The 576,716-nt window shown below is 37.6% G+C and overlaps 2 protein-coding genes and 2 pseudogenes across 4 annotated transcripts; 3 read left to right on the top strand and 1 right to left on the bottom strand.

Annotated features, from left to right (window-relative positions):
• The first annotated feature begins 2,599 nt into the window (after positions 1 to 2,599).
• Positions 2,600 to 68,095, top strand: XIRP2 (xin actin binding repeat containing 2). Of its 2 annotated transcripts, XM_036421724.2 has the most exons (9): positions 2,600 to 2,773; positions 23,599 to 23,762; positions 28,927 to 29,064; positions 44,855 to 44,965; positions 45,338 to 45,410; positions 46,313 to 46,449; positions 47,073 to 56,457; positions 59,599 to 59,732; positions 66,215 to 66,352. In XM_036421724.2, exons 2-8 carry the CDS (start codon positions 23,703 to 23,705, stop codon positions 59,691 to 59,693), a joined length of 9,999 nt encoding a protein of 3,332 aa, XP_036277617.1. In that variant the 5' UTR covers positions 2,600 to 2,773; positions 23,599 to 23,702; the 3' UTR covers positions 59,694 to 59,732; positions 66,215 to 66,352. The 2 variants fall into 2 exon arrangements, with proteins under 2 accessions (XP_036277617.1, XP_045431321.1); XM_045575365.1 differs by lacking the exons at positions 2,600 to 2,773; positions 47,073 to 56,457 and having other exon boundaries at positions 23,603 to 23,762; positions 66,215 to 68,095.
• Positions 68,096 to 95,015: 26,920 nt separating this feature from the next.
• Positions 95,016 to 568,555, top strand: B3GALT1 (beta-1,3-galactosyltransferase 1). 2 transcript variants are annotated; one of them, XM_045575386.1, is made up of 5 exons: positions 95,016 to 95,282; positions 271,568 to 271,671; positions 528,830 to 528,956; positions 561,021 to 561,086; positions 563,798 to 568,555. In XM_045575386.1, the coding sequence occupies exon 5, from the start codon at positions 564,026 to 564,028 to the stop codon at positions 565,004 to 565,006; it is 981 nt and encodes a 326-aa protein (XP_045431342.1). In that variant the 5' UTR covers positions 95,016 to 95,282; positions 271,568 to 271,671; positions 528,830 to 528,956; positions 561,021 to 561,086; positions 563,798 to 564,025; the 3' UTR covers positions 565,007 to 568,555. The 2 variants fall into 2 exon arrangements, with proteins under 2 accessions (XP_045431342.1, XP_036277604.1); XM_036421711.2 differs by lacking the exon at positions 561,021 to 561,086.
• On the top strand, positions 236,313 to 237,525 carry LOC118709542 (annotated as a pseudogene).
• LOC118709546 lies at positions 453,186 to 453,804 on the bottom strand (annotated as a pseudogene).
• Positions 568,556 to 576,716: the final 8,161 nt, after the last annotated feature.

Here is a 576,716-nt window from a genome sequence, read left to right as displayed (position 1 = left end):
TTAACAATATTTAATTACCATAAACATCATTAACATATCTATATGCAAATACAAGAGTAAAATGACTGCATTTACATTGTTGAATCAATCTCCTCACTCCTCATAACTTAAATTGAACTATTACTATTTTAGGTTGAGTGCCATTTTCTTAAGTATATACTGAGGTAAAGTAATAATGTTTAAATAAATATTTTTTATATTTAGACTGTAATTAGTATTATATATATATATATAATACTGTAATTATTATTATTATTGTAATTATTACAGTCTTATTAATATAAAACTGTAATTAGTATTATATATATAATGTTTAAATAAATATTTTTTATATTTAGACTGTAATTAGTATTATATATATTATATATTATATATATAATTATATATATAATTATATATATTAATATTATATATAATTATATATATATATATTTATATATATATAGTAAATCTTCACAACAACCACTTAAAATAGATAAACTTTAGTCCTGTTTAGTCACAGAAGAGTAAAGTGATAGACAACCTGTGAAATTTTTCAGGTCACAGAGTTTATTTTGTATTAAAGCTGTGCTGAAATCCTGTGCTACAAATCATCATTTTCTTGTAGAATTTTCTGCAACAATGGAAGTGTTCTATATCTGTACTGTCTAATCCATAACTATGAACCACAAATGGAGACTGAGTACTTGAAATGTGATTAGTACAATTGATTAACTGAATTTTTAATGGTATTTAATTTTAATCAATTAAAATTTTAAATAGCCACATGTGTCCAGTAGCTGTCACTGGGTGGCACAACTATAAAATAATTAGAATCTACTATCTTCTGGTCCTAAAACTCTTGTGTAGTGAGTATAAGGAACACCATTTGAGAAGCTTTTTCTTAATGAACTGGAATATACTCCTAGATAGAAATCAATATCATACATGGAAAAGAATGCAATGTATTACTACTGGCCTTTATTGATAAACTAGAGGCCCGGTCCATGAATTTGTGCATGGGTAGGGTCCCTCTGGGTGGGCTGCAGGGATTGGGCTGAAACCTACAGTCCAATGCTGCCTGCAGCTCCCACCTGCCACTCCCGCTCATCCAGGCCCCACTGTGCCTGCCGCAGGCCCATGCCCAATCAGTCCCAATCTGGAGAGGCTCTCCCTGCAGCAGCAGCACTCACCAGCCATGAGCCTGCATCTGGTGCCCTCCCCAGGGGCGTGGTCTGTGGGATCAGGCTGAAACTGGCTCTCTGACATCCCCAGAGGGGTCCCAGATTGCAAGAGGGTGCAGGCCAGGGTGAAGAACCCCTTACCCTCTCTGGTGCATGATTGAGCTGGGTAGAGACCACAGAAGGGTTCAGGGCATGTTCAACCCATTTCACTCAGTCCTGATTAGCTGGACCGAGTGGCAAGCAAACCTACAGTTCAGATCATTTGCCCCCTTGTGGTCAGTGCACGTCATGGCAACTGGTCGGCCAGTTGATTGTCTGCCCCCTGCTGGTCAGTGCATGTGGTTGAGCAGCCTTAGCATATCATTAGCATATTAGCTTTTATTGGCTGTTTGGTTGTTCTGCTGTTCAATCTATTTGCATGTTACCCTTTTATTATATAGTACAGTATGTTGAATAACTCATTTGTAAGCATTTTCTGTGAAATAAATAGTATATAAGCCGGTGCTTTCCTTAAATCAGAGGGCAATTTCCTCTTTATTTGGATTTGTTGTGAGACCATTTGGATGCACACTTAACACCAAACTAGGAAAATAATAGAAGAGAGGAAAGATGAGGAAACTGCCTATTTTATTTTTTAATGAATTAGATGTCAGTATGATGGAGCTAAATGGCAATTCCAGGTGAATCCCCCTTTCTTTTTCCTTCCAAGTCAGGTGGGCAGGGTGTGCTGAGTAAGTAGAGTGGCAGCAAAGGACATTTAATATGACTCTCTCAGGAGCATATGAGGTGACTCCTTCCCCTGCCTGCTCTTCCTCATGCCACCTGTTTTGAACAATGTGAATTAAATCACAGGCTCAGTGTGGCCTCTTTTCTCACTAGAGTGCCTTCTTACCCTTTCTTCCCTCACTGTTTAAACTAAAGAGAATTCTTTGACTCAATAAACACTACAATAGTAGTTTTGCTTTATATGTGAAACCTCAAAAAGCAAACTGATGTTTTCCATACCTAACAACGTGTTATAAATGAAAACTGTTTTTGGAGAACCCAAATTCTTCCAATTTCAATTTCTACATATTTTATTTTCATATTTTGACTCTTAGAAGATTGGAATTATTAAAACAAATGCAAGCAATTCAAGTGCTTTAATCCTTCCCTTTCCTCATCAGTGCTAGTTATTTTTAGGGCTTTGTTCGGAAGTTGAGAATTGGCTTGATGGCCAAGGATGTGAAGAGAGTTTGATTGACGGCACATGTGTTAGAGCCATGCTTACATACACACTGAGGACACTATGAGGCAGAGTTCCCTCGGAGACTCACTTCTGAAAAGAGTGGTTGACTCAGGCCCCACCTATACTCAGCTCAGTTCCTAAAAATAGGTGCCAACTTGCATCCTTTAGGCACAGAGCTAAAATAAATTCAGCGTCCCATCTACTTCCCATCTACTTGCTTGTCAGACCCTTCAGTGGAGCAGGCCTCCACTCCACCGATTGCTTTCAGGGGACTGGGAAATTTGCTGTACAGGAAACAAGGGAGGAAACTAGTCTGTGAAGAACTGTAAAGAGATAGATATATATTTTCCACAAACTTGGTGAAGTCTAAATATTACAAAAGGTATGTGTAATATAGTCATTGATATGTGTCTCCTTCCAGGGTTATAAAATGTTCTTGCTGATTGCTTAAGAGCGGTGAAAATCATGGGCCCAGTTGTATTGGTTATAAAAGAAAATATCCAGTTTGGGTTTTGTTTCTATGACAATATTTAGCATTACTTTGTATTATTGAATTTAGGTCTTCATATGTTCATCTCTTTTCAAAATTTGCATTTTTCATATTTAGTATAAAAGAATAGTAAGCTAAACTTGATAAATAGTCATGAGTAAAAATTATACTTCAACTTGTGGCTAAAGGGGAAAACTAAAAAAGAAGAGTATCTTTTCTGAGCATAAATTTATAATATATGCAATGAATATGTTTAAAAATATAAGCTGTATTTCTTAGAATTTGGTGAGGGAATGGAAGAGTTTTAAATATTTCCAATTGTTGCATCTGGCTCAGAGCAATGTATGAAAATTATTCCTTCACCAGCCGTGGTTCAGTTTTGTACTTATTGCTCCTGCCAGAGTCTCATCTCCTCTGGGAGTCTTACTGGAGTAAGGATTAAAGAATCAGGTACTTACATGTTTTGCAGAATTAAGAAAAGCACTGCCGGTTGGATCTGCCAGCCCTAATTATAGTAACTACAAACTTAAAGAGAGGAGACTGAGATTTTACTTTAAAGGTATCATGACCTACATACTATTTCAAATGGATTTTTTCTGTCTTCAATTGCCTGTGAACACCTTAATTTGGTCTTGTGCTATAAGTGTTTAGATGTTAGAGACAGGTGATTTGGAGAGACGACATTATAACAGAATCTCTTAACGCACCAACTAAAAGCAAGGACACTTTAAGATTACATAATCCAGGGTTTAAATTTAGCCAGCTGGTGCTGAACAAAAAGATATTTTATTTTTATCAGAGCTCTTTTTGGTCACTGATGAGCTGTAGGTTGTTTGAATTATTTAAAAATTTTATGTCCAGGGTGCCAAAGGACGAGTAAAATATTTAGTAAAATACTTACCTCTGCTACATTGAGAGCCATGAATTTTCACATGGAAGAGCACCTGCTTTGAGTTTTCAAAATATATGACCATTGAGTGGCAAAAATATTGGATGAGAAATGAGGAAGTCTTGCATCCTATCCTTAAATATTTCTCTACATGTCTGCTAATATAGATATTTTACCTTCTTACTGTTAACATGGAAACGAACAACTAAAGGCATTTTTTAAAGTCAGTCAGCACTTCAGATGTCTGGAATAAGGCAAAGTGCCAGCTGCTTGGGGAAAGTGGAGTTTAGAGTTTGGAGTAAATGTTTCTGCTTTCAAACAGTGTTGGACATCTTTAAGTTACAGCTTCCCTCAACCACCTGGAAAATGAAAACAAACATTTCTTAATGATCATGGAGAGTTTTACTTTAGAATGTGGTCATGTGAACATATCAACATGGGCCTCAAATCTCCCATGATTATGGAAAAGAGAGAATGGGTTGCCTTTCCTCCGATTTACTTTTGGGTAAAAGGCCCAGAGAGTTCATGGATCATTTACTGATGTTTACCATTGAGAGCTGTCTGCTGCTCAATAGTTCCAGTATTCATCTTCTCACTTATATTTACCACAATGGAAAGACTTCAGCACATTATTATTTCTTTTACTTGTTTGGTAAAATATTACTTGTGATGAGGCAGTTTGGGGTTGGATCCCTTGGTAACCTTGGTACTAGAAACTGATATTTCCTCTCTTCTCTCTTTGTCTGTCATTTGTCTTTGTGTGTGCCTGTCTCTCTCTCTGTCACACACACACACACACACACACACACACACACACACACACACCTGAGCATTAAGAGACCATTTTGTAAGACCTGTTTGATAGCTGGAGGTCATGTCTAAATTCAGTGATTTATAGAGCAGGGCAGATAATTAATGTGTCTGGCAGTGTAATTCCAAAATTTTTGATTGGACATAATTTAATTGACATTACATTGTCCTTTTTATTTGCTCCCCACCTTCTTTTTTAAAACACTCAAATTACACTTTGAAATTTAATTAAATTGTAATTTGTTTTTCCTGCCTCTGAAACAAACACTTGCTCATTCAGATGACAGGTTCATCCCTTGCAGAATGGTGGGTAACTTAAGACTTTTCTGATTCAGAAATGACTCTTTTAGAACTCTGACTTATTCCATATAGGTTCTTTCATATTCTCTCTGAGCTTGTCACCATCAATACCTTCATCAACCTGGAAGTTCACCAAACCATTTTAGATTTTGAATCAAGGTTTCATTACCTAGGATGATTGACTAAATCATTGGTCTTTGGTGTCTGGATTCAATTGCTAGTCCTGTCCTCTTCTCAGAGGTAGGAAATGGGGTTGAATGTTTTAACCCTCTAATCATTTGATTGGTTTTTCTGGCCATAGCGGCTTATCCTGGAGCCATTTCTGTTCCTCTACCTGCTCCCACCAGAGGCCAGCAGTCATTCATTAGCATCTCAGGACGCTAGCATTTAGGAGATTCCAAGGGATTAGAAGCTCTGTGCCAGGAACAGGGCTAAATACCAAGTATTTATTTATTCTTATACCACCTGTGTCCATATGTCTCTTTTCTTTCTTTTAAATGCTACCTATGAGCTCTGTAGTAAAAAAATTCATACTATTCAATTTCCTAATCATTGGAATCCATCTCTTACAAATGTAACTTACCTGAGTAATTTTTTTCATTGATACAATACGTTCAGTAAAAGCACAAAGAACAATGACAATAGGCAATGGAAAAAGCAAAGGTTTTGTTTTCTTTAAAAAAAAGTTGAAAATCAGCGAATTTAATGCATCATTTGTATCAGTTTTGACACAAGTGACAATGAAGCTATATTTGATGGCATCATAGGACTTTATGGGCCCAAATAAATGTTTGTCAGTGAGCGGCACAATAGGAAATCCAAATTCCTGGCTTCTCAAACTGTCACCAAGCCTAAAGGAATTTATTGCATAGATAACCCAAAGAAACTCAGTGATGATTTGGTTCAACAATTTAATTTCTAGATAAGAAAACTGCATCATGGAAACATTAAATAGCAGCTCATAAGATTTAAGAAAAAAAATTAGAAACCAACTCTTCTGACTTATATTTGAGTGTTATATGTTATTCTGCAAATCTTTGTACCATAACATCAATTCAACCTCACTTTACCTCCATGATGGGAAACATTTTGAAGTATGCCTTGATAAAACCTGGTTGTTTTTCATGTGTAGCTTTTTATTTTGCATTTCATGTTTTTCTTAAAATCAGGGTAAATTGTGGAAAAGGAGACCTGATCCACATATTCAGTTAAGACTTTTTTTAAAATGTTGGTTGGTTGATTTTTTCATTTTACTAAGTATTTAAGTTGCTCATCTTCTCTGTTCGATGAACACTTCTCCCAACCCCCACTATCTAGTCATTTGACACATCATTTTTCACTTTTCTTTTTGGACAAGTTTTCAAGTAGGTTTTTGTCTTTCACTTTTTTTTTTCTAATTGTGTGCAGGATAGACCTTGTTGCCTGTTGAACTGAATGCTTTAGATATGTTTGACTATTCAAAAGTAAATAATTGCCAAATTGCTCCAATAAACATGATACTAAAAGAATTTATTTGGGCAAGTTACTCTGTTAGTCAAAGATTTAATAGCAAAATATGAATATATCAGCATGTGTAGTTTTTAAATATGTTAACTCCGTAGTTACTAACACAAGAAAGCTGGGGGGAGGGTGCACATCACCATTAATTTTACAAACAAAACCCAGCAATTTAAATGGTTATAAAACATGTTCTCAGTATTGCTGATTTAAAGTTTAATAAATTCAAACTGAAGAAAAATAATGTTCAAATAACAATTATCCTTTTGTTTTGAAATTCATGGGAACTTAATATACTGAAATAAAATATAGATAGACCTCATATTAAAAAGTAGCTCTTTTTTTAAATAAAAAAACACACATATATTAAATATGTATAAATAAAGTCACATTTCCCCATTGAAATGCATTATAACTTGGGAGATACTTTATCAATATCTCTGTTGTTGGTTATTTCATTTTTGTTGTTTTATTGACCACTGTCCTTATAAGAACTCAGCTTTACTTTACCTAACCAGTAATCTTTTTTGTCAAATAATTAAAAGGTGTTTTTTTTAGTAACTGTTGTGTTTCAGGGAAACAGTGAAACATCTTTTTGTAAAGGTATGGATTACCTATTTAACTGGTCTATTTTGTAAGTTAGAATTTTTGACTGTTACACAAGGGTCATATTATCAAGTTAGAATATTACGGGGAAGGGACAAGAATAAAGTGTGTTTATTTTATTTATTAAAGGTTATCAGTCCAGGTAGGAGCATTAGTTAAAATTCACAGTCTCTGCGTCTGTGGAGCCTGAGCCCTCCTCCTGAGTTCTGGGTAAGCGAGTGTTGGCCATGCAGGAGGGTGAAGCCATTTGCCTTTGGAACACTGGCTGGAGCTGGGGTGCCAAAGGCAGAGCAGCTGATGCAATCAGGGGCTCACTCTTTCTGTCCGCAGTACCACCCCAGGTAATCAGAGTGGGAACTGAAACTCATTACAGTCTAACTTCTCCAGTAGAAAGTATGCTGGCCCCTTGAGTCCCCAAAGACTCAAAAGCATTTATTTTTAGGAATGTAACTATTAGTGCATGTCTGCTCCGGTTACTGACTCATTCTGGAATGAGAATAATTTCAGGATTTGTCATCCACCGTCATCTGGAGCTGGACAACAGCCCCAACTTTTACGCTGTCAAATATCAGAGAAATGAAAGTTGAAAAGAAGGCATGTGTTTGTGTTTAAGTTACAATCTTTTTTTTTTCCTGGAAAAAAATCTAGTCCAGCTACTGTAATTGTCAACTCAAAACTATATTTATAGTTTTTAATACCCTACCCTTTAAACAGAAGCAATAAATGATCTCAGACTTCAATTTTCACCTCTTTTTATTTACTTCATTCAAACCAACTGGCCTCAGCTGCTTGGCTGTGTCATGATGTTATAGAACCATTTCTTTCATTTATGCTCCATTGTGCTTATGTATATACATATATATGCGTAGTGTCTGTATATATGTATATGTACATACTCTTTTCTATAAATTGTGGTTTACCTGTGTCTCCATATTATTATCTAGCTCATATTTTCAGTCACTTGGATATTCAAAGAAGGTTAGTAATCCTCAAACAACAACCAATAACCACAATATTATCTATAAATACAGCTCTTTTTTAACCTTTATGTAACATTGCATAGAGAGCCTAACACAGAATTTTGTGAACATTTTATTGATAAAATGTTAAACTACATCTACATACACTACTATTACTACTACTTAATAATAATGATCAACATTTTCTACAGAATTATTCTCCTATGGATAGATATATAAAAGGAGTTCCAGGAGTTGATATATACAATTTTATTATTGATGCCATCTTTATATTTCTTTACATTTGATTAATCTGAAATTCTTAAAATTAGAAAGATTTCACAAATGATAAGCTTACTTTCTCCCTTCCTCCCCTCTCTCCCCCCACCACCTTTTTTTTTAAATCTCATTTCCATTAAAGACCTCTGGAATATATTTCTTAACCCCAGAACAATAAATATCCTTATTTTCTATGAAGTGGTCTCAGTTGACCAGAATCACAAAAACATCACCTCCTAGGGCCAGAATCAGTTCTAAATGAACTCCATGTAACACTGGGTGCTGTTAGGTAAACCAAATTAGTTGAACACACACTTTGGAACCAGACTGGGTTTTAATTCCGTCTACAACATTCACATACTATTTGACCTTGAGCGAATTACTTGACATCACTGTGGTTATTTTCTCATCTGAACATGAAGATATTTATAGAATCCATTCCATAAGATTGTTTTGAATTTAAATAAATTCATATCTGTAAAATAATTAAAACAATGGTGCCTGATACATAGTAAGTGCTTTATAAGCATTTGCTGTTATTTTCATCATTATTATTATTTAACATTTGAGGCTAGTATAATATAATAACCATGATCTCTTTTCCAGAGAGCGAGAAAATAATATAAAGTATAAAGCTATCCCAGATCACATAAAACTCCAAATTATTCTAGATGTTGAACATTCAAAATAACACCACTAAAAAAAAATTGTTTGAGAGAAAATTGTCTACTTGATTTAATAGGTTGTTCTGTGTTGTTAAAGGATACCTCAAGTTCAAATTAAATTTCTGTCCTCTCTAGAGTTAGAAACCTATTAAGTACCCTCTTTCTATTATGATCACTGCAACACTTGAAACTAATAACCTTCCTGTTATCCTGGTGATATCAACATCATATTACTTGAAGAAACTGAAGTCTTTAACCATCTCAACCCTAATGACTGTCTCCTGACTGACAGAGCTGCACATAGCCACATATTGGACCTTATCATTCCTTTTACTTAGTTCTTGGACTCTCAAAATGTTCTCTTAGAGCATAGTTTTCGTTCTTTTCAAATAAAACTGATCTTGACCTTCAGCATGATCTCCCCATTCTCAACACATCCTGCACATCAGCCCCTTTGGTTTATCTGCCTCCTCTCTCTGTATCTTGGATCCATCCACAATGCCTGAGCAAAGACGGAAGGAGAGCTCTCACTCAGGAGCGAGGCACTGAATATGGGGCTTTGGGTCCCAGACTGTTTATCAAGGGAATCTACATCAGCAAGGGTAAAGAAGAATCCAGTAGCTGAAGAGAAAGCAAATGCTCATGAGCTTGTGAATTGGTGCAGTGCATCAAGTTTGAACTATGAAGCTCAGCTATGAGCAGGAAAATAAAACAAAGATCAGAAGTAAGGAGGACTTAGAACAAGACAGGATGAAGCCTTTGATGCACTAGGACATGTATTTCAAAACTAAGGCCAAGAACAATGTAGGAGTGTTGGAGTCCTGGTATTAAGGGCTCCTGACTCCAGGATTCAGGGTTAGGTCTCAGAGCTAAAGGAACCAGGCTGCACCTAATGCCCCACAGTCAGGGTTCCATTGTCAGCTGCAGCAGCTGCAATAGAATTCCCACTAACCCTGTTTCATTTGTTCCCACATGCCTGAGCTAAATCCACCTCACCAAAAGCCAATTCAGGCCCAGGCTGGCTAGCTCAGTTGGTTGGATCATCATCCTAACATGCCAAGGTTGTGGGTTTGATCTCTAGTCAAGGCATGATCCCTAGTCAAGAAGCAACCAATGGATGCATAAGTAAGTGGAACAACAAATTCCCTCTCTCTCCCTCTCTCTCTCTCTCTCTCCTTCTCCCTCTCCCTTTCCTTCTCCCTCTCCTTCTCTCTCTCCCTCTCTTTCTCTCCCTCTCTCCATTTATAGAGATAGGGATATAGATAGATAGATAGATAGATAGATAGATAGATAGATATGCTAATATTCAACAATCATTTTACTCACTTTTGACTCCTTATCACATTTACCATTATGGCTGGCAAGCCCAGATGTTTTCTATTAGAATATATGACTTAAATTTTTAAGAGTGGAAACAAGTTTGTGGATATGTTAAAGAATTAAAAACCATGTTAAATTGTAAAAGGTTTGACAATATAAGACTAGGGATTAAATAGTTACTTGATATATATTTTGGGTGTAATATGGACGAAGCTAAGAGCTGATGGATTGTGTGTGGTAAGATAAAAACAGAAGACTAGGGATAGAGCCCTTGAGACTTTACACTAGGGGTGTCGAACTCAATCAGAGAAGGGGCCAAAATCTAAAATCCAGCCTAAATCGCGGGCCGAATGGTTTACTGAACAGTCATAAACTGTCATTGTGATGGAAACGCAGCGGAGTGCAGTGATGACAGCGCGGTGCGGGCCACATTGCAAGGCCTGGCGGGACAGATTTGGCCAGCGGGCCTTGTGTTTGACACATGTGCTTTACACAGTTAGGTGTTAGAAATTGCATGTGTTCGCACATGCCACGTATGTGTGTGTGTGTGTGTGTGTGTGTGTGTGTGTGTGTGTGTGTGTTTCAAGAGACCGGTCATGACAGATGAGTGGTGTTTGTGTCTCTTCTAAGTCACATAGCAACTCTACACTGAAATTTGAGATTTTGTAAAGAACAATGCAGAAAGTGCTTTAAAGCATCATCAGCACTACCAATTTCTCCTTTTAAGATATTTCTGTAATAGCAAGTGTCAGGCTTGGTAAAGTTTTATGACATTTTCCTCAGGCCCTGTACTGCGGAGAATAGGACCTAGGGCTTTTTGCCACATCTGTTTTTTGTGGTAGGCTTCCAGCGCAAGAGTGCACTGGGACACCCTGAAAACCTACTGAGGTCTTCCTTCTAGATCTTGCAAATCAAGTAGATTACTACTATAATTAAATGGCCCTCCGTGGAAGAGTGTATGTGCCTGTGAGTGTATGTGCCTGTGAGTGTATGTATGTGTGTTGGTGTTTAGGTGTTATGCCTAGACTTGGACCACTAAACTAAAGAGGCTAGTTCTTTTCTTTTGGACTGAACTGTGATGGAGACATGAATGTATTTGGAATTTTTTTTTTTTTTAAGCTATAACACTTTTCTAATTGCTTATAGCAGATATGTAGAAACAGGAGAATTTCTGGCAGAAGTTAAGTTTGGTGGAAAGCCCAAAGTTGACTGGTTTCGTTTTCCAAGCAAACATTTTTGTGCAATTCTAATTTTCACCTGCTCATGTGGTGTCCTGCTGAGCATATTTGGTGATGAGCTGGATTTCGTTGTGGGAGACTCACAGATTCACAGGCAAGAAATTTATTTTTTGCTCCCTCCTGGAAGATCTAATTCCAAATCCCACATAACTTCTCTGTACTGTTTAAATAACTTCTGTTTCAGAATTTGGAACTTATTTTCTACTCTTTAAAAAGAAGTAGGAGAGAGAAGGTAACAAAATCTGTCAGCAGGAACCATAAAAAGATGAGCATTGGGCTTTGCAATTTTATTTCAAGACAAATTCATTCAACAAATGCTTAATGGGCATGTACTGTGTTTAAGTCGTGATGTTAAATCTTAAATTCTTAGGAAGTTGGCCACTTTAATCTCAACTGTCAGTGTGCTTCTTGGCAGGCAATCTAGGAATTTCAGTTCCAGGTCATAATGAAAATTTAATAGCCAGTTCTACAAAAATGTTAGGAAAGGCTCTGCCTCTCATTGTTAGAGAAAGTGCATGCATATCATTCTTAGAAATGCTTTACTTAAATATACTTTTCCTACTCCCCATGTAGGGGCCTGTACACAGCATTTCTGAACTCTGTGTGGTGGCTATCCTCCCATAGTCACAATCTATGTGTTGCCATTTTGCAAATTGATGAAGCTAAGAGATTACCTGACTGATATCATGGGAGAGTATGATTATGCAGGAAGACTTAAGAAATGAAAACTGATGTTGAGTCCTTGCTAGTGGTGGATAACTTCTAGTTGTAATTAAGTGTCTAAAATTTTAATGATCATCCTTAAAGACAAATGAGGAGATGTTTCACCTTGAAGTCCAAGTTCTCTTTCTGGTGAGTTGTCCTAAGGCAGAGGGAGGTCACACTTTGTTGAAGTGACTTCTCCATCTATCCAAGGTTTTTGGTATCTACAGGAATAGTTTAAGGAAGTGATTTTATTTTTTAACTGTATATTTCTATTGATTTCAGAGAGGAAGAGAGAGTGAGACAAACATCAGTGATAAGAGAGAATCATCAATTGGCTGCCTCCTGCATGCTTCCTACCAACGAGTGAATACAACCAGCACATGTGCCCTGACCAGGAATCAAATCATGACCTCTTGGGTCATAGGTTGATGCTCAACCATTGAGCAACACCAGCCCAACAAAGTGATTCTATTTGAAAGCTGTGAAAGCATAGCTTCAAATGGAATTTTACAAAGAAGCCCAATGTGTGTGTATACATATACAGGGTTGGGTAAAAGTAGGTTTATAGTTGCTTGTATGGAAAATAATATGATGATTCATAAATAATAATACAAGAATGTACTCTGTTTCGTGTACTCACAATACTATGCTTGTGCTTAAATAAAATTGGTCTAGGACCTCGATCAGCAAACTGTGGCTTGTGAACCACATGCGGCTCTTTGGCCCCTTGAGTGTGGCTCTTCCACAAAAAAAACATGGCCTAGGCGAGTCTGTTTTGAAGAAGTGGCATTAGAAGAAGTTTAAATTTAAAAATTTGACTCTCAAAAGAAATTTCAATTGTTGTACTGTTGATATTTGGCTCTGTTGACTAGTAAGTTTGCTGACCACTGGTCTAGGGTAACTGTAGTTTGCAAGTTTTCATTAAAGTTCTTGTTGTTCACAGACTTACTATCTTAATGTACTGGGAAAGGAGCAAATTTCCATCTGAATAACATTTCAAGGATGATTTTTCTACTTCGCCGTTTAAACACAGGAGCTAGATAAGCAGCGTGAACTGAATGTCTCCACTTAGGCTGCACTTACAGGATTAGGTTTTGAGTCTGAAGTAAAAGAAACAAGTGCCAATGCCAAATTTTTAAAAGATAAATAACTATAAATAAATTAAGGGATGATGAAACTGACTAACTATGTAATCCACGTGTTTCTTAAGCAGAGGGGACGATTAAATTACTTCCACTCTTTGGACTGTTCCTGGTATCATTAGGAATCTGACATCATCTCTTTCTTTTGAAATGACAGGCTGCTTTTGGATGCAAAGGGTATTTAGGGCATGTTAATGGTGATAGGGAGAAAAAGCCAGGACCTGACCTGATTAGGAATTTTGATCCTTTAAAATTATGATAGCTTTAATTTATAAGCCTTCTGTTCTAAATTTAAAAGGCTCCAAAATGTATGCAGCATTACCGTGTCCTCTACAATCATAGGGATAGAAATCAGAACGCAGTTGTGAGAGTACAAACATTTTAATAAGATGCCAATTACCTTTCACTTTAGAGCACTTTAGATTAACCTGTAGTTTTGGTTAAAAAACAACAACAACAACAAAAGTATATTTTACATGGATTCTTAACATTCATGCTTAACTTAGCAGTTTTATATTTCTACCCAAGATTAAATGATTAAAGACCATAAAGTTTTGAAAGCATTCGGTTCTTTAGGTAGAATGTTTCTAAGCACCTCATGTTCTAAAAGGTAAATACTGACTCCCAGAGGAGTCAGTATTCACCAAGCAACATGTTGCATTATTTAAGCATGTTCACTTTACTTAGCTTTTCCAAATAACGTTCAGTAAAGAAAATATGTAGGAGTAATGTGATTTCCCTTCTTTGATCAAGTTTACCAGTCACTAAGTTCAAAAGAAAAACATTTCTTCATATGCCATTGCTTGGGGACTTTGGCAGAAAAGCATTTTAAACAGACTTCCTTAAGGTCACTGGAAACTGTGTGAATTCAGAGACTAGATTTCTCTAAGAAAAAAGACAGATTCAATTAAGTGCATTTTGTTATTCAAAGGGAAAGATTGATTTAGTGGAAGAAAAGCTGGCACAGTAACAATTGTCTAAGTCTGAGTCAGAATCTGATGACTTGGCTTTTCCTTTAACATCTGTCGGAATACATTTCAAATGCTAACCTTGGTAGGGAGGTGAAAGCTGGAAAGACTGTGAAGAATTGAGGAATTCCTAAAAACAGATCTGAAAACCAGAATGCAACTAGTACAAACTTATTTAAAGTAATAGTCAGTAATTAACTTCCTACATAAAAGTGGGCATGTCAGGGAGATGTTTTACAAAGCTACATATTATTAAAGCAAATTATTACATTACTGTTGTTTGTTTTTGATCTGTCAATTGCCAAAAGCACACTTGGAATCAAACAAAACAGTTCAGTAACCCTGGACCAGCTTCCTATGGAATTTCACAAAGCCGGTGAGAGGCAGAAATGCATCATTTTAGGGAAAGTCATGAGTCATCTCCATGTATCAACAAATTACTGTGACCCCAGAATGAAATTCCTTTCTGTGTTCCCAAAGCCCTGATGGTTTTAGAGGTGCTCATGGATGTTTTAACCTGTCTGTTCCTGCCAGGCCTTTCAGAGGCATCACCATTTGCTGCCAATCACAGTCTGCCTTTGAGGACTTTCTCTGGCTGAAGGAATGAGCACAGTTGCTTGCCATTTCTCATGTTCCAGCCTAGAAAAAATCAGAAAGAGGATAATATTATCCTCACACATGCACTTCCCACAAATCACTGAGCCATGTGCGAAGGATGATTAGAGAGATGGGAATCATGGGAAAGTTGGGAAAAAAGGACAAACAGAAATGAAGCAGTAAGAGTAAAAAAGGAATATGGTAGGAAATAAAAGGTGAGAAAAAGAAGTTATTATCAAAGAGGTAGCAACTAAGGGAGAGGTGGAATAATGTAAAATGTTATGAAAGTTGGAGGTTTTCTAGAACAGAGACTTTAGGAAGAAAGAATGATAATTTAAACAGAATATTCAAATTAAATTAAAAGAATACCTATATTCAAACTAATCAAATAATATAAAAACACCTCTATATTTCAGGGTGTTCTCATAATGTACTTTTTTATTTTATTTTTTTGTTTGTCTTTATTTTTATTTTTTATATTGTTGGAAGTATTACAAATGATGGTACATATGTCTCCTTTTTCTCCCCCATTGACCTCCCCCCTGGTCTCCCCTACCCCCCGGCATGCCCTCACCTGCTCTTCCCCCCAACCCCCAGTGTCTTGTGTCCATTGGTTATGCTTATATGCATGCATACAAGTCCTTCGGTTGATCTCTTACAGCCCCCCATCCCCCAACCTCCCCTGCCTTCCTGCTGTAGTTTGACAGTCTGTTAAATGCTTCTTTGCCTGTCTATTCCCCCCCCCATTTCTTTCCTTTAAAAAATCTTGCCTCTGCAGACTAGAAATAAAATCTAACAACAAAAAAATGTTCAAGTCCAATTTCAATGTCCAACAGTTCTGAGTCCCTGTTTCAATGTCAAACAGTTCCTTATATGTACATATCAGCAATGATATTTGGATGGTGGGCACATGGTGGTAATGCATACTGTACTTTTTTAATGTTTTATTATATTTATTGAAGTGCCATTGGTTAAGGAGATTATGTAAGATTCACATGTACAATATTATAAGACATCATCTGTATATTGCATTATGTGCTCATCACCCAAAGTTTACTTTTCTTCCATCATCATATATTTGACTTCCTTTACCTTCTTCTACCTCCCCCACCTTATTATCCTCTGGTAGCCACCATCCTGTTGTCTGTATCAATGAGGTTTTTTTGTTTGTTTATTCTTTTGTTCATTTGTGGTTCTCCGTTTTATAGACCATATATGAGTGTAATCATATAAATTTTGTCCTTTTCGGTCTGACTTATTTTACTCAGCATAATACTTTCAGGATCTACCCATGTTCTTACAAATGGCAGTATTTCATCTTTTCTTATGACTGAGTAGTATTTCATTGTGTATATGTTCCACAACCTCACCATGTGGTTTTGTACAGCAATAGTGGAATAGATAAAAATTTTGAGTCCAAGACCCTTCTCTTTGCCTTCCGTAGGCAGCAACAAGGCCAGCAGACCTGGGGAGTGGCCTAGTCATCACCACCTGGCTGGTCCAGGCGGGATTCACTGTGCCAAACTCACTGCTCAGAGGCCCCACAGGGAAATGAAAAATGTGAATAACTTTGAGTGACGGTTTTATGATTTAACCTAAAAAATATAGTGAGGGGGAAAAATGTCAGGAACTGTTTGGGGGACAGAAGAACAGATCTGCCCCTCATGCATAATACATAAGGGTGATTTTTAAGGAATTTTATATTTTCAAAGCATTTTCATGTTGCTACAGTGTCCAAAACACAGAAAACCAACTCTTTGAATGTCATATACTTTGAGTTAGTAATTTCTTATTTTTTATATGCTTTCTCCATCCCAGTGCCGTATGAGTAGGACTATGCCATTTGTCTTTGGCCCATTCTCAATGATATCTCAATGTGTAATTATCTATTCTTTTATGATTTATTGTCTTCTCCTTGTTTCAGGGAACATGGTCTATACTTGGCTTATAAAGAGGGATGGACATCCTTGCAAAAGGCTTTAGATCCAGACAGACCTGAGACACACCCTATCCTTGCTACTCAGTAACTCTGAATTTTGGAAAATTTTCATAACTTTTCTACTTCTCAGACTTTTATCATCTAGATTACCTGGATGATAATACCTACAGTATATAATAACCTAAGTGAGCATGTATTATTTCCTGTGTGCAAGGTACTATGTAAAATTCTTTATTTTTGTGAAATTTCCTTCAGTCCTCGCAGGCAATCATAGGTTCTTATCCTTCTCATTACACAAGATAAGAAGGAGGCTTAGAGAGGTTAAGCAATTTGCTTAAAGCCAAAAGTGTCAGAGATAAAAGTTTCTGTGTCCAGATGTGATGATAATCTCCCTGCAGGTCTGCCTCCTCCAGGATAAAGTACCCAAGACAGAACTAGTGTAAAGCAGGTTTACAAAATTAGTTTCTTTCTGGCCAGTGTTGGAGGAGCTTGCATGTTGGTGGAAGGTGAGAGAATATGGGAAGACAGAGAGATTCAGAGATATACTAAAAAGTATCCTATATAATAAAGAGCTAATGGGCTAATTAGACCAGACAGTGGAACGATCTTCCGAAATGACCTTGCGGAATGGGGGGGGGGGGAGGGGGGCAAGAGGCAGCCGAGGCTGTGAGGGCTGAGCCCCTTGAAAGTAATTTTTTTAAATATTGGAAGAGCATAGCCAAGGAGCAACTCACTGTCTGAATTAAATGGGAACAATCTGAAAAGAAATTGACTCACTATGAATCTACATGTAAGTGACTTTTCAACCCATTGAATCTGATTGGGCTTTATTCATTTTGATCTGATTTCACCACTATGTAAATAAATGTAGTTTGGGGGCAGGGCATATGAGCCACCAAGTCCCTCAAGATTCTCCTCCTGATGAGAGCTCCATTTTGGTGTTTCTTCAGACAAGCCAACTTCCTTAGCAGGGCCAGCCACCTGGAAACTTGTTCTATTCTGAAGTCAGCTTGGTGAAATTATGCATCATGTGTATTTTTGTTTTTAGAGATAAGGCCAGATCAATGCTTCTTAGGATATCATATTTATTGAAGTTCTCTCTGGTGTTTTTCTTTTCTTCTTTTTTCAAGTAGAGCAGAATGGAGTATAATGGTGAGTAATTAATTCTCACTCCTGAGCATTCTGCTTGGCCAATAGTAGAGGGGCAGTAGATGTTTATTGAATGTATGACTAAAGCCTTTTCTTTAGAGGAATGATTATCAAATACCCTCCCTGTATACCTGGAATGCAAATTTAAACAATAGAACACTTTGATGGAAGCATGACACCACCTCCCATGCCCTAGGGCAGAACAGATCAATAGAAAATGAGAGCAGTAGTCCTAGTTTTACATTTTCTGTCCTTTATAGTGAAGTTCATCCCTACGCCTGTCATTTGTATTAAGGCCTAACTCTGTCTCAAGTTTGATCTCCACAGTGACTAAAAATATATAATGACAAATTTTGCTTTGATTTCTAATTCAAAACATAAGTTTCTAAGGACAAAAAAGGAGCCACTTAGAGACATAAAAATTCAGCTTATTAGTTTCCCTTTGATTTGTCCCTAGATATTTGAAATAAATAATATCTAGAAAGGATTTGTGTATAGGTGTTTATTAACCAGAAAAGATGGTTTTTATCTTTAAAAATTTACTTTGTATTAAAATTTTATATTATAATGAAAATATACTTACAAAAGGGACTATGAAGAGTTGAATAGTCTTGTGTTCAGAAATTCCTGAACTCAATTCCAGACTTAGCCACTTACTGTATAATTTTTTTCTTTGGGATGTTACTTTCCTCTTCAGTAAAATGGAAATACCACTACCTCTATTACAAAAATTAGTGGGATAATACATGTAAAATGATTAACACATAACTAACATTCCATTAACAGTTATCATTATTATAATGCACTCTAAGTCTGATTGTATTAAGGAAATGTCCAACAAGAGATTTATGCTGTAAAAATATGCATCGTCTACAGGCATTTAGTGGTTCTAATTTATTTGACCATTTCAAAGAAATTGAAGTCATTTTTTTTAATTATTGATTTCTTCAACTGGCCAGTTCTTTAAACTGAACAATTAATTTTAAAATATTTAATAGTAATATGATTAAATTTTCAGTGCCTAAACTAGCAATGTTAAATGTAATAATGATTACATAATTTCTGACTAAATTATGTTCATTTATATAACAAGACTTATTACAATTAGAAATGGCATTTCTATTACTCAGAAAGATTAGAACCATGGGCACTTAAATTCCATCTTATTTATTATAAGTAGGTAGACATTTCTTCTTTGGGACATGAAGAATAACTTCAAAGATGTTTCCATCACCGAGTAGTTTGTATATAAATCTGTGAGATTGGAGAGAGCTGGAACTAAAATATGCCTTAAAAATTGATCTTATAGTGATTTGACTTGTACAGGTGTAGCTATGTGTACAGTGGATACCTGTGTTAGTTTCCTATTGCTGCTATAATAAATTATCACAAACAGTAGTAGCTGCAACCGCACAAATCTATTATATTATAGTTCTGGAGGTCCAAAGTCCAAAATTAGTTTCATTGGGCCAAAATTAAGGTGTTGGCTGGGCTTAGGTCCTTCCAGGAGTTGGGGGGTTGGTCTGGAGTCTGTTGTCTTGTCTTTTTCAGCTTCTAGAAGGACTTTTCTCTGAAAGCCAGCAGTGTAGAACCTGCATCCATCTCTCTCACTCCCTCTCTCTCTCTCTCTCTCTCTCTCTCTCTCTCTCTCTCCCAAGACCCCTCCACATCTCAATATCCTTAACTTAATCACATCTGCAAAGTCCCATTTGCCACGTTCACTGACATGTTTACAGATTCTGGGGATAAGAGTATAAACATTGGAAAACCAAAATATTGTCTACCACATGCTGAATTCCTCTTCTTAGAGACAACCAGATATGCATGATCACCTCTAATAACCAGTTAACTGGGAGAATACTGGTTAAGGAAGGGTCACTAAGGAAGCAAGACTAATCTTTTTTATTACCCTCAGAGGTATGTTTTTGTTCATGTATAAAGTATGGTGGTCAGATGAGGAGATGGATTTTTGGGAAGGTAACAGGTATACACTCAATAACACAATGCATATAGGGACAATAGGACCATAGGGAAGCTAGTTTAATAAATGGAATATGATTTGCTATGTTCATATGCTGGATGGATGCCACAATACAGTTTTTATGCTGTCATGGCATACATACTTCCATTCATTTTACTCTTTGCCCTTCCTCTCCGTGTTTGTTTTTTTTTAAGAGCTGTAAATCCATGCATAAGATCACACTATACAACTTGCTTTTTCATTTTATTCTCGATCCATTTCTTGGTTTTATAGTATTCAAATGAGGGTAAAATATATAAAACTCAAATTGATTACAAATTTGAATTGGCAGCAGCATTTTTAATGTTTAAAAAAGATGAATTTTATTATTAGCTAAGTGATATGCAAATATTAAAGAATTATAGACTGTGTATTCATGCTTATGGCTCTGAGCCTAAGATATGTCCTTAGGAATGATATCCTGTGCCCAAATCTGAGCTGGGCTATAGCTCATAGATTTAGATCTAATGGAATTTAGTTCATCACTCTCCCAAGTTCATTCTAAATCAATTTCCTGAGTACGATGCAGTTGACTTCTTCATAATGCATCCAGAATACCATAGTGAGGCTCTCAATGTGTCAAGGAAAGTGTGCTTGTGTTCTTGACACCTATGTCTATATTCACCTCAGCTTTGTGAGCTGCCATTTGATTTACTCTGCTTTGCTCTTAGTTCTTATTAAATAAAGGCTTCTTGAATTAATTTTACACATTTTCAAAACAAAACAATCATAAAATTCTTATTTTTCTGCTTGAGAATTCAAATTACTATTACTTTCTTGATACATAATCACACTAGAGAGCTATCTGGGACTATTTTATGTTTTATTGTAAATGCAATATAAATCAATTCACAACAGAAAAGGGCATCTCTTTGTTTGAATTTTCCTTCATTTGTTTATGGGGAAAGGTGACTGTTAGGGTTTGCTGGCGTTTTGGACACTTGAGAAGTAGCATAGAATTGTTGTAAAGTCATAGAACTTGAAGCAGACAGCCTGGCTTCCCTGTCTAGGTCTGAAACTCACCAACCACCTGACCATGAGTCAGTTTTATAACCTTTCTGTGTCTCTGTTTTCTTATCTGTAAAATGGAGATAAAAATAAAATAAAAGCTTTCTCCAACTTATAGGATAGTTGAGAACACTCTGACCAATAGAAAGTACTTGACACATAGTTGCTATCTTTTTTTAATGGGAAACATTCTTTTGAGTCATTTATCCATTTTCAATAATGCCAGCATTTTATTTCTGACCCGTCTTCAATTCTTTATAAAAATTAACACTTTAGCCCATTTATCATAATTGTCCCTCCTCAGTGTTTCTTTTGTCTTATAAATACTAAAATATTTTTTACTTTAATTTTTTTGTGTTTAGAAGGCTCAACTGAAATCATTTGATGAATTACTTACATTTCTCTAAAGATTTTTTATTATTTAAAAACGCATTGAGTCCCTCCACTACTCCACTGTAATATGCAGTGTGATGAGAGGTCATTGTTTTCCTCAAACACATTACCCTACTTCCCCAAAATGATGTGTTGGTAATGCTGCTGCCTCATCTCCTTTTACATCTCTGTCTCTCGCATATTCACACGTCCAACTACTTTGAGTTCAGTGCGGATGTTCCCCTTCTCAGGGAGCCTTCCCTGCACCTGCTCATTCACACACCCAGGTGGTTATGTCCTCTCTGAAGGCTCCCATTTCACGTGTTGTAAACCCATAAATTCTTGGGGGATAACTGCCTATCTGTCTTTCCAACTAGACCAAAAGCTCTAGAGCATAGTGGTCAGTCTTTATGCTTATTCTAAATAATCAATATTTATTTAATGACAAAAATAAATTAAACTTATTTTAACACCAAAAACTTTAGGGAGTCCTGTTGTGAATGATTACAACAAAGTAAAAAGAATATAGTTGAATACAGACTAAACTGATATGTGCAGACAGATAATATGCAGGGGGAAATGAAGATATATTTCTTCAGCATGTGAAAAACTTTCAGTGGTTTATAGGAATCTCTTTTATCAGAATCAATTCAAAGAGTGTATTTTTGTATGGAAATGGGGTTTTGGATGATGGTGAACTTCAAAAATGGCTGACACTTGTGAACATATGAGTTTGTACAATCATAAAGTTCAAATAACATAACTCCTTATTCCTTTATATTTTCTGTTTCTTTTAGAAAGCATGGAAAATAAAATATATTTACAACTTAATTAAAATACAGATGTATTTTAATAAGAAATCCCTAAGGAAAACCAAATAATCAAGGAGTCAAAACAGAAGTGATTTTTAATTTGTATCACATTCATTCTCAGCTGCTCAAAGAAACTAATAGAAAATACTAACAACTAAATAAGATGGTTTAATGTGGAAAATGGAGGAGGAAGTAGAGAAAGCAGCTTGGCTATCTGTTACCTTGGGTTCTGTAATCACAAAGATTAAATAAAACCAATCCGAATAACCAAGTACACCAACGAGCTCTGCTCTACGAGGCCCAGAAACTGTTCTTCCTAAGGTGAAAGGCAGGGCATGAACAGGTGATGAATGGACATAAACATACACATACATTTCATACACTGACGGGCCCCACAAAGATCTGATTGAAATGATTTTGGAATTACAATATTCTTTCAGCATAAATAGTAAACTGTCAAGCAGAGTGATAACAAAAAACACCAGATCAAATAAGAAAAACTGGTTTTGAGACCAGGTCTGGCACATACAACTAAGTAACCCTGGAGACTCATATGCAGGGTCCTTGTGTTCTTTTAGACACTGATATCTATTTCCTTATGTGTAAAAGGATCTGATTAGATCAGGTAAGACTATGACCTCTAAGACCTTTCTGTTTCCAACAACTATGAGTCTTCTGCTCTTTTTCCAAGTATGTAGTTTCTACTACCCTCTATTTCTGTCAGGCAGGTGGCTTCAATGGCCAGTCATCTCTCTGAAATAGGTGGCTAACAAGCTTTTTCCCATTGTACTATTATTTCTTTGTTATATGCCATCTCTATGAATAAAAGAAAAAACAGTCCATAATTCTCAAAGCATTCACATATTTTAGCTAAATCTATTTTCTTGAGGGTTGAGGGGTGGATAGAGAAGGAAAGAACAATTTTTAGACTTGCTAAAGAGTAAGGTCAACTATCAAATCTGCCACTTGTTGATTGTATGATCATAGCCAAGTATTTTATTTTATTTTTTTAATTTGAGACTCTGTTTTCTTACCTTTGAATTTTACAAAATAATAGTACCCACTTAATAAGGTAGTTAGAGACATAAATGACATAATAATGCTCTTACAACATTTAGCCTAAATTCAACGCATAGTACTTTGGGAATATTTATAAGTTATCATTGAGTATGTCTCATTAAATAACTATTTCTTATTAGAATAGTTGCAGGAGGACAACATTTTCTTTTCGTGTTTATATAAGCATATGCTCCTATACAGGCATTGTGTAGCTTTGCTCGACACGTGAAGAAAAGAGGTGACAGTGAAACATTGAAAATACTGTGAACCGTCGCAGTCTGCTTTATGACCAGATATTTTAAATGCCGTCACTGTTCAGAAGGTTGATGCTATTTTCTTTGCAAACCCTGACACGTATCTGAACGTACTGCATTTCCTTCCAGTGACTATAGGCCCTGATCAGCCTGCACGTGAATTTGCGGAAGACAGCGCTGCCTGGACTGAAGGTGTGTCAGACCTCCAGGAGGTAGTGCCCTTGAAGGAGAGGATGGCGAGGTACCAAGCAGCTGTTTCCAAGGGTGACCACCGCCACAGCTTCTCCGCCAATGTAAGCTGCTCCTGCTGGTTTTGTATCAGGCAATGTGCTTGTTGTCTGCTCTTCACACACCCTCCTTCCAATGCAATATAAGAATACTATTGGACAAAGGGATAAAGTAGAAAAAGCACAGAAATCATGTGAATCAACTTCAGAGGATCCAAAGTTAAGCGTCAGCTCTGCTACCTGCTAACTGTGTGATTTGGGCTATTATCTTAACTCCTCTAAGAGCTTCAGTTTCCGTAACTGAAAAATGGGAATAACCGTCTACCTCAGGGAGGACTCAAAGAGATAATTTGTGTATAAGCCATTGGCACTGTATAAATGTGTTTTTATTGCCATCATTATCATTTAACCTATAGCTATTCTCCTCAGGAAAGTTGGGAATTAATTTCAAATTTTAATAATGTAGGCCTGCATGCCTCCCTCCTTGGTCTTGAGTATAGTTCATTTAAAATCACTGGCAGTATAATTTCTTTTGCATTTCTCATTTCTCTGTATGTACTAAATCCATTAGCTATAGGTTAATCAACATAGAAATGAGGGAATTAGCAATGTAGGCATTCTGCTAAACCAATTATGATTATAGGAAACAGCAGGATTCAGTAAGACCACCAATTTTTACAGGCAAATATAACTTTGAATATAAAATTATATTCAAAAGAATTTGTGTTCCATATTCTGTGGCCTTCAATCCACAGGATTTGATGAGTCGTTTTATGAGTAGCAGCTTTATAGCTTAATGGAGTATAAAGTATTATTTTATAATTATAATCACCAAATTAGTAAAATTATTCATTTAACCAAAAGAGAAAGAGAGCGAGAATAGCCCAAAAGGGTAGTATTCTAAAACAGCTACTCTTAACATTTCTTTTTTGCAAATTATTTAGAGGCAAGGCTGACTGCCAAACTCATTAACAATGTTGCAATTCTAGATGACATTTAAGTTTTTGCATAGCCATTAAAAATCCATTTTAGATGCAGAATAGATTTTGAATGAATGTAAAGAAATGACATAAGTCCTTAGATCACTTCCAAAACAAATAGTATCACACTTCCCAAAAGTCTTCTTAGATAGCACCCCCTGCTGGATCATTAAGGAACTTTACTTCAAATTAGCATTCTATTGTAAATTGGAGAACTGATTCTTGGGGAAACAAGCTGATTTTGAAAATACCTAATTAAAGACTGGCTATTTAGTAAACCATCTTTTTATCATATACCATAAAACCATAAAAACTTCTGTAGGGTATAATATGTATTTATAATGTGCAAAAAAAAGAATATTTAAATTGGGCACATAAGGAAACTAAATTATTACAAGTTAATACAAAGATTTTAAGGTAATTATATTCTGGATATAATTTACATATAAAATATTAAATAATCCTTCTTTTTCCTGCCAATTAAAGAAAAAACTGAGGGAAAGTGATTTATGGAGATCATGTAATTTGTGGGGAAAGCACACTAAATCTCTAGTCTCTTGACTTCAGTACTCTTTCAACTACATTCAACTGCCTCCTCTCATACATGAAAGCAGTTTTGGCCCAACAACTGTCCTATTATTTGGTTTTGCTGTAAGTAAATATTTTGAGAGAAAATAAAGAACGCATTATCTCAGAGAAATCCTAGTAAATATCTAAAGAAACAAGAAAAAGCATACAACAACAACAAAATTCTGCCTATTTGGTCAGCTGCATCAAAGGTGTGTTCATTTTTTTTTAAGTCATGGAAACTGCTTGTGAATAAATCTTTTGCTACACAAATAATCCAAATATTATATGTGCAAAATCTGGAAGTCACCCATTCATTCCCAAACTGTACCCATTATATTTCAATCACGTTGCGATAGCTGACAATGATCAGTTGCTCATTGTCCTAGCCTCAGCCAGATGGCATTTGGTTGAACCTGAATGAAAGTCATGCTCTTGAAAAGGCAGCAGACTGCAGCAGCCTCCAGAAGAGAAGCTGGGAGTAACATTTGTCAAGAAACAAATTAAAATGCTAGATTTTGTACTCTGCAATTTTATTTCCTTTATCCTTTTTAACACAAGAAATCTTTGAGAAACATATTGTAATTCCCAGTTTATGAGAAATAAAACCGAGGTTGAGGAACTCTGGTCCAAGATTTTAAGTGTCAGAACTGGGATTAGAATCACTGTCTGTTCAGCGCTGCAAATTATGTTTTTCCTAATTTGCTCTAGAACCAAAGACAGTTCTGGTAAAGGAAACTGGTGATTATCCTATATAATAAATGGCTAATATGCAAATCAACCGAAAGGCAGAAGAACTGGTCACTATAATGTGCATTGACCACCAGGGGGCAGACGCTGAATGCAGGAGCTTCCCCACAGGGGGAGCATGGCTTAGGCCTAAGCTGTCAGTAGGATATCTCCTGAGGGCTCCTGGACTGCAAGAAGGCTCAGGCTGGGCTGAGGGACCTGCCGCTCCCCCACTGAGTGCACAAATGTTGTGCACTGGGTCTCTAGTGTAATATATTTATCTAAATTTAGGTAAATAAATTTAGGTAAATTATTGTTAAACTAACAGTTTTAGGTAGGATCCATGTTAGATATTTAAATTAACTTATTAAAATAACTTTACTATTAACATATCCATTAGATTCTGAGTCTTATTTCTGACTCCAAGAATAAGAAACCTAGAATAAGGATAAACATGAAAAAGTTCAAAACAAAACAAAATCTAAGTCATGTGGTCATTTACAAGAACATAGATTAGTTGGGACGTTTAGTACATGATGGTAAACAAGGCTAAATCATGGGAGGGGATCTCAGTCTGAGCCAGCGTAGGCTACTGACTGCCCCATGAGTAAGTCCTGCCATCTACATATGTAAACCTTCATTTACAATCTGAGCTGAACAAGGAAACCTTATCACCATCACTAAACTACAGCTTAAAGGACTTGCTCCACTTAGGTGGGTAACAGCACCTATAGTTCAGCAGTACCAGGGATGTTAGGGATTGTGTTTTATTAATAAAAATAATCAACTGTCTGCATTTTGCATGTACAATTTGCTCTATTCCAAAGCACAATGCTAGAGGAAAGGAATGGGTATATCTGTGTTTTAATCTATTTGGTAGATGACAGGCAACCTGTTCAGTATAGGAATTGATGTTTTTGAGAAAATGCACATACTAGGAGAGTATTCATGTATTAATATAATTGCTGGAGTTTACCAGAATAACTTACATATGATTTGGACATTGTTTATACTTGTTGACAAGAGTAAGGTTTTTCTCAACAATAATTACCTTATTTTCTATAATTTAATATTTATATACAGGATATGGCAAAAGTATGTTTACAGTTATAATACAAATAAATAATGCAATAATTAATACATAACAATATAAGCATAAACTCTGTGTTTCCTTTACTCACAACTGTAAACCTACTTTTGCCCCACCCTGTATCTTTTATAGATGCTCAATTGAGAAAAGTTGCTTATGTGAATTAAATGGTAGGGGTTAAAAAAATAAAAAGATAGTAGCCTTAATTCACCCTTCCCCTTCATTATCTCAAATGTCCAAAGGGATGCCATACTTTCTCAGACTTTACCATGTATCAAATGGCAGTAACTGACCAGGACTTACATTTGACTTTTGTTGCAGAATCTGACAGACTATCTGTTTAGAACAAATAAGTGTACAAGCATCCCTTTTTCCATAGAGTGCAAATTCTCAATTATTTAACAGTCCACGTACCTGGGGAGGGGTTGGGTTGTGAACTTCATAAAGCAACCATTTGAATATTTGCTAGAATTCAGATCATCTTGAGTATCAATTTAGTCTCCGATATTTTGGAATAGGGGAAACCTCAAGACAGTAGTTGTGTTTTTCGTATCTGTTTGAGGGAGAAAAGAGAATATTGGGGTAAACACCCCAGGTCCCCAGGAGTCCACAGTCCATGGCATGCGAACCTCAGCTCACCCACTTCCAGGGCATCCAGTTACTTCCACGTCTGAAGGCTTCCAAGGTTATGTCAGGGCTGAGCCAGACCTCAGGAGACCTGCTGTGGTTTGAAGTGTTGCTGAGTCTGCTCCCGGTTTTAAGGAGACCTGGAGGAGGGGGGTTGGCAGGGGGCCTGTTTGCTTGAGAGTTGTCTTTCCCATCTGGGCTTGAGTGCCTGCTGGGCTGGGGAGTGTGCTATGTTATCAAAAGCAAAACCCTTGGGTTATAGCACTTCCCACTGGGGCATAGAATCTGACAAGACTCCTCAATGTTTTTCAAGATGTTCCAAATATTGCCTGTTGAAATAGATCCTCTCATCTGTAAAATGCCAGTGACAAAGCTAGAATCCTTATAATCTTAGCCCCTACCCCACCCCACCCCCACCTGTGCTCAACACTAGAAGCTGAGTCCTGGGGTGGTAGAGCTGCTGTGTTTCTGCCTGTCCTTTAAACTAACAAGGTTTAAAACAGACAGACAGCTGTGATTAAGGCAGACCCAGCTGAGTTCCAACTCCAGCTCAATACTCACACCCGACCTGTGACAATTTACAAGCTGCCTTACTTTTCCAAACCTCGATTTCCTGACTTAAAAATCAAGGTAATAAGTATCCATATTTCAAAGAAAATGGAGAAGTATCGAATGACAAAATATTTGTAAGTCCATAGCAGCTCACAGTGTACTATGTAATCAGTAGTTGTTATTATTGCTGACATCAATATTTTTGCCTCGGAGATACTCCGAGGTTATTTTATTTATCCTTGATGATTTAAATACATTTTGGAGTGAGTCAAATGTTTTTAATATTCTTAATGTGTTGCCTATAACATGTCGGATTTTAATGACAATATTATTGGGTTAAAATCGATTCTAGCATTTTAATGTCTACTTTCTATGTATTATTAGAGAAATACATTCTAATAGTTCCAATCTCCAGACATCAAGATCTGAAAGGAGAATTAACCTAATATTTTTAATATTCTTGTAACCTATATTAAAAAGCAGATAAATGCGAAAAATAACATGGAGAGATTATTTTTACTAAGGGCTTCTTTCTGTAAGGGTATACTGGAATAATTACATACAATGATGTCATTTTAAGTATATCACCCATTAATAATTGTCAACTTTTTTTTTTTTAAATAGCTTGAGAATCCTATCCTGAGAAAAATATAAAGCTGACTTTTCCTTTTTTTAATGGTCCTAGATGATGGAGGAAGCAGACATGTGCACAGTGCCTGGTGGTTTGGCCAGAGTGAAGCAACAGTTTGAGAAGGACAAAATTGCTTCTTCCTATAATAGCTTTTCGCAGCACCAGTACCAGCATCAGAACAGGTCTGAGCAGGTAATTCTACCGTAGTTCACGGAGAAAGCAAGTAAGGTCGAAATGCTCTCATTTCAGTGCCAGTGTAGGCACTGCCCCTACTAGCCTCAGCCCTTTTAGTGGTACATTTCTTTTCATTCCTCATTAACAAAAAATGGTAAAACGTACATGTTTTAGAAAGCCATTTTTAAAGCCTATCAATGTACCAGTTTACTTCCTTGGCGAATGTTGCCACATTTCTTGGGAACTGTGCTGGAATATTTTTCCTCTCGGCATATAATTTTTCAAGTGTAAATGAAAATAAAACAATTTAGGTTAGTCAGCAGGTAAATAGAAATGTTGAGTACAGTTTTTATGTTGAGCCTCTTCTTCTAGGTCATTATTCCTAGTAAACTATCTGCTTGTTGTTGGCACAAACTAAATCTGAAGCATTATTCAGCTGTTTTATTGCAGTGAGTTTTCTGTTTTCTTAAAAAAAAAAAAATCATCAAAAATTGGCTAGTGGAATTCAGATGTTATGTAAAACTGTATAATGATATCTTATATAAAAGATTTTCCCCACTTCATTCTTCCATTATCATATATCACTAAATATTATCGTGGTATATAATGGTATTTGAATGTAAGAATCTAAGTAATAAAACTTATTAGGCTGAGCTTGGTATTTTGAAAATATGAAATTGCCCTATAAACAGCTGCACTTAGGCCCGTGTTTTCCATGAGGAAGAAATTCACTGGGGTATTTCTGAAATTTTGTAGTAGGAGATAAAAGGGGTTTGAGGGTTTGTTTTTTAATCTCTATAATATTTAGAGTTGTCTAAGTTTAAAAAAAATAAGGCAATTGGTATGTTTGGTGGGGGAGAGATAGAATAATTAAAAATCTGATATGTGAAGAAGTATTTGGTTGTTTTCTTTTTCTTTTTCTTTTTCTGACATTGTCTGAAAAAAAATGCAATATAGATAGCTTAATACATTTATGTAAGATTTCTTTTAATTTTACCAAAAGGAAACATAATGTAACTAAGAAATTAAGAAAGGATATAGTTGTAATCTAATATATAGCTGTTGCAACATATAAGTGAGTCACTTGTGTGTGTTTACTTGAAATTGGTCAACAAGACAAGATGCAATTATTATTAATAATTTAAGTAACAAATTCTACACAGAAATGTAGGTAATGCATTTGCAGAGCCTCTGTTTTGCAGGAAGCACTACAGTAGAGTGTAAGGGCTATGGGCCTTGTGGATCCGAGTTCACAGGCCACCTCTGTCAGCAGCTGAGTGGCAGGCTCAGGGTACCTTCACAGGTATGTGGCTGGGCATTCGCACAGGGTCCCATTCTTACAAGGGCCTTGCACTTAGCTTAATGCTCCTCTGCCATCTTCTTGAAGTTCTGAATAGTTTCTTAACAAGGGACCCCACTTTTTCATTTTGCACTGGGTCTGGCAATTCTATGGCCAATACTACAAAAACCAAATTCATAACCCACTTAAGCTTTCCTTTCTGATAAGTTCGATGAGAAACCTGTTGAGCGATTTGTTTATTCATATAGAGTTCTAATATAGTAACAAAGGACTATCTCTGGGAAAGTATTTCATTACCCATGAAACTTGGACTCACTGAGGCCTCTTTAATACTACAAGACAGAAAACCCAACACAGAGTGGCTGAAACCCAGAGCAACCTGATAGATTCAGTAAAAGACAGTCTTATGGAAGGGAGGTCTGTTTTAAGCTCCAGTAGTATACCAGAGAAGCTAGCTTATGCCAACTCTTCAATTATTTAATTTTTAGCTATCTTGTTAGCCAGATGGTGTCATGTTAATAACTTGAAATTAGCCATGGTGAAAATATTTATATCAGGAAAAATTGCCAAGTGCAACAAACCAAGGATTTCTTTCTTTCCTTCTTTTTTTTTTTAACCCATTTTTAAGTATGTAAGAATCTTCATTGATATAAGGGCTCAAAATATGTGCCTCAAATGGTAGCTAAGCACAGAAACTGAAGTCAGATCACTTGGGTCCAAATTCCTACCCCCTCACTATTTGCTGTGTGACAATTGAGTTTCCTCAATTATAATTAAAGTCAAAGTCAAGGTTATAATAGTACTCCCTCAATAGGTTTGTTAAGAGGATGATTAGTTATATTTATAAAGAGCTTAAAATTGTGCATGGCCCATTTTAATCACTGCATAAGTGTTTATTTGTAAAGGTTAAGTATCATCTTTACTGTATTTCTTCTTGTCTACCTCCTAGCCTTGCTTCCTTTAAACTGCCCCCATTCTCACCCAGGTTGTCCCCAGATAGTTGTAAAAGTAGAATTTTGCAGCCAAAACCGGTTTGGCTCAATGGATAGAGCGTCGGCTTGGGGACTGAAAGGTCCCGGGTTCAATTCTGGTCAAGGGCATGTACCTTGGTTGTGGGCATATCCCCAGTAGGGGGTGTGCAAGAGGCAGCTGTTCGATGACTCTCTCTCATCGATGTTTCTAACTCTCTGTCTCTCTCCCTTCCTCTCTGTACAAAATCATTAAAAATATTTAAAAAAAAAAAAAAAGTAGAATTTTGCAGAGAAAGGATAAGAATCCTTCTTCAGAAATCCCCGGAAAAGGCCTTACCACATCTAACTGGCTCTTAATGAGACACACAAGCCCTATTAGCACTAATTGCTATAGCCAGGGATGATGGTTGGCTTAGGCCTCTGTACCTGTTTCCCTAAATTTTCAGCATATACAGTTATCAATAAGGAACAAGTGAATACTAGGTAAATACAAAGGCAACCAACAAACTGTACATACTTTCACAATAATCTCCTTGCAACTGTAGTTTATTATTAAAAGATGTAGCTGCTATTCTATGAATATGAAATACTGTGTGTGGGAGTAGGAAAAAAACAATCATGCACTAGAAGTAAAATCTGCATGACTCTGGGCCTATAATAACCTCTCAGTTTCATTATCTACATTTAGACATGCTAATGATACCCAATAATTCCAAGAGGAATGGTTAAACCTAATTCTTAATGCAATGCAATATAAAAAATATGTAAAGAGGACATAGGTAAAAACAAACTATTGAAGACAATTTACTGAACTGTGTGCTAAAGTCTGTAGGAAAAAAAAGAAAAAAGTTGCCTGCATTTTAGAAAATGAATAACTTTATAATGCTTATTGGAAATTTGAAATACATGTTCAATTTAATAATAGAGTGAAAAATGTAGTAAAATTCTGTCTTAGATATTAACTTAAACTTTTATAGCTATTAGATGCATTCTAAAAAGCACTTTCTTTATCAGCAGAGATTGAGGATAAGATGCTTGCTGGTTGGGATACACAGTTATTTCTCTTATCCAAGCTGTTGTTGGTTCTAAGGGTATTCCCAGACTTTTTCTTTGTTAAAAGTCCTCGAGATTTATCTGTCCACTATGTCTGCATCTGGCCAAAAATTTATATATTTTTATTTTGTCAATATAAAATTAATATTAATTTGGAAATCTAGTTTTATTAGAGTTAAGAGAAAGAACATTTTTGGGGAGTTTCTAATAATACTTAATGTCACCATTAATAATAATTTCATAAAGTATAATAATTAAGTCCAATCTGCTTATTTTTTTCTAATAAATTTAAGTCAGAAGTTTCAGTATAATTAGCTGATGATTTGGTAACAGTTTGTATGGGAAATTATAATAGCAATGGGGCTAAACAAGTTTATATATAGTTTTTCATTGATTTCAGAGAGGAAGGGAGAGAGAGAGAGAGAGAGAGAGAGAGAGAGAGAAACATCAGTGATGGGAAAGAATCACTGATTTCCTGCCTCCTGCACACCCCCCACTGGGGACCAACTTTGCAATCTGGATATGTGCCCTGACCAGGAATGGAACCATGACCTCTTGGTTCCATAGGTCTACCCTCAACCACTAAGTCGCGCCCTCCAGGCACTAAACAAGTTTTGAAAATTAAACTATCATTGAGGTTAAAGATCCCTTCTGTTTTCTGATTGATCAGACTCTTTTATAACTATTGAAAAAAGGGTTCTGAAATAGAATTTAAAAAATGTGATACAAGATAGAGAAATACTCATTTATGCCAGACATTTCAAATTTTGGTTAATAGCCACCATTTTTAACATCACCCATTTGGATTCTGCTTTTCAAAACAGTTATTCCTGATTCCAATGTCTATGAATGAAACCCAACCCTGCTAAGGGATTATAATCATTCATTTTAACCCCTGTTGATATTTAGGCTAGAAATATATCATCGGCATTGTTTCTGGCCTTGCCTTAGGAGTTCTTAGCATTCCATGCCAGCGAAAATATTTGTTATCCTTAATGCTAGAATGGAAAGGACCACTTAAGAGGGATGCTTTTAATCCATGTATTAAAAACAGGCTCAATCTGGAAGAGCATTCTGAATAATTCATCCCCGAATTCTTAAAGGGGTGTCTTAAAATATGCTGGAGCAGATTAGAATAGATGTGTTATTGGCATGAAAAGCCATTGTCTTTTTTTTTTTTTTTTTTTTTTTAGTTCATTTTCACTTGCCCATTCTAGGGTTTCTTTTTTTAAGACATTCTTCCTCTTTTCCTTTTTTTTTCCAACAGCTCTATTGAGATATGATTTACATTTCCCCCAGACCCATGAGCAGACTGAGATGTCCATTTCTTGTGCCACAGTCTCACACACAGGGTTTGATTCTCATCTTTTCCTATAAATTTCATCTTCGTTTTCTTTCCCCATATTTATGCAGTACTGAGTAGCTCTTTGCTTGTGAATTGTTAAGTCCTAGAAGGCTCTTATTTCCTAGAGTTGCTTTTTTTATTATTTTTAAGTCTCTTAAGTAGAGAACAGATGGGTCCCCCAAATCTTTGGAAGTAATCAGTGTAATTCAGAGCTCAGGTAATTGCTTTCATGTGAAAATGGTTGCACTAAATCCATGCCAAGAGTCTGAAGTATTCCTGACCTTCACTCCCTGCTGCCAAGTCTGATGAGGACCAGGGTGAGCTGCAAGACAGTGTTTCTTTGCACATACATCTGTGTCGCAAAAATCCTAATGTCAACATTAGCACTCTGTAAGATTATCTGTATCTGGCACAATCCCTGGAGAATACTGATCATTTTTGACAGCTTGTGACAGATATAATCTGACATCGATGTGTTTTAGACTCTTAAAAGGTGACCCATAATTATTTTCTAGCAAACATATTTTTATCAGCTCAATGTCCACATTGCAAATCATTTCTCATGAAAGTGCTTTAAACCAACCTTGAACTTTCTGCCAAAGCATAATTTTTCAAGGTCATAGATAGCTATGAACAGCCCCAACCTGAGCCTAGATCTCTATCAACATGTAAGGTTATGACCACAAGCATCCTTGTGTTGTCCTCCAATTTTAAATAACTATTACCATTTAAAGTAACCTAACTCAAAATGAGGCAGTTTGGAGTAATGGTTAAGCCTCCTGGTTCCAGAGTCAGACATCTCAAGTTAAAATCTTTTGAGTTAGCCACCTAGTCTCTTCTGTAAAACGATGATGAAATAACAGGCATATTTTAAGAATAAAAAGAGATGGCCCCTGTAAAACTCTTACTGTAACGCCTGACATATATGAATTATTCAATAAACAGCAGCTACTAGTATGTTCATCAATAGTATTGCACAATGGCCAAGAGAGCATTATCAAGTGGCAATTATTCTCAAAGTAGAATATGGCTCATAAACATTTCATGTATATGTAAAAAAGTAAAGAAGGATAGCATGTTCTGTGCCTCACACCTTAGCTTTCTTTGGCCTTGAGAAATAATCATTTCCCAAGAACTCATTGGGTAATTAAAGATTGGTTTAATATTAACACACCTGTGTATGTTTTAGGCATGTGTTGCTCTGGAGTAATCAGTAACTTTAGTGCATATTTTAAAAAGTTGTCATAATGGGTCTTCTTTTGAGGAAAAAATGCTTAACCTCAGCTCTGGGAAATGACCAGATGAGGGGGACCTCTCCAAGAGAGAGGAATAGCCCTAACACCCGCACAGGTTTGCTGCAGCCCTGGATGCCATTATGAATTGAAGTCTGTTTTTTAAGTGGGAGCAAATGAATAACATAGTGTTTGCCTTTGAAGACTGCTTTAGTCACAGTATTGTGACAAGCTGTACCGAGAGGAAAATAATGTAATTAATATATGGATTGAATCAGGCAGGAGAAAAAAAGGCTACTACACAGCTTGAATAAATAGAAAAGAGGAAGAGTTGAGGGAGTATTGTTTTTCTCCCCCCCCCCCATTTCTATAAGGGTTGTGGTTTCTCGGCCTGTTTTAGCTGATGAATGGAAGGGAAGGAAAAGTAATTGTGAGGGATACAATTTACCTCATGGCATTTTCTGGTTTGTGCAGTTGAAACCATGAAGATAAATATATTCCTACAACTGTCTTAATAAAATATAGCAAATATATTTCAACATGCAATGTTAATGTGTACACATACCAAGAAATAAGGCCCACATTTGCTGGGGACCTGTTCTTTTGGGCACAGGCCAGAGTGGCACCCTGAGTTTTCTCCAGACAGGGTGGCAGGCACATGAGCCTTACTTAGGCTGAGTGAGCAGAGCAGGATCCCTGTGCATGTTTCCGAAAAGACACAAGCCTTGTCCTTGAGAGGCTCAAAGTAAAGCTGATAGGTAGATTGTAGACATAATAGTTTTACTCTGTTAAAAATTAATACTCTGCCTGACCAGTGTGGCTCAGTGGTTGAGAATCAACCTATGCACTAGGAGGTTGTGGTTTGATTCCTGGTCAAGGTACATGCCTGGGTTACAGGCTCAATCCCTAGTGTGGAGCATGCAGGAACCAGCTGATCATTGATTGTCTTTCAGCATTGATGTTTCTCTTTTCTCTCTCCCCCTCTCCCTTCCTCTATGAAATCAATCTATCCTATGTAATAAAAGAGTAATATGCAAATTAATACATATTACCACTACACCCACAAGCCATGCCCACCGGCCAATCAGGAGTGAGTATGAAAATTAATCCAACAAAGATGGCTGTGGCCACAGACAAATCAGGAGGCTTGGGTTTCCCTGGCAATGGAGGAAGCCAAGATTTCCGCCTGCCCTGGCCTTGCTTGGCCTCCACCCAAGGCTACAAATTTTCAATTATAGAAGATAAATAAATCCCAGATACCAGAGCCTTTGCTTGGGTCTCTGGGGGGCGTGGCCAACCTGCAAACCACCACAGGCCCCTCGCCCAGGCTGCCCATAGCCCAAGGGAACCCCCATCCTGATTTGGGACACCCTTCAGGGCAAACCAGCCAGCCCCCACCCTACACCAGGCCTCTATCCTATCTAGTTCTATCTAATAAAAGAATAATATGCAAATTGACCATCACTCCAACACACAAGATGGCTGCCCTCATGTGGTCAAAGATGACTGCCCCCATGTGGACACAAGATGGTTGCCACGAAATGGCCAGCAAGGGAGGGCAGTTGGGAGGAGCCAGGTCTGCAAGGGAGGTCAGTTAGGGGCAATTAAGCCTGCAGGGAATGGCAATTAGGGGTGAGAAGGCCAGCAGAGGAGGGAAGTTGGGGCTGATCAGTCCTGCAGGGAAGGGCAGTTGGGATGTACCCAGGCCTGCAGGGGAGAGCAGTTGGAGTGAACCAGGCTGGCAGGGGAGGGAGGGCTTTAGCAGTGACCAGGCCAGCAGGGGAGGGCAATTAGGGGCAAACAGGCTGGCAGGGGAGCAGTTAGGCATCAATTAGGCTGGCAGGGGAGTGGTTAGGAGGTGATCAGACTGACAGGCAGAAGCAGTTAGGAGTAATCAGGAAGGAAGGCAGGTGAGCAGTTGGGAGCCAGCAGTCCTGGATTGTGAGAAGGATGTCAGATATCTTTCAAGGGGTCCCAGATTAAAGAGAGTGCAGGTTGGGCTGAGGGATACACACCCCTATGCATGAATTTCATGCACCAGGACTCTAGTATATATATAAAAGTCTAAGCAACTGTTACAACTGGTCAACCAGTTGCTATGACATGCACTAACCACCATGGGACACTTAATGCAGAAGCTTCCCTCTGGTGGTCAGTGTGCTCCCACAGCCAACCTCCAACTGCTGGCCAACTTCCCACAGTCTGTCCCTCAGACTGGGCAAGATGGCCCCGAACAGTACCTATTGCTGGCCAGGCTGAGAGAACCTACCCATGCACAAATTCGTGCACTGGGCCTCTAGTAAAAATATATTATGATATTTAAAAAATAGAAACTCTAACAACAAATCTGTTACCTCTTTTCTTTTCCAAGTCCAGAGTGTTAAGTAATTTAACTTCTACAACTCTTTCTCAGTGCCTGTTTTGGTGATGAAAAGAACATAAAATTAACTTTTGCATGCTGGCTCAGAATCAGATGACCAACTCTTTTCTAAATAAATTAAACAATAAAAGAATGGCCTCTACCAATTAAAGTCTATAATCCAGTTGAGGCCAGAGCTGCACAAACTGGTTTATGCAGAATTCAGTTGATTGGTAATATCTATTAAGCAAAACATCCCAGTTCCTAATTGTGCCATACAGCAGTCCAGCTATGCTTTACACTAGAGACTCAGGTGGTGTTGTTTTTTCAATTCAGCAAGAATTGGAAATACAAACTCTAGTCCAACTGTGGGTTCCTAGATGCCAATTTAATAAATTGATTCATATTGCCTTCTGCTCTTGCACTCAAACCTATCTCTCTTATGCTCACTAGTACCCATTGTATTACTGATTTTCACACCTGTGTCCTGGCCACTGCTGCCTGGCCATTTTTCTCAGGACCTCCTACCACTGTTTCTGTCTGTGTCTCAGCTCTTCCTACCCATGTCCACCTTCCTGCAGTTCTATATAGGTCAGGGTGGAATCCTGTACCTTCTTTGTACAGAAATCGAATAGTAAAGAATTACATATTTGGGAACAATTTGTTGCTCAAGTTGTCAAATAAATTAACTGCATGTAGTACTGCTTGTACCAATATGAGAAAAACAAAGACAAAACACAATCTAAACTACATGACAACTTGTATTTCTCAGGATGAAAGGAAGAGAGGTTTCTCTGCAAGCCCAAAGAAACCACTAATTGTTCCCCAGTGTCTATTAATGCTTACATGACTCTGGTCTGTCTAGAAAGGCATCTGCAATCCTTTAAAAGGCCCTACCATGTGCTACTCCCCACGGGTCCCCTGGGTTGCAGACAGGAGTGTAGTGGTAGTGGGTTTCGGTGAGGCTTCTGTCTGCTGGTTTCTATATCACTCCAGACCTGAATCAGGATAGCTTTCAGAGTCTCTGACACACCACCTCCTAACTCTTCCGTGATAAGCATTAGGATAAGGAATCAGAATCAAAGCACTCTCCCTGGTAGGCTGGGACATGGAATCAGTGGGAGCCCTGATCACCTAAGCCATCTACGCCCTCCTGGAGGTGGGCCTCAACTCTGGTGATACACGGAGCTGCCCCCGGAAACCAGGGAACTCTGATTCACTAGTTCTGGCATGTAACCAGAGACCAGGGGATTTTATAGCTCCCCAGGTGATTCTGATTTCAGTAATGAACATGACAATTCCGACCTGAGCCAGGATTTGTTATCCCAGAGATGACCACACCCCTCAGGGGACTCTCCTCATCCTTGGGCAAATACCAGAGCCTTCTAAAGACTTCATCCCACTGTGGCATTTTAAATTCATTTCTTTTTTACAGAGGACAAATTATAATCATTTGAATAGTATAATTCATCATTTGCACAGTGTTCAGAAATATTTGGGGGAGCTTTGGGAGACTTTGATGAAGTCCACTTTAGGCTGGGGTTCAGTTTGTGAGCCTAACATATACATTTGTACCATATTTAAAAAATTTCCCCAAATCACATTTTTGTTCTTGGTGTTATTGGTTGTGTTTTACTATTGGAGGATCAAAAAAATATTTTCCCTTTGTCCTCCACTCCTTTCCTTTCTGTCTTTATTTTTTTAGGCCTTTCATAACAACATACGTTATTATGATAATGAGAAAATTATCTTTCATATTCAAATCAGTCAGACCCTGATGCTTTGAACCAGTAGATTGGGAAGAGTTATGAAATGCACAGGCACCTCTTTGTTTATTTCTCTCTGAATAACCCCTACACACACACACACACACACACACACACACACACACACACCCCAAATCCATTAAATCCATTAATAAGCTAATGAGGGGAAATTTTTATATATTAGAACTTGCTTCTTTTTTAGTTTCTGGGTTTATTTATAAAATGAAGAATTTATGGTTAAATTAAATGACATAACCACAGAATGTACTTTCCTTCACTTTTTTCTTGGGGTGGGGGAGCGGGGCTTGTTTAGTATGTATACTGAGTTACTGGGAAAATAGTTCACACAAAGTAGGTGTGCAATGAATCTTTGTTACATAAGGAAAGCAAACACTAAAATAGCACTTATGAAACTAATAACCTTCTGAACTAGTTACTATTATTATTACTTTTTTTTTCTTTTCTTTTGTACAAGAAATGGGCTCAGGTGAGGTCTAAGGTCACATTCAAAGAAAATGAGCAAATGTGATCCTAACCAGGAAGATTAACTCCAGAGTGTGTGTCTTCATTTTATTTATTGTTGTTTTTTTTTATTCAGTTGATAATCATTAAGTATCCACCATATGTCAAGTACAAAATGTGTTATGATGAGTATGATATTAATTTGCCCTCAAGGAGCTCACTCTATCAGAGAGACAGCTATACAACAAATAATCACAACTACAATATAGTAGATTCAAGGAGAAAAAAATAAATGAAGTTGTTGGAACACAAAAGGTTGTCATAAACTTACTTTAGATAAAGGATTGTCAAAAAAGACAATCAGAGAATGCCTCAGCTTAGAATGAAAATAATTTTCACGAATATAGAATTGCATCATAAGTTAAAGGAACAACATATGTTCCTTTATATTTGTAAATAATATATTTGTGAATATGGTAAGGCATAACTGAGGCATGAAGCTTGAGATGTAGACAAAGGCCAGTTAATGGAGAATATTATATCTTTGTTAAAGAACTATTACTTTTTTTCTATCACAATCAAGAACCATTGAAAAAAATTACACAGGGGAATAATATGAATAGATATGTATTTAAGAAAGACTTTTATGGCTGTATAGGATTGATATGAAGGGGTCATGGTTGGACATAAGGATAAATGTTAGGAGACTCCTGAAATAGGATATTAAATCTACAAGGACTTAAATGAGTCAGAAGGTCTAGAGTAAAGAGGTCATGGACTCAAGAGATAATTAAAGATAGAAATTTGCAAGGCTTAAAAATCACTTAAATATTGGTGAGGGAGAGTTAATAGTGAAGGACATAATAATTATGTTTCTCTATTAAGATACATGTTACCTCTTTAGAGTATTTTCAGTCATTTTGCAAGCTTTTTCTATGCAGTTCCACTGCTCCTTGAAAATCTTAAGTATTATCCTCTTTTATTGTACTTTTATGTTTATTTACATCCTACTGCCTCTTTGGTTTTAAGATGCTTTATGTCTGTATTGGATTGAAATATAGTGTAGCATATATCAACATAAAACTTCTGGAAGACATCCTTTACTGCAAATTGAATGTTTTTATACATCCTGTTTTTTAGTTTATAAAATAAATATTACTTATATAACTAATATGTTTGATGGCCCTTTGAGAATGCATCTTCTATATATTTTTGTTATGAATCTTTAGCATTTTTGACACTAGAATATGTCTCTATAAATAACACTTTTTGGAAAGAAGAAGACATTCAGAATTCTAGGGATTAAAGCTGGCACTACTTATTCAGAAGCCTCTTTTTTCAAAGTCATATATTTCTACTTTTAACTTAAGTATTTTTCAAATGATATGTTTTGCTCTTTATGGCTAAATATGACCAAAGAATAATTATTATGAGTCAAGAAAAAATTAATCGAATACTGATACTTCTCTCATAGATTTATATAATAACCTACATAATTCAGGCATCTATAGATGTAATAAATATTGTCTCAAGAAAATTTTCAACTAACTGAGCCTTTTTTTCCCTCTTAAATATATGTGTATATACTTTTCTATTTTGAGAAGATATAGAGATAGATAAATAAATGACTAATAAATAATAGATACGGTATATAATTTTGCAGGCCAAAAGGGATTGGCATGAAATATTCAAAGTAATGAAAAGCAAGAACCTACAACCAAGATTACTTTACCCAGCAAAGTTATCTAGAATTGAACAAATTAAGAACTTCCCAGACGAGATAAAGCTTAATGAGTTCATTATCACCAAACCACTATTACCAGAAATATTAAAGGGTCTTCTTCTTCAAAAATAAGAATGAGGAAGATAGATAAACAATATTAATAATAAAAAGGCAATTAATACGTATTTGTCATCCATCCACATGTTCATTGCAACATTATTTACAATAGCCAAGATATGGAAACAATCTAAGTGTTCCTATTTGTGTACATTGAAAATAAGGATGAGGTATTGTTTTTCATTGTCACCGTAAGTATCTGAATTTAATTTTTTTTATGTAATAGTAATTCTGCCCAGTTCACTCGAATACTGTTTTGAAAATGTATTGTCCTATTTGAAAAGTTCTTTACCTTGTATATGTGGTTGTTGCCTTAGTGTATATTTTGGATTCTTGGTACAGGCTTCCAACTCCCTCTGGTGATGCCAGATACTCTCAGCATCACAGCACTCCCCATATTTTTCCACAGATGCTCTGATTACTTGTAATTCTATCAAGAGGCCTTTTTCTAACTACACTTTGTTAAGTGATTGTCATGTTATTGTTATACACATTCGTTTCAGTAACTCCACTTACCAACTACGTAATATTCAAAGATTGTCACTTGAAATACCCCCCAAAAAATAAAATGCTAGGATTATGTGGAAACATTTTAGAATCTCAGTTTTTAAACTATTTTTTTATAAAGTCATAAAATTGTCCTACTCCAAGGAAAATAATGTGACTATTTGTGCATGCGTTCAATCCTACTATCTACCAGGAAGCTAAACATTGGGATTTGAGGATCCATGAGTTCAGTTAAAGGATATTTTCATATTAAAAAATGACTGTGCAATGTGATACAGATGTGTACTGAAAGTACAGAAATACAAAAAGAAAAGAAGGCCCAGCAGGTGTGGCTCAGTGGCTGAGCGTCAATCTGTGACCCAGGGGGTCACAGTTCAATTCCTGGTCACAGGACAAGGTCAGGCTGGAGGCCTCCAATCAAAGATTATCTGTCATCACTGATGTTTCTATCTCTCCCTCTCAATTCATTTCTAAAATTAATTTTTTTTAAAACAAAGATGAAATAGGTAATTCTGTCTAGAAAAGTCAAGAAGGATTTCAAAGCAAAAATAATATTTGAGCCAAGACTTTAAAAGTGTATAAGTAATTGTGGAAAAGCCTTAACTTAAGCTCAAACCCTAGGGATGTCAAATTTTAGGCTTTAAATTTTTAAAGTAATTAAAAGAGAGAGAGAGAGAGAGAGAGAGAGAGAGAGAGAGAGAGAGAGAGAGAGAGAAAACAGATTAAAATAAAAAGGTGGAATTTGAATATACAAAAAATCTAAATAAACACAATATATCAATCACAAATTTTTATGCTCATCACTTAAAAAAAGAACTGATTAGTCCTTCAAACCTAGAATCCATTGATATTTTTGCTAACATGAAGAGTATGTTTTGGTATTGTTTCTGTCTGTTTGACAAAGAAGAGAATAACATTAATATATTGTAACTCTCTAGTTTTATTAAAAATGAGATTAGTGATGGGTAAAATTGCTTAATTACTGGCATTGAATATAAAATGTTTTTTCCACTCTAGTAAGACAGTTATCATTAACTATTCTGCCAGTCTTTCATCACATTTTTTTTCTATTGGCTATACTTTTATGAGTCAAAATAATAATGAGTAACCATAAAAAATAAAATTAAAAAAATAAAAATAAGTAAAAAAGTATGTCCTTTTCTTTCCTTGCTCATTATACTAGAATGAGTTTGCAATAATTTGGGGAATTTGGGGTGGGGGTAGAAATGTAAAAAGTCTTTTTCTACAATGATAATGAATATAACAATGAGAAGTTAGGTAGACAGAATGTGAATTCTTTCTGGTGTGCAGAATTTTCCTTAGAAGTGTATAGATTTTTGTAATGTATTTGGCTAATACATGAGCTGATATCAGATGGGTATGAGCCATGCAAACATCATGCTATTGTTTTTGCAATTGTGCCACATTTTCTCCTTTAGGTTCCAAAATTAGAGTACATATGTCATCTGTTTTTCTTTATTTTAATGGTTGAATGGGATAAATAAACCAAGTTTAATTATTATTTAGTGACCTACCCAGGAGTAGGACATACATAGTGAAGGAGGGAGTTAGTACTAACCCCCCATTTCTGACTCCTGGTCAGTTTACCTGTGACAAAAATGGCATTCTGTCTCTTGCAGCCTTATCTACATTTGAGTTTAATTTAAGGAAGCAATTTCATGAATTAATTTGTGTGAATTTATATGGTGTTCTGGCCAGAATTCTTTTTTTAAAAAATATATTTTATTGATTTTTGTACAGAGAGGAAGGGAGAGAGTCAGAAACATCGATGAGAGAGAGTCATCGAACAGCTGCCTCTTGCACACCCCCTACTGGGGATATGCCCGCAACCAAGGTACATGCCCTTGACAGGAATCAAACCCGGGACCTTTCAGTCCCCAAGCCGACACTCTATCCATTAAGCCAAACCGGTCTTGGCTGGCCAGAATTCTTTATTATATTTTATTTGATTAATTTTATTTCTTTCTGAGCATTAAGATGTTTCATCCTTTTGCCTAACTCTATAGATACCTGAAATTGAGAAGAATGAAAGTCGGATTTAAAATCCAAACAAAACAATTGCAAAATGATGGAAACAAAATCTTGCAGTATTTTTAAGAGAGACTTAATTTAAGTTACATTAACCAGGGGGCAGTAAAATTGATGCATTGAAACAAATATATCAAATTTATGTAGCAATTACAGTTCTATTTAGCAATAGCACATAAGTGCTGAAGTAGAAACTTTTAACTCTAAACTTGTAATGTATATGTGTCACCTCTTACAAGAAAATATATTTAAAGATGATAGGATGGAGTGTTTTTACTCAAGTAAATATATATATATATATATGTATATATATATACACTAATAAATAGAGGAATATACAAAAGATATCTATGTCCTAATCTCCAGAATTTGTGAAAATGTTAAATTACCTGACAAAGAATAATTAAGATTTCAGGTGAAATTAGGCTGCTAATCAGTTGGCTTTTTGACAGGGAGATAATCCTGGGTTAATCAAGTTATTACACAGTCCTTAAAGTGGAAAGGGTAGTGGGGAAGTTCAGAGGAGATATCCAGAGAGATGGCAGTATAAGAAACTCTCAGCCTGACAGAATGCCATAAACCAAGGAAAATGGGTGCCCTCTTGAATTGCAAAAGGATTCTCACCTAGAGCTACAGAAAGGAATGCATGCCTTCTGATATCTGCCAATACTTAGATCCATTTAGGGCTTCTGACTTATAGGGGCTTCTGACTTACAGAAGAGTAAGATATTAAGTTTGTGTAATATTAAGCCACTAAATTTCTGACAATTTGTTACAGCAGCCAAGCAAACTAATTTTTTCAGAGGCCTCTATCACTGAAATTACATTAATAAAAAAAGTTAAAATGTTCAGACCTTTCTTAGTGTATGTTTATTCACGCATCCATTCACCCATTCATTCATTCATTCATTCATTCATTTTCAGGAGATAATCCGCAGTGGTCAGCTTGACACTTCAAGAAGCAGCCAGGAAATGGAAAGACATGAACAGGAAACTTCCAAAGCACACAAAATAGATGTTCTTGGAACAGAAATGGTAACTATTTAGAAAGCCATCACTTTCCAGTTTCAGAACTGTGTGGAAATTTTTACCTTGCTGCAAGCAATTGCTTTACTTGTACTTTATGTTTTTAATATCAATTCGTATTAGTGTTTCCTTTCCCATTTTGCGTTGACAATCTGAAAAAATGAAACAAGCACCCTAAATATATGAGTGCACGTTATGTGTCAATCCACACATGTTCTGTTATAGCATGAGACCATGATGAGGTAAAAGCATTTAACTTCTCTCAATGTGAACTGAAGTCTTGGATGAAAATCACTGTGAAATAATTAATACATGTGCAATATACTAAAATCACTGACTTTTTAAAAATGTTTATTTATTTAAAATTATCTTTAAACACAGGTCTCTCATCTTGAAAAGCACACTGAGGAAATAAACCAAGCTTCCCAGTTGCATCAATATGTTCAAGAAACAGGTCAGCGTCTGGTATTATTTGACCCAAATATTCTTTTCTTCTATTCACATGTCTGTGTTTGAGTGGAGGACTTCCAAAGCACAATTCTCTCACTATGCAAAGTGGATAACTGTGACTCGTCATCTCAAAGGGAACAGGGTAGTATTTCAGTGTATAATTACGTTCTACCTGTGGTGATAGATGCAATAAGCTTCTAAAATAGTTCATTGCTCATCAACCTGTGATGTGTTCCTCCTAAAAGCTAGGTGATAAGCTAACCACCTCTGAATTGCTTTCTGCCTCAAGGAACTACAATAAAACTTGATCTTCATTAAGCTCCTTTAGAACAGATATGTTATCTAGATTGCATTACTTTTAATAACAGATTTAAGCATGCTTAAGGCCACTTATCCAACTTCCAGATATGAGATTAAACTAAAGGCAAATCTGTGCAAGTTTGCATAAAATGTGTACTATTTGTCTTGCCTGTAGAAGGGGAATGAGAAGTTTCTTTGTCCTCAAGAGCTAAAAGGGAAGATTTAAGCCACCTGTTACTGAAATGTTACTTGACTATTTTGGTTTTTCTTAAGGAAGTCGGTCTTCCTTTTGTGTTCTTCTCCTGTTCTTTTCTTGTTTTATAATGTTTACAATTTTTTCTTGAACATAAAAGTAAAACATGCTTGCAGAAAATTTAGAAAATATGTATAATAAGTATTTTATATAATAACAGTCTCATCACTTATGACTTCTCATTCAGAGATAACCACCACTATTTTCTTTTGTATATTTCTTGACCTATGAATGTACCTTGAATCTTTTTACTGAACTTATATTGGGAGAAGTTTCCCATGGAACCATAATTTCTTCTCAAACATCATGTTTGTTTGTTACATAATGTCTTTGGTGCTCTTTTCTACTTGTAGTCATAGATACACCTGAGGCTGAGGATGAAGAAATTCCAAAGGTTTCAACTAAGTTTTTAAAAGAACAATTTGAAAAATCTGCCCAGGAAAAGGTCCTTTGTTCTGATAAAGAAGCATCCCCTGCCAAGCCAATTAAGGTAAGACAATTTTTTACATATTAAATATGAAACTAGATGGAAATGCGTAGCATTTTCAAATTATTGAATGTTTGAGATGGTTTTTCAACAACAAAAATATTCTGAACATTGATTATTCTGTCCCATAGAAGATTCTACTACTTGAGGAAAGTAGCAGAGTTAGAACTTTTCTTGCTAGAGAAAATAGGGGAAGAAAAAATTGTGTATGCTCTAAACTTTAATAATTAATATTAGATAAAATAATAAAGTCAAGTTTAAATGCCAGATACCTAAACAAAGCAAAACAACCATCAAAAAAATACTTTAAGACTTTTATTGTTTCCTTCTAGATTACTCTGCACAGCACACTAAGTGAAGGAGGAAAAATAACCAAGATTATATGTATATGTTACAATACTGAGTCATTGATGTAGCAAATGGGAAATATAATTCAAATGTGCAAATAGATTATAGGAAAGGTAGTAATGAATACTGAATATTGTTTCTAAGTAGGTTTCTAAATAGAGTATGTCACCTATTGTTCCCATGGAGGTTTCATAGCAGATGGATAGGTGAAGAACAGTGCTTAGGCAGTCTTTCTTCTCTACCCATCTTTATAAGATTTGATTTTCTCTCCCTTAAAGATTGAAAGTGAATATGAAGAGATTTTAAAGCCATCATCAATTGTGGGTACCTCTTCCACTTTTTGCACTTCAACCAGCCAGAGGAAGGAAGCATTAACCACAAGATATAGTGACCACAGGGCCACTTCCTCAACTCTGGCACAAGTTCATGCCAATCCTTCTGGAAAGACAGAAGAATTTCCTCCTCCCCCACCTGACATACTTCAAACACCATTAGAGGTGACAACATTTTCCCAGTCCCCTGAATTTCCCAGTCCTCCTAAAGTACCACCAGTGCCCAAAGAATTATATTCTAAGCAAAGAAATTTGTATGAATTAAACCGTTTATATAAACACATCCATCCTGAGTTAAGAAAAAACTTGGAAAAAGATTATATCAGTGAGGTTTCTGAAATTGTTTCTAGTCAAGTGAACACAGGGAGTTCGGTTTCAGCAGATGTACAACAAGCCCGGTATGTTTTTGAAAATACAAATGACAGTTCTCAAAACGCTCTTAACTCAGAAAGAGAGCACTTGGAGTGGGATGAAATTCTGAAAGGGGAGGTGCAGTCCATAAGATGGATCTTTGAGAATCAGCCATTAGACTCCATCAACAATAGCTCTCCAGAGGAAAGTAATGTCTCCAAGGGCATTGCTGATCAGGAAATCATTGCTGGTGGTGATGTGAAATATACAACCTGGATGTTTGAAACCCAACCCATAGATACGCTGGGGGATCATTCTTCTAGCATTGAAGAAAATGCTGAAAAAATTCCTGAGCTAGCCAGAGGAGATGTCCGCACAGCCCGGTGGATGTTTGAAACAAAGCCATTAGACTCAATGAATAAAATGCATCAAAGCCCAGAGGAATCAGAGATGACTGCCATGACAGACATAACTGGGGGAGATGTCAAGACTGTGAGATACATGTTTGAAACTCAACATCTGGATCAACTTGGGCAGCTTCATTCAATGGATGAGGTTCATTTGAGCTCAGACCTGCAACTAAGGTCTGAGCTCAAAGAAATTAAGGGAAATGTTAAGAGAAGTATAAAATGTTTTGAAACGCAACCATTATATGTTATCAGAGATGGTTTAGGTCAAATGCTAGAAATTAAAACTGTTCGCAGAGAAGATGTTGAAAAAGGTGATGTGAGAACAGCACGTTGGATGTTTGAAACACAGCCCTTGGACACAATTAACAAGGATATCACTGAAATTAAAGTCGTCAGAGGAATATCCATGGAGGAAAATGTCAAAGGTGGGGTGAGTAGGGCAAAGTGGTTATTTGAGACTCAACCTTTGGAGAAAATCAAAGAAGATTCAGAAGAGGTCATCACTGAAAAGGAAACAATAATAGGTACAGATGTCTCCAGAAAGTGTTGGATGTTTGAAACACAGCCATTAGACATTTTAAATGACGTTCCTGATGCAGGTTCTCTAAGATCTGAAGAGAAAATAGGAGGTGATGTACAAACTACTAAGCATCTATTTGAAACACTTCCAATAGAGGCTTTAAAAGATAGCCCAAATGTAGGAAAACTTCAGAAAATCACTGCCTCTGAAGAAGAAAAGGGGGATGTTAGGCACCAAAAATGGATTTTTGAAACCCAGCCTCTGGAAGAAATTAGAGAAGGTAAAAAAGAATACATACAAACAGTGAAACTTGAAGAAGTTGAGAGAGGAGATGTAAGAAATTACACACATATCTTTGAATCAAACAATTTAATTAAATTTGATGCATCACATAAGATAGAGGTGGAGGGAGTCACAAGAGGCGCTGTAGAGTTAAATAAGTCACTCTTTGAAACAACACCACTTTATGCCATTCAAGATCACCTTGGCAAATATCATCAGGTGAAGACAGTCCAGCAAGAAGAAATCCTAAGAGGAGATGTTAGAAGCTGCAGGTGGCTTTTTGAAACACGGCCCATTGACCAGTTTGATGAAAGCATTCACAAATTTCAGATAATTAGAGGAATATCTGCTCAAGAAATACAAAATGGAAATGTGAAATCTGCTAAATGGCTGTTTGAAACCCAACCTCTTGATTCAATTAAATATTTTAGTAATATGGAAGATTTAGAAAGTAAAACTGAAGAAGAAATTGTTAAAGGGGATGTAAAAACCTGTAAATGGCTTTTTGAAACCCAGCCAATGGAGTCTCTTTATGAAAAGGTTTCATTAATGAATGACAGTGAAGAAATTCTTAAGGGAGATGTCAAAGCCTGTACTTTGCTCTTTGAAACCAAGCCACTTGATAACATAAAAGATGACTCTGAAGCAACAGTCAAATTGCAAACTATAAAACAGGAGGAGATCCAAGGTGGGGATGTTCATACAGCACGTTTTCTTTTTGAGACTGAAAATTTAGACAGCATACAAGGAGAAGAAGGAAAGGAAAGCAAGACTGTGCAAATGGATATCCAAGCTGGGGATGTCTCCAGCATGCGGCATAAATTTGAAAATCAGTCCTTAGATTCTATAAGTTCCAGTTCAGAGCAAGTTTTGAAAAAGATCAAAATGCTAAAGGCTGAAGATATTCAGAAAGGCAATGTTTTAAATTGTAGGTGGCTTTTTGAAAACCAACCCATTGACAGGATCAAAGAAGGCAAAGATGGTGATGAATTAGTTAAGACAGTGACAGACATACAAGGTGGGGATGTAAGAAAGGGGTGCTTTATCTTTGAGACTTTTTCTTTAGATGTGATTAAAGAAGAATCTGACTATATCAGCACCAAAGAATCAATTACTGAAGAAGTAATGAAAGGTGATGTAAAAAGCTACAGGATGCTCTTTGAAACCCAGCCACTCTATGCAATTCAAGACAGGGAAGGGCATTATCACGAAGTGACAACAGTTAAAAAGGAAGAGGTAATCCACGGAGATGTACGAGGGACAAGGTGGCTTTTTGAAACAAAACCATTAGACTCAATTAATGAATCAGATACTGTGTATCTTATTAAATCTGTCACACAAGAAGATATTCAGAAAGGAGAGGTTAGTTCTGTCAGATACAGATTTGAAACGCAGCCCCTAGATCAGATTTCAGAAGAACCACGTGATATTGTGCCCACCGTAGACAATATTCAAGGTGGGGATGTAAAGACAAGTAAACAATATTTTGAGTCTGACGATGTTAATAAGAATGCTTATATCAGAACAGTAAGTGTCAGTGAAATACAAAAGGGCAATGTTAAAACATCTACTTGGCTCTTTGAAACCCACACTATCGATGAGCTGAGAGGAGAAGGGTCAGAATACGAAAATATCAAAACAGTCACTCAGCAAGATGTGCACAGAGGTGATGTTAAGCAGGCAGTGTGGCTTTTTGAAAATCAGACTTTGGATTCTATTAAGGAAACAGATGAAAGTGTCGCAAAAATCACCAAGGAAGAAATCCCTCCTTCGGATGTCAAGACAACTACATGGCTGTTTGAATCTACACCCCTTCATAAATTTAATGAAAATAGGGTAGAAAAGGTGGAAATTATTGGCAAAAGTATTAAAGAGACCTTAGAAGAACTCTACTCTCAAAAAGTTATAGAGGCTCCTGGAATCATCATTGAAGCCGATGAAGTGGGGGATGTTCGAATGGCAAAATATAAGCTAATGAGTCAAACATCTCCCGAGATACAGAAAGAAGAAGTGATCAGGGTTGATCTTAGAAAAATAATGCTGGGCCTACTTTCCAAAAGAGACTATACGCAAAGAGAGATTGTGGTTAGTGAAGAAGAGAAGGGAAATGTTAATTTGACCAAAACTCAGTTATTAAACAGGTCGACAGAATGTCATGCTGAAAAAGAAGAGATAGTGAGTGGTGATGTGCAACAAGCCATAAAAAACCTGTTCTCTGAGGAAAGATCTGTAAAGAAAGGCATTTTGATTCAGGAGGATGAAAGAGGAGATATTAATATGACCATCTATTGTCTTCTTCATGAAAATGCTGGCAATACAATTGAGCGTGAAGAAATAAAAGGGGGTGATGTAAAACGTACCATTCATAATTTGCTAGCTTCCATAACAAATTCTGAAACATCTGAAAGGGTGAAAATCGATGCCTCTGAGAGGGGAAATGTTCAGTTTTTCACAACATGCATAGAAAGTGGCGCTCTGGATTATCTCAAACAACTCCAGCTAGGGTCAGATGAAACAGTAACCGCTGGGACACAAGAGACAGAGGAAGAAATAATTGGTGGTGATGTAGAGGGCACAAAACTGTTACTAAATAAAAGGCAGACTCAGGTTGAGCGTACTGTTAATGAAACGGATATCATTCCGGGAGATGTGCATAATACAGTGAAAGTTTTCATGACAGAGCCTCAGAGTACAGCTTGTAAGGCACCCAAAGAAGAAATTGTAAAAGGTGATTTGAAATCAACCCTAAATTCCCTCAGCCAGGCCATAAATCAGAAAACGGTGGCTAAAACAGAAGAAATTGTAAAAGGCGACATGCTGGCCACACTCAAGTCACTTAAGGAAGTAAGCCAACCATATAAGGAATCCAAACAGGCCAACGCCATCCCTGATGATTTTGAGAGAGCTATTGAATGCCTTGAGAAGACAGCAAACACAAGGACAGAAATCCTGAAAAAGGAGCTTATCCTAGATGACCTTGAAAGCTCATTAAGAAATCTGAAAGAAGCACAAAGAGCTTTCAAAGAGGTGAATAAAAAAGGTGCAATCAAAGAAGGTGTGCAAGCTGCGATGGTAGGATCCTCACAAGAGCAGAGCACAGAGATTCATCAGATGGCTGGCCAGACAGACAGAAAACGTCTTCTTCAGCCGAGACCAGGACCACTGGAGCCAGTGGCCAGATGGCAAGGGGGTACAGACACTCTCAACCAAACTACAGGTAAATCTCGTCATGGGAATTTAATAGAAGAAAGAACTGAGGTTAATCTTCCAAAAGCCCCTAAAGGCACTGTAAAGATTGTCATAGATCGAGAACAAAACAATGACGCTCTTGAGAAAAGCCTTAGAAAACTATCTAATTCACACCACAAAGCTATTAAAAATGTGTTGGAATCAGGTGACCAGATGGGTGTATGGACTGATACTACAACAGAGCAGCATCTTAGAGATGAACATATAAGCAGACAATTGACTTCAACTGGGTCTGTTAAGGAAAATGTAAAAACTAAGGAATCTGAGACAGTGAAGGAACAGAAGAATGCTTTCTTTAACTCTGCCCAATCTATTGATAAAGCAGTTGGGAAGGAACAAACTCAAACTTTCAAACCGATGAATGAGCACCAGAAGAGTGAGTCTTTCCATGTGAAGAGCTCTAAGAATGTAGAAAACAGTAAAACACCTATAAATGCACAAAGCTCTAACCATAGTCTATCCCAGGGTCCAGTCAACAAGACGGTTGGAGAAACTAGTCAAGTTTCAAGGGACTTTCAGAAGCAAACCTTGTTAAGGCAAGAGAAGAAATATTATAATAAAGATATAAAGAAGAATGTGAACCCTCAGCCTATGTGGCAGACTTTGCCTGTAGATCAAGACATATCCAATGTAACCGAAGTAAACGTCTTCCAAAAAAGCCACAATAAATGTAAGGCCGCTGACAAAAAGCAGAAGTCTGATGTTTATCTGAACAGTCAGGACTTTCTAATGAAGACAAATACTTCCACAGACTTAAAAAAGGCAATGGAAATGTCCTTTAATCAAATCAGCTTGAACCCTGACAATAATGTAAAAGAAAGTGAGTGCCCTCTTCCACCTCCATCTCCACCTCCTCCTCCACCTTCCAATGCATCATCTGAAATAGAATTTCCTCTTCCTCCCCCACCTCCTTTAATGATGCTGCCTGAAAAAAATGGGTTTCCTCCCTCACTGTCCACAGAGAAGTTAAAGGCTGAATGTGAAAATTTCCCAGGCCTCCCTCTTCCTCCACCACCAGAAGATGAGAGAGCTGAAAGAGAATATCAATCAATGTTCCTACTACCTCCCCCTCCTCCAACTCCATCTCTAAACCCAGCACATCTCCCTTCCTCCTCTGTTCAAGAAGAGCTCAGTGGCGTGTCCGTACGATTTTCCCAAGAAGAAGCCTCAAGCTCTCAGCAAAGTCACTCTCAAGCTAAAATCACAACAGGAAAATCAGGAGGACGTCTGCCACCTCCCACATTACCAAAACCCAAACTTCCCAAGCACTTAGAAGAGAAAATGTTTCATGGTTCCCCAAGAACTGAACTGAAAAATTCCCCGACAGATATGGAATGTAAAATCGCTCCCTCAAAGGATCAGAAAAGAGTCATAACAGTGACTAGCAATGAACAAACAGAGATGAAGCAGAACATATCTAGAAAAAGTCTTTCTGAAAGAAAACAATTATCTGTGGACTCTACCAGGTCTCTCTCACAGACAATTCCAGAAACTTTACCACCCACGGAAAAACAAGGAAAAACACCTCTCGTCAAATCTCATTCATTTCCTGCTGGTTCAGGACAACAAAGTCCCAAACCTTACATGAGAAAATTTAAGACACCTTTAATGGTCGCTGAAGAAAAATACAGACAACAAAGAGAAGAGCTTGAAAGACAGAAACAGGAGAGTTTTTGCTACAACAAAGTCAAAACAGAATGCCCAAGCCAAAACGTATCAGAGTTGGAAAAGCAAGTACAATTACAAAACACAAATGAGGCAGTTCCCCTCCCTGGAATGGATTCAGGGGTCACTGTGGCCCAACCCAACCACAACTCCCAAGTACAAGGAGCATGTACTGATGACACACTTTCTACATCAGCAGTAACAGTTGCCTCTGAGAGGCTCCAACGTGTCCTAGCAGCCTCAGAAGACAAAAATGCCATCACAAAGGAGGTGTTACAGAGCTCCAGGGACGTGAGACTCTCTAAGTCAGCTTGTAACATTCAACAGAGTCACCAAGAACGTAGCACACAGCAGACACAGCAGAAGAAGTATCTGGAGCAGTTGCACTTGCCTCAAAGCAAACCAGCTTCCCCAAGTTTCAAAGTTAGGACCATCAAGCTTCCAACTCTGGATCATAAATTAAATGAGACAGACCACAGTTATGAAAGCCATAAAAAGCATTCTGAAGTTGATGTTCAAACCATTACCAAACGACAGCATCAGGAAACCGAGGAAACGGAAGCAAGCACTGAATATAGTAATAAGCAATCGGTGGCCGAAAAATCTCATCAGTTGCCTAAGAAGGAAAAGAGAGTAACAATACAATTGCCCACAGAACTCTCAGGGAAAAACCACAAAAGTAAGCACAGCGTAGTTCATGAGAAGCAAAGAGAATGTAGAGAATCTGAGAGGAGAACGTTTCTAGAAAGTGAAGGAACAATTCAAAGCCCACCAGCCATTAGTCCAAAAGAAGAGAGACTAATAGTTGAAAGCAAACAAGAACAATTAAATAAATCTGCACAGAAGGTAGTCAAGCAAAAGGTTACAGAGGCACATATTGATTCACAGACTGAGAATTTCCAGCAAACACACATACAGGGTTCTGAAAGTCAAGTTGAACATAAAAAATTGCCCCAGCCATACAGTAATCTTCAGGAAGAAAAATGGCTTGGAGTCAAGGGCATACAAGAGAAACAAGTCTTTTCTAATACTAAAGATTCAAAGCAGGAGATTACACAGAACAAATCTTTATTTTCCTCTGTGAAAGAATCCCAGAAGGATAATGGAAAATGTGCTATAAACGTATTGGAACTTTTGAGAAAACGTGAAGAACTACAACAGATTTTGTCTAGGATAAAACAGTTTGAGGCAGAACCAGATACAAATGGCCCGAAAACATTTCAGACACTGTTAAACATTATTCCAGTGTGGCTATTAAGCGAAGAAAAAAGAGAGTACGGAGCTCGCATTACTGTGGAGAATAACATAGAAAAAATCAAAGAAGAAATAACACATATTAAAGCTCAAGCAGAGGACATGCTCGTGTCTTGCGAAAATACAATTCAAACAGCCATGACCTCCTCGAAAGCAGGAAAGCAGATAAATAAACCCACTGGGCCTACTGAACCATCATCCAACGTGTCTAATGTCAGCTTCCACTCTAATAAAAACACTGAGCAGCAGGGAAAAGCCATTGTAGAGAAAACACAGCACCTCCAAATAGAAACCCATTCTGCAGCAACTACCCACGCTCATGGGAAGACCCACCAGAAAATCCAACTGGAGGATAGCAAGATTCCTCCTCCCTCCTTAAAAACACGCGCACCATCGCCAACTTTTATAACCATAGAGTCCACTGCCCGGCGAACAGAAACCTCTGCCAAGGATGCGCTTTCTCAGTCCCCTAAGAAAGACAGCTCTGCAGAACCAGTGCCAACAACAACACCTGGGTCGCCATCATCCGGAACCCACGGTGCACACGCCTCCCCTTCGCCACCCAGGAGCCGCTCTGAGCAACTCGTCAAGCTCAAGGACACCACTGCAAAGTTAGCCAGGGGACCCCTCCCGAGCTCCGCGGGGACCCCGGTTCCGGTCCCCATCGTGGAGAAGAGGTCCGAGGTCATCCCGTCGCCTGCAACCCTCCGCCGGCAGATCAAGATAGAAACCCGCGGCAGGGACTCTCCGACCATCACCATCCCGATCCGGGTTAGTCCCGTGGACAGAGGCTCCTTCCGAGAAGCCATGGAAGCTCAGGAGGAAGTCAGGACCGTGGAGAAAAGGGCGACCACCACGTACCTGCACCAAGACGGGGTGCACGGCCCCCCGGGCGGGGTGGTGCCGCCGGACCCGGGCAGCTTCGACTCCGTGGAAATCCTCCGCAGGGTGGACGGGCCGCGCCGGAAGGAGCACACGCAGCAGCGTTACGAGGCCGCCAGCCGGACGGTGCAAAGGGCTGGACCCTTTGTGAATGGCCATGACCTTGACCTTGACCCTGACATCAGCAGGTGGTTCAGGGAGTTTGAGGATGGCCCTGTGTTTGAGGCAAAGTCAGAGACCAGAGTTTATGCAAACGGAGAGGCGAATGCAAAACAAGAAAGCCACGCATTTTGTAAGGAGGGATTTGGATCAACGTCTTTAGAAAACTCTAGTTTTTTAAAAGGCTTTTCCAGCGAGCCGCAGGAAGGCACCCCTGGGAGGCAGCCCGGGGCTCTGCACTCGGAAGCAGCGTGTCCAGGGGAGCTGTTCTCCGGGGTGGGAGCCTTTGAGAGCCGCGTGGTTGGGGCGAAGAGGACGGTGTCTCCGTCCCTCACCTCCCAAGCTGGCAGGTCCGGCTTTGGCTTCAAGCACGCCCCGCCCACCTATGAGGATGTCATCGCTGGCCACATTCTGGACATTTCCGACTCGCCTCAAGATTTAAGGCGGGGTTTTCAAAAGGCGTGGACGGAGAGCGAGAGGGTTTTCGAAAGCGTGGGATACGCGGCCTCCGACGCTGAGATGAGAACCGCCTTCCAGGAGGAGTCTGCCTTCCTCAGTGGTAAATGAGCTTGCAGAACGTGAAGTCACACTAACCCACTTACAGGCACGTGCCCCGTGGCTAAAATGATGTGCAGTTCAAAGAGTGTGTGGGAATAACCCCACAACATAACCTAAGACTAACATCTCTCTCTCTCCCTTGTTGCCGATGCCCTTCTCTTTGCAGTGCTTGCTTTACGACTCTCTTTACAAAAAAGCATCTACTATGATTCGTCTGCACTGTGTGAAAGTAACAAATACTATTACCTATATATATTATTGAGACATATTTGTCAAGGAAAATATGGGTTTGAATAAAGCAACAGATATAATAATTGTAATTGTGACAGTATTAATGATTATATATAACTACTAGTGGTCCGGTGCACAAAATTTGTACATGGGGGCAAAGAGAGGTGTCTTTCAGCCCAGCCTGCATCCTCTCCAATCTGAGACCCTTGTAGGATGGGGCCCAAACTGGCAGTTGGACAACCCCCTGGTAATCCGGGATTGCTGGCTCCTAATTGCTCACCTGCCTGCCTACTTGATCAACCCTAACCACTCTGCCTGCTGGCCTGATCACCCCCAAGTGCCCTCCCCTCCTGGCCTGATCACTGCCAACTGCCCTTCCCTCCTGGCCTGATCACCCCCAAATGCCTTCCCCTCCTGGCCTGATCACCCCTAACAGCTTCTGCCTCGGCCCTGCCACCATGGCTTTGTCTGGAAGGACTTCTGGAAAGTCTCATAGTCTAATTAGCATATTGCAATTTTATTAATATAGAAAATATACTTATTAATAATTATACACCCATATGACATTAATATTCCTTATTAAAAGTTATTATTTCATCTACTCATTTAAGACAATAGTAGATAATATCCCTTGACCTATTATTGATATATTTCTAACTGCCAGACTTTAAGTGGTGTTTGTGCTTGAATTCAATACAGCCTGGTAATATTCCAAGAAACACTTTACACTCATCATATGCGCTTAAAGGATTTTATTGATGGGTATTTTGAAAAAAGTGTAGGTATAGAATTAGAACTTTTATATATTTAATCATTGTTATTGAGTTGAAAGGAATTAACATTCTCTAATACCACGGGTGTGTGTTTTTTTAACCTATAACATATTTTTTCCACCTTTTGTAAAGCCTAAATGATAGCTCAATTGGCCTCATTCACAAATGTGCCTGGACAATACATTTTAAAATTTTAATTATATTTGGAAGGAAGAAGATTTAAAACATAAGAACTTAGTACATTTTTTTTAAATGACTTTAGAAAAAAAAGGGAAGAGAGAAAGAAATCAATGTGAAAGAGAAATATCAATAGGTTGCCTCCACATACATCCCAACTGGTGATTAGAACCCACAACCTAGGTATGTATGTGCCCTAATGGGAATCAAACTACAACCTTTTGGTGTACTCCAATGATGCTTCAATCAAGTGAGCCACCTGGACAGGGCAGAACTTACGTAGTACATTTTTTAACATCAGAGAACAGCTCATTTATTCATATTTCCCTATATTTTATAATTAATGAGGCTTCACAAGAAAAGGATTTGACATAATTAACGTGCATCATTAGTGTAGCCCATTCTTTTAGACAGATGGAAAGAAATAGCAAGTTTAAAAATAAAAATTGCTGAAACTAATAATTATGCTTCTATCTTATTTGCAACATATGTGTCTAGTGTATCAGGTTAATATGATTTTGTAATGTGCTTGCTTCTGGTATAATTAAGCAATTAATTTCAAATTCTCAGACTATTAGGAAGGTAAAAATATATAAAATGCACACACTCAAAAACTGATGTTAAATATAGAATTGTGTTCCCTACTACAAAGGACTAAACAAATGCGAACTTTCAGTAGCCCACATTGAGCCTCAAAGCCTCAAGGTATAATATATTTAAGGTATATAGGGAGTCCCCCAAAAATGTACACACAGGTTAACAGCTGATAGCTGTTAAATGAAAATGAAATATATTTTAATAAGCACTGCCTTTATAATTATCCAAAGGGCATGCATGCATTTTTTGGGACACCCTGTATATTTATTTGTATTTTAAAAACTTGAGCATATAACTAATATGAAATCTTAGTGATTCTCACTGAATCATTGTGAGGATCAAAGCAATGCTAAGGTGAAAGTTGTGTGTCAGTTTTGAACCAATAGGCAAACACTGGTTAGTAATATAGCTACTATTATTCATTGGCGCTAGCATTCTTATGAGAGCAGCAGCATGTGACTATAGATACTTCCAAGCAAGGGAAGAGATAGGGAGATTATAAAAGGCAGCCATGCAAATCCAAAACGCCCTAAAATATAAAGCCATTTAGCCTGAGTGCAAATGGCCTTGAACAGTTCAATGTAATCAGGAATCTCATTGGATTAAAGTTAAGAATTGCTGTGATAGAGACAACACTAAGCCATCAAGAAAATATTTAGACAGCTCTTACCGGTTTGGCTCAGTGGATAGAGCATTGGCCTACGGTCCCAGGTTCAAATCTGGTCAGGGGCACATGCCCAGGTTGCTGGCTCCATCCCCAGGAGGGGGTGTGCAGGGAACAGTCAACCAGTGATTCTCTCTCACCATTGATGTTTTTATTTCTCTCTCTGAAATCAATAAAATTATATTTTAAAAAAGAAAAGAAAATATTTAAACAAATACAATACCCTCAGCTAAAAATATGACATGTCCATATTTTTGAAAAATATCTGCTGAAAAATGCTTTAAAAAAATAAAAGCTTTGAACCAAGTGAAAGGAAAACCTTTATATACGTGGAAAATTTAGTTATCTAGAATGATAAGTACTCTTGGGACTCCCCATGGCTGAGTTGACTATATATTCTGTTTAATGTATTACAGTTAGTGAACTTGTTTTGCTCCTATATTCATCCTTAAATAATAAAAATCAACTTGTACAATATATAAAATAGTAGAGACAGACACTAGAGTAAGGTTGATTGTAACAAGAGTCTCAGACCCAATGTTAGATTGGCTTATGTCAAGAGAGGCAATATCAGGACAATATTCTTAAAGCTTTCTACTTTAACTGCATGGCCAGTTAGTATACTGCTGCTGTTTGTTTTGTTTTTTATAATGTGAGTGACAATAACACTAAATAAGCTTTTATAAATTTTTATTTTCAGAAACTGCTACTCCAAGACAAGGAAATATGTATAATTTGTCAAAAGACAGTTTATCCAATGGAGTGCCTCACAGCAGACAAGCAGAGTTTTCATAAGTCCTGCTTCCGATGCCACCACTGCAACAGTAAACTGAGGTAAAGGTTGTGTGGTCTGTGGTATAAACATCCAGCAGCCTGCAGTGTACTTACAGCATCAAGGCCCTAGGACAATGTAGATTTTTCCAGATCTTGCTGCCATTAATTATCACACAGCCATAAAAGGGATGTGTCATGTTCCTTTATGCTTTGCTCAGGATGGCTGTGACCATCTTCCTTTTGAAATTTCCAGTCAAACAAAGAAGGGTTCCTTTTAAGAGGACATGGAGATCATATACATAAGGAAAATTAAGAGTTACTGTGCAAATCGGGACTTTTAAGTTACTACTTTAGTCTAAAGTCTAGACACTAGAAGGGCTAGCTCGGGAATCAGCAAACTTTTCCTGTAAAGGGCCAGATAGATATTTTCAACCATGCAGGTCATGTGATTTATGTTGTCACTCAACTTCCAATGGAGTAGGAAAGCAGCCATAGATAACTAAACAAGCAGGTGTGTCTATAATCTAGTGGGCCTACCTGTATTCCAATAGAACTTCATATACAGAAACAGGTGGTGGGAGCTGGAGTTTACCTATGCCTAGGCTATTCCATGTAAAGGGGAAGGAAAGTAATTAGAATAATATCAATGTACAGTCAGATAAATACTCTGTATATTCTCTGGTGCAACAGAAGACCTTACCAGCACAGTTATAAATACATTCATTTTCCAAAACTTTGAAATAAGTGCATTGAAATGAATGTGGCATTTGGTGTGGCTGTAGTCTGAAATACTGAAATGTAATTATTTGCTCAATACAATGTGCATCTTTCAGATTATATCTTTGCTAACTTTAATCAACAATGTCAAACGTTCCTCTTTGCAACATTTTCCCCCTTTGTTTCCATGACACCAGAGTATAATGGTTTTCCTCTTACCTTTGAGTGTTCCTTCTCAGAATATTATGTGGGTGATTCTTTATCTGTTTATTCTCCAGATGTTAGAGTTTCTTAGAATTCTGTTATAGACATTTATTCTTTCTCACTATATTATTTCTTATTTATCACATCCACATTCATAACTTAAATCACCATCCATGTGTCAATAACTCTGAAACCTGTGCCACTAGGCCAGCACTTTCTTCTGTGTATCAGACATTTATATCTAAACTAGAGGCCCGGTGCATGAAATTCATGCAAAGGGGTGTGTGTCCCTCAGCTCAGCCTGCACCCACTCCAATCTGGGACCCTTCGAGGGATGTATGACTGCCCATTTAGGCCCAATCTCAGTAGGATTGGGCCTAAATGGGCAATTGGACATGCCTCTCCCAATCCAGGATTGCTGGCTACTAACTGCTTGCCTGCCTGCCTTCCTGATTGCCCCTAACCACTTCTGCCTGCCAGGCTAATCACCCCTAACCACTCCCCTGCCAGCCTGATTGCCCATAACTGTCCTCCCTTGCAGGCCTGGTCTCTCCCAGCTGCCTTACCTTGCTTGCCATCTTGTAGTGGCTATCTTGTGTCCACATGTGGGTGGCCATCTTTGACCACATGGGGGAGGCCATCTTGTGTGTTGGAATCATGGTCAATTTGCATATTACCTCTTTATTATATAGGATAACTAGTATATTGCTCCAATTAGATTTCTCATGAGAATAGCAAATTCAATATGCCCCATTATCTTCTCTCTACCAAAATTGCTTCCTTGACTTCATGGTCTGTATGCTACTCTCTCAATAAATAGCATTAATATTAACTCAATGGCTTCAAAATTAAGTTACATTTAACTCCTTTCTTTCATTTATTCCCTACATCCAAGCAATGACCAAGTCCTATAATTTCTGTACCTTGAGCTATATACTCTTTGCTCCATCTCCATGGACCAGGCATATTTCAAGCAAGTATCATCTCTCACCTATACTAATGTAACAGCCTTTTTAGCAAGTTTGTCACCCTGCCTCCAGAATATTTCACTATCATCACCAACAACAACAACCTACACAATGCCATACTCCATGGCATAATGCAAATGATCATTCTAAAATGTAAATCTGAGGTCATTTTTATGAAGTTCCCTATTTAAAACATATAATGGCTTCCTCTACCAAAAAATTAACATCTTAATGTGAATTAAAAGGCACTTAAGGATCAGGCCCCTGCTGATCTCTCAGCACCCCTTCCTACCATTGAATGTTACTTTTCATGAGACTAAATTACTTTCAGTTCCACAAAATCATTACTTTTCTCTCTGATAAATATCTGATTCCAAATATTATTTCCACTCCTTGTTGGAGTTTTCAAATGCCTCCCCTTCAGCTCTCCACCTGGCTAATACCCAGTCATTCTTTATATTTCAACTGAGACTGCATGTCTTCGAAAAAGCCTACTTTAACCCCCATTTATGAAGCAGGTGTCCTTCCTCTGTGCTCCCAAAATATCCCCTGTGCTTGCTCTATCCTTAACACAATCTAATATAATTCCCCAATGTAGGAAATGTGTTAATGTTTATCTTTCCAACATCTAGTAAAGACTGACATATAATAAGAGTTTAAAATTTATTCAATAACTGATATTTATAAAAATCATTGTACAAAGAACCACAGATACAGAAAACCAATCAAAGTAAGAATATGGCTCAATAATTATTATAAAGTGGCCCCCGGCCAGGCCCTCAGTCAGTTAGTGTTGTCCTAATATGCCAAGATTGTAGGTTTGATCTCCAATGGGGACACATACAAAAATCAACCTATGAAGGCATAAATAAGTGGAACACAATGTCTACCTCTTCCTTTATCCTTCTTCCTAAAAAATAAAGATAAAATCTTTTTTAAAAAATTACTCTAAAATGAACATTTTGCAGCTACTGCTAAGGTCAAGAAATACAACATTACCAGACATTGAAAAAGGTCCTTCCATCTTCCCCACCCAAATATAATCCACTCTTCTCTCCTGTGAGTAAACAGTATCCTTTTCAATATTTACTTCCTTGCATTTTTGTAGTTTTTTACCCAGATGTGCTTTCCTACATACTATATTGTAGTTTATTCTAAGTTTAAAAACTTTGATTATATGGTTTTTAATTTTTTTTAAACAATAGGTTTTCCATCTATTCCCTTCATGCCTTACAATTAATCTGTGAAGAATCCAGGACATTTGACCTGTAGTTTTCCACATGCTCCTTTCTCCTCTGTATTTCCATTAAATTGTCACTTGAATCTATATTTTGGTTTTTGTAAAGGAAGATTTGATGCCTTTCACAAGACTATAGGGAGTATTGGCAAGAATACAGTAATCACATATATCTGTCTCTTATTTTGTGATCATTGCAGATATTGAAGCTTAATACTTATATTCATTAATTGATGATTGTAAAATGTTGATATTCTATTTTTGTTCCTTCTTTTTCATTATTAATTAGAATATTTGTATAGGAGATGCTTCTCCTTGTTTATTATTTGGTTACATGGTGGTAGAGGTGGTGGAGGAAAGGCAGAAAACATGCATAATTTTTCTTTTACTTACTAGTTTTGCCAATGTATCAATAACTTAGTCAACAATATCATGAAATGGTCCCTTATCTTCCTCTAGAAATTACCAATTTTAAAATGTTTTTAGTATCTTTATAAACTCACATTTACATATATTTGATCAGGTTCGATCAGATGCAATTATTATTATTACAATGCTAAAATTGTTCTATCCCTGAAGAGTGGATGTGCCTTCAAGTTCTATTCTCAGTCTTTTTGATAAAACCTTAGTAGTTTTTGCTAGTTTCCCTGTTATCTAATAGTACTGTTCCATGCTCATCTACTGCCCCAGGCCTGGAATCAGTCATTTCTCCGAGCCCTGGTTTCTTTTAGTGAGAAATGGCATATCAAGACAATAATTCCAATGTTCTTTCTACTGGGTTGGTCACTATTTCTAAACTTTTTTAGAGTTTAGAGCTGATACAATGATTTTCAACCAGTGTGCTGTAAAAAAAAATTTAAAACATATAATACCTGACTAGTCAGGGACCCTGATCTCTTGTTTCTTCAATTGTCAAATGAAAAATGACAATAGCCAACACAACAATAACTGTCTGGTGTGAATGCCCTGTGTTAAACCATTAATATATAGGTCATATAATAGAGTTTCATCTTTTTGGTCACATCACATAATAAGGTTGCATTTGACAGAAATTCTTATATACAAATGCTAGAGGCCTGATGCACAAAATTTGCGAAAGAGTAGGCTTTTGCAGCCATGGGCAGCTGCCTGGATCCCTCCCTCAGAGCCATGGTAGCTCCATCCCGAGCTTAGTCCGGTTTCATTAGTATATTACACTTTTGTTATTATAGACTAGAGGCCTAGTGCATGGTTTTGTGCACTGGCAGGGATCAGCCTACTATGGGAGTGCTACTCATTCTGGTCAGCTGAGTGGTACTCCCACTGTGGTTGCACGCTGACCACCAGGGGGTAGATCCTGCATTGAGCACCTGCCCCCTGATGGTCAGTGTGTGTCATAGCAACTGGTCAACCAGTTGTTCTGGTCATTCTGCCATTTGGCCACTGGGCTTTATTATATAGGACTAGAGGCCCGGTGCACAAAATTGGTGCATGGGAGGGAGGGGGTCCCCTCACGCCAGCCTGGACCCTCTCCAATCCAGGACTCCTCAGGGCATATCTGACTGCCAGGATTGGGCCAAAACTGGCAATCGGACATCACTCTCACAATCTGGGACTGCTGGCTCCTAACTGCTCACCTGCCTGCCAGCCTGATCACCCCTAACTGCCCCCCTACCAGCCTGGTTGCTCCCAACTGCAGGTCTGGTTGCCCCTAACTGCCCCCCCCCACTGGCCTGGTAACCCCTCACTGCCCACTCCCCCCGTTGGCCTCGTCACCCCATGCAGCCTGCTGGTCAGTCATCTGGTCATCCCTCGCTAACCCCCCTGTAGGCCTGTTCACCTCATGCAGCCTGCTGTTCAGTCATTTGGTTGTCCATCGCTAACCTCTCTGTCAGGCTTGTCGCCCAACATAGCCTGCTGTTTGGTTGTTACTGAGAGGGCGTCATGACTAGTTTGCATATTACCCTTTTATTAGTATAGATAACAACTTTCTGTAATATTTGTTTTTGATGCTTTTCTGTTGCTCATTTTTATGTGGAATTAGTTTTCCTAAATCTTATAAGAAGGCAAATCCTGGATGGTCTTCCCAACTTCACAGAGCTGCCTCTCCTGGAATTCATATTCTGTGATGGCATGACTTCTGGGATTTCCTGTCTTGGTTCCTCTCCTCCATGTTAGTCAGGAACTTCTTTTTAAATCCTGTCATCATTATCCAACTCAATTTTGATTCTATATCTTTTTTTTTCCATTGTAAAATCTTATTTTAAAAGGATTTTCGATGTATTATTTCTTAGTGTTTGACTTCTGCCGCCTCTTCAGTCTTTTCTAGGATAGACCCTATACTCACGGGCAAAACCCCTCCTAGTTTCAGCTGCTGTGCTCTGATTGGCCTGTGATACTTTACTGGAAATACTGCCTGGATATTTAATAGTTTCATATTTTTCAGGTCCATCCAATACCTTCCTTGTTCCCTTTGCTATTACCCATACAGATGCAATTATCATGCTAGTCTCATAGTTGCGGTTGGTTCGTCCTTGATCCCTTGTATTTGGGGGTTGGTGAGGATATCTTGTCACTTAGTTTTGTTACAAATTTAATCCAGGGTTTTTAAGTTTTGCTATCTAGTTGATTTACCTATTTTTATATGGAAATTTGGAAATATTAAAAAATTATGCCGCTGCTTTGGATTAAATTTGATTTTAATTTTAACAGGTCCTCTGTTGATCTCCCCCAAAAGGCCAGATAAATGAGTGCATAGGCAAGCTTTCCAATTCATTCAAAATCCAATTACCAAGGAAATTCAAATAGTTGAAGTCTGTGTGTGCTATTTAGGATTTATTGAAAATTGCAACCCCTCACATAAATCACCGAGTTAGCAAAAGATTAGTCCCATCGTTTTGCACCAGCTATACCTACATATGCATTGCACTATAATACCTATTATGCCAATACCTAGCATACAGCATGACATTCTAAATACTACTAGACATGCGTCATGTAGAGTGTTAGTGGTAACTATTATCTAACAGGAATGCTCAATTAATAAGCACGTTTCTATTGCCAGTAAGGTAATTGGACTGAATCTCTGACTCATTCTTTTTTTTTTTTTTTAATATATTTTATTGATTTTTTTACAGAGAGGAAGGGAGAGAGATAGAGAGCCAGAAATGTCACTGAGAGAGAAACATCGACCAGCTGCCTCCTACACACCCAGTGAGGGGTTACCAGGCCAGTGGGGGGGGCAGTTAGGGGCAACCAACGTGCATGTCCTTGACCGGAATCAAACCCGGGTCCTTTCCACAGACCAATGCTCTACCACTGAGCCAAAAACAGTTTCGGCCTCTGACTCATTCTTGAAATAAATAATTTCCAATTCCCTATGAATTTGCCAGGTATAATATGGAATACTAAATTTTTTCTTTTGTTCTTTTTGGCAGTTTGGGAAATTATGCATCACTTCATGGACAAATATATTGTAAACCTCACTTTAAACAACTTTTCAAATCTAAGGGAAATTATGATGAAGGTTTTGGACACAAACAGCATAAAGATCGATGGAATTGCAAAAATCAAAGCAGCTCAATGGACTTCATTCCTAAAGAAGAATCAAATATTTGTAAAAACAGTGAAGAACACCCCCCCGTACTTGGAGAGATTAATAAACATTTAGATGAGGGTGACAATGAAAGGCAAAGGGATGATTTGAGAAAATTCAGGGAAAGGGGAAAATTAAAAATCATTTGGCCCCCTTCTAGTGAGATGCCTAAGAAAACCTGCCCCCTGGAGGAGGAACTCAAAATGAGTAAAGCTAAATGGCCTCCTGAAATGACAAGCCCTACACCCACTGAATGGAAAAGTGAGTCCCTGATGGAGCACATTAAAACTCTGGGAAATAAAGGACAAGAGCCAGATAACATTTCTTTCCTGCAGTCCTATCTGCAGTCCATCCATGTGTGTCAGAAAGAGGCTGTTATGGGAATCAAAGAAAAGGAAATGTACGAGGCAAGAAAAGAGGAGAGGGAAGGAAACAAGAATGTGCAAGGTAAGCTGAATGAGGCTGAAGAGACAAAGAACCAGAGGAAAAGTGGAATGGATCTTAATGCCAACAGTAATGTGGTTGTGCAGAGTGCTGAGAGGGAGAAACGTGAAAAAACTAATGAGCCTGATGGTGCAGAATTTTTCCCGGTTACTAACACTGATGGTGGGGTGGTGCCACAAAATCACAAAGAAAATTTGAATAAGAATAATAATAACAATTATGTAGCAGCCTCGTCTCTGAATAATTGCAGGCAGAAGACAGCTACTTTAGGATTTCCCAATCTATTACCACGGTCGGGTGAAGCAAACTATACTGCAAGTAAAGATCAAATCGGGAATTTAGAAAATGTGTCTAGAATCTCAGAGTTACTTGGTATATTTGAATCCGAAAAGACTTACTCGAGGAATGTACTAGCTCTGGCTCTCAATAAACAGGCAGCCAAAACCACTGTGCAGTCTGGGCCCAAATCAGGCCTCACTGGTGGGTTAATAGTAGAGGCAGAAAGTTCAATAGCCTCTTCTGACACAAACATTTTAAACATCAAAGGAAACCGTTCAAACAACAAAAGCCTACACTTCTTCTTTTCTAACACTGTGAAAATTGCTGCCTTTTCCAAGAAGAATGAGAACATTTTTGAGCCTGATTTAATGGATTCTGTAGGTCAAATAAAAAATATGCCATGTCTGTACCTAAGAGAATTGGAGAAGGGCATCAAACATTGGCAGCATGATGAAACAGTAGGCGCAAGACAGGTCGGTGGAAACACAAGTCTCCATGCTCTGAGAAGCGGATGCGTAGCTCCGCCTACATGTCCCAAGGCGAAGGTCCCCTCTGGACAGCTCACCGCAGAAGAGCAAATTAAAAGGAATAGGTGCTACAGTGACCCTGAGTAGAACAACTCTGGCCATTTTCGGTCCACACTCAGGCACTGAGACATGGCCTGTCCTGAAATAAGACTTTTGGGATTTGGATCACCTTTTGTTGAACTTGTAAGTGTAATGTTCAGAAAACTCATATCTACCACAATGGAATATTCATTGTATGACATTATATACTGTTTTCCAAAATCGGTTTGAATCTACTTTTATTGTGAATAGAATGAAGAGGTGAAACTCTATGGCTATGTTCTCCTGTCACATGGCACTTAAGCATATCGCTCTGTTTTTGAACATGCCAGATAACATCATTGGTGTGATTCCATACTGCTGATATTTATTACAATACTTATATTGTCTCTATAATTTTTGCTGAAATAAAATTTAATTACTTGAGCTGCAAACAAAACTTCTTCTGTTACTTTTTTTTCACATATCTTGTCATTCTAAGTATATACATGTTCCATGATTTAGGAAGTATTTTGTCTTATGGCATGTATTTAATACACACACACACACACACACACACACACACACACACATAATCCTGGGAAAAGAATAAAATACTGAACCAAAGCTACAGTACTATTAGAAAACATAAAATTGTATTTCTCATTTTAAAAACAAAGGGATTATCATAGTTCTTTAAATAATTGCCTATGTTAAATTATCTTGAAACATGTCTTCAAGCATTTAATGAAAAATATCAATTTTCCTCTAGAATAATGTGGAGTTGGTACTCAGAAATTAACTGAACTGAAAAGGTTTTAGACTTTGTTCAAGTAAATTATGTGCATTGCACATTTTATTACTTACTATTTGCAATTGACAAATATACAAACTGTACAATATACTTTGCCAGGCTGGATGCATCACTTTCCTTGGATGACATATAGGAGTTTAAGAAAACTAAAATATACTTAAGAAGTCCAATACTATTTTATATAGCAATGCATATTTCTTCACCCTAATTATGACAAATTTCCCAGCAAAATAAATCACATTTTTAAGAACTAAAGTATAGCTAAATACACAACTTAAAAACAAAGTAAATTTTCTTATTGTTGCAGACAGTTTGCTAAGGCTGCCATAACAAAGTACCACAGACTGAGCAGCTTAAAAAAACATCAATTTGATTTTTCACAATTCTGAAGCCTAGAACTCTGTGATCAAGTTGACAAGTTAGTTTCTTCTTCTGAGGCATTTCTATTTGGCTGGTAGATGGCCATCTTCTCTCTGTACATGGACTTCCTTTCACGTGGTCTGTGTAGAGGTTTCTTCCTCTGATAATGACACCGGTCAGATTAGATTAGGGCCCACTTTAATTACCTCATTTTACTTTAAGTCTTTATTAACTATCTCTAAATGTAGTCATGTTCTGAGATACTAAGGGGTTAGGACTTGAATATGTCAATTTTAGGCAGACACAATTCAGCCCCTTAACAGGAGTAATCACATTTCACCTTTAGGTGTGGTTTAAAATACATGTTTATTAATATTATAAAACAACTTTCCAATAATTTCTACTTTGGATTTATATCCCAGAACTATGTCATATATAGAATTATGCTATAAACACTAATATTTCCAGGAGCAAAAATTCTGTTTCAAAAGAATCAAGAGAAGTCTATGGTAGATCATACACTTTACCAGAGGAGGCTGTGTCATGGCAGAGCTTGGCACGTAAGGAGTTTTGCATTATTTATTCATGGCTAGGCCTTCCAATGAATCTTACAGAAATGTTTCATTCCCCAGAAAATAGTGCTGAATTGCCTTTTACCGCTTTCTCACAATCAATCCCTGTTGCAGATTTGGGGCTTTGGGCAGTGCCTTCTTTGAATGGAGACAATCGTTTTCCCACAATGCAATGGAGCTGCAGAAGGCAAACCTGCCACCAGTTCACTCGTGGTAATGTGCACCTGGCAGGTTTCCACCAAAACCAACAATTTTCTATAAACATCTCTAGGGTAATTTCTAAAGGCACATTAATTTTTTAAAGACCTGGAAGATAGAAAAAGAATATTTTTTTTTCTGCTGTGTTTTGATAATTCCCAAACTACTGGCCACTATCCAATTGAGTAGAAAAGTTTTCCCATTGCTAAGAAAATGAGCTTATAGAAAGACAATCATAGATGTTGAAATGAAAGAAAAGTATAATACATTTTTTTCCTCTCTCTCTCTAGAAATGTTATTAAGAACCAAGGGCAATTTCCAAATCTAATGTAAAAGTTTTGAAATATACAGGTATTAAGGGTAATGCGAAATCTTATTTTAGAAAAATTGAATTGACGTGGAGATCACAAATGGGCCACAATCATGATACTCAGATTTTAAGTAAGAACCACGAGAGCCTATGAGAGGTGCTGAAGAGTGAAGAGTCTCAATCACCTGGAAACTAACTCGAAGAGAACACAAAAAATCGTTTTGGATAAGCATAATCTAAAAGTAATTTAATCTCCCCTTTGGTGGAGTCCTTCAGAAAGGCTACTTTAAGCTACCTAAAAAGATCCATTTACTGTGGAGTCTTCTCTAAATTATTTTTGATAAATTTTAAAACTTTAGGTATTTGTATGCAAACGAAGTGATAGAGAGAAAATAATAATATGAGGATATCTACAATGTTATCTTTATCATTTAGTATAATACATTTTTTTTTGCAGGAAGTAAACTGATCTATAGCAAGCCTGATAAATAAACATTATGGTGTCACCCAGAAAACAGCCATTTCATAAACATTAGGGAGCCCTTGGTATGTGTTGGCAGAATGATTGTTTTTAAAAAGGATAAATCATGCTTTCATATAACTTCTTATACTGGAAAGGGAGCCATTCCAAAAAAAAAATTACAGTTGATGCTTATGGGTATGAAAGAAACCAGCCCAGGAAAATTTATAACCACAAAGAGTTCTCTTAAATTGGAAGATGTCAGAATAACAGTAAATAAGATGGAGAATGTTCAGGTTTGAAAGCTGTCTTCATTTTGCCACAGTTATAATTTACAGGTGTAATTATGTGGTTGTGGACTCTGAATTGCAGAGCCAAGATCCCCCTTCAGGAATGAAGGCTTCACTTTCCCAGGTGCTGGAAGTGCTGCCCACAGAAAGAGCTGAACTTCCAGCCTGAAGAGCTACCTCTCCCAACTTGGACCACATGCAATGGGAGATCAATGAGAGGACAACTTGGCACAAATCGGAAAAGTCACTGTAGTGTCAATCTCCCTGTTGGGTGGGCTTAGGGCCTCCAGTGAATCACAACTCATCTTCTCCTTCTAGCCAGCCCTGCTTCTTCCCTGCCCCTTCACTTCCCTTGATACCAAGAGCACATTCTGATAAACCTCCTACATTTTAATTTCTGTCTCAGAATCTACTTCTTTGAGAACCCAACCTGGACCATCTGGTGCTAGGAGGGGCCCAAGAAAGCAGACACTGGAATGATATTTTGGAGCTGAATTACTGGCAACCTGGCTGACAGTAGGCACAAGATGGCAAAGCAGTTGTTAAAATTTTCCGCAGTGGTGAGCTAGATGGGCTGTACTTGTTGAAGCAAATGGCGTAGCTGGTACCAAGTACCAAGTATCTGAAACATGTAGGAGAAATAACAATTACAATGAAAATGGAATTGAAGGACCATTGCTAAACACTATCATTCTGGGGATTGGCGGGGAGGGGGGGGATTAACAAAAATCTCAAAGTGTTAACAATCAAAGATTAAATTAATTTACTTGTAAGAATATCTGAGGCCCATGAAAGGTTAAAGTTTTTGCCAAGGTCGGGGACTTGTTTGGAAAAGAATGGGATTCAGAACATGGATGGAGATAAATCAGCTGATACAATGAAAAATGTTGAAACTCCAGATTTCTCTGAACCCACTGAGCCTATAGAAGTGGCCCATTCCTTCCTATTAAGGCTTAGGGTTATGGTAAGATAACCTGTGGAGTCAATTGGTCTGGGAAGGTTTGTAACAAGAATTAAATATAAAAATAAGCTCTGGGTTAACTATTATTTAACTAGAAAATTATATATAAAAAGGGAACAAATTGCTGTTTAGAGAATGGCTATGCATACCCATACAAAATCGTATCAACCAATAGAAGATATCATTTATCTTTCTCTGTATTCCAAGCTCACAGTAAGGCAAGCACTGTGGTCTTGATTTTCATAAATATTCCATGAGAATGATATAAGGTTTTTTTATTGCTAAAGAGTCTGAAGATTAGCGAAGTTAAGTTACTTGATCAAGTTACCCAGGTTTTAAGTGCTGAGACATGGACTGAAATTAGTCCTGATTAAAAAAAAAGAAATCCATCAAATATGGCTTTTGTGTAAAAATATATACATAAAACATTCACATATGTACATGTAAATTTTAGTATGCATCAGCAATGTGCCTATGCTACAAGTAATACTTAAAACACATATGTATAATGTATATGTACATTGAATTTTATGTGTGTATATGTATGTATGTGTTTTATACACACAGGTATATTATACCATGAGTACAGCCAGATACCTATGCCTTTACATTTGAACATATTTATAATGCAACATAGAGGATCAAAAATAAGATTATTTATTGAAAATATCATCAACTTCAGGGAGTGGAAATGAAGGAAACACATAAATCTTTGTGCCTACCTTAAAGGCAAGCAGAAAGCAGAACTGCTCCTTTCAAATCGATGAAATTAACAAGAGCAATTGAATGTGGCAAAGAGTTGTCAGCTAAGAATGAGCACATGTGGGCCCGAAGGTTGTGAATAACTTAGAGAAAGACGTCAATGCTTCTATTGCTAGTGATGACCTCACTTCGTGTGGCTGTAAAACATGGCACCTGTCCATGTGCCAGGAAATGTCAGGATGGTAAAGGTTCGGCCCTGGTTACCTGAAACAGGACAGGAGCTCTTTGCCCTAAACACTAAACCTTTTAATTTTAAAAGTTCTGAGATATTTAAGCTAGAAATACTTCCAACACTGGAAGATGTTTAAATGGCTACTTTATAAAGAAGAAAGAAAAGGCATGTGCCAGTTTTTAATTCATAAGAAAATTATTAGCTCACTAGCATTTCAAAGAGCCCCATTTCATATCTACAGTTGAAGAGACTGCCTACAGAAAATGTTAAATTCCAGGCGGGAGTCTCCACCCTACCCAGACCACCGCCTCCCTTCCACCTTTACCTGTTCCCTCCGGGAATAAGAAGGAACTTCAATACCAGCAGAAGTAAAACATAATGGTCACATTTACAGAATAATTTCCTATGATATTTTTATTCCAAGGCAGAATGAAAAGAGTTATGAACATAAATGGTATACCTTGGATTTCTGCTGCTTCTGCTTTCAATGGCAGTATTCTGCATGACCCAGCTAAAGACCTGCCCTGTGGTCCTCTTTCTCATCTTTCTCCTAGCCTCAGGATAAGCAGCCAACTTTGTCAGCTTTTTTCATTAGTTATGGCATTCTGTCTCTATCCCTGTTAACACTAGCTATGATGAGCACCCAATGACTATTTGATAAACAAACGAATGAATGAATGCATGAATGAATGAATGTTACAGGTTTCTATGCACAGCAAACAGCAGCACTTTGCAGAAGCATATTCAGTCCTTTGTTCCCCAAACATACTAAGAATAGAGAGTGCAGGGATAAGGAATAAAGGGAAGGAGCGTCTATGGAATGTGTACATTTTGCCAAAGCTCACGTTTTACAAAATAAAGATCTATTAATATCCAGTTGATATTTACATTAAAGTATATGGCATACACGTTATAATCATGCTTTTCAAAATATATATATATATTGATTTCAGAAAGGAAGGAGAAAGAGAGAAAAATCGATGATAAGAGAGAATCATTGTTTGGCTGCCTCTTGCATGCCCCACAGTGGGGAACAACCAGCAATCCAGGCATGTGTCCTGACCAGAAATGGAACCATGACCTCCTGCCTGGTTCATAGGTCAACACTCATGCTGGCTGTGCTATAATCATGCTTTTTTAATTGAAGTAACTAATGTTTGTTTAATTGTGACAACATATTTCTGAGGTAAGATGTTATCTTTGTTGAGAATTTAAGTGATGAAAAGATTAAACTCCTTCCTCAAGGTCACCCATCTATTGATAGAAAGTGGCAGAGCATAGTAAATTGTAAGAGACCAAGGAAAAACTAGCCAAGAATTAGTATACCTAAATTACTCTGGGAGGCAGAGATGGGTGGGAAGTAATAAGAGAGGAAATTATACAGGGAAACAGCTTTAAAGGATGTTTTTTATGTTTGCTTTTGTTTTTCATTTTAACAGAGTTGGTACTGAACAGATGAAGAAAAGTGAAGGGTGTAGCAGCGTAACTGGACAGGTGAAAACAGGTGCGTTCAAATCCTGTGATTGAAACTCCAGAAACAAAGAAGGCAGTTAGATGTAATGGAGAGGTTATGGTCAGCAACTCCAGTTGTAACAGATAAACCCTGAAAACGCAGTGGCTTCAGACAAGAAAATGTCCATTCTTGCTCATATCACCATGCACTGTGGTGAGGCAGTGACTCTGCCTCATAAAGTCCTTCAGGAGCTCAGTCTTCAGGCATGGCTCTGCCCTCCTCTGAGACCTGGAGTGTCCTCCTCTGAGACCCGGAGTGCCCTCAGTTGCAGGCAGAAGAGAAGGCGGTTCACCAGTGGGCGATTTCTGTGGGCCAGGCCTGGAAGAGAGGAACATCACTTTGCCTGTATTTAATTGTCCAGAACTCAGTGACAGGGCCACACCTACCTTATGGGAGCCTGGGGAATATAGTTACTGTCACACCCAGGAAGAAAATGAAAACACAGGTAACTGAATCTCCACCATGTAAAATAAAAGGATGTCTAGACTCTCAGATGCCCAATCACCTCTTTTTTTTTTTTTTTTTTAGACATCTTACTTGCATATTTTTCTTTAAAATTTGTACTTGTGTGGTACATAGTTTTTTATTTAAAAGCTTCCATAGACATTTATATATATATATATGTATGGATGGATGAGTCTAAGTCAAAGCAGATAGTAGACAACATCTGGGAGATTGAATACTAGGCAGAGAGATATCCCAAATGGCCAGGAGCAACCGGATTTTAAAGTTAGCAACAGGCAAGGTACTTCACGCCACAGAACTACAGGTAGGAACACAGACTGAGGGGTTCAACCAAACTTCAGTATCTAGAAAACCTGAGTACAAAGCAGCTCCCAATTACAGACATGTGGCAGGAGAGACGCTACAATAATGACTCGGCTATGGCAGCTAAGATGCAAAGCAAAGTCTTGCTTACTTAGATCAAAAGTGGAAACCCAGGTCTGAAGCTGGGGATATGACTGCCATACTTACTGTCATCAGCTTTACTTGCATAAGTTTTTCAAGACACCATGACAGAGAATTGCTGGGAAATCCGCACAAATGTGGAAAGCCGAAAGACGATTAGCAAAGAGATTATGAATGGGCTGGCAAAGATAAGGCTCCAGCTTCAACTCCTGAGGGAAAAGGGGACAAGTTCCAAGTTGATCACTAGTCGTTTTCAAATAAATGTGCTGAGGGAAATGCCCTCCAAATCCAAACTCAAGTCTGTTTGGCATTGGCATGATCCCCTGCTTTGTATGATCAGTGACCTCTGCTTTTGCTGGAGTGGGTTATGAAAATTGCCTCCGTTTGGAAGGCGGGCACTGGCATATGACAGACCCATGTAGCACATGGCATGTTATTGCCTTTGCCACCAACTGCCACAGCTCTGCCCTCTCCTTTTGCAGGGACACTTCTTGGAAAATGGCCTCACAGACAACTTAATTTAGGCCTGTGGTTTTTCTGTGTGTTTTGTGTTTTCTCCCCCTGTGATTGTTCAAATTGGGTGCCTGCTTAAGTATCTGGATGCAAAATTCTGGGACGACTTTGGCAGGTATGATGCTTATTTTCTTCTTTTTAAAAAAAATATTTTAATTGATTTTTTACAGAAAGGAAGAGAGAGGAATAGAGTGTTAGAAACATGGATGAGAGAGAATCATTGATCAGCTGCCTCTTGCACACCCCCTACTGGGGTTGTGCCCACAACCAAGATACATGCCCTTTGACTGGAATCGAACCTGGGACCTTTCAGTCTGCAGGCCGACGCTCTATCCACTGAGCCAAACCAGTTTCAGCATGATGTTTATTTTCAATTTAGGTTTTCATTTATGTAAAAAAAAAAAGAGAGAGAGAGAGAGAGAGAGAGAGAGAGAGAGAGAGAGAGAGAGAGAGAGAGAGAGATTCATATCCTGTTTTTGTTAAGAGAATAAGAAAGTGGTCTTTCAGAGCCTGAATGCATGGGGCAGACTGTAGATATTTAATATATAAGTGGGTAAATAATTGTCCCTTTCAAGTATTAAAAGGCAGTTATATTTATAGGAATGCCTGACTTAGATGTCTAATCAGATACAGGTGTTTTCTAAAGCCTACTTGAATTCTAATTGTTGAAATACACTTCAAACATATTAACAAACAAGTTAATTCAATTATATTGGATACAAAATGACTAGCACTTACTATGAGTAACAGGTTGAAAGAAGTTAGTGAAAAGAAAGGAATAAATTCTGCCTGTGAAAGTTGATTTTTTCAATGATATTTTTAAAAATACACCATTGAACACTCATATAAATGTGCTCAGATTGTTTTTTAAATGTGTTGCACTGTATCCACAGTTATAAATGTGTTGTGCTTAAACTTCTCTAAATGGCACAGCCAGGCTCAGATACTGGGCTTTTAAATTTTACTTAATCTCAACATTATTAGGGACAAAATGTATTATTTTTAGTTGCTGTTGATTCTTCCTCATTTTTCATATGCAGCTCAACCAACCATTACTGGAATCACCCAACTCTTCCTAGTGGCATCCTGATTAGGGAACCTAAAGGCCACTGTTCAAACTGAAAGACTCTGGCCCTTCAACACCACTCTGCTTAGGGGTCCTATTAGTGCTTTCTTCCTGACTCAGTAACTGTATTTTCATACATGCTGTTAACCTCCCTAGGCCTGGTAATATTTTTCTTCTTTTTTTGACATTTAGAAACTTGCATTGTTTGTGGTCTATGGCTTTACCTCTTTTTCTGTCTTAGAGATCTTTTCTTCCTGCAGGTATCACTGCCCTAATTCCTCAAACTGCAGAATCTCTTCCCAAAGCTGGTACTTGGAAGTCGCCCCTGAAAAGGAAGGACTGGTTCAATTCAATTTAATTTTCTGCATTTTCTGACCCTGTTGACTACTCCCTCAGGAAAACCACCTTCTACCTTTGCTCCTCTGATACACGTCCCTGTTGTTCTATGCGAACTCTCTAGTTGTTCATTCTCTGCCTTTTTCCTGTGCAGTTTCTTCTCTGCCTCTCCCTGGAATGTGAATTCTCAGACTTTTCAGCTCTTTCACCTTTTGTAGTTACACACTGGGCCTAGACAATCTAACCCACAGTCACCTTGTATGGATAAATGTCACTGCTGTGTCTCTGGCTCTTGAGACCGGACCCTCCTCCCGAGCTTTGGCTCTTGGTTACTAACAGTTTGCTCCTCCACCTAGACTTTAAACACAGCAGGTTTCAGTGTTCTCCACAATCATTGCCCTTTTGTGTGTGTATTTTTGTGTTGCGGTGCGTTGATTGAGTGGGATAGCCATAGACAGCACTCAGTTCAGAAAGCTGGAGATATCCTCCATTTCCTTTTCTATCTTTGTCTTTCTGTCTTCTCTAGCTCTCTCTCCTCCTCCTCCTCCTCCTCCTCCTCCTCCTCCTCCTCCTCCTCCTCCTCCTCCTCCTCCTCCTCCTCCTCCTTCTTCTTCTTCTTCTTCTTCTTCTTCTTCTTCTTCTCTCTCTCTCTCTCTCTCTCTCTCTCTCTCTCTCTCTCTCTCTCTCTCTCTCTCTCTCTCTCTCTCTCTCTCTCTCTCTCTCTCTCCCTCTCCATCAGCCTGTTCTTTCTTCCTGGAGGTCCTTCCTCTTGTTTTGACTAGGTTAACTCATATCTCACTCTAGACTGACTTCGTGGCCTATCCTACACACTTTCTATTGTCTTCGTGCATGGAATTAGAACTCACTGTCAAACAGTTTGAAGTAAAAAATGTATATGTTCATCATGTCTGTATTCTCAATTACAGGAGACAAGTAAGTCAAGGCTAGAAAAGTAAAGGCTTCAACTTGGAATTCATCCACACAAAATGGATATGGGTATAGATGAAATTGCCTAGGCAAAACGTGTAAGACTGAGGAACTGAACATACCAGAATTGTGCATGAGCATTCCAATATGTTTAGTTTGCAAAATAAATTATTGAACTTTGTATGTAATACCTATGAGCTAGGATTTAGGACAAATAGTATTTGATACTGTAACAAGTAAACAACTATAATCAAATAAAACAGAAGCATGAAAATATATACTCAAGGAGTAACATGAGCCAAAAAGAATAAGAAAAACATAAAGGCTTTCGGAGGTAACCACTCTGATTTCACTCTGACAAAACAAGAAGCAAGATGCGAGGCAGTATTTGGTAAACCAAGAAGAGGAGAGTTGCATAAGATACTGGCGAGAAGAAATAATGCCAAAACAGAATATTGATTATGAATATTGGAGTAGAACAATCAGATAAGAAATAAATATACTGAAGTAAATGCACCTGAGGCATGAGGGACTAGGATTAAGAGAACAGTAATCAAATTCCCAAGTAATACAGTATATTGTATATTTTGCTTATGATGTGATCCCTCTCATTTTTAATGTTTAGTCTCTGAATGCCATAAAGACATATTAGTTTCCTATTGCTGCTATAACAAACAACAAGTTTGATGGTTTAACACACTTATAATTTTACATATATGGAGGGCAGAAGCCTCATAATCAAGCTATGTGCAGGACTGTGTTCCTTCCAGTGCTCTGAGTGAGAATCATTTTCTTTGCTTTTTTTCTAACTTAGAGGCCTCTTGCAATCCTTGGCTCATGTGTGCTAGGATAGTAGCAATCCAGGAGAATCACATCAGCTAAATATCTTTAAGTTAGTCACATCTCCTAAGTTCCTTTAGTTATGTAAGTAACATATTCCCAGGGTCTTAAGCAGGTATGAATCTCCAGGAGTTGGGTGTGGGGAGTGGGAGAGGATACATTATTCTGTCTAACACAGGTAGTAAAAAGACTATGAAATTAGACAAATAATAGAATTTCAGTTTTTTTAATTTTTGTTGGATTTATTGGGGTGACATTGGTTAATTAAATGATATGGGTTTCAAGAATATAGTTCTATAATACATCATCTGTATATTGTATTGTGTGTTCACCACCCAAAGTCAAGTCTCCTTCCATCATAACCTAACTCTCCTTTACCCTCTTCTACCTTGCCCCAGCTGCTTTTCCATCTGTTAGTCACTATACTGTAGTCTGTGTCTATGAAGTTGTTGCTTTTTGGGTTTTTTTGCTTAAGCCCTTCACCTTTTTCACCCAGCTCCCCATCCCAGACCCCTCCCATTTAGCAACCATCAGTCTATTCTCTGTATCTATGAGTCTGTTTCTGTGTGTGTGTTTTTTTGTTTGTTTGTTTGTTTTTCTATTTCATTAATTGGATTTTATGTATAAATTAAATCACGTGGTACTTGTCTTTCTCTGACTGGTTTATTTCATTTCCATAATACTCTCCAGGTCCATTAATTCTGTCAAAAAAAAGGTAAGATTTTCTTCTTTTTTGTATAGCCAAGTAATATTCATTGTGTATATGTACAACAGCTTTTTTTTTTTATTAACTCATCTAGCGATGGGCACTTGGGTTGCTTCCAAATCATGGCTGTTGTAAATAATGCTACAATGAACACCGGGCTTTACATATTCTTTTAAATCAGTGTTTCATTTTTTCGGATATATTTTCAGAATTAGAATCACTGGGTCATAAGGCAGTTCCATTTTTAATTTTTTGCAGAAACTCTATAGGGTTTTCAATAGTGACTGCACCCATCGGCCTTCCTACCAAGAGTGCATAAGGGTAAGTTGGAACTTATTTGGAAAAAAAAGGGATGAGAAGTTGTTGAGAGGTAGCCAAAAAGAGATAGAATATGGAATACTGTCTAAACTGTCCTTTTCACATTTCAAAAAAAAAATAATGACATTTACTCCTTCATGTTTCCTTTATTAAAATGTATTGATGGAAACACTGATGGTAGTATTAATTATTTCATAACAAAATGAACAAGTAAAAGAAAGAAGATGTGGGTGAACAATAAGACAACTTTTCTTTCTTCTCTCTCTCTCTCTGTCTCTCTCTCTGTCTCTCTCTCTGTCTCTCTCTGTCTCTCTCTCTCTGTCTCTCTCTCTCTGTCTCTCTCTCTCTCTCTCTCTCTCTCTCTCTCTCTCTCTCTCTCTCCACACACACACACAAAGACTGAATCACCAAAATAAATGTTTTTAGTCTTAAAGATATGATGAGTAATTCCAGAGCAACAGATCCTTCAGGTTTTTTGTTTGTTTGTTTTGTTTTGTTGGGGTGTGTGTGTGTGTGTGTGGGTGTATCCTAACATTCAAACCCCAAATCTGCATCATGTTTAAGAGGTAAGACTAAAATAGAAAAAGAATTAAGTGAATAGTATACATTGTAAGTTAAGAGAATATTCAGGATTAACAGAGGATTCTCTTTGCCAAAAGCTGCTGGGCCATCAGGACAAATCAGAGCAGCAAAACATTGGCAGCTCAGGTGCTGGACGCGTGGGTGACCTTGGCAACAGCTGCTTGCTTTTGCGCAGCAGATGCAGGCTGGGAGCTAAGGAATAACTTACTTGGTAGGTAAGGGACAACCTCCTGGTTTGTGATTTTTGAAGACGTGGACAGAATTGAATGGAGTGTACAATGGCTCTGATTGTGGAAACTCAATTTGAGTTCCTTGGTCTTCTCACTGAGGAAGTTGTTAAAGGTATTATTCTTGAATGTTCATGGGGTTGAGTGGTGGAAGCTGTGGAAGCCAAGAAATGCCTCAAGCAAGATATGAAATTTTTATCATTCCTCCCCATTTTGATGTAATTAAAATTACTTTTTTATTAAAAGTCTATGTAATTTCATAACTAAGGGATAATTATTGCTATTTCCAGTTATGTATTTATTTATAGACCTTTCTTTGTGGGATTCACTCATCTTTTAAAGGATTTCTTTTTAGTTTAGTTTTATATGTCATGGTGCATTCTCTCTGCTGTAAGTTCTATGACTTTTAAAGACCTACCCTAATCATAACCCTAACCCTAACCCTAACCATAACCCTATCCCTGTTTGTACCCACCATTGCAGTGTCCCACAGAATAGTTTTACCACTTTAAAAAATCTTGTGCTTCATCTATTCAGAATCTCCAACTTAAATCCCTGGCAACCACTGATCTGTCTGTTTAATATCTCTGTAGTTTTGCCTTTTCTAGAATGTCACACAAATGGAATGGCAGAGTAGATGACCTTTTCAGGGTGGCTTTTTTTGCTTAGCACTATGCACTGAAGATTGATCCATGTCTTTATGTATCTTGATAGCTCATTATTTTCACTTTTCCTCTCTGAATAACAGCCCATACAATGGGTTAATACTATTTTTTAAAATATATTTTATTGATTTTTTACAGAGAGGAAGGAGAGTGGGATAGAGAGTTAGAAACATCAATGAGCTACCTCTTGCACACCCCCTACTGGGGATGTGCTCACAACCAAGGTACATGCCCTTGACCTGAATCGAACCTGCGACCTTTCAGGTTCCATTGAGCCAAACCAGTTTCGGCTCGGTTAGTACTATTGAAGACATCTTGGTTATTTTAGTATTTGTAATTATGAATAAAGTTACTTTCAATATTGTGTGTGGGCATAAACATTTTGTGTTGATGTAACTTTTCAAATCAGGTAGATTCATGGAACATAATTGTAGATGCTATAATTTACCATACCATCTAACAAAGCATAGCAATGTTTAGTTTGGTAAGAAACTGCCAAGTTGTCTTTAAGGATGGGTGTACCATTTCGCATTCACACCGGTAATGAATGAGTTCCTTTGCATCACATCTTTTGAAAAAGCCATTTTAATATGTGTATAGTGGCATCTAATTATTTTAATTTATAATTCCCTAATGACACATGATTCCAGCATATTTTCATATGCTTGCTTACCATCTGAATATCTTCATAGATGAGATGTCCACATTTTTTGTCCATTTTTATTTAAATCTTTATTGTTAGAGGTATTATATAGGTCCCCTTCTTTCCCTCATTGACCCCTTCTAGCCCTCCCCCACCCCTGGCCCCGGGCCTTCACCACCCTATTGTTTGTGTCCATGGGTTATGCATATATATTTTTTGGTTAATTTCTTCCCCCTTTCTAACTCCCTCTTCCCCCTGCCTTGCCTTCCCTCTGAGATTCAACAGTTTGTTCCATGATTCTATGTCTCTGGATATATTTTGTTCATCAGTTTATTTACAGTGAAGTTGTTTGTGAATTTACTGTTAATTCTGAGAGTTCTTTGCATATTTTGCATACAAAAGCACGGTGATACTACCATAGTGAATCTGATAAATGACTAACATTTGGTAGGTGTAGATAGCATGGATATGTTGGATGCTGGACAAAGCAATGATTCATGTTTCAGGCAGGAAGGAGAAGAGTGACGCAGTATTTCATCACACTACTCAGAACTGCACACTATTTAAAATAAGAATTGTTTATTTCTAGAAATTTCCATTTAATATTTCCAGACTGCAGTATACTATAGGTAACTGAAATCATGAAAAGCAAAATCACAGATACATGGGGATTATTATAGGTCTTGAACACATTCCTTGCTAATAAATATGCATTTATAGTTTCAAAAACCAGAAAAATCTTTTCAGACAGAGAAAAGAAGCTAGTAGAATGTTTTCTAAGTTCATTAAGCATAAAATGAGTGCAAAAAACTGTTTTTTGTGTTATGAATAAATGATACACAACTTCCATTATAGTCTCTGTATTTTTCTGATTATCTCTTCTTAATTTAATTTCTGTCTGCTGCTTTCATTGTTACACGGTCAAGGTGGATGCCTTCATATAATCAAACTGTCAACATCTTCGGTTATGCTACTTAAGATATAAGCTAGTTCCTTTTGATGTAAAATAAAAAGCTTTAAATTCTAAGAATGAAGTTTTAGAGAGGAAAGACTTAATTGGAAGTGAATTTGAATTATAGGATCACTAATTGTAAAGATGAAATTTATAAGATTATGGGTCCTTTGATTGATAGTAATCAGGACAAGGAGACATTATGAATTAAAGGCTTGCATTTAAGATTTAATTCTAGAATGTGTACACAGATAGTCTTTTACTTCTGATAATGTTAATCAAGTAAATTAGTATGGAATGTGTATCTGGGAAAACAGATACCTTACTTTATGTCACGATATCCTTTAATCAACACAATTTCTCTGCAAAGGAGCTATTATTATTCCCATTTTATAATAAATGAAATTTATTTGTTGAACTAGTGTGGACTAGTAAGCTATTCAGCAAACCCATTTCCCTTTTCTTCTGGACAATAGAGTATGTTTTTCAACCTCTCTTACAGTTAGTCTGGCCATAACTGTATATCACTTCTAGGCCTGGCCCATAAAAATCACCTATATAATCTTCCTCTCTTTCTTTCCGTGGGCTTCTATCAGCCTGAATGGCTGAGTGTAGTCAGTACTGACTAACCCCCTGATAGGACTTTATGAGAGTAAGGAATAAACTTCCACTAATTTAAACCGGTTATATTTCTAGATTTATTAGTTATAGAATCTAGTGTTACTTTAGCGGTACCAGAACTGGGATGCAATAAAACAAAACCTAAAATACATAGCATGGCTTAGTAGTTGGGCAGTAGGCTGTAAGATGATTAATATTATGAGTTTGAAAGATGTAGAATGATGCTATGTACAGGGGAATATTTGGAAAATTTTTAGGCATTAATGAATAATACCAGATATCTACTGAGCCTTTAGAAGCAGAGAAAGAAATTGGAAAATGCATTTCCAACATTTGTGAATAGCTAAACTTAACAAGGTATTTTTTTAAAAGATGAAAATAGTCAAGAGTTCACCAGTTTATAAGCAGAAAAGAAAGGGAATGGTGGGGGAGAGTGGAGGGGAAATGGAAGCTTTAAGTGTTGGCAAATTTGGCTGATACTGGCCCTCACATACTGAGGAATATAATTTTTAAAAAATACATTGAGCTACTTAGTTGGTATAATATGTACTCAACCCACCTGTTTCTGTTTATTTCAAAGAACTTACCATGGGGTTGAAGGGAAAAGGATGGAAGAGCAAGAATAAAAACAAATAAATTAAGCTTACGAATTATGCTAAGAAAGAATTTCAAGTGTGAATAGTAACATACAGGACTGTATGGAAACAATAGGACATGAAGCTCATTTTTTTTTTGTGTGTGTGTGTGTGTGTGTGTGTGTGAGAAAGAGAGAGAGAGAGAGAGAGAGAGAGAGAGAGAGAGAGAGAGAGAGAGAGAGAGAGAGAAACATTGATCATCTGGCTCTGACCATGAATTGAGCCTGTACCTTTCATTGTGTGGAATGATATTCCAACCAACTGAGCACCACTGGCCAGGGCCCATTAACTTTTGCTGTATTGTATTGTCAAAGAAATTAGAAGTTCAGACTTTAAAAACAACAGCAACAACAACAATGATAGCAACAATAAATCTTGGATTCTTTAGGCTTTGAAACAACCGTCAAGTTTCCAAACTTGCACCAGCAAGAAGCAGGCTGCAAATGAGGGTATATTCTCCATCACCAGCTTCACATGGGATCATGAAGAATAACTTAAATGAGAAAATTCTTTCTATAGGACCTATAGGTGAAAGCATGGAGAAATGTGCACAAACAGTTCCTCCCAGAAATTAGAATAGAGGCCTCATTAAGTAACTTCTGCTCATCCAGACTGAGTGTTGTCATAAGGCATACAATAAGGTTTTCTTGATTGCTATAGATCAATAGGTGTCTTCTATTATTCTCCTATCAATAGGTGTCTCCTATTATTCTTGATTGCTATAGATCAATAGGTGTCTCCTATTATTATCATTTGCCCAGTGCACAAAATTCATGCATGAATAGGGTCCCTATGCCTGGCCGGCGATCAGGGCTGGCCAGGCCCTCCCTTCACCCAGCTGCTGGCTGCCAGCTGCTGGCCAGGGCCTTCCTTCATTCCATGCTGGCCCCTGGTGGTCAGCACACATCATAGCAAGCAGTTGAACTCCCAGGAACTCCCAAGTGGTCGAACTCCAAGGGGACCATTTGAATGTTAGCCATTTATTATATAGGATAGTTTAAATGTACCATTATTCATTGGGAATGGGGGGGGTGGTATATATAACTAATCTTTTAGTTTTTAAGGAAGTTTTAAAATATCAAATTCTGATGGAGAAGAATGTGTAGCATGCTAATATCTTGATTTTGAGCCAGATGCAGTATGAGGTTGGGAATTGGTTTATCTTTCTGACTAGTATGTGTGTCAGGGTGGGAGTGATGGTTAGGGTAGGGGTGTCGAACTCAATCAGAGAAGGGGCCAAAATCTAAAATCCAGCCTAAATCGCAGGCCGAATGGTTTACTGAACAGTCATAAACTGTCATTGTGATGGAAACGCAGCGGAGTGCAGTGATGACAGCGCAGTGCGGGCCACATTGCAAGGCCTGGCGGGACGGATTTGGCCCGTGGGCCTTGTGTTTGACACATGTGGGTTAAGGGGGTAGAAATTAGTGAAACTGAAAAAGGAAAGCCTGTGACAGAAATAGACAGGCTGTTCATTAAAAGCATTTTTGAGAACACTATTAGTTAAACTGCCATTCCCATACTTTCTTGCAGTTGATGTAGCCATGGAATTGAGTTTGGGCCAGTAAAATGTCAGTGGAAATGATGCATGTCACTCCTGGATAACCCTTCTTGCTTCTATATTCCATCTTTCATCTAGGTGTTGATTCCCAGAATCATTCTGAAAGCATGTGTTGAAGATGAAAAAGCCAGAATGACTGTGGAGTAAATCCCCATTTCTCCTCTCAGAACACCAATAGAACAAGAATGAGTGCAAAATAACTTTCTATTTTGTTGGGCTATTGACATATTGGGGTTTATCTGTTACAGGGTAACTATCCTAACAAATAATTAAGGAAAGATTTTTCAGAAAAAAAAAGAGACAGCAAAATGGCCCCTAAAATTCACTTGCAATGAAAAATCAAGCAAACAAAATATAACTGCTTAAGTGGGAAAAGCATGAGCAAAAAGTTAAGACTACATGGGGTTTGAAAAGAATGAATGGGAAAGATTGAATGAGGCAAGTCAACTATTTCACTTTGTGATTACTTCTGCTCTAATAATATTGATTAAAAATAATCCTATATAATAAAAGGCTAATATCCAAATAGACTAACTGGCAGAACAACCAAACAACCTAATAACTGGCTGCTATGATATGCGCTGACCACCAGGGCTTGTGCACAGAACATAGTGGGCATCAGCCACGGAGGTGGGGGTGGTGGAGTAGGTGAGCAGGGGTGCCAGACCAAGGTGGGGCACAGGTCAATGTTTTCAGTGCAAGCCTCTGGTAGTTACTGAAAATTCTTTGCTCCTGTGTGCTGCAGTCCTACCCTGCACTTGTACCTGCTGCTGGCACTTGGTGCCAGCCCCTATGGCTCTGCCCCATCAGTGCGTGTGAGCAGTGGTTGCCAGCCCTGATTGCCCCTCAGGGCTTTTCCACACCCCCTGCTTCTGAGAGGCTATTGGGGCCAGCAGCTGCCTCTCACACCCACTGCCAGTGACGATAGCCCCACTTGCACTCACTGCCAGCACTTGTCCTGCTCGCACCGCAGCTGGCCCTGGCCCCAATGGCTCTGCGCCATCAGCGGGTGAGAGCAGGGCCAGCGCCGTCAGCCCATGGGAGCAGTAGGGGCAGGAGCTGACCGCCAGCAGACAGGGGACCCCGGGGGCCATGGTGGGAGGGGCCGGGCAAGAGCACAGAGGATGGACTGAGATCTGCCCCTGTGCCCACCACAGCCTTGCAGCCCACAGTTCCTTTCAAGGTGTATGAATTCGTGGACCGGGCCCCTAGTAATTATTATAATTTTCTACACAGCTAATATATATTGAGCTATTATATTCCAGATACTAAATTCTTTGAATATATTATCTCATTTAACTTTTAAGGTTCCTATAAAAACTAAATATTTTTATTATCATTTTACAAAAGTGAAGATACTGAGGCACAGAGATCTAAATAGTATATATTGATATATTGAGATATAAGTAGATATATTCACTAGGTCACATATCACATAACAGGTAGACCTAGAATTTTTTTTAAGATATGTTGTTGTTTTTTTAATTGATTTCAGAGAGGAAGGGAGAGGGAAATAGAGATAGAAACATCAAAGATGAGAGAGAATCATTAATTGGCTGCCTCCTACACGGCCCCTACTGATGATGGAGCCCTCAACCCAGGCATGTGCCCTTGACTGGAATTGAACTTGGGACCCTTCAGTCCGCAGGCCAGTGCTCTATCCACTGAGCCAACCCTGCTTGGGTTAGACCTAGAATTTTAACTGAGGTTATTCTGTCCCCAGATTCAGATTCTTAATTTTTCTTTCTATTGCTTAGAAAGCAAAACATTTTTTTTTAATTCCTGTCATTAACCATGTGATAGAAACGAAAATGTGCATAGGATAGTTGAGATTTCATTGTGGAATTTTCCAAAATGACCCAAAATATGCTTTTGTTAAAACATTTTTAGTTGATCACTAAAACCAGCACTCATCTTATTGTACCACTATCACTCAGTAAATGTCCAGAAAATCAATAGGATGGATATTTTGCTTGTGTTTATGTCATTGTATATTAGCCATTCCATTCCAGTGAATACAGACATGGTACATTAATGACTTAGTGGTTAATTTTCATTAGTTTCTCATTAAAAATCAAGCAAAAAAGGATACTTGCATAATTTTTGGTCTTTCTTTTATTTTCTTTTTTTCAGCTGATCTGAAATTGTGTGTTTCATGCCATTATCCTATCACTCTTCAGAAATTGTGATGTTCTTGCCCCAAAAGTTTAAAGCCTAAGAAACCCTAGTGCCAATACAAGCTGCTGGAAATTTTCTTCCAGTTAAAATTCAATCTGTTGCTTTTAGATTTCAGGATCTCCTGCTCAATTCTCAGAAATAACAGCTTTTTCAAAGACAAAAGGGCACTTATTATTTCATTAAAGTACCTGATTTAAATGTTCTGTTAAGAAATTTGCAAGTTGCTAATGTGCTGTCCTGTTACAGATTTGGCAACTTGAGTAAGGGGTGATGTAACCCCAGGGCTCTGTTAGAGGGGCTGAGAGGACCTGTGGCTTAGCACTGGATTTATTCAGGGAGATTTTCACTAAAGACTTAAAATAAACAATCGCTTTATGAGACTTGCCCACCCAGGAAGCACTTAAAATATTTTATCACCTCTCTTTCTTATACATGTTAACATTAATTTTAATATAACATGTTTCTAGAACAAGCCTAATAGAGATATTATAAAAGTATCATGTTGAGAACCTGACTCATCTTACCCTATGAAGCCACATTTTGCAATGTCCTTGTTATAAATATTTATAATTAGCATCTCAATTGAAAAGTGCTTGATAATCAGAATTGCTTTTTAAAAATGAAGTACTCCAGTCAAGTACTATATAGGTCAGACTTTGAGTATAATTAAGGAAAAAAAAAATCTAAATGCAGTGTATACACATAAAATTTCAATCAAAACACTGAAGGATACAAAATAGAAGCCTTCTATATATATAAAATCCTAAACGACTGTTCATTATGGTCTGACATGCTATGAAATAACATGAAATAAAAACTTTTTCAAAGATAAAATGCACTGACCACCAGGGGGCAGATGCTCAATGCAGGGACTGCCCCTTGGTGGTCAGTGTGTTCCCACAACCAACCTCCCACAGCCAGCCAACCTCCTGCAGTCCCTCCCCTGGCCCCCCAGGCTTGGACAGAGAACCAGGGGTAGGTGGCAGCAGATAAGGCTTCTTTCCCAGGTGGGGCCAAGGGCCAGCTCCCTCCATAGTGCCAGTGGCCAACCTCCCATACCCTGTCCCTCCTCTGGCTGGCAGGCCATCTGCCATGGTGGAGGTGTGGCAGTGAGGGAAGGAGGAAGAGGGAAATGGGGAAATGTGCAGTGGTGGGCACCAACAACAGTGAAGTCAGTGTTTCCCATCTCTTCCTTCTGTGCCCGGCCCGGTGATGATTGCATCTTCTCTGGCCCAGCCCTGATTGGCCTGGCCCCAATCAGCCCTGATCACCAGCCAGGCCTAGGGAACCCACCAATGTATGAATAACAGCCGGGCCTCTAGCTGTTATAAGTTCTTAAGATGAAATAAAATAATGAGTTCATATTTTTATTTTTTCTGTTAATCCTCACTCAAGGATTTCCTTTCCATTGATTTTTAGAGAGAATAGAAGGGAGGGGGAGAGACACAGAAAAAGGAACATAGATGTGAGAGAGACACATTGGTCAATCTGTTGCCTCCTGTACACACTCTGACCAGGATCAGGGATGGAGCCTGAAACCGAGGAATGTGCCTCTGACCTGAACCAAACCTCTGGCCCTTCAGTCCTCAGGCTCTAACTATTGAACAAAACTGGGTAGGGCGAAATAATGAGTTTTTAATTTGCAAACATTCACATAAACTCTTAAGAATTCACATCTTTGAGGAGAGAAAAATAATCTATATAATCTATAGAAGAATAGAATTGTAGGTATTTTAGAAAGGATTTGTAAGCCTGGCACCTAGAGATTAGACTCTATGATCTCTAATATTCTATTTTACATAAGATAGATTTTAAGAAAATTCTGAAAATGTGAAGTCAGATTTTAATTTTATGATTATATGAATGCTAATAAGAAAATTAGGTTTTTCTACCCACTGTTTAAGAATTGAATTCCACTTTCTTTTTCTAATCACATCAAACAATCCTTTCTGCAAGCTGTTATAGGCTAATGGATATGACTGACTCTATGTGCAAATAACTTACATTCTATGGTATTAAGTTCATAAACAAATGATCTCGGCTCCCTGGTTTATTTTAAAGCCTCAAAAATTGGTGACATAGTGAGGGTATAAAATATTTCATTGGGCGCTTTTATTTAAGGTTTTTCACACGGAGATGTGCACGTCTATTCTATTTTCTCTCATGAATGTACAATAGTGTTCCATGGTGCTCACTGAGTCTCTATAGAGTTGACATGCAATAAAACAGAAACAGCAATGGCTTGCATGCTTCATTTACCAACTAAACAACATAGCCCAATTCCTCCTGGCATGGCCAGGTCAACAGCCAGGATCTTATCAGATTGCAAGCAAAGTACTGCAATATGCTTGTGACTTCGGGTTATAGACATTCACAGAAAAGGATTTAAAATATCTATCCTATTCTGAAATACCAGGCCATTGTCAAGTAGAAACCAAATGTATCTATATAAACTATGTAGGTGGCCAACCTCCACAGCAACATAACAATAACAACAACAAAAAAAAACCCAAAACAAAACAAAAACAAAAACAAAACAAAAAAAACAAAACAAAAAACATTGCTAAAGGAAAACACTGTAGACTAAGACAGGCTCTCCGAACAGAGACTATTTTTAAGGGACTAAAAGGCTCTACAAACTTAATTTTTAGAAAGTAATTATCAAGCTCCACGGTAGCATAAAGTCCTATTGATCCAAATTTCTCTTTCTGTATGAACTTCACACACTTGCATGACTTGGCATCAGTAAAAGTTAATGATGATTCATGCTATTAGCTTCAGTGGTCTCAGTCCCCAGGAACTCGCTATGACCTTTCATTAGCACTTTTCTCCCAAGCAGGTAGGATCATTCTCCAGGCACACTTCCTAATCTCCTTAAATCACCTGGAGAATTAGTTAAAAGCCTGAGCAAGTGAGGGGCTGGGATGCTAAGAGCAAATTATGATTCCATTTAAGGAGAGAATGCACCTGCTGGTGCAATCTGACCAGCAATCCTGGGAAAGCCTGGAAAATAAAATCACATGTTAAGATTCATTTATGTAAACTTAAAATAGTAATAATTACAAGAAGCATGGTAATTGTTATCAGTTGACTTCAACTTTCACCTGCAGCCTCCTTTCGTCCCCCCCCCATCCCCCATGCAACATTTATACATTTATTTATTTTTTTTTTACCAAACATTTATTGAGCTCCTAGCACCATGCTAGGCACATAAATAGCATTCTGTTGTGGTAATATACAAGTCATTTTTTAAAAATTAATTTTTAGTGCCTTCTGCTTTAAGTGGCTTCTGAAATAAGCATTGATTAATAAAGCCATGAGAACTGGTACACAAATAACTTGAAAATGCTGCTCCTTCCCTCCTTCTTAACTCTTCCCACCCCCCACTGCTCCTCCTTCACCTGCCTACCCCTCCCTCCCCTCCAAAGTACATACACACACATGCCCATGTCTCCTTTCCACTTTTCTACCTAATGTTGGACCAGTGTAATATACAGCTTTTCTTTAGTGTTAAGACTAAACACTAAACACTTTAGGCTAAACACTTTAGTGTTAAGGAAAAAGAACTTCATTACTAAAAAGAGGTTGGGTTCTCTTATTGAAGCAAATAACCTAATTCTAAGCTATAAAAATTGCAGATGGAATGCATAAGGTAGATTTCTTAGATTTAGAAATGTCTTTTTGCCTGACCAGCATGGCTATGTGGTTGAGAATCAACCTATAAACCAGAAGGTCAGGGTTAGATTCCTGGTCAGGGCACATGTCTGGTTTGTGGGCTCAGTCTCCATTGGGGTGGGAGAGTGGTGGTGGTGGGGTGCAATAGCTAGCCAATCAATGACTCTCTCTCATCATTGATCTCTCCCTCTCTGACATCAATAAAAATACATTTAAAAGAAGAAAAAAATATATTCTTCAATTTTGGCAGTGGTTTAATTTCTATAGCATACACATTAATTGAAGCATTGCATATCTTTGCAAATAATTTTGTTTTAATAATAGCAATGATACTGTCAGTAATTTAAGATGAGGAGATTTTATGTTGATCGAAGTTCTTTATATAGCGTTCTGCATAAATCATGACTCCACCTCCATTTCAAAATATTTCATTTAGATTAACATAACTCCTTTCTATTATAATAAAAAACATACCCACTTGTACTATTTTTCCCCCATTCTGTGTGGATTAAATTATTTTCACACCAATCACCCTACCATAACTGTGCTTTCAAAAGAAATAACAGTCAATCCATTATCTCTTGTCAATACTTATAGTCAAGAGCTTATATAGTTCACTTTACAGTCCTTTAAAAACCTCTTTTCTTGGATTCCACATTACTTTTTATTGCCTTTCTAGATTTCAGATTAAATTTTGCCCCTTTCCACAAAAACAAAAACAAAAACATCTCCTATCTTTATTTTCTCTTAATTATAAGTGGTCTCCTAGATGTGTTGCTCTATGTTTTGTCCTGAGCTATCTTTTACATTCTCTTGGTTTCAGTGATTCCCTCTATATTGATAATTTCCAAATCTCAGTAGAAAATTGTGTGGTGGGAAAACTATAGGGCTAAGTGCCTGAACATTTGCTTGGTCTGGAGCCCTGTTTCCTATATAATGTTGTTGTGTGACTTTGTTACATTTACTCCTGAGTGTGTGAGGGAGAACATCGGTCCTGGTTATCATCATATATAATAAAAGCTTAGGTGGTGTCATGCCCTTGCATGACGCCCTTTGTGCGATGGCTGCCACAAGGTGGCCACCACAAGATAGTCGCTATAAGGTGGCTGCCACATAATGGCCACACACACAGCAGAGCTCTGCGAGGTGAGGCCTGGAGGTCCCGTGGCTCTGCAAGGCATGGAGGAGGTGGGTTGAGGCAGGTGAGGGCAGTTATGGGCTATCAGGCTGACAGTGGAGGGTAGTTGGGGATGACCAGGCTGGCAGGGAAGCTGTTAGAGAAATCAGGCTGGCAGGCAGAAGCAGTTAGGGGAAATCAGGCAGGTAGGCAGGTGAGTGGTTAGGAGCCAGTGTTCCAGAATTGTGAGAGGGATGATTCCTATTGGGATTGGGCCGAAACCAGCAGTCGGAAATCCCCCAACAGGTCCCAGATTGAAGAGGTTGCAGATTGAGTTGAAGGATACCTCCCACCCCACCCCCCACCCCCACCTCTCGTGAACAAATTGCATGCGTTGAGCTGCTAGTATAGTATAAGAAAACCCTAGTTGTGATGAATTGAATAGAGTCCAATTCCACTCTGGTGGTTTTCCTTGTTGTTTTCTTTTCTGTTGCTTCAATCTTTTACTATAAAAGGCTTGTTAGAAATCTTTTAAGATGAGCATGAGTAATATTCGTTATTATAGATGTTTTAGAGTTTCAAATATGAGAACAGAGGCTTTATGTATTTGAAATTATCTAATTAATCATATTATTTGGGGAAATACTTCTAATAAAGGTGCAATTGACATCCAATATGAAACAAAATGGATTACCTTTCATTTAAATCATGGTGCTTTAAACTTGCATAATTCAATCATGTTGGAAGTGGCATAATAAATAAACAATGGGAAAAACATTCTTGCTGAACAACATCAACAAATAGTGTCTCTGATGGTCAATTTATTATAAAATTAGTAAAAAAACAAAACAAAACTCTTCTTTGGAATTGAATAGGTTCATCTGTAGAAATAGGTGTTATGTACAGACCTATTGTGAGAATTAAAAAGTAAGTCACATTCAAGAGAGGGTAATATTATCATTAAAAGTCAGTGCTCTTCCTTTTTGGAAGGGCTGTTCTGCAAAATCCCATGGTGGCATGCAGTGCCAATTATTAGTTAATCCTCACATCTTAGAAAGGCAGCTAGAGGTGTGATTTTGTTTTTATTCTCTATTTTACAGATAAGAAATGCTGGCAAAGATGACTGACCTTCGATTACTCACCCAGTCATAAGCAGAGCTAGAACTTGACTGATTTCTTTCCATTGAAATTCAGTGTTTTGGTTTTTTTTTTTTGTGTGTGTTTTTTTGTCTGCTACATGTAGCTTTTGTCAGAACTAACTTCAGTGAAATATTCAGTTCCTGTTATGGATAAGTATAGGTTGTTTTTTTGTTGTTTTTTTGCATCAGTTAATATTAAATTATTTTATGAATTTTCCAGATTACGCTAGTGGTAATTGACTTAAGTAATGCCTAAGAACATGTCTTCCTCCACTGACAAGCTCTCTCACTGCATGGGGAGAAAAATGGACATATCTAAGTAGGCTTAAAAAGCACACCACATCACTCAGCCAGTGGGGCTCAGTGGTTGAATGTTGACCCATGAACCAGGATGTCAAGGTTAGATTCCTTGAGGAGTACTTGGTTGCATCTTGATCCCCTACAGGGGGCGTGCAGGAGGCAGCCAATCCATAATTTTCTCTCATGGCACCACACCACAAGCAAAAACCTATTGTGTCATTCAGAAGTGATTCTCCAAAGAAAAAGAAGAAAAAAAAGCAAATCAACTAGGCTGCCTGCTTAAGCCTTATCCATTGCTTCTTGGGTGTTTTGTTGTGTGTGTGTGTGTGTGTGTGTGTGTGTAGATGAGGGAGTTTATTTGGAAGGAAAGTCCACTCCACCTACAACTTTGAGAACATTTCCCCATTTGCCCCTTGCTTAGCTCTGGCACACTTCTGGGTGGACTGTCATAAGGAGTGGTTCTGAGGCTCAGAAGTGCCACACTACTCCAAAGCTGCCAACGCTGCCAAAACTGCCAAAAGGAGAGGGCTGGGGCGCTGTCTGGTGACTGTTCCCAAGATTCCTTCAAGTCGGCACCACCTCCCAGGACTCGTTCTCCAGCAACGCCTTTGGCCCCGGGTTCCAGGACCGCTGCGAAGGGGATGCCAGGACGCTGAACCTCGGGACCCGCTGAGCCTGGGGACAGAGTCACCCCTGTGCGCCCTCTTTGGCCAAGCCCTGGGCTCCGGGCAGTTGGAGAGCGCCCCAGGCCCACCTTGGCCAACTCGCTCCGCCCCGGGAGCGAGAACCAGGAGCGCCCACCCGACCTCACGCCCCTACCGCGCCTCCCCCATCCCAAACCCAGCCGCGCCCCCGCCTCCCCCGGAAACCAGCCCGCTGAGCGGGGGCGGAGGCAAACCTCGGGCCGCGCGCTCTGATTGGCCGCCCTTCTCCGCGCGGGGCGAGGCGGCGATTGGCTGCGCGGCGCTGTCAGTCGCGGAGGCCCGGAGCCTTCGCCCGGGAAGCGCCGCGGGGCTCCGGGCTCGGGCTGCCGCCGTCGCCGCCGCCGCCGCAGCCGCTTCGGCTGCTGCCGCCGCTGGGCGAGCTCGCGCCGCCGCTGCCCACCCCACCCCGCCGCGCCGCCGGGCGTGCAGGCGGCTGCCGGGGAGGGGCGGCCGAGAGAGCAGAGCACGAGGGGGCGGAGGAGGCGGCGGCGGCGAAGTGATGCTGGCGCCGGGCATCCGGGCAGCGGCAGCGGAGCAGCAGCATCCCCGGGACCCTCGCCGCAGCCTCCCGGGGCCCGCGGGCCGGCCGAGCGGCGGGAGACCACGCGCCCCGCGGGTAAGGTTCAGCCCGGCGGCGCCCGTGCGGCCCCCGGTGTGATTTCTGCGGGGTGAAGAGGCTCGTTGTGCCCGGGGCATCCTGACAAGGGTGTTTGGGACTCGAGACGGCGAGTCCGGGCGCGAGGCTAGCGGATGCCCGCGCCGGTGCCCACACTCCTGGTCCCGTGTTCTGCCCTCCTCGCTGGCACTTGGATCGCGTGGGGCTGGCATTGTTTTTGTGTGAGTGTGTGTGTGTGTGTGTGTGTGTGTGCGCAGATGCATGTGTGGGCGCGCGGTTTGGGGCACTTTGCAGGGCGCGCGGGGGGCTCCCTCTCGCGTGAGCCGACGTCCTTCAGGGACCCGGGCTGGGACGGAGCGGATCGCGTGGATCCGGGCTGGGACGGAGCGGATCGCGTGGACCCGGGCTGGGACGGAGCGGATCGCGTGCTCCCGGTGCAGCGGGAGAGAAGGGAGAGTGCACACACAGCGCTCCTCGCGAGCCGGGCACATGGAACTTTATTGCCCGAAAACAGGGACCCAGCGCGCCAGGCACGGGCGCCTTCACCGCGGCTGGCTCCCCGAAGTCCCACTTTGCGCGGGGGACTGGGGAGGGGTGGCCGGGGAGGGGAAAGGGACAGCCTCGCCGGAGAAAAGGAGGACAGAGTAGGGGATGGGAACTGGGCTTGGGGAGGAGTGGCGAGTTTTTTGTCTCCGAGGTCCCTGCTAGGAAGCTCCCTGCACTTTTCGGGAGCGCGGTTTTGGGGATGGAGAGAGCCCCGCTTGGAGGGGCGCGCTGAGCGGCTGGGGGCCCGCGCCGGAGTGGGGCGTGGGGGGCAGGGACCGAAGTGGCTGCACCTGGGCCTCGTGCGCGTCCAGGTGCAGCCCCTTCTCCCGGGTGGGATCCCGCCGGGCATGCCCCCTCCTCCCCCGGGCTCCGCCCAGCGAGAAAGTTCCGGTCCAAGCGAGTCCGGACCACCGGACCTAGAGCAGGCTACCACCCCCAAATGGAACCAGGTTTTCGCGCCCACTTTCCCCGGGTGCCTGCACTGTGTTTATTTTATATGTAATTATTGTAGGAAGCCGTCGGGAGTTGCACGGAGCCGCCAGCCTTTCCGCAGAAGGTGGGTTTTGTGCGCTGCCACCCAGGATGATGCGGCCAGGCTGTGCCCGGGCATCCTTCGCTCAGGGCAGTGGTTTCTGGGTCCCTTTTCCAGCCACACAGACTTACTGTGGGCGGCTGTTCTGTTTGTGGCCACTGTCTCCTTGGGAGTCTGTGCTCGGGAGTCTCCACTTGGGAAAGTTCTTGAGATCCTAGGCAATGGAGGACCTGCTCCCGCGCCCACCGGGCTGGCAGGGGAGAGGCCGAGGTCCTTCCTGGGCGGCGGCGATGGGATTGCCGCGGGGCATGGGCGTGGAGAGGGCCGCTCCCTGCTTGCCAGCTAGAACCTTTGGAAAAATGAAAATGGGCTCAGTATAGGGAGCACTCTACCTGTTATGTAGTTCCTTAAATCTCTTTCACTGGAGGAATATTTTGGCCCAAAACTCAACACAAGGAAAACCAAACCCAAACCAAACTGCTTTGGTTAAGCTCGTTTCTGATTTGGTAAAGCAGAAAAAAACAAAAAACAAAACAAAACAAAACAAAAAACAAAAAACGAAAAAAACGGAAGACACCTAATAGAAATACTGTAGAGAAATCAGAAGGGAGCTGTCCAAAACGTCAGCACTTTCAGCAGTTTTAAACAGGTTTTTTTTATTGTCAAATGCCCATTTTCTCCCAATTCAGTCACGTACATCATTCTGAAGCAGATGAATGACTTATTGGTAAACTAGCAGTGATGTTAGTTTTGTGCCTGAATATAGATGAACATTTTTTCATCACTTAATTCGGGAACTGTAAATGGAATTTTTAGCACTATTTTAGTTGAACACTTGTACATTGCGTTTGGGTTAGTAGAAAATTGGTCGTAAATATGTTCTTCTTAGCAGTCATCACATCTGGTTTAAAGTCTAGTTTTCTGAAATGCATTCATATTCTGTCCTCTCTCTCTCTCTCTCTCTCTCTCTCTCACACACACACACACACACACACACACACACACACACATGTTGGTTTTTAACATTCCCATACAAAGTCTACCTGCTGCTAGGTGGTTATTTTAATGTTGCAATAATGTAGTTGTGACTTTCAGGACTTTATTAACATAGTTAAACACATCAAGCAGTTTTCAGTTTTGTGTTTCACTTATGCAATGCTATGAGCTGGTAAAAAACTGTTTTCCCCAATGGGTAAATGGGAGGATATAGGATTAAAATGTGTTATGCATTATTAACCAATAATCTTAAAATATGTTTAAGTGAGCACCAAGTTACCATAACAACCAATTATAAAAGTGGAACTTTTAAGGAGAAATTTTTAACTACTCGGCTGAGTGTGGTTTTTCACATTGCTATTAAGTAACAATCTTGTAAATCCACTGCATTATGTATTGAGGTAAGCCACAAGTCTTTAAACAGAAACAGAGTCTTTTTACTCATTTATAGATTTTTTTTTTTGGTGGGGCTACTTTCAGTGTGGGATTTTTTCCCCCAGTTAATTAAATATGTGTTCAAAACCACTGGGACAAAATGGAATCAAGTGCAGAGAAATGTGTTTGTGATCATATTATAGAGCAGCAGGATTTCTGTTTGACTAAAAGGGGAAATGATGAAGAGTGGATGTGCATGTGGGGGGGTTGGTGGGCACAGACTTAGTCAAGCAATAGAAGTGCTAGCCACTTAGTTTACGAAAGCAATTCAAGTTCTGCCAGTTCTGCAAATTCACTTCAGCTTTGACTTGTTTTGCTGCAGGGCAGCCCATGAGCTCGGACTGCCATATTTTCTCGATGGATTTTAGTAAGTCAAGTAAATGTCAACTTGTCAAGACTCCAGGCCACGGAATTCACTTTTGGACCTATACCAGATTTTAATTTCAATACAGCATAACTTAAAAAAATCACATTTACTGCAAATAGCAATATATCATAATATATACCAAGATTTTATTAAATAAAATATTTATTTTGTCAAGTAGTCATTGTTGAGTAAGATAGTGAGTTTAATCTTATCTTACTTAATAGTAATTTATTTTCATTTAATTAGTGATGAATTCATTGTGTGTGAGTGTGTGTGAAAACTAACATATTTAGGGGAATCAAAAACCTCAACCAGTTCAATAACTCGGAAATTCATTCCAATTCTCTCTGTCTGCCCTTTTTCCCTTCCTTCCCCCAACCCCCAATTTTCTCTGACACCCGCACACTCACACATGCATGATATGCTATCAGAAAGTAATGTAGCCGAAACTGGTTTGGCTCAGTGGATAGAGTGTCCATCTGCAGACTCAAGGGTCCCAGGTTCAATTCCGGTCAAGGGCATGTATATTGGCTGCGGGCACATCCCCGGTAGGGGGTGTGCAGGAAGCAGCAGGTTGATGTATCTCTCTCATTGATATTTCTAGCTCTCTATCCCTCTCCCTTCCTTTCTGTGAAAAATCAATAAAATATATATTAAAAAAAGTAATGTAACCACCTTGCATTTGAAACATATTCATCAACCCACCCTGAATGATGAATGTACTTTTATAAAGCACAATTCTCATCTTGTTAATCATTCTACTACTAAATAATTTGGCTTATTCAAGTAAAATTTAATGAATTGTACTTTGTTCCTATTATGTGCAAGAGGCTGTTCCAGTTGCTTTGACTATATCAGAGAGTAAACCAAAGACCCCACCTTCATGAAGTTTATGTTTTATGGAGGTGGAACATATAAACAAAAAGCATAATAGTAAATAAATTATATAGAATATTTATCTCCTATTAACCTGTTTTTTGTTTTGTTTTGTTTTGTTTTTGTGTTTTTTTTGGGTGTGTGTGTGTGTGTGTGTGTGTGTATGTATGTTTTAAAACCACCACCACCCCATTCCATGGTCTCTTTCCATCTCATTTTCTCTCCAATTAATATACACCTACCCATATCCACACAAATATACTCAAATTAAGAAGGGAAGGTAATCATGGTAATCAATCTAATATATGTTAATCTTGAAACTATAGATCCAAACAATAACACTGCATATGATGAGAGCTAAAGGCAGGGGAGGAATTCAAAGATGATTAAGCAATGAAGTGACAGTATATTGCCCTTTAAAAAAAAATCTTTAAAATTAAATTGTATTTTTTTAGAGGAACCAAAATGGAAAACATTTATACTTCAATCCATTTGTTTCAAATTAACAGCAGTTTAAAAGGCATTTATGACTATCCAAGGTTAAATCTGCATAACCTCGTTTGAATAGGGTGAGTGAATTAGGAGTAATAAAGAAGGAAAATCATAATTTAAATGAGAAATATTCTTCTTGTTTCACATCTAGAGAGACATGTTCAGAAAGCTGATCAGAAACTCTAGAGACCAAAGTGTAATTTCCCTAAAGTTTTCAGATATGATCTTCTAATAAGAAGATGCCAAAACAGTTCCAAAATTGCAAAATGTATGTATTATTTAAAAATCTACTTGGCTAGCCAATCAGTCCAATGGTGGAGGAAACCTTGTTATATTTTCCAGGTTCTATTCTCTTGTGCATAAAACAGAGTGCAATTATGATTCCAGTTTCATGTTCTGTGCTCCCCATTTCATTATTTTCTTTAAGTCTTTAGCTTACATCTCAAAAGAATTGCTATTTTTTTTCCCCCTCATGTGAGGAATGGAACCTCGCTTGACTTTCAGAAATTGGTTTGTGAAATATATTTTCATATTTGAGGAAAGCTGAGATTGTACTCCCAAAAGCCACACTACATAATGAACTAATGCCAACTTAGTCACAGATTCTCTTATTTATTTATTTATTTATTTATTTATTTATTTATTTATTTTAAAAATATATTTTATGGAGTTTTACAGAGAGGAATAGAGAGGGATAGAAAGCTAGAAACATCGATGAGAGAGAAACATCCACCAGAGAGAAACATTGGTCAACTGCCTCTTGCACACCCCCTACTGGGGATGTGCCCGCAACCAAGGTACATGCCCTTGATTGGAATCGAACCTGGGACCCTTCAGTCCGCAGACTGACGCTCTATCCACTGAGCCAAACTGGTTTCAGCATAGTCACAGATTCTCTTATGACAAGATGTTAGTGCAGGCACATAATGTTAATAGTCATTTCTGAATGGATTTCCACCATTCAAGAAAAAAATCTTCAAGATTGCTATTATACATTACAGTTTTAGGAGATGGGAAAATGTTCTGGTAATGTCATCTCAATGTTTTACTTATCCAGATTCAAGGGAGCATATTCCACCCACCTAAGCCTTGATCTTTTTCTGCCTGGTTTTTCTCCTTTCTACTCCAAATTTAAAACTTTAGGATAACAGAGTTTTAAAAAAGCTAGTAAACTACTGTTATCATATCCAGCACACAAAATCAACTCTTAACTGGTTATGAAACTCTTTTATAAAAATAAAATATTTGTTTATTGATTTCAAAGAGGAGGAAAGAGGGAGAAAGAGATTGAAATATCAATGATGAGAACCATTGATCGGCTGCCTCCTGTACACTCCCTACTGGGCATTGAGCTTGCAACCCAGGCATGTGCCCTTGACTGAAATCGAACCGGGATCCTTCAGTCCCTATGCCAACACTCTATCCACTGAGCCAAACCAGCCAGGGCTGGTTATGAAACTCCTATGAGAGCTAAGCAGGAATCATATATTTGGGGTTGGGAAGAACCCAGGTCATTTGTCCAATCTCTTGTATAAGGAAGAATTTAATTCCAGGAAGTTGATATTAATTATGCAAAGTCAGTTGAAAGGAGAGCCAGGTCTAGAAACATTGTTATCTATTACTGTAGTATATAACTTAGCCCCATGAAATAGCTATGCATTTTATAAAATAATAATGTAAGAAGACATGACTGTATCTACTAATTGTACATGTACCTATTTTAATATCTAACACAATACTTCATTGTATTAATATTATGGTGAGATAAAGAAAATGATAAATTGAGATGCATTAAGAGATGTCACCTAAGATTTATAGGGCTACAGATAAGTTTACATATAATATATTTGTACTAAGTCACGATGTCCATAGAATTTCTTTGAAATATTCACTAGTGCCTCTAAAACAGGATTTCTTATTTCCGGGGTCTTTGATATTTAGAGGAAAAATTGTATAAAAAGCTGAAGAGCTACAGCTCTAAGTTAGTTTAAAACAAAACCAAAACCAAAATGAAGGAAAAAAAATGGGCAGAGAGAGGGATTCCCTCTGAAAACAATACCACAGTGATTGGAAGAGTCATTTCATTATCCTAAAATGTAGATTTGCAGCAGAAGAAATGGTTTATAACTGACAAACAGCACGTGGTTATGAGTTACTACAATTAGCATGTGTGGTCTTTGCCTACGAAATGTTTTCATGGCATATACAGATGACATCAGGGCTGAGTCATTTCACACTTTGCAGGTGACTGCCCCATGGCCTTGCACTCAGTCTAAGAACTGCCAGAGGTAGAGGTTGGTTGTATACAATTAGTGGCAAATTTAAATGCTGCTATTCAAGAAGAATTGCCATAAGTGTACACAGGTGCACTATGGCTTCGTGAGTAGAGCGCATGAACTGATAGATTTCTCATTGTGCATCTGTCTGTGTCAGTCAGAGTGCAGGTGAGTTCCCACCATAGCCCACACTGCCTTAGCTCCCATGGCTATAAAATTATGATAGAATCTCTGATTTCTTAAATTCTAATTTTTGAGGAGTTAGATTATTTGAATATAAGTAATGTTGATTTCTTGGAATGAACACAGCTATCTAATTTCAGACATGAAACGTGCTATATTTTATAATAAGCAACAACTAATAATGGATTGCAATGACATTTTAATGATAATTTTGTCCTAATTCCATTTATTCAAAGAGATAAAGATAACCTTCAGTTTCTAATCTTGCTGTCTAAATAGGCTGATCCTGAAATTTCTTCAAGTAAGCCAAAAATAGTCATTCCCCCCCCTTTTTGTTGGTCCCTTCATCTGTGTATAATCCTATCTATCTATCTATCTATCTACCTACCTACCTACCTACCTATCAACCTCTATATGTCTATATGCATATGGATATGTGCATATATAAAAACATATGCATATTTATTTCAGCTTTATATTTTAAATTTTATAAGGAGTTGTTTCAATGCTGACTGAAATTTTCTTCTGACCTGTTGTTATTATAAGCCAAGAACCAAAACAATATTACTCACAGAAATTTGCAATAAATGTAAAAAATTAGAGAAATTTCCAAAATAGAAACACTGAATGTATATGTATATGTGTATATACACATATAATATATAAAGATACATATGTATAGATATCCAAATTAAATTCTAAAAATGTAAAATTTAGAGATTCTAAAGTTCATATGAAATAGCAAAAAGGTAATAAGAGCTATTTTTTTAAATTAAAAAAAACCATTGAGAGGAAGTTGCACTGTCAATTGTTAAAAATATTACAAGTTGCTGAATTAATACAGTATATTAACATGTAGATAAACATGCATATGAAAGTAAAAAAACCTCACATCCAAACTTGAAAGTATATGAAAATAAAGCATAATATACAATGGTCATAAATATGTGTGCAATCTTTAAAATTTGATATATATTTCTGGGAAAGTTAAGTAATTCTTGTGAAAAATATGCACTCCCTAGTTCACATTGCATTCCAAAATAAATGTCAGATGAAGCAAAGAATTGATAGAAATAAACTGTAAATCATGTTAGAAGAAAATAGAGACTTTCTAAACACAAACATAATGGGAAAAATATAAAAATTTTACATAAAAATTAACAATTTTAAGTAAAAAAATACCATAAGTAAATTATGGAAATAATTTCAACACAAATTGCTAATGTTTATTATTCACTCTTACAAAAGTCTTTCATTGTTTTCTACTGTTATCAGACTTATCTAACATATTTTGATTCCCAGTTTCCTAGACTGGAAACTTCTTGATGAGAGAAACTCATATTCATCATCTTGTCCCTAACTTATTGAATTTAATTGGGATGCCATAGACTTTACTTAGCTACTAGAAAATTGTAATTATACTAACAGAAAAATAGATGAAGAAATAAATGGAAAATCTACCAAAATGCAAAAATATATAAGGCCAGTAAGCATATAAAATTTTAAATTAATGATAAAGAGTAAAAAAAAAAGTTTAAGTAAGCATTTTTGAGATTATCAAAATAACAGAGATTATAAATTAAGCTTGACTCATTTACAAAATTGATGGAGCTGATGATGTGAACTATAGAGATTCTTCTAAACTTTTGAAAAGGCTATTCATTGCTATTTACAGAATTCTTCTGTTGATTAATTATGACTAACTTAAAGAGTAAGATCCACAACAAAAGGGAGGTATTTGCAGCTTAAGAATCAAAAGAAAAGGAGAGGAAACAGAATAGCTACAGAGATTGTGGGAGAAATTGATTAATTTTTTGCCAGGTACCATCACTGGGATGAATCAGCTTCGGTCCCTTTCTGTCCATGTGCCAATTTGTTCCAGACCCTAATTTCTAGAATGGGAACTGTGACTGAGCTAGACAGGTTTCATGGATGTGCTTTTACTCAGTGGGTAATTTATCAGAAATGTAGAGTTTTATTAAAATGTCATTTGTAGAAGCTTGATAGTAAAAATAATCTATTTGGCCAATAATAGGGAAATAATTACATTAAGATATATACTATAGAACCATGATTTTGAAAGGTTGATAATAACCTTATAAAATGCTAATGAAATAATAGTGAATAAAGCAGAACACAAGATTTAATATTCACATGTAGAAAAGGCTTTGATAAAATATTAATATTTAGGAGAAGTTAATAGGATTATGGAGATTTTATTTTTTAAGTATACAAAATAGTTTTTGCTAGGAAGCAGTACTACTACAATCATATAAAATTCTACACTAAAAGAAACGAAATAACCTTCTATATATGTAAAATGCTGACTGACCATCCGTCTGACCTTCTGACCGTCCGACCTTCTGCACTGGCAAAACAAAAGTTGACTCATGCATGTGTGATACATATAAAGTTCTCACTAGTGCCAATCACACATGTGTGTTTTGATCTATCATTGTCGATCATGAATTTGGTTGACATTTCTATTATAGAGAAAGGGTGAATAGCGATATTAAAACATTCCTTTTAATTAACTTTCCTTCAATGTGCACAAATCCATGCACCAGACCACTAGTAATTGTTTAAATGATAGTTCCTTTGGTATGCAGAAAACTATATTGAAAGCAAAACATTGCATTGATATACTTAATTTTGGAAGATAAGAAGCTAACTATAATATTTCTTTTTCCACATGAAGTTGCTACATATCAAGCAAAATTTTGGCCAGTTTCCTACTTGGAATACTTTTCAGGAGTCATTTTGGACTTTCTTTTTAAAAAATCTTTATCTCAATGTAACAAATTTAAAATGTATTTGAATTTCATGGTTCAAATAAAGGATTATTGTTGGCATAGCAGCTTTAAAAAGAATAAAAATAATTATATGTATTAATATATGTGTATATCTCATCAGTTACCCTGCTAATTATAATTAGCTCAAAATGAAATTGAGACAACATGAGTTATTATATCTTAAGAAGATAAACTATAATCTGGCCCAGTTATTTATTAAACCAGATGAAAGATTCTCTAAATGTGATTGTAATAAAGCAGAAAATCATGCTTCCTTATGTAAATCAAAAAGCAAATATAGCTGAATGTTTTTATTATTTTTCCTCTTGGTTCATACTTACAGCTCAGAAATAACTTCCAAAGAACAAAGTGATCTGGATATAGGAATGGGTGGAATTTTCCTGAAAGCATAAATGCATTGTTATTGTAACACATTTTTTGACAGCAGTTTACTTTGGCATATGACTGACCTCTGTACAGGATGATTTTGATGATCTCACCAATTATATTTGAATAAATAATGCAATTATTAGAAAAGAGCCAGAAGAGGAGAAAGAAAATTGGTTGATCATTGATTCCCTCTAATAATCATTGCCTTCTTGTAAGCTCTTGGGGATGTGCCATCTGACACACAGTCAAAGCACTAAACTTTTTAACTTCTATTTCTCTTTGTCTCTAATTTTTGTACAAATGGTAATTTTTAAATGTTATTTTTTTTTAAATTTATCTTTATTGTTGAAAGTATTACAGATGTCTCCTTTGTTATTGTTTATTTTTCCTTTGTCCCCCTCCACCCTGCACCTGCCCCTCCCAGACCTTCACCACACTTTTGTTTGTGTCCATGGGCTATGCACAGATGCCTACAAGTTCCCTGGTTAATCACTGCCCCCCCAATCCCCCCCCCCCTGCCTTTCTTCTGAGTATTATGCTAATCGAAATAAGCCAGTCAGAGAAAGATAAGTATCACATGATCTCATTCATTTGTGGACTCCAATGAACAAAATAAAAGCATGGAATTACAAATGATAATATTTTATATACGTTTGTCTTACTCCTTTGAAAACCCAGCAGTCTTGAAGGACTGTCAAAGTTGGTACATAAAGATACATAAAGATTGCCTTCATTCATTTTTACAATTCCATGGTATTACATTTATTGAAAGTACTACAACTTCTTACTTGACAGCCCCTTTTGCTGGACAGTTATGTATAGAGGCCCAATGCACGAAATCCTTGCAACAGTAGGCCTTTCTTCCCCTGGCTGGCAGCACCCGCTTCCCTCTGGCACCTGGGACCTGGGCTTCCCTCTGAGCCTAGGCTTCCGGTCTAATTAGCATATTACACTTCTATTATTATAGGCTTTCCAATTATTTTGGTTTATCACAGCCAATGTTGTCATAACTGTTTCGTTACACATTATTTTATTTGTGCAAGAATCTGTAGGACCTAGAAGTAAAGTTGCTGATTACACTGAAAGTATATGTGTATTTATTTTCGCATTTGAGTAACTTGCTTTCCTTATCTTCAGTTGTATGATTAATGAGTTGCACTAGATTAGGCTTGGATTTGTGATTTTTTCCCTGAAGACCCCTGCCCAGGTTCACACTTATCTATCAGCATACTTTTTGTGTATAATTTATTGCAAATTCAACTTGTTTGGTCATCTTCCATGATCTGCCTAACCTTTTGACCACAAAGATAGCCACTAGAATAGGAACTTTTGTCAAATTGTTCCTTACTTTCAGATATTCTCCTTTTCTATTCTCTGGTCTAATAGAGTAAAAAATATATGAACAATATGAGGACTTGTTATCCACCGACTAAATGACAATATTAAAAATAATCATGTCCCATGTTGGCAAGGATGCAGTGAATCTGGAACTTTCAGAAACTGTCGCAATTAAAATTGGCACAGCTCTTTCGAAAAGCAATTTGGCAGTATATAGGGAGAAACTATAAAAATATTCACACTGTCTGATCCATTAATATTCCTTCTGGGAATGTATCCTAAAGAAATAGTACAAAATATGGGAAAGGTCATATGTTTAAAGATATTGACCTTTATGTGTAATGTGTAATAAAAAACCAAAAGCAACTCTAATGGTCAGTAATACTCTTAGACACATGCATTTGAGGATAATACACAATCACTAAAAGTAAATATGAGGGCCTGGTTGGTGTGGCTCAGTGGTTGAATGTTGACCCATGAACCAGGAGGTTACCAATTGGATTCCAGGTCAGGGTACATGTTTGAGTTACAGGCTCAATCCCTAGTAAGGGGTGTGCAGGAGGCAGCTGATTGATGTTTCTCTATAATTTATATTTCTTTCTATCCCTTTCTCTCTCTCTCTCTCAAATCATAAAAGCATTTCTAAAAAGTAAATATGAGGATTATAATAAAATACAAATATTTAAGCTATAATGTCTCTTGGGGGAAAATGGTACAAAATTATATACAAGCTAGGCAAAATACACACCTATGAACACTGAATTTATAAGTGTATTATAAAATGATGGGAAAATAGGTGATTCCTTCCTATCTTTTTATCTCTAGGTGTTGTTTTTTAAAATTATATTTAAAAATTTTTAATGAAAAACAAACACAAATATATTTTCCTTTTTTGTATTTAATATTTTGGACTAAATATAAGTAATAGATTTTGGTGGTTCTAACTTCTTTGCTACTCTTTAGTGATGTGAGATTTTTTCATCTCTTTTTGTATAGATGAGTTCATCCTACAGTTTGCAATGCAATGTACAATGGCTTCAAAAGTGTTCTCTCTTCTATTTAGTACTTAATCACTGAACTTTCTTTTAATCTCATTCCTCTTGATAGATATTCTTTCTTGTTTGAAAGAGCAAATTCTAATGTTTTGTACCATCGTAAACTTAACTGTTGCCTACTTCTTTGACTTAATCTCTTACAAGTGTCCCCTTTGCTCACTAAGCTGCTATCATACTGATCTTTCTGTATCTCAAAACACTAAGCTCAGTCAGACTGCCTCCCATTTCTTTATTCAGTTCTACATATTTTATAAAAATATTCTCAGGGAAAGTGAGTACCAATGACAAAAATGGAAAGTCTGGGGTTGGGCAGATAAATATACTAACCCTGTGGAATAGACACTAGATAAGATTGCCCACAAGAGTTGTTAACCTTTTAGAAGCAGCAAATAATGAAATATAATGAGAAAAAAAATGCCTTTAAAAACAACAACATGTGAGTTCATTTGCTAACATGAAGTAAAAAAAGGAAGGAACAATGTGAAGTATGTATTTTCCCAACTAATTTTTTGGAAAATGAATGCAGTGCCATTATCTCTCTATTGGAATGCATTTCGTATCAAATGCTATTAATATCTTGTTATCTTTGCCCGGTTGATTTTCACTTTATCTTCAAAGTATTAAGTTCAGGTTAATTTCAAAGAAACTGAAGCCAGAAGAGTGTCATCTCATGTTTGAAGCATTGTTTTACAAGTTCTATCTGCTTATCTTTCCAGTCAAGTGAACTGATTGTGAATTTCTCTGCAATAAAGGTGTTACTTTCTGAGAAAGTGCATCAATGATTAGACAGGATCATTTTGAAGTCACCATGGAGACAATGGTGTAGCTGTGTAAGGACTTGTTTCGGACAATGCCCTGTCCATGGTCTGCCAGGACTATCCTCTGAGACTGGGCCGTAGTTTAAAGAATCTGTCCATTTTGCTTATGTAGTGCTAAAATGCCTCTTCCTCTCTCCACTGTTTGCTTTAGAGATGTCACTGCGAGAGTCATGCCTTTCCTTATCTTTTCCTAGTCAAACTCAAATATTTCACTCAAATATTCCAAAGTTCCCATGAACAATAGTTGGTAGTTGAAAAATCTGTATCTTCATTAAAAATACCATCAGCAGCCTTTCAAACTCTAAAGACATATTCATTAAAGATTGCATTTACAGCTCAGCTAGTATTGCTCAGTAGGTGAGCATCGACCTATGAACCAGGAAGACACGGTTTGATTCCCCATTAGGGCACATTCCCTGGCTGCTGGTTTAATCCCCAGGGTAGGGAGTGCAGAAAGCAGCCAATCAGTGATTCTCTCTCGTTCTTGATGTTTCTGTCTTTCTCTCCCTTTCCATTCCTCTCTGAAATAAACAAAAATATATTTATAAAAATTGCATTTATAGTTAAATTTTTAGTTCATGATTAGGAGTAAATTTTGACATAACAAAATTTGAATGAAGTTAAAATATCTTTTTGGTAAATGGGACAATAGTTCCTATCTCATTAAACTTTTCATTGATAATAATAACAGTAAATAATTTTTGGAGTGTTAGATATAAAATTGCTAATAATTTTATGGGAATTATATGATGTAATACTTAGCAAAACCTTATTGAGGAATGTGTTATTAATATCTTTATAGACATTTAAAACTGAGAACAAGACATATGTTAAGTAACATTTCCAAGGTTCAAAAATGAGTTTTTGATATAGCCAAGACTTTACCACCTGAGCCTCAAAAAAAGAGAACTATTTTTATTTATTAAAGTGATTGAATTTTCAACTTTTTCCCATCTGCTAAACTAACTCAATAAAGCAGGTAAAATTTCAAATATATATACATACATTCATTCAAATGTGTGTGTGTGTATATATATATATATATATATATATATATATATATAATGTAATCTATATCACTGGAAAGGAGGTTTCAAATGAATAGGCTCAGGATAATTTAATAACTGAAAAATAGTCCCATCTTCCTCAGTCATTGGCTATAATTTCTGTTTATATTATTCATATTCTCTGTCATATAGTTTACTATGCTGTTTCATTATTTCACATTTCAGCTTAAAATTGGGAAGTGAAGTAAGCAGTGTTTTAAAGTCAAATTTGAAAACACTTTTATTTAGATTCCCTCCATGTAGTCTACTTAAAATGAAATAAAGAGATTTGGCTGGTAACCAAAGCTTTTTTGGGGGGTGAGGGAGATGGGACTGAGGAGATAAATACATTTTTATTATTAAATATCTTTCCTTAAGGATCACTTTAAAATAATAGTTTATTTCCTTTTTTTAGTTGTTGATGGGAAATTGACATCTGTAATTTCCCCTATAACTCGGATAGGATATAAGAACTATATTATGACATCAATGGCTTCAGAAAGATTTATAATGGCTGATCATTATCATCTATATAAAATTTTGAAAAAAATATATCTAAAGCAATGATTTCAGTATTGAGAAACTCATTGAGTAATTCCTGTTTGAACTGGAGATGTAAACCTGAAGCTTTGTTTCCTAGGTATTTTAAAGTCATATCATTTTCATACTTATATCTACAACTTTACCAGTTGCAAAAGTGATTTATCCAGCATGATTTAGCTTACCATACAAGGGACCATGAATTACAAGCATTCAATTATTCTTTACTAAAAATATTAATGTTGTAATTTTAAGAAACTGACTTTGTATAGCTTCAGATTGAAGAAGATTATTATATGTAAGATGGCTTATATTTGGTGCCAGATTCTCCGGAGCAGAAAGGAGAGCTCTAACATTAATTATTATTATTATTCTTCAGTGTTTCTTCCCTCACATTTGCTTTGTTTTCTTTTCTGTTTCTTTTTATATATCCAGTGTTAGTTCAAAACTAATTTAATATACTGTAAAATCTCAAATAAATAGCAAGATTTCAGAATATCTGAGAATGAAGGAATAGATTACACATGAGCACATGAAAGATGAAAACATACAGTTGGTGTACTTTACAATTGTATACCCACTTCTTTGGTAATATTTTATATTTATGAACAACTTTTTGTGTGTGGCAGAATTGCATATGATTATATGATCCAGTAGGACTCCTTAGCTATGTTGATCTATGTCTTAAAAATTATTGAGGCTGTTTCCTAATCTCAATAATCTAATTAATGACTCAGAAAATATTAAGTATCTATATCCTTTTAATACATTATATGTCTGTTAATACATTATAACTCCGGAACCCAATTCATTAACAATGAAAGATGAAATGATAATAATTTATAACATATTTAAGTAGGTAATTTTGGAAAATAGAAAATACATTTTAAAACATGTTTTTAGAATTTAGAGATAGAGGAAGGGGGAGAGAGAAACATCAGTGAGAGAGCAATATTGATCAGCTGGAGATTGAGCCCACAACCTAGGCATGTACCATGACTGGGAATTGAATCTATGACCTCCTGATGCAAGGGTCATTGCTTAACCAACTGAGCCACACCAGCTGGGCAGAATACATATTTTGCAAAGCAATATATTTTTATTTTTCAAATAGATATTCCACAATTAGAAGAAGTATATAGAAAGTTCTTGTATGTTTTATTCAAATTTTATTTTATAGCAAATGATGTCCAAAACAGGCAAAAAATGCAACTCAACTAGACTAGTAACTAACAGTATGAATGGATATTTGGATATTGTACACATGCAATGCATGTTACTTTTAGCAGAAATATCATTTACATGCCACAAAAACATCAAAGAATATATAAAAGTTTTTTTCTGGGTAAACATGAAAAGCAAACTGTTTTAGCAATGTATGGTATTGTTTATGATTTAACCTTTTTCAGTGGAATGCATTATTTTTCACTAAACAGCTTTTATTTGCACATGTGGGCCAGTATATTTAGCCTCAATTACAATTATCTACTCAATTGTCCTTTAGTGCCTTTGATACTGTCCTAGGGACTGGGAATACAGCAATGAATAAATAAAGCCCCTTTTCTCATGGAACTTACATTTTAGTAAGGCTAGGGCGGGGGGGGGGGGGGGGGGAGGAAGAGAAAGAGTGGAGAATGGGCAATAGGAAAGGAGGAGGGGTTTGGGGTAATGGCGAAGAATCCTCCAGTCAGGGGTGCTGCAAAAGGAATGAACCTGGCCTGTGGGACAGCTCAGTGCTACTGGAAGGAAGAGGAGATGCGGTTGGAGACCTAGCCAGGGCCCACCCTGGATCCCCTTTTAGGCTGCAGAATGTGCATTATGGGGTTTGTTTGAAGTCAGGGTTGAATGGTTTTGATTGGCAAGGTGGGTGATGTGCTTTCTGGTTGCCAGGTGTATAATAGACAGCAGGAAATAAAGAGGAAATGAGTTAAAGGTTATTTCAGAGAACCAGCTTGAGAGAATGGTGGCCTTGGAGGCATGGAACAGAGCTCCACAGCTGTGTTGGAGCACTTCTGAAATGATTTATCATGCTTGCAAATCTCTCTCATATGATTCCATATGTTATACAAGGACAATGGAAGAAACCAAGGTTCTGTGAACTCACTTGAAGTAGGTAATTTTGAAAAACTTAATTAGAAAATACATTTTAAAAAATATGTTTTTATTGAATTTAGAGATTCAATACACTTATCACGTATGCACATTTTACGTTTCCCAAGACAGCTTATCAATAATAAACACACTAAAAGATTTGACTATAGGAAAATTAAGTGTTCAGTAGCATTTCCATCTTCTCTCCCCTTTAGATTTAATTCCTATTACAGTATTCTCATTTTATATGCTTTCTCCTTCTCATTTGGTTATTGCTCACTGACCTGCAAGTCTTGAGAGGAGAGCTACTCCAGAGTCATACCCAGAATTTTATTGTATACGTAAAGCTTAAAACTTTAATCAGTCCAGACTCTGAGTTATAAGAGATAGAAATCCCATTCAAAATAGCTTAGGAGAACTGAATGATCCAGGGGGTAAATTCAAGTATTTCAGGATCAAAGATTGCAACCAGTGATATGAGGATATTCTCTAACCCTGCATCCTTATATTCTGGCTAACTTCTTTGTGGCTTCATCCTTGGGCAGTTTTTCTTTCTCTCTTTCTCTATTTCATCCTCCCTCCCACCCTACCCTCCTACCAGGCAGTCTTCAAATTAAAGATGCCAGAAAGTGAGCGAAGTTCTTTACGGATACCTCTGGGAAAGGTCACAATTTGAGTCATGTAACCCAATCAATGTGACCAGGAGAATGAGAGCGCTGACTCATACATCTATACATTTCTGGAGCTCCATGTAAGGGCTGATCATGACCTTGAGGAAAGTTAATGGGGAGTAAAAAAGAAATTATGTCCACTTGAATTGATTTACTTGAAATAAATTTCAGGCTTTTTGGATTTCTTGGAAGCTGCCACTCTACATCTGCGGGTTAACTTATGTAAGAAAAGGTTTTTAGAGTCTGAGGTATGGCTCTAAAAAGGTTTTTAGAGTCATTTGAATGAAAACAGAAGTTGCTCAGTGGCCATTGTCTAACAATAGGTACTCATCTTCTGTTCAGCTTTGCTTCCAATAAAGATACACACATTAGAGTCATGCTTTCCACCAAGAGCAACAAGAAAAGTTGGATGCAATTTAAAGAAAAATAAAACTTTCTAAAAGCAACAAAGGTCATGAAAGTTACAGTGCTGGAATATGGGAGAAGACAAAACCCAGAGGTCAGACCAGCACTTAAGGATATTAAAACACACACACACACACACACACACACACACACACACACAAACAAAAAAAACAAAAACAAAAACAAAAACAAAAAACCCCCCACATATTTTTATTGATATCTGAGAGAGGATTAGAGAGAGAGAGATAGAAACATCAATGATGAGAGAGAATCATGGATTGGCTGCCTCCCACATCTCCACACTGGGGATCCAGTCAACAGCCCAGGCGTGAATCAAACCATGACCTCTTGGCTTATAGGTCAACATTAAACCACTGAGCCATACCAGCTGGGCTTATGGACATTTTTATTGTCAAGAAGAAATAACTGTACTTTTGTGCAGTAAGAAGATGCACTTTGGTGGTCTTCGGTGGAATCCAAGATCATCATAGGGCATTTGCTTGCTAACCATCCTCCATATAGGACTGGACTTCCAAAGACCTGCACCTTGGGAGGAAGTGAGTTAGTAGCAAACTAGTCTTTGCATGGACTTACAACCCTGCTCCATGTCAGATGGGCAGCCTGGACACCACAAGCTTAGAAATCAAATTAAGGTGGTTCAAGCCAGCTAGTACCTTGAGTGTCTGAAAGAAGAAAAAGAAAAGTCCTGGGGGGAGAGGGGGAAATGCATCATCCTAGGTTTGAAAGGCTTTCACAGATAGTTTTTTATATATGATATCCAGTATACATTCAAACCAAGCGTACATTGACCAAGTGATCAAAATCAACATTGTCAGGGAAGGGCAGAGAGTAGCTATATGCCTCCAGAAATAATGCCCTGAGAGGAAGACAATATCATTTATGTAGCATTATGGTTGAGAGTATATAATTTAAAGCTAATCATTGGGAAACTAGAGATAAAACTTAATGAGGTTATTCTATTTAAAAGAGTGAGAGCAAGACTAGTATGTTCAAATATGTCAATGTCATAAAATACGAAGAGAGCATATAGAAATGTTCCGAATTAAAGGGGACAGAAGACTCCTGACGACTAAATGCCCTACAGGGTCCTAAGCTGGATTCTGTACTGGAGTGAAAAATATACTTAAAAAATGACATTATTGGTTCAATTCACAAAATAGAATGCTGAATGGAGGACTGCATTATTTTTCTTAGCCTGGGATGCTGCAATAAAGTCCCATAGACTGTGTGACGTTAGACAACAGACGTTCACTTCTCACACTTCTGGAGGCTGGGAGTCTGAGGTCAGAGTGGTGCCAGCAGGGTCAGGTTCTGGTGAGAGACCTACTTTCAGTGGCAGACTGTCATCACATTCTACCATCACATTGTGGGTGGGCTGGCTGGTTCTCTGGCCTCTGCTTTTACTGGCACTAAACTCACTCAGGAGGGCTCTACCCTAGTGACCTACTTATCTCACAAAGGCCCCACCTTCAGATGCCATCACATTGGGATTAGGTTTCCAACATAAGAATCCTGGGGACACACACATACACAGTCCTTTGCAGTATTACAGCACAGTTAAATTAACTGGCGTTACTAGCTGTCTTGCGGCCATATAAGGTAATATCTTTGTCTTAGAAACTAAACACTAAAGATTTTGTGGGTAAAGAATCATATACAATTTATTCTAAAAGTATTCATAGAATAATTATCCTATCTAATAAACAGGTAATATACAAATTGACCCTCAGACCCTTACACAAGATGGCCACCCCCATGTGGTCAAATTGACCCTCAGACCCACCACAAGATGGCTAGCAGGGAGGGTCGTTGTGGGTGATCAGGCCAGCAGGGGAGAGCAGTTGGGGCAACCAGGCCAGCAGGGGAAGGCAGTTGGGGGTAACCAGACTGGCAGGGGAGGGCAGTTTAGGATGATCAGGCCTGCAGGGGAGGGCAGTTGGGGGCAAATGGGCAGGCAGGGGAGCAGTTAGGCGTTGATCAGGCCTGCAGAGAAGTGGTTAGGGGATGATCAGGCTGGATGGTAGGTGAGTGGTTGGGAGCCAGCAGTTCCACATTATGAGAGGGATGTCCCAGACTGGAGAGGGTGCAGGTTGGGCTGAGGACCCCCCTACCCCCCAAAGTGCACGAATTTCATGCAGTGGGCCTCTAGTATATAGATAATTCTTGATAATATTTCAAAACTGCTTAAAATTTTATTCCAGATATTTAAGGAGTCTCAAGTAAGTAAGTAAATAAACCATACTTGGACACATCACAGTGAAATTGCAAAAACAGAAATACAGATTTCCATTGTTAGATTAAAGCATTATCCAGAAAGTCAGTGGAAGTCAGAAAACAGTGAAGTGTTATATAGAGTTTATTGAGTGAAAATAACTGCTTATCTATAAATTTATATTCAGTAGAGAAACCTTACAACAAGAATAAAGGCATAAAACTAGTGTTTTATTTTTAAAACCAAACAGAAACAGAATTTATCACCAGCAAACCTGCATTAAAAGAGTTACTTTATATAAGACGATCGAGTGCAGGAACCAATAAAGAGTAAAGAAGATGATAAATATTCAGATCAATCTAAATGAACTTCTCTTTATAAAATATTAAAGAGATTGAACACATTGAGTTGAACTGAAATACACAACCAAAAACATCACGAGTCACGGGGACATTAAATGAAATTAAATTGGGTGTTCATTCCTTGAATTACCTGAGGAGAGACATAAGACTTTGACAAGTTGGAGGATCTATCTGAAAAAAGGCTAAACTCACAAAAAGGGAAGAAAGAATAATGGTTTCCAGGGGAAGTGGCATGAGGAAAACAGGGAGACGTTGGTCAAAGAGTATAAACTTAAAAAAAAAAAAAAATGGGTATAAACTTTCAGTTATAACATGGGTAAGTTCTGGCTATGTAAAGTATAGCATAATTAGCAATACTGTATTTAAAAATATATGTTTTGTTGCTTTCAGATGGGTAGGGATAGAGAGACAGAAACATCCATAGGCTGCCTCCATGCATGCCTCCTACTGGAATCCAATAACCAGGGCATGTGCCTTGATCAGAAATTGAACTGGGGACCTCTCAGTGCAGTGCGTGGGAAGATGGTCAGCCATCTGAGCCACATTGGCCAGAGCAGCAGTATACTGTATTCTTACTATATATTACTCAATTTGCTTAAATGAAAAATAAATAACCAGTTCACCTCTTCCAACTTTCACCCTCTAGCAACCATCAGTCTCTCTTGTATCTATGAGCTTGACTTTTTTGGTTTTGCTTTTTTATTTTTTAGATTCTACATGTAAGAATGATCATGGGATATTTTTTTTCTCTCTATCTGACTTATTTAACTTAGCATCATGCCCTTTCACTTCATCGAAATTATATCAAATGGCAAGTTTTTGATCATTTTATGGCTGAATCATATGAATAATATTCTAGTGTATGTGCGTATAATATATATTTCATAACTTCTTTGTCCATTCATCCACTGATGGACACTTAAGTGGTTTCCATATCTTAGTTATCTATAATAATAAAATCATAATATTCTAATTAGACTGGACAGCTGAACAACATCATTCTGGACATCCTTACAGATAAAGTCATGGTAGTGGGACGAAGGCAGAGGTGGTTAGGGGCAATCAGCAGGCAGCTGAGCAGTTAGGGTCACCAGGCAGAGGTGGTTAGGGCCGAACAGGCAGGCAGGCAAGCAGTTAGGGGCAATCAGGCAGGCAGATAAGTGGTTACAAACCATCAGGCAGGCAGGCAGAGGGGTTATGGGTGATCCTGAGGAACCCCTTCCTCCCCACTGTGCACAAATTTTGTGCAATTTACCCCTAGTTGTAAATAATACTTCAATGAGTGCATAACTTTTTTTGTTGTTGTTTAATGCTCGCTTAATTTTAAGGAAGAGAGAAAGGGAGAGCGAGACAGAAACACACACACACACACACACACACACACACACAGATAGTGAGAGACAGAAACTTCCATGTGAGGGAGAAACATGCTCCAATCAGATTTCGAACCCACTACCTAGATATATGCGCTGACTGGGAATCAAACCCACAGTCTTTTGGTGTAAAGGATGATGCTCCCACCAACTGAGCCACCAGGCCAGAGTGGGGCACATATCTTTTTGAATTAGTATTTTTATTTTCTTCAGATAAATAGCTAAAAGTGGAATTTCTGGGTCACATGAGAGTTTTATTTTAAAATTTCTGAGAAACCTCTATTTTGTTTTCCACTGTGGCTGCAGCAATTTACCTTCCCACCAAGAAAGGGTTTCCTTTTCTCCATATCCTCGCCCACCCTTGTTACTACTTGTTATTTTTAGTATTAGCCATTCTGACAAGTGTGAGGTGATATCTCATTGTAGTTTTGATTTGCAATTCCTTGATGATTAATGATGTTGAGCATATTTTCATTATCCTGTTGGCCTGCATGTCTTCTTTGGGAAAATGTCTATTCAGATCTCCTGCCCATTTTTAATCAGGTTGTTTATGTCTTATTGTTGCATTTTATGAGGTTTTTTTTTTCATATTTTGAATATTAGCCTCTTATCAGACATTTGATGTGCAAGTATTTCCTCCCATTCGATAGGTTGCCTTTTCATTTTGTTGATCATTTTCTTTGTGTGCAAAATATTTTTAATCTTTTAAAATTTAAATGTAGTTGACATATAATATATATTATTAGAGGACTGATGTATGAAAATTCATGCAAGGATGGGCCTTCCTTTCCCCTGGCTGCAGGCACTGCCCTCACTCAGGCTAGAGCTGCCTTTACTGCCTTCCCATGCTGCCCAGAGGCCTGGCGCTGCTGGGGTAGTGCAGAATGCCTGCATGGTCACCATTGCGACAAAAGTGTCCCACCCTGCCCTGCCCCCAGCCACTCAGTGTCTGCATATGCAAATTAATTGGCCATATTTGTTGGGTTAATTTGCATACACACTCCTGATTGGCTAGTGGGTGTCACAAAGGTATGGTCAATTTGCATCTTTCTCTTATTAGTTAGATGTTCAGGTGATGGATATCAGTGATTTAATATTCTAAACCTTACAATGAGATCCCCAGGATATCTATTAACCAACCATTTGTCCCAGTACAAAATTATTATAATGCTATTGACTATATTCCCTGTGCTGTACATTACACCTCCATGACTTACACTAATTTTATAACTGGAAGTTTATACCACTTATTTTCCATTCACTTTTTTTTTTATCCCCTCCCCCTTTACCTCTCTGGGAAATCATAACATATTTGTCTTTCTCTGACATTTTCCTTAGTATAATATCCTCTACTTCCATCCATGTTGTTATAGATGGCAAGAGTTCATTTTTTTTTATTTCTGTGCAATATTCCATTGTGTATATATAGCATGTCTCCATTATCCATTCATTTACCAATGAACAAGTGATGCTTTTGTATCTTGCCTATTGTAAATAATGCTACATTGAACCTAGGGGTGCACATATCTGTTTGAATTAGCGTGGTGTTTTTGTCCTTTGGCTAAACACATAGAAATGGAATTGCTGGGTTGTATGGTAGTTCTATCTTTAATTTTTTTGTTTGATGTAGTCCCACTTGTTTATTTTTTGCTTTTGTTGCTTTTGCTTTTGTTGTCAGGTTAAAAAAGTTTGTTTCCATGACCTATATCAAGAAGCTTACTGCTATGTTTTCTTGCTGGAGTTTCCTGGTTTCAGGTCTTATGTTGAAATGCCTAATCCATTTTGAATTAATTTTTGGGTATTGTGTAAAATAATGGTCCATTGTCTTTTTTGTTTGCTTTTTTTATGTGGTTAATTTTCTGAACATCATGATTGAAAAGATTGCCCCATCTCCATTGAATATTCTTGGCTCTTTTATTGTTGTAAGTTATTAATAATTGACCATATATGCCTGGGCTTATTTCTGGGTTCCTTATCCTATCCATTGATTTATGTGTTTGTTTTTATGGCAATACAATACTGTTTTGATTACTATAATTTTGTAATGTAGTTGGAAATCATGGAACACAATGCCTCCAGCTTTGTTCTTCTTTTCTAAGTTTGCTTTGGATATTTGGGGTCTTTTGTGTTTCCATACAAATTTTAGGATTATTTGTTCTATTTCTGTGAAAAATGGCCTTGGAATTTTTTCTTTTGCTGTTGGAATTTTGATAAGAATTGCATGGAATCTGCTTATTGCTTTGAGTAAAATGGACTTTTTAAAAAAATATTAATTCTTCTAATCCATGAGTATAATATTCTTCCATTTATTTGTGTCTTCAATTCATTTCATAATGTCATATAGTTTTCAATATACAGGTGATTCATCTCCTTGATTAAATTTATTTGTAGGTATTTTATTCTTACTGATGCAATTAAAATGGATTCTTTTCTTAATTTCTTTTTTTATAGTTTATTATTAGTATATAGAAATGCAGTGGATTTTTATGTGTTGGTATTACACTCTGCAACTTCACTGAAATTATGATGAATGAGTTCTGTGAATGTAACACACACACACACACACACACACACACACACTATACACACACAGAATTATGTGAAATGATGGAGGTGTTAACTAGTATAACACTACTGTGGTAATAATTTTATAAAATGTACATGTATAAAATCATGTTTTATACCTTAAGTTTACACAATGGCGTATGTCAATTATACCTCAATAAAGCTAGAAAAAAGTGATAAAACATTATACTTCATTCACATAATATGCATAAATAGATAAGTTTAAAAATACTATAAAAGAATAAAAATGTACCATTAAATTATAACTACAGTTTTAATGTAGTTTTAATTTTTTCTCTCACTTCCTCAAAATATATTCAATTACTTTAAGCAATTTCTCAATATAATAATCCGGTGCTGCAGTGTCTTGTTTTTATCATGTCCTAATTTTCTTCCTCATTCGTGGAAAAGCCAGTGGACCATCATTTTTGCCATTTTCTATGGAGATGTTACTACACTACCTCTCCCCTCAGGATAATTTGCTAGACATTTACACCTGTCTGTTCTCTACTTTTTTGTGGAAAATGGCATAGGGTATATGTTGAAGTCCATATCCAAATCCCAAAACTATCTTTAAGTAAATGACTCTGTAATTTAAATAACCTTACCTAAAAAATTGACTAACTATTCTTGATTATGATCAATGTTAAGTTGCTTAATGTAACCATCTTAATTTAAACATAAGTAGATACTTTTATTTAGAAAGATTAAAGGCATTTTTAAGATCTGATTTTAGAGGGACTCTGGTTCTTTGATGATTCTGGTGGAAGAGCCAGTCCAGTTAACATTCCCTCCAATGAGAAGCATTCAATTTGTGGGGTTTTTGTTGTTGTTGTTTGTTTTTAAATCTGGTTAAGGCAGAAAGAGAAAACAGTTCTCTGTTAGGCTCATTTGGACACTGTCATTTGGAATTTCCTGATTTGGGACTGTCACTTAGTGGAAAGTCATCTCTAGTGCTCTTTCTGTCAATCAGTTGAGAAGCTGTTTGGTTTATTGATAATTATCAGGTGACAGTTGAAATACTTGTGCATCTGATGAATGCACAGCAAGCTGGTCTACCTCACAAACAGTATCCTTTCATTGTAGACTTGTCAAAGCCTCTGTTACATGTAGTCATTTTGGTTTTCTTTATCAGTGTTTTTCTGTGGCCAAAGAAAAGTGAGTGCCCTGTGTCTTTTGATTGCATTTCTTAAGTCTTGAAGTATGTTAACACATTCAGACGCATAGTTTTATTGCTCGCTTTTACCCAGTGGCCAGATAAGTTTCTATTGAATGAGTACAAAAAAACATTTTACATAAATGTTAAGGGCATGCTTTAAAATTAAATACCTGCCGAAGCCGGTTTGGCTCAGTGGTAGAGCGTCGGTCTGTGGACTGAAGGGTCCCAGGTTCGATTCCGGTCAAGGGCATGTACATTGGTTGCGGGCACATCCCCGGTGGGGGGTGTGCAAGAGGCAGCTGGTCGATGCTTCTCTCTCATCGACGTTTCTAGCTCTCTATCTCTCTCCCTTCCTCCTCTCTGTGAAATATCAATAAAATATATTAAAAAAAAATTAAATACCTATTGCATTTTGAAGTTATTTATTACATGTTCTTACAAGCTAATGTCTTTTTAAAGTATGATACTTTGGCCACAAGCCTTAGAACAGGAAACTCAAGAATTTTCATGATCCGTCCACAATATGTTGAGTATCTCTTATGCTGCATCCGCTAAGAGTAACATGGCTTTGTCATAAGGTTTATTTTTTCTTTCTTTTTTTCTTTTCTTTTTTAAAATATATTTTATTGATTTTGTACAGAGAGGAAGGGAGAGAGAGAGAGAGTTAGAAACATTGATGAGAGAGAGTCATCGATCAGCTGCCTCTTGCACACCCCCTACTGGGGATATGCCCGCAACCAAGGTACATGCCCTTGACCGGAATCGAACCCGGGACCTTTCAGTCCCCAAGCCGACGCTCTGCTAGGGGTGTCGAACTCAATCAGAGAAGGGGCCAAAATCTAAAATCCAGCCTAAATCGCGGGCCGAATGGTTTACTGATCAGTCATAAACTGTCATTGTGATGGAAACGCAGTGGAGTGCAGTGATGACAGTGCGGTGCGGGCCACATTGCAAGGCCTGGCGGGAAGGATTTGGCCCTCGGGCCTTGTGTTTGACACATGTGCTTGAGCCAAACCAGTTTCGGCTGTCATAAGGTTTAAATGCTCAGTAAGATCCTATCCTATTATCAGCCTTAGTGACTGGGAGATTGGAGGGGCTTAATACTTTGAAAAAACTATGTTGCCAACAATATTAGTCATATATTCTCTGGACTGAACTTAATAGTGCACATTTAAAAATACTTCCTTCTCACATATGTATAAATGCTGTTTGGCATTGTTTTTCAAATTTAAAGTATGGAAGAATAAACTTTAAAAAAAAAGTTTGAGGAAAATTAGCCTAGGTGCTGAGGAATCTAAGAGTATCTTGAGAGGAGAAGGAAAATTGGTGAAACGATGCCTTTGGCCTATAATAATGTTACCTGGCTTCCTACCAGCGCCAGACTCAGTCTGTCACTGTGGTTAGCAAGACAATTTTACTTTCAATTGTGTGAACATTATAAGCTAATTGGTATGTTGCCAATGTGTTCTTTAACAAATGTTCTGGGTGTTCACAAGCTCCTCCAGGAAAGACAAACTGTGCCAGAAGTTGATGGCATGTGTCATTCGTGGTTTTACCAAATTCATTGCTTGTGTGGAATCAAACTCTAGATTTATTTTGCTATTCTTATATGCCCAAACAGTTAAACTACTGATAGTGATTTATTTACCCTTTTAAGGTGTCATTTTTATTAAGAATCCATATTTTGTCTTGACTTGAATGCAAATATGATACCTTTTTATATGGACACTATTTTTTAAGTATGATTATGCTGTTAAATTTGGGTTGCTGAAATGTTTTGGTACATTTATAATGTCGAAATGAATGCTTCTATTTTTGTATTCTAAAGCCCTTTAAGATTTTGGACCTCACTTTTCTCACAAATAAAAGTCATGGGATAGTTTACATAAATTACATGGATGTGTAATCTCATATCTTAATAAAACGCTTAAATTTACATAAATGGGTTGCTGTATATTGATTATCCATATCTAATTAGAGAGCTATTTCATAGCTCAATTGATATTGCAAAATATCTCCAGAACAGGAATACTTAATAAATTATCTCTTAAATATTATTAAAATAAATCATACATGTTTGGTAAGAACTCTGTTACTGTGGTCATAGTGATATACTTTCATTGATTCTTAAAACTTAATTGAAATAGTAATTAAGTCTTTAAAAAATGAAAAGCTTCTTGCATATAATAAAAGTCAGAAAATAATAAACTGCTTTTTGTTCCATATCAACCCATATTTAAAAAGCCCTTTTAATATTGTAGTATAAATCTACCTGCTCTGAACAGGCTCCTAGAATCATAGCTAATCTAGATATAAAATGAAGGGAACATTTCCTTCATATAGCCTTGTTATATTTATACTAGTGCCCCAGTGCACAAATTCGTGCTCATTGATAGGAAATTAATTAGAAGGTGGCCAATGGGACAGGACTGGGCGAGACGGGCCAGGCATGCCCTGGAGCCAACCTTCCATGGTCCTTCCCCAGCTGGCCACACCTGGGGTGGTTCTGTGGCTCAAAGGGCATCTGCGGAGTGGGACTTCAGCAGGTGGGGTCCCTCAGCCTGGCCTGTGGGGATCAGTCCTAAACTTGCTCTCTGATATCCCCTGAGGGGTCCATGATTGCCAGAGGGTGGTTCTTGGGTGATGCACCCCGGAATTGGGCTCCCTCCTATCTGGTTCTGGGGTGTGTCACCAGAGAACCACTGCTGCCATGTTACTGCAGCTTGGTAGCTCCTGCATACTGCTCCCTGGTGGTCAGTGCACATCATACCTACCGGTGGACAGTTGGACGGTAGCTTAAGCCTTTTATATATATATAGATTCAGCAGGAATCTTTGAGCTTTAACAGTTGTGGTAGAATTCTTTTGAAGTGTATCATCCAGTGGCCAATGGTGTGACATTTCTGTGGCAAAGGCAGGATGAGTGATAGCAGCTACTACCAACTTCATCATCGCCCACCTTCTGGTTCTTTTTTTTCTTTTTCTTTTTTAGGGCTTCCAGGGGCATTTTCACTGTCCCTCATATTTTCCATCTGGAAAATGGAGGGGAGGTAGCATCTTATGTGTGTTTTAAAAGTATCTTGAAAGCTTAGATGGATATAATACTTTATAATTACTATGAAATTAAAAATATCTTTCCCGTCTCTTATCCATCCATTGGCCAACATAATCCTACTGTAGCTCTGTAGGTTGAGCAGAATCAATTCCTCCTTGCAGACCCAACTTCCTTGTTTACTTCTAAGGCAACAAGTGTAAGCTGAAAGGTCTTTGGAAAATGTAATGGTACTTTGATTTTGCACAGGTAGAGAAAATGTTCCATTGAGCTATATTTTGAAGCATTTCTATCTATCATATTATATTTTTTTGTTTTTGTTTTAAAAATATATTTTATTGATTTTTTACAGAGAGGAAGGGAGAGGGATGGAGAGTTAGAAACATCAATGAGAGAGAAACATCTATCAGCTGCCCCCTGCATGCCTCCTACTGGGGATGTGCCAGCAACCAAGATACATGCCCTTGATTGAAATCGACGCTGGGACCTTTCAATCCACAGGCTGATGCTTTGTCCACTGAGCCAAACCAGTTAGGGCTATCATATCATATTTAAAAGTCCTTTTATATATTTTGTCTATTATATAAAGTGCAAATGTTTTTCAACACCTAGTCCTTTACATACATACATATATATATATATATATATATATATATATATATGTGTGTGTGTGTGTGTGTGTGTGTGTGTGTGTGTGTGTGTGTGTGTAATTCCTTATAGCACGAGGAGAAATATAAGACAGTTGACCAGAATTTATTTTCACATTCAAACAGGCCTTGGAGATAAAAATTTTAAAACTTCTGAATTTCCAGTAAGGCTGTGTTTTACCAAGATTATGAGAACCGGGAAGGTGGGAAAGCAAGACTATTTGTTCCAAAAGGTGTCATACTTTTTTATTTCTTGGGAGGAAATGGTAAGGAATGCTTTATACACACCTCACATATCAAAATGCATGTATAACAAGAACAACAAAAACTAGCTGGGGATGGGCATTTCATTTACAAAAACTTTTCCCATAAGTTTCTAGCATAGCGCTGAACTTCCCGGCCGTTTGTAGGCAATTGAAAACTAATTACTGCGTAAAATGTCAGTCTTGCTATTATCACTTGAAGTGTAACTTGAAATATTTTGGCATCACATTTGCTATGTAAAGAAAAGTAGTCGCCACCTTTTATTTTATTTCTGCCCATACCCTCTCAGCTGTACTGGCACAAGTCATTGCTGCAAATCTTGTCACTCCAGCCGAGGGCTTTCAGACCCCCATGCAGGGCAGGATGAGCATGCCCAGAGGTTGCTGCCCCTAGAAACATCTTTCGCAAATAACATATTCAAGTTGGAGGTAAATACCCACCTTCTTTGCTCCTCAGGTGGGATAAATCAGAGCTAAATTCTGTTATCTGCCAGCATTCCCTAGTAAGATAGTCCCCTGAAGGAGTAGCACACCCTTTATCAGCTTCCACCCTTTATCTCCTTTCAGCCTCACCTTATCTGTGCTTCCTGAGATCAGCTCCCAGTAAAACTACTTGCTCTCAAGTCCAGCTTATTGGGTCTGATTCTAGGAGAATCCAAACTAACATAAGCAGCTTCCACAGAATCCCACAGAGGACAAGCACAAGAGAAAAGTTACTGAAGGGGTCTGCTAGTCAAGATCTATGTTTATTTGTTTTGCCAATTTTTAGTTTGTGTCAGTCTTCTGAGACTCCGTAATGTAACCAATCCATTTTCCCAGACCACAAGGGTTGAGTGGGGTGCATACTTTAGGATGAGAGGAGAGGAATAAACAAATAAAGAGAACAGCTTCAATTATTTCACTGTAAAGCACTCTAGGCATTTAGAGGGCTACATAAATAATGTGTGTTTGTGTCAGAAAATAGACGGAAACATGTGGGTTGTTCCAGCATTGATCAAAAGGTAAGTGAACATTGCATGCAGGGTCAGAGTGTCTGGGTAATTAGCGAAGCTACCTGGTTTGGCACACAGACAGATGAGTGGATAGATCAAGCCTTAAAGGGAAGTGTGTGCTAATGGGCACCAGCCTGCTCCCCGTGCCCTGCAGGTGTGAGGGGAAAAAGCCCTGGGGATGAACTCTTCCAACACATTCCAGTCACATTGTTCCCAGGGTGATCTGAGAATGCGCTTTTCAAAGCAGGTGAACCTCCTGAGCATCAGACCAAGATGGTCTTGTTACCAGAGAGGGTCTGGTCTAGAAATACGTTCCTGTGGTGTCACAGGGAAGCATTTTGGGGACACTGGTGAAGGAGGATTTGAGCGATTAGAGGGCAAAAGTACACCCAGAGAAGAAGGGGCACATAGGGCACAGACGCCCTGCAATAGGCTGCTGCTCTGTGAGCCCCTTCCCAGTGGGTCCAGCAGAAGCGGGTCGATGTTGGTGGTCTACCCCCAGATACAGCACGCCAGCATCTATGACCAGGTGGCTCAGCTCCGTCCCACTGGAAGAAAGTCAAGCTTCCAGGGACTGCGGACCTGGACCTGTGCCCACCAGGCCCAGGAGGGCCAAGGCCCAGAGCTGCAGCGCCATCACCCCAGCACCCAGGCTCCACTAGCCCAGCTCAGTCTCTGCTCTCTTTGGCCCCAAGGAGCTGTCCCCAGAGAAGGTCCTTTGTTTGTGTCTCACTACATTTCCTTGGGCTTGGGAAAAAGGGGCAGGCTTTTTGTTGTTTTTTTCAAAATATCCATCTCTTTCCTGACTTCTCCTGTGCCCTCCCCCTTTTATGGCCACTTTCTTGGCTCTTGCTGTTGCATGGCTCTTAGTTTTGCTTCTCATTTGGCTTCAACTGCCATGCACCCAAGGAAAGGTCTTCCCCCTGGGTGGTCGTCTCCCTCCTCACTAACTGGAAAGCTTAATCCGGCTTAAGCAGATAGCTGGATAAGGGCACTGTTTGGTTAATAGCTAACTAACTGCCTACTATAATAGTTGGTGCACTTCTTACAACTGTAATAAAAAAGCCTACCCTCTTACCTGAGTTTCCTAAAGAAACTTGTGTGTTATCCTTCGGAAACATCATCACAACATTGGGTGGATATATATTTCATATTTCCAAACCAGCATACATAAATTCCTTTAAAAAATGGAAAGTCACATATTCAAAGGTAACTTTTTTTCATAGTAATTATAGTAAAATATATCAATGCACCATCTAATTTTTATACAAAACGTTGCTGGGTGTTTTTTTGTTTGTTTGTTTGCTTGTTTGTTTGTTTTAGGTACAGAATTTAAATCCTGAGATTACTTCATTTAAAAGTGGGAAAACTTACTTTCAGAATTCCTGGAAGTTGAATTTTCACATTGCAGAGAGATTCTATTCCAACACATGACTTAAAATTCATGATTAGATACTGAATAAACTTGATAGAAGTTTTGTGAGTAAACTCAAAATCATTTGATTAGTTATACACACTGCCAAAATTATTATGAGATGTGTTCAATATTTTTGCAGCTTTAATATTCTGATGTTTTCATTAAGAAAATGATATGGCTGAAACTCACAATAGTAGCAGACATTTACTAAAGTTTCATTGTCTAAGCAAGTCTAAATATAAAATGGGCTTTTCTTCTTACCATTTTTTAAAAATATTTTTTTATTGATTTCAGAGGGGAAGGGAATGAGAGAGAGAAACATCAACAATGAGGAAGGATCATTGATTGGCTGCCTCCTGCATGCCCCCTACTGGGGATGGAGCCCACAACCTGGACAAGTGCCCTTAACGAGAATCAAACCTGGGACCCTACAGTCCATGGGCTGATGCTCTATCCACTGAGCCAAACCAGCTAGGGCCCTTCTTATCATTTTTATGAGGCCACTGAGGCAGGTTTCTATGATTAGTTCTGCTCTCCAATTAGGCTTTTATCCTGTTAGGAATTTTGATGTTTAGGAGGGGTAAAAGAAATCTCAACTTACATTTCTTCAGTTATTTTCTACAAAAGATCTTTATAAATTTCATACAAATTTCATAATTCTTTAATATTTGTTGATTTTAATTATCCAATGTAGGTTCAGATATGCAAGGCAGCAGCAGTCCTTGGCGAAGAAGAGGAAACATTTTCTTCTCCAGCCTCCTGGATTCCCTAAGGTGCCCGGGCTTGCTGCCAGCCTCCCTGGGAGACGGGCTCAGCTGGATAGACTCCTGTCTGCACACAGGCTGAGAAAAGCCTGACAAGCTGAAAATCAGCCCAGAAAGCCAGTTCTCCAGGGAGCTGGGAGGGTCTAGCCTGTTGGAGCCTGCAGGGTGCCATTTCCTGTCAAGAATACCTTTCTCAGTCACCTTTGCTCTCAAAGGAGCTTCATCCCTTTCTTCAGGCTGTGAAGAAGGATGGCTTCCGGAGGCGCCACAGATGGGTCACAGGCCTGAGAGAGCTCAGCATCAGAGACCTTCTCCTTGCTTTGTGATGGGTCTTAGGCATCTTTGTGAGGAATAATAATGGTCGGAGCAAACTAAAAGGTTGACCTTCTTTTGCTTATGTTGTCTGCTTGGAGCACATTGGGGGTGAAGCTGCCATTAATCTCCATGCCCTTGATCCCATATCTGCAATAGGCAGGGCTGCATTGCAAACATTTCTAAAGAAATCTTTTGACCTAATAATGGTGTGGACATGGTACTCGTGCACAAATGCAGCAAAAGCTTGCAGTGGTTTTCAGTTACCAAATACCTGTGCAAAGATACAAGTGTTCATAGTACTACTCTATGCAGTGGTCACTGGAAATTTTACAGATCTTTAGTATTCTTAGCAAAATAGAAGAGCACAGGAAATCTCTATGTCACACATTGGACTTTCTAAGAATTCTTCTATAAGGATAACACCACCTGCTTAATTACTTTTTGACACAAGGACCAAAAAACAAACAAACAAAAAACCCCACCACATTCTCCTTATTTAGAACTCAACTTAAGAAACTTACCTACCTATCATTTAAAAGAGGGCCATAAAAAGACATAATGTATATGATTATTGTAATTCCTCAGATATAGGCACTTAATCACACACAAAGAAAAATCTATTAATGAATAATAATGCTAGCTTATGCCACCAAGGGTTTACTGCAGGCCAAGGCCCCATGGTCAGCCCTTTGAATGGTTATCTGTTTGATCTCAACAGGTTATAATATAGATCACATGTGTCAAACACAAGGCCCGCGGGCCAAATCCGTCCCGCCAGGCCTTGCAATGTGGCCCGCACCGCGCTGTCATCACTGCACTCCACTGCGTTTCCATCACAATGACAGTTTATGACTGTTCAGTAAACCATTCGGTCCGCGATTTAGGCTGGATTTTAGATTTTGGCCCCTTCTCTGATTGAGTTCGACACCCCTAATATAGATGCTTAGCTCCATTTTCAGATGAAAACACTGCAACTCAATAGTAAGTGACTTGGTTACCTGCATGCCTTAGGTTCCATACCTTAGAGATGATAAAATTATGATTTGAGCCCAGATCTATTTAGAATCCTATGTTGGCATGATTAATCACTATCTTCTATTGCTATCTTCACCTTATTTTTAAAGGTGTACAACATGATTTAATATATGTACACTGTGTGAAATGATTATCACAATCAAATTAATTAACACACCAACCACATCACATTGAAACAATGTTTTTTTTTGTGTTTTTGTTTGCTAAGAATACTAAAGATCTGTAAAATTGCCAGTATACAATATAGTATTATTAACTATAGTCACCAGGCTGTATATTACATCCCCATAACTTATTCATCTTATAATTGAACTAGAGGCCCGGTGCACAAATCTGTGCAAGGGGGAGGTTCCTCAGTTTGGCCAGTGATTAGGGCCTGCGGCGCCGATGGGGTCCCACCGGCTGGGGAGGGCTCCAGAATGGGCCCAGCCCTCTTGCCCAGTACTGATCAGCCGGACCCAGCGGCAAACTAATCTACCATTTGAAGAGTCTGCCCCCTGGTGGTCAGTGTGTGTCATAGTGACTGGTTGATCCGTTAATGCTTAGCATATTATGCTTTTATTATATAGGATGTTTATAGCCTTTAGATTGTCTTCTTTTTGAAATATAATAAAACCTGCCTTCCCAGTTAGGGAGAGTATTCTGACATTATGAATTTTTTAAGTGTTTCTTAATTTATGCAATTCAACTACCTGAAAAACTTTCTAAGACAGCCTTGGTGCTCTAGACCTAGGCTCTACACTTTCCACTGTCATCTCTGCTCTTTCCTCACCTTGGTACACGTGAACATAAAGACATTTTCATGGCACTTGAAGTATGTTTCCTGTATAGATTATAAACTGATGTTATTTGGCTGTACTTTAAGAAAACAACATAATTTTTAAAAATCAGTAAAACACATTTAAATGAGAATTAAGCAATTCAGTAGTGGGCATGTGTCTGTATAATGGCTCTGGAAGAAAAATGTTTACCTAAAGTTTGCTTTTTATGTTAAAAGGCAGATTTCTGAATCTATGTGCATCAATCACCATAAAATGTAATCCTTATTTTTAAATATCTTAAACAATGAAAAATATGAAGTCACATCTTTTTAAGAAATGTTGGCAATTGGGATAGAAAGGAAATCATTACAAAGATCTAAAAGAAAAATGAATCCAGGTCAAAAAGCTAATGTGCATTAAAAATATAAAGAGAAGCTAAAATATAAGAATAAGATTAAGCCAAAGCCTTCACATACAAATATATATATATATATATATATATATATATATATATATATATATATATATATCTGCCCATTCATCTCTTATCACCTCACTCTTCCCCAACCACTGATCTTTTTAGAGTCTCCTTAGATTTACCTTTTCCAGAATGGCATACAGTTGAAATCATATACTATGCAGCCTTGTTTAAATAGTTTCTTTTAATTAGTGATATGCATTTAAGGTACCTTCATGTCTTTTCATGGTTTCATACTTATTTCTTTTTAAAGCTGAATAATACTCCATTTTAGGAAGGTACCACAATTTATCCATTTATCTCCTGAAGAACATGATGGTTTGCTTCCAAGTTTTGGCATTTATGATTAAGTTGCTGTAAACATGCATGTGCGGGTTTTTGTATGGACATAACATTTTCAGTGCCTTTGGGGAACTACCAAGGAACATGATTATTAAATCATATGGCTGGAGAATGTTTAGTTTGGTACAAAAGTGCCAACTGTTTTCCAAAGTGGCTGTACTATTTTGATTTCCCACCAGCAATGAATGAGAGTTCCTGTTGTTCCACATCCTTGCCAGCATTGGGTGGTGTCAGTGTTCTGGAGTTCAGCCATTCTGATATGGGCATTTTGACATCTCCTTGTTTCAGTTTGCATTTCACTGGTGACATATGATGCAAAGCACCTTTTTATATGCTTACTTGGCATCTGTATATTTTCTCTGGCAAAGTGTCTTGAAATAGATCTTTGGCCTATTTTTAAATCAGGATGTGTGTTTTCTTATTGTTAAGTTAGAAAATATTTTTGTATATTTTGGGTAACCATGCCTTATCCTATGTGTCTTTTGCAAATATTTTCTCCAAGTCTATGACTTGTCTTCTGATTCACTTGTTTTTTTCTTCTTTTTTTTCCATTTCAACTTTGAGATATAATTGACATGTGATACCGTGTAACTTTCAGATATTCACCCTATTGATGTAACACATGACTGACCTATTGCAATGTGATTACCACTGGAATGTTAGTCAATACCTGCATCGTATACATAATTCCCACTTCTCTTTTGTAGTGAGGCCATTTAAGATCTACTTGCTTAGCAATTCTCAAGTATATAGCACAATGTTGTTGTTTTTTTAATCTATAATCACAATGCTGTGCATCAAAAGTTAACTCAGTTTCTAACTGGATGTGTGTACACTTTGACCAACATCACCTCGGTTCCCCCAGGCCCAATACTTGGTAGCTACCATTATAATTTCTGTTTCTATGAATTCAGCTTTTTTAGATTGAACATGCAAGTAAGGTCATGCAGTTTTTGTCTTTCTCTGTCTAACTCATTTTACTTAGTATAATGTTATCATGAACCATTCATATTGTCAAAAATGGCAATATTTCATTCTTTCTCATAACTGAGCCCGTCTATTGTCTTTTTGCATCTAGAATAACACACCTTTGGAATGTCGGGGTAATCTCCTTTTTCCAGATATCTTAGGGCACAACCTCCCACCAGCATAGAAAAGACCACAGATTCCCCTCATTGTTGTTATTGTATTAATTGTTAACTTTTAACTATCCTATACCCACCAATGTAAAAGAAGTATGTGTCTACTACCCCTTTTATTTTTTATCCAATCTCAGAGATTTCCCCCTCTTTGCTTTCTCCTGCCTCGCTAATCTATCACTAATGGGTTTTATGTAGCCCTTTATACCTTCCCCCTTGATTCTGATGTGTAAAATAAATGATAAAACTGCCATTTTCCTGAGAAATTTCTTATTCTGTTGAGGTGTTTGCTTCCTAGCAATTTTCATTCAGTTTGGCTTAAATAAACTCGTATGAATTCTCTACCCATTTGGACATTTCTTACATTGACATTTATTAATATTAAATTACCTACCTCATAACCAGGCACTTTTTCACTTTTTCATGGCTATTTGGTCTGTAAATTCCTTGAAGTGTCAGAACAATATCCTTTTTTTTTTTTTTTTTTTTTTCAATGTCTTACCTAGAGCATCTGCCTCAATATTCTTTTTCTGGTTAATCCTCACCCAAGGGTATTTTTTCCATTGATTTTTAAAGAATAGATCGGAGTGGGGGGGGCGGGTTGGAGAGAGCTATATGTGAGAGGAATACATTTAACACATGCCCCAACTACTGGGGATTGAACCTGCAACTCAGGTATGTGTTCTTGACCGAGAATCAAACCTGCAACCACTGAGAAACACCGGCCAGGGCTCAAAATTATTTACAGGCATCAATGTGCTATATTTTCCCGCAACATGATAGGTAAATTTATAGCTATAATATCATATTAACATTGACTAGGTGGCAGAAGGTTAAAGAAATAGACTAAAAAGTATAAAAACTAAAGTTGCATCCTTATGCTTCTAAGGACATGGTGATTTTTTTTCTCCTTTCATATTTTCATAAAGGTTGATAAAGTGCCACTTTATAGGATTGCATTCTCTGCGAGAGGATTGATACACAATGCTATTCAGCTATTTTATTGTAATAGACTTGAAAACAATAAAAGAAACACATAGAATAAAATATCAAGGAACGGTTCTAATTTTTAAAAAGTTAAATTGTTTCAGACTTATTTTTGTATATACTAAAAGTGCTCTAAGTCTAATTATTAACTATCTTTTTATCCCATCCATGAACAGAAGTAAACTGTATCCAGAGGTGTTTGTTCTTAAAAGAAAAATGGTAACACAAAATAATCCATAAAGAATTGGGCATCTCTTCAAAGACTTCAATGTAACAAACCCATATAGTAAATTCCATTAGGTTGAGTTATCTCAGGATGACTAATGTTTTTACAAGTTCAAAAATATGTGCTATTTATTATTTACAAGATTTTAAATAAAATAAACACTAATATTCCGTGACAAATTATGGGGATAGTTCAAGAAATGTAGTATTTCTAAGGCAGTGAAACCTAGTTTTTTTAAATATTAAAAATTGAATAGCTCCAAGAATCCAGCCAGTAACCCAGTTGATCCTGGTGTACTAAAAGGTGAGACTTCCTCCTCTTGTGTATAACCTATCTGAAATAAAGATGCATATTATCAGAAAAATTAGAATGTGGTTATTTTTACATCTAAACAAATTATGATTAAATCCATTGCCTAATTTCTATGAATATAAACACTTCTTATAATTAAATTATTACCTAATTCCTTTGGCCCTCTCCCAATTCAAGAGCTCTAATGAGGGCAATTAGTATAGCCTTTTGGGCCGAAGTTCCTGGAGGCAGAGGATGGGTTTCTAATAATAGCATGTTCAGCCTTCCTAGTCCCCATTACTATGAAGATACTCCCATCTGTGAACTATATTTTATCAGGATTTTCTAAAGGAGTATCACGGAGGTCAGGTCTTGAGGCATAGATTTCATTCATTATTTCTAAAAAGTGACGTTCTAATACAGGGGGTCAAGGAAGTAGGGATTAAGGTAGCTGGATTGAGGGTGTGGTAAATCTTTATGGTTATTTCAGGCGTGTCCAACAGTAGGGCCTGGTATTGTAATATTCTTCCTGCAGTTAATCATTTATCTTACAATATGGACTGTACTGGTGAGAGGTATGGACTTCCATAGGTTGGCCCATGGTTGATTTGGAGGCTTCCTTGACAAGTAGGTCAGTAGAAGCTACTGCTCGTAGACATGCAGGCCACCCTTTAGCTACGGAGTCAAGTTGTTCTGGAAAAGTGAGTGGTTGTAATACTGATCCTGACTTCTGTCCTAGAACTCTCAGAGTATTCCTCACTTTTCTGTTAGGTATAGGAGGAACAATATCTAGATTTGGCAATCTAGGAGCAGGGATGACGACCTTTTTTAGTTGTTTAAATCCTGGAACTGAAGTCTTGGGTTTATTGTACAGAATTAGGACTGTTCGTTTTAAGATCCTCACTTAGGGTTTAGCAAAAGCTCTATAATTAGGAATCCAAATGGGGGGAAATCCAGCTAGTCCAGGAATTCTCTGAGTTGTTTTTTTGCTTATACTACACCAAATTTGGCATAGTTTGTTTACTTTTTGGATCTAATCTTTCCCCCTCAGATCTCAGAAACTCTAAGTTATTTAATAGAGGTTTGGGGGATCTGAGCCTTTTTAGGTGAGACCTGGTATCTCGTTTTGCCAAGGAACTATAAGACCTTGAGAGTGTTGGTCTGTGAAGCTTTCAATGTAAGGCTGGCTATGAGTAAGTTATCTGCATATTGAAGAAAGGTGGTTTGTATAAGTTGTATTTCCCTTAGTTCTGTTTCTAACACCCTTCTAAACATATGGGAATTATTGATAAATCCTCCAGACAATCTAATCCAATTATTTGGGTGGCTTTTTTGTTGTTTTGTTTTTGTTTTTGTATCAGCACCTCTCCATTCAAAGGCAAAAAGAAACTGAGAAGAGGGTTGTAATGGGATGCAGAAGAATTCATCTTTTAAATCTAGTGCTGAAAAGAAGGAGGCATCCCTGGGTACATGGGTAAGGAGGTTATAAGGTTTGGCCACAATGGGATGAACGGAGACTACAAAAGTATTTGCAGTCCTGAGTTCTTGGACAAATTGATAAGCTCCACCAGGCATTTTGATAATAGCAAAATGCTGTTACAAGGGGACTGGCAGAGAACAAGGATTTTTGCTGTTATGAGCTTTTGTAATATGGACTGGAGCCCTTACGTTTATAGGGTATTGAAAGCCTCTCCGTTTATAGGGAATTGTTTCTGGTAAGGATACTTTTTAATCTGGCTTTACATCAATTTCTATGGGCTCAATATTTATAGTTAATTCAGATTGTTCAGTGTCCCAAACAATGGAGTCTAAATTTGAGCTGAAGGGAAGGGACTCAGCGTTAATTGTTACAATTGGCTGAACTTTAATTATTGCCAGAAAAGGGAGTTGGGAGCCTAATTGTGTTTCTTTAGAATCTATAAGAACTTGAGTTCCTAGCTGGTGGAGGATTTCTCTCCTCAGGAAGAGAGCAGGGAAATTTTTAACAAGTAAAAAGGAATGGAGGCCTTGCCAATTGCCTATTAATTAAATGATTGGTAAAGTATTCTAATTTAGTTACTTATTCACACTGACAATAGAGTGGCAATTAGGAGAGAGCTTCCCTATTTGGAAAGGGACAAAAAGCAGCTCCTGAGTCTAAAAGAAATGAAATATTCTTACCTTCCACCTCTGTTCCTACCCCTGGATCAAGATGACTTAGTCACTCCAGTCTTGGCTCCTGGGTCCACTGAGCACCTTCATTCTGAAGGGCTCACAAAGTGGTTTCACTGGTGTGGGGTTTCCCGTTTCTCTTTTTGTTCAGGAGCTGGGACAATGACCTTTCCCATTTGCAGTAAGCACCTTTGCAATAAGCATCTTGACTAGCCCTGGGCTGCAGGTGGGCCTCACCAGAAAGAAGCCTTGTGAGTGGTGGGTACAGTGATGCTCCCACAAGATGAGCATGTTGGATGGGAGCGGGGTGATGGTCTCAATCAGCTTGGATTGCTGAGCAAGTAAAATATGGTCCTTTTCTCAATTTTCTTGTCCTTTCAGGCTTTCCTTTCCTCTCTTGTAGCCTCTTTTAGTTCTCAATTATGAAAAACCCTATGAGGCTCCTTTATCCACTGAAGAACAGGAGGTTCAACTCCAGCTTCCAGTGTTTGTATTTTTTTCGAAATGTCCAAAGCAGCTTGTGTGGTGAAAGCATGAGCTATATATGACCCTCCAGGGAGTCAATATCTTTTTTGGTATATTTCCTTACGGCCTCGGTTCATCTTCCTAAAAAATGCCGCTACGTTCTCCTCTGGATTCTATATTATTTCTCAAATTTTGTTATAGCTAACTTGCCTTAAAAAATTTAGCCATGCCTCTAGACATACAGAAAGTCATACGGGCAATTGCTTCTTTTCCTGCTTGCCTATTAGGGTCCCAGTCACGATCTATCTGAGGGACGGCTGCTTCCCCTCCAGGTTTGTTTGTATTAGCAACATTTTCCTCATCAGCTGTTTTTCGTGCTGTTTTCAAAATTCTGCTATTTTCATCGTAAGTACAGCATCTAGTAAGAATAACCATTGCTCTCCAAATTAATGAGAAATTGACAGTTAATCTAAGACATTCATCTTCAAATTTTGGGAATCTTTAAAATAAGACCCCAAGTAAGCTTTGCATTGTACTAAGTCTTGGAGTGTGACTGGAACATAGGCACTCATAGTACCCTCTCCTTCCCCCATTAGGTACTTCTCGAAAAAGGTAAGATGAATGAAGTTCTTTATACCTATGGTGAAGGCAGTACCAGGCAAGGGCACAGCAGGCATATGTGAGGGGGCATAAGGATTTGGGGCTGAGGCTCCAGAAGGTACAGATCCCACTCTCACTAGGAAGAAGCAGCTAGCCTCAGATTGCTCCCTTGCCTCTATGTAGGGCTCCTTTGAGGAGGCCGAGAGGTGGGTATTAGGTATACCAAACAGATCATCTAAATGTTCTGCAGCCCTAGTGATTGTAACCTTAACTTGGCATGTAATAGGGAGATGGCATTCATCCATAAGCTTCTTGATACAGGGACGTAAGTGCCTGAACATAGGGGGCCTCATCATATTTCTCTGCCCTTCTGCAAAACAGACTGAGCCATGTTATAAGAAAGGGAGCCATCGGGTGGCCATTTTTTTTTCTCCAACAGGATAAGTAGGCCAACCTTGAATGCAGTATTTTTGTGCGCCTTTTCTATTTAAGACCATCTCATTGGAAGGGAGCCCAACTTTTTAAAAGGCATCCCAGAGGGGTGGTTCTAGGGATACTAGTTCCTGACCCAATGGCTTCCTATTCAGAATAGAGGTAATTCTCCAGGGCCAAATAAAGTGTTGTTCAGAGTAGTAAAAGAGACCAACTCTTGTAGGGGATAGGCCTTAGTTTCCCCTTACTAGTGCAAATTCCCAGCCAAGTTTTATGTCTGTATTATCAATCCTCTTCCAAGAATTGGGCAGAAATTTTGTATCCTCTAGATCAGTGTTTTTCAACCTTTTTTGGGCAAAGGCACACTTGTTTCATGAAAAAAATCACGAGGCACACCACCATTAGAAAATGTTAAAAAATTTAACTCTGTGCCTATATTGACTATATATAAAGTAATTCTCTTGAATAGGAATCAAATAAACACAAAGAAAGTATTTTATAATTACTTTATTATGAAATATTAAGTAAACAAAATAGTGAAAAATTATAAAATTCTTGTCTTGTCTGCACCTACGGCACACCAGGCAACACTAGTGTGCCGCGGAACAGCGGTTGAAAAACGCTGCTCTAGATTATATTGAGGTTGGTATCAATGTCAGCTAACACAACAAAGATTTAAAAAGAAAGAAACCTGATTTTCATTGGGGTCCAACTATACATGGTTGTAGAAACAACAGTTGTGACACCCAAGTGGAACTAAGTCTAAAGAGAAGTTCTAGTGTTCTCGTAAGAACGTGGTAGCAAAGAAGGATGGGGAAGAAAGATGGAGAAGAAAATGATGGAAGCAGGAAAGAAGTAGACCAGGTGTTGCCTGCCAGGGCAGATCAGTTCCTGAATGTGACTGCAGTGGCCACCAAAAACCAAGAAACAAAAAACCATACTGCCAAAAATGATAAAGCCAGAGAAAGTCCCAAAACCATGTTAAGAAAATTTAATAGATCTTGCCTAGGACTCTCCAATTCCAAGGGACAAGTGTCTGTTCACTCCAAGAGGTTGGTAGAAACTTCCCTTTGTGGCTGCCCAGCTGAATCCTGAGGAGAAATATCAACTCTTGCTTTTGGTTACTCAAGTCCCATCTTACCAGCAACAAAACTGCTGTCCTTTCCAGGTCACCAAATGCCACTGACAAATATTGGGTTCTTGTCACCTGATAGAAAAGAATTTAGACCAGGGACACTGAGAAGAGCAAAAGCAGATTTATTAAGGCTTTGCAGAGGGCAAAAACATTGAGATAGGGTCCCAGCTTTTGTGCTCCAGATGTGAGGCTTAGGGTTTTTTGTTTGTCAGTTAACCAGTCAGGACATGGGATAGCAAGCTTTTTCTTTTTTGGAGCACAGAGAAATGAGGCCTCTGAATTGTGTAGCATTTATGGGATGCAGATAGGGAATTTCCCAATCAAGTATTGAATTTGTCTCTGTGGTTTATGGCTTGGCTTTTATTCTGGGGGAAAATTACTTAAAAGAAGAAAGGTTAGTTCTGAACCTTTTTTTTATAAGTACCTATTGATAATTGCCATAGTTCTGGTGGAGACTAACTCAGTGGAGCAATTTTGTTCTGGTATGGAGCAGTTGTTTGGGGGAACTTTTTATTCTATCTGTTTCACTCTCTAAATGCAAATCAATGGAAAGCTCTTGAACCTTGATTTTTAAACTTATAATTTTAGATTGTTATTTATCTATTATAGATAGAGGCTTTCACACAAAAACTTTGGTGATAAAAATCTGGTGGTTCTTTTTTGTGATTTTGAATTGTGCATTTTTTTTTTTTGCAATTGAGGACAGAGGTAATCAGTTTAGGACTAATTACTCTTGGCATGGCTAGTGATTTCCATGTACTCAACTGTATTATTTCCAAAACAATGGAAAATAATTTTTTTTTTCTGGGTATATTTTTATGAAAGAAAAAGAGCTAGAAACCATTATTATAATTGCTCAAACAATCACTGCTGCATAGACAAAAGTATTTCTTATGAGAATATCACCATGCAAACAGTAATGCAGGTAGTTCAATAGCTTGAAATATTTGTTCACCAATATTTACAAAAGTCATATTTTAACAAAGGAAAGAAAACGTAAGAGTGCGAGTATATAAGTTATAAAACTGTATGTTGCATGCATGTTGGATATGTAGGATTCATTTTAGACGATAGAATAATACATCCTAAATGCAAATTGACTTGTTTGTATTCCAGAAAGTCCTTGGTCAAGGCCTCTGCATTCTCATTTATTGATATAACTGCATTTTTTCTATCACTTTGAATTGGTTGGTGCTCAGAAAGTGTTCATTTAAAGTATGTGTGATTGAATGAATAGGTAAATGAGTGAATGAATGAATGGCTACTTTGTTGAAATGCCAGGTATTAGGAAACTCAATAATTGAGCAAGAGAGGCAATAACATTGGACTTAGAAAATACAGAAGGGATGTTAATAGTGAGCCCGTGCTTACATAGTGTGAAAAAGTAATATATTTCTTTTATTAGGAGAGAATATGATGCAGGAGAAAGAGCACATTGCAGTGATACACACATCTTCATGTTCTGCTCATGGCATTTCAATGAGTGAGCATTTCAAGCATTATAATCTATTTTCTCATTCATAAAATTGAACCTCAGTTTTCTTATTCATAAAATGGAAGCAATTATATTTTTCTCATCAGGTTTTGTGTATAAAACACTTAGTTCTGTGCTTCACATTTTGTAGACCTTCAAAAACTCTTAAATCCTTCTTTTCTTTATTTGAGAAGTTGTACATGTCCTTTGCCTATGGTATCTGGAACCCAGTGCTCCTTACTTACACTTTGAGTCCAAAATTGAACATTGGCTCAGTTGCCTGTTTCCTTTCTGATATATGGCCAATGATACTGTCTTGCTAGTTGGAGCTTGATAGAAGTAATCCAGGCCACCAACATTCTCCAGAGTGGCTTATTTCTTCATGGCTCACATGCAATTGTGATTGATGAGTGGAGTGCCAGCAGATGCAAGATTTGGCTCTACTATTCTGTCTGGAAACACATTAGTACTCTGCTTCAGGGTAACCCTAATTCAGATTAAAAATTAAATTCAATTTATCACTATAGGTTTTCAAATTTCTATAGATATGGGAGGATTACCACACCTGTGCTTCTTTTTCCTGTATATTAGCCAACAGCTAAAATTAACAATAGTAGTTTGGTTAAACTTCCAGGAATGTAGATGGAAAATCTATGTCTATGAAAATCTCTGTTCTTACTGCTTTAGTTCATGGCATTAAGTTCACAGTATAAAGCACATTACTTTACGATAGATGATGTAATGCCAAGATAATTATTAGGAGAAATAATTATTTATAGCTTGTTCACTTGGCAACAAAAAATATGCTATATTTTGCTTCCCTGTGCTGGCTTGTATTTGTTATTGTTTCTAAGTTTCTTGGTGGTCTTGTTGTTTTGTTGTTGTTGTTATTTGTTTTTTTTTTTAGATTAACAAGTAACTTATTTTTATTTAATGATACCTGGGGTTTTTATTTTATTAGGACCTGAAAGCAATAAGAATGACCCTGATTAGAAATTCCTGAAGCAACATTAAGAAAATGTAAATGTATATGGTTACTGATGGCACTAACAGGGCAGTTTAATAGTGTTAGATTGCTAGAGAAGAGTCCACAATGATACAAATCTACATGGAAAAATGGTGAAATGCAGTAACAGCATTGAATGAAATATATGCATCACATCCAAAAGCTGTTTCACAGCAAGAGCTCAGCACAGGGCAAATGCTGCTTCCCATCACTCTCCTTAATAAAGACTAGACATACTAGGTACACTGTCTCTCTTGTTGGTTCCCAACCCTAGGAGCTCCCTGGGTGAAGTCTGAAACTGCCCTCTCCTACACCATACAGAGGGCACAGAGCGACAGAAGGAAAACACAGACCACTCTACATCGATAGGTGACAGTTTTTAATAAGGCTTGTCTTGGAGGTTGCAAGACAGTAGATCTCCTCACTCACTCTCCAGAATCTTAAAACATTCTCAGAGAGCTTAACTGGGTTCAGTCACATATACCATCCAGATGGTGTCAACAACACATTACTCTCTCAAGGCTGAGTCCTGGAAACTGGCTTCTAATGCTGAATGGTGGCCCAAACATTCATTCCAAGGACAGGAGAGAGGGGGAGGAGATTGTGATTGCCCTAATCTAGCTCACAGGTCAACTGGCAGTCACATCCATGACCGCCTTCCACATCTCTCAGATCAAAATACCTTAGAACCTTAGAGCCCAAAATGGAGTCTCAGTCCAGATGACTCTCTTCTGGTCATGTAGGCAGAGTTTTGCCACATAACCAGCCCCAACTGCAGGCCCTCTAAAGACCTCTTGGGCACCAAATGAAAATCATGAATCTCACTGTTGCCAACAAGAAATTCTGATAGCTGGTGCAAACCTCCTCAAATCTTTGGATCTATTGTTATAATATTCAGTATATTTCATGCCTCATACAGATGTCAGTCCTGTGCAAATATACTTCTTATTTTAGTAATATAGTGAAGGCCAGTTTCAGGTCCGCTGGAACTAGCACAGCATACCTTTTTTTTTCTTTTTCTTTTTTTAAAATATATTTTGATTTTTTACAGAGAGGAAGAGAGAGGGATAGAGAGTTAGAAACATCAATGACAGAGAATCATCGATCAGCTGCCTCTTGCACCCCCCCCACTGGGGATGTACAAGCAACCAAGGTACATGCCCTTGACCGGAATCGAACCCGGGACCTTTCAGTCCATAGGCCGACAGGACACTCTATCCATTGAGATAAACCGATTTTGGCACAGCATACCTTTCTGAAACAATTTTAAGAAAACTTAATTTGAAGTAGTAATGCAAGTTGGATATGAGCATTTACTTTCACTCTTTTCTGAAATCTTGTTAAAATAATTAGTAAGGTTAACTATTAAAAAGGCATGAACCCACAAGGACAACATTAACACAATTTTGGAAACCAAAAAGTAGATAGACAAGTGGTAGCTAACCTAGCAGTCCTAAGTAAGTTAACTCTTAAGGTAATTGTATGGAAGCCAAAAAGTCCCGTAGCTCATTTTATAGCTCTCTGACAGGCTTCAGTTGGTGGTAAGAGATCCGAAAGTGTAATATAGCTAAAACCAGTAGACTTTGACAAAATTCTGTTTAAAAGTGAGTTGAATCATCAGGTCTTCTGTTTTCTGCCTGCCAAGGTGCAACACAGATGTTGAATTTATCGTCTGAAAGTCAATGTCAGATTGATATTTGAATCATGAGCCTAAGATGCTTTCCTCAAGCTCAGTTAGCTCGTTAGTTAGACCAGTCTTAGGTTCTACAGCAGCAGTTCTCAACCTGTGGGTCATGACCCAGGTTGAGAACCGCTAGCAGGGTCGCCTAAGACCATCGGAAAACACAGATATTTACATTACACTTCATTAACAGTAGCCAAATTACAGTTATGAAGTAGAAACAAAAATAATTCTATGGTTGGGGGGTCACCACAACATGAGGAACTGTATTAAAGGGTCTTGGCATTAGAAAGGTTGAGAACCACTGAGTTAGAGGCTTCATTAGGACTGGCTTCTGAATTTCTTTCTACGCACATTGGAACCTCTTGATAACCCATGATGATTCTGAAAGGGAATGCTTTGGACCTAGAAGCCTATCCTATCCATAATGGGACATGCAGCTCCAGATTTGGAGCAGGACAATGCCACAAGAAAGGGTTGGTTAGTGGTTTGTTTGTTTATTTATTTATTTATTTATTTATTTATTTATTTTAGTATATTTTATTGATTTTGTACAGAGAGGAAGGGAGAGAGATAGAGAGTTAGAAACATCGATGAGAGAGAGTCATAGATCAGCTGTCTCTTGCACACCCCCTACTGGGGATATGCCCGCAACCAAGGTACATGCCCTTGACCGGAATCGAACCCCAGGTCCCTTCAGTCCCCAAGCCGACGCTCTATCCACTGAGCCAAACCGGTTTTGGCGGTTAGTGTTTTATAGAATGGAATTTAGGTTGTAAGAAGAGAAGTTATTTAAGTTATTGCAATTTTTCAGGGAAGAAGTAAACTAAGTTAGCAAACAAATGCTGGTGCAGTTACTAGAAATGGAAGGATAGTGATATATTTAAGACTTAAAAATAGCCTCTTTTCTCAGTTATGTTTGGTAACACAGAAACCTTTCAATTTGGGTTTAAAGAGCTTTTTAAAATCAAAATCTTTATAGGGTTGAGGGCATTGCATATTTGCCTCATTATTTTCTTACTTTGCAGATAATAGCTTACTAAAACTTTTATTTGGGTGCTTATTTTTATTTAATACTTATGTCAGTTATCATCATTATTATAATTAAATACAGTTTAGCGTTTGACTGTATTTATTTTAGATAATAAATATGACACAATAGAAAACAAGGGTTTTAGCTACTTGCCAACTAATGACCCTCAAAATGCCTTATACACTGTGTACAGAGAATTTAATGATAGTATGGATCATTTGATATTTGACTGCCTTTAAGTTTAATATGGATGGATGCTAACCATCTGGTATCTCCTCTTAATCTTCCTCGTAGAGGAATAATAAGTTGGAAAGTAAAAAGACTTTATTCACTTTTAAATAGTCCCTGCAAGGTGATTTAATCATGCTTTTTAATTCATGATGTTAAAAACAGCTGATGAAGCATGAAGCAGTCATTTCTGAAGTTAGTTTTAAAGGAGGTCAGGAGCTGATTCATTCAGGTATATAATTCCCTTTGAGACTAGCTTTGAACCAAAAATGTTTGGGGAGATCACACACACACACACACACACTAATAGTAAAACACATTCTCTACTGTTACTTGGACACTTATTGAAGGAATAGGAATATGAAATAGGCAATAAAAGGAAGTTTGCAATCCTTACATGAAAGATGATAGTATAGGACAGTATTTCAGGATGCCATTCTTTATGATGAATTTAAAATTGTATTTATAATACAGATACAATATGGTGAGTAAGGTGAATGCATATTTATTTTGGAATTGAGAATATTTTAACACAATTAAAAGTTGATTTGTACTGACTGATTCTGAAATTATCTCTTAAGAATTGTATGTTGTAAACATAGGCGTGCTTTACTTTGTGGCAAGGTAATTTTCTAAGTTCTATTTCTCTTTGTTCAAGTTTATAACCTATAGTTTTATTTTTAATTCTTTAGTATTCTTAGTGCATATTCTTGCTTAATTTATCAGATGTTCTGTGAATCCCTACTGCTGTTGCTCTCTTGCTAGTATATGCAAGCTTTTCATTTCCTCCTTTATATTTTAACTTTAGGTGTTATTTGTAGCTTTGCTTACATGGCTGGTTCTCTAGATTAAGCTCCATTCTTTTTAAAAGCTGAAATATTTCTTTTTACCTTTAGTTCTTGGTCTGTTTTCTCCAAAACCTTCTCAAAAGGAAAATAAAACAAAATGCAACACAACAAAAATAGCAGCACAGCTTATTTCAGTCCAAAAAGTGAACTGGCTTATCTTTCTTATGACCACAGGTATAAATTTGGCCACCTAATTTATGTATAAGTCTTATCTGTAATAATAAAAGTGTAATATGAAAATCAACTGAACGACCAAATAGTAGAATGAGTGTCAGGATGACATTCCCGATGACCATGCTATGACATGCACTGGTGCCAGGCCAGCCAAGGCGGGTGCAGTGTGATTGGTAGGGGACCCCGCCATTGCCCCATGATTGCCCCACAAAGGGAGACCCAGGCTACCAGCTGGCAAGTCGTTCAATCTACGGGAGAGGGGGCTCCGCAATGCCCCACAGAGGGCGCTCCAGGCCAATGACCAGCGACACTGTGGCAGGTGTGCGGGCCTCCCTTTGCACAGCAATCAATCTGGGGGCCCCTGGTGATTGATCACTGATAGAAGAAGACCCAGGCCACTGGCCAGTGACGCTGTGGTGGATGTGTGGGGCTGTCCAGTGATTACCCTGCAGAAGGAGTTCCAGGCCAGCCAAGTCATCGCACCCCACACCTGTCACCTGCAGAAGGAGGAGACTGGTGGCAGGGGTGGGGGTGACAGTGCCACACAGGTGGCAACCAGTGGCAGTGGCAGGGGTGGGGCCAGCTGCTGGCAGCCAGGGGAAAGACAGCCCCAATCGGCCCTGATCACCAGCCAGGCCTAGGGACCCTACCTTAGGGGTCCCAGATTGCAAGAGGGTGCAGGCCAGGCTGAGGGATGCCCCTCCCCATTCACAAATTTTGTGCACTGGGCCTCTAGTTATACAAATAACTACCTCTTGTATACTAGCCACCTTTCCCAGCTTGACATCTTATTGATAAACATTCTCAGCTTACAATTAGTTAAATTTTTAATAGATAAGCATAATAGGAAGCATACAATTCCAGCTTATCTTTAAGAAACACAAGGTCTTAGTGCTGTATTGATTTTTAGAAAATAATAAATTATCACCATCATTTCAGTAATGAGAAAATGAGGACCTACTGAAGTTTGGAATTTTAGCCAGAGTTCCCCAACTAAATGGCAGCAAATTCTAATTTATTTGTTAGTATATTGGTGATGATAGTGTTAGAAGAGAATAAAGAGTTTTGAGTTAAAAAAAACAAAACAAAACAAAAAAAAACCACACCTAGATATTTTGCATGTAGTATTGCTGGGTTTTGCCTTATCTAAATTATATTTCCTAGGCAATGGACTGTTTGCTAATATATTGGTGGGAACCCCATTGGAAAACCTAATAGAGTTCACTCTACTTCCACAAATTTATGGCTACAGTGATTCATAGATTGAAGTAGTTTTCTACTTGTCAACCTGAATCCTGCTGTTTAAGGCCATCTAAAATCACTATTAAAGTAAGCATCATGGAGTCCTTTAAAATTACATCCATTTAGGCATTGGGATTCATGCTTTGTGATTCATTATTTTATGGTTTACAAAGACAAGTTTACCATCCAGAAGGTACTTGCTTTAATGGACTCAACAAAAGTGCTGATCAGACTAAACAATTAGTTGGCATTCAAATTAATCTCTGAAACATATTGCTGCTGCAGCACAGGGTCTGGTCAACTAGGACGTTCTTACAAAAAAGCAGATTAGATTAGTCTTGCAAGGCAGGCTGGTTATTGTTCTCAGCTTTCTTTTTTTTCTTGGTGCTTGACAATTGATTGTTGGTTATTTTTTGCAGTCCTATTTATAGGTATAGAAGTTAAGTTAGGGCCACCCTTTTTAGCTTTAAAAAAATATATATATATGTATATATATATATATATATATATATATATATATATATATATGTGTGTGTGTGTGTGTGTGTGTGTGTGTGTGTGTGTGTGTGTGTGTGTGTGTTTTAATATATTTTATTGATTTTTTTACAGAGAGGAAGGGAGAGAGAGAGCTAGAAACGTCGATGAAAGAGAAATATCATAGACCAGCTGCCTCCTGCACACCCCCCACTGGGGATGCGCCCGCAACCAATGTACATGCCCCTGACCGGAATCAATCCTGGGACCCCTCAGTCTGCAGACCTACGCTCTACCACTGAGCCAAACCGGTTTCGGCTGCTTTAATATATTTTTATTGATTTTTTTTAAGTGAGAGAAAGGGAGAGGGATATAAAGAAATGTTGAGAGAAAGGCTGTCTTCTATATGCCCTCAATTGTGCCCTGACCGGGAATGGAGCCAGTGAGCTCTTGGTTCATGGGTTGATGCTCAACCACTGAGCCACATCAGCTAAGCAAGGACACTCTTTATCTTCTTAAACTATAGCTACTTATTAGTAATCATTTCTTCTTTTTCTTTAGCTCTTTACCAGTATGTCATAAAAGCTCTAAACTGTTAGATGCAAGCTATGCAGTAATTTTACTTTTTCAAAATCAATAAATGACCTACAATAATTTTGAAAATTTTAAACCTTTTCCACAAGTGCCCATATCCTGAAATTTGTCCTGAATTTGACCCAGGAGGCCAAGCCAATTGTAGTTTCAGTGTGTAATCCCAATGGAACATTGAGTTATACTTGAAATCCCTTTTCCAGCAGGGCTCAATGGAAACAATAGAACAAGTTGAACTTTCATGTTCCCTTCCAGCTTTCCAAAGTTTACCCTCTTTCCTTATCTCCCTGTGCCTTGTCCATGGATAGATTTGGGATATAGACATGTTAGAGAAGGATCATAAGGTTGAACAATAGCAGTATTTTTTTTAAATATTTTATTATTGATTTTAGAGAGAGAGGAAGGGAGAGGGAGGTAGAGATAGAAATATGATGAGAAACATCAATAGGCTGCCTCCTGCATGCCCCATACGGGGGATAGAGCCCATAACCTGGGCACGTACCCTAGTCAGGAACTGAACTAGCTACCTCTTGGTGCTTGGGATGCTACTCAACCAATTGAGCCACAAAAGCTGGAGAAATAAGACCAGTGTTACATTAGGACTGGTACAGAACTATATTTGGAGGTGAACTCATCCTTTAATTTTAACTGAAAAATACACACCTCTACAGGAGGGTCAAAGTATATAATTTTTGTGGCTTCCTATACTACATGTACTTACTTTTCCAGCAGAGATCAATGGAAACAACAGAATCAGTTGAACTTGAATGAAGTTTTCTAATTCTTTTTTTAAAGCATGTTTTTATATTTTAGAGAGAGAGAAAGGGAAAGGAATAGAGAGATAGAAACATTGATACAATATGCTGTGAAGATTATAGTATTTAAAATTATTTCTGGAAGATAGTTTTCATTTATCATCCATCCCTTTGCTACACACCTCAAACACACATATATACATACACACTACAATAAGACTTTTCCCAAAATACATTTGTTCTGTGAAGAAATATATGACCAGCTGGGTTGCCTGTATAATTTATTTTCTAGCAATAACTTTAGCATTTGGAATATATAATTAATTTTTTCATTCTACTGAAATAGATTTGAGTTTTCATTTGCTAACTGTCATTCTCACAATTTGAAGAATGTACCTTCTTTCTTTGTTAAAAGTCCTTTCTTTGAGCAATTTAGTCTTACAATGTTATTAGTTAATAGATTCTGCCTGGGATATCTGCATGTAAATGATGAAACTTAGTTAACACAAATATTCATTTGTATTCAGAGCCTTTTTTAGTGCTTACTAAGTAAAAAGCATGAAAATCAGTCATTTAAAGAAGAGGTCATTTATATGGATTTGATTTCTCAAGTTGCCACCAATAAAGAATAATCAGTGTTATTACTTTGGTTGAACCAATTGTCTGGACTCCCAGAAACCAACTAGAGGAGCCTTCTTAAGTATATATCATTGCCCTGCTTTCACTGCCACCTGGGAAGAACTGTGAAACTGTTGCGTTTTCTGTATAAATAAGGGAAATACTGAACGTTATAAACTGAAAAGGTGATAAACCTTTCCCACAAGTGTCCAGATCCTGAAATTTGTCCTGAATTTGACCCAGGAGGCCCAGCCAATTGTAGCTTCAGTGTATAATACCAATGGAGCATTGAATTATACTTGGAAAACCCCTTTCTTTTCCAGCAGGGATCAATGGAAACAACAGAATCAGTTGAACTTCAAGGAAGTTGTCTAATTCTTTTTTAAGCAAGTTTTTATATTTTAGAGAGAGAGAAAGGAAAGGAATAGAGAGATAGATACATTGATGAGAAACATCATCCACCAGCTGTCTCCTGCACTTTCTTTCTTTAAAAAAAAAATAAAAAAAAAAAAAAAATATATATATATATATATATATATATATATATATATATATATATATATATATAAATTGATTTTTTACAGAGAGGAAGAGAGAGGGATAGAGAGTTAAAAACATCAATGAGAGAGAAACATTGATCACCTGCCTCCTGCACACCCCCTACTGGGAATGTGCCCACAACCAAGGTGCCTGCCCTTGACCGGAATCAAACCTGGGAACTTTCAGTCCTCAGGCCGACACTCTATCCACTGAGCCAAACCGGTTTCAGCTCTCCTGCACTTTCTATCCTGGGAATCAAGCCTGCAACCTGGGCATGTGCCCCCTACCTGGAATGGAACCTGTGGCCTTTTGGTTCATGGGTTGATGCTTAACCTCTGAGCTACACCAACTGACCCTAATTTTGTTATTATAAGAAAATTGAAGAAAGACAAAATGGTATGCACAGAAAATAGAATCTATCATTTCTTAGATCATATGTAAAAGTATATAGGAGTCATCAAAAGTGTTAAGCTGGAGTAAATAGACTTTTAGTCATCTTAGTGTTTGGTCTTGGCACACATAGCTTGGCAGATACTTCATAGACCGTCAAAGTTTGTGGAGGGAATAAATCAATATGCAAAATTAAATCATCTCACTTACCCCAGCTCTTTAGCTCTGTAGCCAATTGTGTTTCTCCGTAAGGTGGTGGTTTTAAGTATTCAATATTAAGAAGCCATCATGCATGTCCTCTTTTTTTTGTTTTTTTTGTTTATTGAATTTGTTGAGGTGACCCTGGCTAACAAAATTACACAGGTTTTTGGTACACTGTTCTACAATGCATCATTTGTGGCTCATCAAAAAAAAGTTATATCTTTTGCCTGTCCTACAAAAACTAGGTATACTTTTAATTGATTTAATAATGGTAGTAATTACCTAACTTTTTTGCTCCATAGTGACTTTTTAAAAAAGCCGGTGCCTACACTTGTATACTACAATAAGGGTTTCTGGTACCCAGAATTAACCAATCAGATGTAACCTTATTCTGCAATATGAACAATAAGATGCAACTCTATTATATGATTTATATATATTTACAGTTCAAGACCGAGCATTCACACCAGACTGCTCTTGTGCTGGCTGTTGTCATTTTTATATTTGAAAATCTAATGGGAAAGAGGTCAGTGCCCTTGACTAATATTGCATATTTTAAAAATTCTTATGGCATACCAGTTGAAAATCACTATTGTATGATATCATGATTGATATGTCATTATAATTTTTTAAGCCTCTAAAATTTGTGAGAATTTTTTTGCTCCTAGAGTATAGCTTCACTTATGTATATTAACAAAAACTAATTGCAAAACTTTACACAAAGTAGCTAAATGCCAAGAATAGGCTGCTAATTTTGAACATAACTAAATAGAAGGTAAGAGAACAAACAGATGAATGGAATTAAGTATACATTAAAAATAACACATATATACTTGAAAACTTAGTAGATGATATATGTAGTATTGTAAGTCAGTGAAGGAATGCTGAGTCTATTGCTTATACATATGGGAAAATAAAATTGGATCCTTACCCCATACCTTATTCATATTTTAGTTATAGGTGAATTAAACACCTAATTGTGTAAAACAAGCATTTGTTACATTTAGAAGAAAATTTATAGAATTCATTTCCTTCTTAGAAAACATATTTAAGTTTTTAAGCCATAAAAATAGAAGTGATACAAATGAACACATTGAAGTTTTAAATGTCTGTGCATTAAAAGACCCCCCAAAAAAAACAAAAGGGAAAAAAATACAGCCTGACAAAAAGCTTTGCAAAACATAATAAAAAACATTAATATTTGGTTTATATTAAATATTTCTTCAATAAATAATATAAAATAAAAGCATTGTAATGAGATACCCATTTAGATCATCAGGTTGGCAAAATTGCAAAGGTTAAATAATCTAAGTATTAGTATTTCTGTAAAGAAATGTAAATTTTCATAAAATGTGGATAACATGTAAATATCACCTTGGAGATCAATTTTATCAGTTGAAGATGTACATAACCTTTGACCCTGCAGTTCTCCTTCTAGGTACATACTCCATCTACATTCTATGCTGTATGTGAACGGAGAAATTGCAGAAGGATAGTCATAGCAGCATCAACATCGGAAAATTCCAAACTGAATAGCAGATAAAATAACATGGGTAAACAAGAGACAATTCTGGAATATGGAGACAAATAAAAGACCCATCTTACCAAGATGATTCAACTAGGGCAAAGAAATAGTGGTTTGTTGTTGGGGTTTTGTTGGTTGGCTGATTTACTTCAGTCTTCACTAAGATATGAGGATGCTCTGACGATACTAATGATTTAAAATCTGATGCACTTCAAATATTTGTTAATCATTTATTTAGAAGAGAGGCTGATATCAGAAAAAGACCAAAAAAAAAAAAATAAGAATCATTGCTCAGCCTTTTTTCTCTTATAGTGAGTGAACAATTGAGCTATGGTTCCAAATATTCATTCTTTCCTCAACTCTGGAGATGTCCTTCATCAGATCGACTTTCCTCAGAAGGATATCCACAGAATTTGTTGTTCCTTGAGCTTGACTTTTATCTCGCTGTTTATTCAAGGAGCTTATAAAAATATTCATTCTAATCCCATGTTCTTTTAGAGAGAATTCTGAAAAATTAGAATTTTCTTCACCTTATTGAAATTCTAGTAAATTTGGGCGATTAAATAATAGGATGAATGTTGCCTGCCTGGGTCATCATGCCTTAGTCCAGTTTTTCTTGAGCTGAGTGATATATAGTCAAGCTACAAAAAAGTATAGTAAGCCTTACCAGACAAAATTAAAATGATCAAAATCAGAAGGTCTTTGAAAGCATCTGAAAGATAGCTTCATGCAATAGAGAATTACAAGGCTTTTAAAATCTAAGTTCTAAGGAGAATTAAAGTGAATAACATGAAATAAATATTAACAACAAAAAAGACATCTTGAAATGTCTAAGAAAAGACAAAAGGTCTTGGAATCAATATTTTCTGATATGTGATGGAGTTTATCAACAGGGGAAAAAACGTGTAAAATACTGCTGGAAATGAGTCTGTATGATATTCTCTGGATTCTTCTCTTTTCATTTTCCTCCCCTTGTAATCTCTTTTTGTTTCCTATCTCTTGAATTCCAATTCTGACGTACATAGTCTGGTGTGTATACCAAACATAAAGTTTTGGCTGATCATGGGACATCCTTTTCTGTGGCTGTTGTCACCTGCTTTTACTGTTTTCTTTTTCATTATTGAAAATTATACTGCTGGGCTCCTAGAATATTCTTAATGGAGAAAAAAAACACAATCTACAATAGCCAGAATTTGGAAACAGCCTAGGTGCCCGTCAGCAGATGATTGGATCCAAAAACTATGGTACATCTACACAATGGAATACTATGCTGCCATAAAGAAGAAGGAATTCTCATCATTTGCAGCAACCTGGATGGAATTGGAGAACATCATGCTGAGTGAAATAAGCCAATCAATGAAAGAGAAACACCACATGACCTCACTCATTTGTGGATAATAAAGAGCATTATAAACTGATGAACCAAAAGATAGATATAGAGACAGTAAAGCAACAAGCAGATTGTCAAATTACAGCGGGGAGGGGAGGAGGATCTGGGGGAGATAATAGATCAACCGAAGGACTTGTATACATGCATATAAGTACAACCAATGGACATAAAACTATGGGGAGGGAGGGGATATGGGGGAGGGAGGGAGGGGGGCAAAAAAAATCATTAAAATATGTAAAATAAATAAATTAATTAATTAAAAAAAAAAAAAAAAAAAAAAAAAAAAAAAAAAAACAAATGAGCTTTTATGTTGGTCGAAACACACGTCACCCCAAGGGGACATTCAGAACTTATTCATTTTTCTTTCTCAAAAGAAGATCCTTGTTCTTCCCACTATATTGAGTGCCTGAAAATATAAATGGGGAAATCCTATAATGATAAGAAGTAGCTTTATTTTTATAATAAGTGGTTAAGCAGGTTGGGTGAAAAAGGAAGTCAGTATCTAGGGAGGGAGCCAAAGAGCAAAGTTGCTTATAGCATTAGACAAGTTTTGGTCTAATATATCCACATTTTTTCAAATATGCTGAGTGATTTCCTCTGTTGAAACTCAAAATTTAGAAGGATTTTTATTCTAAAGTAGTAGAGAGATAAAATCGATGTTAAATAAAAATAATTTATCAGTTTGAATGGCATTTTTTTTCTAAATTTGTGAATCTGAAGCACTTAGGGAAGACTACAGCACACACTTAAAAAAAAACACAACAGTCAATGGTGGTCTAACACACATTAACTCATAGTAGCTCAATAGCATTATATGAAACCAGGTTCCTTCTACTGATCAGCCATTTTCATAACTATAAGCAAATAAAACCTTTTTTATCCCCTTCTACCCTGTTTCCCTGAAAATAAGACTGTCTTATATTAATTTTTTCTCCCAAAGTTGCGCTAGCTCTTATTTTCAGGGGATGTCTTATCTTTCCATGCACTAAGTCTTATTTTCAGAGGATGTCTTATTTTTAGGGAAACACAGTAGTACTTAGCATGGTGCTCTGCTTTTCTCCCCCATTTCATAGTTAATTTACCCTAAGAAAGTTTGTCAGTTGTCATCACTTTCACCTCACAGAACCTCAAGATTAATTTAATTTCAGTGTGTTTTATTAGGAGGGAGAGAAAGATGTGAAAATGGCCATCATTATGACTGCAAGATGACTTCTGTGTCTTCAGGTTTTAGTTCTGCTCTTCAGGCTGGTTGAGCAGGGGAAAGATGGAAGAAGCAAGAAGGCCAAGGGTAAAAGAGGATATGCTTTTTAAAATGCTTGTCCAGCCAAAACCGGTTTGGTTCAGTGGATAGAGTGTAGGCTTGCGGACTGATGGGTCCCGGGTTCGATTCAGGTCAAGGGCATGTACCTTGGTTGCAGGCACATCCAGGTGGGGAGTGTGCAGGAGGTGGCTGATTGATGATTCTCTCTCATCGATGTTTCTAACTCTCTATCCCTCTCCCTTCCTGTCTGTAAAAATCAATAAACATATTTTTAAAAATAAAATAAATAAATAAAAATGCTTGTTCAAGTCCTCCCCTCATACACACCCCATGATTTCTACTCTATATCATTGGCCAAAGCTGGATCACATTTCTAAAGGTTGCCTCGAGAGTAGAGGATGGTAAGGAAGAAGTATTGGATGGCTTTTGAGTGCTCAGTTTAAAATGCCCATCAGGGTTATTTTCATCTCTTTCTTGATTTTAAACAATCTTTACAAAAATAATACATAAAAATTACAATTGAAGAGTATAATGAATAAACAATATAAAAGGTAGAAAATGTGATTTATTAATATAAATGAAGTTAAACAAATAATGATTTAACCTCTAATTTTAAGATGAGCTATTGAGACATATTTTGCATCTATATCATCAGAAAAGAGTCTTGTCTGGTATTCATTTTGCTATTTATAGATGTATAAAATCAACATGCTATACACCTTAAACTTTCACAGTGTCTGTTACACGTCAAATTCATTTCAATAAAACTGAGGGTGGGAGTAAGGGTGGAAAAGAGCCTTGTCCACTCACCACCAAACAAACTCACATTCACTTCCAAAAGTGAAGACAGGAGAAGGAACAAGAAAAGCAGCCTAATTGAAAGACCATTTTGTTTCATTTAAATTCATCTAACATTCTATTATGCTGATATTTTATTTTGATCATGTTCTTATAATCAACATTTTTCCTCCCTCCTCATACTAATCAAACACTCTGAAATTAAATTAAACTTGAGGCCTTGGTTAGATGAATGCAGTGGCAATTTACAAACACTCCTTGGGGATGTAAATCTAGAGCAGAGCAACATACTAAGTATAATTATATATATATATATTTGTACTCCTGGATATTATGACAAATCTAAAAAGTTAGCCCTGATATTGAGTGAAAGGAGACTTCTGGATCAAGGCAAATGCTTCTCACTCTGATGGAATTACTTTTCCCTTTAAGTGGAATCAAATCTAACTATAAGCTTTTATTAGAACCTCAAGAGGGGTCATAGAAATACCACATCAAAATTGATTAAGCCCTGGCCAATATGGCTCAGTTTGTTGGGCATCATCAAGTGCACAGAAAGGTTGCTGGTTTGATTCCTGGTCAGGGCACACGCCCGGGTTGTGAGGTCAATTCCAGGTAGGGGGCATGCAGGAGGCAGACAATCCATGTCTCACACATTGAATTTTGTCTCCCTCCGTCCCTCTTCCTTTCACTCTAAAAATCACTAAAAATTAAAAAAAATTTTTGATTAAAAAGAACACTTGACTACTCCTGAAACTAATATAATAGTGTATATCAAATGTAATTGAAAAAATGTTAAATATTTTTAAATGCATGATAAATTGAAGATTTATTAATACTTTAGAAAATTAAATAAAAAATTGTATTTGAATGATAAATATGGGTGGAAAAGGAATAAAAATGTTAATATTTTACTTGGAAGAACCTGAAATGATAAAGCTATAAATTGAAGTTTAACCTCACTAAAATATTTATATCAACTTGAAAAATAAGATAGTTATCAATTTTAATAAGAAAGTATCAATTTTAACATAGTTAAAAAATACAGAATTTCCACCATGCCTGAGAATTTAATCAAAAGACATTTTCTGGAACATTATTATCTAAATAGAGTTCTAAATCACTCACCTCTGTTGCAAGACAATATAGAAAAGTATTGTAATTTTTATAGCAAAAATACTGGTTGGGGATAGCCTCAATATTTAAATCCTAGCCAGGAGTATGTCCTTAAGTCAAAGTGCTTTGGGACTCTTCATTTTAATTTAAATAAGATAGCCTTTCTAGTTGTAGTTTGTCCTATGTTTTAGTCTATTCAGGCTTCTATAAACAAAACTACCATGCACTCTGTGGCTTATAAACAACAGAATTTTATTTCTCATAGTTCTGGGGACTAGGAAGTCCAAGATCAAGGTGCTGGCAGAGTGTGTGTCTGGTGAGAGTCTGCTTCCTGGTTCATAGACAGCTGTCCCCCTGCTGTGTCCGCACAGGGTGGAAGGGGCACGAGGGAGCTCTCTGTGGTCTCATAAGAGATTCATTCATCTTATGCGGGAGTCATTCTCATTCCTGAGGGATCCACACTCATAATCCACTCTCTAAAGCAGTGACTTTAAACCTTTTCCATCTCAGGGCACACATAAACTATACATAACTAAAATTCTGCGATACACTAAAAATATATATTTTTTGCTCATCTGACAAACAAACAAGGCATAATTTTGATTCACACAGATGACTATTTTGTGTTGGCTGTTGCCATTTTTTATTTTGATAATCTGAAGGAAAGGAGGTTAGTGCCTCCAACTAAGAAGGTATTGCATGTCTTAAAAATTCTTGCTACACACCAGTGCGCTTCTTGATTGAAAATGGCTACTCTAAGACCACATCACAGCCTCCATTGCTAACAGACTCAGCCTGGAGAAGAAGGTGGTGGGCCTGAGTGAGTGAAACTGTATGAAGCTTCTTTCACCTTAATGTCCATCAGCAAATTCAGTGCTGTTAAGAAATGCCCTTTGCTGAGGGAGATTCTGACCAGTGTTGTGTCTTTGGTTATCACATCATCTTCCCAACTGGTTTCTAGGAACTGTATTTGAGATCCTGCACCAGCAGATGTTCTGTTTTTGTAGCACAGAAAAATTAAATTTCATGCATATTGTATCACTCTTCAAACTCTGTGACTTGAGATTCACAAGAAATGATAATACTTGAAATTGGCTTGACGTTTTTTGAACATCAGTATCAGTGCCATTTGGGTTTATATAAAAGTGTGGATAGAATTGACTTCTACAGATTCTGCAATTCTATCTTGTCTTTGCTTTAGTATCTATAGGCTTGCTGCTTTTGCTTTAAAATATTTATTTCTGTGACAGAGTAAAAGAAGAAAATAGAAAATGAACTTATTTATTTATTTTTATCCTGAAAGAGTTGAATTAGTATCTGACAAACCCTAATAGCCTTAGAAATCATGTTATCTTTCAGAGACACTATTTTGGTGTGTAGGGGGTAAAAGAGTGACCCCAGCTTGGTAGCGTGCTGGTCTGGGCAATTACCTCAGGCTCAACACTGTGTGATGATCATGTGCATTTCCAAATCTTAAGTTTTTGTGTGCTATAAAGTAGTACTAGTTATTCTGAATTACAAGGCTTTTGGGATGATCAAAGATAGTATAGATAAACCCAAATTTTGCATTCTACCTGGCATGTAATATATGTTCAGAAGAGGTGAACTCTTATAATATTGTAATTAGAAATGGTAATAGATTCTAAAAGCAGAAATTTCAATAAATTTAATGCAAATTTTAAGTCACATTGGGATAAATTCATACAGTTAGCCTTTCAATAATCTCATATAGGGTTTGTAGTTGTAAGTATGTAAAACACAGAATTTATTCTTTTCCTTTATACTTTTTTAAAAAAGTGTATTTTATTGATTTCAGAGGGAGGAAAGGAAAGAGAGAGAGATAGAAACATCAATGATGAAAAAGAATCATTGATCGGCTACTTCCTGTACACCCACAACCCAGGCATGTGCCCTGATCAGGAATCGAACTGTAACTTCAATGCTCAACAACTGAGCCACACTGGCTGGGCTGTATTATTATTTACTAAGTATTGTATTATTTTCCATACAAACAATTGTAAACCTGCTTTTGTCCCACACTGTATCATTTCTTCTGTATTTTATGTTACATGAGACTGCATTGAGGCAATGTTTGGCAATAAATTAACTTCTTAATATTCTGAAGATATTTTAGTTGCCTAGAATATCTTCATGCATAGATGGAAGTTAACAAGACACATTTTATTGATGAAAACCTTGGGGATTAGGTTTTGCTAGGAAATTGAAGCAGTTAATAAAACCCGGCATGCTTAACTACATTAATTGGCTTGACTAAACCCAGCCTTCTGAGTCTGTTATTGAAAGCCAGCTATGAACCTTTCCTTTCCCCCCCGCCCCCAACTTACCTTCTAATTCACTTCTTATGAAGGGTGAACTTCAGTTTCTGGCATCATAAGTTATTTTTTGATTTATTCAATATAGAGCATTTTCAGCCCACTCAATATTCATTCTAAAAGACATGGCTCAAGGTTACCTATTCCAGGAAACCTTTCCAGATTTCAATACTAAAATAATTTGCTCTTCCTCTAAACCCCATTGTGATTTTTCTATAGAGTTTTCATAGTATCTATCTTTCTGCATTACAATATGATCATATTCTCCATGTCTCATCTTTCCTATTACATTAAAAACTCCTTGAAAGATCTGTGCTTCAGCTTATACAACTAAATAAAAGGAAGATGAATGATCCAATTAAAAAATGGGCAAGGAACCTAAATAGAATATTTTCAAAAGAAGACAGAAGGAAGGCCAAAAGGCACATGAAAACATGCTCTAAGTCACTAATTGTCCGAGAGATGCAAATCAAAACAACAATGCAGTACCATCTCACACCTGTCAGAATAGCCAGCATCAACAAATCAACAAATGACAAGTGTTGGCGAGGTTGCAGAGAAAAAGGAACCCTCGTGCACTGCTGGTGGGAATGCAGACTGGTGCAACCACTGTGGAGAACAGTGTGGAGTTTCCTCAAAAAACTGAAAATGGAACTCCCATTTGACCCAGTAATCCCACTTCTAGGAATATATCCCAAGAAACTAGAAACACCAATCAGAAAGGATATATGCACCCCTATGTTCATAGCAGCACAATCTACAATAGCCAGAATTTGGAAACAGCCTAGGTGCCCGTCAGCAGATGATTGGATCCAAAAACCATGGTACGTCTACACAATGGAATACTATGCTGCCATAAAAAAGAACGAATTCTCATCATTTGCAGCAACCTGGATGGAATTGGAGAACATCATGCTAAGTGAAATAAGCCAGTCAATGAAAGAGAAACACCACATGACCTCACTCATTTATGGATAATAAAGAACATTATAAACTGATGAACCAAAAGATAGATATAGAGACAGTAAAGCAACAAGCAGACTGTCAAATTACAGCGGGGAGGGGAGGAAGCTCTGGGGGAGATAATAGATCAACTGAAGGACTTGTATACATGCATATAAGTACAACCAATGGACATAAAACTCTGGGGAGGGAGGGTATGTGTAGGAGGGAGGGAGGGGGGCAAAAAAAAAATCAATAAAATATATATTTTTTTAAAAGTGAGATCTGTGCTTGATTAATTTTTGTGTTCCTACAGTAGAGAGCAAAGGGCCTTATACCAAGTAGGCATACATTTGTTGAGCTGGTCATAATTCAATATTTTCATTTCAGGATATAGGTGTTAAATATATACTAAATGACAAGTGATGAGATGGATAACTTAGTATTCTATTAAAACACAGCCTGCTTATTTTCTTTCTTTTGTAATCCTTACCTGAGGTGCTGAGAGAGAGAGAGAGAGAGAGAGAGAGAGAGAGAGAGAGAGAGAGAAACATCAGTATAAGAAAGAAACATTGATTCATTGAGAGAGAGAGAGAGAGAAACATCAGTATAAGAAAGAAATATTGATTCATTGTCTTTCGTATGTGCCCCAACCAGAGATTGAACCCACAACCAAGGTATATGCCCTGACTGAGAATCCGACCACAACCTTTCAGTGTACAGGACAATGGTGTTTAGCCAACTGAGCCACTCCAGTTGGGATGAAACTTATTGTTATATGAAGTTTCAGTGGAGCATACCATACCCATATGTATAACAGTGTATCTTTTAAAACTATTAGAGGCCCAGTGCATCAAATTTGTGCTGGGGGAGCGGGGAGTTGTTCCCCTCAACCTAACCTGCACCCTTTCCAATCTACCCTTTCCAAATGTAGTAGAAGGACCCCTTGGTGGATGTCCACCTGCTGACCTAGACTGGCAGTTGGACATCCCTCTCACAATCCTGGACACTGTCTCCTAACAGCTCACTTGCCTGCCGGCCAGATCGCCCCTAGCTGCCCCCACCCTGCCAGCCTGGTCACCCCTTATGGGCCCCCCTCCAACCTGGTTACCCCATGCAGCCTGCTGTTCAGGGTTTGGTCTGGTTACCCCTTTGGGCCTGGTTGCCCCATCCTTTTCAGTCATTTGGTTGTCCCTCACTAATTCCCCAACCAGCCTGGTCACCCCACGCAGTGTGCTTTTTCAGTCATTTGGTTATTCCTCGCTAACCCTCCTGTCAGCCTGGTAATAGGCAGCCATCTTGTGAGGGCATGAGGGTTAATTTGCATATCATCTCTTTATTATATAGGATTAAGAAATGTGATTCATTTGTTTCTTTGTTTGGTGTAGACATAGCTATAGAGTTTGTTCATCTAAGTAGATAAGGGTATGTGAGATAGTTCAGGAAATGTAGTAGAAGTACCAAGTAGAGGAAGGGCTAAATCTATAATAATAAAAGCATAATATGCTAATTAGACCAGATATCCTTCCAGGTGTTCTTCTTGATGACCTTCTGGACAAAGCTGGGGCTGTGAGAAAAGCCCAGGTCCCAGGTGCCAGAGGGAAGCCAGTGCTGGCAGTCTGGGAAGGAAGGCCTACTCTTGCATGAATTTTGTGCATCTGGCCTCTAGTGGAATAATAAACACCTTGTATAGAGAGAGTCTAAAAGTATGTTTGTATAGAGAGAGTCTAAAAGTATATAGAGAGACTAAAAGTATGTTTGAAAGTCTTGGATTACCCAACATTCTCAAAAGGAGAATTAGTGAGTGGACATCTCTGGGAAAGTGACTCTCTATGACAGTAGTTATAATACAAATTATGTTAATGATAGATAATAATGTACATACTAAACCCAGTGGGATTTTGGTTGCTAAGGGATTATTGGTAAAGGGGATTATTGGTAAAGCCCTCTAGAGTAGGGGTGTCGAACTCAATCAGAGAAGGGGCCAAAATCTAAAATCCAGCCTAAATCGCGGTTTACTGAATGGTTTACTGAACAGTCATAAACTGTCATTGTGATGGAAATGCAGTGGAGTGCAGTGATGACAGCGAGGTGCGGGCCACATTGCAAGGCCTGGCGGGACGGATTTGGCCCGTGGGCCTTGTGTTTGACACATGTGCTCTAGAGAAAGGCTAAGGGTAAGGAAGCAGAAATGAGAGATTGTATTTCTGTATTGTAAGTATTGATATATAAAATTTTCACTGGTTTGTCATTCTTGATCAAACCATGATAATAACTGAGTTTTATTCAGAGGTTAGGGTTTTACTCAAATGGTAAAAAGGTAAACATAGTTTCCTGTCTCAGTTGGAAAAGAAAATCACGTGTATATGAGATGAGTGGGGAACAGTGATTGTCTAGGATTCTCAGAGAGTTGTGGGGGGAGAGATTGGAGGTCTTGAGGTCCTGTATTTTAAGTGCAAGATTATTGGCTATGGTTCCAATGTAGAGTCAACAATGTGTTCAGTAATGTCACTAAAACTCAAGGCATTTTAAATGTGACTTAGTTTCACAGCTGTCTAAACAGTGTTTGAAGTTGAACCTTATTAGTATTTTTTCCAATAATCACTTCATTTGACTTGGACAAATAAGCTGTTTTGTGGTGTTCAGCTATTTTAATATAAGCATTGCTTAAATAGGATATTTCCTAAGATCTTAGTGTGTTTTATCTATTCAACATATATAACAACTCAGCTAACAGGGCAAATATGAGTATGAGGAGAGATAATATTTTTTCTCATTTTAGCTTGTGTCATTGCAAAATCTGAGTACACCAGATAAAGAATTAACAGTATAAAATCTGTATGAAATTATGAAATCATATTGAAATATATCAGTTTTGGAGATTGTATGATTTTTCAGTTCCCTGTGTTTTCACAGTGTTGCACCTCGATGAATCAGTCGATACCTCCTAATAGGTACTGTGTTTGTTTGTTTTTATCTGATCCCTCCTAGAGGTTTGGAGAAAGAAATTAATGTTTCAGTTTTGAATGATGGAGTGCCAAGCACCCTTTTATTTCTTGTGATAATACAGAATGATATAGTCATAAATATGGTTCATCAATAATAGCAGTGAAATCTTACAGAGTTAGTTGAATTCACAAAGGCATGAAATGTGGATGCCGATATAATTCTGCAATATTTTTTCTGTTCTGGAGAGATGCTGCAGTTTTAGTACACAGTCTCAGGGTGTGTCATGAGGAAGCTTCCACCAGCTTGTGTGTCAGCTTCTTTGTCTGATAAGCACATTCCAGAATGATGCCCTGTCCAGGTTGCCAAGTTGTATAATAGCTCTTAATTTTGTATACACATTTTCCTGATCTATCATCGAACCATGCCATCTTTTCTTTAAAATAGGTAAAGCTTCTTCAAGTTACTGTCAACTTCTCATATCATTTCCCTTTCATAGTGATACATTCAAAAGTATCGTTGTTTCTTCCTTTGTTAAATATTTTTGTGTCTGTCTTTTTCTTTTTCCTCCCTTTTGGCTAAGCCTAAGACCCTTGAAACATAGTACTCAGTTTATCAGGCGCCCATTAACAGGACTATGCAGTACCGTATTTTCCGGCGTATAAGACGACCCCCTAATTTTACAGCTAAAACATAGGTTTAGGCCTATATTCGCTGTATAAAACTACCCCCCACTTCAAAGAAAAGACTTACTTTGCCGTCAAGATATGCAGGTAATTTTTGTGCATTTTTGGTCTTTTGCCCCCGATTTTCGGTTGGCTTTTTTTCGTTTCAAAAGTCCGTCTTATACTCCAGAAAATACTATACTGCAGTTCATCACAATATTCCATGTAAGTTATTCCCTCCTTCCCAATCCTTCAGTTGTCTCCCATTGCCTGCGCCATGCTTACTGTCTGCCTGTGCGGTCTGACTCTAACTTCTGTTGTTGCCATCTGTACCTTTCATAGTGTCATTACCCCAACCATTGAGTCCCAGCAAATTGATTCACTAGAACAGGCCATGCAGAGTCTAGCCTCTCATCATGCTTTTGCTCATTCAATACTTCTTTCTCTCCCTCTTCCTAAAAATCTTGTTTCCTCCTCTTCTTGGCCGACCTCAATTTTTATCTCCCTTAGAAAGTCTTGCTAAATTTATCAATGCTGGCCCAACAATAGCTGCACTCATAAGTTTTTTTTTTTTTCCTCCCCTCTTTTCAACATACATCTCAGGATGATAATGCATTTCCAGTTTAACCTTGTGGTGACTATCCCAAGGACTTTTGAAGGCTCTCAGAGTCCTACAAATAATTTGCAAATCATAGTCTAAAAGTGGAAACTGGATTGAATAAAATTATATTCCATGGGTGAGGAAGTGAAGGGTGAATGGACTCAGTGCTCTCATGAGGTTGAATTTGATAAGTAACTGTCACATATATTCCTATGTATTATATTTAACAACTTTATAGGGTCAAGAAATACAGAATATTGTCTGGAAATATCAATATTTTGCTTGGAAGTATTTTGAGCTATGTATATTTAAACATAATGCCTTTATATATTTTTCTAGGTTTACTGTTCAACATTAGCCTTCTACCATTGACCTTTCATGAAAAGTATTTATTAAACTATTTATTAGTTATTAAATTATTTATTAAAACTAGTCCTTGTTCTTGTTTTTGTATTTCTTAAATAAAGAATACCTTTCTTTATAATGATTTTTAAAAAATAATTTTATTTTTTGTTCCAAATGATTTTTCCCTATAACTAAGTTTAAGATGAGTGCAATTAGTTGGAGCATTTGTACTGAATCCATAATATAAATGATGGGCATTGTTAATGTTATAAAAAATAGATAATGAGCATTCACAGCTTCCCTTTACTTAAAAAGGATAACTCGTGATAAATATACTGAGATGTGGTAAGAGTGGGAGGGTGTTTTTATTTTTAATGTGTAAGAAAAAGATCAAACCCTTGTACTAAGGGTGATTCATACAACACAGTGTTTCCAGTACCACAGTGGTGTTTATAGCAACTGAGTATATTAAGTTTTCCAGCAAAAAGGAGAAACTAAGCACAGCTAGTGAAGTGTGAAGCCCAAGATTAGTTAAGTCTCCCCCACAGCTGAGTCACTACCCTAATTCTTCTTCTCTGCTCACTGAAGGAATCACTCTTGATTTGGTGGTAAGGTCGATAGTTCATTTATAGTACACTAGAGGCCCAGTGCACAAATTCGTGCACAGGTGGGACCCCTCAAGCCTGGCCTGCGACCTGGCTGACTGGGGCCACAGGAAGTTGTCTGGCCAAAGAAAGGGAGGTTGGCTGGCCAGGGGGAGGGGCTACAGGAGGTTAGCTGTGTTGGGCATCTATCCCTCTGGTGGTCAGTACATGTCATAGTGACCAGTCATTTGGTCATTCTGTTGCATAGGCTTTTGCACATATATATTATGAACAGTAGTGTCTGAAATGGATTTATTGTGCATATATCTCAGTACCTGTTGTTAAGTTGCTTTTATACTGACCACACCAACTAATGAAAATGAAATAGACCCTACAATAACACCAATGTCCTTGGCCAAAATTTGGGGAATGAAGGAATGTTGAGAATGTAGACTAGAGTGATGTATTTGATTTTTTAAAAATTCTTTATCGATTAAGGTATTAAATATGTCTCCTTTTCTCCCATTGTCCCCCCCTCCACAGCACATGCTCTCCCCTGCCCCCTTGTGTCTGTGTCCATTGGTTAGGCTTATATACAAGCATACAAGCCCTTAGGTTGATCTCTATTCCTTTCCCCCACCCTCTCCTGCCTTTCCTCTGAGGTTCAATGGTCTGCTTGATGCTTTTCTGTCTCTGGATCTATTTTTGTTCATCAGTTTATGCTGTCCATTATATTCCAAAAATAAGTGGGATCATGTGATATTTATCTTTTTCTGACTGGCTTATTTCTCTTAGCCTAATGCTCTCCAGGTCCATCTATGCTGTTGTGAATGATAGGCGTTCCTTCTTTTTTATAGCAGCGTGATATTCCTTTGTGTAGATGTACCACCGTTTTTTAATCCACTCATCTGCTGATGGGCATTTAGGCTGTTTCCAAATGTTAGCTATGGTGAATTGTTGCTGCTGTGAACATAGGGGTGCATATATTCTTTCTGATTGGTGTTTCTAATTTCTTGGGATGTATTCCTAGAAGTGGGATTTATTGGGTCGAACGGGAGTTCCATTTTTAATTTTTTGAGGAAACTCTATACTGTTTTCCACAGTGGCTGCACCGGTCTGTATTCCCACCAGCAGTATAGGAGGGTTCCTTTTTCTCCACATCCTTGCCAGCAGTTGTTTGTTAATTTGTTGATGATAGCCATTCTGACAGGTGAGAGATGGTACCTCATTGTCATTTTGATATGTATCATTCAGATGTTTAGTAACTTTGAGCATCCTATATAATAAAAGGCTAATATGCAAATTGACTGAATGATGGAACAACTGTTTGCTATGACATGCACTGATCACCAGGGGAAATATGCTCAATACAGGAGCTGCCCATTGGTGGTCAGTGTGCTCCCATAAGGGAATTGCTGCTCAGCCAGAAGTCGGGGTCACAGTTGGCGGACATCCCCCTGGGGATCCCAGACTGCAAGAGGACACAGGGCAGGTTGAGGGACCCCCCCAGCCCCAGTGCACGAATGTCATGCACTGGGCCTCCAGTGTTTTTATATGTCTCTTGGCCTTCCTTCTGCATGTTCTCTTTTGTAAAATATCTACTTTAGATCCATTGTCCATTTTTGTATTGGATTGTTTATCTTCCTTTTCTTAAGTTGTATAAGTTCCCTGTAATGTTATTGGAGATAACATTGGCAAATATGTTCTCCCATGCAGTGGGCTTTCTTGTTGTTTTGTTGATGGTTTCTTTTTCTGTGCAGAACCTTTTTATTCAGATGTGGTCCCATTTGTTTATTTTCTCCTTAGTTTCCATTGTCATTGGAGCTGTATAAATAAAGATATTGCTATGATACACTAGCATGTGTGTGTTGTTGCCTGTTTGTATTTGATTTTTTTTAAGTATCATTGTCTTAAAATTGTAGCATAAGGAGTAGAATTTTTCATAGAAGACATAAATGTATTAATACAATTATGCTATAGTACATCCCTTGCTTCTATCATTCTAACTTTAAATTTCTGTGTTTGTAACACTGCAAATAGGTAGTGATTGATACATAAATACTATGTACTATTGGGAATAATTTAAAGAAAGCTAGTTTTGAATCCTTTTGTAAAGTGAAATTTTTGGTAATCTAAAATATAATTTTATTTAATATGTTTTAAGTACTGGAATTAGAACTTAGTGGTTTTAATTTTATTGATGTTCTGGAATTTTAGAATTACTAATAGATTTGTGTAAAAACCTGGCTCTAAGGTAATTTCTGAAGTTTGGTTTTAATAAAATGCATATGGTCATATATTCATTATATATATGTGTGTGTGTGTGCATATATATATATATATATATATATATATATGCACACACACACACACACACATATATACACACACACACATACACACACATTATATCAGTATAACTCATTTCTAAAAAATAACTCTCATATGGATTCATAACTTGAATCTAAGAACACCATAAAAATACTAAACAAAAAATAGATACATCATTAACCTTTTGCTTAACATGACTGTTGCAAATAATTTGCCCAGCTTAAGTTATGTGAATATATACATATATATAACCATGAACATGTGCCTGTGTACAGAATTACTTTTCTAGTGCTTCTAGAAGTTACTTTGCATACAAGTTGTATAAAATGTATACAATAAATATACATCCATTAAAATATTTAATGCTATTTAAAATATGTATGTTAATATGATCTCTATACTTTACAAGTGCTTTTTTATTTTGATAATCCTCACCTGAGGTTATTTTCCCCATTTATTTTTAGAGAAAGTGGAAGGGAGGGGGAGAGACAGAGAGGGAGAGAAACACCATGAGAGAGAGACACATCGATTTGTTGCTTCCCACATATCCGTCCTAACAAGGAACAGGATTTGAGCCTTTAACCAAGGTACATGCCCTTGAGTGGAATTGAACCCGTGACCCTTCAGTCTGCGGACTGATTCTCTAACCACTAAACAAAATCAGGCAGGGCAACTTGCTTTTTTTTGTAATAAAATTATTTTTAAGTAGAATAGGTGCAGAATGTTTAATTGATTTAGGTGCAGATATAGGAGGAAAATGTGTGCTTAAAAAAGAAAGCCAAATATTTAGTTAACCAAACATTTTTTTCCTTTGGAAAATTCACATCATGTTGTTTTTATTATTTTAAATGCCACGATATAATAGTGCTGCTATTGATCTTTGCTTCACTGGAATAGAACACTTGGTGTATTGAGTTATGGTAGTTTGTGAAAGAGGAATTTTCTTCTCCTTTTTAAAATCTCTGCCACTACAACTTTGTGTCAGAAAGCCAATCAATTCTGTCAGAGACCAGGATGGTGCTTAAGAAATTGAAAACATTCCTGCTGGCAGGTTCACTCTTCATTCCTGACACCCAGCTGGAACAGTATTGGGCCCTTTAATTTATGGAAGTTGCTATTCAGAAAATAAAAGCCATACATTTTCCACATGGAACCTATTTCAATATTTCTTAATATCTGTTTTGATACAGTACATAGTCTTTCAGCAAAACACCGAGCATTCATCTTTTAAAAAGCTGCAATATAAATGATAGCAGTAAAACTATTAACAAATTTGAATCCAAGATTCATTCTTAACATTTGTAGAAATCCTTAGATATCAAACTAATAGCATTTTGAATCAAGTGAATTTGGATTGGTTTAGTTTGGTTATATCTTCAAAATGTGGGTATTTTGAACAGTATTTAAAATATAGATACATTTTTAAAAGCCTACTTATTTGTACTTATTTGATATAAAAAGTACTATCACTTCTTTTTTGCAAGGGATATGCAGAAACCTTTAGATATGCTGATCACTTGGATAAATGCAGGGAACCTGGGTTAAAATGATCAGAAATGGAATCTGAGCCAGTTTCCTTAGAAAGAGCCAAGATCAAGGCAGGGGAACCAAGATAAGTTCATAAACTTATGTGAGGCCCACATACAATTTTAAAAACGAGTGAGGAGGAAAAGGGTTCTGGGTGATTTTAATGAACAGCCTTGAAGTTTAGGATTTACCTTTATGGTCTCTTCCTGAAAGGTACATGGGCAGATTTAGCTGGCATATTGGCAAAACTTAAGGCACATTCTATTTGGGGGATTTTTTTAGGTTTTGTTAGAGACAGTGTATGTAAAGGTTTGGCTTTTTAAATCACAGTTTTTAAATTATGACTACAGCTAATAAAATTTATCCAATTTTGTAGAACATGTTGGTGAGTATTTAACAAGAGCCTTAATTTGAAATTGCCAAACCTTATACTCATTAAATCATGCATTAACAATCCTTCATTTTGATATGATGTCTGAATCACATAACCCTGTTACCTGACACCATACACTATTTGACAGGATTTTAATAAACTTTATCTGTATGGTTGCTAATTTCTAATAACCCGACACTGACACTACAATTCTTATTAACTATGCAAGGTATCAAAGAATTGTTTTAGCAATAGTGAAATAATTGTAATTCATACTTTACATGCAAAGATCTATTAAAAACATCATTTTATTACAAATTAAGTAGCTCAAAAATTTCTGTTGTTATTGCCGTTAGTGTCATCTTGAGTTGCACACTCTGTCTACATAATAGATTTTACAATATGTGAAGGCGATCCGTTGAATTTGCAGTTAACACCCTCCCCAAGTACAAAAATACTAGCTTCAGGCTGTTTTCTTTTATGGTACCCACATAATTCTCCTTTGCCGTTACCCACAGCTGAGGTAATTCTGAAAATGAGGGTGCAAACTTTCAAACACAGCTTAAAAATATTCATTCCTGACATAGTAGTATACCTTACTGGCTAGAGAGGGCAGCTAAGCTGTTAGGTGCCAACAGTGTCTCCTGGTAGCTATCCGTTCACCCAATCAGGAATACCATTCACACACACTCTCAAAAGAGTTTGGTTAAATCCTAAAAAATACGTTTATTGACTTATACATCTTTGTCCATCTTTTTCTACTGCAACTTTTGCCTTGTTAAACCACAAACAACAAAAACATTACCTTCTCCTAATTGATAAAAAAATACACACACACACACAAACACACACACAAACACACACAAAAGCAAGCTTTACCACAACTGGAAAACATAGTGTTAATGTTAAAATGTTATTGGGAAAAAATAGAGCCTTGCATTTTGAAGTGAATCTTTAATAATAAAGGTATTATTGTAGATGCTAATTAGACCAGACAGCGAAACAACCTTCCGGACATCATTCTGGACGTCCTTCCAGAGGAAACCGCAGTAACCGCAAGGCAGAGGTGGTTAGGGGCAATCAGGCAGGCAGGTATAGTGGTTAGGGGCCATCAGGCAGGCAGGTGAGCAGGTAGGGGCGATCAAGCAGGCAGGCAAGTGGTTAGGGGCGATCAGGCAGGCATAGTGGTTAGGAGCAATCAGGCAGGCAGGTAGTTGTTAGGGGTGATCAGGCAGGCAGACAGAGGATTAGGGGCGATCAGGTAGGCAGGTAGAATAGATTATGCAGGCAGGCAAGCTAGCAGTTAGGAGTGAGCAGTCCTGGATTGCAGAGGGATGTCTGACTGCCAGTTTAGGCCCAATCTCACAGGGATCCTTGCAGGATTGGGCATAACCCGGCAGTCAGTCATCCCCAGGGGCTCCAGATTGTGAGATGGTACAGGCCATGCTGAGCCTCCCCCCGCCCCCCCTTCTGTGTAAGAATTTCATGCACTGGGGCCTCTAGTTAAGATATAATAATAAAGAGCTACCATAAAGTAGCACTCAAAATTTCTATCTACCTTCTCCTTATAATTACAGATAATATAAAATAAGAGTTAAAACATCCAATTACTCATATTTAATTTAGTTTATTTAAGTCAAAATAAACTAGAATATTAGAGGATTGTATATGACAAAATGTATTGAGAAGTGTAAAACATTAATTTTTTTACGTATAGAATTTGTTGATTAGCAACTAATATATTCTCTCAGACAAATAGGTATATGTAGTAAGCAATAATCTTACAATTACCCTGTTCCTGCGAAAATTAGACAGTGTCTTATATTAATTTTTGCTCCCAAAGATGTGTAGGTCTTATTTTCAGGGGATGTCTTATTTTTCCATGAAGAACACAGTACACATTTATTGTTAAATGAAAATAAAGGAAATGTATTACTACCTGTATACAGTACGGTAGTAAGGTAGTTGTCAACACAAACCAGACAAACTGAATCCTACAGTATCAAGAATTTACTCATTTATTCAATGACAATCATGTCATCATCTTCTGGAACATCATCATAACAATCCAATTCCTGAATTTCCTGGTGAATTTCTTGTGACTCCATTTCTTTCAGAATCAGTGGATCAAATCTCTCATGTTTAGCCTGGGGGGGGGGCTTATTTTCCGGGGGATGCCTTATATTTCACTCAGAAGGAAACCTGTAAGTAGGTCTTATTTTTGGAGGATGTCTTATTTTCTGGGAAACATGGTAGTAGTAGTGAGGAGTATTTTAAGGATTCTCGATTATTTGAGCAGAGAGCATTGCTAATCAAGGGATCTTCATCACCTTAGAACTTCTTAGAACCTTATATTCCAGGGACTTGCTTCAGACCTACTGAATCCTAAGCTGGGGCCTCATGTTCCTGATGCGTATTTGTTTGGGAATCACTTATCTACATAAATAGAGACGTCCATTATGGTGGTAAGTGTATTATCAGTTGTGCCATAAGAAAGTAAATAAATTCTCTATGAATCATCTTTCTTAAATGGTATAGAGGACAGTTATTATTATTATTATTATTAAGGAAAAGAATCAAGTGATTCAGCAAAAGCTGACAGTGTTGGTGATGTGGACATCAAAGAGGCAAACGAGATTGAAGAGATTGAAGTCAGGTATTAGTCAGGATACTGGGAGTTGCCGTGCTTCCGTACACACAGCAAATTGTTTTCCGTGAACAAAAATCCAAAAGGAAAAATCAAAAGAAGAAAAAATCTCTCTCCTTAACCTGTGTCAGAGAGTCTTGCCACTTAGCATTCTTGGTGATTATTCATTCATGTTTTCTTCTTGTCAACATGCTGACAACCAGCACCAATCAACACATATTCCTGTTTCCTTGTTTTTCTCACTCCTTTCCTTTTTATTCTAAAACCTTCTTTATCCTAAGTACGTTTCTGTTTCTAAGAAAATTACCTGTTACTGTAGCAGAGCTTTTAAAAAAAAGTACATATTCCACAATTTAAACCAAATGAATCATGGTAAATCCTCCGTTTGAATGTAAATTTATAAACTTGTAAGTAAATCCTCCTTTATTTACAATAAATAAACTGTTCCATTTTGTCTTTAAAACATTTGTAGGCATTGCATGACTGACAGAGATATAGTGATGCATAAGAATGTAAATAAAATATATTTGGTACCATGACATTTCTCTGTATTTCCTCCTCTTTTTCTGTTTGTCTTTTTTCTCTTTTCTCTCTTGTTTCTGCCTACTTGTACACATTTACTTCTTGTAAGCCTAGGATGCTTTCATTTTTCACTTCATTTTCCATGTTCTTTATTTCCCCCTTCCCATCTTTTCTCTTTCAAATTAAGCATTTCTCCCCTAAATCTTGACTGTAAAATTCTTTTTTGATTCATTGTCTCATTTACTCATTCACATGTTCATTTTTTATTTTTCCAGGTTTATTTATTCACTTCCCTGTTCTTTCGTCAACATCCCTTTTTCTCTCCCTCTTGTGGTCTCTCCTCTTTTTGTTGGGAATTACTTAACTGTCTTGATCTCACCCTTGTGAGCACCTTGTAATTATAATTTTTCTTTTGCATTTTCTTCTCCTTTTCCCTCTTTTTCAGTAAAATATTGAATGCTCTGAGAAAAATGCACCCTGTACTCAAAGTTCTAAATCTATACTCACCAAAGCAAGGTGATTAAGGCATTGCTCTGACCCACAGAAAAAGGCAGCATTCACAATGACTTTTGACTCATATCCCTAAAATGTATCCTTGCCTGTTGTCAGCTGAGCCTTTGGTACTCTCAGTCCTGGGTGATAATGAGTATGCTCATTCTTCCTCACAACACTTTCACACTTGCCTCATTTTCTTTTTATTTTTTCCCCCTTATGCCCTACCTTGGTGTTCTCTACTGTTAGAAGAGTCACACAAAAAATAGACACAATTGTTTATATAATTTCTCAATTTTTTTGTCTCTGTCTCTTCTCTCTCTTCAAGCCCCATTTCTCTTTTGTTAAAATTTCAACTCCATATAAAATTGGATGCATTTCTACCCCCTTTTCCATTGTTTTTTTAAGGAGTGGCCTACCTTCTTTGTAGGTCATTCTTTTTTTTATAGGCCCAGTGTCTGGCTCACGAAAGGAACTTAATAAATGTTTGTGGAACCAAATTAAAGTATACTTTTCTCGCCCACACACAGCATACCCTTTCCTCCCATCCTCTGTGGCCCAGGCACTTGTTTTTCAGGTTGTTTATTACTTGACTTTTATTTTTCTTCATTTTTAATGGCAAAACTACTATCTGACACCCAAAATCCTAGTACATACAGAGTGGGGCAATGGTAGTTTTACAGTTGTGGGTATGCAAAACAGAGAGTACTATTATTCATTATTGTGTTATTTTCCATACAAACAACTGTGAACCTACGTTTGCCCTACCCTGTGTTAGACATTCTTAAAAGAATTTTGGTAAATGACAGAATCAACATTGAGTGGATTCTCCATTTTGCCTGCTATGAAAACTGAAAGAATATCTACTCAACTCTACTTCTGGTACTTCTGCCATTCCTCACACTTTCCCCAAGGTGACATGGAGTGATACTCAGGCAAATTTGCATAGGTCTGAAAACTGGAATCCATTTACTGCGAGGTGTTCTCTTTTCACACACTAGGACTCTTGCACAGCTGTTGTGCTTTGTTTTTTATCATAAAGTGGTGATACTAGCTTATCTCTTTATTTTATTTACTTTGTCCTTTCCTAGTTGCAATTTATGTATGTTACTAGACTAGGTAGAATCAAAATATGCATGGTATCCTCTCAAAACTCACTTGTTATTTCTGGAGACATTGCCTATTATTTTGATAAACAATCTAGATGGCTTACTTCTTATGAATGCCTCATTAGTAGTTGGACATTTTTCTTTGGACTTGAAATGTCTGAAATGTACCAACAATAAAAAAAAAGTGAGCTATAGGGATTTGCTCCTCTGATGGGTATGATTACACTATGTCTGGTTTTTTTAATTTTAGCTCAATACAGACTCCAAAACAGTTTTGAAATTTCTTGATAAAGGTGGTTTCTGGAATTTCAGATAATGAATTGGCATTCAGGAGTTAGAACTATAATATTGCATAGCATCTTCACCCACCTCCCTTCGCGGATCAGAAACTGAAGTCTAAGGACAGTCAGAAAGGGGAGAGATCAGAAAGAGCTGTGTTCTTCCTGCCCTTTCAATTTGGAGCATTTGCTAAAGCTGCCTGGAAATCCGGCTTCAAAAACTAGGCATGACACTTGAGGTTATGTGTCATTTATTCTCACTAAAATTTTGGTGTATTCCACCATAAAGGGATCAGAGATACTGGCTCTTACATATCTGTTCTTGTTGTTGTTTTTGCTGTTGGTTGCTGTTGTAATATTTTTTTAATCACACTTTGTTTTCAAGATGCTTAACAGAAGACATAAGATCAACTCTCTTTGCTATGAGAGCTCATATTCGAATATGATATAAACACATACACACACATATAAATTGCCTTTTGCCAAATTCTCAGGGGGAAAAAAAACCTGCCTTGTTTTTGCTATTTTTGAATCTCTTGGGTCTGTTTTTTCATATTATTTCTTATGAGTGGGAATATAAAAAAAAATCAGATTGCCTTAAAATCTCTAAGCCATAAAATTGAAGGCATACAGACTGCTGTGGCATACAAAAGAAATCAGGGTTATAATAGTGAAAGTGACTATCGACTGCCATGTGTTGAATGCCTTTGCAGAGCCTCTAACATTGAGTACTTACACAAAACCACAAGGCAGAAGTAGTTATCCCTAATTTATGGGACATGAAACTGAATCTCAGAATGATTAGGTGACTGGCCAAAGGCTACAGGTGTGTAGGATTTTTGTGTTCCTTTTGTCTAGCAGTGTGGAAAACATGAGAAGAAAGAATAAAATTGCTTGCAGAGAACAATATTGGGAAATGCATTTTCCAGAAACATTGTAATGTTTGGGGGAAATTTTTAAGAGCCTAGTAATTTTGAAATAGTTTGTAATTGCTTTTTTAAAATGAAAATTGGCCCACTATGTATGCAAGTTTACCAACATCTTGTTTACGAAGTGTTCAAACTGCTGGCAACTGTGGCTTACCAACTCTAAAACATGTACAAAATCAAGAATATGGATGCAAAAAAAATATTAAGTTACGTCTTTGGTTCCAAAACTTTACTTTTATATAGGTAGTAATATAAAAACAATTAAAATTGAGAGTTAAATTTATTGTGCTAACAGTGAATAGATTCAGATTTGAAAGCACTGTGTTTTATGTCACTCAATTTATTCAACACTCCTGTGGGATAGGCAGTATTGTGAATAGCCAAGGAACTATCCTATAAATGGTGAACCTAAAACGATAATCTAGATTTGTTGACACCTTTTGTGTTCTTCATAAAATATCATGACCATGATCCATTCAGAAAAGACTAAGAACAGTGTTTCAGTTGACTGTTATCATAAAGAACAGTGGCTTAGACCAATAGCAGTCATTTATTTGTTCATATGTCTACAATTTGGGCATGATTCTAGGAGATAGCTCATCTTTGCTGTATGGGATGTCAGCTGGCTTGATTTAAATGGGACTGGAGGATCCACTCAGAAGGTGGTTCACTCATATGACTGCAGGTCACTTTGGTTGCTGGCTGGAAGGTCAGCTGGGGATGATGGCTGAAGATACCACACTGCACTGTGGGCTCTCCATGAGGCTCAGGGTAATTGAATTTCTTACTGAGTACAAAGACAAGAATTACAAGGCTTAGTAAGTCCTTGGGCTAGAACTGGTATGGTATAACATTTACATCATTGTATTATTTAAAACTAGTCACAGGGCTAGTCCAGACTCAAGGAGAAGAGTCTACACATTGCATAACTAATGGGAGTTTTGATCCACTGGGGGCCACTAATATAACTGACTATTGCATCACATAGAGTTTAGAATATTCTGTTTTAAAAAGACGGAGATATTTTGGCTCAGTGTATAGTGTCGGCCTGTGGACTGAAAGGTGCCAGGTTCGATTCCGGTCAAGGGCATGTACCTTGGTTGCGGGCACATCCCCAGTAAGGGGTGTGCAAGAGGCAGCTGATTGATGATTCTTTCTCATCGATGTTTCTAACTCTCTATTCTTCTCTCTTTCTCTCTGTAAAAAAACCAATAAAATATATATATATATATATATATATATATATTTATATATATATATATATATTTTTTTTTTTTTTTTAAGATGAGATAGTGTATACATTTCTAGAAGATTTCCAACAAGTGAAGTATTTTTAAAAAATGTTAATTTTGGGGAAATATGCTCTGCTTCCTTCAATAAGCCAGGTAAAAGGATTCTATAACTAATTTTTTTTTTCCCTTTTAGCAGTTTGGTAATCTGACCTCAATTAGATTTTTCAGTTAAGATTGGTTAGTTTTTGGATCTTTGATAAATTGTCCAACATTTCCCAGAATTATCTGCTGGATATAGAGCAAGATAATAATGACTCATTTCTATTACTGTGTTATCTTGGAGAAATCACTTATATTTCATAGAGAACACACAGTTCCATGAAGAAGTTATTTTAGAGATGTGATGTACATTTGAGTGTTGTGTTCAGTTTTCTGCAGAAGAGGAACCTACAATTCTATTGAGAATTGAAAAATCAACCACTGTCACCAACTTTACACTTGGGAAAGTCAATAAAGTAATTTCCAGTTAAACATATAGACTGGCCCTGAAGGAGTTTGATCAAGAATGTGCATGCTTATTTGCCAGCTAAATAAAATACCACCCAACTCTCCCCTGAGAAAGACTAGCCTCCTTCATAGGATGTTCATATGTCTCCCTTGCTAACATCCCCTTACACTGGCCTAGTCATTCTTTATATCATAAATAAGACTCTCTGGGGTGTTTCAAGGAATAGTAAATCAAATATATCGGACTTCAAAAGCAAGAATTCCCCCACTTATTCTTCTGCCAATCTCATGGGCACGAAAAGGAACTTTCTGTTGCAAACCTAAACTGTGGCACTCTGCTAGGAATGCCTCTTCACTTAGCAGCCAGGCCAAAAAACAACAGGACCAAATTGCTGTCAGGAACACTTTTTTTTTTTTTTGAAAGAATGAGGAAAAGTATGGCATCTTCATTTCAAGTTATCTATGGATCAGAAAATGGTAAGATTCTGGAAGCAGTTAAATGGAAGCCAAGAAAAATCTATTTTGAGGGGAAAATTGTCTTCTGGAGTGTGTGACCTCAGTGCTTGAGTTCACACAAAATCCATGGATAGGTGCCTTGAAGTTTTGTCCCATTTGTTTTCTCTTTTACTTTAATTAGGAATATAAGAGCTGTGGCCCTGGCCTGTGCAACTCAGTTGGTAGACCTTCATTCCATGCACTGAGAGGTCTCCAGTTTGATTCCAGGTCAGGGTATATGCCAGGGGTGCACATTTGGTCCCCTGTAGGGGGCATGCAGGAGGCCACCAACTGATGTTTCTGTCTCTCTTTAAAGTCAAACACACACACACACACACACACACACACACACACACACACATATATATATATATATATATATATATATATATATATATAATTTTTTTAATGATTTATGTAGTTTTTAAGTTCAGAAACTATTAAGAAAAATAAAATTCTGTTAAGTTATTTATACTGAAACATAGATCCTTAGGAGCCTTCAATTGTCACCACTTGTGATTTCCATGTTCCTTATCGATGTGGCTTTTACTTGGTTCCCTAGATGGCAGGAGTAGCTCAGACTGCTGTGTTCACTTCATGGCTATACAGAAGTTATTTACACCAATAACAGAGAAACATGCAAATTAACCATCACTTATCTTCACCCACAAGCCACACCCACCAGCCAATCAGGAGCAAGTATGCAAATTAAGCACCATGGCAGCCAGCCAGGGAGCTGAGGCAAGCAGGAGGCTAGGGTTGCCCTGGCAATGGAGGAAGCCAAACTTCCTGCCCATGCTGGTTGGCCCTGGCCTCCGCTCAAGGCAACAAAGTTTAATTATAGGAGATAAATAAGTCCCAGCAAAAATGGTCGCGGCCACGGAGCTGGAGCTGGGCAGGAGGCTTGGGTTGTCTCCGGTGATGGAGGAGGCCTGGCTTCCTGCCCTGGCCAGCCCTGGACTCCACTCAAGGTTACAAAGGTTCAATTATAGAAGATAGATAAATCCTAGATATTGCTTCTAGCAGGCCCTGGCCTCCACTCAAGGAGGCACTGAAAAAAAGAAAGAAAGAAAGAGAGAGAGAGAGAGAGAGAGAGGGAGAGGGAGAGGGAGAGGGAGAGGGAGAGGGAGAGGGAGAGGGAGAGGGAGAGAGAGAGAGAGAGAGAGAGAGAGAGAGAGAGAGAGAGAGGAAAGAAAGAAAGAAAGAAAGAAAGAAAGAAAGAAAGAAAGAAAGAAAGAAAGAAAGAAAGAGAAAGAAAGAGGGGAAAAAAAAAAAGAGGCTGGGACCTTGGGTTGCTGGGGGGTGATCAGGCCAGGATGAGCAGGCTGTCAGTGGGGACCAGTTGGAGATGATCAGGACAGCAGGAGGTGGGGGGGCAGTTTGGAGTGAGCAGGCCAGCAGGGTGGGAGGCAGTTGGGAGTGAGCAAGCCAGTGGAGAGGGAAAGTGAGGGCAAGCAGGCTAGGAAGGGGGGCAGTTGGGTGAGCAGGCTGGCATGGGAGGCAGCTGGGAGTTATCTGGCTAGGGGAGGTTTTGGGGGCAAGCAGACTAATCGCAGGGGGCAGTTGGGGACGAGCAGGCCGGCAAGCAGAGTGATTAGGAACCATCCGGCAGGTAGGCAGGCAGGTAAGCAGTTAGGACCCAGCAGACCCGGATTGTGAGAGGGATGTCTGACTGCTGGTTTAGGCCTGATCCTGTAAACCAGCAGTAGGACATCCCTCAAGGAGTCCCAGATTTGAGAGGGTGCAGGCTGGGCTGAGGAACACATACCCCATGCACGAATTTCGTGCACCGGATCGCTAGTAAATAAAATTATCAGCCACCATTTGCTGCACATAATTCAGGCAACCCTTGTTTTCCAGTTCTGTACAAGTCTGGCACTTCTGTTGCTCTTGTTTAAGCAGTTTGCAGGGAGGAAGGAATCACGCTCATCTAAAACATCTGATTAGGAAATGCTAATTAAGACTTTATATGATCCACAATTAAGTCTCTAAATTTAAACTTCTGTCTGTACAAATAAGTGTTATTATCTTCTCTGTCTTCCTTCCTATGGATACAGCTTCTGTGAGTCCATGCTCTTAAATCTTAGGATGCCTGCTTCTTTTCAGCCTCAATGCAAGCAGTAGCAGTGTTGTAGCTATATTCCATTGGTTATTGCTTCTCTTCCCTACCCCACCCCATCAGTAGGAAGATAATAGATGGGATGCAAGCAACAGTTTAAAATGAGAAATTTAATCAGTAAATCAGTTATTTAGAGGGAATTAGCTTGACTAATTATCACGAAATTTAATTCTTCAACTCAAAGTAATATGACTTTTGGATAGGTATAACCCATTGTGTGTGTGTGTGTGTGTGTGTGTGTGTGTGTGTGTGTGTATGTGTGTGTGTATTACTATATATCTTTGAACAGGACCAGAAATATAATGAAATTGTTTGGAGGCCTTGCCTTTTTGCTGTCTCTGTATTCAGAACAGTGGGGAAGAGTGAAGGGTACAGTATTCTCTATGCTTTTGATCCATGGCGTGGGAAAATCAAATCAGAAGTTGCTAGGAATGAGAATGGTTGCAGTATTTTGTATTTACTAGTTGTGTGAAAGATGGGAGAGGTTTTTAGGGAATGGTTTTAGTATGGAGGTTTTATTTTGAATGATAAAAGACATGATTAAAGTTTGAAGTGTTTCATTGAGTAAACTAGGGATTGCAAAATATTTGACATCAACTCACTACCGGATCAACTGGGCTGTGAAAGAGTTGAGTGAAAATGTATACCTTATAAAGGTAGTGGTAGTAATACTCAATTTTGTTTAAACCATCCAAGCATAGATTGGAGTGCATTAAATGGAGGAAATGAGGCTGGCGTGATTTTATAGGATTGCTTTTAGCTCCAATACAGCGTGAATAGCAGCCAACAAGGACAGAAATATGTGATGTTCAGTGTGATAGTGGTTATGATTAAATAAGAACCAAGTTTTAGAGGGTGTCGTAGCAGGTTCACATTGGACCAATGAGCAAAGTGAAATTCTTTCATTATGCCAGTTCAATTAACAAAATAAAGCAGAAGACTTCAAATCATTACTAGACTTTGTAATCCTCTATGTTATTTTCTTTGTTATTTTTATTTAATAATGGAAGCAGTGATGGTTGAAATTAACTGTAATTAAATGCAAAGCAAGTTAGTGTCAGTTTTTTCAAACCAAAGTTTCTATTACTATACACATGTTGGTGCATTTCCATTGCTTGTATTATGAGATTTTAATATACTTTACAATGATTACGTAAACACCTCATTACCATATATACAAAGGAGTTTAGTTTAGATTCCAATCTCTTAAAAGGCCAAGATTGTATCCATTTAACTGCACATGGTGGTTCATTTTGTTCAGCATACTTCTTCCAGAGGCATGTATTATATTGAATGGCAATGTTTGCAGGGACTGAATGACAGAACCAAGAGTTTCTATTATCGCTTTCATTCACCAAACAGTAAATAAACACATATTCTGTCCCAGTCCTCAGTTAGACCTTGGGAAGAAAATGAAGAAGAGACTACATAACCTCCTTCATAGCAAACTACACTCACTCGTTTTTCTCATTCTAAGATGGAAACATTTGTCTAATGGAGCAATTGGAGAATTAAAAGAGGGCTACTTATGAGGGAGGGGCATTGAGTGTGAGGAAAGGGAATAGAAAAGAGGTATATATAATGAATTGGTAATACCATAATAAGACCTATATATAATTAATTAGAAAGACCTATATATAATTAATTAGAAATATTATAATTATTTAGTTGGGATCTATCTCCATGGTGTTGTTTTTAAAGTAAAAGAAAATATCTTACTCATTGATTTCATGAAAAAAAATAATGAATTTTTATCATCAAAACCATGAATTATAAAAATTCAGTTTTGTGCATTTAATATCCTGATCAAGGAGTGAGGCAGCAGTAATGTAGAAGAGATAGAAGAAGTAGGAAGGCATAATAATCAATTGAAACAAGTATTGCAATATTTCCATGAATCAAGAATGTCCGAGCTAATTCACTGGTCTTATTCTTCTCATCTGTATTCACAAGAATATTTGCTCTGTGAGGGCAGGGGTGTGTGTGTGTGTGTGTGTGTGTGTGTGTGTGTGTGTATTTGTTCACTATTTTTTTTTTGTTTCTTGTGCATAGCATTTGCTCAAAAACATTTCTTAAGGTTGACACAATATGTCTTAAATTATATAGTCTCTATAAGTCACACATTTTTAATTTCTTTAAAAAAATTAATAACTGTGTTTCTATACTAAAGAGTGTATATTACTAAAAGGGCAACATTTAGTTCTTAAAGATCTTGCTTTAAGATTTGGCTACTAATAGCAATTTGGTTAAGTAGATTGTACTAGTCCTCCACCTATATATTTAATAAGAAAGTCCAAATTTGCTTAGAATGCATTTGTGAAATACTTTAGGAACTCCCAAAAATAGATTTAATGAATGTCAAGCTAACCATATTCAAACTGTAGGTAAAATATTTAATGCCTTAGTTGAAGAAGGATGTAGTATAACTGTGTGTGTGCATGCGTGCGTGCGTATGTATGTGTGTGTGTTTTAAACTTTATGGTTGAATGTATCACACATGTCCCCCTTTTTAATTAATAGGTTATTGTAGATGGATGAATTCTTAGAGATTATTTTATCCAATCTCTTTATTTCACAAATTAGAAAACTGAAAAGGAAGGTTAGAAATGATGAATTGCCAAAATACTTATGTTTCTTACCAAGCAAAATAGAGACAGGTGCATAGATAGAGAACAGGTAGACAACTTTAGTGGTAGGGTTGGGGTGGAGGGATTGAGCCAAAAAAGAGAACTCATGGACATGGACAGTAACAGTGTGGTGACTGCGCATCTGAGGAGGGAGAGGTGAGGGTGATGGGAGATGGAGGTCAGGGAGGTGAGAGAGTGCATAGAGGGGGATAAATAGTGATACAAAAATAAACATGGGCAACAGAATAAATTATGTACTATGTTCTTAAGAGGGGAAATGAGAAATAATTGTGTTTTATAAGTTATTGGCACTTAATTCTGAATCTAATAAAAGAACAAATGTTTAGACAATTGATTAATTCTAAAATTTCTAGATTTTTAAACATTTGCTAACATAAAGTGGATTTGATCTTCTAACTTTAAGATATAAATATACTTGCAATATTTTTTCAAAATGTGTAAACTAAAAATGTGGTTAAAACATAATTGAGCCCTGGCCAGTGTGGCTCCAATGGTTGGAATGTCATTCCATATACCCAAAGGTCATGGGTTTAATTTCTAGTCAGGGCACATACCCAGGTTGCAGATTCCAGTCCCTTGTGGGGGTGCATACAAGAGGCAGCTGATAGATGTTTCTCTCTCACATTGATGTTTCTGTCTCTCTCTCGTCCCCATCCCTTTTCTTCTCTCTCAAATCAGTAAAAAGGTATCCTCTGGTGAGGATTTAAAAGGAAGCATAATTGAAATAATAAGTTAAATGTTTTTTTTTAATGAATAGAATGATATTTATTAAAGAAATTAATTTGGTAAAAAATATATTTCCACAAAGTATGGATAGTTTTATTGGTTAATGATCTTTGTGGGTGTTTTTTTTTTTTTTTTAACTGTTAGAAAACTGAAACTAGATGGAAGTACCCTGAGTCTTATAAAGAGAATCTTTGAAAAACCTATATAACTAACATCATACAGTGGTGAAATTTAAATGATTTTCATAGGATTGGGGACAAACAAAGAAGCTATTCTATCTTTTGTGGTGGCTGAAGTCAGTAAGAGAAGAGGGAAAATAATAAAATCCCTACAAGTTGGAAATGCCAATCACTATCTCACAGCAGGTATATTTATAGAAATTTGAGTCTAAAACTTATATGGAAATACAAATGATCTGACCTAGAATAGCAAAAACAATTTTATAAAAGAAGAAAGTTATAGGACTCATACTACCTGATTTTAAGATGTACTATATTGGCACAATAATACAGACAGAGTGGTATTAGCATAAAAATAGACAAATACACCAATGGGTTATAATATAGATCCCAGAAATATACCTACACATTATAGTCATTTGATATTTGAAATAAATAATTTCAAGTAATAATTTTGAAACAATTGGATATGTTTATGGGGGGGGGGAATGAGCCCCAACTTTTCTGTACATCATAATGGAAAAATACTTTGAAGCTTCTAGAAGAAAATCCTATATAATAAAAGGCTAATATGCAAATTGTCTCCTTCACCCAGAGTTTGACCAGAGGGTGGGCCCAGCAGGCCAACTGCCTAAGGTCCTTCCCCAACCAACACAGCCCAGCTAGACCCTACCCATGCACGAATTTGTGCACCGGGCTTGTAGTATAGAATAATATATTTAAAACATTAGAATACACAGGACACAAAGCACAAACTATACAAGAACATAATTAATAAATTAGACTTCATCTAAATTTAAAAGATCTGCTCTTTGAAACCAAAAACAATGAAAAAGTAAGGGATAGGCTGTGAGAAAATATTCTCAATATATTTATCAAAGAAAATATATACATCAAAGAAAGAAGTGGTATCCAGACTATATAAATAATTTCTATAAATCCCTAAGAAGAACAGTGACAAATAAAAAGATTTGAATAGAAGGAGCTTAATATCAGCATGACTTGAGGAAGAAAAATGTTGATAAAACTAGCATTCAAGTGTTGACTTGTAAATGCTTTTGTTTTAATGTAATTTTTCCAAATTATACTCTGATTTATCAAAAATACCCAAACCAATGATTTTCAATTCTGTCTGCATATTGAAATCACTTTAAAACTTCAGTGCTTAGCCTCTAATCCCAGCCACAATAATTGGGGTGAGGGTTCTGGGACAGCAGTATTATTTGAAAGCTTTTTTTGGGTTGTAATGTGCCGTCAGAGTTGAGAACCAGTGCTCTAACTGATAATGTATTACATTTCTGACTCTAGGTTTAAAGGGAGCTTTCATAAACTATGCTGAATTTTTACCAGGAAAACCTGATTCACCATTGCCAGCTTTATGAAGATGTATTTGGCATCATTACACAACAGAATCCTACAGGGAAGAAGTAATACCAACTGTTAGCCAGAGAGGGACTTTATTTTAAGGATCACATAAAAAGCCTATGTGGTATTGAGGCTGCAGAATTGGCCAGCAACATCTCATTTAATGGTTTATTTAGCTACAGTTTTGATCAATTTATCTTTCTTACTCCAATGATGTAGACAGCAGGGTCCTTTTAAATTTGGATCAAGTATGTTGGGCATACATCAGTAACCAGGGCTGCCAACTGTGTTTTATTGGAGATGGATGGTGTGAACCAAAGGTGGCTGGTTGTAACCACAACAGCAAGAATAGGCTGTTGGGCTTAAATTGAGGCTTTTCATTTTACAGTTACAGAATGTCACTTTCCCATATCACCATTTACAGACTCATCAAGTTACCTTTAAGTGCCATTTACAAAATGTCAGAGATTCCACATTAAATAATTTTCTCTCAAATGGCAAAACTTTATTGCTGTTAACTGAGAATTGGTGTCCCAATCATAGTTTTGCCATTAAAGGTCTTCTCATTTCCATTCTACCCTCCTACATAAATACTTTTCTCCCTTCGTTTGATCTTCCTCAAAATTTTTAATGAACCTTCTTAAATATCTTTCTATTACAAACAGTACTCGGGTTACATCGGATTCGACATATGTCATTTCATGGTTACATCGCCATCTCCCATTTATTTACATATAAAAAAGTTCCATCATTTCAACATATGTATGTATGTATTTTATGATTTTTATTACTATTTATTTACCACAAGTAAAAGTCAGGAATTAATATCTTTCTTTTAATTTTTTTTTAAAAAAAAACTTTCACTTCATTATTACTGTGTATGTGCTCTATGGGGATAATGCAGGTGCTTATGTAGTTAGGTGGGTTCCGACTTAGGTGGGTTCCGACTTAGGGTGAAATTGCGTTGTGTTGGGCTATAGGAATGGATCTCCGACATCCCTGAGGACCTACTGAACTTTTTTCCTTTAGTTACGGCTGTCACTTATGGTTAAAAGTTGTGTTTGAGCTGGGTCCCTTCTCCACTGGAGAAGGATCAGGGATTGTATTTTTCAGGTTTGAAACTCCAGCACATAATATACTATAATACACATTTTAAATGCACAATAATTTTTTTCAAGCAAATGTGTGAGTATCCAGGTATTCTATCTGGGTGCTAAAACTGCCCCCAGTACCTTTTAGCTAGTGGCCACTTCAGTACTGGTGTGCCTCATGGTCATTTGCAGTACAAACCTTCAGTCATTGGTGTTGACAAAATATGTCTTAATATTTTTGTAATGGAACTTCTTCAGATTTCAAGTTCTATGATTAAAGGTTTACTTTTTATGGCTAAAATCTTTACTCTGCATTTTGGAATGTAATGTAACATTACTATAACACTTTTAAAAATAGATGTCATACTTTAAAAATGCAAAATATTTATAAACACATACTTGCACTTATGTTAAATATATAACTACTAGAGGCTCAGTGCACAAATTTATGCACCAGTGGGATTCCTAGGCCTGGTCTGCGGGATCGGGTCAAAACCAGTTCTCTGACATCCCCCCAGGGGTCCACTGGTGCACATTCGGGGCTGGGGAGGGATATGGGAGGCTGGCCATCCGAGGAAGGATTATGTGAGGGTTCCAGGGCATGCCTGGCCTGTCTTGCTCAGTCCCAATTAGCTGGACCCCAACAGCAAGCTAACCTATTGGTCAGAGCATCTATCCCCTGGTGGTCAGTGCCATATAGCAACTAGTCAACTGGTCCACTGTCTGCCTCCTGGTGGTCAGTGCCTGTCATAGTAAGTGGTTGAGTGGCCTTAGCATATCATTAGCTGTGATTGGTTGAACAGACACCTGGACTACCGGGTGCTTAGCATATTGGGCTTTTATTATATGGGATGGTTAGAAACAGAATGAATTAGTGTAAAGAGCACCAGCTCCTCCAGCAACCAGCTATTGGGACTTGAGCAAACCTTTCTATTTAGTAGTGAAATGGTGGTGGCAAAATCTGGTCCCTTTCACAAATGAGATGTGGGGCAGCTTGCATGAGCCAATGCATTTGGAAAAGTTTGAAAACCATAAAGACCACACAGCATGATAGTGAAGTAATACTGTCTGATTAGCTTTCCCGGGTCCTTAAAGATTTCAACCATGCTGGAAAGCAGCTCCCTCCCTGAAGAGTAAAGGTAAGTTCTGGCTAAACCTTGTTGACTAGCACAGTGTTTTTCAACCTTTTTTGGGCAAAGGCACACTTGTTTCATGAAAAAAATCACGAGGCACACCACCATTAGAAAATGTTAAAAAATTTAACTCTGTGCCTATATTGACTATATATAAAGTAATTCTCTTGAATAGGAATCAAATAAACACAAAGAAAGTATTTTATAATTACTTTATTATGAAATATTAAGTAAACAAAATAGTGAAAAATTATAAAATTCTTGTCTTGTCTGCACCTACGGCACACCAGGCAACATGTGCCGCGGAACAGCGGTTGAAAAATGCTGGACTAGCACATTGCACTTTTCCATGCAGATACTGACTTAGTATATGGTGAACATGTGTACTCTCTCAGGGATGGGTCAGGAATCCTATAGGTTTACTTAGTTTAGATTCTAAACTTTTAGTTTTAAAACTCTCGACCCCTACCCACTCATTCCCTCACTCACACTTGTATTCTCTGACTTCTCAGAAATCATTATCCACTCAACTGCCCAACATAGAAACTCTTATTTACCTCCCCTTCCTCACCACATGCTGCCACTCATCCAAGCCTTCCCAAATGTCTGTCACCTTGTCTCACCCTCTCCCTGCTCTAGGGCCTGCTCTTTGCATCTCCTTCCTATACTCTATTGCCACTGCCCCTCCCCTGCTCATTCCTTTGAGCAGCTGGCCTTGCTTTCTTTCATTCAAATCCTCATTCATGCTTATTTACACCTCTCACCCATGTATAAAAACCTCCATTTTTTCCTGTGTCTCTGAACCAAAGACCATGTTAACACCTTCTTCACTAACTGAACCAAAAACTCCCAAAGGATCATTGATCACATTTTTTCTTTTTCAGCCATCTTCCTTTAAGTCACCTTCAATACCATCATCTCTCCTCCACCACAATGGCTACTTACCATATGCCTGGAACTGTGCTGAGAAACAGAGTGTCTCTTTAGCCTTTACCACAGTAGAGCACAGTGGTGATGAGGATAAGGAAACTGCGGTTTGGAGGAGCCCAGTGAAAGCTAGAAAGCAGAACCCCAACTCAGCCACTGAGACCCTAGATCAGGGCCATTAAGCACTGCCTTTTTGCCATTCTCCCCTAAGAGCAGGCAGTCTTACCCCCACTCTGTTCATCCATGCTGTCCTTTGTACCCCCAGTACTCCTTTATCTCTTCTACCTGCCAATTTCCTACTCACCCCCCAAGATACTTACCAAATGTCAAAAAGGTTGTGGAAGATTCCAAAGGCCACTCTGCTAGGAAAAAATTTAGTTGGGGTTAAAAATGAGATAGCATAACTACTGCTTCCCTTTCATCAAAGTTGTTGCTTTGATGGACATCACCAGCACAAATTTAGAAATCTATCCAAGACAACTCGTTGAATTCCATAGAATTCCACTTTGCAGTCTAATCTTAAGCTTCTTGACAGATGCCTATTAAAAGAGTGCTATCGATCCATCTTCCAAATTTTCTGTCCTGCAAACATAGTAATCGGTGGAAAGAGGACTGTTTACATACTTTTATTTATATTCTTGGGGAACATATGGCACGTAAAGCAAATAATACCCAGTTTCCTAGGCCTCTTCTTTCCTTTCATTGGTCTCAAAGGCTGCAGCTTTTGCATCAGAGAAGGTTGGTTTCCTACAAGCAGATTCTAAGCCTTTTGTAACTTGCTAATTGGCGTAGACTTGAATGGAAATAGATGCACATTTTGTAAGTACAGTTATCTTTGTTTTAGCAGAAACTTATCACTGTTAGTCCTCAAAGGGTGCTAATAAAGTTCAGATAAGGTTTTGAGATCACTGGCTTCCTGAGCTCGCCATTTTGTGTAACATTGCACTGCTCACTCTTTGTGAAAAAAGTTCAAGTTCTTTGTACAAAATGAAAATTCTACTTCCCAAACGTAGTTGATATGATTACTGCAGATGGTGGTATTAATTGTGTGGTGGGAAATCAAATAGAAAACTAAGGAGTGAAAACACATAAAACAATAGTTAAAATAGTGGTTCTTAATTGAAGGCGAGCAGCAGAATAACTTAGGAATATGATTTTAAATACATGTTCCATTTCTAATACAGCCATCTCCCATTGCCCCCAGATTCCGACTTATATAGCTGGGATGTTGTCAGGTATTGAAAAATTTTTCCTAAAAGCTTTTAAGTAAATTGGTTATCCTACATTGGATAATAAATAGTCCCAAACCATGTTAATACAATAGATTTACACAGCCATCAGAAGCCTAGGATACGTGGTGCCATAGAACCTTAGCTCCTATTGTGAAGTGTTCTTCCACTTCAGGAGTTGGACAAGATCTGGATTCATCTTCTAAATGGTGTCTCAAACTGGTTTTAGAAAAGAAACTTTTTTTTTTCTAATAAAAGTAGGTGTGACTATAAAATAGATTAAAAAGGAGACCAGTTGGATGAAGTGGGGACTTCTTAACTGCCTCCCACTTCCTCTTAAGTGACCTCCTTGATTTCCTTAGGGCTGCAGTTTTCACCAGTGGTAGTGTAACCATTCCATTTCACAGCTGAAGAAACTGAAGGGCTTGCCTTAGGAACCAGTGTTCAAACAGGAGAGCCCTCACTGCCCATCTAATGCAATTGCCATTACTGGATATATTTACTTCTGCCAAGAGAGGATATTAAAGGATATAATGGGTTGCCATAGTCTCATTAACATTTTGATCAACAACATACCCCTCCTAAACTTGGATTTATGATTGCTAAAATAAATGGAAAAATACATGTAGAATGAAATTAGTTTTATTATCCCATTAAAGGAACCATTTGATTTTGTCAGTTGGGAAAATCTAATAAAATCAGATGTATTAATTAAGTAGAGTAATATAATACAGCTTCACAATTGTAAAACTGGATCTGGATAAGGCCCTGCAGAAGAGATGATATATTATCTTATCATCTGAAATATCATGGGGTTTCTTTTGAATTTATTCAACTGCAAAATGTAGGAATTAGATGTGTCCCCTTTTCTTCAGTCAGAAAAAGACTAAGAGACATCACAGAGGGAGATTATGATAGTAAGAAAACAAACCCACTTAATTCAATGCCATCTTTCTTACTTGAACAAGTATTAGGCTTACCTTAAAACTTCCAAAAAGAAACTGATTCAATTTAAGTGATTATTAAACTTGTACATTTTATTTTCACATACAACCACTTTCTAGTTAAATAATAGAACCTGTTGATTTGCATTTAATTTAGGTTGAGTAACTCTAAACCCGATAGTAATCTAAAAGGTTAAGGTAAATCTTGACTGCCAACCTGTCCACAAAAAGGCTAATAATGCCTTATTCTCTATAACTGTCAGAATATAGAATATTGCAGTTCAAAATTTAATTTTCTCTATTTCATAATAGCATTGAAGCACATTTGAAAAGAACATATGCAACTTAATGGGATACCACCTATTACATCACTAGTGGCATTTACTAAAGAGCAAAGCTTGAATAAAAATTAAAAACAAATATTGAATTTTTTGAATGGCAGGTGACATTGAACAGAAGATAATTTTCCTTTCAGCAGCATTAAATATACTTTTTTTTTAAAAGCAGCATTTAAATGGAGGAGACCTTTTGAGGCATTACAGTACTAAATCCTGCATTTATTGGGAGTTGCAATATAATGAGATAAATAGATATCACAGAGTAAAGGAAGAATGGATTTGGAGCTGTGTAACTCACAGGGGAGGGTAGAATAAGCTTTACCTGCTAGGATTTAAGATTGCCTTGAAACCCACTGAAGTATTCCATGAAATCTGAGGGGAGAATCTGGCCTGAAATCATCAAACAAATTAAAAATAGCAAAAAGTTTTGTGAAGACAAGCCATCTGTTCCAATGCATCAGAAGGAGAGAGAGTGAGGGATTCTTCAGGAACTCTGGTGGCGTTTAGGTGGGGAGGATAGTCACCTACAACTGATGATTTTCTGTGTCTTCACTTAAGTTCGTTATTGATCTCAACCTAACCGTACTTGAAGGTCATACCTGGGAATTAGAAAGTGAAAACATGTAAGGCCAATATTCTCTCTGGGTCCCAATGCTCAGTAACAAGAAAAAAACAGACAAACTGATGTAGCCATTGTCTAGACTCTGGCTGCACATTAGGATTGCCCATGGAGTTTTGGAAGAAAAAAAAAAAAAATTCCCACTGCCTGGGCCCTACCTCAGGTCGGTTTCAATCACAAGTGTCCCAGGGGGATGCTGCAAAGCATGGGAACTGTTAAAACACGGCAGGTGATTTAAAGTGCAACTGGCCTTTATCACTTCTGTTCTATAATAAGAATACAAGAGCAGCACTTCCTGTAGAAACAAAGAGAGCCTGATATTTGACAAATTTAACTCTTGTAAATAGAAGAACAGTGAGGTCTTATCCCTTATGGTTGAGTGCTTCTGTTTCTTTTGTGGACAAAATAATTTCCTAGCGTGTAAATTATCTTTAAAAAAAAAAATTCTGTAAAGACATTTCCAAGATTATATCAGCATTTTGGCTGGCAGGAGGAAGTCACAATCTGGTTGTAGAGAGAACCAGTGTATTATATAAGAATATCTTGTTATAGACTAAATTCCGTGATTCCCATGTGCCTGAGAATATTTTTGATGGTTAAGGCAAGCTTTAGGTTATTTTTTTTCCCCATAGCCAAAAGCTTTGGGTACGACAATTTTGAGATTTTGACTATGTTCATCATTCTAGTTCTTTTATTTGCAAGACAGAGAACAGATTCAGATGTATAGAACTTAGCAGCTTTATTCAGTAGAAAGTTGAGAGGGGTGGTGGGGGGATGTCAATGAAGCAAGCACTGATGAGACCCAGGTGATTTTTAGTGACCTGGTACCATTTTATTATGTCAGTTTGAGTAACTAGCATGTCTGCAGGAAACAACTAACCTAAGAATAAGAAGAGCCACCATCAGGAGTGTGTCTGAAACTGCTTCCTGATGCTACTTTGATTGAGGGCAACCACATACTTCAGTCATAAAGAGGGCAGCATAAGTATCTCATACACCCACAGGAAACCCAAATGGGAAAGTCTAGGTGATTATACAGTGAACTAGAGCTGCATAACTGTGTAGGAAATTTGCTTTTTATTAGCAGAGACCAGTGACATGAGAAACAAAGTCCAGCCACCTACAGAAAAAGTTGATGACCAGGGGAGTTGCTATGAGATAAATTCCCTGAGAAGAGGTTCTGGAAATGGCCTTGTTCTTAGAAGGACACTTACCAGATTAAGGGGGGAATCAAGGCAGAAGCCTAGATATATACACTGGGCCACTGTGGGTAAAAAGAGTAAAATATCAGCCAAGCAGGGCCACAGGATTTAGCCATAATGCACTCCATCGATAGCTTCCAAGCCCCAATAGAGGGTGAGACTAAGGCTGGTCTAAAGCTGGCTGCTCCGGCTAGCATTTATAGAGTCTGGAGCTATACTGGTGTGCAGGTGGGGCTCAATAGTGTATTTAAGCCTGGCAGGGAGTAGGGATTGGGGGCAAAGGAGGTGCAGAAGACATCAGGCCAGAGCTGACGTTGCTCCCAGTGTACATGATCCTGATCTTGCTACTTGCAGAAATTGCCAACAGTGGTCTACCACATTTTTTTTAAAAAGAAAATGAGCTCATTCTCACCAACCAAAATAATTTATTACTTTTCCTCTCCCCCTCTCCTTATTGTCACTGAGGTTGAACACCAGATATACTGGAAGCAGATGATTCTCTTTTCGAGTTTCAGACTGACCTAGGCTCCAAGCAGAGGCTATCAATGGGAGTGCACATAGCAGCAGCATCTTTGGAGCTTTTTTCAAATTAAACATACCACTCTTTCCTCTTTATTTTCTTATTTTCCTTACAATTCTGAGTATGTCCTATCCCTCCATTTCTCTGTCCTCCATATCTAGGTCCTGGACAAAATGCAGAAATATCCACTATTTAAGATTCTTTTTCTTGTCACTAAGACACTTGTAATTATGTGTTTATTCTTTGCTAGGATGTGAACCTTGCTACTGATTTCTATGAGGGAAGAATCTATGTCTGAAGTAGAGAAAGCTTTAATAAATATCTAAATGAATGAATGAGTGATTCCACTTATCTCATCACTTTTAATCCATATTCATTGATCTCCCTTTCTGCTTTAACAACTACAACATAGAGAACATTCCAAGTTCTTTTTATTTAATTTTAATCACCTCTTAACCATTATTCTTACTTTAAATGGCTCTAAATATAAAAAGATAGAACAGGTCTATATTTATTCCAAAGTATACTATAAAAATTTATTTGAGAGACATTTTCTTATCTCTGTCACCTCAAATTATTGAAGGAAAAAGAGTGTGGCTACTATCAGAAGGAATCTAGTTTGTTGACTTTTAAAAAATGGAGATTATGCTCTTAGTCCTGTTATCCACCATCATCGACATGACTAAGTAGTTTTATTATATTGTAGATAGTCCGCCTCCTCAGAAGACAGTAGTACTATGCAGAGGAGTAAGTGAACTGGATAAAAGTACATTTCTGGGGAAGTTTTAATTATAGTTCCAAGGTTACTATATCATGGTTCTTTTTTTTTAAACATGATCGCAAGGGACTTGTTTTTTGTTCCTTTGTAATAGCTCACTTATTATTCAGAAACTGTTACATAATAGCTTTGCTGTTTTGATAAGATGTGAAATTACCTTATAATATTGGATTTTAGGCCAAATAAATCAGTTGATGAGAAACACTTGTATGAATCATGGGAATAACTGATGGAAGAATAATGAATGCTCTTACACCTACTGCTGGTTGCTTTAATGATAGCATTCATTAGGTAGGTATAATTTTGTTCAAACTCAATCTGGATTAACGTGATCTAATAAATTTTTGTGGTAAATGTGCGCTTTCACAGTTTCCTAATTTTAGAGGATCAATAATGTATGAGCATTGCCCTCCCAACTACCATTTTTTGCTTCTTTGTCTATAATAACTTAATCCCCATTTCTCCCTTCAATCCAGTTTTTGTGGTCTATTTTTCATTCTACTAGAAATGAATTATAAGTTCTATAAGGAAAGCAGGTTGTCCACTGTGTTTTACCTTTTGATCTCTAGAACCTAAAGCAGAGCCTAGCATAATTAAAGCATGCAATACATACCTGTTACAACATTAAAGATGCAATCTTAACTATCATCCCACTTAGAATAAGGTGAGGGGGGATCTGATTAGCAAGTGCACACATGTTAAAAGTGACTAAATATTAAATCTGTCCTACAATCTTATCAGACGTGACTTTTTGGTCTCTGTAGTACTACTCCATGGTTTTCCCAGTTGTAAATAAGCATGGAATCTTCTGCTTGGCATGTGAACTGCCCAAGTGGACCACTATTGTTACTTTCCTGTGACCTTCTTTCTTTCTTCTTCCCCCCCAGTCCAACAAATAAACTAGACAATACATACCTATTCCTCAACAGATTCTTCCTTCAGAATACTTTGGACGTTTTCTCTCAAATACGAAGGGGTTGGGAATATGGAAGGATCTGAAAAAAAAAAAAAAAAAAAAAAAAAAAAGGCCAAGAAAGAAAAAGAAAAATGAAAATTCCCCAGATATGGTTTTCTTTCATGAACATGATCTTCTTTGCAGATTATTGATTTGCTTCTTTCATTTTTCCTGTCCAGATGTAAGTTTTTTTGTTTTGTTACAAGAGTAATCCATTATATCCCAAACTGCTCCAGGTACTTTTGATGTCCAACTCATGGTAAAAACAATACACTCTCAGTTGTCTTGGCTCTAGTGTTATCCATGGTAGGAGAGGTCAGTGTTAACAGGACTATTTTTATTTTCATTTTTGAAACTTAATGTGTGTTGTATTTTTCTTTAAAAGTGGAATTACTTTTTTAATCAAGTAAGTTAATTAAAATTACATGCTTAATATTTGAAGTAGCTATTCTGTCTTAGAGAACTTTAGTTTATTGAAAAAACAACATAAAATAGCACAAAAGAATATTATAACTTAAAGATAATAACAGAGAATATTTTAATACACTTATTTGACTACAGGCACACATATATATGTATATATTATGTATATTTTAAATTTTAATTAAACAAAAATTAGTCATGCCAAAGCAATTTATAAGCCATATGATATCCATGGATATATCAAAACACAATCTCCTTTAGAATGAACACTTGTTGAAAAAGACAAATTTCTGGGCTGAAAGTGAATTATGAAAGAATATTTCTGTTGGTAGTTTTTGTATTTTGTTTGTTTTATAATCACATCTGTGATCTGGCAGAAAGCCATCAAAGCACCAAGGTTCACTAAGGCAGATTTGGGCAACACCATGATGTTCATGGGCAGAGGGAGTGTGGTTGCTGAGAGTGGGATTCTGGGGTTGGAGGAGGGCACTGCACTGGAGGTAGCATGGATCTTTTTCATGTTTTGTTTCTCTCCTGACAGACACACATAAAACGAAGACACGGTAGAAAACAAGTAAAGGTTAGTCTACATAGCCCTTGTTTCTTTCTGAAAAAGGTAAATGTGACTCTATAAGACTTTCAAAAGGTAAATGATTAAGAAAATCATTTAACTTTCTATATCTCTCCCATTCAAATTAGGGATTATTATATTTCACTCAGTAAAGATGTCTTGCTTTCAATGGACCTCAAATCCACTGTGTAACATTTTGGAAATCATCTTAACAAAACCTTTCAACATAATGTGGTGTGTGCTTTTTTCAACTGCAGGCCTACATATGGCACATACACCCCCCTTTTTATTTTTTTAATATATTGATTTTCACAGAGAGGAAGGGAGAGAGATAGAGAATTAGAAACATCGATGAGAGAGAGACATTGGTCAGCTGCCTCCTGCACACCCCCTACTGAGGATGTGCCTGCAACCAAGGTACATGCTCTTTACAGGACTCGAACCCAGGACCCTTCAGTCCGCACGCTGACGTTCTATCCGCTAAGTCAAACTGGTTCCGGCCATATGACATCTCTTAATACTCATTACATAGGTAGGAGTTTAAGGCATTAAGTGGAGCAGAACATGCCTCATGTTTTAGAGCGCTTATCTATTTATCTAACTGCTCTATATTATTCTAAGTTTGATATGTAGTGAACAGTATATATTTTTAAATATGTTTTATTTATTTTTGAGAGGAAGGTAGAGGGAGAGAGAAATAGAAACTTCAATGATGATGAGAGAGAATTATTGATTGGCTGCCTTCTGCAAGCCCCCTACTGGAGATTAAACCCGCAACCCAGGCATGTGCCCTTGACCAGAATCAAACCTGGGACCCCTCAGTCCACAGGCCAACGCTCTATCAACTGAGCCAAACTGGCTAGGGCTGGAGTGAACAATATTTTTATCATTATATTTAAATCTAATAATTCAATTACTACTCTGCATTTGTCATCTGGTTAAATTTCCTCAACCATTATTGGACCTAGCCTATTGAGTGAGAGGCAGCGATAGCTCACAGTCCAAAAACATCACAACTTTGTTCTAGTTAGAATTTTTATCTAAAATAAAGAAACTATGCTTCTCATTCCATTTTAGCTATGAAACTAATCCAAAGTAAATAGCAAAACAAATTTCTGTCTTACTGTATGTCTTTTAACAATGAATTCTCCATCTAACTCTGAATTATAAAGATTTCCCATGAGGTTGTATCCAACAAAAATTTGGGGTCATAAAAACATTTTAAATTAACCACTTCTGTTGATTTTAACATAGTTTTAGTTCAAACATACTTTGTTTTCCATGTCTCTGCCATTACCAAAGCTAGATCATTCCAAGGTAGTCATTGCATTTAGCTTACAAATAAAATCTTGATAACCAAAATATTTTATTACACTGGATGCATTCTGCTCTATTTCTGAAATGGTATAGATCACTGTGACAACTTAATTTTTTTACATATTACTCCAGATGTATATATGATATTGTGATATTGCAGTATGACACAAGGGTCTTATTTTATTTTTGAGATGCTTTGAAGTTTTCAGTAGGAGCAAATTGATGGGAGGCCATTTTTATACATTATTCTTTAAAAAAAACAAAAAAAACAAAAAAAAAACACACACACCAGAGCATTATTTTCAGCATTTTATTACCAAGTGCTAGGCAAAATAGATATTTTTCCCTTCCAACCCTGAGACATACTCCACCAAATACTTCCTACTCCCCTGACAATGAAAATTGAGAATGAGGTAGGTTAGTGGTGGAGTGAAGTCCCAGAGGGCAGAATTGCAAACCACAGAGGATTATCCCAGGCACTGAAACTTGATGGAGTTTCCCAGTGGGTGTTGACATTGATTCCTTTCTTCCTTCCGCTGTCTTCCATTTGGAATGGAATATCTATCACTGCTATCCTGTGCTATCCTACAATTGTATTTTTTTTATCAGATCATTTTTTCTGTAATTTTATTAATCCACAGATAGAGAAAAATTTTGCCCCAGAATGCCTCATACCCAGAATCTCACCCACACCTGGTTTAGAGACTTTTGTGCTGATTATTAGATTAGAATTTTTACTTTCAGCTGATGCTATCGCTATAATGGGTGGAGACTCTGGATATTAGAATGGGGTGAATATATTTTGCATGTGGGAGGGATGTTAATCTTAATAATGACAGATATATCTATGTCCTAGTCTCTGAACCTGGTGAAAGTTACTTTATAAGGCAAAAAGGATGTAATCAAGTTCAGGATTTTGAGAATGGGAAATTTCTAGAATATCTGGGTGAGCCTGATACCATCATAAGGCTTCCTATACAAGGGACCTAGCAGGAGCCAGTGCTAGAGGAGAAAGTGATGTGATCATGGTGGCAGAGATTGGAATAATGCATTTTGAAGACAGAGGAAGAGGCTACCAGCCAAGGAATACAAGTGGCAACCGGAAGCTGAAAGGCAAGGAAACCGATTTCCCCTAGAACTTCAAGAAAGAATGCAGCCCTGCTGACAGCCCCATGAACCTCATTTTACATTTGTGATCACCAGAATTCAAACATAATAAATTCGTGTTGTTTTTGGCCATTCATTTGTAGTAATTTGTTAGAACAGTAATAGAGCATTAATACAGAGGGTCCATATGAAAACTGCTACATTATGATGGATTCTGGAGGAAAACTATGATTCCCTGGATAGTAAATGCATACTTCTTGAAAAAGTTCAAGCAAATACAGAAAATGAAACCGTGTAATGGGGGTGGAAGTTGGAGATGAAGAAAACGTCAGGAAGGTCTGCTGCACACATTCCTGAGTAATGAAGAAGAGGAATTTTACAATTTGACAAGACTAGCATCACCCCCCAAAATGCATCAAATACCATTCTCATTTTTGTTTTCTGGGATATTTTTCTCTCCTGTGTCACCAACCTCCACTTCCCAAGAGCATTTTAAGTTAGACCAACAGAGACCCTTTTGAAGGTTAAATGAAGTTCACAGGCTTCAGTTCTTAGTTTCCCTGCTAAGACAAAAGATACACTAATTAATGGCTTTTATGAACACTTGGCTTCAAAAGATACACTAATTAATGGCTTTTATGAACACTTGGCTTTTACCAAGTTAAAAAAAAAAGAAAGAAAAAGAACCACATAAATAATTTTTCTGAAAATTTTATAACTAATTACTATTTAGCATAATTTGACTTGAATTTCTTTTTTATGGAAAACAGCTGAATGAAAACAGAGTTGATTATTATGGATTTAAAAGTTCCTTCATCTTAACATTAGTCATGCCAAAAGCCTGTATATCACTTTTAAATATCACCCTACAATACATTCCCTGTTTTGCTGTACACTGTGTGTTGGGATGCTTATTAAATAGAATGAGCCTTTGGAGGAGCAAAGAACTTACTTTATTAAATAGACTAAAACTTTTACCACCAGGAATTCTCAGAAAAATAAGTTGTCCCAGGCTGAAACATTTTCTGGAGATATATCTGTATCTAACCTATAACTATATCTATATCTATCTTCTGCATATATATTTGCATGGTTTTTTAAACATGTGGCTGTAAACTCTTACAATATATAAACCATATTTACTTGTGATTTAAAAATAATATATGGAATATAAATTAACTTTTCCTCAGTGTTACTAGGTTAGCAATAATTTCCCTGATCAGAGCACAAGAATACAAGAACAAGCCAGTTGCAGTGGTAAAATCCTAAGTGTAATATATGGTTCTAGGATATGCCCAAGAAGAGTCATAGATATTGCTGTGACCTTTCTTCAAAATAGTGTACAAAAAGGAATCATCACTTCTATGAATAATTCTATATGAAGAAAAAAGGAAAAAATAGAAGTAGTCTTGTTACTGCAAAGTGAAAAAATCCTTAAGAAATTCCAAATGAAAATGGCATGCTCTAATCATTAGAGTCTAATGCAATGAAGGCGGCCTCAACACATCATACGGTCCTTGCAACAATTATTTTTACAGACATTTTTCAAATAAAGAACATTATATTGGCTATTGATGTAAAACCAAAATAAAATTTGAAAAAAATATTTTCTTAAAAAATATTTTTATTGATTTCAGAGAGTAAGGGAGAGGGAAAGAGAGAGAAATATCAATGATGAGAGATAATCACTGACTGACTGCCTCCTGCAGGCCCACACTGGGGATCAAGCCTACAATTCCTGACCTGGAATTGAACAATGACCTCCTGATTCACAGATTGATGCTCAACCACTGAGCCATGCTGACTGAGCAAAATAAAACAATCTTAACCAGAACCTGCCAAATCTGAAAATCTACGACTTCCTAAAAGGGGTTGAAATTGTAACTTTAGTCTTTCCTCCCTTGCTTCTTTCCCTCCTTTCTGTCCTATTTCCCCCCCTCTTTTCTTTTACTACCTAATAGGACAAATCAAAATGGAATCTAAAATGTTGAGTCCATTTTCTGAGGAAAATATGAAGAAAACCTTTAAAATGATTCTCAAGGTATTGAAGAGTTGAGGGGGAAATCTTCCTCTCAACTCAGACAGTATTACATAGAAATATCATTAATATAGTTTGAAACCCTCTTAGAACATCTTAGTCTCACCAGCTTTCCAGTTCTACTGACCAGCACTCTTGCACAGTTAAAAAAGGGAATGGAAGAGAATTAAGGAAGAGTGGTCATTTTCTACTCAAATGGTTCATACTGCATGTGCAACAAATGGGTTATTAAGAATGTATTGGTGGCCTGCCTTTATAGATTCTTCACCTGAAGAATAAAAAGATGTTTTCCTCTGTGTGCCTTTGTGTATTGAGGTTCTGGATTCTGTTGTCCCATGGGTGGGTGGAGTTTGCCCTTATTCCATCCAAGAACGTCTTCATCAATTATAAACAGCAAATCAATAAGCAGAATGTCCTTTCTCCCATTTTTCAGGCACTAATATCCTAGATCCATGTTGCTTTTTGACCCCTTGAGTGTGGCTTTTCCACAAAATACCATGGCCTGGGTGAATCTATTTTGAAGAAGTGGTGTTAGAAGAAGTTTAAGTTTAAAAAATTAGGCTCTCACAAGAAATTTCAATCATTGTACTGTTGATATTTGGCTCTGGTGACTAATGAGTTGCATAGCATTGTCCTAGATTCTACCATAGTCTAAGAAAGAAGGCAAGAAACTCTGAAATCGGACTTCTTATTAAATTAGGTGAGTCCTAGCTTTGATTCAATTGGTACAAAAGCAAAGTAATGTGATATTACTTGCATCCCAAGTCTTGTGGAGCACTTAATATTTATTACTCATACAAAATAATAACAATAAACATTTTGATATACAGTAGTCTCCTTATTCATGGGGGATATGTTTCAAGATCTCCAAACTCTATATATAGTCTGTTTTTTCCTACACACTTAAAGGAAGCACTTTACAGCCTCTTTGTGCCATACCTGGATTGCCAGCATCACTACTCTTGTGCTTTGGCACCTTTTTAAGTAAAATAGGGGTTGCTTGAACACAAGGACTGTAATACTGCTTAAGTGGATCTGGTAACCCAAGTGACTCCCAAGTGACTAATGGGCAAGGAGTACATAGAGGTTGGAGACATTGGACAAAGCAGTGATTTATATCCTAGGTAAGATAGAGCTGGACTGCGCAAGATACTATCATGCTACTCAGAATGGCAAGCAATTTAAAATTTATGAACTGTTTATTTCTGGAATTTTCCATTTAATGTTTTTAGACTGCAGTTGACTCTGGATAACTGAAACTGTGGAAAGTGAAACCATGGCTAAGCAGGAGACTATTGTTTGAAATTCAATTCACTGGCTTATAACTATTAACAATGTGTTTTACTCACTGATTTGCACAAAGTATATGGTTCCATCTTTGAGGGTATAATAAAAGTAAATTCAAAGCTAGTTGTTAGTAGTTCTGCAATTAAATGGATCAAGTTCCAAGTAATGATCCAAAGTCTTTTATCTTTATACTAGAGGCTTGGTGCACGAAATTTGTGCACAGAAGCGGGGGTGGGGGGGTGGGAGAGGGGGTCATCTCTCAGCCCGGTCTACACCCTATCATAACCCGGGACCCCGCGGGGGGAATGTCCAACTGCCGGTTTAGGCCCAATCCCTGTGGATATGGGCAGTAGGACATCCCTCTCGCAATCTGAGACTGCTGGCTCCTAACTGCTCGCCTGCCTGATCTCCCCTAACCACTTTGCCTGCCTGATCGCCCCTAACTGCCTAATTGCCCCTGAACACTCTATCTGCCTGCCTGATTGCCCCTAACCACCTCTGTCTTGGCCCCTCCACTGTGGCTTCTTCCAGAAGGTTGTCCAGAAGGACACCCGGAATGATGTCTGGAAATGCATTTGCTTGTCTGGTCTAATTAGCATATTATGATTTTATTATTATAGATTGTTAATGCAGACCTCACATTGTTACATATTCCATTATGGAATGAGAAAAAGTCTGGTTTTGCCTTTTTAGTTTCTGTCTCCTCTCTCCCTTCCCTTTTTTCCCTTTATTGCTAGTGTTATACTTCTCTAGCTCTACCTCTATCTTTATTTCCATGTCTATCACTTTACTTTTCTTCAGTTCTTAAAAATAATAATAGCTAATAGCTAATCTTTATTAAGCATTTAATGTGTGTCAGGTATAAATCTTCATGAATCTTATTTAGATTTGAAGGAATAGCATAATGGAGAACAAAGCATTTGTTGCATGTTAAAATATTATAAAAATAAAATTCAATATACAACTATCTTAAAGTGTTAACCATAAGAGGAATGCTCACTAAGGACAGTTTTGAGAGAAATATTCACTCTGACTACAAGTCTGACTAAACTAACTGAACAGAATATCACTTACTCAATTAATCATTTAATTTATGCCTCCCCTTCTTCATTTAATAAGCGTATCCGAGGTGCCTACCATATATCAAGTTATATCAATAGTTTCAGCCACAAGACAAAGGAAATTTCGTTTCCATTCATCACAACCTCTGACCTGTAGTGGGTATTGCATTTCTGTGCTGGAGCTCTGTCCTAAAGGATCTCAATTCTGACATCCAGATGACATCTGCCAGCACAGACCTTCATATGCTAAGACTCTACTGATTGCAGTCAATTGACAGGGTTCACAGCACCCAACATTAAGCAGCTCTTGATGTGGCAAACTGCCGGGCCATGTCTGGCAGAAGAATTTTTACAGCTTTTATGGGGCAGACTTCTCATTTAAGTAAGATGTCTTGAATAGCAGTGGTGCCAGTGTTACAGAACACAGTCAACCACAGCCCTCTGAAATCCTAGACACTCATGGGCCAGCAGGAGTAGCACACATTAGTAACTGACTTGAAAACCTCCTATAAGGAATCATGTTCAAAACAAGTAGCAAGGTGTCTCTCAGAACTTATCAAATGCCTTTAGTTTCTTAAAGGTCAGAATGTTTGTTAACTTATAGCATGGATGGAAATAAACTGGATAGAACAACGTTTTTCATCCCCTACTTTTCTCCGTGAAAAGTATAAATAAAGCACTGTAAATGACATGTAATAAGTCTGTGCCACTTAAAACTACAATACATATTTCTATCATCAAATCCAGGTGGCTCTTCTCTTTTTCGCTTTCTTTCCTTCCTTCTGTATTTCTATTATTTTTAATTGTTTAAATTTGTGATATATTTTTAGCATTCATTGTTTTGCTTTCATGTTTTCATGAGATTTTTTTATTACCTTTGTTTTTGCTGGTTCATAGAAGCAACAATATATCCCTTTTATATATTTATATATTTATTCTTTTAAGTGATTCATTTTTCAGTTATATACAGATTTCTTTTTCCTTCCATTGAGATCCTTCCCATAGTTCTTGATCTTTTGCTAGACTATCATTTTTTTTTTTTCCTGGGCATGCTTTTCAGTTGTTTTTCTTAAATGTAAATCTGTGCTAGTGGCATTGTTTCCTAGTATTTTATTTCTATCTTGTTTGACCATCATGTTGCTAAAATAGGGGTGTCGAACTCAATCAGAGAAGGGGCCAAAATCTAAAATCCAGCCTAAATCGCGGGCCGAATGGTTTACTGAACAGTCATAAACTGTCATTGTGATGGAAACGCAGCGGAGTGCAGTGATGACAGCGCAGTTCGGGCCACATTGCAAGGCCTGGTGGGACGGATTTGGCCCACGGGCCTTGTGTTTGACACATGTGTGCTAAAATATATACTCAAGTTGGTTTTTCAGAAGCAGGAATTGAAGAATAAAGAAGTAAAAGTTAATAGTTGCATGTCAGAAAGTGCATTTATTGTTCCGATATCCTTGATTAATAGTTCTTTGGACTTGAAACTATACATCCCAAATTATTTTTCTTTTAAAATTTGAAGACATCACTCTAATATTACTTAACATTTATTTTTGTTCATAAGAATTCTGTTATAGATGATCTGATATTTAGACTCTTAAGTTTGAGGGTTTTTTTTCTTTCTCCTTAGAGTTGCAAAATTTCAAAGATATATGATAGGACATGACTTGCCTCATCCATTCTGCTTGGAAATAGTTGAATGTTGAAACCATGCCATATACTCATGACCAGTTAGAGTATGGAAGTCTTTTTCAGAGCACACCAGATGTTCAAGTCCACTCTGAGCATGGGAATCTTACTCAGGATGTCCAAGGACTATACATTGTTGCAATAATGCGGTAATCTCATGATACCTGTGCAGGCATGCCCTTCTATAACCCAAATGATTGATGTCAGTATTTGATGGAAAACCCCTTTTCTCTAAGTAATACTAAAGTATGTTACTGAAGCTGCTGAGTAAGGTGAGCTCAGATGCAGCTATTATGAGAGGCTGCAGGTCCAGAGGCATTAGGCTGCTCAGATAATAGGTATGGGCATGCTTTTTAGAGACTGCTGCTACTATGTAGGAAAGATGTATTGTATCCTAGCCAGTATGTGGCTATCTACTGTATGGAACTCTACTTTGAATTACTGTTTTGTCTAGTGATTCCTAGTTAACAATTGCTAAATGGACACTAGCTACTATAATAAACACTGTCTTATACATTCATGACTTCTCGTGGCTTCTCTGTATACTACCCGACATCCAAGTAAGTCCAGTCCCTGGCAGAGTGGCTTGGACCCAACAGTTGTTGTAGTAGGCAGGATTAGGACCTATGCACCCAACATATGGTGCAGCAAGCAGGTTTTGAGGAGTGAGTGCTCCCACAGTGAGCCATTTCAATTTAAGGACTTACTTTCTTCAGCGCTGTGTATATTTTTTGTCACATGTTAGATAATTTCTTCCCTTTAATTTCTTCTGTCCTTTTTTGAAAACTTTTTAGTTATATCTCTGATCTCTTAAAGTCTTTATTTCTTTTTATGTTTTGCTCACATTTCCATCTTCTTTTATATCTAGTATAAATTCTACTGTTAGCCAAAACTGGTTTGGCTTAGTGGATAGAGCATCGGCCTGCATGCAGACTAAAAGGTCCTGGGTTCGATTCCGGGCAAGGGTATGTACCTTGGTTGCGGGCACATCCCCAGTAGGAGATGTGCAAGAGGCAGCTGATCAATGATTCTCTCTCATCAATGTTTCTAACTCTCTATCCCCCTCTCTTCCTCTCTGTAAAAAATCAATAAAATATATTTTAAAAAAATTCTACTGTTGTATTTCTTCTTTTATATCTTAATATAAATTCTATTATATTTTATGCATAAGCACATCTCTCTCCACCTCTATCAGCTTTTTCAACTGAATCTCTGTTTGATTTTTTTTTTTTTTAATTGAGGCATGGGTACTATGGGATCCTGTACTCTGACTAGCCCCTGTAGATATGCCATTTTCAGAAATTCGTTGTAAACTTGTTCTGTTTTCTTCACTGTTATAGATCCGTACTGTTCCTTGTGCATCTTCACTGTCATTCAGTGGAATTTGGAGAGGGCTGGAGGGAACACTTGTGTAGCAATTTGCCATCTTGAACCGAACAGGGTGCATATTTTCAATAGCTTAATTGGATGAAGAGCCTACTAAAAAATATGGCTTTGTGTAGGAAATCTATCCCAGAAGGTTGCCATCACAGATAGGAAACAGAAGCTACAACCTAAACTTCCACAGACCTGAAATAAATAGGAAATTATCATGCTCAGTCCACTAATAGAACTTCTAGCAGAATTGGCAGTGATAGAGGCTGAGGATTTTGTTTTGCTTCAGTCTAATTTGATACCCCCCCCCTTTTTTTTTCACAGACACATATCTAATCAGTTTGAGTAAGTAGGTCTTATAAGATGTAGTTAGAAATCATTATTTTTGTCTTCCACTGCCCCCTTAAATCTGCTTGGTGAGTGACTGGATATGTTCTTGCCACTGGAAAAGCCCAAGCCAAACCAAGTCTCTGTAAATTACCAGAAGAGTCTTGTTTCATTAATTAAATTTTCTTGGTCACAGATACTATAAAAAGTTCAAACATTATTTAAAAATTAGACTTCTATCTTCTATTGGTCATCTCTCAGCAGGATAACCTCAGTTTCCATCCCTACTGGGGTTGGAAGAAAGCAAGGGAAGGGTGAACTTACATTCTCTGAGTTTAGCAGAAGATTAAAATGGATTCTCTCACTTGGACTTCAGTGAATCTGTGAAGAATTCCCTATTGGGTCTCTCTTTGTACCTGCCTTGAGGTGGGCATTGCCTTTTCTTTGCTGGGTTTATCCTGAGCTCTTTGGCTTTGGTGCCTAACAAGGCTCATACTGTTGGGATCCTCTTGCTCTGGCAGACTGCCTTCTTAGCAGAATCCTTTTAACAGAAAGCCTCTCACTAATCCACTGCTTTCACAACTGCAGGGTTGCACTTCAAGTTCTTTGAGTAATCCTTAGAATTCTTTGTTACTTTTGCTTGGGGTCAGAAGATAGCACCTCTTGACTCTTCTGCCCAGTTCTCTTCTAGTAAATCCTCCTCTCAGATTTCACCATTGATGGTCATTGCTCTCAGAATTCTCTTTGTCCAGCATCACAAATAGCTTTCATACCTCAGTTAAAACTCAGGAGCGAAAGTCATATTTGAACAGCATGTTATGCAGCAGTTAATACTTCTTAGGTCACAGTGTTGAGGACGAGTTTGAATTACTTTTAGAAAATTGTGAACTAAGAAAGATGACTTAGGCTTGAATTTTGTAACTGGAGTAGAATTTCATTAAAGGCAAGGAATTCAATGGAAATGAATGAGTTTTTAAACGATTCTGAGTGAAAGCTGAGAATGAATTTTAAGACATTAAGAGAGCATGTATCTGAGTAAAAATTGGCTCAGAGTTAAATAATAAAAATATTGGAAACCAAACAAACTTGGTTGATTGTTATATGTGCCTGTACACTCTACTTTAAAAAAAAATGTCAAAAGACCTAACAAATTGGGCCAAAACCAGTTTGGTTCTGTTGATAGAGCGTCGGCCTGCGGACTGAAAGGTCCCAGGTTCAATTCTGGTCAAGGGCATGTACATTGGTTGCGGGCACATCCCCAGTAGGGGGTGTGCAAGAGGCAGCTGATCAATGATTCTCTCTCATCAATGTTTCTAACTCTCTATCCCTCTCTATTCCTCTCTTAAATAAATAAATAAATAAATAAATAAATAAATAATAAAAAAGACCTAACAAATTGGGTAAAACCTAGAAATATGCATCAAAGCAAGGTGATACATAATCATAATAAATTCTGAAATATTAATGCCTGATATAGTATAACTGGACCACTATTGGCATCAATTCTGACAAATTGCAAATTAACAACTAAATACCTACTAATGAAATGTGGAAATCAAACTGAAAGGCTTGGTTTTCCTCTGGGCAGGATGCAAAGGTGGCTTCTTTCCCAGGTGCTTGTCCAGGTGGACTTAAAGAATGAAGCCACTGACAAAAGGTGGTATATGGAAAGGTGAAAATTTACTGGAGACAAGTTCAGACTCCCATGTGGGGAAAAGGTTACAAAGGGGTCCCACTAAGCCCCTTTTTCCTAAAGTTTGTAAAGGTTGCAGTTCTTTGTGTCCTGATATTCTCCTCTGATTGGTTACTATAGCAGCTTCAGAGCTCAAACCCCACGTGAGGTTCCCTCTTTTTCTCCCCCTCCTGTGGCAGAATTCTCTATTTCCTGTGAAAATCTGTTTTCCTCTTTCTCCCTGTTGTTTTTCTACTCCCTGTGGCTTTCCTTATATCCTTAAAGGAGTGGGTGTCTTCCTTTCCTTTCAGGCTGTGGAGCCTTCAGTTCCTTGTGAATGTATGCCTTTTGCCAGCTCCAAGTCCCCAGCCAACTGTGCCTCCCTCCTTGTGACCCATAAAAACTCCTTTCAGAAACCCTTGATAATCTGCACAGGAATGACCAGATTGGAATTCTGCACGCAATTATGGACAAATTAGACAAATTCATAAGGAAGACAATTCATGGTGGAAAGAACCTGAAACCAGGTTGATGAAGAATAGTTGATTATTATCTTGTATAGAGGGGAAGGAAAATTGACAGATATGATTTTTTTTTTTTTTTTTGTGTGTGTGTGTGTGTGTGTGTGTATAATGTAAAGGTTAAGGCCTGTTCATGAAAAAAGATTATAATTTTTTTTTCTTGATCCCAAGACGTAAGGACAGATGGATATAAATAGAAAGTTTCAGGACAATATAAAAAAATGCTTTGTCACAGAGTTGACAAAAATACATTGGACTACTTTGAGATTAGTGATTATTCAAAGATTAAACTGGAGAGAATTTCAGTTAATTAACTGAAATGGTAGTTCTCTTGTTGTTTTGCTTCTTCATTGCTCAATACAACTTGCTTGCCTGGTAATTGTGGCTGATATGTCCAACTTGACTAATTATTTAAAAATTGTGAGGATGCATTACAATCAGTATAATTATGTTTATTATCATGTAAATCCTTTTTTTCATAGTGAAAATTGATGTTGGATGGCATAGTCATTTTTCACTCAGTGTACTTTGTTCAAAGACATCTCCATTAACAAGAATGTCTTACCTTAGCATAGATTTCAAACACTTTGGTGATTAGTACTATGCTTAAATAAAGCACATCCTGACATGAAAATGAATGAATGCGTCCTGGCACTCTGTTCTTGTATTCCTCAGAGTTTATGATAATTAAGATGCTTGTTTAATTGCTGTCCTTTTATTTCCACTGAGTTGTGGCGGCTAAAGACCAGCTTTCAAATCATGTGTGCTACATGCACAGGTAATTTATAAACTAATTTTTGCTATTATAAGCATAGAAAAAAATTCTGAATGTCAATAAGTCAATGTTTTCATTATTTTGTGCCTACTCTCACTAAAGGTTTATTTGTTCTGCTCCTTATATGGGAAGGATGGCCCTTTGAGTGACTGTATTTTATGAGCATGTCACTTAAGCCATCGTAAGTATGTTTAATATCACTACAATAATTTTATAGCATAAGAATAATCCGATAAAATAATTGAATCAGAGGCGCGGTTATAGGGAACAGACTGACAGATGTCAGAGGGGAGGAACATGGTGGAGGGCACTAGGTGAAAGTAGGTGAAGAGGTTAGCTAATGGGCACAGACAACAGTGTGGTCATGGCCAGAGGGAAAGGAGGTAGGGGCTGGCTGGAGGTAGTAAAAAGGATGGGTGGGAATGGGGCACATCTGTATTAGTGTCAACAATAAATAAAATACAACAACAGTAAACCCAATATGTACTAACACAAATAGCATTTTTAAAAAATATATTGTATTGATTTTTTACAGAGAGGAAGAGAGGGGGAATAGAGAGTTAGAAACATTGATGAGAGAGAATCATCGATCAGCTTCCTCTTGCACACCCCTGCAACCAAGGTACATGCCCTTGACCGGAATCGAACCTGAGACCTTTCAGTCCGCAGGCTGACGCTCTATCCACTGAGCCAAACCGGTTTTGGCACAAATAGCATTTTTATAAAAATGAATATATGTTCAAAATAAAAGAACTCTCGAGATTTCTTATAGGCACAACCAGTTTACAAATGCAGTTACTTAAACATCTATAATTACAAAGTAGCCTTCAAACACATCAGGAACAAATATTTTATTGCATATTAGTATTATTAAATAATTACTATCATTTATATATTTTAATAATACCTTCAGTAATCCTAAATTAATCAATTTTATTATATTCTGAATGCTTAAAAGATATTGAAGTTCTGAAGGTTGCTAATGTTATTATAGTACAATAATTGTTTTCCAAGTACTATTCTATAGCAATCTTTTTTACGATAATGAGTCAGTTTACTTGGGTGTTATTATTGGATCAGAAATTAATTTTTAATTTCATGTTAAAGGCAAGATGTGTATTTTGGATCAAGCTGTGAAGTGTATTTCTTATTGTGGCTGATGTTCAAAAATGTTGAAAGCCACCAGTTCACTTGCTAAGCCCTTTTTAAAAAATGGCATATTTTGTTTGGTCCTCAGTTTATTTCTCTGTCCCAGCACTTTACCAAGATCATTTTTATCCACATATTTACTGAGCACACACTCAGCAGGGAATGGTTCTCAGAATGACTGAAGAGCATTTGGCTATAAAACTTACAATGTCTCAATAGTCAATCTGCTCTGTTTATTTAACCGAGCTCTAGACATTCCAAGCAAAATGATGTTATTTTAATCTTTGGAAATGGTTTCAAAAGAGACCAAAAAATTATGAACTACAATAGAATGGTTTTACTTATTATGTTTCTTTATGAAAAAAATAGCTGCATCAATGGCCTAATAGAGTTGGAAAGATATAGCCAACCTCCTCATGTGTAATCAGTAAAGGTTAATGGAAGCAAGAGGTCATTCTGGTTAAAGAATAATTTTGTTGAAAGAAGAATGAGAACGACCTACTGTTGATCCTTCAGCATTATGCTTCCATTGATTTCTCATTTTGCAACATCACTTTTAAATCTCATTGTTCATCTACACAGTGGGTTATTGCACCTCACATATCCTCATTGACTTTAGGAACTGGTAACGATAATTAAAAATTGGAATCAGTTAAGCTTATTATGATGTACAGCCATGATCTGTTTTGATTGGCCAGTGTTCCTATTATATTTGTTTTAAAATGTTTTTATTAGCATGAATTATTAAAAGTTGTGTCTACAAATTATTTCACAACACTCCTCAATATAGGTTAAACATAAGCATCCTTTACAAAATAGGAGGACTAAAGGAAAAGGGATTCAACTTTTAACAGAAGAGCTTTGCTTTTCGTATAAATAATACAAACACTAAAGACAACTTATTTTTACCCCATCTTGGGTCAATGAGTCCTAACAGTTTCCATGAAAATCTCAAATACACTTCTTTAGAGAATACAGCACATAGAATGAATATTAACTTTGAATTAAGAAGATGACCTTAAATCTTGACTTTGACCATTGGCTAACTAATCATGAAATTCTGGCCAAGTGATGTAACCATTGAAATGCAAATTTTCTGTGTGCTAATTATTAGCTCTAATTTATAAGGTGCAAGTAACCAATTAGGTTATAATGTTCACTTTGTAAATGTCATTTTTGTTCACTGTCTATAACATTTCTCCTAAAGTGGCACATAATTAACCATGTGTCTTCTTCTTGGTTCACTGCTTTTTATAAGAACCACAATAAATTAAAGGTGCCAAATCCATGAAACAAGTAAAGTGGGCTTGTCCATAAAAGCCATTGATATGAACTGTGGGATCTTGAAAAGACAAGTTACAATAAAGATTTCTTACATTTGAAATAAATGCATGTTGATTCTTATGACCTAGGCTAGGGGTGTTGAACTCAATCAGAGAAGGGGCCAAAATCTAAAATCCAGCCTAAATCGCGGGCTGAATGGTTTACTGAACAGTCATAAACTGTCATTGTGATGGAAACGCAGCGGAGTGCAGTGATGACAGCGCGGTTCAGGCCACATTGCAAGGCCTGGTGGGACGGATTTGGCCCGCGGGCCTTGTGTTTGACACATGTGGTCTAGGCTAATGACCACTGTAAACACTGTTAGAAACCATCAATCACCAACTCTTTGTAATTACACTAATGAGTTGACAGTGCTGTGGATTAATTCTAATATGCTTTCATCTCTCACCAGGCCTTCACAGGTATTGTTTTCACAATCTTGGCAGCCATCACTATGAGAGTATGAAGTAGAGTCTCTTAAGGCATAGCCCAAACTTCTGTTTTAATTTTTTAACAGACATTATTCAAAGTAATATAGACTTAATGCCTTTCAAGTCAGAAGGAAATTCTTATTTACTGAGTGTTTATTACATGTGTGACATGCATTATCTCATTGAATTCTGTAGCAACTCAATGTAATCAATATATTTTATCCACTCTTTGCTGGTTAGAAACTGCATCTCAATAGTTATGTCACTTGGCCAAATTTACAAGGTCATTCAATTCCCAAGTCAAGAGCTGTGCTCTCTTAAGAAGTAGTTAAAGGAAAATAATATTATTTAGAGTTCTTCTGAAAATTTCTAGGACTCATTGGCCCACCATTGTGAGGTGGCCTCAGGAAGAATGGTTAGTCTGTAAGTGAATAGTTTCATGATTTTACTTAACCTGTTAGACTCAGTGAATCACGAAGTACCATAGCAATGGTTATTGAAAATACAGTTGACTCCCTTATCAGTAGTTTCACTTTATGTGATTTCAGTGACTGATAGTCAACCATGGCCCAAAAATATTAAGTGGAAAACTCCAGAAATAAATAATTCATTAGTTTTAAACTGCATGCCATTCTAAGTAGTGTGATGGAATCTTGTGGCCCGCTCTATCCTGCAAGACATGAGTCATCCATTTCTGCAGTGTATCCACACTGCATATGCCCCTTAGTCATTTAGTAGTCTTCTTGGTTATCAGATTAATTGTGGAGGTATTACAGTGCTGTGTTCACATGACCATTATTTTACCCAAAATGGTTCCAAATTGCTGGCATCTCAGATTTGACAAAGAAAACCCCTAAAGTGTTTCTTTTGAGTGAAAAGACTTAAAGTTCTTGACTTAATAAGAAAGGGGAGGAAATGTGGAATGCTAAAGTTGTTAAAATCTACAGTACCAATGAATCTTCTGAGAAATTGTGAAGAAGGGAAAATAAATTTGTGCTAGTATTGATTCTCCTCCTGATGCATCATCAGAAAGTCATTGGTAGCTTAATGCCAAGTCATAGTGCCTACGTCATCCACCTCACTCCATCTCACCATGTGGACTTCTTATCATCTCACATCATTGCAACACGAAGGGTGAGTCTAGTATAATAAGATATTTTGAGAAAGATCACATTCATATAACTCTTAGTGTGTTGAAATTGTTTAATTGTACTGTTATTTATTGTTTTTAATCTCTTATGGTGCCTAATTTATAAATTAAAATTTGTCTTATGTGTTAAATAGTTTCTTACTTTTCCAGAAGAAATAGTCATTTGGAAAGTGATTTTGTGCCCTCCAGTTTAATAATACCATAAGGAAATGAAATAGCTTGACCAGAGCTGAGGAAAATATATCGAAATGAAAAGCAGATTCATAGTCTTATCAAAAAATAAATATACCCCAGAATTCAGACTATCAGTAGCTATTGTGCTTTCAAGTAGTATCATATAAAAAGACAATTGCAAATTGTTTTAAAGCACACAGTATCTTTTCTGAGTAAATGAGGTGTTAGTGCTTAATCACAGCTCATAAAATATTATAACAACCTTTAATCTAGTTTCTCTTTCTCAAGAATAATTGGCATTATACTTACTACTAATGCACAAGTATTTATGAGATGCTTTCTATTTGCCCAGCACTATGTTAGACACACTATTTATGAAAAATATAGGAAGCCCTTGCTGGGCAGCTCAGTTGGTTAGAGCATTCTCAAAGTTGCAGGTTTAATCCTCGGTCAGGGCACATACAAGAATCAACCAATGAATGCATAAATAAGTGGAACAACTAATTGATGGTTCTCTATCTCTCTCCTCCATCCCCTTTCTTTCACCCCGCCTCTAAAATCAATTTTTAAAAAATTAAAAAATATAGGAAATATGTGAAGCATGTCCCTTATCCAAAGTAGAGTCAGTTTGTGATCAGTGATAACTGAAGACATCATAAAATTGTCATGCATTTTAGCAGCACATACTATTGAAATGTAAAAGACTGATATAAGGTAAAGCAGCTAGGATGGCTGTAGGGGGAATTTGAGACAGAATGCTTTTATCCGAACATGATTCTTACTCAGAGAAGGAAGATTTTTAAATCATACCTGAGTTAATGTAGTTTAATACACTGAGATGTATCCTGATAACCGCTTCAACTCTGAAAATACACAGTGATGGTTTTGCTTGCTATTTTCATTGACTGTTGACTTTTCACCAACTTTAATCAGAAACAGTTCCATGGGTCTGATTGTGTCCGAACCAGAGTGTCTGATAATAGTGTTATTGTTAGAGTCCAATAATACTATATCATTTGATGTTATCAGAGTGGGCTACTGTAATAAGAATAGCAAAATATATTTTTCTTTTGGAATTTTTACTGAGCATTTACAAGACTATTAAATAGTATCTTGATAGATTACATCTTTAAAAATTAGCCCAGCAAAATAACCCCTCTGAGTGTTACTCCAAAGTGAAGCTCTAAATCAAACTGGAGGTTTTTGTAGCAGTCGAAAGGGCTGTATATATAGGGGATTTAGAGATGACCCAAAATTTATGCATGACTTCTATGCATAGGCACCAATATTTCTTCTGTGCTGTCCATTGTTTCAAATGGCAGAATTGGCAACCAACAAAATCCTTGCTTGCCTATAATATACCCAGTGAAGTTCAATGTCAGTAGTGAATAGTAGGTGGAATAATGGTGAATAATGGAAGAAACTGGATGGTTTGACAAACTAATGAGCAGTAACTACAAAAAAATCAATAAGTAGAAAATACTGTAAATTTACTACATGAAAGTAATGTGGGGCTTCTCATTACAGGAATATAAAGTTGAGCTATTAGAGATACTGCTATAAGAGAAAGGTGTGGATTCAGTCAGAACAGTGTAGGTCTACTCATAACCCCTTTCTGCTGTTCGCCTGGGGTCCAACTGTGTAATTTCTAGTTAGTGATTCCAGGCTTTAAACAATTAGTTAGTGTTCCGTTTCTGTACAACCTTATCACCCACTAAGAATTTAAAAATCTTATTCCCTGTTCAACTTTTAATGTTGGGACCCATATTTAGATTTATCAGCTTTTCCCTGTTTTTTAATTTTGTTTTGGGTCTTGGTTCATGAAATTTTATTTCTGTTAGCCAGAAAGACATATAAGGATGGAAGGTTAACAAATTTCAGTTTAGTTCTGCAATGTTGAGAATTTAAACATTTGTGTAAAATTGTTTAAAGGCCTGGTGCATTTCAAGAAACAAGGGCAGATCCATAAACTAGAAAAAAATCACTGCATTCCGGCATTAGTCCTAGAGAAGCTTAGTGGGCACTGGATGACTTAAGCATGTCTTTTGCATCTCTATAGTGTTTTTGAAATATAGATAAATGACCAACATGGTCATTACAATCCATCTCTCCCATGATTATTGGCTTTGGAAATGATAGGAACCATTATATCTGTTTATATTCTATTTGTTGTACATAGACTCATAGTCTTAGAACACATACAATCTTTACTCTAAAGCTTCTTTGAGTCACAAATGATGCACACTGAGTCTGATCTTCCAAAATCACTTTATTGCACGAAGTAGAAGAAGGGCATAGGTATAGTTATGGCCGCAAATAGAAAAGGTCATTATTTGGTATTGGAACATTATAAAAAGTAACAGGATTAAGCAAAGAAAAATAAGAAGGCTCATGGACAGTGGAAAGTCTCTCCTTTCTCCCAGCTAAAGCCTGGGCTCAGTGCCTCCATAAGTACAGTGAGTAGAATCAGCATCTTTACTCACCACCCCTGGCCCTTCTAGGCTTTTCCCACATTCAGAGTGCTGCCTCTTGATACCCTAGGTTGAAACTGGATGGTTTCTGTGTGTTTTTAAAATTGAATTTATTGGGGTGACATTGATTAATGAAATTACATAGGTTTCAGGTATACAATTCTATAATAGTAGTATATTCTCTTTATGTTGTTTTGTGTGTTCATCAACCCAAGTCAGGTTTCCTTCCATCAATGTGTATCCCCCTTTTATCCTAGCCTTCTCTCCCCCCCACCCCCTCTGCCATTTCCCCAACCCAGCCCACCTTCTTCTCTGGTAATTACCATATTATTGTCTGTCTATGAGATGGGTTTTTTGTTGTTGTTGCTGTTTGTTTTTTTGGTTTTTTGCTTAATCCCTTCACCTTTCTCACCCAGCTCCTATATCCCACTACCTTCTGTCACTCTGTTCTCTGTATCTATGTTTCTATTTTATTTGTTTATTTTGTTCAGCTTTTCCCTGTTTAGAGTCTATATATAAGTGAAATCATATGGTAGATCTTTGAAATACCAGAAAGTAACTTTAAAAACCTGAAGAAAGGAAATGTTATGGAGATTATTTGGAGTAGGCTTGGTGAGAAAGAATCTTCTGCTCACAACTCATTAGGACCAGTTTATGCAGTAAAACAAATACAAACACCAAAAACGTTTCTCCGCAGTATAATTAATAATTGAAAATCCTTTGGTGCAAAGAGCCTTTAAGATGCACATACTATATTGTCAAGATCAAGCTGAGGGTTTCCATGCAAATAAACAAACTGAATATATCAGCTCAGGGTTTGTCATCGTCATCATTGCAGCAATCAGTGCCTGTCTATAGAGGCAATATGAGTAACCAGGAATCCTAGTGCAGCAACCAGAAGTCCTGATTACTAACCGTGTCCCTGCCACTGCTCACTAGGGGTCAGCTTTTAAATCTCGATGCTTCTTTTTCCACATTTGCAGATAAGCAGTGATCATCTCCAGGATATAGATTCCCCTCTCTTAAAACAGGGAAGTTTCCTTTATCTTACTTTTCCTAGTGCCAATAGCATTGGCTGGCACAGAGGAGATACTCAATAAATATTGAATGTATGACTTTCCTGTCTTGCTCACAAGAATACTGTGAAGATCAAATGAGATGATAGACATGACAACACATTTTGAGCACTACATAAAAGCCAAAGGTATACACAAAGTCATTCTGCAAGATGAAAATGTTTTGAAATGTCCAGATGTCATCTTTCCCAGGCACATTTGGCATCTCTAATCATTCAATTACATTATTAACTGCCTAACATGTTAAGGTTTGTGCTTTGATGTGTCTATTCCAATCTGTCTTGCCATAAGTATAAGGGTTTTGAAAAGAACCAAAGAGGCAAAGGAAAATAAAGTTTGGAATTAAAAAAAAAAAAAGTCTCCCTAAGAATAAAATACAAAGAAAATTACAAAACAAAACAAAACAAAACAAAACAAAAACAACTCTCCTGCTACAAAATGAGGAAAGGTGCCAGAAGATCTGATTTTCATAAGCATCTAAAAATGATGGTGACAATAATGTAACTCTAGATCAGTGAACTGGCAGACAAGCATACGATACAAAGAAGCCAGATGTGGGAGCTTCATTGATCACTGAAATGCCACCTGCTAAAAAGCCAGAAGGAAGACGTAATTAAAATTATGTAATCCGAGGAGGAGCTTTTTCCCCCCAACTTGGAACTTTTGAAAGTGTTTGCTACAGTAGTGTGTGTGTGTGTGTGTGTGTGTGTGTGTGTGTTGACTTTCAAAATGATGAAGCAAAAATAGTTTGAAGGCCATTTTTTTTTACAGCTGACAATGAGAATATACACTTCTGTTACAGCCATTTCTTTTTATAGCCAAGGGGATTGTCAAGAAGGATTGTGGGTTTAGAGCAATAATAGAAGACTTACATATATGACACCTGATTCCCAGCAGCAGACAGACAATGAAGTGTGAAAGTATCCTGTTTAGATTCTGTGCCTTGGGGTGAGCATGGGCAAAGGAAGAGAATTATTTTTCCATCGTTTTGAAGTCAACATTGCATTTTAACCAAATGCACATCCAAATGCCTTACTTCTTTCCCCAGCTGCTCCTTCTGGTTAATTTGTTTACTTGTGCAAGCTACATCTTGCCAGTGGTTTTATCAGCCTCTCCTGCTACCATAAATCTACCCTATTACTTAATATGCTACAGGAAGTGATTTGTATCGGTGACTGTAAACAGGGCTGGCAATTTCTCTGGATGACAGGCTCTTGATGAAGCCTGCATTCTCTGTGCAGGGCAGACAGAGCCCTGTTGCTGGTGGCCTGTAGTGAGTGCAAATCCAGCTTTACACATTCCATTGTCAGTTTCCATTTACCACTTTAAACTAATTTTGAGGTTTATTGCTGCTTTGGTTATTATTTTATATATGACTCACACTTTCCCATATTTCTTTTTTTTAATAGAGTGGAAGGGTGGGAGAGCAGGGGCCAGAGAGAAAAAAACATCATTGTGAAAGAGACACGTAAATTGGTTGCCTCTGTTCACTGGCCCCAACCAGGACTGGCCCTTGCCTGGGAATCAAACCTGCATCCCTTTGGTGCATGGGTCAATGCTCCAACCATTGAAACCACTGTTCAGGGTGATATTTCTTTGAAATAATGCAGCAACAAGTTTCCTATAGTAACCAAGAGGTTTTGCACAGGTTTAAATGACTATTATGGAATGAATATTAAGAACAAATCTCACCAAAAGGGGGAAGAACACACCTATTTAAAAGAAACATATATTAGCCTCTCCATATTATCTTAAACTAGAGGCCTGATGCATGGCATTCATAGGAGAGTAGGCCTTCCTTCCCCTGGCTTCCAGCACCAGCTTCCCTCTAGTACCCGGGACCTGGGCTTCCCTCGCAGCACTGGCTTCATCTGGAAGGTCATCTGGAAGGACGTCCAAAAGGACATCTGTTCTAATTAGCATATCACACTTTTATTATAGATAATATACGTTTTAAAGGATTAAGGGACAGTGCAGTAATACAGGTGAGAAATGTCACTTTTGCATTTATCTTCAGATGATATCTAATTCCCCGATTGCATGCTGTGTAGACCACTGATAGAGTTGGGTTATCAGAATGAACTCCTGTGGAAAATTAGTATGGGAATAAGAAAATTTCTGTGCTGTATAGTCTTTTACTTTATATTCAGTGCCAGGTTTGCTCAGGTTCTTCTTTTTCTTTTCGTTTTGCATTTATGCACACAGATATATATTTGTATCTGAGAATCAAAACTAAAATGATCCATTGTCTTTGTATATGATTTATATGCACTAATTTTGTAATTATGAGTACAGTAGATGCATGTGCAAAAACAGGCACTCAAAATGTATTCATTGAATTTAAATGAAATCAGAATTTCTATTTAAAAAGTGAACTGACTCAATAATATGCTGACATGACATAGCATACCATTTGTTGCCATTTTGAGGCACCTTTTCTTTATTTCATCAATTTATCAAACTAAAGCATGTAACCTAAAGCAACCGCTAAAGCAACAATCCAGGAATTGTTTCCTGTGACATGTAAGAAAAATATTTCCCATCTGAGATGCACATATCAAACTATTTGAATAGCAATGAAGCAACTTGAACTGCTGTTGCATATTATCTCTAATCATTACCAATATGATGCATTAGATTTTTTTTTTTTTACCTCTGCAGTAGGATGTTTTTCTGAAAACTCATGTTCATAGTTTATTGGCCCCATGGAGTGCTGATAGAAATTTGAATCCTGTGGAGCACTCAGTCTTTGTCTGCCATTATTTCAGTTTCTAACGGATACAGTGAAGCAGCCAGTGTCTATTGTGTTTTCTTTTGTGTTCTCAGTGCCTAGCACATTGACCGGGACATAGAAAATCTTAAACATTATTGAATGGAATGATGGGTGGGTGGATGGGTGAATAGTAAACTACGTATCCTGACAAATGCACACAATTGGGTAGTGACAGAGTCCTCAGGGATGCTCATGCACTGCTGGTAATAATGTAAATTGACAAAACCACTTTGAAAAGGGTGTATTATTTTCTAGTTAAGTGGAAGATACACATACCCTGTGACTGTGCATCCCTCTGCTAGATATATATCTGAGAGAAATGCATGGTTATGTGCTGCAGAATACAAGGACAAATAGTTCATTATTGTTGTTGTATTGTAGTTAATCCTCACCTAAGGCTATTTTCCCATTGATTTTTAGAGGGTGGAAAGGAGAGGGAGAGACATAGAGAGAAAAATATCAATGGTAGAGAGACACATCGTTTGGCTGCCTCCCACACATGCCCCAACCTGGGGCAGGATCTGCCCTGCAGCACAGCTACATGTTTTTGATTGGTAATTGAACCCAAGACCTACTAGTGAGCAAGCTGATGCTCTAACCACTGGGAACTGTTGGCCAGTGCTGTGATTAAAGATTTTGTTTCTTAGCAACTTTCAAATATACAATATGGTGTTGTTAACTATAGTGTAACACTAGCAAAAGATCACTAATAATAACTTTCTCTTGATAACTAATATTATACTTATCAAGTCATCATGATCATCTGTAATGCTGGATTCTTAAAATACTGTATTAAAATCAATAGTCAAGTAATCCTGCCCATTATGTCTCTATCTTGATGAAGCCGTTGAGAACCAAAGGAATTGGCTAAGTTTAGGTAAATATGAGTATTAAAGGCCAAAAGTGCCAGTCTTGGTTCTTGGCAATACTCCATATTACTCCTAAATTTCTCTCCTATCAATAAAGTTACGGAGATAATGCTCAACCTTATTCCTGGTCTGACTCCAGGCTTCTTCTCTTTGAAGCTCTTCATTTCATCATACAACTTAGTTTTTCAACTTTCTTTCCTCTGTAGTCTAGCTGAAGTAGGGTGAATAGGATGGGCTCATGGCTTGATAGTGTTTGCTGATTCTACTATGAGCTAAATTGTGTGTAGAAAAAATCACGTGTTTTTGCAGTGAGGGCTGGCTGTACAGGTAAAGACTTTGAGGGAAGATTGAAATTAGTGCAGAAGTTTTTGAACATCAGGAAGCCCATTAGAATAAGAACTTAAGGTTGGAATTAATAAATTAATATAACCTTCCTTTTCAACAAATATCCATAAGATTCTGATGCTATAGCCCAAGGGAAATACAGATTAGGTTGAATTGGCAGGAAAGACAGTGGGTTGAAGAATCCACCATGAACAAAATGTTTCTCAGTCTCTGAATGATTAAAAATTTTGCCAGAAACTTCTAAGAGGTTACAGATTGACCTTAACCTAATGAATTTAGCTTTTCCTTCTTTTAGTATGAATTTTGACATAGTTTTGAATGTCAAAAATATAGAATATGACATTATAAATGTTAACATTTATAAAAAGCACAGACCATGAAGCTATAAACAAAAATGCAGTTTCCCACTGCAATAGCTCCTCTAGAATTTTTATAAATCAATAAGAGAGTTTAGGCCTAAAACATAAACCATTTAGTATGTTTTTATGGAGCCTTTATATAACATTAATTGATTGTTTAGTTCAGTAGTTTAATTAAAACTAAATTTTAAAATGACTCAAAAAAACCGCTGCCTAAAAGCTTTTTATTCTATTTATTTATGAATTTAATTTATTGAGCAGGTATGTATGTATGTATGTATATATATATATATATATATATATATATATATATATATATAATGCATAAATATGCTAATTAACCAAGAGGCCTTAATGGGTCGACCAGACAGGAGGAGGTTGCACACACATCGGGTAACCTGCACTGAGGGTGGGCCTGACCAGCCAAAGCTGCTTCAATGGCCAGAGAGGGAGGCAGGGCCAGACCAGCAATGGCTGCAGCTGCTGCAAGGCCAGGAGAGTGAGGCAGGGCTGGACAGGACTGGGGACTCAAGGGTGGGCAGCGCTGCATGATTTCGAATCACACGCTGGGCTTCTAGTTGGTTAATAAGATTATATAGGTTTCAGATATACAATTTTATAGACATCATCTTTATATAGCATTGTGTGTTTACCCCCCAAGTCATGTCTCCTTCCATGACCTTTTATCCCCCCTTTCTACCTTCTTGTACCTCCCCCTCATCCCCACTTCCCTTGGGCAATCACCATACTGTTGTCTGTGTCCATGAATCTTTCTCCCTCTGTCTCTTTTTCCCCCCCTTTGCTTGTATACTGGAAATCAATATAGGATGTTTTGGAAGTACAGTACAAGAGAATGATCTCTATTTTCTTAAGAGAATTATGAGCACCAGTAAGAGAACAGTATCATGGTATTTACATTTTTCAACCCTACATCTCCATTGAGCTCAAGGAGGAAGGGCAGACTGGTTAGATAGAACCAGTGAGAAAAGCGTATTTTATCTGAGACCCTCCATTCTGGGAATGTACTCTTCCTGCTTATTGGAAATGGTCTAGATTTTAGACATAACATCCCCAAATTATACTAGGAGTAGAGTTGGAAGGCACTAGAAAGGGTTGCAGTGAGTTTGCAAGTTGTGTGTGTTCTGCCCATATAGGAAACCAACGTTTATGTGACTACCTTAATAATAAATGCAAATTAATTTAGAATGTGATGAAATCATCATTATCCACTTGCCCTTATCCTGCAACCAGTCTTTTTTTTTTTAATTAACAAATAAATGAAAATAGTCCCTGAAGATTGTGTTTAAGTTTCAGAGTACAGAATTGAAAATATATAATTAATAGCAACAACTATTTACTTAGACCCATGGTCAGCAAACTACAACTCTCGAGCCACACGTGGCTCTTTGGCCCCTTGGGTGTGGCTCTTCACAAAATACCAAGGCTTGGGCAAGTCTATTTTGAAAAAGTGGCCATTAGAAGAAGTTTAAGTTTAAAAAATTTGGCTCTCAAAAGAAATTTCAATCATTGTACTGTTGATATTTGGCTCTGTTGACTAATGAGTTTGCCAACCACTGACTTAGACTAATAAAGTACTTTAGGTTAAATTATTGGTTGTTCCTCACATTAAGCATAAAGATGTATAAACTATTTTGCAGGAGAGAGAAATTTGATAGGACAACTTTCAATTCAGCCTTTAAGGCATCAATAGCAATATTATTTGAATATAATTTTTACATAATATAATATAATTCTAACCCAAAATTCTTTATCTTTCAACCATATCACTTTATTTGCATGTTTTCTTTTTGGTTCATGAACTTATTTGTTGTTGGGTTGATTGGGTAGTTTGGGCTATGTCTAGTTCCAAATGGAACTTGAAGCAGCTTCTACTAGTATATGTGTACATTTACAAATTCAAGTATATAAAAAATGTCACTTTTTACAAAGTTATTTTCTCTGACTCAACTCAGTTTCTGACCCTGCTCCCCCAGGAGCTCGCAGAAAAATTAACCTCAGTGCTGTCTGCATTCTTACTCATCCTGGGCTGGTTGCTTTTGCAGGTCACCATCCTAAGCAGGTTTTAGGGAAGCTTCATTGTCCCCGACTGTGTAACTCCTCAGCTCTCCACCACTCGGGCCTAACCTGGGACCCAGGGACTTTCTCTGAGACTGCCGATGGTCTAGCCTGCCCGGACACTTAGCCTGCCTGGACACTCCATGTGGGCTCTAAACCAAGCATGTCACCCTACCCCCTCTTTTTTCCCTCTTCCACAAATCCCCTTTATATTCTTTTAAGAATATAGGCATATGGAAAACAAAAGAAATGCCTGGCATGCTATTTGCCTTTCATAGCTTTGCCTAATATTATAGTATCTCACCCATGATATAACCTGAGAAAATAACACCAAAGAACAGTTGAGGAATATGCAGTTTTATAAGAGGTTGAAGTGATTTGGTACAAGAACATTATTCTTTGATTTAATTTATAAATACATATATTTATCTCCACACCATCTCCCAAAGGGAAATTGGAAGTTTACACAAATACTATACAGTACAAAAGATAAAACTTACTGGTGTAGCTCAATGGTTGAGCCTTGACCTATGAGCCAGGAGTTCATATGTGTGTTACAGTTAAGTTTTCCCTCTGGTGGGCCTCAGTTTTCTCCCTTGGAGAGGAAAGCACTTCTTAGGATTGTGAACATAAATAATTCCTGTAAAGACAATGTCTGGCCAATGCAGAAAGGCAGTTTAATGCTAGCTTCTAATTTTGTCATTATTCTTCATCATTACTTGTTCAACACATATTTATTGCTATATGCATGGTGCCATTCCAAATGTGGGGGATGCAACAATGAACAAAACAAATTAGAATTCCTGCCTGCAGAGAGCTTGGTTTACACTAGGAGGAGACAATCAAATTATGTAGAAAAACATCAATGCTGGAGGTGGGTAGGAAGGAATGAGGGCATATAGTGCTAAATTGAGTGAGGATGGTGTAGAGAGAAGACGTAAATATGTCTGAAGGAAGCCTGCCAGAAAGAGGGAGCAGAGGGGCTGTTCAGAATGTTTGAGAAATAATAAATGGACAGGTCTATCTAAAACAAGAATGAGATGGAGAGTGATAGGAGTTGCAGTCAGAGAGCTAATGAGGGCCCAGTCCCAGCAGGCCCTTGTAGACCACTTATTGCCTTCTTAGTGCAGTGGGGGCTAGTGGAGAATTTGAACAGAAGAGTAATGTCATCTGACTTATATTTGAATAAGGTCATCTGACTCTTCTGTGAGGAGGTTCTTGGATTTATTTAGGTGACTAGCAATAGTAGCTTACATCTTGGTAGTAGCAATGGAGGTGGCAAAAACTAGTTAACATCTGTATTATTATTATTATTTTTTGAGGTTAGAGACAACAAAATGTGATGAAGAATTACATGTGGAATATCAGGAAAAGTTTGGACCCAAAGTTTTTTCTGTGTTTTTGTTTTGTTTTGTTTTGTTTTTTTGTTTGTTTGTTTTGTCTGAGCAAATGGAAAGATGGATAAAGCCAGAGAGGTATTGAGAGAAGATTATAGGAGTAACCAGTTTAGGGAGAATTATATCACTTATTGTTAATACCATGTTCCTCGGAGCAACGTAGTGGCACACCTCCAGAAGGTAATTCACAGAAAGCACTTCTATCAGGATCTGAGAGAAAACAGTGTAAGTGTTCAGATTGTTGATGGTCTAACTAAAGCAAGGATAAAATTTAGGCTATTAGAGAAAATTAATGATCTACTTTTCCTTCAGGCAACCTTCCATTTATTTCTTATAACTGCATTGTTGATAATATTTGGACAACAGAGAAGTCTTTGGCATGAAACTGCCCTGCTCTTTATGCTGCTGCCTAGGAACAGTCCATGTGCTTAGATGATCAATTGAGTGGATAGCATAGTTAATTACCTACAGTTTAAATGAAAAAAAGACTTTTGGTTACAGAGATAATCATTCCACTTCACACAGAGGAAGGTGAGGGCGTAAATGGTTGGGGCAAATACTTTCATTAGAAAATAACTTAGACAAATGGGAAAATAAAAGCCTCCAAATTCTTTTCCATGAGTATTGCTCTAATAACTTTGACTTGGAGAAATATCAAACCAGTATTACCAATCTTCTACCGTAGGAAAAATTTCATTAATGGACCTCTGAGAATTTTAATTTTAAAGTCATATAATTTCTTGATGAATTCTGCAAGATGCATCTCTGAGTAGATAAGTGGACAAACCTTCTATAAGATGTTATGGTACTGAGACAATATTGTGTTATAGGACAGTTTCTTCACATGGAGATATATTTTTGCTTTTAGGATATTAGTCCTTAAGTCATTTTATTAGTAATAATTGCACATAATGTTCAGCTGTCTATTGAGACTTCTCTTTGAGATAAAAATAGAGCATAGCCAGTTTTCTATGTACTGTTCCTTTTAAAGGTGCTTGCATGCAAATTTTCCAAAAGCAGTGTAGAGTGCAGAGTCATTAAGAAGAGATGGGCAAGGCCCACTGCTCTTTTAGACAATTTAAAATTTTTATCTGAAATTTTGTCAGTCTCTCTGAAAAAGATGATTGCTTGAAAATTTTTTTTGGGGGGAGAGTATCTCCTGCAATTCTAAGAAAACTATCCAGTCCTAGCCATTTTGCTCAGTGGTTAGAATGTCTGCCCATGGACTGAAGAGTTGTGTTCAATTCTGGTGAAGGGCATGCATTGTAGTTGCAGGTACAATCCCTGGCCCCGGTGGGGGCATGTGCAGGAGGCAACCAATAGATGTGTTTCTCTTGCATTGATGTTTCCCTCTCTTTGTTTCTTCCCCTTTCCCTAAAAAAAGTAAAAAAAAAAAAAATAGCCTTGAGTAAGGATTAGCAAAACAAACAAACAAACATAAAAAGGAAAAACATCTAGAAAATATAAAAATGGGAAGAAATCTGCAACAACACTGGAACTAAGGAATAAAATCATAAATTGCCACCAAGTTCAAATGTTTTCTGCTAGAATCAATGGAGCTGGGCATGCATAAAGAAGAATCTACTTGAAAATCACTGTCCCAGAAAAGAAGGGTTATCTCATAGGAGGTATACCATTGATTTCCTGGAGAACATAAGCCTTCCTGGGTTTGGAGGAGTGAACTGAGAGACTGATCAGGCAAATCCATGTTCAGCCCTGTTGAGTCACCTGGACCAGCAGAAATTCCCTACATTGTAGTGGCACTGGAGCTGGGAAATGAAAAAAGTAGAAGGAACAGAAAAACTGCAGTAACACTGACTGTAGTGAGTTGCCTCAACATGCTAGTGACTTCCAAGATGAAACTGAATGGGACTCCAGGAGCTGTTGATCTGGGATAGTGGTGGCCTGATACTAAGTGAGAGGTTGTATTGATTATAAAGTTGGTAATATTGGTCCAAAGAAATTTCACTATTTCTGAACTGGGAAGAAAGCTGAGTATCACCAACCTTCTTTCTGCAGAGACAGAAGAGAAAGCATGGATAATTGGATTTGGCCTGGTAGGATCTTTTTTAGCCTGAGTGGCTCCACTCCTCATACATGTTACGTCAACACATTAGCAGCAAGTCCTGCAGTTTGAGCGTCAGAAGAAGTTCTCTAATAGCATGCAAGCAGAAAATAAATAAGCCTACGGAGAAACCCTTTGCCCTGTTTTTGTGAGGAAATACTAGGATTTAGATAGTCTTTCCATCCTTGAAAAATAAAAATAATTTAAAAGAAGGACCTATGAAAAGATTTTATAATGAAATGAGGCATAAAGCATTCAAGAGGCAGTGGAAAAACATTTTAAAAGAAGTAGACATTACTTTTTAGAACAGCATAATTGAGCCAAAAGTAGAAATTTCCCATATTCCCACCACTCTCACCCATATATATCCTCCTCCCACTTAACAACACTCAGAATCAGAATGATGCATTTGTCACAATAACCTACATTAAAACATCTTCATCCAAAGTCCATAATTTATATTATGATTCACGTTTGATGTTGTACATACTATGGATTTGGAGAAATGGATAATCACATGTATCTATCATTATGCTATCATACAGAGTATTTCCATTGTCCTAAAAATTCTCTGTGCTGCACCTACTCATCCCTCACCATTCTGTGCCCCCAGCTCTACTCCACAAACACTCAGCTTTTTACTGCCTTCATAGTTTTGCCTATTTCAGAATATCATGACATTGGAATCAAATACTAAATAGCTTTTCACTTAATGATTTAATATGTATTTAAATTTATTCCATCTATTTCCATAATTGGTAGCTTATTTATTTTTAATGCTGAGTAATATTCCATTGTCTGGATTTACCACAATTTATTCATTTACCTAGTGCAGGATATTCTTAGTTGCTTCCAGTTTGTGTAGTTATGAATAAAACTGTTATAAAGCATCCAAATACATTATTCTTTAAAAAAAAATTTTTTCATATGCTGCAAGAAATTTCAGATGTATTTTCTTTGTTCTTTTGACAAAGGAAGGAAACATGGACTATTTAAGGCAAGAAATGAAGGTGAAAGAAAAGAGATTATTAAAATGGAGCTGTCTGAGAGGCAAACAGAAGTTTGAAAATATTATATATCAGTAATGTAAGAAAGGAAGGATGTGGAGTTATGGAAGATTTTAAAATGCTTGAAAACCAGTTAAGAGCATAAACTATTCAACATGAAATTGAATGAATCTTGTAGATCTCAGAATGCAGATAACAATAATAATTTAATTGAGCAGAAAGAGATTTGTGATGTGGAAAAACAACATGAATTGCTGAAGAAATCAGAACATATTAAAATGATATTAAACATAATAGGTGAAAGCATTTTATAGCTATACCTATAATTTGATACTTAACAAAGTTTATAGATTTAACTTTAAAATTAATCTGAAACAGAATGCAACAAGCATTCTAGCAGGAAATAGTGAATAAATAACCCTTTTCTTGCCAAAGCAACTGTATTCTTAGGTCTCTCTTTCACAATTGTAGAAAAGAATAAAGAATGGCTTTTTACCCTGTTCTATTATGGAAATTTTTATGTACAGAAATATGGAAACTCATATAATAAATGCTTATGTACCCATTCGTCACTCAGCATTTAATTCATGCCAACCTGGTTTCATCTGTATCTCTGTTCACTCCTCTCTCACCACACTCTTAGAAACAATTCCAAGACATATGACTTCTTTCATAACTAATCAATCTATGTCTCTAAATTAGAAAAAACAAACCAACTGCATAGCTGCAAAACATTATCATACCTAAAAAAAATCAATAGCCAATCAGAATATGAATCTTTCCCAATTTTATATATTTACTTTTGGTTTATTAAAATCAGGATCCCAAATATATTCACAAATTGTTTGGCTGATTCCATCCCTAAAATTTAACTTAATCTATAAATGCCTCCCTTATTCTTTTTCTTACAATTTCATTTGTTGAGGAAATAGCTATTTCTCCATTCTACAGAGTTTGAAAGAAAATACTGTGATTAAAAAAATGTTAAATTTAGCGAACTAGTCATATTTATTTGTATGTGAGATTAAAAAGTGTATCATCCATGTATCTTTCCTGAAATTCAAGGAAACAACTGAATCTATTAAAAGAAAGAATCTCAAATTGAAACTGAGAATTTATAGAATTTATAGAATTGTCAGAATTTTATAGAATTGTCAATAAACATAGGATTAAATCTTAAAATTACAAGTCTCTTTATGAAGTAAAATGAAAATATCATGACTGGTTCTTCAAAGCAAAGATATGTGATGGATGTTTCTCTAATCCTAGATGATTTCAATAAAATCATGTTAAACTGATTTTTGTTCTTTTGTAGTGGATAGTTGACACATTTTTTCTGCATACAGAAAGTAGATAATTAGAAAAGCGAAGTTTAAGAAATTAAAAGCAAGTTTTAGTAGAGATACACTTTTTAAAAGTTTAACAACTCTAACTTAATATTAATCACAAGTACAAATATATTGAAAAGGATTTATGTGATTATTTCTTACTTGTTAACAGATTCTAGACTCAGCATTTCCATATCTTTATCCTACAGTTTCCCAATAATAGGTCATTCAGCCAAAATCTGAGTTTTTTGCTCATTGGGGTTCTTAAAGGTACTTCACTGAGTTTCTTCCCAGTGTGACTCTTCTGATGTGATTCTGACTGCACTCCTCATGACACTGAGAGAGTTTTATAATGTGTGAACCCTCATATGTTTTGTAAGTCTTACTCTGTGACTAATGGATTTTCAGTGTTTACTTCACTCAGTTGCTTCTCCGGCATGAATAACATGGTCTTCCCCAGGACAATTTCTTCTCCTAGTAAAACTCACATAGGGGAGAGGGCCTATGTATGCAATCAGTGTTGGAAGAGGCTTCAGTAAGCATTCTCTCTCAAGCTACAGAGAGCATTTAAACTGGAGAAAAACCATCATGAGTCTGCATGTGGGAAAGCTTTCAGTGCACACTCCATCCTTAGACAATTTCAGAAACCTCGCACTGGTGAGGAGCCCTGTGAATGAACACGGATGAATTTTATCCAGTGTGCATCTACATAGATACCAGAGAACACACACAGTGGGGAGCTACATAAATATAATAAACGTGGGGAAGATGTCAGCCAGAGAGCTCACCTTTATTCACTTCAGAGGATCCTCCCTGACTTATTATTGATGAAAGGCCTTTATTTATCATTTAGCTTTTAAAACACATGAGCAGATTCTCATTGGAGAGCAGCCGGGGTCTGTGATCACTGTGGAGGGGCCTCCAGTTGAGCTCTCCACCCTTGGTGTGCACAGGAAAACTCTGAATTGGACTAACACGTGAAATAGGAAGAAGGCAGGAAAGGCTTTACCAAGAGATGGACACTTTAAGAACATATGCTAACTGGAAAAAAAAAAAGGAGAGAGATGTATACATTTAAAAATACTGGGAGATAGGATGTGTAGAAAAGATCTGAGTAATGTAAGCCTCCTAGTTTTGCAGTCTTACTCTATTGCCTAGGCAAACAGGAGGAATGACCACATAGATCTCAGTTTTAAATGGATTGTCAGGTAATAAGCTAAAAGTTATACAGAGGATTTTAAAGTATTTTGAGTGGGTTATATTTGGTGTCTAGTTTATCACTGTTAATATTGAATTTGGTTTTGCTGTTATTGAAGAATGTTGCCTGTCCCCATTTTACTTTTTAAAACTGATTTTTAATTGATATCCTAGTAAATTATTCATTTTTATAAATGTTTTATAGTTTCTTGAAAAGAATATGTAGTCTCTGATGGATATAAATCATTCTGCTTTTCTGTCTGCTCTCTGTCTTTCTCCATCTCTCGCCTCCATGTACACTTGTGGGCGCGCACACACACACACACACACACACACACACACACCTTAACTTCAGTCACCATTGTGTCCCACCTTGAGGACTGCAAAAACACTTAACTAAATCCCTGTCCAGCACTTGACCCTTGTATTCTACATGGCAATAATACTCTTGAAAATGAGTCATGATTTGACCCTTCTCTGCTCAAAACCTTCATCTCACTCAAAACACAAAGTGCTTACCCAAGCCTAGAATGGCTCATACCACCTGGCCCTCGATGACCCCTTTGACCTTTCCTACTACTTTTCTCCTTTTGCTAACTGCTCCACTCACACTGGTCTCCTCTGTCTTTCTTCTGCCTGCCAAGTATAGTCTCACCTCAGGCATTTTGCATGTACTACCCCCTCTCTGCTATTCTCTTCCCCAGATGTGTATGGCTTGCTCTATCTTTTAGATCTCTACCAATGTATGTCCTTATTCAGGGATCCTTTGACCAGCCATGTAAGAAGAATATCTATTCATTCTCTGACCCTGATTTAATGTTCTTCATTGTTCTTAATCTCCACTCAGAATATTGCCCATTTCTTTTTTATGTTTATTATTTGTTTAACATATTTGCTTATTATCTGTGTCCCTCCACTGGAATATAAACTACATTGCAATACCAGGTTCTACAAAAGTGGGCCTTTTACTCACTATTTGGTTAATGAATGTGATCTTCTCAGATCTCTCACGATTTATACAGGTATAAACTTGTACCACTTTAATGTGAGATGTGGTGTGGGCTTCTAATAGTTATCCATTTTGCTTGTATCTTGTGGTTCCCAGCTCAGGAGCATTTAGTTTAGTTTGGCGCTATTGGTTAAGTAGCCTAACTTCTACATTAATTCTGAGAGGTATTGTTCTTGAAATTTGTTCCTGAGGTTAGCTGCATACTGGTTTTTGGATTATAAATTGTATCACTCACATTATACAGAGATAAATGGTAGCATAGTTCTGGAGGTATTATGGAGGACCATTCTATCTGCCCCTTTTTGTATCTTGATATTTAATGTTTCCTTTAAAACTCTCCTCTTGAGGGCCTCTCTTATTAAGGGATGGGAGTTTTTGGATTTCTGAACTCCCACTAGAGGGAGCACTTTTCATATCAAGGGGTTCTGAAAAATCCTCCCCTAATTGAGTCAGGCACTCATACAGTAAAAGCGAACATCCACATGTGCCCTCAGATCTTGTGTGGGATAAATTGGGCCTAAAAGATGATGAGTTCTGCTGCTGCAGGTATATTGAATCGTTAAAAACAAAGATCTATTAACACTAATTCCAATACTTCTGTTTGAATTGTCTTCAAGTTAAGCTGCCAGTGTAGGTAAGAGCATTCGGCTAGAAGCAACAGACACAAGTTTTCCATTTGAATATGAAAACTTCTATAATTTGAGGGGGGACCACTGTCTAGATTAGTTTTAAAATCCAGATATCCAAAATCATCATGAAATGCTCAAAATTAGGAAGATATTCAGGGAGTGAACCAATTGTATCCTCCGACTCTGAAATGGGAGAACCATACCCTATTTAAGAACATTTTAAGGTTTGGAAGTGGGCATGGACTGTCTGTTCAAATAGCTTTTGCTCTTCCTCTTTATCACCTGAAGTGGTGGAGGCAATGCAGGTTTTCCCAGTGTCACATATTTACTAGCCACAGCTAAATCCCCAAATGCTTATAAGAGTATTTTATGTCACTATCGAGTCTCAGATCGCTTGGATGCTCCTGAGAAACTATCCATGACCTGAGCTGGATAAATTCACATCTTCGTTGCTGATGTGTGATCTATAATAGACACAGGAAAACTATGGTCTGCAAGGGCAAACCTGTTGCCCCCAATGCCAACTTGTTGTGCAACAGGATAGTAAACGGGATGTTAGTCCGAGTTTCTCATGAGACCAAAATGACAGTAGAAAATAACTTTTCCTGAGTTGTAAAGTAAGGTCTTAAACCAACTACACGTGCCTTTCAAAGGAGATTTTCAACTTCTAGCTAATTGACCACCTGTATAAAAAGGGATAGAAAGGATGAAAGGGAATCGGGGTTTGTAGAGGAAATTTATTTGTAAAAGTTTTTAGAACGCTGAGGCAAATCCCCAATACAACATGAGGGGGGTAGGGAGGTGCTCCTCCTCTAACCTCAAGTAGGTTGAGGAAGACTTCAAAGAGACAAATCAGAAAGCCGGGGAATTTCTCAGGAGGTTGTGAATTAGTGCCCCCCTAGCCTGAAAGAACCCAAGGGCAGGAATGGGAAGTCACTTGTGGCAGCCTAGTAGAGAGAAGCTGTGATTTGGAGAATAACTGCTTTCTCAGAGATTAATTAAGGCATATTTCCTATTATATATTCACAGAGTTGCCCAGGGTTGTCTTATTGGAGTATTCCTAAGAGTGCATCCTGGAGATTTGGTGGGATTCCAAGAGAGAACTTCCTGGATGGCATTAGACTGTTGGGAACCAAAATCTGCAGAGTGTGTGTGTGTGTGTGTGTGTGTGTGTGTGTGTGTGGCTGGCGGGGGTGGGGTGGGGGGGAGCCGGTGTTATCATAAGCAGCCAGCTGTGGAAAGTGCATCCCATAATTTCAATGAGAGATTCAAAACAGTGAGTATGTTTCATAGAGCCTACAAAGCACACTGCAGAGTGGAAGTCAGCATTTAACATAGAGCAAGCTAAATGAATATTGATCCTAGTGTACAACTCTTATTTTTAGGAATTTATTCTCTGCTCCTTACTTTTCCCCATTGCCTTTCAAACTTCAAAAGCATTGGCAGTCGAGTGAGTTGGTAGGGAGAGACAGTAGCTTCAGATGAGGGCAATAGAGAAGTAGCTGTGTCCTAGTTTTCCCATGACATGGTTCCATGTATGCAATACACAGAAGAACTTAGTATTATCTAAAAGTGAGCAAATGAAAAGATGGGATCTGCCTGAAATTTTATCCAAGGGCAAGGAAAGATCTAACCCCACAAAGTGAGTTGTCAGAGGCATTGATGAAAAAAAAATGGCCTTATTTTGCCAGTTTATGTTTATAGTTCATATTCATTTTGTTCTTTAAGTCTTTTATGACCTAAATAGGTTTTTGCTATATTCTGATACCTGAGATAGTATTCAATATGATCATTCTTTTGTTGGTTTTTATCTATACTAACAGGTTTTTCTTTCTATACTTTAAAGCTGTTTAATGCATAAAGGGTTGTAGTTATTATATCATTTTAGACCACTTTCATACTTGGATACTAATTTTCCTTTGAATATTATCAGCTCTGCTTTCTTTGTAATATTTTTCTATGTGTTACTTTAATTTAAAAAAGATTTCAAATGTATGTGTTATCTGTTATTTTGTATACAGTTGTTGGATTTGGGTATATGTGTTTATACTTTCCCAATTTGTGAATTAATATTTAGAATTCAAAATATGTTTTTAGCCTATTTCTACTATCTAATTCTAATTTCTACTATCTAATAGTAGAAATTATTATAAGTTTTTAGTAGCTATTATCAACGATAAAAAATTTAGCCTAGTAAATCAAATTGGCTTTCTTAAGTGAGTAATGAATTGGGCAGCATTCCATTGAGAGACATACTCCCAGGAATTGTACAAAACAGTAAAGTTTTATGGGTAGAAGACAGTTTGAGCAAGGAGTTACTAGCAAAAAAAAAAAAAAAGGGAAAAGATTGTTTCAGGCCCTGCCATTTGTTTTGTTGGGGAGGGTGCAGAAGTTTTATCATACAGTTTACCTCTCTATTGCTAATCAATAAATTTCAGGTAGACTGTTTTAAAAGTCACATTTCTGGGAGATATTGCAATTTTAATTAAGTCTTGATTTGCTATTGCTGAGGCAAATGACACCATTTGGGGCCTGCCATTTTTTAAAAACAATATATTTAAGCATACATTTTACTATCAATGTGAACATCTAATGATATCTATAACCTCTCCTATGAATGAGAAACTTACCTATTCCTCTTTCTCTCTATTTATCTTTCAGATTTTATAACTGTTTACAGTTGTGGTTCCAGTATAATATACTGTGTTTTCCCAATATGCCTCTTTCATGAATCTCTGTGTTGTAAAATTAGTATATCTACTTCACAGCTATAAATAACCAGTTATTTGGAGTTAAATACACACTTTCCTGAGCTCATGGCTTATTTTTCTTTTATCTTGATATATTTCTGTATCTTGGATGTTTGTTTTATTTTGTTAATTTCTCAGGCATCAGTAAGAAAAAAATTAAAGGTCTATAATAACAACATTATAAACACATTATGAATATGAATTAAACACTGATTTAAGTGGTACAAGAGTTGACATTTGCATTTCTTCTCTTTTTATCATAAATATTATACTATGTTTTTCCTAAAATGTCATGTTTTAGGTTAAAAGTCTGATTTAAGTGTGATTCTTTTGCCTATGAAAATAACTTTTTGTTTCTCTAGCAGTGTTTCCCAAACTTCTCTCATGATGAGAATCACCTGGTGGGGTTGTTAAAATACAGATTCCTGAATCCCAACTAAGAAGAGCTAAACTAGAATTTATGGGAACATATAGGTAAAATTGTATACTTAACATAGAGTATTAGTTAAGTATACAATTTTACCTATATGTTCCCAAAAATTCTTAGAGCACTAGTTAAGTATACAATGAGAGAAGTTTGAGAAACACTGCTCTAGGGCTTTATAATTTGTCTTTATTTATTTTATTGTTAATTTAGCTTAGTTTTATCCAGATGTTTTCTTTTTGTGGGGGTATTAGTCTTTATTTCTTATTATTTCTTGCTCTTTACTTTGTTATCTCCCTCTGAAATGACCATTTTGCCTGCTATAGATCTCTTAAATTGATCCTCCATATCTCATGGCTGTTTTTCATAATTTTCTTTTTCTTTCCCTTTGCATTGTGTTCTGAGAGAATTTTTTTTCAGTTTTTTAGATCCCTACCTCGATCTTCTTCTTTTGCTTTTTGTCCTCTATGTTTTTTTTCCCTCCAGCCAGAACCATTATTTTAGTCAACATTTTTATTGAGCTTTTAAAAATAATGATCATGGTTATTTTTTGAGAATTAAAAACAATTGATTATTGATATTATAAAAGGAAAGAGTCTACATGATCTGTGCTACTTACTAGACTGTGTCTATATGTCTCTAATAGCCCTTGAGGACAATCAATCTAGAATCTGATTACAGGATCTCTGACTGTCCTGGGTTAGACTGGGAATATGTTTGATCAACTGGGCTCTAGTATTATATGACATGAGTAGTTGAATTTCAAGGTTTGTGAAGGGATCCAGAGGTTGCTTAGACCATGATTCCATTTTTGGCTTTGATCCTGTTACCCACAGAATGAATCTCTGGTGACAGATTATCTACTTCAGAGAGTTGTTCTTTCATCTTTAATTGGATCAAACTATGTAACGGGAAATAAAAAAGTTTGTACAGCCTTTTTATTAAGGAGTCCACTGACTGCCCACCTTCAGCCTTGCTCCCAGTTTTTGCTGCCTCACATGTTGTGTTTGGTGACAGAGTCTCTGAAAAAATCACCTTATGGCCATCTGTTTTTATAATATTGTGAGACCTTACATTTCTCATGGTTTTCCACTAATCTTTATATCATTTCAGAAATTCTTCAAGATTTGCAATAATGGCACCCTTTACTGTTAACCACCATTACAATACTGTATTAGTTCTTACTTTTATTTTCATTTTAACATTTCAGTGGGTTTGGAAAGAACAAGAATAGTCAAATGCCTTTCTGGTTTTAATGACTCAAATTATTGGATTTAGCTGTTTGATTATTAAAAAGCAGGTGCATTCTTTTTTAAACTGTAAGGTGTCTTGTATTATTTACAAAATAATAATTGGGAGAATTATGATTCTGATATCCAGTTCTTTAAATTACTTCACTTGTAAATGTTTGAAGTGTGATATTTTGCTATTTATGACTTCTGTCTCACTTAACTTTTATTGGAGAGATACACTGAAAATCTGGCAAGAAAACACACTCAGCAGCAGAACTACTCAGGAAGAATATCAGCTGCCTTGCCTTTGCTTCCTGAATTCAGATCAAAATATCCAGTCAGATGCTTTCATCCTACACAAACTAAGGGCCTTGCCAGAGTGTATAAGGACTAGAGGATCATCCTTTTCTTTTTTGACACTTCTAACAAAGAATGGCAGTGAATCCTCTTCATATCTGCATCTCATAATTTATTTAAAAAAAGAAAAAACATTAAAGATATGATTTGAAGATGAGAACTCTACTGGAGAAAGGTCGCGGCATGGCATCCTACACATGATTATTCTGCTACCATGCAATTGTGTAAGGGGAATCATATCTGCAAACTTATTTTCAAATCATTCTTTAATTGTAGCTCTTTCTTTCTGAAGCACTTCACGGGTCAGGATCATGGACTCTTGTTGATGACTAGGTGTTTTCCACCTTCAGCTTTTTCCTTAAATAATGGAAGGACTTTTTATTCCCTTGCTCCAAAAACATAAGACTGTATGGACTTATTATTTACCAAAGAAGAAAGAAAAATAAACGTGCACTGGGTAATTTAATTTCTAAAGCACTTCATCTTTTTCCTGGGAGAGACTCCCAGTCATGCAACCTTCAGAGTGTAAACAAAAATGAATGAATGATTTAGCAGTAATATTGTTTTCAATTTTGATGTGAATTAAAAAGTGAAAGTAATTCAAAATATTCTTTCATTCAAATTAATCTTTGCTGGATGCCTCATACATTATTCAGAATGCTGTGGTGCAATGACCAATTCCATATGAATGCTATGTGGCTTATTTTGTTCTAAATAGAGCCTCTACCAGCTGCATGAATATCTGTAATTAAATGACAGCTTTTTTATGTAAATATATTTTTTAAATATTTTTTATTTTTTTTTAGTTACTTTTTATTGCCATGCTGGTTTCTAAGTGGAATAACAACATAGATTCATAAATGAGAGCACTAATACTCTTCTAGTATTTTGGGACTAGAGACTAATTTTAAAAATAGTTCATATTTTATAAACATTTCATGTTCAATTATCTGTGGCTCCCATGAGTATTTGAAATACTTATTGATGGTGAAAGAGGCAGAAGTGATAAAGTGGAAAGCTTCCTAGCTGCATGCTTATTATGTGCAATCTGAGGGAGGCCCAGTAATGAACATTTGTAGCATCATTCAGACATACAGGTGTAAGAATTGTCCTTCCAGAACATTAAAGCACAGTACTTCTCAAACTTTAATAGGAAAATAATCAACCAACTATCTTGTTAAAATATAGATTTCAGTAGATCTTAGGACTGCTCTAAGAATCTGAATTTGTAGAAAGCTTCCAGCCAAGGCTACTGGTTCAATGAACCATACTTGGAGAACAAAATGTCTAGGGACTGGACCTCTGGTTTGCAAAAACAAAACCTCAACTTTGCTAATTTACCTAGAATTGATTATGAAAAGATGACACACAACAACCAAAGAGACAAGAGGCTGATGTGTAAGCCAAATTGCCAGTTTAATTATGGTTCTGGTTCTTAACTTTGAGTGCCACGAGAATCACTTACAGAACTACAGGGTTTAGCTTTTCTCCATACTATCCTGAGGGGACCATCCGGCATTGTTCTTGATTCCCATGTAACTTAAATGGAAACCTTCACAATGTCTGGAGCCCTTGATGTCCTGCAAATGAAGGAGGAGGAGCCCTCAAAGTCCTTGTCAGCAGAAACCCACTTAGGGGGCACCAACCTTGACTTCCAGATGAAACAGTACACCTATAAAAGGGAGAGTGATGGCATCTACATCAGAAATCTGAAGGGAACCTGGGAGAAGCATCTGCTGCTAGCTCTGCCATTGTTGCTATTGGGGACCCCACTGATGTCAGTGTCACATCCTCCAGGAATACTGGCCAGTGAGCTGTGCTGAAGCTGCTGCTGGCACCGGAACCACTCCTGCAGCTGGCTGCTTCACTCCTGGAACCATCACTAACCAGATCCAGGCAGCCTGCTGGGAGTCAAGACTTCTGATCCCAGAGCTGACCACCAGCTCTCATAGCATCTTATGTTAAGCTGCCTACCACAGCTCTGTGTCACACTGTGGACATTACCATCCCACACAACAGCAAGGAGGCTCACTCAGTGGGTCTGATGCGGTGGATACAGGCCTGGAAGCTCTGTGTGTGTGTGGCACCATCTCCCACAAACACCCATGGAAGATCATGCTCAGTTTCTATGTCTACAGAGATACAGAAGAGATTGGAAAGGAAGTGCAGGCTGCTGTTGAAAAGGCTGTGTGACCAAGGAAGAGTTTTAGGCTGTATGGACTGCTCTAGCTCCCCAGTTCACTGTTGCTCCGCCTGAGGTTGCAGGCTGGTCTGAAGGCTTGTAGGTGTCCTCTGCGCCCACTCAGCAGCTTCCTACCAAAGGCTGGAGTGCTCAGCCTGACCCTGAAGACTGTTCTGCAGCCCAACTGCTCAGGCCACTGAGTGGGTAGGAACAACCAGCTAGTGGTCTTAAGCTATTATTCCACAAACTTTTAAACAGAATGGAAGTAAGGTTGACAGAAAATAAACAGTTTCTTAAAAAGAAAAAGAAAAAAAGCATTTCAGGTCTTAGACCCAGTCCCATGGAATCATTATTTTAATTGGTCTGAAATGGTGTTAATATCTATACTCGTTCAAATTACTCCAGTGATTCTAATATGCAGTGATTCTATTAGAATCAGATATGATTCTAATATCTATACAAGTATAGATATTAAGAATAGCTGATTTACATAGACAATTATAATGCCAAGTAGATGAAGTACTAGTGTTAGTTGAATAACATTTTTTCTCCCCCTGAATTGATGTCTACATAAAGAGCTCATGTGAAGTTGATGGCTTACTTAGGGAATGTAGAATAACCGGGAAGGGGTTAAATAACCTACATTGTTGTCCTAATCAAGCCTAACAGGTACATATTCACCAGAGAATACATTTGCCAGGGAGGCAAGTATGTAGAGGGGCTCCTCATGGCCCTTCTACAGTTGATTCTGGTCTCCCATTTTCTACACTAAGGAAGACTACCACACCTCTGTTATTTTCTTTTATTCTTTAAAACAATGTCACCCAAAGAATTTCACTTTCTTTACTTACCTATGTTTACCTTCATCATCTATCTCCAGGTCCCTAAAGTTCTGTCTCCTTGATTGGAAGTAGGTGTCTCAGAATCTCTGCCATGGTTCACTTCATGGCTCAGGCCTTAGGGTGGATTTTCTTTATGTATATCTAGTATTTCCTGCTAGTTTCCTTCTTTTTAAGTTCCTTCCTTAGAATGTAAGCCTTATTTCCAAATTATAGGACAGCCCTGCTTATGTCATATTTTCTAAATTATTTGTTCAACATAATTAGATAAAATATATGAAATGCAATGCGTATGTTCTGCTAATTTTACACAAAGCTAATGCAAGAGCTTTTTTTGAAAAATATATTTATTATTATTATTTTTTTTTTACAGAGAGGAAGAAAAAGGGATAGAGAATTAGAAATATCAATGAGAGAGAAATATCAATCAGCTGCCTCCTGCACACCTCCTAATGGGGATGTGCCCACAACCAAGGTACATGCCCTTGCTCGGAATCGAGCCTGGGACCCTTGAGTCCACAGGCTGACACTCTATCCACTGAGCCAAACTGGTTAGGGCGCAAGAGCTTTAACATATACAAAACTAAAATAAGATTGGGTAGAGATATTTTGATGTAGGGTCATAGAACAATGCTCCTTTTTATCGTTTAGGAAAAAGTGCTTACATAAAATTGAAATGATATGTACAAAGGCAATTCTTACAAGGTACTTCAACTTGAAAATGGGACAAGTGCCAATGGCATGTTTAACTGACTTTCTGTTTTTAGATGGGGAAATAGTTGATCAAGAATTGTTCTTTTTTTTTTGGGGGGGGGGAGTAAACTTTTACAATCACAAACTCAATAGATATTTCAACACATATCATTTTGAGAACATATAAAAGAAAAAAGGTAGTAATCAGGATTTCTTAGTGAAGTTTTGTCAGGCTAATTGAATTTTCCTCTCTGTCAGAATGATAGCACTGATATATCAGTGGAAATATCAGCCGTAATTTACCTTGGCTTTTAATGAGCTTCAGTTCTACTTGTTTGGCATACAGATTACAGATGTTTGAAAAGTTGTCTAGACTTGAATCTTGTATGGTTAGTTTTATTCATCCACACCAGAGACTTATCCACAATTATCATATTTTTGTGCGTGTGCACTACATTTTTATTGGTAGCCATGTCTATGTTATATTTGTATATTCTTAATACACAATAGCACGTAAAATGGAGTTTTCAGAGGGGGTCTAGTAATAATTAATGTCGTTTTTAAACATTCGTTTAAAATCTTGCTTGGCGTTGACTTGTATTGACATAACCTTCAAACACGTGGTATCTACAGAACGTGTGAAGTGCAATTAACAAGTTTTGCTTGAAAAAGTTTGTGTTTGGTTTGGTTTTTGTTGCAATACCAGGGCTAAGAAGATGGCGGATGAAGAGCATATTCGGCACTGCATGCTTTACGAGTTCCAATTATTATAGGAAGAAAAGCAAGTGAGGCTGCAAAAAACATCTGTAGTGCTCTTGGTCAAGATGCAGTTAGCGCCAGAAAATGCCAGCATTGGTTTGAGAAATTTCGCGAGGGAAATTTTTTGTTAGATGACAAGAGTGGTCGAGGCCGTGTGTCCAATTTTGATCAAGAAGCTCTTCAAGCTCTTTTGGTGCAAAATCCTCAAATTACCCAACAAGAGCTTGCGACAACTTTACATTGTTCACAAAAAACAATTTCCAATCAATTGCGTGCACTTGGCAAAGTCCAAAAGTTTGGAAAATGGGTTCCTCATGAGTTGACTGACAACAACCGTAATCAAAGAGTCACAATTTGCAGTTCGCTCCTCTCTCGTCAAAACCGTTTGCCGTTTTTAGAGCAAATTGTTACCGGAGATGAAGAATGGGTGCTGTATGTTAATTTGAAAAGGCGGCCTCAATGGTTGGACAAAAATGAGGCTCCACAGCCCACGCCAAAACCTGACTTGCATGCGAAAAAAGTGATGTTGTGTGTTTGGTGGAATTTTAAAGGAATTCTTCATTATGAACTTTTACTATAACCAAACCATTACAAGTGCAGTGTATAGTGCCCAATTGGAAAGGTTAGCCCAAGCTTTAAGAGAAAAAGAACCCGCACTGATTAATCGGAAGGGCGTACGTAATTCTTCACCACGATAACACACGACCGCATACTGCAAGAATCACTGCTGAAAAACTGCGCCAGTTGGAATGGGAAGTTCTCCCTCAACCTGCATATTCTCCTGATATTGCCCCTTCCGATTACCATTTGTTTCGTTCTTTGCAAAAGTTTCTTCTTGGAAAAAAATTTAATAATGAAGAATGCCTCAAAAAATGCATTGACCGAATTTTTTGCATCAAAATCACAAGAATTTTACAACAGAGGGATTAAAATGCTTCCTGAGCGTTGGGCACAAGTAGTAGAAAACAACGGCAACTATATTGTTGATTAAATTTTGTTGTATTGTTTAAATAAATTTGATTTAAAAAAGTATTAGAAAACGACATTAAGTATTACTAGACCTAATATAATACAATAGGAATATTGTGTGGGTGCGTTTGTGTTAGTGTGGGTGCATGTGGGTGTGTGTGTGTGTGTGTGTGTGTGTGCGCGTGTGTGCGTGTGTAAACCACACAGAGCCAGCAGTCTGCAAGGGGAAGGTTAGCTTGGGTTGGAATGTCGGTACTGACTTGGATAAAACATAACATACAGCAATTTAGCTCAGAATGGATAGTGTATTAATCAGGTTTCTTGAGAGAATGGAACTAATAAATATACATGTGATGAAATAATGGCCTTGTTATTTTGCTGTCTTATCTTGAAGCCCACTAAAATCAGTAAAACTAAAATATACTGAGTGGCCAGATTATTATGATCTCTGAACACATAATAATCTGGCCACTCAGTGTATATCCTATATGATAAAAGGCTAATATGCAAATTGTCCCCTCGACCAGGAGTTTAACCAGCAACCAGCAGGCAGGCCGGCCAACAGTCCATGTCCCCTTCAGCTGGCCAGGCTGGCTAGACTACACCCATGCACGAATTCATGCACCAGGCCCCCCCCCCCCTCTCTCTCTCTATATATATATACACACACACACACACACACACACACACACACGCAAACACACACACATATTAAGAGATCATAATAATCTGGCTACTCGTGTATATGGATACTTGGAGGTGGATAAGGCCTGAAAATAGCCTGGAAAGTGGCAGATATTTAATATATGTATGTTAAATTGATCATTTTAGCATAATAAAGATATATTTTTATTAAGGAATTGGCTCCTGTGATGATTATGGAGGCTGAAAAGTTCCCTGGTCTGTTCTCTGCAAGCTGAAGATCCAGGGAAATTAGTGGTATAATTCAGTCCAGCACTGTGAAACTTTGATTCAAATGTATATATGCATGTATAAATATGTGTGTGCTACTAAGTTGCACACAAAATGCTTAACAACTATCGATAGATGTCTTGGAGTAAATTGCTCTAATTTATAGTTTGTCAAACTCCATGTTGTAAATGCTATACCTGTCTCTAGTCCCTAGCAGATGTCAAGCTATCAACGTAACTCTATTGAAGGTGGAGTTGGGTAGGATGCACAGTGTAACTGTGAATATGTAGTATATGAATAACCTTAAGGGCATAGAGTAAATATAGTAAAATAGTTAGAAATCGATATGATTATTACCTTTACTTTTAATAGAATGTATTTGATTTTAAGTTATATAATTTAATGTTTAATTATGGCCATTTTAAACCACTGTTTCACACCATTCCTGAAAATTAACAGTCAACTCTCCTGAGCTGTTATGAGACAGATTGAGCATACAATTGGACTGTGCAGAAAGTTAGAGAGCTACTGGTTAGCCATTCCCCATGCTGATAGCTGACTCAAAATGAATGAGAGAAAACGGCATATGTAATAAGCCTTTTCAAGATCTTTATTCTTTCTCTGGACTACCTACACTTTTCTATTAGAGAAACTCCATCCATTTCACTTTTCTGTAATTAAATTATTCCCTCCCTCAAAATTGGCAAATGTATCTATCTCTGTCTCTATATCCCTCTTTAATTGCATTTGGGCCCTGAAGGGAAGAGAGGAGTTGGAAACCATCTGATATCCAAAGGTTGGTGTAATTCTATGTCATTAACTTCAATAAGGAGAAAGGAATAATAATGACTTAATTGGCTTCCATTGGCTAGTTCATGTTCACCACAGTAAGCCTTTCTCATAAAAATCTTTATTTCACTATAGTATACTGTAAAAATAAATACAGATTTAACCCTTTCTGCCTACATATTCTCTCTTATATTCACTAAAGGATATCAAAGGAAGTAACTTATTCAGGGAACAAACTTTCAAATGTGACAACAGGATACGTGCCTTATAAATTTATTCTGTGACATCTTTTCTCAGAGCTTTGTAGCATGTTAATAAGTGAATATGGATTTATTTGTGAATGAATTCATTTTCCACTTAAGCTTATGGAGGACATTATAAGCCTTTCCCTCAAGGCACAATTTATGGCCTCTCTTCCTAATGACTTACTCTTGTGTATTTACTTTGTCTTTTCTGTACCTATTATGCTTATATTCTTTGTGGCAAAGCTAGAACTCTATTGTTCTCTCATTTCCACCTTAACTTCACTAAATTTTAATTTCCATGAGATTAAAATCTTTTACTTTATTTGTGTCCCAATAACCCTTATCAGCATTAGTAAGATAGTAGTATACAATGCTTGTTAAAGCTTTTTAGGAAGAAGTGTGAGGTTCTGTACGTGTGTCTACACAGTCAGCTCCTCCTAATAATATTAATAATGTATTAGTAGTATTACTTACTGCTTAGTAAGGCTAACCACTATATCTTGCATTGGTTATTCTTTTCATTCTCACCACAAACTCTAGGTAATATAATAGAAAAAGAATTGTCTCATGATCATGTAGTTTGACTGGCACCAGGAAATTTGTCTCTAGAATCAAGTCCTATAATTACTTACTCATCCACCTCACATACAGATATGATTAAGCTGTAGTACCATGTTTTAAATGTCTGCCAACAAAAATTTTTAACACTGACGGGTTTCAATGCTTTTAAGATTGGGTAAAAATGGACTTTGGAGTTTTGAAAGTTTTAAAGGTAACACAGGAAAAGAAACTAAAATGACAAGTGTAAGACCAAATATATGAGTAGCACTGAGAATAAACTCTGAGTAACATAGACATTTGATTTGCACTCCTTAGAAAGTGAGAAACAAGAAATACGGGGAAACCCATTGAAAATTTACTGTGAAGAAAGGAAGCATTTGTACGATCAGACTTTATGTTTTAGAACTACATTTGGCAAGGCCTGTCAAACTCAGAGGATCTGAACAAGGAAACAAGCCAAGCTTTGGGGTGAGCCATCCTTTTCAAAACCTCTACCTTACTCAGATCTGAGACACTTAATTGTTCCATCTCCAATCTTTAATATAATTTCTAAGAAAAGTCAAACTGAAAGAGAGGGGCTTTCTAGAACAGTTACCTTAAATGATTTATATGAGGAATTCATTACTAGGTACCAAGAGTCGTGTGTGTGTATGAGATCTTTCTATTTAAAATGATGACTTGGGGAAAAAAACCAACACAAATCATCAGATGGATGGAGAATCATATAATACTCCTATTGCAAAGCTTCAGCTATTTATTAAAGAAGATAAACTAAAAATAAAAATGCGAATTCTTGGCCTCAATAAAGTAATTCTGCTTTTCAGACAAGAATAAAATTTATACTATTTTGAATGGGCTTTTTTTTTTCTTCTTCTTTGTTAAGAAGGTAAAATTGTGGTCTCCTGGATTTTTTGTTTGTTTGTTTTTTGGTTTTTTTGGCTGTTTGAAAGTTTCATAGCATTCTAATTAAGAAGAAAAATATAATACATCCTATATCTAGGGAAAATTTTGAGTGCTAAATGTGGCCAGTCTTTATGTATTTAGTAGAATCAGAATTCACCCAATATAAGGAAGAATAAGGCAACACAAGATACTGGCTGTAAATACAGGTTATTGAAGTCAGATAATCTTAAATTTGAAACTCAGTTTTTCTAGTTAGTAGTCCAGTGACCCTAAAGTTACCTAATTTCCCTTAACCTCTGTCTTCAAATCTCTGGCATGGCTGCAAATGGAAATAATGACTCAAAGGATCATTGTGAGAAATAGATGATCTAATAGATAGATATGAGGTGCCTAAGGCAATAAATGGGAGTTACAATATTATAATATAAACTCAACTCTGCTTTTCATTCATGTATTATTTGATGCATAAGTGATCTCAAGAACATTTTTAAAAATTGTTTGGCATTGAGGCCCATTCTGCTCAATTCTTTATGTGTTGACATAAGTAACATACTGTTTTAAAGTATCCAAATAGTTTTTGAGAGGGAGACTCATGTAAACATAGACAGACAGAAAAAGACAGACCTTGGTTTTCCAGATGAGACATTCCCACAGTTATTTTGAGGTAACTGCTAATTGTTCTATTTTAGTCTTTTATATAAATCTAAGATTTTATTTTCATTCTGGAATGTGGAGAAGAAAGTATTTAAGAAACATTTAAGTATTAAATGGACAGCATTTAAAAGAAAAACAATCAGCTGATTGAATTTGAGTGTGTATTTTTGATATAGCTTAAAATATTTGTTCAAATTATATAAAGATATGTATATTCAAATGTATTTTAAAAAGAATTCCAGAAGTAAATGTACATTATTTTTAATTATCTAAAAAATGGTCCACTATTTGAGCTTGACTGTAAAACATAAAAATGCCAAGTGATAAAAGATAACTTCATATCACATAAAGGGAAAGTAGACAGTTTACTAGAGATGTGGCTGGTTTCTTTTTCCCTCCCTTCAATAAGGAGATTTCTTCCCATCTCCAAGGGCCTTTCTCACAGGGATCTCGGTGAAAGAAGAGTTCTGTGACATTGCCTGCAGGAATCATCTGCTGCTTCTAAGTCAGTCACAGGTTTTGCTTCAAGGCAAGAAAACACTTTGTTCCTTCAGAAAGCGTCACCCTCCTATAAATGCAACACCATCTCTTATAGTCAGATGGAAATATTTTAATGAATTTCTCGAGGAAGTGCTACTCATAGCCCAGTTTCATTAATATGTCCAGGCCAGGGAGCTGTAGAGTTTTATTTTTTTAAGGAAAGAAATAAGATGGTAAGAGATCAAAACGGGAAGCGATAAATGTGATAATGAAATATGAATATATCCAGACTATACACATGATATTTATGGATGTTTTAAGCAGGATGGTTTTGAAGGTCTTTTTTCTAAGAAAGCTATTAACTTGGTTTCAGTAAGCTGTGTACCTTATTGTATATTAGTAATAGTAACTACTAGCATGCTCCTTCATATGTAAAAGTGACACACTGTGCTGTAGCAGTAGACCTTTAGATGGAAGCAAACTCATCTACACTTTCCTGTAGTCAGTCTGATGACCAACAAAGATAGGAGACATTCACAATCTGGATATGAGAGGACGGAGTAGAAGGAAAGGGGGGTGTGCTTAGCAAGGAGAACAGCAGAGCTGACTGACCTCATTAATATCAAGCATCTTTATCCGAGCTAATCTATAATATTTGTTTCCCTGGCGAAAAGGAAAAGTACAGAAATCCAGGTATTCTCTTGGCTATTACTTAATGTAGGGCCCCCCCCTTGTCATTACTCTTGATAACTCATAAATAATCCTCAGCAGCTGAGTTATGAAATTACTTAGCAGAGCAAATAGTAAAGGACAGAAATGTCCAATTAAGATTCTCAAAAGAAGACTGCTGTATTTATTTGAATTCTTCTTACCATATATTTGTAAAACCCATATTATAAACTGTTGACTCTGTCTTGCTCTGTCAGTTAGAGTTTTGATATGATGACATATGACTGGCAGAGTTGCGTTCCATGTAGAGATGAGAGCAAAAGGCCATTCCATGGTAAAGATAATGAGGAGATTCATAAATCGGCTGTTAATTCAAAATGTCACTTTGTGTAGTACTTGTATTTTATTTGTCAAAAATACTTGTTTTTCACAACTGGAATGAAGCAATCAAATAAGCAAATTAATTCAACATACACTTCATAAACTTGATATAACATATATATATATATATATATATATATATATATATATATACACACACACACACACACACTAGTGTATATATACACTAGAGAATATAATATAAGATTAATTTATTCATTCACTCAAGAAACAGTAATTGTTTAACATGTGCCAAGCACTGTTTAAAGCATTGGTGCAAACCAAGACCCTACTTCATGGAGCTTATATTCCAGTGGAGGAAAATAGGTAATTAATAAATATCCACAAAACTATAATATGCTATTGAAGATAAATGCTTAGAAAATATACAAAGCATAATAAATGGATAGAAATAAATAGATAGTGATGACATTTATTCTTCAGTTGGAAATTCAAGGGCCATGAAACTGAAAGAGCATAGCTTTTTGGAATGATGTCAATCTTCATAAAATTCTATAGATGATTAATTTTTATAATCTAAAAGACCCTAATAGTATTGAAAACTACTTTATGGCTTTAGGGCTATGATAAATAATTTTCAATATAAATTACTTTGAGAGTGGACCATAAAATGTTTTTTTAATCAAATATAATAAAAAATAACAGGGACATGACAAGAAAAGAACATAGACTATTTCTCATTACATAAATGCAAAAATATTACCCAAAATACTAACAAACTAAATTCCATGATATATAAACAGGATAATATTTAATGATCTAGTTGGGTTTACTAGTATTTCAATGATGCATGATTTAAAAATTTAATCATTATAACTAACCATATTTGTAAAATAAAAGAAATGAGATGGTCATCTCAATAAATACAGAAAAGAAATTTGTTAAAATTCAACAGTTCTTCATAATTTATTAAAACTTCTAAACTAGTAATAAGAAAGATTTTCCCAATATGACAAGGTATTGCTGACATTATACTTAATAATGAAATGCTCACTACTTACCCCACAAGAACAGGAACAGGCAAGGATTCCAGTATAGCCACTTATATTCAACATTGTACTGGCGGACCTGCTAGTAAACAAAATGAAAAGAAAGAAATGCCAAGGGCTTAGAATAAAAGATGACAGGGTAATTATAAAGATAGGACAAAGTTATCTACAAAAGTTATTAGATTAACAAGTAAATTTAGCAAGTTCTCTGGACCTGAAGTCAATATTTAAAAAAAAAAATGCATTTCTAGGTAACATTGCAGTAGAATTGAAAAGATTGTCACTAAGATATAGATAGATAGAGAGATAGATAGAGAGATAGATAGATAGACAAAAAGGCATGTGACATGTACAAGAATTTTGTTATGAATTCAATTATGTTTCATTTGAAACAAACACTGAACTCCTAACCCCATTCAGTACTTCAGAATGTGTATTATTTTAAATAGGGTCATTGCACTGGTAACCCAGTTAGAGTGCTATCAGTAGGGTGGGCCCAGTCCCATATGACTGGTGTTCTTTTAAAAAGGGGAAACCTGGACCCACAGACAGACATGCACAGAGGGAAGATGATGTGAATGCGCACAGGGACAAGATGAACATGTAAATGGAGTGACAGAATGCCCAAGATTGCCCACAAACCACCTCAAGTGAGGAAGGATCCCCCGAGAGGTTTCAGAGTAGCTTGGCCCTACTGCTAGCCTTCAGAAGTGTGTGATAAATAATGTCTGTTCTAAGCCATCCAGTTTGGGGCACTAGGAAGGAAACAAATATTGATACAATTCCTATCAACATTATTTGTTCTATCTAATATTTGGATATCTAATAACCCACATATTCATCAATAGTAGCAAGGGCTTTTTTTTTTAATGTAGTATGTTCATATATTTAATTATATTCATGCATTGGAGTAGGAGTTAAATGAAGAGAGTACAGCCGCAAGTACTGATATAAAGAGAGAACTAATGGGTCGATAGATGTGATAGATCCATAAATAAAGTTAAAAATGGTTAAACTAACCTCATTATTCATTAGAAGGTTAGATTAATGATTACCTATTTGGAAGAAAGAGGCAAAGAGTGATTTGAGAAGATATACAAGATGGTCTTCTGTGGCACTACTATTCCTGAAATGGTGTGAAACACTCATTCTTTGGCTCAGAGAATTGTAGAAGCCAAATCTATAAGGTGAACTGTTTAGTGGTATCCTGAGAAACATAGTATTAGCATTAAAATTGTGTACTCTGAAGCCTGCCTATCAAAGTGTAAAAGCCCAACCTTACCACTTGCTGGTTAAATATCTTTTGGTAACTTATACCTGTATGCTTCAATTTATCATCAGTGAAATGGAGTAACATTATTTTAGGGGACTGTTATGAGAGTTAAATAATTTAATACTTTTAAAACAGAATGGTGGTTGAATATTTAACATGGTTTAGTATATATTTATTAAGTAAATATATACTTAATAAATATATACTAATGTGTGTGTGTGTGTATCCTATATAATAATAAATAGCTAATACTCAAATTGACTCTCACACCCTTGCACAAGATGGCCTCCCCAATGTGGTCAAACATGGCCATCGGGGAAGGGCAGTTAGGGGCTATCGGACCTATAGGGGAAGGCAGTTGGGGGGATCCAGGACCGCAGGGGAGGGCATTTAGGGGGGGTGGGCCTTCAGGGAAGGGCAGTTGGAGGGACCAGGCATGCAGGGGAGGGCAGTTGAGGGGGACTGGGCCTGCAGGGGATGGCAGTTGGGGGGTCCAGGCCTGCAAGGAAGGGCAGTTAGGGGTGACCAGGCTGGCAGGGGAGGGCAGTTTGGGGCAACAGGTCTGGCAGCAGAGAGCAGTTGGGAGCAATCTGGCCAGCAGGGTAGCAGTTAGGTGTCAATCAGGCTGGCAGGGGAGTGGTTAGGGGGAGATCAGGCTGGCAGGCAAGCAAGTGGTTAGGAGCCAGCAGTTCCAGATTATGAGAGGGATTGGGCCAAAACCAGCAGTCAGACATCCTCTGAAGGGTCCCAGATTGGAGAGACTGCAAGCTGGGCTAAGGGATGACTCCCCCCCATCCCCCCGCACAAATTTTATATACTGGGCCTGTAGTATATATATAAAAGCCTAATATGCTAAGTGTCCCTCTGACCATTTGACTGTTCAACCAGTTACTAAGACATGCACTGACCACCAGAGGGCAGGGGCTCCAACCAGTAGGTTAACTTGCTGCTGGGGTCCAGCTGATTGTGACTAGGTGAGATGGGCTGGACATGCCCTGGAGCCCTTCTATAGTCTCTTTCTGGACAGCCAAGCTACTGTGGTCCTCCTTGGCCAGCCCCAATGGCCCCGATTGGGACTGGGTGAGACAGCCCCAGTTGGTTCCAATTGTGAGTGGGCAAGATGGGCCAGACATGCCCTGGAGCCCTCCCGTGGTTCCTCCCTGGCCAGGGTGGAGTCCTGGATTGCAAGAGGACACAGGCCAGGCTGAGGGACTCTAGACCTCTAGTGTGTTTATATATAATATGCATTATGTACTTATTACATGTAGTATAATATATGTACTTATTACATATAGTATATATTTATTAGATAAATTATATATTGCGGAAAAAACAAAAAATATAATATATTGAGAAAAAATTTGAAACTATGGAATTTTAAGATTTCATATTTAGAATTAAAATAGTTTTTTCCATTTATACAGTCTGTACAAACTAGTAGGTAGTACATGGATGCATACACTAAAGCATTAAGCAGTACATGTGAACAGATGTGTTCATGATCACACATTCAGAATCTTAATAAAATGCATCTTAAATAATTCTTGTTATATTTAAAATGTGATCAAACAGACACTTGGAATTAGCATACTGTCAAACCATAGTTGTCTTTCTAGCAATATGAAACTATATTGAAAAGTAGTTTCTAATTATCATTCATATGTCCAGGTAACAATACATGATTTTAATATATATGATCATTAAAAATTCATGGCAGGTAAGGAAAACTATTAATATTGAAAAATTACTATATATATGTATATATATATATATCTTTATATCTATATATATAGATATAGATATGTATATATAGATATGTTCAAAACCTATGCAAATTAGTACCAAATTATATAAAATTATTTTTATAAAATTTGCAACAAAAGACTGCATTCCCACTGCATTGATTCTCAAGATTAAAATTGTTATTTTTATCCTGAACACTCATGAGTTCTAGGACCGTGGCCTCAGCAGGACATCTCACCAACTTCAAACCCAATGTCCCTACTTGATGTAGTTCTATCCCAAGGGAAATTACCTGGAGCCATTATTTCATACTACCAAAAAAGTTTGTAAAATTCACTGGCATTATCATCCCCAAGAATGGGCCCATTAATAATTTTCTGCTATCAAATGAATACAGAAAATGCTAAAAATTGGTTAATTTTTCTGAGCTCTGGCAATTAAAAATTAAGTAGAAATAGTAGTTCATATATGTTCTTTATTTTATTAAGGAATAGTTTTTAGTCTCAGCTTCCTATCTTTAAATTGTAATTAATCCTATCTGATAAAGAGGGAATACGCTAATTGACCATCATGCCCCCACAAAGATGGTGGTGCCCACAGCCAGAAGATGGCAGTGCCCAGTCCCCTCAGCCCCACTGAGGCAGAAGGTGCACAGCATGGCTGGGCCTATCCCCAAGTGGGTCCAGCCTCTCACATGCCTGCCTCTGGAATCCCCTCAGCCCCCAGCCACCCAAAATGGACCCAAGGCACAGACAAGCCTCAGATGGCAGCTGCCCAGTCACCCAGGGCTTCCCGAGGCTCAGATAACCGGGGCCAGCTGAGGCTTGTGCTGCCAGCAGTGGCAGCAGTAGAGGTGTGATGGGGCGTCGCCATCCCCTGATTGCCAGGTTGCCTGCCACCCCTGAAGGCTCCCAGACTGTGAGACGGGGCAGGCCGGGCTGAGGGATCCCCGTCCAGAGTTTTCATGCACCCAGCCTCTAGTATATAGATAGGTTTGTAATCTAATGTAGTTCTTGGAATTTTGTAAAGGTTTGGATTTTAAAGGATACAAAGTGATGCTATACTATTTTAATAACTATGTAATATCGATAGCTATTGGGTATTCTGTTTTCTTTTTGGTAAAATCAATATCTAAATTGTTGGGAACAGAAGGAGTTGGAGAGGAACTGGGTTACTGAGTCGAGGCTGAGCATGCCCCATAACCTCTACAGCCCACTCCTGCTCTCCTCACTGCACAATGTCATCGTCCATCCCTCCCATGTTCAAGACTTTACAGTTGTTGCTTAAGATTATATTCACCAGTCTTTCAGTTTTCCTTTGTGAGGTATAGAAAACCGGTTTCTGGGAGCTTCTTTATAGTTAAATAATTTTGAAAAGCACTAAAGAAATGTAAAATTAAAAATAAACTATGTGCCTACCTTTCCAGGCAGCTTGATCAATTTTGCGTACCTATTGTAAGGAAGCATTCAGAGCCTCGTCCTAAGGGTTCATTATTCTACACAGAAAATAGGCTCCTGGCTTTTGGCAGCTTGGTATTTTATTATCCTTCATATAGGTAGGAAAGAGCAGGCTGATTGAAGAGATTTATTATAATGTAGTTTCATCTCCTTGATCCTGTACAATGGGGAAAGTGAAGAAGAATCTGCTAAAAATAGATTAGAAGAATACCGGATAAACAAAATGAAGAGACCCTTTCTTGTTTAAGCTTCTTTTCTAAAAGAGCCGGTAGAAGCTGTTATTTCTGAACAGGACCTGCTAATTAATTAGCACATAATAAATATATGTGCATATTGAAAATAAAAACTGACATTTGGTTCATTTATGCCACATACGTAAATAGAACCAAGACTTGGTGGGAAGACACATTCCTATATATCAATTATTCTTTCCCAGATGTTTATTCCTTCAAAGTTAGCAGTAAGAGAAAAAAAAAATTAATATACTGAACTCTATCTCCTAAATTACTCCCCTTGAATTTGAAAGATGGGTTTTGGAGTTGAAAACATATGAGAACAGATGTAGGAACTGAGATTTTGGCAGCCTCCCTCAGAAACTAATGAGCTTTGGGGAAATCCAGCCGATACAGAGTTGGGTAGATTACTATCAAAACTGTAGGGCATCTTAACACCTACAGTGACCTGGCTTAAAGGTGGCACATGGAAACTGACCGGAGGTAACCTTTCCTGATTACTTATAGAACATTTTTATTAAACATTAAAAAACTATCCAGTGTAGTAGTATTCAATATATCAAGAACCAACTTTCCTATTAATACATTATATACACTATACATACTCCTTTTGAAGTAGGAGCCAAAGGTCACAGTGCTTTATTCTTGGTGGGCGCCTTACATGGCCCATTAGTCACCTTAACGCTATGGGTGGCCTTCCCTTCATGGTGTCAGGACTGTGGGTAATATCTAGTTCAAGGGCTCTCAGGGAGAGCCCAGGGTCCCCAGCAAGGTGTGAGGAGAGCAGAGGAAAGCATGAAACACTGTGGGGGGAGACTGGTAACAGACCATGAATGCTCAGGATTCTTTTACTCTGTAGTATGGGACTCCCTTTCTGTAATTAGTTCTCTAGTGGTTTTGCTGTTCACTTCCTTGCTTTGATTGGTTATATACTAACTAGCTAATTTCAGTGTGTTCAGTATTTCTGTCTGTGTTTTATATCTTTCAGTGTGTATCTTGCTGCATGTTTGACTCTGCTGTTCCCACATAGCTGGCTGTGGTTTAATAGGATATACAAATTAGCCGATCTTTATATGTTGATGCTGATAAGGTGCTGTCATGAGACTTCAAGCCAGAATTCATGCATATATATATATATATATATATATATATATATATATCGATATATATATTTCAGTTACTCAGTCCCATTATAGCAATGTGTGTGATAGGAAGGATGTGAAATAAAAGTAGAATTGGGAGATGGAAACAAAAATAAATAGGAACCCCTTTACCAACGTGGTAGCACCCAAGTATTTTGGATCTTTCCAAACCACCTCAGCATCCTCCCAAATTCTAGGTCTAATCCAATATTTCCTATAAAATCTAATCTCACTGTAGGCTCTACCCTTTAGCCTAATGGATCCAGCTGGATGACTTGTATCCTGCTAAACCTTCAGAAACTTCTTATGACACTGAAGGATAAAGCTAAACCTCTGATCATCATCTAAGAGGCCCTACACAAATTTACTCCTGTCCACCAAATGCTCACTGTTGTCTAGGAAACACTCAGAGATCTCTTCTCTTCTCTGAACTTTGTTTCAAAGCCTTTGCCTTGTTCTTCCCTCTGCTTTCTGTGCTCTCCCCCACTCTTCATTTTTATAACTGAAATACGGTCTTTATGTGGAGTAGAGCTGTTGGATGTGAAGTGAAGCATGGTTCAGAAAAAAGGCAATTACCTGCATTGATGATGGTATTTGAATTGTTTAGAAACTTTATGGCACCTTGTCATATCCATGAGGGAAAGGTCTAAAAGTCCTTTCTATTTTTTTTAATGAAAAAAGTAAAAGGATATTAAGTGATTTTTTATATGGAACATTAAAATTGCCAAAAGCATATTTGGCCTGAATTTGGCTAATCATATAATTAATTTTAGAAATCTTTATGGGGTACATTCTCTATTCAGAAATCTCTAGTGAGTTTTACTAAAAACCTTAAACACTATTTTCATAGGCTAATTATTCACAAGCTTAGTCTTGTGAATTCCTTCTTACAGTCAATAACTATATACTATATGCCAGTCACTCTATACAAATGATTATGTTGATTCTAAAGAAACATGACCAAAAAGAACACATTGGATAAAACCTGTAAAGATATTTAACTTTCAAACACAACCTGAGAATGTATCAGTTGCTCATTAGCATGCTAGGCACTACGAATGTAGAGCTCCTCATTCAAGAAGTTCACATTCCACTCCGCAGACCCAGGTGGCTTCAGCTAGGGCCAAGTTCTGGTCCCGGTTCTAGGCAGACAGCAACTATCAGAGACCACAGTAGGAGGAAGGAGATGTTGGACGCACTGGCCCTTTGCTACTCTACCTCAACCTTCTCTCAGCTCAAAATGAACCAGTGACACCATGGAAGATCAACAGTGAGTTACTCATCTCCTTCAGCTGAAGTTTGGGGAAGGCACTTGGTCCTGCTTCGAAATGGAAGGACTCTTACAGGCATTTTGAGAAGCATCTGTCAATTTGTTAATTTATGCTACATCAGACTGTGGAGCATATTAGATGGGCAAAAACTTAGATGATATTCCTGGAGAGATTTTGGTGGTCATAGGAGAAAAGGTGGTTCTTCTGGGAGAAACAGACTTGGGAAAGGAAAGTGGCACATGTCCACTGAAGAAATCTTAGAGGAACAGTGGGTAGAACAGCAGGTGTACTAGAAGCTGAGAAGTTGCAAGTTTAGATTCTTAAAGATCTAGGTCTCTCCATTCCCAAGCACATCGATAATCTCGATGACTATCAACTCTTTTGTTCAGGCATTATTGCTCTTGGAACCAGTGGCTGTCACTGGATGAAAGTGACATTCTGGTCACTTCAAACATTGGACTGGAGACCAGAGAATTTTGAAAAGTCATTTTTCTTTTGATTTTTTTTCCACAGATGCAACATGATATCATGTGGCTCTTTTTTCCTTTTTTAAGAAATATATTTTTATTGATTTCAGAAAGGAAAGGAAAGGGATAAAGAGACAGAAACATCTATGAGAGAGAATCATTGATTGACTGCCTCCTGCCCACCTTCTACTAGAGATCGAGCTGGCAACCCAGACATATACCCTGACAGGGAATCAAACCATGACTTCCTGGTTCATAGTTCAGTGCTGAACCACTGAGCCACACTGGCTAGGCTCTTTTTTTTCTTTTGTAATAACAAAATCATTGTCTAAAGAAAGAGTGGGATGGACACCTTTCAACATCACTATGGAGCCAACATCTACTTCTCTATACTGCTCTTCTCATCCCAAATAAGAGTTTACAGGGGACATTCTTCACTTGCTTGTGAATAAAATATGAATCTTAAAAAAAAAAAAGTTTGTGCCCTAACCGATTTGGCTTGGTAGATAGATTGTTGGCCTGCAGACTGAAAGGTCCCAGGTTCGATTCCAGTCAAGGGCATGCACCTTGGTTGTGTGCACATCCCCAGTAGGAGGTGTACAGGAGGTAGCTGATCAATGTTTTTCTCTTATCGATGTTTCTAGCTCTCTGCCCCTCTCTGTTCTTCTCTGTAAAATATCAATAAAAATATATTTTTTAAAAAGTTCACATCTTTTGACAGAAATAGACTTTAAAAAATCAATATATTATCAGAAATTCAATAAACATGGTAAATGTACAAAGGTTATAACATTAAAAAGGAAGCAGGAGTAATCAATAATATTGAGAGAGGTGGCAGTGTGCCATTTAGGGTGGTTTTCCTGGAGTCTCTAAGCATATTTGAGTTTTGAAAAGAAAAGGAGCGTATCATGAACATAGAGTTTTCTGACTTTACCTTCCACCTTGGGCCCAAGGTAGTTTGGTAGTTTTTTATTTCCTTTCCCTCCACTGGTGTCCTGGAAAGGTTTTGCCTTTGGCTGATCAGTGATTTAATTATATAAATAAGAGAAGGAAGAAGGGGAATTCTTGAGAGAACCAGGACTCAGACTCAGGGGGGGAAGTTTGTAGATAATTTAGAAAGAATATTGAGTAAGGGCTGCTGTTGTACATTAGGAAAATAAACACGTGAGAAGGGTGGGGACTTAAAAATTATTTCTCACTTTCCTGACTCAGTGCATAGAGTGTGGGCCTATGGACTGAAGAGTCCCGAGTTTGATTCTGGTCAAGAGCATGTACCTCCATTGCCCGCTCCTCACTGGCCCCACCCTGGTCAGGAAGCATGCAGGAGGCAACCAATCAATGTGTTTCTCTCCCATGTATATATCTCTCTGTCTTTCCCTCTCTCTTCCACTTCCTTTAAAAATCAGTGGAAAATATACTCAGATGAGGATTAAAAAAAAAAGGATTTCTCTTCTTAGACTATGATTCACCATTATGGATTTAATAATATTGCAGAGTAATGTACAGTAATGGATCCTCCACCCATTATTTTAAGGTCTGGGACTAAACCATATGGGACAGAAAAAAGTAAATAGATATTTACTGGGAAGACAAAGAGATATGCCAGTATACCTGTTGAGAAACTAAAAGAGACAGAGGTATAAATAAATTAAATAGTGCAGGGTTTTGAGCTGACTCTAAAATGTTTAGTACTGAATATTGTACAGAAGAAAAGGGAATGGACCAGAGAAATGAGTCTATGAAGCTATGTCTATGGGCTATACCACTGAAAAATTGAAACCTTCTAATCAATATGTTGGTTCATATTTCAATAGCTATTTTGATGTACTGTTTGCATTAGATTACCAAACTGGCCAGCTAATTGATTTGGTTTCTTATTGACACAACATGATTACTCATTGCCTACATAATGCAGTTGCCAGTAGAGAAATGCTGACAAGAAATTAGGCTAGATTGATCTGTCTAGAACATTTGTAATATCTTTGGCATCGACATCTGCCCTTCCCCTTGTCTTTCAATCTTTATCTTATAGTTATAGTCTAGCAAAATTGTGTTGATCTAAGCATCACTTAATATCTGCAAAACTGATTATATTGTTTCTGGGTTGTGTTGTCACTGCCTTATGGCCAAAGGTAGATTTCAGGTAAAGTTAATCCAATATAGGATTCAGGCCTCATAAAAGCTGGATCTATCTCTGCAGTTATCTAAGATACAAATTATGAGGCACAAGCTGAAATAGCTCTCAACAGTACTTTAATCAATTTTTGAAGCTACATCGTAAGTTCTTATTATTACTATTTGAAAGACTCCTAACATTTGATATGATTTTGACCCAGATGTTAAGAAGAGAATTACTCATTGGGTAGTTTGCTCTCCAAGAAGAGTACATAAATGTGATTGTAAAATTTTGGAATTGCCAATATATATATATATATCTTGGGCTTCTATCTATCTATATAGATAGATAGATAGATAGATAGATAGAAGCCCAAGCAATCAGAATTGCCGGAATGACCTGAATGACCAGTCACTATGATGTCCACTGACCACCAGGGGGCAGACACTGCTCAGCTGACTGATGGACGCCAGACACAGGGCTCATGGCTGGCCTCTGCAGCCCAGCAACTGCAGTGGAGTGGCAGTGAGCCTACCAAGTGGTGGCAGTGGCAGGTGCAGTAGGGCTGGGATGAGCAGGAGTGGCAGGCAGGAGCAACAGGCAGTGTTGGTCTGCTGGTTTCAGCCCAATCCCCACAGGCCATGCTGAGGGACCCCACAGGTGCATGAATCCATGCACCAGGCCTCTAGTTCAGATATAATTACTGGATGATTGAAATGTTATTGCCTCATAACAAATAAATATATATGCTATGTGTTGTAAATATTACATCAGACTTTATATATCTCCTTACTAAACAACTCTATTATTTTGCAAGGGCTGCCATAGTAAAATATTTCAAATTGATTGACTCAAACAACAGAAATTTATTATATCGTAGTTCTGGGGACTAGAAGTCTGAGATGGAGGAGGCAGGGTTGGTTCCTTCTGAGTGCTGTCGAGAAGAATCTGTTCCATGCCTGCCTTCTAGCTTCTGGGGGTTTGCTGGCATCACTGTTGCTCCTTGGCCACATCACTAATGTCTGTCATCCTCTTCACACGGTGTTCTCCCTGGGCATGTGTCCAGATGATCCTGTTTGACAAGGATCCCCATCGTATTGGATTGGGGACCCACCCCACTGCTTTGTGGCCTCCTCTTAATAATTATATGAACATCCATACTTCTAAGAAAGGTCACATTCTGAAGTACTGGCAGTTAGGACTTCAACATATACATTTTGGGGAACATAATTCCAGCCATAACAACTCACGGTAGCAAATGGTTGAGAAAGGACATTACGATATTAATGCAATTGCCTTGCTTCTGTTGTGGACAAAGCTTAGAATTCAAGTTAGCAGCTCTAGGTATTTATCTTTAGTAAGTACAGCCAGAGTTAGGACAGCCAGAAGTATTGAGCACATTTTAGTGTCAGTGAACATAGTTATAAGTACTTGTTCTTTTTATGCTCTGGAGTTCAGAAAATTTTATATCTTGCCCACTGGTTGTGGCCTCAGTCATATTTCAATTCTGGGGCTCACAGCTTTACTCAAAGAACTGATGTTGGCAGATACAAAACATAATGCTTCGTGTCCTATTAAACCCTGACAGCTCTGGAGCTTTTCCTTTAAGGGGGAAATATTATTGGCAGTTTTGAGATTCTGTCAACTGTTTTAGGGTCTCAGTATCTCAATAAAACATTCTATACAAAGGTTCACTCCCTCATTTAAAAATATAGGTACCGCCGAAACTGGTTTGGCTCACTGGATAGAGCATCGGCCTGCGGACTGAAAGATCCCAGGTTCGATTCCCGTCAAGGGCATGTACCTTGGTTGCAGGCACATCCCCAGTAGACGCTGTGTAAGAGGCAGCTTATCAATGATTCTCACTCATCGATGTTTCTAACTCTCTATCCCTCTCTCTTCCTCTCTTTAAAAAATCAATAAAATATATATTTTATATATATATATATATATATATATATATATATATCCCCCCATTCAAAACAAAAATCCCTTTATACCTTTCACTAAGATAAACTGGGTTCCTTAAATATTTAAGCGAACTTAAGCAATTTACTTCATCATCTACAATCCATATTTAATTTTAATTGTTAAAATTAAATAATTTAATCATTAAAAAGGAAATTAAGGAAGAAGAGGCAAAAAAGAAAGAGAAAGATAATAAATAAGGATGACCAATGTGTAAAAAAAAAAAAAAGGAAAGACTTTCTTCTGAACTTTTGAAAGCCTTTCCTAAGTCAGTGTTGTAGTTTTGTAAATAATTCTGTCTGCAGAAGATGAAAGGAGCAGATTGGCCAATTACTTCCAAACTGCTTGATCACATCCATGTTTCCATGAATTATTCAAGCTTTAAGAGTCATCAAAGCATCCTAATGCACAACTCAAAAGAAAGAGCAAAAGCTAAGACATTGGCAAGTGCTTGTTATGTTTAAGATATCTCCTACTTATGAACATATGTGCTTTTCAATGTTGGGCTGATTTAAGCCTTGTAATGTGGGAAGGAGGCTGACAGTCTATTGGAGAAGGGGAAAGAAAAACATAAATTAAAGGTACTAAAAAGTCATGTCAGCTAGGAGAGCCAGAGGTGCCAGATGAAATGACATGCTTGGTGTTAAGTGACCCATTCTCAGGTTGTCTCTATTGTGCCCTAACTAGGCTCAGTCAAGAAGTGATTGACCATATACAATAATAGTACTTGAGTCTTTAAGCAAAAACTAGCTACAAGAACAGTGTGAGGATCATAAGAATGAAATGAGATGATTAGACAAGAAAAAGAGGAAGGATGATGCAGTGAGATATAATAATGTGGAAAGAGTTCCTCAGAAACAGTTTTACAAAGTCTGTAACATATTACTTTAGTTTTATCCCAATTGTAAGTTATCAGACCATTTTATGGGCACTATAATATCAGTGGAAGTGAATGTCTAACAAAATAATAGAGTGCATTACCAATTCTTTGATGAGCACTGCAGAGAAACAATTAGACCCATTTGTCAATGTACCCTGGTGTCTAATAATCTTAAGAAATGGATGGCTATGGATGGAAATGATTCAACATTTTAAGGATATTTATCCTCATATACATTCTATCGAATTAACATTTTTTCCTTCACTCATGCCTTTACAATAAACTGACTGGAAAGCCAAGAGTAAAACCACATTTTGTATGAAGGAGTAAAAAATACTAACAATGTCTGAATGGCATTTGAAAGGTCTATTTATTGTTTGAAACTATTGATATTTTGATATATTTTGGGTATTATGTAAGTTGGCCCAGAATATTAAAATATGATATTATATGCAGAAGAGATCTTCAAAATAAGAAAATCTGCTAATAAAAATAACTTAAAGGCCTGAGTTAATAGCACTCATACACCATCATAAAGGATTCCTTTACAATGGATACATTTAGCAAGCTCTTTAAAAGCATAGTTTTAGATATTGTTTATAGTACCTTATTTATGCAGAGGGCTTTGCTTCACCAATTTTAACTTCAACATTCATTGACTGATCTTCTGTTTCTAATCCTTTATAATCCTGAGCACCTCTACTCTTTACCTTTTAACTCATTTAATTGTTAAAAAGGGTAAGGACAAAAAGCTGAAGGGAAGAGAGGAAAGCAAGAGGGTTTTTTCTGGTTGACCCTTGAACAACATGGGTTTGATCTGTGCCAGTCCACTTATACATGGGTTTGTTTCCCCCCCCCCCCCAATAAATACCTGTCCTGTTTTTGACCCAAGGTTGGGAGTATATAGATGCTAAGGGCCACCGATATGCATTGATCTGCACTGTTTTGTCTAGGGGATTTGAGTATCCACAGATTTTGTTATCCAGAGGGCGTTCTGGAATCAATTTCTCTGCAGATAGCAAGGGAAAACTTAAGTTTTGGGGAAGTCAAAACTTATGCACAGCCCTGACCAGTGTGACTCATTTGGTTGCATGATTTCCCATGCACCTAGAGGTTGCAGGTTTGATTCATGGTTGGGGCACATATCTGGGTTGCTGGCTCCATCCCTAGTAGGGGGCATGCAGGAGGCAGCTGATCAATGTTTCTCTCTCCCTCTCCTTTCATTACTTCTAAAGTTAATAAAAACATATATTAAAAATGTTTTAATGTTATACATGGATTTTTGAGTGGAGGGTGCACCCTTAATCTCCCCACCCCACTTTGTTCAAGGGTCAACTGTGCTAGTTTGCTCTGTCTCTTCCTTCATTTGGTAACTAGAGGGCTGAACCAGGTGATGTATGAAGTCCTCCTCCTCAGATCTAAAATGCTGTGATGCTCAGTGAGGCACTAAAATAAAAACTGCAGAAGACAAGTAAGAGCAAATGGTAGTGTGGGCTTTCCAAAATTGCTATAAATATTGAAAACCAACTTTTTAATATTAAGATTCATTATTGGCATGTTTTGGATTGTGCACCCTTAAATCCTAGGGGTGCTACTTACCAGCTCTGGGATCTTGGGCAATCATTTAGCTCCTATCAACCACAATTTCCTACTCTGTTAAATAAGAATAACAATATTACTAAATAAATATGTGAGCATTAAATGAAGTGGTATAGCAACAGTTTAATACCAACTAAGTGATTAATAATGTTGGCATTTATTATTCAGATGAACATAGTTTTAATTATTTATTCAAAAGTATCGATGTGCATTTTATGTCAATCATTGCACTAAATTCTGGGATGCAGTAGTTGAATAACAATTTTTTCTCCTCCCTGTTGGTTACCATTTGATTATTTAAGTGTGGGTTGTTATGTGTAAGGATAGCAAATATTTTGTATATATTAGCGTTTGTTTTTAAAATATGTGTGACTGAGAAGGAAAGGTAACAAGTCACAGATTCAAGTGTGTAAAAAAGCAACTCACATTTGTCTACCACTAAGCATAAGTCAACTCTCTGGTTTTTAATTGATTGGTAGTAGAAAATCTAATCTTGCCAGTTGAAAGTAAATTAGTCACCTGTTGTCTCAAACTCACTCACTTTTGATTAGATTCAGGATTTTCCACCACCACTTTTCCCCTACCCCCTGCTTTTTTCTTCCTGTTGAGTTTTTATGTGGTGTCTTAGAACCAGGCTGTCTGGCCTGTGGTTGCATCTCTGTCATCTACAGTTTTGGTTGTCATTTTGTTACCAGAGAATTAAATTCCTCTCTCACTGGTGGGAGTGAGGTTGAGGTTGTTGTGATATCTTCAGAAAAATTTTTTTCTAATATTCACAGGGGAGAATGAGATGTGGGAGAAGGCTTTAAGTTACATTCCTCGAGTTCCAAAGTCCCCTGCCTCTTAAGCCAGTCCTGGAAAAGGTGCAGCTAGGGCTGCAGCAGAGCCAAAAGCAGGGCCAGTGTCCAGAGCTTCAGCCAGGTGTAGCTCAGCACCCAAGCGAATTAAAACTCATTAGTCAACAGAGCCAAATATCAACAGTACAATTGAAATTTCTTTTGAGAGCCAAATTTTTTAAACTTAAACTTCTAGCGCCATTTCTTCAAAATAGACTCGCCCGGGCCGTGGTATTTTGTGGAAGAGCCACACTCAAGGAGCCAAAGAGCTGCATGTGGCTTGAGAGCATCAGTTTGTAGACCACAGGTCTATTAGTGTGAGGACTCCCACATTGTCCTGTGCCACGTGGACTCACAGGGGAGTGCATCCCCCTGCTACAGGAGAGACAGGAAACCTGCATGCCAGAGAGAGAAAGCAAAAACCAAGAAAATGCACTTGCTTCTTTGTTTGGAAGTTTAAATATTCAAGTTTCCCCCCCCCCCCCCACCCTTTACAGTGGCCATGCCCATTCTGCCCACTAATTTGTTCCCTGGAGTGATTGGTAGGTAAGCACCTTCCCAGGTCATTTACTGGGCAATTGTTTCAGTTGCTTTTGTCCAGTTCCTTTCCCCAGGGAAAAACAGGGAACAGACTTGAGAGTGTTAAATACAGTTTCTTGGCAAAGCTGTTTAAATGGTATGCCTATATTATTGTGCCTTCCCTTTCCCGCTTATCTGTTAAATAATAACCAGGTTATTACAGTGGTATCATTTTTATTTCTACCCTGTAGGCATTGATAAAATGGAATTTGCTCTTGAGGCCTTAGAGTTCTGCCACTGCAGCCCAAGGTCCCTGTTTGGCTTTTACCGAGTTTGTTGTTTGCTGAAATGTAGCAGCACCTTTCATCTAACCTCCCACCTTCTAGCTAGAGGTGCTTACCATGCAAATGTTGTTCAGCTACAGTATCCCCTCGCATCAAATAGAGTAATCCTTAGGCTCACTGATTCTCAGCTCTCTTGTTCCTCACCCTGGTCTTCAGAATTTCTGTTATTTCCTCTATACCTTATGGGAGCTGAAGAAAGCTTGCGTATGACAGGAGTCTACCTCAGGCCTTCTCTTTACTTAGACCTGCCTAGCGGACATTTCTACGTATTGTACTGCATCTGGCAATTCGATGAGGTGTAACCAGCAAGGAACGTTTTAGTGCCAGAGTAGATGTGAGGTTAGTCAGCAGTGCAAGAGTTACTGAATGTTTAGGGGAGTTTTTGTCACCCAACTCTCCTGAATTTCCATTCCAAGGTAGGTTCAGGGGATAGGGCCACCATACTATCTGTGCTCGTTTTATTCTCCTTTCCCTATCTCTTCTTTTGTAGTCCAAAAAGGGTTTTTATTTTTATCACCTTTAAAGTTTCCTAGGAAAAGTTCTCCCATAGCATCACATATTTTTACCACCCTTTCTGTGGCCTAAACCCTTTACTTCAATCTTCTAGGATTTGGTTCTTGATATTTAAATCCAAACTCTTAGAATTTTTGTTCCCCCTTAAGCAGTTGGTACTTGCAATTCAAAGTCATCCTTTTAAAGGCTATTGTCTGCAATGTTGAGGTAGAAAGGTCAAATTAGCTGTTCAAAGGCCAAAAAAAAGTGATTCTTTGTTCTCTCTGAATCAATCTCTCTTACCCTAAGGCAAAGAGACAGTTTTCTTTGCTACTTAAATGTAATAGTAGAAAAATAGAAAGAAGAAAAAAAAGAAAGAAAAGAAATTGAAAAAATTAGCACTTAGCAAAATACCCCACTGCAGAAGGAAATTCACAATGATAGGTGTACTGTATATTTACCCATGTTTGCCTAGCTCCATAAATTAAAAGAAAAACAAAACAGTAATCTGCCAATTATATGTCTTTGTATTCTAACTTAATGTTCTCCAATTAAAACAATGTTCAAATGTTTTTGCTATAATAGAGCTATAGATGCTATTGGTGAATTTGTTTTAAAAACTCTTTTAATATACACATGCTTTCTTGGCCAAACCCTTCTACTTATAAACCTCATTGATTCATTTATTGAATGCCTATTGTATGCCATGGTATAGAAATAAATAAGTGTGTGAGGGGGGAGGGGAAGTAGGCACTTTCTTAATCTACTGAATGCTGAGAACCCATTCCTCAATCACCAAGTGAACATAAAATATGCTCAAGTTTACATCCCAGGGAGTGTAGTTGAGGAAGTAGAGATGTAGTTGGTATTTCCTACCTCTGCCACTAGAGAGCGCTCTATTATATCCCCAAGAGTTAACTCATACTAATACATACAATTTTAAAGCTGAGTTCTATCAAAGGCTCTCTTAAATAAATAATATACAGAAATAAATGGTTTTTTCAAATAATTAAAACACTTCCCATCTAATAGCTATCATTTCCCAGGATGCACCTGTTTTTATTTAAAGAGTAGAAAATGACTTCATCTGTTTAAACAATTCAAACTTAGCATTTTGGGTTTTCTTTCTTCTTGGTTTAAAATGGAAGAACATAAAACCATTTCTCTTTGCAGTTCTGTGCTAATAAGATATTCTCATAATTGGATTCTAATATTACTAAACTCAAATTAATAATACATCAAAATCTGAAGAGACAAATGCTATTTTGCAGCTACACAGGGGAACTTTCAAAGCTTCATTAGAACTAGGTTTTTTTCAAACAATGACATTTATTTTGAGCCTTCTTTATTCTTATAGAACATGATCTGATGGGAAGGCAGTATGAATTAAAGATGATCATGAAATTGAAATAAATTAACTCTTTCAGAACATCAGAGATTTATCTCTAGATACTAAATTTCTACAAATGCAAACTTTGAAATATATATTTTTTGACAATTTTGGTCCTGTGATTTTGAAATGTGTATAATATAGAGAGTCTTTTTAAGGGAAAAACAATAAGTAGAAAAATCTCTTTACACATTAGCATTAATTCATTTTAATTACAATTGCTTAAAATTAAAATATGTAAACACAACCACGAATAAATGCATTGTGCTTATACATCTTACAGAATATAATTACAAATAAAATCTACAAATCTGAGAAACTCAGTTTCACAGTATATTTTTTAATGTAACAGAAGATAGATATTTTGTTTAAATAAAATACCTGTTTGCCATGTAAATATGGCTTTGTCTTGCTATACTCAGATTCTCATATAATTTATGTTAATATAGTGCAGAGTGACAATTCTAATTTTTTGATAATGGAAATCCCTTTGTGGAGTGTCTCATTGGCCTTTTTCTCTCTTTGTTTTTATTAATAATATTTGGTGCCAAAATGATTGCATCTATAAGCATGAACACTGGATTCATCTGAGAGTGTGTGGTTATAAAATAGTGGTCTAGATGACACAGAAAACACATGGGTTATTTACTAAATTATTATGAGACATCTAAACAAATGTAAAATTACATTATTAAAGAATAGTTTATAAAATGGCAAACTCAAGATTGCTGTACAAATATGAAAAAAATATTTTAAAAATTCCTTTAACTTGGTTATTAATGAGAACACAAATAAGATGTTATCAACTGGTTCAATAGGGAATTCAAAATACCACACATACATAATTGAATCAGGAATGTCCAAATGAATCTACAAATGGCTGCAAAATTGACCTTTTCCCCCTATGGTTGGAATGGAGGGAAATTGATTTTCCCTCCACCAGAATAAATTTGCTTGTCTTTGGATTAATATCATTTAAACTATCAGTTATCTGTAATTTACAGCTTTGTAAAATAGCTCAAATTGCCCTCTAAACAGACACATAATCACAAAGGGTATGCTAGGTTATGTCTTCTTTCCATTAAAGATACTCAATTCATTTTTAGTCTCACAATCGGTCGTCCCAGTATATTTAAGAGGAATATACAGACCCCATGATCTCTATGAAGACCTTAGAGATCTCCTCAGCTCAGCTATCAGTCTTGAAAATGGACCTCTAGAGACAAAGAGATGCCCCCAAATGAGCCTTAAGTCTTAGAGGAATATGCAGCTCTTTCCTCATATAAAAGCTAAGCAACCTGTTCGGATGAGTTGAATGACTTCTAAGGGAATAAGAACTGTGACACCTTTTACACCTGAAAATTTTGTCCAAGGGAAGAGAGTTATAATAATAAGCCAAATCTTCTCTAAGGATGATTGAGGTTTTTTGTTTTGTTTGCTGTTTTTTCCTGGGAGGAGGGCGTTACCACATACCAGGTATTGCACTAAGTATTTTATATCTATTACTTCATTAACTATCACAATAACACTATAGGGATATGTTTATGAGTGAGGAAAATTCTTCCTGAATTAGCCAGGAGATAACTATTAAATAAAAACAGGGGAAAACAAAGTGTGTAAGTCTTTAATGAATTTTGCAATAATCAGGACAGTGAGTATCTTTTTAAAAAAATATATTTTATTGATATTTTACAGAGAGGAAGGGAGAGAGATAGAAAGCTAGAAACATCACTGAGAGAGAAACATCTATCAGCTGCCTCTTGCACACCCCCTACAGGGGATGTGCCCGCAACCAAGGCACATGCCCTTGACCGGAATCGAACCCGGGACCTATCAGTCTCCAGACCAACGCTCTTCCACTGAGCCAAACCGGTTTCGGCAACAGTGAGTATCTTAAGGACTGGTTTAGATGACACATGTCCTAAAGTTAGATACTTAGATATATATGAAGCACATCCTAGTTCTACACACCTCATCAGGAAAATTGAGTCTACAACCTGCATTTTTTTTTTCATAGCCTTATGTATACATTTGACATAGTACTTGCTAAATGCTAATGGATTATCTTCTTATGTGTTTATGTCTCCTTGACTTCATTGGCTAGGCTTTGAATTATGGTAGACTCAGAAAGTGCAATGTTTTTTGTACATAGCCCTTGTACAGTGACTGGCCCATACTAAGAGCTGCTAAACATATACTTGTGAACTAATCTAAAGTATGCATGTGCAGTAAAGCTAATTCCTGAAATTGGACCTTGGGAAAAACTCAATCATAAAGTAATAGTTGCAAAAATTTTATTTCCTCCTTCAAAATGTTTCAGTGCTATTCGATTTTAGTCTTCAATAAATTTATCAAATTTGGAGCTGCTTAAAATTTGTTCTCAGGGCACATGGGAAAGGCTTGTCTTATCAGTGGATACAGGTCTGCAGATGGAATGTGACATCTTTGAGAATCAGTAGGGAAGAAGTCTATGACAATGTAAAAACCATTAGAAATCATCTAGAATTTTGCACTACAATTATGTATCCAGTGGATTGTCAGAGAGAAGTCTTAAGTGCCAGTACTTATAAAGTTCTCTAAATCTCACAAACTCAATATCACATTTTTTCTTAGAGTATTTCTTAAAATACCAGTGAGTATCAAAGGATGACTAAGGAACTGGGAACACAGATAGCTGACATTCACATTGGCAGGAAGAAAAAACAGAAACCAGAACTAAAGTGAGATTGAGAGAATAAAAATTGGAAAAGTGGAAGTAAAAATTACACTAAAATGCTGGGGAAATGTTTCATTGTGTTAAGTATTCTAATTATCAACTATTTGGTTGGAGAATTAAAATAAAACATGGGATTTTGAAAGAATGTATTAATTGGTCAAGATAGATAGATAGATAGATAGATAGATAGATAGATAGATAGATAATGTTAAACATATGTAAACAGGAACCATAAATCCTAATCAGCAATAGAGGATTTCTTTTGAATTTATCACTGAGCAGAGTAAGAAAGTAATTAAAATGCCATTCTAAATTTGGATTGCAATCTGACAAGATTTTCTGTGGTCATATGGAATGGTTTGCATGTGTGAAAGAGTTATCTAGAGTTCCAGGTACTTTAGAGTTTTAGTGGCCTGTCTTTATCCTGCCAGTAGAATACAATCCAAACCCTAAATTGTCTGGCCAGAGACTGGAAAGGATAGCAGAGATCAGGAAGAGGTAATGTCGTGGGTATTGGTTTGATTAAATACAAACCATTCATTTGCCCTCTACGGCCTTTGTGTAAAGTAAGCTTCTCATTCCAAACCTAATTTTTTAACTACGCATTGTTTCTAGCTTATTTTCTCTTAGAGCAATCTTTTAAAAATTGTGTTAATTTCTTCCTAGAGAGTTTCACAAAATATAATAAACTAGAGGCCCAGTGCACAACATTTGTGCATGGGTAGGGTCCCTAGCAGTTACTGGCTGCTGGCCTGGGGCTCCCTTCCCCTGGCTGGCTGCCTCCACCACAGGCCAGGGATTCCCTTTCTACCCGCCTTGGCCTGCTGCCACCCACTCACCTGTTCCATCATCCTGCCACATCGGAGCCCTTCAGGGCTGGCAGTACCTCCACTGCCACCTACTGCTGGTGCTGCACTGCTGACACCTGCCATGTCCCGTGTCACCCCCTGGTGATCAGTACATGTCTAACCCTTGGGCTGCGGAATTCCCTCCCATAGGGACAATTTGCATATTAGCCTTTTATTATATAGGATATAGTACATGCTTTGCTTTGCTTTACTTTTTACATACTTCTTTTATTTTTTAAATCTTATAAATGGCTCCTCTCATTTTGAAAAGAATTTTGGACAAATCAGTTAGAAAGCCAAGGAATATGGTGTTTTTTGATAGCAGCTAAGCTAAAAAAAAAAAAAAAAATGCCATGTGCCCACAGAGGGACTTCATTTAAAAATGTGTGTGTGTGTGTGTGTGTGTGTGTGTGTGTGTGGAATGCTGGTATTTGTGGTTACACTTTGTACCTCTCACAAGATTGAATCTATTGAGTGTGGGTTATACTTACTATTGGGAGAGCCTGCAAATCCTTCATTGGCAGCAAAGTCACCAGTCTTCACTTGCACCTGTCTTTGCAGCTGGATTTGCTCATGGGAAAGACAGTCGTTTAACACCATGTTATCCTGATGGGCAGCTGTATACATGAGCTTCCTAGGGTGTAGAAGACCTACATTTCATTTAAATAGCTTTCACTATTCCAATGAAATTTGACATGAAAATTAATTTGATGTTTTGATTCAGTAAATTTGGAGGATATATAGGCTTGATTTAATAGAAAAATATTGTTCAGTTTGCCTTGGTCTGTTCACTCTAACAGCTTTTAGTGACTCAGTAAGCACCAATATTTTCAGCTCAGATTAGCTTGGGGTTTAGCATAAAGTAATTCATTCTGTTTTGATGCAAGCCCTTGTTAAAACATGAGCTACAGCCATACTCTTTGCTTTTGTCCATTTTAGCTGTCTGATGTTCCCCCAATAAAATCTGAACTCATAATAGGGGCCATGTATGTTTTGCTAACATTAGTGTCTCTAGTACACTGTTAATGTGTTAACTCTGGATATATTTGTGCTTAGAAAATCTTTGTTAAGTGGGATCATGAGTGAAAGAATACAAAATTATTTTTCCACTGCCGAGGAGGAGGTAAAGATTCCTTCTTAAAATTACTCAAAATTATTCCAAAACTGAGAAGTCTCCTTGTATCCCATTGTTTATTGTTATTTATTGAGATATAATTTATATACAATAAAATGTAGATTTTTAAGGGCACAGTTTCATAATTATTTCAAGTGTATGTTCACATGTAACTACTATTTCAATCAAGACAAAGACTTTTTTGTTATTCCAAAAAGTTCCCTCATACTACGTACTTTCCAGTTAGACTGTTACAACAACTTTTTCCCCTTTTCTTGAACTTTTTGTAAATTTAACCATAAAACATGTACTTTTGTGTCTGGTTATTATTTTTTTAACTTTAGATTTATCCATATTGTCCCCATTGATATCTAATAGGATCAATGGGAGTCAAGAGAATGTCCATGTTGAAAATAGTAAGATTAATAAAGAAGGATTGCTATTTTAAAAACTGTTGTATGCCTCTCCTTGAAAGCTTTATTGGTCTCACCCCTTCCCTCAATCTTTAATCACTTGCTTTTAAGAATTCCAAAGACATCCTATATAATAAAGAGGTAATATGCAAATTGACTACCATGCCTTCCCACAAGATGGCCGTCCCCATGTGGTCACAAGATGGCTGCCACAAGATAGCTGTCAGGGGAGGGCAGTTGCACATGATTGGGCCAGCAGTGGAGCAGTTAGGCATTGATCAGGCTGGCAGGCAGAAGTGGTTAGAGGCAATCATGCAGGCATGCAGGGGAGCAGTTGGGAGCCAGCAGTCCTGGATTGAGAGAGGAATGTCAGACAGCCCATTTAGGCCTGATCCCAGTCAGTTGGATATCCTTCGGGAGGTTCCAGATTGGAGCGGGAGCAGACTGGGCTGAGGGACAGCCACTCCCTCAAGCCTGTGAATTTTGTGCACTGGATCTCTAGTCTATAATAATAAAAGTGTAATATAATAATTAGATCAGACAACCAAACGACCTTTTGAACACCCTTCCAGACAAAGCTGGGGATGTGAGGGCCAAGCCCCTCGTGTGAATTTTCATGTGTTGGACCTCTAGTATAGAATAACAATCTTGGAAATAGAGTTTAGAAGTATCATTCAATTCATATAGTGGTACTATGAGCCCTCCATATGCAGATCGTTTGACAAACCAAGCCAGACCAAGAGAGGCACATTTTAGAGCAGAAGACATGGCCAGTTTCCTGACTTCTCTGAACTAAAGCACTCGGCCATTGCTTTCCCTTATCCTCCAGGCTGTTCTGTGGGTAAAGAGGTGCCACTCAGACTACACAGGTTAAGAAAAGCTCTCAAATAAGGTATTCCCACTACTGAAAGTCTGCTTTAAAAGATATTTCCAGCAACTCATAATTCTTTGGAGTACAGAGGGTGGTCTTGGGGTAGAACTACAAAGGAGGTTTGCCAAGAATGGTAGTCAGTTTGCAGGCAGTGGAAAGAGGCTTCCCTAGGAAAGCCTGCAGAAAAGGGATTCATTGGGTTAGAGCAGTTTCTGATTGACTACCAAAGCCAGCTTTTTAATTTATTTTTATTTTTTATTTTTGCTAGTTCCAAAAAAGAATGCCTAAACCTTTGTGGCAGAGGAAGTCTATCTTACAGAACATGCTGGCAGGGCACCCTTTGTCACTGGCTCAGGTCATTTTATTATAGACATGATGGAAGTTCTTCAGACTCCAGTGGGGATTTTTAGGTTAAAAAAAAAAACAGGTATGTGTGTACACACACACACACACACATTGGAGATTGGAACCAAAATGTATTAGTAAATTTTATAATAGGTAAAGTAATAAAACAGTCTTAGTAAAGCTACAGTTCGGATTCATTATAACAGGCAATGACACCATTCATTCAAAGATGGATAAGGGGAAGGATTGTAAATGATTTAAAATAAAAGAATTATTTTTTAAAATTGTGTTCAAGTGCTGATTATTGTGTGCAAAACAGTCTGATGCAAAATATGTGGAAATTTCATGAAATGACAAAAAGATCATCTGAGTAACTTCAAGCATAGTTTACTGTTAGCTGAAGTATACCAAGAAGTTTATTTATATATTTTTATTTTCCCTTAGACGTGGTAGAGGCACTTCAAGAACTACTCAGTCCTGGAGCGGAAAGATTGGGTGAAGACATGGATGCTTTACCCTGAGATGAGTAAAGAAGTTTTCATTATAAGGTAACAGCCAATTCCTACTTTTGCTTTTATAGACTTTGAAAATTAACAAAACTGCCCTGGCCAGGTGCTATACAGGAGACAACCGATCACATTTTCTCTCTCATTGATGTTTCTCTCTCTCTCTCTCTCTCTCTCTCTCTCAATAAATAAATACAAATATATCCTCTGATGAGGTTTTAAAAGAAAATAAGCAGAACTGTGATATAAACATAGGCAGTATTATCGGAAGTATTAAGGATACTCTAAATTTGGTTACGATTTTGTAGTAGTTCATGCTTTATTCCTTTCCTGTGAAGTGTTCAGCAGTAATTCCTTGGCAAGCATTATCCTTCTGTGAAGTAGGTGGTATGTGGGAACAGTGGGAATTGCAAAGCATCAGTCCAGCCCAGTGGTCGTCAAACCAAGGCTCCCGAGTCACATGCGGCTCTTTGGCTCCTTGAGTGTGGCTCTTCCACAGAATACCACGTGAGGGCGCGCACATACAGTGCGATTGAAACTTCGTGGCCCATGTGCAGATATCGGTTTTCAGCCTGGGTAAGTCTATTTTGAAGAAGTGGCCTTATAACACTCAAGGGGCCAAAGAGCCGCACGGGGCTCGCAAGCTGTGGTTTGCCGACCACTGGTCTAGCCACTGGGATTCCAGCATTGTTGGTGGAGACTTCCCGCAGTGCCCCTGGCCTTTCTCTCCTCCTTCTCTCTCACATCCCGAGCAGCTCCTAGGCTGGAGGGATTGGATCCTGGTACATCTCTAAACCATTAGTTGGAGGAGCTCAGCTGGGGAGCAAAGGAAGCTTTCCTTTTTAAAAGTCCTAAAGTGTTGCCTGCTGTTTATGGATCTCTGTGACTGGACTCAGTGTTAAGAGGAGTTTTTCTTAGGAAAAAAAAAGATACTGTGGGCCCTAAATTTTCATGTGACAATAATTTTACCTAGAGGTTTACCAGCATTTCTGATTTCAGTAACTCTATTTCAATATCAAGAAACTTACACTGAGAATTTTTCCTCCTTCCTGTCTGTTAGCTTTCTCCTGAAGGACTCAGGGTGCATCTCAACTGTGGCAAGACTCCTTGTTCTAGGGCTCTGGGGACGGTGACATAGACAAAATCTGCCCCAAGGATCAGTCACAAGGACTCCCATGGTCTGAGGCAATTGTATAGCGTAGGCCTCACTTTAATATTTGGTCTGGTCTTACTAAGTCCTCATTTAGTTATCTCAGTAGTCATTCAAAATTGATTGACTTGAACCCATACTGAATAATGCAGAGTCATAGGTTTCAGGCTAATGGGGCCCAGGTACTCCCTGGTATTTCTCCTGAGCCTTATTCTAATGTTGTCACAGCTACCACCACAGTAACCCCCTCAAGAACATAAGGTAACAATGCCGATGCTCAGTGGTCTCACCATGGAAAATGCCCATTGGCCACAATTCTAGAAGCTGTTTTCTTCTATCAAGATTTTGTCTTGTTTTGGTTTGGGTTTCATAACCTGTGTCTTAAGTTTTGCTTTCTTGTTTTTTGTTTTTTTGTTTTAATTAACACATTTTGTAGAGCAGTTTTAAGTTTACAGAAAAATTAACTGAAAATTACAAACTTTAATTACCCCTCCCCCCAAGCACACATAATTTTTGTTATTAATATATTTTATTAGTGTGATACACTTCTTACAGTTATTGACACATTATTATTAACTAACGTCCATTACATAGGGTTCAGTCTTTGTATTCTACATTATATAGACTTTGAAAAATGCATAATGATCTATTTCTGTTCTTATTTTGTTATACAGAATATTTTCACTGCCTTCAAAAAGGTCCCATGTGCTTCCTTATTTGTCCTTCCCTCTGAATCCCTGGTCTCACATAATTGTCCTTATTTCCCCATTCCCATCCCAACCCCCTCCCTAGATATCCCCCCTCTAATCCTCCCCCCCCCCTCGCATTGTCCATGGCCACTGGCTAGGCCCATATGTATGTACACAAGTCCTTTGGTTGATCTCTTCCCCTTACCCCCATCCCCCTTATTTTCCCTCTGAGGTTTGAGAGTCTGATCGCTGGTTCTCTTTCTCTGGGTCTGTTTGTGTTGTTCATTATTTCTTCTAGATGTGTGAGATCATGTGATCCAAGAAATACCCTTGTAAGAACCTAAACTGCAACAAGCCATAATGGTTATGCTGAGAGGCAAATGAATCAGTCTGTAGTGAGTTCCTTTCTGGGCCAACAGTTCTTTTGCGTCCCAATTTCAATGCCAGACAGTTCCTTATGTGTACATGCCAGCCATAATATTTCAGATCTGGTTGGTGGACAAATGGTGGTAATGCAGGTCCGCCTGACTCTGGTTTGGTCCTGGGCATCCTTCAGCAACATGCAGCTGCTGTCTGCTGGTATGCTGAGGCGTCGTCAGCATCTTCCATCTCTGAATTGTGTCTCTTCTGTCTTCATGGCTGGAGCACTTCTGTCTATTCCTCTCTGTTACAGAATTCCAGATGGTCTCGGAGTTGTTTTCTGAAAATATACAAACATATTCTCAACCAAAAGTTAATAAAGGGATATTTTCTTTAAATTTTATTTGGGATTCTGTTATGAATCTAAAGTAGTCATAGTGTAGCGCAACTAACTTAAAATGTAAAAGCTATCAAGACTACAGTATAAAATTTCCAAAAGTTTCCTATTATTTAAATTAAAAAAGGGGGTGACAGTGGAAGAATATCATGTAGGAAATATATCCTGATAATAATTTACATCTAAAAAATTTGTGCTTTAGAAAATTAACCTTCATTTGAAACGCTAATAGCAGAGTTTTGTCTTTTTAAGAATGGTATATAATTGGAATCATAGAGTATGCAGCCTTTTCATATTGGCTTCTTTCACTTAGCAATATGCTCTTAAGCCTCCTCCATGTCTATCTGTGGTTATACAGCTCACTTTTCAAATTGTTGAATAATATTCCATTTTGTGGATAAACCACATTTTGTTTATTCATTTGCTTATTGAAGAACATCTTGGTTGCTTCCTAGTTTGATGGTTATGGGAAAAGGCGCTATAAACATTTCTCTGCAGACTTTTGTGAGTTTCCAACTCATTTGCATATATACCAAGGAATGGGATTATGTTTAGTTTTGTAAGAAATGGCCAAATTGTATTTCAAAATTACTGTATCATTTTGTACTCTTATCTACAATGAATGAGAATTCCTGTTGCTCTATGTTCTTATCAGGATTTGGTGGTGTCAGTGTTTTGACTTTTAGCCATTATATTAGGTTTTTAATACAAGTAATTGCAAAGGAGATTTGACTGTCCAAAAGTCTCTGGACACAGCCACTAGAAATTTCTTCAGTTTTTACTTGCTAATGAGATTGACCTTTTCCCTGGCAACATTCACTGTGGTGATGCACTTGAATGAGATAAATATGTGTGTGTGTGTGTGTGTGTGTGTATGTGTGTGTGTGTGTGTGTGTAACTACTGTAACCAAACTTATTTTTAGACTGTTAACAAAATTAAAACACACATTTATTTGAGCAAAGAGAACTGCAGCACAGAGACACAGACTCAGGTAGCAACCCAAATTGTGCTTCATCCAGACAAAGGGGAATCTGCCTTTTATAGCCAAAGTATCTGCCCAGGTTCCCAATTAGGTTTATTTTATGTAAATGAGATATTCAAATTTGTATACTTATGGTTTGTTTGGATTATGCAATCCTGATTGGTCAGCATTATTATGGAGCAGTTCTGATTGGATAGGGCAGGTCTTATCCATTGATGGAAAGAAAAAAGTAGGAACTTCTTAAAATCATTGACTTATTAATAGATTCTGTAAATCAGCAGAATATAGTGCAAGAAGCCGAGAGTGTTGAGCCTGAGGTTCTTCCCAGTAACCAGAGTGTGTGAGAAGCCCCTGTCAGCATTGGCCATTAGGCTCTTATTACTTGTAAAATTTGGGCCCTCACTTGACCATAGGAGTCCATCTCGGCAGATAAATTTCTTCTTGGGGTTGACATCAAATGATTTTTTTCTCCTTGGAGTTTAAATTACTATTCTATATTATAGAAAGATGTCAAAATAGGCAAAGACTATTCTAATAATACACCACCGTTAAAATGAAAACATGCAGAGTATATCAAATACATTTTTGTTTCTAAAAACAAAATGTGTGCCTTTTATGCATCCTAATATTAAGACAGGTCATGCTTGATGTTATTTTAAGTTAGCTTTTTTTTGCATGAACAACAGTGTTTAGTATATACAAGCTACATCAAATTAGTCATTTCTAATTTTTGTATGTAGTTAAATTCAACCATGCAGCTATAACCACAGGAAGAAATCCTCCATAATCCTCTCAAATTATAGTAATTTTTATGTGTGCTTGGTATATGTTTCTGTTTATATTTGGGTGTATTACTTTATAAATATTTCATACGAGATAAACTTTCAGAGTAGACAGCTATTTTCTCCAATGTAAGGCCTATTCCTTTCATATTCCTATTTTTAAAACATAGCACAATGTGTTAAAGAAAAAAATATGAAAATGATTAAAGAAAGAAAAGAATAGTTTCTTTAAGAGGGACTAGCGCAGTGGGTACAGTTATACAGTATGGAAAGAGATTGGACTCAACTCTAAATACAGCTAGGACAATTGGATGGGTACAGCCAAGGAGCACTGAGGGAATCAGGGGGTAGAAAATTGCTAAGAGGCTGGGGGATCCTTGTTACACTGACTCTCCAGGATTCTGATTGAGGGTAATAGCTGTAGGGAATCGGGGATGGGAAATGTGATCAGATATCAAGCTAGAGAGGATTTTCTCTAAAGTGAGGACATAGAATTTTCACTACAGCTGGACTAAGCAGGCCAAGAAGAGAATCCAGGTAAGAATCTATTAAAAAAGAGGATCCAGAAGAGCCTGACTGATAAAATAGACATCTTCTCTACTTTGTAAAAAAAAAAAAAAAAAAAATGCTCTTAGTGGAGGAAGGATGGAACAGAGAAGAGAAGAAATTGGCAATCAAAGATTAAGTATATATACAAATTTTATAGAGAAGTAGAATGATTCAGAGGTGTATTGGCATTGGATGTACATCAGATCTGGGTTCCTAAATCATTGATATTCTAGTAAAGGAAGTCTGATTTTCAATCAGTATGCATAAAAATTATCTTGAGACCTTTACTAAATTTCATTCTCTTGGACCCCACACCTAAGCATTTGAGTAATTTGAAAGGTCCATGATCCTTGGGTTTTAAGAAGCACCCCAGATTACTCTATTGCAGGTGACCTGTCTGCTACACTTTAAAGAACACTGATTTGTACCACTTATACATCTCCTCCCTGCAGTGTGGTTGATGTTAGAAAGTACCCCTGAGAACACGGTGATAGTTGGGAGCAGGCTCAAATATAGGAACCAAGACAATGTACCAACAAAATTGAGTAACTCCATGGCTCCTTACCATGATGTTGATAGAGACATTCTAAGAATTTGAAAATGAGAAAGCAAACTAATTGGAGAAACAATTGCAAAAATTGTGTCCAAGGTTAGGACAGTTAAAAAAGGAATGAAATGCATATTTTGTAAGTAGAATAAGTATTTTCTAAATAGATAAAATACAATACAATTATTTAAATATTCAATGAATTTCTTATTTCAAAATTATTAGTTATGATATTCACAGTTATAGGAGAAATGATAAATACCCAAGAGGTCCAAAAATGAGAAAATGATTAAATTAATCAGAACACCCATCCTAATGGAATATTATTTTCACTGCTTTGAAGAATGATGACATTAGGAAGTATGTCAAGTCAAAAGAAAAATGAGAATCTATAGCTATATACTATATCTGGCTCTTTCCATATAAAATATGCCTGTATATGTAGTGAAATTTTAGGCATTTTGAACTCTAAAATTCTCTTAGTTATAACATGGTACTCACAAATTCAAGTGCTAGACTCTAAATCCTAGGCTAGATAATTTAGTAATATCTGGAATCAGACATTTAGTCATGAATCCTTATTAGTTAAAAGTAAATAATTTTTAAGGCAAAAGATGTTTTGAGATTATGCTACTATTAGCTCCAGGCTGATCATCATAGTAAGTAATATCTGGCTGATCATCAGAATGTAGATTCCTTAGAAATTAGACTAGTGATTCAGTTTCTGCAGGTCTGAGTAGAAACCTTCGAATGTGATTTTTTCAAATGCTGTACTGGTGGCTTTATTGATTAGCAAAAGTTGGCAACCATGGCTGTCAGCAAGATAGTCTGAATTTATAAGATTTCTGCAGTGATCAGAAAAGAGAGAGAGAGAGGGAGAGAAGGAAAAATAATGTCAAATTCTAGAATGTTCAGTGTATATAATAATAAATAAAGTAGACATTCAGAGGAGGAGAAGAGTAACAGGAGGAGGAATATTTGGGAGGTCCTTCTAGAACAAGAGCCTCGTAAGCCTTAGTGGCAGATGTAAGGTAATACTGCAGAAACCAAAAGATTCACTATCATTTAACAACCTTCACGTTGAGATGGAAAGTGGTGAGAAAATGAGATCTTGAAACATTTAGAGATGACAATGAAACAATGCCCCATTTGGGCATCAATCCAAAGTATAAGCCCTCCATTGCTTCCCTAGAGGCCTGATCCTTTCCCAGGCTTTTGCTCTCAAGTCAGATATGGGTGTTGAGGTAAGGGATTTCTCCTGGGAGAAGAGGCTCCTCAACATTTGGGGATGAAAAGTCATGTGTGGCCTGTAAATCAGTGTTTCTTAAGGGGCGGGAAAAGAAAGAATATTTGTCGAAGGACAAAACATGTACTCTTAATGTTTATTTGAAAAATGGGGCTTTTAAAAGGCAGGGAATTAATCACAGAGTAAGTTGAGCTTGAATCTTTGCAAATCAGTATGATTTGCTTATTCAGAAGAAAAGGGGAGGTGAGATCTATTTCAGTAGTGAGACCACATATACCTGAATAAGTCACACAAATGTCTTTCTTCTGTGACCTGAATTTCTGCTTCAGTACAAATGCTGTTGTTTTAAATGTACACTCCTCTAGCTCATGTTGCCTAAACAGATAGTAAATTAGTTTAATGTCACATAAGATTTGGGATTAGGAGGTCAATGAATTTTCTTAAATGGAAAAAGCCATTACCAGCTTGACTAGAGTTAATTGAAGAGTGAGAGTAAATGAGGCTGGATGTGATTGGAAGTCATAGTGAGCAGGGCCTCAAGTTCTAGAATAAAGAGTTTTGACTTGACTTTACAGTGAAGGTTCCTGAGGATAATGAGAAGCTAAAGTTGGGTTGTTTGAAGAAGACAATCAGTCAGCAGTAAAGGAGCTGGATTAAAAAGAGGGGGAACAGGAAATGCAATTAGCATGCTAAGTAGCTAATTACCATGAGAGACAACCTGGAGTAGGCTGTTGGCAGTAAAATGAAAAGGAAAAAAAGAAAGTTAGTGAATAAATATAGGGAAGTTTTCCAACTTAATTAAAGTAATATTGATTAATCATCTACTAAGTGCCAGTCACTATTCTAGGCCACTGGGACATCACTGAACAAAATAGAGTATATATTTTATCATGGGGAAACAAACATAAGGAGCAATAATTTCATTATTATAATATATATTATGTTGGAATTTGGAAATGTTATAGAAAAAACATAAATTTGACTTCAGTAAGAGAAATCAAATGGAAAGTGCAGAAGTTTGCAATATTAAATAGAACTGTTGGTCAGGGCGCCCTCATTGAGGACAGGGATCTGAACAAAGGTTTTTAGGAAGGTGAGTGAGCCACTACTCTGAAGGAAGGCCATTGCAGGAAGGAGAAAAAGGAAAAAGCAAAGACCCCAAAATGGGAGTGTGCCTAGGGTATTCCAAAAATGGTCATATTTTAAATTTGGAAATCTAAAGTCATACTGCTCAACTGTACCAGTCACCAGCTACGAAAATTGAGGATTTTGCTGGTGGAAAGCATCTCCCTCTTTTATACTTCTTCTTCAGGAGGCCACATTAAATTTCTAAAAGACAAAAGAGATAGAAATAATAAGAGTGAATTAAGGAGTCAGCCTTGGGTCATATCTATAGTTAAAGTCAGAGAAAATGGAGAAGTCAGGAAAAACAGGATAGTGTCTGTCCTTAAAGGCAGTATAAAGAGGCATGGCCAAGACAAGGAGGCTCTCAGATGCCAAATGCAGCAAAAAGATTAAGGGGAATAAATATTGCAAAAACAAAACAAAAACTCATGGGGCTGAGAGAAGGCTCATTGGGGCTACTAAAGCCATGATGTCCCTAGAGACAGCAGTCTTGGTTGATTGAGGGCACAGATTTACAAAGTCCCCAACTAGTGATGTTTTTTATACCAGATACAACGAAAAATCTGTGCTCTTAAGAATTAGTGATATCTTAGACAAAGAGTATGATAGCTTTACAATATCCATTAAATATAGTTTAATAATGTTTTGAAATCTGTCTTTGTGAAAGAAAATGTTGACAAGTTTGAAATACTAAAATTAAATGTTAGGCTTTAAACTAACAGTGTGCAACTTCTCCATCCTCCTTGTTCTTCCTGTCTGCTTCCATTTCATAACAAGGCACAATATTGACATGTTGAAGATGTTAGGGCTCCACATGCTTTGGGGGAGCAGTGTTGCTCTATTTGCAGAAATTCTCTGGACCTAAGTGTAGATTGTTTGTTTTTTGTTTTTGTTTGTTTTTGTTAGCTCATCACCAAAGCTTGTATTTATTAATGCAGGTTTTTTTAGGACATGTTGATGTTCTAGTTTCAAAAACCCAGCAGAAACACGTGGTTATTATGGTGTTAAGAGCAGAGCCTGCCACTATTTGATAGCCCCTTCAATAGCTCCCTGATAGGCCTTTTTTCTTTTAATGTGTAAGAATTAATACATAGCAAAAAGTAATGGCTCACTACACTTCTACAAGGATGCTAATAAAAAGATGTATAGAAATGAAGGGATTTATAAAATTGGTATAGTCAGCTGTGGTTCCTGCTCTCTCTGCTATGACCTAGAATTCATTTTTTTTCAAATATCTTTTTATGCTTTGTAGTGAACCTACCAGAAAGAGTGAGTTGAAAGCAGTTTAGATGTTTAAGGAATGGAAAAACTATGGGTGAAACAGCACAGGGTGTTACATCAGTGGAGTCAGTCTAGATCTTGTTTCAGCAACCTTGGTACTTAAGTTCTGGCTAAGAAAAAAATTCAAAGGCAAGACTCAAACTATAAGAAAAAGTTTATTTAGAAAGTCACAAATATAGAAGAACTAAGCCATAGAAGAAATGGGCTCGGGGAACAAGTTATAGAGGCAAAAGAAGGGCCCTTTGAGCTTAGGAGAAAGAGAGAGGCAAGGCATCCTACCTGTTTTGGCTCAGTGGATAGAGCATCTAAGGGGTATAACCCTCATGATTAACAACATGCCAGGGTCAGGGGAGGGTTTGAATCACATGACTAGTGATATGAAAAGTCCGGGTGTCTTAACTGAATGATCAGTGATTTTTGAGCGGAGGAAAGATTACAGTGGGGCGAGGTATTACCAGTTTTGCCCATTGCTAGGCACCTGAAGCTTTCAGCCCTGGTGATCTTCTGTACCTGGCCCATCATTCTTGCTCTGCTTATGTCTGTCTAATTCCCTACCACAAAACATCTTATATAATAAGAGGCTAATATCTAAATAGACCAAAGGGCAGAACAACTGAATAGCCCATTGCCGTGATGTGCGCTGACCACCATGGGTCGCACGCAGAACATGGCAAGCATTGGTAGCATGGTGGGCGTTGGTTGGCCATGGTGGGATGGTGGAGAAGGTGAGCTGGGATGCCAGACTAAGGCGGGGCACCTGTAGTCTTTGCTCCTGCATGCCATGGTCCCATCTGGTGCTTATACCTGCTGCTGGTCCTGGCCCTGCTTGTACCCGCTGTGCCAGAGCTGCTGCTTGTACCCACTTGCTGGTGCCATCAGCAGGTGTGAGTGGGGCTGGCGCTGTCAGCACATGAAAGCAGTGGCAGTGTGTGTAGGGCTCCTGGTAAAGAGGACTAGGGGCCATGGTGGGAGGGGCAGGGCAGGGGCAAAGAGGATGGGCTGAGACCCACCTCTATGCCTGCAGATTTGTGGCCCACAGTTTCTTTCAAGGTGCAGGGATTTGTGCACTGGGCCCCTAGTATTAATATAAGAAAAGGGGTGGGCTTGTTATTCTGGGAAACCGAGAGGGAAAGTGTGTGAAAGCTGATGTGTGATAGATGTTATTTGGAATTACAGGATTGATTGAAGGGGGATCAGGTTCATATATAAGGTCAATCCCCTAGCCCTCTTTTCTTCTTTCCTCTTCCTCACAGACTCCTATCATCCTGTCCCTATTAAACCTTCTCTCAGGAAAGGATCCGCCATTAGTCTTTTTATACAATATTTTATATGACTTTAAATCAGTGTGTTACTCTCCCGAATGTATTTACCCTCTAAATAGGAGATGAAGGTTGTGCCTCCATTAAAATAGTTACAAAATAGCCTGCTCAGTCTGGAGGGAATTTTATAGGTTGTTTTTGTGTGTTTTGTGTTTTTGTTTGTGTGTGTGTGTGTGTTGTTTTGTTTTGTTTTTTAACTTGGTGGTTGTACTTTTGCATTTATTTTTTGCTTCTGTTTTAAAGAAAGGAACTGTGTTTTTCCCATAATTGTAACATGATGATTTCTAGGGTCTCCTTGCTTTTAATCAACCTGCCTTTTTCTTTCTCAACTCCATAAATACATTGGCTAAATTTCTTAGCAAATGAAAAATTCTCACAGCACTGCTTGTATGTGCTTTTATTATTTGACACAACTATCATTGTGTTTCAAATGAAAAATTCTTAAATTAAAATCTCAATTTTATATCCTGTGATAAAAATCATCATCTTTTCCTTATATGCACTGGCCCAGAAATAGTTTTTTAAAAGGTAGCACTATTGGGTTTTATTTCTTGGAAGGGGGAAAACATCAGTCAGAGTAGTAAGACAGAAATCTAGTTTATTTGGTATTATGAGATCATGGATTTAGTAGCAGTAGAGAAATATTTACTGAATAAAATAATTGACATATATAAACACTAGAAGTAGTTGCTTACAAATAAAAGGTATTATAAAGGTCTTTATTTGAATTGGTCATTTTAAGTGCAAAAACAGCTGAATTGTTCATTTTTATAAGCACATAAGTATGCATGTCTTTTATTCTTCAATATCTAAAAATACAAAAGATATGTGCTTTAAATAGAGTAAGAGAAAAAATAATGTTTTATGAAAGCATCTCAAAGCTCTCAGTTAAAGGATAAAAGAAATTATGCTCCCCCCCACCCCCTTTCACAACAAAAAGCAGCAAAAGAAAAATTTGGATGGAGGAAATAAGCAAACCAAGTGAGAATGTGTGGCATGGCTGAAGCCTGGAGGTACCATAGTTAAATTAGCATGATTATCTGCTTTACTACTAGGAGTACTGTAGTTTAAATAAAATCTTAGGGATGGAGGGAGGTGCGTAAGGAGTGTGTGTGTGTGTGCCTCGCGTGCTTGCTCATGTGCTCATGAACACATGTGAGACAATCCAAGAGATAGAGACTGAGAACGAGCTCAGAGGGAAGAATTGGAGTTCCAAGAGGAGAAATTTGATGATCTTTCAAGTTTATGGTTTACGCTCATGATGGCTTTTGTTGCTTTGGAAACATCATTTCCCCTTCTTGCATCTGAAGTTTTTTGAGGAAAACAACTCCACTCCATGTCAAAATAACCTCACAGGAACGATTTAATAGTTCCTGCTAAAAGCCTGTAAGAACTCTCAGGACAGAAGATGCAGTTTTGTAAAAGCATTCTCAGCCTCTGTCACTCTCAACAGATGGAAAACCTGATGGGTTTATTTATCAAGCCGGCATCTGTAGAGATGACAAAGCAAGAATAATTCTTCAGAAATTGTCAAATGCCAGTTAAATAATGCCAGAAATTACACATTGACCTCCTTCAATGGCACTTCTCAATTATGGCTTCACTATATCCAGTTTTAGTTCACAACTTTTAAATGAAAAATAATGAGGAAACATTTCTCAGATGCCATTGGTATGATCTCTGGAAAGAAATTTTCTTCCTCTATGTTTGTTTATTAATTGTGGGGTTTTTTTCTTGAGCATATGTGGATGGTCTGGCTATAACCATCACTGGAGTAACTATAAGCATCTAAGAGGCTCAGTGCATTTCTAGGGTCCCAGACAGAACACAGTAGAGGGAAAATGCCCATATTGTTCTTATAATAAAGGCAAGAGAGTTTGCTCATAGCTGTGTGTGTGTGTGTGTGTGTGTGTGTGTGTGTGTGTGTATTTGTTGTGCGAATACATTGCTAGTACATAAATCTAAAGATGAATATGGCTGGTTATCTTTAGGCTAATGTTATTGGAACTTTCAAGTCACTTCCTGATTTTAACTTATTCCTGGGGCGAGAGTAGAAAAAATTATTGAAGAATGATTCATAGGAAGAGATTGAAGTAATTACAGGCTATTTAATAACAGTTGATTGTTTGAACCACAATGCTTTGATAGTAGGTCTATCATATCACCTGGGATAGTGAAAATATTAACTATTTTGAATAATTAGATTATTTATTGGTTTGCTGCTAAATTTATAAAGTAAAATAATAAGGTGATCTTTTAAAATTGACATATAAAGAACCAATGAGGTGAACAACTTCATGCTATATAGATTTCAATAAATTAAAGAGCAGTGATCATAAAATTATTACCCTTTAAATAAACTTGTATGGATAAAGTAAATGGAAATGGGCCTTGAATTTATAAAACTAAAAAGGAAACTCCTTAAGGTGGATATCTTAAACTAATTTCTTTCTTTCCTTCTGATAACAAATCTATTAAATGGTAAATGAAAACAAATAGAAAAAGGTTTAGTAACTAAAAATTCCAAAACCTTATATTAATCACTTTGTAATTAATAATATACTTTTTAAAAATACTAATATATAAGGTATCCAGTAACTATTACTAGTTTTTAAATTTCAATTTTCAGTTTTTTTCCTCGTAAGCTTTTAAATTTATATTACAACTAAGAGATAACTATAAACTGTGATCTTAAAAGTTTCCTGATTTTAGCTTGAAGTTCAAACTTGAAAGATAGTACTAAACCAAAATAAAAAACTACCAATACATTTTTAATCCTTACCTGATAATATCTTTATTCATTTTTAGATAGAAGAAGGTAGATGGAGAGAGAAACATGGATTGGTTGCCTCCAGTATGTGCCCTAACTGGGATCAAATCCACAACCTTTTGGTGTATAAGACAACTTACCAAGCAACTGAGCCACCTAGTCAGGGCAAAAATACACCTATACATTTTATTTTAAAAACCAAACCAATGTTTTAAACATTGTGAAACAGTTTATATTTGTCTCTTAGTTGTAATGTAAATATAAAACCAATTAGAACTTTTCCAAATTTGGAACCATTTTGCCCCTAAAGACAGCTCTCAGAAATATTAATTCACTCTTCTATAGCAGTAAAAAAAAGTCAATGAGGTTGAGCCACCAGTGGGTTGCTCTTGCAATAATTAAATACCCAGAACTTTACCTTGAAGTGCCTAGTGTCTAGCCTTCACAGTGGTGTTGAATATGAGACAAGTATATGAATGAATTACATGTGACATTTATGGTAAGACTAGAGCCTAATTTATGCTCTAAACTCTTAAGTGTTAATTCCTTTGAAGTTTTCAGTGTCCTAGTGAAAGGAAACTTATCTTATATCACTTCAACATCCCATTTTTCTTTTTTTTTAAATTATTTTTTATTAAATTACTATCTGTGTACATATTTTAACATTGCCCCCCCCCCATTCATACCCTCCCTCCCCAGAGTTTTGTGTCCATTGGTTGTACTTATATGCATGTATACAAGTCCTTCGGTTGATCTCTTATCTCCCCCAGATCCCATTTTTCTCTTTCAATAGAAAAAAAAGGACAAAGGACCATGGGTAGTTTATTCATTCATTTAAGGAACATTTATTTAACACCGCTTTGTGGTAGGCAGTAAACAGGTGGTAAAATTTACATTTAAATAATGGAGATATTATGTTAAATGCATTTCACCAATCTTTCCATAGATACAATGATAAGGATCAACATAAAGAAAAATACAGGATGAGATGAGTACATATCACAGAATGCCTTAAAATAGTCAGAGGCATCTCCAGAAGAGACAGATGATGGTAAAGGGAATGTCCTAATAAAAGCAACCAAGGATGCAATCAGTAGGATGTTTGCCACTAAAAATTCTTAAATTTATCTTCATAATCTTTCTTTCTACCCAACCTCATGGGTTGACTCAACTATTACAAAAGTGCTGACAAGCAGTGAACTACTGGGTGGGCGTTCATGTGTGACTCTTTGTGGAAAATTCAGGGGTCCATATACTTCAAATCAAGATCTTCAGAATACTTGGTTGCTTTGAGGCTTCCCATCACTTTGCTATCACCTAGGCTAGTGGTTGGCAAACTCATTAGTCAACAGAGCCAAATATCAACAGTACAACGATTGAAATTTATTTTGAGAGCCAAAAACGGACTTCTACACATGGGCCACAAAGTTTCAGTCGCACTGTATATGCGTGCCTGCACATGGTATTTTGTGGAAGAGCCACACTCAAGAGGCCAAAGAGCCGGATATGGCTCATGAGCCACGGTTTGCAGACCATTGACCTAGGCTATTGCTGAATCCTGAACACTGGTAAGGGTAAAAAACCTTACTGTTAAGTTTTTATCAGGTTGGCCTCCTGAAGGCTCCAATAGCTGATATGTTTTATATTATAATATCAAAATGTAATAGGTTGGCACACTACACTGTCAATGTGATCTCCAACCTACATTTCCAACAGTATCATTCACTGCTTCCAGATACAAATTCCATGCTTTGTCCAAAGTACTTTATTTACTTTTTCTTCAGCATACCTTAAGTTATCTCATTTCCAAGGAATTCCTCCTTTGTTAAATGCCCACCCAATTTCTCTTCAAAAGCCTATTCAGTTTTCATAATATCATCACTGACCACCTTAATCTAGAGTGGTTTTTTTTTAATATCTGAATTCCAATTTTAGAAATCTTACAAGCTCTCTAGCACTGTTTCCATATTCCTGGGTGTCTACTATTTGGTAATACCGTGTTTCCCCGAAAATAAGACCTAGCGCATGGAAAGATAAGACATTCCCTGAAAATAAGATCTAGCGCAACTTTGGGATAAAAAATTAATATAAGACACTGTCTTATTTTTTGGGAAACAGGGCACTTGTGAAATTGTGATTGCCTTCCTTGTGTTAAAATTTCAAGTGCACTTTTTCTATTTTGTGCGTAGGTTCCATTTACATAACAGATCTACATAATGTCCTATATTCTAGGTATCCTTTTTTATGCTTCAAATTCATCTTTCTAGCTTATCTTTAAATCCTTGAAGACAGGGTACTTTGGCCAAATTCAGTGTTCAATAAATGCAAGTTGCTGGGTTTGAGGAAAAAAAAAAAACTTAACAATAATCACCATGCAAAAGAACTGCTGTTATCATCACCAGGAATTTTCTGGCTCCCTGGACTAATATGGAATTAGTACAATTCCATAACAGATTAATTGCTATGAATCATGAAGTGGTTAAAGTACTCTCAGAATTTAAAAGCTATACTTGAATTATAATGAAGTTTCTTAATTTTGTGTCAAGTCCATAGATTGACCATCTTCTATTGTTTAGCCAACTTTACTTAGTGCTAAGAATTTCCTGAGACTACACAGAACATTGAATTGGAATGGAAACAATTCTAGCCTATAGTCAATATCCTAGCATTAGTTTAAGATTAGATATTGTATGCAATTACACATCAACCATGAAAATAAGCACTAGCCAGTTTCCAGATATCAAAATAAATTATCTTAAATTTAAGGTTTTGCTTTGTTTCTGTTTTCATTGATTAGTTTTTCATGGGAAGGCAAATTATAGGACCATTTGCTACATATAGATGCCTCTTTTCTCTTAAACTAGTGATGAAGGAAAAATAAAAAAATGACTTATCAGAATTCTTCAATTTCCATTGATAGCTGCCTGATTAAATTATGGTACATCCATAAAAAAGAATGAGTATATAATTCTCTACATACCTATATAGAAATATCTCCAAAATAGTCAAGTGAACAAAACTAGTTACAGATCACAAGCATGATATGCTCCCATTTGTATAATTATGAGTCTAAATGAATATGGGAGAATCTAGATGCACATGCAAAGATATATAAGGAATATTATGCAATGGGCTAATTATGCAGATGACTTTGGAGAGAGCAGAAATGATTAAAATGAAGACGTGTTAGGGAAAGTTTTCAATAATTAGCTTTCTATGCTCTAAATTTTTAACCATGTGAATGTATTCACTATTAAAAAATAATATTTAAATTTTGAAAATAAAAATACAAGGGGAGAAACAAAAGAAGAGTAATTATCTTAAATGTGATAGAGCCAGTGAAAGTTTTCTGAAAACTATAGACATGTATCAAGCCTATAAGAATCTGAAAAATATCTTAAAGCTCCTCTTTTTGATATTGTTAACCCTCAAAATGCTTCAATGTCAGTCGCAAGAAATGTGATTAGGGATTTTAGGAGAGAGGAAATGGAATAAAATCTCTTGACTCCCAATGGAAGAACATGGAAGTAGTCATCTATAAAGTCAATGTATTTGTCATGACGTGTTCAGTCAACTTGGACTTGGAGCACACACATTCAAGGCATGATGGAGAGCTACCCAGAACTCAACCCCTCCAATGTCACAGGAATGCAGTTTAGATCCAAGTGTATTGAGCATCATCCTCTATATTAAGCACTTTTCTGTAATCTAAAAATAACAACAAATGATACAGCAATAATAAATAACAAAAAACAAACCCTGCTTTCGGGAAGCTTGCATTGTAGTGGGATATAGAGATAATAAATATGATCTGTAAGGAAATATATGACATATTAAATGATGTTGATTGTTAAGGGAAAACAAAGCAGGGAAAATGGATAGGGAATATTGATGGTGGAATTACACTTTTGTTAGGATGGCCAGTGTGGCTGGAGCTGAGTGATTCTGGGGGAGAGCAATAAAAAGTGGATTCAGGAAAGTGAAAGGAAGAGAGGTTGCACACCACACAGGGTAATTCTTTGAAAGGAACTTGGCTTTTAGTCTGAGAGAGATGAGAAGCATTTGGAAGGTTGAGAACAAAAGCCTGATGTGATCCATTTGCATTTTTTTAAGGATTACCACTGTGACTCTTGTGAAGAGAATAATGAAAGAGGGTGAGAGAAAAAGTAAGTCAAGGAAGTAGATGATGAATGGCATGTTAGAAACTGGAGAGAAGTAGAAAGTACTGATTGTAGATGTGGAGATAAAATTAAAGTTCTGCCAGGACTGGTCTGGCTCAGTGGATAGAGCATTGGCCTGCGGATTGAAAGGTCCAGGGTTCGATTCCGGTCAAGGGCATGTACTTTAGTTGTGGGCACATCCCCAGTGGGGGGTGTGCAAGAGGCAGCTGGTCCATGTTTCTCTCTCATCAACATTTCTAACTCTCTGTCCCTCTCAATTCCTTTCTGTGTAAAATCAATAAAATATATTTTAAAAAAAATAAAATTAAAGTTCTGATTGCCAAAGCAGATTCAAGATGAATTATAGATCTTATCTAGTATCAACTTTGCTAATAATAGAAATAATAACTGAATGCAAGCCAACCATTCTTCCCTTGGGAATGTGTGAAACCAGTGCAGATCTCTGTAAAATGTTCTTTTCATGCATTATGACATACACTGGTTCAGATATAACATGAGATGTTTAAATAATATATGTGATACATTGCTTTCATAGGAGTTATTTAAATTTCAAAGCCTCCTTTTTTATATCTCTTTAATTATATAACATGTGATAATGTTCATGGAGCTATGCCTTACAAATTCATAAATTCAAAGATTTGTTGTTGTTGTGTCATAGTTTTCCAACATAAATAACTGTAGACAGTCCAGATACATCCTATTAAAACCATACTTTAGATAAGGACTCTCCAACTAGTAAATACTGTTTGTACATTTGCTAAGATTGTCATTTAAATGTTTCCAAAGTCAACTGGGTCATCTCTTTCTTTCCCAGATGAGTTAAGGGACAAACAGATTGCAAGCCTGCTGCTAGCTGTTGCCTTCCTAGAGAGTCAAAGATGATGATCTGGGGTTTTCACCTGAACCAGAAGGACAGACTGGTCATTAACTGTGATGGGAAGACAGTGAGTAGAGCAGTTCCTGTGGAATAAAACTGTAGGAGCTCAATGCTACACATTCCAAGTTTAAGTTGGGAATTAGGCATTCAGACAGAAATGACAATTATTCAAATAGTTATATGGATCTGGAAGTCAGGAAGAAATTGAAATATAGTGACAACCATACTTTGGTAGAGACTGCTGTTTGGGTTTTGGCCCCTCTGGTCTCGCTCCTGTGCACCTGATTAAACACAGTGTTTGCCTCAGCTTCCAGGTGGAGACCTGGAGGCTAAGGCAATTTTCCCTTGCCTGGGACCAGGAAAACAGGAGATTGATTCCCACTGACTCAGTAGCTTCAGGGATAGAAACTGTAGATAACCTTTAGAGACTAACCGCTGAACTCTGTTTCTGTGTTATCTGCTATTGCAAGATAGGGCCACGTTCCAATGTCCAGCAGGATGTGACTAGCAAGGACCAATGTAGTCTTTAGGATTTAGAATTTAGAACAAAGGAAAATTCCTGTGGTTTGGTCCTTTAAAAGGGACTGCCTATCCCTGAAAACATGCAGTGATGTGGAGTCTACCTGTGTTTGGTGCTCTTGCAGCTGTCCTGGCCAGATATTTCAATAAATCCTTGCCTGCTTTTTTAAATCAATCTTCAGCCTCCGGTGGTCTTATTCTGAACCCAGGGTTCGACCCCACAACAAAATCAGGAATGTAGATACAAATTTGGAAATCATTAGCATATAGATTTATAGCCATGAGATATGATCTGATCATCATAACAGTGAGAATAGATAGAGAAGTAAAACTTAAAATAGCAACAGTATAGGTAATTAAAAGTATTTATAAAAAGGCATGCAAATAAATATACCATTTCATTAAATTATTCACCCTATGGGATAACCATAGAAATGCTGTTGGATGTTTACTGTCATGTTATTTTCACACAAAGGCACTGAAAACAGTCAGTGATAGAAAAATAGTTAAATTAATTGTGTTCATTCATTCAAAGTAATGGACAAATGTCTGAAAAATAAAATCAAGTAAAATAGATTAACAATCTACTTTATTTTAGATAAACCAAAAATATATTTTTAAATAGATTATTTTTTTAAAGCAGGACAGTCTTCCAAATGTTAGCAAGTGATTATCTCTGAATGGCTGGTTTTCCATTATCTTCTTTACTGTATTTTCCAAATTTCCTACATAAATTGTATATTCAGAAAAAAATAAGTTATCTGTAAAGAATGGAACAATGAATTACTGAAAAACATAAAGACAATTAAGATGAAATTTAATTTTAATATAAAGAACATTTTTGAATCTATTATTATCAAGCAGTGATACAGGGATACAGCAGTGAACACAACAGACAAAGTCCATTTCCACATGGAGCTCACATTTTGACAATAAAGAGGCAAAGTAAACATCAAATCTGTTGACAAGTGATGGATATTATGAAGACAAATGAAGCAGGATAGAGGGCAAACTGTCAAATGAGTGACACACACCCTGAACTAAAAGTAAAATTTAAAATAGAAGCTGTGACAGCAAGCATCATTTTCTTTATATAAATCTGTTATTTATATACATACATATTTATAATTTGTTCTTAAAATATATTTTTATTTAGTGGCAAAAAACATAAGACAACTGCTTTTGTTTCTTTTTTAGTGTTTGGAAGAATTCACAATGTCACCTATGGAGTACTATGCCACTCTAAATCTCTCAGATCTCTAATGGAGTCTGATTATCTATATAATCTATATAATAAAGAGGTAATATACTAATTGGTCCTAACAGTGTCACAGGCATGACCAGGCTGAGTGCACACAAGAGATGGTGGGCGGGAACGGGGGTGGGGACTTGTGCCACCTGGACATGAGACTGCCACAAGGGGCAGACCCCTGGCAGAGGGGCACACAGGCTGTGGTGCCACCTGGCCTGGAGGGGGGCATCAGGATGGGGGCAGGGCCTTGGCAGAGAGCTCTTAGCACTCCAGCACTAGGATCTGAAGATGTGGAGAGGAAGGGAGAGCACATAGGCAGTTAAGGAGATCAGGCCAGGAGGGGAGGGAAGATAGGCAATTAGGGGGATCAGGCCAGGAAAGGAGAGCAGTTAGGGGGATCAGGCAGGCAGGTGAGCACTTAGGAGCCAGTGATTCTGGATTGTGAGAGGAATCCGAGATTGGAGAGGGTGTAGACCAGCCTGAGGGACAATTCCTCCCTCATGCATGAATTTAAAATAATAGCCAAAATCTTTACTACAGCCCAGGAGACTTTTCTTGATCTAGTCCCCGTTTACTTCTCTGAGCTCATTTCCTACCAGTCTCTCCTTGCCAGTTCCTTCCTTAGAATGTAGTCTTTAGGATTTAGAATTTATAACAAAGAAAAATTCCTGTGGTTTGAACCTTTAAAAGGGACTGCCTATCCCGCTGCACACCGGGCCTCTAGTATTATTATAAAATCAAAAGCATAAATTTTCAAAAAGAAGGTAGAACACCATGATGCCATTATCTAGATAGAATCCTTATTAATAATTTTGCATTTATTTCCTATCTTCTATAAATATTTTAACATTAATGAGAATATAGTGTTAATTATACTCTTAATTATGTATCATGCCTGTATACATAAAATTACAATACACACCCATTTTTTAAAAGTACCTAATTTTAAGGATTACACAATCATATCTTATAATTTATATGCTAATTTACTTAGCCATTTACTTTTTGTGAATATTTTGGTTACTTGTACCATAAAAAAGTGTTACACATTTTTGCATAAAACTTTTAAATTATTTTGGGCGACGAGGGATAAGAATGTGAGGCAAATGTTCTGAAAACATGTCTCCTTATTAGAAGTGGATGTTTTGATCTCATGTATTTCTCATAATTTTATTTTAAATTGCTAATTGAAACTCATTGTTATTTTAATTTGCATAGCTTTGCTTCCCACTGAAGTGGAACATTTTCTCATGTTTATTAGCCATTTGTGTTTCTTCTCTGGGGACTTGCATATAAAATATGTCAGTTTTTCTGGTATTTACACTCTTCAGTAGATAGTTTCTACATTCAGAATAAGAATATCTAGTCCAACATCCATTTTATTTTTAGGTTAATTGATTTAAATTGGTACTACAGAATAGTAAGGAAATGTTCCAGACCAGTTAGGACATCTGGCTTAGAAAATATCTTTTGTTTAGGCCCCATCCAAACATTTTCTAAATAAAAAATATTGAGTATCATTTTATTTATAGGCAACACTGTTCTACCTAGATTTATTTTATAGACTAAATCTTTTTTTGTTGTTGCTTCAAATCAAATAAAACATGGCTCTCTGTCCAAACTTTCATTTATATATTTTTTTAATTCACTCTGTTCTTATCTACATACACACACAAGCACACATACATTTCCCATTTACTTACTTCACTTTTCAGAATAAGGGATAAATAAAAATAACATTCATGGTTATGTATATGTTATGCTTTTATATGAAATACATATGTTGAGTGCTGTTTTTTAAATGAAGAGATATGATTGGGGGAATAAAGGTGATGATATTGAAATTTTGGGGAATTTAGAGAATAGAAATTTGATTAAGATTTGTCTTGATTTTTAGGTGTTACATGCATGAGTTGGAACTAATTATGTGGATTCATATTTTTATTGGAAAAACCTTTATAAGATATGGTAAAATTGAAAATATTGTTCTAAATTGAGAAGATTCAAATATAGCAAATATCATAGGGTATTGGATCAAAGACCCCCAAGATAGTAATCAAGCTGACTTATTAGCTACCCTAAGACCTTCTGTATCTCTTTCAAGCAATCTAAATGCAAATACACAAAATATATGTGCCTAGAGATCTATATTTTAGGGGCACAGCTACAGTTAAATTGGATGATCTAGGGAATATTGGGAAGTGTTAATTGTTATTAATCTTTCCCTACAATTTGAATATCAAATCTGGACTAGCAATTTTGAGTGAGAACGAAATCAGTATTTATTAAGCATTTATGATATTTTGCATTAGGCACTTAATTCATACAATGGTCTTGAGGAGGTTTTGTTACCTTCATTTTACAAAAGAAGAAACTTGGCTTGGATGAGTATACATGCTCATGATTACCAAGCTAGCAATCAGCAAAGCCAGGTTCAAACACAAATCTTACTCTAAGGACAATGATCTTTCATAAAACTATGCTGTTTTATCATAGGTCCTATTCCCCAATTCATTAAGGAAACAGAAGAAAAAAATATTATCAGAGTAGAGTAAGAAGCTAGGAAGTATAAAGAATCAAAACAATAAAACACAGAATTGTAGATTTTCTTGTATTGGAGGAGACTTCCGTTTATGGTAGTGATGAATTAGCTCTAAGGCTACAGAGCAAGGCTACACAGGTTGAACTCCATATATCTCTATGCATGTCATGGAAATGGTGCTCCATTAAGTTCTTCAGTTCACAACGTACATAGTACATCGGTCCATCATGGAAAAAGTATGGCCATTGGTCTTCTAGCTCTGAGATGCCACTTGCAGTATAATTTCAGGAATGCATTAAAGGTAAGGATACTGAATCTCAGAGAATCAAACTTGGTTGGCTGACAACATTAACTTAGTACTTCACTATTTTACTGGTCAGATGTTAAGAAAAGAGATGACTCAATCCTTTGAATTTGTTCAGTCTGGGAAGAATACAAAAAACAGCAACAATGAAAAAGAGGCAAAAAGCATAGGCATTTGGAAGAAGAGGCATTTCTTGTTGTCCCCCAAGTTGAACTTATGCAATGTTCTTTTTCAAGAATAAATGGTTGGTATAAGTTGTGTTTTCAAAGCAATTAGATAACTTTTCTTCTATATTAAAAAAATTCTATTATTTCTATTAGACAACTCATTATATAGAATATAATAATAAGAGCCATTATTATTAAAGTGTGTTTTGCTTTAAGTAGTATATGAGGTCAAAAGTCCAGTTTCAAAATTGTCTTACTCAACAAAATGTGTTCAGTTTAACAGTATTACAATTAAATACTGCAATTTATGCCAGATATGCAGTATCTAAAATGTTAGAAAGAAAAGAGGAAGAAAGGAAGGATGGAAGGAAGGAAGGGAATAAGGACAGCGAAAAAAGAAAAGGAAGAGAAAGAAAAAAGAACAGGAAATAAAGGGTGTGGTGGGGGAGGGAAAGAAAAATCAATGAGATAAGGAGTAACATGATAATCATCAAATAATCCTTAAATGGCATGAAATCAGCTGAGATATTTGTTATTTTAAAGATATAATTTCTTTTTGTAAAGCAAACTGCAAAATATTTTGTCACAAAGTAAATGTACAAAAAGAAAGATTACACACACACACACACACACACACACACAATCTCATTCATCATAGCTCTACAAAGTCTTTCAACCTATATTTGAACACCTTCATGGTTGCTCACTTTCCTTCCCTTTCTGCCATCCTATTCTCAGTCCTCAAGTAAACAATTCTAGTGTTGGAGAAAAGGATGTGTTTTTGTGTTGAAAAGAGGGAAAGAGGAAGGAAAATGTGCAAGAAAAAATATTCCTGGTCCCTTTTGCACAGGATGGGTCCCCTGCTGACTCCAGGAGAGGTAAGGATCCTGTAGGAACCCATACACCCAGGCCCTTTCTCCCTGCTGCCCTAAGTGCACTAAGGACCTGGAAACTGACCCAGTAAAGGTGCAGGAAAGAAGAAAAAAAAAAAAAGTCTTAGCTGTCTTTTTACCTCAATACTAACAGGCTTGGGTTTCTAAAAGCCTAAAAAAAAGTCCCAGATCCCCGACACAAGTAACTGAAGGTTGACAGAACAATCAAGAAGACGGGAAAATATTACAATAGCTGTATATGCAGTATATTCCTGAGAGAATGGAAATAAAGTAGGAGGAGGGGATACCATCAAGAAGAGGACTTAATCTAAAGAGATGGTAGTTAATTCCTTCAATTTCCTCTTCCCCTATTTCTGTAAATGGAACAGTGATCTATTCAGTGGTTGAAGCCACACAGGAGAGTCATCCTAATTCCTCTTTTTTCAGGCACCCAAGTCGCTCCATCCCATTGCCATTAGCAAATTCTCTCAAGGGTACTGTGAAACCTTTCTGACCTCTCTCACCATCTATCTAAATAAACTCTTTTCCTGTTTCTGCTCCTATTGGAGATCCAAAGTAATTCAAAATCCGTGATCTCCAGTTGGAAGCTCTCTCCAAAAGTTTTTCTTTCAATTCCTAGATGCTTGTTCTGAAGTGGGCTATGCTCCCAGCTTCTTGCCTTTGTGAATGTTTCCTCTCATTTGCATTGTTTTAACCCAGATGTACTAAAGCTTATACTTTATCTGGATGCTAGAGAACTAACAAAAACTTTTAAAGCTTGTAAATAAAAAAATGTGGTGTAGTTGAGTAAACCATATAAATCTATCATGTATGTATGCACTTATATGTATGTGTTTAAAGTGTTTATATGCATGAGTATATATTTGTATATTAGTGTATAGATCTGTTTTTACAACACACTTCTATGTTTGTAAAGTCTTGTGAAGAGTATACAACCTGCAATATTGGTGAGAACAGGTGAAGTGTGTCATTGTGTGTCATTCCTATTGTCACACTCCTGTGCTGCCCTCTACCAGAGTTGGTGGCTTGAGACTTGAACACATTAGTGAGCACAATCCCATTGGGTCACCAGGGAGGAGCAGTGGTCTCACCCTGTTCACAGAAGACAGCTCTGGCCATTCTCTAAACTAGGCCCGCTTTGCTCACCATCATGAAAAATGTTTAAAGATTAAAACTTCAGTCCATTCTTGTTTAACCCAAGTAGTATTTTATAATATTTTGTAGGGATTAGAATAGGCTGAATTAAATATGAAACTAAAGAGATTTTTAACAGGAACTTCTGAAAAATACTTACCTGCGGCTTCTTGGCTTTCCGTAAGCCTGCTTCTAGAGCACAAATGGATAAAACAATTGATTTCAGACTAAAGAATGTGAAAAAGTCTAATGTTTCCATCAGGCCTAATTGCATCTCTAAATCTGTGTGACAATTACTTCTTGTTACTCTAACTTATTGCCTTAATACTGATAAAGAGAATCCCAAGCTAACAAATCTAATTATACTTAATTTATTATACTTCATGTAAAAATGGTTAAAAAATTAATATAATGGCTTTTTGTTAATTGTTAAAGACACTTTGCTAAAATTAATGACAAATGAAAGCAGTCCAAAAAGAATAATGAAAATGGGCTAATCTCCTTAAGCTTATACGAATTGTGAGCCTCTGTTCTTTTCCCAATAATGTAAACATGATTAGCATTTTCAAAAAGAGCTTAAAGAGAACATACTCATTCCTTTTTCAATTAAAAAAAAGTATACTAAAAGCTCAAGCAAAAAAAAAAAAAAATGTGTTTAAAGACTTTCTCATTAGATTTCAGGTTAAATGAATTTATGGAAATCCAGCTGAGAGACAGATCTGAATCCAAATCTTAGGTCAGCCGCTTAGTATCCATGTTACCCTGGACAATTTTTAGTTTTCTCAAGGTACTATATACTCATCTATAAAATAGAAGATTAAAACAATGCATAAACTACCACAGACAAGCCATGTCATTGCTAAGTGCTCAGCATATAGTAAGCATTTAACTTGCATCATGTCATTTGAAGCACAGTGATGATAATTTGGTAAATTATAACATGTTATTTTTATAGTGTAAGACCTGCTGTTGAAATAAAACTTCTTTGCTGAAAACATCCAGTTTGAAAAACATAGCATAAAAATAAATTTTGGACTAGACCAGAGTTAGCTTTATCGATAAAAAAAAACAATAACAACAAACAAACAAAAAAGGCAAAGCAGACAAATGAGACTTCCAAGGGAAAAAAAAAAAAAAAAGCAAATATTTATAATTTACAGGAGTGGTACAGGTATACACTTTAAGTAAAGGTTAGACAAAAGTTATTCCTTATCCCAAATAAAGCAGAACAATGCATTACTTTGTGAAGACAGGTTGCCCTCTTTAAACAAAGTGATTCATTTTGTACCTCAACCTGATAAGATTTATGGCACTGATGTATTTTATTTAAAGGCAGGATAGGGCTGATTATTTCTTGACCTTACAGCATAAACTGTAGGTCATATACACATGTGGAAATTGAGTTACAGTAAGATCACTTGTATAGTTATACTCATTCTCTTCTCATATATCTCTTAACCAACAATAGCCTTTATCCTATTTTTGCAGGTTTAATTTTGAGATAAACAGAATTTTAAATTTAATTTAATTCAAACAGCCTTTTGGAAAGCCTTCCTCATTTTCTGTGTTCTAAACCTTGGCTAATAATCAAATCAATAATGGATTTGTCTTTCTCCAGCTGTTAAAAAACTCTATTCCTTAAGTAGAAAGGGCATTTTGAATATGACTCAGATTTTATGTATTGGGAACATATAGAATTTATTAAAACAAATTAGTCTAGCACAATTACAACACAGTCATTTCCCAGTCTTGGGTTTGTAGAACACTAGTCAGCTTTTCTGTTTCCAGAATAATTCTGCTAACTCTGTGTGTGTATCTCCTCTGGGTGGTCCATTCACCCTTGGGCGAAGTCAGTAAGAAAGAGAACCATTTAGGCTAGAAGTTGCCCACATTGTCTCTATTAGCTACTTCAACCCATGGACCAAAAAGCACCTGCAATCGTTTCTACACCATGTAATTAAGCCCTACTATTCATAATGGTTTCTAGACCAGCAGCATCCTTCTTTCCTGGAAGCTTGTTGGGGAAAATCTCAGGCCCTAACCCAGACCTAATGAATCAGAATCCACATTGTAGCAAAACCTCCAGGCAATTCATATGCACATAGATGTCTGAGAGGTGTTGCTCTAGGCTACTTATCTGGCACCTGTGTGCTTTTCCTAGTAGTGGGCCTAATGCTCATTGTTCTTTTAAGTGTTGAAACTATGGATAATGCCCTTTTAATCCAAATCATGCCAAAAAATCAGATGCTTAGTTTCTGATACATCTTAGACATGCCAGTTGGCGTTAAACTAACCTATCTATTTCTTGTGGTTGTTTTGTGGTTGTTCTTTACACCATTGGCTCTCTTTGGTGAGCAAGTGTGTTTCACCTCACAAATGTCTAAGGTATGATTAAATCTATGGTTACATTTTACCTAATTCCTAATTAAATCTAATTCTGAAGAATTAAATTATGTTCTCTATCAAACCTTAAGAAAGATAAAGCAGGGATATTGGGAATATGAAGTGACCTCATTTAAACGAGGCAACAAAATGGCAACAATGGATATTCATATAAAGTCATTGAAATGATCACTTTTCCATCTTGGCATATATAAATCAATCACTAAAACAACACAGAATGAAAGCATTAGTCATGCTTTGTTTGGGTAAAATTCTGAAATTACTTTAAAACAGAAGCATTTGTTCTTGCCAAGCAGTAGCATTTTTTATAATTAATGGCTTGTTCTTATTTGTTTAATAGTCTCTTCATCCTGATCTTTTATTTACTGAAGAATAAGTTCTGAGGCCTTAGTTTTCAAACAGACTACTCCTTTTTGCATTCTTACTCTGCACTCCTCCCTTTAAAGTAAAAGGGGAAAAAAAGTATTCCCCCTTTTTTTGTTAAGCTTTGTTGTTGTTGTTAAGCTTTATTATTGACAGTATTACATATGTTGGCCTTTTCCCCCATTGACCCCCTTTCTGATTTTTCTCTGATTATATGATCAAGAGGACAGACTGTCAGTTTTAGCTCTTCTGACTCATTTTGATTCCAGATGTTGCTCTTGCCCAGTTTCTTTCATGTCTCTTTCCTCCTTATATCCAAGTAATGCAACAACCACCTATATACAAACAATATCAAATGACAATTAAAAATCCTTTGTAGGTAAATTGTAAAGGTTTTATGTATTGCCTTTTTCTCTTTTCACCTCTTTCTTGTAGGTATTTATATTCTTTCCTGATTTAAATTATCTACACACAGTAAGGTTCGTTAAGATGTAAAGTAATGCAAGTATTTCAGAGCAATCTGGATATTTCAGTTTTGACTTTTGGAAAAGTCTGATTATATTTATAAATCTTCTCAACTGTCCACTTTCTTTTAGACCCCACGGTAAGGTTTTTCTACAGTAACTGCAACAGTCCAGGAGAATTGTTATTAAGGGCCTGTTAGGTTTTTATGTAATGACTAGTGGCCCTGTATATGGATTCGTACACATTGAAAGGAAATTAATTAGAATAAATATTTTAATATCACTATTTGCCATTTCTCTATAATAGAAGTGTCAACCAAATTCACAATGGACAATGACAGATCAAAACACACTCATGCAATTGGCAACAGCAAGAGCTTTTTATGTATCATGCTGCATGAATCAACCTAACCCTTTTTTATATATAGGATAAACTTGCTTACTTAGACCTGCTTTCTGATTTAGCTAAACTTTTTCCAGCCCAGTGAAACACCCCAACTTCTCTTCAGGTAATTGTCATCAACACAGTAGTAAATATCAACATGAACCAGATTATTATTGTAGATCATGCAGGGAGAACAAAGGGTAAAATATTTAATTGCAGCAGTGTTTGACTATATTCTGCACAGTAAGAAAATATGAAGTCATTTTCAAGGTCCACCATTTCTTCTTTTCAGTCAGGTCAATTTTCTAAACTTTCTAAATCTCTGTTTTCCGGCTAATGGAAAGAAAATAGGATTCCACTGAGTCTCCTATCTACCTAGTCCAAGTCCTCTGTGAGGATCAAATGAGATGAGGCACGGGAAAATGCTTCACAGGCATTTGGTTAAAAGTAAAATGTTTCCATCTGGCTATAAAGGAAGTCATGTTCCTGGGCTAAAGAAACTCCAAAGAGGCTAGTTGCTAGGGAGAGGAAGCCAGGAGTTGCTATGTAATGTCATTACCTGGTGCCCACAGCAACTGTTTCGGGCTGGTCTGGTCTGTGGACCGCATTTTGCACAATAGGGTCTCACCAGCATAGGCTGCGATTTGGTGCGCTGTCACTCTGGTGGCAGGGCCTGTATCCTAGTTGGGGGAAGCTGACTGTTGCTTTTTTTTTTTTTTTTTTTTTTAATATATTTTATTACAGAAAGGAAGGAAGAGAGATAGAGAGCCAGAAACGTCGATGAAAGAGAAACATCGACCAGCCGCCTCCTGCACATCCCGGGGATGTGCCCGCAGCCAACATACATGCCCTTGACTGGAATCGAACCCGGGACCTTTCAGTCTGCAGACCGACGCTCTACCACTGAGCCAAACCGGTTTCGGCTGACTGTTGCTTTTTTGGCATCAAGTCTGTGGTGCCATTTCTTTGTAAATGGCCAGTGTGCATCACGGTAGCTTCTGTATCGAGTGTCTGCCTCCTAGTGGTCAGTGCACATCATAGCAACCGGTCATAGGGTCAGAGGGACACTTAACATATTAGCCTTTTATATATCATCCTCTATGAATATTTCCCAGCTCAGCAAACTTTTACTCGTGGCTACATGAGATTGAATAATTATTTAACTCATTATTCCTAATTAACCAATGCTGTGAATTTTCATAGTGCTTAATCTTTTTAATATGACCAATTCCCTTTAAGGGCAAATCATCTAGTGGAAATGGAAATGAGTTCAGAGGTCTCAATACAAGGCTTTTGGTTCTGAATCTGCTGTTTGCTGACTCAGATCCTAGAAGGAACTACTTGAGCTCCACTTTTTAAAAAAAATGTTTTTTAATTTTTATGGCAATGTTAATACTGAATGAACTTAGAGGGTTATTTTGAATGGGCATTAAATTTTTTTAAGTAATTTTTTTTTCTGAACCAGTGTTTAAAGAAATCTAAACTACTAGCTGTTTTCTACTGCTTTTCTGAATCAATGTCTAAATAAATCCAAATTATTAACTGTTTTTTCCTGATTTTATTGAATCTCTTTACATTTTTCTCTGTACCCCTTTAATATGTAAGACAAACATGTTTCACTAGTTATCTTGTATAAATGATGTAAGACCATTTTTATGCCTGTTCTGATAAAAGAGAAAAAAAAGGACCTGCCCTTTTACAATTTATCTAATTCTCTTCGTGTTTTCAACAGTTTCACTCAGTGTATTCTTTTTTTTTTTTCTAAGATAAGTTTCAAGATTTAAAATAAGGCTTAAGAAATGATTCTACTGAGAGGTATCTTACAAAAGTTATAACTATTATGGGGAACTTTATACTGTATGCGTATTTTATTAAAATATGGGCAAATTCTCTTATCTTGTACACATGAAAATCTCCATATTTGGAAGGAGAAAAAAGTACTGGCACAGTTTCTTCCTTATGGACGAAACTATATTGAGTGAGTTAGAAGTCTTTACTTGTTTTTTATGCCAATAAAATGAGATATAAATTCAGCAGAATGCTTTTACAAAGGGATGGAAGAGTTTTTGGAAAGACTAGTAATCACGGGTCTACTTGTATAAGTGTACTTCATTGTTAAAGATGTGGCCAGGATGCTGATGGAAAATCAATAAGTGGGATTCTGCTTTTCTTGTTTCTGAAATGCATAGGTTACATAAGATAGGCAGAATCTTTTCAGTACTGCAATATTCTAGAGATCCCTGTGTGATTTGGTATTAAGGCTATTTTCTTTTATTAAGACAAAAGCAAGTCAGGTAGATTCTAACAGTGACATTGGCATTCAGTTCATGCATACTGTTTCTTAATTTTTGACACTATGCTTTTTTTTTTTTTTTTAATATTCCAGAGTGGAACATTTTGACATATGAGCTTAAGTTCTCAGCGTGTCATATAGTGTCATAGGAGGTTTGATAAATAAACATTCAGATGAATAGATTAGAGAGACTAAAACATGATGGATCAGTTGTTACTTAGTTCAGGAATTTTAAAGGAAATATATACTAATTATACTTTCACTTGGGTCAATAACAGAGAAATTTTAATTTATGGGATTTATCCTCTAGAACAGGGATGCTTATTTTTGTAAATAAACAAAGCATGGCCAGGGAATGCTATTCAGTAATTATTGTACTTAGAAATTCAGTGAATGTAATATAAACAAATAAATTCATTTTGAACAAGGACTAAATAGATGCTTTCATTAGCTGAGATCAGATTATTAAACCTTTTGAAGTTCTTGAATGTTTTGATGGATGAGATAAAATGATTTTAATATGAATGGATATGACATGATTGCATACCACATATGAACAAATTAAGAATTTGATGGGAAGAGAGTTGGTAAAAGTCAAGAAAAAATCATGTACTACTAAAAAAAAAAATTAAAATTATGAAAAAAGAAAATTGATCATTCAATTTAAAGTATTGTTTTGAAGGTCTGTTAATGAAACATTGAGTTGTATATACTAGTAACTTTAAATAAGTTTCTCTTACTAGAAGATTATTTTATTTACTAAACAGAATAGTATGTAGAACTTTAAGCTTGTTATTATTAATAAGATAAGGGACAAAAGAAAAAGGAGTATTAGGAAAGGGGATGGGAGTCCAATGGGAGAATAGGGCACAGTCTTGGTGCAACCTATGACTTTGAACATGGTGCTTCACCTCTTTGTCCTTTCTATGAGGACTAGTATCTATTGTAATTGCATTTGGCTATAAATAACAGAGAACCAGATATATACTGGCTGCAAACAAAATACAAACTTTATTTTTCATATTTAGCAAGAAGGCCTTAGAATTCACATGTGTCAAACACAAGGCCCTCGGGCCAAATCTGTCCCGCCAGGCCTTGCAATGTGGCCCGCACCGCGCTGTCATCACTGCACTCCGCTGCGTTTCCATCACAATGACAGTTTATGACTGTTCAGTAAACCATTCGGCCCGTGATTTAGGCTGGATTTTAGATTTTGGCCTCTTCTCTGATTGAGTTCGACACCCCTACCTTAGATAGTTATCCCAAGGCTACTACAGAGACTCAAAAATATGAGTGCCCTAGGCTCAGTCCAGCCCTGCAGGCATATGTCACACTTAGGGCAGTCAAAACAGCAACAGGAGAAAAGCTATTTGCCTTTCTTATCAGGAAGGCAAATCTACTTAGTGGTCAATGGCCAGAACATGGGGACTCTTCAATTAAAAGAAGAACAAAAAACAGAATTGTCATGATTGACTTTGACCAAATTTGATTCAACACTTGGCCCAGATAAGTATATTGACTGTCCTTAAAAATGCCAAGAAAAAAAGACAATGGATTTTGAATGGCCTACTAACAGTGTCAACCACAAGGATCCAATAGACCCTAAAGAAGAAGGAGATTTTATATAAGGGGTTGTTGGAGTTATTTAAATTCAGGTTTAAGGACAGAGGTCTCCAGACAGTCAAGTCTACCATCTTAGGGAATAGTCCTCCACAAGACTGCTCTCACATCAGACACCAGCCACAAATTTGGAGGCCTTCTGGGCCACCTAACTTCAGACCAGCTGGCTACAAATTTGGAATCCCCATGAACTCCCTCAGGTTTAAGAATTGACTAGAATAACAGAACTCAAAATATGCTATAGTTAAAATTATAGTTTTATTATAGTAAAGGGTAGAAATGAGAACCTGCTAAAGGAAGAGAAATATAACAAAGTCAGGGAGGGGACAAACATAGAACTTCCACTCGTTTTCTTCCCTGGAATACTGGGTGGTATTGTGAGGTGTTAGCTTGACAGGCAGCAGACAGGGCAGGGGTCCAGTGGGAAACAAAGGCAGGTGGAACATAGGCAAGGGCAGACATGGCGGTTTGAGCAAGCCTAATCACAGGAGCCAACCATGCTGAAATGATATAATGTTTTTGGACTCAGAGCAGGAAGCATGTGAAAACAAGGGATGGCCTACAACAGAGTGAACTGACACATAGAAACAGGGAAAGTTCAGTTCCCTTCCTGGGTAAGAACAATGAGGGAATCAATCAGTTAGTGAAGTGGGTAGATATAAAGCAGGCTTATAGCACATATATATCCCTAGACTGACTAGCTTCACTGGTAACCCATTATTTGGGCCTCCTCTCTATGTGGGGAGCCTAAATCTGCTTGCATTAATTTTTCCATGTTTTTGTTTAAATCTTGTGGTTCACGGTGCTCATTCTTTGGTCAAAAGACATAACCCCAGTGGGGGGGAAAAAAACCTAGGCTAGCTGTTCAGGTTATCAGTATCACCTCTTCCCAGCTGCAATTCAAGACTCAACATTTAGACGCAATGACTCAAAGAGTATTACCAACCAAATAAGTTCACTTTAGCCTTTGGTGCCCAGAGGTTTTACTGAAGCTCAGTAATATACCGCCCACATGGCTAACTAACCTTTAGTCTTCAACCCCTCCTGGAAATCAAGGGTAATACCATTAGTTTCTAGTTCCTCCAGAAATCAAAACTGCTATGGTGACTTTTAAGCTCCCTTCATATATCCCCTTGGTAGAATGCCTGGTAACCAAAGGCTTCAGTCCAACAAAGATATTCCTATCAGGCTGTACAATCCAGGGACCTAGAGATCACCTCTCAGTGGCCAGGGGCAAAGGACAGACTCTCTTTGAGTTAAAAGTAGTCTTCCCAAAGGGATTGAAAAGAAGTTCTGAAGCAGCTCTCATATAATTCTGGCATACAGATCACTACCAATTTGCATTGTTAGGTTCCTGCCTAATATAGCACACTGCTCTCCACATTACCTCTATCAGTTTTTTTGGACCTTGAACTTTTCCTCCCACTCACATTGTTCCCTGTGGTGTAGTCAAGCATCTGCCAACAACACCATCCTGGAGTTGTATGAAGCATTCTTTGCACCAGAAAACAACTGTCATTTCACCAGTGTTTCTGCATTGAGCCAAGCCTTCTCAAGGTCAAGATGTATCCTCACATTCTTTTCATTAATTCACCCCATCTTGGCCTCAGGCCATTCCCCAGCATTCAGCATTGCATCCTGGATTCTGCTATTCAGCCTCCATGAGCTGGGCACACAGGTTGCTGGAAATGATCTCTCATTTTTTCAACCTGAGCTCTCAGCTCTGCTGGCGCAGTGTTACCTCTGCAGCACGTCCTGGACCTTCTCAGTGCCACACAGTTTCCCTACCTCAGATACCATCCTGCTGTTGTGGTTGCTGCTACTACTAATGTAACCTTCTACATGGGGAGCAGCCATATGTGTCACCAAATCTTTCAGAGGTCATTTTATTTCCCATATGGCCAACCTGTTTAAAATCTTAAAATCTTTGCCAAATCCCTGAGGAACAAGGAGAGAGAACTCTGAGTTATTTATTTGTGTGTGTGTGTGGGGGGGGGGGGGGTAACCTACAAAAATTATGAATTAGGTAAAACTGAGACCCAGTTTAATGTTTGGGTGAACACCCCAGCAGTAGTGATTGGCCAAGCCAGGACAGGAATCAAGGTCCTCCTAACTTCTTTCCCTGACTTCTGTAAGCTGCTTTGCAGGACAGGTTGGATCCAGCAGACTTTGCTGCATGAAATTTTCTGCTTGTATGGGCTCATGAAGCATCAGATCAACAATTTCTGTGGCTACGTGTTCCACAACCAAAATCACTGTGGAAGGAATCCCCATCCTATGATTCTGGGACTATAAACCTTTCTTTAGACCAATGACCTAATCTAATTTTTTAAATGTTAAACTCTTGAACCTTTTCCATTTTATAAAATCACTGGATCTGGCTCCATCAGTCTGCTTTTTTTTATTTTTTTTATTTTTTTATTTTATTGATTTTTCACAGAGAGGAAGGGAGAAGGATAGAGATTTAGAAATATCGATGAGAGAGATACATCAACCAGCTCCCTCCTGCACACTCCCCATCAGGGATGTGCCCACAACCAATGTACATGCCCTTAACCGGAATCGAACCTGGGACCTTTCAGTCTACAGACTGACGCTCTATCCATGGAGCCAAACCGGTTTCGGCATCCATCAGTCTGCTTTTACCCTTGATGGAATTATAGAGTTTCAGATAGTAAAAGCAGCCAGCTCTCTTTTTACATCTGAGAAAAGAAAGTAGAGATATAGCAACCACACCTAATTAGTGAGCAAGCGGGAATTGGAAACCAGGTCTCTTTTCTGAGCCTACTGTCTTCAAAAGGCATGTTTTAGTTGTCTATGTAGAAAAGGAAAAACAAACAAGAAGTCAAACTTACCAGATATCCATCATCCCTACTAATCCCCATTCCTGCACCCAACACCTATTTATTTTTGCTCTAATAAATGTATAGACTCTGCAGAAGACCTGCATCTCAGTATGGCCACATGACTAAGCTCAGTAAATGAAAATATAGTTTGCTATTTCTAGGATGTCTTCTTCAGAGAGGTGGAGTGGGCCCTTCTCCCTTTCCTCTTTTCTGCTGCCTATAATGCAGATATATGGCTGGAGCTCTAGCAGCTGTCAGGCCAGGGCCATGGAAGTGGACACATCAAGCTAGAGAGAACTTAGAAAATGCCATACCAGTTCTGGATTGTCTACCCAGGCATGTATGAGTGTGAGTGTGAGTGTGAGTGTGAGTGTGTGTGTGTGTGTGTGTGTGTGTGTGTGCGTTCTTACAGACTAGGAGCCCTTAGGGATGTCTGACTGATGGCCTAAGCCACAGTCTGGCCTCCCTCTACAGGAGGTGACCCGCGGACCTATCAGGAGACAGCGCTAGCCAGAGAGCAGCAGGACCCGCCCCCAATCATCCCTCCACCACTGGTTGCCACCTGATTGCCAAACCCTCCCTCTGCCAGCTGGCACCCTTCTTGGCTGACCTGGCACTGCCCGCTCACCGGCGCCACACCCTGTGGACCAGTCGTTCAGTCTTCAGTTGACTTGCATATTAGGACTAGCAAATAATTATCCATTTGTTTTGCTGCATCCTTGAGGACAGTGGCAGAGGTTGCTAAGCTATACACAGCAAGCCTGTTTCCACTCCTACAGTGTAGAGTTGTCACTGGAAGGTGCTAACCAGCTTCTTTCTCTGCCTGTGATGCCGTCCAGCCAGTAGGGATACATTTCTCAGAACCTCTTAGTCCAGGAGGTGGAGGGATCCTGGACCTCACAGTTGATCTAAGTGCCAGTTAGTATTTTATGTAGTCAGAATATGAATCTGTATGAGTTGAATACTTTCTGGAAACTTGCTGCCAGATGGCAATCAGGTGGCGACCAGTGGTGGAGGGATGATTGGGGGCAGGGCCTGCTGCTCCCAACCTAATTTTAACCTCAATATTATTGCCATTAAAAACTTATAACTTCTATTTCCCTTTTAAAGTTTGTATTATGTTATGCTAACACAGAAGTAGTTCCAAGGGAAAAGATACCTAAAAAATACTCTTCTATATTCTTAATATTTGATCTGATGAACAGCTGTACCACACCTACCTTGCAATTTGACATATTCTTCATACTTTTTAAGATTTTTGTTTTTCAGGTCTCAATTTTCAACTCTAGTCTTTGATTATCAACAGTAGCATTTCCATTTTCTACTTTGTTGTGAACCTACTCATCTTACTACCAATTTAAAATTAACCATAACAGGTGGTTCTAATCTAAAAAGCAACAATTCTTCCCATCTTTTTGCATTACTATCTACTCAGGGAGTGGAAGAAAACAGATGGAATATGCAAATTAATCTCACATAATGAGGTAATTTTGTGTAGTGCATACATTTTCAAAAAAATCAAAACACTAATTTATTATCCTTTGGGTGAAAGTCTGAGTACTTGAGGAAAGTCATAGTGTTGAAGCATACATACATACTTGCGGTCTCTGGAATTTTTTCTCCCTTAAGAGTAGCCTGTGATAGTATTACTAAGAACAGAAAACAAGCTCCATATATTATTTTTTAGTAATAGGAAAGGTATCTAAAACCTAGAAAGTTGAATAAATTTTATGATATCAACTTGGAAGGGTAGACATTGCATGATGGTCTCCCACATTTTGATAAGCTGGAGCTACTCTTCATTATCCTGAAGGATTAATGGCTTTGGAAGTGGAGTGAGATGGTATGATGGCATTGACTTTCCTGGCCCACATAATGGATAGCTGCCTCTCATGGTTTTCTAACTCCTCTCTCTTTATTGTAGTCCAGTCAGAGTTAGGATGGGTGGACAGCTCTATAGTTGTTCAGGGAGCTAGGTTCCTTTGATCTAATGACGCTACAACCCCCATGGCCCACAGACCTGAACATGGAGGATTGCATAGAATGTTTTGAAGGCTAGATTCATACATTATTTATTTTTGTCCACCTGCCCAATTGCAGATCTCAGTCATAAAGCACATCTGACTGTAAGGGAGGCTGGAAAATGTGGTCTATGTGTGAGCCCAGGAGGAAAAGGAAAGAGTTTTGGTGAACAGCTAGCCAGAATAATTATAAATGAGAAAGAAGTCAGGAAACAGAAAAAGGTGAAGATAAGCCACAAATATACTGTTTGAATGAGTTGGGAGGAGATGAGATAGATAGCATTGGTAGAGATACTGCCTTTGAACAAAGCAGAGAAAAGCTCACGTGAGACTAAAGAGAAAGCAATGTAAGTGTCAATAAGCACTATTAGAAGACTCTACAGCTACATTTCATCTAATCTCCAGGGGAATTCTAGACAGACAGTAGATCCAAAAGCAAGATCACCACATAAAGTGCCAAGAAAGCAGGAAGGGCTGAATATCAACCACTGGTTGGCTCTCTAAAGCAGTGTGTTTTGGGGACCTCTACCTCCAGGAAAAGAGGTAACTTTTCTTAGCGCAAAGTCATATTGTGCCTGAGAGGATAACAGTCATCCAGATGAGGTGCCTTTTTCTAATTTAGCCATTCAGAGGGGACACCTTTTTCCTAAATTCTCACAAAGGCATCTTATGGATTAACTGGCCCCACTCCAGGTTAGGGGTGACTGGGAGCAGACTAAGGCAGATATAGGAGAAGTGGTGCTTTGCCTCCCCTGTGAGGGTCTGGGGGCAGCCTGGAAGGGACACTAGAGAAATGTTCTCAGGTTTCCAGAGCTGGATCCTGGCTTTTGAACTTTGCTATTTTGTTTAAAATTACTTTTTATTCCAATATTTTAAATAGGCAGTGGAGCATCTGTCATGCCCTGTGGTTTTAAAGACTTAACCTTCATTGCTAGTTACTGCTGAGAGCGTACAGCTATTATACATGGATTTTGTTTGTTGTGGAAAATTGTCAGTATTGGAAGCAAAGAGGGGTGGATCAAACTTTATCCCTAACTAATGAGATGATCTTGAGAGTCTTTTCACATCTTCCACCCTGCATTGTCTCAGCAGTAAAATGCTCTCATTTTGTTAGCACTGATGGTTCCTTTATTGCATGATGAGCAACCTCCCCTTCTTTTCTGACACTTACAGATTTTAGGATAGTAACAAGCATAATCTAGATTCTAGGATATGTAGCAAGCTCAATATTTTAAACAAAAATACTTTCCTATAAAATTGTAGGAAACCCAGAAATATACAACCTTGTATATGTCAGTTTTGATAAAAAAAATAAACAAAGACTACTTATTTAGAATATAAATAAGTTTTACAAAATATCTTTGTAAAATTTTCATAAACTACTCAGTAGCCCTATTCTAAAGCAGGTGAATAATAAAATAAATTAACAACATAAAATTAAATTTGTGTTCATATGTATATATTAGAACAGTGCTTGTCCCATAGGTATTTTTTATTATTATCATTAACACTCTTTCCTCATTAGGAGCAATATAAAATAAATAGTCCAACTGTAATAAAAATTTTCTTCAAACTGAGATTGCAATTTAGTGGATTTTGGAATGTGTTTTTAGAGCCTTCATTCTGGTGTAACTTTGGCCTCTATAAGGACACTAGCAAGTGTTTACTGAAATATTTTCCTGAAAATCAGTTGAAATGACAAAAAACATTAAAATTGCATGGATTTTCCAGCAAGATTGTCTCTTTATATATTTAGTCATGCAGTATATAACTTTCTGTTTTTAATGTGCTTCAAGTTCTTGAGTTTCTGCATTGGTTACCATTGTCTCTCATTTCTTACTCTTTAATAGCAATCTTAATCAAGTCTTCAGTACTTAAGTGTGTTGTTAAACATTTTATCCCTGATTATATTGTACTGGCAATGTTGACTCTCAGTTCTTGAGTTCAGCAAAGAAAGAATTCAGAGCCAAGAACTCTATCTAGCACAAGAGGAAGTTTATTTAGCATGCAAAGTGAAAGACTCAAGGAGAAGATTCGAGAGTACTGCTCAGAAATCTGCCTTGCCCTTTTAGAAGGAAAGTCACAGAGGCAGAGGAAGTGAGCCAGCTGGGCTGTGTGGACTCAGGAAACAGGTTGCAGAAGCAAAAGAAGGACATTTGGAGACAGGTTCAGGGGGTTAGCTTAGAATGAGCTCCTCTTGCTCTTTGCTCCCCTGGCTTCAAGTCTCGTGGTCACAAACATGACCAATGAAGTAACCCTCAGAAAAAAGAAAGTGAAGATACGAGGTCTTAATAGAATATTTATCAGCTTTCTAGGTGTGTCCTTTAATATGTGGATTTAACAAATTGAGCATATAGGGTCAGGGTAGAAGTCTCCATTGGTTGGCACTAGAATAGGGGATCATTGGTCATTGTATCTGGTCCTGATGCCAATCATGGAGTTGTTGCTTCATCTGGTTTTGCTGATTTTCTGGGCATAAAGCTGAAACACACTGTGGTGTAAAAATCATCTCTGTCTCTGTGGTCAACAAACCTGAGGCTTTGTTCCTAAGGTTATTTGATGCTGATCAGAACCTCGTTGTGTTGATGGCTTAATGCTTAAGGGAGTGGTCCTGCAAGGGAGAAGGAGGCAGGTGCCAGATGAGGCCATTGTGAATCAGCTGTCTGTCCCAGTTTCCCCATCTCACTTGCCAAGCAGTTTTCCTAGCTTCTTACTATCCTGCCTCAATATGCCTACAACTTATCAAATATGTATTGCAGCATTGTTGTTAATATATTTAATCCCTATACAGAGTATAATTTTTAAGATACCCTAGTAGATTTTTATAAAAGTTTCAAGGATAACCAAATCAGGAACAAAACTTTGATCTTAGTATAAAAACTATTCATAGCAGAAGAGCAAATGAGGGCAGCACTTGCATTCTGAATTAGAATGGTACTAGTCTTACACATGAGTGAATAATAACAATGTCTATCTGACATAATCAAATGGATATTGATACAGCTAAACTCAAGATAATAAAGTGTTAGAAGTAGAAGCAAACTAAGAAATGAAAAAGCCCTGGCTGGGTTGCTCAGTTGGTTGGAGCATCATCCCATGCACCAGGACTGTTAAGAAGGCAACCAATAAATGCTTTCTCTTTCCCATCCTTCCCTCCCTCCCTCCCTCTCTCTCTTTCTCTCTCTAAAAATAGTGCCTTTTCTGGTGAGATTAAAAGGAAAAAAAAGAAAAAAGTAAGAAAACTTTCTTTTTACAGTAGGCAATTGAGACAGCATAAATGACTGCCTGAGGAGAGTGCAGTCATTTAGTGGCAAAACGTGGGCTGAGGGGACCCTTGACTACCAATCAGTTGTTTCATTTTATATGCCTCCAAGAAAACCTGCAGAACCCTAAGGCTGCATTCCACTCTCAGCTTCACCTAGCAATGAGACCTGGCAACAATCAAGGACCCTGCTGAGCCTTCATCCCCATCTGTAAAACGATAAGGCTGAATCAGACACGAGTGTAGACGTCCCCCCCCCCCCGCCCCCAAATTGCTCTGATTTCTAGCCATGGTTCATTTTTCTCAGTAATATAAACCAGATCTTTTTCTTGGGCACAATTTACACTTATGATTTTGGAACTATAGCTATGAATATGAGGCCCTTAGTCATCAAGGCATTTTTTTTCTAAACACTTTAAGCTGATGCAATTTTTAGAAATTCAGAAAACAAATTTTTCAATCACTTTTTCTAATGATTGAAAAGAAAGTAACAGGACAGGTAGGAGAGGCATAATTATATGGTAACAAGTGAGCAGGTAAAAATGGCAAGGAATGATGACATCCACCAGGCATTTTCATTGTACTAATTTCCTCCATGGGATCAATGTTTATTAGTAGCATGATCTCTGGTCCTATCCCTAATTCTAATTCTGACCCTTTTACCTGCCAATGATATGACTTTAAGCAAGTGATGACTCTAAATTTTAGTTTTCTCATGTGTAAAATGAGAATATGAGTAGTATTTACCTCGTGGTGGTTAAGGAAATAAAAAGCAATCCTATCTAAAACAAAACAAAACAAAACAAAACAAAAAAAAAGAGTAATATGCAAATTGACCATCATTCCAACATACAAGATGGCTGCCCCCATGTGGACACAAGATGGCCATTATAAGATGGCCTGCAGGGAGGGCAGTTGTGGGCAATCAGGCCAGCAGGGGAGGGAAGTTAGGGGTGACCGGACCTGCAGGGGAGGGAAGTTGGGGAGACCAGGCTTGCAGGGGAGGGCAGTTGGGGAGAGACCAGGTCTGCAGGGGAGGGCAGTTAGGTAGAACCAGGCCAGCAGAGGAGAGCAGTTGGGTGGAACCAGGCCAGCAGGGGAGAGCAGTTCAGGAGACCAAGCCTACAAGGGAGGACAGTTAGGGGTGACCAGGCCTGCAGGGGAGGACAGTTGGGGGTGACCAGGCTTGCAGCGGAGGGCAGTTAGGGGTGACAGGCAGTTAGGGGAGCACAGTAGTGGTGACAGGAGCCTCTCCCGCCTATGTGGTAGTGATAAGGAGCAGCAAAAAAAATGTGGTAAGAAACAGCTAGCAGACTGGTTGTAAGAAGTGAGGGGTCCTGGACTACAAGAGGATGTAGGCCAGGCTAAGGCCCCTCCCTCCAGTGCACAAATTTCATGCACCAGGTCTCTAGTAATGTATATAAACACTTAGAATCAAGCTTGACATGTTAAAAAATAATGTCTTTTCTGAGTAGTTAGTTCCTATTCTGTACAAGTTGTTAAATAAGTTGAACATCACCCTATCTATAATGAGAAGTGATTGGGAAGAAAGACAAGCACCAAGTAGAGAAATACATGGCCTGATGCCAGCTCACTGAGGGAGTGCTCAGTAGGTAGTGTCTAGGTCAGTGGTCGGCAAACTGTGGCTCATGAGCCACATGCAGCTCTTCAGCCCCTTGAGTATGTCTCTTCCACAAAATACCACAGACTGAGCGAGTCTATTTTGAAGAAGTGGCATTAGAAGAAGTTTAAATTTAAAAAATTTGGTTCTCAAAAGAAATTTCAATCATACTATTGATATTTGGCTCTGTTGACTAATGAGTTTGCCGACCATTGGTCTAGGTGAATCAATGGTGAGATGGACAGATAGCTGTCCAGGATAACATAAAGGATTGTTTCAAAACCAGTACTCTTGTACGAACTAATATTATGCATGTAATCTGCCTAGTGTCTTCCACCTTAATATTCAAAACTCTTAGTTTTCTTCTTTTCCCTCTTATTCAACTACGAAGCTAGTAATAAGAAAAATTAGTATATAAAATGAGATATGTGTATATGAAATACCTTATAAATTTACATTTCACATTTGATTTTATTGCTTATCCATAAAAGTCAAAGCAAATCTCCCATAAAATATTTTCGCATATGTGCCTGAAGATTTCTTTAAGCCTATCCCTGTTTTTCTTATCAAAGTATGAAACTACACTGCTAGTCAAATTATCTTTTAATCACTTGCCAAGGTAATTATACCTTTAGTACATTGTGCTCTTTCATAGTATTATTTTACATGTTTTGACACTTGTCACCATAAAAAAGGATCATGCAACTCATTATATAACTTGTATTAAATAATCATACATATGATATAGGGCAAGGAAACACATGGTAAGAGGCATGGGCCTGCCTTCTGAGTCTTCTGTGATAAAATAGAACACAATAATGACATAACATGTTGAGTGATACACAAATCCAACTATGCATGATAGACTTATATTTCAAGTAAATGAGCTCTGCCAAGGCAATGCATAAAAGAGTTCTGTTATGTGTCAGTGTCCATTTTTAAAGTCACAGTTTCTATCTGATCTCTCTGGGAAAATCTCAGGGAAACATTAAGAGGTGGAGAAGACATTGGAGCAGACAGTTACTGAATGTAGTGCACTCAAATTTTGTGCCATAGCACTGTGCTCAGGGAATTTTGCATGCATTTCCTTACATAAGTTTCACAACTGTCTCATAAAGTGAATGTTCTTTTTTATGTACTTTTTAAATGTTGATAGTATTATAGATATCTCTCATTTCTCTCAATTCCCCCCTTCTCCCAGCCCCTACCCACCTCCCAGGTCTTCACTACCCTATTGCCCATGTCCATGAGCTATGTATATAAGTATATAAGTTCTTTGGTTTGTCTTTTCTTGTCCCCCTACTCCCACATCTAGGTATGTCAGTCTGTTCCATTCCTTCCTGCTTCAGCATGAGATAAGTCTTGTTGGTCAGTTCATTTTGTTCACTGGAAAATATTATGCTAAGTGAAATAAGCCAAACTGAGAAGGACAAATGTCACATGATGTTACTTATTTGTGGAAAGTAAGTGTTCTTATCGCACTGAGTTCAGAAGTAACATTCTGCTGTGTTATGCAATGTGTCATACTAGTAAGTTGAGAAAGAAGTGCAAGGTCCCTATTGTTTCCTCTATCCCACTTTTCTGGGATAAAGTAAAATTGAGTCTTTTGGGCATTTTCTCTTTGCCAAAGTATAAACCAAGTACTTGTCACTGAATTACCACATCTGGAGCTATTTCATATTTTATGCTTACATTTTACTTTTATACACTGTAATAGAAAAGCTGCATGTGTTCCAGAAAGAAACACAAGCTTTTATTCACATATAAAAATAGGCTAATAGCAATGACAGGGATTACTGTGAAAAGGGAAGAAATGATATTGCCAAATCTATATTAGGAGTTACAGTGTTCATCAGAAAAGAACTTGAGCATGTCATATTGTGAAAGAGAATCTGATAGGAGATAGTGTGGTGCTATGACTGATTCAATTACTATATGGTGTGTTGATATATTCTTTCCTTGGAGAATGTACCAAGGATGAAAGGAGAAAGGAATCCTTCCAAAGTATTCTGAATAATCATCTGGGCCTGAATGTGTTTTGATAATACCACTATGCTCAATGACTCCATGAGGATAATGCAATACCAAACATTTTGAATGGGTGTTGGGCCATTCTCAGCTATTGACATCAACCAAATATGAATTATTTCAACAGGATGGAATCTCCAAGGATTTTTCCATGGATCCAGGGACAGTGTAAAAGGGATCCAAGCCAAACGCTGCTTATTTGTGAATTGCTGTTTTTGAAATTATAACACAATAAAGCTTCACATTTTCTAGGTAATATGAGAAACAAATAAAATAAATAAGAATATACAAAATAAGGTATCTGCACATGGAAGGATTCAGCAACATTGTCAAGGACCTATTTAAATGCATAATTATGGAACATTTACCTACTCAGAGGTTAGATAGAAAGAAAACTAATTCTCAAAATTTAGCACAAATGAGGCATCAGAAAAGCAGCAGCTGAATTCTCTTATAAGGACTGAACAAAACACTTAATATTTAAAATTTTAAAATGCTATACTTATTTATCCTATATAATAATCTTATATAATAAAGAGGTAATATGCAAAGACCCTCAGGCCATAATGCCATCATAAGATGGCCTCACGCACGCACGCATGCGCAGCAGCTGCCTGATTCCTGTAACAAGCCATAACAAGCAATCAGCAGGGACCTGAGGCTGCATGGTGACAGGCTGGGGAGAAGGACCTGAGCCTGTGCTCCCCACCTGCCCAGCAGGGCTTGACTGGGGACCTTGGGTCGCACACTCTGCCTGGCAGGTCTTGATGGGGGACCTGAGGCCTGATGGGGGTAGGGCCAGATGGGTCTGGATCTCGCCCAGTGGGGGAGGAGCCAGCTGGGTCTGGGTCTCCAGTGCTTTGGAGGTGTGTGTGGGTGGGTGGGGGCTTGACTCTGGGTTCTGAAGCACGTCCCAGACTCTGACAGGAGGAAGATTTTCTTTCGTATACATTTTACTAATTTTCTTTCATCTCTGACACTTCTATCATAGAGAAAGGGAAAATAGCAATATTAAAAATATTTTCTCTAATTAATTCCCTTTTAATGTGCATGGATTTCGTGTACTGGGCCACTAGTTTTACTATAATGTACGATAGTGGAATGTTCAGGTTTTTATTGGAAACATTTATTGTCAAACATGAAAGCTGAGGTATCAAAAATGTAATGTAAGGCCACCATGGGGAGATTAAAGTAACATAAAGAGGCTTATTTGAACCTTTCACAAATTGTACTCTTTTTAATTTTTCTTTATTTCAATTTAAAAAATTGGTTTTATTTTGACCTAAATATTTAAACTCAAGAATCCCCCTGATTCAAGTCTGGGGCTAAGACAGGGGAGGGATATTCAGCAGAGCATTGTAGAAACAGATATAGTGAGAAGACTGTTTGTCTTCATCCTCACTAATCCATGATGCCCTTAGCTAGGAAACTTCCCTTCACTGCAACTTTTAGGAGTAATGAGCAGTGTAGGCATGTGTTTCTTTTCGGGGAGCCATTTAGAAATAATTTTTTTCTTGTGGAAAACCTGACTTAGTCCTTACTATGTACAAGGCTTTTATAGGTGGCATTGTGCCTCTTTCACAGTGGAAGCCCAGGAGATGAGAAGGCCTGGGAAATAGAGTAAATGTGCCCTTGGATCAGGACACAACCCTTTTATCATGTCAGAGCCCACGCCTTAAAATAAGCCATTCGGCTACACATTGTAGATCACTCTACATTGTAGAATAAAAGTATAGAACCTACTGCCAGCGTTACCAACAATATATGCCATCTAGCTATAAAACACACAGAACTCTTTTTTTTTTAATCTGCCCATATAGTATACCACAAAGTTACTTGTAAAGTGAATTTGGAGATGGATTATGTGATCAAAGACATTTTTAATTTAAACACTTTATTTTGCAAATTTTCATGAATTACAAACACTGACCAATGTGTAGTCCTTGTTGCCAAGAATTTTATCTTTCCTAATAAAAAAGTTATGGCTATTTTTACTTTATCCACTCAAACCCTATCATCTTGATGCAAGGTAATCAAATGCTTGGCTACTGAATGGAAGTTACTCGGCCTGATTGAAATTTTATGTTTGTCATCTATTATTTAATATCTAAATTATTTGATTGTAATGGTTTCTATAAAACAGAGAAGCATTATATATCTTACTTGTCAGGAACAAACCAATATTTGACAGGGCACAGGAAGCCTTGTTTTTTCTTTCATCTGTTCAGAGGACAGAATGCAAGAGCGGAGAACCCTGTGTCCTGCCCCTGATTATCAAGGTGAACATGGGTGGCATCCTTCCACAGTCCAAGGATGCCTGTTGTTGTTTTTCGATAGCTGGAATAGGAGACGAAGGGCAGGTGTTGGTTTCTTTAACTCTCTCAACACAAATGTACAGTGTGCCCTTTTCTGTTGCACATGAATGGGCATCACTGGCTTGACTGGAGACCAAGAAGAGTGTGTAGTGAATTCTCATCCTTAGAAAGGAAGAATCAAATCTCTTTGCTGCTATCACCTTCACAGTAGTTTTATATTCAGTCTAAATCTTTTTCATACTGTGAGGCTGCACCTCCATTTAATTACTTTGCCCATTCAAGAAAAAAGGGAAGGGGGAAGACCTCATTGCATCCAATAGCTTTTTTTTTTTTTTTTTTTTTTAATGTTTATTGTTTTCTGCTTTATTTATGGCCTGGATGACTTACCAAGTCATTTAGAAATGTAAATAGGGTCAAGAGAGATAATATTGGGTTCTGGTTGGAGTCACAATACTCATTGTTTTAAACTTTTTACATCTTGTCTCTAAATTTGAATGGAGGCAATGTGTGGTAATGTGAGAAAAAGAACAACACCTGCCTTTAAAGTTCATTTTTAAAACATATGGCTTAGATAACATAACATGGAGAGAAAATTTAAAAAAAAAAAAAAAAAAAAGTCAAGGTCTACACCCAGTTCATCAAATTTTGAAACTGATTGTGATTTTTGTAATAATTTAATGCAGTCTACTATTGTACATGAAATTCATGAGGTTTAGTGAAGTTATCCATTGGGGCTTGCTAATTGGGCCATATAACTAGTTAATACCATGGCTGGGACTAGACCCCACATTTCTAGTGGCTGAACAAAGTGGGTTTGAGTTTGGATAGAATGAGAGAAGAACTTATGAAGGAAAGGAGGCTAAGCATTTCATTTCTATTCTGAAGATCTGAGTGACTCATACATCTTTTCCAGAGAGTGCCAATGGCTGAGCCTTCTTGGCATAAGAGGAAAATTGAGTTTAAATACAACCAAAATTGGTCTGTCCTGGCAATGTGCTTTTCAACAGCAATTGTGGAATATTGGACCATGGACTACCATTTGAATCACCTGAGGTACTTCTTAAGGATGGAGATTATAGGGCCTTGCCATCTTATTGAATCAGAATCTCTGGGAAATGACCCAAAGAATTGATATTTTAACAAGCTCTTTAGTGATTTATGTGAACACGCGTTTGAGAAAGCACTTGTGAAGAAGCTGAATTAAACAGGAATGATATTCCCTTTCCTGCACAGGACCTGAATATATCTTCTTTTTTGAAACTAAAGGGAGAGTGGCCATATTAAATTGATATTAGGATAGTGGCTTTAGTGATTCGGAAGCTGTCTTTTAAAAGTTAAAAAACAAACAAAAAAAAAAAGTTGTACCGGCATTGCCCAGTGGTTGAGCATCAACCTATGAACCAGGAGGTCATATTTCAACTCCCAGTGAGGGCACATACCCCAATGTGAGCTCCATCCTCAAAGGGAGATCTGCAGGAGGCAGCCCATTAATGTTTCTCTCCCTCTCTCCCTTCCTCTCTGAAATCAACAAAAGTATATTTTTAATAAGTAAAAAAAAATAAAATTAGAAATAGAATGAATTTGCAAGACTGTAGATATTATGCTTGATTATTTTCAAATAGTGTTCAAATGAATGTAATCCTTTGATTTAAATATAGGGGTTGTCTTTAATTATACATGGAATTTTTACTTGGTTTTGATAATTCAAGGCCATTTCAAGGATATATGAAGCCCTCTGTATCATTTAAACAAAGGGATCATTCTTGAAGCTTTCAGTTTTAAACAAAGTGAAATGATAGTGACAGTGATGAGTAAATTGACTTTTGGAAAAAACCTGCTGTCATTCTGCATGATTCTTTGTCATGTTTTTAATAATGCTATCAATGTTTTTAAAGCTTCATGCATTTATATCTTATTTGCTTCAAAGATATTATAGTGGATAATAGTGAATGCTGTACTTTTAATGTAATAGAGAAATTATATAAACTAAAGAGGTATCTTGGATACTTTGAGAGGTATATTTAGTTTTGTACTTGTTAGCAATTTTTTTTTAAGTAATGCAAAAAAAAAATACATCCTAGTATTCAATTTTTCGATCTGCCTTTAGTTCTTTAATTATTTAGAGAGCCTTTAATAGTGATCTAAAAACAAAGTATATCTTCTAGTGAGCTTGGGAAATGTGGCTATTCCATCTCCCTCTTGGAGATTCAGAATACGCATTAGCAAATCAGCCTTAAAGACATCCTACAATTAAACAGAAACCTGTTCAAGTTTTTGGATCTTAGTTCAATTGTTAAACAAGTTTAGTTTCTTAGGTATAGAATTTTTTTATTTTTTATACATAACAATATCCTCCATAATAATAGTATTTTAAAACTATTTTGGAAACTGGTAAGTTACATAATTCTCATTCTGCTAAAAAGAAACACTCTATTGCAAGAGATAAATTTCTCCTTGGTTGAGTACCACATTGTAAAAGAAATTCACCAAGGAAGAAAGGAGACCTTTATGGGAGACATTAAACAACACAGCAGAGAAGAACTTTAACAGAAAACAGAATGATTATTTGCATAATCATTTCTTGTATCTGCTCTCAATGAGCTTACATTAAAGTATAATTATATACTGGTGATTCCATACTGCCCCCATGTCTTCCTGTCATTCAGATGGGAACCTTTCTAATCATGTAACTTGATACAAGACTGGCGCTCCAACCACCTAGGAACAGGGTTTCCCTTAACTCTCTTTGTTAAATGTCACTCTGGCAGTCAGACATTTCACAGGCCTGAAGAGAGCTCACAGAAGACTCTACCATCTGAGTGCCCTGTGTCTCTGATTAAAAGGCAACAAGCCCCAAAGAAAGGATTGAAACTTAATGAGGGAAGAAGATAAATCTCGCTTGGCTCATGCCCAGGGCGCTGACACAGAGCTGGACTGAAAGCACGGGGTCTCTGATCCGGTACCTGGAGTAAGTCCCCAAAGTCCCAAACTGTGAACAAGATTCTTCAACATGGACTTTTCCAAGATCAAGAGTAACTAGCAGTTCTAATCAATCATAGAAATTTCATTACTACTCCAATGGCACTTCGGAGTTTAAGCAAATTTTCTTTTTCAGTATACCTGCCAGCATGAGTAGTAAGCCAAAACATACAACCTGATTAAGCAAAAATGACAGACTTCCTATATGAGTAATTCTGATTAAGCGAAAATCACAGACTTCCTATTTGAGTAATTATATTTATTTATTTATTTATTTATTTATTTATTTATTTATTTAAAATTGATCTTTATTATTGCAAGTATTACCGATGACCCCTTTGGGTTTGTTTGTTTGTTTGTTTGTTTGTTTTTAGCTTTGGTGTGTATTTTTCCCATTGGCCCCTTCCTCCCTGCAACTGCCTCTCCAAGCCTTCACCACACCACTCTGCATGTGTCCATGGGCTATGCATATAAGTTTCCCTGTTATTTCTCCTCCCCCACATACAACCCCTCTGAAATTCATCAGTCTGTTCCATGGTAGACATTGGAAATTTTATTAAATCACAGTTAGGAACACAGCAGGAGATATGGAAAAAGAGAAAGAGAAAAACCCAAAATTAGAATAGAACTTAACTTTTGAAAGAAAGGAACAAAAAGATATCATAACCTAGTTGTTTCAGAGCCATAATTAAAAAGAAAGAAAAGGTCATATTATACCGGTGCAACTTGAAAACATTATGGAATCTAAGTGTTGACTATTACCTCATTACGTTATTATAAGTTGATAATGAATATAAAAAATAAAGGAACATTAAATTTGGATAGCCAATATAGTAAAACCATGTTATGAATAAAAAATAATAATGATGATAAACATAAATGCAGCCCTAACTGGTTTTGCTCAATGGATAGAGTGTCAGCCTATGGACAGAAAGGTCACAGGTTCACTTCTGGTCTTGGGCACATGTCTGGTGGGGGCTCCCCAGTAGGGGGCAAGCAGGAGGCAGCTGATTAATGATTCTCTCTCATCATTGATGTTTCTATCTCTCTCTCTCCCTCTCCCTTCCTCTCTGAAATCAATAAAAATATATTTTAAAAACAAAATAAAATAAACATAAATGCAATTAGTAGAAAGAGAAATAAAGGGAAAAAACAGAATAATTAAAATGAAGTTCATCATTTACATTACTAATAGGCAATTAGATTCACATTATTTTTTTCTCTGGGTGTCTGCTTGATAGTAAATTTCTTCACTTTAATAACATTCCATGAGAATATAACAATGCTGTTGTTTAAAATCTTTCTTAAAAAGTAACTTTGCTATGATATTCAATCTTTTAATGAGAGGGCATAAATCCACTTTCATTTTTTAGTTTTTGACATTTTTTAGCCTATGGAAGACCCTTCCAGAAAACACTTTTCAGATTTGGAGTACTTCCTTTCTTAGTTCATTAAGGATTAATTATCCCAGTCCATTAAATTTGCCACAAACTGTAAGCATATAAAATGAAGCAAGGCTTTCTCTTTAGCATCATATCTCACCAACCTAACAGAAGTTGTGATTCATGAATATTTAAGGAAAGCCTGTCTGTCTGTGTGTACATCTGGTACATATCCACCTATTGAGGTCACAGCCTTCACTTTGCACACAGTGCTTCACTTATCTGGGCCTGGATCCTTTGTTGTTAATACTGTCCTTGATGTGATCATCTGATAGGTAGCATCTCTCCTTTACAGCAACTTTGTTCATATATTTCAGTCCCGAGGTCACAGCCTTGATGCCAGAAGGAATCTTCCTATGACTTTTGAACAGACCCCACTGGTTGGTGAAGGATGCTTGTGTCTGGATGCCTTAGGTTTGAGGGAAGGAACATTGCTAGTTGTCTGTTAATTAGAAATAATGAGGGAAAGGAAATTAAATCCTGCTGTCTCCTTGCCCTGATTCAAAGAGACATTGATCAATTGAAGCTTCTAAATGTTGCCGCTAAAATTATCTCAAGTCCTTAATGATGCTTACTCAAGTTTCTGCTCCCAAGAGTTTCCCATTTGTAATTTCTTCTGTGTCCAAAAGTGATCTGTGAGTCAAAAAGATGTGCTGAGATAAGGCAGGAGGGAAGTGAGATGAGGTGCAAAGACACAGATTTATCCTGAAAAGTAAATTCAGAAGAAAAAGAAAAGCTTATTAAACTAAGAAAATGAAATATTCATCTTTTACATAAATATACTCTGGGTGTCACTTGATTATCCCAGGAAACTGCTTTTGGTTTCCATTAAGTAGATTGAGACATAAAAGGTATAAACTTTTAAAAACTATTTAGAATATTATTGAATTTTGTTTGACACCAGAACTGACAGCAAATGTGATTAATTGCCATTCATAATTGCAGTTTCATTCCAGTGGTTATTGCTTGTCAGTATCAATTAATAGCTCAACCAAAACCTCATTCATTCCAGAATATTAAAGAATGATGGCTTGTGGGAATTATGCTAAACTAGCACTTTCAATTAGGTTTTGAATTTTATAGGGTACTGAATAATAGTTCGTGAGTTTATAATAGTAAGTACCAGTGAGTTATTGTTGAATTGTAATTACTATAATTATGTGTGTTTATCTGGAGAATTGTAATTAGTATTGTCTTCATGTTTAAAAATAGACTATTGTGCATAATTTTTCTCTTAATGTATAGTTTCTGAAGTCCATTATATAAGGGAATGTGTTTCAAAATTAATCAGTTCCAATAATCTGGTAGAAGTATAACGATCATGACTCCTGGCTTATTAAGGAGGAAAAAGATGGAAGGTAAACAACCTGAAGAGGTATAGTTCAAAGGACAAAGCTCCTGTACATTATATGAGTAGTCAGAAATCTATGTTTTAGTTTTCTTTCTTTCATTTTATAAATAATCGCCCATATCAGTTTATAAAAACAAAGATATATAAAAGAGAAGCAAAATGGTACACCTTCCTAATTGAAATGATTGAACCATGAATTTCATTTTACTTACAGAATCTTTTAAAATTTTCTCACAGAATTCAAGTTTCCATCAATCCTCAGAATTATAGAGAAAGCATATAAATATCAAATTTGAATCCATAAAATATAAGCTGGGTGCTTAGTTATCTATATATACATAAAAGCCCGCGACCATTATGGTGGAATGACCAGAACATCTGGTTGCTATGATGCACATTGACCACCAGAGGGCATACAGCTCAATGCAGGAGCTGCCCCCTGGTGATCAGAGCACTCCCGCAGCAGGAGTGCTGCTCAGCCAGAAGCTGGGCTCACTGCTGCCAAGCACAGTGGCAGTGGTGGGAGCCTCTCCTACCTCTGTGGCAGTGCTAAGGAGCTGCAAGCCAGGTGGTAAGGAGTAAACAGGCGGGCAGTAAGGAGCCAGCAGGCGGGTGGTTAGGAGCGAGGGGTCCCGGATTGTGAGAGGGATGTCCTACTGCCGGTTAGGCCTCATTGGTTCTGGATTGCAAGAGGGCACAGGCCAGGCTGAGGAACACCTTCCCCGATCCCCCACCTCTGTGCACTAATTTTGTGCATCTGGCCTCTAGTCCTGTATAAAGTAAATTTTGCATTGAAATAGTATCTTCAAAAAGTACATTACAGAACCCTGGCCAAGTGGCTCAGTTGGTTGGATCATTATCCTCTGCACCAAAAAGGTTGCAGTTTCAATTCCTGGTCAGAATACATATCTAGGTTGTGGGTTTGATCCCCAGTTGGTGGCATGCGTGGCAGGCAACCGATCATTCGATCGATCCACTGGCACAGGCTGACAGGCAACCAACTGAGTCACTTCAGCTGGGCTCCTTTTTCCACATTACTGAACAAGCAGCATTCAGAAAATAAAAAGAAAAAGGAAGGGTGATGATCAAATGAAGTGAATGTTGAAAGAAGGTCTGGCTATTTGGGAAACAAAGCTTGTCCCACTTCACTGAGTTAATCCAAATGATGAGGTGGTAATTGTACATGAAGATGATTTTAAAAATAAATGACTAGATTAAGTCACAGGCTTCAATTTCACTTTATCTAGATTGCTGGCTTAGTTTATTGAATAAGTGCTCAAATTGTTTCAAAAGTTTGTGTATTGAGCTCAAACTATGTTATCTTTTACATTACTGTTTCTTCATTGATGAATTAAGTACATTTATCAGTGTCGACACAGATGCAGGAAATGTGGAGAACATAAAACTAGAATAGGAATGTATTTGAAACAGGATGACAGGAATGGAAGAACAGGAATGTTATCTCTCTGGTTCTAGATAAATTTCTTCCACAAATGCTGCTGGTCATGCCATTAACCATTCTGGCAATCCGGGCCTCATGCTGAAAACTCTGTCAAAGAAAAGTTTCAGTTATGGGCTTTTAAACAGTGTCTCCCCTAGCAATGCATGCCATGTGTTTGCTTCTTGAAAACTAAGTGCAGAATTATGACAGAGTAATTCTTGAATTAGATAACCTGTGCTCTATTCTCATCCCTTCTCTACTTATTAGCTCTATACCTATAGAAAGTGGCTTATTTCTCTTTGTCTTCGTTTTCCCAGAAAACCTATAAAATGGGAATGACAGTATTATGTCATAGCCTTGTTTTAATGATTCAGTGTACAGGTAACACATAGAAGAGTATCTGCACATAGTAAGGTCTAAAATAAAAGTTGCCATTATACTATTGCTTATCTAATAAAGAGGGAATATGAAAATTGACCATTACACTGTAACAAGATGGCTGTGCCCCTCACCTGGCGAGGCTTGACAGGGGCCTCAAGGCATGCCCTCAACCCCAGCATCAGGCTGTGGGACCTCAGGCCGCACACCACACCCCGGTGCCAGGCCAGGAAACCTGAGGCTGCATCCTCCACCTGGCAGGGCTTGATGGAGGACCTTAGACTGTGCCCCCTGGCCCCGGCCATTGGTCCTCAAGGAGCACCCCCCAGCAACAGGCCGGATGACCTGAGGCCATGCTCCCCACCCAGTGGGGCTTGATGGGGGTGAGGCCAGCCAGGTCTGTTCTAGCCCTATGGGGGTGAGGCTGGCCAGTCTTGCACAATTTTGAGGCACATGTGAGTGGGCAGGGACTGGACTCTGGTTCCCGTGTCATGCCCCAGACTCTAAACAGGCTTCTTCAAACTACAGCCCGCGGGCCACATGCGGCCCGCAGAGGAGTCTGATCCGGCCTGCCAGGTTTTTTGGGCAGTGAGCGCAGCCGAGGTGTTACAGTAGGAATTAGTAGTTCATATAGTCCTGCCCTCCAGCTCTCTGAGGGACAGTGATCTGGCCCCCACTTTAAAAAGTTTGAGGACCCCTGCAAGAATATTTTCATATACATTTTATACTAATTTTCTTTCATCTTTGACACTTCTGTTATAGAGAAAGGGCAAATTGCAATGTTAAAATATTTCCTCTAATACCCTTTTAATGTGCACGAATTTTGGCACCAGGCCACTAGTATATAGCTGTGGGGGCAGGGGGGGAGGGAAGAAGGGGTGTTGTCAAATGTTGACTGCAGACTTGGCTTTGTTAACGAAAAAAACCATTAAAACCTGTAAAGAATTTTTTAAACAGTTTATTTGAGCCAAAACTGTCCACATATGCCGGGAAGCAGAACCTCAATGGATTGAGATAATGCTCCGAAGAATGGCAGGTTACATTTCTCTATTTATACACTGAAATCAAAGGAGGGACATAGGTGGGTTACATGAAATCCATTGGTGATGGGGTAAGGAGGCAGGAGAAAGCAAAGGGGTGGGAAACTCCTGGGATTGGATAAAAAGTAAAATGATGGAGGTGTACTCAGGTGAGTGCAGGAACAATTAACATGATAACGAAGGAATTTGAGGCATCTGTCCTGGCGCCCATCACATTTGGTTGTTCCCCAGGGGCTCCAGAAAAAGGGAAATTACAAGTTACCCCAGACATCTCACAGATATGTTATCTTAGAGGCAAAAAGGCAAACAGGCTCAGTAAAAAGATCAAAGTTGATCTTTGGGAAAATAGCTGGGACATGACTACCTAGTATAACCTGTTAGATATTTAATTTTCAAACCATCTTTTGTGGTTATGTTAGGTCTCTGGGTTTGCAAGACTGCCGCACAGGCCTTCCCTGAGCTTGTCAGGTTAGCATGTGGCTTTTTTCTTTCACATATTCTTGCTGAGCCACCAGAAACAATGGGACATGGGAGGGAATCTAACAAATAGACTTACTTAGATCCTCTTTTCCACCTCATTTAATTCATATCTGCTAAAGTGAACATGCTAAGTCTCCCTTCCTGAAGCAGGGTTTTTCATCTGAACCCCTTTAGACAGGTAAAGGGGGAGGGTCAAAGGTTTTTCAGTCTTGTTTCTTAAAATAACCAACTTAAAAGTAATCAATACTCCAAAAGGCATATTTTAGGTTGGAAAACTCTGGCCCCTCATTATACCATTATCAATCTGGTCTCATCTTTCCATTTTATAAATGAACTAGAGGCCCGGTGCATGGATTCATGCATGGGTGGGGTCCCTGGACCTAGCCTGAAGGGATTGGGCTGAAACCTGCTCTCTGGCATCTCCTGAGGGATCCTGGATTGCTGGAAGGAGGTTCTTGGGTGATGCACCCCAGAATTGGGCTCCTTCCTCTGTGGTTCCAGGTGTGTCAGCCGAGAACCACCAATGCCAAGTGACCACAGCTCGGCAGCTTCCTCATTGAGCATCTGCCTCCAGGTGGTCAGTGCATGTCATAGCTACTGGCCAGTTGGTAGGTCTGCCAGTCTGCCAGTTACTTAGGCTTTTATATAGGTATCCTGAGAAACAAAGAAGGAACTATTCAATGCAACTGAGATATTGCTAGTATCAGTTTTTGTATTCTAGTCTCTTGGCTTCAGTTTAACCATCTTCCCATGATGCAAATTCTTCTAGTACCAGGTGTTTATTAAATATTGTGTTGGGGAGAGTAGAGTACAGAAGGTGCTGACAGTATTATACATTATACAAAGTGCTGACAGTATTATACATTATACAAAGAAGTATTATACATTATACAAAGAAGTATTTTATACAAAGACAAAGAAGGGAATGTCATAATTGTCCTTTGAAGTTATAAAGATTTCACATTTATTGATACCAAAAACCATCAGTTTCACAAGCTGTTTATATGACCTGGTTTATGGCTATTCAAGAGGAGAGTGCTTCATGTATGAGGAGAAAAGGAAGAAAGGAAAGAGAAGACAAGGACACATGATCAAAGACCCTAAGTACATTAGGTCTGGGTTCCTGGGGATCTGGGATAATGGTAGATGAGAGGTAGGATTTTCTTTTTTTTTTTTTAACTACTGCTGTTCTCTTCAGCAATTTCTTCTTACATACTGTGATATGGAGTTTAAATATAAATGCTGGGGTTCTTTTTCCCCAGCCTTATAAAGGGTTCAGTATTTTGGAGAAAGGAACTGTGCATAGATGATTAAGAAGGAGTCCATGGAAGAAAGATATTTTTGAAAGGCATTGGAGGTCAGAGGAGCTTCCAGCTGAAGGAGCTAGAAGACTCTACCCTTGACCAAGGAACCTGCTTTTAGTAGTACAATTTGTCCCAAGGCAAGGTGGAAATATGCACTCCAAAGGGTAAGGTATCAAATGGTATATAGAAACATTGTCAGTTTGGGAAATAGCATACAGCTGTTCAGGTGTTTGGCCAAGGGAGGCAATAAAATGCCTTGAACTGTCTGGCTGTTAACAATTCCATTCAGGTTTGGGGGAAATGCTTGTAGCCCTTTCCAACAGGTAAAATACATGTGACTCAACCCTGTTGAGCTCCCCAAGCTTCACCAACCTTTTGATAAAACTTGTAATTATTACATGCTGGGATTGGTTCCCGGCAGATACATACCATTATACAGGGGTAGCAAGGCTATTTTCATTTATAGGGTTTACTAAATGTATAGGATTATTTAGAAATAATTGTAGATGGTTGAAGGGGAAACTACCAAAGAGATGTAGATGTACTTCATTTTTATCCTAGAAATTTAAAATGTGAACTCCTGTTTTAAAACCATTTGGAAAGCTGTGGCAGTCAAGTTATAATAATGATAATAACAATTAACTGTTCCATTGATTCACCTGCCTTTGTTCTTTCTATGTGGGGGATATAGCTAGAGATAGTTTGCAATGAGTGAGATAATTGAGTAAACCTACAGATTGCCTATATTAAACTTCAATAGGTGGTGACTTGAAGAAAGGCCATGCTATTTTTATAAAATGTACTTCTGAAGCCATTCCACAATATCTGTCACAAGATTCTCAAACACAAGATAGAGATGTGTGAATAGAATGATAATCTGGTTAAGCAGATGTAAAGCTGGTTGAACCACTGTGTAAAGTGTGAGAGATTAGTGGATCGGTTTCACCCTGGCAAGGAGACCCCTGCTGATGTGCCAAAGAGCTCTGTACTCAGCCACAACTTGCTGAACATTATTAAGAATGACTTATATGAAAATGTAAATGCATGCCTGTCATATCTGCAGATCTCACATGGCTAGAATCTGTAAAAAAGCATCAGGCTCCTAGAGCAAACCGACAGGCTGGGATGATTGCCTGATATTAACGAGAGTATATAAGTGTTCTGAGAAAATTCATATTCAGGCTTAAGCAGTTAATGAAAAAAAACATTGAAACCTGTAAAGAATTTTTTAAACAGTTTATTTGAGCCAAAACTGTCCACATATGCTGGGAAGCAGAACCTCAATGGATTGAGATAACGCTCCGAAGAATGGCGGGTTACATTTCTCTATTTATACACTGAAATCAAAGGAGGGACATAGGTGGGTTACATGAAATCCATTGGTGATGGAGTAAGGAGGCAGGAGAAAGCAAAGCAGTGGGAAACTCCTGGGATTGGATAAAAAGTAAAATGATAGAGGTGTACTCAGGTGAGTGCAGGAACAATTAACATGATAAAGAAGGAATTTGAGGCATCTGTCCTGGCGCCCACCACATTTGGTTGTTCCCCAGGGGCTCCAGAAAAAGGGAAATTACAAGTTACCCAGACATCTCACAGATATGTTATCCTAGAGGCAAAAAGGCAAACAGGCTCAGTAAAAAGATCAAAGTTGATCTTTGGGAAAATAGCTGGGACATGACTACCTACTATATCCTGTTAGATATTTAATTTTCAAACCATCTTTTGTGGTTATGTTAGGTCTCTGGGTTTGCAAGACTGCCGCACAGGCCTTCCCTGAGCTTGTCAGGTTAGCATGTGGCTTTGCTCTTTCACAAATATGTTTGCCATACATGAGGGGTTGCTCTTCCTTATCTACCTGCAAATTGCCTACTTTCCATTGGAAATCCTAAACCCTTCCTCCCTCTCTGTATTTCAGAATGACATATAAGCCCCAATTGCCCAGTGCATCCACAGGTCTGACATTCTCATTTCTTCCTGTTAATCTGTTTCATGATAATTTGATTAATCCAACCAGAAGACATTAGAAAGGTAGGAGGAAAATTATTGGTTTTGCCTGTGCAATATCAATCAATTACAAACAAACACCTTTATTTTTATTTTGATCAGCATCTGTATAAAGTGTCAGAACAATGTGCTGAAACTTAAAAATAAGGTCAGCAATAAGGCCTTGTTTTTTTCAATTCATCAATCCATATGCATTGATTGATCAGTTAGCCTGTGCTTCATAATGTCTTTCCTAATAAGTTTCTTTTCCTGACTTACCTGTACCTCTTTAAGCTCAAACACACTGATTTATATATAATATAGCAATATTTTTCATATGAATATGGCTTCAGGGATTACAAATACTGAAATGAATTCCTACATGTCCCAAATGTTTTGAAAATATCAAGCAGCATGCTGTTTACTTTGTTCAAGAGCATACTTAATCAATAAAATTAACTTTGAGTCCCCATAGTAATTTTCTGAAAATTTTTAAAGAAGTCAAGCAAGATACTTCCTAGTGATCAAAGACAACAAAATCTGCCCCTTTAGTCCTGTGAGACACTTACCTTTCCAAATTACCCTTTGAAAATGAGTGTATAAAAAAGGCTGCATAATGAAGCAATAAAATAATTTCTTTATCTCACATATTCTATTCAAAGATTTATTATTATCATAAACCTTAAGCAACGGAAATGTCAGGGAATACATTTTCTTATTTTTTATTTTATGAGTGCTCAGCATTATGCTGGCATGTGAATAGTCACTCTTGTATGCTTGTAAAGCACAACACTGATTTGTGAAAGGGGCCATTTAAATATTACCTAGTTTAGCTACCAGATTATCTCAGCGGAATAAGAGGGAAATTTGCCTAATTACAGAGGTGAAGACTTGGCTAATGAAGAGTTTTAAGTCTACCCAAGGACAAATCAAAATGCCATGGTGTCAATAGGTCATGTTCATGCTATGAGTTCCCCAGACTCATGTTCCCTCCATTAGCATTACTTCTCTGATGACACACTGAATTTTAAAATGCCGCTGGAATGATGCATGAGGCCAGGATTTTCCCCATATGCATCAGTATACTTAAATAAAAATTTACTTGTGGTTATTCGTGAGAGGAAAAACCTCCCCTTTGAAAATCAAGCACAGATATCTTCAGCTTCTGTACTTTCTCCGGAGAATGGAGTCCCTGAAATCTGATGTCCGAAGAAGAGTTAAAATCATAACAGTCCTGATAGAGGTGAAGAAACAAAATAGCCTGGGTCAGGAGGCTCTTATGCTCATGAGCTTTAACATAGTCTTTTTTCCTCATGTCAACATGTTCCCAAAAAATCCCAGAAGTTAAAATTTTGCCATGCTGTGGAAGTTAACAAGTACGGAGAGTTATGGGGACATTTGGAGGACAAAGATGCTGCTTTTTACTTGCAACACTCTGATATTCAAACCACAGGATGGGATGTGTATAATAAGAAACCTAATAATATAGTGGGAAGCAGTTCCCTTAGCAGAAAGAGCAGAACATACAAAAGGAACAGATGGTGATAAGTTTGCGGTAACAGGGCGAAGCACTAAATAGTCTTTGACAGAGCTTGCCCCCAGATAGCCTGGCAGTGGCGGGTGTAAATCATTTTCTTACATTGCTCACTGCCTTGCTTTGCCTACTAAATAAGTCTTGAGAGAATGAATTCCATTGGCAGCCTGACTTGCCTTTCTCTGTTAATATTAGATGCCCTACGCTGAATTTGTTAAACCCTGTGATCCCAATTGTGGTCTCGGGAACCTCTTTTCAATATTTCCTCTCTTAAAATGCATTTTTATAGAAAGCAAGTAGTGCCCTCTTTTTAAATGTTTCACAATAACCAGGGAAACCTAGAGAAGGGAGTGGTTCTCAGCCTTAACTGCACAGCAGCTAATCTGTTGGGGAATTTCCCCCCCCCCCCTAAACTATTGATGCTCTGTCTTCACCCCAGAATAATTAGATTTATAGAAATATCTAGACTTCTCTCCAGCCTGAGCAGCCTGGACATAGGTAATGTTTTCAAAATGTCAAAGCGCCGATGTTCCCTGTGAGTTGATAACCTCAAGGCTAAAGCCCTCAAGAAGAGGAAGCTCTTTACACAGCTGTGGCAACTGGCCCTTTGAGGCCCTGCTGAAAAAAGAAGGAATTAAGCAGAATTGGAAGCTATTCTTCTCTGATGCTGCAGTACCTTGGGCTTATTTTGTCATAGTGCTTATCCTTTTCTATCATAATTATGAGTTTCTTTCTCTCTTGCTCCCACTCATAGAGGGTAGGGGTTATATTTTAACATCTTTGTCTTACAAGTTCCTATCCTTTACATAATGCATTCTTGAAAGCTAACTCTTGAAGGGCAAGGATTAGGGGTTTTTTTTGTTTTGTTTTTTGTTTTTTCTTTAAGAGAATATGTTGCATAGTTTTAAGTTTCTAGCCTTCTCATAAGTGATTGATAGTGATTGAAAAATAGTGGAGTTCAGCATTTCTTAAACTAAACGTAAGCTGCTGCAAGCAGCAAATGAGACCAGTGCTTCACAAATTTTAATCATTCTTGCATCTTCTTTACAATTGTGGGAAACACAGTGCTGAATGAATAAAGATATTTTGATACAGAACCTCAGAATTGCATTGCATCTTCCTCTGCATCTGGAAAAGCCCTTGAGTAAGCCACAAATGGGCTCATGAAAGGATAACTTCTAAAGTATGTTTCCGCTTTATTTTTTTAAATAAATTTTTATTGTTCATATTATTACAAATGTTCCCTTTTTTTTCCCCCCTCCATTGCTCTCCTCCCCCAGGTTCCCACCCCACCGTCTGCCCTTTCCCCAACCCCCATTGTCTTCATCCATAAGTGCACAGTTTATGTTCAGTCTCTTCCCACACCCCCTCTCCCCTTTTCCCCAAGAATTGTCAGTTCACTCCTCTTCCATACCTCTGATTTTATTATATTCAACAGTTAATATTGTTCATCAGGTTTTTTTTTAATTTCCTTGGTTTTTAGATTCACTTGTTGATAGTTACATATTTGTTGTTCATAATTTTTATCTTTATTTACTTTCTCTTCTGAAAGAACCCCCTTCAGCAATTCATATAATTCTGGTTTGGTGGTGATGAACTCCTTTAGCTTTTTTTTTATTAGTGAAGCTCTTTATCTGACCTTCGATTCTGAGTGATAGCTTTGCTGGATAGATTATCTTTGGCTGTAAGTTCTTACTATTAATCACCTTGAATATTTCTTGCCATCCCCGTCTGGCCTGCATGGTTTCTGTTGAGAAATCAGCTGACAATCATATATGTGCTCCTTTATACGTACTACCTGCTTTGCTCTTGCTGCTTTTAATATTCTCTCTTTGTCTTTTGCTCTTGGAATTTTAATTATGATTTGTCTTGGTGTGGTCCTCTTTGGATTCCTTTTGTTTGGAGTTCTGTGCACTTCCTGGACTTGTAAGTTTAATTCTTTCCGCTTTATTTTTATCCTAACCCAAGGATATGTTCTTTATTAATTTTAAAGAGAAAGAAAGAGGGAGAGGGGCGGGGATGGAGAGGGAGGGAGGGAGGGAAAGAGATAGACAGACAGACAGACATCTCAGTTGCTTCCCATATGGTATGTGTCCCAACTAGGGATAAAACCCAAAACCTAGCTGTGCGCTATGACTGGGAATCAAATCCACAACCTTTTGGTATATGGGATGATGCTCCAAGCAACTGAGTCACCTTGGCAATAAGTTTCTGCTTTTACTTAGATTAATTAACACTGTAAAATTTATAATCTTTCTAGATGATGAAGTTGAAACAAAAATGCTTTTAGAAATGTATTTTGTTGTAGTTCCTATAAAATAAAACCCATTCATTAAACCAAAGCAGCCCGTTCTTCTTCCCCTGACTTCTCTTATCTAACTGGGCATTTAACTGCTCCTTTCTCCTTTTCTTCTCTGTTAGGAACAAAGCTTATCCCTTCCTGTTCTCACACCGTTCCCCAGCCTTGGGGCTCTGAGAAGAAAGTTGTTTTAGCCCCAAAAAGAAACTGTAACTTGACAAGGAGTCAGAAGCTCCTGTATCCTCCCCATCCAACCGTCCTGGAGAAACACACACTACTCTTCCTTTGGCTGAAGGTTCTTACTATTCATTACCTTGAATATTTCTTGCCATTCCTGTCTGGCCTGCATGGTTTCTGTTGAGAAACCATGGGCCTGTCTCTATCTACATCACTATATTAATAAGCTTTTGCACATTACATTGCTTTTCAAATATGCTGGTTTCATCCCAACTATTAAAAAAAATTACTTCCTAACACCCAGATAGAGTTGGGGAGAGACCGGATTTTGTTTATCAAGTCTCTGTAGTCTTTCTTGCAGGATACACTAAAGGTCCCTGATGAAGATACAGCAACAGGTCTTTCTAAGAACCTTCTAGCCCTGCAATCCTGGGACAGGGAGAGGGCTGCAAGGGACTAAAGAGGGAGGTCTGTGGAGACATGGATAGATGCTCAATATAGTTTCTATTGTTATAGATCTGATTTTAAATTTGGGGGTGAGGAATCACAGTGAACTCTTAAATCTTTTTTATTATAAACTGTACTCTCCTGCATTTACCCCAACCTAAGGTCAACATAATAAATAGTATTTTCTATTTATTCCAAAATATTCATCCTGATAGCCTCTTAAATTTATTCAATAGTATTCTAATTTGATTCATTTTTAAGATTTTCATTCCTACAGTGTAAAGAATTACTTGTTATAAATTAATAGCATTGATTTAATCCATTAGAAAATACAGTTGCCTTGAATATAACTGAAACAAACTAAATACCTCTGCTGGATTGTCTGTTAGTTTAAAACATTTCTTATGCAGATATGTTCTGACATCATTAGATCTCATATTTCTTGTGAACAAAGTGTTTTACGATTCCAGCCCTGCCAAGCCTCCTGCACCATTCACACAATTACATCAAGTGAAACTAATGTGTCACAAAGTAATGACAAAGAACTGTATTGCAAGACCGACATAATGTCCATTAAATCAGATAATTAATTTCAGGAACACAGGCTTTTGCAAAAACCACCAAGGTGTTTGCAAATTAAGGAGCCACACCAAATATTTTCAGAAAAGGCAGCCACCCTTCCTGTCTACCTATTTGTCTTTCGGGAGGCCTGTGGGCACTGCAAGTGAGAGTGTCCAGAAAGAATGTCTTTGGTCTGCGTGACATCTCTGCTGATTGCTGACCTCGGACTCGCTGACCTTGCCGCGCTGGGCATGTGTGTCACGGTGATACCGCGGTACTCCTCTCCTCACAGGTTAGCAGCAGCTTGCAGGGGACAGCCTCCAGGTGGAAGGGTAGTTCTTCTCCAGTGAACTGATTGAAAATGAAAGGAAAACCAAGGCCATGTGTTTTGGTCCATCTCCCAGATTATAGAAACTGACTCTCTCATTAGTGATTAAAACAGCAGCTGTTGATGTCTTGGAGCCAGTTGACCAGCTTAATTATCTTGAAATCTGGCTAGATTCCTCTTCATTTAGCCAACATGGGGATTTTATTCTCTCTAAACTCATCCCAAAGCAAAAAAAAAAAAAAAAAAGGTTCCGAAACATGAGTGTTGCTCCTGCCCGTGGGTTTATAGGCTGGGTGTGCTCTTGTTTTATCAGTCGTGGTAAGTGGTTGTGCAGCCAGCTTTGTGGTTCATACTGTAGTGGCATCAAAAATATACTCACACTCTACTCAGATGTGCGAGGAAAATATAGTTTCATTGTTCCATAAAAAGCTCTCATCTCTTTCACTGGCCTCTACATACTAGTAGAAAGTATGAACATGCTCAAATTAGTCCAAACATAACCTGAACCAATAATTTAATTTCTTTAGATTTAATTGATTCTTGTGAAAATGTGTGTTTCCTTTTTAACATTTTTTTTTCTCTTCCTTATTTTGATCTTTCCTAAAATGCTGTTTGGCCTACGGGAAGGATCCTCCAGGCCCCCTGCTGTTCTTGGGTTTGTGCAGGCAGAAGTCTGCAGACAAATAGCCCATCCATGCAGAGGCATTCTACAGGGACATGCTGCTGAATATAACGAATGGTACGGCCTTGGTCTAACTTCTCATGTCTAGATCAAGACTGAGGGAGAATCCAGGCCTTACTCTGTCTCATATTCGTGTTGAGTTTTTGCCATGTTTTCCAAGAATGTCCCTTGCTCTCAATCAGCACCCCTGCAGGTGGGCCCTGAAAGAGCCATGCGGCTGGTGTGCACTCTGTGCCTAGCCATTGCGCCCCACCCTCGGGACTTGGTTGCAGCATCTCCCTGTTGAAAAGGGTTTACCCCACACTGTATTGTTTTCTCAGGCTGCCTCTGCTCTCTGTGTTGCCTTAAACTTCTGTGACACACCTGCAGTTTCAGCTAAAGAAGCAAGGGCTCATGTTGATAAAACAAGAGCACACACCATGCCACCTTTATCACTGTTTTCCACTTTTTTTTCCTTCTCTCACTATCCCATAAGTGATAAGGGGAGGCCATTCTTTTATTTCCTTATGAGAGACCCAGTGCACGGATTTGTGCACTGGTGGGGTCCCTCAGCCTGGCCTGCACCCTCTCGCAATCTGGGACCCCTCAGGAGATGTCAGAGAGCCAATTTCAGCCCAATTCCCATAAGCCAGGCTGAGGGACCCCACCCAATATATGAATCCCTGCACTGGGTCTCTAGTATGCCTATAAGATCTTTGGTTAATCTCTTCCCGCCTTCCCTCCTTCCCTCTGAAGTTCATCATTCTGTTTCATGTTTCCATGCCTGTGTGTTGAGCGCCTGCCTCTGGTGGTCAGTGCACGTCATAGATACTGGTCGAACAGTCAAGCAATCAAACAGTTGAATGGTTGAATGGTTGCTTAGACTTACATACTGTATATATATATATAGATGTCATATCTTCAAGCTTCAGTGTGTAGTTACAAAAGGAGCTTCTTCTCTATGTTAAGAGAGAAATTCCATGATCTATCGCTTACATGATTAGCCATTTTTATTCATATGTAAAGAAACTTAAGAATTTGATTATGTATCTCTCTTTCCATCTCTCCATTTACTCCCCTTCTCACTCTCTCTCTCTCTTGCTTGTCAAAGTCATTTTTTTTCCTAAAAGCATCAAATACCTGCCCCTTCTCTGGGACGTTAGATGTCTGAGGGAATGTTGTTTAGAGGGTAAATTAAAATGCACTAATATATATTTCCAGATATTATATCTGTTCCCTTTCTCTACTTTCAGCATCCATTTTAATATAGCAACATCTCAGGCTACTATACATATCTTCAATTAGTGTGAACATCCTCTGGAATGCTTAAATATTTTATTTTTTAAAATTTTTATTGTTGAAAGTATTACATATGTCCCCCTTTTTCCTGCATTGACTTCCTCCATCCCCCTCCCTCCCAGCCTTCACCATTGTGTTGTCTGTGTGCATGGATTATACATATGTGCATACAAATTCTATGGTTGAGTTCCTCCCACCCACCCACCCACATTTCCCTGCCTTCATGTCACTCTACTTGAGAAATTGTATTTGGTGTTATAGGGGAGGGGGGAAAAATTCTTCTCCACCCTACTAGTTCCTCCAATAGAGGCTCTGGAAATTAGACTGATCAAAGGGGATTAATAAGAGAAAAAACAGAGTCCTATTAATATGTGCAATATGCACATACCTGTAGGAACTCAGAGATGTTTAGAACTTGGCATCTTTATAACATTTGAACAAAGAGCAATGCTTTAGAGAAGTGACAAGACAAAAGAAAAGAGGTTTCAGGCTCTTGGGGATGCTAAACTGTGAGAAGATAAATATATAGGAAAGCTAATGGAAGATAAGGGTTGTTTTAGTAAGGTGTGTTATGTAGATTCCTCCTAGAGCTGTCTCTGCTGTGATAAGAGTCTAGAGTTGTCTCCAGTGCTCCAGTGATTAATAATCAACCTTCTCTTCCTGGTACAGAAGGGATGACAGGAGGGTGTGTGTGTAGAGGGGGAAGAGGAGACAAGGGAGGGGGGTGGGACAGGGAGGTTTGCATGTGTGTGCTTCTTTTCAATTGCCTTTAGCTCAAAATAATCCTTATGTCAGAGTGCCATGTTTTAGGGTGCCATAATCTGAACCCCTTCACTCCCCCACTTGAAACTTTCCAGACACATCATATATTAAAAATCGTGTTGGTAGCTAGGGAGAGAGACCTGAGTTAGAAGTTGTGAAGTAAGAGATCTGCAAAGGAGGAACAATAGATAGATTAGACAAGCAGAAAAGGAGAAACCTAAGCATATCCCCCCTTAAGTTCCTGAATCCATCTCTCAGACCTGGGACTAGGGCCATCTAGGTAAGCAGTGTGTCTCATTTCTCATTTCTCATTTCTGGAGACAGCGGTGCAGTGGGAATAGGGCAGCTCCTTAAATTAGGCCTCTGTGGGTCCAGCCTTCAGGCATTTACTGAGGGGCATTTTTTTGGAAACAAATGAAAAACCAACTTGAATGGTTAGAACAAACTAGAAACTAGAACCTGTTTGAGCTGTCAGTTCAGATTTCTAGATGCTGGGTTTCAAACATCCTCAGATGGTGGGATGAGCACAAGCAACAGCAGCCCAACACACCCCCTGCTTTACTGTGCGATCTCTCTGCTTCTGGCACACAGGTCCTTGTCACCATTGTGGTGATCTTTCAGAGAAGAGCGTGGGAGCATCCAGCCTCAGCTTGCAGGGCTTTGTCACATTCAGAATGAGGATCTGGATAATCAGGTTTTAATCTCAATGTTGCCAAGTCAGGAGGGTGAGAGAAAAGTTGGCAACCTTAATTACTGACAAAATGTATAAAAATACAAGATCCAATTTACAAAGAGATGAAAATAGCTCAAAGATAATAAACATACAAAACGGGTTGGTTATAATTTCTCATTGAAACAGAGAATTTCTTCCTTCACATACCCCCATTTTTATCAAAGATACAATAATTAAAGTGAGGCTAATTTGTTTACAAAATAAATCCAGTCTCATTGAACTTAACCTGGTTGTTGATTTACATGCAGCAAGAATAGTCATTGACATATAGATAGGCTCTTTTTTAAAAAGTCTGCTTTACTGGAACTTTTCATGAATAATCTCATTCTGGGCTTTTAAAAGCCTCTCGGGGCTGGGAAGTCAAGCCCAGAACTTGCCATTAAACTTTGCTTCAGTATATACAGATTTGGTGAATTTTCTCCTTGAGGTTTCTAAAATATTTTAAGATTCCTATGCCAGCCAAGAAATGACCTTTCTTACTCACTTCTAAGTCTGGGAACCCTGTAAGCCAGGTACCAGATTAATTTTTTTTCAAGGAGTTTTATAAGCTTTGTTTCTATGAAGGCAATTCATTTTTTTAAATCTCTCTAGTCATATCTGATTCTGTGCACATCATTTTCAAAAAATGACGTATCAGTCAAAGCTTTCGTAATATAACCAATGTTTTCAATTGTGCCTAATAACAAGGAGAACAGATTTTTATTGAGCTTATGCAAATAACTGTACTACCTAACTGAACTTAAAAATATCCAGTAAGTGTTTTCCAATTTTTGGATAGCTCAGTTAGGGAGAAAAATAAATGTTTTATTTCTATTCATACAAGTATAAACCACCAGTTTGCTGTAAGCCATAGATAGCTTAAGAAATAAGAGTAAAAATGTTCCTTCAATCTGGAAAACAAAACATTAAAGAATCAGTAATGTTTTAAACAAAAAGTCATAAAAATCATCCTCATCTGTTCATTCAGTCTCATGAAATTAACTTTTGTTTTACTTGAATCCATCAGTTTTATGAATCCATCAGTTTCTCCACTAGAGCTCTGGAAAGTCCTACCCAGTCCGGTGTCATGATCTTAAACATTATCAGAAATCTATGTTCCAGAATACTTGTCTGAGTTTTTTGTTTGTTTGTTTTTCACGAATGAATCTCTTGGAAGACAAACACTTGGTGACTGTAACTCATTGCAAGTGCTTTCAGAGAAGAATCAAAGTAAAACAGTAACTGTTTGTGACTCACAAAAGACTTACAATGTTCCTGGCTAAAGATCCAGTGAGAGTTCATTATAATGCAAGTGACAAGGAAATTTATTTATATTACACACAACATTTTAAGATAATAACTAGCCTTATGACTGACAACATCATGTCGGGACATGTGGACTGTAGGGACATTGACAAATTTCTACAAAAATTTAAAAAAATTAAAAAACTTATATTAATAACATAAATTCATACAAATATAACCTAAAGAAGGTTAAACATCACTTCTTGTTTGTTAATGCTTACTATATAATTTAATATATCAAATAAACCTACTCAGTTTAACATCTCCCTTTTTATAAGCTGAGAGAAAAATATCCTTTGAGATTTTCCAAGGGTTCTCAGGGAATTCTCAGAGTCTGTTCAGGTAAAAAATACTTCATTTGGAATTTGGTTTTGTCAAAATTTAGAATTAGAAGTTTGTTAAAAATCACAGGTCACTATGAGAGAATACTTGGTTATCTATTTAACAAATATATATATAAAGAGTTCAAATGCTAATATAGCAAATAACATACTGAAAAGAAAAACAAAACAATACAACCATAGCACTTTCGAAATTGATAAGACTTGATTTTCTTAAGTAATCAAAGATGTGATAAAGATGTGAAACATGAAACAATTATTTTGATTAGGGAAATTTTCTTCTAGGCAGATTATTCAATGGGTAAAGGAAAAAGAAACACAAATTATATTTCTGGCAGATAGAACAAGTTAACTCTTCAATGTGGGCCAGCTAAAGTTTTTTACCAGTATTCGTTTAGAAGACCTTTAAAATTTTCATTTGTGTTAATATGTAATCTTATGAAGACTGTGGACTAAAATTTCAGTTAAAGATCCTTTAAAAATACCAAGTAGCAGGATTTTTTCCAAAAACTTATTTTTTCCTTTTCTATTTTTTTCCCTTTAATTTCTGGCAGGTTCAGGTGGTTTACATGTTAAATTCTTTGTAAGATTTGCATCTCAAAGGGACACAGAAAGGATCTATGATTTTGCTACAGAGTCCAGAGTCACATTTGCATGTTATAAAAACTCTAGGAAAATTGCTATTGGAGGCATATTTTGTTTTGTTTTTCCTTAAGTGAAGACAGCCCTATGAATGCTTTGTGGTGGGAAATTCACAACACATTCATAAAGAGCTTTGTATGGGACATGGTATGGTTGGGATCTGATTATAGAGTAAGTGCAGTAAAATCCAGGATGGCTGTGTGTTCCAATAACTTTGCTAAAGCTATTTCCTGGCTTTCAGATTTACTAAGTCTCACAACCGCCTGTGTGCCTTTTACAATTCTTAACTTCTATTATAAATCTGATCTCCACTTACTAATCTTGTTAAAAGCCAGGAAAGGAACTCTTCTTTTCCTTTCCTCTCTCTCTCTCTTTAGTTTGTTTTCTTCTTCTTTTATTTTGACCTACTGATAGGAACCACTTGGACATTTATTTAGGATGAGAGCTCTCTAAAAGTCCTTTTAAATATTTTCCAAGTAAAAAATCCATTGTCAGGACTTCAGTGGGTAGGATCACCATAGGTATATCCATTCTAATGTACAGACCAGAATGCCTTTTTATGGAAATTTCTAGGCTTAAAATTAATTTTTACCCTGGACAAAAGAAGTGCCCCTGGAATGGTATAGATGATGTAGCCCTCATGATCCAAAAGGGTCACTCCCAAAGCCAGTAAAAGAAAACTAAGACTTTCATTGTCTTAGACAGTAAGGAAACCGGGTCTTTTGCTAACATGAGACACCTTTATTTATTTATTTTTATTTTTAAATTTCTTTATTGATTAAGGTATCAAATATTTGTCCTCATCACCCCATTCCCCATCCCAAACCCCTCCCCATGCATGCCCTCACCCCCCCCCCTATTGTCTATAACCACTGGTTAGGCTTATATGCAAGCATAGAAGTCCTTTGGTTGATTCTCCTCCTTACCCCCACCCTCCCCTACCTTCCCTCTGAGGTTTGACAGTCTGATAGGTGCTTCCCTGTCTCTGGGTCTGTTTCTGTTCATCTATTTATGTTATTCATTATTTCCCCTAGATGAGTGAGATCATGTGATACAAGAAATACACTTGTATTTCTAGTATAACATGAGACAACTTTAATCACAGTCTTCCTAATATTTGATACCAGATAGGTGATATGGGATAAGAATATTTTCCCCACGATGACAAAGCAATGAAGGGAAAAGATGAAAAAGACATCCTATGGGCTGAGGCCTGTTATTAAGACAAATTCCCCTGAGAGCTGGCACCATCTGTAGGAATGTGTCCCAGCCTGACGGTTGGTCATCGGTAGATTCAGGCCACACATACCTATGTCTCCCAGCAAGTTGAACAAACAGGGAGAGGATGCTGTCACTGGATCCAAGACAAGCTCCCAAGACCCAAAACAAGACAAGAGAAGAATCTCTTTCTCTTTTTTTTTAACTGGTGACCCACAGTAACGTTTATTTAAATGGACTGGTGTGGTGAGAACTGTAAACTTACCAGTCTGGTAAGATTCCGTCTGGTAAGATTCTCCCCCTATGACAAATGAAACAAAAGACAGAGACAAAGGGAAAGTGTATTTATCAGAAAGAGAAACAGATCAATAACAAATAAAGCCTTACACATCCAAAGAAGTTGTTGGCACAAATGTTTTCCCCTGTTAATGTAAATTTAGAAAAGAGAAATTTTTGCCACCTTTTCTTGACTGGATACTATAGGTAGAAATCTGGGAGACTGATTTTGGTAAGAATTCTTACTTTTTCGCTGTCTTCCTCAGTTATCCCAAGATTGTGCTATAGACTCCCGGGTAGGTAGGATTGTCCCAGGTTATCAGATCTGAGTTGCCAAAACTGTAAGGAAGGGAAAAGTTCCTCTACCTTCTTAAGTTCAGTGGCTGGGACTTCAAAATAAACTGACAAAAGACAGATTAACAAGAGAAAAGCAAACAGTTTTTTAACATGTTAAAAAAGGGAGAAAGCAGCAATGAGGATTTCAAACCAGTGGTCAGAGTTTAGGCTTAAATAGTAAATAAATAAGGACAATAAATTTTTAGAGAAGTAACAAGACAAAGAAAACAGGGGTTTAGGCTCTTCGGGTTGGTATGCTGTGGAGAAATTAATGAAAGGTAAAAGCTAATTAGTAAGGCTTGTTGTTTAGGTTAGTGTGATGCTGTCTTCAGGCTGATGAGAGTCTCAAGTTGTGTCTGGTGATTAATAACCATCTTGCTCTTCCTACAGAGACGGGGAAAGTGGAGAGTTTTTTTTTCCTGTGTCTGCTTCTTTTCAATTACCTATAACTCAAAATAATTTTTATGTCAGAGTGAGTACTAAAATTCCAACGAAAAGGGGAATCCATTCAAGTGAACTTGGAATTTTTCCCCACAAGTCATTCCAGAGGTGTCATAGGCTGAGACTGAGCACCATGTGGTGACCTGGAGCTTTCAGCAGTTTCATAAATCTGAAGAGATGAAAATGAGGATATAACAGCGATGCCAGGGTCTATGGTGCCAAGCTTTCCTGGGGAAAGGAAACAAAGGGACATGAGCCCTTTTCCATCCCAGGCATTTGCTAATAACTAAGTTTAAGGCTGAGCAGCACTCTTCCCAGTGTCATGGATCTAAGCAATCTGAAATTGGAGTTCAGAGCCTATATTCAGGATGGACAGAGAATGCAATACTGAAATATAGATGTAGCATCTACAAACCAATTAAACAGAAAATGTAAAACCCCTTTGAACATTGGGCAGCTAAGTTGACCAGTCACTGCACAAAAGAAGCTATCCAAATAGTAAATATTTGAGGAAGGTATTCATCTCATTACCTCATTGGTAATGGGAAAATTGCAAATTAAGTCCAAATTAGATACAACGATACATCCACCAGAATGGCTAACATTTTTTAAGATGACAATTGCAAGGATTTGGAACAAGTTGAACTCTTATATACTACTGGTGGGATATAAATTTGTGTATCCTCTTTGGAAAACTCTTCTGTGAAATCTGTCAAAACTGAGCATTCATTCTGTGTGACCCAATATTGTACCAAATAACATTGAGTAGCTTTAAAAGACATATAAAAGAAGTTTATAACAGAATTGCTCACAATATTGAAAAATTAGAAACAGCTCAAATATTTAACAAAACATAATAAATAAATTTTGGTATATTCATACTCGTGGAAGAATATACAATAAAACCAACATGAATGCTGTTCTTGAATATAGTTTTTTTCAGGTTAAGCAGGCACAAAAGCAGGTATACTGTATGTATATATGTATGTATGTATATAATACACACACACACACACACACACACACACACACACACACACACTAGAGGCCCGTTGCATGAAGATTCATGCAATAGGCCTTCCTTCCCCTGGCTGCCAGCTCTGGTTTTCCTCAGGCACCCAGGACCAAAGCCTTCACTCAGGCCAGAGCTTTCAGTCTTCACTCCAGCTGCAGCACCACTCCTGTAGCTCCCTCTGCTCTCCTCCTCATAGCAGGTGTCCTGCCCCACCCAGCCATTTCATGCCTGTATGCATGCTGCCTAGAGGCCCAGAGCAGCTGAAGGGCAGGACCACTTCCATCTTTGTCATGTTAATTTGCATACTCATTCCTGATTGCCTGGTGGGCATAGTGAAATGATGGTCAATTTGCATATTTCTCTTTTATTAGAAATATAAAAGAGGAAGGAAAATATATATATATATGCCTGAATTAAAAAACAGACAGTACTGACCTATGGTGAGAGATCAAAATAGCTATACCTAGAACAGCATAGGAAAGTATCTGGGTTACAGCTATTTCTTGAAGTGAGTAGTAGTTACACAGGTGCATTTATTTGTATACACTACTGAAACTATTATATATACTTTTGATTTTTCTGTATTTATAGTGTTCTTTAATTTTTAAAACGTTTGCTTAAAAGAATCATTCAATCTATGGGAGTCTATTTGGAACAAACTGTTTAATCCTTTCTTATTCCAGGAAGCAATTAGCAGGGTCTAGAATGTTCCTTTGGAGCATCCTGCACATTAATGAAAGAAGTCACATTTTCATAGTTGCCTTTGAACTACATTTAAAATTGGTCAAAATAAAGAATTTAGTGTTTGGAGTTATATGCTAATCAATATGTCACTTGGAACAAGAATGCCAGAATATTGATAAATAGTTTGAGACTGAATTAAGGAATGTGGGGGTTCATTATACTGTTTTTCTACTTGCATATATTTTTGGAATTTTTCATAAGTTATTTTTTTATATGGAAGAAAAATTCAGTAACAAAAAAAAAACACCAAATTATATTACAAATGTATTCCCATGAAGGAAGAGAAAGAAGAGTTGTAAAAATAATAATAAACAACGTCAGATGAGAAAATATGGCTTCCTTCAGCAACCAGTTTTAGTTTAAAATTTTGTACTCCTACCTTCTTTTTAGAAAACTAAATTATTTTCCTATTTCTAGGACTTACTTTAACCTGACCTTCTCTAGAAACCTTAATTATCACTCTTGCCTCTGAACTTCAGTGGCTCAATTATTATTTATCACTTAATCATTTCTCATTATATCATATGTCATCCTACCCCCATTGTTACGTTTTTATGCATGCAATTTTCCTTTGAGTTTTTTACTGTAGGCCTGGGAATCTTATCATGTTTGGGAAATGTTAAAGATTCGATGAGTTATTATTTATAATTTATCAATCTTGAATTATCATTTCATTGATAATTTACTTATTGAATACTCATAATTTGTCAGCACCTTTTAAAACATGGTTTATTCTTAGATGCCACATATTAAATATGTTCATTAGCTTATTTACTCATTGGAAAATCCATACGAACTTGCTATTATCCTTATTTTGTGAATCAGAAAACTGAGGCACAGAGAGTAGGTCATGGGATGTCATGCAGCAACTGTCAGAGCTCTAGAATTAAGTTCTTAAATCTACCTAATGCTTCCCGTTAGCTATTTGTTAGGCCCAGCAGAGTGCAGGCAGAAAAGAAACCTTCCAAGGTGCCTCAAGAATCTAAAGCATTTACTGTTGATTTTTTCTTAATTAAATCAGAATTTTCTTTACTTCAGAAGCCATGAGACAGAAAGCGGTTTCTCATTGAAACTGAATTTGTGTTTTCATCACAGCACTGTTTGAATTATGTCATTGAAAGTAGGCCTGCACTTCTGCAAGTAATGTTAAATTGTTCCCCACTAACTCTATTTGCAAATTTTTCAGCCTGGTACCTCAGTATATTTATTTTGTCTTAGAAAATTATTCTACAACTTTATGGGTTTAATGAAGAAGGAATCTTAACTAATTCTTTGATGGTTCTTTAGAAACAGAATTCCAGTCCCAGGTGGAGTCTGAGAAATAGCTGCAGTGTTATGTCATGTAGGCTCATTAGATGGAAGTTTGGTGAACTGTTAAATGTTTGAGGGCCAGACATTGACTGGCACTGATGAGAATTTGCTCACTGATCCCAATGAAGTCATTGTACCTCTTTAAACATGCTTTGCTCTTCTTAGCTGTCACACATGAACTGTACTCAGGAAATCCACTGTACTTCTAAAAATAGGTGTCTTGGACTACACAGAAACATGTATGCTTCTTGTTTCCAAGAGGAAATTCTAGTCAAAACATTTGGGTACACAAATAGAAAGGTAATTTCAATCACCTGAGATCTCAAACATCCATAATTGCTACTGATAACACTCTGGTACTGTATATATTACCTGTCTCTTTCCTCTACACAAATACTAGTTTTGTTGTTATTAAGCCACAAAGAATATTATCATGGTTGTCATATGTTTGATTAATTGACAAATTATTATGTGTATTAAATGCTTAAAGATTTGCTTGAACCAATATAATTTTAGACTTTTTAAATCCCTTTAAATCACAAAAACATACAAAAATAAGTCATTGTGAGTGTCTGGTTTCGACCCCCTACTCCACCAGGTGTTGTCTCATTAATCTGTTTTACTATTCTACTTCTTGGAATTAAACACAATTGGAGTAAAGTTGGTTCTGAGTTAAAGCATAGGTAATTAAGCTTTCAGATGGTACAAATGTATATATTGTACAATTGGGTCTCTTTCTATATTGTTATTTCATCCCATTAACCTGTCTTTCTATCCTGACAGGTTATATGTATGTAATGTGTAAAAATATTCTACTCTTTATTTCATTTATTTAAAAATAAATGAAAGAATCACAGAATCCCTAACTCAAATCCATGGAAACTCAGATATCCACATTAGAAGTATAATTTCCAACATTAATCCCACCAAAATGTGACCAGCATACATTCTGGTACTTATGCAGATGGAAATATAGGCATATGTATTGCAATAGCATTAAAAAACACACACACACACATAAAAGTAAAAGCTGATTCTCTACTTTAAAATATCAATCCATGTGAGAGAGATTAGAAGGGCTGTCTTGTCTCTTTTCATGTTGTTACATTAGTGTAATGGTTCTTCTCTTTTATTGCAGAGGGATTTAAGCTTTTCAGTGTTTTTGACTTTATCTTCTTACCTTCTAATATGGCTGTTTTAAGAGAAGGAAGTGCTCCTCGGATTCTTCCTAAGAGAGAGCATTATACAGGACTCCCTGGTCTTCTCCTGCAGTGTTACACACATCAGTTGGTAATGGTGAATTACTAGTTTGTGCACTTGAAGTTTGATCGCCTCAATAAGGAAATTCAATGTTTTCCTTTTAGCACAGAAGAGCATAGACATTTTATGAATATGTTCTTCCTATTTAGACTTTAAGGCAATGCCTTAAGCATCTCTTTAGGAAAATAGAAGGAAAACAACCTGAGCTCAGATAATGACAATGTTCTGAGAACACCAAGTCATTTACCAGGAAGTACCAAAGTTATTAGGTTCTTTAACTGCACCTGCTAGATTTAACATTGGACTCTATACATGGTTGCATTTTTACATATTTGTCCATTTGATTGAAAAGAGGGGTATGGTGTGCTATAGTTGAGAGAACACCAACTTTGGCCAGTTTAATCTAAATTTCAAACATGACTCTTCCTCTTGCACAACCTTTGAAGATGTCATGATATTTCAAGTCTCGTTTCTGTCATCTGTAAAACAGGGACAATGTTATTACACACTTGAAGGATACTTGAATTAGAAATAACCTGTATATAACACTTAGTATGGTATATGCCACATAGTGAATTTTTAATAAACAATAGAGTTTTTGCTATTATTGAGCTCCGCCTAATTTCTCTGTCACTTAGTTCCCCCCTCCCCCCCCATAGTATGTAGCATAAAAATTGGCATATAGCCCTGGCTAGGTGTCTCAATGCTGAAGTTTTTTCTCTCATGCTGAGGTTTCTTTCTCCCTTCCTCTCTCTAAAAATCAATAAAACATACCCTTGGACAAGGATTAAAAATTGACATATAATATTGTAGAAAATCATTATACACTTAAATCATATGTGTTGAGATAACCACATTAGTGCCTGCTTGCAGCAGTTGAATCACTTTAAAAGAAACTTGGATGGCATATTTATTACAAGGTTTTTTGGGGGGAAGCCTCCCTGTAGTTATTACAATGGCATAAAAAACAGAGTTGGGTGAATTAAATAGTATAAGATTTGTAGAAATATTTTGCAAGCTATAGAAGATTATGCAAATGTCAAAGTAGTCCTGAAAAAAAACTTTGGAGTTCACCCAAATGCCTTATTTTATGGGTGATAAAAGTGAGAGAGTATATGGGACTTATCCAAGGGCACACAATTAGTGAGTGATGAAGCAAAACTCTAGATTTAGTGACTCCTATTCCAGATCATCGTTCACTAATGCTGATAATGTGTGTCCATTGTCCTGTTTTAATGGGCCATTTAATACCCTTGTAGTCCTCCAGCACTCCATTGCCATAGCTACCATCCAGGGGAAGGCTGTGTAAAAGCAGAATGAAATAATGCTGCCAACTGACATGGAAGAAGATCTATTTCTGTCTTAGAGAAATGTGAGAGCTGTGGGGTTTCCATATCTTGCCATTATCACCTGTCTTTCCTGAATTAGCTCCAGTTTGCAAAGTCATTATCGTGTGTTGTCTGGTACTGTTCTAAATGAGGTGTTATTGAAGCTAAGGCCCTAAGGTTCTACCGTCGCAGTCAGGAGAAATATTTGATTCTAAATGTAGGCAGCAAATCGGTAGATATATGTTCAGGTCACTCTTTCTGCTACTAGGGAAAAACACACACAAAAATGAAAGTCCAATAAGAACAACTTTGCTTCCCAAAAATAGCTAGCATCCCCAAGCTGTATCCAGAAACATAAACCTCATCAGATTTCTTTCTTTATCAGAGGGAGTAAGTAATGGTCAGAAGGTGGGATGTAAGATAAGCCTGCTTACTGAGAGCTACCTACACAAACTAAACAATTCTACCCTGTCATTTGGAGTAGACTAACAGATGGAATTACATTTTATCCATAAATGGAAAATTAAACTGAAATAGTAATCAATCACTGTAGGCCACCTTTATATTCAAATGCTCAATTCTGGTTTTGCATCTCTCTCTCTCTCTCTCTCTCTCTCTCTCTCTCTCTCTCTCTCTATATATATATATATATATATATACATACATACATACATATATAATATATATAGATATATAATTTCTGAACACATAATAATCTGGCCACTCAGTGTATATCCTATATAATAAAAGGCTAATATGCAAATTTCCCCCTCTACTAGGAGTTCTACCAGCAAGCATGCCGGCCAACCACCCATATCCCCTCAACCTGATCAGGCTGGCCTGACCCCACCCATATATATCTATATCTATATCTATATCTATATATCTATATATATGTATATCTTTATCTATAGCCCCCCCCTCTCTCTCTCTATATATATATACACACACACACACACACACACACACACACACACACACACTGTGTGTGTGGCCAGATTATTATGCAATCAGAAATCATAACAATCTGGCCACTTTGTGAGTGTGTGTGTGTGTGTGTGTGTGTGTGTGTGTGTATCTGTGTGTATATATAATCTATATTATATACTACAGATCTAGAATGTATGTATTTATGCTCATATTACATATTATTTTAATATTGTTTTAATAGTCCAGGGAGTTATAAAAATAAACTATTAGTTCATCAAAGTTAGGGAGACACAGCTGATGTAACTGGTAAAAAGAGTCAAGGTAGCCGAAACCGGTTTGGCTCAGTGGTAGAGCATCGGTCTGCGGACTGAAAGGTCCCGGGTTCGATTCTGGTCAAGGGCATCTACTTTGGTTGTGGGCACATCCAAGGTAGGGGGAGTGCAAGAGGCAGCTGGTCGATGTTTCTTTCTCATTGACGTTTCTAGCTCTCTACCTCTCTCCCTTCCTCTCTGTAAAAAATCAATAAAATATATATTTTTTTAAAAAGTCAAGGTAAATTGCCTCACATATCAGGTATGATGAAGGATTTTGGTTTTATTACTAATAAAAAACAGTACTCATAAAATGGAGAGATAAAAATAATTTTAAAAAAGCCCTCTGAAACAAAATTTGGATAATTTTTATAACTTAGAGACTCAGATAGAGACTCAAGTATAATTAACTTAGTCTACCACAAAGAACTAAAGTAAACTTGTTTTTCTAACACATTCTTGGATAGTGTGTCCATTATTAGTATTCTGTAGAATAGGGTTTCTTTGATCAGTTTTAGGCGATTATTACATATATAATAGCCTCTTGGCAACACTGCCTGAACTGGCTTCAATTATTTCATTTTTATTGACATAATATCATAACTGCTTAAAACTCTTAGCAGATAAATGCTAATATAAAGGTGGCTTAATGAATTAAAATATGAAAGAAAGGACAAATATTCTGTCTTCTCTGTTAATCTTTTAGATTATCTAGTGCTGTGTCACAGAATCATAGATTCTCGGAGCTTTAAAAAAAATGTTATTTAGGTAGAGGCTATCTGGTCCAAATGGACTTTTCTTAAAAAATGGGAAGACTGAAGTTCAGAGAGTCCCAACTTGTTCATAGTAAGCACATAGCAGGTAAATTAGAGCTCCTGAGTTTACAGTTCTCACTTTTACCCTGTGTTGCCTGCATCTGCATTGGTTTTCGATACTGGTGATTAGCTACAACAGACTCAGTTTTCTCTGATTCAAAAATTAATATAACTAATAATTTCCTATGATGAATAGAATTTTATTATTTTTTCATTATGTTTTGTGTAACTTTTAGAATCTGGAGGATAATGCATCCATAATAGAAGATAAAATAATCAAAGAACTAAAAAACAATGAGGTTCTATTTTATGAAGAAAGTAAATCTAAAAACATGTTGCATTTTTGCTTTTGGTTCTCAATGATATTATAAAAATCTTCATCTTTACAGCAAATTGCAGATCCCATTACAAGCTTCGTTATAAATTAGATTTCACATTGCATAGGTGACAAAAGATGGGCAATTTTTAAGCTGTGGTGTTGTGGGTGATTTTCTCCATGTCATAGAAATATTTTCAAAATGAAATATTTTGTTATATCTCCAAATTATGTGTCAATTTGTAGTATAGTATCTCATTTTCCATCTTATCTATCCTAACTTTAAACATGAACTGAAATCAGGTTCTTTATCGCAGAGTACACTGCTATACTGTCAATATTGTTATTGTTACAAAATTGAACAATTCTGATCACTATCAACTGCACACGTGTTCTCTCCCATTTCTGACAAGTTATTTTTGTTGGCAAGTTAGTTGAATCCAGGTATTAAAAACTTGGTTGTTGTTGATCATTAATTATACATATGGGAAATAATAGCAATAAACAAGGAGGCATTTATCTCATTTTTATCTGCATGTGACAGAAATGTGTCTCCATATGGATACGTGCCTTTATAAGCATTTGATGTTATACATTACCCATCTACTTTATATTACAATACTTGATGTGTTAATTTTTTTCTCTTCTGTCTGGAGCTAATTTAAGATAGTAAAAAGTATTAAAGGAAGAAAAGTCTAAAATATGATCAAGAGTGAAATGATCTTTACAACCAAAGTAGCACAAAATTCAGTGAAAATCTAAAAAATTACCATGATGGCAACATCCCAGAATCAGTAAGTATAACTTCCCCTCTTTTACAAATCCAAGGCCACATACTGTTAGTGAAAGAAGCCCACCTCATAAAATAATAGGGTTTATCTTTTGTAGCTTTCTCCAATAGTTCACCACTGATTTTTTATAACAATTTTATTGACATATCTTATAATTCACCCATTAAAGAATACAGTTCAGTGATTTTTAAAGTTTTTACAGAGTTGTGCAACCATCACTACAATCAATTTTTGACTCTATACCCATTCAATATTACACCTAATGCCTCCCATTTTCCCAGCCCTAAGCAACCAAAAATCTTCTTTCTATCTCTACAGTATTGTCTATTCTGAGCATTTTATAAATGGAATCATTTAATACACGGTCTTTTCTGACTTTTTTCACTAGGCATAATATTTTTAGGTTCATCCAGGTTCAACTATAGTATGTATCAGTATTTTATTCCTTTCTATAACTGAATAATATTCTGTTATACAGATATACCATATTTTGTTCATTCAAACCATTTTTTATTTATTCAAGAGATGTTATTTTGGCCATGTAATTATTATAAATAATGCTGCTGTAAACACTCAAGTACAAGTTTTTCTATGGACTTATTTTTTCATTTCTCTTGAGTAAATATATTTGTCTCATAGTGGTATTGCTGGGTTGTTTAACCACATTATTTTTTATTGTTTATTTTATAAAATGGCATTTATTTTTATATCAAACTAGATTCTCCTACTGTTGGATTATGTTGTATTGTCCTCTGTGGAGGACAACTAGGTTCTTCTTTGAGGTTGACTGACAGGTCGTAGAAAAGATTACTTATCTCTTTGTCTCAATTCCAGGTTCATTAATATAAATTTCCTAAATATTTCTGATCTTTTAAATTTATTGCTTGTCATGTTTACTTTAATCTGAACTGCTCCAGTATATTTGTAACTTCCTTTAATAGTTCTTATAAACCAGGCTCCCACTATTAGAATTAGTGTCCATTTAGTGACCACTTTACATATGCAATTTTCTAATCCTTAAAACAACCATGTGAGATAAATATTATTATCCCAATGTTAAGGTGAGGAAACTGGGGCTCAAAGGAATTAAGTGACTTACCCAAGGCCTCCAGGTAAGCATGTGGTAAGAACAAATGAGAAGGTAAAGGCCATGGCACCTCAGAAGCCTAGGGTCTTCTCACCTACCAGACTGTCCCATATTGAGAGTCTTTGTCAAGTGACACTAAGTAAAAGAATTTTCTGTACAACTTTTTTTTTCAACTATTCACTTCAACATAAACGCAACATGCAGTGAACATGAAAAGCTAATATTGGATAGTTTATATTATTATAAAGGCTAAGTAACCATCCCACTGTCCGACCTTCTGGTAGGTATGACAAGCACTGACCACCAGGGGGCAAATGCTCAACACAGGACCTACCGAACTGCAGTGACTTGGCAGTGGAGGTTCTTGGGTGATGAACCCTGGAACCAGAGAGGAGGGAGCCTGATTTCTCAGGGGGCTGCACAATTCCACCTTCAGCTGTGGGTTATGTTGTTGCTGGGGCACTGTCACCCAGAATCTGGTTTACTGCACACTTGCTTTTCCGTCCCACATTCTGTATGACAGCAACTTTGCAGAGTGCCCTCTTGCACTCCAGGACCCCTAGGGGATGTCAGAGAGCTGGTTTCGGCCCCATCCCTGCAGGCCAGGCCGAGGGACCCCACCTGCCAGAGGGACTCTGCTCACTCCACAGATGCTCTTTTAGTAGCTGAGCCACAGTGCTGCCCCAAGTACGGGCTGGCTGAGGAAGAACTGGGGAGATTGGTTCCAGGGAGTGTCCAGCCAATCTCACCCAGTCCTACCCCGCTGACCACCTTCTAATTAATTTCCTTTCAATGTGCTTAATCCATGCACAAGGCCACTAGTACATTAAATAACATAGAAGATTATTGGGTCAAAGGGCAGTTCCATTTTAATAAAGAAGTATTTATAAAGCGTAGTATCTCCTGTTAATATATCCAATTCTAATTCTTCCTTACTTGGGCAGATGTGATCTCTCATTTGATTTCTAAACTTTATCTGCCTCTATTCACAACACTAGGTATCTCAAAATTCAAGCCACAAAATGATGAGCTGGGTGGACCAGAGCCCGAGACTCAGAAAATGCAGATAAAGGCCAGTTCTGTCGTTTTTTAGCTGTCGTGGATTACCTCCTAATGAAAGGAATAATAAGAAAATCAGAGATCTTTTTGTAACTTTGTATCCTCATAGGCAAAAAGGGGGGAACATTACTGTCCTGGCCTCAATTATGAGGTTAGAACTGAGTGAGGTAAAGGGAGAACTGAGTGAGATAAAGAATGTGGAAGTTCTTTGTAAATTGAAGATTACTACACAAAAGCAAAGATGAACAGAACCTCATTAGGCAGTCCCCTCCTTTATACCTGTGATCCTTACAAGCTAATCTATATCGGTGTGCCTATGATACTAACGAGTTGTTAGAACTGCTTTCCCTGACTTTTTGTTCGAGTCTGAATTTGACAACCAGTTGTGTCTGGATGTGATGCTCACATGTTTGTCTTTCTGGATCTCAGCCTGAGTCCCCTTTCCTTGTGATTTGAATTTTCTTCCCTGGGAGGTGTGCTATTGTGAAATGCAGAAGACTGCCACCATGCAGACTGGAGCATCTGAGAAACACATAGCCGAGGAGTAAGCATGTAAAATGTCTTCAAACTCCCAATCAGCATCTAACAAAAATGGCTACAATTTTGAATAATTTAATGTTATGGTTTAATTTAATTATCTCAATTAAAACACAAAAAGAACATTTCAATAGAAAAGTTTCCAGAGGGGGGAAAAATGACTGCATTGTTCATACTAAAAATCTTAAATCATTATAAACTATAGTAATCATTCTTTCACAGTGCAAATATACAATAAATACAATGTCCCTAAATTGGTTGTGGCTTCTTCGGTAAAGTAAAAGTAGCTCCCCCAAATAGAGCAACCATGCCATGGTAATTGCTCAGTTGTTTCTATATTATTATATTTTATTACAAAGCCCACCAAGGATGGCAAGAATATGCTCCCCTGGAAATAGGAGTAATCAAAGGATTCAGGAGCTTGGCTATATATCAAGAACAGAGTATGATTAGTTACTGAATATTCATTTGTATGTTTTTATTATATTGTATTATCTCTATCAGGAAGTTTTACCTAGAATCACATAACCATTTTGTTTCATAAATTACTATAATTTTCATTCATTTGTGTCCTGGGGAAAGAAGCCATTGTACATTTATACATTCTACCTGCAATTAAGATAATATTATATCTACTCACACACTGGGCATAGCAAAAATGATTCAATGTGGGGCAAGAAAGGCCAAGACTGGAAGTCTAAAAGCAGTGTTCATTCCATGTAACAGATCTAGGGAGATAGCAAAACAAGATCAAGGCGGCGGGTGGGGGGGAGAAGAGAGATGATCACAGTAAGAAGTTTTAAAAATACTGTAAGGAAAATACAGGGTATGTATAAAGGTAAGAAATGAGCAGATAAGCAAATTTGGAGGTAGGTCTATGATGTCTACAAAGAAAGATGGGACGAAGAGCAGGGAGGCAAACAGTACCGATCTGGAAAGACCATAGGCAGAGAAGCACAAGAGGGTCTTTCAGAGCTATACCCTTTCAATGGCGTGATGTCTGGCATTAGAGAGAACATCTATCCTGTGGTTTATGTCATGTAAGAGTGCACAGGTGTGTGTGATACATGAGAGGACATGCACCACAGTGAAGATTACAATGAAAAGAAAGCATTAGTCCTTCTAGGCTTCTTTTATGTAAGTGAAACTTATTTTGGGGGGGGGAGGTTGAGTTAAAGCACCTATTTTTTAGTTCCCTGGTGCTTTGGCATAGAGTTGCAGTGAGAGATGTATGGACACTAAAGTCTCTAAGTAGAACAAAGAATCAGCGTATGCCATTTTCCCTCATCATTAGGGAAAGTAATAATAATTGCTCCATTTGTCAAGCACTGTTTTGGCTATCTATTGCTATTTAACTAACTAAGCAAAACTTAAAAAAAAAACAAAAAACTTAATGGCTTATCGTAGAACTTTGTGACTGTGACAACAAAATTGTTATTTTTTTGACTGTGGATTGACTAGGCACAGTGGGTGATTGTTCTTTTCCATGGAGTGTTAGCTAGGGCTGCAGTTTTCTGAAGGTTTCACTGATTGTGAGCAAGAAGATGCACTCACAGGCTGGTGCTTGGTACTGGCCCTTAGCTGAGATGAAGCTGTCAAACCAAGTACAATACCTTGGGTCTCCTCCAAAGGCCTTTGTATGTGTCTTGGGCTTCTCATGGCTTGGTGGCTGGGTTCAAAGAAGGGACATCCCAGGAAGAGAGTGTCTCTTAAGGCCTAGCCTTGGAAGTTATACAGAAACATTGGCGCTGCATTCTTTTGGCCAAGGCAGGTCTCAGGAAAGGCCCAGATTCAGGCTGGAGAGAAAGAGACTGGGAGGTGTGGCAAAGAATGTGCTGTCATCGTTATTTCACTACAGCTACCCACTAGTTCCTAGGCACGCTGGTAAGTGCTTTATCCATTGTATCTTGTATAAATCTCAGAACCACAGAGCATGTTAAATATTATTATCCTTAGTTTGTCAATTAAGAACCTTAATGATCAGAGATATTAAATTATGGGGTTAGTAAATGGATTGGATGGGATTTGGAGCCCAGTCTGCTTATTCATTTATTAGGTAATTTATGTAGCTGTTAGTGGATCCCAAGCCATTGGTTAAGTTTCCTCCCCCTCTCCTATTATTTTTATATTATTAAGATTTATTTTTAGAATCGTATAAACAAATCCTAAATTGATTAAATTTTCTGAAAATTTCCATGGTACAATTTTTTGTATTAGCTCTCTTTGCTTCTTCTGGTTCTTCCAAATAAATGGGTGTGTTGTGTTCTTAACACTTGGATAATTACAAAATGAGATTAGGGCAGATAATGCCTCTAAGTTTTTCAATCAGATCTAGTCTGGCTTGATCAAATATACTTAATTGATAGAAACCTACAGGGAATGTGCCTAACTAAATTGAAAGTAACTATTATTACAACTAAATTAAATCTAAAAGAATTGTACTGTAAAATATACATAGGCATCTAACACTTTAAACTCAGAAGAAGTGTATTCTCTTAAACTCATTCATTACAATTTTCCTTGAGTATTCTGTCTGTTTCAAATTCTTTTCCTGAAGGCTATAGAAAATATTTGACAAAAAGGAAGATTCAGTCAGAAGTAGTTATGTCTATATAAACAGCTGGTGGGATGGGTTTCTTTTCTGCTTCAGTTTACTTGTCTACCAAAGGGATCAATTATGTGACTTCGGCTTATGAAAGAGATATATAGAACTGTTTGAAGTTTTGAAAATCATTTGTGAAGAAAGATTAAAAGGTGGGTGTGATTTATTTTAGCCCAGAGAAGGAAAGATTGAGAAAAACTTAAAAGTATTGCACCCCTATGCTCATAGCAGCACAATTTACAATAGCTAGGATTTGGAAACAGCCTAGGTGCCCATCAGCAGATGATTGGATCCAAAAACTATGGTACATTTACACAATGGAATATTATGCAGCCATAAAAAAGAAAAAATTCTCATCGTTTGCAGCAACCTGGATGGAATTGGAGAACAACCAATGGACACAAAACTCTGGGGAGGGAGGGTATGTATGGGAGGGGGGGAAATGGTATATGTACAAAAATAATTTAATAAAAAATATTTTTAAAAAAGAATTAAGATGGCAAAAATAAATAAATAAATAAATAGATAAATAAATAAATAAATAAATAAATGGGGGGGGAAGAACCCCCCCCCCCCCAAAAAAAAAAATATATATATATATATATATATATATATATATATATATATATATATTATCAGTGATAGGAAGAACTTTGCTCTATTAAATACAAATGTGAATGTGTCAAAATGACTATTATGGATGGGGTGGTTAAACTCTTTACAAGTAATTTCACCAACAACAGTATTATAAGTTTGGGATTAGACTTTGAAATTAGGGTGCAAATTCTTTTGCCAGAAGTTCCTTTAAAAACATTGACTTTTCTTATATAGCTTATAGTATTGAGGGGGCAGATTCTACATGAAGGCATGGAAATGAAGCAGTTTACTTGCAAAAGGTCCTGCGGGTTATGGTTTTATGAAAAGTTTTAGTATGTATCATTGGGTTAACACTTGGGAATATGAAGCCCAAGAAAGTTAAGTAGCTTAATCACTGTTACTGACTAAATCAATGATTTAAAAAGATATAAAGATTAGATGTTTTTTTCCTCTTTTCTTCAGTTGGTAGATTCTACCCTAGTAGAAAGATAAAATAAAAAAGAGGAGCCCTAGCCAGTTTCGCTCAGTGGACAGAGCATCGGCCTGTGGACTGAAGGGTGAAGGGCATGTATGTAGGTTGCAGGCTCCTCCCAGCCCTGGGCCCTCCTCAGGGTGAGTGCTGGAGGCAACCAATCATTGTTCTCTCATAAGGATGATGTTTCTCTCTGTCTTTCCCTCTTTCTTCCACCATCTCTAAAACTCAGTGAAAAAACATTCTCATCTTCGGATGAGGATTTTGGAAGGAAGGAAGGAAGGAAGGAAGGAAGGAAGGAAGGAAGGAAGGAAGGAAGGAAGGAAGGAAGGAAGGAAGGAAGGAAGGAAAGAGAAGAGAAAGGTCAGAAATGTCTAACTACATTGCAATCAGTTCTTATATCCTTGGGAATTTATCACTAAGTAATTTCCCCTTTTTTGCTCACTAAGAATTCAGTATGAATATTCAGCAAGCATCAGGCTTTGGCGTTTTTTTCTGAGTCTCCTGTAGAATTGTGGAGCAGGTTTGTATGGGGTCAGGACTTCTTCCCGTATGCATTAGTCAGAACTCAGTCGTATGACCCTAATTTACTGCAAGGGAGGCTAGTACATGCAATTTAGCTGAGGGCTGTGGGGAGTGGGGAGTGGGGGGAGAGAGAACAGGCAAGAGAAAGAGTAATAAGCTAAAAACGGATTCAAACAGACTTTCTTTCAAACCATTTGTTAAGCATGAACTATGGCACTGCCAGTGTAATACTAGTATGCTTTAGTGTTTCAAACAGGACCATTTTTAATCCTTTAAAAATATACTTTAATATATACATTGTTTTGTATGGACTCCTATTATAATTTCACTGAAAATCAAACTTGCTTTGAATTCTACTAGAAATTCTTAGGGCTGAGCAATGAAATATTGTAATTTTTAGCAATTGCCAACAATTTCCATGTGAATGGGGCTTTTATTAAACATATTTTAGCACTCCTGTGGATTAATAATGTGTTAGCAGGAAAAGACATGTTGAGCTTAGTGCAATTATCCTTCCATCCCAATTATACTGTGACATTAAATCTTGTGACATTTAATAAGAAAGGCCATTTCATCCTTGGCTACTTATAGTGCAGACGATTTATGCAGCAGTGTTTCCATAGACAAAATTATGAAAAGAAGGCATTCCAACATGCTGATATGTCTAACGGCCCATGTAAATTAAGTAAGGTGTAGCAAAATCTGTAAATTGTTAATATAATTACCTGGTACCTGAGACAAAAGAAAGTGAAATTAATAACATTGGCTTTTAATCCATCAAAATTAAACAAATGTAAATGGATACCTAATAGGGGAATAAGTTGCTTAGCAAATAGGGATTTCACATGGGAGGAATGTAAAACTTTTATCCTAAGGAATATATATCTGTCATATTTGACATACTATAACAAAGTTATTGAGACTTAATTTTATATTAGACTTATAAAACATCTTGATTTTCTTAGAGAGTTGAAACTCTTATAGTTGAGGATGACCTCTCAACTCATTTAACTTAAGGTGTTTTAATATCTTAAATATCTAAGTTTTATTTTTGTGTGTGTTAGTGTACTTAATCTGCAAATAACTGTATAACATATTCCCTTGCAAAGTGTTGTTATTTCTCACATTGATTCTGAATTTACTATGAGTTTTACTATTGAACTATTCATATGGGATTCAGTACTAAAGATGAGGAAAGAGTAAGACTACTAATAAAATATTTGTTAAGGCTCATATTTACTTTTCTTTCTGATCTTTACACTATTGACATGATGGAAAATATCAAATGCGATAGAAAACCAATCTTCAAATCAGACATAGAGGACTACATTAAATCAATCTGAAATGATCAAAATTAAATTTCTATTTACATACATAAATTGTCCAGTTCTGTTTTTATTTTAAAGGCAAAAAAAAAAAAAACTTTTCAAGAGAAACTGTTGGGTTTACAAAGACCCATGCTTTTGGTAAGCTGAGAGATGGAAGAGAGGAAAGAGTTTTCCCTCTGTCTTCTCATGCTTGAGAATTAAACTGACAAAAGACAGATTAACAGGAGAAAAGCACACAAATCTTATTTGCTGTTAATATTAGTGTACATAGAGGCCTTCATATATAAGAAATGAAAACCCAAAAGAGCAGACAAGTCTTAGAGCTGATATATCATTTTAAGAAAGAATGGTAAATTGTGATGTGTCAAAACCAAAGGAAAGGGGGTTTGGGCTCAAAGCCGTAAATTGTGGGAAAGTGACTAGGCAATATATGGAGGAAATTAATGGAAAATAATGGTGATTGTAGTAGTTTTGTTGGTGCAGATTCATTTCAGTGTTTACTGTGTATCTCCAGTGATAAGAATTTTCTGTCTAGTAGAGGGAGGGCATCTTTCTCATGGGAAAGTTGTGCCCTGCTTTTAGGTAGAAAGAGGAAGGCCAGAGAGCCCTTCCCACATTCAGTTTTTCTGTCACCCTCACTCAAAAGATTCAGTGTGCCAAAGTGCTATATTTGGGATGGCATGTTCTGATCTCCTTCAGAGTTTTTTTGTCATTTATTTAGTATTTGTATGAGTGTAATCATGACTATTTTCAATTTAAAGCCTTTAAGAATGTTAATGCTCAGATCCATAGACAAGAAATGGACCTAATCACAGAATATTGGGATTGAAATAGCCCTGATAAGCCCCAAGGATATTACCTTTTTTGAAGTCAGCCCATATCTTGAATAGAAGCAGACTTACTAGTAAATGACCATAATTTTGAGATTAAGAACTTCCCCTTAATATCGCCGTTAAGCCAGAAGCCCTTTCTCTCATAAGTAGTGCTATGGATGAGGTACCATCTGGCAGGGGTAGGACCTGAATTAACTCAGTGATGGGAGTGCCTCCTAAGGATCCTAGAATAGCCCATCTGTAGAGGAACAGACATTATCCTTATTATTTGTTGCCCATTCTCATGCTGCATATTGCTTGAGAATAGGATCCCTAACTAACCTTTACAACTCTGCTGCAAACTGCAAATTATCAGGGTCAAAGAGCCAACTCTAGTGCCAAAATTGTTTTTAAGTTCTCTTCCTGGTTTATTTGGACAAAAAAAAAAAAAAAAAAAAAAAAAAAAAAAAGGAGAGAGAGAGAAAGGCCTACTATTGAAACTTTGGTTAATCATCTAATTTATTTTTATGTTCATTGAGATAACTGTGTGTTTCACCTATTGTATTGCCCAGGCAGTAGATAGAACAGTCCTAGGCAAATGTATAGTTTCTCAAAATATGTTTGCTTTTATTTTTTTTTTATTTTTTCTTTCAATTTTATTTTGTGTTGGTTTCGGATGTAAATAAGTTTGTTTTTAAAAACTTGGTCTTTTATGAGATCACATGTTATACCTGTTACAGAACAGCTGTCCTTAAGGAGATTACCTGGAGCCCTTCATCACTTTATCACTTTCTTCCATTTTCTCAAAAGTCTCTTTCTGGACAAATCCAAGCTACAAGTTAGAGTTTCACATATGAATGTGTTGAAAATCATATAAAGGCAGTTTTGCATAAAGTCCCTGGCAAGATAACTCCTCCTGAAGAATGTACTGTGCACAGGTATTATTTATGACATAAGTAGGCATCGTCAGGGAGTTGTAGTTAAGGAATGGTGTGGCCTACAGTGCTCAGTGGAGGGTAATCTGTGAGCTTTTCAGTGAGCCAATCAAACTGTGAGGTAGAGGAGTGCCCTGGGGTCACACGGTTTCATTTTGGCTAAAGAAGCTAAAGCTTTGTGAAAATGAATTAACAACAGTATCACATACCTGCAACTCACCAAAAGGATTTCTTTTTTAACCTAGCATAGCCTAATCTTTTAATGTTTAAAACTCATGGTTTTAAAATGAGCGTCTGATAGCCACCTCTTGGTTCTCTCATATCCCATTGCTGTCGTGGGAAAATTGGGCTAGTGCACCTGGAGCATATCTGTTTTAACCTTAAGGATGACTTTGCCTTATGAAAGTTATTTTTTTTCTTCTTGTCAAGTTTAAGAGGGAGCATTTCAGACATGAGACTCAAAAATCAGTTACCATCTGGGAAATAAAATCCATCATATATCTTCTTTGATGAAAAAGAATATCTAACAGCTTGTTTAATTTGAAAAAGAGAACAAGTGGCCTGTTGATAAATTGCTTTAGGTTCTAACATTACTGGGAGAAGGCTGATAAAAATGTTTTACATATATAACCATTAACAGTGAGACTTTTTTAGAGGTTGGTGATGGCCTGTGGATAAACAAAATAACTTACTTCATTCTAAGGAAGTATACCAATCCACCTTTCCTTGTGAAAGGGTGGTGAAGAAAATTAGCATTTTCTATGAACAATCTACTTTGTAGCTTTTACCTCTAGATAGTTAATTTATGAATACTGGACGTGAAAATGTCAATATTTTCTTCCCGGTGATAATACGTTTGTAACAAATGAGACATGAACCTTTTAAAATTTTATCTGAAACAAGGAGTCAAATGGTTTAAACTAAAGACATTACTGGAAACATTTATTTGTTTATTTGGAGTATTGAAGAGAGTTTGATCATTGCGCTTGTGCATTCTTAGTCAGTGTAGAATTCCATAATACAAGCTACCAGGTTCTTTGGTAATTCTCTGTGTGGGAATTTACATTGAAACATTGAATCCATTGCTCTCTATACTTGCTCTGCAGCAGGTTTCTTCTTGTTTTGAAGTCTAATACTCAAAATTCTGACATCATTTTCAGTTCCTTTTCAAAAATATTAAACAATTTTTTGTTATTTTTCAGATCATCTGTCATAATTACATGTTTTTAAAATGGGAAAACATTTTAAATACTTGTTGCCTTGAAGAAGAACATGTTGATATTGATAACAATGCCAGATTTTAACAGAGGATTATAGGAGAATTAACAATGATTTAACATCTTTAGCAATTCTAAACATTCCTTTTGCAGTTTGACAGTAATTCATATTTTTAATCCCATTTAGAAAGCAAGATATAAAATACAATTATATTTTAATGTATTTTATATGCATATGTTAGAAAGAAGAAAGAAAATTCATGAAAAACAAATGCCAAATGTTGATGAATAATTATCTCCTGTTTATGAGCATTAGTTTTATTTCTCTCTTGTCTTGTTTATATTTCCAATTTTTAAGATAATGTATACATAATACTTCTGTTAACTAATATTTTTTAAAAATATTTTTCAGTACTTATCCTCTGAGGATGTCTGTATAGATATTCTGGAAAGAAAGTCCAGATTTGACAGAACTGATAGTTGGCAATTAACTGATTTATGTGAGTGCTTATTCTTTTGGGAAGCACAATAAAAATTGCAATATGTCTCTATACTTTTTATTTCTAGAAATACTATATAAAAAGATCATCCAATAATTTTAAACTAATTAAACACCAGGATTTTTTTTTATTAATCATGAACGCTCATTTCCAGTCAATTTTTTAGTATATTAGCAATAAAGACATTTTTTCTTACAATTATAATCTACCAGAAACAAGAAATGGAAATATTAAAGCCATTTTCATAATATTAGCAAGGATAAGGCCAAGATCCCACTAACATTATCATTCAGTACTTTTTCTGAAAGTTCTAGCAAATGAAATAAAATAATAACACTAGATAATGTATAAGTATTAGAAAAGAAGAAGTAAAATTATTAACATTAATATTTTATCTAATAAAAGAGTAATATGCAAATTGACCATCACTCCAACACACAAGATGGCTGCCCTCATGTGGTCAAAGATGCCGCCCCCATGTGGACACAAGCTAGCTGGCAGGGGAGGGCAGTTGGGGAGACCAGGCCAGCAGGGGAGGGCAGTTAGGGCTGACCAGGCCTGCAGGGGAGGGCAGTTAGGGCTGACCAGGCTGGAAGAGGAGTGGTTAAGGCTGGCAGGCAGAAGCAGTTAGGGGCAATCAGGCAGGCAGGCAGGTGAGAGTCAGCAGTCCTGGATTGTGAGAGGGATGTCCAACTGCCTTTGAGGAATCAGATTGGAGAGGGTGCAGGCTGGGCTGAGGGACACCCCCATCCCCATGCATGAATTTCATGCACTGGGCCTCTAGTCTGTATGGCAGAATGATCAGAGACTGTTCGCTATGATGCGCACTGACCACCAGGGGGCAGACTCTCAATGCAGGAGCTGCCCCCTCATGGTCAGTGCACTCCACAGGGGATGCACCATTCAGCCATAAGCCTGCCTCATGGCTGGTAAGTGCAGTGGCGGTGGCGGATGCCTCTCCCACCCCCATAGCAGCACTAAGGAGCAGTGAGCCAAGCAGTAAGGACCAGCAAGCAGGCTGGTGGTAAGGAGTGAGGGGTCCTGGACTGCGAGAGGGATGCTGATTGCTGGTTTAGGCCTGTTCCCAGTTGGACATCCCCACAGAGGTCCTGAACTATGAGAAGGCACAGGCAGGGATGAGGGACACCCCCTTCTTCCCCCCAGAATATGAATTTCATGTACTGGGCCTCTGGTTTATATATAATACAAATATGCATGGAGGAAACCCTTAGCAAATTGGCGTATAAATGCTTTATAAAATATTTTAGTAAGTTGACTATACTTGATTACATCAAAATTCAATGCCTCCCTAATACATCATTCATAGTATCAGTATCAAGAAGAATGAGAATAAAAGCTCTCCCTTATAAGATAAATATTAGACATATGAAAAATCTACCAAGAGTTTATTTAAAAAGGAAAAAGAAAAAAGAGGCAAAGTGTCTGTGAAGAAAATTATAAAATATTGAGGACGGAGTAAAAAAACTGCTTGGAAAATCTAAAAATGGAAAGGGTTATCAATTCTTCCTGAATCCATTTATAAATGTAAAGAAAACATCATGATTATTTCACAGGATAAGTAGAAAGTGTAGAGTTAGTTCTAAAAAAAAAAAGTGAATCTACAATTAATCTTGCAAAAAATATTAAAATAATTAAAAATCTAAAAATAAGATTAATACATGTGGACTTATTAAAATGTATTCTAGTGTTCTAATGATTAAAACAGTGTGGAACTGATAGCTATTCAAGGAATTCATATAGTTCAGTGGGACATATTACAATGTCCAAAAGCTGACAGAAGTTCAAATGCAAATTGACAATGTGATAAACATATTTTAAATATATTAGAAAAGGATAAAATATTTTGTATATCAAACTGGCACAGTTGGCTAACTGTAGATAGGTAGATAATAGATAGATAGATAGATAGATAGATAGATAGATAAACTAGAGGCCCGATGCACAAAATTCATGCAATAGTAGGCTTTCCTTTCCCTGGCTGCCAGCACTGGCTTTCCTCTAGTAACCGGGACCCAGACTTCCCTGGCAGCCCTGGCTTCATCATCAGCCCTGGCTTGGAAGGGCTTCTGGTCTAATTAGCATATTATGATTTTATTACTATAGATCGATCATACCCATGAGTTACTAGTAAGGAAGTTCTAAATGGATTTAAGTATGAAAAAAAAGAACATATAAATACTGAAAGTAAATGTGAGAGTTTAAAAATAAATATTGAACTGAGAATAAACTTCTTAAACATATTTCCAAAACCACAGGCAATAAATAAAAGATTGTTTATTTGCCCACATAAGAATCTAAAAATTTGTGTCACGTATAACACCATTTAAAGAACTGAAAAAAACAAATAAATATTAAGATTTCAAACAGAATACTTATATCTTTGATAAGAGTAATAATAATAATATGTAGTTCTTATCATATGTTAGACTCTATTCTAATCCAGCTCTTATGTAGTTTTTATCATATGTTAGACTCTATTCTAAGTACTTGAAATATATTAACTAATTTAATCCTCCTAAGAGCTCCATGCAGAAGGTGTGTTATTACCCTCATTTTCAAGAAAACAAAACTGAAGTATAAAAGGTTTTTAGTATCCAAAAGTTAGATAATTTGTGAATAGTGAAGTCAGAATTTGAAGCCAGATTGACTTGATATTGAAACTGCTTTTCCCTCTCTGATGTAGGGCACTTAATACTTAAGAATTATTAACCATCAATAGGATAAAGATAAACATTCAAATAGGATAACAAACAGAATAGAGTGTCTAAAAAATAAAACAATACTGCAATCAATAAACACTTAAGAAATGTTAAATACGAATGGTAATCAAAGACCAAAATAAATAAATAAATAAACAAATGGATTCAATATTTAATTTCTCATACTGGTAATGATTAAAATATTGATTAAATCACCTGAGGAGTTAAATATTGGGGAAACAGGAACTCTTTTAAAAATCTGTATTGTTTTTATTTGGACAATATATATACATATTTATAAAATACCTCCTGTAAGAATCCTCCGTTTGGCCCTAACAGGTTTGGCTCTGTGGATAGAGTGTATGCCCGTGAACTAAAGGGTCCCAGGTTCGATTATGGTCAAGGGCATGTACCTTGGTTGTGGGCACATCCCCAGTGGAGGGTGTGTAGGAAGCAGCTGATCAATGTTTTTCTCTCATTGATGTTTCTAACTCTCTATCCCTCTCCCTTCCTCTCTGTAAAAAATGAATAAAATGTATATTTTTAAAAAGAATCCTCTGTTTGTAATTTTGATTTACAAAAACTGGACAGCAAAATAACTGAAGTCACTAATTCTGTACAAAAATAAAGCTAATTAAGTAGCTTAAAGATCAGTATTTTACCATGTTACAGATCCTTCCTCAGTGGAAAAGAACATGGCAGTCCATCCAGAGTGGTGTGTACTGTGCTAAATCTGCGAATTAATCAGTTTCTGTAATTGTGGCTACCGAATGTAATTCTCAAAAAAAAAAGCAAAATTCCACAGTAGTGAGGCACTTTCTTCCTCCCTCGCCGAGGAGAGATATTATCTTAACGCTAAAACTATTCATTTATCCAGAACATGGCAACTACTTGCAGTATTAGATTTTAAAAATTTTTTCTTTTTAAACACCTGCAATAGTCTTTCCAAAAATTCACTTTAGTTAAAAAAATAAACAAAAATACTATCCTGCATTTGAATTTTTACCAGTTAAAACTATGGTCTTTTCAGTATAAAAGATCACTGTTTCATAGGTTTTGTGTTCAATGAATCTGGTAGTCCTGGTTGAGCCATATCTTGATATAGTAAATCAGGAAACAGGAACTCTTAAAATGTGTTTTTAGAGGGCAATTCTAGAGGGTAATTTTGCACACTATGTAAAAGGCTTTTAATTGTGTACTTTGAATCAGTAATTATTGCCCTAAAAAAAATTAAGTGTTTGCTTATGTGTGTTTTGTATATACATCATTAAATAAGATTGAATTATATAGGCTGAGTAGCTTATAAACAGCATCAATTTATTCCCTGCAGTGCTGGACACTGGGAAGCACAAGATTAAGGCACTGACAGATTACGTGTCTGGGGAGAGAGCTTGATTCCTGCTTTATAGATGATGTTTTCCTGCCCCGTCCTTACATGTCAGAAGGGGCAGATTGCTCTCTGAGGCTCCTTTAATAAGGTCAACAATTTCCACCCTCATAACCCCATCACCCCCAAAGCCATTGCACAAAGAAATTTCAGTGTCTTATATGAGTCTTGTGGGGACACAAAGATTCAATCTATACTTAACACCAGGATTTTTTTCTTTTCATCTTCCCCTCTCAGCATGTCGGCTTTCCCACTTTAAATTTAAAGCCTCATGATAATAATATGGGTTGCCTCAGCTCTAACCATCAATTCTTCATATAACCATATTAGAAGCAGGAAAAAATAATGGGAAGGAGCGATGAATGTTTCCACTTTGTGTCTTAATCTATTTTTATCTGCAAAGATTTTTCTTGGATTCTCAATATTGCAATTTAGTTTAAAATACTTTATCTTAGAGATAGTGACTGTAACTAAAAGTGTCATTCCTTTGTAATGACTTTTATTAAAACCTCAATTTCATAACATTTGATGACACTTTGAAAGCTTGAATTCAGCTTGCCTGCACATGTGCGCACGCATGCACACACACACACACACATACACAGAGAAATCTCAGTTTTCAGATGATTAATGATTTGTTGCAATTACTGAAGATTTGTGATTGGGATATTAACAGAAGTTTGAATCCTATCCCAGCTCTACCCTTTACTGGTTGTATGACCAGGGGGGTAATTAGCTATTTCTAAACTTCAGAGTCTTCATCCAAGTGGTAAAATGCTTCCATGTGGATAACACCTAATACTATCTCAAAACAATATGCCAGGGTAGCATGACGACATGAGATAATGTATGTGAAGCGTTGGCTCTAAAATTGGCTCATTGCAAAGGTTCAACAATTCTTCATTATTGCTATTTACCAAGGATATTCCCATAGAAATATGCCTGGGATTAATGAAAATTCAGCTTATAGGTGAGCAGGCTGGTTTTTTTCTTCCTCTCCATGTGCTATAGGTTTTTAGGGTTTAAGAACAAGATGATATTTTGGGGAGCTACAATCCAGTGGCTAGATGTCCAGCAACATGCGACATCTTCCTTTGGGTACTTGTGAGAGTTCTTTTGTCTTGGAGCTATTCTGCCCTACATAGATTTACTGTGAACTTCTCCTGTGGCTTTAAAACACACCTGGATTTTTTTTTTTAAATCTTCATTGTTGAGAGTTAGAGATGTTCCCCCATATCCCCTGCTTGCCCTCTCCCACCTAGTTCCCACCCCAGCCCAGCTCTTTGTCTTCCTGCTTCCACTCCTGTGTCACAAGATATCAGGGAAGAAGGAAAGGTATTTCCATAGAGGACAGAAATGCTGCAAGATAAGAGGGAGAGAAAGAGGGGGGCACCGCAGGGGCTTTGAGCTTTGAACGTGATACTGTGAGGCAGAGTGACTAATGAGGAAAGCAAGGGTGTCCCGAGTTAAGGAATGGTCCAATCAGAAAGGGTCAGATTCAAACAAAGAACTACTGCATCTGTAAACTGGAGACACAGGGACATGAGAGATTTAGTTTTTTCCCATTAGAGAGAGAGAACAGGTTTTTCCTATTTGAAAACCCCTCCCCAGGGGTTCCCTTTTGGGGAGCCTCCTCTAAGCAGAGGTCGTATATGCTTCTAATAAACTTGCACATTTTTATCAAAGAAATACTTTAATCCATGCGTTTACTCTTCAAACTTCATAGGGCAAAGATCCACAAAAGAAAAGTCTACACCCTGGACCTCCCATTTTAAATGCAACCATAAAAATCCTGTAAGAAAACACAGGCAGCAAAATATCAGACATCTCCTGTAGCAGAATGTTGACAGATACATCACCTAGGGCAAGAGAAACAAAGAAGAAAACAAACAAACAAATGGGAGTACATCAAACTAAAAAGCTTCTGCACAGTAAAAGAAACCATCAGCAAAACGAAAAGGGAGCCCTCTGTCTCAGAGAGCACCTGGATTTTGAGGATTCTCAGAAATGCCGTTCCAACTCAGAGAATTACCTATGGTTTCCTCTGTTTTCCTCCCCATTGAATGCCCTCGTAGCATTTTTTACTTTGCTCTCTAGCACTTACCACACAATTTGCAATTATATATTTGTATATAATCATTTGCCTAGTAACTGTCCCTACCATCAGACTAGATACTAAGCTACATGAGGGCAGAGACCACAGCCACCTCAGTCACCAACATCCAGTGGAGTGCCTGATCTACACAGTTGCCTTTTGGAAGCACACTGCTATTCCTGAAAATATCTTAAAAACATAAATCCTGCTGAAACTGGTTTGACTCAGTGGATAGAGCACTGGCCTGGGGACTGAAAGGTCCCAGGTTCGATTCTGGTCAGGGGCATGTATCTTGGTTGCGGGCACATCCCCAGTAGAGGGTGTGCAGGAGGCAGCTGATCGATGATTCTCTCTCATCGATGTTTCTAACTCTCTCTCTGTCTCTCTCTCTCTCTCTCTCTCTCTCTCTCTCTCTCTCTCTCTCTCTCTTCCTCTCTGTAAAAAAATCAATAAAATATATATTTTTAAAAAGAACATAAATCCTTCTGCACATTGCACACTGCCTTTTTCTCCCCAGCATTCTAAATAGTAAGAAAATACTATTTGGAGGATAAAGAAACAAATGAAGAGGTAAAATATTAACTTGTTCCATCTAAGTGATAAAATGGAACCTCCCAGACAGCTGTGGCAGTTCTACCTGTGTGTCTATGTGCGGAGATCCAAATAGGCAGAACCTACATTGTTTCTTGTCACATTACAACGTGATGTTAGTGAATTATTTGTAGGGTTTTCTATCAGCAATGCCTAGCTCAGTGTCTACAGATGGATGATGCCCAGTAAATATTTGTTAAATAACTTAAGTTTGTAGATGAAGCTCAAAAACTTTTGCGAGGGCAAGCAAATATCTATTTTTTTAATAGCCATTTGCTCTCCGTTATTTTATACCATGTTCTGTCTTGTACACCTTATTCCCTAGGTCTCAGCAGTGATGGTCTTTACTGCTTGTAACAGAAGCGCAATGCAAAGGAGATGCCTGTGTGGTGACATCCTCTGCCAACAGTATCTGTGTCACACTGTTGTATGTGGCAGATGAAGGTCACCAGCCCAGACATCTGAGCTGTGTGTAAGAAGGATGAATGGTCCGAGTCTGACAAAGGTGAGTTCTGTCCAGCTGCTAGTTTCTATTGCCAGGTTTTTGTGTAGTGAAAAATAATTAAGACTTTAAACACCATTAATTTATCCAGTCAGGCAGTTGGTCAGCTAATATTTATTGAGGGACTGCAGTGACCAGATACAATGTTAGGGATAGGAACATACTAGTAATAAAAAAGGCTCTCTTCATGGAGCTTGCAGTCTAGGAAGTGTGAGTCATTAAACAAAAATCTCACTGCTAATTGTACTAAAGCTATTAAAAAGCATAGCTGGTTTGGCTCAGTGGATAGAGCATCATCATGCAGACTGAAGGGTCCTGGCTTTGATTCTGGTCAAGGGCACATGCCTGGTTGTGGTCTCAATCCCCAGTAGGGGGCATGCAGGAGTCCTCCAATCATGATTGTCATCATTGATGTTTCTAGTTCTCTCTCCCTCTCCCTTCCTCTCTGAAATCAATAAAAATATGTAAAAAATAAAAATAAAAAAGCACAAAAAAATAATTAGAGAGATAACCAGGAGGGACCTGCTTTAAATTGGCTGGCTGACAGGTAGGCTGAGGATAGATGTCTGCTCATCACTACTACATTCTTTCTCCTTGTTCTTCTAGAAAGACTTAATAATGAAATTTCAATCTTTGTTACCTTCCAGTCATTGTTACCTTCCCACTCTCATATATGTTGGAATTCTTCAAAAGTAAGAATTGGATCTTCACCTTTATTAAATATGTTTACACACAGCTTTCTAAAGAAACTTAGGACAGCATAGTACAGAACTGGTAACGAAGCTGCAAGTAAGCATACATGTTGATTATAATTCAAATGGAAATCTAAACCATTCCCTCTGTGCCAGCATTGTGCTGAACATTTTACATGTTGTTTTATTTCATGTTCAAGCTAGGACATAGATGTGGTCTTCATTTTATTTTTGAGAAAACTAGTTAAGTACCTGGCCCAAGGTTAAGCAGCTATGAAATAAAAGCTGGAATCCAGGCTTGACTAATTCTAAAATTTTAATTTACATTCACTCTCTCCATATGTTTATTATACCGCCTTCCAATCTCCTTTCAAGCATGGATTTACATATGTGGGCTTAGCTTTTGGTTTTCCATTTGGAAAAGGGATTTGGAAGAATTTTTCTTTTAGGTAGGGGCTTAGAGGTTTATTTCTCTTAGTTTATTCTTGAAATCCCTGTTTTCTTTAGTTTGTTATTTGCATTAAATCATATGAAGAATGTTTATGAGTTACATCTATTTATTCCTAGTATTTATTACTAGGAAATAAACTATAATTACCTGTTTTGTTAAAAATAAATTACTGAATAGCCGTCTAAAGATAGGTCAAGCCCAACCGATCAACCAGCTAGTGATTTTCCATCAGCTTAAAGTATTTACCGTTCCCTTGGGCCAAATTTCATTCCACAAGGAACTGAGGACCAAACCTAATTGGAGAATAAATCTCAGACATGCATCATGAGGAGTATAGATTTTATTTTATTTTCTACAAATAACTTGCCATGGAGGTGCCTTGAACTTCAGGAAAAAATTGGAGTTCTGCAGACAGAAGTGTAACTAAGATAGAAAAGTGTGAACCCTTCCATCTTTTTCTTTTAGACAATTTAAAATTCAAGTTGTGTGCCCTTCTTTTAAAAGTGCAGACCAGTCTGCAACTCCAAAGGCCACAAAATGCCATGGAAATAAAAATGGATGCCTAACCTTTGAGGCAGTGCCAACCGGGCCACAGTCACTCTGACCTTCTCCAACATAATCCTCTTATAACAGGTTTGTCATCCCCTTATTTGAAGTGCTTTTAAATATTATATAATAGGCAAAAACATCTTGTTTTAACCATATGTCATTATTTAATGGAGCAGTACAAAGCAGATATATTTGCTCAGGTAAAATAAAATTGCAAAAAGGCTAAATATCAGAGGAATAAATTGAATATTAAACATTAAATCAAACTAACATGTACATTGACTTGTATTTTCACATTCAGAAGGAAAAATTCACTAACACTCATCTATTTTCATGTCAAAGAAGAGCAATTAACTGCACGGCATGATTCATTCCAAACTATAGTTTCTCCGCATTTTGCTTGTAATTATTTTTTTTTTCTTTTTAATCTTTGGAAATTGGCTTTGTTTCCGTCTTCCATTTAATTTCTCCATTTTATGTAAAGCCTATTGACTTCAAAATTATCTCTGGGTGGGACAAATTAAGGCAAGGCTGTAGAAATCAATGACATCGAGATATTTGTAATGTTTGCTTTCTGCTTGAAGCCAAGTCATATAAATTAGAAAGCACTGGGATGACTGAAAATCAACGGGTAGGTTCCTTTATACTTTTTTTCTTACATCAGGAATTGTAAAACTTAAGCCATGGCAGTGGTTGCTTAAAACTCCTATACAATCTCACTTTGAAGGTAACAATTTTCAGCTCAACTAAATGGGTTTAGGAAAAAGAAAAAAGAGAAGGTGATTTGAAAAGGAACTTAGTTGGTTATGAGTAGTAAAAATATTTTAGTAAATATTATTTTTTTTTCTTATTTTTAAAAAGTGGTAATGGCCCATAGCCATATCAAAATTTTTAAATTATAAATTCATAAAGATGCCTCTAATTCTAATCCAATCCCAAATGGATCTTCTCTGCTTTCCCCCTCTGAGCATTTGTGTCTTTCTTCCACAGTAAAAACCTATGCATTCAACATCAGTATATTAACTAATTTGTTCCATCCTGCAATGTACCACAACAAACCTATTAATATTTCTTTATGGTTCTGTGTCAAGAAGTTTGGTGTCTGGATATTATATTTTGAAGCTGAAAATATTACTAAATTGGCAGTTTTCATTAGAAATAGATCTGGAGAAAGCTCACAGTTCTTTTTACTTCCTGATTCATTTTATTCAAAACAAAACAAAACAAAACAAAAACCCACAACAACAGAGAAACATTTAACAAAGCTGCATGTTTCCTTCTTTTGGCTTGTCTTTTATCTTTCTGTGATATCAATTTAGTGAAGAAAATCAGAATAATTGGAAAAAGTATATAGTATGCTTATTCATGTATCTCTTCCATTTAGTATTCTGTGTGCTGCTAATAAACAAATTATTTCACAGCCAATTAATACATTTGATAAATACTAAATTAAAGGTATTTATAGTCACTATAGAAAGTGTAGGGTCTCTTAATATGTTGACATAATAATAAGGGGGAGTAGAAAGGTCCCCAGACTCATTCCCTCATGAAATTTCCTTCAAAACACAAAGCGATTATTACAGTGGGTGGTTTCCCATTTATATGGTCATTTAACAACTACCCCCTCCACTAAGGACTGCTCCTGCAGGGCAAGAACCTTGTCTGTTGTTCCTTGTCACTTTATGTCCAGTGCCCAACAGAGCGCAGGGTACATGTGCTTTCGATGAATTCAGGATAGAGCTTTGCAATACCCACCTATCTCCACACCATGGCTCTCTCTACCCCGCTTCTCTGTGTATTCCGTTTCCTCTATTGCACTTAAGATCATCTGATATAAGATATATATTATCTATGTAATTGTTCGTTTTTTTTCAGCTGTGTTCATTCTGCCAGCTAGCATTAAATCAGAGCCTGGCCTGTGATAGGTCCTCAATAAATACTTGTTTTGTTAATGGCACACCATCAGTTTTTATTCATTTGGTCAGAAAAAGAACCTTAAAAATTAGCAATATTCTCTTACTACCTTTTCTAACATTAAATAATTGCTCTCTCATTGATCAGAAAACATTCCAATCTGAGAGCAAAAAATAAATAAATAAATAAGGATGAGACATTGTTCTTCTAGTTATGGTTTGGGGTCAATAAGTATCAGACCATCAGACCTAAAAAACTATAAGTATATCTATTTGTCATATGTATGTGTGTGTGTATTTGTATGTGTGATGGTCAGGTTCTTTAGGTATAATTTACATATGATACTATTTGCCCCTTTTTAACACGCAGTTCTGTAAGTTTTGGCAAAACCTATATAATTATGTAGTCATCATCATAATCAAAATATAGGCATATTTCCAATCACCCCCAAAATTGCCTCATGCTCCTTTACCATTCATCTCCTCCTCCTCCCTGCCATTGTCCCTGCTAGACAAATAACCACTATTTGACTTGTCCTTATGGTCTCACCTTTTCTAGAATAACCATATAAATGAAACCATACAGTGTGTAGCCTTTTGAGTTTGTCTTCTGTCTTCTAGCATATTTTGCTTGAGGTTTACCCATGTTTACTGCATGTATCAGCAGTATATCTTTTTTTTTTTTTTTAATTGCTGGTTAGTTACCATGTATGAATGTACAAATATTTGTGTATCCCTTTAACTGTTAAAAACATTTTAATTACTTCCAGTTTTTAGAAATTATGAATGAAGCTACTATAGATATTTGTGTACAGGCTTTGTGTGGGTGTATATCTTCATTTCTCTTGGATAAATACCTGGGAGTAGGATGGCTGGGCCATATAAGTGTATGCTTCACTTTTTAAATGAACTACCAAACCATTTTTGATGTGGCTGTACCTCTATGTATTCCCACCACTAACAATTCATGGAATTTCTAGTTGCTCTTCATCCCTGTCAGAATTTTTATTTTGAAGCATTCTAATAGGTGTGCGGTGGTATATTGTGATTTAACCTTGTATTTCTAAAGGGACTTATAATTTTGAATAACTTTTCTTTTTTTCTCTCTCTCTATTTGCATCTATTCTTTGTGAAGTTTCTGTTTAATATATTTGCCCACATTTTAAAAATTGAGATGGTTGTTTTCTTATGGATATTTGAAAGTTTTTACATATTCTGGTGAGCAATTCTTTATCATATATCTAATTTCCAAATATTTTCTAACTCTCTATGGCTTGTCTTTTTATTCTCTTAACTATATGCATTGAGCTTTTGATACCAAATGCTTTTTCTAACAGTGTCCTCTTGTGAATTGGAGATAGCAGACTAAACCTCTTTTAGTGGAGGTAACCTTTTGTACATCAATATACATATTGATTCAATGTTAACTGCTCAAGTCTATGAGGGATAGAATTGAGATAGTTACTTTTACAATCATCCATTATATTGTTATATTTGACTTGCTGTATCATTCAATCAAAAGCTCAGATTGCATCTCTAACCCTTATACTAAACATAGGTGGATATGTGGCCTATTTATTAAGATGTAAACTTTGAAAATGGACAAACCTGGCCTCTGGATTTCATCTGGATCCACAATTACCAGCAGGATTTATCTAAAAGTAGAGGCCCAGTGCATAAAATTCGTGCAAAGGTAGGATCCCTAGCAGCTACTGGCTACTGCCTACTGCCTGGGGCCTCCCTTCCCCAGCTACTGGCTGTTGGCTATTGATTGAGTCCTCCTTTCATTCTGCACCACCCACTGGTGGTCAGTGCTCATCATAGCAAGTGACTGAACTCCACTCCTATAAGGGGACACTTTGCATATTAGACTTTTATATATATATAGATGGTACAAATAAAGAAAAACTGGCTAGTGGGTTTTAAAATCCTCCTTTTTAGGTCCACTAAATTAGTATACATACTAGTATTTGTAAGAATTCATTCAAAATCCTCTTGTATCTCTCATATCACTGAACTAGGTAAATATATATTTTTTTAAAAAAATGTGGCAGGAGGGAGGACAACGAGACAAATTATTAAGCTTTGTGAGACTTTGGTATTAAGTGACCATGCTTTCAACTTTATTGTATTAACTGTAAGGAGTAAGGTGATAATCTGTCATATCAGAGATTTTATGGGTTGCAAATCTCTTAGTGTGGGAAGTTTTATTTGTTCTGAGAAAATTACTTGGATGGTGCTAAGTGGTATAGAAGAAAATGCACAAGGGGAGGAGACAAGAAGCCAATAACTAAGCTAAGATCAATGGTAACAATTGTTAATGTTTGGAGACTACCATGGATCAGACATAAAAGAAGGGAAAATAACTTCTCTGAATAACATTATGTATTCAACAGATGATGGACCGGAGCAGAAATATATTATGATTACCCAAAAAGCCAAACAGCCCTCCCAGATGTGACTTCCTAGTAACCACATTGAATGTGAGCACATCTAATCACTGAGAAGAGAGAGGTGTTCATCTTGTAATGTCCAAGAGATAGGGATTTTGGGTGGTGGAGCTTCAGTGTGAAGGTCCCATTGGCAAGCCCGGATATGTTCTGAAGATGGGTATACTGGGTATATTTGACTTGAAGTTATGAAACCTAAGACTAATTTAAATAACATTCCTTGTTTTGATTTTTAGGTTTACACACAGCAGGTCATTTACTTGTCACACAGATCACCTAGATGAGAGTTCCAGTGCACACACTTTTATTCCTCGTCATGTCATTAATCAATAAATGAACACTGGTGTCATACATGAATTAGGACAATACGAGTTCACCCTGAAAGACATAGACTTCCATTCTTCCATGGAGTCATTTCTTCTCAATAATCATGTTTTTTGTTTTTTGGTGTGTGTTTTTTCCCCTAAACTTAAGCTGTCTCATCCTTTTATCAACATTTCTCTAAATTGACTGTACGTAACTCACCTTTGTGTTTAACTGTCTCAGGCTAGAGACTAATTCCTGAGGTTAGCATCCTAGTTATATTATTTCCCTAAGATGCACTAAAATAAATAACTGTGAAAATAAAATGTGTTTGTGCATGGACTTAGTTATTGGCTTCTTGTCTCCTCACCTTGTGCATTTTCTTCTATACCACTTAGCACTATCCAAGTAATTTTCTTGCAAACCACACTTTGTAAACACTGCTCTGAACCTCAGCAGCTTTAAAAATGTAACGCCACCCTTGGAAAAGCCAGCTGACCTTCCCCAGTAACACAAGCTCGTTAAGTGCTTTTTACATTAGAAAATTAGGTGCTACATAATAAGATGATGAGGCAGATCACACAACTAGTCTCTCAGGGCCTCTTTTTCTTCTGTGGAAAAGTAAGCCTTTTTCAACTCTAAATGATACATACTTTACTAGAAAGAACTATGGGTGGCACATATGAAAAATAGGAAAAAAACAATCTGTGACCTTATAGAATTGAGTTAACCTCTCTAACCTCCATTTGCTCATCAGTAAAATAGATGGACTCATTAGTGTCTTAGGGTTGTTGTAAGGAGACTGGAAGTACTAGAGTGATGGGAGGAAAATCTGATGGTGTGATGTTCCAACAGCAGTTGAGTATGGTGGCCAAGAAGGAGTAATAAACATTTTCTGATGCGACTGAGAAGAATGCGAGTGACCATGGGTTAATGACATGGCAGTCATGGGTTATTGATTTAAGTTGTAATGCACTGGACTGAAAAGTGAGAGAGAGATGGAAAAGTCACTCTAGAGATCTTGAAGAGATTTGGCAGGAAAGAGGAATTGAAAGGAGAGACAAGTTGGTAGGGAGTGCCGGGTGAAGTGAGGTTGGCTTGCCTTATTTATTTTTAAGAAAGTAAAGCCTTTGAGAGGTTCAAATGCTGATAGGAAGGGACCAATAGAAAAGGACCAAAGGAGAAAGGAGATAATCAATATAGTGAAATCCCCCCCCAAAAGGGGCAGGATTAGCCTTGGAGAGGAGGGGGACATCTTTCCTATTAAAACATAAATAAAGGATCAAAAATAAATAACATTTCTCTTGGATGTAGTTTCTTGGCCATCTATATTGATCAGCAGTTTGGAAAACTACAGGTGTTCTTAAGCTTTCCTTCCACTTGCTCTCCTTTGCACCTCTCCTTTTCTGAAGTGATTGAAAAAGAAATTGAACTGAACTAAACAGTAATGGGAAGACTAAGAGCAGCTTTATCAGGAGTGGGAGAGATTAACACTCTCAGGAAGTATGAACCTCCCATCCCAGGTTCTTGTCGGAGCTGCTGTGAGCAGGGCAGGGCAGGAGCACACACCTTCTTGGAGCAATGAAACAAAGAGGTTTGCTTAGGTTAGTGCAACCTAGAAAACAGGGAGGACCTTCTCCATACCAAACTGAAAAGATTCTCTGTGGCCATTAGCATGGCTCTGTGGCAATTCCCACCCACTCTGATTGGTTCATATCCAGTTGTTCCAGTTTGTGAGATATTTTGAACTCTTCTCCCTGTCTGCAAAAATGTATTGAAAGAACGTAATCACACACTCACATATTAAATCAAGATGGATTTCTGTTGCTCCCACTTCTCGTTTATGAGGCATAGGGCTTTTTGAGTTGCAAAGAAGGGCTTGAAATTACTCTGCTACTCTTTTGAAGACTAAAACATTAAGGGGATTCTCCTATCATCAATTATCCTGATTGCTCCAGGCACATCCAACACTATACTGGTACTCAGAGTGCCTTCACCTTTGATTCATTCTTAGTTTGCATGCCTACTCTTTATCTCCCTTTCTAAAATCTCTGCCAATAATGAAAGTAAATTAGAGGATAAATCAGTGAGTGGCAATCTTGACCAAGTCAGGGAGTCAGAATCAGGCAAGCTGCTTTCTTTGTCAACTTGTGTTAAGTATTTGTTATTTACAGGTTACTATATAATACTTCTTTGGATACAAAAATAAGAGCAGTAAATGGTATGTCTGTAAATTCCAGACCTACAGGTGTGCTCTTGAAGGAGGTCCATGGATAGAGCAACCTGTAGATCTTATTTAATCAATTTAAAAATTAAGCTTGGGATCAATAATTTCAAAAATATTTCAATAAACTATAAAATATGTAGTGTGCTATTGAATTATAATGAGACATTTTATATCACCACTGATAAAATAGCATTGGCATGGCAGTCATAGTTCATAAGTGAAAACACAGTTTAATAAAATGGCATGTTATGAACTATAGCACATTGATTTGTAAACGATCTTATTTAAAGCAAGTTGCCATGCTCTTTGGCTTTTCATGGTCAGCAGCTGTCTTATTTTATGTTTCACTGAACAATGTGTGAGATTTGTGTTTGAAGACTCACAAGTCAAAGAGAGAGGGAAAGAAAGGAGGCAACATATGTGTGAATGGCTCCAGAGCATGGCATCTTTGTAGGACTCAGGGTAGAATAAACTTGCCATTTTCCAAAATTTAGGATGTAAGATTAAGTTTTATGAATTTATTTGTATATTTGTGTCCTCATTAAAGACACTTCATGCTACCATAGGAAATAGAATTTTAAATTAGAATCTTATCTATAGTTTTAATTTCCAATTTATAATTCTGTTCTAACATTTTATGGTAACATTAAAAATGATTGATTGATTTAGAGAGAAAAGAAGGGAGTGAGAGAGAGAGAGAGAGAGAAAGAGAAAGAGAGACTAATATTGATTTGTTGTTCCACAAATTTATGCATTCATTATTTGCTTCTTGTATGTGCCTTGACCAAGAATCAAACCTGCAACCTTGGTGAATTGGGACAATTCCCCATCTCACGGAGATACCAGGCCTGGGCTATGATGAGAGTAAGGAGCTATGCTTAGTTAATTTTCTCACAAGTTTAAACATCTAATTAAAACATACATTTTTCATATGCTTAATGATAAGAGATAAGAAATATTCATAGGAACCCAATAGAAATCTGTGTGCACTCCTTCTTTCCAGGATATGTATGATCTTTGAGAGAGATAAAGATAAAATGTTACATTTTATAAACTTTGATGGGGTTATTGTATATCATCATATTAGACCTGAGAAATGTCATGTTACAAATATGATTTCACGGTACTGTACTATGTATCTGTGATTTATCTGTGATTTGAGAATCAATCTACATTTTAATATGAAGTTTGCATTCCTAATTTGAATTTTGAAGCTCGTTGAATTTATTTATTCTTAAATATCAACTAATAACCCTGTAAATATTATTCTGTCAAAACAAAAACACATTCAAAAAAGAAGGCACATTCTTTTGGATAACTTCTTCACATTGTTCATTTATAATAAATTTGTGGGTAAATTGAAATTCCATTTTTATTTGTTTGGTTCAACTTACTTACTGTATACTTATGTAGATAGACAGATAGAGGGATAGTAGAGAATATTATGGTTAATCAGCTTCCCACTAATTTATTCTCATGAAAATAAAGTAACCTTGCTTTTAACAGTTTACGTAATCTTTCTTTGGTCTGTGTGTAATGATATATCATTCTCTGGCTTCAGACAGCAAGGGACTCTGCTGCATGGTTGATTAAAATAAATTACTTAGTTTATATCCAAATCATTAAAGAATCAGCTTGTTTCTGTATATTCTCTGTCAGTTCCACACTCCCTTGATGTGAAACCCCAAAGACCCAACTTGAAGAAATGGTATGATGTCTGAAAGTGGATGAAAGGAAATTTCTTTTCAGTTTCCCTGGAGACATTGTAATTTGATATGCTAGAAAAATCACTTTAAGGATATATGATGGATTAGAATATTATTTGTCAGCATTGCACAGACAGTAGTTTTATATAACATCTCTGTATATACATGCTTTTGATCTAAGCAGTATGTAAGACGTGTCAAGCAGTTATAAAATATTTACCTGACTACAGAAGATATGTTTTCCCTTAGAAAAAAATTGACCTCATACCCTTTGCTACTATGAATGCTGCCTAAGGCTGTCACCTCAATGTATTGAGTTTTCCTAGGTTCACAGTTTTTTGGGCAGATCTGTTTATTTTTTATTTTATTTTATTTTATTTTATTTTATTATTTTATTTTATTTTATTTTATTTCTTATACAAAGTAACTCAATATCATTATCTTTTATTCCTGACTTGCATTCATTTATTTCCTTTTTAAATATTTTTTTTATTGATATTTTACAGAGAGGAGGAAGGGAGAAGATAGAGAGCTAGAAACGTCGATGAGAAAGAAACATCGACCAGCTGCCTCTTGCACATCCCCTAACGGGGATGTGCCCGCAACCAATGTACATGCCCTTGACCAGAATCGAACCTGGGACCTTTCAGTCCTCAGACCTACGCTCTACCACTGAGCCAAACCGGTTTTGGCTAGATCTGCTTTAAATACTAATTATGACCAGTTACCTATGCTTTTCTGTTCTACTCTCACTGGAGACTTTGGCTTTCTCCTATGACTTTATTTTTAACTATCTTGTCATCTAAAATTCTGATATGCTATGTTAAAAAGTTATTTTTATTCCCTTGTGTTACTATACGTTTGACTGAGTTTTCCCCCAGAATCAACTTTGTTTACTAGCTAGGTTGACAATGTGCAGATCAGAAGTCACAAATTACTGCCCCTTGGGCCAGCTTTATTTCACAGATGTGTGTCATTACACTGAACAGAATTATTAAAAAATTGAATCCGATGCCAGCATTTATAAATGGGGTGATTGCATCTAAAAATTTCTGCTCTCTGACTTCTCTCCCTTTTGCCCCAATCTTCTTTTTATAAAACTTACCGCTGGCATGTTTTTCTCCTTTCCCTTGCAACCTTGTCTCTGTAAGCATATGAGCTTTGGACCTTTGGTCTAGAACAGACCCATCATCCGACATGAACATTTTAGACAAATTATTGAATTAACGTTTCAGAAAAATTTCTCTATTGACCAATGGCCTGAGAACATCTTTGGCAATAGTATAATTGACTTTTTATCTATTAAAACTCTATCTCTCTATATAACCATTCCAAAATGAATTTCTTTCATTAATCTCTTTCTTGTAACCCTAATCAACATTAATTGAACACAGATGAGAGAAATCTGGGGCGAGGGCCGAGATACAGATATTAAAATATATAAAGTGTGCCATCAGAGTGCTTGCCGTTCAATAGGAAAGTCAGTTATCTGAAAGAATAATAGCAATAAAATTTTACCATTACTACTTTAATAGAAACCCTCACTGATTGAATATTTTAAGTGCTAGGCATAGTAATGGTGTGTATGTCTGCATCTACTATCTCCACTTCCTCGCTTCCCATTTGCTCTTCAAACCACTTCACTCACTCCAAGTTCCACTCTGCTCCGCAGAAACAGCTCTGTGCAAGGCCACCACCTGTGTCCATCTTCCTAAATCCGGGAGTCAGACTGCATGGCCAGGAGCACATTATTCATATCCTGCTCCACAGATGGCTCCTCTGTAAAACTGACAATATCAGCACCCATTATGTACATTGCATGGGATAATTCATGTGAGGATGGATCCAATGGGATACATGCAGTGACAATCCATGTAAACCTTTAAAACAATGTTTGTAAGATAATAAGGGTACAGTACATAGTTATTTCTGTTATTGTTATTAATTATACATTACTACTATTACTAGTTATTCTTGCACCAGTTTTTGACACAAATGTGCATTCCCTTCTTCTTGAAACACTCTGCCCTGGTTTGCTGTTTCCGACATCACACTCTCCTGGTTTGTGTGTAATGTGACTGGCCCTGGTTTTCTTTTCTGGCTCCTCCTTGTGAGACGCGCAGATAACTGGAGGGCCCCAAGGCTTGATACAGGGCCTTCTTCTCTTTTCTGTGTACTTTCTCTCCATAGTATCCATATTTTTTTCCGGTGGATTTAGATGCCATCTTTGTTCTTATGATTATAAAATTTATATCTCCATCCCAGACTTTTCCCTAAACCCCAGGCTTGCATATCCGAGTACCTCCTCCATATATTGTATCTAGTAGGTTTCTCCAATTTGAACTCCTGATTCCTTTCACATTTTGACTCTTCTTCCCATTTTGACTCTTTCTCCAGAGAGTCCATTCTCCACAAAGCAGCAGAATTACTTTTTTAAGAATTCAAGTCGATCAATGCATTTTGGTTGGTTGCCTGATTTCTGTGAGCACCATGTATTTGCTGACATTTCTGCTGAGGTGTGACAGCTGTTTACTCTCACTGCATCTTTGGGGAGATAGAATTCAACAGCACTCCTGGTTTCCAACTACTCTCTGAGTTCATAATTTGCTGCTGAAATTCTAGAAGAGAAAAGAATTGTAACCACCAAAGATGATTGACCATCAGGGGGCTCCAGCAAGTGGGTTTATTTGTGAAGTCCATCTGAATTGACTATATCTGTTTACAGCAAATCTAAGACTGTGATTTACTTTGTATCCATGTACCATAAAGTCTGCTGGTACAAAGAGTAAAAAACTCAGACAATGAGCTGCTTGTTTTGTCAGTGTTTATTAGACCAAATAGTTGATTTAATTTTATTTTCTGATTGCCTTGTTGAATTTGTGTTGTGTAAATAGAACCTATCAGAAGAATAAACCTTCTCCCAGTGATTCTCAAACCTCTCCTTCTTAAGACCTTCTTTCAAGACTCTGTGATAAGTAAGTATGAATATGCATAAATGAGTGAGTCCTATTAATGTGTAAAACGTATAATCAAATGAGTGCTCTCATAGGGCTCATCTTGCATCATTTCTCCATAAGAATCCAAGGCTGTATTACGTGTAAGAATGTAAGGAACTTACTTATTTTAGAGTTGGTTGGGAGTGCAGTGTACTTCACCGTATTTTTAAAATATACCTTATAACCATGGGATGGGTTATGTTATATGATAATAATTCTTCACATAGTATTATAAGCTTTGTGCATATTCCATTTCTAAAATTCTCAGTTACAAAGTAAATAAAACTAATATACATGAGATCTGTCTTTGATATTTAGGGGGAAACGATTTATCTACATTAAGAAGAGAAATTCAAAGCCTATCCTTCACTCTTTGTTGATATCTCAAATATTACTCATATACTTTTTCTTTTTATCATTGCTATCACTAATTACACTTATAAGTGGTATGTAATACAGATTAGGATCGGATCAAAACACCTGACACCCATGGCATATAGCATTGTGCACCTATTGGCCTTGCTGGCCATGGAGGTGCACTGGCAGATGAGCAAGCTCAGGCCCCTTCTCCTGTGAAACAGTAGAGGCAAGAAAAGAAAAAGTATAAAATTAAAATTGTCTGTGGAGAATTGGGGTGATCATACTAAAACCTGAATTTGGGTAGCTGACCCAGGAAACTGATGAGAAAAATAAGAAAAAGGCAATAATTTTACACTCCTCAAGATGCACACGGATATACCAGAACTCTCTCCCCCATAGTTATCAAGCTGAATGGGAGAGATTCCCACACATACCTAACTCTTTCAAATATAACACATTTTCCCTTGTGTGAAGTCTGTCTGGATTAACTATATCTGTTTACAAATGTACAAGTTGTGGATAACTGGTAATCTGATTTACATAGGTCTGAGACCTTAGGGGCCATGTGCTAACTGGTCTATATTATCGTAGGAGTTATTATGGCTCTGATTCTTTGTGCAAACTGAACTAGAGAATGGCAGGAGTTGTTTTGAATTGTCTTGTCATTACCTCCATCTCTCATGTATAGACTATGTCAATGTCTGTAAACTGGTTGGGTTGTCTATGTGGGAAGAAAAGAGGAGGAAAATACAAGCTAAAACCAAAGTGTAAAGGTAAAAGAGCACAGAATAGCACTCAGGCTCATGGTTTGGTTCTGAAGATGGTGTTTAGAATTGTTTGCAATAATTCTTTTTTATGGGGATTTTTTTGTTTTGACACTGGAAGATGTGGACAATTGTTGGAATGCCAACTTTGGAGTGAATGGTCAAAAGTCGAAAAGTTGTAAGAATGTGTATGAATGAATTTAAATGATATGTTTCAGATGAGACAAAACAAGATCTTTCTTGTAGAAAACAAACCCCAAAAAGCCCATTTTATTTGGTTCAAAAAAGGAAGAGGCTATTTTCTAGAGAGCTTGAAAGTTGTGCCACTATCGTTTTGACATATCATTCTCCAGTAAAAGCTGGGAAGACCCTGTATTCAAAATAGCTAAAAGAAATACCTTTCAAGCTCACCTTTTAAACTGATCTTAAAAGCATTTTACCAGCTTTTATTCTGAGCAATATATTCTTAAGAAATTTTCCTTTTGCAGTTCCAAACAGGAGGCTTCTTTTCATAATGTACCATATTAACTTTGTTATCTAAGCTCCGCACCATTCAGACTCAGAGGCCTGCTTATCTAAAGGGCTTAATTACAACTGAATATCTACTTGGAGAGAGTTTGAAACTTCACTTTCAGAATACTGCCCAATATGTTTTCCATTTATTCTGAGTAAAACACTACAGATAGTACCAGGCCAAGAGCTTTCTTTATCTCCCACCATAATCCACTCCTCTTGTTATATTTAAGTACTACTTCTATTGAAGGAGGCAAGGCTTATGGGACTGATTTGAATTGGCCTCAGCCATCTTCCGCTATTTAGGAAAAGCCAGGCTGCCTGCAACATTGACCACCATATGCTCATCCCTCTGATGTATTACTTATAACTCTTCTGGACCTTTTCTGCAATATTTTTTTAAAAGAAAGGGGAATTGCTATAATGAAACATATTAAAATTGTTAGCAATGTTTTACATACATTCTTCTCTAAAATGTCACTATCAGCTTTTTGGAAAAACCGGGTGATGCACACAAGATAAAATATTTAAGTATCAAATCATTAAATCAGAAGAGGAAATCCACAGACTTTATCAGAAATAACAGGCACTGTTACTCGTAGCTATAAGATGTCAACAAGTTTCTGAATGCTTCAGTGGTTTTAGAAGTGTTTGCTCTTGTTCTGCCTGTAGCCACTACAAATACAATTTACAATTGGAGGATTGTTACAGTTATGAAATATCTGTGAGTTTATCATCAAGAGAATGACTTCAAAAACTCTGAATGGAAAGTTAGATGTGCCTTGTGGGTAAATTACATCTGCCTGAATTCCCTTTCCTAGTGAAAAGTTTTTGGTGCCTCTTCTGAAATCATGGAAGGTTCAAGTTGGAAGAAAGCTTAGAAATTATTTTTTTACCTCTTCCTTTTAGAGGAAGGCACTTGCACTTTGGTGGGGGGAAAAATGGGTAGATACAAAGAGTGAATTAAATTTCCTGAAGGTAAATTGTGAAAGGCTACAACTTCAGGAATTCATCACAGGTATAATAAAGATCCGAGAGCACTTCTGTGTAGACTAGACAAGTTGGGTAAAGCAGTAGACTTCCTTGTTATCCTCTTTGGTCTCTCAGGGGAAGGACCTGAAGTTTCTGCCAAGCTCACCTCAATCTACGGGTTAAGAGAGCAAGAGGGAACTATTTTGTTATTACCCAGTTGTTATTACCCAGTACCTCCCCATTCTCTCACCTTCTCCTAGTCTCTGCCCATCTAGCACTTCTTCTCTGTGCTCAGTGTAGCAGCTGACGCAGCAAAAGTTGCCTTTTTGTGAGTTTCTGGTTGCTGTCTTTTGCTTTGTTTCTCACCTCAACCTCATCCATCATCACATGATCCAATTAGACTCAGCTTCAACTGTGAGAAATCTTGTAAAATGCATTCAGCAAACAAATCTGAGTTAGTACAATTCTGAAGGCATCCATTCACTGAGGGTGAGTGAGAACCCACTCAGCATTGTGAAAAGAAAAAGAAAAAAAAACATCAGGGAAAGAAAGGAATAGCATTAGGCTGGTCAGTGATCATTTGTTAGCTAAATGTAACATTTTTCTGATAATGACTTTGGAAAGGCAATGGATTTTGTCAGCAGATTTTTGTGGGAAGAAAGATGTCCCCCCTTTGAAAGTAAATATAAATGGAAATACATTATGCCACTTTTTCACCAAAACTGAGACAAGAAAATATTTCTACAATAAGTGGCCATTAATTATATATTTCCCATATTTTGAAGCAAAATTCATATATTAATAGAAAGCAGGTATTAGGTTTGATCTCTCAAAGTCTTTTCTAGATTTACATTTTTTTCAGAAAGGTAAATTGTCCTGAGAATGCAAGTGAGAAAAGTACTCTTAGTGTTTTATGTAGTGAACTTTTGCTAGGGAATTGGTCCCAATCCTTCCCTTGTCATGTTGCTGCTCAGAAAAATTGTATATCAGCTTTATATATAGTCTATCCAAATAGATTTCTAGAAGAGCAGAAAAGTATGTGAAAGGGGGATAGGAAGAAGGAGAACTATAAAGAGTTAAATAGCCACTTTGTTTGTGACTATTAGTTGCTCTGAAAGAAGGTAGAATTTAGTCAAGATAATATTACCTACACCCCAAAATGTCTTCTGGTCAAACCTGGATCATCATTAAATTTCTTATATGTCCTTACCTCTTACATTCTGAATACCCAAAATGATCTTATAGACTTTGCAGGCAGCCTAGATAATGATGCTTCTTCATTCAAGGGAAAAGAGCTATCTGCTGAAACACAGACACACACACACATACACACACACACACACACACACACACACACACACACACCTGCTTCTCCAAGTTCATTTATTCAATAAACATTTATCAAACACCTACTATATGTGATACATGTATTATATTGGACTTCAAGTGCTCAGTGTGAACAAAACATACATGTTTTGTCAAAGATTCGGGTCATAATTCCTTTTGTCCAAGATCTAGTTCATGAGAATCCTGCTTTTATCACGGGCAGAGTTCAGTAGTGCAGTTGAACAAAACAGTTGAAGGCTCACATACCAGTGGAAGTTAAATGACAATTCAGCAGTGACCCTAAGCTTCTGCTGCCTGGAAACATTTAATGGTGTTACCCAGGAAATAGCATGACACTGGACAAAGGGCATCTGTTTGCAACTCTAACCTTGACAAAGAAGCAATTCTCCTTGCCAAAGGGAGTAGAATAAATCCCTTCCCTTTGCTCCAGCATGCCCCACACCACTTATCTGGCAGAGAATCAGACAATAGACAGAAGGCTGTAGGGTCAACCAAACCAACAAGAGTCACACCAAGGGTTAACAAGGAAAGCAGGAAGCCAGCACTTTGCTGAGCATATTGGATAGAAGAAAAACATTGGAGTCATTGATAGAGGCAGTACCCAGCACAACCTCAACAGCCAAGGGAAAAATAATCTACCACTAAGTCAGACTGCAGAAAGGATGAGGCAGCCCATCTCACTCAGGAAAGCCTGGGAAAAGAGTGGCCCTGGCCACAGAAAGGAGGATCAGCAGAGCCAAGGCCGGACAAGCTGTTCTCGCTTTGATGGCGTGGCATTGTGGCTAGACCCAGGATTGAATTCCAGTGCTGTCACTATCCCACTGTGACATTGTGAAAGTCACTGAACCCCTCTGAAATTAAAGTTGGTTTTTTTTTGCCTGTAAAAAAAATTTACAAGATCGTGAGAATTAGAGAAAGTGAACATAAATAAGCCATTCAACAAATGGCAGCCATGTTTATTTATCATGTATTCAATCATCATATGAATCCCGTGGTAATTTTCTTAAAGTCCCAGCATGTCTTTGCTGCTAAGGTGTCAGATGAGAATGACTGCCTTACAGATGTCTTTTAAGTGGCTTATTTGTGCCTAAATCTGGTTTACCTGATGATGCCCCTTATTATATACTAACAGTTGACCCTTGAACAACACAGGTTTGAACTGTGGGCATCCACTTATACATAGTTTTATTTCAATAAATACATACAGTACTATAAATATATCTTCTCTATCTTATGATTTTCTTAATAAAGTTTTCTTTTCTCTAGCTTAATTTATTGTAAGGACATACAGACAATAGAGTGATGAAGACCTGGGAGGGGCAGGTGAGAGGTGGAGGAGGTCAATGGGAAAAACAAACAAAGGGAACATCTCCAATACTTTCAACAATAAAGATAAATTTTTTTTAAAAAATGAGTGTTTGGTAAAAATAAAATAAATGAAAAGAATATAATATATATTATAATACATACAGTATACAAAATATGTGTTAATCAATCATTTATATTATCAATAAGGCTTTCCAGCAACAGTAGGGTATTAGTAGTTAAGTTTTGGGGGAATCAGAAGTTCTATGTGGATTCTCAACTGTGCAGAGCATTGGCACCCCTACCTATGTGTTGTTCAAGGGTCAACTTAGTTATATGTTTATCTGTCTCTCTCCCATCTCTTTTCTCTGCTCCCTCCATATCAGAAGCTCTTTAGGCTCAGACCCCTGCGTCATTCATCTTTGCCCCCAGTGACTATCATAGTTTCTACATAAAGTAGGTATTAGTGAAATTTAATTCTTTGTATGCCTTTCTTTTATCACATTGTTCTATATTTTTATCCATTTTTGACTAGAAAAATCAGACCACAAGAAAAGTGAAGTGTTTTATGTGTGTGTGTGTGAGTGTGTGTGTGTGTGTTTGTGTATAGAAAATAGACCTCACTATTAAGATCTGGGTGTCTATACATGCTAAAGATTTGTGGAGATATCTTTCTATCCATTGAAGGGAATACCTACACATGGAACTTTTGCAGATGTTTCCATATATTAAATGCTAATAATAGTAAAAGTTGAATTATGCTCCCTTGCTGTGCTTCAAAAATAAAATGTAGTCATTTAATCTGTGTGATTATTTGTGTATTTTTACACAAAGTCTCAAAGTATTCAAAACAAGAAGGTTTAAAAAGGTTATGAGTCAAAACATGAGGTGTAAACCCAGTTGTGGCCAATGTGGATACTAACCCTTGTGCCTCATTTCCTTGTCATTGTTCCTAATTTTAGTCTTTAGGCTTATATATAACAGTTTTAAAACACTGAAAATTTCATGAGCTCCTTTGTTAAGATCCAGCTACTTCCCTGATGACCTCACTGTTAATCATCATTTAATAAGGAGCTTCACTCCAGCATCCCAAAATTGACTTGAGCTGCCAACATTCAAAGATAGAAACTGTAGAAAGAGCAGGAATATCTCTCTGGTATCAGCATTATCAAGTCTCCAAAATGCAGGAGCTTCAGAGCTCAGCAGGCTTAGCTTCCCTCCTGTGCCCTGACATCTCCTGGTTATTTACCAGGGCACATGGCCAGCTCAATCTCCTCATGGGTCCCATTTGCTAAGCAGTGTGTGCACCCAGTTTGTATGCGAGTTTCCTTGAAACTGTAAGAATTAAAGTATCAAATCCCTTTTAGTAGACAAAGGTTGTGTGTGCCACTGCTGCCATACACCTGGTGGAAGGTCATCAGTTGGCTCCCTCTTTGACCAGTTCACCCTCACTCCCAGCTGTCCAACATCTTACTGTGCATTTGGGGGCTTCTGGGGGATCACCCTGGGATGTTGAAATGAGATCTACACACAGTAGCCTGTGTATTGTGTGTGGACTCTGGAGTCAGATTGACTGGTTGACATCCTGTCTTCAGCACTTATTAATTGTGTGGCCTTGGGCATGGCTCTTTTTGTACCTCTGTTTCCATTCTATAAAATGGCAATAATAATAGTGCTTGTTATAGGATTTTTGTAAGGATTAAATGAATTCATATTCATAGCACACTTAGACTGCATGGCATTTAGGATATACTCAATAACAATCCTAACTATATTAACTTCATCAAATGGAACTAAGAAGGACAACACTATAGCTCCTTGCTACCAACTCTGATGTCAGGCTGTGATGCTGGCTGTTCAGGCTGAACTCTGAGGTCTGGCCCTGCAAAATCTTTTATAGGCTTTCTCCTTCCACCTCTCCCATCCCAGAAATTAATTAGAAGTGCGAGCTTAAAAACTTACTCTACAAATCTGTATCAAAATTTTATCTCGTCTATCCAGACCAACACTTTCTTGTTTTTAATCTAAGACTAGATCATTTTTTATTCTCAAGTTTTGTAATGATACCATTCATATCCCTCCTACTCCAAGTAATTAGTGCCTCTGTCGAATTGGGAATGATAGAGAAGGTCTCTGTCATAGAAGAAATGACTAAATTCCATGAGCAAAGAGAGGCAAAGTGAATTGAGTCTTGGAAACAGTATTCTGTCATAATAATCAGAAAAAAATATTTTGGGCATTGGGAATTTTATTTTAAGATGAGAACATGAGAATACATTTAAAATTATTTATTGACAGTTGGTAAGTGATTTTTCTGCATTTTTCTCTCTGCGGTACAGATGGGAGACTAATGTCTTTCAAATTTATGTCTCTGTTATACATATGTATACATTAGCTTGTGAAAAGTACAAGTTTCTTTTGTGTGCTGTATTAAATCTGCCAAAGCTGTTATTAGGACTTATTTTATATTGTCTGGTAGTTGTAAAAATTGACAATGTAGGTTCATGGGTTAGTCATTCCAAAAGATTTTAAATATCTGGTCAAATGTCCACAAACTCATGAAAATGCCTTATAAATATCCATGCTTATACCACTGACAATGTCCATCATGTAAATACAGTACTCAATTTAGAAAGACTCAGAGTATTACCCTCCTTTGGGCCAGGCATTCTGGAGCTCCTTTCCTCCTGCCAGCACAGACAGTGAGTCTCATGTTAGCTTAAATGTCAGTCTAGCCAAAACCAGTTTGGCTCAGTGGATAGAGCGTCGGCCTGTGGACTAAAAGGTCCCGGGTTCGATTCCGGTCAAGGGCATATACCTTGGTTGCGAGCACATCCCTAGTAGGGGGTGTGCAAGAGGCAGCTGATCCATGATTCTCTCTCATCGATGTTTCTGGCTCTCTATCCCTCTCTCTTCCTCTCTGTGGAAAATCAATAATATATATATATATATATATATATATATATATATATATATTTTTTTTTTTTTTTTTTTTTTAAATGTCAGTCTAGTATACTCAGATAACCCTGCTGTTCTCTGTCCCCATCCCGTACACACCTTCTAGATTTATGTGAAGAGAGAATGTTAGGTTTCCTGATACAGTAGAAACTGAAAACCACTCGTTTCTCTTTCTCCTGCTCATAATTTCCATATTCAAATGGTATCCTCCAACTCTCCCCTGGTTATAGAGCCCAGTTTCAATGTAAGAAATTAGTCATTCTTAGGCCTTTCCCATGGTTCAGCACTCGAGTCTAATAACACAAGGGCTCCATGGAGACTTTATGACAAAGAGCCAAAATAAACAAGTAATAGCAACAAGTTCAAGTGTAAAACCTCATTGTTGAATAAATTTTCAGGGTCCTACTTTTTTATTTTTTTATTTTAGAATTGCACTTGGCAGAGCTCTTTTTTTGGTAACGTGTTAATTTTTTCAATTCTCTTACAAGTGCATTTCCCTTAAAATTCTGAGGCATCTAACATAATTTTAAAGAAAAGGAATTGTGTTCAGTGTGTTATACTGAAAGCATGCAGTTGAAAAGAAAGAGGCTTCAAAACTGAGAATAATAGCAAAGCATTCAGGCATTGAAATGGCATATTTGAAAGTTGTGACTTATACTGGATTAGGCATCCTATAGCTTATTGTTGATACAGGAAAGGAAAAACTGATTAGTGTTATAATCTATACATAATTTGGCCACATTTACTTAATAAATACTCAATTTTGGCACTTCCCTAATAGATGTATCTGGATTTTGGAGAGGGATGACACCTAAAAGGATCCTGGATCTTTTCTCTCATACCTTAGAGAAAAACAAGTTTGCATAAATACTAAGGGCCTTATTTAAATACAGAGCTGGGTGTGGGAGATCCTTCAGTGAAGGAGATGGAGTCCACCCTCCAGTGGGGGACACAATAAGGAAAGAGGCAGCTCAGAAAGAGTGTGATAAAGGTCTGAGTTCGAGGGGAATTTTTTTTCAGCTGGATGGAGAGGTACTATTCTCTGAGACAGGAAAGTTGGCAGATAAAAGTGTGCTTTGTGGGATATTCAAGTGGAGATGTCTGGTGAACAGTTGAATGTGTAAATTTTGAAGGTCAAGAGAGATATTTGGCTGGAGAATAAGATCTGGGGAGTTGTCAGCTTTTGATGAGAAACCTCAGGACTGATTAAAAGTAATAGGGGAGAATGTATAGAGGGAAAAAGGAAGAGAGGTGGGCTGGGGCAGGGAATTCTGACCAACATCCTGAGAGGGGCAGTATCAATGCTGCAGGACACAAACTAGCGTGTGTCCACAGCAAGAAGGGAGCAGGAGTCATGTTAATGAATTATGTGTCCTCTGTCACCAAAATGTTTAAGAAAGATCATCTGCTTGGAATTCATATAAAATTTTATCCATTAAATTTTGGAAAGCCTGTAATTCTGTGATGTATGTAAACTTGATTGCAATTTTGAACAATAAAAGAACCAAATTAGAGGTAGAGACAAGAAGTATATCCAAATGTTTGAAATTGTGGAAATAGTATAAAAACTTGAATTGTAAAAAGCATCCTGGGTTAGTCCCAAATATATTTTTTGTTGGTAACTTTTTAAAATATTTTAATCTTTGGCTTTTATGCACAGTTGTTCTATTATCCTTTTCTGACTCAAAGTGGCAATGCAAGTACTACAGGGTATATTCAGTGTATATGTGTATAAACAGAAGCCTTTTGGCAAGTGACTGGTCGGATGAAAACTTCAGTACTGAAATTTTACTAGATAAAAGCATTGACATTTTACCTTATTAAATAAACTATAAGGGAAACTTTAATAAATGGCATTATGCATATTAGAAATTTTTTTCTGCCACAATATGGAATATTTATTTTAATTATTATTGCTTCAACACTGTCTAGATGACCTTGGTTCCTCAGACATTTACATAAATTGCACAGATATAGGAAAAATATCTGTGCAATTTACGTAAATGTCTGAGGAACCAGGAAAAATAGTTATAAAGCAAAATAATGTTTTCAGGGGATTGTAGGCAGTGATACAAATACTCAAATTAATCTACCTGTGCTGGGTACTCTCTTCTTGCTCCTTTGGTAAAGCCAGGCGCTCCTTTCAGAATAGATCATTTCTATCACACCAGTTATAAAGTATTTCTGTAATATTACGTGGGTTTGTTGTGTAAGCAGTTAATATCCCTACCAGATCACTAGGAAGTGAGTCTGAGGAGGGCATTTCAGAGAGAGAAACTCCTCCCTCCTTCCTAAAGCAGAGAAAAATATTCACTCCCACCCTGGAACCAGAGCTTCAGTGGCTCCTGCTAAGGAATGAAGACCAAGAATGATGGTTCCCCAATTCCGGGAGAGAGCGGTGCCCAGACCTAATTTTTATTTCAATTTCAGGAAGGAAGTCTGTCTAGCTCTGAGTCTGGTTTTCCCAAAGAAGGTTCTTTCCTAGAAAGAGTCCTTGACTCTTTCAAAAAAACCACTCTCTGTTATATCAATGGACTAAATCCAGATCGGTCTCCTCATTTGCAAACTAAGTAACAATTCATAAACATAGCAACGCTCTTTGGCAGAAAAAATTTGACGTTTATGCAGCACATTAGATAAGTGGATGTCATCACTTGAGTCCTTAGAGCGCTCCTAAATCATAACAAAGATGCAAACCCTAGAAACTGCCTCCCTCCTGTTGTTCTTTGGTCCTCTGTCCTGCTTGGGTGGCCCTCTGCTTTATGGAGGTGGGAATAGTGATGGGTGCTGTGGTGCAAACCTGGCCTGTGCTTTCAGGGACTAGGAACAGTGCAGTATGTCAAGAAAGAATGTTGGTGAAGTTCAGAAACCTTCAAGTGAGATTCATGAGAAGGAACAGGCTTGCTGTTCTCTCTGATTCCACAGGTATCTTGAGAGGAGGTTCTATGATTGTACATTGGCTTTGCAGGTCTCAGAGGCCTATGTGGTATCCATATTCTAATTGCTAGCTTACTATTTCTAGAATAACTCACAAAGGAATTGTGTGAATTATTATCTGTGAAGAATCTTTCAAAATATTATTTGTAAGGGCCTGCATCCTCCTTTCATTATGCAAGTGAGTTTCACTGTGGCTGGAAGGTGTTGGCTCCCCCTCTGTTCATAGAATTCTAGGGAACTACCCTTATTTTATGGAATGAAAGATACACTGATGGTGACATTTTTTATCTCCTCGGAAGTTTTTCACACAACTGAAGCATTCCTGCTACCTGGCTGACAGTGATTGTATGATGCATTGCATTGTAAGATAAACCTAATTTCAAAAAGGTTAAGAAGTGAAAATGTGTGCCGCTGAGAATCGATGAGATAAGGTAATATTTCTGCCCCTTCACATTTACACATTTGACAAATAGCCTTTGAAGAATTGTTCCTGATAGTTTGTCATTCTTAATGCAATTTGTCATCTTCAGGTGTATGTTTGAACAACTGGAAGAAAAAAAGGATAGACTATAATTTTCTTAAAGCATCCTTCAGTGGAGCTTAAACCTTCATCACTCGGTCTACAAAATAAATTAATTGAGTAAGTGGGAAAATATTTCTTTAAATTTGGGAAGCAAGGCTGTCTGTCTCTTGTCCCCCAATTATTGAATACAATGGGTAACATCTTGTTAATATTTTGTTGAAGATGGTTTTGTAGCTTTTTGTGTTTCATTAAATCCCAAAGCAATGTCTTCAATAAACTACAGCAGGTGTTGACTGCTGCTTGAATACCTCTATGGAATTGTCCGCTGTGGAGGAGCATCAACTCACTCTAACCCCAGGAGGACCGATCTACATAGTTTGATTTCTTTAGTTTGATGGAAAGTTCTATCTGCTTGGAATGCCATCTGCCCTATTCAAATACTTCTAAGATGTTGTTCTATAACAGAGTTCTGCAGTCTCGCCACTAGTGACATTTGGGAGTAGAAAATTCACTGTTAAAGGGAGCAGTCCAATGTCCTGTAGAAGGTTTGGAACATTCCTATCTGCCAGATGCCAGAGCCTCCTGTTCCTAAAAAGTGACAATCAGAAACATTCCCTGGGCACAACATTGCCTTGGTGGAAGACCATTGTTCTACGGTGATCTTTCTCAAGTTAGAGAAGCCCTAGGAGGACAAGAATAAGATGCTTCAGGAATTGGTTTTTATCCATGTGATGGTGATGATCAAATGCAAAGCCAAAGGATGAATTAGCCAGGGATTGTAACAGCCATAAAAGCAGAAAAACAGATGCTGCCGGCTTATAGACTCAATATTGCAACATGAAGCTGCACTATGAGATAAGTTTGTGTCAAGGTGGTTTTGAAGACAGAAAAGATGGCATACACTCTCATTTTCTCCCACAATTTCTGTAAGGAAAAAAAGAAAACTTTCAGAAGTGTGTGGAATCTGTCAAAAGCTCACAAAATCAGCTCTATTCATGGTAGACTATGTCTTGGTTTTATATATATTTTTAAAGAAACAGTTAAAAAAAACAGCTATAATTCTTTTCTTAAAGATAAAGAATGAAAACAAAAATTACAAACTGTGTGGTATAATTAAATGAAATTGTTGTTGTAATAACACTACGCCCACCGATTCATGCTTTGCCTATCCACATGAAAATATTTGTCACCTACATGCTTGCCCAGAAGTGCATCTTTTTGTATTACAAATGGCCTATTTTTTAGTCACATCCATGATTGGTTGTAGTTTCTTTTAAAAACATTTATTTTTAAAATATGTTAAGATGAAAAAAACTATACTCTTATTTTCACATACAGAAAGAAATATCTCCAAGCATTTGCCAAAGGAAAGTACTGTCCCACATGCTGTTGTGTGAAAAACCAACTGTCATCATCTGTTGCAATCATGCTCTCTGGGCACCAATATGGAATGGCATCCTGTTTCACATGGATCATTATAATACCCTTACGTATCGCAATACCCATGCACATTGTAATGCCCATACATATATAATCAAATGTTTCCACCTTGCCCCTAGAACTAGGTTCTCTCCACTGTAACAGAGGATCCTGCTAAACATCTTGAGATCATGCAAATCCTCTGCTCAAAGCTCTTCATGGTTCCTGTTAGAATGTAAGGACCACAGAATGGTCTGCAAAACCCCACCACTCTGCTTTCATCTTTTGTTCTCCTCCTTGCTCAGGCTTCTCCAGCTGCTTTGGCCTCCTAGACGTTCTGAAAAGAAGCCAGCCCTACCTCAGGAATTGTGTACCTGCTGTTTATTTTGCCTGTGTTGCTCTTCCAAGGATATGTACATGCATCACTCCCTCATCTCCTTCAAGTCAGCTTTAATATTACCCTTTCAATGACGCCTCCTCTGACTATTTAAAGTAGCTATCTTCCTCTCTTCCACACTCCACTACCTTTCTCTTTCTCCTTCTTATCTTTATTTTTATATCTGTTTAATATAGTAATTCCTTTGTATATTCTCCACTCTTTTGAAGAACAACATTCAATGAAGACTTTTTTTTTTTCTTTACTGTTTGAATTTCTGTTATATCACAAAGGCCTAATAAGGGCCAATGATATTTATATTCTTGAATGAATCTATGATCACAAAAATAAGCAATAGGTATTATTATCAAAATTTAATTTCAAGGTATAAATTCAAAGATCATAAAGATATCTTGATATTCAGGGTTGTTGTTTTTTAAGACCAAAGTATAAAATTATATTGGATTTCTATCTTTATCCCTATTGCCCTAAGAAACAAAGCAATCAGTGGTGGAGAGCATTAATTCAAAGAGTTTCTCATTATGAAATATGAAATGTATTAAATGTTTTTTAAATCATGATTTTTAAGTGGATATACATTTTGTGCAGAAATTTCAATTACTAAGGTTTTTAATTGTGCTTGAGTCCAGTTGAAGAAAAATCTATAACATTGTTTTTAATATTTTGTTTATTAAAATATATATTATGAGAGGTTTACCAATTTATATATTAAATATATCATCTAGGTATGATATATTTAATATATAATCAAATGATTTTTTTAAACATCAATTTAGATGGTGACTTAGTGATTTTATGTCAGTCATTTGAATTTGAATTTGAATTTGAATTTGAATTTATTTTAATTTATATTGTGTGTATTGGTCAGGGTTCTTCAGAGAAACAGAAACTAAGGGTTCATATATATACTAGAAGCTCGATGCACAAATATTTGTGCTAGAATGGGCTTTCCTTTCCCTGACTGCCAACACTACCTTTCCACTCTGGCCCTGGAGCAGCCTCTTTCTGCTCCAGCCCCACCTTCCCATGCTGCCTAGAGGCCCTGAGAGAGACTAGGGGTGGGGCAGAATGCTGTGGCGACAACACAAGCATCCTGCCCCAATCACTCTGTTCCTGTGTATGCAAATTAACCACCATCTTTGTTTGGTTAATGTGCATATCACTCCTGATTGGCTGGTGGTGTATCAGAAGTGTGATCAATTTACATGTTTGTCTATTATTAGGTAAGATATATATACTCTCGTAATGATATTTATATTTATGAATAGATCTATTATAAGGAATACTAATTGGCTCATGCAGTTATGAAGGCTAAGAAGTCTCAATCACTACAGTCAACAAACTAGAAACTCAGAAGACTCAATGCTAAAAGTTCTCTTTGGAAATCCAGTAGGCTCAAGACCCAAGAAAATTGAGGTTTCAGTTCAAATTAAAAGGCAGGAAAAGATTAATATCCTAATTCAAGCTCTCAGACAGGAGGGGTTTCCTCTTACTGGAGGAAAGGCCAGTGTTAGGTTCCATTCAGTTGATTGAGTAAGGGCAATCCACTTTAGGGAGGGTAATCTGTTTCACTCAGTCTTCATGTTCAAATGCTAGAGGAAGCCCAATGCACTGCCCGCCTTTGCCTGGGCTCCCACCCATCACTGTGGCCGCCTCTGCCTCAGCCCCCACCCATGCTGTGGCCACCTCCGCCTTGGCCTCCCCCCACTTTGGCTTCATCCGGAAGGATGTCTAGCCTAATTAGCATATTATGCTTTCATTATTATAGATTATTATCATTCTCACAGACACACCCAGAGTGTTTGATCAAATATCTAGGCACCCTGTGGTCTAGTCAGTTTGACACGTGAAATGTACCATCACATTGTGTTTTAAATTTCTTTATGATTTCCTAAGTAGTAAAGATTATTTTTAATAATGACTCTGAAATAAATCTTCATTGTCTGTAAAAGTAAAGCAATGTGTTGCTAAGTATGTGAAAGAGGAATATTTCAAAAACTATTTGAGATGTCAAAAATTATTTTTCAAAATCTCTAAAAGTTGTGTTTGCTTTTTTTAATTGAAAACCCTCCATTTAAAGAATGAAGCACATTTTGAGGGGGGAAAGATTAAGACTTTAAGAGTGCTTTTTTTTTTTTTTTTTTTTTTTTTTTTTTTTTTTTTTTTTTTTTTTTTTTTTAATCTGACTCAGTGGATAGTGTTGGCCTGTGGACTCAAGGGTCCCAGGTTTGATTCTGGTCAGGGCATGTACCTTGGTTGTGAGCACATCTCCAGTGGGGGGAGTGTGCAGGAGGCAGCTGATCGATGTTTGTAACTCTCTATCCTTCTCCCTTCCTCTCTTTAAAAAATCAATAAAATATATTTTTTAAAGAGTGCATTTTTTCTTTATTTAATAATAGTATAGGTGTAAAATTTTATCCATTGAGGGACTTTTATATTATGAATTTTTTAAAATATATTTTTATTGATTTTAGAGAGGCAGGGAGAAAGGGAGAGAAATAGAAATATCAGTGATGAGAGAGCCATTGGTCAGCTGCCTTCTGCACATCCCACACTGGGGATCAAGCCTGCAACACGAACTTGTGCCCCAACCTGAACTTCCTGCTTCACAGGTCGACACTCAACCACTGAGCACTCTGGTCTGGCCTTAAGTTTTATTTTAATTTTTATACAGGAAATGAATCCTTTCAGGACTATTCTTTTTTTTAAAGAGGTGACAGGTAAATCTATAAAAGAACATAACGGCCTCAAAACAAATATATAGTGAAAAATACTTTTAAAATACATGTTTATAAAATTAAGACCAAAATCTTTATATTGACAAATATTGTTTTATTGAAATTCTTAAGAATCACAAGAAATATCTAGTTAGACATTTAGAATATAATTACAATGTAGTTAGATAATATAATTTAGTTTGTTATCTAGGAAAGCCTTTTGGGGTGAACTGTTTCTAAGGATCTCTGAAGAATCAGAAAATTTGTTCCTCTCACTACATTATTGAACAGAGATTAAAAAGTAATGACTGATTATTGTAATATTTGCTTTGCATGATTAATCCTAATAGATAAATTGGGAGCTTTATATGAACTTGTTCTGAATTAAGCTTTGCTTTTCTATTTATGCATGAAAATTATTGTTTTAATTAACTATACAGCCACAAAATAAATGGCAACAAGTGGTCTCAGGATCTCCAGGAACTATCAATTACCAGGATTTAGTAAATATTAGATACAACTAATATTGGTATTAAAAGAGGAAGAAAATTTACATTCATATTTAGGGCCTCTAGGTCTGTGAATCAAATATTTTTACTTGTTGAGATGGTTCCTGCTAACAAGCTGTTCAGAATGCACAGTAGAGTTATAAAGCGATACTTTATCTTAGTTTATTAATGGAAAATTAGTAAGTGGAAAGCATGCTCTCTGTCTCATTCTCTCTGCTTACTATCTCATTATATTATAGATGCATATCTTTTTTTTCTTTTTTTTTTTCCTTTGGGAGGAAAATTTAATGAATGTTCCAATTTATTTTCAATAAGCAAAAGATCAGCACTTAGAAATGACTTGTAACATAAAATGACCAGATATTGAGCACATCAAGACTGAAAAAACATTTGAAGCAGCCTCCAGAGAAGCTTTTGTCGAAGGATAACAAGCATGTGAAATAACCAGATCCTGCATGCTGAGTTTAGTTTGTTCAGAGGTATTTAGACTAAGTAGACTCGAAAGAGTTGACAAAATCCTGCTTTGGACAGATGTAAATGATATGCTGCAATGCATTACTAATAAACTGGCACAATTTGATGCAAACATTAGGCCAAAAGGAGGAAGGACCAAGAGATAAAGGACCAAGGAAGAAAATAAAGATTTGTTTGTTTTTAAAGAAATAGTAAACTTTTTAAAGGATTTCTATTTTGACCATCCTTTTGCTTGTTTTTAATTGAGGTAATAACATCACCTCAGGTGTACAATATTATCCCTCAGTATCTGTATACACTGTAGTGTGCTCGCCAACGAAACTCTAGTTTCGATCTGCTGTGATGTATTGAATTCCCTTTACCATTTCACGCTCTCCGCACATCCTTTCCTTTCTGGTAACCAGCAGTCTGTTGTCTGTATCTATGAGTTTGGTTTGGTTTTGCTTGCTTATTTATATATTTATTTGTTTTATATTTTACACGTGAGGAAATCAAAGTTTTTTATTCTTTTTTCTATCTGACATTTTGCTTAGTCTAGTTAGACATTTAGAATATAATTATCATACATTTAGAATATATAATAAAATAGTTTAAAATGTCTATTCAGATCCTCAAGTTCTGTCTGTGTTGTCACAATGGCCAACTAGTGTTCCATTGTATTTATATACCACTCTAGAGGCCCAGTGCACGAAATTCGTGCACAGGTGTGGTCCCTAGGCCTGGACGGTGATCAAAGTGTGAGCGTCAGGAGTGGAAGGCCAAATTCCAGCTGTCTTCTGGGCTCTGAGAAGCATCTGGGCCCCAGCCCACCCTCCTCCACTTGAGTCATGGCACCTGAGTCCCCAAATGGAGATGTGGTGGAGCATGGGCCTCTGGGTCACGCAGCAGTGCCACACAGAAGACAGGTGGGCAGTGAGCTCTCTCATGGCCAGTCTTGCAGACCAGTTCTTGTGTGAGCCCACGGGGAGCCTGACTGTCCCCTGCAGTTCCCGAAGCTGCAGCCCAGCTCACCTGGAAGAGGCCACACAGGTGCGGGGTGGGCTCCTCACAGGCACCTGGCACCTGAGTACAGGGGCTTCTCTTGCACATGAACCTAGTGTCCTGGGAGAGGGTAGCAGGGGGCGTGAGAGTAAGCTCAGCAGATAACCCGCATTTTCACTGCACCTCTGTCCCCATCACCCCCACTCCCAGGTAGCTGGCAAGAAATCACAGCACATTGCTGACACTCACCACGTTGTGTGCCACCCCCTGGTTGTCAGCGCATATCATCATGAGTGGCTGAATTCCCAGTCTCCTAATTGAACTTCTGGTAAAATGACCACCCAAGGGGACAATTTGCATATTAGGCTTTTATTATATAGGATTTTTATTCATTCATCTATCAGTAGATACTTAGGTTGTTTTCATATCTCTGCTATTGTAAATAATGATACAAGGAACATAGAAGTACTTTTCTAATTAGTATATATCCTTCAGGTAAATATCAAGAAGGGGAATTGCTGTATCATATGGTAGTTGTAGTCATAATTTTTTGAGGGACCTCCATACTGTGCTCCATAGTGGCTGCACAAATTTGCAGTCCAAATGAGTGTATGAGAGTTCCCTTTTTTCCATATCCTCTCCTTCCCAACACTCATTTCTTATCTTTTTTATAACAGTCATTCTGACATGAGATGATATCTCATTGTGATTTTTATTTGCATTTCATAATTGGTGATGTTGAATATATTTCCATGTGCCTGTTGGTTGTGTCCTCCTTGGGAAAATGTCTGTTCCGATCCTCTGCCCATTTTTTAAATGGCTTGTTTGGATTTTTGTTATTGAGCTTTATGAATTCTTCATGTATTTTGGATATTAACCCTTTGTTGGAAATATCATTGCAACTATCTTCTTCCATTTATTTGGTTGCCTTTTTGTTCTGTTGATGGTTTCCTTTACTATACAGAAGCTTTTTAGCTTTATGTTGTCCTGTTTGTTTATTTTTATTTTCCTTTTCCTTGTTGGAGCCAGATCCACAAAAACATCACTAAGACCAGACCTTAGTGTCTGTGTTTCCTTTATGTATTTAATTGTTTCAGCTCTTACATTCAGATCTTTAATCCATTTTGAGTTGATATTTGTGTAGGGTATAAGATAGTGATGTCATGTCATTCTTTTTCATGTGGCTGTCCAGTTTTCCCAATACCCTTTATTGAAGAGATTTTCCTTTCTCCATTTTTTTTTTCTTGTCTCTGCTGTAAATTAGTTATTCATACAAGTATAGGTTTATTCCTGGCCTCTCAATTCTGTTCTCTTGTTCTATTTGTATATTTTGAGTATTTTTAAGTGCTGTTAAATTTGACATTAAAGGGTAATGAATAGTTGTATATGTTTGATTATATATACAAATATATTAACAAATTATTAAAAACAACTTGCCCCCAAATCAAAAAGGCAAAGTTGTAATACATGAAATTACTTTTGACTGGGTTTTAAGACAAGCAGCTAGCAGAGGATCTGATATTAGAGAGGCAGGGAATGTTTTCCTAAGTCATAGACAGATAATAACCACCAGCATCTTGACCAGCACTATGGTCTGCACCTGCCAGGTAAATCCCTCTGCGCCGTGGTGGCTGGGTCCTTGTGTGGCACACACCAAGGGTCTCCTTGCTTTTGCCATGCTTTATCAGCCTCCGTTTTCTGCAGCATATGAACAAAAATGGCCTCTGCTTGGAGAAGTTAAAGTCAACTCAAGAAATGAACCTGATTCCCTATCCACCAAAATACAAAACAAGCAAACAAACAGAAAAAGAACAAACAAACAAATAAAATAAAAAAACTGAATGGTTTGAAAATGCTTTTGTATTGCTTTGACATATTGGCTTTCAACCCATATTTCAAGCCCCATTTTTATAACAAATATTTTGAGACATCTTTAGTCTCCTCAAAGAAATTCCAAGATAACCTACCTATACAGACTATTTCAGAAAAACAAATACAATGCCCTACATGCAAAATATATATATGTCCTAGAGTGTAACTGCAGCAGCTGACATAATGAAATAATCAGGTACTTGTGTCTATCTGAGGTAGACTCACCATAGGCTATCAGTAAATGTGTCAGCTGACTGATACATCTGAGTGTATTGGGAACTCAAATGTCTTGAGTAGTGTTATTGCCTCATAATGTTATTTTCCAAAGCAGTGACCAACTCCTGCCAAACAAACAAAAAATACCTGAAGTTATAAATGCAGCCTTTTCTTCATTTACATGGTACCTCCTTTTCTGATATATTTGGTATGTATTAAAACCATGCCAAAAGTGTGTTGTGTTTCTATTTTAAAAAGTTGTTCCAGGCTTCCGTAGTTTCACCTGGGTGTAAATTTCATGTGCATGTGAAAACTGTGCAGGATGAGGAACTATTATACTCTGTATACTCCAGGATGTCTGCGTCCCTGGCCCCCACTCACTCACTGCCAGTAACACCTTCTCGATTTTTATGGCAACCAAAAGCATTTTAAGAGATTCCAAAAAACACTCCCCATGGCATCACCTGTGCTGTTGAGAGGTACGCCTGTTTGCACCATGACCCATGATCGTCCATCACTCTGCCCCACCCCCCTGTCCTGCTAAAGCCCGAGCTGTGCCCAGACTGACTTCCTGTCTATCAGAATGATTTCTCCCAAGTCTAACATGCAAAATAGTGAGACACTTTAGTATCCCACATATTTTTAAAAGTTTGTTCTCACAACAATATGCAAAAAGTTTAAGGTTCAGAAGAAGCAGAAGGTAATAGTAGTGAAGAACTTATATTTTAAATGATTATGTACTAGAAAAGGCTCTCAGAGCTAACAGTACATCTGGTGAGTTGTTGGGGAAATTCCTTGTCCTATTTTTTCACCTCCTAATATTCAACTTTCATTAATTAATATTTATAAAATGTTTAGAACAGCACCTGGGCATGTTATAAGTGCTATAGATGATCTTTGACAAATAACTAAAGAAGTACTCCCAAAGTCATCACTCTAAAATTTGAATCTGATTATATTTCTTCTTTAATCAGAATCTTCAGTGTATCTTTATTTTAAATTTAAATATTTTTAAGAAGCAAATCTTTTACTTAAATAAAAATCTGACATGAAAATACGATGTATGAAAGGGCTAAAAGCAGTTGTGCTCTGGTTAGAACTAGGAAGGCAGCCCGGCGCCATACCCACCAAGCCTCTCCTGAACAATGTCTGAAGCAATCCCATCATAGGCCTCTACAAATACTGTTTGAAAGGCACCAATGTACACTGTTGGTCTGGCCCTATAAGGCCGCCAGGCTCTGGCCTTATATCCCCTACATTACCGTAGACACCCTTACATGATAGCATACAGCCATATTCTGCTAGCATCAGTTCACTACACGTCTCCAAATATCTCCTGCCTTTCTTTCTTTGATTTCACTGCTCCTTTTCCCCTGGACCACTCTTATCACCAACCACCCACATAGATGTCTATCTGACCTGATGCTTTTTTCTCTCTTGGATGTTTTTCTTAACAAAGCTAGATGATCTGATTCTTCATCCTTTGTGTTCTCATCCCACTTAATTCTGTCATCGATCCCAGGTTTAATAATGGCAGCTGGCACAGACTGATTGCTTGCAACGTACCAGCAGCTTTTCTAACCCCTTTCCTATTTTAACAAAAGTCTACCTTATAATAATCATATGATAAAGGTGCCAACTAGGGCCCCCATTGTATAGCTGGAGAAACTAAGGCCCAGAAAAGCTAAACAATTTCCCACAGTTTTTCATGACTAAGCAATAGAAGTAGTCTGCTTGGCCAGATTATTATGCCTTTTTGTTGTTGTTGTTGTTGTTGTTAGTATCCTCTATCTTCTTCTACATTGGAAATTTTTGAAGCATCAGTCACATCTGATTTATCTTCCTGTGCCCAGTTGCTCAATAAGCATCAAAAACTGCTATTGCAAGAATCAAAAGGAATGCTTTCTTCATAGTCTCAACCAAATGAGAGACTATAACTCAAAAATTCATAAAGTGTTTTTTGGCCTTCCAATAATGATTTCTCCTTCTCCTGCTTTTATTACTTCTTATAAGCTGATAAAACTAACAATATTAGATCACAGTGCAGCAACATGCAGCTAAATGGTAATAGAAATTGAAAATATTTAACAGTAAATTCAGTTAATAGATATATAACTGTTTTCCCAACAAACTTTATGTTAATATATTAAGCATGCTTATTCAGTAGGGGATTGTTTTGTGCAATATATACTTTTTTCATGTTGCTATATCATATGGACTATTTTCCTTTAGTTTATCCTAAAATAAGAAATGGATATATAGTTCCAAAGATTGATTTTATATTTATTACAATAGTTGTATGTAATTTCAGCCTTTTTTACATTTGTTCTTCTACTCACGCTATGGCAATTTCATTTCTTTTGTTCCAGCATATCTTAATTTAGACCTTTGTAGATCTCTCTAAGAAGTTTTCAGATCTTGAGAGTTCAGAATGTCAGTAGTTAAGTCTGTGGATTCAGAATCCATCAGCCTCTGTCTCTGCCTTTCACCAGCTGAATGACACTGAGAAATGTTTACCCATCCTCTCTGAGCATCAACTTTTCCCATCTGTGAACCGGATTAGAATTGCCCCTACCTCAATGTCTTTAAAATCCTCAGCTCCATGTGTGCTCACATTGTATGCCCAATAATGTTAGCTACGTTTACTTTCATATTTATCTTGGGGAGAGAGACTGCTTTTTAAAAATAAGTGCCTCCAATCTCTGTTAGACTGTCTGAAAGGCCCTTGTCACCTTCCTTATGGCAAATAACATAAATTTCCTTCTTATTTTATCTTTTATTGATAGAATGTGCTATCTGATATTGGTCTTGCTGATTCATAAAATTCAAATTCTTTCTGCTTAATAAACAATATCAGTGTCTAAATTGCTTTTTTATTTTTCTCTTTGGTAGAACCTTGGAGCCCGGCATTTTCTAAATGCTAATTGCTTCCTTTTCTCACTTTCATAATTTATTTCAAACATGTGCTCTTGATGAAGGATTAGTTCTAAATAAATATTTTGTGAATGGAAGTATCGTGGAAAAGTAAAACCTACGTTCTGGGTGTAGGGAACAGATCCATACACATGCAACAGTGATTTCCAGCCACTGTGTTCCCAATGGCCCAGGAAGGAGGCGTTTCTGCTTCTTCAGTCTGGGGAGCTGATATGTAAAAAGTTATTAACAACAAGTCCGTGTGTTATGATTAGTGTTAAAGTCCAGCAGTAAAATATTCGCACACACACACACACACACACACACACACACACCCACGACAACACACAAACGATGGTGCTTTTTATGCACTCCACTGGTGTTTCCATGATGCAGGGGCAGGTGTGAAATCAAGCTTTCTAATGACAAAATCATGGAATAATCACGTCTCTAAAATGGGTCACTGGATGAAGAATTTTTTTGGGGGGAGGAGAAGATTAAAAGTCTATTTTCTCCTACTTTTAACTTAAATGTTTAGGTAGTCCACATGTTCTCCCAGTATTCCCTAAGTTCATAGATTTTGATTTATGATTCATATGGGTTTTAGTGAGTGAAATAGATACAGCAAGCAGTTGAGGAATTTGCCTAAGCCCAAGCTGCAGAAAATGTCAGGGGCATATCTCATATTTCCCTGACTATTGGTGCAGAATTTGCTTTTTTTAAAGAACTGAAGCCACTATGACATTTTTTTCTCACTTACTTCTGATAAAATAAAATATATAGAGTAAAATGAAATCTCATACAAAAAGTAAGTTGCAGATATTTGCAAAATCAGATCGTATATATAGAAATGAAATATCATTTTCTATGAAGATTTCATATTATTAAAAATTCTAAAGCCAAGCAATTATTCTTTTTAAATTGATAATTGCAAGGTTATTACTGCTGTTCTTTAACCTGAAGGCATAAAATAATGACCACAAAGGCCATGATAAGGAGTGCAGCATAGTCAAAGTGAGGTTGGGTGAGAGATGGAAGGAAAATGAGGAGAGGAGGTTGACTGGACCACACTGTGGCAAGATTGGAAGAGAGTCACATGATGTGGAACTGTTAACCCGGATCATAGCTTTTTGCTTTGAAGGATCGAAGTTGCAGCCACCAGATACAATCTTTTTTCATATATTCCAAAAAGTCTGTTTTACGTTGGCATTTTCTGCTGGACAAAGCAGAGAATTTGAATGAAATCGTTTTTTCCTATCTCTGTTGCAATGACCCAGAGGATCTGTGAAACCACCCCATTGTGCAATACCTCCCAGCCTTCTCATCAGGTGAGTCGTGCCGATCCTATGAGAGAAGATTCACATAGCAGCCCTGGGGCTTCACAGGAGTTTCCATAAAGGGGCTATGGTTTCAGACCACCAGGCAGGCTCTGTGGCTTTTTAGTGATGTGATCACAGCATGCTATTTAATATTTCTGAGCATCAGTTTATTAATGTGTAAAGTGAGTATAACCTTCCTTACCTCATATGATCACCGTAAGGATCAAATTCAGAGATATGAGTGAGAGGCTTAGCACTATTACCCACATCTAAACACGTGGTAGCTACAAATGCTTTTCACTAAATCAAGATCAGACCCACTGAGAAGTTATTTTCATTGGACCATCAAAGTTTCTTTTTCAGTCTCACTGTGTTCCATGCACATAATTGATTTGCATAGAAATGGACTTGGTGTTCAACAAATAACCAATAATATTATTTATATTAGAGTCACTTCATTTGACTGAATTTTGTTAATTACAAATCATGGAGACAAAAAGAGAGGGGAACATCAAAGAAATAGAATTTAAGAAGAAATGAGCAAAAAATATAAATGAAATTATAATAAGAAGCACTTACTCAAAATAAACTTAAACCACAATCCTTCTGTTGGACAAACTTACCTCAAGAGCTGGATTCTACACCTCTGCACCTGTGAGCCACAGACTGGACACATCTCACCCAGCTTGGGTGGGTCTTTGTGTACTGATTTCCTAAGATAAGGCTTGGACTCAGTCACCTCGCAGGTAACATTTTAGAATTATCTCCAATTGGAGAATGTTAGCAGCTGAAATAGCATAAGCAAATCCAAAGCTTTAAAATTTTCTATTATTTTTTAAAAGTTCTATTAAGTAACTCTAATTGCAATCTTTACAAATAGCAGTGCTTTCATTCTTTAATGCAAATGCTTTACAGAATTCAATCTGAAAGACCCTGGGTAAACCCAGGTCATATCTCCAAAGTCAAACTGATGCCAACTGTTAATCAGGAAAAACATCTGGGAAGCCATCTGCTACAGTTCATGCAGGGGCCTTCAGACTCAGACTATTCCCTGAGAGGACATACAGTGTCCTAACTAACTGTTTGACTCACCGGAGCACCTTTTGTTTGACATTTCCAGTACCAGAACACTGCCAGAGGACAATGTGTCAGCGCTAGCCATGTTGGAAAGGAGAAGCATGCACTTAAGGACCTTTGAAAGTTATTTTAAGCAATAAAAGTGCTTGCTATCAGCTCCAAAATTAATTACTTAGTTTGTGTACTAAGTATGGAGAGCCTATGTTGTGGGAATCACTGTGGCAATGGAAGAAGAGAGCAGTTCTTATCACGGAAGTGCTCATAGTACAGAGGAAGAGGCAAGCACACCATTGCAACACACTGTGGGGAGGCCCAAAGCAAAGGAGTACCTTAAATCCAACGATAATGCACAGACTCTGTGTTATCAATGCAGGTTGTTTTCAGAACAGGGAAGAATGATGCTGAGCGATACTTTTTTTTGGCCTGCTGTCCAGTGTACCGCTTCCATCGAGTGGTCTTGTTCAGGCACATCATATTGAATCAGTTCCATATTTCTACAATTACAAAGTAATGAATTTTAGCTTTAAAAAGTCACAGCAATTTTGCTTCTTGTCTTTCCATCCAATTGAAGACCAAGCCCTTTAATTTTTTCCTGGACTTCCTTTTTCTGACCCCCTTCTCCACATCCTGTTTCTTTCACCACAGACTTGTCATCCTTTGCCTCTAATGTTGACTATTGTGCCCTCCCTGTCTCCATGCTCATTCCAATTCATTGTTCCTTTTGCACCTGGTATTTTAAAGAAGGTATTTTGATCCAATGGAATATGCTTTTTACAAAGAGACTAAATAAAATATTAAACTTTCAACTAATTAAAAGTATCAAATTAGCCCAGCCAGGATGGCTCAGTAATTGAGCATTAACTATGAATCAGGAGGTCACGGTTTGATTCCTGGTCAGGTCATATGCTCAGGTTGTGAGTGTGGGGCATGCAAGAGGCAGCCAATCAGTGATTCTCTCTCATCGTTGATGTTTCCATTTCTCTCTCCCTCTCCCTTACTCTCAGAAATCAATAAAATATTTTTAAATTTTAAAAAATTATCAAATTTAGTCTATTTCTTCATCCAAGTCCTAAACATTATCCATCTCTTTGCATCGCCTCACCCTTCACCCCATAATTGCTGCTATGTTATCCAATGGTCCAGTTTGCATTGCAAAATTAAAATGAAGTGTCTGGCCTCCCTCTACAAAGCTAGCAGAGCACTTCCAAACTCTTAACCTTTCGTCAGTCTTCTCTTCTGCTTCAAACTCTTCAGTGACCTCCTATTGCCAAACATAGGTTCTTAAACTTGAATATGTGTGGGAATAGCCTAGAGAGTCTTTTGTGTGTGTGTGTGTGTGTTTTGTTTGTTTGTTTGTTTGTCTGTTTTTATGGAAAATCTCAAGGCCAAAACACCCTGATATTCTGTTTCTTTAATTCTGGGGTGTAGAGCCTACAGAATCCAATCCATCACAGTGGGGGTGTCTTCTTTTCTGGCATCTCCTCCACCTCATATCTCAAACCCCACCCCAGGCTCTCCCTATTGCTGTAAATTCCTTGCACATAGAAAACTGATTATGTTGCTAGTACCTAGCAGAATATGGCTCATCATAATACTTTTCAATGAAGGAAAGAAGCAATATATACGCACAGAATTAATCATCCTGATTTGATACAACTAGAAACATGAGATTTTGACAAATACCTGAAATGAATGTATCAGTTGGGAAAAGATTGATAGAAACCATATGGAGCATTCAGCTTTGGTTTTGATTAACATCTACTTCTGATTATCCTGAGATGAGAAAATTATAATTTATGACTATTATAATTATTCTGAAGATGATTTATAAACATGTAGATTTTTAGAAACATAATTCACTTGCTTTTAATTTTCAGGTTTGTTAATTTACAAAGTCACAGACTCCCTAAAAGCTTTAAGGCAGTTAGAGAAAGAATGAAATTATGTTGCTCATCTGTGACAATGTATTAATATCGCCAGGCACAGTGAGTGCTTCCTTAATGTGTTTATTTTAAATTGCATAGTGATGGTAGGCACCAAAGGCTTTTTTGAGGAAGGTGTGCTGTAATCTAGATAAATGTGAACCTTCTTCAAAGTTTATAAAGCCCTTGTCCCTCTACAGTTGCAGCCAGTGATTCTTGCTATAACCCACATTGCCAGGGTGTTGAATACATTACACCCAAGGTGATGCGATCCTATGTGTGGTTCCTCACAAGGAACTGTGGGTCAGGAGACCACAGAAGGGTAAGAATAAGTGTTATTTTGCTTTTGTGTCTTGGCCATGGTGGATGGGAAGACACACTAATGCATCCACATCGATATGCATGTGCTCTTCTCTCCTGGAACATTTCTCTCTTCACACGCCTATTCCTCAGTCATCCTTCAGATCTCAGCTTGGAAACCGTATTCTTCCAGAAACCTTCCTAGCTGCCACCACCTGGGTTAGCTGCCACATCTCTGTGTTTCCCAGTGCTTGTCTTTATCACAGCATATCAGTCCATAGAGCTTACTACACCTTTACTGGTTGATCTCCCCATTTCACCATGAGATAGAAATGCCATCATAGTTTCCATTTTGCCCCCATGGTCCAGAATGGAGCTTACAGTAAAATAGGCATGAAATAAACATTTGTCAAGTGGATCAATGATTTATGTGTATGTATTCAATATACACCTCTGAGTGTCATCATAATCTACAACGTGCCTAAATTTTTATCTTGTGCTCTTTATTTTCTTACCTCAAAGCTCTGAAAATTGCCTGTTGTCTTATTTAATTTCAAAAGAATTGTGTGGGCTGGAAGGGCAACAATGTGTTCAGTCCTGTCTCTACCACTAACTATCTAAGGGATCTTTTATGGATCTCTGGGTCTTTCTGTTCCTTATTTTTCTCAACTAGAAGAGCTCATTTCCAACCCAAAGATTTCAAGAGTCCAAGAAGAAAATCTTGCCGGCACCGGTTTGGCTCAGTGGATAGAGCGTCGGCTTGCGGACTGAAAGGTCCCGGGTTTGATTCCGGTCAAGGGCATGTACCTTGGTTGCGGGCACATCCCCAATAGGGGGTGTGCAAGAGGCAGCTGGTCAATGACTCTCTCTCATCGATGTTTCTAACTCTCTATCCCTCTCTTCCTCTCTGTGAAAAATCAATAAAATATATTTAACAAAAAAAAAAGAAGAAAAAAATCTTTATATTTCATGCTCTAGCCAGTCTGGCTTAGCAGATAGAGTGTGGGCCTATGGACTGAAGGGTCTCAGGTTCTATATATTTCAGTCAAAATAGCTCTTACAATTATAAGTATAAGCCTTGTTGTTCTTCTAGGGTGTGTTAGAAGATTTTATGATGATGTTTTGTAACACTATACAGATCTAATAATTTTAATTACTCAGATTATACAAAGGCCTAAGAATGTAACAATATATTATAAATAGAAATCCAGGTAAATTATAAGATTATGATGTATATATTAGTCATTAGACAAAATTAGACTGTCACAGAACCTACTTTTGATACAATCTGAAGGTCAGTTAGTCTATAAATGTGTATTTAGCTCATACAATGTGTCAGACCCAATTCTAGGCATTATTCTAAAAAAATCTTATTCATTTTTGGGTTAGAGTAACAGAAAACAAACTCACATAAAAATTTAAAATTAAAAATAACAAAATAATATTCAGAAGACCTAAGACAGCCATGTTAGTGAGGAATCACAGGAAAAGAACTGAAAATTACCATTTGGTTTGAGAGCTGTGATGATCTGAAGAAGAGCATCCTAAGCAGATACAAAGATCCTGAGTTAAGAATGAGCTTAAAATGCTAAGAAATGGAAATAGATTACTAAGACTAGAAAATAGAGAATGATGCGAAACAGGTAGAATATGAGTCAGAGAGAGAAGCAGAGGCCAAAAAAGACAAGAGTTTAGGTTTTATTCCATTTAGTGGAACATTATTAGAAAATTCTAAACCAGTGGAGTACATGTTCAGCAGCCACAATCCAGTGCCCTTTAAGCCAGTTTTTCCCTTCAGAGGAAAATACTAAATAAACAAACCGTCTCTCGGGCAAGTTGAAACCAACCTAGATATACACTGTTCTGTTTGCTTTCTTAAACCTGTAAAATATTTTACTCCACCTGCTTCACTGAAATGAGAAGGTCACTTTAATTTATTTATTATTGGTTTGTTTTTACTGGAAACCAAAATAAGATCAGGAGTCATTCCCAATAAGTCATGACTGTCAGTCCACGATTCTAAAATTCAAAATGAAGGATGATGAGAATTCATTCCCTGTTTTAACTTGATATTTTTAGTATTCTATTAAAAAAAAATACTGGAGGTAGGTAGGAAAGTACATTATTATAGAATTTATGAACATCTCATTTTAATAAAAACTCTTAATACATGGTGCAAAATTAGGTTTACTAATAGAATTAGATGCTCAGTGTCATCCCAATATTCCCATACACTTACCTACAATTATTTACTGGGCCTTAGAGTTTTATAGTTATTAGAATTTGGTCTTTTAGTTCTCACCTAGGCAAAAACCTCATCATTTTTAAATTAAGATTTTTAAATAGTCAAGAATAAAACATGATATTAGAAAATTTAACATATCTTATTAGTTCATGTGCATTCTGAGTAGCCATTGGAAGATTCTTGATATATTTGATACATTGTAATTCCATAACATTTAAAAAATTATTCTTTTAAAAATAAAATCTAAAGAGTTATCAGGATCAAACCAATTATTTCTCTTTATTATATTGTTACTCATTTAAAGACTTTGCTTTTGTTTTCAGTTGGAGAAAACAATATTTAGATGAGATTAAAATCCTCCTTAAAGATATTTAGGTTTTTAAAAACTAATATTTAAGCAACCTGGAATGTGTAAAATTACGTGTTGTCATATACCTTGCTCATTCCAATATGCCAATATGCCTGCACAATACACACACACACACACACACACACACACATACACACACACACCACTAAATCCATATCTTCACTCTCTAATCTGTGAGGCTCCCAGAAACCAGTGTACAAGTATAAACTTTTTCAGTGCTGAACAATTTTCATTTTGGACCTCTGCTTTTTCTCTTTGCAAAGCTCACCCCAATTAATCAAGTCAGTGTGGGATGGCTGCGGTGTACAACAATCACACCTTCACACAGAGAGGGGTGAAGGGGGGCTGTGTCTAGACAGACTTTTTGAAATCTGCCAGGAAGAGACCTTTGTTGTCATTTTAGGATTCTTCAGTATTCTGGTATGGGTGTGTTGGTGTATCTAAGCCCCAGCATCAATCCAGACATCTTATAATTTGGGAGAAGCATTGTGATTTATTTCATGACATTCATAAATTTTGCTGTGTACCTGAATGACAGATACCTATACAGAATGTGAAATGCTCTCTTGACAAGTGCTGGCCATTTTTCGAAAACTACTTTTGGGAGAATTATGAGCATAATAAATGTTCTATAGACAGCAACACTCTGGCACTGTTCTTATTGAAAGAGTGAACTTGAGATGTCAGATAACCAATGTTTTAAACAAAAATTATAGAGTATCACAAAATTTTTAAGCTGTATCCCTAATTTAACAGTGATTATATTTAAGTGAAGATGAGCTGCAGGGTTTGGTAGCCATGGTAACATGATGTGAAAATATGCCATGTCATAACAGTCTATTAAAAGTATATTTTATCATTCCAAAGGTTTTGTTGCTGCCTTAAATATTGACTGTAGAGGAAGAAAGAAGAGAACAAGAGAATAAAAGGGCCATAGATTTCACATTTTATTTCAAAATTGTTGGTTTGAAAAGGATGTAAATTCTAAATAAATTTGACTATAGACAAAACTGACATTAAACATAAAAATGTGAGAAAATAAACAAAAATCAACTTTGCTGCTTTATAAAAATGTGGTAAATCTACTTCCTACAAGTAAGGGTCCAGAGTGATGCGTGATGTTATAGTTTTTTAACATTTAAGTGAATTGCTTTAGAGTACATAATTTGTGGCTATTCATATGAGCAACAAAACCTCAAAAACACAACTTTAAGTTTAAACAAACATGCAAGACATTCAGAGTTTTAATCAAAATCATGAAATAAATGATTAAATTGAGGTTATTGTGGATAATTTAAGGCACAGAGAGACAAATATGGAAATCATCCAAATAATATATTTATTAAAAACCCAGCTAATATTTTGAGATTTAGTCTTAATTTTATTCTATGCTGGAAATCCATATCTGGCTATACATTTTTTCTTGCAACAGTAGAATCATACTATATATAAATATAATTATCTATAATTTCATAGCTTAAGAGCCTGGCTTTGATGTCGGACACATTTGGGTACTAGTTTCAGCTCTCAGAAACATTCCCAAAGCTGTGTTTTGGAACCCATCTGAACCTCCATTCCCTCATGTGCAAAAACAGACATAAGAATAAAAGCACCTCTAGCAAACGACCATTGTCAGACCTGAGCTAGCAAACTGAATGAAAAAAATATAATCGATAGATGGCAAGGCAGAACTGACAGAATATTAGGATTTTCTGTCAAAGATTTTAACAGAGCCATTATAAAAACGATTCAACAAGCAATTATGAACACACTTAAAACAAATGAAAAAAAAAATCTCAGTAAAGAAATAGAAAATATAAAGAACCAAAAGGATATTTTAGCACTGAAGAATACAATCACTGAAATTGTAACAGCTCAGTAGTAGATGGACTCAATAGTAGAATGGAGGGGACTGAGGAGGAAAAATCAGTGAACTGAAAGATGGAACAATAGCAATGACTCATTCTAAACAAAAGAGAGGAAATTGATTTTTTAAAATGCACTGAGCCTCAGGGACCCACAGAACTCATACACAGGATTTGACATCCATATCACCAGAGCCCTGAAAGAAGAGCAGAAAAAAGACAGTGCTAAAAAGGATTTGAAGAAACAATAGCTGAAAATTTCCCAAATTTGACCCTCAAAAAAACCCCATAAATCTCTAGATTGAAGAAGCTGAGCAAATAACCAATAAAATGAGCCTTAAAAAAATCCATACTAAAAAAATATCAGAGTCAAACTTATCAAAAATATAGAAAAATAATTTTGAAAGCAGCAAGAGAGAAACACTTAGGAGGTGAAGGGGGAGGATACAATTTGAATGACAGTAGACTTTTCATCAGAAACTGTGGAGGCCAGAAATAAGCAGTACAACATTTTTCAAGGCTGAAAGAAAAAAGCTATCAACTCAGAATCCTATTGTATATTCAACCAAAATATTCTTCAGGAATGTAGGGGAAAATGAAGACATCCTCAGATAAAGGAAAACAAAGGAAACTTGTCACCAACAGACCTACCTTATAAGAATAATTACCAGAAATTCTCTAAAAAGAAGTGATACAATAAAAGGTGGATCTCAGAGCATCAGGAAGGAAGAAGATGGTCAATACAATAGAGTGTACTTTTCTCTTAAGCCTTCAGCAAGTGCTGAACACTCATCTCCTTATAAGATACGGGGAGCCATTGCAAGGTCTGGCACACAGGAGTGAAGTAGTTTGATCTGATGTTTAAGAGGATCTTTTTGGCTTCTGTAGGGAAAGAAGCAGGGAGACGGGGACATGCTAATCCACAGTGAGATGTTGATGACCTGGACCAGGGCATCTGCAGAAAAGGTGATGAGAAATGGTCTACTCTGGACATGTGTTGTAGGTATAGTAAACTGAATTTGCTGTTGATGGCTTTATAGCAAGAGGCAATGAGCAACCTCAGCAAGGACAATAACAGGATTTTGTTCTCAGCAACTGGTCACATAAGCTTGCTATCAACTGATGAAAATAGCTGCTCGTCAAGCAGATATGGGGGCAGATCATGAGTTCAGTAATGCCAATGAGAATTCAAATGTGAGAACACTTAAATTTCCTGATTACCTTCTCATGCAAACATCCAAAACCATTTATCTGTTTATGTATGAGTGCCATCCTTAAACTGGGAGATTTGGAAATATAGGACCATTACCTATGATTTAAACAATGCATACACAATGATGCAATACAAGAGAAAAATGACAAAGCTACTATTTAAAATTGTTCATAATTCACTAATTTTAAAAGTAAAGATTAGTAATACACTTAAAATATGAATTTGTATAAACATTATAAAATATTAAATAAAATTTAACTATAAAATATAAGTGATAGGCAAACCTGAACATTCCAATGGAAATAATTGCTAGGTAACATTATAACACGTTGAAAAGTAAACTACAGTATAAAAAATGAATAAAATTCAACCAAAAATTAATTTGGTTGAATTAATAATAATTAGTTTTCCAAAAATGAAATCCTTCAAAAACAAAGGAATTCATAATGTCAATATTGAGTTTGAATATTTTTTTGATGCATACTTTCTAGCTCTTTCATAAAGTTTTTCTGAGACAAACAGGGTTTGGGCAAGAGAGCAGACATAAGTCAACTCCAATTATTATATTTTCCTTAGACGCTTATTTTCAAACAATTTCGTGCCTTATTCAAGACCTTTGAAGTCTTCTTGACAACTTTTTTTTATTTGCAAGAGCTGAAATGTTTTTACTGAGTGAAAGCTATGATTCGTGTTTCAAGGAATATATTACCAATTTATCGTCCTTTACTTTCATCACTTACTGATGGATACTTCACTCTTCAGACAGTCTTTGAACTAAAGAAAAGATTATCTGTGCAATTTTGCTCTGTGGATGTTCATCATTCTCTTCCTTTTGGAAATTAATTATATATGGAAGAATGCTTTCTAAGCAGGTGTACCTTTGTTTTTATAACGCTTTAATTATTTAAAAGCAGGCTGAATTGTAAGATGGAAATGATTTAGATTTCAGATTCTTTTTAAAATCTGACATGACAATAAGAATGCCAACAAAAGTATCAGTATCTCAATTCTTTAAAATAGCATAAAATTCCAGAACTCCTAAATATATGAAATTGATATATAAATTCACTAATAAGTAACATTCTATTCTGTCTTTTTAAGTAATTACAGCTGAGTTCTAAAAACCGAAAGCTCCACTTCATTTTTTTTTCCTTTTCAGAGCTAGTCAGACTTTACCTTTATATTTGCAAAACTTAAACTCTGTGGAATTTAAACTGGATTTGACTGGCCCATTTCACCTTTTACATGTGGTATGGGGGCTCTTTCCTAGTCACAGATAAACTTTTCATATGCTAGTGTTATGATTACCTAACTTCCTACAGGTAATGTTGAAAAATTATATTTTTGCTGTGTAATCACTGATTTCACCATGAAAACATACTAAAAATGTTATAGGCTCATTGGTATTGTTCACATTCATGAAAAATTATTATGAACAAAATAAAGATCATTACAAAAAAAATATTTTTACATTGTCTAGAATTTACACACATGGCCATCACTGGCAGCCAAGATGCTGAGAAATGTATTTTTTATTCTGGACAGACATTTGCTTGCCTAAAAGATAGACTCTTTATTAAAGGAAGACTAGATGGTGTGAGATAACTAGTCATCTTCAATAGGGAGTGACAATCCTGTTTGCCCTTTGAAAAATTCTCTCTTGGAAAGAGTGGAAAATGGACTAAATGGTAAGAGATCAGAGACAAGGAAATAATTCAAATGAAAGCTACTATAGCCTGAACCAAGACACAGGCATTTAGGAAGGGGTAAGTGGACAAAGGCTTAGGAGATATTTGGAAGTTGAATGGATAGGACATAACCAATTGACTGTCCTTCTAACTTATTGTACTTATCATGAATACTGTGCCTAACTCAATGCTTATAAGTGAATGAATATATAAAGCATGAAAAAGGAGTGCATAAAAAGGTTAATCGGAGGAGCCCAGAATAATAATGACAATGGCTCAGGAACTAGTTTGAGAAATATCACTATTTAAGGGTAAATATCAAACAGGTGTTGTTTTTTTTTAAATAATATCTACCAACTGTAATCTGTCATTCCCCCTTTCCCAGTGGGCATTTCACCCCATCAAGTGGCATCTCCATCTAGTTCCAAAACGTTCAGTCACATTTAGTTATTTGTGGTCTTCTGTTTTGGGCATTCACTTGGTCTTTCACCATTTTTCCCACCAATCCTTCATGCCTCAACCTCTGGCAACCATAACTTGTTTTTTTTTTTCTATGAGTCTGTTTCTGTTTTATTTATTTGTTGTTGTTTTAAAATTCCACTTATAAGGGAAATCAAATGGTATTTGTCTTTCTCTGATTGGCTTATTTCATTTAGCACAATACACTCTAGGTCCACCCATGTTGTCACAAATGGTAAGATTTTATTCTTTTTTTATGGCAAATATCCCATTGTATATATGTACCATCTTCTTTATCCATTCATCTATAGGCAAAATTCATAGACTGTCGGGTAAAGATAATAACTAAGCAAGTAGCATGTGAAACAAAGGCAGAACTTACAAGATATAAATATCCAGACATAGATGTAGATGTAGATGTCAGTTACCTCTGAGAGAAATTAGTTATAAAGTAAGTAAAATGTGGATGTACTAAGGTCCTAATATGCACCATCTACTATATACATGAGCCATATGGGTATTCAATATTCAGGTATATTAAGTTCACCACTTTTTAATGCCATACATTCTGACAAATAACACCTGCTGCTGCCCATCAGGACAGTTGGTAACATTTAACTGTGGCCAGATGTACTTGCCTCTGTTAAGAATGTGTGTGTGTGTGTGTGTTTGTATAGGCACTTTCCATCCACAAGCCTCTTTACTCAAACATCACTCTCAGTTCTCGTCACCATGGCAGCAGCAGCCAGAGAAATGGGATGTATAACACTGAGTAATCCAGGATTCAGAGAGAAGACTCCTGCTCTGCTTTCACTGCTCCTACCACATCTTCTCTTTCTTCTTGATATGCGTTTAAATTGATTTAATGAGCTGAGTGATTCACTCTTTTTAATTTGGTCTCTGAGCTTTTCTGTCCCATGGCCTTTGAGTAATTTACTTAATCATGTACTTAAAATCTATCTTGTGTCATATCCATATGGCATAATTTTCATAATACTAGTGTATGTGTGAATATGCGTTACTTTTTAATGAAAGGAGTATGCATACTCATTTTAAAAAGTTGAGAGCTCAGTAAAATACCTTCATCTTCCCAGGGAGTTTGAGGAGCAAAATATGCTTATTGTTAATGTAGTTGGTACAAGCTTTTTAATTGTCCCATAGCTTACATTTTATATATTTCTTTCTTTGCCCTTCAATAGTTAATTTTACTTTTTTTAAATTTGTTTTTATTGATTAAGGTGTTACATATGTGTTCTCATTCCCCCATTATACCCCAAGCCCCCACTCATGCCCTTACCTCCCCCCTCCCTTCCCCCCCCCCCCCGTTGTCTGTGCCCATTGGTTAGGCTTTATATAATACATGCATACATGTCCTTTGGTTGATTTCTTTCCCTTACCCCTACCCTCCCTACCTTCCCTCTGAGGTTTGATGGTCTGATTTTTTAATTTGGTTGTTTATCTTCATTTTGTCAAGTTGTTTGAGTTCCCCTGTAAATGTTGGAAATTAAACCCTTATTGGTGATAACATTGGCAAATATGTTCTCCCATGCAGTGGGCCTTCTTGTTGTTTTGTTGATGGTTTCTTTTGCTGTGAAAAGGCTTTTTATTTGATGTAGTCCCATTTGTTTATTTTCTCTTTAGTGTCCATTGCCCTAGGAGCAGTATCAGTGAAGAAATTGCTTCAGCATATGTCTGAGATTTTTCTGCCTGTGGATTCCTCTAGTATTTTTATAGTTTCCTATATTAATGTTTAGTTCTTTTTACTTTAATTGGTTTGGATATATTTCTGATTAACAATAGCTTGAAATAATAGAATTTTTCAAGAGTTTTAAAATTATCTCAAATCATAAAAATCAAATGCCAAGTGTCACTTGGTTGATATACAACTACAAACAAATGATTGCAAAAGAAAAATAATAGCCTAAGTTGTGGGGGTTTTTTTTAATCATTGGGCTCTGCTGTTTTAACTCAGTGAAGACATCATAGCCTGAGGGTAATCCAGGAAAAAGCTGATGAGATGTGCTGTTCTTTCAAGTTCCCTCGATATGCAATTCAGGTCAATTTCCAACAAGTTTGATGAGCCAAGAGAAGGAAGGAAGTCTACAAAAGCGCAGAAGGACAACATGATAAGTAATATTATAGCCCTTAAGGAAGCAAGAGTGACATAAAGGATTGCTGAATGTGTAACTGAATTGTCTGGGCTCACAGTGGGAGCATAGAGATGTTGATAAGCCAAATGAGAATTCAAAACACAAGAGTTGCCAAGGTCCTGGTGCAGAACCCTGTAGAGAAGATGGGTAAATGGCTATCTAATCTCAGTCATTTCAATAGGCTTTTTTTAAAGAGCCAGACTCACATTTGTATACCAACTTGAAAATCAGCAGGATATAGAAGCATAAAGACAGAGGTTAGTAGATGTTGCACCAGGCGCTAATAACCATGGTAGTCTCTCTAACTGCAGGACACAAAATCCTTATATTTAAAAGGCACAGACCCTTGGGCTCATCCCTTAATAAACCCTTTAGTGGGAGACTATGAGTAAACTTGGGCAACCTTGAATAGACAAGGAGATCAATATAACTTTAGGCTTCATCCAACTTTATGAAGAATAGCAAATAAATAAAAGGACTATCAGCTTTAGGGTGCTCTTTTGCTTTTGAAAACGAAACCATAATTTAGAGGAAAGGAATTTTCAGTGATTCTTTTCACCTCAGATTATATTACCATACTTTTTTAATGTAAGATGTCTGATTTTTTTTTCACAACATTTAATTGTATGGATTGTTCCCTACTTGAAATGGTCTCTTTCCTCTGCTTCCATAATCCTGGGTGATTCAGAACTTTTTTCTCTCTGTTTCTCTATTTCACTTAGCTGATTTTGCATAACAAACCACCCCCAAACAGAGGCTTACAACCACAATTAATTCTCACAATACTGTTGGTTAGTTGGTTTAAGCTGGGTTGGTCTTCTTTTGCATGTGATATTGACTGAGGTTCCTTATGCAGTTATATTTATGAGGAGCTCAGCCATGACTGGAACATCCATGTTCACCTCAAACATCTTTGGAGCCCCGTCATGGGGATTGGAACTTTTGGGGCCTTTCTTTCCAACAGGGTCTCAGGCATGTTGGTGCTGGCCTCTAAGACAACAAAAATGAAAGCTGCAAGGCCTTCCAAGCTCTAGGTCTGAAAACCCTCCCCCACCATCATTTCTACCACATTCTATTGTAGAAGCAAGTCACCAATTCCAAGGGACAGCCAAGAATCAAGGCAAGGTTCCATAACTGTATCTTTTAATTAGAAGAATGGCAAAGAATTTGTAGCCCTCTTTAATATAGCACAACCATCTATTCCTCTTCATTTTTCTAACCAGTATTTCTATTGCTGAGGGTTGGACTTTAACTTTCTTTTTAAATATCTTTATTTATGTGACCTTTGCCAAATGATTTAACCATTTTTAGTCTCATTGGCAACTGTAGAAAATGGTACCTATCTATCATGGCTAGTGAAACGAAATGCATTTAAAATACCTAGCACAGTATCTGACATGTAGTAACTAAATAAATGATTGGTACTATGGAGATTTTGTTATTCTGCTTCCTTCATTAAGAATGAAGAGCAGTTGGGAGCTTTTGTCTCTCTCCCAATTGAGAAGGCCAGCCGCGTACTCAGTTGCCAGCCCTCTCCACGTGCCTTCCGCAGCTCCTGTGAGTCTCAGTGTGCTTTTCTCTTTCCTTCTAGTTGTAGAATTTCCACTCAGCCAGCCTTCCTGTGGTTCTGGATTATGTCCATTTTGACTTTTAGTTGTAGTTTTGAAATTGTTGTGCGACTCAGCAGTTCAGGTGTTTACCTATGCTGCCATCTTGGGTTCTCCTCTATAATTTTATATCTTAATCTTCAAATGTAAAATTAAATATTATAAAAATTGCTTTTAGTCCCTGTAGCATCTTATCAATAACATATTAGGGAATATTCAGTACATTTAACTTAGAAATGCGAAATTATGAACCAATGTATTTTAGACAAAGTTTTAATTAAATTTAATACAGAATTACTATCAGATAATATTTTATCATATATAGCTGTAGAAATATCAATATAGGAGAGATTAATTTTTCCTCATCATTAATTTTTGTTTGTTTTCTAGTTTGTCATCATTATAGAATCAAGAAAATAACTCCTCTTCATTCAAAAGAAAAGTACATTTATTGTCAACCATGTAAAAGTTTATGATCTCCTTTTGAAATAACAATTTTGGAAACTAATAGGCCTAGGAAGAAATGTGCATTTTTTTTAATTTAACATGAAATTCTCAGTGGATGAGGTTCTAAAATGTACTTTGGTCATAAACATTTACTTATTCAAAGAGAAATTCAGGGAATAAATTAACGGAACACTTGTTTACTGTCATAACTCACGTGGGTTCAAAAAGCATGTAAGATTCTCAATGGAGAGTCAAAAAGGACAGTGATACAGTCACCAGGGGGTGAGGGCATGAATGGGGGATGGGGGTAATTGGGGGATAAGGGGGACATATGTAATACCTTAATCAATAAAGGGGGGGGGGGGAAAGAAGAAGAAAAAAAGGACAGGGTTCCACAGGCTAAATTAGGAACCAAGTCTGAGTTCAGGTTGGAACTGATATCCTAGGGGTTAAGTGTTGGGATAGAAGAGAGGTTCAGAAGAAGGTGTCTCCAAGGAAGTGTAGCATTAGGAGTCATGTATGTCATGCTTGTTTGTTTCTTTTCTGTGAAAGCATCTTTATTGATAACCAGACACTTAACACTTTTTGAGTACATATGTCATGCAAAACAAATGACCTCACACAAGGTTGTATACCTGCTTACTGTGGCAATCTCTTTTGAGATGATTATACATTTCAAAGGTTACAGTAACTGCAATGTTAAAAAGATTCAGAAAAATTACTCTAAATGAACCAAACACTATCTAGCATTATGATTCTATACATTGTTCTTTCTCAGAATCAAGATCTATCACCTACTTTCATAAAAATAATAATTTTTTTAAAATTCTTAATTGTTTAAAGTATCACATATAGTATTATATGCCTCCTCGCCCCCTCCCCCATTGGCCTCTCCCGGCCACCCAAAATAATAATTTCTTGAATTTAACAATTCACCATGGATTGTGCCTCACACTAATATGGATTTAATATTCACAAAAATCTTGTGAGACAAGCACTATTGTTGTCTTTATTTCATAGATGACAGAAAACAAACAGAAAAGATAGGGAATCATCATTAGGGAGAGGAACAAACCAGGGTCACAGAGGTTAGCAATGTTCCACTAGTACAATAAGTTCCATCAGGACTGGGTTAGACAGATATTCAGAAGTGTCTGGGGGATGGTGTGGCATGGGCATAGCAAATCTAAAACACTAATTTCTCACCTTTGCTTGTGGGAGGATGGCCAGACTGGCCACCACAGATGGTGAGTGGGAGGGAGATTCCCAGGAATTGCCTGATTCTAGATGTGGTGGACTCACTAACAAGCACTAACAAGATTTCCAGGGCAGCATGCTGTGGGCAAAGAGGCCACAAGCACTTATGGTGATAGTGTAGCCAAAGCCATCAATATATTTTTAAAGAAAATTAGCTTTATGTTATAAACCTAATTTTAAAGAAAATTAAGTTATGTTATAAACCTGATTTTTCACAAGGGTGGGTAAATTTAAAAAAAGGGTTTTAAGAACTTATGACTTCTTTGTGTTCCTTTGTTTTTATCCTTGATCAAAAATGAATTTGTTACAACATAAATCTATGGCTTATGATAACTTCAAATAACATGCAGTACGCAAGGCTGTCTTTTTCTTTGACTGAAATTCAGATACGCTTTTAATTTGGCATAACGTGTTCCAGCCAGGCTTTTTTTTAGGACAGATGGTATTGGGCAGGCATCACCAATACAAGCCTCTTTGTGAGAGCTTTGCTGCTTTACTGTTCCATCCCATTTGGACCTGTTAACACCTGTGATAACTTCTCATCCATTTCAAGTTACGCCCACTAAAATGTGGCATGTCAGCTACTGGCCTAAGTTATGATTGGGTTTTAAGGCTCTTTGGAGTCTTTTGCAGCATAAACATGATTCATGCATAACATTAGGACCTGCTATTGTAGGAACTAAATTCCAGATGCTTATAAGAATCTATGTGGTGCATTCCTCTCCTCACCGGACGTTCCCCCAAATGGCTCCCTAAGGAACTCTTAGCCCACCTTCCCTAAAAGGCCAGAAGCCCCAAATCTTCCTTAGTCATCCCCTCAGCAATCCTGTGAAAAATCAACCATGGCAGGAGATGAACGATAGTATTTGTTAAGCCAGAGTCAGATCCATTTCTGTATCCACCACATATTGCATATTACCTCTGCATTATATATTTCTTTCTGAGAAATGTTCTACTCAATGAAGCAATATTCTTCCATTTTCAATTTCTGGGAGAAAGTGAATAAAATAATGTGCATATATGTTGAAGGGCAGAAGAAGGCATTGCGCAATATAAATGAAATAGTCATCGGTTTGTTTTACACTCAATGAATTTTTAATAAGCAAATTCCCATTTATAGGAATTTAATTCCCATTTACAGGAATTAAATGTTCCAGATATTGATTTCAGAAGGATAATATATAATATGAAGATAAAATTCAGTAACATTATGTGATGATGTGTAATTCAATATAGCTAGAACCCTGGAAAGTAAAAAATGATGCTATTTCTATTGAAATATTTAGGAAAATTAAATTCATTCCCTGAAGTATATTATAATGAAATTGAAGCAGTGTTACATGATTCATAGTCTTTTAATTTTTTAAGTGACTTTCATATTAAAAACAGGGATACTTTTCCCTCATTTACTCAAATCATGCATGCATTCTGTAATGACCTAAGAAAAACCTACAAAGAAGCATTAGTGAGCCACTATGCCCCCAAGTTTGCTACTGTTTAAACCAGTTTTAAGCATCCAGTGGGTGTGAAATACTCATAGAAATTATGGAAGTATATCCAGCTTAGGTGCCAGTCACTCATAGGTTTTCTCACTAAGGAAAATACTGTCCTTGATCCTGTTCATTTTTAGAGAACAGAACCTGGTAGATTTGAACTAATCCTTTCAGGACTTAGTTAGAAGGGCAAAGGTTTATTGGGTGTCCCTACCAGCCTAGATCCTTTCACATGCCCTCTTGCTTTATCCTCACAGGACTCAATGATGTGACATTTTTTTATTCCCACTTTGCAGGAGGAAAACAATAAGACTCAATAAGGTGTTAATTGCTTGCTAGAGGTTATATGACATAGTAATGGAGACAGTTAAGTTTCAAACTCAGGAATCAAAAGGCATGCTCTGGAACCACTGGACCACTCTCTTCCCATTAGACTCCTAGAAGTTATGCAAATGGCTGGAGGGGAGGGACTGACTTCCATAAAAGGTCATGACTTTGATTTATGAAGTTTTGGTAAATGCTAAAGTGACTCAGGAGGAACCTGGTCCTGGAAAATTTGTGTTTTGTTTTTTTCTCTATGCACATTGGTACTGAAGGATTGAGATTATTTTAAGGGGAAAAAAAGGAATGTTGGATTGAAGCAAAAAGGTATTGCTGCCAAAAGAGATGACATATTTTGCCTGGCTACAATTTCTTTCAAGATGACACAAAATGATGCAAAGAGACCATGGAGATTTTCAAAGAAAACAGAAACTGTAGGTCACTTTTCCTCAAAGTAATTTACCTCTATGGGAAGGGGAGTAATCTGGACTGCTTCAAAATGATTGCAAGAGTGGATCATTTTAGAGAACCAGATATTTAGAAATCAAGGACTAAAGAAAATATTGGAACTAGAGCATCACAAAACAACCTCTCCTGCTGAGCCCTTAGAAGAGTCCTACTGACCCCTAATAAGCAACCAAACTTTTTCCTTTCCTCCCCTGAATAGGGATCTTAAAATTAGAACTTTGTAAATAATGGAAATACAAGGTTTTCTTTCTATCCTGCCAACTATGACAACCTGTCAAAATATTTGAAGCATAATGATATGGTTTTTATTTTTAACAAATTTTTGTCATCAAAATCATACTTGTTTACTGAATAATAATTTAAAATCTTATGTTGTGAAAAGGATAAAGTGAAAATGAGGCATACCACCTCTCCCCAGAGGTTACTTAGTCTTCCTGATCTCTTCTAAGCATATTATTTACATAAATAGTACCAGTCTGTCCATCTAATATTCTAAACTACTTTTGAAAATGATATATCATTAATATTAAAGATTGGCTTTTAAAAATTTGGAGTAATTTAAACTAAGCTGGAATTAAAGATAGGCCATAGAGTTCAAGTGGGATAGCTCTAGAAAGACCAGCTACTAAGTTAATTGATTTGTTTTTAACTAAATGAACATCGAAGACTTTAAGAAAAAGAGAAAAGATAGCAAATTGATGTATTCAGACTAATACTTATATCACATCACACTTAGAATATCAAATAAATCATTAAAGAGCCCAGTTAGCAAACCAGTTTTTACATGACTAAATTTGCTGATATATTTGGCATTAAAAAAAAAAAAAATAGGTGATTTAAGTAGTCTCCCAAAGCTGAAAGTAAAAAAGAGAGAAGTCAAAGCATCATCTTTCCAGGTATAAAAAGGGCTTTTAAAAATCATAGATTTTGTGACACTCACTGTCAGAAAAGTGTGTGTGTATGTTTCAGAGAGAGAAGGGGAGAGGGAACAGATAAAGAAAAATTAAGTCTTATGTAGGCATTGTAAATTAAATTGCTGTTCTAGACTCTTCACTGTCTTCTAGTATGGTTCTACATCCGAACCCTCTCCATGGTCTCAGAGTAAGAAGAATGTACTTCTTAACCTTTGATTCTTGTCTTGGCTATGTGCTTGCAAGACTGGGCTTTCTCTCTTGAACCTCTAACATCTCTATGAAAACATGTACTAAAATGCATAGAGCAGACCTGAAACTATTCTGTATCTTGGAGGCAAAGCCAGCTGTACTCAGCCTAGATCAGCTGAACCCACAAAACCTGTACTTGTTTTGTGTTGTAAGAGTTTTGGGGGTTGATTTGTTACACATCCTATTGTTTCGGTATCTGAATGTTTGGTATTTATAATTGGCCCAAAGTAAAAACTTGTCTCAGCTTTCAGCCTTGAAGAGCTCTTCTTTTGGATTCTGCTAAGCAATTCATCGTGTTGGAAAATTTGGGAGAAAGGTGATAGAGGCCTTCGACAGACTTTGCCATTATCAAACCATTATCTCCCTTTGGAGAGCCTTATGAGAGGGACCATGATGCTCTTTCTAGTGAAAGCAGCCATGAGATTCATGACCACAAGATAAATGGCATAAGCTGTTCTGTGTCTTTGGTGAGTGAGGCTAACCTTACAAAATAAAACTATTCAAGGGTAAAGCTAGAGTCCAGTTGAGCTCTTCATGCCTTTAAATTCAGTGGCACAAGTAGAACTATAATCTATATAATAAAAGCCTAATATGCTAAGTGTCCGGTCATGTGGTCATCCATTCAATCAATCAAAGTGTAATATGCTAATAATATGCTAAGGCTGCTCAACCACTCACTGTGATGTGTACTGACCACCAGGGGGCAGATAGTCAACTGGTCCACCAGTCATTATGATGTGCACTGACCACAAGGGGACAGACACTCGGACCAGTAGGTTAGCTTGCTACTGAATTCTGGCTGATCAGGACTAAGTGAGATGTGTCAGACACACCCTGGAACCCTTCTGTAGTCCCTCCCTAGCTGGCCAACCTCCTGCACCTCTCCCCAGCCTCAATGGTGCACCAGTGGGGTTCCTCAGTCTGGCCTGCACCCTCTCTTTATCTAGGCTGAGGGGCACACACCCCTAGTGCATGAATTTTGTGCACCAGGCCTCCAGTCATATATGAATTGTATTGGGGCTCTGATTGCTTCTGACCTCTGTCCTTAGCTTTGAGGGAGCTTTCAGAAACTGAAAACCTGGAGTCATACTTTCCAGTATGGTAGCTACTAACCACATGTGGTTTTTACCTTTAAATGAAATGAAAAATTTGATTGCTCAGTCACACTAGCTACCTACATTTCCAGTGTCTTAACAGGCACATGCCCTTAGTTAGTAGCTACCATATTGGAAAGCTCAGATATAGAACACTTTCATCATCTAAAAATTTCTGTCGGACAGCATTGACTAAAGGCAAGAAGACCCATTCATTAGTCATCTCCTATGGTCAGGAGGCTGAAGCCATGTGGGACTTTGTAGGCCTTTGTTTGAAGAGGAAAAAGCCCAATGAAGGGGGGAATTATAAAGTGTGAGCGCTCCATATGACAGCTACTCTAATTGATATAAAAGAGCACAGGTTATAGAAAATGTAATATCTGTCATTTTACCTGTGTTACCCGTCATTTAACCAAGCTTAATCATCTAGATAGGAGAGACCAAAATAAAGATATTGTGTCAAAGAAGGCAGAGGAGACTTTAATCCTTGTGATTGTCAATCACCTAAGACTGTGTGGGATTGTGGACCTTGAGTAATTAAAATTTCCCAAGGCTATCTAAATCTTAACTCTTTTATTCTGAGTCTAAGCCTCCTACCTACTTAAGAATTCAATTAGGTCTTGACTTGCTGGATTCCATTAGCCTACGGGACTGAGGAGCTTCTCTAAGAACCAGTGTCCTACTTGGGCATTTCTTAACCGCATGACTCTAAAAGCAGAGATCGAAAGCTGCCACTACTCTTTTGTGCAGCCTCGCACATGCAGCGGGCTTCTCAAAAGTGATAGTGCAGCGAGAAAAACAACAAACCTCCCATCATCCAGAGGAAACAGCTGCACTGAGAAACAGGCTTGTAAATAAGGAAAATAAAACTGCTCATATCAGGTGGTAAATAGAGAGCTTATTTTTAACCACACACAGTAAATACACTGTGATCTTCCGGAAATAATTTGGGGAGACAGGGCACAAAGGGCTGAGATTTCACATAAATGAGGGAGGCAGACTGTATCTTTCAAAGATTGCCTCACGGATATCTTCTGACTCACATGTTGTACGAGAGACCTCCCTCTCTCTGTCTAGAGAGGAATCCATGTCCTCTACTTTTGAACCTGAGCTTATGGCAGAAGTAAAATGTTACTTCCCAAGCTAAGTCATGACAATGTCGGGCACTTCTGCCTTGTTCTTCTCCCTGTTCTCTTGGGATGCTTGATCTTGCAGTCATTTCACATTCATGCCATGTGGAAGCCCTAACAGCCTATGGAGAGACTCACCGTGGAGTGGGAATGAGTTCTTGAGCTGGCAGCCTCAGCTGAGCTCCCACCCAAGCTCCCAGCTAACAGCTAACACTTATTCAGCCATGGGAGTGAGCCCCAAAAGATGTATCAAGTTGTTGGTGTGTAGAACTGGGACAAGCTGGCCTATGGAGCCCTGGTCAAATTGTGATTCACCAACAAAATAACGTATGATTGTTGTTTAGGTCACCACATTTTCAGATGGTGTATTATGTGGCAACAGATAAGGGACACAATTTTGCTGCCATGACAAACTTAGTGGCTTAAAACATCGTAAACGTGTTATCTCACCTTTCTGTAGGTTAGAAGTCCAACATGGGTCTCACTGGCCTAAAATCAAGATGCCGACAAGGCTGAGCTCCTTTCTGGAGGCTCTAGGGGAAAATCCATCTCCTTGTCTCTCCAGCTTCTAGCGGCTGCCTGCATTCAGGCCTCCAATTCTTCCTCATGAAAACCAGAAGGGGTAAGGTGTCCATCTCTCAAAGCATCACCCTGACCCTTGCTTCTGCCTCCCTTTTCCATTTTAAGGACTAATGTGATTTCTTTAAGTCCACTCATATAATCTAGGATAATCCCTCTTTAAAGCCATCTAATTAGCAACCTTAATTCCACTTTCAGCCTTAAATCTTCTCTGCCATCTAAGCCAACCTACCCAAAGCTTTTAGGGAATAGGATGTGGGTATCTTCTGGGGGCTGTTACTCTGCTTTCACGACTAGTATGGAAAAAAAATCAATGAAATCCCCATTATAGTTTTAATATAGCCGTTGCCTTGGTTAATGGCCTCTGGATATCAGCTGAGGTACCCTGTCCATTGAGATTTCAGTGCAATTGTTCAAACATTGTTTTTAGTGAGGTCTTTGCAATCTTCCCAGTCATGCCAGGAATTCTGGTGGAGGAGAGGATGCTTATTTACATTGTTCCGAGTCACCTCTATTTTTATACTCCCACATCTTCCTAAATCTGTTAAATTTATGAAGTTTCTTACCATCCCACACATAGTTTTCTGGCCCGGTACAATATCTTACTTAGATTTAATATCTCTTTATTCCTGGATTGCCAAGAAAAAGCAAATAAAATCAAAATAAACACAATGAAAGCACAGAGAAAGATTTTACTAAAAGTGTGAGAAGATAGAAGGGGTGCACATCACCAGAGAAATGTAAAGTTACACTTTAGACGCTCTGTTCAAATGTCAGTCCTGCCACCTCAGGTCAGTCTGTTCACATGGAATGACTCTCTTCTGGAGCAAAACAAAAGAAAGTGGAATCATCTTATTGTTTCATGCAGAACATAGCAACACCCTCCATCCTCTGACCCAGGCTCACCTACTCTCCCATTATTATATAGGCAGAGTTCATTGATGTACCCCATTCTCATTCCCCCTTCCCTCATCAGTGTCTGAGAGGAAGGCAGAGAGAGGGAAATAGAGACAAAGAGATATTGATTTCCAGGGTAATGTAAACAATACCACTACTTCCCTCTACCCAGTAAAGGTTACTTTCTGTTTTGCTATAAAATTTATTTCCCCCTCCATTCACTTAGAAAGAAAATATTTATGTAACGCTGGTATTTGGAAACTCCTGTGCATTCAGAGATCTGAGGACCTCGGGATCAACGATTGTCTGTTTTGGAGTGTGTGGTTATTTTTCTTTGCTCCTGACCATTTCATGCCCTGCTGGGACCAGGAAACCAAAAAGTGGTCAAAGCAAACCAACCAAAGAGGCCGCTAATCAACAGGGCGAAGCACTAATGTGCGCTTAGAAACCAAAGGAAGCATTCTTGCCAGGAGCTGGCCTTGGCCCAGAGCATCAGAGTGCCAAAGGCAGGAAGGAATAACAAGGCCAGATGTGTCTGCAGGAAGCCCTTCAAACTTTGCAAGGAAAATTAAAAACTAACAACCAGATAATACATTCTGAGCTCCATGCCCTGTGGACTTCTGCTAAATTTTGGATAAGGTTGGAAAGAGGGGGAGGGAAGAGTATCTAAGAAAGAGGCAAACCTTTTTCAAAGGCCAGGTGGTGGAGCTTAACCTTTATTCTGAGGGGGGAGAGGGAGGGAAGGGAAGGCTTGCTCAAGCAGGAGCTGTGGATTTGCATATGCTAAAGTTGTGTTAATATTTGTTTAGGAAGAAGTACTTAGCTTTGACAGAAAATTTTAGGGAGGCAGAGCTATGAATAATCTGAAAAACTTAGAAAGACAGCAGCCTCAAATAGCCTAGAGGGCATAAGGGATGTGTGCAAGGCAGGATGCTGCTGGGAAGAGCTCCGGGCCTGTACCTAGGAGATGGGCCTGGGCCAAGCAGTCCCAGAGGAACTGTCGTGAAATCCTAGCTGAGCCACATATTAAGGTTCAGTTCACTCATCGGTGGGTGACATGGAGCAAACCCACTGATGACGCTTGTTGTGAGGATTAAATTAGCTCACATGGTAAAATCACTTATCACACTGTAATGTGTGAATCACAGCATATGCTTCATAATAGAAGATATATGTCACATGTAAGTTCAGATAGTATGTATTTTCCACTGGGGGGGCAGGGGGAAGGCGGGAGTGGAGGTTGATCCTGCAAGAAAAAACAAAACAAAACAAAACAAAACAAAAAAAACAGGTTTATTAGAATAAATATTAGAATAAAGGGAAACAACCCACCTAGGGTCTGTGTACCTTTAAAGAAAATAATTTTGACCCAGGTAAAAAGGCAGACTTAATATTCAAGCACAAAGGACTTTACTTGCTATCACTTCAGAAGAACTATAAATACTAAACCAAAACAAACACACACATTTTTTTAAAAATCCATAATTAAGTGTAGGACTAAAACAATAAAAAGCATCTGAGGTACTTTATTACTGTAATTTATTTATTATTGTGTATGGCTTCACCACTCAGGAGTCCTAGAATAGACCCAGTGGGGTTTTGAAACACAGAATCTTAAAATTGAAAGCAAGCGCAGAGAACATCGAATTTAAACTTTCAGACTTTATGAAGAAACTGTGGCTCTTCAACTGTGAGACTGTGAGCTGTACTCCGAGCTCCCCTGAGGGTGTTGACACCACAGTGATGTGCCTTGCCCTCCCTGGCTGCCTCAAGGCAGCTTCTGTGGGGTCTTCTGATGGGAGGACAGAACAGCCTCCTGGGGCATCCATGTCTACAGTGAAATGCCTACCCCAATTCATTACATGTTTCCCATTAGTTTGGAAAGTTGGGAACATTTTTTAAAGTATATTTTATTGATTTTTTTTTACAGAGAGGAAGAGAGAGGGATAGAGAGTTAGAAACATCGATGAGAGAGAATCATCGATCAGCTGCCTCTTGCATACCCCCTACTGGGGATGTGCCCTCAACCAAGGTACATGCCCTTGACTGGAATTGAACCTGGGACCGTTCAGTCCACAGGCTGACGCTCTATCCACTGAGTCAAACTGGCTTCGGCAAAAGTTGGGAATATTTTTGCTGATATTTTTGAGATCTGTTTAACATGATTATCCTTGATTCCTCTCTTCCTTTTATCCTTCACCCCATCAAATCAGCCTGCAAACCCCACTGAACCTATCTTTGAAACAAACAACAAATGCATCCCCTCCTTTCCCACCTCCTCAGGGGTCAGCAGCTCAAGTCAAAGGTACCGTCATCTGCTGCTACTGATGCTCTTCTTCCATCTCATCTCTCCCGAAGGCAGAGATTTTCTGTGTTGATCAGATTATGGCTACCTAGTGTATAGAAGTCTGTTTAAAGCCGTCAGGGTTTTCCCACTGCTTTTAGAAGAATTTCTAAATGACTCACGCTTCCCATGTTACCTGGCTCCTGTCTGTCTCCCCCTCATCAAACTTACCTCCCACCCATCTTCCACTGGATCCTGTGCTCCAGCATACTTGCTTTTATTCTCTACCTTATCATCCACCTCTCCACGGCAGTTAATTTTTGTCTTATGGCCATATGATTATGTTGCTTCTCTTTGGAATGCTATTCCACCATAGTCTTTTGTATCTAATTTCTTATTGTCAAATACATTTCCACGTACATGTAATCTTCTCCAAGATACCTTTGCCAACTACCCAGTCTAAACAAGATCCTATCAGCCTATAATATCACTCTTTTATGCTCATTGTAGTATCATCTATATGTTTAATCTGTTTGGTTTATCACTGTAATCCCAGCACCTACATCAATATTTAACAATAGCTGATGTTCAGTGAATGTTACAACCTATACTATTGTAATAAAAGGGTAATATGCTAATTAGACCGGATGTCCTTCTGGACAAAGACATGGTGACAGGGCCAAGGCAGAGGCAGTTGAGGGGATCAGGCCAGCAGAGGAGAACAGTTAGGGGGATCAGGCAGGCAGGGGATAGCAGTTAGGGGGATCAGGCCAGCAGGCAGATGAGAGGTTAATAGCCAGCGGTCTTGGATTGCAAGAGGGATGTCCGACTGCCAGTTTAGGTTGATATCCCCTGAGGGGTCCCAGATTGGAGAGAGTGCAGTCTGGCTGAGAGACCCTCTCCCCACCTCCCCCCCCAGTGCATGAATGTTATGTACTGGGCCTTTAGTGAAAAAGTAATGAGTGAATGGCAATACAAGTGGAAAGGTGGTACATGAAGATCCTCTTAGTCACTGAAGGGGGTCACAGACTCACCAGAATGGGTGAGAAAGAGACTTGGAGCACTAAATGGTATTCTGATTTGAGGGTCAAAATAAAATTACTCAGTATTTTTTCCTAACCCTATATCTACTAACATAATTTCCAAGTGGTGAGAAATTTCATCACCAACAGTTCTAGATAAATAGCCTATAAATCTTGTTAATAGAAATAAGAATTTTTAAAGTTTCAGTATTTCCTTGGAAAGATAATGTAAATTTATTGGACTTTCGGCATAATTTTTTTTCTCAGTCTTCAGTTTATTTTTATGTTTTGACTTTCATCTCATACTTCTTTTAAACCTTTCAAAAGCTGTCCTTTCTGAATGTTTATATGGCTTCAATTGTTGATCATCAACTTGCAACTCTTAATCCAAACTTTTAATAATTGGGCAGTGCAAAAACAGAAAGATCATAGAACTAGAATTCCCAACCTAGATTTGCTAATAGATTCGACCTACTATTTGTATAAAAAAAAAAACTCCAAATATGCTGCAGAATTAAATAATCATTATGCCAACCAGATGGTTTCCAAAGTACAAACCAACACACATGATTAAAAAATGAGATGAATCCCTAGCTGGTTTGCTCCGTGGTCAGAGCATCAGCCTGCTGACTGAAGAGTTGCAGGTTCAGTTCCAGTCAAGGACACCCCAGCCCCAGTCTGGGCACATATGAAAGGCAACCAGTCAATGCAGCTCTTTCACATCGATGTTTTCCTCTCAGTCTGCCCCTCTCCCTTCCATTCTCTCCAAAATATCAATGGGAAAAATATCCTCAGGTGGCAATTGAGATGAAGAAAAATGATTTAAAAAAAATAATAAAATAATGTGAAATTGGATTCATCTGCCTGCGCATAGCATTTTACCTTCAGAATTTCACAGCAACCAATTCTGGAGACAGCAAAACTTAGCACGCCCCCTGAGAAGCCTGAACCTCAGTTTGGCCCAAGCTTGAGCGAATGCTTCCTTAGTTTTGGGTTTGGCGAGTTTTCTTTTGCTTTTTTTTATCGATAAGTTGACTTTTTTTAGTGCAGTTGAGGGGAAGGTACAGAGATTTCCCATATATTATTTCCCACGCCCACATATAACGGGCTCCATTATCAACATCCTCCACCAGAGTGGTACATTTGTCACAACTGATGAGCTTACATTGACACATCACAATCACTCAAAGTCCATAGTCTACGTGAGGGTGCACTTTTGATATATGTCCTATTGGTTTGTACAAATTTATGATGATATATATCCAATATTACAGTATCACACAGAATAGTTTCACTGCCCTCAAAATCGTTTGTGCTTCACCTATTCATTCCTTTCCCAGCCCCCCTCCTAGCAACCACTGATCTTTTTATTGTCTCCGTAGTTTTGCCTTTCCAAGTATGTCATATAGTTGGAATCATAAAACATGGAGTCTTTTCAGATTGGCTTTCTTCACTTAGTAATATACAGTTAAGGTTCCTCTGTGTCTTTTCATTTCTGGATAACTCATTTCTTTTTAGTGCTGAAAAGCATTTTACTGTATGGATGTATCACAGTGTATCGATCTATTTACCTGAATGACATCTTGGTTGTTTCCAAGTTTTGGCAATTATGAATAAAGTTGCTATAAACATACATATGCAGTTTTTTGTGTGGATGCAACTCTGCTATCCCTTTGGGTAAATACCAAAGCATGCAATTGCTGGACCTTAAGATCAGAGAATGTGTGGTTTTATAAGAAACTTCTCAAGTGGTTGTGCCATTTTGCATGTTTATTAGCAATTAATGAGAGTTCCTGCAGCATTTGGTATTATTCTGGATTTGGCCATTTTGGGTATCTCTGTTGTTTGCATTTGTGTTTCCCTGATGACATATAGAGCATCTTTTCATATACTTATGTGTCATCTGTATATCTTCCTTGGTGAGGTACCTGTTAAGATCTTTGGCTATTGATATTTTCTGAATCCTATTTTGTTCTTATTTCTTAGTTTTATGATTTCTCTGCACATTTTGTATTTAACTCTTTATCAGATGTATATTTTGCAAATATGTTCTCACAGTTTGTGGCTTGTTTTCTGTCTATTGATAGTGTCTTTTGCAGAGCAGAAGTTTTAATTTCTATGAAGTCCAGCTTATCAATTATTTCTTTCATGAAGTATTCTTTGTTGTTGTATTTAAAAAGTTGCCACCATACCTAAGGTCATCTATATCTTATAGGGATATAGTTTTGCATTTTACATTTAGGTTGTGATCCATTTTGAGTTAATTTTTGGGAAGGGTGAAAGTCTCTGTCTAAATTTATTATTATTATTATTATTATTATTATTATTATTATTATTTTGCATATGGATGCCCAGTTGTTCAAACACTATTGTTGCAAAGAACTTCTTTATGCTACTGTATTGCATTTATTCCTTTGGCAAGAGCAGTTGATTATGTTATTGTAGGCTTGTTTCTGAACTTCCTTTTCTATTCCATTGATCTATTTGTCTGTTCTTTCACTAACACCATGCTATCTTGATTATTGCAGCTTTATAGTAAGTCTTGAAACCAGATAGTGTCAGACCTCCAACTTTGTTCTTTCCTTCAATGTTGTATTGGCTCTCCTGGATCTATTGCCTCTCCATAGAACCTTTGAATCGTTTTGTCAATACCCACAGAATTAACTGCTGGGGGTTTGGTTAGAATTGCATTGAATCTACAGATCAAGTTTGGAAGTACTGATATCTTGACAATATTGAGTCTTCCTACCCATGAATATGGAGTATATCTCCATTTATTTAGTTTTTCTTTGATTTTGTGCAGCTTTCCTCATATTGATCTTGTACACATTTTGTTAAATTTATACTTACACATTTCATGTTTGTGGTATTATACACATAGTATTATTTTTATTTAAAATTCCACTTGTTCATTGTTAATATATAGAAAAGCAAATGGCTTTTGAATATTAATCTCAAATTCTGCAAACTTATTAGTCCTAGCAGGGGTGTTTTTTATTGTTGTTGTTATTGTTTTAATCAGTTCTTTTGGATTTTTTTGAATAGATGATATGTTATCTATGAACAAAGACAGTTTTATTTCTTCCACTCAAATATATATTCTTTTTAATTTCCTTTACTTTGTCTATTGCATTAGCTAGAACTTCCAGTAAAATGTTGCAAAAGAATGGTAAGAGGGGACAAACTTGCCTTCTACCTGGTCTTCATGAGAAACCAAGTTTCTCACCATGATGTTAGCTGTAGGTTTTTTATAGATATTCTTTGTTAAGATGATGTACTTTTCTGTTCCTAGTTTCCTGAGAGGTGTTTTTTTTAGTCATGAATGATTGTTGAATTTTATCAAATGCTTTGTCTTCATATATTGATAAGATCATGTGATTTTTCTTTTTCAGGTTGTTGATGAAGGTTACATTAATTAGTTGAGCCAGCTTTGCATATTTGGCATAAATTCTTTTTGGTCATTATGTAGAACTCTTTTTAATCTGAAAACTCACCAACCATATTAGACTAAATCTCAAGCATATCAATTACTCTGCATGTACTTGGGAAAACATGGACTTGAAACCAGCCCTTTCCCTTTTGTTCTTCTTCCAGGATTTCTTTGAGCCATGAAGATTGCATGGGTTGAGGGGTGGAGTTGTCTTTATTTCAAACTCTAAAAAAATGTAGTGCTTCCTCTTTGGAGTGACCCAAAGATTTAGAAAAATACTGTATCCAGTTAACTTTCTTTAAAAAACTTCAGTGAATAATTTTCTGCTTTTGATAGAAAAAAAAAAAAGCCTATCAAGGGGGTGGAATTAGTGATTATTTTGAATGGAGAATATGAAAATATCAGGTAATAATTCCTTATAAAAATTCCATATGAAAATAGTAAGTAATAATAAGTTATTGGAGAAGAAGGCCTTATGAATTTTACAGTTGTATAACATGGCAATGATTAATCCTTCTGAGCAGAATAGAAAAAATAAGTATATGCATCCTCAAATTAATGACACCCGGTATCTATTTACAAACTCTTATGCTCATAATCAGTCTGTAACCAAATTAATGGACAACTTATTAATTTACTGCATATGAATTGTTAACTATCATGCAAGAATATACTCAAGTCCAATGAAAGGAGGCTATTTGATCTGGAAGTTAAAAAAAGATGATAGTTATAATTAATTATTACACAAAATGATAGAAAAATATTGTAGTATTTGGAAAATACATTGGAAAAAAGAAATAATATTATCATCCTAACAAATCTATTTTCTGTGTTATATGTCTTAAAGCATGTTTTCACATTTTACACATCTTAAATAATGATAATTATATTGAATTTATGCTTTTTTAACTTTTTAAATTACTTATTTTCTTTCATTGTCTAGTCTTTCCTCATAATTATCTCTCTTATTGTTGATGGAGCATAATATTTTATCAGGTAGCTCTACCATATATCAATATTTTCACCATTTGATATTTAAGTGTATTTTAGTATCAAAAATGACATTGGAAGTAAAAATCTTTATATGTAAGATTTTTTTTTCTTCTCCTTTCATTTCTTTCCTTAGTAAAAATTTACAAGTCTGAGATTATCAAATCTATATTTCTGAACTTTTTTTTTTTTTTACAATTTTTGTATATTAGTATGTGCAAAGTCAAAATAATCCTTATTCCAGCCTTATTCCAATCCTTATTCCAGGCCTCCAGATTCACCTCAGCCTGGGCAGCAAAGGGGCATCAATCCATCTCTTTATGAAATGTAATAGGTAGAAAATAGTATTGTACTTATTTTTATATATTTCCATTTCTTTTATTATAAGTAGAACCATCTTAACATGATAAGTAATTTTGTACTTTCTTTTTGTATAGTCTATTGCAGGTTTTAAATAAGTTTGTCCAATTGTGAGGAAATATTTTCAACAGATAATGCGCACTAGTGAAGATATGGGTGCATAAATTTAGATTATGTGAATCTGTTTGGATTTATAGAGTGCAGGAAGGAGAAAAGCATCAAACAAGGATATGCATCAAGCTATGATCAAATCACAGATGTTAGAGAAGGGAAATAATTTCCTCATCAAGACTTAGGGAGTCTTTTCTTTCAAGAGTTGTATCAAATGTGAATTTTAAGAGTTCTTACATAGGATTTATCCACATTGGCTCATAAGCCAAACAAGGTAGTAAATATTCTATTTTCACTCTTCCCCATGACTCAGGAAACAATTAAATCTGTTCATGTCATTTCTGCTTATGGTGACTGTACTCTTTATATATATAAGAATGTCAATGTTAGTTTTTGCAATCACTGAAATTTAAATGTAGGATAAGTAGAATTCTATCTTCCAGTTGGCAATGTAAACAAAATATGCAACATATTTGAGTAATGCGCTATCCCAGCAGTTTATTATCAGTATACAAAACAACTTTAATAATAGCATTTTTACAGTAGTCAATAGTTCCATTTCAGTATGAAATTTTCCCAGACTCCATCACTATAATTTAACTTGATTTTACTCATTTTCTATGTGCTTTGGTCCTGTATATGCATGAGTGTATATGTGCTTGTTTGTGTGTTGGTTTTGAGATGTTTTCAAAAATGCTATATAAATAAGTTTTATTACTTTAGTAATTAATATTTAATATACAGACAGATTCAGTAAATTTGTTCTTGGTATATTATAACTGTAATAATAAATACTAAATGATTATAAGTAGTGTTTTGTACTCAAGTTTGCATAATATAATTTAACATAAGCTTATCAATTTTGTAGAAAATAGGGTTCATTTCCATGATTGCCATCTGTTATAGCAGAAGCCTAGTCTACATCCCTACAGAGAAAAATTTGTTGATCACTAAATACAACTGCTTTGTCTGAAAGGCTTGGTTCTTTATCAGTGGTGATAAAGCTGATAGCAGAGATAAGAAGTCTGGCGTGGTGACAGTTTTCTGGGTGGATGGGAAGTAACGGCCACAGCTGTTGAACAGAGTGTCTGCTCTTGATGTGCCCAGTGACATTACTATCAAAACAATTGCATTATTGAAATTCATGCATAAAAAACGTTATCCCAGATCTAGAATTCTAGTTTCCTATTTCCTTTTTCCATCCTATAATGTGGTTAAAGTGTGATTTTAAAAAAAATTATAGGTTTTGCCAAAACCGGTTTGGCTCAGTGGATAGAGTGAGTGTCAGCCTGTGGACTGAAGGGTCCTGGGTTTGATTCTGGTAAAAGGCATGAGCCTTGGTTGCCAGCACATCCCCAGTAGGGGGCGTGCGGGAGGCGGCTGACTGATGTTTCTCATCCTTGTCTCTCTCTGTTCTTCTCTGTAAAAAATCAATAAAATATAAAAAAATGTTATGGGTTTTCATAGTGATACAATCTGGGGATAATGGCAGAAGAGACTATTTTTGACTAAAATTCTACTTGTTTTTTCTCAACTTTTGCCATTTAGGAATTCATTGTTTTATGGTAAAATTGTTTTTATTTGTTTTTCTTAATTTTTGTCGTTTTATATTGGCTGTTTATTAATTTACTCACTTATTTGCTCTTTGCCGGAAAGTGTGTATTAGAGGGATACCAGCTAAAACATTTGGATGGAAGTTAACATTCAATATCTGAATGCTTTATCTCATGCCCAACATCTAGACACTGAAAATTGTTTTCAGTTTCTATTCAGGTAATTATAAATGGTCCCAAACTCAATCACTGTCAATAAATACTATTTGCATTAAAATACCAGGGACATTCAAAATGCAAGGCATCCATGAAGTGGATCTGGTTGGGGAGCTTTACAAGAAAAAAAAAAAAAAAAAAAAAAAAAAAAAAAAAAAAAAAAAGGTCAACAACTGTATAGCCCGGCTGGCATGGCTCAGTGGTTAAGCATCAACCTCAGAACCAGGAGGTCACAGTTTGATTCTTAGTCAGGGCACATGCCCGGGTTGTAGGCTTGATCCTCAATGGGGGAGGGGGGGTGGTGAGGGCATGCAGGAGACAGCCTATAGATGGTTCTCTCATCATTGATGTTTCTATCTCTCTCTCCTTCACCCTTCCTCTCTGAAATCAATAAAAATATTTATTTTAAATAAACCACTATATAGTCACCAAGGCAGAATTCCAGGGAAAGGACATGGGATTCTTGAGAGTCCTACTCTCTTGCCCCATTCACTCATTCTCATACACTAGTTAGTATACGCAATGCTGTTGAAGTCAGACTTTGGTTTTAGAAATGATGCATTTGAGCATGGTATCATTTAAATTTCATCTAAGGGGAAACTCCTGGTCTGTACATTTACCCTTTTCATTATCGTTCTTAAACTTTGGTTTGGTTAATTTTTGAATGAATATATTTCATGAGGGTTTTTTTTTTTTTTTTTTTTTTTTTTTTTTTTTACTGACATGCTCCTGTCCTTTATGCACTGAGAATAAATACATAATTCTAAAAATGACAATAGGAAAAAGGAGCAATGGATACATTGTCCACTTGGAGGGAACTGAGGATCTCACATGAACTGTCCTGTAGGATTAACTTTCTATTATGTTTTGTTATTATTGGGCATTCTTCCTTTCCCCCTGTCCCTCCCTTCATCCTTCCCTCTTACTGTCTATCTCATCTCATCTCATCTCATCCAGAAAATACTGTGCAGGTGTTACTCATGATTGAAAATACACTGTTACAGACCATTTAGTTTATGTGCTAGAGCACATACAGAGTTACAGACAATTTATTTCATACAAACAGGAGGTTTTGATCATACTCCCTAGTTGGAGTGAGATAATCTAAGGACAACAGCAAAGAAAAGAAGTTAGCAGGTTTACATGCAGTTAAAGCAGAGGGAAGGGAAACAATTTGTGAGCAGATGAAGCAAAGCAGAAAAGGGAGAGTTTGTTGATTTCATTGTCTGTACGGCCTTTGATCATTCTCCAGGGTAGAAATTCCACTTGTGGACAGACAAGTGGAATTTTTTCTTTGTCAGCAAATGACAGGTAAATCTTCAGAGAAGTACAATAGTATGTGTTTTCTGGGTAAACAGCCTATGGAAACAAGAATTTGAGCAGCAGATAGGAATTGGTAGGACAAGAAATCAGACCTCCAAGTGAGGAAGGGAGGAGAAAATTGAGGGAAGCTTTGCAGAATGCCAGAGGGTAAGTCAACATTTTAAAACAGGAAAGGTTCTACTCAGGATAGAAAAGGAAATCAAGGTACAATCGCAGAGATCCACCTATACCTAATGCATCTCAAAGAGCCCTGGCTGCCCAGAACTTCACACACACACTGGCCATCAGGCAGTATGGCTCTGGACCTTGCAGGGCTGGCCCTGGAGGCAGATGAAATCCAATCCAATGTAGAGGTAGAGGCATTTGTCATACTACAATAGAAGCATTACTTTCTTTTCAATTTCTGACCTTTTTTGAAGTAACTAGGTTTATATGTCCCTGATCTCTCTCTAATGATAAAACCTATGTTTTTTATTTCTTTTGGTCGGCTTATTCAAAAATATTACCCTTGTTTTTTTAGGATTCAATGTTACTTTCTTTGAAAAATAAATTTATTTTGTAAATAGAATAAAGAAAACAACTAATTACTCTTCCCAAATGTTAATTGTAGTACCAGTACTAGTTTACTTGGAATTTTTGTGTAATAATCATAGGCTTTTATGTAAACTACAGTACTGTAATGTACATGTAATTTCCATTTGTACTAGAGAATTCCCTGCACAGATACTCTGAAGTTAATGAATGTATGCAACATATTATAGACTGTGTATTCCTTCTTTTGATATGTGAGTGAATTATATAAACAATTGACCCCTCTTCTCAAAGTTGAGGCTGAAATTACCCCAAGAGAAATACTTGAGTGTCTTTTATCTGAGACTGTTGGCCACAGTTTTCAACTTCCAGATGATCTGAATAAGTAGACAATGTCAGATATTTAAAACTTATCTATTCCTTTCAGTTAGCTTTTAATTAACTTTATATGCCCTTTCATATAAAGTTAATTAAAGATTCAACATTTTATAAACATACAGAGTTCATGACATCTACATGCAACTGAAGCCAGAATTTTACATGATAATTGGTTACTGAAAATGAAAGAGCATGGCAGACAAACTATAAGCTGATGGCTTTGTATTAGCACGGCCTTTGATAAAAATTTTATTCCACTGCCTTGGGAATCACATGCTTGAAGAGTTATTTAGAATTGGGTAGAACCCAGGAGTTAGTTGAGAAAACTGAAATTCCTAAATCAAGAGACACAAATAATTTTAGTCAACCAGAGAAATAAAAATGTAATTGGGCCAAGAATTACTTCTTCTCCTTGCCTCTATCTTTACTCCATTCTCATCACCACCCCCAAGAAAATGCATCAAAATGTGTAAAAGAAAAAGAACACTGAATGATCAATTGGGTCTAAAATGATATTATTTAAAAAATCTTAAGAATAAAAATTCTATTCTTGCTTGAAATACCATAGTTGTCTGTGAAGATAGCCTTGAGGTCTTCCCCAAAATGTTACTGAACTGATGTTACCATTTACTCTTTTGTGATGGTTTCTCTAAAGTGGTAATGAATCTTGCTTTGGAATTTTATAACAAAAACTAGAGGCCCAGTGCATGACATTCATGAACTGGGGATGGGAGGATCCCTCAGCCCAGTCTGCACCAGTCTGGGGCCCCTCAATGTGTTAACCCACATCCAACCAAGTTAATAATCTAAATACAGCTATGTCAGCCCCCATATCTCCCAGACAGCTTAACATTTCATACAAAATCAGAAACCAAGAGTTTTTGCTCATTTTTACTCTGTTATTAAAGTACTGATTAACTAATCAGGAAAAAAAAAAAAACTTGAATGCTGATGCCTCTACAATAATGCTGAACAAACATGTTGATTTATTTACACTCTTAAAAATGATTGAAGATCTCCAAAGGGCTTTTTATTATTTGAGTCATATTTATCAATATTTACCATGTTAGAAACTAAAAGAGAGACTTACATTTTTATTTTAAGAAGCAATGTGGTCATTTATATGAAAAATTAAATGGCCTTTTTCAAGAACGTAATTCCATTTTCCAAAAGAAATTATTAAGATGATGGTGCTTTTTTTTATAGTTTTGCATATCAATTTATTATCTGGCCAAATAGAAATAGTGGATTCTCATATTTGCTTTCGCAGTCAATCTATTATGATCCATTATTTTGGTTGAAATATTTAAAAAAAAAGATGGGCCATTTGGAGATACATAGTTGGAAAATGAGGATATTATAAACCACCCATAATGGTATCACCAACACACAGGTGTCTGAGGCTCACACTTTGAGAATTGCTGCTCCAGAAAATACAGGTCTTATGACTAGTGCTTAGAGAACATGACAACTAAGGAGTCCAAATTTGATTATTCAGAAATGACAACAAGACTTCATATATATATATTTATGAAACCATCTGCCAAACACAGCTATGTTAAAGTATTCCTATAATTCAAATATTGTGTGTCCCAGGGTTCCTTTTATTCCACTGCTCTCTCCTGTACTCTAATACACTGCCCTCCAGACATTTTGAACTTTATGAAACTCTACATTCTGTCACCTAGAAGCTTTGGAACTTGAAGGACAACTGCCTGTTAAAGCCATAATACAAAGCCTGCATTTCTACCATTTCCTGGCATAGAAGATCTGAGGGCTACTCCACCCTGTCCCAGTTCTAAGACAACATAGTACTTTCCAGCTAAGCACATTATGATTCTTTTATCCACTTACTAATGATATCTGGATTTTCTCGTGGTCCTGGAAAGGCTTGGTTGAGTCTCAATTCTATATACTCTTACAGTTCTTTTTTACTCAGGGATATATTTTGTATCTCTGGAGTCTCTGAATTAATAATTTGAAACCAAATAATCCATCTTCTGTAATAACTTCATGTTCTGTAATGGAACTTCTTATTTTCCCCTAAGACATTATAGTTCAATCCTTTTATGTTTCAGGTAAGAAAACTGACACCATGAAGGACCAAATGAATTTCCCTAGGGAACACAGAATGTAGAGCAGAATATATATCCACCCCTCTATGGGGACCCTTGACAGCAGTTTGGCTAGACTAATGGACTGGGATAAATATGGCCCTAGAATTATACACCTGAGATTCCCTCTCCCATACTCATGACCTCACATAATTGAAACATTCTACAGTTGACCCACTACTAATCCTAAACTTCAACATCATGTTAATGTTAAGGCAGGTGGGGACCTTCCTGATAGGATCATGAATTAGCTCAGGATCTTCAAGAATAAAGAGTAGCCCTAATCAAATCAATTAAGGTCACAGTAGCTGTCCTCTGCAAGAGAGAACCAATTCTGAACAATTGTGTGGAGATATTTTATTATTGCTAACCTACATTTAGAAGTATTAAAAGAATAAAAATTTCTTCTGGTATTTGGGATCAAATATACTTACTTGATCTTGCTCTTTTAAGGCAGAGAGATGCTGGCTTCTCTATAAAATTGGTTTCGATAATCCCAGGAGGAAGAAATGGCTTCTGTTGGAGCTATCCAAGGTGCTCAGCTCAGGGCATCATTTTTTTCAGCCTGATTTGCCTGCTTATGTCTGCCCTCCTTCCAAGTATTTCTAGAGCACCAAGCTTCATTGTGAGTCTTCTATGATTATTTCTTGACCCAGTGCCTAGGTTTTTCATCTCCAGAAACCTTACCCTGCAAGTTTATATTGACATTACTGCCTCCTACCTATTTATCTCCCTCTCTATGTACTAGTACTAAGTAGCCTTGTCTTTGTCAGGAATCTCCCACCTCCTCTTCTGTCCTGTACTCCGCTGGTCCAATCACATTGCCCTGCTTTAACTAGAGCAGCAGCCAAGACTCACCAAGAGTAAGCAGTAAGCAGGATTTTAGGATGACAGGAAAATCTTCCATGTCCCAAAGAATTTCTCCCTTGTAGACTTTCAATATAACAAAACTCACATTTGGTGATGCAGCATCAAAGAAAAATAGTGACTGGATTTACAGAGGGCACTGGATTAAAAATTGTAGATACTTTGTCTAAGTAACATTCACAAAATCAAATCCCCATGGGATAGATATTATTATTCCAATTTATGGTCAAGACTCAAATAAATGAATAATATATCCAATGTAGCACAACTAATATGTAATAGCAGCCTCAGTTTCATCCTTAGTTCTATCTGACTCCATACCCAGTGCATTATGCCTTGCAGAATGGAGTCTAGAGGAACTTCGGGCATGCTTCAATTCGTCGCTGCCATTAACATGTAAGCAGCATTTGGCATTTGGCCTTTAATATCGCTTTGATTTAGGCACTTTATCATTTCTATGTCATGTGTTCATTCACCCTTGACTGAAGGCAGGGAAGATATATGTTTTTTACAAACCAAATGATTGAGTGCAGGTACAAAGCTATGTCACCATAAACATCTATCCCCTTTCTCTGTACAAGGTAACAGTCAATTAAATCAGAATGATTTGCTCCAGGCCAGAAGAAGCTCATTGACCGGCACAAGACATCTGTACTTTTTCTCAGCTTACAATGCTATTAATACCACAAAGCCCCACAGCCAGAGCGAAGGAAAGTTTTTCAAGTGATGGATTTAAACTTTGTCCTTTGGGAGTTAGATGTGATTGTCTCCATCAGCATTTGTTCACACTTTTGGAGCTCATTTTCTAGTTTCACTTAATCTTCAGCCTCTTCTAATTTCAAAGCCCCAGGGCTCAAAGAACTAACTCTGGGCCAAGCACTTTCTTGACCAGTCAGCTCTTACTTTAACCAATGATATGCCACTACTGATGAAGAGTTTTTTTGTTTTTTTTTCTCTTTCTGCTTTTAAAATATTCAATACATGGCTTTTGATAGATTTATAGGATCTTTTACCTCGTTTTATGACTTTTATTTTTGTACTGTTTTCTTATTTTATAGTATTACATATGCACAGTTAAAAAAAAAAAAAAAAAAGGAAGTGAAAAGGGGCATCCATCCTTCCTTATCCTAAGTTGAGGACTTTATTTTAACTGCTAAATACAGCAGGCATACATTGTCTGTACAACCCCACAATACTCAAAAGTTCTCTTCACTCTTAAAGTCTCTGGGTGTGTCCTAGTGTTGCTGGATGGTGGTGGGGCAGGAATTTTGGTATCTGCCAGGCATGGCTCCCACATCTTTGGTAGAGTATTCACCAAAGATCTTATAACCTGCCATTTAGACCAGACTCCTCTCCTTTACCCTTCTTCCTCAGTCTCCTCCTTTATTCAAACTTTCATCCTTTTAATTCCTTCCTATCAGAGTCCTATATTCTTACCATTAATGATTCTTGGGTTATCTGGAAATATTTTTAAATTTACTAAAGCTAGAGTTCATCAGAGGGGGGGAAAAAACAAAAAAATATTCCCCTTTTCAAGGACAATGAAATCTTCATAATATAACCTTTATTCCCCCACCCCCTCTCCCCTCCTTCCGCCCATAAAATAAGAGAATTACTTCTGTTCTTTACTAGAGATAATTGTATTCCTCACCCTGACTGAGTCAAATTCAAGGGCAAGGGTTATTTTCATATCATGGGTTAAATATTTATATGCTATATATACATATGAAACGGTATGACTAAACATTACCTAAACTCTCAGTTTCTAGAAATGTAACATTTTAATGTATGGTGTTATGCACTGAATGTACCCCCAAAATTTATATGTTGAGACTCTAACCTAATCTGATAGTATTAGAAGTTTGAACCATTGGGAGATAATTAGGTTTAGATGAAGGCTTAAGGGTGGGGCCCTCATAATGGGATTAGTGATTTAGAAGAAGAAGAGAGATCTGAGCTGTCTTTATTTTCACCTGATGAAGACACAGTAAGGAGACAACAAGCCAGAAAGAGAGCTCTCACTAGAACCCAACAACACTAACACACTGATCTCTGATTTCTGCCCTCCAAAACTGTAAGAAAAAAATTTCCATTTAAGCCACCCAGTCTATGGCATTTTGGTATAGCAGCCCAAGCAAACTGAGATATATTGTCTTCTAGATATGTTCATTCATTCATTCCCTGCTATTTTAAAATTAAAATAGCATTATAGTACAGTGTGTTTTTAACCTTTCTCACTTAGTAATTCATGATAATCCACACTGTACTATTATATTCTCCTGCTTTTTGCATTAGTTTCCTGGGGCTAGTAAAACAAACCTGATAGTTTAAAACAACAGAATTTTTATTTATTTATTTATTTATTTTGCCTAACACATCTGCAGGCCACAAGTCTGAAATCAAGGTTTTTGCAAGACCACACTTTTTCCTGAGTTTCTAGGCAGAATCTGTATCTTGCTGCTGGTAGCTTGTGTTGGCTGGAGATGGCCTAATAACTTTAATCTCTGCCTTCATCTTCATAATGCCTTCTCCACTGTATGTGAGAGAGAGAGAGAGAGAGAGAGAGAGAGAGAGAGAGAGAGAGAGAAAGAAAGAGAGAGAGAGAGAGACTCAAAATCCACTCTGCTTCTCTCTTATAAGTACACTTGTGAATGGATATAGGGCTCATTCAGAAAACCTAGGCTAAATGCCTATCATAAGACCCTTAACTAAATCACATTGTTTGCCATAGAAGGTAATAATCACTCTTTTGCCATATAATGGAATATTAACCTACATTAAGAAGTATTGTAAGGACTAGAAAGAAAATATAGCTTTGGTGAAATGGCATTTTTGTTTAAGCCTACCAAAGTCTACCCTCTGGTCTACAAAGATTCACATCCATCCCACATGTAAAAATTTATTTTATCCCAATCTCTCAAATCGCTACCCATTCCAGAAACAACTCAAGCCTCAAATCTCCTCTGAATATTTTTGGCTCAAAAGTCCCATCATAGTCCAGCTGGCACCTTTCAGTGGTTGAGCACTGACCTATGAACCAAGAGGTCACAGTTCAATTCTTGGTCAGGGCATATGCCTGGGTTGAAAATGGATCCCCAGTGTGGAGCATGTAGGAAACAACAAATCAATGCTTGTCTCTCATCATTGATGTTTCTATCTCTCTCTTCTTCTCCCTTTCTCTGTGAAATCAATAAAAATGTATATTACAAAAAGAGTTCCATCATATAAATCAGTATGTGTGAGGACTGAGCAAGTCCCATCTAGAGGCAAAATTCCTCTCCATCTATGGACTTGAGAAACCAGAAAACAAGTTATCAGCTTCCACGATACAATGGTAGACATCAAATAGCAGTTACAGATATTCCCATTTCCAAAGGAGGAAAAATGAAAAAATTGTGATCTAAGTCATTTGTAGTCATATGTTTTTGCTTGTCATACATAGTTCTATGTTGCTTCCCAGTGACAACACAGGATCTTTATCCAGACATCTTCCCACTTTCAGGGTTGTTATTAAAATTTGGAGCAAATCAAGGGGTCTTAAACTGCTCATAGGCTTTTTCTTTTTCCTTTTTTGCTAGACTCAGTTTTGTTTTCAGCTTGATTGCATTATTAATAGATGAAAGTTAAGCAGCTTCTTTTGAAAGTTTGCCAAAAGCTTTCAGCATGTTGGCGCCATAGTGAGGGTCCTTTGTGATGTGTGAGTCAGCCACAGCAGCTTCTCCCGGCTTTGAAAATCCTGGAGGTTTAGCTATTTCTAGTGTCTTTATTATTTTTTTAATCTTTATTGTTGAAAGTGATACATGTGTCCTCCTTTTCCCCATATTGACCTCTTCTAGCCCATCCCTGTCCCCTGCCTTTTTGTATTATCTGGCACACGACAGACACAATCTTCATGCACAGTGTTTTTCACGTCAGAGCTGTATCAAAGTGCATTTTAAGACGATTGAAATGGCAACTAAAATGACAATGAGAAGTATACCAGTAAAGTTCAACATATCACTACAAATAACTACACGGAGGTAACACAGATAAACAGAAACCTTTCTCTTTATATCCAGCTACATTTGCACATGCAGTCAACATCTTGTGAAATAACTGTTCACCTGCTTAGTAACTGTTGAATTGTTTTGAGATTGGTTGTTAGATACTTCAGAATTTCTGAAAAGCAAACCATCTTATCTTAGACTAAGATGATGCAGTACTTCTATGTAATTAAATATCCTTTTGGGTATTTGTTTAATGTCTGTATATTACTTTGTTGTATGGTTAAATACAACAGTCTTCTTATTAAGCAGGTAGTTTTGTTTTGTTTTTTCAGTTTTTCTCTAATTAAGGTTTTCAATAAATATCCAGATGATGAAACAGAGTTCAGATATTTAAAATTTATTCTACAAAGTATCTTAATGAGAATTAAAATAACCTGGATTAATATACAAATTAAAATGCTGGGGGATTTTTTTTCTTAATCTCAATTTTTTAAATTTCACCCTTATTTTAACATGACTATATTCTTTGTTTGGATAAATTGACTAGCTAGCCCATCAAGTCATTATCAACCATTAGCACCGTATCTCTGTAGATTAGGGCTTTTGAACTGTCCTAAATTGTTTATTGGGTGAGAATTTTACAAACATTACTTATATTAGTGGTAACAGTGCAGCTGGAGAGTATTGTGACTTCTCCAGGCTGCACAGCGAGAACCACCAATGTGTGTTGGAATATGTGGCCCTCTCCAAAGCCATGGGGCTTGTGGCCTCCAGATGACAGACAGCCTTTGCATCTCCCTTGCTTGTGGACTGGTTTGGTGACCCACTGGGTGTCAGAATTCCTACCGAGAGCCTATGGGATGGCTCAATGAGGATAACCTCAGAGAGTTTAGTATGGAATCTTCATCAAGTCAATAAGAATCCAGGACCCTCAGAGTCCTACAATGACATCCAGCTCCTACCTCAGCAACAGACAGAAGACTTGAAGAAAACTCTAGCTGATTTACACCATCGTGGATAGGCTTGCCATGGAACAGGGTTTTTGCAATCACCACAATACACATGCATCTGATATATGACATAACCTCCCTTGGCCTTGTATCCCAGCTTGTTTGCTTTATGGAGCCGGATGGGGAAGGGGCCCTGTGGAGCACAGAGAGCTGGCGGTACTGCCAGCAGTGCACCCTGAGAAGGAAGCAGTTTACGTCCCACTGGTCCTTCCTCCATAGCTCCTGGATGTACTTGTAGGTGCCCATCTTGGCTTACCTGATAGCTGCGTCCATACAGAAAGGAAAAGCCTGTTAGATCAGTTATTTTTGTATGTGTGGTTTTTTTTTTAAATTATTTTTATATGCATATAGTTGATTTCAGAGAGGAAGGGAGAGGTAAATAGTAATACCAATGATGAGAATGAATCATTGATTGGCTGTCTCCTGCATGCCCCCTACTGGGGATCAAGTTTGCAACCCAGCCATGTTCCCTAACCAGGAATCAAAATGTGACCTTCTGGTTCATAGGTCGATGCTTACCCACTGAGCCACACTGGTCTCTCTAGAAAGACCAAAGGAAAGGGGCTTCAGAGGGGGGAGTCTAAGGGAGAGAAGAGATCAAAGGGAAAGGCCTAGACCGTGAGGGAATGTCAGTGGAAGTCAATCTTGCCCACTCAGAGGGTCATGTGAGAATCAATAGAAGATGAGCTTGTTGAATGGGCAACTGGTGAGTGACAGGTGCTAACCAAAATGATGGAGGAGGTTAGGAAGCAAACTTTGCCTACTCCTCAATATATCCTGGGCTCTAGGGTATTGTCTGCATACTCTTAAAACCACTACCCTTTTTTACTATAAACTGCAGGTGCAAATAGTGAACACAGGGTGATGCCAGGGAGAGCCGTGTAAAAATGGAGCACCTGCTCAGTGATTATACTTATAGGTGTGGGAGGAAGATGAAAGCCTGGGATTGTGTACTGAGACACACCTCACCAGAGACAGCTGAGGAACCCTCTGCTGAGAGTAAAAATTGTGTGCTCTATACATTTCTCCATCTCCCTATTATTTAAGACTTTTCTTTACATTTTTAATAAATGAAGTCCGGGTTTATGCTTCAACATGTTGCCTTACCATATGTTTGGCTTTATTTTTATCAAACATCATGTCCCTCCATCTTGTGTGATGTATTTTCAGTGTTCTCTTCTTTCCTACTCTCTTTCTGTTCACTTAGCCTCACATCAGAGACAAACAGATTCAAAAGAATCACGCACAGAGGTGAAGTGGGGAAAAATCCCTTCAGGACAAGCATGAAAAGAGATAAGGGCATGCCACTGGCCTGCAGAGTAGCAGGTGGTGGCCAAACCCTCCCTACCTCTTCTTCCTCCAATTAGACCCATTTCTCCTTCAGAGACAGAATCCCAGGATCCGTGCCTGCCTGCATGCTTGCATGTGTTCCTGCTGCTTGGAGAATGAGGCATCCACACACTAGCCTTATAGCTGGCCTGTAGTGCCCAGTAGGATACTGGGCCAGCATTGACCCAATAAAAACGGAGCCCATTGTTCTAGAAAAAAAGTGTAGAATAGGACTGCCCTTTTAAATGCTCCTTGACATTGTAAAAGCTCAAATCTATTTTCTGACTTACTATAACCACTGCTCATCCCCAGTGTTGCTCTCTAGGTGCCTCTAACTCTATTTCAGTGTCCTTTCTCCATGTAAACCAAGTTACATTTTTTTCTAGGTTGAATCACATTTCAGCATTTTTTGTTTGTTTGTTTTAAACTAGAATTAGTACAGCATGTCTCAGTTCTTAATGGTTCTCAAGTCCCAAATTAGAAAGCTCTTTAAACTGCACTAGCAATGCATTGTTTTCTTGCTTCTTCCAAATCTCTCACTGTGTTAACCTAGAAACTAATATTTGTACAGTGCTTTACAGTTTACAAAATACTTTCAAACCCATCACCTCCTGAGATATGGGGGATTGTTCAGAACTATTTCTCCAAAGCAGAGATCGAGGTTTGAAGACATAACTGGTTTATCACAGGCTGCACAACTGATAATGGAGCTGAGATTGAAGCTAGTCTGTCTTTCACACCAATTCTCTCTGCCTCTCTACCACAATCCATGTGTTTCCACGCAAGCAATAATGAGTAGCAAATTTAAGTGTTATTATTGAACAGGTGAGAGAATAAATCTCATTTTCTAGAAACATGTTCCAACTCTAAGTTTTGTCAGAGATGTGTTATTTTGTTCCCATTAGCCTAAAAGCAACACACACAAATGCAGTAGCTGGTGCTTTTTAGGATGTTAATAGCTAACATTTGTTATGTACTTGCAATGCACCATACTCTATATTTAATGCTTTCTAAATACTATCTCAATGAATCCTCATAACAATGAAAGAACTAGGGTCTTAGCCAACTCAGGCTGCTATAGCAGCATACTATAGTCTATAGATGGGATGGCTGGAAACGATTTCTTTATCACAGTTATAGAGCTGGAAGTCTGAGATCAGGGTGCCAGTATGATCAGGTGTTTAGTAAGAGCCCTCTTCTTAGCTCAGACAGCTGCCTCCTCACTGTGTTTTTACAGGAAGAGAGAAGATTCCTTCCTCTTTTTATAAGGGCACCAATCCTATCATCAAGCCCCATCCCAATGACCTCATGTAAACTTAATTATCTCCCAAAGATTCCATTTCCAAATATCATCATATTGGGGATTAGGGTTTCAACATATGCATTCAAGAGGCACCTAAACATTTGATAGTAACTTAGTATCATCCCCATTTTGAAGAGGAGGAAAACAGATTGTAAGAGATTATGTTAGTCACTCAACCTAGTAATTCGTGATGTGGAGGAACCCTAGAAAAAATGGCTCCAGTGAGCACAACCTCAACCACTGAGCCATAGGGATTAAGATGTCTGGTTCTGTAAGCATTTAGGTTAGAATTTCAGCTGCACTGGTGACTAGCTGCATTAAATTGGGCAAATATTTAATTTTTCTGAAGCTCAGTTTTTCCATCTGTAAAATGATTAAATAAGTTAGCAAAAATTGGCACCTAATCAGAAGTCAATAAATGTTAGCCACTGTTGTTCTACAGATGCTTCACTTATTTCCTTATTTCTCAAATATATATTGAACACCTGCTCTGTGTTACTGTATTTCTCTGCACATTCCCTTTTTAGAAGCTCTATCTCCTCCTACCCTCAAGATTGCCACCTGCCAAGGCTAACCAGGCAATTTCCCTCTTTCCTGCATGTAAACAATCCTCTCGCTGTGTGGTCAGGATTGCTCACCTTTAGCTTGGCGTTGCTGTTGCTTCACAGGAGTTTATAGCTCCAACATCCTTTGTTTTGTAGCATCACTAGCACTCTGTCTGCTTCAAAATGCCAGGATTCACTGGGCTGTTTTCTAGGGCTATTTGAGGTCACCCTTTCTTGTGCCTAATGGAAACCAATCTGTTTCACTACAGACATCACCAATTTATACAATATGATTTCAAATCACACACTTCCATCTTGAGCCCCCTCTTTTTTGCTGTTTCACTTTCTTTTCTGATTATAGACTGCCTCATGCACTAGTGCCTCAGAATCAGAATAATGGTGCTGATGGCTCTCTACTTGTAAGTGCATTTGTTTCCAGATCCCTTTGCCCTGGCCACCAATTGTCTTTTCCTAATGTTCTGTTTTCCCCGTTCCTCAGTCCAGTGAGAGCTAAAAAATAAATAAATAAATAAATAAATAAACAAATAAATAAATAATACTTTTTCTCCCACTAGGTTCTTCTGGCTAGGCTAATTATCCAATTAATAGAGACTGGTTAACAGGAGAAATCAAAGTGTAATGCGTGGGGAATTTACATAAGCATGAAAATTTCAAAGAAAATGAGGCAACATTGAGTATAAAACCAATCAATGATTCTCTCTCATCATTGATGTTTCTATCTCTCTGTCATCCCTCCCTTCCTGTCTGAAATCAATAAAATATATATTTTTTTAAAAAATGTTTTTGGACAATGGAGAAAGGATGGTATTAGATTTCAGAAGTGAGGAAGGGTAATTTATAGGTAGTTGAGGAAGAGTGGAACATGCATGGCAGGAAAATCCTGTTAGCAACTCAGAAACAATGGACCAGGGGGTATCTAGCCTGAAGCCCTCTCACTTAATTCAAAGTTTGGCTAAGGCACCATCCTAAGATCTCCTTCCTGAAGCAGGTGTCTCTGTCTGGATCTCTTGGGCAGGAAAGGTTTATCCTGAATCTTATGTTTCTTAGTAGCTTAATATCAGTATCCCAAGAACTTCAGGGTGGCAAAATGTTGGTCTCTTCAGTCTTTAGAACTTACTTGAGAAACGTGTGCTTTACATTTGACCTTGAACGATTTGCTGAAACTATTTTGTTAAGCGTTGCTGTACTTGCTTGAAGGGCAGTGTTGTATACACAGCATTGCAACTTTTATAATGCTTCCTATATGAATATGGCCAAGAACAAAACACTCTAAGTTCAGTGTCAAACCTGATGCCAATGGGATGAAACAAATGCAAAATGCCTCTGATTGGAACAGACATTTTATGATCAAATATTTCTGTAAACTCAGGCCACCCAGTCGCTGTAGCCAAACATAGAATACATTAAGAGGCAATAAAATTGTAAATTGGACATGTGAATAAGCTTTATTGATATTGCAAAATATTGTGGTAGAACTTGCTGTCAAATCTCCTCATTTGGGAACACCGCATTAAAGAGAAAAACAGTAAGAGTTGTGAGTAGTACTGACGTAATTAGGAGTTGAATCTATTTGGATTCACAGCACTTGCTGCAGACAATTACAGCTTTAAACTTTCAGCAGATGGCCAGCATTAAGTCCTGGTGAGCCTTTCCGCAGCAGTGAAGCCACCACCCGGTAAGATCTACCATTGTCCAGGATTTAGCTTCACCTAGAAATAAGCTAGTGGGATGGAAACTGCTGAATCACATAGTGTGGCTGTAACTTCGGCAGAACAGCTGCTTCCACTGTAAGTCCCTACTGTGTCTGCGTAGGACAAAAGCAATGGTCCATTTGGTGGGAAACTTATAACTGAATAGAGAAGGGAAAAAAATAGAAAAGGGAGGAAAATGAACCCATTGAGTTGGTTATTTGCTGTATATAAGCAAATAAAGTGTCCTGATAGGAAGGTATTGCTCTTATACATGTAGTTTTTGGCACTCTGTTGACATAACAATAATCTATTATGGTCCTATAATGAAGATAATAAAGTAAAAGAAAAGAGGAAGCAAAGAATATTCTCTGGGAAATTCCTTAAAATTATGCTGTGATAACAGCCTCCATTTTTGGATTGTTTACCGTATTTGGGATGGTGTAAGCTCTTTAGATACATTACATTTTTTAATTCTCATAACAACCTAAGGGATAGATAGGGTTTTATTTATTTAATAGGCTTTATTTTTTAGGAGAGCTTTAAATTTATAGCAAAAGCTAGCAGAGTATATAGAGATTTTCCCATATACCTATTGTGTGCACACACACACACACATATAACCTCCACCATTATTGCCATTCCCCACCAGTGAGTGGTTCATTTGAACCTGCATTGACACATCATTAGCACCCCAAGTCCATAGTTTCCATTAAAGCTCACACTTGATGTTGCACATGCTAAGGGCTTGCATATATGTATAATGGCACGTACCCACCATTATTAGAAACAATTTTTATTCCCATTTTATATAGAAGGGACTAAGGCAAAGGGAAATCTGATGGGCGGTAAGTGTAGAGTTGGACTGAAAAGGGTCTGCTGGGTCTGACCATGAGGAGGTTGATTAGTGCTGCCTGTGAGAGCACTTGCAGGAGAGTTCTTGGGTGGAGGGGAGAAGAGAACCTGACTTTCTCACCAGCAGGATCCCCGGAGGCAGGCACAGAAGGTGAGTCTGTAGGCACCTAAACAGTCACTTATGTGAATAACACCCTTGATGCTTCTCATCCAAGCAGTTGGCTTCAGTGTGCTCTTACCCATTATAATAGCCTACCTCTTGGTGCCTCATTTGCTTGGGTAGTTTTGAAAACCATTTTAACTAAATATAGTTGGACTGCCACTACAGTCCTGTAAGGCATGCTATCTCCATTTTACAGATTAGCATTAGAGGCACAGAGAGATTTCAAATGACTTGCCAAGAGTATAGAGCTGGTTGCCAATGAAGTCAATATGAGGACTCAAGACCATCATTCTATTATTGAACTTAACATTCTTCAGGGCCATTAATCTCTGGCTCAGGTTCCCACAAATAATCTCTAGCTCAGATTTCCTGATGGCCTTGAGGAGAGATTTTATGGTGATTGATAGGATCCATGAAATCTTATCATCCTAGTCCTTTCCCCAGTGTGCTAGGCAAAGGCCATTGACATGGTCATGTTATTAGACTAACTTCACTTGAGAGTATCAGGCATTTTGCCATTTCCTAGTTTAACCTATTTAATATTGCCAAGCTTGCAAGGCCAGGAAAGTTAAGCAGCAGGCAGTGTAAATTCAAGGTCATAGAGTAAGTAAGAAGAGACCAGGCTGTTCAAGTCCTTAAGCAATATGTCACCCACCCCTTATGCACAGGCAGGACATTGGCCTCATTGATTTATTGACATCTGAGAGTCATATTTATTGTTCTATAAAAATTATTGGTTGCTGCAAAGATTCAGAAACACAAGTCCAGGGAATGTTCTGCAGCATAAATTCCCCTGTGATATATTCTAGAGCCAATCAGTCAGGAAGTAAACTTGTATTGGTCCAGTCCAGTCATTATTCATCCAAGCTAGGATATAAAGGGGAAAAAAATAGCAGTGGTCTTTGATTTCATTTCCTACCAGTTTACAAGTTTGTTTGCTTGTGGCTGCTGCTGTAACATGGAGTTAAAGCAATTTCCAGGCCATTATTGCTCTGAGGCAATAGCAACTTTTCAGTTTCTGTCCTGAATGTGTGGCAACTTCAGAGATTACTCAGACATCAGCAAAAGGCAAATGATGTGAGTGAGAGTCCCATGCATCATGTGAGTCCTTGGCCAGGAAATCAGCAGCGTGATCCATTTGTTCCCGAGGGCACTAGAGGTTGTGCAGGCAGTCCTGGCAGCTACAATGGCCACTCTTTTAAAAGTACTCAAATGTGGTTCATAGAGAACTGAGATAAATTATGAAAGATTATCTTCTAAAATTTCCTTCAAATACTATTCCTGAAACTCTTTTCTATTAAATCAAGCAGATAATGTAAAGAGGAGACAGAAAGATGTACTCAAAGTCAGTTTACTTCTTTTTATTTTGTTGTTTCTGCATCTTTGATTCTTACAATTTTTCTCTTTTACTAGTATATGTGTTTTTCTCATCCAGTTTTCTTTGCTAGATTTTCAACTGTTTTCAAATACCTCATTAATAATTGCCATATTTCTGCCCCTTCTCGTTTTTTATATGTTCAGTATTTCATCTCTTCCCTTTCTGCTTATGCTGCCATCACCTTCTGACTCTTTTTTCAAGTAACTGAGTTTGCACATGGTTTTTTGTATTTTTTAACAAATCACTCCAACAATATTCCAACTTCCTCTAGAGAAAGGAATACAATCTGAAATATAAATCATCCTGAGCCCAGTGAAAGCATGCTCAAGCAAGGCATTAAACACCCTCTTCCAATTTCCAAAACCACATTGAGAAATAGCTTAGGTCAGCGAGAGAGGATGTGGCAAAGGTGAAAAATGATAGTACGAAGAGCCCCGGGTTATATCAAATTTTGCTTTTTTATTACTTTGGACTTGCCAATAAATTCTGGGAGCCATGCCTTTTTAATATATTTCCTTGGCCTCTGCTAACTCCAGTATTTGGAAGATGAAATTCCAATAGAATATCTTGAGACCTCTTGCCCCAACATACAGCTAAACATCTCAATTGTCCAAGCACAGAGCCAAGAGCAATGAGATATGAATTTCAAACTGTTTCTACCTTTGAACTGTTTATATTTGATAATATGTACCATAATATTTGAGAAACACTTTTACTGACTCAAAGCTAGTTGTGAAAAAAATACACATGTGTCTCCTGCAGATTATGTGTGTGTGTGTGTGTGTGTGTGTGTGTGTGTGTGTGTGTGTGTGAAAGGATGAAAAAAAAAAAAAGGTTGAGGACAGGAGGGAAAGAAATAATGTATGATTCACTGAGCTTCTATTCTACCCAAAGTGCTTTAGATATATTACTTTATTTAATTTTATAATTTTCCTAGGAAGTATTTACAACTATAACTTTTAAAAAGGTAAGAAAATGGAGGCATAGGATGGTTAAGTAACTTGCCTATGGCCACCTAGTAAATGGTAGATTTATCTATGAAGCAAGATTTTTGATGATGGTAATGAAGAGGAAGAAGAAGAAATAGAAGAAGAAACTTTCATATACATTTCATTTACATTTCTGATGTAGGTAATATTATTACTTCCATTTTATTGATGAGGGACCAAAGGCTAGCATAAGTAAAATTATTTGTCCAAGTTACAGAGTTGGTGAGTAGAAGTGCTAGGATTTGAATCACAGCCAACTGACTTCAAATCCCACACTGACAACTCCAAATCCACTTGCTTCCCACTCTATAACATGTCTCTTGAGACATTTCAAATGAAAATTTAACACTAAAAACATATTTAGTGCCATACTTAAGGAAAAGAAAAATACTGTGTCATTGAAGATGTGAATATCATATCAATGTAGCCCAAGTACAGGAAGGGCTATGTCAAAAGGTAATGCATGCCTGGAAATTGTTCATCAACATCGTGTCATCACTGCGTACATGTATGTCTTTTTCTTCAAGATGTATAATACTAGGTTTTCAAGGTGGTGTTGGTAGGAGGAGAGAGCCATCTCAGTAACAGGGTCCGCACATCCGGTTAACTCTGTTGCTCATACAGAATTAGCAGGTGAACAAATACATGGGATTGTATAAACCCAACTAAAAACAATTCCAGATGTTAGCACTCTTAATAAAACCAATTAACTCCTTCTAATAAATTCCTTTTACAGGGTTAAAGCAATTAATGATGCCCACTCCTTTGATAATTCTCACAAGCAATGCAGGTTTTAAAATATATAATTCCAATAATTTATCTTTTAACTCTTTAGTTCCCCTGGACACTCAGAATGTCAATTTTGAATGCATATGTGGAAAAGTACGAACTTATAGGCTCTTACATGAATTATTTACTGTGTCCCAGGCATTGTGCTAAGTTCTTTACTTGCGTTTTGGTTTCTGAGGTTAATACTACATCATCTCTATTAAATGGATAAGGTAACAGTGGCTTCATGAAATTAGTTAATTTTCCTGTATCATATAATTATCACAAAGTTTGGCTTCGAATCCAGGCCTTTGTGAATAGTGCAGATTTTCTTCCAGCCTCTGGAAGGAGCTCCTTTCTTCCCTGGTTCTAGGTGCTGTTGACTCAGGGGTGAGGACAAAATAAGGAAAAGAAGCTTCCTTACTTTTGTGGTGCTGTTTCAGGAATTACTCTTATTTGTTCTCTTGATCATGGACGAGGACTTCTGTTGCCTCTGGAATTGTTGGCAGCCATATGATATCTGTATAGGGTGGGGCAAAAGTAGGTTTATAGTTGTGAGTATGCAAAGCACAGAGTTTATTATATTGTTATTATGTAGTAACTATTGCATTATTTTCCATGTGAACAACTATAAACCCTCCCCAGAAGTTAGAGTGGAGAAGCATAAAGGAAAGTGGGTGTTAGATAACATGATTAGGACTGAACCAAGTTTTTCTTGTGAATCAGTGTGTCTGCTTCCTTGTGAATGTCAATGTAAATTGGATGTTTGATTACATGTCACCAAGCACATCTAAACAAATGGAATTCCTTTCTTCAACAAACATCTACTAAGAATTTACTAATTCTTACTAGGCTTTGTGATCCAAAAATAAGATTTCATTCATGCTCTCAAGGAAGTTTCAGTCTGGTAGGAGAAACAGAAGATAGGGTGATGATGAGGTGAGAGTGTTCCATCACAGATGCAGGAAGTAAAAGGGTGCATTGTTTCAAGAGAATTTTAAAAATAATAAAATTGAACAAAAGTTAGTCTTTGTATTACCTCCATGCAATGCCAATTCTAAATAATGGAGTGCAATGATAAAACACTCCTCCCTGCCAGAGTAGACCATTTCCACCACCTCATGACCTTAAACATTGTGTGGCTACTTATGAATCACACTGTTATCTTTCAGCTTGAAGCTCATATTTATAGACATAAGCCTTTTTAAAGAATGCTGTTCTTTGATCACATAGAAACCAAATCTTTATTGCAATAATGGAGTAGATCTAACTATAACAACATTGGCAACAGGAAGTGTTCAATTTAGTAATGTATGAAGGCAATTTAGGAACTAATTGAGGTAATATGAAGGTACATAATGGGATAAAGAAAATTATATGCCACAAAATATTAATGCTATGAAATGGAGAGCTGAAATATTCTTTTAATTTGTCCTTCCCGAAGAATTGATGACGTTTTCCATCCAGGTGGGGATAACAGGACAGACTCTGTAATAACTGAAAGAGTAGACGTTCCTGCTAGAGTAGGTTAATACATTAATGTTCTTCTATGCATCTCTTATTCTGGTTGCAAGCTAGTTCTTGCCAGGAGGTTGCTCTGCCAGGGCTTTGTACTTTCACTTTCTTATTAAAGCTTGCTCCAAGGCTGATTGACATGTAGTCTTTATCTGTGGTAGTAGGAAAGACGGTTGCTTCACCATTACAGCTTGGCTATTTCCTACCTGCTGGATACAGATTACAATGCAAAGTATGTGCAAGTAACATGGAGTGGGAGTGCTGATACTGGTGGAATCAATCCTCACAAGGGAGATGAGGAGGATTTGTATATGCAATGGGAGAAAGTAAAAACATTGAAACTTGAGAGAATTGTTTAAGGAAAGATATAAGAACATATTAATGTACTAAAGGACTGGTGCACAAAATTTGTGCAAGAGTAGGCCTTCCTTCTCCTGGTTGCTGGTACCAGCTTGCCTCTGGCACTTGGGACCTGGGCTTCCTATTTAGTATATTATGCTTTTATTATTATAGATTATACATATACAATAAAGGAGAGTAAAGCAGCAAGTAGGGTTGTGGGTTGAGAGATGCCAGAATACTAAAGGTTAGAGAGGGACTTTTAGAAGGCACTTTTAGAGGTTCTTTAAGGCAGACAACTATGTGGAAGTACATGATCCAGAATCCCAGAAGGGGACACAATGGGCCACAAATTAGGAGGAGCCAAAAGCAAGTGTTGAAGTCAGGATATGCAATCAGAATTCTGTAAGTTAATCACATTGGAACCCACAGTAAATGTTCATGCTTAAAACTTACTTATATGGAATGCATTAAAAAAAGGTCTGAAGTCAAACTTATTGGGTCAGGGTTGAGTGGAAATTGCCAAAGTCTTCCTTGGACAGGTCACCATCTCTATCTTTGTGTCCTCACATTGCTTATTAAGAAGTGAGGAAAACCATCTTACAGAAACCTATGCTGCATGCACTTACTAAGCAATTACTGTGTTCTGGTCTCTATGCTGAGTATGAGTAGTCAGTCATGTGGAATATTGGAACTCTAGAACCTAGAGTCTAAAGGGCATGTGTAAAACACTGGTGAGCCAGGCATAGCTAAATTGCATGCAATTTTGTGAGGCTGGCCAAAGTTTGGACTAAGAAGACAAACTTCAACTTTTTAAAAAAATATATTTTTAATGATTTTTTACAGAGAGGAAGAGAGAGGTATAGAGAGTTAGAAACATCGATGAAGAGAGAACCATCGATCAGCTGCCTCCTGCACACCCCTTACTAGGGATGTGCCCACAACCAAGGTACATGCCCTTGACCGGAATTGAACCTGGGACACCTCAGTCCACAGGCCGACGCTCTATCCACTGAGCCAAACCAGCTTCGGCCAAACTTCAACTTTTAAACAGTCATGATTAAGCCCCACAGAACTCACATGATTAATTGTAAAATCATGGCTCCCAAGTTTCATAGACATATATATTGTAACAAGTTGACCTTTAGGACACATGCTTTTAAAAGATGGATGAGGAGAAAGTAAGTGGGCTTTTTTCAGGTGACATGCAGGGAACTTTTGAATTGTCATATCTTTTGTACCACCATGTCCCATCCTCCTGCCCATCTGTTCCTTTCACTCAAGGTTCTGGAATCCTACACCATGGGCAGGATGTTCACTTCTCAATATAGCACTGTGTCCTTTACGTCATGGTCCAGCTGACTTCCTGAGAATAAGTCATTGGCCTTTTATTTTGTAAGAGAAAACAAGCATTAATTTTGTTGTTAGCATATGTGAGCCTCTCTTCATTCAACAGGCTATATACTTTGATCACTAATAAGTGTCCTAAAATTATAATGCCCTGAATGATCAGCTATTAATCAGTTATTGATTACAACTTGAGGGTTCTGTGTCCAGATTAAAAGCAGTGTGGCTTATCTGTGGTAAGTGACTCCTCTTCATTTGTGTTAAACCTAGTTTCTTCAGTAGCAGTGTCAGGACTGAAACATTCATGCTCATTTTACAGCTAAAAGGATTCTTTAGCTATGTGTTGGGAAAACAATGTGAGTTTACTGTGTCCTTGATTATGTTTAATAGCTTCTCTGTCAGATGATGAATCATGATCTTTCTCTTCTACTTTACAGTTGTATTTACACCTTGCATTTGATAAAAGCAATGTGATAGGCTGTGCCCATTGGCAATGATGACTCCTTTATTTTAATCACTGCAGAGAAAAAACAAAAAGTTGGCACAATAGGGTGTAAAACCTTTCGTTCAGCAACTTTACATTTTAGCAGTAACACATGTACCCTCATAGAATGACTACTTTGTGAAACTGAAAGTCAGCATATCTGGCAATTTGATTTACATGAGAAATGTTGCTTTCTTTCTCTCAGGTTCAATTTGGCAAATAAAATTAAGAATATTTTGCCCTAGCTAGTTTGGCTCAGTGGATAGAGTGTTGGCCTGCAGACTTCAGGGTCTCAGGTTCAATTCTAGTCAAGGGCACATGCCTGGGTTGCAGGCTCAATCCCTAGTAGGGGGTGTGCAGGAGGCAGCCAATCAATGATTCTCTCTCATCATTGATGTTTCTGTCTCTCTATTCCTCTCCCTTCCTCTCTGAAATCAATAAAATAAATTTTTAAAGATTATAAATCTTTTTTAATTTTTCTAGTTGCAAGTCTTGGTGATAAAACTATTTATAAGCATGCCTTTGTATAATATTTTATTTACTGGGGGAAATTAATGTTAATTCTCTCTTTAATCTAGTGGGGGTCAATTTGCCTAGCCCTATTAGTTCGTGGTCAGAGTAAATGAACTGTCTGCTAAGAAGTAGGATTGGTATTTCTCAATTTCTATTGGATGACAATAATTGTTGATAATTTATCTTCTTTGCCTCTCTCTGGGCTACATTTTTTAAAGAATATATTCTAGAAATCTCTGAGCATAGCTTTATGTATTTCTCCTCCCTCCACATACACTAATGTATTTAGTCAGATGTCAATAATTTAAAATAAAGGTTTTGTTCCTTTTAGTGAAAATAATTTGAAGTTCAACAAAGTAGGTGTCTGAGTAACTGGTGCTTGTCTTTCAGATAGGTCTCTAGGCTCCACACAGAGAGATGAAGTAATAGGTGAGTATAAGGTGGAGTTTGGCAAAAATTTTTATGTAAAGGATTAGATATAAATATTTTTTAACTTTATGACCCATACAGTCTCTGTCACAACTACTCAGCTTTGCTGAATAGCACACAAACAGGTACAAGCAACCCATAAATGAATGAGCAGTAATGGTGGTTGTGTTATAATAAAACTTCATTGACAAAAACAGAAACAGGATAGATCAGCTATTAATCAGTTATTGATTATAATGCTTTAGTTTGCTAACCTCTGGTATAAACCCTCATATTTTGTCACATTACTACAGAAATAGTGACCACATAAACTTTTTTACATGTCCATATCAAGAAAGTGGTGAGGTTCCTTTGGAAACTAAAAAGTTATTTAAAATGTGTCATTTTTCAAGGCTTGCAGGTCCCTAGGCAGCAAGTGCTCAAATAAAGAGCAGACGAGAACTGGATGAGACCTGAGCAGAGTCCCAGACAGTCAAAACCACCTATGTTCTCCCAGGTATTAGTAATGTGGAGTTGAGCCCAGCTGACATGGCTCAGTGGCTGAGTGTCAACCTATGAATCAGAAGGCCGTGATTCAGTTACCAGAAAGGGCACATGCCCAGTGCGGGGCATGCAGGAAACAGCCAATCAATGATTCTCTTTCATCATTGATGTTTCTCTTTCTCTCTTCCCCCCTCCTTTCCTCTCTCTGAAATCAATAAAGATATATTTTTTAAAAAAGAATAATCATGTTTTAAAAAGGAATAATAACGGGCAATAGGATGCATTGAAGTGGGAGTAGAGGGAGTCTGGCTATGGGAGAAGTTCAAACCAGGAACCATTCCTGCCAGTATGTCCATTCCAAATCAGAATCCACCAAGCCCTCAAGGAAGTAGGAGTTAGCAATATAATTGGTCTCTAGCTTAGTACACAGTTCAGAGGAGAGAGTCATTCCAACTAAGAATAATGGGCTGCCCAGTAGCCACCACTTTGGGCTGGTAAAAGGTATCTGTGTTGGGAGAATTGTTAGGGGAGCTGATGAGAGTGTAGGAGCTGATGGGAGGATACAAGGAGTGGTTGATGAGACATTCAAAAAAGTGGAAATTTGTGTTATTCAGCAGATAACTTTGATACCAAGTTTTCTCCCAACATTCTAATTTCTGGGATTTTGCAACATTTATTTAGGTACCTATGGAACTCATGACTAGTTTCTAATCATAGATCAGGTCGATGTCTGGTGGGTAGCACTACAGAGGCTAGAGAAGGGGATGGTCAAGACCCAGGAATTAGGCAGCAAATGACCAAATTAGGGCTGTATGCATTAGGCTCACACACAACCAAAAATACTAGGGCTAGAAATGAACGCTTTCTTTATAAAGTCTCATTTACACCTCCTCAGGAAAATCAGACACTGTGTCTGACACTGCATTGTTCCCTGAGACACTTCACTACTGGGAGTCATATCATCTACCTTCTTTTTGACATATAAAGAACTTGTACATTGTAAAAAAGATTTTAAAAGATGCAGTGAGAATTCAACTTGAAAATGGAAGCATGTTCAAGATGAAGAACAGAAACAAAGAACAGTACAATAGGTATTATGTTCAGTAGACATTTCAAGCTAAGTTGAGTTATTGTAGTGTAGAATTCTTTCTACATAAAAAGAACATAACTTTTAACCTTTATGTGTATATTTATATACTCATAAATGCTTTTACTTTTTATGAAAAGAATTTCAGTGTGCTTAAAAATGGAAGTAAATAAAAATGCTTAATGGTAATTCTTTAAAGGTAACATGTAAGTAAAGCATAGTGCTTTTCCAGTTACGAGGAGACAGGTTACTTTGTATGCCATTTGTGTAGATTTATTACACATTTTGAAGGAAAAAAAAGAGGTATTCTATTTATTCTTTAATAAAATGCAGGATTTGCCCTTTAACTTTACAATTAGTGTCTTCTGTAGATACGATTTGCCTGAGAGGAAAAGTTCCAAGAAATTAACATCTCCTATGTGAACAAAGCTCAAAAAAGAAAAACAAACCATAGCTCAAAACCTCATGGCTCTTTGGCAACCACATTTGGGGAGCTGTTCTTTGACTGACAGAAAAAGAAGAGCTGATTTTGACATAAACAAAACTGAGATGCTTTTAAGTGATCCAGGAGAGACAAGACAGCTAAAGGTAGCAGTGACTGTGTTCAGTACCCTCAACTCCCAGGATAAGTCTATGTGTGAGAAGTAGGGTCTGGATAGGAGCCATGTTAGACTATCTACCCACCTATGGGTCTAAGACTGATTCTTGGAAATACCTATCCAACAGACAGCCCACCAGCATTGGTGAAGGTCCCACCAGGTGCAGAATATTGGAGACAGGCAGGGACCTACTCAATGCCAAGAGAGGAACTGAGAACACAAATCCAGCTAGCCGCCTAAGTTTGAAATTTAGGAATGGGAGTAGCACTAATTTTTAGTAAAGAAAAACCAGGGAAAGTAAGGTACTAGCAAAGGCTAGGGTCCCTCTCCACTGAGCCAGCTTCCTATGGAGGTTCTGAAATACACTCTGTTCCCCTCAGTCTTCAGATCCCTCCTCTGCCCTTTCTGTAAAATGTGGGAAAATTCACTTATTTATCCAGTGGTATGTCTTGATGCCAAACAACACACTTACTAACTGGTTTAATTGCAGAAAATTTTCTCATCAATGCTTTTGGAAGAGTTATTAATCTGTATTATGGACCTTCTTCACTCACACTGCTTCCCCACAGGCCAATGTGGGGGCTCATAGAGAAGATGAATTCTGGTCACTAATCTAAAGGAAGCTCCACCAGAAGGCATTCACTAAGTCCCTCCATCCAATATGCACCGTGATAAGCTGAGGTTTGCTAGTTTTATGCAATACAATAGGGATAATAGAAATAAAAATGAATACTTCAGGATAAAGGGCAATAAAATATAATTATGGCTAATGAAAGAATGCTTTGTTTAGAGGCAAGGATTTTGTCAAAATCAAATGTTAAATGGTTATCATATTGGCAGTGTAAATATTCTGTTATTGACCTCTTATGGAAATAAGATTTCAGATAGAGAAATGCCTGACATACTTAAGAATAGATTCTAGAGCAAATAACTCTAATGAATTGTTATAGAGTTCCTAACTTGCTTATGTTACATTTGCAGAAGCACCCTGATACTTAGATTTATAACTTTTCCAATTATTTTTATTTATAAATTCTATAAGTTAGCAAAATTGCAGAGTGAGTGTTTCATGAGTTAGAATCATCAGAACAGGGCTATATGCAGCAGTTCTCTTACGTCTGCACTAGGCTCACCCGGGGAGTTTATTTAAAACAGATTTCCAGTACACATCCTCCAAAAACTTTGAGTTGGAAGATCTGGGAAGGTCAAGGTATCAGCATTCATACTAAATACCCCACTTGTTTTCATGCATGGGGCTCTTGATCATAGTTTGAGAAAAAAACTGCAATAGAGGACATCCTGCTTCTGAATTGGGTTTCACGGGACATAGAGAAGAAAGAGCACAGAAAGTTAAGAGGCTTAAAATAACTGAAATCAGAGCAGAGATCAAGCCCCTGGCTCAGAGGAGAATGCCAAAAGGGGGAGAGGATAAAAAACAGCATTAATACACTCACCTGGTCCCCTTTCCCTGATCCACTTCAAGTCCACATTTTACAAGACAACCCAAGGCTAATCCTTACAGTCTCCAGGGCATCCACAGAGTTCCATCCGTCCTATTTCTCAGGAATACAGGCAGGTTTCAATAAGCAGCACTGCAGTTATAAAAGCAGGGCCTACTCAGTGCCAAAAGAAGAACAGTAAGAGCATCCATCACACATGGATTGTCTGCCCTACAAATTATTTTAAAACATCTGGAGAGCATTCTTAGACAACAGTTCATCTAGATGGTTTCATTTGTGTGCAGAAGCATGCAATGCATCCAAGACTTCTGTGTTAATGTATATTTCCATGCTTGAGCAGTGTTTGATGAATATGTTGTAGAGTGTAGGGTGAAGATACAGCCTGGAACCTTGCACAGACAGTCCCCAATTTCAAACATACCTTGTCCAAAAAGTTGGTTTGTAACTTAGTTATTCAACATTTAGAGCATAGTTTCTTCTGGAAACCTTAACCAAGCCCTTTGGTTAACTGCCAAGCCAGTCCTCAGAAGGCTCTTTTACCTGTAACATAGCTAATGCAGAGTATGGACTAAATTACCTGACTGAGTCGTGGAAGTAGGGTGTCTCCACAAAGCGTTCTGGGAGAGGAGGAGAGGAAGAATTTTTTTCTCTGTCCTGGATTTAAAGATGACTCTGGGTTACAGAATTTACTTCCTCTCTTCCTTCTTGCCAGTCAAAACTCTCATTCCTAAATTCAATTGATCTGAACTAAATGATATGAAATTTAAGAGATTTGGTTAAGTGAATAAGTGACCAATAATTCTTCTCACAGTTATACCAACGATTTTTATTTCTCTACTTCCAAATACTCAGATTTTCCAAAGGTTATACAGTATGCTCTGAAGCAGCCAATATGAAGGCAATTGGGCGACCAATGTTTGTGTGGTGGGTAAAGGTTGGGTCCAGTGGCAAAGAAGACAAGCATTTGAAAATGTGAATCATTTCTGAGATGAGTTCTGCCAGTACAGAAAAATGTATTGACCTATGTAGACAAATACACATAGTGATTAATACAAATATACCTAGAGTAGATGGTGAATCATGTTCATTAACACAAATTTACACTTCTTAGTGATATGCTACAACTAATACTGTTCTATTATATTCATCCATAATTAATTTTGTCAGGCTAAAACAGCTGACCATGGTTACTCAGGAAATGAAATTGAAATATGCATTGCTTTACTTGTGCACTAAACTAGTGAATGGCTAATCTTTGGGAGCGGGGATGGAAGAAATCATTTCATATCATTGATCTCTGTATTTCAACCAAAGAGCCTCTGCAGAGACAATAATAACAACAACTACCATCATTATCATCATCATCATCATCCTTATTATTACAGAATTCCAGAGGTGAAAAGAAAAAGAAACAATGTAGATATCCAAGAAACTTTTGGGGCTTGAGTAGAAATAAGCTGGAAGGACTGGTCAGTTTACTGGCATTTATTGCAGAAGCTGGACACTCATCTCTTTCATTCCATTCTCTTTCTAATATTGGAAATCAGTATATTAGAGCAATAAGTAGAGGGGCTCCTCCAGTCCAAAGGAGTGGGTTCAAATCCCATCTTGCATCACTGATTGGCCATGATGTTTGGGGAAAGTTACTTGTCTTTTAAGTGTCCTTCTTCTCACGTGTAACATGGGACTGATAATAGTTATCATCATCACTGCCTTCAAGGGGTTGGCACCCTTTAAGCATTCACAAAGTGTGAGCTGCAATTAGGTTGAGGGACATAATTTGCTTTCACGGCCATCCAGTTTAGTGCAATAATGGGCCATGTGTAATAGCATCTGAGTCTGCCCATTCCAACTACCCATTCCAACAAAATCATTACACTGTAGGCCAACTCTGCAATCTCTGTGACCGTAGGAGTCTAGAATGACAAGACACACTATTTCTCCAAGCTGCCCTTCAGCAACCTCCAGTTTCTGACTACACAGGTAGTTTGGCACAGACTGGAAAAGAATAACCAGTTAAGTTTCTGGATGTGGCCATCTCCATGGTAATCACAGGACTGATCACAGTCAGAAAAAGAGAAGGGCCCCTCTTTTACCCAGGCTTTGAACATTCAAAGGTCAGCCTGTGGTTGATTTAATTTGATTTCCTATTTACTTTGAGACTGTGGGTCAGGGCCAGTGCTGGAACAGGCAGGGTGCACATTATTAAACCTGCCTACAATTTAGAATGGGATGTCAGTCCCCACAAGTGAAGGGGAGGAGCACATTCCCCGGCTGAGGGTTGAAGAAATTGTCCCAGGTTCCCTCTTCATTATGCAGTGCTATAAACTCATTTGCTATTTGTCCCTCACTCTAATGAGCACCGAACTCACTCAAAATATACTAAGAGGTAGTTTTCATTACACATGATTTTAAGAAAAAGGTTAGGGTACCTTTTAGCATTGCAGGCAATTACTGAAATACATGAATTCAAATGGGAACAGAATTATAATAGGTTTTTCTTTTTTTCAAGCTTTCCAGATTTCACCCTTTCCCTTCCCCTTCTTTTCCCTCTATTTGCAGCTCTGTCAAATAGGCTGTAATGAGAACATGTAATGATTTCCCAGGAGCCCTTTCAGAGAGCCCTTTGCTATATAATCCGGCCCATCCAAGCATATTTAGTCTTGGATTATAGTCACTTATGGACATCCCTTCTGCCTCATTAAAGGTCATTGCACCTTAAAGATTGGGATCATTCGGTTTCATTGATTTTTATCCCTGGTTCACACCCCTCTCTACTTTGCTAACTAGCTCAGATATTTTGAGATGATCTCAGTAATGGGGATATGAACAGAAGAAGGAAGCACAAGAGGTGTGCTCAGTAGCCTGCAGTGTTCTGCTTTCTGGAGAACAGGTTCATCACTGAGGCCACTCTAGCAGCTCTGCCTCCACACTGACTTTGCACCTTTGCTTCAGCTCCCCACCACTGCTCTGCCCCAGCTCCAGCTCCCTCACCTCTTCTATTGTCTCCTGACCTCTGTCTAGTGCATTTTTTTCTGGGTTTCTCTTGATATAAGTGCCATCTCTGTGAGTCTCAGACTTAAAACTCTCAGGGAGAGAATTTGATTAGTTTAATTATTATGCAGGGCTCTAACATTAAGTTATGTCAGACAGAGGCTGATCTACAGGTGGCCAGGCTCAGATCTCTCACCCAGTCAGCTGTGATCAGGAGTAATTGTGCTCCCTGCAACAAAATATGTCTACCTGTGCACCATCCAATTGTGGGTGCTCTGTGCAGAGAGAAGCTCTAAGTGTAGGAGGTCTTCAGACTTGCAGCATCTTTCCTCCTGCAAGAATAGCCATCAAAATGTTTCCTTTGTAGATATGTACACTGTGTTTGTTGTTTTTTAAATCTATTGATAGATCACAAAAAGGAATGAAATCCTACCTTGAGCAGAGTACCTGGTACACAGAGAGATCTTACAGAGGAATAGCCATATCTTTTCTGATGAAACCTAAATCTTAAAATGAAAGTATCTCTAAAGTGCCAATGAAAAGGAAAATGGACAAAGAGTTAGTTGTTCAGAGTAAGCCAGTAGTTGGCAGAGCCAAGGCTGAGAATGAGGAGCACAGGGGTGCTTTTCCCTACTCGGGCACCCTTAGGTGCTGCAGGTCTTTTCTCCCACCTGCTGGGAAGTGAGAGGCATCCACCAGGGAAATCTGTGGCCTGCCAGATTCTGAGGGGCAACCGCAGCCATGTCTATCATAAGCTCCTCTATTATTTTGCACGGTGCATCTTCTGTTATGGTGGGAGAACTGAGTCTTTCTAGACTCGCATTGTGTTTGTGTTCATCGAAGCCTATTAAAGCATCATTATAGCTGAGACACCATTTTGAGGGTTTGTTTACTTAAGTGTAACTGCTCCGAGGGAAAGCATAGTATGAAAATTACACGACTATTTTCTTGGATTTATTAAGCTCAAGTTTTTCTATTGTCATTGGAATCTCAACCCAGGATATTAGTTTGAAAATCTAATTAACAGCCAAGAGGGTTGTTAGAGAAGGACTTGAGAGTTCATTTTTAAGGATACAACCATGCTTAGCTTACTTCCCATGAAAAATTAAACACAGAAGTAATAGCCATAAAGATTTGTTTTTGCGAGGTGACGGCTTTTAGAACAGAGAGGGAAGATTTATACTTGTTTAACTTTCTGATTAATGTAAAATGAAGAGAACTAATTTTGTCTAGAGGTCACAATATAGAATATTGCCTAGAATTATGATGACAGGGACACTTTTGTGAATCACTCAACGTGTAAGGACCCTGGGAATGAGGAAGCGGAATGCTCTGATGGATGAGGAAAGCTGGAAATAACAGCAGCCTTTGTCCTCCAAAATGATCAGGCCGGCCTCCGACCTGCAACCTGCTGAGCAAGGGCAATCAGGGACAGTGCCATGCATTAAAGTGACAGGAAGGAGCTGCTGAAAATCAGGCCCATGACATCACAGTCACCCTTTTTGCTGAGATAAAATGGAATGCTAAACTCTTCTTCCATTCTCATGATCTTCCTGTCAGACATAAGGAAATTGCCCTCTTATCATCAGGTGAATTTTACCTTATAAGTTTGTGAGTGCACAGGCTGAGCTAAAGGAGAGCAGTTGGCATTTACATGCCTTTGGCTTCACCAGTGGTTTCTTAAGCTTCCTAATGAGTGTAACTCATTTTTTATCATCTGTGCATTAGGATGTTCAATAAATACCATGTGATAATTTAACATTCTGCAAAAGGGAGAGGAAAAAAAGAGATGAAAATGTCACCCCTGTCCTTTGGCATTCATTTTATTGGTTTATAACATTTTGCTGTCTGCACCAGTGCATGCACTAGAGTTAGCATGGGATGCAGCATGTTTGGACCTGAAGTGCAGCAGGGTGCTTTGTAACTCAGCGTTATGTTTGATTATTTGACCTCAGGTTCCCTGAGGACAGCCTCTCATGCATGGTATATTCCTCAGCAGTATTGTTCCAAGGCTTTAGGTAACTTTTCCAAATGAAAAAGTAATAGACAGAGTGAAACAGTGCTGACCTAATAATAGTTGAGCCTCTCAGCAACATCCTCTTTGTTATCATAAAAACAAGTTCAAGTTTAAATTTCAGTAGCAGTTTTTTTCTCCTGCAGCAAAAGATACATTTTCAAATGATAACACTAGATTTTTACCCAGCACATTTGCCTTAGAACATACCTGCTTTGCCACTTTCAGATCCTCGCTCCTGGGGGGAAATTACATTTATGTGGGAAGAGCACATTTGTAAAAGTTAGAAATATAGTCATAGGTTGTACATGTGTTCTTAGGAAGAATATATTCCCTTTAAGTAGCTTCACAGCATTTTTCTTTTCTCCATGTAGGTATATATTTATTTTACCCTTTCTTATATTGTTGTATGGTGATATTTAAATTGAGGCAGTTTTCCATTTATCTGTTGGATGTTTAAGGGGAAGCTGAAACATGGGAAGAGGAGATATGATTTGAAAGAGTTCTTACATGGTAACCAAAGGAGTCATCCCATTCTCCATAGATGTGTAACTACCAGGGCAAGCAGAACCCTTGCTATTTCATAAGCATCCTTCTGTTTCAACATCTGGAAATAGAAAGGAGAAATTGATTCTTTTTTACTCCCACCATCTCTACAGGTGAAAAAGTATGGATACTACAGAAACATTCAAACATGAAATTTACTCTGCAATTTTAAGAACAGTGTCAGTTCTCTTAGACTTCCACTTCTTTAAATATCCAAGCTCAGTCTACCTCTCATTTATTGATGATACACACAATACCTGGTACATAGAGGCAGACAATCAATGTTAGTTGAATTGACCTGGAACACTGAGCAAGTAAGGCAGTCCAGATTTGAAAGGGAAAAGATCAAATTCCAACTTCTCACTTTTCCTGTACCAATTAAAATTTATACATAGGAAAAGTACATAAAACATATGTACTCTTCAATAAGTAATTTAAAAGTAGCACCCTGTATATATACCGATAGTTTTTACTCTCTTTGTTTTGGATTTTAAATGTTTTTCTTTTATTCCTTACAGTTTTTAGACCAATCACATAGCATATTTGAATGAAAATAAACATTTAAAACTATTTTATGTAAATCAATTAAAAATATCAAACTTAAATCAATACATGAATTCAGATTACTAGACCAAAAAATACGGCATTTCAAAGGAGAACTTTTCCTTCTCCTCCTCTGATTTTTTTTTTTTTGCTGTTGTGACGATCTTTTGAAAGAAAATGTGCCATCACTATAACAATGCTGAGATTGTAAGTAGATATTTCAATAACAATGAAACAGGGCCTCTTCTGGAGCAGGCTCCCACTCCAGGCCTACCAAAAGCCACAGAAGTCCTAAGCCATTTTTAAAGAAAAAATTGCTTTATGAATACAAAAGAAGTCTAGACTAAAAAAAACACCAAAAAACAAACAAACAAACTAATGGACTTAACAGGTAAATTTTAAGAAGACAGCTATTTCTTGCATAATGATTTATTTATGTGCTGATTAAGCTGATACCTCTTTACCCTTCAGCGTTTGGGATGTGTCCAGGCTCCTTTGGAGAGAAAGAACTCCAACAAATTTTCCCAGAGAGTCTTGGGAGGAATTCAGGTAGAACATTTTGTATGAAGGTTTTCAAAAGTGGCTCAATTTAGCTAGCTTAAGGTTGAAATAGTGAGAAAAATAAGAAGATCCCAAAGGCAAAATTCTTGTGTAAAAAAATAATCTTTCGCCAAAAGTGCTTGCTTAGAACTGTTGGAGTTGTGATTTTAAAACAATTGCTATCTTTCTTGCTCAGAGGGTGAATAAACCTGAGACTCCAGCCATACACTAAAATGACGTCTGTTGGTAAAATGCATTGTTTCATAAAAAGTACTCATATATATTTTGTAATTGATCTCTAGGTTTCATAACAATTCAGTCACATTTAAGGTTAAAACAATTTAAAACATTGAACACCTATCAAGTACCTAGGTTGTATGTAAAATGATCCCAGATACTCTAAAAATGTTGTAGTGGGTAGCTGTGCAGACTCTTCTTGATACATAGAATAAATGCTGACAATATCCATCCAAGTGAAGATCAGGAAGACAAATATTCTCTGTTGACTTTTTCTACTAATAGTGATCAGAAAGGCATGAATGAACAGCTTTGGTTAAATAAGTTTCTTATTTAAAAAGCAAATAAGTATCTTGGAATGTACATAAGAGCTGTATGTTTTAAATCAAGCATATTCTGGACAGCATCTATGGAGATAAATTATGGTCTGTTCGTTCTTTTCAATAGACTTCTTTGACCAACAGAGTCATTTTGAGAACTCTAGTCAATGATTCAGGTGTGAAAATAAAAAGCCAGTGTGTTTGTGTTTAAAAAATAGATTTTTGATTACTGTTTCACCTCTAGTTCCTAAAATAAAGAACTAAGTAGTCTTAAGAGGAACAAAGGAAAATATGAGCTTTAAGAATATTCTTGAAGGCAAAGGACCCTCATCCTGATGAGTTCTCATCAGTGTAGGATAAAACACAGCCAAGAGTCATTTACATGGAGGTAAAGCAGCTGCTTTGGGGGGGGGGGGGAATCCTTGCCTGGCCAACATGGCTCAGTGGTTGAGCATCATCCCATCCTATGAACCAAGAGGTCATGGTTCTATTCCCAATCAGGGCACATGTCCAGGTTGGGGGCTTGGTCCCCAGTATAGAGCATGAAGGAGATAGCCGATCAATGATTCTCTCATTGGTGTTTCTATCTCTCTTTCCTTCTCCCTTCCTCTCTGAAATCAATAAAATATATATATATATATATATATATATATATATAAACTTATAAACTTTCTATGCTTAAAAGGGATGGAATATAAAGAATTCCATTTTTGAATGCTGTGGGGAAGAGATACCTGCATTGAAACATATAATTGCCTTATTTTTAACAGCAAGATTTGTTGCAATAGAGAAGTTCTTTTTTTGTTTGTTTGTTTGTTTTTGTTTGTTTTGTTTTGGGGTTTTTTTTCGTCTAAGAGCTCCAAATAGCACTATGATCTACATTGCATATGAAATGCCATTTTCCTTCACAAAACTCCCATGGTGTATCCAAGTCATTGAATGCCAAGTAAATCCTCATTGGGTTGCCAGCTTTAGTCCCCATTGTTATATTAATAAATTAATCCTAAATAGATTATAATCTTCCAAAATGAGCATCTCATTTCCCCCTTTCAATTATATGATATAGTCCATACTTTTCACTAAATATGGTTATTAATAATATGAGAATAGGGGTGGAGGACACACAATGCAATACATAGACAATGTATTATATCATGGAATTGTATACTTGAAAACTATATAATCTTATTAGCCAATGTCACCCCAACAAATTTAATTTAAAAAAATAATTTGAACAAGGGAATTTCAAGTTCATTTTACTCAGTAATAAGAGTGAGTGATCACAAATAATTTAAGATCTTTCAGCATAAAACAAACAAAAGAGTATAGGTATGTAATTGTCTGCACAGCTGAGGAGGAGGTGCATACTCAGTTTTAGGTATACAGATGCCTACTAAAGCCCAAAGACATGTTTGGGTTACTACCAAAAACAGTCCTACCCTGTCATTATTTTATAAATGTCTAAATTAGGTTGCCATAAATACAAAAATCATTCATTTTTATTTATGTGTCTTGAATATACTTTTATAAATATGTAATGTAAACACGTTTTAAGAGTTTAATGAGTTTTATAACTCTATTCCTAGATAAACACATTTTTAAGGGGGGGGAAATGATTATTTCTTGATTTATTCAAATTAGCTAGAGGGTCCAAAACATAATAGAGCAAATAATTAATGCAAATAAAAAAGTCTATATTGCATTCCTTCAGCCCTAGACTTATTAGAACATGAGTACATTAGAACATAAAATAATAGCTTTCTGCACTAGATCTTGATCATGCTGGTAGATGGGCTGCTTGGATGTGAGCCAGTAAAGCCTTGGTAGACAATGCTTTACAAAGGCCGAAAAAGCCAGGTGGGCATATAGCTGTATGGACCCTTTCTTTGGGTATTGCTGGCATCCCATGCCTTTGAGTGACCCATCACCCGATAATGGGAAGACAAGAACCTTGACCGACTTCAGAAAATACTTTTCACTGGCAACTTGTAAGAAGCAGGGATCCTGTCCAGTTCTGAGGTCACCAGACCTGGTTAAATATCACCCTTTGATCTTTGTGACAGTGTCAAGTGGCTCAACTAAAAAAAGATGTAGCCTGGAGACCCAGCCTGGGGTGAGAGTGATTTCTGCCTGCAGTTGGACTGCCTCATGATGCATTATGGGATTATTCTGTGGCTGTGTATAATCATTGTTTGTATTTGTGTATGGAAGATGAACAGCTATACTGAAGGGAAACAGAAGCCCAGGTAGAGAGTTTAATGAGAACATTCGCTCCATCATTTCACTTGGAGCTATGGCAAATTTATGAATTCTGAAGGAAGTGAGAACCCTTAGGTGTAATCTGTGTCAAGGGTAGTTGGAACATATGACATGTTGTTAGTAGGAAAATAGAAAGTCAATAAATCTTTTGTTCTTGATTTATTGTTTTAGAATAGGTTTTCTTTCTAAACAATTGGGTTTATAACCAGAATTTTCCTATTGGCCAAGTAAGCCGTATTTCTTTGTTTTGGGCTTTTTCCTGTTGTACCAGATATAAGTATTATTTGTATAAGGAGCAAATAGCACTTTTATGACAATATAACAGAATACCAAGTTTGACTTGATGATAATACATTTAAAAATACTTTAAACCCGAAGTTTAAACTCAGTTAATACATCTTAGAAAATGCCTTTTCTTCAATGAATAAAGGTAGAACTAATAGATTGGACACTAAAGTATATTGTTTAGCCATGTAGCCTCATAATAAATTTACATCTACTTGATTCCTTCCTCATGACCTGGCTAAGGATCTTCCAGAAAGGTGTATTAAACTCTGTCGCCATCTTTTAACATCTCACTTGAGAAGTGAATGGCACCTCTGAGGCCAGATGGAGGCACACTTCCTTTACTAATCCGCCAACTAGTTTGCTTGCCTCTGTTCAGTGGGGTGAAGAGGGGTTATTAATAGGATTCTCCCTCACATTCCATGGTATTTTAAATAACCTTCACTTTCCACCACCAACACACACACACGAGTGCACACACATACACACACACACACACACACACACACACACACACACACAGGCTCCATGAAAAGTAATTTGATTCCCTTAGGTTACTGTTGCTCAAAGATTTTTCTACCTACATGGTTTTGTATCCAAAGAATGAAGACACACGTGACTAGATCTGACAAACCTATAGCTGAGAAATCAAAGTTGGAACCAGTGTCAAAAAAGAGGTTTGTGACTGGCAGGGTATTATTTAAAATTCAGTGATATGAACACTTCAACAGCACAGGAGTCTCTGAGCATTACTTTCATTTGTTACTAGAGGCCCGATGCATGAAATTCGTGTAAGAGTAGGCCTTCCTTCCCCCGACTGCCGGCACTGGCTTCCCTCACAGCCCCAGGTTCATCCAGGTCATCAGGAAGGACGTCCAGAAGGATATCCGGTCTAATTAGCATATTACCCTTTTTTTATTATTATAGATTCCTAGGAAATGCGGTAAAATTCAGGGAAATTACACTTTTACAGAAACCTCAGCCATGCAGCAAAATTACAAGGTTTGACAGTGTATGTGATAACTTGCTAAGTTGAGAAGAGAAGCGAGCAATTTAAAGTCAGCCTAACTTAGGTAAATTTTATTATGAAGTATCTTCTCCAAAGAAGAATTATAGGGGGGAAAGAAGAGTGTATAAGTCTTTACAGTTTTAGCTCAGAAGGCATTTGTTAAATATGTGAAGAAACTTCTAAACACGGTAGTAATATACTCACTCAATGCCTCCATGCAAGCAAAGTTTTTTTCTATTATGAATAGCAGGACTGGGTTTATCTGCATCTGGCTGGGGTCCCTTTTTTAAATTTTTTTCCTTAAAGAAAATAAGGTCATCATGGTTTGGAAAATGGTGGGCAAGAAGATCTCCCCCCCACCCCCACTCTGTGTTTATGGTGTTACCTTCTGGTGGAAACTTGTTAATTTGCGACACAGCCACTCTAGGTTTGGGACATGGCATAAAGATGCAGTTGCAGATCCCACTCAGAGCAGAGGCAATTATTTTGATGACAGGAACTCATTTATTCTCAAAGGTGTCAGAACATTAATGAAAATGTTAGGTACTTAAACTGACATCTGGAAAAACAAAGTTTATTCCCAGTGTGTCAAGTAGACATTTGCCTCTGACAAGTTCATAAAATGCATTGTTGTTGTTGTTGTTTGTGTTGTCACCAGCAGCTTACTCAGATACCTAAAATTGCCCACCTGTTTAAAAATGCATTTAAGTTTGACTGAAGTATATGAGAGACATTTGGAAATTGCAAGGTTTGACAGTGCTTGATATTGTGGGATGATTCTAACAATAGCCAAGATGTCTTTGAATCCTATTTGCTTTAACTTACTGTAAGTTAGAATCTTGTTACCTTGGTAGCACATTTAGGAAATTGTTACTTAACAATTCCATAGTCATTTTAGAAAGGTAATGTATTTCCAGAATTGCCCCATTTTCTCACCTTATAAGATAAACTAATATAAGAATTTTTTCTATTATATCTGTCTTTAAAAAGCTAGGTGGCAGTAGAAAACAGGAAAAACATGTATTTGAAACTATTCTGAATTGGTTGGGTTCTCCTGGAGGTACCCTGTGCCCTGCTGGCAGGCCAGCAGCTCTGAGGACGTGGGCCAGCCCCGTTAGGACCCGAGAGGCCTCTGAGCCCTGAGACCTTGCAGCTATAACCACAGCCTGCACAGATCCTGAAGAATGCAAGCTGTGCTGAGCTGTGCTGTGAGAAACAGGCCCGGAGCCCAATCCCAGCTCCTCTGGGTGCCTCCCACTCTCCTCCATGGCTAGCGAAGAATAGAGTCTTTTGCTGAATTTCCTACATCTCGGTCCCTTATATATTTTTTTTGTTTTGAATTTTCATTTTTTAAAAATGTAGGGTCTGGCCAAGTAGCTCAGTTGGTTAGAGTGTAGTCCTGGTATGCCAAGATTGTGGGTTCAATCTCTCTCTTTCTTTTCCCTCTCTAAAATAAATTAATAAATTAAATAAATAAAAATATATGTACAATATGATTTATTATCTGGTGCATCTTTTTATGAGGTTTGACAAATGTAATTATACAACCATCACCATGATTAAGAATCAGAATGGTTCCATTATCCTATTCCCTAAAAAAAAAAAATTCATTGTGCCACTCCTTTGTAACCAAAACTTTCCCCCACCCTTTACAGGGAACAGAACTAGTCTATCTCCATAGTTTCATCATTTTCAGAATAGCATATGAATGGAATCATACAGTATATAGCCTTTTGAATCTAACTTCTTTTGTTTAGTATAATGTAGTTGAAAGTCTCCAAATGCATTGTAAGTTTTATATGTGTATATGGATGGATAGATAGATAGATAGATAGATAGATAGATGTTCTTGCATAGATCAATAGTTCATTCCTTTTTACTGCTGAGTAGTAGTTCGTTATAATGACAGACAACAATTTGTTTATCTATTTCTCAGCTGAGGGATATTGGGTGGTTGCCAAATTTGGGTAAATACATTCAGGGTTTATTTCATCTGAGATAGCTAGGAATGGTATTTCTGGATACTATGGTAAGTATATGTTTAACTTTGGTACAAACTGCCAAACTTTTCCAGAGTAGCTGTACCATTTGCATGAAAGTTCCAGTCAGTCTACATGCTCCTTGGCATTTGGTATTATCAGTTGTTTTGGTTAGTTTTTATTTTAGCTGTTCTAATAGGGCTATACTATATAGGGTATAGGGTATCTTGTTTCGGGTTTATTTTGCATTTCCCTGAAGACTAATGAGAACTGGGTATTCGTTCATGTACTTATTTTCCAATAATATGTCCTCTTTGGCAAATTGTCCATTCAAGTCTTTTGTTCATTTTTTTAAATCAGGTTGTTTGTTGTTGAGTTTTTTAGTTCATTAGATATTCTGGATGTAAGTTGTTTGTCAGTTATGTGGTTTGGAGATATTTTCTCCCAGTGTGTGGCTGATCTTCTCATTCTCTTGGTGTCTTTCTCAGAGCAAAATTTTCATCTTGATAAAGTTAAAATTATCATCTATTTTCTTTCATGGATTACGCTGTTTGATGCTAATTCTAAAAAATCTTTGCCTAACCCAAGGTCACAAAGTTTTTCTCTAAAAGGTTTATATATATTTTTTGTATTGGCACTCCTTTTAATGGGGTCGTTAAGTACTCTAAGAATTCTGAGTACTATAAATGGACATAGAAAATTTAAGATCTCTGATAAATGTTTAAATGCCCATTTAGAGTTTTAGCTCCTTGAGGTCAAAGGCTACATCTCACAGTGATATCACTGTGCCTCCCCCAAGCCCATTCTTGTTAGCAGCTAAGTGTTCAATGAGCACTTATTAAGGATTGATAACTCCTCTTGGAAAAGGGAACTTATTACTTCAGCATGTGTAGTACAATCAGATAGGCTTTGTAGTCAGCTGCGCTATACTTAAATTCTTTGGATAGTGCTTTCTGACTTAAAAATATGGACTAACAATACCTCCTAAGATTTTTGTGAGGATTAAGTGTGTATTGTGAGAAATGTCTTTGTGGTGCCTGACACATGTTGGAAACTCTATGAACAGTTATTTTCTCATCTTTTTCTTTTTCTATCCAGTTCTAAATATGCCTGTGTTTAACAGCCAAGTGGCTCTGGTTCTGAGGAACTGAAGTCTCTATCATGCTGGGAGTCAATATATTCCATATCGCATGTTTGAACGAATTCTTTCTTGTAATCAAGAATTTTTAACAAAGATATTAAAATGGTTCCATGTGGCTATTTTCAGCAGGTTCTCTTCCTAGAACTGCTCTTCTGCACACAACAGAGTAGAGGGGATGGAATGGGATCAAGCGTAGGCACAGGGAAGACCCTGGAATGGAGTGTTCACAACAGAGTTCCCTCGCACATGTTGGAATTCGACCTGGCAGTGTTCATCAGAACCTGGCGATTGATAAGCTAAATAATAATTAAATGCAAACTGAAGGAAAATGTTCAGAATCTTTTTACCATATCATTACTAGTACCTTATCAAATGTAAGCTAAGCTGCCTTTTATTACTGTCTCAAATTTGTATTGAAGTCAAAGGATTTTTCTATTTAGAATAGCTCATTAATGACTGACCAAGGGAACCAAAAAGTCCGGCAGAGTTTCTAGACCTAGATAAAGATCTAGTTAGTTGATAAAGTGGTTAATCATGTTACCTTATGGCCATAAGGTAAACCCAAAAATTAGTTTAGAAGCACTAACAAATAGAATATGTTTAAATGCTCCTAAAACTGGTTATTTTGAGTAATGACCTAAAATAAAATTTATCATATACTTTATTTTATAAATATATTTTTATTAATTTCAGAGAGAGAAAGGGAGAGGGAGAGAGATAGAAACATCAATGATGAGAGACAATCATTGATTGTCTCCTGCATGCCCCCTACTGGGAATCAATCCTGCAACCCAGGCATGTGTCCTTGACCAGAATGGATCCCTGGACCCTTCAGTCCGCAGGCCAATGCTCTATTCACTGAGCCAAACCAGCTAGGGCTGATTATATTCTTTCTAATAACAGTGCTGTAAATTAAACACTTGTTCAATGCCAGGCAGTGTCACTGAGGCTTTTTGTACATTATCTAATTTAATTCTCTTAAAGACCCTGTGATGTGTCACAGGGTCTTTAAGAGAATTAAATTAGATAATGTACAAAAGGAATTAAATTAGATAATGTACAAAAGGAGTTTACCCTCCTCATTTTATGAACAAGGAAACTTCAAATTTAGGTTTATATCTGCCCCCAGGTCACACTTCTTACAATGCCTAATTCAGAATTTGAACTCAAGTCTGTGCAGTTATAAAGCCCTGTTTTTAACTGCTCTACATGACCTCCTTACAATTTGTAGAAATGTTCTCTAAAACATGCAGGCTCAATTTCTGAGACCCAGTGAATCAGTAATGTTCCTAACTTTTACATATGCAGAACAGAGCCTTTTGATTAGGTGCATATATCTCTCAATTTGCAATTATAAAAGTAAAGGTCACTCTTCTGCGTTCTTTTTAATCTCCTAAACATTCTAACATTTTAAAATGCATAACATACAAAGTATGTTACTCTTCTCAAGCTCATCTAAACGTATGCAGTGTTACTGATTAAAGTTTATTGATAACTCTCAAGAGGTAATTTTCATTTAACAGAGCTATCTAAATGTTTCCTAATTCCCTAAATGCAGAATTTCCCAGCCAAAAGAAAACATTTTCTTAACCCGTTAGGCAGGGGAGATCTGTGTGCCTCAATTATCACTTTTATTAAAAATTTCGACCAGCTTCTTAGGGAGAGGGATGTATTCTATTTACCATGGCACAGTGCATTACTTTGAGGAGAGAATTAATAAATGTTTATTGGATTGATTGATAAATGAATGAATGAGTGAGTCTGTCAGTAAATTTCAATTCAATAAATGTTTTAGGATGGCTGAATTAAGTAATTAATTAATCTATTTACAAATTTTAGCTCATAGAGATATAGTTTTGCCCACTTAGAATGAATTTAGAATTAGATAATTTAGTAGAAACTTTTGATATGAAGGTATAAACAACCGTATTTTATATTTTTTTAATTTTTTTAAGGAAAATAGTATAAGGTTTACTTTTCCCTACCTTACTATACATTTTCATGATATTTTTTTTAAATATATTTTATTGATTTTTTACAAAGAGGAAGAGAGAGGGATAGAGAGTTAGAAACATCGATCAGAGAGAATCATCAATTAGCTGCCTCTTGCACACCCCCTACTGGAGATGTGCCTGCAACCAAGGTACATGCCCTTGACCAGAATCGAACCCGGGACCTTTCTGTTCCCAGGCCAACGCTCTATCCACTGAGCCAAACCAGTTTCGGCCATGATATTAAATTTATAGCTCATGGATATGTCTTCATGACTAGTACTTTTAAATGGTTTATTATATAAACTAGATTAACCCTGCAAAGAACTGCATAAAAATGCCTGAAATAATAGAAGTCAAATGCAATAGATAAAATTGAGATTTGGGGCCTTGAATAGGCCTGATCAGACTCTTCGATTCTGCACAACTCTCCCCAAGCTAAAGTTACAAAAATCGGTGAGCTGATAATTCCAGGCTTCTTTGGAAGATTCCTCTGTCCACATAGGCTGCTCAACTACAATACTTCAATGTTTCTGGAAAGAATTCCAAAGGCAGTGCCAGCCACTTCCAGTCACATGTATTTTGATCTCTCTTTTGCTTACCTGTTAGCATCTTCCAAATAAAACAACACTAGAGCAACTATTACCAAGTCTAAGTGGTCACTCATTCTTGCCAGTTTACTAATCTGGAGGAGCTTTCTTCTTTTGACCTAAAGGAAGTCATCCCCATGCTTTAGATATACACTGAGTGGCCAGATTATTATGATCTCTGATAACAATCTGAGTGTGTGTGTGTGTGTGTGTGTGTGTGTGTGTGTGTGTGTTAGTGTGTGTGTGTGTGTGTGTGTGTTAGAGTCCCGGTGCATGAATTCATGCATGTGTGGGGTCCTGCCAGCCTGGCCAAGAGGAGGGGACATGGGCAGTTGGCCAGCCTGCCTGCTGGTAGAACTCCTGGTCGAGGGCACAATTTGCATATTAGCCTTTTATTATATAGGATATACACTGAGTGGCCAATTATGCATAATAATCTGGCCACTCAGTGTATTGGTGATGAGCAACTTGAAAGGTTAAATTGATAAGTAGCTATTTTAAGTGCTCAATTTGAAGATCTATGCTTTAGATATTCCAATTGAAAAAGTCTATTTTTTATACCTAAACATACAGAACCTTTTTTCATAACCTAATATTTACTTGCTTATTTGTTGACCCATTGTGTGGTTGTTAAGAGATGATAATACAATCACTTAGAAAATAATTTCTATTTGATTCAAAAATCCCATGTTAAAATAAACCAAATATGTGACCCTCTATATTCAAATTCTATAATCATCATCATTTGGATATTTACTGTTAGTCAGCAATAGAATAAATATGAATTAAAGAGCCAAAGTCCCCTACCTCTCTTATAACTTTACCCAGGTAAGCACCATAGCAAGATGAGAATATTACCAAAAACATGTAATTTGTCATTCTAAGAGTTTTTTAATCGTTGCATGTGAACTTGGAGAAACTATAATTTTTGGATATTTGCTTCTGTAGCTTTCATCTGTTTATTCTTAGAATTTGAACTTAAGCTAATCAACTGGGTGTTCTTAATTACATTAATACACTTATTAAAAAATCAAACTCACTAACAATCAAAGAAATGCAAATTAAAGTAGCAATAGGACATTACCATTTGCTTCTTAGAGCAAGAGCACTAATTTTAAATGATAATATTTAATGCTGATGAGGTTACTTTAAATAATTATTTATTCTCTATGCAATTTGTAGTAGTATATTTAACCTTCCTGGAAAACCATAGAGCCTTTCTGCCTTTTAACCAAATAATCTGAACTTTAAACTCTATAAGAAGAAAGATATAGAGGCCAACAAAATATTTGTGATTAAGAAAATTCTTTACACTGTTATTTGAGACAAAAAAAAAATTTAAGAGAATTAAATGTTCACAATATGTAGTTAAATTATAGTAAAACACAAGTGATAGTATTTTTTTTTAATCCAGTAAAAGGTGCATTTTCAGAAATAGTAAAATGCTCATGATGTGTTATAAAAATACGAACTGTAAAGAGTATAATTCCAATTTATTTTTGAAAGTGTACACAGGGAGAGGGGAAGAGTAAAAGGGATATAGGGAGAGGGTGTATGTGCATCTGCATATGAATATCAGACTCTAAGGAAAACCACCCAAAACAGTAATAGTGGTTATCCCTGGGCTATAGGTGTTAGCCTTTTCTTTCTTACACTTTTCTATCATTTGATGATTTCATGCAACAAACTTTTAACACATTATAATTAGAAAATAATTATTTTTAGTTAGCTCATGAAGCCCACCATGGAAATTAACATGGTAAAGAAGAGACACTTTGACCTTAGAATTAGAAGACCCCTGTCCACATCTTGGTTCTGCCACTGAGTTTTTGAACATGCGGAAATCATTTCTTCTTATTAAACCTGTCTCCTCCTCTCTATATGAAAGACAGAACTGATGACACAAGGTTTTCTGAGCAGTAAATTAGAGAAAACGAGAATGAGCTGGGTGCAGTGCTGACCTGTCATAGATAGCCCACAAGTGTAGTTAAGTTGGATGCAGAGCCCGAGTGTGGATTAACCAACAGTGTGGCAGACCAAGAACTCCACTGCTATTGCTTCTCTATATCTGGTATACTTCTTGAGCAACATGAATTTGTTTTCATCTGCGCCCTGCCTTCTTTTCCTGGTCTAGTAAATGGGAACATTATATAATTCCAAGTTCTACTTTTTAAACATCTGAGAGACTATAGTTAAAAATACAGTTCGATCATAAGAGAAGTAGGAGGAACATTTTAAAAAAAACTTTCTGAATTATTCTGTATTTGTATACCTTGAATTTGGTGTTATTTGGCTTTGTTGTGTCTTAGACAAAAAAAAAAAAAAAAAAAAAAAAAAAAAAAAAAAAAAAAAAAAAAAAAAAAAAAAAAAAAAACACACAAACACAAAAGCTTCCCCCTTAAAGTCCTCTCTTGGTTTTGATCTTCACTTATGTATCTTAGGTCTCTGTGTATGCTGACTGAGGTTTTTGTTTGTTTGTTGAAAGTCAAGTAATGATCTACAAACATAGAATGAAAGTCAGATCACAGTAACTTCCTAATGGCTATTGGAGAGAAGACTAAGAAACCATTAAAATCATTTAATTTTTCTGAGCATCAGGCATACACAAAATTTAACTTGGAACTAAAATATGCATTCCAATTGTTTAATAGTTTATAGAAAACAGTTTATAAGAGAGTTTTTATAATAACAAATATATTAAAAATAAACAAGCCATATATGTAATATGGAAACACTTGATAACAGTTATCAGTTACCAAGTACGAATGATCATGATGAATCATCATATCTTTTAAAAAATGATTTTCTATTTAAAAAAACAAGCAAACACATCCTGCTATGGAATTGCTATGTTATTCCTCCAAAGGAAGATTTTGACAATCCCTGAAAACAATATAAACACCACTAGAGGCCCAGTGCACAAAATTCATGCACAGAGGTGGGAGGTATCCCTTAGCCCAGCCTGCACCCTCTCCAGTCTGGGACCCCTTGGGGGATATCCAACTGTTGGCAGTCAGATATCCCTCTTACAATCCGGGACTGCTGGCTTCTAACCATTCATCAGCCTGATTGTCCCTAACCATTTTTTGCCTGCTAGCCTGATTGCCCCCTAACTGCTCCCCTGCTAGCTTAATTGACACCTAACTGCTCCCCTCCCAGCCTGATCTCCCACAACTGCCCTCCCCTACTGGCCTGATTGGTCCCAACTGCCCTCCCCTGCCAGCCTGATTACTCACAACTGCCCTCCCCTGCTGGGACCCACCTCCTCTGCAGGGACCTGCCTTTTCCATGTAAGGCAGCAGAGACACTGGGACTGAACTCTTTCATGCCACACAGAGCCATGGGACCCCCAGGCCTCACCACATGGAGCGGCCTCTTGGCCCCGCCTCTGCTGTGTGCATGGCCATCTTGTGGCGGCCATCTTGTGAAGATGTCGTGGGCCAGGGTGCGAGGACCACCTAGGTTTCTATTAGTATAGATGATTTCTTAACTACAAACAATGTAACATAGCATTATCTTGATGTCTATACAGTTTATTGTCATTAATTACCAAGTACATTTCATTATATTACTGAGTAGGTATAGTCAAGTGTGACCATATGCCTACAACAATGGTTATAAACCAGGGAAGGTTATGTCCTCAGGAGACTCTTGTCAATGTCTGGAGACATTTTTATTTGTCACAATTGTCCAGAGGGCAAGATGCTACTGATTCTAGTAAGTAAAGGTCAGAGATACTGCTAAGTATCCTACAAAGCATAAGTTGGTCCCCCACAACAGAATTATCTGTCCCCAAATATCAATGGTTCCAAGGCTGAAAAACACTCACCTTGAACATTGATTAATTCAGGGGTGATCTGTGACATATTCATTCATTCAATCCACATATATTTAATGCCAATGCAAGGTATGACAAGTAGTTAGATATTTAATAAAAGAACATTTGCAGTTGGATAATAAAACTGTAAACAGTTCCTTCTCCTTAATACTGGAACAGTTCACTGTTTTACTTGCTTTTTCTCTGTGTATTTTATTTTCTCCTATTTCTTCCCCTTCTTCTTACTTTCATCAACTCCTCCAGGTCCACTTTCTCACTTTCTTTTGTTTTCCTACTACCCACTTTACCTTTTCTCACCTATACATTTTATCTTCCTGCCTGTGTTTGTTTGGTGGGTTTTTCCCCCCTCTAAGATGGAAGTATTTAAATATTCTTCCCTTTTAATGCACAAATGAGTAGAAACAACAAAATAAATTTTGTTTGTATGGATACTAAAAGAGATTGTATGCCTCTTCCATCAGCACATAAAATAGAGACTAATAATGGTTTCAATATTTTGCTTGTTCTCTCCAAATCTCAAGATTGTAAGAAAATTGGATTTATAAGTAATGTTTGTCCTTATGTTCTTTCAATACCTAGAATCTTGTGTTTCTTTTAGACCACACTTTCACAAGGAAAAAGAGAACTGATAAAATAGTATCAACCTGCCCAAATGGGGTATGTAGCCATTCCTTTAGTGTGAAATTCTCTAGGAACTGATAAAAGAGTTAAAGCAAATCATTTTCTCTAGCCTTTCCCATTCTGCTGGACTGCAGTGTGGGCACAGTCCGAGCAGAGCAGCTCTGGTACCTCCTTGGAAAGACAGGATACATGGATTGATTCTTACAACCATCTTCTGTTTATCTCCTGATGAGACACCTATCAATTAACAGTGACATCAACTGCAAAGTTTTTGGTCACAGAATTGGGAGGAGGATAAATCTATACAGTTATGCTATCACCTGAAAGTCCAGACAAGCATTATGAGGGGTTTACCAAGCAGAAATGCAAATTTCTTTCACTCACACTTTTCATCCATTCGTTGAATGTTACTATATGCCAGATATAAGTGAAATATTTGGATAGCATGTCCAGGTTATTTTTTCCTGTTCACTAGATATTGTGAACAGGAAACAAGCCAGGTAGCAAAAGAAAGACATTGAGAGCCATGTGGAATTGCTTGTCATGTGTTGATAGTCTGAATTTAACAATCTGTGTGATGGGAAGGGGAATGGCAGACTCAATGGGAAGGTAGTGCAAATGTTTCAGGCTGGTAAATATTTTAAGAGCAACAGATTTCTTTCTGTTACCTGTTGTGAAAGCTGCATTTTGTTTTTGTGTGGAAAGGCTCTGACGTGCATAATGAAGGATGATTTACTGTTTTTCTGATGCAGTTAGCCCTGATCAATAAGCATTTTTTTTCATTGTTTGGGATTTATTGATCATAGCTACTTCACTGAGAATAACTGTTGAAATGCAAACCTTTTTGTATGCACGCTTTGAGGGGCTATTACTGCCTCTTAGTAATGTATAGGGACTAGTCTTTTCATGTGTGTAGGAATTCTGTGGTTCAGTGCTTAGCAGGCAGGGCAAAATCTGAATGTTTGTTTATAAAAACAACCATCAAGAAATCTGAGAACTGGAGCATCACATATTGCATTATTCTCAAAGTGCCATTCAAACCTGTAACTGTTATTAATTTCAGAGTAATCATTGGATGATAGAGTTCTACCCATCTGTTCCGAGAATTGTGGACATCTATTAAAAGACTTACCACATATGTAGTACCTTACACTTTCCTAAAAACATTCCACATTTTACAGGTTTGAATGAAAATGTCAATGTGAACATTAGGAAAAGTATTTGTTTGCTAACTGCCAAGGTTTATCTCACTGCATGGATCAAAAATCTCAGTCAAGTTTCAAGGAGACTCAAGAAAATAAAATACAAGAATTTCTTTTTTTATCTTTGCCGTGTTAGCTCCACCATATTCAAGACAGTGGATCAAGGTTTCAAAGCAGTTTTTGCAAACACAGACTTTCTGTGACTAAGAGAATCTTTTTTAAAATATTTCTTTATTATTCTCTTTTGTTTTGAATTGGTTGACCCTCTTCACCCATTTCTCCCTCCTTTCACTCCCTGCCTCTGGCAACCAAAAATTCTTTGTATCTATGAGTTTGAGCTTTTTTGTTTTGATTTGTTTTTTTCAGATTCCACATAGAGGAGATATCATACAAGATTCGTCTTTCTCTGTCTGACTTATTTCACTTACATCATGCCCTCGAGGTCTATTCATGTTGCGAATGGCAAGAATTCATTCTTTTTTATGGAAGAGCAGTATTTCTTTGTATATATACACCAAATCTTCTTTATTCATTCACTCACCAGTGGACAGCTAGGCTATTTCCATATCTTAGCTGTTGTAAATGCTGTGATGAATATTGGTATGCATGTATCTCTTTAGTAGTGCTTTTCATTTCTCTGGATAAATACCCAGATGTGGAATTGCTGGATCATATGGTGATTTTAATTGTTTTGAACCTTCATACTGTTTTCCATAGTGTCTGTACCAATTTACATTCACACCAACAGAATACAAGGGTTCCCTTTTTTTCACATCCTTTGCAAACAGGTGCTAGGTTATAGCTCTTTGTGGCTTTGCTTTACATTTCCCTGATGATTAGTGATAATCTGCATCTTTTCGTGTACACATTGGCCATCTATATGTCTTACAAGAGTATTTTTAGTAACAAATACTTATGGATGCTATTGAATTGCACAATGTTTTAGATCAAAATCTAAAAGCTAGTGTGTTGAGATATTGAAGTCTGAGCCTTAGGAGTGGCTTATGGTGACCAGAGTAGCCAGATCCCCTGCTCCAGTCATCTCCAGGCATGACCAGCTTGACCATGGATGCCAATGTGGTATTCCAATAAAATAATTTTCTGTGTGTTTATTAGTATAGAAAATATTGAAGTCACTGCCTTCAACAGTTAATCCTGATAATCATGCTCTGAGAGAGGCATTTTATACTCTTCAGGGCCCACTAAAATTGTAAGAACTCACTAAAAAGAGAGGCAACTATTGGGATGACATCTATATACAGCTGCTCATCTCCAATTTTAAGTAGGCAGTCAATTCCAGCCACAGAACTCTGTTCATAAGACTTCTAGGGACTCCTTCACTTTTTTGTTGTTGTTGTTGTTGGTACATATTGACATGCTCTACGGATGCACATTTTTTTCATAAAGCCCTACTTATTGACAAGATTGCTATATTTTGGAAGCACAGCTCTTCCCTAGAATTTTTCCTGACACTATAAAAATGCTACTTTTCTGTAACCAGAGAAGGGATCCATACTAAAATATCAGTGATGGACTTCAACTTGAGTTTGTTCTCCAGTTGTTATCGGATCATCTGATGGGCCTCCTGAGGGAATTGGGATGGTGTCATTGTACGGTCATAGACAGAATACAAAGGGACCATAACTACCTAGAAAGCTGCTGTATTCTTGTATGTATATCACAGAGCCCAAGACCATTGAAGAAAGTTCTTTAAAAAAAAAAAAAAAGGAGAATTTCAACATTGAAGGTCTACAGTAGGCTGTGGGCTAGTCATTTCTTTGAGTAGCATTAGGGAAGGCCCATTGAATGGGAATGTCATGTGATGGAGGAAGTATGCTGCAGCTCTTGTGTGAACAGAACTTTGTTTTTCGAGAAGTTAAATGTGAAATATGGCACCTTAAATTTGTTATCTATTGCATGTCTAGAAACAATCTTTCTTATGCTATTAAAAACACATGTAGAAATGAATTGCTGATATGTGCTGCAACATGGACGAACTTCAAAAATATTATGCTAAGTGAAAGAAGCCAGACAACAAGAAACATCAGATAAGATATGGTACAACTGTTGTTTTTCTAGTTCATGTCTTTTCATAATATAAATCCCATCTTACAAATATTCTTTCCAAACAAAATCAACCCTAGGCTTTTAAATATAACACACTGAAGAGATCTGCTCATCCAAATGAATGTGATGTTATCTCAATTATCCCATAAAAAAAATGGGTCATAATATATCCATCTGAATGCCTTCAGGGAGACTTATTTTTTCTAAATATAACTGCTAAAAAACTGGAATCATTTGTGAAACTTTCCTAAAAATTGGAGTAGAATCATATCAGCTTCCAAAGCCTTTTTAGAAAGCTATGTTTATATGGTCATGAAATTAATAGTAAGAATAAAGAGAATAATAAGACCTTATTAAGGAAATGGACATTTTAGATTACATACGAGACAGCTTCTGAGTGTATGATTCATTTGATTGCTGGAGACTCCTTCCACATGTGTGGGCACAGAGTCTGGTGAGATGTCTAATTTATGGTATTTGGCAGAGAACAAGAAAGCAGGCTGCCTGCTTCAGTTTTATACTCATGGGGGAATAAGGTAGACATCTTAAAATGTACTACTTCTGCCTTATGGTATGCCCCCAGTCTTATACCAAATAAGTGAAGTTTGAAAGAAAAGGAAAAGAGATTAGAAAGAATAAAGAAGGTACAGAAATGTAATGCTTCTTTCAATGAGGTTTAATCATTGAATTCAACAGGAGTACATACTAGTAGAGGAAAAATATCCAGCATTTGTGGCCCACAAGAGGACAGTTTTCTGTTTATCTTCATGTCAGCTACATCTGATGATTGTAAGGGGGAAGCTAGTGAAATCTGAAGGTCCATGCAATTATTTTTTCTTTGAGCCAAGTGAGGTGCTGGTCTTTCCCTTCCTACCTCTACCTGACACCTGACCCTGAATCATATGTGATGCTTCTATTAGGAGAGTGGCAGATTTTTCTGGAATCTGAAAGAAAAAAAGTATAGTCATTTTCCACACATTTTCTTATAGTGAAGCTAATTGGGAATTTATTTTCATATTCCCAACAGAGTTGATGCCTTTAAAAAGCAAAAAATAAAGAAGGATAAAGTGACTAGTTAGTGTGGGGTAGAGTGGAGGGTGAAGAAACTCTATGGTCTGGGCAACTCTAGGGAGGCAAGGAATAGAGGTCAAAGAGACAGTCTGCCCTTCTATCTAATCTTGGGCTCAAATGCCAGCTCCTGCAGTGAGGTGAAACGGAAGTCAGCAAATTTGCTGTGGTCATTAACTTCCTCTGTCTTGAGTTCAACACCCATCTCATTAGACTTAAATGCCACTTTTCCAAGTAATCTCTGGCGGAAGTCAGGGCTGAAATGGCAGTAGAGGGAGGACTGGTCTGGGGAAAAGCCAACAAAGGTAGCTGTAAATGTGTATGAAAATCCATTACATAGGAATTTGAAGCTGGGAGTACTGGGGGAATTCCAGCCATCTTACCTAGCCTGTTCCCTTTTCAAACTCTGAACCACTGCTCCTTGGTTCTGTCCCCAGGATATTGAATTCCAGCAACCCAGCCAAATGCACCGAGGACGTGAGGCTGAGTGATTAACACACATAGCAGCCCATCACTGGGCTGGCAGATTGGTGCCCAGCCACCAGGATACATGTGTGCCTCTAAGGAGTCCTGAGGACACACTTGGCTGCAGAAAATCTTTACAGCCTATTACTTTGTAGAAAACTGTAGCCAGGCCAGTGTCTATTTGCAATGACAGTATAAACACTCATGGAGGTAAAACAGAACAGAGATGCCCAGGTGCCCATTTTCATGGACCAGTGGCCCTGCTAACACAGTGTTATTGGTAGAGAGCATTCTAGCACTGCAGGAGTTAAATGAATTGACATGCCTTTTGAGATACTATTCCTATCTTGGGGAAATAGCTTTGAAGCCTATTTGTACAAAGATGTCTATAGCCACCTTAATTGTAATGGCACATAATTGGAAACAACCCAAGTAGTTAACAATTAGGGAGTCACTAAAACAAACTTTAGAACTTTAATATGGTGACAAAATAGGTGGCAATGAAAATGAGGAATATCTGGACTCCGTACATATTTACAAAGCCTACATGAAACAATGCTATATTTAAAAAGGAGAACGCGCAGTATTCCAAGCACAATACGATACACTGTTAAGACAATGTGAAAACCACATCTGAAGAAGGATAACAATAGAAGAGACCACCCTCCTATATATAATGAATGCTCAGAGTGAATGAGAACTTTGTATTATTATTATGGTAGCTTAAGGTTGGTTGTTTTTTTACATAAAACTAGAAAGCTATTTTAAAATACAATGCTTAAAGATAGTATTTGTGACGGTGGTGTAAAAAGATATTGAATCCATCTGCATACAGTGGTCTGCCCATCATTTGATGTATACTTCTTGATTTATACCACAAGATCAACACAAATCATGGCCCTAGAAAAGTCAGTGCATTAAAACAATATATAATTGGCCTTACCTAAAAGTAAGCGCTAACTTTGTTTTCAGTAATGGTCACAATTTGAATCAAGATATAAGTCAAGGTCAAGAATTGCATAGCTGAATAATCAGGGGGAATCAGAGCCATATGACCAGAGCTGAGTGGGAAGCACAAGTGAGGGTCCTGTGAGAAATGCCAGAATCATAGGAGTGAAGATCAAAAGGAGAGCAGCCAGACACATGGACTGGAATAAGGAATTTACTGAGAAGCAGGTCCCAGAAAGGCCTTGGTAACAGGTTTATCATCTCAGAGCCAGCTTTTATTCTTGTTAGTCCTTGCTTTTAGATTTTAGACGCTATGACAATACAGGAACCCCTTGGATGGGACCCATCTTAGCTTTTCTAGAAAGAGTTCATGTACCTTTCCAATCAGGCTGTTATGTAGTTAAGTCATGTAAATTCACAGTTTGAAATAAACACTGTAATTTTAAATGATGAACACCACAATGCCCTGGGCTAGGTCATATTATTAGAAATATTTCCTATTGTTGGCATAAATCAAGTAGTTAATTGGAACAAAAGGCATAAAATCCTTGAATGTCATGCTTTGCTAAGCATTTAACAGGAGCGCTTGGCTATAGAATTATTCATGTAAGGATTTCTTTATTAATTTAGCGGCCAAGCACCACATTCGTTCTTGCTGCGGGGTTCTCGTTTAGGGAGAGGCATCTGTCTTCATTCCGCTCACAGTTCATCAGGTCAAATGAGAAGGCAGAAAGACCTTGGTGAAGGTTGACGAAGCTCTGTTCACCCTTAGGGCTTCTTGACAACCGCTTTTCTGATTCCGAATCAGTAAACTTTTTCCAACTGTTCAAATCAGCAAGAATCATTGATTCATGGATGCTACATTGAAAGCAATTTCCTCTGCTCATTTCCAGTCATTCCCACTAGTCAGCTATTCTGAATCACTATAGCTTTTAAATGAACTCCGTGCATGTGGATTGACTTTGACATCACTAAAGATCTGCTGCATCAAGATCACTCCTGTTAGTGCAAAGTGGTGAAAAGAGGACAATTTTCAGCCAGAAAATGTGGGTTTTAGTTCCAACCTGAGTACATTGTTCACACCCAGAATCTCGGGATCCTCCCCTGTTACACAGGAGGAATAGCGTTACTTGCCTTCCAGGGATATGAAGATCAAATGGAGTGCTCGTTAATGGGGAAATGGTAATTAGGCTCTGCAGCATTATTTTATTCCCTTTAAAGAGATGGTGCAGCATTCTTACTACCCACATTCAGGGCTTTTTTAATAATGTGACCTCAAGTTATTGCCAAAAAACTATTGTTTCTTGTTTTTAGTCTTCTCTCTTTGTTATAAGTATTTTAGTAAGTTAAAGGATATATTCAAGTAAGTTAAATGGCAGACATTAAATAAATGTAATATGTGTATCTTCATTTCTTTATCACATAAGTTAACATAGAGTAGCAATTAGAAGCATGGAAAATTGACAACTGAAATACCAAGGATGGGCTGTTTTGTAACTTCCCTTTTGATTATGTAGAATTGTCTACTAGTCTTTATTTTTCAAACCTTTTGTCTGTTTTCATAGAGAGAATGATTCTCACCTATAACCCAGGCAAGTACTTAAAGTGAGAATTATCTCTTTGTGTAAATGAGTGGTTCTCAACCCCTGGTTGCAATTAGAAACACCTCGAGAGCTTGGACACAATACATAACTAAGCTTATTCACAGCCCCAGAGATTTTAATTTTATTGGTTGTGGGTTAGTCTCAGGCATGTCTCTTTCTTTTTTTTAAGCTCCCCCACATGATTCCAGTTTACAGTCAAGGCTGGAATCACTGCTTTACACTCTGATCACTTAGAAGTAAGGGATCCTTGGGCCATGATTATGATGTGGCCAGTCTATATTTGACCAACTGGAAGACTATCATAGCTGTTACCTAAACTGCTGTGGACATACAGTTTTATCGAGAAAAGCGCAGACTTGGGAACCAGCACCTTATCATACAGGGCTGATGTGAGGTTTACATCAGGAAATATACTTACTATAAAATGATAGCTCTATCGATAATTAATGCCACAAAAAGAGAACCTAATTTCCTCATTAGAAGTAAACAAACGGAATAAAGAAGGTCAGAACAATTACCTTGAAGCTAAAACTGGGGAGTAAGGTCCACCAGCTAAATCAAATGAAAATTTTCTGGTTCTATGGTATCTGATCATATTCCTCTTGAAATAAGAGATTAAATGGAGCTTTTCTCACTATATTAAGTTTCTGCTGGGAGCTCAGAGCCGACCAATTAGGAATCATATATCATCACATTTCAAAGAGCGGTGCTTCCCCATTCATGCAAGACATGTGGAGGTGTAGCAAACTTGGTTCTATAACCCCTCACCCCATCTCCAACTCCAGAACACGACATGCTGCTAAATGTGGCTGGGCCAGAGTTATCTTCAAAGGGTCTTCCCCCAAAGGTTCTCTTGAGGGTAGGGCAGCCTTAGCCTGAAGATCAGGACCTGAACATAGGTCAGCTGGAGAGTGAACCACCAATGTCAATGGTGAGTGCTGTGCCAGAGGTTCCTGATGGTGAGGATTGAGGTTAGAGACATGAAGAAATCACGAACCTGTCCCATGAGCCAGAGAGCCAGCATGTGGGCATCTGCCATTCCAAAGAATATTGAGGCCAGATTACAGTAGCCCCAGTCAGGTGAGACCTTTCTGGTCTTTCTCTCACCCTTCCCCTTCTTCCTGATCCAGGCTGAGCCAGGGGCAGCACAGTGCATGGAGTGCAGAGGAGAGGAAAGTAGTAGAACAAAAAAGTGAAGCAAAGACAGTGCCCCCACCTCTGTGTGACTGCCTTCCAGGTCTGAGCTGGGAAGTAGTTTCTCTAAATTGGATTAGAGATTGGAGTTTTGATTTAGATGACACTTGACTTTTTCAATAACTGGAAAATGAAACTCTTCTACTGCCCCAAACTATTCTATGAGATGAGTGGAATCTATGGGGTGAAATAGAAAATCTGTGGGACGAATGCAAGGTAACATTCAGGGGAGGGGAAGAGAGAACCAGCAGAACAGGTTTGAGGAAATGAATTTAGAAAAATTAATGATACTTCATGACTGCCTCTTACCCAGACCAGCTCATATGGTATTCTTGTGTATAATTCCTCCCATGCAGAGGGTCCAGTGCTCCCTGCCAGTGCCAGAATCGAAATGCACAGAGGACTTCAAATGGCGACAGGGCTCTTCTGACACAGATCATCCTCATTCTGTAACAGCTCTCTCTATTTCCTTCAAGCTAAAGTGTTCCTGACATTTTTAAAATTGGTACCAACCATTAGCTCACATGTCATGCAACTTATTCAGTTCTTATGACACATCGGGAGACAGGCCATAGGATCACTTCTAGTTCTTCCTGCAGTCTGTGGTTTTGTGTTATGCATTTCTTCTGTTGGCACTGATCCCCTAATATATACAGGGATGAAAAGAATTTTAGGAGCATAGGCTTGAGGGTTCTACTGACCTGAATTTTAATCCTGGTCCTGTCAGGAATGCCATAACACTGGGATGTTTCTCAGTCTCTCGGGCCTTGGTTTTCTCTGCAAAATGAGCATATTATCCACTTCACAGGATTTTTAAAGGATTAAATGAAAGGGTATAAATGAAGCTTTTGGCACAGCACCTCGCACATACATTCTCAATAATTGTAGATTGCAACATAATAATGGTGGTGATGATTCCATTAATATTCATTATACTGAAAGATCTTTTCGAAGCAAACTGTTGTATTTATTATTGGGTGATAAATTATTATTACCCCAACACAAAAAGGAAACTTTTCCCTCATATATATTGGGAAGAAGAATGTTGTCTTAGAGCCACCCAGAGTTTTCCATTTCTCTCCACTGCTTCTTTACGTATTTCACTTTTCCCACAGGTCCCCACTCCACCATGTATCAACCTCTCTGTGCCTAGTGGTTACAGTACAGAAACTATAGTCACAGGCCTCTTGGAACAATATTACCAAATATGCACAAATGCAACCAGAAGGTTGAACATGGGACAGGCCCACTTCCCCTTTGCCTTACTCCTCTATTTTCCTCACAACCACCCTTATGCAAGAATGGACAAGTGGTTCAGACTTCCCTGGGGGTTAGCAATGAATAAAGAGAAAGAATTATGAAAGAGGAATGGATTGTTTTTTAATTATATCCTTCATCAGGCTATCCCCTAGTAAATACAATAAAAGGTCCAAAAGAAATCAATCCTTTCACTCCTACCTTCTGCAAGGCACACTCAAGTTCCCAGTCTTACTCCCTGAACTTGGGTTTTCCCACTGCTCTTTTGCTCATCTCCTGAGAACATTCCAACCCACCCTGTGGGGAATCTAATTCTACCCAGTGGGTTGGTCTCAACTGAGATTTTAGTACTTTTCTCTGAAGGAATATTTCCCCAAGGTTGAGTTGCTCAGTGTAGACTAACACCCCACTGGGGCTCAGCTAGGGCAATAAGAGTGTACTTGGGTAATATCGGTCCTTCTAGGCCAGGAGAAGTGCTGTGAGTCTGGTTCCATTTGAGATCTCTCCACCTGGGCAAGCTGCGGCCAAGCCTTCCTATTCTTCTGTGTATCTAACAGGTAGCTGTTTGACCAAGCAGCCCACCACATCCCTGACCCATACAACAACCCACTTCCCAAGCACCAACTCTGAGGCAGGGCTTTGAAACTGACACCAAGGATGAGCAGCATTTTTCTACTGGAAAGACTTCATCTCCCGCACACCCTCTCCCAAATGGGGTCTGCACCCACATTCTTATGCAAAGCCTGGTTAGTTCCTTGCATCAACCCTCTGTTCCTCTTCTTCCTGTCTAATTGTGTCAATCCTTGTTCCATCATAAATTGTTTAAAATAGCAATTTTTCTAACTTTTAATGGCAATTCCCTTACCAATGAAAATGCCCAGCCAAAGTTTTGAAATGAGTATTTGCATAGAGCTAATTAAGTTCTTAAATAAGATGCCTCCCTTTTCTTCTAGTTACATTATTACTTTTTTTTTTCTGGTTGCCTTTCTATGTAGATGTGGTATGAATGCAGAGATCTCCACTTTAGATTTTTATTTGCTGGAAATATATCCGGAGATGAATACAAATTACTGTTTATCCAACAAACACTTGCATAGCACTTCCTATGTGCCAGCCAGTGTTCTAAGTGTTTCACAAGCATAAGCACTTTTTTTCTTTTTCTTTTTTCATTATTATTTTTTTACTGCCTAAAGTTTTACATATGTCTCCTTTTTCCCTGATTCCCTCCCACCACTCCCACTCAGAAGGGCAAGTCCCCACCGCCCCAGTGTCTGTGTCCATTGGTTATGCTAATATGCATGCATACAAGTCCTTTGGTTGCTTTCTTTTTAAAAAAATATATTTTTATTTATTTTTTACATAGAGGAAGGGAGAAGGAGAGAGAGTTAGAAACATTGATGAGAGAGAAAAGTCAATCAGCTGCTTCCTGCACAACCGCATTAGGGATGTGCCCGCAGCCAAGGTACATGCCCTTGACCAGAATCAAACATGGGACCCTTGAGTCCACAGGCTGATGCTCTATCCACTGAGCCAAACTGGTCAGGGCCCTTTGGTTGCTTTCTAATGCCCCCACTTCCCCTACCATTTGTCTCTGGATCTATTTTTTTTTTTTCCAAGCATACTTCATCTCCTTCCTTCCAAGAATACTTCATCTCCTTCCTTCCTTCCTTCCGTCCTTCCCCCTTCCTTCCTTCCTTCCTTCCTTCCTTCCTTCCTTCCTTCCTTCTTTTCTTTCTTCCTTTCTTTTTTTCTTTTATTATCTTAAGTTTTACATATGTTTCCTCTCCCCTTGCCCCCCCCATTGACCCCACCCACCACTCCTACCCCTGAGGGCAAAGCCCCCTGCCATTGGTTATGCTGTAATGCATGCATACAAGTCCTTTGGTTGCTCTCTAGCCCCAACCCACCCCCAACATCCTCTGTCATTTGTCTCTGGATCTGTTTATGTTGATCATTATACCCCACATATGAGTGAGATTATATAATGTTTTTCTTTCTCTGACTGGCTTTTATTGCTTAGTATAATGTTCTCCAGTTCCATCCATGCTGTTGCAAATGGTAAAAGTTCCTTCTTTTTCATAGCAGTTTAGTATTCAATTATGTAGATATTCCACAGGTTTTTAATCCACTCATCTGCTGATGGGCACCTGGGCTGTTTCCAAATCTTAGCTATTGTAAATTGTGCTGCTATGAACATAGGGGCGCATATTTCCTTTCTGATTGGTGTTTCTGTTTTCTTGGGATATATTCCTAGGAGTGGGATTACTGAGTTGAATGGGAGTTCCATTTTTACCTTTTTGAGGAAACTCCATACTGTTTTCCACAGTGGCTGCACCAGTCTGCATTCCCACCGGCAATGCAGGAGGGTTCCTTTTTCTCCACATTTTTCCTCACCAGTATTTGTCCTTTGTTGATTTGTTGATGATCACCATTCTCCTTGTTTTCATTTGCATCCCCCCCCCCATGATTAGTGACTTTGAATAAAAATAAAAAGCTTCTGCACAGCAAAAGAAACCATTAACAAAACAACAAGAAAGCCCATTGTATGGGAGAACATATTTGCCAATGCTATTTCAGGTAAGGGTTTAATCTACAAAATTTACAGAGAACTCATACAACTTAACAAAAGGAAGATAAACAATCCAGTCAAAAAATGGGCAAAGGACCTAAACAGACTCTTTTCAAAAGAGAACATACAGAAAGCCAAGAGACAAATGAAAACATGTTCAAAGCATAACTACTTTTAATTCTCATGACAACCCTCTATTTAGGCATTATTATCACTCCTACTTGCGTGCTGCAAAATGCAGCACATAGAGGGTAGATAGCTCTATCAAGGACACACAGAGAGTGAGGAGTAGGATTTATACCCAGGCAGCCTTGCTCTGGGGACCGTGCTCTAACCAATATACAATACTACCTGATTGTGTCATACAAGCCATTTTCTCATGCTTTATCTCACTGAAAAAATATCCTTGCCCTGGGTGATATTATTGTCATTTTTAGATCTGGAAGTGAGTGGCTTCTCCAAGTCACAATTAGACAGGTATCACATTTAGAGTAGTCTTGTAGATCCAACATCCAGCTATAATATTGTTCCTTCTGCCTTCCTGGGTCTATTTGTATCATCTTATCTCTTAGGGATGAACATGAAGGAAATTTTACTATAGCATTTTATTTCCTCGCTGATTTTGCTGTCAATATAATCATTTGATCTCTAGTCTCTAACGTAGAGCATATATGCCTAAAATGAACAAACTTAGTAAATTACAGAAAAAGCCATAAATTATCTCTACATAAAGTGAGCACAGACAAGGCTGCCATATTTCTGTAAACATTGTGAGATGAGACACCTTAACCAGAATTGTATTTTCTCCCTGAAGAGAAGTATAAACATTACATTGTTTTGACCTTGGAATCATTGGATCTTATATTTATCCTATATAATAAAAGCCTAATATGCAAATTGTCCCTTAGACTAGGGGTTCTACCAAGGGGTGGGGTCAGCCTGCCAACCGCTCATGGTCCCTCATCCGGCCAGCCCAGCCCAACGGTCCCCAATTGGGGCAGGCTGGCCAAACCCCACCTGTGCATGTGCACTGGGCCTCTAGTTTTATATATTTCTCAAAAAAATTATAGAAATCAACAGCCATTTAATCTGCTCTTAGAAAGCAAAAATGTAAAAAAGAAAAATTCTTGGACATGCAATAGATATGCAGCAAGTACTTCTTTATGAATTGAGCAATCCATTTGATCATTTTTATTGTAATTTGTGACTCCTCAGAGGACACTTCTCAATAGTTCTGGTTTGTTTTTTCTATAACTAAAATTTTCTTTATACTATATTATCCTACTAGAGTTTTATTATTTTTACATCAGAATCATGAAATGCATAAGATATGGATTAGTAATAAAAAAGGGGGGGGGGTATCTCAGTACAGAAAATATGTTTAATAAATGAAAACCCAAACCCAAGATCTGGGGAAAGCCAAGAGGGCAAGACAAGCCTTAACCAAAAATGTTTGGAAATATTCAAGGAGCTACTCATTTGAGCATATTCTCTCAGCTTCCACTGACCATATTTAATAAGCATGTCAGCCAGGAAAGACCAGCAAAAATGTTTTAAAAGATAAGCAAATATAGACTTACTTTGTACTGCATAGAGTGCTAATTTCAATAGATCCATTAAAATAGAGGATATTTGAGGAAGATTATTAATAAAAGTATTGACCACTCTTTCCAAATTGTTACACATAAAAGTTTACAGCATTTTATTGCTAGTGTTTTAAATTTCTAAGAACAAGTTCTAATACTTGTTTCTTAAATATAAACTAGTTTCTTAACACTCTATGGAAAACCCACTACAATATCAAAAGCTGATCATCACAAGTATACATGAAATACCTTTATAATAGAAATAGTTATTCAGATGTTAACAAGATACGATGGTCCTAAAATAGGTCACTTTCAAAGACTCTAATAATTATGGATTATCATAGTAATTATATAAATGTATTATAGCAAACAGAAGAGTTATATACATGAGCTACACTTGAAGCTCAGGTAGTTGTGAACCTGAAGAGATCACTGGATTCTATTTCAAAGCTTCAGCAATGTGTGCAGAAGGATGATCTTTAGGGTTTCCATTAGTGCATACAGAGAAGAATTCAATTACATTATGGTACATTTCATCTGGCTCTTCCATATTAATAGGTGGCCTACTTTCCAAAGCTGCATAGCATGTTTCATCATCAAAGTCACTTTCTCAAAAGTTTTATCTTCATCATCATCATCTGGAAAGTACTGTGTGAAACAGACAAAATCATTTCCAATAGAATAAGACTAAAGTCATAATTCCATTCTCCAAAGCTTCCTTGGGTTTCCAAGGCTCAGTGCCAATATAGTAGGCCTCAGGGTCAATCCCAGTCATATCCGATGGAACAGATTTTACTTGTTTCAAAATCACCTTTAATCAGGACATATGCCCAGGTTGTGGGCTCAATCCCCTGCAGGAGGCAGCAGATTGATGATGTTACTCTCTCACCAATGTTTCTATCTCCTTATTCTTCTTCCTTCATCTCTCTCTCTAAAAATCAGTAAAAAAAAAAAAAAAAAAAAAAAAAAAAAAAAAAAAAAAAAAAAAATTAAGAGAAAAAGAATCACCTTTAAATACAATATCTTGGTACAGATACTTTAACCCTGTTGCCATTAAGCTGCTGAAACAGGGATGAGTCAGAGGAGAATGAAGACTAGATGGGAACTAACCTTATCTACTGCACAGAAGTTGAGTTTGGGTCTTCTTCCACAGTCTAGGTGGATAGGCAAAACATGTAGGGAAAAAAAAACAAACTATAACAGTAACATGGTAAGTAAAATTTCCCAAGTATAAATAATCCTAATTGTCACTATTTTGGAGACTTGTCACTATTTTTTTTTTTTTTTTTTTTTTGAGGGAGAGAAGGAGAAAGGAAGAAAGAGAAACATCAATCTGAGAGTGAAACGTGGATCTGCTGCCTGCCTCGTGTCCCTTACTGGAGATTGAGCCACAGTGTGGGCATATGTCCTGACCTGGAATCCAACAGGCAACTTTTCGGTGCGTTGGACAATGCCCATCCAACTGAGCTACTCCAGCCAGGCCATTTTTTTTTTATTTTTAGAAATGAAAAATTCAGCTCCCAAACAGACACACATGCATGTAGCCCAAAATATTTAGTAAACGTCTGAATGATATTTTTTCAAATACTAGGATTTTACATAGTATCTAAACTCCCTGAATTTCTTTGCTTTTAAACTTAGTCCCTTCATTCCCTCCCCTAAGGGGATAGATGAAGAAATCACAACTGAGACTCTACCTCTTGGCTCATTTACTTACTTCCAAACCAGCCCATTTTTCAAATGAGATTTTCCAAAAGGGGGTTATGGGGTGGATTTTGAAGATTCTGCACCACCAGATAGTTGAGTGAAAAGGAAGAGCCTCAATGAGCATATTATGTACTTTTTGCTGCTTAAAGCCCCAGTCCTCGGTGTTATCATATCCTGGAGTTCTGCCTCTTAACTACTTAGAAATATTTCTATTGTTTCTTGAAGCATAAATTTGTTCCTTTGTGTTTAACATTAGTCTGACTCAGTTACTCTTCAGCTTTATTATCGCTAAGTAAACTAAAACCTTAAAGTGAGCCTAGTGAATATATGTTTCATGCAAATAGGTCTGATTGAGTTTCATGTTTTAATAAAGAAGCACGCAGTCTGGAACATCTTGCCTTTGATTAGCAACTGAAAATACAATTCTTTCTACTGATTCACCATTAAGTAAGAAACCATAGTAGGAGTGCCTGTTCCTTTGTTGTACTTTGCATGTCATTAAGCAGAGCATTTAATAAACAAGCCCTAAATTGATTTTGCCCTCAGGCAGCAATGTAAGATTTTGACCCTTCTCTAGGTGAGCCAATAGATAAAAGAAAAAAAAAAAAAAAAAAAAAAAAAAAAAACCCAGAAAGTTTTGCTGCATATCTATTATTTCCCCTCAACCTTGAAATGTATCCATCAGGCACTTAGTGAAGTCCCTTTGTCGTAACAGAAAGGTCAACTTCATTGTCACTGTTTTTCTAAGTTGCTATTTGTTGAGAAAATCTTTCTTATTTCCCCCTTTCTAGAAAGTTTAAGTTGGAATGCACTAATGTGATAAACTATTGACTTTCATCCTGGTCACCCAACTCCACAAAGTCAAAATGATCAAAGACTAAGCCATTTCTCACTCTGCTTTAATCTCACTGCTTCTATGGAAGATGGAAGTAAACAGTCACACTGAGCTCCAATTACCAATATCAAGATAAAAAAGAAATGGCTTTCCTTTTCTGCCTTTGAAATTATAAATGTATTGATGTAAAACAAATTTCAGAGCCTCAAGTACTCTCTTGCTTTCTGATTGCCAAGAGTGCTCTGAGTAAGAAAAATGGGTGAAGGAAGAGAGGTCAGCAGGTTCCTGGGCAGGCTCAGTGGGTGCCATGAAAGCAAGGACAGGTGTCCACTATCCAAGTCTGATTTCCTTTGCTTTTTGATTATGTAGTTTAAAATTCATTAGCAAACTATTATTTGTATTTTCCCAAGAACCTATGTAGCAGATATATGGTTAAGAAAATTAACTACTAAAACAGATCCAAATTATAAGGAAAGGTGGAAACAATTTGATATTATATTGCCCCACAGCAGAAATCAATGGGAAAGAATATTTTGGAGCCATGAATATTTTAATTAGAAAAGATTAAAAAAAAAAACAAGCAAACACACAAAAAACCTCTGAAGAACTCTTTTGCATTTGGGTTGCTTTCTATATATATATATATATAATTGATTTCAGGGAGGAAGGGAGAGGGAGAGAGAGATAGAAGCATCAATGATGAGAGGGAATCACTGATCAGCCTCCTGCATGCCCCACACTGGGGATTGAACCCACAACTTGGGCATGTGCCCTTGACTGGAATCGAAGCTGAGACCCTTCAGTCCTTGCCAGCAGATCCTGAATGATGGATAATAATTACTCTGACACACATTTCTGTGAAAGAGAAGCTAAGGGGCTAGTTGGCATAAGGAGCCCAAAAAGCCCTGCTTGCCTGCCTCCTTAGGCTTTTATTGTCACAATTAACCTCTAGATACAATCATCAGGGTAACTATCCTTGAGAAAGCACCTTTATCTCTAAGTGTCTTTCAAACAAGGACATTTTGAAATCTAAACATGAAGATTCTAATAAAACACCTGAGGGGTCAGACTTGTTTGGAAAAGTCAAGGTAGGGGCTGCTGCCTGCGGCAAGGTCCCCCCCAGAGCCCCCGGACCTTTCAGAGATTCCTCCTTCCAGACCTTTCAACCAAGTCCCATGCTTCCCCACAAGTTCTTAGGCCCAGGCTCTATCCACTGAGCCAAACCTGCCAGGGCTGGGTTGCTTTCTGTTTGCCCTGGTCAGAGTCATCATTGCTTCTTTGGCAGAATTGCCATTTTATTTGCATGATTTAACTAAAATAATTGGTTGTTTCATATCTGTCTTAAAAATAACTCTCCCAGCCGAAACCGATTTGGCTCAGTGGATAGAGCATCAGCCTGTGAACTGAAGGGTCCCGGGTTCGATTCTGGTCAAGGGCACATACCTTGGTTGCGGGTACATCCCCTGTGGGGGTTCTTAAGGAGGCAGCTGATCGATGATTCTCTCTCATCAGTGTTTCTAACTATCTCTCTCCCTTCTTCTCTGTAAAAAAAAAAATCAATAAAATGTATATTTTTTTAAAATAATAACTCTCCCATAAAACCATTTTTTCTCTGGACTATGGCACTTCTGGGGATATATATTCAAATCTTAGAGCCATGCTTATGCAGTATTTGATGAAAGGCCTGATTTCTTTAGCCCTATCTATGCTAAGTCAGAGTGTCTCCACATCCCATAAAAGCAGGGATCATGCTGGTTTATTTTCCTCATTTCTCCTGATAAACCCAGATATATAAAGTTGATCCTGCCATTGGTTGATTTAAATTTCAAAGTTTATAGACCATCTATCAGTCTCAATTAGCATTATAGAAAGCCTGCTCTCCAAGGATTTTTCCAGCATGAACTTTGAATTGTCAGTGATGTAGCTATGTGAAAGAATGATAAATAAAATGGAAGGCAGCTTATCTGTCCAGTATTCATATCCTGGTCCACTTGTTTATATGATAACTAGGGGTCCAGTCCATGAATTCGTGCACCTTCAAAGGAATTGTGAGCCATGAGGCTGCAGTGGGCACAGGAGCAGGTCTAGGCCCATCTTGCATGCCCCCATCTGGCAGCTGCTGCCCCAATTGCCCCTCAGAAGCAAGGGGAGGAAGGGCTGTCATGGGCGATCAGGGCTGGCAGTGTCTGCTTGCACCTGATGACTGCATCAAGCGATCAGGGCCAGCACTGGGCAACAGCATGGGTGTGACCAGTGGCTCCAGTGCTGGCTGTGGGTGCAAGTGGTGGCTTCCAACCCCAGTTGCCCCTCAGAAGCAAGGAGAGGTGGAGAAGCCCTGAGGGATGATTGGGGCCAACAGCCACCACTCGTATCTGCAGATGGTGCCAAGCAATCAGAGCCAGCACCGGGTGCAAGCAGGGCTGGCACTGGCAGCAGGAGTAAACACCAGGCAGGACTGCAGTGTTCAGTAGCAAAGAATTTTCAGTAATCACCAGTGGCTCTCCCTGATGACAGTGACTGGCACCCAGCTTTGGTCTGGCACCTCCACTCACCTGCTCCACCATCCCACTGCAGCCAAGGGCTGCCATGTTCCACACATAACCCTGGTGGTCAGCACATGTAATAGCAACCAGTTTTTTGTTCTGCTGTTCAGTCTATTTGCATATTAGAGTTTTATATATAGACTAGAGACCCGGGGGGGGGGGGGGGGGCGCAGAGGCAGTGTGTCTTAGCCCAGTCTGTACCCTCTCCAATCTGGGACCCCTCGGGGGATGTCTGACTCACAATCTGGGACTGCTGGCTCCTAACCACTTCTGCTTGCCAGCCTGATCGCCTCCTAACCACTCCCCTGCTGGCCTTATGGATGCCTCACTGTTCCCCTGCCAGCCCGATTGCCCCCAACTTATCTCCCCTGCCAGCCTGATCATCCCTAACTGCCCTCCCCTGCTGGCCATCTTGGGAAAGCCATCTGGTGATGATGTGAGGGCATTGCATGATGGCATGAGGACTTTTATTAGTCTTCACCTAGGCTTTTATTAGTATAGATGATCTGCTTCCTTCTGGAATTGTCTTTACTAAATTGTGCTTTAGTATTTGGCTTTGGTTTTTATTGGACTTGATTTAGTAATTGGTTGTATGAATTGTGCTTCAACATTTAGATAGTGGCCATTATATAATTTAATCTCCCCTCTCCATGTAAAAGTTATTCTTTAGTTTAATGTTAAATATAACTTGATCTCCCTTGAGAAACTGGCATGTTTATCCTTTTCATGTTTAAAAAATTATGTAACTAGTCGTGTTTCTCATTTTTGCATTGGCTGCCATGAAGCTCAAATGCAAATATAAATAAGACCTCTAGCTATTAGTAAAAATAACTCTTGTAGTTTAACTTATCTGGTTGTTTACAATTTGGGTCTATTTTTTCATTCCTTTTTTATTTGTCTTATATTTATACTAGAGGCCTGGTACACAAATTTGTACATGGGTAGGATCCCTAGCCTGACTGGCTACCAGGGCTGATCTGTGGGGCAACTGGCAGGGTGATCAAGGCCATCACTCACACCCACATGGCCTGGCACCACCCATTCACTTGTCCCATCATCTCACTAAGTCCCACTCTCGCCCCACCCAGCAGTGCCTCCATTGCTGCCCACTGCCAGTCCTACATTGCCGACACCCGCTATGTCCTATGCCACCCCCTGATAGTCAGCACATGTCTAATTCCCAGTAGATCAAACTCCCGCTTATGAGGACAATTTGCATATTAGCCTTTTATTATATAAGATCCTCTTTTTTTTTTTTAATACTTTTTAAAATTGATTTCAAAGAGGAAAAGAGAGGGAGAGAGAAAGAAACATCAGTGATGAGAAAGAATCATTGATCACCTGCCTCCCGCACGCCCCCTACTGGGAATTGAGCCCACAACCCAGGCACTTGCCCTGCCCCGGAATTGAACTGTGACCTCCTGGTTCATAGGTCAATGCTCAACCACTGAGCCACTCCAGCCAGGCATATATTCTTCTTTATGCCCTTGAATTATTTGTTCAAAAGAGGTGGTGTACAAGTAAATTTAACAATTGAAAATATTCTTATTCTAGTATAATAATTTTCAGATTTTAAAACATATGAAGGGTTTTATAAAAAATATATCATCAGATATTTTATCTTTTTCTCTGAGAACAAGGTTAAACATAAATGAACAAAATGGATTGCACTACACATTAAGCAGCAATTCGTAAAAATAAAGATTTTTATCTATTGAGCTAAGTTGATGGGGGAGATTGCAGAAATATATTTTGAGAAGCTATGAAGTGAAGTAAATCTTGGCAATTCTTTCACATCACCTTAAATATGCAATTATTATAACACTGAATGGTAGATTGGTGTGTGCCCACCAACACGCAAGTGGAGGAAGAGCGCAGAAATGGTGCCCACCACAGGCGGACATTTGGGGGTTCATCTCTCCAGTGCAGGCCCTAAGGGTTGGAGTGCCTGATGTGGCACGCACACCCCTCATCCCTCAGGGAGAAGCTCTGGAGTTGTGAGAATTCTCCCAATTATAGTTTGTCACGTCAGGAAGTAGGGCTTTTAGCAAGAACATATTTTCAGCCTCTCCCATCCATCTCAGTGTGGTCCTTTTATCATTTGTTGTGAAGGAGCTATCTACAATAGCTAGTTTTCCCTCTTTTTCATAGGAAATTGTTCCATGCGCAAGCGCCAGAGTCCATGTGTCCCTGGAAGGAGCTGAATTCAGGATTTTTCTATGCCGACATCTTGAACCACCATTCCTTATGTTTTGAGAAGTCATGCTTTCTAGAACAATCTAAATGGCCCTGTAGTTTTATTCCTTGTGGCTGCTGCCTGCTCTTGTGAAGCTGGGGAGAGATTGGAATCTTATTAAGAAATGAGGGGAAACCTTTAAAGCAAATGTTAAAGGGCAACCTCATTACTTTATGAAATCTGGAATGTGTACAAAACCCATAGGGAAAAGTTTTTAGTTTTAACAAACTTTATCTGGCTTCAATAAAACTTCTCTTAATGAATTATGTATATACACTAGGTACATATACCTCTGTTTTCTCCACCTCAAATGTAAACTTTGCCAAAATAGGGATTTTTATGTTTTGTGCAATGATGTGTTTCTAAGTGCCTAGAATAATGCCCAATGTAAATCTCCTTAGACATTTGTTGAATGAATATAAAAAGTTCATGCTGAGTGAATGATAAATGATAGCATTATATTATTAGTTCTATTTCTTTTTTTTTCTTTTTCTTTTTTTTTTCCTGTGTGTGTTAATCCTCACCCACAGGTCTTTTTCCATTGATTTTTAGAAAGAGTGGAATGGAAGGAGGAAGAGGCAAAAAGAGAGAGAAATATCAATGTAAGAGAGACCCATCAATTGGTTGCTTCCTGCATTGCATGTTCCTAACCAGGGTTGGGAAAAGAACCTGCATCCAGGTACATGCACTTAACTGGGAATTGAACTCACCAGCCTTTGGTGCACAGGCTGACACTCAAACCATTGAGCCACACTGGCTAGGGTTATTAGCTCTATTTCAGTTCAAATTTTTCCCATTCATTTTTTTTTTCCAGAAACATAAAATCCTTGAGAGGCAGCCCAGGAGGAAAATATGGACCATAAGCAGCTTCCAAAATAGGCAGCACTGAGCATCCTTGTAGAATGCCTTTTGAAAATTTGAAACCTTGAGTTTATTTATTTCCATGATTAAACAACCTCTGTAGTCTTTTCTTACCATTAAATCAAGTGCTTGAGAAGGGAAAATTGCCACCATACTGACTTAGGTTGTTTTCCTGAGTAGGATGCAATTTCTTTTCCCGGTTCTTGTCCAGATGGATTGGAAGCATGAAGCCATGGATAAAAGGTGGTAGATGAAAAGGGTGGAAATTTATTGGAAGCAAATAAAAACTTCCACATAGGGAAGGGGTCCCAAGGGAGTAACCACCAAGCTCCTTTATTCTAAGGTTTATAAAGGCTGTAGTTCTTTGCTTCTTCATACTGCTTTCTAATTGGTCTCTCTTTTGCAGAATATCAGCTTCAAAGCTCAAACCCCATGTGATGTCCTCCTCCTTCTCTCCCCCTTCAGTGGTAGAATTCCCTATCTCCTGTGAAAATCTGTTCTCCTCTTTCTCCCGTTTGTCGGCATTTCTCTATCCTCTGTGAAAGTTTGTTTCTCCTTTCTCTTCTTACCCTGTGGCTTTTCCCTGTCTTCTGTGAATGGATGTCTTTCTCTCCCCTTTTCCTGTGGCACCTCTTTTTTTTTTCTTTTTTCTTTTCCTCTGTGAATGTATGCCTTCTGGCAGCTCCAAGCCCTCACCTATGCCTTCCTTCCCCACGGACCCTCTTTATTCCTAAGTCTCCCTAGACCTGCCTTTTTTATCTCTAAAATTCCTTCCAATGCCATTCTCTCCACAGCCCACAGTCTTCTCCCTAAATCCTCTTCCTCAATAGAGCAAAATCAAAACACAAATAAAGGTATGCAAATACAAGCCCCAAATTAAAATTAAATAGTAAGTACACTAAAAGTATTATCTGTAACTCAGCCTTCCTACCTAACCAGAGATCTTTGAGACTTTGCAATTATTATTTAGTATTGGAAGTCTTCTGAAATCATAGTCACACACTATATTTAAACTTATCTTTCCACCCTCACAAAAGATAGGTTTTACTGGGGGACCCAAAGGAGTGAGTCTGTTAATCCTTGTCTTTGTCTGAGCCTGGGAATGGAAAAGGGTGCAAATGACACCTGTCCTTAATGAGTCCTCATAGACCACTATGATGCCCAGCATTGAAACCCTAACCTAGGCGCCCTCCACTCACTTTTTAAAGAGTGGAATCTAGAGAAAGTCTGAGCAGAAAGGAACCAGTCTCTGGACCTGAATTTAGAAACTGTGCATGAAAAACTATTTCAAAAGAGCCATTTACTGAATATATTTATTGAATGTTGTTTTTATGTGACAGAAATTTATCTGGGTGTGAGGTGAATAATGAGTTAATGCTTTGGCTATTTGGCAATGCATGCTTCAGCTAGATCATATAATGATAACTCTGAATAAATTTTTAAAATATAGATGGTTGGAAGGAGGGAATTGAAAGAGTGGAATATTTAAAACAATATATGGGGAGAGGCAAAAGTATTACAATTGTATATGGAAAGTAATACAATCTCTCTATATATAAAAGGCTACCATGCTATGTGTCTCTCTGACCAGTTGCTATGATGTTCACTGACCACCAGGGAGCAGACACTCAATGCAGGAGTTGCTGCGCTGTGGTGTCTTGGCAGCTGTAGTTCTTGGGTGATACACCCAGAACCAGAGAGGAGAAAGCCCAATTCTGGTGTGTGTCACCTGAGAACTGCCCTCTCACAATCCAGAACCCTTCAGTGGATGTCAGAGAGCCTGTTTTGACAAATCCCCAAAGGCCAGGCAGAGGGACTCCATAGGTGCACAAATCCATGCACTGGGCCTCTAGTAATAAATAATAATGCAAGAATAAACTATGTTTCATGTACTCACAACTGTAAATCCACTTTTGCCCAACCAATATTGTTTTCATATATACCCAGTATATACTATATATAAATATATAGCTTTAAGAGTGGAACTGCAGCCAAAGCCGGTTTGGCTCAATGGTAGAGCGTCGGTCTGCGGAATGAAAGGTCCCGGATTCGATTCCTTGTACATTGGTTGCGGGCACATCCCCGGTAGGGGGTGTGCAGGAGGCAGCTGGTCGATGTTTCTCTTTCATCAATGTTTCTAGCTCTCTATCTCTCTCCCTTCCTCTCTGTAAAAAATCAATAAAATATATTAAAAAAAAAAAAAAAAAAAAAAAAAAGAGTGGAACTGCAGCCAGGACCGGTTTGGCTCAGTGGATAGAGCGTTGGCCTGTGGACTGAAAGGTCCTGGGTTCGATTCTGGGCAAGAGCATGTACCTTGGTTGCGGGCACATCCCCAGTAGGGGGTGTGCAAGAGGCAGATAATCGATGATTCTCTCTCATCAATGTTTCTAAGTCTCTATCCCTCTCTCTTCCTCTTTGTGAAAAATCAATAAAATATATTAAATATATATATATATATATATATATATATATATATATATATATATATATATAGTAGAACTGCAAAGATTGAGGCCTGAGGCTCTGATTAGAACCTTAAGGATAATGGAGAAAACAAAGCAGTTGGTATATATTGGTCCTAAATTAAAAAAAAAAAAAAAAAAAGAAAGAAAGAAAGAAATCTTCAATTAGGAAAATCACCCGATCTTGTTTATCCTCCCTTTGAATAAGGAAAATCATTGCAGATATGGGAGACAGAAGAGAAAATGTGAACCTTGGATTTAAATAACTTTTTCCTCAGACTATACGTAAAATTTAAAGGTCTAGTTTACGCATAAAATAAAATCTGGAGCCTTACATTTGCGATGCTTTATCCGCTTCACATATGCATTGCTAAAATTGGATAAAATTTCTTAGAAAAAAAAATAACAGGGCATCTGCTCTCCATGAAATCTCCCTAAAGGATATTGATGTTGTTTTATTTGCTACAATGAGCTACCTGAATGCCATGCCATAATACAACATGACAAAACGTAAGCTGGGATAATTCAGCATGGCAGCATTATTTGGGGACAGAATTTGAAGTGTTTTAGATTTAAGTTAACATATTAGCAAGTGTTGCACGGGATTTGCTACAGTTTTTTGAGCCTAAACACATTAGCTATCAGATGATCCCTGTGCATCCCTAATCCCAACTACCAGCTCTCCTGACGTTACTGTGGGAAGAAGACACACAGATCAGCCAGCCATAACCTCCTCCTGGTGTAGGACAGAACGAGATTTCATAAATGCTCCCAGGCATCCCAGCATGTTTGATGGCAGAAGGCAAGAAACATTTTTTTTTCTCTGCACCCACAATCAGCTGAACTTCCAGACACAGAGGGGTAGGAATTTATTGTAGTCATCCAGCCACCAAGCACATGGACATGTAGGTATGGCAGCTTGCACTGTAGTCCCCCATGTGAGCTCTGGCCTCACGTGAAGTGTGCTGGACGCAGAGGGCGTCCACATGTGGTGAACATGAGTGTCAAGTTGCCCACAGCCCTCACAATGAATGACAAGTCATTCCCAGTCTCCCAAAGCAAGCCTACTGGGAAAGAATGGATGTGAGAGGGGCACCTGGAAGCCAGCACCTCACTGAGCTCATTTTTATTTTAATCTCCTTAAATACAGAAGTAATACTTAAATTTATGTTTGTGGTAAATAATTCCAACAATATTGAGATATAGAGAACAGAAATAAGTGCCTTGTACTGGCTGGTCACATTATTCCACTCCTATTTCCAGAGGTAATGGATGGTAATTGTTTTCTCAGTGTTTTATTTTGGGCCTAGGAGTAAATATTTAAACTTACTATAAGCAAATGGTTTAATGATTCTTATCATGGGACTAATTTATAATTGAAAAATCCCATTATATCTGTCATATCCCCCATTATATCATTTATCGCCAGTAAGTCCCTATTACAACTATTTTATCAGTAAGTGTTGAAGTACATTACCATAGTACGTTTAATTCAAGAAGGAGAACTTCTTAACATGTTGTGGTTGCCTCCATAGGTAATTGCTATGTTTTTATAATCCTTAGATTAGAAAACAGTAATAACAAAAATCTACAATAAAGTTTACAACACTTTGAAATTATTTCACATTTTTCTTAGCACAATTATATATACATTTTAAAAAAATAATGCCTATATGCTCAGGCTTATTTATTTAGCTTGCAAGTAATGATTGCTGTCCAGATGGATTTGTCCATCACTTGAAGAACTTAATCATCACTGCTGATCCTGTCCACCTAACACAGACACAGACAATGACACACACACACACACACACACACACACACACACACCATGTTCAGAGTATCAGTATCAGACTATAGAAATTTTGCATCATGCAGGGAAGTTCACCTAAAGTAAACCCTTTAAAAATTACACTGAAGCAATGCTGTCCTAAGTGGGTCATCATTTAATTTTTAGATATCTGTGTGTTATGAAGAGCAAATGGGCCTTCTATTCCAAAATAGCTCAATTATGTTTTGATTGCAACATCAGATTTTTCAAGAATCTTGGCTCTCAAATACTGTAATCATTTATACATAAGTTGATAATTGCTTTACAAAAATAAAAACTGCTGCTGTGGTGGTGGTATAGTGTTGGTAAATGTGGTGTTTTCTGTCAATGTAGCTATATCACAATGTGCCCGGCTTTATTGATTTTTGAAAGAAGAAAAAAAAAAAGTGCTTTCTTCTGCATGGTTTTGGGTCTCTGCATCTTCCAGGGAAGGAAAAGGAGAGAATGGGCTGGTCACCCATATCCACGACCTTTAGCAAAGGTTTTGCTGAGTACTTTTATTAATTGGCAAAGGCCTCAGTCGGACATGAAAGAACATTCAGTCCATTTATCCAAAATTTTCCCAAGGAACACTTTTTAAAAAAATAAAGTGCACTCTGAGTGACCCATTTCACACTTGCCCTATCATATGTATCACAAACCTGTGGAGTAGAGAGCAGTTCTGGGCATGCATTTAGCCCCATGAAAGCAATGCACTATAATAGAGGCATATTTCACAGGTCCTTTGTATTTATTACCATTTTTCCCCCAGGGTAAAATGTATTATAAGAAATATAATAGTTGTTGTGAATTGTAAGTTTTCTCTAAATTCCTTTTTTATTTTTCACTAAAAGAGAAAAATGAATGGATTGGTTTTTAGGGCCCAGATCAAAAAGCTTTTAATAGAGGGAACAGATGGACTGCTTCAGGTACCAACTCTTTGGGCCTGCTATTGCATTAAATTTAATGACTATAGGCAAGACCAGATCATTCTTAATGTACAGTAGTCTCACTCTTATTTGCTCTTTCACTTTTCATGTTTCAGTTACCTGAGGTCAACTTTAGTCCAAAAACATTAAATGGAAAATTTCAGAAGTAATTCATAAATTTTAAATTGAGTGCCATTCAGGGTAGCATGACAAAATTTCGTATCATCCAGCCCCATCCATCCTACCCATGCTATATAAACTACTTGCCCCTTAGTCACTTAGTAGCTGTCTCAGTTATTAGATGGCTGTTGTGATACTGCAATGCTTATGTTCAAGTAACTGTTATTTTATTTAAAAACTAGAGGCCTTTTGTATGAATTTGTGCACAGGTGGGAACCAGCTGGCCTGCCCTGATTGTGACTGATATGGGCAGGGCTGGCTGGGGGGAGGGGCCACAGGTAGTTGCCCAACCGACCCTGTCCCCTGATCAGAGTTGCAGGCCAATCAGGGCCACAGTGCACATCATAGCAACTGGCCATTCCAGTCATTCAAGTGGTCCAGTGGCTTTTATATACATAGATGGCTGATCTCAAAGCCATTTATGTAATTATTGCAATCTATTGTTGTACTTGTTCTATTTTATTAGTAGTTACTGCTGTTATTCTCTTACTGTGCCTAATTTATATGCATGCATAGGATAAACCATAGAAAAGTAAGTCCTCAACATCATCTGTAGGTTCTACAACTTTAAGCAAAAGGACATATAACAAAACCATTTTTACCATAATCTAATTGATATAAACAAGAATTAGGTTCTTCTGTAATCTCATCAATGTTGCAACAAAACAACATTGAACAAATGTTGTTATTCGAGGAGCTGATATATACGTGGGATTCAGTACCATCCACAGTTTCAAGCATCCACTCAGGGTCTTAGAACATACCCCCCTCCCCAAATAATGGGAGGCTACTATAACTTCCAACTCTAAATTTGATCATTCCAGTCATCTGTGCCCTACAGAGTATGTCTTTGTTCATGGCCTAAGGTTTAAGAAACATCCAGGTAAGCTTGCTAAGCTTAGTAGGTCCCACTTCTTTTTTTTTTTTTTTTAAATATATTTTTATTGATTTTTTCACAGAGAAGAAGGAAGAGGGATAGATATAGTTAGAAACATCGATGAGAGAGAATCATCGACCAGCTGCCTCCTGCACACCCCCTACTGGGGATGTGCCCGCAACCAATGTACATGCCCTTGACCAGAATCGAACCTGGGACCTTTCAGTTCGCAGACCGAAGCTCTATTCACTGAGCCAAACCGGTTTCGGCAGGTTCCACTTCTTACCCCACTCAAAGAACAATATAGACTCAAAGGCAGCTTATCAGATAACTTTTTAGATAAAATTTCAGAAAATTCTGCACATACTGACCAAGGTCATCAGATATTATCTTGGGAGAAAAATAGTATATTTTCCTCGTATCTGCCTAGTAAAAATGTACAACCTCCTCTTGGGAAGAAACCATGCAAAAATAATAACACAATGAGAAAACATGAGGATGCAGCTCATTCACCCTATTGTCAGTGCCAGAGCAGGGTGCCTACACATCAAAGACGTTCAAGGCAACAAGAATGATAGCCAGCCCAGGTGATTTTGCTGTCAAGGAGGTGATGGGTAAGTAGATTACAGAACCCTTAGTGAGCAGGTGAATTGGAGGGGGAAATAGCATTAATCAAAAGTAGTAGAATAACTAGAATAGCATAGTTGCAGTGAAAATTATAAGCCTTCTCTTCGGAACATAGTTCTTAAGTATCTGATGTTCAGATTTAGTCCTTTTAAGAGAGCATTAATCTTATGCACTTCAGTTATCTTTGTTGCCCAAACAAAAATACTTGTGTTTTTACGTTCTAACCATATTCCTGTTCACCCATGACGTCTCTACACTGATTTCTCTCGCAACTTAGGGGAAGCACTTTCCCAGTGGCAGGTTTAATGTTCCATTCTTTTGCAAGGTCTACTAAGGAAAATGTGCCCAATTTGGAAATAACAGATGTGTATTTTCTTTTTACCTCTAAGTCCCCATCAACAAAAACCTAAGGTGAGAGAAGAGCTTTATGCTTCAGAGAAAAAGATGCACTCCTCCCATACTGGGCCTATTGCTTGCCATGTCAGAACTGCAGCAAGTCTCATTGATTTTGGAATACAGAAATCCCCATTTAGAATGACCTCTCTGTAAGCCTGCCTCCTAACCCCAGGCTCCGGGCAGGAGCCGCAGAGGCTCTCTGTCAGTCCTCCCTCTGCTCAGGATAGCTGCTGACATCTGCACCAGATATGCCTGGGTAACTCTCAAGACAGGAGGAGGATCATCGTCCAGATATATGGCAGACTAAGATGCTACCCTTTGAATTAAGAAGTGCTATCGCTGCTTCATTCGTCTGTAGGACATGCACTTTCGGCTGTTGATTTTGTTTTGTTGTTTTTTCATGGTGGTAAAACATCCTTACAGACACCAGCCTATTCTGTTACCCATTGTCTCCAGTGACAGATGCCATATGCATTTCAGGGAAAAAACTGATCTAGATTAAAATGCCTGTAGAAAAAGGGGGGGGGGGGGGGGAAGCAAAGCAACCATGGGTCATACTCACTTTTCATTGGACCTAACTGGTTGGAGACAATCTATGTCAAAATCAGAAGTCATGTTTAAATTTCATGAGTTTACATGCATATTTACTATAATAATATTTGCAAAATAAGGTGAACATGATCTGAAAAATGCAGCAAGGCAGTAGTTGATTCAATCAATATGCAAGCTTTGCAAAATTCCTTTGAACTTGTGTCCTAGAATGGTCTTAATTTTCTAAACCAGCTTCTGCCTTCTCTAAAGGCAGAGACCTAAAGTTGTAGGTAAAAGATTTGACAAGAAAAAAAAAGGATCTATTCTGTTGATTTCTGCTTGCCTATTATAAAGGTAAACTCATGTTCTATCAAAATCGTTTGTGAGACAACTCATTTATACATGCTAAAATTTTATAAGGATATAAACGGGAACATTTTTATTTCTGAAAATTATCTAAAGTGATATCAAATTATAAAAGGCTTATAGCATATCAGTTGTTTAGAACTTCTTGCTTAGTAAGACTTTGTAAATAATTTGAATTTTCTTCATTCTTCTTTAAAACCCCAGGACCTCCTATGTGAATTGTACTTTAAAGGAAAATACTTTTTTTCTTTTCTTACTGAGTTTTTTAATTCTAGCTTCATACACTAATATTATTGTTGAATGAAACAGTGGATATTATAGGAGAGGAATTAAGAAGCTGATTACAGAATCTGCATGTGGCCTAAACTATATCCCTGTTGAAAGACTAGCTCTGATGTATTCAGCTTAAGGTCAGGGAAAATGAGCAAGATTATTCTTAGGACGCCATGCTACATTTCCTCATCCTCACAACATCCCCTGCTGGATTAACAGAAACATTAGCTGCATTCATATTTACAGACAGTACAAGAGAAGCTATTGCTCTTCGTTATAAATATTCTGAATACTTCATTCAAGAGAATAATGCATTTGCTTACATATAAAGATACACACACAGGATTCAAGGTGTCTCCTCGGTGCTTCAGTATTTCCATTATGGTACTTAATTTTCTGAATTTTATATGTCTCAAGAAGGACAGAAGTTCCTCTGTATTTCCAGCTCCTTGTAAAATACCACATTATAGAAAATACTCGACATAGTTTTGTTGAATGAAAGAATGGATATTTTTTTGGGGGGGAGGGAAATTAAGAAGCTGATTATAGAATCCAAATGTGGCCATAACTATATTGCAGTAATGTATCTAAGAGCAAGATATTGAGAGAGACTGAGCTCCTACCATATGCAAGGCTATGTGCTAAACTGTGATGAATCAGAAAGAGTTTGCATCCAATGATATTTATGTCTTGAAAGAGTATTTGTTGGAAACCTCACTTCCTGTCTGCTTTGATGCCTGTTACAGAAATGTGATAGATGATAGAATAGACATAACCAATACTAAGTCACTTTTTAATCATTGAATTTTAAATCATCTACACTTTCCTTACTGAGTTTCCTAATTCTAACCTCATATACTAAAATCATAAGTACTCTTCCTGTTGATGTCTACTATTTTTTCCTAAATCAGATGCCTAAGGGATATTTTTGCTTTTGCTGTGATGCCGAGATTTAATGTGGGTGTGGGATGTAAGGGGCAAAGCTGAGAAGAGTGTAATCTCTGTTTGTCAAATCTTGGGATTCCCTGATTTCCTCTTCCCATGGAGTAACGGTTTCAGAAGAAAGAACTTTGAGAGATGGACAGCCTTGTTCAGAATGACCCCCCTAAAAGTTTCTGCTACTTCAGGTATTGGTGAACTCTGCTCTCTCCTCTCTAAGTTTCCTGCAGATATTGGTATTTCCAAACAGAAACTGGCTTAGTCCATCTCCTTAGGAATTAACTTTTTTAAAAGCTGGAATGATGTTAACCCAAATTCTTCATGTGCCTTCACTCATATATTTAAAACCATTTCCCTCCTATGGCACACATTCTAAACTGACTCCAGATATAGTTTATGATCTTACTAAACAAAGACTAGCTGCTATTATTATCACTCTACTTTATTGATATGAATGACCATGTTTGCAAGTGAAGAAATGGCATTGCTTTAAAAAAAAAATCATGTCAGTTGGCTTTCTCTAAGTGTTTTAACCAGGACGTTGTTCAGTTATTGCCAGTACTTAATCCTCTGATACCTCTGCCACTTAGGCTTTGGTGGTCATATCACCCAGTTGTATCTTACAGGGATGGTTTCATTTCCCTGGGAGTTTGGTTGCTTCCTTCAGAAAGGCAACAATAAAGATCACTGACCCCACAGCAGGACTGGAAATCCTGGGATTAGAATAATACCCTGTGTGGAATGAGGGCACCTTGCCTGAAGAAGTTACAGCAACACAAGACCTATAAGTGTAATATCTCGTTCCCTCTCTGTAGCACTGTGTGCAATTAAGTACTTATCATATGGATTTGGGCAGAGAGATGTGCAAATCCATCTTTCTTAACTGGGGGTTTGCTGGGAAGTAAGTTCTCCTGAAGGAGTGACAGAAGCTCTAATTTTTAGAATTTGCCAATCACTGTGTTGTATTGTAAATACCCAACATGCATGCCTCCCAATTCAGGGTATGAACATGATGTCACTGGGAAGTCAGGAAGAGGTGCGCGGTCAGCCCTGCCCAAGCCCAGGCACTCCAACTCCAGCACACGCGTGGCCTCTGCAGGCCCCTCCCAGCTCCAGAGCTCCCTGAGGGGTCAGCCCAGGCCACTGCTATGACTGCATCACATTTTAATCTCTCCCCCCACCCCTTCCTCCTTCTCTCAGCACAGGTGTTGCTCCTGAGAACATGCTCTAATGAGCTTCCTGCATGTATATGATTCTCAAAGTCACTTTCCCAGGGGCCCTGACCTATGATAAGGAGAAATGGGAGAAATAGAAAGTTAAGTCTATTTTATTTATATATTAATTTTAGGGAGCAGAAGGGAAAGGGAGAAAGGTACAGAAATATTAATGATGAGAGAGAATCATCGATCGGCTGCCTCTCCTGCACACCCCCTACTGGGCATCAAGCCCACTACCAGGACATGTGCCCTAGACTAGAATCAAACCATTAACTCCCAGTTCATAGTTTGATGCTCAATCATGAGCTACACCAGTCAAGTGAAAGTTAAGTGTATTATTATTGACACTTAAAAGAGTGAAAAGCCTCTGTTCTTTCTACTAAATCCACTAACTAATTAGATCAACTATTACTTCAATCTGGTTTCCTAATGAACCCCTGAATTTAGCTTGACAAATTAATAAATAGGCTACTTATTGGTGCTTCCCATTTTGTCCTGTCAGTCTTTATTCAAGTCCTTGGTTGCAGACAGACTACACACAAAAAGGATCAAATGCTGACATTTGAGATTCACAGTGCAATTTCTTTGTTGTTACAAAGAGGGTTATTGCAAGACTAGGAAGACTAAATCACATGTTCAAATATTATTACTATCTTATTGGTCCTATTCTGACACTAAAATACTTCAGAGCTAACTCTGGTCTGGAGGCACACAAAATGAATTGATTCCTTAGAGGTAAATGGCACTGGCAAAGTTCCTTTCTGCCACATGGAGTTAAACAGAAGAGAAGATATTAATGAGCTGGAATAGGATAAAGTAGTAGAGGAGCTATAATTTGTAGGCCTGGTAAAATTGTAACTTAGATAAAAATGTAGGAGACAAATTTTGAGTCTAGGCTATTTCCCCAGAAAAACATAACAATTTATATAGTCAATTTTCAATTATCTGCCTAAGGAAAAAATAGCAATAATGGCAATTATCCAAAAGAGTAGATCGTGAACAAATTCATTTATAGTTGACTTTAAAATATTGTTTTATATTCTAAAACCAACATTTGAATGCAGTTGCATTTTATATTCTGAAGCATTGAAATGCCTCTAACTTAAATCCTGGAGTTACACTTTAGAATCAAATTAAGACAGTGGCTTACATGTTTCATCTTTGCTCATATAATACACTAGAGGCCTGGTGCACGAAATTCATGCACTTGGGGGGGGGGTGTCCTTCAGCCCAATCTGCACCCTCTCCAATCTGGAACCCCTCGGACAGCCCTTTCACAATCCAGGACTGCTGGCTCCCAACTGTTTGCCTGCCTGTCTGATTGCCCCTAACCACTTCTGCCTGCCAGCATGATCACTCCCTAACAACTCCCCTGCTGGCCCGATTGTCCCTAACTGCCGTCCCCTGACAACCTTGACACTCCCAAATGCCCTCCCCTGCATATTCTCTCTTTATTAGATAGGGCTTTATCTTTAACATATTGGACAGCCCTAACTGGTTTGGCTAGGTGGATGGAGCATTGGCTTGCAGACTCAAGGGTCACAGGTTCGATTCTGGTCAAGGACATGTACCTTGGTTTGAGGTACATACCCAGTGGGGAATGTGCAGGAGGCAGCTGATCGACGTTTCTCTCTCATAGATGTTTCTAGCTCTCTATCCCTTGCCCTTCCTCTCTGTTAAAAAAAAAAAAAAAAAAAAAAAAAATCAATAAAATATATTTTTTTAAAAAGAAACATTTAAGATTCCTCCATATTTGCCTGGCTGGTGTGACTCAGTGGTTGAGACCCCAGGCTGCTACAGCTGGGAGAGAATCGCATCTTGGCGATGGCTGAGACCCCAGCCCAGGCTGTTGCCACTGTCAGGAGATCTCACCTTGGGGGTGCAGTGCCCCTGCCTGGCTGAGTCCCCAGTCCAGGCTGCCAGCGCTGGCAAAGGATCACACCAAAGGTGTGCGGCAAGACCCACTCCCAGGTTGCCTGCACTGGGAGGGGATCACGCCATGGGGTTGCAGCACCCCTGCCAGGCTGAGTCCCCCGTCCAGGCTGCTGGCACTGACAGAGGATTGTGCAGTGGGAGAGCTGCAAGACCCAGCCCAGGCTACCTGCACTGGCAGGGGATCATGCCTTGGGGAGTGAATTTGTTTTTGTTTTTTATAAAGGGTCAGGAGGGCCTCTGGGCAGCATTTCACCAGGCCACTTACTCGGCAGGCTCCCAGTGGCAGCCCTCTCTGAGACTGGGGGACTCCAGTGGGGCTGAGAGGACTGGGCACAGCCATCTTGTGGCTATGGGAACTGCCATTTTGTCACAGAGTGATAGTTAATTTGCATATTACTCTTTTATTAGATAGTATTTCTGCTGCCTGTATTACTGCTGAGGTATCGTAACCTCTAAGGATAATGTTAAATTTATCCTGAAGTAGGGGAAATTTATATCTATATGTTTCTTTTCCTAGCACTGATGATAAGTAAATACTTATTTGGTTAAAAGGATACCCTGCTTCAATCACTTTGCCTGGTTAAAGTTAATTTTTAAAATATTTTGTGTCAAAAAATTTTTAAATGAGTGGTCAAGGTAAAGAGTTATGTCTAAGTAAGATATGAGATGTTTAAACTGAAATATCTGCCCATGGAAAATTGAGGTGTCTTTATTTACATTTGTAAACATTTTCCACATGTATTTTGGCCCTGGTTTAGTTATGTTTATTCAGTAAATGCTAATATGTATAACATTTTATAACAACACCTGGCATAGGGCCTGGATCATGTTAATAATCAGTAACTGCTTGTTTCCTTCATTACTTGCATCCTTCTTTTTCTTCATTCAATAGCTTTGTATAAAATGGTTCACATTAATGCTCATACACTTTACTAAATGTCTACATTTTATCCCACTCTTTCTTTGTATAGAAAATTTCATAACAGCAAAAACTTAGCGCAACCAGCATAGCTCAATGGTTAAGCTTTGACCTATGAACCAGGAGGTCATGGTTTGATTCCCGGTCAGGGCACATACCCAGGTTGTGGGCTTGATCCCCAGTGTGGGGTGTGCAGGAGGCAACTGGTCAATGATTCTCTCCCATCATTGATGTTTCTATCTTTCTCTCTCTCTCCCTTCTTTTCTGAAATCTTTCCTTTTTTTTTTTTTAAGCGAAAACTTAAAAAAAAAAAATATATATATATATATATATATATATATATATATATATATATATATATATATGCTAGAGTAATATATTCCTGGTGTTATTTTGCCTGTGTCAACATTCAATACATTTCAATTCTAAAAGCTACCTCTATAGAAATTGATTGATCAATAATAAGCAAATAATTTATTAAGCTCCATAGCATTTTAAAGAATGAGGACTTACATTGACTGAAAATTGACCACATGCTCTCCTGTCTCATTCTTAGTCATGTGGCACACTCCCTTTCCATAAGCAGGAGATTCTCAGGCATGCAGTGTCTTTGGTTATTTGCTTTGGGACTCTTTTTAGTGTTTGACTTGATAAGTATTTGTTGTTGACCAAAGTTGATTCTCTCCCCATTTAAAGATCCAGTTAACTTGTAACCTGATCAAATCTGGACAGTCTGAGAGTGGTCATAAGTAAAAGTGAAGGCCTTAAGTTAAAGGGAAGATACTCATGTCTAAAATACTCAGTTCTACCACAGATTAGCTAAGGGTCTTTGCCCAAGTGGCTTCAGCCCTCTGGCCCCCTTTCATTATTTTGAAATTAAAGACATTGCCCTAGATCTTAGGTCACAATTGGCTACCCAGGAGCTAATCCTGACCCTCAGGGATGCTTTCACTTTACCCTTGTTTGACCTGCACAATGTTTTGTTTTGTTTCATTGAATTCTAAATATAAATTCATGAGGCATCACATAAAAATCTGTATTTCTCTCTTCCTTGAAAGTGTGCAGTAGTGGCATTGAGCTTGTTTTTCCTTGTGGCATCAATGAAAACCATCAGCTAGACATGAGCAGTGCTGCCCCCTTCAGGTGAGACATGAGCTCACTAGTTCACCACAGGCCTACTCTCTCTCCCCTGTTGTCTCACACTCAGTGGGCTCCCTCATTTAACCTGCTCGTCTGGTCTTGTAGGCATATGGGTTTGCAATTCTAGGACCAGCTCTGACCCTTATTTGTTCATTTATTTATTCTTTTTCATTTGACCAACCTGTGTTCAGTGCTTACCCACATGCCATTCTGTGCACTGTCCTTATAGACTAAATGTGTCTATTTTTTTTTTAAATGACAGATTATTCAGTCTTGATTTCTCAGAGCCTGGTTAATTTTCTTGTTTATAAAGTTCTTCCTTTTCTTGTTATCCGCATAGGATTCTGCAGTTTTTAAGCAGCAGCTTCTCCTGGCACGGCCATTACAGATGTCCTCATCACAGGTGGAGACCGTGCTTTGTGCCTGGCACCTGTGGTAAGAAGAGCACAGCACGTTCGGCCCAACAGGTAGGAGAATTGTTCCGTTATGTAGGCTGTCACTGTGGAAAATTAACAGCAATTCTATAAAATCAGAAATCAGCACCTAAGGACTAATGAGAAGAGAGAAAAGTTTAGTCTTTTTCTTTTATGAATGTTTACCTGCTATAATATATACAAGTGCCCTTGCCAAAAAAGGAAAAAAAAATAACAAAGTCCTTTTTAAAAATTTATATTTTAATATTCAAAATTCATATTTATATCTATGAACCATTAGGCTGGTTTTACTGGTGGCCTCTTTTAAGATTAAATATTAGGGAACTAAACACATGCCTTAGGTGACCTGAGACATCATCTATTAAAAACCCATTTCTCCAAGGCCACAGCTAATTGATTCTTGAAACTTCTTTGCTGAAATAACCTTGTCTCATGGGCAATTGTACTTCAATTATTTCTTATTTCACTGGAAAATAATAGTGCTTTATATAGAAAATGGTGGTAGAGTTATAAAGAAGTATCTAAAATAACAAAGCAATCATTTAAAATGTTTTTATTTAAACCAATTTTTAAAAGCAAGAGAAATACTCAGAATATTCCTTTATATACTGATTGCCCTAAATAGCATCATAACTTAATAAAAATGATTGCAGATTTCTCATTTTTGTGACTCAAGAAAAGAAGTACCAAATGGGCAAAAAGATACTTGAATCTCACTTTTTTTTTTTTTTTTTTTTTTTTTTTTTATCTCCCATCATCATCACCTCTGTGATTTGGGCCAGTAACTTAAGCTCTTTAAACTACAGTTTTTGCCCACACAAGGGGATAGTTATTTCAGACTGCCCTTCTAATACCACACTCAGCTTGACAATGGAGTACATCTATTAGTGGTGGGTGAGAGGGTAGCTCTAAGCTAATTCCCTATAAGCTAATTTGCTGAAAGTAAATTCAGGAAAATGCCAATTCTTAAAATTTGTTTATTCTGTTCATTATTTACAGTGTGTAGAGCAATTTGCATTGGCTGTGTTGGCTTTCACTGCCTTTGGAGATTTCTGTGAGGTTTTAATTGATAGTTTTCCAATTTGCTTCGGAGCAGCATTTGAAGGAATGCCCAGCCTGTCTTTGCTTTAGTCCCTGCCATTATGTGTAGGGTCTTCTGATAAGGAGCCATGGAGAGGTGCCACACAGCCAGAAAGGATGTGAGACTATCACTAGGAAGAATTTCCAAATTCAAGACAAATATATCATTACTTAAATATATTAGGCAAAGTGACCAGTTTTGATAACTGTGTCATAGAATTAGTGTGCTGGCATGGTCCTTCCTCTTAGGGATCTTCTGGTTCCATGGCCCCATGTACTTGTGGTGGGGATCCCTCAGTCTGGCCTGTGCTGTCTTACAGTCCCAGAGCAGGCCTAAGCAATCAGTCGGGTATCCTTAGCACTGCTGCAGAGGTGGGAGAGTCTCCCGCCACTGCAGCTGCGCTTGCCAGCTGTGAGCCAGGCTTCTGGCTGAGAGGTGCTCCCCCTGTGGGAGCACACTGACCACCAGGGGGCAGCTTCTGCATTGAGCGTCTGCCCCCTGGTGGTCAATGGACATCATAGCAACCAGTTGTTCCACTGTTCAGTTGATTTGAATATTAGCCTTTTATTATATAGGATGGCCTTTGGTTGATTACCTCCCACCCTGCACTGAGGGATGAGGGAGGTTGACCAGCTGATGAGGGACTGCGGAAGGGCTTTAGGACATGTCCAGCCCATCTCCATCTCGCTCAGTCCTGATCAGCCCAACCTCAGCAACAAGCCCACCGGTCAAAGTGTCTGACCTCTAGTGGTCAGTGCATGTCATAGGGAGCAGTTGAGTGGCCTTAGCATATCATTAGCATATTACGCTTTGATTGGTTGAATGGATGACTGGACAGCAGGACACTTAGCATATTAGGCTTTTAGTACATAGGTTAGTGGAAACAAACTGAAAACAAAATATTATTTATTAAGTAAATAATGCAATTAAGAATTGTGATAAGCACTATGAAAAATACAAAAGGGGAGCTAAGGCAGGGAAGAGTTAGAATCTACTTCCAAAAGGCTGGTCAGAGGAGCTGTGAGAGTCAAGGGAGATATTTCTATTCTCCCTTTCCAAGCACATAATAGGATTGCATTGCCTTGGTCTCCCTGAGATTTCACAGGGCCTTGGGATTCTGTCTGGCCAATGTGTTGTGCTTCAAAACGACATGTGCCATTTCCTTGATGGAGCATTTAATTGTTGCTCCAGCTCCTTGTGGCATTCTGCCTGGGGGTGTGGTCAAAATATGGTTGTTCTTTGGCCTGGAACTTGGTGTGGCTTCAAAGAACAGAGACCCCTCAGCCAACCAGCTTTAAACATGTAGCATGAGAAAACAACAACAGACTTAAAATGCCTTGAGCCACTGAGATATGGAAGCTATTTGTTAATGCAGCTTAATGGAGATAATCCTGACTATTACCAGAGGCCTCTGTGAAGAGGCAGAGAGATGATTTATAGACTTTAAGACAAGAGGCTTTGAGCTTGACTGGTTCACAGAACTGAAAGAAGGCCAACATGGCTGGATTACAGAAAATCAGGGAAAAGCAGCAAATAATCTCTAGAGTTCCTTCTACCCTCTCCTTTCTTTCCTGTTCTGGCTCTGAGGCTGTTCTGATGTTTATATTCTTGGCAGAGCTTTCACACAGATTAAGTAGCTTGACTCTAAATATATTTGATTTGTTTACATGCATCAAACTCTCACACCTTATCTCCTGCCTCTGGATTATGATCATTTTTTTTATTTTTTATTTTTATCAAGAACTTTGCATGGGGCCATTGATATGATAGTGAAATCTTTATGCCTCCTCAGGAGCTGAGGGCCTCTATCCTTTCAGTTGACACTGACATGCACTTGAGTGTGTGACTATTCAAAGCTGAGCGGAGGCTTGGGATGGGCTGCAGTTTTGCGTTTTGCAATTGAATAATATGTCCTATTGTGCAGTTTTTAAGCTCTCAGGTTTTCATATCAATTCCTAATATTCTGGCAACAGAATGTAGGGAAAAGCCTGAACCTTTATGGTTCATCATAGCCTCTGTTAATGTATATGTAGGAGCGTTTGCCTTTTGCACTGGCGATCTTGCTTGAAAATAAAACAAAAACCCCTTGCGAAAAAGCAGATTGCAGGAGATGCAATTCATTTGCTTTGGAAGACAAGAAGAGCTGAGTCAGTCCTCCTTGGATTTGACAACTAAGGTATTTTATTTTTTATTTTTTATTTTTTTTATCCCCAGACGGCTCAGAGAGAGCCACTGATATCATAACTGCCTTTATTGAGGTTTGGTAGACTTAGAGGAAGTATATCCATTTGATATTACAGTCATTCTTACACCGTTCTTAAAGTCTTAAGGACTTTTTATTGAGGTGAATGAAATCCTGCTTAAGGAAAATAAAGTAGGAGAGGGAAATGGGTCTGAAATTTTAAAATGGCTCTTTGATACAGTTCAGGTTCAGTGCTAAGTGCTTTTGTCACTGGAAAGGGATGACGGGGCTGAGGTGGATCTGTCCCAGCATGGCTTAGAATGTGTGAGTTCTTGAAATTCATGCAAAAAAAGAATTTAAGACAGGAGTTGAAGTAATTTTGAGAGTATGTTTATTAAAGCTGAGGACTGTGAAACAAAGGAAGGGCTTAGATAGAAGAAACAAGCTCACACCAACAGAGGCGAGCTGGGCTGGGCTGCAGAGACAGAAGTGAGCTGAGGCGGAGCTGCTTCGGGCTTACTGAGAAGTTAGGCCAGAGGAGGGCTCTAGGAGCTTAAGGGAAAGAAAGTAAAAGTTCACCCCTGAGGAAAGGGAGGCACAGATATGCTCAGGGAGAGTGCTCACTGGGTGCTTTGTCTTGAGGGCTTTTATCTGTTTCCTAAAGGCGGGAATTTTAGGGGAGGATCACAACAGATTATTCATCAGCTTTCCAGGTGTAATGCATCAAAATGAGCATGTGGCAGAGTTTGGGATCATTTTCTGGTCAGCTTCACCTCCATCTTGGATTTGTCTGGCTAAAATTGGTGCTTTTGTTATTGATTCCCCTGCCTTTATCCATCCCTGTGCTTAGCTGGCACTAATGGCACTAACTGGACCTCTGTTATCCATCTCCCAGACTACGGTGACTTAAGCTCCCCGCTCTCTGGTTGGGGAGAGATGTAAACCATCTGCTCCTGTGTCCTCGGTTAGAGAGGACAGGGTTTTGTGATTTATTAGCTGGCTACTCATTGCTCAGACATTTGTTCGACTATTTTATCTCCATCTCCCTCCTTCCACTTGTCAAGGAATTGCCCTAGCTTCTCCATAGGTGTCATTAACCCCTGCAAAGGAGGAAGCAGCCCAGAGAGGTTGTGATCTCACAGGCAATAAGTAACAAAAAAGGGACCGAGGCCTCTTTCCTGTAGAAACTCTAGCTGCTCTTTCCTCTGTGCCGCTTAGACTAGAGTGTAAGTGTTTCCTATTCCATCGCCACAGCCAAATCCAAAGTGGGCAAGACCTGCGATTCTAAAACCCGCCAGAGTTGTCCTCTAAAAGATAAATGCTGGGTCACTCTTGTTTTATTACGCATCTAGATTCAAAAGAGCCTCTAAACAGAGCTTGTTGTAATAGCTGTGCTTTGCTAATTGTACATCTTCCCTTTGTTCAGCCTCATCCTGTATATTATAATTAGCACAGTCTTGAAAGCAGAAGTTTTCCATGACATTAAAATTCTTACACAGCACACCCTCTAATTATTTCATATTTCCACATTAGGGACTCAGATACTCAGGGGGGGGGGGTGATTCTATTTGTTATTTAATTACTTATGGAAGGAGTTCAGCAAGAGAGATGATTAAAATAATTTTAACTTGATGCTAAGATATGTAACTACAGACCAAGGCACAAGCATACATTTTTCTCACACCTTCACTCCCTCCTGACTTTGAATCTCAGCATTTTTTACCTTGGTGATGCCTGTTTGGATCTGTTTCAATCAAGGACTTAAGTATCCTTCAAGAATCCCTGAAACCCACTCTTCTATAGGCCTTTCCAAATAGCCACAGTTAAAATTAAGCTCCAGCCAAAACCGGTTTGGCTCAGTGGATAGAGCATCAGCCTGAGGACTGAAAGGTCCCAGGTTTGATTCCGGTCAAGGGCATGTACCTTGGTTGCCAGCACATTCCCAGTAGAGGGCGTACAGGAGGCAGCTGAGCAATGTTTCTGTCTCATCGATGTTTCTAACTATCTCTCTCCCTTCCTCTCTGTAAAAAAAAAAAAAAAAAAAAATTCAATAAAACATATATTTTAAAAATAAAATAAAATTAAGCTCCATCTCCCCATGCTCCAGGGCACTGTGTATTAATCTTACAGCATCTCCCTGCTTTGCACTACAGGGATGGGAGTTGGGGCAGAGATGCCTGGTGACTCGCTCACATGTGTTTTCTCTCTTTTCTTTCTGAGCATATGACTAGACAGCATTTACTTTCTTCCTTTGAGTTGGTTGTGACCACATGATGATTTCTAGCAATGGAATATGAGTGGACATGACCTGCTTCATTTGGGGGCCAGGATTTTTAGGAAGTGGAATTCCTTTCTCCATGTTACTGTCCTTTGCTGCCTTCTCTGTGAGAGAACCCTGAGGCCCTAGGGATGGAGGGAGTCTGGGCTTCTGGGTCACCAGGGAAAGGGTGTCTGGCAGAGCAGGAATGCCACCACTAGGTTGTAACACACATAAAGAAATAACTGTTTGTTAAGCTTGGAAATTTAGGGTTTATTCCTTACAGCTGCTACTGTGGATTTATATACCACAGCACGTGCATGTTTGTAAGTGTGTGTCTGTGTGAGTGTGACTCCTATTTTAGAAGTCTCAGAAGAACTGGTACAAAAAATATTATCCTTCACTGTGAGCAAAATTAAACTAAATTGCTGCTTCATTTAGAAATGGAGCAGATGGCCATCAAAATAAGAGTGGAGGGTTCTCTAACATCTTTGGTACAGGAAATGCCATTTTCCCATTTGCAAGTAACTGTCCAGAATTTGTAAATAAGCTCGTAGGCGACTAATTTAGAGTAGGAAATGAAAGGGGTACCCAGTTAATTTCAATATTAAAATGTGTTCTAGTTCATTACTCATTCAAATTTTCATCATTATTTCAATCAACAAATAGGTATCGAGCACACTCTACAAGCACCTCAACAAGGCTGATCAGTAACCTACCTGGCCCAGCTCACTCCAAATACACATTTCAGCTACCAAGTCATCACATTACTGCATGTTCACTGACCTTCCCACCCAGGTCCTCAGGTTCCTCACCTGTAAAAGAGAATAATGATATTACCAACTTCTCAGGTTAGTTTTTTGTTATATATATATATACACGCCCAATATGCAAAGTGTCCCCACAGGAGTTTGACTGACTAGGAGTTCGATTGCTTGCTATGATGTGTGCTGACCACCAGGGGGTGGCATGGAGCAAAGGAAGCCCTGGCTGCAGCCAGAGAAGATAGACACTGGCCAGCAGCTGGCAGCTGCTAATAACCCTACCCATACTTGAATTTCATGCCCTGGGCCTCTAGCATCTATGTAATGATTGTAAAATATTTTGATACATGAACTTCATAGGCACTCAATAGATCATATCTCTGGTTCATATTCATTTAGGTAAATACTATGGGATTGTATAACAAAGGAATCTGACTAGACTGAGAGAGGGATGTGTAGAACATAACAGTTTCCTCCTTGAAGTGACATGAGAATTGAGATACTGTATGTGCAAAGGACCAGGGATTTGAGGAAGCATTTTCAAGAAACTGAAAAAGAAAGTTAGGTGGATTATAGAAAGAAAAGAAAAAAATTGCTACTGAATGAGACCATGCAGGGCCTTGGGAACCTCCATGCAGACATGCTGAGAATTTAGCCTTCTTCCTGAGCACAACAGAAAGTCATTGAATCATTTCAAACAGGTAGTGACACAGAATGATAGGATCAGCCTTTTTTTATTTTTTTTTATTTTTTATGATTGCTGTGGCTGGAGTGTGAAGGAAAAAGATCGAAGGGAAAACAGAATGGGCAACCAGACCACTTAAAAAGTTACCATAGGAATCAAGATCAGAAGCACTTGTAGGTTGAAAAAGGTGGTGGTATTGGAGATGGAGAGAATAAAAAGATCCAAGGAATTTCTGCAGTGACATCGGCAGGACATGGTGTGGGGAGTTAAGGTAGAGAGATCTGTTAACAATGGTTGTTGGTCTTTTAGATAGACACAGGCACATAGCACAGGGATAGAAAACCCCGAAAAAGAATCAGGGTTTCAGGATCATGAATTTACTTTTGTACATGCTGCATTCAGGTGCCCCTCAGATATCGAAGAGCACATGTGCAGTACACAGGTAGGTAGATAGGTTTAGAGCTCCCTACATACATCTGAGCTGAAGTATAAATTTAGAAATTATTGGCATATGGACAGTTACTGAGGCCGTGGGCTGGAAAAATTTGCATAGAAAACAAGCAAAATTTAGACTGAGAAGAAAAAAGGGCCTAGGACCTAACTCCGAGGAACTCATTAGCAAAGGACTGTATTCATCAGGGTTCTCAAAACAAACAGAACCGACAGGATGTGCATATGCGTTATATTTTAAGGAATGGCTCACAGTTGTTCAGGCCTGACCAGTCCAGCCGGCAGGCTGAAGCCTCTGTACTACTTTGGCACATAGTAGGGGTTGTAGCTGGGATCCTAAAGCAGTCTGCTCCAAGAAGATCAGCCTTTTGTTCTGTTCTAATTAGATGAGGCCCACCCATATTATGGAAAGCAAGCTGCTTGACTCAGAGTCCATGAATGAAATATAAATCTCATCTAAACAGACCCTCCCAGAAGCATCTAGAATGTTTGACTGAATGCCAGAGCACCTTGTCCCAGTCATATTGACCCAAAAAACTAACCATCACAAAGACAAAAGGGAAATCCGAAGTGGTGACTGTTTCCCAGGCACCGTACTAGGTGCTAGGGAGACAATCTAAACCATGGTTTCCAGGGTGAGCCTGGGAGTCAGACAGCTTGGGTTTGAATCCTGACTTTGCCACTTATTTGCTCTGCCCACTTAAGCAGATGGTTCAATGACTCCACGTCTCATCTTTAAAATGGGCATAGAATTTCCTAGCTTTGATGGTTGTAAAAACTAAAATAGTTAATGAACAGCAAGGGCCCAGAACACTGACTGAACAGAATAAGTGTTCAATAATATTCTTCCTTATTTTGTAATATGTATATATATTTTTTTTTAATTTTTTTTTCAGAGAGGAATGGAGAGGGAGAGATAGAAATATCAATGATGAGAGAGAGTCATTGATCAGCTGCCTCCTGCACAATCCCAAGTTTGAGTTCAAGCTCACAACCTGGGCATATACCCTGACCCGGAATTGAACCACGATCTCCTGGATTATAGGTCAATGCTCAACCACTGTGCCACACCAGCCTGGCTGGTTTTTTTGTTTTGTTTTTTGCCCTACTATGTGCCAAAATAGTTTGTACAGAGAGAGGCAGCCAGTGGAAGATAATTCTCTTTGCTAATTCTGTTGTTATCATATTCAGATTACACCAAAATGATTTTCTCCTTTTCATTTCCTCTTTTCTCTGCCCACCCAGGATAGCTGTTTAGAAAGTACACTGCCCTTCACTCCAGCCCTAATAACTATTGGAGAATTGTTGGTGCATTTGCTCCTGCATCTGTGCTAGGCGTGGACAGGGGTGGATGAGAGGTCTGTGCAATAGCACTTGGAGTCACTCTCTAATCTCTTTGCTGAGGTGTTGAATGTATTAGCCAGCTGGCACGTTGTTTTACTATTTTTTTAAAATGAAACACTGATCTTGGGCCATGACAAATGCAGTGCTAATTTTTGGAATGTTTTCCCTCTGACTTCTCTTTCAGTCCTGAAAGCTGAGGCATCTGACCAGGCATGGTCTCTTTTTACTTAGCTTGCGACGAAGGGGTGCTGGGGTGGGGCATGCAGTTTCTCTCCAGATGGAGTTTTCTTAACATTGTTCAGCTGGACAGTGTAGCTCCTACATTTCTCAAGTGGCCTTGGTCATACAGCTGGGAAAGCTGGGAATAGGCTGACACTTGACTGGTAGTCCTGTGTACCGCCCACTCTACCACTCTGCCCAGCAGAACTCCCAGCGTGCTCCTCTCCTGCCTGAAAGCCAGCATCTGGCAGGGTTTCCCCTTGGGCCTCCAGAACCCTGGGGTGATAAACAGGCAGGAAGGGCAGAAGCTAGAATGCTAAGGTCCCTGATGAGCAGCTGAAGCCGAGCTGAGGCAGAGGAGAGACAAAAGATATGGGGTGGTATATAGTGGTAGTTTTTCTTCCACATTCTACATACAAGATTAATTTCTCATGAGTCACAGACTTCCTGCAGGTTAGCTTAACAATCCCCTCTCTATGTCTCTATAGAAAGTAAATCAGCCCTCGTTGGGTGCTGTTGATTGGATGTCCTGCCTGACATCAAAAAGTTGCTGATTCCTTTCCCAGTTGAAGTACATGCCCAGGTTTCGGGCTCCATCCCTGGTAGGGGGTGTGCAGGAGCCGATCAATCAATCAATGTTTTGCTGTCACATCATTGTTTCTCTCTCTCTCTCCCTCTCCTTTCCTCTCTCTTTAAAAAATAATGTAAAAATATATTTTTTAAAGAAAGTAAATCAGAAGGCAACTGAGTAAAATCAATGTTTTTATAAAGAAAACTAGAATCTGGTCTAATTTTAAAAGTTGCAGTCCAGCAATGGACAGCCTTTGCTGACTGTTCACTGTGCTAAGCCTGTGCCAGGAGCTTTGCACAGATGAATCTATTTGAGTGAGAACAACCCTGGGCAGTTGGTTATGTAGGATCTTCATTACACCGATTAGGCAACAAAAGCCTGCAGAGGTTACAACATTTCCAAGACTAACACATGCCCAGGACCGTAGCCCAGGTCTTTACAGCTATACTCTCTTGTCTCCAAAATCATTACTCTCAAATGTCAGTACTTGGTGACTGTCATTATAAATCTCCTGATATCCCTCACAACTGCCTGCCAGTCTATACATTATAAAATAGAGAACTAAAAAACAAAACAACCAAAAAACAGTGCTGCTATTTTAAAACTAAATTTTGCTCCATGGTTTGAACACAGTTCTATGTTTATGTCAGTCGTTTTGAATCTTAAGAAGGCAATTAGGCAACAACCATCTTTTATTGAGTATATATTATGTTCTCATTATGTCAGATATTTTACAAAAATTATTTCTAATATAGTAACCAATTACTATTCTTCATTAGTTCTAACATTAATTAGTTTTTATATTAATGAGCATATTTATAATTAACAGATATACAAACTGTTATATATACTAGTAAAGCCAAGGCTTGTCCCACACATTGGTTTTATTTTTAGGCTCCAGGGCCTCTAGTTCCCCCTTTTCCCATATTTTGCAAGTCTCATTTGATGTCTTTCATCAGCCTCATCTCCACTTCCCCTTCAGCTGAGACTGACTTTTTTAGGCTAATTAAGTAATAGACCCTGATGAGATAGTTGGGAAAAGCAGTCCTCAGTCGTGTAGGAGGAAGGTAAGAGAGCAAGACAGAAAATGTTAGAAAGGCAAGCCGGAGGAGGTAAGGATTCCACAGAGCAGGACAAACCTCAAGTAGCATAAACAAAGGAGACAGGAAAGTGGTGCTGGGCGGTAGGGACAGTGCATAGTGAGGCAGCTGGTCTTTCAGCTGAGAAAATGGAAAATAAAAACAGAAGAAGGGGTAACAAGCAACCACATAGTCTTTAGGGAGGGGAGGAAAGGTAAAGAAATCCCTAGAGAGCTCTGTTGATTTTTTTTACTAAGAAAAAGAGCCACAGAGAAAGAGAAAAAGCAGTTTTTCCCAGCTGAGTGCTGGCATTTGTGTGGGAGTCCTATTGACAGACAACCAGATTGCTTCTCTCTGTTGTTCTCTTCAATCACCACCTGCTTCTGGAAGTCATGCCCCACATAGATGCCTCCCAGGACTGAGCAAAAGTGAATTCTCTGGAGCCCTGGCCACTTGAGCAGCCCCCTGAATGACAAGCCTCACTGAGGCCAGGCCTGTTCTCACAGACCAGGGAGAGGGGTCGGCATCCGGCAGGCTGGTAGGTAAAAATACCATGGTCCAGATTTGAACGAGAAAAAAACATTAAGCTCTAATCGGGTCGAGTTGGAATCAATTCATGCTAAAAATTAAAATAATAATAATAATAATAAGGTATCGGAAAGAAAGTCAGAAAGGAATATCAAGGACAAGTGCAAGTTGTTCCCAGTCTTCGGTAAAATGCTGTCAAGACTTCACCTGAGGAAGTCGTGCCATTGTTTATAACATTAACCACCAGTACCAATATGGGCACATAGTTCTGCATGTTTGGAGATGATGCTCAGTACTTGGTGACTGTTATTATAAATCTCCTGATATCCCTCACAACTGACTGACAGTCTGTATGTTATAACAGAGAGAACATATTTTACTAAAGACTGGGAACAACTGGCACTTGTCCTTGATATTCCTTTCTGACTCTGTGTTATAATATGACTCCATGTACACAGTGATGATGAACCTGGATGGACATAGATTTAGTTGAAGAGACCAGTGCATGCCTGGCAGTCTCCTATGCTGCACAAAGAATTGACTTCAGACTACAGCTGTTTTAAAATACATACTAACAAATCCAAGGGTCTGGTGTAAAAACAAACAAGAGGTTCTTAATCTCTATTTTCACAAACAAGTGATTTAATCACTTTGATTTTAAATTAACAAATCGAAAGGTCAGTCCATTTGTTTTAAAAAAAAATGCACTGTCTAATTGATTTGTTGACTAAAGCATTTGCCGGGAGAAGCAGCAAAAGTGGCTTGTGAGTCAGGCAGCCTGGGCTCTGGTTTGGGCTCCACTACACCCCCGCTTTAAGAACCTGGGCAATGCCCGGACAGTGTGGCATCAACCCATGAACCAGGAGGTCCTGGTTCTATTCTGGGCCAGGGCACAAGTCCAGTTTGCAGGCTCAAACCCCAGAAGGGGACATGCAGGAGGCAGCCAACCAATGATTCTCTCTCATCTCTCCCTCTCCCTTCTTCTCTGAAATCAGTACAACATATTCAAAACAAAAATGAACCTGGGTGGGTGACTTTAGACTCAGGACATGATACCCCTGCCCTAAATTCCAGTGATAATCAAATGAAATAACAGAAATAAGAGTATACATTGAAAATTTCTCTGCAAAATTCAGTTATTACTCTTGACAACTGTCACATAGCTCCAGGGCCAAATATTCACCAACCCTTTGAAATACTGACACTGAATTTGATACACTGACTTGTGGGAATGGGAACTTTCTGTTGTTTGAAAACTTCAGTCCCTCTCCTGTCTGCATGATACTTCCTAATAGTCCTCTATTATCAATTTAATTCAGCACCACTAAAGGTAATAAGCCAATGATGGCTATGGTTAATACGCATTCTCCCTTAAAAGAGATGCATCTGCTGTGACATCTGTTTGAAACCCACGGAGAGGATTCAGTGTTCACAAGCAAATTGAGTAATTACTAGGTAATTACACTATAAATTGTGCAGTTATTGATTTGCTCTCAAAATTCATATCTTTTGGACACACTAAATATGAAAACCACCTGGTTCTTCCAAAATGTATGCATGTTCTTCAAATGATCGATATAAGGACTTGAGCTAAACACCTGTTGCCAACAAATTAGAGTATTCTCTCTAAAAGAGAGAAAATGTTAAAGAAGGAAGAAATGAGAGTATGGAACGGAGATATTGAGTGAGAGAGAAAAAGGAGGGATATTTTAAAGGCAAATTATCTAAGTGTTTTCTCAGTCATTTCGTCAAACCGGTGAAATTGCTAAACCTGGCTGGCAAGAGAAATCACAGGAGGAATAGGGCTCAGTGATGCCAGGTTTTGCCTGTTCCAAAAAGAGCCCATTATTCGTGATATTTGGACATTGGGAAATGGCACCATATGTAGAAAGCAAAGTAATTAATAATTCAAGAGATTGTATCCAATAGTACCTTATGACTGCTTATATTTATAGCATTTAAAACAGAGATAGCCAACATTTTGCTGTGTAGTTATGAAACATAGCTGTGTTGATTCCTCTAAATTTGTTTTTAAAAAGCTAATCAACAAATATTTATCAACCACATATTATATAGTATGTAATGCATACAAGGCTAGATATGTGGAGCAACACAGGAATATAAATAAAGAAGGCAGCATGGGGTCCTGGGAGGAAGGTTGACTTTGATCCTGGTTGACCCATGTTTGAATCCTTGCTCTTCTGAATAGCTGTTGGATTGAGCCAATAAAACTGCTGATATTCAACCATATTTAAGCTACCTAAATGGCAATTTCATATTTTTTCAGGGAAAACAAATTTGGAAAAGTCACTTTAATACTCTGGGCCTCAGCTTCCTCATTGCTAAAAAGGAGGATGGTTATATGTTTGTAATGTTTATATACATGCTTATTCTGGTAGAAGGGATATAGAAACCTCCTACCCTGGGTCCTCCCAGACAATGCTAAACAACACCATTACTTTACAGATGGGAATGGGGGCAAAGGTAAGACAATGTGGTAAAAGTCAAAGCTATCTATTTAAAAAAAATGCAAGTTTCAGCCCTGGCCTGTGTGACTCAGTCAGCTGAGGGTCTTCCAGTGTGTCAAAAAGTTGCCAGTTTCATTTGCAGTCAGGACAGAGATGGCAGATCAATGCTTCCCTCTCACATCGGTGTTTCTCTCTCCCTCTCTATTCCTCTCTCTCTCAAATCAATAAAAATACATTTTTTTAAATACAAATTTCAGTAAATAGTTAACATTAGGAATTGTATTAAAATGAGAGGAACCAGTTGTTAAAACAAAGGCACCTGCTGCTGCATAAACATTCCAACATATATATGTCAAATCTCTAAATCTAAAATTCTACAATCAGCCTATTAAAATCAGTTATTCAGAAATTACATTAACATCAAATGGTTCAAATGTTTTAAAATGTATTTTATTGATTTTCACAGAGAGGAAGAGAGAGGGATAGAGAGTTAAAAACGTCAATGAGAGAGAAACATCGATCAGCTGCCTCTTACACAACCTCTATTGGGGATTGAGCCTCCATTCAAAGTACATACCCTTAACTGGAATGGAACCCAGGACCCTTTAGTCCGCAGGCCTCTATCCACAGAGCCAAACCAGTTAGGGCCAAATGGTTCAATTTTAACATCAGCCCTTTTCCAACATGTATGTTCTGCAGCAGTTTCAAAAGGTAAGTCCTATTTAGGGGAGGGATGCGATGTTTAAAAATGGACCCAAACCTGCTGGAAACATTTATGTGGGTTCCTTTCTTTGGAGAGAGGAACATTCTTTACTTTGGAGAGAGAAGCAGCTGTACTCAGCAACATCAGCGGTAGCAACAGGGAAGAGCCAGCACCATTAGTAAGCTTGCTAGGTGGAGTCAAGAAGCAAGTTCAGTGGGGCAGAAAGGTCCCTGTCTCTGTGGAGTTGATGGAGAGGAGAATGTGATGGGTTTAAGGGGCAGGCAAAGGGGTAATGCATAATTTCCCCTCAACTCACCAACAAGCCTGTCTATCAGAAATGAATCAACAGTTATGCATTTTCCAAATGACAGTGGCAGTGTGGCACCTAATGTAGTCAGTCTCCTGCCAGAATTTAGATTCTCTCCCACTGTTGTCTGTGAAAACTGAAAAATTAATTGCCCTCCTTCCCCTCCTTGGCTTCCTTGTCCTTGAAAGGTACATTCTCCAAACCCACAGCTCAGAGGTTAAGCTACATGGCAGATGGTTGTGTGGCTTCTTACAGAGGTTATGAGCTCAAAACTCCCAGATGAGGAAATTAACAAAAACAAAACATAGTGACACCAATGACTTACAAATCATACAGGAAATCCAGTGCCTTAAATGAAATTCAGAAAGATCCTGAAGATGTTTCGTGTGGATGAGTCAGATGAAAACTACTATTCAAAAGAAGCTATTTCCTGGTTTGCTCATTGCACAGTGACCCGGGACAACCTCGGAACAACTATGTGTGGCATAAACTCTTCTACCATTGAAATGGGCATGTCTGATCTGGGGAAAGGAGAGCTGAAGGTTAATGATCCGTCCTCCCATGTTTACTAGAAGACAGAATTGGTAGGGTTCCCACAAGTCCCAGGGTAAAACTGGAAGATAGGCGCCAAAATTGTAGGAATGTAGCTAGTCTGTACATGAAGAATGACATATGAAAGTGAACATGATCAGATCCCAGTACAAAGTTCCAAAGAGAATTCTGGGAACTCTCTTTCTATGGCTCCTGAGATACATTCCTGTTTAAGATGTGCTTTAACCCGGGGGCAGACGATGGTCTTAAACTATCTCTTAAAACTACTTCCAGCATTGAAATCTAGACTCTAAGGATGAAATCAGAGTTTTTAATGTGAACAAGCTCAGTCCTGGACTTCTGTATCAGTGAAGAATTGAGCTCTATTGTAGATTATTACCTAAAAAGAAAACTTTGCTGGACAAATTAGGGTGTGTTGGTCTCCATTAAACACACACACACACACACACACACACACACACACACACACACACCACTCTGTAATGCAGGTCAGGACTCCGAAATAAAGAGAATCTTTATTCTCTTTATTCTTGTGAGTCATAGGATCTTTAGACCTACTCGGACTAGGAGGAGCCTCATTCTGTAACCTGGCGACTTAGTGGCTGTAGCTGTTTTCTGCTTAAACAGTTGTGCCCTTTGTAGGAAACTTAAGCTTGAAGTCAATGAATATATGGGACCCAAATGGAGCCTAGATTTTTCTTCATAAAAAGTCAGCCCTGGCCCCGCTGGTGTCACTCAGTGGTTGAGCATTGACCTAGGAAGCAGGAGGTCATGGCTCCATCTTTGGTAGGGTGTGCAGGAGGCAACCGATCAATGATCTCTCTAATCATTGAAGTTTCAATCTTTTTCTCTCTATTCCTTCCTCTCTAAATCAATACTGTGTGTGTGTGTGTGTGTGTGTGTGTGTGTGTGTGTGTGTGTGTGTTTTAAAAGTCAGCCCTGCCTGAGTAATGGTCTTCTTGGTGTGCATCCTTCGTGAAGGCATAATGTGGGAATATGGAAACAGACCAGCTTACACTGGCTTGTCCATCCTTTCAAGGCACTGTTTTCCAGGGGGTAACAAGTCTCTTAACATAATCAGAGACCCAAGTTCTAGCTTTAAATTCCACTGGTTCTTTTACTTTGGTTATAAATGGTTAATCTCTCTATAGACTCTCTCCCTGTGTTCTCAACTAATCATGCTTATAAACACATTGAAATCTTGTTTATGCAAGCTAAGAAACTCTGCCACTGCCTCACAAACTGCCATTCCTTTCACTGAGAATGTCAGCTTGATAAACAAACCCATGTGATGCTAACTCCCTGAACAGCTTTTCTAAACAGCTCCTCCAGCGCAGTCTCCTCCATCCAGTGTTACAACCCGTGTGGATCTGCTCAAGGTCTTCCCCCTTCAGACAAGAAGGTTGGCTGGTGTGGTTCATTAACATCTGATATTTGATCACTGGGAGACACTTGTCTGAATGGAAACACAATATTTGAGATCGTGCCTTTCTATGCTTTTAGGATAAGGAAGACACCGGGATTAAATCTCCAATTTGGCAAATTCCCCAGAGACATGAAGATTAATACTGAATACTTTTTCACAACCTCCAATTGGCAAACCTGGCCACAGTGGCATTGCCACACTTGCCTGAGAAGCTTCTGCAAAATGTGCAAGTGAGCCCAGCCCGTGTTGCTCAGTGGTTGAACATCAACCTAAGGACCAGGAGGTCATGGTTCAATTCCCGGTCAGGGCCTGGATTGAGGGCTCCATCCCCAGCAGCAGCCCTGCAGGAGGCAGCCAATCAATGATTCTCTCTCATCACTGATGTTTCTCTCTCTCATTCCTCCGCCCTTTCTCTCTGAAGTCAATAAAAATATATTTTTTAAATGTGCAAATAAAACATATCTGCCATCTAAGGATAATCAAAGGTCCAGTCCAGGCTCTCATTTTGCCAAATGGGATGAAAACCAAGGCCAGGCTACTTTTTAGCTGGCAGCCATTTAAGCTGTGTTCCCTAATTTGGCAAGTAAAATGCCCCAGACAAAGACAAGAAATCCAAGTGATTACAATTTGTACAGATTTTTGAGATTCTGTATTTGCTGCCAAGAGAATACCCAGGGAGAAGGAAAAATATGGTAAACTGCAGGAAATAGGAATGGAAAGATAGTTTAAGTAATTTTTCTTACTATAATGTTTCCTTTCAAATATAATTGTCTATTTTGTGTGCTTGTTGTTGCTTAATTGAACACCAGAAACTGTTAACTGTTACATTGACTTGGTCCAGGTTTTTAAGCACTTGAATAGTATGAGGTTTGGTGTTAAGTTTTAAAAAACCTGGGGGGAAAAAATCCACAAACACATTAAAATTTATTTCCTGAACTAGGCTATTATAAATATACATATTATTATAAAAGTTACATCGTACAGAGAATAGTAAGGACTTGTTTTTATCACATCTTCTTTAAGACAATAGAAGTCAGTGGTCAGCCTGGACTGTGTAGCTCAATGGTTGAACATCAACCTGTGAACCAGAAGATCACGGTTCGACTCCTGGTCAGGGCACATGCCCAGGTTTTGTTTGCAGTCTCAATCCCCAGTAGGAGGCATGCAGGAAGTAGCCCATCGATGATTCTCTTTCCTCTTTGATGTTCCTATCTCTCCCTCTCCCTTGCTCTCTAAAGTAAATAAAAAATAAATTTAAAAAAAAAACGTATTGGGAAAAAAGAAGCCAGATTTTTTTAAAAGCCAGCTGTCAAAACAAAATAAAAACACAGTGGTAGAGGTGGCATCCCTATGTTGTTCCTGTTCTTAGGGGAGATGGTTTAAGTTTTTGCCTATTGAGTCTGTTGTTGGCTGTAGGTTTGTCATATATGGCTTTTTTATGTTGAGGCATGTCCCCTCTGTTCCCATTTTGCAGAAAATTTTTTATCCCAAAAAAAGTGTGTTGGATTTTGTGGAATGCTTTTTCTGCATCCATTGCTATGACCATGTGAATTTTGTCTTGCAAGCTATTTATGTGCTGTATCACATTTAATGATTTGCAAATATTGTGTCAGCCTTGCATCCCTAGAATAAATCCCACTTGGTCATGGTATATGATGGTTTTTTAATGTATTGCTGGATCCGATTTGCTGAGGATTTTAGCATCTATGTTCATCAGGAATATGAGCCTGTAATTCTCTTTCTTTATAGCATTTTTATCTGATTTTGGATTTAGGGAAATGCTGTCCCCATAGAACGAATTTGGAAGTGTTCCTCTTGAATTTTTTGGAATAGTTTAAGGAGGATTAGTGTTAGTTCTTCTTTGACTGTTTGGTAAAACTCCCCTGTGAAATGGACCAGATCAGGGCTGTTGTTTGCTGGAAGTTTTTTTTAATTATTGCTTCAATTTCATCAGTACTTATCAGCCTAGTCAGGTTTTCTGATTATTCCTGATTGAGTTTTGGAAAACTGTGTTTTTCTAGGAATATGTCTATTTGCCCCGGTTGTCTAGTTTATTGGAATATAGAAATTCATAGTAATTTTTTTTATAATCCTTTGTATTTCTGTTGGGTCAGTTGTTACTTCATCTCTTTTGTTTCTGATTTTGCTTATTTGGGTCCTCTCTCTGCTTCTTGGTAAGTCTGACTACAGGTTCATCAATCTTGTTTCTTTTCAAAGAACCAGCTCTTGGTTTTATTGATCTTTTATATAGCTTTTTTAATCTCTATGTCATTTATTTCTGCTCTGATCGTTATTATTTCCTTCCTTTTACTTATCTGGGCTTTTCTTATTCTCTTTCTGGTACTTTAAGTTGTAGAATTAGATAGCTTATGAAAAGTATTTCATGGTTTTTTTGAGGAAGGCCTGTAGTGTTATGAACTTCTCTCTCAGGACTGCTTTCACTATGTCCATAGATAGAGGAACCCATATGTAAGTTTCCAGGATGTTTTTTATTTCTTCTTTGATCTATTTGGTAACCTATTCATTGTTTAGTAACATTCTATTTTGGCCTCCATGTGTTTGAATTGTAGTTGATTTCTAATTTCATGCCACTGTGATCTGAGAAGATGCTTGATATGATTTCAATCTTAGAGAAATTTGAACTCATAGAGACTCAGTTTGTGTCCTAACATGTGGTCTAGCTTTGAAGATGTCCCATGTACACTTGAGAAGAATATATATTTTGTAGCTTTGGGGTGAAATGTTCTCAAAATGCAAAATAATTCCATCGGATCCAGTGTATCGTTTAGGATTGCTGTTTCCCTGCTGATTTTTTGTCTAGAAGATCTATCCATTGATGTCAGTAGGGTGTTAAAGTCCCCTACCACGATTGTAATGCTGTCCATCTTTCCCTTAAAATCCTTCAGAAGTTATTTTATATATTTGTATTTGAATGCTCCTGTATTGGATGCATATATGCTTACCAGAGTTACATCCTCTTGTTGAATCAATCCCTTTAATATTGTGAAGTGGCCTTCATTGTTTCCTGTTATGTCCTTCACTTTGAAGTCTATTTTGTTAGATATGAGTGTTGCTACTCCAGCTTTTTCTTTTCTTTCTTTTTTTTCTTTTTTTTTTTTTTCCATTTTCATTTGCCTGGAAAATTTTTTCACCCCTTCACTCTCTTTTGTTTTGAGGAGGGTTTCTTGTAGGCAGCATATATATGGGGACATCTTTTCTTATCCATTTGGCTACCCTGTGTCTTGACTGGAGCATTTAAACCATTTACATTTAAGGTTATTTTTGATTGGTACTTATTTGTTCCCATTTTTATTCCTTATGCCTGTGTTTACTGTCTTGATATAGGAGACTCCTCCAGGTGTTTTCTGTCCTTCTTTGATATAGGCGTCCTCCTCAGCTGGACCGCAGATGGTAATTCTGGGTATATGTTCCCCACTTTAGTTTTATATCCAGTCTGGTCTTCAGGGGAGGGTTGAATCCAAAGAACGCAACTGGTAAACTGTAAATCACTTGTGGATACAGCTGTCCCTTTACTAAGTCAGTCTTAATTTAACTATTTTAAGCCCAGGGCACATACTGTAGTGTAACAGGTACAGGGAATGTCCGACTCAAGTCTTTATTGGAGGTGGCTCATCAAACCAACTACTAGGATGTGCTGGTTTCAGCCTCTTACTAACTGCCCCATGCTGCTGAAGACAGTATCTATGGTGTAAATGACGTAGGCATCATTCCAACACCAGCTCTGAGAACATTGTCTGTAACCGTTCATACAAAACAGGGAGCTGTCTCATCCTAAAGACCCCCCAGAACCCATACTATCCCCATCCCAAAACCCAGAAAGGTTGACTTAGTCCCATTCTATGGATTTGACCCATAAATTGCAGATTTTGATTGCTTGTATTGCTTCTTTGAAATATTGGAGGACTGAATAATTTGTAGTTGCAGATTGAAGAGCCAGGCTGGAAAGTTATGATAGCACCGTAAGTATGATTTCAGTGACTTCAGGCAGCAGATCATTGCTGGTGCCTTTATTTTCTGACACTGCAAATGGGACATGTGAAGCTTCTAGGATAAGGCATTGTAGAGCCAAGAATACTGTCATCTGTTCACTTTACTTTCTGAGAATGCTAACAGAGTAAATTTGGGAAGACTAAATATCTAACATTGGAAGGATGGTTACATAAAAGAAATATGGCATTGATTGAAAACAAAGTGATAAGAGAGTAGTAAATAGCATGCAAAAGTGTTGATGATGCTTGCTAAGTGGGGGAAAAAAGTACATAAAATTGCCCATAAACATGACCTGTATTTATAAATTAAAATATGTAAAATGCAAGTATGAAAAAGTCTACACCACTTGTCAACAGTGCTTGTGTCTGCTTGATTTTTATTTTCTTTCTTTTGCTTGTTAATCCTCATAATTTTGTCTTAAGTGTGCATTTTTTTGTACTACTAAAACAAAAGCTTTCTTAAAAAGCAATAAATTCTTAAAATACAGTCATAAAAAAAGAAAAGTTAAGAAAATTGGGAATGATAATATATTAGACTTATAAGAATTAAAAAAAAATAGATACTTTAAGAGGACTATGTTTACCCCATAAAGTAACCAAAAGGCTGTGACCAATCTACATTTTTAGTTCACTTTTTTTTTTAATATATTTTATTGATTTTGTACAGAGAGGAAGGGAGAGAGATAGAGAGTTAGAAACATCGATGAGACAGAGTCATCGATCAGCTGCCTCTTGCACACCCCCTACTGGGGATATGCTCGCAACCAAGGTACATGCCCTTGACCGGAATCGAACCCGGGACTCTTCAGTCCCCAAGCCGACGCTCTATCCATTGAGCCAAACCAGTCCTGGCTAGTTCACTTTTTTTAAGAAAAAAAAAATACAATACCAAAAAACAGCAATGATAATAATTTATAATTTCAAAAGGGGAGTAATGGAGCATAACTGTCCAATAGGGCATGGCTTCCCAAACTGTGTTCCTAAGAAGCACCTACTAATAACAAAATTATGTAAGCCATGTTGCATTTCTGTTTTGATATTCTCAAAAGAATAGGTCATATTAAAGGTTCTGAGCATTCCTGTAGTAAACAAATCTCAAGAACTTTGGTTAACCCAGTGTTTTCACCCATTCATATCTCACAACCCAAGTAATATAGATATGCAGATATGCTCCACCTGTAAGGCAGGACTTTGAAAAACTTCTTTCAGACCACATGAATACTTTACTCCTATTGGACATTTGCTTATTTGTAACTCTCTGACCCAAATGGAAGATAAGTTATAATCCTGATTTCTGACAGTTGCCCTTAAGCTCCTCAGGGCCCAGGAGTGTCTACACTTCTCTATTACTCTTTTAGGACTGACACGTGCCCAGGGAACAATGGAACCCATTATTACTGTTGTGCTTCATGCCTTGAAACCTTCCCAGTTAGTAGAGGGTTATTCTTCATTTTACCCCAAAATACAAAGTATTCTCTTGAATATGGCAACATATGGTTTCTAAAGAATTTCCAATCATATTAAAATCAACCCAAAATAGTTCTAAAGATAACTTCCTGGACAAACAATTTTGGCTGTGAAGTTTCATTGGCTCCATACTTTTCAATGTGGACACTCTTTTCTGTAGCTTGGATGTGACATAAGGTGAAGCATCTCATTAGGGGATTTCATAGAAGAAGACAGCACAGTAGCTATTGCAAATAATGATAGTAGCTATGGTAACCCAAGGTGAAAAGCACTATTTGCATCACTTTATCACTCCTTGAAGATCCAATTTACACATGTTACTGCTACAACTGGACAAGATAGATGTAATTACAAATGACCCACCACAACAACAAGCCAGATAATTTATTTAAAATCCAGTTCAGAAAGAAATTTGGGAAAGAATAAGTCAAGGTTTTGACAGTTGACAACTTGTGAAAAACTTTGGAAAATATTAATCCCAGAAAAAGTTCAGATTCTACATTACATTTCCTGAATTTCTCTTTTATTAGTGCTGTGTTGTGTGTGTGTGTGTGTGTGTGTGTGTGTGTGTGTGTTTATTGTCTTTGACAGAAACTTTGTCTTTTATTCAGAAAAATTATTTTTAATTAGAAACATTATAACAAAGTCATGAGATCAGGAATAAAAAAATAGAAGCTAAAATTTGCTTTGAACGGCATAGTACAAAGGGTCAAGCATGGAAGAAAATATCATATGCTAATACTACAAAACATCTTTCAGTGAATCTTTCTAGCACATCATCAATAATTGCTCTAGAATAAGGTCCATTTCTCTATGATATCTCCACAAAGGGCTCATGTTGATGCTACTATTGGATGACAGATTTCTGTTTATGACTACCTGGCAGACATTTACTCAACAATTACATTTTCATCAACTACAGTATTTCTTGCACTATGCTATTATGTTTGGGCATAGTGCTAAAGGTAGACATAGCAATGAGAGTATTGAAATTGTGATAAAGCCAGATAAAATCTTGTCCTTTACAGAGGTTACAGTTTATCAAATATACACAGTGAAAACCAGTTGAGGAAACTAGCCTCTTGATTGAGGGGTCTTTCCATATGACGTAAGGAAACAACCTATAACACAAATATGAAAGTAAAGTTGTAGAAGTATATAGAAGATGAAGAAAGATATAGGTGTGGTAGAGGAAAAAAATGTACTCATGAGAATGGCACCCTTTACATTCTAAATTTCAACTGCACTCTATGAAGAACCCAACAATCTTCCAAACTGAACAGTTCCCTATGCTCCAAATCAATGAAAGAACACCTTTGTTTCTTTGCAAATGCTTTCATCTTACCACTGCATGTCTCTCTGCACAATTAATTTTGCTATTGAGATTTCTCTATTTATTCTTTTAAATTTGAGGTCAAAGTCAATTTTGTCTTTTCCATGAATCTAGCCCAACCATCCCCATTAAGAACTATTTCAGTTATAATAGCATATCTCTAATTATTCTTTCTTTCCACATAGATTATAGTTTATATAGCTATAAGTTCCTTAAACATAAGGAATTTGCATTTAGTATATAAATTTAATATGTAACATTTATGAGTTTCAATTGTGGGGCTGTCAAATACAATGAAGGAATAAATTAAAATAAAAGCATAGTATTTCTTTTTCATTACAACAAAAAGAACAGAGAATAATAAACTGTCAGCATGTCTCCATACTCAAGAATAGGCACAAGTATGATGACATGTGTAATATTATAGGTAAAATGAACATATCATGGAAAAAGAACCAATGACTTTTCAGCAATTTTTAAATATTTTTATTGATTTCAGACAGGAAGTGAGAGGGATAGAGAGAGACATCATTGATGAGAGAATTATTGATTGGCTGCCTCCTGCTCGCCCCCTACTGGGAGAGGGGAGATTGAGTCCACAACCCAGAAATGTGTCCTTGGCTGGAATCGAACCTGAGGCCCTTTATTCCACAGGCTGATGCTCTATCCACTGGACCAAACCAGCTTGGGCCTAAATAATTTTTTTATTGACTGGTAAGAAAGAGAGAGAGACATTGATTTGCTGTTCCATCCATTTATGCATTCACTGACCAGGGATCAAACCTGCAATCTTGGAATATCAGGATGATGCTCTAACTAACTGAGCTACCTGGCCAGAGTTCAGCAATTTTTGAGAGTATATTTATTGTGGTTTATTTTAAATTAAGGCAGCCTCATTTTCGGTGAGTTCATCTAGGGAAAGGGCCCAAAGCAAGCTAAAAAAAATTTAAAAAGTCATGTGACATTTAGTCAAAAGACACATGCCTTACATTTTAAAGAGCATAGAGAGAGAAAATAGAGTTTTAAAATATAATCCTCAATTCAATAGGCTGCTACTCACATGGCCAGCATGGGTTTATTTATTTATTTAATGATAGTTGGTATTCTCTCAAGCAATACTGAAATGGCCAGCAATTAATAATAACAAATATTAAATTCTATATGCCATTGTGAAGTTTACTGTGTACCTCACAAACGGCCTGAAAACGATGACCATCATTTCATTTTATACTTTAAAAAGTAGAGAGAGTGGTGTGTGGCTTGAGGTTCTTAACAACAGAATATACTTTACCAGGTTAAGAAGAAAGGAATTCGTTGAAAGAGTTTATGCAGTGCATAAAATCTCTGGGAGGACAAGACCCAGGTTTGGTTATTAACCAACTAGAACAGCACAGCCTTGAACAGTACAGCCCAAACAGTGCCTGACAACTATTTGGAGGTGTTTTAGAGGACACATCATTGCTTCTACTGCCTCTACTCCCACCTATGATGTTCATGTTTAGAAGCTGGAAATTCCATCACAGTGGTTCCACAAGAACCAGACACCTTTGTCTCACTCTATATGCTTTGCAATCAATCCAAATCACTAGAAAGTCACTGCCATCTTATGTTGCTCAGTCCTGTGTCTGTATCTTGCCCAGAGGCACCTTTTTGGTGGAAGCTAGATCATATGTCTCTTTCCTAGTTGTAAAGGGACCTGGAAATTTTAGTTTTGGACTCCAGCCTCTTTCACAACTGACCAGCCAAAGGGGGATTGTATTGGGAAATCAGTTAACTAAACTACCAAGTCTGCCATAATTGGAGAATTTACTTGACTAGAGTCATATAGCTAAGTAAGTGGCAGAGCCAAAGTTATCAGATCCTACACTCTTTCCCAGATAAAATGATTGCTTCATTATGATAAAGTAGAGTAGTTCCTCTAACCTTCAGAGTTTAATTAAAATATTATTTAAGAGCAACTATTTCCTTTTGACTTGTAATTGTATGAACTCCAAGCATCATTATTACTGGTTTTTTAGATATCTTAATATTGTGAAGGGAGTAGTCTTGTGAATGGAGATGAGTCCTTCATCCTTTTTCCAGTTCTCATTAAAATATAATGACTGATATATCTAAGTTATGAATCTAAGGATCCCAGGATCAGAAAGACCCTTGAGCCATAGTAATACACACATGAATTATGAGTCCATTTTCTCTACCTCTCATATTACATCACAGAAAATTAAAAGAAATAAGAGAAAAAAATTAATCTGACTACTATATAAAAAGTGAAATACAGAATATAGTGTATGGACCCACACATTACAGTTTAACAGACTTGTGTTCAAGTTTAATAACTTGAGGGCAAGTTGCTTAATCTCTTTGGGCCTCAGTTTTCTCTTCTATAAAATAGAAACAAGGACACCTATTTCTTATAATTATTGATAAGATTGAGTATAAATTATAGAGAATAATATATGTGAGTAGAGGCAGGTGAAGCAATAATGTGTCCTCTATATATGTAAATCATATTATGAATAGGTATTTCTAAAGCACTTATAAAATCCTAGCAAAGAATAAGTTTTGATTAAATAGAAACTGCTGTTTAAAAATATTATTTTAAAGCACAAGCACAAAGGTTTGAGAGACAACCAAGAACTGAGGCAGGGCTGAATGATAAAATTTAAGTCCTACAGGAGGCCACTGCTTGAAGACTGAGATAGTTGTTTCATCTGCTGTATGGAAACAACACAGAGAGTCAGCAAAATGAAACAAAAAATATGGTCCAAATTAAAACAAAAACAAGATAAAACTTTAGAAAAAAAGCTTTATAAAATGTAGATTAATAGTTTTCCTAGATACAATATCAATATGCGAATACATGCTGCATTTCTAAACACTAATAATGAACTATCAGAAAGAAAAAAAATTTAATCCCATTCACAATTGCATCTAAAATAATAAAATACCTAAGAATAAATTTAACCAAGGAAGTAATAACACAGTGCCATAAGATTGACTGCCTAATTTTCATTGACAGCATAGACATAAAATTATTTTGGGTTATTATGTATTCCAATAAATTGATATTGTATAAAGGAGCTTTTGAATTAGAAAAGGAAAATAATTTGTTAATTCTCCTCCTTATCATCAGTTGCTGTGTAGTACTAATAGCATTTTTTTAAATATGACCTAGAATAAAATTACCTCTCTATGAGGAGCTTTATAAAACATTTCACCTTAGACTTTGTAAATTTCAGATAGCAAATACACTAACATCTTTATGGTTTCTAAAAATATCTCTTTATATCAACCCCTCCAAATAATGTGCCAAATAAGTACTCTTTTTAGAGTACATAGCTCATCATTTTTAAATTCTCCCAGCTGCTGATTATATTAGTAAAATGTCTTTCCTTTCATCCTCTTCCACAGCTGTAATAAAAAAAATTCTGGCATTTCCTTCCCAAGAAGCTCTACCCAGACGCATTGCCGGGCTCCCATATTCCTATGTTAAATAAGTGATTGCTCTGTCCATCTTTAGAAATGTGTCTCATATAAGGCAGTCAAGATACAATATCCGTTACTGCAAATGAAGCCAAGCATTTATGTAAAATAATAAGACAGCCTCATTTTCACTTTTCCCTGGGAGAATTATAGCGATGTTTAAAAAATCCTCTGAATTCTGTCTAGAACTAGGACAACCTATTGATTTGAAGAAAGCTATAATCTTCCCTGGTAATTTGAAGTGCACTTTCCCCGCAGTGAATCAGAATAGCAAGAGCCTTAAACCCAAACAAAGGCATCCTCATCCAAACCCCTTCTCTTTCAAGCTGGCCCCATGCCTCTGAATGCAAGGGACTTAGGAAGACCTTTTCAGTACATTTCAAGGCATATCGAACTAAAAGGAGAAAGGTTCCAATAATTTCTTCCAGATTTAGGAGAGAAGTGATTTCAAACTGCCAAGACATGACGACTATCACCTCTTGCTTTCCGCCTGTTCCTCACTGCAAATGATCTGTTGGGCAAGTTCAATTATGGGGTCGCTCTCAAAGGATTCATGATTAGATTTTTAAAATGAACAAATTAGCTCTTTGTCTTTCTGAGGCAGAGGAGGCAGAACACTTGTTTCTCTGAGCATTCAGGGATGTTGACTTCTGTGGGTATGATGCTTCCCACAGCCAAGGAGGCTGCTTATTTGAAAGAAAGGCTGGGAGAGAAGGCCAGCCCTCTGTGATTTGAAGATAATAATTTAGCAAGCTATATAACATAATGGTTTATGAAATTCTTCCTTCAAGGACCATTATCTAGGGCTAATAGTGCTTTATTTCTTCCTCTCTTGTGCTTGTTTAGAGTATAATTACAAGAGCAAGAGGAGGGAAGGGACTTAGGTATCAAGATAATCATTTACCAAATTAATGCAGTCAAATGGAATTCCTGGCCTTTGGGGCTTGTTTATCAATTAGTTCTATTGCTATCTGAGTTTCTGTAGTTCCCCATGGAATGAAATTTGTCTTTATTTTTCACTCCTGTACCAGCTCTAAGAAAAATCAGTTGAGATCAAAACATTTTTCAGAAAGAATCTCTTTTGCTCTTAATATGATGTACTTACTCAGCCAGCTTCTCATCCATTTCAAGAGCAGTTCCTAAGGACTAGTAGTTATCTCTCTCCTTCTTCTGAGTTTCTGTTTTCCTTTCTTTTCTCTCTCTTAACTCTTAAAATTGTTTTTTCCCAAACTGGCTTCTGTTTCTGCACCATGTTTTTAAAGTGACTAAGTGGGTTTTAATGGTAAAACCACTTTTGTAATGTCGTGTGGTGTGAATATTCAGAACTGGCGGGGGGTAAGAGAAGCGCTGGTAGCGTTTCACATCTGCAGAGGAGACAGGAGCATTGGTGGTTTCCCCCGGACACCTGGTATCCCAGGAACTGCTGGAAAATGTGCCTGGCACATTAATGTCTCATCTAGTTTGTGTTTTTACGAGCAAAGAGAAAATGGCAGGAGCGAAGGACTGCTTAAAACTATGCCATCTTCTCCACGTGATCTTAAAAAGTAATCTGAACTACCTTTTCCGAAATATAACAGTAAATCCGAATTGGTATTGCTTTTCACACTCTCGTTTCATTCTTCTTCAAATGCTACATGCAAATGTTTCACCCTTTAAAAGTTGGTTTATCAAAACCCAGGACTGTACCATTTCAAATCAAGAAAATAAAATGTGAAGTCTTTGGAGAGCAAAGTGTTTTATTTTGTTGCCACCCCAGAAAGTAGGTGTTTTGGATGGACTTGTGTCTCCCTAAAAGATATATTGAAATCCTAACTGCCAGTAATTCAGAATGTGATCCTATTTGGAAACAGGGTCCTTCTAGAAATAATCAAGTTAAAATGAATTCACCTGGGTGGACCCTAATGTAATACAATCATTGTCCTTATAAAATGGGGACATTTGGACGCAGACGCAAAGGGAGGATTATACCAAGTAAAGATGAGCTGGAGAGTTAGGGGAGGCATCTATGAGCCAGAGTGCCAGAGATTACCACAGATCCACCATGGAACAGATCCTCCCTCCCAGCCCTCAGAAAAAAAAACAACCATGCCAAACAGTCTTTGACTTCTTGCCTCCAGAATGACACACCTGTGTGGTTTAAGCTACCCAGTTTGCGGTACTTTGTTACAGCAAAGTACCAAAACTAATACAGTGCAGAACTTGCATTTCCAGAAGTCGATGGCATCTGCAGGAGTGGAATGGCCAGGCCACAACTGGAAAACAGGGAGCCAAAAAGATCGAGAAGACGAGGGAAGGTTCCAAACCAAAAAGATGATCTTAGCACGGCATACATTCTGAAGAGCCAAGCAAACAAACCTTAGTTACAGACTCAAAGACTGAATCAGAGTTTGCAAGGCATTCTGGTCTCACCCAAATGTCTCCTCCTCAGAGAGTGACCAATTTATATAAGTAGCCCCCCTCTTCCCTCCTACCTCTGATCAGTTTCTATCCCATTACCCTCACTTTATCTGAATCACAGTACTCTTTGCTACCTGAAATTATTTTTACATTTATTTATCAAGTGTTTTATTTTTATTTTTTTGTAATCCTCTCCTAGAAAGTAAGCTCCCCATCTGTATTGTAAAACAGTGCCTGGCATATCACAGGTGTTCCACACATCTTTGATGAGCAAATGAAGTAGATTTGAAAACCCTTTTTCTTTGAGGCACCAGACAGTGCAAGCAGACTATTAGGTGAGGCCCTGTGTCCTTGCCCAGGAGAGAACGGAAGATGGAACATTTGCCGCGCCAACTCAGAGGAAACTGAGGCATAGGAAGCCAGCTTAAGCCCTCATGGGAAAAGACAAGAATGTGGCACCCCAAACGAAGCACCGGCCACTCAAGAGACACTACCCGCCTGCTTCCAGGACTTACCTCTGGCCATACAACAGAAGAGCTTGAGCAAACTCAGGGACTAATTTACTCAGGATAGCAGACTACCCACCATGCAGTTTCTAGGAGAAACATGTGCTCCTTAAATTGAAATTTCTGCCCCATTAACTTCCTGAAAGGTGGAGGTGGAGAGTTACCAGGGAGTTCTGCTAATGTGGTAATCTGCCATACAGTAACGCCCGGAGGGAAATCTTTCAAGTGTTCTAGTGAATGTTTCTGTTTGGAGGAGTTTGTATTTAATGGATGACAAGTTAATGTGTCGTCAGTGTCTTGGTTGTGGAAGAGCTGCTAAAAGGAATGACAAATGTGTGTGCAGCTTGCTATTTTCCCGATACATTAACGTGTCGGTTAAACAAGATTTTAAACCTTGTAAAACTGAAAGAACCCTCCAGAGAATTGAACTTTGTGACAGATACTCAGCTCCTTCCTCAGAACTTTTCGGTGGACCTTTGGCTTTGAGTTTTCCAGAAAGAAAAATAGAATTCTCTAGCAGGAAAATCTATACAGTGTGGTCACTAACCTTAGGCAAAGAAACCAAGAAACAGATACCGATCCTATATATTTAGAAGAATCTATTGGTATATGTGCTTTAAATCCCAAATCATGACCTGGTGACCTGACATAATCCTCTCAGCCCCGTTAGATCCTGCTCTCTCGATCTCTCTCTTTTTAAATCAAAGATATGTTTTTTGTTTTGTTTTGTTTTTTTAATTGATTTTTGGAGAGAAGGAAAGGGAGGGGAAAAAATCCATGTGAGAGAGAAACATCTATTAGTTGGATGTCGATTGCATGTGCTCCAACCCAGGATTAAACCCACAACCTCGGTATGTGCCCTGACCAGGAATTGAACCCACCATCTTTGGGTGTACAGGACAATACTCCAACCAAGTGAGTGACCTGGCCAGAGCAGATCCTGCTCTTTGTATCAGATGGTAATCTGTCTTCCCCCAGAAACTCAAGTAATCAGCAATGGTCATTAATGCCTCTAATGCGTTTGGAGATTAAGCAGATGTTATTTTTGCCCTTAGTTTATTCCTAAGGCTGCAGAGCCACAGAAAGCCACATAACAATTTAGTATTGCTCACAGAGTAAAACGCGGACATCTGGCCCATTACCAACTACTTCATCCAACAGATATGCAATTACTCTTTAGAGTTAAATGCACCATGTTACTTTCTTGTCTCTTATATTACTGGTTCTGGTCAAGAGGCATATATAGGGGATCCCAAAAAATGTATATACACACTTTAAATCTATAAAGGCAGTGCTTATTAAAATACATTTCATTTTCAAAATTGAGCTAGCAACTGTTAAAATGTGTATACGTTTTTGCGGTACACCCTGTATTTGTATTTGTTTGAAAAATCTGTTCTGTTATGGGGAAAGGGGGCATTTAGCAGCCTTTTTATCCTTATCCTGGGCTGCTCTTCAGTTTCTAGGCCGGTTCCTTGTCCCATTTCAAACCCTCTCTTTTTATAGGTGACAATTGCATTAACTAGAGACCAAAATATAATACTATGCTTACTTTATTTCTCATGTTTGAAAAATAAGGTCAATAGAAAGAATGATTCTTTCAGTGTGTGTGTGTGTGTGTGTGTGTGTGTGTGTGTGTGTGTTTCAGGAGTTCAGAGAAAGGGAACTACAGAATGTTTCTGAACCTCCTCCATAGTTGCAGCTCTCTCTCCACCCCCAGCATCTTTAAGATTTAAAGTGCTCTTTGTGAGTCATCATTTTTTCATGATGAAGAATCCCCTACAGAATTGCTGTAGTGTGTGCGTAGCAAACCAAAATGAACTAGGAAAAAAATCCAAGCAGTGAACACACATCTAAGAAAATGAACATATGGATCCCCGGGAGACCAGCAGCCTGAGCTGCTCCTTGCCACCCTGAGCTTCCCCATCTCAGATTTTGCTTAAGGTCCTAACAGGCCTTAGGAAGCTTGAAATGACCATGAACCACTCACTCATTAGCTGAGTGATCTTGAGCAAGCTACTTCATATCTCTGGGTTTCACTTCTGTCATCTGGGAAATTGAGAAAATACCTCTCAATTTACTGTTGGAATGAAGCTCCATAAAATGTGTGGCATAGAATACCGCACAATGCCTGGTGTACATGAGGCCTACAATAGCAATGGCATGAAATATCATGTTTGTTAGCTGTCTAGGGAAAATTGCTTATTCTTCAATGAGAAGTGTTTATCAATATATAAACGTGTTCATGATCTCACCTATTTCTCTTCTATTTCTCCCTCTTTTAGCTCTTTCTAAACCTCTGGGTACCTGTGTTTATGGAGTCCCTCCCTCACAGAAAGTCACACAGAAAGGTATCGGATAAAACAAACTGTCACTTATCCTTCTAAAGCATAGAACTGTGGGAGAAAGAAATCCTTAATGTAGAAAAATGAATTGCTATTAAAATAAGTGGATAGGATTTGGGTAAAGTAAAACCCTCCCTTACCCCCTTTAGATTGCAAAGATGGGTAACCAGCTACTCAGCTCAGAGCAATTTCTGAGTGCCACTCACTATCTGACCTCTGCTTATCTCAGTAGCTCCAAAGCTCACCATTCCCACCCTCATGCACATCATCTGTGCTCTTCCTTCACTGCACTGTCTGCACTCCTGGCACATACTTCTCTCGTGTTATACCTTTGGATGTACTGTTCCCTTTACCTAGAATGCCCAGCTCTCAACCAGGTAACTCCTAGTTGTCCTTGAAGATGCAGCTCAGATAACTATTCTTAACGATCCATGGTACCCTCTCCAGGTCTAATCGTCATTTGACTCCAGGATGATGGAGGAGCGAGGATCCCCATTGCAGTCTGTGAGAGTGCTGGGCCCTGGATTGTACTGTGCAGTCTGCAGGCCTTTTCCTGGTTCTCTCACAGCCTGTCTGCCGGCCCACCTCTCCTGTGTACCCCAGGAGCTTCCTGATGAAAATGTTTATTCCACTGTTTTCACTGTTTCTTCGAAGTCTTTTCACATAGACTGTGAGTCCCTTGAGGAGGAGTATGGATTCTATTTCTATTTTCCCAGTACCTCTCATTCACTATTAATTCTCCATCAGTAGCCTTGTTAATTTCCAGTAGGGAAGAGCCATTTCCAGATGAGACTCTTTCAGTACATTAACAGCTTAGTCAATAGGTTTCAATTTTGTAGGAAAGTATGAAAGGCAACAAGGGCTATTTGTAGGTAAAGATAAGCTAACAAGAATCAGCAAAGTAGACTAGAATAATGGTGGAGAAAAGTTGGTTTCTAGTACCTTCTTGAGATTCACTCACATCCCTTTGGATTTCAAATGGAGGTGATATCTGTATTCCCAAGGCAAAAAGGCAGACTATGCCTAGACTCATGTTTGTTAGCTGTCTAGGGAAAATTGCTTATTCTTCAATGAGAAGTGTTTATCAATATATAAACTTGTTTTATCGATAATATTAGAATAGCTTCAAGCTGCATGACTCACTCTAGGCCCTAGAGTGAGTCATGCAGCTTGAAGCTATTCTAATATTTACTTAGTTAGAACCATCACCACACTGGGCATTGCTGGCCTCATATGGATCACATATTCACAGTCAGTTCTTGGCTTAGACAAGAAGTCTTGTATTATCTCCACTGTTGCTCAAAATGTATTTTCATTTCATTATGACTATTGTGCTTAGAGGCATAATTTTCAGTCTATAATCCCTATTAAATATTTTCAACATAGTCTGTACATTTAAGTGCACTGTCTTCTTTGAAGCAGACTCTGTTGAAATGGATATCCATTATCTGTTATCTCTGTCTTCCAGGACTACCACATTTTGCTCTAGCTAGAAAGGGACAACTTTTTACATGAATGGACTTTGCAACTTGGCACATATTACCTGGCATGAAAGCAGCTAAAGTTCTAGAAAAGATCTGAGTTCCAAAAGATAACTTTTAAAAAAAAATGTTTTTATTGATTTTAGAAAAAAAAGAAGGGAGAGGGAGAGAGAGAAATAGAAACACCAATGTGAGAGAGAAACATCATTGATCCAAATGCCTTCTGCTGGGGATCAAGCCCAAGACCCCGTGCGTGTGCCCTGACCAGGAACAAACCATGACCTCCCTGGTGCAAGGGAAGATGCTCAATCACTGAGCCATACCAACCAGGCGAAGGACAACTTTTTTGTTTGAACACCAATTGATTAAAGAGCTGTGTCACCGCCCCCAAACTCAATTGTCTCTCTTATTATATTTCTGATATGTGTGCAAGTTAAGTATAACTAAGAAAAAAAAAATTAAAAGAGGCAGTATAATTTCATCACGGGAACATTAAGGTGAATTGTTGAAAACCACAAAAAGTGGGTACCATTTAGATCAACTCCAAAATGAATAATACCCACTGTCTGGAAAGACACTTGTGTGGTGGGCTTCATGCATGAGGAGTAAGGATATTCTCCATGTGGAGCATCACAGGAAACTGAGAAGTGGGAACTAACATTTGTGAGAGTCAGGGTAAAGAAAAAGTGAAGAAAATTTGGGAATTGCTCCTAAATCTGAACCAAAGGAGACCATGTTAGCAGAGATTTTTCCAGTGGTGATCAACACATTTTCACATGCAGAGCTAGAGAAAGTAGAGATGTTGACAACTGATGCCTTTACCGCAGACAAGCAAACAAAAACTCAGAGTTGGAAAAATGGAAAAGAGATACAAGGCTGTGTGAGACTTCACTGCATGAAAGAAGACTTTAGTGTCAGAAGGTGTTTAACTGCAAAGAAGGCCACCTGTGAAGAGAAGGAAACTTGTTTTATGGATAGTTATTAATGTTCCATTCACTGCATATCCATCTAGAGTTCATAATCTATGTATTTGTTATTGGGTGTGATTATCCATAAACCACTTCCATCAAGGGAAGAAAGGGAGGATGGTTGTGTCAGGAAGTTTTTGGTACTGAGGAAACGAATGGTTATGTTTATTTCAGTCATCGTGGGCAATTCTTATACCCATACTGTGTCTATGTGAGAATATGAAATGACTTCATAAATCTGAACAACTTTACTTTATTGATTTTGCAGAGTTAAGAGGAAGATCTATGAGGCATGAAGCCTTCGATCAGTTTGGAAGAAAGTGAAATGGATGCAGTGATAGCAGACTGCTGCTAAGACCCATGGACAATGCCACACTCACACTTCTCTTTGGAACTTTAAGATTAATTAGTAATATGCTACCTTTGCGAGATGAAAAGAAACTAATGCCAAGAAGGCATATTCTTCAGTATTTGGACTAGACCTGCTCTCAAGACCATGGCTTCAAAAGTGTCCTGTCTGTATGTTTTGACAGTTGTGTGTTGGGCCAGCGCTCTCTGGTACTTGAGCGTAACCCGTCCTACTTCTTCCTACACTGGCTCCAAGCCATTCAGCCACCTCACCGTTGCCAGGAAAAACTTAACATTTGGCAACATAAGAACTCGACCTATAAACCCACATTCTTTTGAGTTTCTTATAAACGAGCCCAACAAATGTGAGAAAAACATTCCTTTCCTCGTCATCCTCATTAGCACCACCCACAAAGAATTCGATGCCCGCCAGGCCATCCGGGAGACATGGGGCGACGAGAACAGCTTTAAAGGGATCAAGATCGCCACTCTGTTTCTCCTGGGCAAGAATGCCGATCCTGTTCTGAATCAGATGGTGGAGCAAGAGAGCCAGATCTTCCACGACATCATCGTGGAGGACTTCATCGACTCCTACCATAACCTGACCCTCAAAACACTAATGGGGATGAGATGGGTGGCCACTTTTTGCTCGAAAGCCAAGTATGTCATGAAAACAGACAGTGACATTTTTGTAAACATGGACAACCTCATTTATAAACTACTAAAACCCTCCACTAAACCAAGAAGGAGGTATTTCACCGGCTACGTCATCAATGGAGGGCCCATCCGGGACGTCCGCAGTAAGTGGTACATGCCCAGGGATTTGTACCCCGACAGTAACTACCCGCCCTTCTGTTCGGGGACTGGCTATATCTTCTCAGCCGATGTGGCTGAACTCATTTACAAGACCTCACTCCACACAAGGCTGCTTCACCTGGAAGATGTCTATGTAGGGCTGTGTCTTCGCAAGCTGGGCATTCATCCTTTTCAGAACAGTGGCTTCAATCACTGGAAAATGGCCTACAGTTTGTGCAGATACCGCCGAGTTATCACTGTGCATCAGATCTCTCCGGAAGAGATGCACAGGATCTGGAATGACATGTCAAGCAAGAAGCATCTCAGATGTTAGGATTTTTACCAGTGTAAATACATTTCTTTTTTAAGAAACAGCTTAAAGTGTTGGTATTTTACAGGTGTCACCAGGAGAAGTGAACTGGTGAAGGGGTTTTGTAAAAAGCATTTCCTTCCTGCTCCTAGTTCTTTTCTTGGATTGCCAATTTACAAGCATTAGGCTCCCATCATAGAAACAATGCATAGGTGAGAAGGGCCAGATTTTGTTCTCAGGTCCTTAGGCCTTGCATTTATCTCAAAAAGCAACTTCCTATCAACTGCTAGGATTTGCATACTGTGCGTCTGAGATACAAATCTGGTTCTGGGAAACTGAAACTCACAGTCATGTCTTCATAGCATCTCTGCAGAAGGAAAGAAATAATTCTTTTCCAAAAACAACTCAGAAGTAATGCAAAGTCAGGAAGACACGCTGGATGTGAATGATTAGTATTGTGTGTGCTGTTACATTGAATTTTTACATCCATTGCCACATCGTGTGTACAGTATCTGTGGTTCTAATAAGAAATTAAATTACTAGTAGGCTGCCAGGGAGGCTGCAGTTAAATACATGGAAGCTTAAACTTAAGAGTCAAATGCTTTGTATGTTTGGAAGACGATTCTGCTTGCTCATCAAACACACATGACCTGGTGCCTCCAAGGAGATTTTGCCAGATGTCATTGTTTCTGCTACCCTTCACATCATGTAGCTAAGTGCATTTTACAGTTTCTGTCTCAGGCAGGCACACATATAGAAATAAGTTGGTGGGAGGCCATAAGAACAATAAATCACACAGAGAAAATACAAATTTATATATGCATTATAATTCACATAAGCTTAGCAAGAGTATAAGATGTCCTTCCCACACGTTTGCAAAGTACATGAGAAAAATCTTTTAACAGGTACCAATGTTATTGAATGATTTAGCCCTACAGCTAAGAGATGTAATACTCTCTAATATTTGTAACATCCAAGTACCTCTATCAGCCTGGCTGATAGGAGTGTTCTGAAGACTCTGTAATTGGGGTTCATGGGAAAGAAGAGGGGAAGCTTGAGTTCAGGTTCTACTGATGCCATACTACTTGTTGGGTCATGTAAGCAGGTATCTTTACCTTTATGTGCTTCAAATACGCTCATTTATAAGATGGCTGGAAAAACACCTACCTCACAGGTGCTGTGAGAGCAAATCTCATTTGCTAAGTATTTTGAGATCCTTGGTTTAAAAGGTGCTACATAATGCAATGTATCATGCATTATGCTAACTGCTAAAATAGTTATGTAATTGCAACGATGGTCGGAAGTAGTAGTCACATCATTTTAATATAAAATCTGCCAAAATATTAACTGTTACTGCACCTGATTCTTCTAAGGCTTTTCCTTGGAGATGTTGTTTGGGAAGCTTCAATTTCTCTGTCATTTATTCTGGTTTCAAGGAACAGGTTATTATTTCAGTGCATTGCCCTGATCTCCCAGGATGCTGAAAGGGAAGGCAGCTGGCTTTCTTTGGGGAGGAGCTACTGGTGAGGGGTATATTAGAACAATTGAAGCATGTGCTTTGCAAAATGTTTCACATCAATGTAGATCTCAGGAAGCGTGAGACGTGATCTGAAGTCTCAGTCAGAACTGAGGATCAGTGAAGCTAGTCCACTTCTATCGGAAGAATAGGTCCTCAGGAAACCACACATTCCACAACTTCTACCATTCATTAGAAAACTTGGTTTTCATTCAACGGAAGGCCCACAACTGAAAGAGTGTACCTTTTTTTTAATATGACTTTTGGAAGCCCCCCTAGAAGTTGATAGCAAATAGGTAGACAAAATGAATAAATGGAAGTCATGGCCTGCTTACTAAAAACACTGGATGTCTCATCCCCAGCCCCATAAGAACCCAATGTGAGACAGGCCTCCCAGTCCCTTACTCCATCTTCATCTTACAGTCAACAGAACTATAAGAACTGGGGAGAGATGGGTTAGCACAGGTGAACCGCCCTCCAGCCCCACCCTTTAACGGCTGTGAGTTCCAGTCACTGCAGAGGTCTCATGACTTTGTACTTGGGTCTCCTTTCAGTCGTGTGGCTGAGTCAGGCTTCTGTCTCATACTATCGTCTTGCATTCACCTTATGCTGACTCAAGTCACCATTGGTGTCAAGGAATTATGTGCTATAAGCATCATATATGTACATCTGTCAATTGGTGTGTGTGTGTGTGTGTGTGTGTGTGTGTGTGTGTGTGTTATGAATAGAGCCCTAATCTTTAAAAGGAGCAAAAATCAGAAAACCATGTCTTAAAGAACTATTTCCTAACTTTTTTATGCTAGGTAGTGCCCATGTGACAAACATGTAAATATTCATCAGACCATATGTATATATTTTAAAGACATTTTTTCTTCTCCCCACTGTTCGCATAGCTAGAAGGTGCTTGCTGGGTACATTTTCTTCTGCATGGAGCTTGGCGAGGCAAGGCCATTTGGCCAGTTGCAATAGCATAAAGCATGTTTGCCCTTTGTTTTTTGAATGTTCAAAAATGTTTAAGTCAAGTGATCAGAAAATGCTCTAATTTTCTACTTTTGCCAAATTATGGTTTCAATTATTTGTGATGCCATTTTTTAAAACAATTATTATCATTTCTCTGGTGTAAAATAATATTTCAGACAGTATTGTACTCGGAGTCATTCAGACAGTTTTTACAAAAACCTTCTGACTGTCCCCATACATTTTTTTTGTTTGCATTGTATAACAAAAGGTATTAATAATTAGTGTCTATATTCTTACATTTTCTTTCGTAAATTTATTTCGGGGGAAATTTTTATCTTTGGTGATTAAATTGTGTGGCTTTGTGTCTTCTTACATTGACTCAAATTCCAGTTTCAATATTGTATTTTTAAATACTAGAATAAAAATGAAGATCATTTTTTATTTGGATTAAATTCAGAAAAACAAAACCTCTTTGTGTGATATGATATAGGGACAACAAACTCTTTACGGAGAAGCTAAGGAAGGAGTTTTTCAATCAGATCTCTTTTATCAAAAGACAATGGGACACTTACATAAAATGCCTGGGATTCATTTTCTACCTTTCCTAATATGTGGGTTAGTGGGGGGAATTGATGATGTGATTTCTTCGGTAAAGGTGAAGATCGTTTTTTATAAGCAGCAACGTAACTTGTGAATGAAAGAAGTAATTTACTAGAAACACTTGTTGATGATAATTGACATTTAGGTATATCGCTATATATGAATGACTGTATTTATGTATTTATTTGTCAAAATTGTACATACTATTTCGCCAAATGTAATTGTCTGTAAAAGTGCACTCTCCAGGTTTGTAGTACTGTTTAGGGTTACATGGGTTGCCAATCAAGCTGCTAATCAGAATACTATTTTTTGTATCAATGTTATAAAACTAAAAGTGACATAGATGCTGAAGATGTCTTTACATTCGGTTTCTTCAATGTACACTGTTGGTTGGAAGCACGATGCCGATGTGTAAGCCCATCTGTCCTGAGGAAGATGATGGTTCCATAAAGCTGATTTTTTAAACCATTGGGATAAATAAACAGAAGGAGAACATATTTTCCACTTTGCTTCTTTTCTGAAAGAATTTTTTGGTGAGATGTGATCATTACCATTCGCGGATGCCTTGACATCGTTAACCTTCTTCACAACTTCCATCCAGGTCCTAGTTCAAGCCATACAGAGTTCAGCCCTGACAGCCCAGTCCAACATAACCGTCAACTCGGAGGAGATGCCTTGGTCTAGTAGGCCAGAGGCAATGCCCAGGTTTAGGAAGCTGATATCTCCCTCGCCTCTTGGTGACTTCAGGAAGGTTTTTGTGTTATATTCTATGAGTTGAACATGCCAACAAATTCTATCCAGAGAGCTTTTATATTGTTAATGTGCTTGGTGAATCTGAGGCAAAACTGTCATTCTTATGTTTCACCCACATATATCCTTCGGAATGTTGCATACTATTTTAAAAAGTTTGATAGGCTGGAAAAGATGGTATTCAGGTATCCTTTGAGGCAAACAAGTAGATGCTGGTTGCTGATGCCTGATACCATAAGCAAGAGACTAATAGCTATTTAAGAGACAAGTTCTTTTTATTATCAACCCCAATCTAACTAAATAGGTCTTCTTTGCTTTTTAATGGAAATTTAATTTTGGATCTACTCCCCCTGTACCTTGGAGTTCAAAAAGGTAAAATCTAACAGGGGAGCTGAAATATGTAAATGATGAAAATGTAAAATATATAGATTTGTGTTCCATGTGACTTTTCAAAAGGCCCGGCATCAAGAGCAGTGTTCTATAAGTATTGTCTCAGGCTGGGAGCATCAGGGTCAAGTGGGAATTTATTAGTAACACCCCACCAGACACATGGGGGATGGCTACGCAGTCTGTTCTAACAAGCCCTGTAGTGATGCTGATACACATTGAAGTAGAGAACACTGATCAAGAGCAGGGATTTGCAAACTACACTCTGAACTACATCTGGCCTGCTGCCTAGGAGTTAAGCATGGCTTCAGGACGAACATTTGCAATGAGTTGGTGATAGGAAACACTAACATTGAATCCCAACTAAGCAAAATACTATCTCAATACAAAGAAGTTCACCCTTCTCATTATATGTGTATTGCCAAAACAAAAGCACTCAATTATCATTTTATTATGTTTTTAATTCCATCAATGCAGAAACTGTAGAAATTTGTTATCTAAGAAGACTCACATAGCTTCAACTTTCACTCTTGTTCAAAGCTTAAAATATTTACTTATAGGATCAGGGAAACTTCTAAAAAATTTTGCTACCTACAAAATTCCTCCAATTGTATATGAGGAGTCACATCAATAAAGCATACTGGGATTATCTCCATGAGCCAGGGAAATGACAACATAGTCATGATGATGAATTGTTTTGAAAACCAACAGCTGCATATTATTTCTCAAATATTTTACTTTTCTCTCTGAGTGATTTTTAAAAATTATAAAAGCTTGATTCTAATTGTAACCATTAGCCAAAGTTTAATTAGTATATTGCTTAAAGATGTGTGGGTATTAGACCTAAGACAGTGGGTTTCGTATAGCTTGATTATCATAATTACATTCTATTTTCCCATTTACTTAATTGATTGTCATACTTTCCAGATGGATTCACACTGTTGGAAGAAAATTGAGTACGTTTCTGAGAGGAAAAATAAATTTAAAAAAAAAACAGAAATGGAGCTATTTTTGAAGAACAATGTCCCAGAATATAATCCATGTGAGAATGAAAAATTGCCCTTGACAATATCTAATATCTCCTTACCTCTCTGCTGGTTAAAATAGGCATTTTTGTGAAATGAATGAAAAAGTATTATTGATTCAACTACATCTATAATAACACCAGCTCTACTATCTCTTCAGCCAGAGGTGCCTGGTACTCAAGAAAAATTTTCCATTTAGTTTTCCTTATAGAATCTATTAGTTTTTTACATTATGTCGACTATTCGTTATGCCTCTTACAATGACCTCAGTGCTCACCTGAAGGGAGCACGGCAGGAGAGGTGATTTATTCTCTCTCTAAGGTTCATTCCAGGGTGTTTACTCAGCAGTGGCTGCCTGACATGGCAGGTTGGGCAGAGTTACGTGCGGGGATTCATGATGAAGACTGTTTTTTCAGCAGAGACAAGGATTACCTCACCAAGAGTGAGGTAAGGGGGGGAAATCAGATACTTTCTCCCATTACAAAGCCTTAAATTTGCAGTGCCCTTTCCTTTGTTTTGTCGTCATTGTTTAATCCTAAGAGTACCTCCATTAAGTAGATGCTGTTAACTCAACTGACAGTCCAGGAAACTGAGGCAACAGAGCATTCTGTGACTTACAGGGTGAACCCAGTCCCACTGGTTCTAAAGATTGTATTCACAACCAAAAGAGCATGTGGCCTCTAAAAGGTAAGAACATACCCCTCCTCCCCCACCATTCCATTCCTGTGGGAGTTGATGTAATTATTTTAGTTTTCAGATTGGAACTTCCCACCCCTTATCTTTCTTATTGAGTTATAACTTACAAACGTTAAAAGTTACCCTTTTCAAGTGTACAGATCTGTGAGTTTTGACAAATGCATAAATTTGGGTAACCACCACCATAATTAAGATATGGAACAGTTCTATCACCCCCACCCCACACACCAGATTCTCTCATGCCCCTTTGTACTCAGCCTCCTCCCCACCACCACCACTTGTAGTCTCTGGTATTCACTGATCTCTTTTCAGACTTCTACTCTACATGATATTTGTATTTTATTCAGTAGTAATCATATATAATGTTTAATATTTAGAAAAAGTTTCTTTGGATAACCTATTATAACAACTTAGTACAAGGAAAAAGGGAGAAAATAGAAAAAGACCAAAAAAATATTAAGAAAATGATTAAACAACATAAAACTACAAGTAAAAATATAGTTTAAAAATAAACACCATTTGTGTAGTAATAGCCAAATCTAATGAACATTAATAAGAAGGTACAAGTCAAAAACCTATCACCCCAGTTCACTGAGAGTCTAGCCCCCTCACTAGAACCTTCACAGCCTCTGTCCTTCGGAGCTCCCACACACATTGCCGTTGAGTAGAAATAACAATCTATAAGTTCAATTATATCTTTTTCCCTCTTGGAAGCAAAGGATCCTCTGGAGAGGCGTCCATCACCTGCTAGCTCTTTAAAAAGGCAAGCACTCTCTGCACTCGGGGATTTGTCTCCACACCTGTCTCACGCCACACTCAGGGAAGCTCTCCTTCTGTTACTTGCCTGTGGGTCCTTTCTATTGGTTCCTTCAACATATGCTAGTTCACATGTCCTGTAGGAAAAGATAAATACACAACTACAAACTTCTCTTCAAACTTTATTGACAGACATATCTGAGTTAACTTGGAAAGCATGTCATTTGTAACAATATGCTCCTCAGTCCTAGAAGCAATCTAAGCTATACATACATGGCTGTGGGAGCAGGAAAGATAGCATGAGGGACACACACACTCTACAGCAATGCTTCTAGATTGTAGTGTGCCTTGGAATTACCTGGAAATTTTGTGAAAGTACAGATTGGTAATCCAGTACAGCCCAAGGTTCTGATTTTCTTATAAGCTCTCAAACAGTACTGATGGACTGCCCATAGTACTGTTCCTTGTTTAGCTAAGTGCTGCAAGCCTATTATTCTAGGCTACATTCTAGACAGAACTACTAACATTTGTTAAGTACCTATCATGGACCATACCAAAGGCTTTTGCATGCACCACTCTTTCCATCTTCAGAAATTGTTGGAAAGTATTAAACATTAAGGTGAAGTTTGAGTTTCTAGGAGAGGGAAATATGAATTGAGGCAAGAAGGTAGCTTCCCAGAGGTAAACTGGGTAACTGTTTCCAGGAGAAGAGATGAAATCAGCAGTGATCCATTGCACCCTTAGTCTTTTAAGCTAATAAATCTCACATTGCAAAATACAGTTAAAAACTACCCAGATCTAAAGGAAGAGAGAAAGAGTCAGGAGTAAAAAGTATATTTGACATAAAATATTTAAATGAGTGAGTGAGTGAATGAATGAATGAATGAATGAAAAAGAAAAAGAAAGAAAGAAAGAAAGAAAGAAAAAAAGAAAGAAGAAAGAAAAGAAAAGAGAAAAGAAGAGAAAAGAAAGAGGAAGGAAGGAAGGAAGGAAGGAAGGAAGGAAGGAAGGAAGGAAGGAAGGAAGGAAGGAAGGAAGGAAGGGAAAAATTGTATATAGGACATTTGTTTCCCAAATCCTGTTACTTAACCAGACAAGATCCCAAACACAGCAGCTGCCACAGCTCAGCTGCTATGTGAGAGAAAAAGAAAAAGGAAAGGGAAAGAGAAGTTGAGAAAGAAGTACAAGTGGATCTTTGCCTCTTACAAAGTGTGCTCTGGCCCTATCACACCTACCGTGGTGAAGAGAAAGAAGGCAGCCCGGAAAAACCAACAGCAGATGGCGACCAGAGCTACATGGACGCAGCAGGGCCCAGAGAAGCCAACCAGGGAAGCTGTACCAAGAGAAGAGACAGAGCCTTCTCTCATGGATGATCGAAAATCGGTCCTTAATATTCTAACCAGGAGAAGAAAGAGGAGACAGGTGAAAGAGGCACACCCATGAAGTGACCTTCCAATATGCAATTGTGAGATAACAGAAAACATACGTATTGGTCTCAGCCCAGTTTCTGGTGTAGAAGTCCTAAAACTCCTGTAATTTCTGAAGTAATTCAAGGAGCATCTTTTGTTCTAATGAGATGACCCTGGGAGGGCTCTTGGATGGATCCTGGATGGGGTGGAGGGGAAGGAGGGGGTACCACCAGAAAGACCAAGCCACAACCAGAAGCTTGGAATTTCCAGCCCCAGCCCCACTTCTCCAGGGAGGGGAAGGGGCTGGAAATGCCTCCATAAAATTCCTAAGGGATGGGGTATGGAGATCTTTCAGGGGGATGAACACATCCTCACAGCGAGGGTGACACACCCCATCCCCTTGGGGACAGAAGCTTCCATGCTCATTACCCTCCCAGACCTTGCCCTAAGTATCTCTTCACTTGGCTCTTCCCCTGTGTCCTTTATCATGTCCTTTAATCAGCTGAGATACATAAGCACCTGTTTCCCTGAGTTCTGTGAGCAAATTAGCAAATTAATCAAATCCAAATAAGGGGGGAGTCATGAAAACCTCTGATCAGGGAGAACAGATTGGGAATAAAAACATTGCTTTTCTATATAAGTAGAATATGCTGTTCATTAGGAATCTTTAGCTTAAAATCCCGGGGCAAATTATTCTGAGGGTTGGAAGGCATTGGTGAAAGAGTGTTGGTGAGGCTACTGTGAAATAATTCTGTGAAATCCAAAAACATTCCTTTGCCAGCCATGGTTACAGTGCTTTCCACACATTACCTCCCTTAGTTCCCATTGAAGTCCTACAAAGAAAAAAACTAGAGGCATTCCTATTTACAGAAAGCAAAGGTCCGGAAAGACTATGTAGCTTGTCCAAGGTCACAAAGCTAGTTAGAGATGGAGGGAGGAGGCAGTCTGGTTTCAAGGGTCAAAACCTCAAGCCATTGTGCTAACCAAGCCTGAGGTTGGCTTAGGGGCTTATATCAAACCTAATTTCACAGAAGCTGTGGGCTGCGCAAACACCTGCCCACGTCCAGCAAGTACTGTGCTGCATACACAGAGTATGGGTACCTTGTAGCAGCTTGCCTGAGAGTGACAGACTGTTGGAGAAGGAGATTGTGGTTGGGGAGAGGAAGGAAGACAAGGATCCCAGCAGTGAGGAATTGGATGCAATTCACACAGGGCAGCAGGAAAGAAGACCTATGTCTTCCTTTGAAAATCCTTTTTCCTCTCGCTGAGCTCACTTAAAGGAAGAAAATGAATCCTGCCCGTTGGGAAAAACCAGCTGTAATGAAAAACAACTTTAAAGACCCTTCAGCACACAACGCCTTGAACTACATCACCGACAATGGTTTCGAAGTTTATTTTCAATTTGCGGTTACCCTGAGCAGACATTTGGGGAGCGCAGCAGGAATTCGGGCAGCTCCGCAGCAGCATCTGCCCAGCGTCCATCCTCACAGAGGTGCTTGTCACAGATGATCAGATTCAGACTTCTCCAGACACTTCACCTGCAAAATGGCCAGCCAGGAGCGCTTTCAAGTTTTTTTCCTCGTCACCATTGTTGCTACGTATGCAGTTCTAAGAAAGCAGATTTCTTAGCGAAGACTCTTTTCCCCCATGAAGAAAAAAACTTTACTTTGAAAGCGCAGGCTACAGGTCCTTGTTTTAATCCCAGCCTTGACACTTACTAATTGGCAACCTTAAGCAGGTTATATAAGCGCTCTGCAATGGATGTCCTTATTTATAACAGAGAGGCCTTCATTTATAAAAGGGGGGAGGCCTGTGGGGAAATGAAAATAAATAATGGCCATTATCTTCTTATGTTACATAAAAACAATACAATTTTTGGTTCACTATTATGTTTGCAGCACTTGGCTAAACAATGGCACATAGTAGGTACTTAATAAATAGATGCTGAATAATGAATGTATGAATAACCCTACCCGTTGAAACTGACATTTAGGGACACATGGAAGCTAATTTCTTAATTATTTCTCCCAAGCGGGTGTGGGGTGAGCCCCTTTCAGCCTCTGTTCCTTGTAAGGTGATTATTTCCATGACTACTTGCATGTCTGTTGTCCGAGGAATTTCTTCAAATATTTTCTTTGGTTTAGGTATTTTGTTTCCTGCATCCTATGTTCTGCTTCACTGGTTTATTCCCTTGTTTTGTAATAAATCATTTTCACTGAGTGTCCTAAAAATTGAAGCTACGTGTTTTTAATACTTTCATGTTTAACATGTCTTTATTGTAGCCTGCTATTGATAATTAGATTGGCATAAAATTCTAGACTGAAAAACTTTTCATTCAGTATTTTAAAAGCAATTCTCCAATGTTTTCTATAATCTGATATTGCTTATTAAAGCAAAGTTGGAAATTGTGGTTAAGTATATGAAAGAAGATTAAAAGCTTCACTAATCATACCCAGACACACACACACACACCCCTGTTAACATTGTGACGTATACCTTTCCACTTTCCAGGACACACACACACACAGGACCATAATTTATATACAGTTTCACATCATGACTTTGTTTAATTTTATATCATGCTATCCTCATATCACATATAACTAATCTACTTCTAAGGCCTCTCTCAACTCTAAGAATCAACGATTCCATGACTTGTTAAGTAGAGTTTATAGCATATGGATGTTTTCCGTCAAAATAGCAGACAGTTTAGGCGTTGGTTTCATTGAAACAAGCATGAACTAGAACTGCGGCAAAGGAGGGGGAGGTTATCTCCCTGCCAAGGGCTTTTCATTTAGGACACAGAAGGTTCTCAGAGAGTGTAAGGGAAGCAAAGACACATTACAGATGAGGTTCAATAAATCGTCTGAGTGTGACTCACCGCGAAGGAAAGCATGTAGGATGGAGAAAGGGCCCCACACGGTCTCCTGGAAAGAGCCTGGTGTGCAGCCTTCAGGATGAAAGGGGCTACATACAGGCCCTGCCCTTGAAGATGACAAGTGGGAGCAGAACACACTTGCCCAACTGAACACAGGAGGCCTGAGTGGTGGAAGAGCGCAGGGCCCAGGTGGGCCTGGAAGAGTGAAGGGGAAGTAAAGGCGAAGAGAGCAAGCAGCTAGGGCTGGACACATGGTATGCAGAGTGATGATCCCAGCTGAGGACGAGGACAAGAAGCCCTTTGCAGCAAAGACAGCTTTGTGGTGCTGACCCCTGGGTAGTGGTGGTGTTAAAGGCTCACCTTCTTATCTTTCCTATTGCAATAACAATGTAAGTTTAAGATGAGTCACAAAGTTGTGGCAGCATTGAAAATAAGATGTGAATAGTAATAATTTGACACTCTGAAAGGAATATTCAATAAACAAAGCCCAGGTGATGTCCATGGTAAAAATAACAGGAGCAAGTAAATGCTTCACTCTGTGAGACAGAACTCCAGGTCCCTGTAGGAGGGAGGGGTACAGTGACGAGAGGGAGGGACAGAGGGACTCTTTCCTATCCCCTTTGTCCTACATGGACCCTTACCTCAAAGGTCTAAGTCCTGAGACTGAGAGTAAAGCATGCACACACACAGGCATTTCTAGAAATGTCATCCAGTCAATCCCTCTCTTTCCACATACTGAGAGATGCCCTATTGTGCA

The sequence above is a fragment of the Pipistrellus kuhlii genome, unplaced genomic scaffold, assembly GCF_014108245.1.
Source record: "Pipistrellus kuhlii isolate mPipKuh1 unplaced genomic scaffold, mPipKuh1.p scaffold_m20_p_7, whole genome shotgun sequence".
Taxonomy (NCBI): domain Eukaryota; kingdom Metazoa; phylum Chordata; class Mammalia; order Chiroptera; family Vespertilionidae; genus Pipistrellus; species Pipistrellus kuhlii.
Note: the sequence above shows the minus strand (reverse complement) of the source record. Positions and strands in the feature narration are given on the sequence as shown.

What these genes read in the sequence shown, in the direction of transcription:
- XIRP2 (XM_036421724.2), top strand. Translation starts at nt 23,703, where the DNA reads ATGGCGAGGTACCAAGCAGCTGTTTCCAAGGGTGACCACCGCCACAGC. An exon ending in TCAATATGTTCAAGAAACAG is followed by an intron (nt 45,411 to 46,312) that starts GTCAGCGTCTGG and finishes TTCTACTTGTAG; the next exon opens with TCATAGATACACCTGAGGCT. An exon ending in GGAGTCTGCCTTCCTCAGTG is followed by an intron (nt 56,458 to 59,598) that starts GTAAATGAGCTT and finishes TTTTATTTTCAG; the next exon opens with AAACTGCTACTCCAAGACAA.
- B3GALT1 (XM_036421711.2), top strand. Translation starts at nt 564,026, where the DNA reads ATGGCTTCAAAAGTGTCCTGTCTGTATGTTTTGACAGTTGTGTGTTGG.